The sequence below is a fragment of the Megalops cyprinoides genome, chromosome 4 (genome assembly GCF_013368585.1).
Source record: "Megalops cyprinoides isolate fMegCyp1 chromosome 4, fMegCyp1.pri, whole genome shotgun sequence".
Taxonomy (NCBI): domain Eukaryota; kingdom Metazoa; phylum Chordata; class Actinopteri; order Elopiformes; family Megalopidae; genus Megalops; species Megalops cyprinoides.
The window spans coordinates 32,463,598-32,975,000 of record NC_050586.1 but is presented as its reverse complement, the minus strand read 5'-3'; the positions used below and the strand labels follow the sequence as shown (position 1 = coordinate 32,975,000).

The following is a 511,403-nucleotide window of genomic DNA, read 5'->3' as shown; positions in this document are numbered from 1 at the left end:
GCTTGAAAGGTTTCGAATACATCAGTTACATATTTCAAAAACTCTGAACGGCCAGCAATCACTGATGGCATGTGAGAATGCATGGAATGGAGCACCCCTAACATTCCCTCTCTCATGTACTTTACAGGGAGCACTTCTACAGTTGGTCAACACGCACAAGAAATACCCAAATGTCCGGTAACAAGTGAAATCCCGGAATGCACTGCATGCATAACATTCCTGGCGCAAATGGGGAATAGTGCCATGTTGCACGCACAACACGTCTTCGCTTTGGACTTCCCTCCCTTTTCTCCACTGACAATCCCAGCCCCATCCTCCGGTCTCTCCCACCCTCCCTCTCCCTCGCCCTCCCTCCAGAGTCCGTTCTCAGGGCGGCCATAATTCTCCCCCAGCGCTGACCTGGGGGTTCTGCCGGCTATTTTTAGGCCCCCATCGGAGCAGAACGCTGGGACATGGCCCCCGCGCGGCGCCCGTTTCCTTTCACGCTCACGCGCTCACCAAACATGGGCAAAAGCGAATCCCCATTGTTTGCGCAGAAAGACCCTCTCTCCTTTTTTTTCCCCCCTCACGAGGTTCCCTCGGCGACCTGTCGGAATGCTCGGTCACCTCTGAGCTCGCCCCTGCGTGTGCTGTTTCCCCTCACTGCAGCGCCTGCGCCGCGATGTCGAAGCGCCGCATGTAAACGTTCCCGAAAACCCGACGATTCATAAAGTCAGCAACGGGTGAATGCCAGGGATGGTGCGCTTTGGAAAACAGCTACCACGCACGGAAAGTTTTTTTTTGCAGACACAGACACTTGGCTATCGATAATCGTAGGAAGCAAGCAAGGACCTGGAGGTAACCTGGCATCAGGGAGAGGATGTGGCCTTGGACAGAAAGGAATCAAGTGCTGATGGACTCATGGCCAGTGGAAACAAGGCAGTAGTGGATGAAGAATGCAAAGTCTGTCTTTGTGTTGCTGCTTTCCCACACCCTCCCACAACACCTGACTGGTACGGAAGAGGGAAAGCCTTTGGGGTGTATGTATATCAGGGGTATTGGGGGGGGGGGGGAAAGGGGCGTGTTTTCTGGGGTTAAGGTTGTTTACATGACAAACCTGCCGAGCTCATTATAGCCCTGCCAGGGGGGCTCTGCGGTGACCCGGGACAGAGTGTGAAGCCTGGCCCAAGTCCCGCTCATTACTGCCCTACACTGCACAGGCAGGTAACCTGCTGACTGCTGACAGTAATCCCTAACAGGCACACTGATGCGTGGACTAACGAGAACAGACGAATGGGGAGGTGCAGAGGACTGTGGGTGGCTGGGGTGGGGGTTGGGAGGGAGGCTGCGGGGACACTGACTGAATCTGCTCGGGTTCTGAACTTCCTGCTGGAGACGTGTACAAACTGCCTTCCCGCTTCACACCAAAGTCAACTTGGGATTGGCAGCAGTCCCACAAGTTTGCCCACAGCACGCCAACACAAAGCTGGGGGGGCGGGGGGGAGGCCTGCTGAGGCACGGTTGCTTTCCTGTGTTGTAACTGACAGAGATGTTGTATGATAGATTAGAGCGAGAGCTTCTGTCCAGCGCGCTCTGGTGCCCCTCTGATCACACCCACAGAGGCTCCCAAACAGGCCACAGAGCGGAAAGGCTTATCAGGACAAAACGCAGTTCATCCCTGACAGGAGATTCAGAGATATGTCTCTGTAAATGACCCTTGCGAAGATTGCTCCAAGATTGCAGGCACTTCACCACCTGGCACAATGAATACATCCCACTGTGCCTGCCTGGCATGCCAGTGTTGATTGTTTGAGCCTCCTACAAAACCCCAGAACTCGGAGACCTAAGTCTAATGAACGCGGTGCACCCCAAAAGGTCTGAAACGGATCCACTGAGTGCACCCTCAAGCCACGAGTCTCTGAGCTGCTGTACTGAACGCATTGCGGCCCGGCATTCTGGGTACGCAGTTCAGATTTCCCAACTGCAGAACACTGTGTGACTAAAGCCTCTGTTCCATTCACGATCCTCCTTTATATTAATTTTACTGCTGTCTCTGTGGTTTTGGGGGGTGCCTGGAGAGAACCCCGTCCCCGCTTCGGACTGGCACACGCCGCTCTTGTAAGAGCTGGAAAGCAGTTTGTGGGCAGTTTCGGCACGGGGAGGGGTGGGGGGGGGGGGGGGTGCGTCCCCAGGGTGGCAATTTCATAGCAGCTATTTGTGGACTGGGAGAGGAATGAATCTGTCCTGGACTTCCTGAAAGAGGGGTGGGGGGGGAGTGGGAGAGAAGGAGAGAAGGGGGGAGAGAGGGCCTCGGTTAGGGTGAGTAAGAAATGGGGAGAAATAACCCAGGAGGAGAGAGGGAGAGAGAGAAAGAGAGAATGGGAAAATGAAAAGAAGGTGGGAGAAGAAGAGCCATACTGAAGGAGAGATCTAAGAGAGAGATCCAAAGAGGGAGGGAGGAGGGGAAAAAGAACAGACATGGAGGAGGGTGGCAGTCGAGAGAGAGGACGTCCGGAGAAGAGGATCCAAAAAGGAGAGGCAGAGAGGGAGTGAGTCCCAAAGAGAAGAAGAAGAGAGATAACGTGAGGAGGGGGAGACGGACGGAGGGGAGCTGGAAGACGAGGAAAGGGAGGACAGGAAGGAATGCAAACATGAGAGATGGAAATATCTATTTTCCGCAAAATCCGGGGCCAAAGTGTTCTGAAAATATGGCAAACAAAACAAACAAATAAATAAATAACCCTGCCAAGAAGCAGCAGGGAGGAGGAGGGGGGGGACACTGTAACCAAACACACAATTAATCAGTGACTGAAATACAAGTCAGTGAGAGAAAAAAAGCAGGACAGAGAGAGAGTACAGAGATATGCCAGCATATTTTAGGGGGACAGTTCGGAATGGTGTAAGTGTGGGGAAATGGAGAGCATTGGGGAGGAACTGTCACAGGGCAATAACGACTTGCAAACCAACGCTTGCGCCAATAAAACGCAGCACACATGCACACGCGCATGCACGACGGTGGCAGCCAATACCGGCCCTCTGTCCAATATCCCGCCAATGAATCACGCTCCCTACACCAGAGCTTGGCCTCAGATCGTGAGCTGACTCAGAGCATTTTCTTGACACACCTTTTGGCAGCGGGCACCGCAACTGTCCAGGTGTAAATGCATGGGAACGGTGAAGTCTGATGTGGCAAGTGATGCGACGCACAATGGTGGATGAGGCGGTTTAGGGCGGTGAGGAGGAGCTGGGGTGGGCGTGGTCTGTTAAGAGCTCCTGGGCTGCGTGCAGAGACACTGTCAGGGGAGATATACGGCCGAATCGTCGTCTAATTTTTTACTGCGCTGATAAAAAACACCCCATAAACCTTGGATGGGGATACACAATAGCAGTAAATCCTCATTTCGTCCAGCTGTTCCCTGTTCCCAGACATCATACCATCAACCCCCCAACCCGCAACCCCCCCCGTGGATGCACATTCCATTTCATAACTCAAAACCAGACATGACGGCCAGTCAGGGAATGTCACCATGGAAACACTGCTTTCATGAGTGTAGACAACCTGCTCATACCAAGTATGGAAAAAACCAAAGAAGACAAACACAAATCAGCACTTCCCCTAACTGACACACCAACCTTACAGCTACACATCCAGCCGAGTCAATGGATCAGGGTGCATCACAGTGATGTAGGCTCTTTGAAAACTGAAAACTACCAGAGACATCCAATAACCTGGAGGATGGGGGTCACCGGGGCAGGAGCAGAGTTACAACACACAAGTGACAGCAGGCCAGAGGTTAAACCAGGGAGGACGGGGTTAATTAAGGCTTTGGTAACGGATAAGGCCGTACAAACTGAGTTAGGGTTATAAGGCTGCCGATGAGTCTCGGGTTACAGACATTGGTCTGAACCCTCCATAACCCTAACCTTTATAGTGCGACCGCAACGCCCGTTCCGTAACCCTACCCGCAGTTCAGCCAGCGCATCCATCATTCTGTAACCTTACGCTGGCAGGCACGCGTCAGCGGGGCCTTAGGTGTCAGGCTGAGACAGGAAGCGGCCGGGGCCGCACTGAGCTGGCCTCTTTCGCCGAAGGCTTCCTGTTCTCTGACTCGGGCCAACGTGGCTCGCTCCACACAGCGGAGCTCCAGAGTGTCAAAACTCAAAACAGGAAGGATAAAAAAAGAGAGAAAAGACGCAACCTCTGAGTTGAGAAAAGTGGATATTTACTGACTGATTGAGGTGCTCGGTCAAACCTAAGAATTTGAATATACAGCACATGATGACTAGCCCTGTGAGGGCTACGCAAGGGGAAGACAACAGAGTTAAAAAGGAGGAAGGGGTGGATTGCAGCCCGCATAAATAACGGCGTGGAAGTCTCATAAGCGCCCTCAGTGTGAAAGATGTTTCCGATGTGAACGGAAAACAGTCGTGGCCTCCCCTGGCATCTATCACCTCGTCGCCGATGAGAGATGGGCCTGGGGTGACGACCCCGCGCGAATTCAGCGGCCGCGGCCTCCCTGGTCACGTTACGGCGGCAGCATGCAACGTTAACGCAGGCGAAGGAGCTCCTGGCTTTGTTTATCGACACCCTGAAACAAAAGCCGACCCCTCCCTCACCCAAAACATGACTCTGACACTCCGAACTGATTACTCCAGCACATGCCAAGCATTCTGTTATTGTGGTCTAGAACAGAATTGCCCCCTAGTGCTGGAGATTGTCTGCATAGTGTCTACACATAAACATATTCCAGCGAATGAATCACACTTGTTGCTTATCTCCTGGTGATGACAAAACCACAACCATAAAACCAATAAAAAAATAAATAAAGCGTTGGCGTGTTACTTATTAGAGGGGGAGACCAGAGTGCGGCCAGAGAGAGGTGGGGTGGTTGAGGCAGGGAGGGTGCTGGGTTCCTTCCCTCCAGCTGACAGTGGGACAGGGCATGTGTGCATGCACTTGTGTGTGTGTGTGTGTGTGTGTGTGTGTGGAGGGGTGGGATGAGGGGGATTGGGACGTTGGGATGTGGGCCTCTCTGAGACAGTGGGGCTCCCCTGGGATAGCTCTGGCATTTCCCTCCATCTTGTCCCACACTGGCGCTCTGATCCCACCTAGGACCCCTCCCAAACCACACTCTTTCCCCCTTCCCTCTCTCTTTTCCTTGTCTTCCCTACCCTGTCCCTCTGTCTACGGTCTCTCAGACTGGCCGAACAAAGGCAAAAATGTTCGCTGTCACACCTGGCTGGGGTGGGGCAAAGGGGCCACGCCCTTAAACAAATGCCTAAGGTGACAGGGTGCTGCTGGGGCCTCTGAGTCACAGCAAAGTTGAATCAAGTGTCAAATGAAAACCAGATCAGCCTCCGTTGTGCTCGCATTTCAATGGCATGGTCATGGCTAACATTTGGCAAGCAGCAGACAGCAGCCCACATTTTCAACAACCCCAGGAGCCAGAGAGGAAGCAGGCTCGCTATAAACACATATACTTATGAGGCTTACGCGATGGTGATTTTGGTTGCTGTGAAAACAACGACACCTTCTAGGTCTGGATTCCACGAATTCAGAATGAAGACCCGAAGATCTCCAAAAACACATCATTAAAAAGTATTAACCGCTAATCATCTACAATTAAGGCGTAAAAGGGGGAGTCGCTCTGGCACGCAGACAAAGAGCGGTCGAGTCGAGGCATGGCAGCGCGAAACGGAACAAGCCCTTCCAGGTTTCAGCGTGCTGCGCTTGTTGTTCCAGGCTCGTCTTTTTTCGGAAGCTCCTCGCTTCGCTCATTGTTTGCTCTGAGACGGAGGTACCCCCAACACCCCCCCTCCCCCCCCCCCCCCCCCCCCCCCCCCCCCCCCGGCTGCTCTGATCCCGTTCTGGCACCCGATGCAGACAGCGCCATGAGCCCAAACTGTAGCAGATCTGCCAGCCCCCCCCTCCCCCGGACAGGAAGTGCAGCCGCCCGCCGGGTCCAGCTTCCTATTGTTCGACATAGTCCTCTCCAGCTCTTATGCATTAGCTCACTTTAATGATATTTTTCGCTGGGTGCTCCCCCCCCGTCTTGCCATCTCGGCTTTGTGTAGGTCAGGTGCCCCCGATCCTACCTCCTGTCATCCTTGCCCTCAAACCTGGCAGAGCGAGGAGGCGAGCCAGGGCATTAGCTGCCAGGCACAGAGCTCATGGCACACTGCTCGCCAGCGCCGTGTCAACTGTGCCAAACGGGCCGGGTCACCGCGGGACAGCCCGTCGCCCCGGTCCGCTGCGCTGGGAACACAGGGGCCCCCCTGTCGCACCCCTCCGTCTCCAGAAGCTGTGCGATCCATGCTTTGCGGCTTTACATAATGAGATTTCCGCAACACAAACGGACAGTAGCCTCCTCTCGCAGAAGCACGGGCTTCCTGTGCATGCGGAGAAAATCTCGCTTCAGTGTTTCACCCCCAACACACACAAACATCACCCCCCTACATGGGCTCCACAGGCGACCCCGAACTTGTCTCTGGCCGTCCGTGTGAGGTCTGCATTCCAACAGAGGCTAACAGGAAATCTGTGCCTGCAGAGCGGGGTGTGCGGGAGTGTGTGTGTGTGTGTGTGTGTGTGTGTATGTGCATGGGGTGGATGTCTGTTGACAGTGCTCAGAGCCACACAGGACACACTAACACATTCATAAACACCTGGGGAACAGCCCACCCCCTTCTGGGAACCCACCCCTTCTCCAACCTGCTTGCCATAAAGGTGCAAGCTCGATTGTGGCATGCGGGTGGAGCCGGACTGCCCCCCATGCACACATCTTCTCCGGGGGGACGTCTGTTTGTTTTCCCATCCCTGCGTTTCCTTCCAGCTGCCGTCGCTGCGGAGACAGATGCGGAGACAGACGGGACCTGGGAGAGAGCGGCCGCCCCAAACACGTGCCAGTACCATGCGCTCCACAGAGATAGCCAATCAGCATGCGGAAAACGGGCTGATGAATTCAGCACCAGTGAGTCGGGCTAATCTGGGTAACACACATGTGTCTATGAAAGTCAGTGGGCTTATGACAATGCCTTCATAATGAAACTTCACTATGAAGATTCAATGCCAAATTACATTACATTATTGGCATTTAGCAGACACTCTTACCCAGAGCAGCTTACATAGGTTACAATTTTGTACATGTGACCGATTTATACAGCTGGATATTTCTGCCCAAGAGTTCAACAGCAGTGCCCCAGCGGGGAATCAAACCGGCAACCTTTTGGTTACGAGTCAAGCTCCTTACCACAATTCTACACTGCCATCCCTCATCATTGTATATGTAATGTAATACATAGCAATGAGGTTATTGTGAGTGAGTGCAAGTTGTTTATCTCATAGCCACTATTCTAATTGGCATGAAAAGAAAGATTTGTCCAATGAAAATCTGTTTTCCTGAAGTCTTCATTAGAGGGTTGAGCATCGAGGCACTCTGTTGTGGAATGCACAGCTTACTTAAACAGGCATCAGACATCCTGTAACCAAGACAATACGAGGCCAAACAGCACGGCCCATTGTTCACAAAGGAGTTTCTTGTTTTGCCTCTCGAACGTGCCCGTGCCCATGCAGTTCTGTGAAACTTCTCACATACTTTTCATTTGAGTGTACGATATTTCCAGCCCCACAGAGAACTGGACCGGCGCCAGGCAGAGCTGATCTCTGAGGCAAGCCTCTTTGCCACAGCCAACCGAGCGACAGCCGCCCTTGCAACTGCAATGCGCCGGCCCCCTGTACGTGGGGTAAAGCAAATGTCTGGCTGCAGTTTGGTATGCGGAGTCAGCGATCCTCACCCCTGCGTGACCTGTCCCCGATGAGCTGTCCCCAGAGGCTCTGCCCATGCGTTTGCGTTGGTGCTGGCAGCTGTTCAGCATTGCCTCAGCGCGCTAGATCATTCTTTACGGGCGGCGCGAACAGAGTTCACACCCTCGGCTCTGGCGAACGCCGCGGGCGCTAGCTCATCCTCCCCGCTGGCTGCGGTTCAGTCTCCGGCCGGACCGGGGCTGCTCCGCAGAAATGGAGATGGGTCCAACTGCTCCACACAACCGCCAGCCCCCCTCCCTGCTCTCCCGATGACCTCATAGCGGATTTTAGAAAAGCGCACGCTGCCTCCCAGGCCTTGAGTCACCTCATTTCAGTTGTCGCTTGGGGACAGTGTGTGAGACCAAGCAAACAAGGCTTGGCTGGTGCTGGGAAAAAGACAAACGTTACCGTCTTGTGACGGACGCAAACAGGATGCGGGGTTGCGTCAGAACCGAGCCTCGCCTTGAAGACAACACCTGGGAACTTGGATCGCTTGGTGTGCTTGTTTCTACACGTGGCTGTCCTTTATGCTCCACAGTGAGGCTGAGAGCAGGTGGATATTTGGAGCCAGAGCTGAGAAGCCCACCTGCAGCCCAGGGGAAAATCTGCATCCCCTCAGATGTTCACATCTTCATCTGACCACACCTCCAGCAGACTGCACTCAAAATGGTATGTGGGGAGGAGGGTGTGCCTCCTGTACCTCTGCATGAAATCCCCAAACATCCAATCACACTTTCACTTTGCATCATAACAAGGCTAAACGAACCAGCATCTGGTTCTCTGCAGAGGTCATTCTCTCAACAAATACAACTACGGCTCGAGAGAGGCATAATACAGACAGGCATAATCACAGTCTTAATGGGCTCCTTTAGGTGCCTCTAGTCTGTGAAAAAGATCTGTAATTTACCTTTAAAACGACCATTTTACCTGATATCTGATGATAGGCACTTGAGAGCAATTTTAGCTTTTCTGGAAAAAATGTGCAATGACTATTGTATTTGAAAATAAACGTCATGAGAGAGCGTTTAGTTTGACATGGTAACTACACACAATGTCCTGTAGCCTTTGAAAGCCTAATTCACAGAATAAATGCTTGCTATGAAGACTAAACTTTTCCACAGGTCTCATTTTCTCACAGAGCCACCCTGCCACCCACCCCACCCACCCACCCCAGCTACTTCTTAGACATGTAACAGTGCTTAAATTACGCCTGTACAGGTTCATGTAAGTGACTGCAATTACCTTCATAACCAACCATAATGACAGCACAGTGCAACAAACTAGCTGCTATTTTTCACTGCAGATGTGTTTTGTAGGCGGCTTAAGTCGCTGCCATCCCCTGATCCTGCTGATTACACTTAAGCATGTGCTGCTGTTGCGTCTCTTCAGGCTGCATAAAACAAACAGCTGCAGACTGGTATTAAGACACTCCTGTGGGGGAAATACCAGAGTCCTCACACAACAAACAATTCAGCTGTGCTTGGATCAAGAGGAGACATCTTGGGAACAGAGCTCATGTTGACATCCCGTAAGGGTACTGCTCTTTAACTCACAGTACAGGATAAAAGGGGCTTAATAATGAGAAATAAAAAAATGTGATAGCACTGCAATGTTAAGAGTCTATGGACTGTTACACAGAGACGAAGAGTAAAGTAGCAATTATAATTAAATAAGATGGTGTCAGAGCTGTCCAGTAGATTGCTACCACTGTAGGTTTATGTACGCTTCCCTAGGGTGATCTGCTTATTGATATTGAAGCTAGTCTCTTATAATCAGGGGACTGGTGATAGAATTCTATGGTGCCTGATATTCCTGCATAGTCTTTCTCGACAAAGATTGAAAGATTTGAAGATTTTCATCCCTGGGCATTCAAATCATTCAGGGATCATTGTCACTTGCTTTCTTGAATGAATGGGAGATTACGTCCTTTAGACGAGGTCTGAGAACTGAATCTCCGTAGGTCGATAGAGAAACTGGCTACATGGTAATGTCAAAGAGAGAGAAACAATCTCCTCATGCAAAAAAGTGAAGCACAATGCACCAAGGCAAACAGATCACACCCAAATCTCTTATCAGGTTATGTCATTTGACATAGAACAAAAACATTGTGTAAGAATCAACAAAACTCTGTGCAGACATCTTGGCGATAGCTCGCTTGGTTTCTCTTCAAACATTTTGAAAAAGGGCAGAATTTTTTATCACCCAAAAGGCCTCACAATATCTACGGGGTATGAGAACAAGGCCAGGGCTTTCCGGTTAAGCGCGAAAGAAAAACGGCTGTTTGAGTAAGTGCTGGCAGGATTACTGAAATGAGTCATGACTAATCGCGATATCATCCCCACACCCCCTTCGCAGCAGATCACCCGGCGGCCAGGAGCTCTGCAGCAGATTAAGTGTGTCTTGTATGCGCACACTTCCAGCCCTGCATATGTCGGATACACCCTGCGCTCCACGCAGATGGAGAAAAGGTTCTGCATAGTTCTCGCCGTGTGTAATGCGAAACAGCGGATCGCGTTCTCAACAGTGGCTGAGAAATCATAGGACCTGATGTTGAATGGGACAGGAGCTGTCACTCAGAAACAGAACCAAACAGCCTGAATTCCTACTTAGCTACTCTAACGCAATAATATACATACAGGATTATTCATCTGAATGACACCAAGGGAATAGAGGAAAAGACTTGAGTTTCATTTAAGCTCGTAATGTGGAAAAGGGAGATTTACGGTCATAGCTAAAATGAAATGAAGCAGTGCTGGGGGGGGCTTAAGAGCAGAATCATATGAAGAAATAGTGCTTCCACTGAAACTGTGAGCCTCAGTACACTCCCCATGTGGATTTTAACAGAGGCTGTAAGCAACGGTTGCATAACAGACAGCAAAGACCTTCAGAGCTGCAGCAGATGGCTGGAGGAGAATCGGGCGGACACAGAGACAGGCCGCCCTGCCTCTGAAGGCTTTCTGCAAAAAGGACCCACTTCCTTTTCAGCAGCCCTGTATGCACTCAGGGTCATTAGATAATACATAGAGAGGCCTCAAGGCTGAAGCTGGGGGGGGGCAGGCGGATTGCTTTACAAAACATCCCTCCCCCTATTTAAACTAACCCTCCCCCCAACATCCCCCTTCTTCCCACCCCAAATTTCTACAGAGCTCTCAGATATGACCTCACTCCCTATACCTTGAGCGTGGGGGGTGGGGGGAGGTGGCCGGCATTGTGATGTCATCATTATAGCCGGTTACCCATTTCAAGCCTGCCAGCCAATCAATACGGAGAGACTGCCATTCAATCTTTCAGAATGGGCCTTTCTTTCTGGAGTGCTCAAGTGTGAGAGAAGCAGGGGGTTGGCAGCAAAACAAGACATGACTGTTCCTCAAACTATCAGCGAGACTCCACAATAAAGCACTGCTGGGCTTCATTAACATAGAATCTCACAACATCGGTGATGATCTAGTTTTGAGCCAGGGTTGCCTCTTCAGTTGCAGACAATTTCACAACTTACACTTCTTAATAGCTAATTAAAAATGAAAGCTGAAACGAGTTTGACATTTTATAGAAAAAGACAGCTCTGATGGACACTCCTCTCAGTCAACGCCCACGCACGGAGTGCCCAATGATAGCAGGTGCACATGCCTGACACGGAGAAGGGGTGCACGCCTCGGTCTGCCCAGCAAAGCCTGCAATTGTCAGGGTGTTTCCACGGAGATTATGCATGTGGAAAGAGCCGAATGGTTTGCGGGCCTGGATGGCTGGAGCTGCCAGTGACGGGATGTCCACTGGAATTAGGTGCTCTGCCTCCTGAAAAGTTGCAGGGAACACACTGTTTGGATAGTATAATAATGCCATTCAAACTGCACTGCCAAGCCCCGACACGCTCAGAGGGGTGAATACGGAACTGATATCAGATTCAGCTCCGCGCTCCAGTGCTGTATGAACAACCTTTTCGCTTTGCTACACAGAAACAATTGGGTACCTCCAGGGTAAGGAGGAGGGGGGCACTCCGAAAAATCACCCTCCTGCTCTCTATTCTCTTAGCTGAGTGAAGCAGAGCTGGGAGAAATGACCCTTTCCTACAACTCCAAGTGCATAGTACTGCTGCTGAGCAGAAGAAGGGGAGATGTGAAGGTCTGTATGCAAATGTACAGAGAAGAACAGGCACCATAAAACAGGGAAATTATGAGAGCACACACACAGTTACTGAGAGACAAAAAGAAGATATTCATTCAAATAAAACTGATAAGGTAAATGCTGATAGCCAGCCACCAAGTCCTGAGATATACTGCTGCTTAGTTCTGAGCGCTGAACTTGGGAAGATGAGAACCAGTAGAGGGAGGGGGAGGGGGAAGGGCAGAAGCCTCCTTAAAACAAAGTTTGATCAAGACCCACTCACACACACACACACACACGCACACACACACACGCACACAGATGCATGCACATGTACTATACAGTTCATGCCCTCTTTAGGCAATCTGCTCTCCTAGAAAAAAAACAAGGACACTGTACATAACCTTGAAATAGAGATAGCTAGTAGTCTGCTGACAGCACGCACATATGTCAGTGACAATATCACAGCCGTGGTCATGGCTCCGCATATCCCATCTCTGTTTGCCTCTAACTGCTTCATTAGCACAAATAAGTACACTGTAATGACCCTGGTTGAGAAGTACAGCCAAGGCCTCGGGCTGTCCTCGGTTGAATTTTAAGAATGACAGTCTTACACTGCACGGCCCGTGCAGGAGAACCCTTCAGGGTGCTGAGAGCAGGGCCTGGCTGCCACTCCCTCTCAGGCAGCCGCACGCGGTCCCCTGGGGTTATGGGATGCGCGAGGAAGCCGCAGCTCAGAGGAACCAACCTCTAAATCACTCTTAACCCGAGGAGCCTCGTCTGTCACATTAACCACCCCCTTTTTAATTGTCTGGCTCACGGACGTCCCATCTGCTGTTAATTGGCTGGCTCATGTCATCTGGAAGTTTGTGATGTTTCCTCCCTGCTTCTTGTGTGTCCTGTTGTGTCTGGCATGGTGAGATCGCTGTCACCGTGCCTGCGGAGGCTTCTAAATAACCACAATGTATATCTTAGACATTTCTTCCTAGCTTGACTTTATACAGAGTGTGTTGGTTTTGAAATCCTACTAATCTCAATCCATTTCTTACGAAACCGATAGCCTTGTTGACAACAAACTTTAATTACCTCAAGAGTTTCAAAAGTATCAATAATAGAAGGCGCAAAGGGAGTGTGTTGATTTGTTTTGTTTCTTACTTCGTGCACGTGCCTTAATGTTGTTCATTTTATTTTTTACTCTATGTTATCTTCTGGACTGCTACAAATATCTATACTCCGGCAATGTTGTAGTGATGCATTACGTGCCAATAAACTTAAGAGAACTTAACAGCGAGGAGCAGGGAGAGAGAAAGAGGGAGAAGCAGACCATCATCATACAGCATGACTACACAGTGTGTGAAATCCCACAGGACGTAAAACGGCGATAATCGATTCGTGAAAGAAGAGCAGGCAGAGAATGAGAGGGCATCGGGCGGATGTCCAACGCAACTTCGAACAACTGAACTGACTGAACGCTCTCCAGCCGCCCGATTATCGCGAAAACTGCACTAAATCGCACGTTTGTTTCCCCTTCTATGACTATTGCCTCCACGGGTCCGAAGGCAGTTGTGTCATCTGGCTATTACGCACTTCTGCAGACTAATCTATTCCGTCCTCTGTATACTCTTACCTGCTCTATAACCAGGAGCTGTTAACCATAGTTCAAAGCCTTCCTACGCTTGAACTGACAAGAGTGATTAATAAATTAAACCAACACATAAATAAATTATACGCTTAACACATGCCTAATTACGTTGAGCTCTGATGACCTATCATCTAACAAAATCATGTGGAGAGACGAGGATATGTATGGTTATGTATGCTCTTCACATATAAAAATGAACATTTTAAAGGTGCATAAATGTTGACGTCTGCGCTGTTTGTATAATACTTAACGAGACTTTGGCAATGGAAATTGTAACAGCTTGAAGCAACCCGTTTACCAGTTGGTTGATGAGCGGGGGTTGAGAATGTCCTCTTTGGCAGTTAGCAGTGACAAGTTGTAGGTGTCCAGGTTAATCGCTTTCATGGTTGATGTAGGCTTTTCACTCCGGTCCAATAGATTTGTCCTCTAATATCGCTCTGGAATATCCGTAAGGGACCGCCGACACTCATACGCTGATGCACATTCACGGGAAAATAACAGACATAATATAAAATATATGTTTAAAACTAGTCCTTTAGCGCTCGCACATTTAACGTGAAAACAGCCCTCCAGGCAAGCGGTACGCACTACAGAGATGGAGATGAAGTGTTCTGCGAACTTCAGCGGGGAGGTGGAAAAAGTTTTGAAAGAGAATCTGTTGCCAAAAGCCCCACCTCCCGTCAGCGAGGGAAAAAACGCAGTTAAACAAATTCAGCTGGACTTCACTCCTGCTGTAATGTGCGCTCGCTAACCAAACGCCAGCGCTGCGACCTAGAAAGCAAGAACATTCGTGAAAGTTTTCGAATGACAGCATCAGAAGACAAACGCGTGTTTGTCGTATAAATCCTCTCGTTCCTCGACTCGATTCGTCCGATTCCCTTATGCCGAGAACGCCTTTTGACAATCAGTTGGAGATCATCTCCGGCGGTGCTGTTGGACTGCAGAGCGTGTCTCGACGTTAGCTTTTGTTTTGGGTCTCAACTGCTTTTGTTGCAGAACAGAAACATTTACTCCCCGTCTCGCCCCCTCGCCGAAATGCGCACGCAGTTGGCGCTAATCCAAGGATCTGTATTTTTATATCAGATTCACCTAATTTTACCCAATTTTACTAACTTTACAATTACAAAAGGATGGTGTATAGACAACGATTACAAAACTACCCATGTACATAAAATGATCTCACATGTACTGGTATTAATTGTGTTAATTGTCGACGTGCACACTCTAAATATGTGTGGGTTACTACGTTGTCTGGGGAAAAAAAAACTTTTATTACGTCTATTAATGTCTTATGACATTTTAAGTACGTAGACTATCTTTAACAACCATAATCATTTGGTTGATACGTCAGCATCCAGTCAGGACTGTAGTAAACTAATGAGCTCGACGTGAATTCAAAAATGCCCCTGATGGTGAGTGGCACCTGGTGGATGAATGAATGGTTGAATGTAAGACCAATCATCTAATTAATTACCGAATGGATCAGACGCTGCTGCAGGCGGTCAGCATGATGGACAGAGGTAGATCCAGGCCCCCCTTTTGAGAGGCAAGTGAGTACGGAGGGGTTGGCACTGAGGGGTACCTATTGATAGAGTGGCAGCCCCCACTGTTTCGTTCCCCTCAGCAGACCACTGAACTGTCAGCTCTCTTTGTGCTGTCAGCCCTCCTCACGAGCTCCAGAGGTCTTGGCAGACAGTGGGAAAGCATTTAGGATGAGGGAAACGCATGGGGGCTCTCCAGGAAGACCTCGTCAGAATGAGGGCGCGATTTCATGGGAACTGCACTGAGGCAGCAGTCCTGTTTTTTTTACAATAAATAGGCCCGGGCGGCTCTGTGCCCTGCACACCCAGACTCCGGACGAAGCCTCCCAGCTACCCACACCCGTACACTGGTACTCTGGGAAGCACTCAGCTGGGTAAGGATGTCCTTGGCTTCCTACTGGAAAAAGGCAGTGTAACAGCAGGGTGTGTGAATCCTATCATCTCAAACAGGAAGATTTTATGTTACTCTGCGGGTGATTCATTTTAGTCATTTAATGCATTTATTACCTGATTTACTCAGTTCTGTCTGACAGTCGCTATTTGAAGTTTATTTCTGATATGCTGGAATTGCACTTTTTGTCAGAGTGTGGAGTGATTTAGTGAGCAAAAACATTTCAACAGCATTCCTTCATAACTTTCCTCAGTTTCAGCCTGGTGTACAAATATTGACCATTTCCCTCAATGGAAGAGAAAAGAAGATCTCATTACTTCACACTGGGTCTTCATTTGGAAAAACTCACTGACCCGTTCTGTATCTCTCCAAAGCCTTCCACTGTGTGTTCAAGTCCAAGTGTTCTGCCTTCCACTCCACAGGTGAATGATTGAGTTAGTCTCCTAGAGGCTGGACACATAACCACTTGCTCAGTCCCATTAGCTCCTAATGAGTCACAGTGCCCCCTGTCTTTCAGCTGGGGGGTGGTCTGCTCCAATGGGGCACATGTAGTCAAGGAGCCAGTTCAATGCAAGTGCCAGATAACACATCCAGGAGTATGAGCACTGGGTAGACCTGTCCTTAAAAAGGCAAAGCAAGGCTTCGGAGTGGCTCAGATGGTAAAATCATATGTTTCAAGTGCAGGCTGGGCTCAATCGCAGCTGTGTTGTTAGCCGACGATGACCAGGAGTCGACATCAGCGGAACAAATTGGCTTTGCTCCACCAGGGATAAGGGTGGGTAGGCTGGCCAGGGTTTGTCTGTCTCCATTGCTCACCAGTGACCCCTGCTGGTCAATCAGACACTCTGCTGCACATTAAGTGTCTTCCTCCAACCCAGGTCTGCACAAGCTTAGCATTGGGACTGCGGTGTGTAAAGAAACGGCAGTGACATCATATGTTAGTGGGGGTTGAAGCAGTGGCCAGCATGTCTATGACTTTGAATGACCTGGGCATTCAAAATTCAGAGAAAATGGGAAAAATACATTGGGCATTCCAAATTTGGCAAAAAAGATAAATCCACCATCATGCCCCTTGTGACACCCCACACGCTCCTGAGTGGTACCATCATTCAGGAGACCAGGAGGTTGTCAGGTTGTCAGCTGCCATTTCGCAGAGAGACAGGGACAGATGGACAAGCCTCTACTGTTCAAGCCCTTACCACTAACATTGTCAGTAACAATCTCTGTCACTAGTATTCTTGTGACCAGTTCGTTTTTTCTGTCCATAGATTTGTACAGAAATGCTTCACTTCACATCACCGTGGTATTTCCCATGTCAGGGTGGGGTGGTGGTTTGAGTAAATGATTTGTCTTTCCATTCATTAGCTGAAAATCTGTCACTAAACTGGCATGTTTCCATTACACTGTGAGCTGGCATGATCCAGTGTTAACTCACCCCCCCGGCAGTTTTAGGAGCCATGCGTTGTGATTTGCACTCGGGAGAGGGTTTTTATGGACCCAGGGTCTTAGACTATCCAGTGTTATCTGAGTTTAGCTGATCCAGGACAGGGGCAGGCGCTGTCTGTGAAACACCCCCTGCAATGTGTGTTTAGACTTGTGCAGCAGCTTATGAGCATAGGGGAGGGTCTGGGGTGATATATGCGAGGTAAAGGTCACTGTTTGGCCTCTACCCTCCCATGGTCATTACTCTTCATTGATCATGTGTTTTTTGCTATTCATTTCAACTCCTTTTCGTGCCACTCCAACACCCTGTCCTGTCGTTTTTGCTCTGTGTTTCTTTTTTTTTTTTTCTTTTGTGAGTTGGAGCTATGACTGGAATGTATTATCTCTACTTTGGGGCACTAAGTACAACCTTGCATAGATGTTACAAGGTACAGCTCTGAGTGAATTTATAACTTAATAGAATGCCTTCAGTTTCAAGGGTGAAGTGGCTGCAATATATTTTTTTGACTTATCAGAAAGTGCTGTGCTTGTACAGCGCATACTGCTTCCCACTTCATTTCTGTGCTTTCCTCATACACTGTATGTGTAACTGCACCTAAGTGCTAAACCTAACAAGATATTCTCAGCCAGTTGTTTGTGTTATATGAGTCCGGTGAGTTCTCTTCTCGGGGCCCTGTCAGTGATCTAGCCCCTTGTGAAGGGGATTTGGGTTCATGCTCCACCGTGCAAACACAGAACTGTATATCAGGACCATTATGATGTCATTATCCCTGTTGCTGTTGCCATGGCGTCAGAGATGCGTGACCAGTGAAAGCAAACACTGGCGGCTCTGGGGGAGCTCCTCCAGGCCCTATATGGAGGGATAGGATTCATCTGAGCAGCTCTGGGTGGATGGGGAGCTGTGGATTTCCCCGTGGCCCGGCTGTGCCGTGCACCTTGGTGCGGTGATTGGGGTCACCCCTGTCCCTGCACCTCGCTGTGTGGCCGTGGGAGCAGAAGGCAAAATAAACTTTGGATAGATTTTCAAAGCCCGCATGTAGAATTGTTCCAAACCATTTACGCTCTAAACTTCAGTTTCAGTTTACCCAGACCCCTCTAATCATGCCCGTCATAAGTCTCTCCTGTTGGCTTTTGTTCTTTCAAAACTTTTAAATTCCTTGTTTTTTTCTGATGTTAGATGTGAGCTTGGACTCCAGGCTCTGGCATGTCTTAGCTACAGACTCATTTAATGCACAAAGCATTTGCCAGCACTTGAACACTAAGTGTTTTCATTGTCCCCTCTTGATTTGTGTACCTTAAAAATTCATACATAGAATTCACGCACAGAAAATACTTGGTTTTGACGTGACCATATTATATTGGGACCTTCTTGCTCAGTAATAATCTCACGAATGAGCTCACTAGGCCATTTGTGAGCAGTTTTTATGCTCCTCTGATAAAGGCCTCATGCTGATAAAGTAGCTAGCTAGTAGCAGAAATGGATCAATAGTTCAACAAACACATCAGCAGGCCGACACAGCCAGTCAATGGAGACAGTGCACTGAGGTAATGGTGAACAAACCAGCCAGAGACCCTGACCCTTTGAGTAGTATTTAAGCGGCGAACACAGGCCTTTGTTGAGAAGAAGTGCAGGACTTGTTGTTTGCTTACAGACACTGATTGGGAGCAGAACGCTGACACATCTCCTGTACCAGTGACAAACACACACACCCCACATGATGCTTATTTGTGCTAGAGTTTGGGACTGGCCTTCCTCTTCCTCCCATCTGTTGAAAAGTCCACAATCTGACGTCATCTCTTGCTATATGCAGAAGGGTCTCCAGGCTGTCGTGGAAACACGCCGGATGTCTTGGATGTGGGAGGTGATCCGCCGTCGTCCCTTTTGGGAAAAAACCTTGCCCGGAAGCGGGGATCAGGGGGAGGTGAAGACATGGGTGCTTCCTCTAGCGGGTGCTTTTATATCGGATCCTTCTTTGCTCCATGTCCAGACAGAGACAAAGACGTCCAGTGAAAAGCCAGAGACAGAAGGATGTTTGTTTTGTCCCTCAGTCAGCTACTCTTTGTTTTGTTTTTTTTTTCTGCTGTCCTTCCTTTTAGTGAGTCCTGTGTGTATTTAACAAGGCCCAGGCTGTGCACATGGACCCCTGTGGCAATTAATACAGCGCTGAGTTAACTGAGCGTGCTAAGACTGTCTCTATTAGACAGGATGGAGGGTCAGAATAATGTCTCCAATGGATGTGTTGATCTGTATGTCAGCTTTGATCCACTGCCCAGAGAGCTTTGCAGAATATCCACCACACCAAACCAGTGACAAAAGCCGTGGGCCAGGAGCCACATAATCCTCTCTCTCTCTTTTTCTCAGAGCTGGGGGGTGATGTCATAACTAATGGCCAGCCATTCCCCTGCAAAGCCTTGCCACGCTGATCCCCGCTCTGATTTACATCCGAGGGGTGGTCTCAGAACATTCCACAGGGTTCAGCACAGAGCAAAGCCTGAAACAGAGGCATTCCCCTGCCCATGTCTCTCTGTGGGCTTTACAAAGAGGTTCTGGCCTTGCTGGACAACAAGAACATGTAAGAAACAGGCTGCGATATTGATGTGAATATCAGGTGTAGCCAGGAAGCTGGGATCACAGGTTTTTACCAAAACACATGTAATAAATGTGTGTGCTCCATGCTCCAGCCACTCTCTGGCCTCTCAGGTGAAATCACTTTTCAGCTATGCACCTCCCCAGCTTTCACACAGTAATCCTTCCCTGGAGGCTTTGTCATCACACATGTGTGTGTGTGCACGTACACACATGTACACACACACACACACACACACACACACACACACGTGCATGCACGTACACACAATCACAGAGCAGAGACTCACATATGCACACACACTCACACTCACGCACACACACACACACACATACACACACACACACACACACACGCACACACACACTCTGTACCCACAGGCTCTCTCTCACACCCACTCAAAAACATTCTCTCGTGACCACTCATATCCTCTCTCACACTGTACCCACTCACTCTTTCACACCCAGTCATACATGCTCGTACGCTGTCCCCACACAGTTTCACCCTGTAGCCACTCGAATACACTTTCTCACACCCACTCACAAACTCTCTCATACCAACTCATGTACTGTCTCACACTGTACCCATTCTGATAAAGTCTCTCACACCAACTGAAACACTCTCATTAATACTGCACCAGCTTGCTCTCACTCGTACCCACTCGTGTAGTTTCTTTCATACCCACTCTTTTACACACTTTCTCATGTCCGCTCAAAAATCCCTTCAAATACCTACTCATTTTCTCTCATACCCACTCACTCTCTCTCAAACCCACTCAAACACTCGCTCTCATACCCACTCACTATCTCTCAAACCCACTCGAACACTCACTCTCATACCCACTCACTCTCCCTCAAACCCACTCAAACACTCGCTCTCATACCCACTCACTATCTCTCAAACCCACTCGAACATTCGCTCTCATACCCACTCACTATCTCAAACCCACTCGAACACTCACTCTCATACCCACTCACTCTCCCTCAAACCCACTCGAACACTCGCTCTCATACCCACTCACTATCTCAAACCCACTCGAACACTCGCTCTCATACCCACTCACTATCTCAAACCCACTCGAACACTCGCTCTCATACCCACTCACTCTCTCTCATACCCACTCGAACACTCGCTCTCATACCCACTCACTCTCTCTCAAACCCACTCGAACACTCGCTCTCATACCCACTCACTCTCCCTCAAACCCACTCGAACACTCGCTCTCATACCCACTCACTCTCTCTCAAACCCACTCAAACTCTCACTCTCAAACCCACTCATTCTCTCTCTCAAACCCACTCGAACACTCACTCTCATACCCACTCACTCTCTCTCAAACCCACTCGAACACTCGCTCTCAAACCCACTCATTCTCTCTCTCAAACCCACTCAAACTCTCACTCTCAAACCCACTCATTCTCTCTCTCAAACCCACTTATTGCAGAACAAAGGGAAGGCCCCTTGCTCCTTCTCCTGTTTCACCATTTAAAAGCTGCTGACAGGCACTTTGATTACTCATGGATAGAGGAAGTAAGAACTAAAAACCACAGGCAAAAATAGATTTCCTGAGTCAGCAAAAAATGTTATTAACAATAGGATATTGCAGGGAGAGTAAAGCCAGTGGATAAACACCAGAAATATGTGGTCTGGCGCAAAAATAGATTTGGGGAGAAAGAAAGGGAGAGAATACAGGTGATGAAAGGGACTGGAGGGGATACAGGGGAGAGACAAAAGAAAAAGAAAGCGTCGGGGAAAGAAAGGATGCAGAGCACAGCGGTGTTAATGTCATGGGGGTTCACCTCTGATTTAAGGTGTTGCTGGCTGTCTCCCTCTAAATGCCCAGGGTCTCTTTATGCTCTGTGAGAACACTCATCTCTTGTCCTATCTTTGAGCGATCTCAGATTCTCGGCATGGGATAAACACCTTCTTGTTCTTATTTGGGACTAATATCTGTGGTTTTGGGTAGAGGATTGTGTGGATTGAGACTTCACAGCTGTGAAAATGAGAGGGGTTTTTGGGCTGTCGTGCGAGGAGGAGGGGGCGGGTGTTGTTATCGAAACACTTTTGCGGTGTCGGTGGACCCGAGAGAGAGACCATAGAGGGGTGACACATTCATTATATGATATAGTGAATAAAGGTTAGAGTAGCTGGACAATCAATTAGCAGGGAAAGGAGAAAGCCAATGTTGACAGTGCAGGATACTCTGCCATCTCTCAACACACAGGGTCCCGTAAGAGGAGAGAAGGAGATCTCAGTTGTCAGGGGTAGATGATGTATACTCCACTCATGTGAGGGGGGAGCTGTTGTTTCTGTATGAATTTCCAAGGTGGCGGATGGTGGTGATGGTGGTGTTTGTGTGTGTGTGTGTGTGTGTGTGTGTGTGTGAGTGAGTGTGTGTGAGAGGAGGGGAGCTTGAATAGGCCTACTCCAGAAACAGAAACTCGAGAGGCCAGCCTTTCCTGCAGGAGTCCGCTTCTTGTTGAAGTGACATCTGCGTCCCAGATTGCTTCGCTGTGTCAGTGATGACCAGAATAAAGCGTCACCTCCGTTCTGTGTCAGACTCATACCGTGCCTGAGGCCGCAGCACGCATCACTTTCACTCTGTCAATAAGGGTCCCCTTCATTTTCCAATCAATCCCCTGCCATCGGTCTCAGCACGTACAGCCGGACTGAGGACAGAGCAGACAGAGAGCTCGCTGTCTTCACACTGCGATTTTGTTAGCTTGTGCCAAAATGCTAACTGTTAGCTTGCGCCAAACTGTGTTCATAACACAATGCCAAATCCAGGAAAGACAAAACCAACGGGAATTACCGAGGTCTGGGAAAGTGTTCATTTCGGATTAATTTCACATGGAGGTAGAATCAGGCTAAGACGGTTAAGACACCTTATTTGGGCTGCTCCTGCTCAAAACTCGTACATCGCGTGCAACAGGGAGGCTCTACGCTGATCCACGGAAGCGTCGCGTGGGGAGGGAACGGCTTGAAGCAGTCGCTCGTGAATGAGATGACACAACCTTCGGGTCTGTAATAAGGGCCTCTCGGACGCCCCGGAGCGCACGACAGGGAGCTCCTCTGTGGTCACGGTCTCATAAATCCCCACATTACAGCAAAACTGGTTTCGCTGGTCAGAGAGCCCTCGAAGTATATTTTAGGCCGCGCATGGAAATGTACGTCAGCGTCTGCACGTGCCCTCCTCGTGCTTCTCTCTGTTGTGGGGTGCGTGTGGCGAGCACACATCAGAGCCCCGAAACTATCAGCCACATCACACAGAGTCTACAAAGGACTCCTCCTCCTGAGCTACTGCCAGAGAGATCTATAAGAAGACTGGAAACTATTTGTATACAGTTCCAGGGTAAAACTAGTGGCAGTGGGCATGGGGCAGGGAGGGCAGGAAGGGAGGGTCACTTGGCATCACCCAAATGCCATTGCAGTTTCTCACCATCATCCAGGTTACATACACCTTCAAACGAGGCAGACATGATGTGGCCAGTGCTGGAGTGACAGGAGGTTTTATGTCTTTTGCAGAGCTCTCGCGTTTGGTTTCATACAGCATCAGAATCGACCGTCGCATACAGAACGTATAAAACTTACATGTGCCAGATTTTTTTTTTTTTTTTAACATGCGCCAGAGTCACACTTTTGCATTCATAAGATGCATTGCTGAGAATGCAGCGCGGCACCTCTTGCATAGCAGGCCTGTCTCAGGACATGAGTTTTCCATTCCCTCTCATGACGAACACAGTAATGATAATAAACACGGACTTGGAGATTACTCGTACATCATGCTGCCGTTATATTTTCCAGGCTCCTATGGAACGGAGACAATGGGACAGTGTGTTCTGAACAGTGCGCTCCGTTCGCTTTTTACAGCTCCAGACTGTGGTCATTTCAGTCGTTCCATGCATGGTATCCTTTACTGTCCATGCTGTGACACCTGGATTTATTGACAGATAGCAGCATAGGAAACTCTGGGCCTTGACGTTTCTAGCTTTATTACACTGGAACTCTTAATCACATAATTACGTGAAGTATTATCATGTGAGATTAATGCAACTGTTAACTCTTCACCGGTCTGACTGATTTGCCTGCAAATTTCAATGTAAGCACGGGAAATTATGTAATTAACAACTGTAATGGAAGAATAAGATGAAATATTACAGACACTCTAGGAGGAGGGTTGTTTATCCCTGCATATCTCTTAGAAAGAGAGCAGGCCACCCGAACACTTACACAGAAAGGGGCGGGCAAAGACTTTCTGAAGGGCAGGCGTCAATTTAAAAAAAATGACTGATAATATGTGCAATGTGTCTCTTAAGTCTTTGAAGAGGATTAAAGCGCGTAGATCAGATAACATGGACAAACTGCATGACAAGTGCAAGCAGTAGGCTCTGTATGGGCAAACAAAATCCGAGCATTGTAGAAACATGCATAGAATAAACAATATCCACAGATACAATTCGCCCCCCCCCCCCCCCCCATCCCCACCAGCAGTAATACTTCTCTCTATCTCTGTAATTCTCAAAAAAAATTGACAATCTGATATGAAGCAGAAAATGTCTGAAAGAATGTTTGTATTGTTCAGCACAGAAGCTTTGTCAGTTTAAACTTAAACAGATGCACAGGCTTTTTGAGACTTTGACTAGGAGAGAAGACCAGCACATAAGGTAAGACAGTACTCTGGCGCCACCTGCTGTTCCAAAAGGGGGTAATGCCACACATGCGATCCTGTGTGAAAAATCAGATCCGAGTTTTGAAATGCCCTTTATTCTTGTCTTAATGCAGATGCCAAATGAAGAACTGAAAAATGTCCTGCATGAATTGAAATGTCCGGTGTGAGTGTAAATGATTGAAAAAAGTGATTAATTTCTAATTAAACACTGACAGACTTACTTCTATTTGTACTTCCCTGACACAATGTATTCTGATGTTTAATTCCATGAATGTCAGATTGTAATTTGTATTCATTTGAAAGAAAATCAAACATAATGTCATGAAGTGATCATTATTTCATCAGTACAGTGCTATATTATGATGTTCCCACCATTTCATTAGTACAGTGCAGTAATGAGACTGATGTGTATTCCTGTCATTGGTTATTCCATCATATGTATGGCTCTGTTGTTTTGTTTTCTGTCTGACAAATTTAATTGTTATGTTGCGAATTTTCATTTTTCACACCATTACAGCATAAGGTTTGATATACTGCATCTCTTTGCATCAAAACTGCCATTATGTCTCTATGATGCCTTTCATGGGAATTTTCATACAAAAGGAAGTACACCAACCTTGACTAATTGATTGGTGAAATGATTTTATTCAGTACAGAACTGTACTGAAATACATTTTTCCTGATGCTCTTCAGTCCTTTACAGCTCTGAAAGACAGCACACTTACTCCAAATGAAAACACAGAGACACATTTAGGTCAAAGACTTCAGTAGAGTTTTAATAAAAGCCAAGTCAAACATTAAAATACTGAAATGGCAAAAATGTTGGACATTGTTCTTGTTCCAGTTTGTACAAATCACAGTGGTTCAAAAATATTACAAAGGATTTTTTTTCTTTTTTTTTTTTTTTGCAACAGCAGCAAAACATTCTGATTATCTTTTATTTATTTATTTTTTTAAAAAAAGCCCTTAATTGCATTATTTTGTGACCGGTAGATGTTACTGCTTATTATCGTGAACATTAAATCTAAACAGAACGGATCTGAACAGAGGAGAGAAAGTGCCCAGGTATGCAGAAGTCTCACTATGAGAAAAGGACAGCACGGAAAGCCCTTTCTGCAGGCTGTGGACCCACGGTCTCGGGACGCTTCGAGACGGTGCTCTCTCGCGCCGGAGAGGGACAGCACCTGTGTACGGGCGTGTGCTTCACTCGCAGCAGAAACAAGGGCTCTCGCAGTCACATTCTAAAGAAAGCAATAAGGCCATTCTCACGCGGAGCTAGTCGTTCAGAACCAGCTACGATGACGCGCCCGCGGCGTGTACAGGTCACCAGCTAGTAACACGTACACGTCACGCTGGTGGTACATACACACCGTGCTAATGGTTGCTACATACATACATCCCACACTGGTAGTTATGGTGAAACAGAAGCCTGGTTCTGTATGGACTGGTTCAGTCTTGGGAGAGACTGACCAGTGGGAGAAGAGGACCAATGGTCAAGTGGTGTAGACCTGATTAGGCAGCCGGTAGCATGCAGGAAAGGAAAACACACTGGGGACACCGCACAGGCCAAGTACTGAAAAGTGCAAGACTGCCAAGGGCAATCGATCAGAGCATATCCGAATTAAACAAAAATCTATTGGTTAAGTACTTCCTCATCTCATTTTAGTGTGCAGAGCCACCGGAGCTGTACACTTTGAAAGCAGTGAAGGGAGCAACGCTGGAGTGAAAAAGAAGTAAAAAAGGGGAAATTCTCAATTCTTGTTCCTGCCTCAATGGCTGGCTGAGCTTACCCATAATTCCTGCATCCAGTTGTCCAAAATAACTACACCATAATCCAAAGGACACTAACAGAAAGACTGCTTTCACCAACATTCAGGGTAGGGAGTGTGCAAAATAAAACAAACACTTAATAGATCACAGATCTTGGTGTTAGCGTGTTTACATGTCGTGTTTCAACACATTTCATGAACCCCCCCACAAAGTAGAAACACTGTTCTGAAAGGGGGGAGTGGGGGAGTGGGTGGGGGGGCTATGTACAGGTGTGGCTGGACAGAACCAGCAAACTGGCTGGTCTGAGGGGGTTGCAGGAGTTAGCAGCACCAATAAAGCAAACGATTTTAATACACATTGGACAACAGCCATTGCCCCTTGGGTCCACAGGCACTGAGACAAAATGTGCCATGCAATGGCCAGCTGCCTGAATGTGTGTGTGTCTGTGTGTGTGTGTGTGTGTGTGTGTCTGTGTGTGTGTGTGTGTGTGTGTCTGTGTGTGTGTGTGTGTGTGTCTGTGTGTGTGTGTGTGTGTGCATGTATATGCCTGACACTGTTTGTGTGATGTGTGGGTATGGCTGTGTGCGTGCGTGTGTGTGTGTGTGTCTGTGTGTGTGTGTGTGTGTGTGTGTGTGTGTGTGTGTGTGTGTGTGTGTGTGTGTGTGTGTGTGCATGTATATGCCTGACACTGTTTGTGTGATGTGTGGGTATGGCTGTGTGTGTGTGTGTGTGTGTGTGAATATGCATGTGACTCTGTGAGTGTGTTTTAATTGGAGGTCTGCACTATGTCCCACTAAAGGCAGTGGCTCTGCAGAGGCCTCTGCTCACAGCGGGCCTAGGAGGGCTACAGAGAGAGGCAACAGCGTGAGAGAGAAGGCACAGGTAGCGCCACACACTGCTCCTAGAGGGCGCTCTCTCTTACTCTGCCTTGCATCAGAACAGGGTGCACTCGGGGCCGGGCGGAGAGGACAGGGGAGGTTACGTCCTCCCACTTCTTGATAATATCTGCGACAAGAACTGATGAAATATGACACAGATTAACACACGTCTGGAGCACCGTCTGAAATGGAGACCCCCCTTGCATGTGATGTCCCAGGATAACCCAGTCATTCCACACATGCATTCTTTGCAGATTTTCACAATGACTCACTGACGTGAAACATCCACTGCACTAGTCCGGCACACATGGTGTCGCTCTTCTTACTAATTTGAACTAAATAAACATCTTAAAAAGGCTTCAGGAAGTTAGGTCTTCAGTGGAATAAAGTGCTCGTTAAAAAAAACACATTTAGGGGTCTAATTGCAGGAAGACAACTCGAGAAGAGTTAAAATCAGAGGGAGAGAAATGGGTGGCTGATAAATACTATTACTTAGAGGAGGAACGTTCACTGTAAGACACCTCATATCTGTACTCCCAATGCTCAAAAAATAACTGTCTTAGGTAGCACCTACGACAAAAAAAGCCCAAAGCACACACACACACAGATGCACGTTTACACACACAACCACACACAACCACATACACACACACACACACACACACACACACGCACCTCATAGGGTCTGAGAGCAGTACCTATGGCTGCTGTTTCATGTCTAACACATAGCTAAAGTGTTCTAATACTGTAAATGGGGGAAACCTTCTGTCTGCTTGTTTACAGCAAGACCCAACGCCTAATACAAGCATGTTACACACAATTAGGGGTCGAAGATATTACAGTTTGCGTGTACACAAATAATGCACAAAGGTTTCAATATCTTATTACTAAAAAAAAGAATCATAATTATGTAGTGTCAGTTTAAGCTTCTGTCGATGAGAACTTGTAGGAAGCATGCGGTCAAATGATGCAAGTCAAGCTGGAAAGCATCACATCGTCAGACCTGTCTAATCTGAGAAACAGTGCTAGCCAAGTGGGAAATCTAAGTGACAATCGGAGCCCTGGCACAGCAGCTCTGAGAGTCAAAAGGAGGGCAGTGTCCTCAGGTAACAACACACAAACTCACCCCCATCACTCACACACTCACACACACGCACACACACACACACATACACGCACACACATACACACACACACCCACTACCAGCACGTTGCTTTTATAAAGGACCCTACAGAGAGCACTTTGCTCCAGAAGCGTTTGTAGGGGTGGAGACGGAGGGAGGCATCGCACGCGCTACGGAAGAACTCGGAAATCCGCTAAGCAGTCCCCGCAGCACCTGTCTGCGCGCGGCAGCGCTCCGTCTCGGCTAATTCACACCTGCCCGACCTGGGGGCCCCACCGAGCTCCCATTAAAGTCTATTTCCGGAGCCGGCGATATTTCTAACGTGCCTCCAGTTAGCAGCGGGGAAAAAGGAAGGCAGAGTGCGCCGCGCGCCTCTCTCTACCTCAGTCAGGCACCTGGGTGAAGCCAGGGGGGTGAAATAGAAGAGGCGCTACAAAAGCCTTATCTTAACGTCTCGTTTCATGTTTGGCTCCAGAGGCCTGTGGAAATGGCGCTCTCGAAAACATAAATACTGCAATTTGCCACCACTTTTCCAGGCATAACTTCCTGCCTCCACTGAGGTGGCACCAGACACGTATAACACGGGTTCTTCAACACATTCTTACTCACACTGAAAGGAAGGTGCGCACTTTAGAGAAATCCTGGAAAACAAAACACTAGGTACTTGCACCACATTATACTATAGACTACAATTAAACACACCTGTGGCTTTAGTGATGAAATGACAGATGTTCTCTCTGCTACGGTAGGATAAAAACTATGCCCTACATGTCAAGGTTTCTTAGTTCTATAGCTTTTCCATACAGACAGTTCTGGATTTTTGTATCACTAGGTCTAATACTGCCTTGGATGTGTCAACAACTTATAATACTATAACACAAAATGTCAGTTTCTCTCTTTTCTAAATCCAGCACAAAGACTGATTGCACTGTAGGTCAGACTAATACCCAGAGCAGGTGCAAACTGCTTCAGAGGCGCTGTCCTACCTATCTAACAGCCATGCTGGCTTTGCTGAAATGAGCTATCCCCCTTTCTTCCATATCTGAAGGACATACCCTTTTGCTATAGTTACCTGTAACTGACAAGGCGTACCCACAGATAGTCTTTTCACCGGGCAAAAATTCTTAGAAATCAGAACGCATTGGTTTGTATGCCGCCCCAGCTAGCATCAGTGTGGTAAGGTGTCGGAGGGAACAGCATTGTGACGGACAGACCAGAGTAGTGAACGCTGGCTATGGAGATGTTGAAAAAAAGAAAACATGGGCGTACACAGAGACAGGGTGTCCGTAGGAGAAAACAAGGTTCTGAGCACCGTTATAATCGCGGCTGGAGGAACGGACGGCGAGGCCAGGCAGCGCCAGGGTGGGCTACTTTAACGCTAAAGCACTCGCCCGTCCTGACGAGAGCCCTGGATTTCATCACCCCCCACCCCCGGGTCCCTCCCTCCACCTCCATTCAGAGGAGGGAGGAAAGGAGGAGGGGAGGCAGGGTCCAGGGAGTCACATTGTGCTTAATTTGAAAGAAGAGCTTCACAGTTTTGGTTTTGGTATTGGGAATTAAAAAAAAATGATAGAGACAAAAAGAAGCAAAATCTGTGAAGCTAAGAATAATAATAATAATAATATTAATAATAACAATAATAATAATAATAATAATAATAATAATGTTGATAGCATATATAGATATATAAAAACAAAGGGAAGAAAAATAAAATAGATAAGCATAATGAAACAATTAAAGACAGTAATGTCAAACAGTTCCTGAAGCATATTTTTGCACCTCCCAGAGGCAATACTATTTTTCAGAAAAGGGGTGACAATCCAAGTGCAGTGCCCTCCTGTGGACTGAGGGTGTAATTGCAGACAGGCTGTGGGGTTGCAAGTTGAGAGCGCTGAAGATCAAGGTGTTGGAGAGTAGAGATAGAGAAGTACCCTCTACTTCTACTAAACCTCTTACTTCCATGAATTGCCTCAATAAATAAGTCTCAGTGACCGGTGGACACCCTGGTAGGGGTTGAAAAGTAATACTCCCAATGGGGTGGTATAAAATTAGGCATTAGAGTTTGAAGTTTAATGTCTATTCTGGTCAGATTAGTGGCACTAACTTGGTTTAGATTTTCCATTTGCTGGTACGTAGTGTGGCCTCCTTTGGACATGCGGCCCAGCTATGCACCATGTCTGGCTGCAACCACTGCCCTGCAGCCCCTTCATTATAACAGTCTTAGCAACAGGAACTCCGTTCTCCAGTCAGCGGCCAGGACCCCAGCAGGGCCTCCATTCAGAGGCCCGAGGAGTCGCTGCCAAAAGAAACGAGGCCAAAAAAAGGAGTAGGCAAAACACAAGAGGAGGAGAAAATAAAAAGAGGAGAATTCCCAACGGCAGGCATAGGAGGTCAGAGACTGAGATGAATGCCGAACCCGGGCTCGGTTCAGCTTTGCTTTTATCCCTGCCGCCGTGGTTTTGTGTCGCTGTCGTTTTCATGTCTGTTTTTGAGAGTTAAGGTGTTTTCATGTGGTTGGTTTTCCTTGCAAATCATTTCCCCGGGTTAAGAGCTCACGGGCAGAGCGTGGCTGCAAAGTCACATGACCTCTTTCTTTCCCTCAGCCCACAGGGACCCGCCCTTTCCCGCCGCCACCCCCGGCTCTGCCGCCTCCGCCCGCAGCTCTGTGACGCGAGGACAGACAGGCCACTCCCGGGCTTTGTCCCCATGAGTCTCGCCGCATCTTCTTTGTCCCCATGCCCTATAGTGAAACCTGTCACTAAGGCAGGGCTCCCCTTCAACACTCTCATTCCCTATTACTTAACATGGCGCACCGCCCCCTGCTGGATAGTAGCAGCGAGCTGAACGAAGGCTGACTTTAGTGTGGCTGCCAGTGGGCGTCTCTAACTGTCCCCGCTGACGCTCGGTCAGGTCAGGCACATCGCACGCCGTGGACGCTGGCACTGAGGTGAGGCTCGGAGCAGTGGGGAGGAGAAGGACTGTTGAGGGGTGAGAGGTGAAGGTTTTGGGCAGGGGGAGGGGAATTTTGGGAGGGCCGGGCGGAGCCTCAGGAGATGTGGGGGGCGGAGGAAGACGAGTGTCTCCAGAAGCACCAGCCCCTCTTGGTGTTCTGCTTTCGCAGGAGCTCCTCCTCCCGCTCGCGCTCCTTCTGGGAGCGCAGGTACCGGTCCTCCTCCTTCAGGAACCAGACCGGCGGCCAGCGCTGCTTCTCAAAGTGCTTCTGGTTCTCTGTGGAGGGAATGGGAGGAGTGAGAGAGGAGGAGATGATAGTCAGAGCAGGTGCGAGAGAGAGAGACAGGAGTGATAACAAAGAGACAAAGAGAGGGGTGAGAGAAAGACAGTGGGAGTGAGACAAAGGGTGGGGGAGAGGGTGAGAAAGAGGGAGAGAAGGGAAAGAGACAAAGTAAGGGTGGATGGAAAAAAAACAGGAAGAGAAAGAAGAAATGAGGGCAGAGAGATGAGGGCAAAGAAGAAAGAGTAGGATGTGAGGGAAAAAAGAGGAGAGACAGGACATTCAGAAAAGGGGTGAAGGGAGTAATAGGAGAGAGGGAGAGAGGGGGGATCGGGGGGAGAGAGAGAGAGAAGTGTGAGAAGAGTTAAGATGGTGTGAAATAAAAACCAGCGACCTGGAAATAAAGCCATTAAACCTGACATTTCCTGGAACGGCACAAGGAAACTCGGGGAAGGAGTTCAAAAAAAGCACATAAAACAGACAAAACAAAAACAGAGCAGCTACTGGAAAATGCTCCCGGGCCAGGTGTGGGGGGGAGGCGGGGGGCGGCGGGGGGGTACCTGGGGACATGGCCTTCATGTCTTTGGGGAACTTGCGGCACACGCTGTTGTAGTTGGTGCAGATGTGGTGCAGGCACCATGCGGAGAGCTGCTTGGCGTTGTGGAACTGCGGTGACAGACGCAAGAGTCAATACAGAGAATTAAAAACCAGCTATTTCACTCACACAAACAGCAAAGCAATGGGAAGAAAAACTACAACTGCATTACACACATAGCCTGGAGTTTCATTTCTGCATGGCTTTCCCTGATTTTCAGACATCTCTGATCAGCGTGTGTGTTGATTTCACCCAAGGGCTAACAGGTGTCTCACCTGAGCCATCTCCAGGTACGCCAGCACCTGTCCGTCGATGTCCACGCCTTTCAGAGCCCACTGCAGCAGCTCCTCCACAGCGTGCTGCTCTGTAGGACCACAGACAGACAGCGGTCACCACTCTCCCGCAGCGGTGCGCCTCCACCGTGAACGGTTACAGCAACGGGGGCCCGTCCTGAATGCCCCCCAGCTCCACCTTATTAAACACCAATCCCTCATAATGCAAACAAAATGAGTATGCACTACTTGTGCACGCTTACTTTATCCCAGTGACGACTTTTGCGATCACTTCTTCCCAAAACCGCATTCCTTAAATAACCCTGCTCTTCAGTTATCCTTGACAGATGCAAATATACTAGTAAAAAATTAGGTCACTAGAAATAAATGATTGTCCAATGGACGACCAGTAAAAATATGCAGACATAGCCTACTTAGAGCTGATTTAGGCCTAAGGCAGAGGAATCCCCAGGTACATGTATCACTCATCGAGAACTGCTGTCCTACTGACTGCCGTCCTGAATGTAGATACAGAATATCTAAACGGAAAAATATAGAACCTTACTACTCTGTTCTATAGGAACAGTGTAGGTAAGTCAAGTTTACTCAAAACACACCATTACAAATGCATAGCATTTGGATGTTCCATTCATAAAACATTAACACTGACATTGCATAAGTCAACATGAGGTGTCACCCCCATCCTCTCATCGCTGCCCCCTGGTGGTCGTCCCCCTCCTCTCACCTGTGAGGGCGACGAGGCGGGGAAGGCAGAGCCGGTTGGCCAGAATGATGAGCTCCATGGGCTGCAGGTCCGGGCAGGGAGTCAGCAGGCCACAGTACAGGTACTCCAACACCGCCTGCATGCAGGCAGTACTGGTATTGGGAATAGACACCTGGATGAGAGGGAAAGAGAGGGAGAGGGGAAGAGAGCAAGAGGAAGGAGGAGAGAAAAGGCAGGGGGGAGAGAGGGGGAGAGGGAGAGAGTAAGGGGGGGAGTAATAGAGGGAAGAAAAGAGTGGGTGAGAATAGGAGAGGGGGAGAGTGAAGGAGAGGGAGAGAGGGGGAGAGAAAATGTGAGAAAGAGAGGTGAGGAGATAGGTCTAACTCATGCGAACATTTCCATAAACATGAGGCCGTGCTTCCTAGAGCCATTAGATTGGAGGATACTGCACAGCTGAAACTTGTCATAAATAACCTAACCTGTCATATTCAGAACCAAAGCTCCAAATAAAGGCCCTGAGGGAATTAGAGAGTTTATGCCACGTTCATGCACAGTGGTGCAGAGTCAGCAGAAACACACATGAGAGAGAAGCTGGAGACGCATCGGCTGTCACCTCCCGCTGGTGATCTGCGTCACACTGACATCGTCTCTAAGGACACAAAGAGAGTGGCTTCCTGTTGATGTGGCCAGAGCTTGGGCTGTGTCTCAGAGGCAGAGCTGGGCAGTAACCTGGGGGGAGGAGGAGCGCAGGGAGCTTCATAGGGACAGAGGCCAGTTGGGCGCTACGGGTGGCAGCGATGTCACAGGAAGGGGGCAGGCTTTCTGACGGGGCGGGTCTTTGATCCTCTCGAGATGAAAGGCCGGCGAGGAGCGGGGGGTCTGACGGAGAAAGGCCTCGGACATCGGCTGCCTCAAAGCCCTTAAACCTCCAGGATCTGGGCTCCGTCCAAGGCCGGCGCATTGCGCTCGGCTCACGGGCGGGATGGGGCGGCGTGCGCTGCCGGATCTGAGAGGCAGGCTCCGCGGGAGCCCATGGGAACGCGCGCCCAGAGTTCCCGGAGACAGATCCGAGGGCTGTGATCAGTCGCTGGCGTCCCGTTGATGTCAGCGCACCACACCCGGATCCCCCCGCCCTGAACCTCCTTTCCCCCCCAGACATGCTCCGGCCGTTCCATCTAGCTCTCCCTTGGCTCGGTCCGAGGGCAGCGCAAACAAAGGCACGCTTATTCCTGCTGCCAGAGCGCAGGGCCAAAGGAATTAAAGAAGGATTTCAAAAGAGAGAAAACAAAGTGCCGAGGGCCGCAGATCGTAACGTGGCAACCCCTCCCTCCCACAGCCGCTTTGGTCTCACACTTATGTTCCCAGAGTGTTCATGGACCCTACCCAATGTAGCGGCAAAGCTCTTCTCAATCGTGACATCATAAGCCCCACCCCCCCTGACCTTACGCTGCCTCTGCATTAGCCCAGCTATGCAGCACATGAAGCTCTGACAGGAACAGAAGCTTGTGTGTGTGTGGGGGGGGGGGGTATGCAGGGGATCACACAAGGCTCTATCACAGGCCCCCCCATGCACACACACACACACACACACACACACCTGTACCCGCTCCCAGTGTTCCTCAGGTGCCCCCATAACCTGCCGCTCCGTGTGCCAGTTAGCCTGAACGTCAGATCTGCGGAGGTGCAGACCTGCCTCTGAAAGGTCAGGCGGGGACAGGGGTGCACATCCGCCTCTGTGCTCTGAGAGGAAGTGAACTGTCTGTGCCTGCAAACTCGCCCTGTCCCCAGACAGGGCCAACGTCAAGGATGACATGCAGCCTCTCCCGGTGTTCTGAAAATGTCCCTCAGTGCGCAATGCCAAAAAAGAAAAGGGTACACTCACTAGCCATGCTCTGATACAGCACTGTGCTGGATGAGAAACTGAAAGTTGACAGGGGCAGCGAAATTTGGATAAAAGACATGGGGCCACCTCTGCTTCCTCCAGCTCATCTGCAGAAAACCACAAAGTCGCACAGTCCCTGTGCGATTCAGTCCTAAATCTACACCGGTTTTGTTCCCCACACATAGGAAATTAAATTAAAGAGCAAGAACAACAAGAAACTGTCACATTAAGGTTTGCGTGGTTAACAAGCAAACAAAGACCTTAACCAAAACAAGGTCAATCAGTCGAAATTGTGGTGAAACCCCAGAGGAAGACCTGCACTGCACCGCAGAACTGCAGCTCACAGTGCTGCACCCACAACAGCTGAGGTGAGGGGGGTGAACGAGGAGGTGAAAGAGACGCCTGTATCTGCTCTTCTCGCAATTCCACCCTCTCTCTCTCTCTCTCTCTTTATCTCTGTCTGTGTCCCTCTCTTCTTTCTCTCGCTCCCCCCTCCTCTTCTCACTCCTCTTTCTCTCTCCTCCGCCAGGTCTATTTTTGGATAGTTTCGCGTGCCTTCCTCTCCTCTGAGCCTTTCGCACTTCAGCCACCCTTATCTCCTGCGCCGATCAGCCACTTTCACACAGGCCCGGGCTGGGATGTGACACCCGGGTGCCAGAGCGCGCGTTAAGAGGAGAACGCTTTCCCGCTGCACAGAGCAGGCCGCGGCCCCGCTCGCCCGCCACACGTGGCTCGCGATCCCGAGTTCGGCTGCGACAGCTTGCTCGCGACAGCTGCGATTTTCATCATTTTCTCACACCGTGTGACAGAAATGGAATCAAGCTGGGTGACTGTTTAGGAAGGGTAGCCGACAGCACTGTGGAAACCGCCAATAGAATATCGCTTAGCAGGCCGGGGTGTGGAGGCCCTGTTACAGGAAGGACAGCTGTACTTGAGGCAGACTGACGGCAAAGTGCCTCGACCCGACCGGATAAGAGCGCGTCTGCCGCAAGCTGAGGCAAATCAAACAGAGGTGGGCGTGTTTACGCTGAGTAAAATACCACAGTGTCATTGCAAGCGGAGCCTGCTGCCAGCTGGGTAGGGGGCCCTGTTTACACATCATTAATAGCTTGTGCTAGAAAATAAAGATTGAATCTCTTTACTGCAAGCAGGATCCACATATAATTGGAATCATTCTCTGCATTCTTTCATAGGAATAACAAAGCCACAAGCATTTGGATGTTTTCATTCATTGTAAGTTGGCAACAAAATCCACAAATCTGATAAACAAACGCTTGTTTGAAGTCGCTGATAATGTAATAACTCAGCAAATTTATTAAACTATCCTGAAGTTATTACTTTTTCTGCTTTTATTACATTATAAATGCAAAATGTGTCACATTAATAAAAGTGATTACATTCTCCAGAGTTATTACATTATCGGTTGTGACAAGGCGGGTACAGAGGGATCCACAGAAGTTCAGCTCTTAAAAATTTAGGACTTGTACAGCTGACCGGGGTCAGCCGCACTTGAGCTGTAGGTTACACTCCGTCATCTGAAATGTAAACCGCCATATTGGGTTGCGTTAAAACATCATACCTACAGCCTAGGTGGGTCAGCTGCAAAGAGCATATAAGCCAGGCTCACCCTTTACCCACTGTTGCATGTATAAAGATAGCGATTTCTGCTCAAATGGCTAATTTTAGTATAGGGAAGTAAAAATTTTATTCACAGTCAACAGCCTTTTCCTTTTTCCGACGTTAAATGAAAGATACAGGCTCCAGATATGAGATCATCAGCTACTTACACAAGAGCTATTAATTTAGACTCACTAACAGATCAGTCATCCAAACCACACATTACGATACATTCGCTCACATCATATTACATAATATCATATATTAGAGTGGTACTTGGGAGTGCCCATACCTCTGATATCCTTAAGAGTTGTCATAGCAACCCCAAAAGCTAAAATCTCTTGTGTCGGAGGCTATTTTCATCCAGATCCAACCATGACATTTTCAGTTATCCCTGTTCACAGACAAAGGAATGGACCAACACATAGCGCGCTAAAAACACTTTCGCTCACTCTAATGGTGGCAGAGGCAACAATGCTTCATACAGACACTAAGCATGCAATTGAGGAAACGAAAAATTCACATGCACTTGTGCTCTTATCAGCCTAAGAGTAGAGTCCACTCAGTAATGAAAGTGTCAGAGAAAGACACAGGGCGGAAATACTAAATATAGCTCAGTGTGAAGGTCACGTGCTGTCTGCTTCATGCACAAGACACAACTGCCATGAGAACTTGATGAATGCCTCAAAGGCTAACAACAACACACCATTATGGAGACCACCATGGAGACCGTTCCTCGTTCCTTCCTGGTTTGACTAACGCGACTTCCAAACCAACAGGTGATTTTTGCAGAAGTTCCAACAGTGTCTTCCGCACTGGCCCCACAGTCACCACATGGCTTTTCTTGATGCCTTTTCAGTTCGATTGCTTGCTGGTCTCCATCAGGAACAGGACTACATACAATCTTCACAGAACAGCCCACACAGCCACCCAAAAAACTGCATAAACTGTGCAAGTGTGGTGTGGAAGCACAATGCCACAATGACAGCCATCAAACTTTGGTCTGGAAGATGTGTAGGGACTTCAGGTAGCACTCAGTAAAGAGTAAAGTTGATGACCTGCGCAGGAGTTCCTTTTATTGGATGGACCTTTCAGAATTTAACACACAGTTCATGCTACCATATTTGGATTAGCTGACATACAGAAAGACAATATACTCATCCTTTTGCTAACCCATCCTGATACTTTTTTTTTTCATTTTCCACACCCCTGTTTTATCTTTCCATCAATGTTTCTGTTTGTTTCTCCATTTGCTTCCTTTCTTCCTTCTTTCGGGTCCTGTCTTTCTAAAATGGAACACAGAGACGGGGCGACGTGCGAACACCTACGATGTGGATGTTTGCCAAAGGCGGGCACAGCCGCGGTACGCCCGGTGGGCTCCGTTTGGATCTCACGTCGGCGTCACCGGCAACTTCAGCGGCGCATCTGCAGCGCTGTGAGGGAAGGTTGTCTGCCAGACGTCGGGGAGGACCCCGTGGGCGACGCCGCCATGTTCCAGCTGTACCCGAGGCACGGGGCTGGCTCAAATCAAAACATCACCTAAACCAAGGACTCCTCAACAAAGCCCGAGGGCAAAAACAGCCTGCTTACATTCCGCCGTATCGGAAGGCCATGGAGGAGAGGGTCACCTGTGTGTTCCGCCAGCTGGGGGTTGCTACGTATCGGTGAGGCCGTGAGGCCCACTGTGTAACCTTGGCAGCGGACGTCACGGCCTGTCCGCATCGCGTGACACACGCTCCAGGCTAACGCAGTAAGAGCATACCGCCAGCCCAGCATCCTGTTTCCTGTGCGGTTCCTGGCAGGCCGTAATCTAGCTGCCCGAAACTGTAACTGTACACTCAGATATCCTGTTCTCCCCTGGGCCCTGCTTCCTCCGAGGGTGGAAGCGGGGCCCAGCAAGAGCTCCTTCTGCAAGGAGAGACAGTCCTAAACCACCTTACCTGCCCTCTCCGCCCCACCCACCCCCGCGAATTGTCTCTACAGCACAAGTTGACAGGCGGCAGCCCTTCATAGCCAGAGTGTGTGGGTAAGGGAATGTTGCTCTGAATAGAGCCCAAGTGTCCGGAGGACTCAGTCAGTGGCTTCATGTGCCATATATAATCTGACAAGTCCCTTTCAAAATCCTCTTCACCCAGTATAAAGACCTGATCTGGTCAGTGAATTTTAAAACAATGCATTTACCATCAAAGTCTTCTGCTTCCCTACTATTGTTTTAACGGAATTGTCAGTTTCTTGGAACAGAACCCACAGACACAGTTTAAATGTGAACAACCACATGTATATTGCTCAGAATTCACATTTTGTGGACAAGTCAAACCTCTGAACAAACCTGTGAACCTCAGCTTTTTAGGTAAGTAGCCTGCTGACATTAACCCCGCCTCCTTCCTTGTCAGGCATCTGCTCTGGTGAGCGAGTTCTTGCTGCGTTTGACCTGGTTTTGCCTGTGGACAGGAACCGAGCCGAGTCAACAGCAGCACAGCTGACAGCCTGGCAGCCCGAGGGGGAAACTAACTTCCTGCCGCTGTGTACAGCAAACAATGCGGCCCCGCTGCACACCTAACCTACAGCTGCTACAGCTATGCGAGCGTGTATCTGTGCCTGCGAAAACTGGTGATGTGTCCTCATTCCACGCACCGCTGACACCAGACTCAGAGCGCACTGAGCTATGTTACATCATAAGGAGCACCCTGAGCAGGGACAGCTTTAAATACAGGGGACCCTGAAAATCAGTGAGTAACGGAATGGAGCGGAAAACAGACACAAGACAAATGTATTCTGGAACACTGTACTTAGTGAAGTCTAAATCTTTGGGCTCCCATGTGGCTCAGGTGAGGCGCTTGTTCTGCGTGGGTGAGACCTAGAGCTCAGACACCGGTTTGGACCCAGGTTCAAGTCTGATTTGTGTCATTCACTGATACTGACAGGAGTCAGCAGCAGTGGAGTACACCTGTCTTTGTTCCACTGGGGGAGGGTGGGTTTCATTGGCCAGAGTATGCTCATTGGCCTATCTTACAATTGGTTCTCACTTTGTAGGGGTGCATTGTGGGACATATAGTGTGAAAAACAGCCACATACAGCAGTACCAGTAGTACTGGCCATTTCAAAAACGATATGTGAAAAACAGTGGAGGAAAAGCTGAAAAAAGAAGTACTAAAAATAAAAATTGTTAATACCTTGGGCTTTGTGTTTTCCAGCTTTTCTTGCATGAGCTGATATGAGACACCACACATTCCAGGGGAAACGATCCTGCTGTACACATTAATGTGAACAATCCTTTTTCCCACTCCAGTCAAGGCTCAGAAAATGCTGACAGGCTGTCTGATTCCCTTACTGATTGGCTGATTGAATCACAGTGCCTTTTGCAGACTAGCCATGGGAGCGATTTGGTGAACAAAAGGTTGTGGTCCTCTCCTCGGCAAAATAAGCTTAGGTTTCTTACATCATCAGGAGCACCTGGGGACACCAAGGACAGCTTTAACAACATTTGGGCCTTGAAAACCTAGCTTGAATAATGCAACGCGAAAAAAACAAAACCGGGCAACTTAATTCTCAAACACTGCGCTTAACGAAATCTCAGTGCGTGGGATTTCAGCACCCTTCCAGTTCTGCGAGGCGAGAGGTTGTTTTGCTGTGTTTGTTGTTTTCAGCACCTCAGCTCTTTCCTCTCTGTCTCTCCCTCCTCAGCTCAACATGCCCAGACAGGCCCCAGCTCCGTCCCTGCCCAGTTCTGCCCCCTTCGGGACCAAACACCTCGACAGAAATAAAACAAAACAAAAAAAACAACAACAAAAAAAAAGGAAAATTCAAGGATTTGTACAGTATGACATCACCGCTGCACATCCAAACTCCAACACAGGCAGGACAGCGGGTAAAAGCGCACTTCGCGCAAACAGAAGACGCCTCATGATGGAACTCTCTCCAAGGATCACTCATTCATACCCGTGTAATGACCTCTCTTCTCTGCTGTGTCGTGTGACACACTTCTGGGGCCTGGCCTATTTTCTGCTTGCAGGCAGATGGTTTGCAACTCGAGCGGGTGGTGGAGGGAATGGGGAGGTGGGTGGGGAAATGGGTTGGGGGGGGGGGGGGTTGTTGTGTTGTATGAGGCTTACAGCTACAAGGAGAAGTTATTACCATTACCGCTAGTCCCAAGTCTGCTCAACATTTTACATTCATCCTGTTTGCGAATGCATATCTGTGGTAAACAGCACTACTTTACATGTAAACGTTTGGCACTGTCATAAATGAGCTGTGTTGTGAACGCAAGAGTGCAACCACAGTCTTGTGGTAAGATTTCTTTTTCTTTTTAAGTGTGGTGGCACAGTAGCAGATAAGGTGCTCTAGTATAAAGATCACAGAGAGTACGAGAAATGGTTTGCGCACATGCACAGCCTTCCTGCTTCCTCCCTTTTGCTCTGACTTACTCGCGCAGACGTTAAAGTTCCTCTCCCTGCATTTCTCACATGTTCTTTTGTCTCATTTTTGGCACCATTTATTTGTCTGCTTACGTCTTGGTCCAAATGGTAAGATGAAAAAAAAGCACAGGGCCAAGTTACTTTTAGGAATTTAGGAAACACTGTGCAGTTTGCTTTGGAGTACTGCTTGTTCCATTTGTGTGACGTAATGTGGCTCAAATAGGCTGTTGAGTGTAAACTAGCTACATTTATCAGCCATTTTAATGGTGGACCTGTTCTTGAAAGTATTTTTATTGACCTCTACAGAGCAGGTACTTTGTACATGTCAGTGATGTGCTGTTTTTGAATGCTGTGAACATTAAATAAGCATGTCCTCCTTTCAGGAGAAGAGAAGGGAGTCCTCATCAGTCAGTGATTACTCCTGAGGACAGCACGCGTGCCCTTCACCCCCATGCCAGCACACCCCTTACCTCATCTACGTAGCTCTCCATGAAGGACCCGCGGAACATGGCTGCCATCCAGTCACAGCTGGAGATCAGCAAGGGCTTGTGAGCGGGGATGCTGCCGTCGTCCAATTGGAACACCACATCTAAAACAACCGGGGGGAAAAAACACACATCTCGGCGTGTGTCACAGAGTCGAGGCTACAGAGGAGAAGACAGACAGACAGACAGACAGACAGACAGATAAATAAATCGACAGAGGGCTATAAAATACAGAGAGAAAGAGTGAGGGAGAGGGAGACACAGGGGACAACTGTAAAACAGACAGCTGTGCAGAGACAGAGCACTCTTTCCTCACAGGGAATTACTGAAACCTACACCTGCAGTACTGTATATTCAGCGCAGATACTCACTGAGTTTGTTGTTGTCAGTCTAACTACATACACTCACTGTCCTGTAAGCTTACTGTTTCTAAAAAGAAAAGCTCAGTGCCATATCTGCTAATCTGCATGAGTACTGTTCTTTTCATCGGTTAAGTTTCCTGAATGGCTATTCAACAGGCCTTATCAGTAAGCTGCGGGCTGATACTGTAACTGCCCTTTTTATTGTATCTAAATCTAAAAGGACTGACACAAATCAGAAAGCTTCTCCTTGAACTGGACCCAAAAAACAAGCAGATACATACCAATGAAAGTATTAAAATTTGTCCAGAAACATAAAACAGCTCTGGTCCCATTTTGGATTTCTTGGCCTAATGCCCTTTGCCCAATCACATCTGATTGGCTGTGGAAGACAGAATATCCCACTACTGCTCAGATCACCAACAGCCTTACAGCAGTCTGTCTCTGCACAAGCATATAGACAAATTGCAGCTATTGCAGCCCCAAACCACATCTGCCCCTTGCCGCTCTAAGAACTAAATTCAATAAAACAATTTAGCAATGTTTCATATGCAATAATTTAATTTTATAAATCTGTATGTTAATCACTGTGGTTTCAATATGACATGTTTATGTGGGATATATTTTTTCCAATTACGTCAAGAGGACACACTAAGTGAGACTATTTAGGGATGTTTCATGAGCAATAATTTCATTTGGCATGTGTGCATATTAATCATGTCCGTTTTAAATTGACATGTTTACGGAGGAAATATTTTCTCACAATGCGTCAGATGACACATCATGGCAGACTTTTTAGGGATGTTTTATGTGCAATAATTTAATCGGAGAAATCTGCATATTAATCATGGCTGTTTTAAAATGACATATTTATAGAGGGAATATTTTCTCAGAGTCACTCAATGCAAATATTCTGGAAACATCCCCATCTTCTAGATATATCTGACTTGCAATGGAGCTTTAAGAGAGTCTCAGTACATTGCTTGATGTGCGTTTCTGTGTATTTTGCATAAGAAGGCCTCAGTAGGCAGACTTACAGATCTAATGGTTTCAGTTCTCACTGGGTGTGTGAATCTACATCTCCCTCAAGTCTAGTGCAGCTGGCCTGACTGCTGTCTGAATGCACTTACATAATATCAGAAGCAGTGTGACCAAATGCAGACTGTATAGGGCTAATTAGAAAGCAGGGGCCAGAAAATTCTGCTGCCACAAAGTAATTCAATATGCCCCCCCCCCCCCAACACAGAAGAGCAGGAAGTGCATGCAGTAACATAAAAAGACACAACAGACACACAACGCTCAAAGATGTGGACAAACTCTGGAAACCACGGAAGGACAGAGACAACAGCAACCGCACAAAAACACAGATGGATGGCCCGTCAGAGTCGGGCGATGCAGAATGTTCATGTGACGCTTGAACCGACATTCGGCCAGATGCAAACACACAAACAGGCCTTTTTTTATGAATTGACCGAAATCAAAGCAAAAACTAACAATGAAACAATGATGCAAAAAACAGATTTCCAAAATAAACACGGGAAAGGAAGAAAAACAAGTGACAGAGGCCAAGCAAACCGGACGCGGTTTGCAAGCAGAACAAACAGGACGCGTGGCAGACAGGACGGCGATCTGCGCCGCCATGCGACGCTGTCTACAGACAACAGCAGCCATGGATTAACACCGCCGATCCCCCACAGTTTAGAGCAGGGGTGTCCAAACCTCTCCTGGAGGGCCACTTGTCCTGCATGTTTTAGATCTCTCCCTGCTCCAACACAGCTGATTCAAATGATCAGTTTGTTATTCAGCAGCTTCAGGAGTTCATAACGAGTTGATCATTTGAATCAGCTGTGTTGGAGCAGGGAGAGATCTAAAACATGCAGGACAAGTGGCCCTCCAGGAGAGGTTTGGACACCCCTGGTTTAGAGGGTGAGGTCAGAAACTGACGTCGCGGAGAGACGAACAGGTAAGCAGCGCGGGGAGAGGCGAGGGAGGGAGATCGTGCCGTCCTCCACTGTGCCGTACCAGCGAAGGTGCCCTTGCTCAGGCACTCCTTGATGCGGTTGGCCCGCCGCACGTGGAAGGCCTTGGTGATCTCCTGGTTCATGAAGCTCTCCCGGTTCAGCACGTTGGCCACCATCATGCGCAGGTCGAAGACCTCCAGGAGCTCCGCGATGGTGGCCACCTGCATCAGGTCCCCTCTGCCCTCGTCCAAGTTGCCTGTGTACAGGTACTGGAGCACCGCCTATTGGTGTGGGGGAGTCAGGACAGGCATGTCAGATTTTAAAAAGTCAAAACAAAATCTAGTGCATACAAGGATAAATATAATTTTAATGGAAATAGATGGCCTCCATACTTTTGCATTATAATTAATTACAATGCATAATATTAATAATTAATAATCAGTAATTACTAATAAATTTAATTAATAACTTAGGGTAAGTTATACCCTTAGTTATTCATTAGATTATAATAGTGCTTATAATACTTTCATAATACATATTACCAATAGTAGATACATTACTTTCATTGTTTCTTATGTCAATTATTGACGTTTTGCTTACCTGGAAGGGTTCTTCCTGAATCAGGCAGTCCATAGACACCACAGTCATCAGCCTTAGCCGCCCAGTCATGGGGTCCTCGACATGCTCCAGACACACACTGAGGAAACCACGGCCCCAGCTTGAGAGGGCCCTGCCGGCCCCTAGAGACCCTGCCGAACAATGGCTACTGGCAGGGAGGGCGTTATCGCTCTGTGAAGTCCTCAGAGAGCCCTGCTGGGGCAGGAGGGGCTGCCTGTGGCCGCGAGGGCCACCCTCCCCATCTTTATCGATGTCCAGACTCTTGGTCCGACCGGCCTGCTCCTTAGCCCCCCTCCGGCTCTGCTCCGCCTCCTCCTCGCCCTCTCCCGCCTCGTCCCCCTCCCCACTGTCCCCCGAGGCCCCCAGGTCCAAGGTGAAGAGGTCGTAGAATTTGGAGCAGGAGGTGGCCAGGTAGACTTTGTGGGCAAATACGTGGATGGCGCCGCCCTGCAGGAGGAAGAGGACGTCGGCGCACAGGGGCTGGCAGAAGAGGGAGTCGGGCCCCTCCCCGTCCACGGCGGGCGGGTCCGGTATGCCCACCACAGGCCGGGGGGGCCGCGGGGGCAGGAAGGGCGCCTGCAGCAGGGGCCGCTGCACCTTCTTCAGGTGCGACTTCCAGAACTGCAGGTGGCGGCGGGAGATGAGCGCCGCCCGGATGGCGTTGTCAAAGACGTCCTTCACGCCAAACTGCGCCACGATGCTAGTCTCGTAGTACGGCACGCCCAGCTCCTTGGCCACCTCGTGCCCTCGCTCTGGGGGCAGGATGTCTGTGGGTTTGATGGGCCTGGGGGCAGCAGAGGGGAGGGGAGAGGGAATGGGTCAGCAAACCAGCACGTCCTGCACCAACTCTATGTGTGGTGATTCCGTGTGTGTTAGCGTGATGATTATCAAATCAGATCACCGGTTATGGCAGTGAGCTTAAACTACTGCCTGTCACACGGCTTGATTTGGTGAGCTGTGACTGCACGGGTTGGACCGTGCCTATCTGTGAGCGTCTGCGGGGGGGTTGAGAGGGGGCGTACTTGGCCAGGGGGCGGCGGGCGCGGTTCACGGCCTCCAGGTCGGCGTAGCGCAGGTCCAGCTGGCAGCCGACCAGGATGATGGGCGTGCGGGGGCAGAAGTGCTTGATCTCTGGGAACCACATGGAGCGGACGTGGCGCAGGGAGTTGGGGTTGGCCAGCGAGAAGCACAGCACCACCACATCAGACCTGCCCCCAAAACAGAAGCCAGAAGAGGGGTCAGAGTGTTTAACAGGAAGAGCTATTCCAGGAAAAAAAGACAGAAGCAGCAGATCAAAAATAAAGCCATGAAGCACATGAAGCACAGAATGGGGGGACCCACCCTTTCAATCACTGACCTGCAGGAACCAACCAGAGAACTCAGCAGTTCACTGCAAAACTATGATTGGTTCAGAGCACTGATTAGACACTTGTCGGTAGCTCCACCTGCTTTGAGGATGAGGGAGCACCAGTCTATTATCACTACTTGGAAGAGCACAGAGGCGAGCTTTAAAGTACTAAACGGATAATGTAAAACGGCTTTTGTTCCACCAAGTAATAACAGTTGGAAAAGACAACATTTGGAAATGACAATGACAATAATAAAAGGGTATTACAGCCCGGGCTATTAAAAAGGGCATTACAGCCCATGCAGCACAGAACACTTGTGATGGGCGAGTGAGGCTTCACGACCCCCAAAGGGACAGAACTACCGTGTGCTGTAAACAACTGACTCACACAAACCGACCCAATGATGCTTTACGCTCCGTATCACCACATTATGGCTGGTTCAAAGCAGCGTCGATAGCATACGATAGAGCTGCCTACTGCGGTTAATGGGAACCTCACTCTCCCAACACAACAAAACACTCTGAGCTCCAGTTCACTTGTGCATGCATCACAAAAACAAAGCCACACACACACACGTACACACACACAGCACGACGTCTATTCTTATCAGAGAAATAAATAAACAAAGATCCATGTGAGAACAGTGTGGATGCCTGGAGCACGATGGGGCGGCGTGGTGACATCAGATACCCTGCTGATTGCCGCAGGCCGGAGGACCGCAGACAGGCTGCGTAGCCCTCAGTTACGTAAGGCTGAGAGCAGCTGACGAGGCCTGCCACGAGGGATATCCAAGAATAGCGTGGCGTACGTAGCGCATACAACGGCTGTCTCGTACGCCTACATATGGCATGCCGTGGCACTCTCGCACTATACATGTGACACCTGCACACGCAGACACACACACATACGTATGTATGCATACATACTGCACACAACAGCTCTAGCATATCATAGATGTGATACCTTCACATGCAGACATATATCATATGACATATATATCAGCACAACAGCCGTACGGCACCGCACATATGATCCCCACACATGAAGACAGACACATGCACACACGAACACAGGCAGCCATGCGTGGCCTTACGAGGCTCTGCTTGACATTGTCTAGGCGTGATTACATCACGGCATTATTCATTTACGAACTGACAAGCGCGCGCATGCACAGGGAAACACATTAACACCCTGTCAAGGGCCCATTACCACATCTGAGGCTGCATTTAAATTCACATCAGTGTACGTATATGCATGCAGCTGCCAGTGGGGGTGCGGTCCACATCCACTACTGTATGTGTGCATACGTGAACACCAGAACGTCCATGTGAAAGTGTGTCAGAGATAAGACTCCCCCAGTGTTTTTTTTTTTTTTTTAAAGGAATAAGCACATTCTTTTAATCATTTACTACACTGCAGGTACATTAATAATAAATAAGACTGCTTTGTGTTGTCAGCCCAAACTGCAAAGGTCAGGACCCGGGCATTATGTAATGTCTTCTGCAGTGTTTTCTGTTTGCCGGGATGTGGAGCGTGGCTGGGATCGAACTCCTGACTCCTCCACTTTACTGTACACAATCTTGCAAAGATCTTAAAGAAACAGGTCAGGCCTCCTCGGGGTTACTACAGGTCACCCTCCAGAGAGGAGCTGTGGGAACAGCAGTGAGTGTCTGCGTCTTTACTGACTAACTTGTTTTTTGACACTTTTCCATTATGCCCCACCCTCATGGCAAAAAAGTGATTTGCTAAGCAAATAAAGAGAACCCGTGTTGTCTATGCAAGTTGCAGATTTTTTTTTTTTTTGCTTAGCACCTGGCATTCTCCAGGGCAACAAGAGTTTTGCTCATAGCGTTATTTGTAATAATTCTGAAACAAAATTCCATAAAATAGAACCACCTAATTTCTCATAAAATTTTGTGGCAAAGCAGATGGAACTCAGATATGAGCATGTGCTCTCAGTGTTCTGTGTGGTACAGCGGTTTGTGCACTGCAATCAAAAATGTACATTTGGAAACAGGCATGAACACAGCATTGCCCACATGAATAAATCACTTTTCTTGTAACTAAAGTCACACTTTGATTTAGTTTCCACACCTACACTTGCGGACAAGAAAAACTTCCTCATCCTCCTAATGGAAAAAGCAGACCATGGCTCACTGCTGAATAAATGAAGATGCATTACACAGCAGTTAGTCAAATATGACACTGCCAGGAATGGATCCTACAGCCCGGAGGTTGCTGGTTCAAGTCCAAGCAGCGGCACGAGCCGCAAAGTGGTTGACAGCTCTTGTTATTAGGCCAATGTAGAATTTCTTGTGTGACGCTAATATCAGCTGGCACCGAACAATAACTCTCAGCAACTCTGCAACATGAAACAATTCAAGGTGTCACGCCAGAGGAATCAATACCCATGTTTCCACGCCGATGTTAATGGCAGCAATTATCATGCTGGAGTGGCACGCTGGTGTGGGAACCCTAGCCGGGCGTAAAACCAAACCTGGCACTGCGTCTTATCAGCTAAGTACAGGCCGTTCTCCCTGCGGGAACAGGGACACACCCACCTTAGGCCTCAGAGAGGACAGCCCCCCCACCCTGGCAGGGCCACGCGGTGACAGGGCATACCCTCTCCTTTAACAAGTAAGCACTAATGAGCTTCACGCAGTGAGCCTCGCAAAGTGTTCTCAGGCTTTTCCCAGCTTACTGCAGAAATGTGTGTGTGTGTGTGTGTGTGTGTGTGTGTGTGTGTGTGTGTGTGTGTGTGTGTGTGTGTGTGCGCGCGCCCGCTTTGTTGTGTGTGTGTGATGTGTGACACTTTTATGTCCCTGTAACAAGCTCTTTAAGATCAGAGGGCTGTGAATGAGAGAGATCAGGTAGAACTTAGGGAGGCATGGTGTGTGTGTGTGTGTGTGTGTGTGTGTGTGTGTGTGTTACAAGTGAAGGTGAGACCGTGGTGTAATGACATGGTGTACCACGCCATCATGGCTTACGTTATCCATCTGCTGAGTTGGGGGGAGCAGCTCAGCTGTTTGGCTCTTTCTGTCACATGAAAAATGGTGTCAATCCTCTTTGCCCCCCTACAGCCCCGACCCGGCACACACGCACACACACGCACACACACACGCACGCACACACACACACACACACACACACACACACACACACACACACACACACACACACACACGCCTGCTGGCTCAGATGTATCGCAATCATGCTCGCTGACACCCTGAGCCAGAGCTCCGGCTGCTGATTCGGCACTTCAGCCGTGAGCTGGGGGCCCACTGCTCTCCTGACGTTACATCAGCGGGTTACTGCAGAGCCAGAGGGAAGATTAGGTCACTAATAAAGCCCTGGCCGAACATCTAACGAGCGGCCAGCGTACCAAGTTTCCCGAGCACCAGCGGCCTTCAGCAGGGCGAGCTGAGCTCACAGCGGCTCACAGCATCCGCGTCTCTCACCTGCCGTACGCGAAGCGCCGGTCTTTGTGGTGGTCACCGAAGGTGTCCCACAGCCGCAGGGAGACACTGACCTCGTCCACCACATCCCGCGACCTCTCCAGCACCTGCGGACAGGGAAAGGGCGGGAAACTCAGCTCACGCTGACGGGGAAAGCTGAGGGGCGAAAAACGCACCTCTGAACGAGAGACACGAGGACTCTGAGATTAGCTGGATGCGTGAGACCAGTGTGTGTCTGAGTCTGAGTGTGTGTGTGTACGAGTGTATATCCTTGTGTGCATGCATATGTATGTGTGTGTATCTGTGTGTATGCCTGAGTGTGTGAGCGTGTGTGTATCTGTGAGAGCATGCCTGTGTGTGTGTGTGTGTGTGTGTGTGTGTATATGTGTATATGTGCCCACCCATCCGCACCTCCTGGCACACGCGGTACTGGTCGATGGCCCAGACAGTTGGCACGTGCGTGGCGAGCAGCTGGTACTGCGTGAGGGTGGCGTTGCAGGCACGGGCGCAGATCAGCCGGGTCTTGCCCACCGCGTTGTCCCCAACCACCACGCACTTTATGGTCTCGACGTTCGGCCGCTCATAGTCTGTGTCTATATCCATGGAGAGAGCCCTGGAGCAGACAGAGACAGGAAGCACACCTGAAGCACATCCACTCAGAGCACATACCTCCACAGACAAACACCTGAAACAATAGTTAGTGAAGCAGACCCATGTCCACTAAGCCTTTCTTCCTGTGATTTTTGGCCCAGCAGAGGTGAACCTGTCCTTCCTTGGCACTGACACCCCGCTACGCTCCTGGTTAGAAGGCCCAGGACAATGAGTCGGACCTCCCTTTGCAACGAGCCCTGTGCCAGAAGTCCCGTCCCGATGAGGCCCTGGCGCACAGCATCGGAACTAGACCAGGCGGCGAGGGCGCGGGGGGCTATTTTGGTCTGAATGGAGAGCAGAAGGGAAGCCAAGCCAATCGGGCGCTTGGCTGCGAGTCCCACTCCTCGTTCTCAATGGGTTCTCTCAAAGGGGGACCAGGGCTCAGATGGTACGCAGCGCTCCTCAATGATTGTGGATTGCTTTGGGAACGAGGACCCGACCGCAGCTCACAGACTGTTCCTGAGGATCGATCGCTGCCCGTGGTCCCGATCCAGACAATGGCGCGGCTGCGGTTTATTTTTAGGCCGTCACTCATTGTTCCCGTCCGTCAGAGCCCAGGCATAAAAGCCCGTTGTTCGCTAAAGGCATAAAGGAAAGCCCAGGGCACTCGCGGCTGCCAAACCCCGCAGTTCTCTCAAAAAGGAGAACACTACCTGGAACCGAGACAGTGTATGAACAAGCCACTGAGAGGGAGATATTAACTGTCTGTCTCTGGCTGTCCTGTAATTCAATAACCCAGCCAACATCAATAACCAGACCGTTTGTCAGACGTGGGCAAGAGGCGCCGAAACAAGTACAACAGGTACACAGGAGAGAGGTCTGCTCCTCATGCGGACAGGTCGCCAGACTGATCCCAAAGCAGCCCAGCGTGGCCATCCAAAACTGGCCACTCAGAGCCTGCTCAGGCTGTGGGTCACAAAAATTTGCAGAACTGTGGCATCACTAAAGTGTACTAATCATGTCCCAAAATGTGCTCATCAATACAATACAGTACCTGCACCCTCACTCTTTAGACATACTTACCTGTACTCTGGGAAAAAAAAAACCTTTTCTTGCTGTTATTTTACCACCAAATAAATTTTCTAGGCCTACACTTTCAGCATTCTCTCACATCGCTCTGTTTTTGTGAACGAAATAAAAAAAGTCTTACATTAATGCACAACAAAGACCTTATTAGGCTGGTTTCCCCTGAGCGATACAAACGGAAGATTACCGGATTAACGATCAAACCGTGGAAATGAAACATTAATGATTAATACACACGGCTCATTACGCCGCTGACGAAGGCGGCTCTCTGCTCCGTCCCCTGAGTGACAGGCCGCCCGGTCTAAAAATGGCACCTATTCATCAGACACACGAGCCGCCTGTTCCGCTCAACTCCATCACGTCAGGGTCGCGTCAGCAGGCGAGACAAAGGCGATCCGCTCCATCCCAGCCACGCCGGCAGGCGGTAGGCCAGCGCTACACCGTCATACACCAGGCTAATATTCAAGAAGGGAGAGGCTGAAACTCACCGGTGACAGTCAGCATTCTTCAGATCAACACCCAGCAGCCAGGCCAACGAGCTCCTCTTTTGCCAGAGTCCAACTCCGACTGAGGGGTGGCCTCACGTGCCCCTCCAGATAGGAGGCGTCTCTCCCTCCCCCCCTCTCCCCTTCGGGCATGAAGCGCGTCTGTGTTGCAGGGCGAGCGAGATTACGGCGGCTGTAAACTCACTGCGCTCCTCCCTTATCTGGCTGTTTTTCTTATTAATTGGCCCCAGCAGTGAGAATGACCACCGCTGATGCAAGCAGTTTTCAGATGGAGCGAATCCAAGCCAGAGAACTGCCCCTCGGCCCCTGTCCAGAAAAGGCAACACGCATCTTTTCACGGGGTGGATTCTGAAGGCCATTAGAGCCTCTGATCACACAAAAAACTATATAAACACATGCTATGATGGCTTTGCCAATACCGTCAGTGAAGTTTAAACTGGATTAAAATAAACTGCCAATGTGATCATTCTGAGGCCGTCTCCGCTGGTGGTTGCGTTTTCATTTCACTGCCAGACACTGCATTTTAAAGCCTGCTCTGCTGTTCCAGATGACAGGGGCTTAAGAGGGAAGAGGCAGACCAAATGGGGGTAACAGTGAGGAGGTGAACCAATTGGGGGTAACATGGTCAAAGCAGACCGAATGGGGGTAACAGGGTCGAGGTGGACTGAATGGGGGTTGCAGGGTGGAGGCAGATAGATTGGAGGTAACAGGTAGAGGCAGGCAAGTTCAGAGCTTGGGTGGGCTGGGTGGTGCAGCAGAGCACAGCCCCTGAAGCGTTTAGCAGCCGTCTGGCAGGACCACGGGTCACGGTTCTGCCTCGCACTGACCTCAGCCCGCAGCAAGGGGGCCCTGGCCAGGCATCGGGGCAGGAATTAAGCCCGTAATGAGCTTAAGGAGGCTCGCACACGGGTGAGGGATCTGTGATGTAACCTCAAAGCAGACGATTTCAGGCCACAAAAAAAAAAAACGGACCGCAAGTGAAAGGACGTCTCTCACAGGCTTTTCTGAGGCTGGAGGGAAGTGAGAGATGGTCATAATCAGGAAGCTCACACAGCTGTGTGCAGTCTGCAGAGCCGCACGAGTAGTGCGTCTTTCATTTTCTCCATCCATGATTGCACACGGCCAGTAATCTCCATCTGAGGCAATCACACACACACACAAGACTATGTAAGATGTGAGACTGAAACTTGGTTATGACGCACCACTGCACCCCTCTTCATTAACCCTAATGTTCCCCTCAGATGCACAGACAAGGACCAACACACCTGAAAGAAGGGCCACACCACCCTTCCCAGGGGCCAGAGAGAGAGACTGCTGAAGCCACAGGAGCATGGCGCAGAAGGGGTTAACGGGCCTGGCACCGATTCGAAAGCGGGGAATGTGAGACTGTGCACAGGACAAGGCTCGCCTGGCAGCTGGAAAACCTCACCGAAACTGCTGAATGGCAAATCCACCAGCAAACAGCTGCTCTCCCAGCCTGCTTCTTAAGGGCCAGTCCTCCACAGCTCTGCTTTCCCACATCACACTGTCCCGGTCTGGCTGCACCTATGCCGCTGCGTTCATACCTGCACCTGCCAAGATCCCTCATTTCTATAATAGCCTCTCGCTTGCCATTCCACTGTACCCCACTGCCAGTGCTAAAAAGCAGGACAGGACAGAGACTGAGTGAGGTTTGGTTTCCTGCCTCCCTCCCACTCCCTTACTCTCCCACTCTGGGTTATGTAAGAGCTCGAGCAGTGGCAGCAGTAGGAGCAGCTCAACCATGGTGCGCTACATAACGAGGAACACTCCTCTCCACACACGCGCATGCACACACACACACACACGCACGCACGCACACACTCACGCACACTCTCAAATACAAACATAAATACACACACACAGAGGCACATCTGCCTGTCTGTGTTCCCTGAAGACCGTTCCCAGCAACAACCGGCTCCCTCACAGGCTGCAGCACACACAGTCAGGCAACACAGCGATGCGTGCGCGACGCGCGCGTGTGTGTGTCTGAGCGTGCACGGGGGAGGAGATCGGGAGAGACAGCAGCCGCCACGGGCGAGGCAAGCTCAGACTCGTTACGTAACGCGGTCTCCAGCCTGCTAGTAAACAGGTCCACGGCTGCGCCGAGCAGCCACCGGGAGCCGCCTCGCATCCTCCCCGCCACGCCGCTGCCCTCACCCCGGCTCCGCTGCCGCCACCGCCGCCGCCGCCACCACGACCCCGCTAACGGGGCGAACTCCGCGCGGGCCCCCGGGTTGCCGGCCTCCGACCGGACAGAACGCGCCTCCGTCTCCTACTCCTCACTCTCTGGACTGGGTCCTGTGAGGAAAAGAGGCCAGCTTGCGCTGTTAGGCGACAAGTCCTGTGCCAGCTGATCTCAGATCTGTGTCTCAGTTGTCGATCTCTGGGGTTTACCTGTTTGAGTCTGTGGTGTGTGTGTGGTTTTGGGGGGTGGGGGGGGCTGTACAACACTGAGTGCATGGGTCGCGCGTGACTGCATGACCATTGGAATGCCACAGAAGTATTTGTCTGAGGAATGCACCTAGTGACGGACCACTGAAGCTGAACGGGACGGAAGCATGTTCGCCCTCCAGCCCTGCAAGGTAACACGTAGACCCAATTAACAAACTCTTTACCATTCACTGACCACCTTAAAGAGCGTACCACAATCCCTCTGTCCACAAGCCACCAAAAGCACACAGAAAATGCAGTTATGACAACAGGCCATTTATACCAACCAAAAACATTGTTCTGCATCTAGAGTGTATCTAGTACTGTGCCAGGCCTGGTCTTGAACACTCTAAGAGTAACTACTTCCAGTCAAAAGTCCTGAGAAACTATTCTAATAACTTTGTGTGAAACAATGCTTCTTAGCGCAATAGTGAAATCCACCTTTAACCAACTGCCACCCATTTGTTCCTGCTCTCCTGAGAGGACTCAGCTTGAAATAGCTTCTGGAATCCACTTTACCCACACAAACAGCCTGTCATTCACACCCCTAACAGCACAGGTAATTGCAGGTCCAGCATGCCTCTGGGCGAGCATTATTCAAACAATGAATCAGTCGCCCCTGTCTGCTCCTATAGATCTATTCCCCCCTGGCTGCAGCAGTGCCTTTCCCCTTTCAGAGAGCTTAAAATGGGAAAAAAGTCATCAAGAGCACGGAGCGCAGCACTGACTTTCAAGGCTCATCAACACCCCACACACCCCCCCGCCCCAAAACCCCCCAGGTGGAGACGCCGGGCTCAAACAAAGATCCGTTCCTCAGATACTGGACACACTTACACAAGCGGGGCACGTACCAAGCACTCATAAACAGGATTTCACAAGAGCGCAGCACCTGACTCATAACAGCACCTGAGTTTGCCACAAAATAAGTAATTCATGTAAACACAGACATAGACACACGCATGCAGTCTCCGACACCACGGCCTTTGCTCACACACCTACTTTCTGCACGTTCACCCAGAACGAAGTTTCCCTTGTGACTCTTTTTCCATCCTTGGCCAGCATTGGAGACAACAGACTGTCAACACACAGTCAGACAAGAACTTCCACGAATACGGAGCAAAACAGAAGTAGACCGAAGAGTCAGCCGAGGACGGGGACGAGCTCTGAAAACTGGGTCTGGACGGGACTCTTGCAGTCCGGCCGATCATTTCAGTGTGTGACACCGAGGTCATCGGTGAACAGCACCTTTGATCTCTCTAGTTATTTAAAAAGCAAATCTACACAGCTAACATCATGCTAAAACAGTCAGGGCACCACCCTACACAACTAAAGTTTGTGCCACAGCAAGTACCCAATGGGTCAAAATTAAAACTGGACACAACCTTACATTAATTGTGTCTTTAGTTCCAGTAAAAACAGACAGTTTTTACATACAAAAAAACACATACAGTGGATTGGCAGAGATCATTAAGTCTGTTTAATGAAGACCCCGCTGAGAGTGCAGGCATGGCAGTTTATTAGCAGGTGAGTTCCACTTTTCAGGCTCAGACACAGGCTGGCTCAGCGCGCTGACCGAGATAAAGGAACACACCCCAGCTTCCTCCACTGTGGAAAAGCCATCAGAGCTTCACCGGTATTGCCGGCATTCAGAGCGATTCAATAACTCAAAGGGCTTCCGAGAACTGCGAGAACTGCTTATTATTAGTGAAAACAGGTGTTTTTCAGAGGCCGCCGACGCGGTTCGCTGGTCAGCTTTGTCGTAGTCACAGACAGGTCTCCTCATGACAGCGAGCGACTGACTGAGTCACCTGATGAAACTCAACTCTAGTCTCTGGTCTGGTACCGACCTAGTAGGGATCAGAGTTTCAGAGCAAATGAACTGTATGTGCGGGAGCCTGTGTGTGCGTGTGTGTGTGTGCACCGTACATTATATACTTACATAAATTTTGTATGTACAACATTATATACACATGAATGAAATATTAATACTTACCAATGTATGTTCATGTTGAAAAAATTATGCATTTGAAGATACATAGGATTTAGTGCATGTTATGTGAAGGAGTGACGACTGAACCAGAAAATTCTAGGTCTCTCCCACTCTCAAAGGAGAGGGTTCATGATATTCTAAAATAATACACATTCAGAAAAGATACTCCCCTGGGTTCACTTTAAATGCATCTAGTGGGTATAAATGTAGACCTATTAATAAACTAACAAAATAAATAATTGAAATCACTTTTTTTTTGGGGGGGGTGGGGGGGTGGCCAGCGGGGGAGTCAGGACCAAACTGGGGAAATGTGGCTAAGAAAAATACTAATTCTGTTGTCCAGCAACCTTACAAAATATATAATTGTGACACTTTGCAATTAAGTAACTATATGAATTAATTATCTGAAAAATAGAAAAGACCACTTAAGAATTCACTGCTTGTCTGTCTTCACGACATAATCAGCGCAGGTATAATGAACAACATGTCAACCTGTATTGTGCAACATGTTGCCGAACTGCTAGCAGGCAATTTCAAACTGTTGCATCAGAAGGGGGAGTTTTAAAACATCCAATATCAATACGTTGTTCTGACTTTTCACGTGATTATTCCGTGCATTTAAACAACCCGCACCTTAAACTCCACGCGTTACTTCGGTTAGGGTAGCTCTGATTTCGAAAGAAAATGATCACATTTGATCTGTGCCAAAATCACGCGTGCACAATGCAAGTTACTTTGTTCGATGTGTGATTCAGTCCTAGATTTGGGTTTACCGGGGTCACTGAACTGCCCCCTAACGGTGAATGTGGTCTATACCCCCTAGTTGAGACAAGCCCTCATACCCGCCCCAGCACAGCTTAAAACGGACTGCAATAATGTGCCGTTGCATTGTTAGCTGAGAGGACGGCGCAAAACAACACAACACAATAAATGCAAAAAATACATGTGCACATGCATACAAAGACAGACAGGGGTGAAGTCTTCTGGTAACGCTCCCTCATTAGGGCTAAGAATGTCTTGCATTTTTCTAGTCTTCGCTGAAAACAGTACAGCAGACACGTGACCCATTTGTCTGCGAGACTGCAATTTCTTCTTACCTTCCGACTGTTCCAGAACTGTGCCACATGCCACACCGACCTTCGATCGCTCCAAGCTCCCGTTAAGCCGGGCGCTGGAGGACAGGCGACTGTAAAGGCGTGCGGGGTCGAGCAGAAACGGGCACTCTCTTGGGAAGTTGTACGGGGTGGTCGCGATCAACTCGCGGGCTGTCACAAAGGCAGCATCTTGGCTCCACTCTAGCCTCGTCCGCCGGAAGACACTCAAGAAATCTCGCAGGACAGCCAACTCCGTGCAATTTATCTGCGCCGATGAACGCGGCTCGACTCTCCTTCGATCGCAACTTTATTCTAAATTGCTACTTTTTGATGCCCGGGCTCAGTCGCTTCTCGGGTGCTCTTTGCTGTGTTTGTTTCTCCAGCTGATTCTCAGTGTCCTCCCCCCTGTGTTCGTGCGTCACGGGCTCCAAACCCCGCCCACTATTCTCAGAGATGTGGGAAGGGCGGCCAATCGCAGGCGGTCTTCCGCTTCATACCCCCGCCCCTCGTGTGAAAATCCACGCCCTCTTAACTCCACGCGTTCCGTGCCTCCCATCCCAGACAGGCGCGTGCGAACCCGTTGCTTCCGCTATGGGCTCCTGGTTAGACAATATTTTGGGGATTTTTCCACATCGCTCACGTTCGTAAAAAAGAGATTATACACACCCAAGCTTATCCTGAGATGCCGCGCCGTCTATTCGTATAAAAACTGTCGATTTTGTGAGCAGAATCATGTTACCGTAGCTGTTAATTTATTTGTCGTATTCTTCCTGTATCAATGAACAAGAATTTCTTCACCCATTGACAAAAAAACGGACTGAATGAACGCTCCCCATTCGTTCTGCTTTTCCAACCTATGGACGTTGTGCACGGTAAAACAGGCTGAATGCATTGCTATTTAATTCTGCATCGCAGTTCGGTCTTCCATTGTCATAATCTTTGACCGCCATCTCTAAGCAATGGTTTTTTAACGATCGTCAAACCTAATGGCAGCCCTATCTTGGGAAATCTTTACTGGTTTATTCGATTGACAACATCTGCTTGACAACACTCGCCCAACGCCAGACTCCGTACTCTGACGTCCACATTTAAATGCCAGGAAATTAAACAGATGGGGTGCCGCACATTGCACGGCGTTGCGTTCCATTATAAAGCAAACAACAGAAGAGCCAATGAATGCTGCTGACACTCTTTCCTTTGTTTTAGCCGCTCTAAGAAAGGATTGCCTGCGATTCAGAAAACCTCAGAATGTGGGGCTTAGCCTTGGGAGGAACAAAGGAACACTTTCAGAGCGGCGTGATCAAGCATTGAGTCTGACATTTCTTTTTGTTTGTCAAACTTTATAATGGTGATATTACCCAAATGCACATTTTCCAGCATTAGTGTCGTACATCATAATCTTGATTGTGTGTTGCCACTTAAGTGCTAAGCTTTATGCTTGCCTTATACAGGTTGTGTGAATCATTCTGCTTTTTATCTCTTAGCAACACTTTGACAGACTTCCGGCAGTGCACTTAACTAATGCTAGAAACAGATCCTCTCTATGGAGTCTGAAAGACAGAAATGCTATTTGTATCTGATTTATATCATAACTATGATCTAGCATGTTTGTACAGATAATACCTTCCTTACAGGAGAATAGGGAACCCTATTTGGTGCTCTTATCAAGGCAACTAACAGCTTGGTTAGAGTGACCTCTAGTGGTGCATGTTATGCATTGTACATTTGGCCATTAAAGAGGAAATTTGTAAAACGCACCAAAATGCCTGCTTTCATGCAAATCCCATCCCTTTTCCAGCAACATTCTAACGTTTTTACACTAGAGGTCAGTTTTGATTCCAATGTTAATTTTCTAACTTAGCACAAGAAACCAATCCAAAATACATCAAATCGACAAGCAGCATTGCTCCTGTCAACATTACCCTTTGTCAACATGTCCCATCACATTCTACTTATATGCCAAGAAAGAATAGTACTGGCACGTTGAGAGATCAGGCAACTGACAAAGAGAGCACAGTCTGTCAAAGCTTGGAGGAAATGTACGCCTCGTGTTCCCACAGTTTTTGTAAAAGCAGGCACTTCAACTCTGCCATTTCTTCCTGGCCCTGCTGGGCAAGAACAGGGATGCCAATGTCAGTTACAGTCCTGCGCGCTGAGAAACTGAGGCCCTCTGGCCCCTCTGGCGTGGCCAAGGAAAAGAGAGTGGGGGCTGAGAGCAGCGGCAACAGGACAGACAGAGCGTATCCTGCACTGAGGGGCTTGGGTTTTTTGGAGCTGCTCCCAGATTAAGCTTGCAGATGGAATGCTATACAGAGGCCTTTACTGAAACACAACAAGACTCCGAGTTACTGCTGTTCCCAGAACAATAAGCCAGGTTCCAGCCACTAGTGTGGGAGGGCACTTAAGATGCAGCATTATTTATTTTTACGACAAGCCGTCTATACTTATGTCACCCCCTCATTTGTGCAGAGGTCAGACAGACCCACCCAAACAGGTCAAACAGTAAGTTAACCCAATGACCTAGGCAAAAAAGCAAAGCGGACTGGCTATGTAAACTCAGCAGATCCCTTTAAAAACAGAGTAATCTCAGAGGCCCAGTGTTCCCTTATGTGTGCATACAGTCCACTGGTAGAGCGGTCAGACCCAGCGTGTGGATGTCTACTGTAGCGTGCTGCCACTGTCACCTCAGTTTTGTTTTTTCAGGGACGTGAAAAAGTGTAACCTGGTGCCACACGTAGAAAGGTGCCGGTGCCTGGGGGTAGCTGGGCTGCTACAGGGGTGAAGCCTGCCTCTAACCTGCCTCTGCTAAATCGAGCAGGGGAGCCAGCTGTACACCTGAGCCTATGGTGACCACCACACTGGAGCTCCACCCCACACATGAGCTCGACGTACCTGTCCACCAGCAGCCCAGTCCCAACCCTGTGTGTATGGGGCAATACCACCGCTTGTCAATCAATAGCAAAATGTGAAATCTAAAATATACAGGATGAATGGGTGAATATATGCTGAAATACATTACAGCGTTTTCTGCTAAATTGCATTTACATAATAGTAAACTATGTGCCTAACAATAAACATATATTTGACATATAAAATAGGTGTAATTGATGATACACTGCATGTAACAGTAATTCAAAAAATGAAAAATATTCTGGCATGTGATGAAAATATGTTTTTTATATTTTGGGTTATGTTTTTAACATAATTTTTTCCTTAGAGTTCATCTGTCCAAAAAAAAAATTCCTGCATCTCGTACCTCTGCACCCGGCGAGTGCTCATCTGGGCTGGAGACAACTCCTCTGGCCGCATCCGACTCCAAACTCTGACACAAGTAGGTCGTCTCCCCTGTGTTCCCTCCTTTGGGGTAACAGCTTCCCCCAACCGAACAGCCCAGGCCTCCGCGCTGTCACATGCAGCCACCGCTGCCCTTTCGTCAGAAGCGTCCGCGTGAGCAGCTTTTGGCCCCGCTGCTCCCGCGAGGGGGAGGCCGTGCTGGGAGAGGGGAGGCCGGTCCAGCTCTCCGCGCCCGTCCACCTGGCGGAGCGGGGGCGCGGCGGCGTCCCGTGTGGCCGGCAGACGGAGCGCGCGCGTGGGAGACGCCGCGTCCCCGGCGCCGGGGGGGGCTGCTGGGACGCGTTGGCCGGCGGAGCGCGCTCAAACCGGGCCAGAGGGCTCCTTCGCGAAGCGCGGTGACGCGTGTGTGAGCGCCATTTGGGTTTGTGGGCGGAACATTCCGGCTCGCAGGGAGGACTGGGGGACGAAAGCCTTCTATCAGACCTAACCGCAATGTTCTCTGCCATAAACCTATGGAATTTTGGCAAGAGTTAATTACGTTTCTTTCGTACACAAAATGATGAATTTGGCAGTTGCTGAAACTGCCAACAAATCTACAATAAAAAATGAAATAAACTTCAATTTGTCACTCTGTGGAGGACAAACCATCCTGCAGTTTACTACGGCCTGCTATCTGCAGCGGCTTGGGGAAGGCTGCACTAACTACACCTAGTAATTTCAAAAATAACACATTTTGCCTAGCATTCAATATCCAGAGCTCTCAGAATGTCAGCACTCTACTTTTGAGACAATTGTCTGTGGAGTTACTGGGTGCCTTTTGTACTGTTGTGAGGGAGATACAACAGCCCTGTGGAATCTTCTGAATATGGAATTCTCTTCATAGAAGAAAACAACCTTTTACAGCAGGGGAACAGTTCACCCCCCATTACGGTGCAAAGCAATACAGGAGCACAGATGATTGTTCTCTCTTGTGATTGTGAGTGACATACGGGCTATTGTTAGCATGGAGGTGCAGTGCATTGGTATGCAGCGAGGCTAGGTGGTGTGGGGGGGGTCGTCGTCTGTGGACAGCTTCCCTCTGTCCCTATGATGTTAAACAGGTTGGCTGAATCACAAGACGCCCCCCGGGCTGTGCCAAACACCAGCGGCCGCACATCCTCTCGCACCTCGACTGCCGGTTTACAGGAACGCGGCGTCTCTCTCTACAAGCACCGTGCTACTTTGGAGATGAGGCCGAGCCCCCGGCCAACCCACATCTCATTGGCTGAACACCTTGCAGCGCCAAATCTCTCTGAACACGACTGGGACCGGAGTTCTGTTAGCACACTTAACCACCCTGACCTCCACTCAGAACAACGGGCTTGTGCAGTCCATATAACAGGTCTACAAGACTAACAGACCAGTAGAAACTCAGATCCTTCTTCCTTTTTTTGCAATTTTCCCCTTTTTCAGCCAATCCAAACCAATGCCTGTCTCACCACAACGACTGATGCGCTCATATGGGAGAGCAGGGTGAGGTGAATGCAATCCTCTGATGTACATGCATGCCAGCTGTAACATGCATGCCAGCTGCAGCTATTTCTCTCACCGCCAGTCCCGAAGTGAACACACAAACAGAGGACAGGGGCATTTCCTGACGTCATCTGAGACACTTTTAGGCATCCTTTTGATCTGCAGAGTGCAGTGTGATGAGGGAACCCTGGCTGACCTACCCATCCCCACAGAGCATAGTCACTGTCAGCAAATAACACCACTGGGCTTGAACCCAAGCTGTAGGGCTCAGACTGCAACCGGAATAAGCGCCTTAACTGCCGGAGCCATTTAGGAGCCCTAACCATAGGGCTGCGAGATGCAACTCAAACTATCGGTTGAGCAACAGTTCTTCCACATGAGCACATCTGGAGAGGTGACTCATGACTCAGGAAGTTGTTGAGGTTGAGCCGGAGCGGCCTGCCGCATCCCAGTTTAGCGGCGCCCAGGGTGATATGGGTGGGTCTGCCTGGGGAAAGGAGGGCTCCATATCATTTCCCCACCCTCCGCCCCATTTTCCCAGCAGGGAACGAGGCACACAGGTACTGGGGTCTCCTCAAATTGCGGCCTTGTCAAGCGGAGCAGCTAATCTCATTAGGGCTCCACTCAGCCGCTTTTTATGGGGGCTTAATTGCTAAACACAGTTGGCCTGTTGCCAAGATTAGCTACATGGCGTCTGCTTCTGCAGAGTCAACCCCCCCCCCCAGGGCTTCATGTGACTATCAGGGCACATGTGGCAACCGCCTGGAGCGGTGGCACCACGACAGACCCTGTGCACAAAGCTGTCTGTACCTCCACAGGGCTCCGCCAACAAACTCTCAAGCCCACTGACCCATTGCGAGACTGAGCCTCATTACCCAATCAGCTGTAGCTCATGAGAGCTACTGTACGCACACACATATCCCAGCTGAAGGCAGAATCAGGTGTGTCCTTAAATTAATCACAAGACACAGACCTGAGAATAAAGGTTTCAAAATCGTGCCAATCCCTCAGCTTACCTCACCGCTCGCTAAACCTATACGTCATGTACTCGGTAATCTTGGCCTCTGTCCTCATCTCTTTTAGCGTGATCTTACGAAGGATTTACACCATTGCGCTACTTGTTGGAATGTCATTCTTAGCCTCTTTGAGAGCCTGTTATATCTTCAGGCTCCTTCAGACTTTGGCGAGGATATGTCACAGTAAACTTTGGAGCTGGGCTGTGAAAATCAACCAACCACCTTGAATGAAGAATGAAGACAGGTGACCCAGCCTGGATGTAGTCTGCTGTGGATCTAAATAGTGCGTAACAGAATTATAAAATTAATATGAAAATTTGTTTCTGCATTCTTACACAACACAGAACAGAAATACATGCTGAGCTTGCATACTGCTGTTGAGGTAAACAAATACTCAAGCAATTACAAAAGGTCTTTTTTCAGGCTTATAGCAAAAGCCACAGTGAAAAAAACAAGGGAGGCAACTGCTAATTGGTCTTTAAATACCTCTTGGAAAAAGAAGCCACACTTCTTCAGCACTGTACACAACACATACAGCACTACTGCACGTGAAATTGCATGTTATAACAGGCAGTGACTATAAGTATACTTAACATACCTACAGTAAAATTGACCATACTTTTCTGTTTGCAAACCAGCTTTATAATTAAGGATTTAAGGTGCGAGCACGCAAACATCTGAAAGAGTAAAAAAAATGACGAATGGGACTAAATCCACATCATCATGATGTTATAACATGGAATCACATGGATGCATACCAAAAGGCCCATAAAAGTGACTTCCATTGAGCCAAGCCAGCATGAATATGCTTGCATTATTCCAAGCTGTTCCATACAATAAAAACACCTCACACATTTCTGGGTACAAGCTGCATAATAATCATGTTAGTGCATTACAATATATCTGAACCACAGTAGCCTGCCATATCATAGCACCAATATGCCTACATTACACTAATATAACAAAAGCATCTTGCATATGTCTAGGTACAAGCCTCATCATTATCCTGTTAGGGAAATATAATATATCTCAACTACAGTATGTATTGCCATAAAATAAAAATGTGGATTGACTTACATAAAGAAAGGCATGCACCCCACTCTAGAGCAGGAGATAGAGAAAAAATGAAAGGAGACAGAGAGAGTTTAGTAGAGAGTGATTGAAACAGAGATGGATACAGAGAGACGAGAGACAGACCAAGTGAGAGAGAGAGAGTGAGAGGCCGAAATAGAGCTTGTTTTCAGCAACAGGCTGATCAAACACACTCATGGCCAAGCCAAACAGGCCTGGACTTCAGCCCAGAGCCCGCTGGTCAGGCCGGGATCAGGCCGTCCAGTGAGTACAAGGACACCTTGGGGCAAGTCTCCCCACATCTAGCCAGCGAGAAGCCAGGCATGCCCCAATACAGCAGTCCTTTCATCCCAACTGCCCCTGATTGGCATTTCTGCCTTCATACAGTATGATACAGTCAGTGCAAATGTATGGCTGCATATTGGGGTCAGCAGTCTCGTTTCAGACGACAGCTTACTGTACCCTGTCCACTTTCTCAGACTGTGGCCTTTTATTGCCAACGGGACACCACTTTGTTGAAGCCATTTAAAAATGCTACTTTAGTAGTGACATCTGTCACTGTTTTAGTGGATACTACTGTGAATTTTCCTCATGTTGCATGGGATTGTCTTAACGTGTGTGTGTGTGTGTATGCACGCACGTGTGTGTATATGTGTGTATGCACATCAGTGTCAGTGTGTGGATATGTTACACAGCAGAGTTACACACTCCTACACACACACACACACACACACACACACACATACACACACAGACTCGCACGCAGGCACCTCCCTCCAGGCAGCGTGCTCGGTTGCACACTTAAAATTAGATCTTCAAAAAGCGATGGAAAAATCCATACTGGGGTCCGGTTATTTCTGGATGGAGCGCGGCGGCTGCCTGGCGCTCACCATGGACCGCCGACGTTCATCTCACACTGTGACCACATGTCGTACACAACCTCACAGCGACGCCAGCGGAGTCGAGTTCTGCGGCCGACAGGGCTGAGCAAGCCTGAACTATGACACATGCCTGTTAGGCCTTTGAAACTGAATGGAAGAGATGACCAACAATATCGACAACACTCACACAACACAAGGCCTTGCTTGTGGTCTCAAGCACAGATGCGCCTTGTGACATTTTCAAGCTGCTACTCCGATAGACTGACCCCAAAGGTATTTGTACGTACTCATTCAGTACCTGTGTATTCATTCAGTACACAAAGACAACGGATTGTGTTGTGTCGTAAAATGGCCATAGCTGTCTATCCTGGCCATAGCTGTCTCCTGGTATTGACTGGAAGTGACACAAAGAAGATACTTCCACCAGTTCCCCAGTCATAGCCTCAGCCTGCCGCTAGTCTCCACAACAGCACGTACAACATGTGGTTTCATGCTATGACTCACACGGTGTCAGCGGCTTTGCCTCAGAGCCCAGCACCGTAGGAACGAGCCCCACCTCCCAGACCAGTCCCTCAGCTTTGTGGTGGGTGACACACATAACCAGCTTCATCCAAAACCACAGAGAAAAGAGCCTCTCAACCAAAGGATTAAAGAGGTTTTGGCTCCACGGCCCGCCTTGATGTGTGCGTGCCGGTCTGCAGGTCCGCTGACGTGGCCTTCCTCACGTCTCACTCGTTCCTCCTGTCCTCTCTGAAATCTGTTCATCTTTGCAGGGCGTTTTTAAAATGAAGGAACAACAAAAGTCTCATCTCGTCGACAGAGACCGCTAATTGCCATTCTTTTAATTGTCAAGAAGTGTTACTGGCCAATTAAGGCAAGCGAGCCGTGAGGCGGGAAAACCACGAGTGCATTTATTAGCTCCCGAGTGCAGTGAGCTGGAGTGTAAATTTTCCTGTGACTCCATGAGTGGAGTCAATGGGACCACTCTCTGCCGACTGCTAACGTGGTGAGAAAAAGCCACTGTCGGCTGCAGGACATGGGCAGGCTCCCTGAGCCACATGGCTGACAACAGAGGGATGAGGGAGGCCAGGTTAATAACAAAAAAAAGGAATCAAATCACCTCGCCATCTCTGTGAAGAGGCTACATAAGCCAGCCGAAATGCACGTTGACGTTCTTCTTCTCCTGCCCCGCGCCCTGCTCGCTCCCGCCCCTCGAGCGCAGCTGGCGAGAAGGTGCGCGGCGCCGAGCGGCCGTCCCTTAATTCTGATTTAATGAAACGCACGCTGACTCGTTGAAGCTGCACGCGATCTTATTAAAGTCGGCCAGGAAGCTGCAAATTAGAGTGAGACTCGAGGGCAGTGTGCCTCGGAAAGAAGTCCTGCCAGGGGAGTCAAACGCCGCATCAGGAAATGAGCCTCTAACCTCTGCAGGTCTCATGTCTGGAAAGAACCCTGCATCTGCCTAATAACCAGCTGTAACCACAAGCCCACCTTTTTTTCTAGATAAAAGAAACTTTGACTTAGTGGGTAGCAATTAATTAATTTATCAAATGTTCTTATTTCTCCTCCATACTTCTGAGAAAAAAATGTAGGATCTAGGACATACAATGTATATAATATAGCATATAAGAGAGAATGAAATATCTGATGAATTAATATTTTGCCAGGGCACAAGGAGAGAACCCAGTGTACAGAGTATCAAGGAAATACGTTAATGTCTGCTTTCTGTAAAAAAAAAAAAAAAAATTAAGTTAAAAATTGCAATTCTACAGGGGGCGCTATAAACCCATTTCCCCCATGATCTGCTAACGTGCGGGTCTCACCTAAAAGTCCCTCGTCCCCTATTTCTGCTAAGGTATGTACTCCCAACCACCACAACATGCATGCAGAGCATATCCTATCATATGACAAGGATGACGAATGTGGGTCATCTTTCAAGGAAGACAAGCCGAGGCAACGCAAACGATCATGGCCCAGTTTCACTTCCCGACTCCTGACGAGTGAGAGAGTGGAAACGGACAGGAAAACAACCTTCACCTGCCGAGAAATGGCGCATTCCAGTATTATTTCCGGTAACCAATGAGGAGAGAGGGTTGAGAAAATGGCCCCGAATGACCCTGATTTCTGCTCCACTGTTGGGCCGCAGAGGGTGAATAAAAAAGGCTTGTGCCACAACTGACCAGACTCTACAGTATGAAGTCTGGCTGTGCCTCTGGATATGTGGCAATTATACATCCTATACTTCCATTAGCTCATTCCAACTGCTGCTACACAAAGAATCCCAGATTTAAAAAGCATACCTTGCATACCAATCTCATCATGTCTCATCTGTCTCCAGGTTTTCAAGAAACATATTGTTTGAATTGGGAGTAGCTATTGCAATAACAACAAAATACTTGCTCTGTGTACCTTTTTATTCATAAGAAAAACTAGAGTAATTTTTAAATACATCAGCACTCATTCTCTTGGAGAAACCTTAATAGTTCCGTCACTGATGATGGTATCCACACAACTTGGGGACAATGGAGTCTCAGGGCTTACATAAGCTTTATTCAGGTAAATATTAGAAGCACAGATCTTCCTGTTCAGGACAAACCCTGTAATCTTCCACTCTGGAAACACCTGTTGTCTCTGGTGTAATGATGCGAGCAAAGCAGCACTTAAGAAACGCTGCTCAATAATTGATCAAGCGGCAAAAATCCAAGCTCTGCACTTGCGTGAGAGAGACCTTTGTCCCTGAGGGTCTGAGTTCTTATCCCGGAGCTGGAGTCTGTCGATAGGAATTGTGTAACTGCCAGGCCTTGCTACACAGTCGCCATGGATCCAGCGCACACGGTCTGGTCTTGGCTGCGAGGGAGAGAGCCGAATGAGGGGCAAGGGTAAACCAGCGCCCTTATCTCCGGGGGCCCTGTCCTCGCTTGCAGCACAACACCTCTCTATCCATGCGTCTCTCAACAGCTCGGCCAGCTCTAATGTACACAAGTGTGAGAGGGAGAGAGGGAGAGAAAGCATGTAAGTGTGTGTGTGTGTGTGTGTTTGTGCGTGCGTGTCTGTAGCAAATGAGAGAAACACTAGAACTTTTGTCTTGTTGGGAGAGAAAATTGCTCATTTCATAGGACAGTATGTTTCATGCAATGATCCGGCACATTGACACGAGAGGGAAAGTTATTTCCCTTTACTTCCATGCCTCTTTACCACAGTGACACAAGCCGGGCTGGCGCAATTTAAGCTTGTGACCACTCCAAATGTGATTATCAAATGCTTTGATGGTAATGTCCCCCAGCTGCCATGACTGGTAAGTCACAGCACACATCCACCGCCTGAACATATTACATTAACGAAACCATGCAACGTGTGCAGCAAATGTTCTCGACACGGTGAAGAGCAGGTCGCTGAGATCACAGCATGGCCAGAGCGTGCTTTTTTCACTGAGGGGACCAGCAGGAGAGATCACACTAGCGGAGACTAGGCCAGCCCCTTCTGAGCAGTCGTGCCTGAAAACTCTTTCCCTCCTCCAGAAAAACCCCCCTAACGTGTTTCTTCCTCAGGGTCTCCTCCTCCTTTCCATCTCGCTCCTCCTTTCCTCTCTGTGCCCGTCTGGTGTCCCGGCCCCTCAGCCCGCGCAGATTTTTGCACACGGACACTGTTTGAAAAACAACTGCAGCAGCCAAAAAAGAGAGAAAGGGGAAAACTGTGCGGCTGCCATCTGTCTCGCGATCTTCTATTCCCCCCCCCCTTCACAAGCTGCATTTCTCCAGCAGGGAAAAACATCATGTGGCTTGGAAAAGGACATACTTCAGGAGATGTGTGAGTTTGCCTGCGTGTGTACGTGTGTGGGTGTGTGCGTGCGTGCGCCTGTTTAAGTCCCCTGAAATGTTTGTCCACACTGACGCGCACTGCCCTTCGGTGGAAAGTTGAATGCCGACACCACCCTCTCCCCACGTATCAGCGTATGCGGAGTTTACCGGGAGATCTTACTCATCTCATCACAAAGACACAGCATCTTATATGGCTTCCAGCTGTGCAGAGCCCGGCGCTCAAACGTGCTGGAATGTCTAGTGAGCAGCACCACTGCAAATCCCCCCAACACAATCCCAGCTGTCTCCAGCTTGCGACATATTCCTCAGTGCCAGACCGGCCTCACCCATGTTTCTGCTCTGTGGCTGATAAAAACCCCAGGTTCACTGACAGGTGACAGCAGAACAAATACCAGGGCAGCCAGGGTGACAAGCCCAAGAGCAGCTTTGAGCATGGGATCCAGACTGCTTCAGTAAATATTCAACTATAAGTGGACTGCATTAAATACAATGCAAGACCTCTGTGTTCTCTGAAAAAGGGCATCTGACATGAAACTAAAGAAATAATATTGTCCAACCTGACTGCAAAGGCAACAGGCTGCAACAGAGGTGTTGCAAGAGATACAAGCATGTACTGAGAATTTTCAAGTCACACACCCATCACCATTTCACAAGGGGAGAAGTCACAATTCCAGTATACAGCATGAACCCCTCTATCTGTGGCCAACGTTTCAAAAGGCAATGTTTCAAAAGTCAGTTGATTTGCACAGTCTTGCCTGAAGGGTTGGTACATACACACTGTTGGTCTTGTTGAAAGCACGGCAAGTGTGTAGTAGTCTACACCAAGGTCCCATTCTATCAAGTACAATACTGTGGCAAAATTGAAACACAAACTGACATAAAAAAAAATCAAATATTAAACAATATTATGTGACAGTTTAACTTCAGTGTAAGTGTGCTTTAAAACGAGTCATCCGAGAGGTAGGGATTCCACTACTGGCCACTTTGTGTTTGTACAGCTGTGTCTTCTGCACAGTTTATTCAGATATATCATGAATGGCAACAGTCCAACTTTCATCGAGGAAAAATCTTAGGCCGTGGCCTTTCCTTTCTCCATTTTCTAGACTGGTTGTCAACGTTACACTACGGTTCCACGCCTCTTCCATCCCCTAAAGTTCATAAACTTTATCGCTGGCCAGTTCCACTCTACTTCATTCAGCTGATAACCACTGCTGTTCTGTATAGAGCAAATCCGTGCAGTTATGTCAGCTTTACTATACCTAACTGTGACATTTCATTACTGAAATGAAGCATAATTCGACTGACTACACTTACATTTAAAATGTGATTGACGACACACAATATGCAAAATTAGTAGCGCTCTATCGGCAGCTTCGCACCTTTTTCAACACCCAAAAAACATGCGGATAAATACGTTAAAGAATCAACGCATCTATTTGGTTGACTTGATCCTTGCGTTCAGATTTTAATGGCATAAGCGATATGTTTTTTTTTTTTTCTAACTGCAACATGTTTGACTTTACGTCATTGTCAAGAAGGTCCTGATTTAAACTTTTATTGATACGTAGGTCCTCCTTACTGAATATAGATATCGGGCTACAGTTCTAGCTATCAAGACATTATTAGTCCCGTCAAGAAAGTAGGGCAGCGGGTCTGGGCGTGATAGGGGTGCTAGAATACACTAAATACCAAGCCCCGTTTCCTTATTTGTACATTGTGCTTATATCAGCAACCGAAACTCAGCTTTGGTAGTTTGCAAAAGCTACAGGCTACTCACTGTTGAACGATATCGGTGATTAAAAAAACCCAATGAGAGAGGGATAGGTTTGATCTTCTTGAGGAAAATACCCGAGCTAGCTCGCTGAGCAGTTTGTGCAGAAAGCAGTCTATGAATTCGACTGAAAATTGTTCTGCTGTTATGCAATCCAATGCACGTGCTCTACATCTCACACTGTTGCTGCCGCTGCTGCTATCAGATGCGTCCTTTTTTGTCTGTTGAATCAAGAAAAATGCATTCAGAAAAAAACACAGTTTAACGTCAACGCGGGTGGGTCGCGGTTGTAGGTAAATAGTCAAAATTGCCTTTAACTTACCTTAAACGCTCATTCACCTCAGGAATCTTTTCGGGGTTCTTCGCCACGTCTCTCACTTTCAGCCGCTCCTCTCTGCCTCACAGTTATTTTAGGTTTCGCTCGTCTCTCTTGTTTTCTTTTTCCATTCGATAGCAAACCCCTACACACCCTCTAGGACAAACGCTCAATCCTAAAACAACTTGGGTTCGGAACCCAGGGTTCGGGAAACTTGAACTTGACCCCCGATTATTTCTGTTAACACCATGGATCCTGGCCACTGTCTTCTTTGGTTTCGGTTCGGGTGAATCCGTCACAGCGTTAACAAATATAAATGCCGAAACACTTGGACTGTATAACTGTCAAAAAGGAATGCAATAAGTGAATATTGCAAAAGGCAAACAACGTGGCGTCGCGGTTGGCAGCTGTTGTGCGTCTGTGTATTTCGCTGGTGCTGATGCGAGTTTTCACGTCCCTTTGTTGGTGTCACGCCTTAAAAACGAGCGCCGCGACTTTCCATCTGTATTTCCTTCATTGCCGTTAGAACAATGCTCATCGGATTTATAGCGCCGAGTCCCGCGCAATGTTTAACACGAATAGATGATTTTCTATTTATTCTCAAGATTTTAACTCGTTCAAGTAGTCCTATTTGCCAGCCATTAAGAAAGTATTTTATAGCTGACTGTTCCAGGGGGTGGATTTGTTGCAGAAGAGCTTATGTATTTTTATTTTCGTCGCCAGTTACACGTTTGGTTGAGTTGCAATTACCTAGACAACAAACGACGCGCACAGAGCCCATGGTGCAGTGTTAAGTGCGTCTGTCTATAAAACTTCATATTCTTTGTCTGTGCGAAATCTTAAAATCTCGAAAGCAAGTCCTTTGTCTCCCAGTGTGGCGTATCTCTTTCCCTTCAGCAAGTGCAAAGCACGCGTTGCCTCTGCTTGTCAACGAGCCTCACCAAATTTGTGGAGTTCAACCCTCGCCTCTTTATTGTCGCTGTCTCGATTTCGCTCTCTCTCCCTGTTATGTGCGGGTGCACGGCCAGTCTGAGCTCCAGCCCAGTTCAGCAAAAACGGCGGTGCCTATCAACAAGCGCCGTGACGACACCCATTCCTCAGTCACTCACAGACGCCGCCACACCCATCCATTCATAAAGTGGAGCGCCAGCTCCCGCTTGCTCCATAAACCACGGAGCGAAGGAGAACAGCGAGCCCTGCCTCGAACTGCTGGGCTTGGGGGAAACTCTTCGATGTTTATTTGTACTGAAGAAGCACTGGTTTGTTGTTGAAAAACATTCTTACCATGAACTCATGTGACATAAATCATCAATAGATATGATAAACTACGCCCAGAATATTAAAATACTAAGAATTTTAGACATTGCCACGCGTTACAGGACACCTAGCTACACTACAGACAAATTCAAAGGCACAGTCAGTGAGTCTGAACTCTCCTGTGAAGCATGAAATGGTTTCCATTGGAAAGACACATCAAAAACAAAACAAAACAAAACAAAGCAAAAAAAAAAAAAAAACTCAAAAAAAATGGCCCTACCACATGTTACATTGATTATTCCTGCACGTACCTGTAGACTCACGAGAAAGGTTGACCTCGTATGTTATGATTAATGGCACAGGCTCCTTGACAGTAGAAAGCAACCCATTTGGTCATTAATAGTATAAAATATTGATTATAAAACTAAAACTGTTGTTAAACATTTGTTAAACAGAAATGAACAGATCCTGCAGCTCTAACGTCCTAGGATCTGTCTGTTACCCTTGTTGATGATGATCTGGACTTGAATTCACATCACAGTTGTCTACTGTAATTTCTTTTTCTGGAGAATGTTGGAGATGTCCAATAAAGGCTGGGTTTCAGCTGACAGTTCAGTGAAACCAATGGAGGGCTCAACTGCTTCTCAATACCAGGCTATTTTGCAAGAAGCTCACTGTGTGCAAAGAATCATCTGCTCACAGTAGGCATAGATGGACATGTCTGTCACTGTTGTGTCATTTTGACAACATGGATGTAAAGTAAAAAAAAAAAAAAAATCAAATAGTTAAATCTGAAACTTTACATTTCTATTGATATCAACATAAGACCATAATTAATAATAAAAACAACAACAATAAATATAATATATAAATATGATAAATATATAAATATAATAACAAAAAACACATTGGGCAGTAGTGTGGTATAGTGCTGAGGAGCAGGGCTTGTAACCCAGCTTGTTGGTTTAGTGTCCCATTGGGGCACTGCTGTTGTACCCTTGGACAAGGTAGTTAATCCACAATTGCCTCAGTAAATGCCCTGCTGTATAAATGATAAAATGGTAACCTATATTACTGGCTGTGGATAAGAGCATCTGCCAAATGACAATAATGCAATGTTTTGGGGAGTTTCCCTTGAAAAAAAAATGTTCCACCAGCGCCACATGATGCTGTCTGCATGACCACTTTAAAAAAGCTCACTACGTGGAAAGTCCCTCATTGTGCCACCCTCTGTATCCTTCTACAAGGTGTCATTTTGATTCTTTTATAAGTTCAAACAGCAGACCGCATCAGTACAGCGCTGTTGTTTTTTTGCCTCTTCAAATTTTGCTTCCTTTGCAATAACATCATTTAACATATTCTAATATGATATCCATGTAATCTAATACTGGATATTACATAACGCAGCAAAATATTGATAGAGAGTTTGTTGCTGTGGCGACTGGATCAGACCATGCAGGCGTTGCTCTGTGTGAGCATGTGCAGTTTGTTTCTGGTAGTGTGAATAGACAGGTCGCAGCAAACAACGTTACACTAGAGCCAGCAGACCTGTGAGGCATATTGGCTTTCGTGAGAGAGCAGTGTTTGACACCTAACCTGAGGGCATCCAGTGGTGTTCCCTGAGCACAAAATGACACAAATTCATTTTTGCATGCTTGACATTAATGATGATTCTTCACAAAACCGGTTTAAGATGATCCAACGTGTAAATGCAAAAAAGGTTTCGTCTCAAAATAAATGCGTGACCAAACTAAGGGGGTGTTGGAACACGTAACAAGACGAGCTTTTGTGCCAGTAAAAAAAAATCTTCAAGGCAGAGTTTCAGTTTGGCAAAAATGGCCAAAATGAAAACTGTAACATACTCTGAATATATCATTCAAGTATAAAAAGGCTGCTTCTTGCAAACTCCCACTCAAGCAGTGAACACATCCAGACTCATTCATCCCAGATGTGATATGATGTATCTACCTTCAAGGTACTATGACTGTGGATTTCATTAATAGTATACATAGGCAGCATTGATTATGTTGATACTATACATAGATAGTGTTATGCTGATAGTATACATAGATTGCTTTGATTATGTTGATAGTGCACATAGATAGCATTGTTTATGTTCACAGTATACAGTACATTGAGAGCATAAGTTATTCTGACAATATACATAGATAACATTGGTTATGTTGATAGTATACATAGGTAACATTGATTGTGTTGATAAGCTTTGATTATGTTGCTAGTATACATACTGTGGATAGCAAAGATGAGCGAAGCTTTGTCCAGTGCATAACTCTGATTTAAATTTTCATTTCCGTTTCATTTCCTTTTCAAAAGGGCCATGCCTCACATTTTAAAAATTTGTTATTGCTCAGGCCTCTGCCTAACACTGCTGCTGTCTAGGAACAATGATGAATAAATCTATCTGTGTGTGTGTGTGTGTGTGGTGGGGAGGATCAATGGTTTCAGATCCATGTTGCATTATCAACTCTAGTAACAATGATGGATAAATCTATGTGTGTGTGTGGGTGTGTGTGTGGCAAGAAGGATCAATGATGTTTGCACTCATATTGCATTATCATCTCCAGGGGGAAAATACTGATCAGGGGAGCGGAAGGGCCTATGTGGGTTGAAGCGCGGCATGGCCCTAAGCCACCAACACATGAAAAGGCTTGGTAAAGCTCAGGCGGATTAATGGCACCCAGTGTTCTCAGAGCCCCAAACCCTGGCCCGTCTACGCTGACAATGATCCCCTCTCTACAGCCCAAAGACCCTCCATTCTTTATCCTGATCCTCCCCATAAAGGGTTATTGCAGAGCTGCCAATTGACCATGAGCACTTCAATTCACTACTAGGCACATGCACGCCCCCCCAAATCCCTCTCATCAGAAACTGAACTGAACTGAACTGAAGTCTGTCATAGTGTTAGCATGGAGGAACTCATTCTTTGTACCAGAAAATAGTTCATCCCTGTAAATTTCTATTGCCTGTTCATCATTATTGTTGTTTATTTGCTTAGCAGATGCTAGGGCTGACTTGTAGAGCCTATGTTCGCCCACCTGGGTATCAGCACGGCATTTTTCTGCTTACCTGAGCAGCTTCCCAGCTATTCTACATCACCATGCCTTAATGTGCGCCCACCCAGGCAAAGACCTGACCTAAGTATCAGTGTCCGCGACTCCCTGAAAAGGAATGGAAAAACTCAATCAGTCAGACCAATTGCATGAGAAGCTCATGTGGAAGGGGCTCCAGAAGGTTCCACAGGGCCCCCGGAGGATCGTGGGACCAGGTGCGACTCCATGCGCCACGACCAGCTTTCAGAAGGGGCAGAACGGGCAGCCCCTCCACGGGCCTGTCCAGGCACCTGACCGCTGCCTGGCGCCCCAGCGTTTCGGCCAAATCCCAAGAGGCGTCGCCCGCCCGCGCCCGGCCCAGCCTAGCCCGCCTCAGCGGGCTATGAATAGCGGAGGCCGGCTTTAGGCGCGTGGCGCGCATTTCCCGGCAGCCTCGCTTCTCCAGCAGCACTTTGGGGTCGCCATGGAAACAGGGACGAGTACAGCTGCTGCCTTGACATTCTTGTGTGTGCTTGTTAAAGATTACTCCTCTTTCCGTTTGCTCTTCCTCCCCTCGTTTCCCCTCACAGGTGACATTAGCACTTGTGTAATGTGGAGGCGCGTGGCTTAAGCCATTAGCTTTTATTTTTCCCTCCTGCTTCCACATTATTAAAAAAAGAAAAGTCCCGTTTCCACCATTAACATCAAAGATTACACAAGAAGTTGATGGGTGTGTCACATGGCAAGCATCTCTGCATTCACTGGATATTGAAACACATTGAGGGAATGGTAATGGTGCCTACTTAAATGGGCTGCAAACGGATGGTGCCGTAACTACACAGACCTTGAGAGAGGGCCTTTCCCCGCAGCAACACAAGCACTGGCTCAACTGACCCACGAGACTGACGAGGTCTGGTAAACTGTGCGAGCTGACATGCGGCTAAGAGAGAGCGCTGCCGCTTTTTTAAAAAAAGCAGCTGACACGTGCTTTGAGGGTTCTCCTTCTTTCCGGCCCGCTGCACAGCTGCGACGAGATGACATGTTCCATCAGGACTGAGAGAAACCCACCTGGGAATACTCTGGAATGAGTGCCCTCAGCCATCAGCCTGGCAGGAGATGAGGCAGTGTGGGCCCACAATGGAGGCTGAGCTGTGTGTGTGTGTGTGTGTGTGTGTGTGTGTGTGTGTGTCCGCGTGGGCCTCTTGGCATCTCTCCCCGGAGAAGATCATAAGGCAGAGAAACAGGAGACCCGTGTTTCTCATGTCCCTGCAGCTTCTCCAGGGAAACTCCCAGAATACATGAGGGATGTCACGTCCCTCTCTGGCGCGAACGTGCCCACTCTCCGAATCTGTTGAGCTGCGAAATCAACCCCCCCCTCACCCCCCCTACCCCTACTGGTTCACCCAGTTCTGCATGCACGTGGCACACCAGAATGAGCACCCCTTCAAATGGATGGGGGGGGGGGTGAGCTCATTTTTTTTTACCTCCACACTTTTAGTGAATGTCAGCTCTCTGCGGGCATCAGGTTCTGAGTAAACAGACAGATTGAGGCGTCTGCATTTCTGCCCCATTTAGCGCTCGCTGTTTGTTCACAGTTATAATATTACTGTGTCAGGCCCCGGCTGTTTCACAACACCAGAGGATTGCACCTGGACACATGTCCAAAGCATTGCCCAAACTGCAGAGTGTCACCTTTTATAGGTGGTCTATTTCCAGAGCATTCCAGTGGTTTTAGATTCTGATAGGGGGGGAGGGGACCCAATGGCCTTGCTTATTCCATTGAATGATTGCAGTGTGTGCAGATCCTTGCATAGCGCACAGAGACTGCGCAGGAAATCACACACCAGCTGAAGACAGGTTTGTCAGATTTGTTCGATGGCAGGTGAGCTTCTGAAATGGGGTGATGGGTGGTGCGTAGCGGGGTTCAGAGAGTACGGAGTGAGTACGTTTTGGGTCAGTGGCACAGGGTCAGGTAAGGGGGGCTAGTTTGCCTGCAATGGGGTCAGGTTCAGGTTTCTGCGGTGTAGTGGCATGAGTGACAGGGCAGCTGGTGACCTCAGCTCAGAAAAGCACCAACACACCTCTCTGCTCGTGCTCTACATGCGCATTTTGTCATCCCCCGTGTCTCCTTTCACCAGCTCTGCAGCCAGCAGCTTCCAAGGAATCCAATCATTCTCACAAAACCTAACTGCGAAAAAGCAGGAAATACTGAAACCGACAGCTGAATTCCTTCACTCAGAGAGGGTGTGTCATGGAGAGCAAGCAAAGCAATTCCCCAAAACAAGCTTAGCGAGACATCACGCGGTACACCTGAGGCTGAGCTGTTGTGATAACTCAAACTTAAAATACATAATGATCGTTTTCTCATAAACATGAGAGTCCTTCATGTTAAAAGGAGGAATAGCACGAAGCTGATGAACGCTGATAACCCCTTACTGTACCTTCTTGTAATACAGTGCCTGTTAAGTTCTTCATTCACCCTTTTGTGGTTGGCAGGTGAGGTACAGTGGTTAAGGAGCTCAGCCTATAACTCAGAAATTCTCGTTTTATTTTGAGGTAGGGTTCCACTGTTGTACCATTGAACAAAGTTCTCAAGCTGAACAGTTCAGCAAATATCCACCCGAACGATAAAACTGTATGTTGTCCTGGACAGGAATGTCCGCTCGACAAATAAACAATGCAATGATAATTATTTAGAGCACAAGTGATTAGTAACTGTAACCATGGTGATAAAGTGTATATTCAAAAATGATTTTGAATATTTTGGAGTGCCACAAATATGGGATCACAGTACATGGTTCTGGGTTTTGTGTAAAAACCTAGATACCTCATAAGGTTCAACCAAACCAACAATATTCACTTTTTGGTGGGTAGGACCCAGGTAAAGGTTAGCTGACATATCAGGAAATACCAAAAATATATGTGCTGTTTGTTTACTGCATATGCATAGACTGTACTTTAACCCCATGGCATGTACATGTCTAAAACACATATAGTATACATATATGCCTGTGATGTAGTGGCAATAGACAGGAACAGTTGAAGGCGTGGTCCAGGTGATAATACAAACGCAGTGGTTTTTTGCATCACAGTGTTGAAACTGTTGTTGGATCACAACAGATTACTGACGGTAAATGACCCTGTGAGTGGGCGGCATCCCTCAAACCAGGGCTGTGAGGCAGTTTCACAACAGCGTGCAGGTACTGATGAGACACACCCAGACCTAGAGGAACGAGGAGATCTCAGAAATGGTCAGGAGGATGCTCTATGACCATATATGGTGAGAGTCTCCGTTAAATCTAAGCACTGCTCTGGGGTACCTTCTTAAAAATACAACTGTTAAGTATTAATTACTTTTTGAGGGCATGCACTGTTGGTATTGCTCGCGATAACACTGACGCATGAAACCCATTAGAAGACCTTAATGTGGAGTACATTATTCATGTGTCTTTACTTACGCTTTTAAGTTCACATTGCACACTCTGTTATCCATTTATAAAACTGGATATAAAGCACCTTGCATGAGTGAGCGCCAGCAATATCCCTCGTCTAGGACTCAAACCCAAGTGCAGTAAGGTTTACAGGCCGCCGCTCTGACCACTCCGTTAAGATGCACAATCCAATCACGAAACGGACTTGAAAAAGACACCACCTTACTAATACAACGTCCCAGTTGCGGGCAACATTTCTGCTCAAGGCATATGCTGCCATCTAACCCCCTATATTAAAATGGGATCCTCTGTCTCTCCTCACCGGTTCGTTGCCAAGGTGTAAATCCCCGACTGGCATCGCCAGGCTGGCACCGCTGCCCTCGGCCGCCCCCTCACCAGGCCCGGGCGACGGCTCCTCCCTCATGCCTGCCGCATCGCACATTTATTTCTGCGAGCGCTTTGCATCGCACTCCCATCTACATAAGGTGAAGTGCGAATGTGTCTGCGCAGACAACTGCGGGGACTGCCAGGTTTCATTTCAGCTTAACCTTATTAGTGAGGTCTATTGATAGGACGCAAGGCGGCGGCTGTTGGGGGGGTGCTGCTTTTAGGGCCTTTGCATCTGAGGCTTCGTGCTGCTTATGCCGCTTCACTGTGGGGTGGGGGGGCAGGCGTTTACAAGGGCAAAGAGAACCTTACAGGGGAAGTGTTGTGAAAGCGCTTTCTCGGTAGTTCTGCTACCACTGAAAACACGTGTCTCTCAAGCACAGATGCCGTGGGACTCTGGCAATCCATTGCACTGATGTTTCCATCTGGTCATGTTTTTGCTACATGAAAAACGCTGTCACCTTTTTCCACGAGGCTGAGGTAAAAACATTCCAGTCATTCAATTAAGTCTAACCACTGCTCTAACCGGAGCGCGAACCCACGGCCAGGATACGGCAGACCCCGCGGGCAAAGGAAGGCTTGTAGGTACGAATAAAGAGCGAATCAAAAATCCCTTTTGCGTGTCAAGTTGTTTACTCTAGTCGCACATCCGTTATTCTGGTGCGCCGGCCCACCAAGAGCCAGACAATCCAAACAGAGAAACTGCTAAGCAACACTGCTATTCTGAAACAGATGGCGTAGTCTGTTCATGTTTATTTAACAGCCGTGCACTTTCAGTGGAGATCCTCCTCGTTCCTAATTGACACGGGACAGCGCGGCGCCGGGAATGCTAATGCGGAGGAGGCTCGTCCCAGACTCCGGCGGGGGCCCTTTGGGAGCAGGTAACCGTCACCGTCACCATGCCCACCTGACTCTCTCGCCGCCCCGCTGGCGTCGGTCCCAATCGCGCCCTCTCTCTCTCTCTCGGCCCGCTCCTCTCCCTCCCTGCACCGCCCTGCCTGGCGATCCCTCCGAGTGCCTGCCAGACTAATTTAGGCATTACCCAATGCATTTTCTGCCTTGTTTGTTTCACAATTGCTGCCATATTGTTCTGCTTATTTTGCCGAGTCGCACCGTTGGCCTGTTTGAAATGAATGTCTGCGCTGCAGCTGGGGAGGGCTGAGCGGGTCTTGAAGCCAGCATAATTAACTGTTGCTGCATTTTCATTAATCTGTTTGTTTTCATGCATTCATCTATCTATCTATCTATCTATCTATCTATCTGTCTATCTGTCTATGCTTTGAGTCATCCTAACTATGGACTTGTGTTAAACATATCCACATATTAGGATGATGAATGTGATCATGATGATTATTGTGATAATGATGTTGTGATTATTATCATTACTGTTGTTACTGTTATTATTATTTGATAATATAACAATAATCTCTCTCCGTCTATGTCCTGAAGTAGTTCTTTTGTCTCCACCAAGCCCAGCGTTTCCAGCCCTCTCTTCTCATTCATCTATTTCTATTTATCCATTCAGCTGAGGAAACAACGGGGGCAATTAGCATGAACATCTGAAAGGGCCCAGAAAAAAACGGAAGCGTGCGTATGTAGCTCGATCTCCAGAGGGAGGAAAAAAAAAAACAAAAAAACTTGAAATAAACTGAGTGAATCATCACCAGAGTGTCATGTGACTATCTCCTTCTCACTTTTTCCCCCTCCGCTCTCCGTCTCGTTCCCTCAGCGTGTTTTGATAGCTGTCTATTTATACTAAATATTGCAGGAGCTGCTTCGTGTCCTCATGAGTGGTGCTCGGGCAGACTGGAGGGGTATTAGACTGTTTATCCTTGAGCTTGGGAGCCCTTCCAGCAGGATTTACGCTAAGGCAGCATAAGGCGCGCAGAGTGTGGGGAAAGATCATGCAGCACACACAAGCCTTTCAGATCTCCTGAATTTATAGCCCTTGTTAAAAGAGTAGAAACTGTGATGTATAGCCTTCCTTTATTCAGAGATTAATGAAAGATCTGGTTGACAGAGATTGACTGATATTGTCAGCGATGAGGCTTGACTCTATACAAGGGTGAGGTATATTTCATATTATGAAGTACTTATAAAGGTGAACAGGGTCACACTATTAAAACTGCTCAAGTCACACCCTCAGAACAGAGTAGGAAGTAGGTGTATGAGAATAAAATTGTAGCTCTCTAAACTCCCCTCAAGGATTATACAGGCGACGCCACTTATTTTTGGCTTATAAAATACTTATGAAAAAAAAATAAATAAAAAAAACTCTAAATGAAAAACACTTGAAGCAAAGGACCTCTTTCATTCATAATACTAAGAGAGATCTATTCTCGTCTTTCTCATGAATAAAAAATGCCGGTACGTCTGCTGGGTTTTCTGAATGGGGTCATTGCTGCTGGTCTGTGGAACCCCTTAAAAACAGGCAGGTGCACACAGGTGTGCACACACACAATTTTTTCCTTAAACTTCCAAGAACTCAAAGATGCCTCTGGCATCCAAACCAAATGGAAAATTCAGACGTCTTGTGGTGGTAGAAGGTAAGCACAAAATTTAACAATAAGTCCCAAGAGGGGTCCTTCATCAGACTTGTTTCAAAGTATAAATGTCTGAATGGAAGTGAACAATAATTGTTTGGTTCCTCACACACAGACTCTTCAGGGCATTGGCCCTGAGAAGTTACTTTTATATCATAGGGAAGTAGAACGTCAAACTCTGATTATGCTTCTGGATCATCAGCGGGTGACAATGCCGCACGGAATTATGGGAATAGAACAATCTGTTGGAGACGATGTTTAGAATGGAGGAGTGAATGTGAACGGAATTAAAAAAGGCTTGTCTTTCACGAGAGGTAGAGACACCCATTCAGTCCCAGTAGCGGAGAGACAATTACTTGAGCAGGGTGGCAGAATCAGGAAAATCTCTGTCAGACCAGTACCACTTCTGCTCTGATTCTGAGAATATAAATCAAACCTGAAGTAACAATCAGTGTTATCACTCCAGAGGAGCTGTGAATCAACCTTTTCTACAAACTCAAGTTATGGGTCTTTTTGATAGTAACAGCAGTAGTAGTCATAGTACTAATAACAAAAACAACAACAACACTAATTATACTATACTAATAGCTTTCATTCATAAAGCACCTATCATGTTGTATCCCTATGTGTTTGTCCCAAGTTGTAGTCTATGCATCATTGCTATCTATAGACAGCATGACACTACACATAATGTGGTAATGCATAGTTATTTCTCCTTCTAGACCATTCAGTTGGGTGAGATATTAGAGTACACTATTGAACGGTGTTACAATGTGATGTAGAGGACAGCGGAGTGCACTAGTATGTTATATGGTAATGTGCCCTGGAGCTCTGTCCTGCACAGCAGAAAGCATTATTGAATTTTGCACTGAACTGGGATCAGGCTGTTCATCTAAGCATGGTGACCTTAAAACTGTGTCTCTACTCCAGTTTTTGATGGGAGGCATTACATAACGCCATTAGAGACCAGCGATTGGGGTTCCTGTCAACTTTGTCGTTCTGTATATTCCTAAAGCTGGTGCAATATTCTCACCAAGTGATTCTACCTCACTCTCTGTGTACTGTAATTCCTCCAAACACCATTTATTTACAACTGTACAAAGACATCTGTGAGGCCTAACCCCAATAAAGGTGCATGCCTAAGTGTAAGTTTGCAGGTGAAATGAGCAAAGCTGTTACCTGTCCAAAATGATCCCAGACCAGGATATTAACATTCTGCACTTGATAATTCAACAGTCAGACTCTGGATACATTACCAGTGTGAAAGCTGGAATTCTCTGCTGTGGAGATGGTTTGTGGTATAAATATTGTCATACCAGCTATATCATTAAATCTGTAGACATCTGCTGTGACTGGTAACCATCAACTCCATAAGGAAAACCTAGAATGTTTTGATATTCAGAAATGGATCCTTGCACGTCATAAGAATACAAAAAGCAAAAAAAAAAAACTACCAGGGTGCGAAGCAGCAGTAAAATCTATAAGAGACTACCGATAAATATTTATAAATAATAAATGATAAGTATTGCAGCGTTGCTGGAGAATTGACTACAACTTCATGTAAGCATGGAACATCATCTACTGGTGAAAGTTGGAATTGCACTCATCTCATTGACAAGAAAATTCGGTGTTCAACAGATAGTAACGATACAACTTAGCGTACCAGTTTTTCAGCAACCATCTCAACAACCTGGTGCTTATTTTTGTTATTATTTGGTCTATCCCACAAGTAGAAATAGATGTACCACATTAAATTTGGTTAGCATGGCAGTTATTGCACAGAAACGTATACAGAAACGTATGTATAATTGGATACAATAAACATGAGTTGTATGAAGAACAGTAGTTACTTGTTCAGACCCTGTCAGGAACAGAAAGTTACACGTTTTGACAGCTTTCAGTTTATTGTTATTAAGGTTTCAAGATGTCTGCATACAGCTCACCAAATATATCACTTAGGTATTTATACTGAAACTATTATTTCTTTTCCTATGAATAAATAAAAAAGTATGTGTAAAATACAGTAATATTTAATACCATGAGGGATGGCACCATGGCATCGAAATAGTACCATTCCTTTGTGGTAACCTAGTATGAATATTCTGCATAGAGAAAATAGTTATTGAACAAGGGACCCTCCTTGCTCCAAATTTGACTAACCAACTGCGTATTTATACCAACCCAGCTCTGATCAAATGGATAAATGGGATAAATCACTTCGTTTTGTTCTCATATTCTGTTGTTCCAAGCGTTTGATATTGCTAGGCAACCTCGTTACCAAACGCGTAATGGGAAGGCGGGAGTGCCAAACAGTGGAAGTGCCGTCGTCTCAAACTGAACGGACACGGTTCTGTGCTAGCGTGTTCTTTAAAGGTAATTTGATTAACTGGAAATTAATCTAATGTTCTCTTTGTTGCTTAGGAATAGCAGGCAAGCTAATTAGTTACAGTCTGCCTCATTTAACAAATTAGTCAAATGGCTGTATATGATTGATTGATTTATTGATTGGAGAATTTATCTTAAATTCAGTAGATACAAAAGCTAAGGTTAGTACAACGATGGGAGGTAATGCTATTTCCAGCAGGATCCTAAGTTGTCGTTCATTCCACCACTGGTGAGCTCGGGGAGAGAAAGATCGAGGCTTAGATATGGAGGACCGACACTGCCTGCCAGTATGAAATATCTCTAGAGCCAGAAGAGAGAATAGAGGGAAGCTATTGAAGTCAAGCAGGTGGAGATTGGCTAAGGGCGGTAAGCGAACATTTTGAAACAAATACTGGTATCAACAGAGAGGCAGTGGATGAAACCTACCAAAACAGTGGCACACAAATTAAAGCAAACATTAGACAAAGGAGATGTGCATGAACTTTAAAAGACAGCTTATATCCTGTTGGGAAATTGGGGGAGCCAGATGGATGACTGGGTGTTACTGTGTGAGAAAACGCTCTTAAACTGTTGTACTGCAGCTGCGTATGATTTGCACTGTTCACACGTTGACGTGAATAATGGTACAGAGATTTTATTCCAGGTCACCCATAAAGTTAAATCACTGCCACATCACAAACACCATATCACACGCAAACACACTCACGGACACTGAGCTCAAAGTAGTATATATATAATGCGTGCACTTTAGAGGGGGTTAGGTTTATATGCTATAAAATGTCCTTTTAAATGGATGCACACTCTTTTTCTGTACCTAACAAAAGAATAACTGCCATGAAAATTGATGCAAAAAAAATTGATGCGAAAGATGCAATCAGAGAAAAAAAGGCTCCAAATTGCTTGTTACTCCAATATGAACTGCAAAAAAATAAATAAACAAATAAATAAATAAAAGACTGATTTGGGCACAAGATATTTATATCTACAGAACATGTGCATATGTGTGTGGGAAGTTGGCATGTGCTAATTCTCAGCCGTGGCACCTGTCTGCCAGCTACAATGCCTCCTGCTACACCCAAGTCACGGGCAAAGAAAGGGAGCCATTCTGCATCCCCCGGACCCCCGCAGGTGCAAAACCTCGACACCGATGATATCGTCTCTGGCCGCCTCACCAGATCCGACTGGGACTCCGTGATAGCCCAGGAGGAGGGAGAGGAGGTGGTAGCAGGGGTTCTGGATGAATTCATGTCCGATGTGATGGAGAGGTGCTACAATGTGTACTTGCAGAAACAGGTGAGACTGTTGTCACCTGTGTTTCAACGCTTAACACAGCTGACGGATGCTTACCATTAACCTTGGGATGTTGCAAGCATTTAATGTTTTCTACCTCATTGATTCAACCTCAAAGAAAGTTAGACATGATACCAACCCCAGCAAGTAAATGATGTATTTTTTCAGTTCAGTCCTTCCCCGGAGGAACTACTCCTTACAAAGTCATCTGACATTGGTGGTGTGGTGAATGTGTTTGTAAAATCAGCCACTAACATGTACAGTACAAAAAACATAAATATATAGGTTACAATTTGTATATGTTATCCATTTATATGGCTGGATATTTACTGAGGCATTTCTGGGTTAAGTACCTTGCCCAAGGGTACAGCGCCCCAGCAGGAAATTGAACCAGCAACCTTTTGATTACATGCCCTGCTCATTACTAATATGTTATACTGTTGCCCAATTATTATACCATAGTATAACGGTTGGGCGGCAATTGGACTCAATTATTATATTATAATTAAGCTTGATACCTTAATGTTAATTCTCCAGGTTTTCACCAACATGTTTAATGTGTCTAATTTAATAGTCAGTCACCCCATTTTAAATGACTGCAGTCTGTAATACCTGTTCGGTGCTGAAACCAGCACATTAAATCCCCTTTTATCACTTTATTCCATCTCCATTGTTAAATCTAATCCTCTTCAACTTGGACTCATCAGACCTCACCCCATTACAATAAAATACCTGCGCATGAATAGATTCCATTCTACATCTGTTGGTGAGCTTTGTACATTTCCATAGCAATTAGGTTACTAACTGAACTCGTCTAGCTGGAAATCAGTAACAGCCCGACAGGAATGAGACCTCGGTGGCCTCACTGAGCTGTGGTTACGGCAGCCGTGTGTCAGCTTCTCCTCGCTTTCCTCCTGCACAGCTGATACCTTTCACAGTGGCCAAAGCACGAGATACACTGGTGCAGATAGCGGAGTGGCAGTTCTTGATGCAGGACAGTGGGGAAGGACCAGACAGCGCCCCCCTGTGGGTGGAGGATGTTGAGCTCCAGCCACCCGTGACTGATTCCTGGGCGCAGGGCTCTGTACCTGTGCATTCCAAACCAACACTACTCACCTCCAACCCACAGGTAATTGGACAGCCTAATGCTGTTTTTATGTCAAAGCTAAGGATCCACTGAGATACACTGTAAAAAATTAAATGATTTAAACATTTTTTCAAAGGATTAGTTTCTTTAAATTAATAAAATCCCTATAATAAAATCCTATCCTTAGCCCATTAACCAAGTACTGACAAAACTTCATTCAGATTTGGAAAACACTTCCAAGATTACAGTCAACACTCATTAATGCCAAAAACTCTATTTAAAATATAATTTCATTAGAGCTAGTACAACAGTACATTGAACAACTGGTAATAGTTATGACATCTTGATGCACAGCTAAAGAATTCTGCACAGAAATAAGTAAACTGCCTGTGTGATGAAGACATCCCTGTGATCATAGATAGGTCCTAACAGTCTGACATCTCTGCAGAGCACAGTGGAGCCATCTGCTGGAAAGGTGACTCCACAACCTGAATCAAGAGCCCAGTCAGAGAGCAGAACTGACCTGGCACAGGAGGACCCCAGTAAAGGCCAACAAGGAAGGAGAGAAAGTCAAGGTGCTGTGGGTGTGCAAACTGCAGTGCCATCCCCAGTGTCCCCAAAAAAGCGGGGTGGACAGAGGAAGTCGCAGGCGCCCCGACCCCAGCCCCTGCTTCCCGCTCTCAGGGTGGGGGGCTCCCCTGCTCTCTTGCAGGAGCTTCTCAGGAGCTCGGCGACTCCAGAGGAGCGGCACCAGACCACCTCTGTCCCAGAGGCCACGCCCCCACCTCAACGAATTGACCTCCCGGCAGTGCAGAAGCTGAACGCTGCCCACTTTTCCTGGCGCCGTTTCTGTCCTGGGTTTGAGGTGCTGGCAACGAATGCCACACAGCAGCATTCATTTACAAAAGGGGGACGTCCTACCCAAAAACTCCCGGCCCTAGAGCATTGCGAGGGGTCCTCAGAGATCCAGCAGAAGGGCGCCTCAGTTTGTCTGCTCTCCAGCAGACAACATGTTCAGGATGGGGGCCAAACCTATGGATTTACACCCCTCTCTACCAGCCTTCTACTGGAAAACATAAAGCTATCCCCTGGAGTGTCCCTCAGAGACCCCCTACTGGGTCCCATCACCCCCCTCAAAGGGTATACATCCCAGCCCGCCCAAAGATTAGATCTGAAGCCCATCCAAAATGCACTTCCTGTCCCTCTGCTCTCCCTGGACCAGCTGATGGTGAGACCACCCCTGCAGATAGCCTCCCAGCACTCATCTGGCACTACAGCACCTGGCCCCACATAACGAGTATGATGGAACACCAGCTGACCCATTTCAACTTAAAATTTATTACAGTGCAAATGACTACAAAAGGCTTTGTTTTGATACAGTGCACAATAATTAAGTCATTTTTAGAACATGTGCATTGACATTACAATAACATTTGATAATGAAGACACTTTTTCAATTGAATGGCAATTTATTCAGAATTTTTGGTTGTGTGAAACAATTTCCACATAAAAAGCTGGCATTTAATTCAACTGTAATACTTTTTTTTCCATTCTTTCTGACTGTATTTGATTGGGCATCAATCAACTTTAAGTGAAAGGTCGAGGGCAACTAAACTATACAAGGAAATACTAATGTTTTGTTTGGGCCACTTGTTTAATTCAGGTGATTCAGATGCGCACTGATTTCACCTGATCTATGTCAGCAGTTATCACTGGTGGAGTAGAGGAGAACTCCAGTCAAAATCTGTTAGATACACCGATGAGCCAAAACATTATGACCACCTGCCTAATATGCTGTTGGTCCTCCGTGTGCCACCAAAACAGCGCCGATCATGGGCACTCTGACTGGTCTGCGGCTACGCAGCCCCATAGGAAGCAGGGTGCAATGCACTGTGTGTTGTGACACATTCCTCCCGTAACCATCATTAAAATTTTCTGTGACTTGTGCCACAGTAGACCTTCTGTTGGTTTGGACTGGAAGGGATAGCGTTTGTTGCCCTCGTGCATCGATGAGCCTTGGGAGCCCAACACCCTGTCGCCGGTTTGTGGTTTGTCCCTCCTCAGACCACTGTCGTTAGGTACTCACCACTGCTGACCGGGAGCACCCCACAAGCCTTGCCGTTTCAGAGATGCTCTGACCCAGTCGTCTGGCTATAATAATTTGGCCCTTGTCAAAGTCGTTCAGGTCTTTACTCCTGCCCATTTCTCCTGAATCCAACACGTTGACTACAAGAACTGATTGTTCGCTTGCCATCTAATCTACCTAGACCTTGACATGTGCCCTTGTTTGGAGATGATCAACGTTATTCGGTTCACCTGTGAGTTTTGCGTAACAGGGACATCAAGACAAGGAGACAGCTGTAAGATATAGCTGGACCTTGGCAACCTATTTTCACCCCAAACTGTAACAACTAAAGAGAATGTCAGCAAAATTGTAGATGCAATTGTCAAGAACCGATAACGTTGTTCCTCAAAGTGATCAGGGACCCTACTGAAGCTGATAAATCTAACTGATTGGAAAGGTATTATTTTTCCATATACAATATGGTTATACACTGTTCCTCACCATTATGAATGGTCAGTTTTGTATGAAATTTAAACCCAAAGCTTAACACCGATCATGGAATGCATGTATTGATTGTGATTGTGTGTAACTTACCATATATAAAAATTTTCACTCAATTCTTTTTATTTGTCCTTATCGTCTTCTTTAGAAAGCGAATTAATTTCTCACACAAAGTAAGTTACAAACACGCCCAAGGACTGTGGTGTCAATACTTTCATCTCTCGCTGTCTTCTGCCTGAAGAGTGTCTCGTTAGCAGCATATCGCGTCATGGTTTTGCACTTTCGACTCCGCCGTTTTGCTTTAGCGTAAGACTCTTTGGTTTCGCCTTTGGCAGTCCGTCTCCTCTGCGTCCGTCAGTCACTGTCGCCGTGTGTCCTGCTGTGCAGCTGCAGGCTCCTCAGGTGCTTGTAGAGGCGGCCGCACTTGGGGCAGGGGAAGGGGGCCTCGCCCGTGTGGATCTTGACGTGCGCCTTCAGGCTGTTGCTGTGCCGGAAGGTCTTGGGGCACTGGGCGCAGGAGTAGGGCTTCTCGCCCGTGTGCCGGCGCAGGTGGATGCGGTAGGCGCCCAGCTGGCTGAAGCGCTTGCCACAGCTGTCGCAGCGGTAGGGCCTCTCCCCCGTGTGCAGCAGCATGTGGTTCTTCAGCACCTTGCCCTCGCGGAAGCCCTTGCCGCAGAGGGCGCAGACGTAGGGCCGCGAGCCCGTGTGGCTGCGCTCGTGCACGCGCAGGCCACCCAGGCCGCGGAAGGTCTTGCCGCAGTCCTTGCAGCCGTAGGGCCGCTCCGCCGTGTGCACGCGCTCGTGGGTCTTCAGCCCGCCGGAGTGGCGGAAGCCCTTGCCGCACTCGGCGCACTGGAAGCGCTTCTCGCCCGAGTGCACCAGCCGGTGGGTGAGCAGGTTGCCCGGCCGGCTGAAGCAGCGGCCGCACTCCTCGCAGTAGTAGGGCTTCTCGCGGGTGTGCGTGCGCCGGTGGTCGTGCAGGTAGACCAGGCGGGCGAAGGTCTTGCCGCAGTCCGGGCAGGGGTAGGGCCGCTCGCCCGTGTGCGTGCGCTGGTGCAGCTTGAGGTGGCCGCTCTGCCGGAAGCCCTTGCCGCACTCGGTGCAGCGGTACGGCTGCTCCCCGGAGTGGATGCGCCGGTGGGTTGCCAGGTTGGTGGAGTGGCGGAACCTCCTGCCGCAGTCCGGGCAGGGGAAGGGAAGCTCGCCAGAGTGGATCAGCGCGTGGGACCTCAGGTGGACCGCACGCCGAAAACTCTTCCCTGAGGGACCGAGAGAGAAGATGCACAGGTTTGGATGACATGGTGATGCACTGAGGGATGAGAACATTAAGGTATACAGTATGCTAAATGGAATGGTGCTGGAATGATTGGGTTTTCTTCTCTGACAATTAACCTACTTTAGAACTCATTTAAAGTTATACATTCTCAAATCAATGAAATCTGTGATCCTTCTACTTTAATTATGCAGCAAGGAATCTGTTTATATAATATATAATCTAAAAAAAAGTGTGTACAATTCAGTTCTCTCAGCTCTGTAGTTCTCCAGTTGTGTTGGGCGTGGGACTCACCGCAGTCGGTGCAGCTGTACAGCCTCTCCTCGGTGTGGGTGTTGGCGTGCCGGTTCATGTCGCAGCTGCGGGCGAACCTGCGGCCGCACTCCTGGCAGGTGAAGGGCTTGTCGCCGTTGTGGATGCGCTGGTGGGCGCGGAAGCTGGCCATCTGGGTGAAGCGCTTGGGGCAGAGCTCGCAGGCGAAGGGCCGCTCGCCGGAGTGCGTGCGCGCGTGGTTGGTCAGCACGCAGGAGTAGCGGAAGCACTTGCCGCACACCTCGCAGACGTAGGGCCGCAGGTCGCTGTGCGCCTCCTGCTGGTGGTCGCGCAGGCCCGCCACGCTGGGGAAGACAGCGTCGCAGTTCTGGCAGGGGTACCTGCCCGTGCTCCACCGCCTCCTCTCCCTCTCGACCGCCTCGCTCCTCCTCGCTTTCCTCAGCGCGCGCCGCGCCCGCTTTTTCACGCCGGCCGCCGCCTTTTTCGTTTTGGCGGCCACGCCCGTCGCGGCGGCTCGTGCCCTGGCTCTGCAGTCATTCGGACTCGAGTTCGTTCCGTCGCAGATTCCGTTAGTGTTGCCGCCGCTGTGTGGGGACGGAGCGCCGAGACCCGAGTCCTCCTCCACACCACGGCACAGCCTGCGCTCTGGGAAAACGCCCGCGCTGACGTTCTCCAGCCTCCCATCCCTCTCTCCCTTCACATAGACCAGTAGGGAATCGCACTTCTCCTCTTTGATCTCCACGAGGTCGATGGGCTCCTCCTTTATGTGGGGCAACTCCTTCCAGATCGGGTCCCCCACTTCTGCAAACTCCGTGATGCGTGCTGTGCCTGCAGTTCAGAAACAAAGCCATGAAATAACCCACAGCATCTTTTACATCAGCTGTAATGAATGTCACATGCAAAATACTTTAATAACAATCCCAGATCAATTAAAATAACAGTACTCACAAACTTCTCTTCTCACTTAAATGATCAGAAACGGCCTGATTAGCAAAGAGTAACATAATGTTAAATACATAAATACAAAGACTAAAGTAAGTAACTACAGAATACACTAGTGACTTGTTAAGCTGATTTCTTCACTGCCTAATTATCCTGCTATTTCAGTGACTTTGTAAAATAGATAACTTATTTATATATTAAATAAATATGTCATATCTAAAAAAACATGCAACTCAACAAAAAAAGGAAAGAATAATTCCTGAGCATTATCAGCCGCATGAAAACTGATCACGATATTTACCTGATGATTTTATCAGTGGATTTTATTAATGATCTCGGTCAGGCCCTTATAATTATTACTGTTTAGTGAAGCTAGTGCTTTTACACTCTGTGCATGATCACAGAGAATCCAAGACAAAATGAAAAGCCATGACAAATACAAGCAGAGCCGTACAAGCAGTGCACCATTTTACAAGACCACCCAAAACCTATCTGGTGCAGAGCTTCCTCAGAGAGCTTAAAAGAAATCATTACAGTGAGAGCGGCATCTACTGTGAGCACTGCTCAGACATTCTCAGACAGATAGGGGGGAAAAACGATCAAGAGGAACGATATCAAAAGCAGCAGGAATATCAAGACTCTGGCAGGGAGGAAAGCAAGGAGAGAGAGGAGCACAGCCTCCTCCAAGCGAAAGGCAGAGTCATTTTTACCAGGCAAGGAGAGCAAAATTCAGACTGCAAAGGATCAGTCAGGGAACACTGGGGAAGGTATGCAGAGATTTACCAGTGACTATTCTTTACACACAGGACAAAATGAAGGAAAGGGACGGGACAGACAAGACAGCAGCCGAGTGAGGCCGAGGGGGTCAAAATGAGCCTTTAAGCTGGCCGGATATGCACGTCTGTCTTCCAGCAGAAAATAAGACAACTTAAATGAAATGGGGAAAGTATTCTGCTCAATTGGCAAAGGTATTCTGTTTCTGAATACAACTAAATAGTTTTCTGCATTTTAGATGATTGTTATTAACAGTAGTGAGAAAATATACTCTTGCCATTTTGAAAAAAGAGATAATTCACCATTGATATCAATCACCATATCAATATCACAGGTTGATATCACAATTTCTGTATGGATATAAAAATGAATGCAGACCTCTTCCACATCTGCTCCACCAATGCAATATTCAAGCTGTGCAGTGACTACACATGTAAATACCAGCCCTGTTCACGGAATAGGATTTTCTTTTGTTTCACATAATGCCATTTTCGCTTGACCTGAACGAACGGTTTAACTGTCAGACCTTTGGATGATCTGAAAATTCTAATTTGCATAAATGAAGACATTCACACCATCACTTCACACCTTACGACCACACAGGCACCCCATACCGTTAGTGAAAACTGAAAAGCAGAACATTATCTCAGATAATAATATCTGCGGTCCTCGCTGTCAACTCTCTGCCCCTCAGCCCACAGTCAGAAAACACAGAGCCTGTGCCCGCTCATCTCTTCCAAGCCACTTCCTGCCGTCTCATTCCTCTCTCACTAGCATGTCCCTGCTTTCTGATGTTTCCCAGTGTTTCTTTTCTCCAACAGGCTCGCGTGACAAAGAAGAAGGAAATAAAATTTAAAAAAACAAATAAAAATAATGACCCCCCAGATCCTCCAAAAATGCCCTCTTGTGTAGTTACTTCCTTTTTTATCCGAAACCCTTACACAAGCTGCCCACCGCCCACTCAGCATATTGCCCTCCATGGCACTCTCTGCTTGATCCCCTCTGATTCAGGATTTCATTCTAAGCATTCGATGGAAACAACTCCTCTCCCTGCAATAGAATCTCCAATCATGTGCTGGTGTCTATCCACTGCCTTCAAAATGAGACCCCCCCCCCCCCCCCCACACACACACACACACACACACACACACAAGTGAGGCCCTGCTGTCTACTCCTCAAAACTGGAGCTAGAGGGTCTGATGGACAGCTTGTCTAAGAGCTTTAGAGACAGAAATAAAAATGAGACAGCAGAACAGTAGTTTGTTGGGCTGGGAATCAAGACTAAAGCCCTTTTAAAAGAGGCATATTGTGAGCATTTTTAAGCGGGATTATGTCCCTGAATGCAGAGGAGTGAGACTGATCTCAGTCAGATAGAGAGGGTGAAGCTGTAAGTGTAGGAAGAAGCATATTTCAGTGCAGAAGTGGGCAAGAGAGGATTAGAGAGGAACTGTATATAAGTTGAATATAAGAGACATTTATATCACATTATTTCCTCAGCAAACTCCGCTATCCACATCTTCGATTTTACATGTCACCCGTTTATACAGCTGGATCAGGGTTAAACAGCACTGCCCCAACAGGGAATCAAACCAGCAGCCTAGCAAACAGCTACAAGTCCTGTCACATACCTTGATGTCGTACCACCTACCCTCAAGCGGGCATAGCACATCACTGAGGGCAGCTTTGAATGCTGATGAGTTTCCACACAGTTATTAAAAGTCTGGTCTTGTAACCAGAAATTTATATCTTCAAATCCCAGATATGGCACTACTTTGGTTCCCTTGAGCAAGGAGTCTCACCTCGCTTGCTTCAGTAAATACACAATTGTTCAAATGAATAAACTGGAGGCTAAAAAAGTCTAAAACCAAGGGATACTATATACTATATTCATTGGATTTTGCGATGGTGGCATTAAGATAAAGTTTAAGATGAGCACAGCCTTGCCCAGGCATACAACAGTTTTGCACCACCCAAGATAAACTCCAGTTCTGAGGTCCACACTTAGATTTGCCCACCAGCCACCTGGCTACTTACTCATAGACCACACAGTCTAGCATCATTAGAACTATAAAGCTGCAGACAAGATTGGATACTTGTCCAAAGCCAGATCCTGCAACCTCAATGAACTCAAATGGCAATGCATAATTACTTGTTGGCAATTTATAGTAAATGAAGTATCTACCGTTACGGATGAGGATTATATTATTAACAGTCCCGCGCCAGCTAACTGAATTCACCTGATGTGATGCAACGCTGTATTTATTTTTTGGTCTCTGACACAAACATTTTATAGAGGCATTATGTTTCCAACATCAGACATCTAGCTATCTTGCTAATCTGCAGTGCAGAGGATTTTAACTACTTAGCTACGACAGAGCATCTGTGTAAAAAAAGCCCCGCATATTCCTCCCGATGACATGACTTTCACCTCATGCTGAAGCAAAAAAAAAAAAAAAAAGGTTACACGTCGGAACTAAACACGTAAACGCTTCCCTCGAACAAATACTAACAATATAGCGAAAAACAGATCACAAACGGTGAAAATAATAACAGTTAACAAGCACACAAAACAATTTGTGAACAGCTAGCTAGCTGTGCTACCTTTTGTGTTTTTGATCAGACGCTTTTTTGGCCTCGTCATCATTTTTCCGGTCTTTCTCCTGTTGTTCTCCTCTCAGCTGGCTTTGTTGATGCTAAACTAAAGAACCAAAATTCATGAATGAAGAGGCAAACCGCATTTCCTTGAACCCCCCCGAACCCACACAGTCTGTACCTGCCTCACGATGATAAAAACCAGCCATATTTCCTTACCCATGCTAGTCCGTGTAAGAGAGTTTAAACCACCACCCCTTTCTAAGTAAAACACCAATCGCATGTGGCAACGTCATTACCTTGGTAATTATTCATCATGTGGCATAGTGTCACGCCCTCTTCCCTTCAAACGAATGGCTTTTAAGGTTTTTTTATTTATTTATTTTTAACTACCGAGAACTGCCCCAATTCTCGGTAGTAAATATCCATACACCATTTTACAAGGGTGGCTTTGCTGGATAAGAGGATTACTTAAAAAAAAAACATATATTAAAAATTCTACAGTCCAGATTATACAGTGTATAATTTACATTTACATTTATTTATTTGGCAGAAGCCTTTATCCAAAGCGATTTACAAGTGAGGCAGAGTACAACACAAGCGAAAGCTATACTTAGAAGTTTCAATAGTTGGCCAGACAAGGTACAAGCTAGCTAGAAACAGAAGTGCATTAAACCATTTTTTTTTTTAGAGGAAAGCAGGGTTTAGGACATGAGCAATTGCTTTAGGTGATCAGGTGAGTGTGGAAGAGCCATGTCTTCAGATGTTTCTTAAAAACTGTGAGGGATTCAGCAGATCAGATGAACTGTGGAAGGTTATTCACCATCTGGGGACAACAGCAGAGAAAGTTCAAAACCAAAGTTCATGGACCAAAACAAAGAGAGGTGTAACATGGGCCCTCTTCAGCTGGTTAAAAACCAGACACACAGCCGTACTTTTGTATCAGCCACAGAGGCTTAACAGTGCATGCAGGAAGGCCTGCCAAGAGAGCATTGCAGTAGTCCAGTCTTGAGATGACAAGAGCCTGGACAAGGAGCTGTGCAGCATACTCAGATAGGTAGGGCCTGACTTTCCTGATGTTGTCCAACACAAATCTGCATGATCTGACTGGTGTCACAATGTGGTCCTTTAAGTTTAGCTGTTCATCAAACACTACCCCCAGGTTCCTTGCAGCTGTAGATGGAGTTAGTGTCGTGTTGAATGGACGGGCTGGTTGGGATGTGACAGGGACCTCCATGTTAGACAGGTTGTATATCATCCAGGCTGAGATGTCTGAGAGGCAGGCGGAGATTCATGCTGAGACCATGGGGATGATCATCAGGATGAAATGAGAAGTAGAGCTGGGTGTCATCAGCATAGCAGTGGTAGGAGAAGCTGTGCACCTGACTGATTGGGCCTAGTGAGGTTGTGTACCGTGAGAAGAGGAGGTGACCAAGCACCCTGCCTAAATTCTCTGGGGAAAGTAGCAGTAGTAAGTGATGTGTTGATGATGTGCGTGAGTGCAGGTAAGAACGTAGGAGAGATAGCTTGTAGGAGATGGGGTCCCAGGGGAAGGTGGTGGATCGGTTGGAGAGGAGACGTCAGTCTCAGAGGGGAGAATGTGGACAGTAAAATGTTGCGTGTAGTTGGAGACTGGCTGTGAGTGTGTGGAGCGGAGAACTGACTGCTGATTGCTTCCACCTTTTTAGTGAAAAAAGTGGTGAAGTCATCAGCAGTTGGAGAGGTGGGGGGTGGAGGCAGTGAAGGGCAGAGGAGAGAGGTGAATGTCCTGAACAGTTTGCGGCTGTCTGAAGTGCTGTTGATCCTGTTCTGGTAGTAAGTGGCCTTGGCACTGGAGATGTTGGAGGAGAAAGAGAAGTGGAGAGATTGGCTTTTGCTGCTTGTTAAGGGTTATACTGAACTTGGAAAGCATTATTAACAAAATTACATTTATAATCAAAAATAAATGAAGATGGCATTTTTTTCTTTGAAAAGGGCCTTATCCATGACAACTTCGCTATCACAGTGGCCCGCCCAGGATTTGAAACTGAAAATTTCTAGTTACAAGTCACATGACAGTGACATGACAAACAGTTACATGACAAGCCTGCATACCATCATACGTTTTAAGGACATATTTTCAAGCCTAGAGATGAAGTGGTACAATACAAGTATAGTCTGCATACACTGCTTACCACTGAAACTAGAAGGGTGTCTTGCATATGTACAGATCCTGTCCATTGTTTGTAAGCCTCAAAATGGGTCTGCTTATTGCACAACATAATTCATAATCTTAAACACAGAATGTATATCACTGCATCCCAAAAAAGAGCTGACACAAACTGTTACACCATCACATCCCTTACTGTGGCTACAATAAGGCTAATGATTTCTGCATATTTTTATATTCTAATTTAAAATATAAAGCCTGTAAATAATTTTGCCTAGAATAGTCCCTGAATGCATTTCACAAACACATCACACACATTATTTTGCTTAAAAAGATCCTTAAAAATTACATTGTCTTCTGTAGGCCAAAAAGGCAAAGTTTGTGTGTGTGTCTATGTTTTGAGGACAACAATAGCCCTCTCAGCAAATGCAGTGTATTACATCCGCTCACGGTCTTTGAAGAGAAGAAGTAGCACTGAAGCTCTCAATGAGCCCCATGGCACGCACTCCTGAGCCGAACGGTTTTCCATCAGAGTCTTCCCATCATTCAGTCCTTCTGCATCCTCACTGTGTAATTTCCTCTTCCTCAATTTGCATCAGACTCATGGACGGTGGCGTTTCGGGCTCGCCCCTGGAGCTGCTCGTCGAGTCACTGACGGAGGCCCGAGAGTCCTTGATCCTCGTCCAAACTTTCCAAGCAGTCAGACAGACTGGCAGCAGCAGCCCCACCACTGAGGCAGCGATGGCCATCAAGAGCCCGTAATGGAAGGGCTCCTCTGTCAAAGGAGAGATGTATAGAATCATGACATCGTCATATTATTTAGTTACTGAGCAGACTCTAGTGCAACATTACTTACATTTTTAACTACTGTATAAACTGGAGGTTTACCACAGAAAACCAGGCTAGGTACCTTGAGCAAAGGTACAACAGTAGAATTCCACATGGGAAAAAAAATCAGACTTTGGGCTGAAAGACCAATTCCTTACTCCAAACCACATTGCCCCCATTCCATGGTCCTCAGTGACAGTCACAAAATAAATACAGAAAGTAAAGCTTAAGGAGATTCAGACCTGGATTCAATCAATCTTTGTTATGTGTTGAACGTAACTCACAATTAAACACAAGTGTTGTCTTTAGTCATCACAAACACAATTCAGTGACTTAAGCACCCAATAAATTAATTACAACAATTGTGTCTGTGTTACAAAAAAGGAACACTTGCATCTATTTGTTAATCAAATTTTGAGATAAATGAAGACTGAGTCCAGGCCTCTGCCTCATGTATTTTCAGCCATAGAGCAGTAGTCAGGTGTGTCCACTTGAAATGACGGGCATCAAAGCTATCTCATTGGGACAATGACAGTATAGCTACAGGGTTTTCTGGGTTTCCTCACCTAAAGTCTTTCGCTCTTTTCCATCAATGCTGATGTGCTCCACCTCGCAGGCAATGCCAGACGCACTGCGGTTACTCAGGGAGAGGTAAATGGTCATTTGAAACGTTCCGTCTCTGTGGGGCAGTATGCCGGATGTGGTCGTGCCAAGCGACAGCTGCTTCCCGTTGTGAACCCAGCGAACACGGATGACATTTGGGTAGAAGCCGTGCACTGAACAGAGCAGGTACTCCTGCCCTTCCTCTCCTCCTAGGGCCACTTCCACTGTGGGCTTAGCTGGGAGGGGAAACAAATGGCAGGTCAGATGAGCTGCAAAAAGACAGCAGATGGCACTGTCTGCAATATTATTAATGGAGGGCAGAAAGAATGGCAGAGGGTCATTTTTTTAGCAAATGTGTTTTCCCTTTGTAGTTACAGTTACAAGATAATCACACTGTACATCTCTAAAGGCAGTAAAATGCACTGCAACCCTTCCTTCTCATAAAACACCACCTCAGGTTTTAGGCTTCCTAATTCTTTTAACTGGGGTGCATTCACACAAAAGGCATCAGCTAAAAAGATACTTTAGCCAATTTCAAATGGGACACAATGTTTGAATTCCAAACTGTCACTAAACTGCTGTATGACCAGAGTATTTTTTAGACCTTTTCATACAAAGCTGCTGTGTGTGGATGTGTGCATTTACAGTGATGCGCTCTAAAGAAGCTGTGTTATGGCTGGATGCAGATACTGAGACCTATACCCCACACATAACATACCATAGGCGTGGGACGGACACGGCATACCTGCTCTGGACAGGGTGCTGTTGGATAGGGAGAAGACTGTCTGCACGGCTGAGCAAACCTTTCTCAGCCTCTTCTCCTTACTTCTGAAGTAGGTGTTTCTGTTGTTCCTCTCATCTGCCAAAAAATTCCCTGCCAGGCTGGTGGCAACCACAGCCTCTTTGGCAAGATCCACATGCATGATCTCCTTGTGGTTGAAGCCGTACCGCCAGAAGTGACCTACCTGTCCGAAACTGTTGAACGCACAGCCAATATGCTGCTGGTATGCATGTTCATCTGCGGGAAATGGATGAGGTACATTATTTTAAACTTTGATATTATCCTTCATGGTATGCTATTATCCTACCCTATTATGTTCACGTTATTTGTTGTAAAGTAAGATTACATATATGAAATCATGCCGTTAATTAAGACCTCTCTGAAATTTTTCGGAAACCGTTGAGCACCAAGAGTACAAGGAAAGCACGCAAATATATATTGTAGGAGCCGTAAACGGAATACAAAACAATATATCTACATTATGTTGCAAAAAAGTAATTACAATGAATTAAATGACTACCTTCACCAGCTATGAGCGCCATAAATCCGATAGAAAACAAATAAAGCAGTATCATTGTTGTTTGCGTGGATTGGACTTCCATTACAGGATACACGACAAGATGAAACTGAAAATAATTTAAGTCACTTGATGTCCTTAAAGAGAAACGCAACAAACCATTCGCTGGACAAGAAAGGTGTTACGGACAGCCAATGGGTGGCGTCAGTATACTTCTGATATTAAAAACGAAAGTTTGTTGTCTTGAATATGCTCTGTTACTGACCAGGTAAACAGCCAGGCTCTTGCATTTGAATAAAATGCTGATCGTTTCCTTACTTTATTTGTTTTTGTTTTGGAAAGAAGTCTCTCCATGGACAGGTAGGTTTTGGCTCAAGAAAACGTACGTTATGGCATGATTTTGATACACAAGACGTTTGAGGCAAATTAACGTACCAACTAAAGCTCGAATACTCGGGACAGATGCAGTCCAGTTTTATCCCCATGACATGCGTAATGTGTTCATATAATCTTAAACAATGCAATACAAGCAAAACGTTCAAACTGAAATATTATCACACAGTTTTTCCAAGATATAGATATAGATTATAGATATAGATATAGATTGTATTAATAATCAAGTTAACGATGTACTCCCATTGTTTCATTGGACATGTCAATTAAATACTTTAAAAAATATTGCATTACTGCTCTATATCATTTGCTGTTGCGATTAACCGATGAACAGGAAGTAAGAGTTTGCTCAGAGATGCCTGAACATCCGTTAATAATGTACATTCCAGCCTTTAATGTGCCTTTTCAAAACTACATACCGTTCCCAACAATTCCAAGAGCATGTTTATGAAGAACTTTGAGTCTGTAATCAATAAAATGTTAAACAGGCAATTAACACTTAAAATTCTCCATCAGATTATAACACCAACTGCTGTAATTCACCTTCTAAACACTCGGGGGAAGTGATATGCCTTTTTTTTTTTTCTAAAATGAGGAATGCGTTATTCGAGAGCTCCTGTCTTTCAACAAGGAATACACTACTGTAATTTGCCAGGGCTGTTAGCAGCAAGCTTTGTAGTTAGCTGAAAAGAGACAGATGATGTGAAGTTAGTCACATTTACTCAGATTGTGCTGGAATGACTCGTTATGGTTGCAAAGTAAATATTTACAATTTCAATCATCTAGCAAACTAGACATGCAACAGTGAGGTGAGTGAATACTGATTGTGTTCACTCATTGCTTTTAGTGGTGGAGGCAAATTTAATGTGAACCCTTTAAAATGTCATTCTATTTAGGGATGTTTGTTCCATTGATATTGAAGGCCATATTAAAAGGCTCTTCATATAATGAACACACTGCATTTCATCTTGGCCCTACTCTTTTTTTACCTCCAGATTACCAGACAGTGAATATTCTGGCTCTCACAAGACTAAAGAACAATGGCTTAATAGACCAGGAGGTGGTGGTCCTGGTGAACGATGCCATATTCGCCTACTTCGACAGTGGAAATAAAACTTTTGTTTTACGCCCCAGTGCCAGCGCGGGTTTCAGTGTACTTGAGGATTCAGAGCGTAAGTTCTGCATGGATGAGGTTCTGCAAGGATTTTCCCGCCAAAAGGAGTATCTCGACAAGCTGATAACGGAAACCAAGGCCACTAAGCCTCCAAAAGGTGGGTGCCTTCTCACTGCTTTAATGCCAACCATCCTTTCACCTGCTTGTCAATCATTTGGTGAGCAGCAGCATAATTACGACACCACTTCTGGTGATTCAGAGCACTCCTTTCATTAATGTCATCTCCTCTTGCTGCCAACAGTGAGCCCCTCTATCAATGTGTACTCCCAGTTTCCTGTGATACCTGGGGACCCCATCTACCTCTACTGCTATGCCACCGGGTTTTACCCGGGAGACATCAAGATGACGTTTCTCCAAAATAGACATCCATTCCCAGGCGAGGCAGTGACTTCTGACCTGGTGTATGGGGAAGACTGGTCATTCCGGGTCTTCAAATACGTGGCCATCTCCCCATTGCCTGGTGAAGAGTACTCATGCAAGGTGGAACACAGCAGTATGAAAAAGGCCAAGACAGTCATCTGGAGTAAGTCCAAGTGCTCTTGTTTTGATATGCTGTTTCCTTTTAGCATTTTTAAAGAATATATGCTTTTAACTACTGTATTTCTGTCTTTCATTTCAGGGCCTACTCAACAGAGCAGTTTACCATCGTGGGTTTTGGTTGTGTGTGAGGTTTTTGGTGGATTTGCTGTTGGAATCATAGTGGGAGTCATTATCTCAGTACCGATGTGGAGAATCTGCATAGCTTTTACTACGACGCCAATGGTTAGGTAGCAGCAAGATGTTTTGGCAGGTAATGGTCAGACCTGAGGTGAGTTGATGCCGTGGAAATGGCAAACTGTATGCAATCCAAGTTTAAGTTGTTTCTTTTCTCATTTCTAGCTAATATTGTATTGTTTGTTTGGACCTCAAACAGTACTAAACCACTGAGGTCCAAACAAACAATAGCTTGGGGATGATAAAGTAAGGTCACTTTTTTGCAGCACTGTCACTATCACTGTTTGGTTTGCAGTATCTGTTGTGAGAGTTAGCCAAGTGAATTCCCATATTCAAGTGTATGAAACACTACAGAAGCTACATTCTGCAGTTGTTGGACTTAATAAAATGATTCAAATGGTATTGTGAATACATTACAGTTTACTCAGATATTGATTTTTTTTTTCAAATGTGTGAACAAACATTTACTTTGAGACCAAGTTAGTCTTTAGATGAAGTGCAAACTAGCAATAGAAGCAATGTTCTGTACTTAAGGTTTGCAATATCTACACTTTAAGTGTAAGTACCATTGTGACTATTGTGCTTGCCTCACTGTTTAAAATATTCAAAGCGAGGGTATCTGGGTTTGCTCAACCAATTGTCTTCTTTGGCCTTTGTTGGTATTCAGTGTCCTGTTTTTGTGAGTTTGCAGTTGGGACGGCTGCTCAGCTGGGGGTAAAGGGAACCTTCCCTTCCTTTTTGACAGCTGCAGAGAAACATGATAAAGAACTACCCATGCTAGCAATATCAGCAAAGTGTGCTTCTGTGTAATTACAGCAGTGTAATCACTGTTGTTAGGGGATTTCCATGTGTTCATAGAACTCCATATGCTCATTTCTACAGTTCACATACAATACTGTGTCTCTGACCCTAAACTCTAATAATAATAAAAATCAATAACATTCTTCTGCCTTTTTCTGTCTTATTAATGGTCCAGAACAATGTTTCTTTACTCAATGTTTCTCTACTGTACAACAAATTAAGTTGTTATAACCAAAATTACCAAGCCTCTTTTGATGTAAGTGCACTGACCTAATTTTGCCGAAGAGATATGATATATGAGTAACTTCATTGCGCAGATTAACATTATCCGTCATGATCATCTTCCATTTTGATCAAGTCGTAGTTAGGGAGCATGTGGCCACCATCATACGTTTATGCAGACAAGTTATGCACTTGTGCGTGCTTTTCGATAGGTGGCAGATGCTGTCCAGTGGGATTCCTGAGGGGCCCTGTTTGTGTGCGCTGCCAAGACTGACAGTTTGTGTTCTTTTAAGATTTAAAGGTGTTTTTAAAGCCTGTTAAAGATTTTTTTTAAATCCAATGGTGGTAACCCAGGCGAGCTGGCCTGATGTCAAGCTGGCCCCTCTGAAACTGGCCATCATGTCAATTATAAATGCGCTCAATCACTATTCGCTTTCACCTCACCTCGACCCAAGTCTATTATCAATGTATACCGCAAACCATCTAACTGGAGGTGAGGATTCCTTTTCGTGGTGCGATGGAAAAGCCACACATTGTTCAATGCTATTATTGTTGTTGAAACTGTTCAGATGCATTTATATTTTAGTGAAACCTAACATGGCGTAGCGGGATTTCAAAGTTACTTTTAGCTGCCCGAGAAGTGACGCCTACCACAGAGTAGCTCACATAGCTTACTGAACTGGGCAACAGGCCTTTTGTGTATGTGCTCAGTTTGTGTCTGTAAGAAGACAACATTTCACTCCTCTCTAATTAGCATTCTAGCCTCGTTGGCGTTTCACACTGCCCACATTTCTGAATTCTGAAACTTGGAACATAGACGGTCAACTTCGGTATCGTTCGAGATTTTGGATCAGGTGTCTCCCACAGACACACCTCTCCTGTAAATTAGAATTATTTTGTATCTTCCATGCAGGTTAACATCATCGAGTTTATTTTAGAGTAATCAGCCCCCTACATTAAAAACGCTAAGAAAGGTATGTTGAGAGCAGGGAAGGTTGCTATAGCTGCTAGCTGCTGTTAAAGAACTCGGCATCAGTGCGTAACTCTTTTGAAATCGTTTGAACTTTTTGTACCCAAATATTTTTGCTTCGATTTCCTCCTGGTTTCCTCTCAAAGGGCGGTTGCTACGGGATACAAACTGCGGCTGTCATGGAGAGAGTATGTGCTATCATTGTGGCTGTATTCATTTTCCAGGGTAAGAATCTGTATGCCTTTTTCGTCTACAGTAGTGTTTTTGATGCATGTAGAAGTATGTCGTTAAGTATGTTAGCGGTGTTTCTCATAGTTATTTTAGTGTTACTGCTCTGATTTGCAAGTTCGTTAGCTAGCTGGCAGCCCAGAATACTTTGAAAACTGCAATCAGCAGAAAAGCGAACTGAAGTGCTTATTCAGCGTTTCACAATGCATGGATTTATCGCGACACAGACTAAAGAGATTATTAAATGGCAAAGTTTTAAGTAAATCCAACTAGAAGTTTACACTGCACGTCTTCATGTGTTCCAGCAACGTGTTTTTAGCCCGCAGTATTTTGAATGGAGTAGCAAGCAAGACTGTGAGTACAGGAAAAAAAAAAAACGCAAAAACACAGCTAGCATTGTCGAGATAGCACGCAGACAGACAGTGAAAACAACAATAACAATGTAGACGATTCTATCCATATAATTATTGCGATATTGTTGTGGCAGCCAACTGCTGTTGCAGGTGCACTATGCTAGGTAATTACAATGCGATTCAGTACGACCTAATGAGAACTCCGAAATAGATTTTGACTACTGAAGTGTCAAAGCATATTGAATTCATCAGATATCTTATGAAATGGAATCGAATAACTAGAAATTGCTTATAAAATGGACCAGAGTAGGTTTGTTTTTGACAACAGATTCAGCTCCTGATCCCAGCACCTCTATGAAGACTTGTGATTTTAAGTTGATGTCAGTGTGTACGGGGAAAATTCAGCTTTTGTCTAGCACATAGTGAGAAATAGAGCTGATTTTATCTGCTTACGATTATTTGTTCATTTGTTTCCTCATTAATAAATCAATCAAATATGCTGTACAAAAATACAGGAGAAGTACTGTAAAGTGTACTGGCAAAAATTAAGGGCCGGAATTAAGAAACAGTTGATCAAATGCTCAAAACATCACTGGCTTAGCGGAATACTGTACTCTCAAAAAAGCTCAGGAAGTGCTTGTGCTTTGTAGAAACTTTGACGAGAAAATGCTACTACTGCTAACAGAGATAAGAGCTGTGATAACATGGAGGGTGAAGGGTGAACAGGTGAGTCATCAGAAGGTTCCAGAAATTGTTGAGGAGCGTGACCGCTCTGAGGCCAGATCATTCCAGCACCAAGGGGCCAGAGACACAGGGGGGCAGTGGTTGGGATGAGTTAGTGGGGTTTTATGAGGCATAGGGGTGGGTCAAGTTTTGGAGGAAGTTTGGGGTGCCATGATCAAGGCACAGGTGAACCAGGATGAGCATTTTGAATCAGAAACAGGCTGTCAGTGGCCAGTAGAGGCAGGTGAGGAGAGAGGAGGCTTGGCAAGGACAGGAGAAGGAGTGGGTCAAACTGAATGCATTGTTCAGTAGCCATTCATCCAATTACCCAGTTGTTCAGTAACCCAATCAGGAATCAAATAGGAACATATCTCTGACTCAGTTGTTAGGTCTTGTGTCCACTATGGCAAACAGGGGCTGAACACACACTGGCATCTGTTTGCTCCAGCTAAGACCCTAGTGTATCCAGATAAAAGGGGACCCTCCTCTGTTCTGTGTAAACAGTCAAAAAGCACCCCCTGGGAACGCTGTAACAGAGCAGTGATGGACTGATAGCAAAGTGGCCATTTTGCACCAGTACACTCACTATGCCTAAGCTGAGGTGGGGAGGGTCTGAATTACTTCGCTAATTAATCATGGAGAGTGTTAGATGGCCATATCGAAAGAGCCTCTTTGGCAGTTTAGGTGGGACACCAGGGAACCCCCGGCTTCACGGCGGTGTGTAACCCTTCTTTCGCAGAGGCACTGGGGTTTAGCATCAGGAACGAGCAGCTGGGGAAGTGTTTGCAGCCTCATGAGGCCAGGCGGGGGGGTAGGTTGACACTGGAGGAGTGCAGGCCCGACTCTGCTTTCCAGCAGTGGCAGTGGCACCCCGAGACCCAGGCGCTGAGCAGCATGCAGACCGGGGAGTGCCTGAGCGCCCCGCGGGGCCAGGAGCACGAGAGCGTCCGTCTGCAGGGCTGCAGGACGGGGGAGGCGGCCAGGGAGGGCCAGGCGTGGGGCTGCTCCAAGAAGGGCCACCTCACCCTGCTGGGCAAAGGGCTGCACCTCAGCGGCCACCAGGACTCCGCTAAGGTCTTCCTCTCGAAAGAGCGCGGCAGGGCCAGCAAGTGGAGGACCCACAGCAACAGCACTGTCTGCGGCGAGCCTGGGGGCCCGCACCATTGGCATCAACATGGCAACAAGCCAAGCACCCTCCCGCCCACGCCCCCGTCAACACCCTCCGCCGCCGCCAGCACTGACACCCGACACCAGGAGAGTAAGAACCAATCAGTGGGAGTCCCTGTAGATGGAAGATCAGCACTGTAGATCTCATTCCACTAGTAGTAGTGGCTTCTCTGCTGGCATGGTAGCTCTTTAGTCTTTCATTGGCTTGTTCTCTAGAACCCTTTTTCTGCAGACACAGAGTACATTCACTGTATGTATTAGGTCAAAGTGACCAAGGAGTTCTTTCAAGGTTGACAGATTCCATCACTCGAGTGCCTTAACCTACTGAAACCTGTAAGTGTTTGATTTCAGCTCAGGAAATGCAATTGATCTGATTAATCACACAGAAGTCTGATCTCTCTTGCGATGGAAAGGCTCAAGTTTCTGGAAGCATGTTAATGGAAGCATGTTTAGCAGCTATACGTGAAATAACGTCAGTATTCACTAGCAGTCCGGCCAATATGAGAGTAGAGAGTAGAAAACATACAGAGAAATGAACATATTTCTGATTTTATTCTAACTCCAATATTACCATACTTCTGGGGTTCTTGTCAGTCACAATCAGCATCTGTTTTGTCTCTCTGAGCACATTGTTCCACTCAAATATGTGATTCTCAGAATGAATTAAAATTTAGGCTCATCTTTCAATCTTTCTGTAGGGAATCAGTATTCAGAAAAAATTCCCTCAAATGTTCTTTTGATCTGTGATCTTTTTAGCCATTTAGATGTTCAGTAACATAGTATGCTTTTAATATCATCTCGCAGCTTTTTTTCTTCTGTTTGTAACTAAAGTTTATTTCACGTCTTTGTAACTGCAAATGACACTACTGTGTTTTGTGTTTTGCCATTTAGAATGCTTTGTCTGATTTGAATTGTATGATTTTAGAAAATGGGGCAAAAAGGACGCAAGGGCAGTTTATACAAGTCTGTCAGTGTTATCACATGCCTTGTGGTGCATCAGATAAAATTTCACGACGTATGCTGTTATCTCAGAGTATCTCTAGAACAACGCCTTCACAAATGTGTCATTGATGAGTGCCTCTCATGGTCAAATCAGTCACTGTCTTTCCTGCTCTGATGGTTATTCCTTTTTTTTAGGTTTTACTGTTGGAGCTATAATGGAAGGTGGTTTAGCCCTCCCAAACCCCTCTGAACCAGGCCCGGAGCAAGAGCTCTCCCCCCAGCCTTTCTCCACCACAGACCCCAAAGAAGCCTCCATGGCTTTTTTCAGTCTGGAGTATGGTGGGTACCCAGGGGTGACATGTTAACCCCTGAATGTAAGGGCATCTTGTCCCGGGACTGTCACCTAGGATAGCCTGTGCAACCCTCAGTTCACAAGGGGTTTAGGGAAACTTGGGTTGTGGAGTGGAAATTTGCTACTTAACCTAGTAGAACCCCAAGGGGGAGTTACATGATGATTGCTCCCAGGCAGTGATCCAGAATATGCAACTCCCTGTCACATTAAACAAAAAGCATACATTTTTTTCACCTGTTTCTGTCTGCACCAAAGCCCGTTCCACTCGTTCCACCAATATTCATGGAAATGAAGGCTGAGGCACTATACATTCTATGTAGTTGTGTGAATGCCCCCAAGCTATCTCTTATTAAAACATGTGATATGTTTATTTCAGCAGTATTAACTGCTTAAGCAGGCCTGACTATTGATGTAACAAGATAAATGACATTCTGTGGACACAGTGTTGCTTGATAGAGATGCACACCTGTACCATTTGTAAGACTTGCCATACCAGCTCTAAAATCCAACAGCTGCTACTTTGTTCCATACAGTTATCTTGCCAGATGAAGTTCAGATATGTCCAAAACCATGCCACCTGCTTGTTCACAGGTATACAGAAATACACAGTACAGAGATGCCATCATATACTCTTGATTCCACCTACTGGTGACATACATAATAGAAGGGAAAAAAATCCTCTTTTAATGCAATTTCACAGTGTTCCACATGGTGGCAGTGCAGGGAAGGCAGAAACAGCTGAACTTTAAGATGACTGAGCATTCCTGTGTGTTGGATTTGCAGGTATGGGCTGGAAGGTGACTATGCTAGTTCTTAGCTCCCTGGCCCTTGTACTTGGCCTGGTCATCCTGCTTCTCAACATTTACTACAACAGGTGAGATGATCACTGCAGTAGCTCCATCAGTTTGACACAGGTGCACATCTCAAGGGAAAGAATAACTGTTACACTACCTCTTTTATGTTTGCTATCAAAAGATAAATAACCATGTCTGATTACATCACTTGCACTTTTGATGGGGTATCATCTGTTCACCTTTTCACGTTATCCCTTACCTGACTTGAGTTGCCATGTTGTGCCCCCCTCAGGAAGAAGAAGGTGGTTTGCATGGTGAAGTCGTACACGCCCACAGGGGCAGTCAGCCAGCCGGGCTCCCCGGTGCCCAACGAGAAGGCGCCCCTGACCCAGAACCCCATGCGGCCCCCGCGCTCCCCCTCCCTGCAGAGGGGGGAGATCCTGATCGAGTGGAAGGATGGGACCGTCACCCCCCTCTTTGACAACAGCAGCTGCCTAACTGACTGAAGGAGTGTGAAGCAGCCACCCCCCTACACACCGCAAACACACATGCATACACACGCATGGTACACGCAGCCAGGCCAATCTGTGTGGAAGCGGGAGTGAGTGTTGATAGGGGTGTGACGTGAGAGATGCGCGTAGGTGTGTGTCTGTTTGTTCCTCAGTTCATGGAAAGGCGTACCCCAACAGCTGTGAAGTGGGCGTAAGTGCCGTGCTTAATTTTGGTTTCTCTTTCACATGTTCAAAGCAACATTCATGTTTGGGCTCGCATTCAGGAAAGCCTCTTGTGTGTACCTTTTAATTGCTCTGCACCGCACGAGGACAAAAGGATTACAACAAACCAAGATGATGGATGTTACAGATTTCGCAGAAAACACTTAAAGTGATCTCCTCAAGCAGGGAAATATGTCCCAGCTCAGTTAAGTTATGGCTTAAAAAAATGCCAGATAACATGTCCAGGTGTGCTTGGTGTGTGGCCTTTTATGTGCAGTATGACTGAAATGAATAATGACTGTCATTGTGGCCTGAAGTTCATTTGTGTCAATCCTTGTTGATCAGACTGCTCTTATACTGTCGTATTTGACATATTGTTGCTAATGATTGGCGCAACAAAGCTTAAACAGCATTAACTCTTTAACTTGGCTTAAAATGCAAAGGAAAGGCTTTAATAACAAAGAATGTGCCCTTAACCTCTCTAAACTTAACTGTTATTTCAGACCTGTTAATACGCACTTAAGTTGTCGTATATAATAAGTGTAGAACAAAATTGCAGATGTACTTACAGAAAATGTATGTATACAAAGTAGAGAAATATTACTCCAAAAGCTTCACACAAATTCTAAATTTTTTGCAAAAAAAGAATCTAAAAATGGGTTTGTGTCCCCAAAATATATTTTTAATTAAAATATATATTAGTATATCAATGGAACCTGCTAAAGCAGTTTATAGAGAAAATGAATTATTAAAATGCCTCTTAATAGTAAAATGGAATGTTTGTATTTTTCACAGACCTTTGTCTAAATTCATTTCTGTTATGTTTGACTGAATTTTCTGTCATGATAAACCTGAAAAGTTTCTGACCGTGATAAACTTGAAAAGATATTAAAATATTTTTCATCTTTTATAAGACTGCAAACAAAAGTGTTAGTAAAGACATTTTCTGAGGTATTCCTTGTTATTGAATTAACAAAAACTTTGACTCAGGTTGCTTATTGTGAATACTACATTTGAATAGTATGTATTTTAACCTTTTTCTGAAATGACAATAAAGGATGTGTGTTGTCCACCTTCAGTGACCAAATGGAAGATAAATGCTGTCATAGCAGTAAGAGACATTAATGAATTATGGATAGAATCATTCACAATTTCAAGATGTCCCTGCATGATCCAAATTGCAAATACTTTTCTTTTCAAGGATGGTAATATTAATTATTAATTAGTAATTATGCATTATGTGGAAAGCTGGTAAAGTGGACCAGAACTGTGAGAACCAGAGGTCCTCACCAAAAAATATAAAGATGGCTGGGAAAGGCTATAGGTCCAGGAAGGTGGAGACAGTTCTCCAGTGTGCAGTCTCTTGCCACCAACCCCATTGTTCTATAGATAATTTGCTAATGTGCTAGTGTGCTAATTTGTGAGAGTTTTTCTCTCCAGTTTCAGCTTCTCTGGGCTATGCTGCACTGCAGACAATGTTGGGAAATTTAGCTAAGAATCCAGACACTACAGCTCTGTGAACACATCAGTTGACCTAGTTTGTCTGTCAAAGAGTCTCGCGGCTAATTTGATATCTGCTGGAATTCCAGCTGGTCTTGTTTTAAGGACACACTTTTACCCATCCAGTTCCCATGGCAAGTGACATGGTTTTCAATGTATGTTGTGTATGTTTCTTTAGTGAGGGGGCAGACTACTATTGAGTGTGTATGTGTGCAAGGCAGTAACTGATGATCTCACATAAAAAAATCCCAATTCCGAAGAATCCCTCAGAAATTGTATTGTTAGCAAGATGTTTCTGTTAAAGACAGAGATTCAGTAGTTGTACAGGATGGGACTGCATCACTTTTTGCTTCTTCAATATACATCCTTCATCTCCCAGTTTTGTTTTGCTAAATGGGTTAACAATCCAAGTACAGCACATGCTATACTTCTTGTTCGCCCTAAGAGGGCAGTCAATAGCAGAAATCGCACAGGCAAGTAAACATGTTTGTTCCAGAGCTGGTGAGATTCAGGGAGGAAAACAATGTTATGGCTTTTGAAAAATTAAAACTTTCACACACAAAAGTAAAAGTACACAGACACTGTACACAGTCCCTTATTGCATAGTGAGACCTCAATACCATGCAGTAAAACGGGCTACAACACTGTGTGGGTTCCACTCCTCCCTCTGCGTATGTACTTTTTCTCTGGAAATGTATGGATGTGTGCTCTCCTGTTGGAATATGAGTGTACCTTTACACACTCAGATATCAAGCAGGCTTTCATCCCCTAATGTACACTCTCCCACAGCAATGCAGGGTATGATTTGCTGTGGAAGGCCTGGCTGTGTAACTGGATTTAATTCAGGTTAATTACAAGGCTGCGATGATTTAATGAGTAGGCTGACAAAACCAGGTAGACACCTGTCAGGACCACATGAATCAAGTCATCTCTCTTTTGTATAAAGTAGGATCTTGGTGAGATTGTTGTCTAATCTGCTGTTGTTTCAAAGGTTAATGTAGGACAAATCCCCCCCCCCCCCCCCCTACTTCCGCAGAATTTTAAGAGATGGTACTTTTTAGGGAAGGGAGTCATTGTGGTTGGGAGCAAGGCTTGTTAGAATCCAATCTTGTGAGCCTTGTGACCAAAAATCTATAATTTGTTTTGCTTCAGTGAGTTTCCAAATGCATAAATGAATATATGAAAATGAAAAAAATATGTGAAAATGAAGATGAAGATGTACCAAGAAAATACATAATGTAATTACAGTTACAGAAACATGAAGGATTTTTTACAGGATCTCTATAAGAGATGTACAAGAGCATACTTAACTCATACATGATACATCTGTTGCCCTATGCAGATACACCTTCGAGGTATACATTTTTTCTGTAATGAATACAAATACCTGATAATATTTGAAACCATATAGTATAATTGTTTCCATTTTTGGTATGGTCTCATTGGAAAACATTTTATACACATTAGGGAGTACAAGACCATATTAGCAAAAAAAAAAAAAAACATTTTAAAAATAATTAACTATCAACATCTAAAAAAACAAAGATGTTTAATGAACAGATTAGCATATTTAATAAAGCCCATCAGGGCATTGATGCCCCCTAGAAGATCGTCAGAGAATGTGGAAGTACCCCCAGAGAATGTGGCAGTCAGTTTCAGACGGAATCTGTACTAATGACTGTAGAGACGAGAAGGCCAGGAACTTGTTTCCCATCCCCCGTACACAGTGTAAAATGGGAGGTTTGAGGGGCACACACACAATGTGGTTGGAGTGGGATGTTATTTCTGGCAGGTGACGAGGGTGGCACACAGTTTATACTGTACTGCCATGCCGCAGCTGGCAGAGACAGCTCCGCAGTGGGAGAGGAAGGATAGAGAGACAAAGGGAGGGAGGTTTTCGGAACTAAAGCAGCACGGCCCAGGGGAGATGGCACCCCAGCACGCACACTGTACAGGGCAAGCCCGTGCAAGGGTGACAGGGCGGGGCCGCTCCATGGGAAACCTGACTGACTGATGGGTGTGAGTGACTTGGCGTCACCCTAACTGCTGAGGAGGTTTAAAACGTGTGCACGTCCTGGACGCATAAACGGGTTTAGCTTATACCATTCACTTTTGCTTATTCACTAAGCATTTTTATATGCTTAAGGAAGGCTGAGGGTGTGAACAATTGCCTCTGAGGCCATTTTCCTTTGTGAAGTGTATGTAAGTTTTTTTTTTAATTCTGATTGATTTGTGTGTGTGAGTAACTGAAATACAGCCTTATACCTTTTTTCTTTCTCTGAGCTATGCCCTAATCACATTTTTGGGGGCTGGGTCCAACCACCTTGCTTTCAGAGTGTATTTGTGTGGAATTTGTTTCAGACATCCAGTAAATGAAAATATATAGGATTTTGTTACTGCCTCAAGGATACAATCAAATCATATGCATTCTACTGCATGCTGACAATTGGCAAAAACTCTTCTTGAAATATCTTGAAAATATGCTTACATTTTATTGTGACAGGTAACTCTGGCACTGTTCTGTGATCATGATAGCACTTGTCTTTCCTAAGAACCATGTAAATTAATTCTTGGCAAAACTGACATTCAAAACTACAGCATCTGACAAGGGCTTCTATACGATGATATTTGCAAGCCTGAACCAAAACAAGTAGACCGCTCCCATTGAAAAGATTCCCTTACTTTTTGTCTGAAACAAGATAATTCCATGACATTACTTTTTCCTTTTAACACTTACAAGGATCTTCGTTCTATTTGACTTTTCAATGGAAAATGTAATGAAATATTTTCAATGTGAACCTTGTTTGGTCACTGTGTGGAAAATTGATCTGAAGGTTCAAGTGCGTGCGTTCATGTCAAAGGTCAAGAAGCAGAGATAAACTCCGCATGTTGCACGATATTGCAAAGACACACCTTACCCCTGATACTTGAATAGTATCCATCTAGCTCTGTCGCAATGCTTTCTTCTTTTGGTTGTAAAAATGGTATTAACTCTTCAAGGTTTAAATGGAGGCTAATTCATTTGTGGCATGTGAAGGCCACAATTAATGTAGAGTCATGGGAAACTGAGGACAGTTTCATGGAGCATTGCCATTTACATCATTCAAGAGAGGATGCGCTCTCCCCAGGCGAAGCACCATCTGATAAGAGAGGATTCTTCGGGCCCCACCCCCAGGCATTTGTCCTCCCATTCGGTCTGATGGGATTCCGGTGAAGTTAATGGAGCCCCCTTTTCCTCCTGCTTTGTGCCCCTGTAATGCACAGAGGACTCTCTTATCTGTATCGTCTAGACGGTCTCTGTCTCAGCAGCATCGCCAGTTGCTATCGTGCATTATGTAAAGAGTATATAATGATCCTTCAATAAGTTCCCGTTTCATTTTTGTGTTTGTGCTCAAATTAAGGGGAATGAGGGAAAGATAATTTTTTTGCAATAGCCTGACATATAAGCAAAGTGTATAACAACACCATTGTATATTTATGTATTGCAATATAAATAAATATATATATATATATATATATATATATATATATATATATATATATATATATCTCACTCCTTATACATATGAGATTGTGATTTCATAAACGACTATTCTTTAGTTTTTCTCTTTATTTTGACGCAGCCCGACCTCTAATAAATTTCAAGTGAAGAGATCTTCATCACTGGTTTTGGCTCTTGAACATATTCTCTCCTAGGAATCAACAGAAAATAGCAATAAAAAATGTGAAAACACAAGACAAAGAGCGGGAAATAGCGACTGTGGCTTTGGACAGAGAGACACCGCATCCTCCTAGATCACTGACATTCCACCACAGAGGGCCTTTCATAGAAACATGCTTGTCTGTGGGTTCACAAGAGCAGAACTGAACACTGAAGAACAGTAATTGTATAGTATATTTCATTTAGCATATTTCAGCTCTATGTTTACTTTGCACTTTGTAATGCAGCAAGCGACTGAGGCAGCTCTATTAGCATTCTCAAATGAGAATTACCTAATAGTTGTAGTGACACCGGAGAGCAAAGACTGCTTTTGGATTTCATAACCAGGGCAGTGTGGACGCATGTGTTCCTGGCCACCCTGACTGCCCGTGACCTCACACCCCCCTGGAGGGTAGCCGGCTATTTCCGCATTGCATGTTTTCAACCGCATTACACACGCTGATGCTCCTGCGTGAAGGAAGAAGTCACTCAAAGAGTTCCCTCAAACAAACAAGCCCAGGAGATTTCTGGATGGATAACTCGTTCTGCCGGTTGCACTGTGATGCAAACATGCCGTGTCCAGCTTCCAGTACAGTAGTATTCATTTCTGAATTGTGTTTGATTCTTGCTGCTTTTTGCTGATTTTTTTTTCTAAAAACCATTGATTCAACTGTCTCGAAGTCATTCTCTTTTAGACATGGTCTAAAAAGCATGAGTTCAAACAGAACATTATTAGAACAAACAGTGGTTCTACAAAATAGATGTGGGATGGGATGAATTGGAGGGAGGTAAGACCAGTCACTCCTCTTGGACATTGATGTGGCTCTTGTCCTACCATTGGCCCACAGTCCTTGACCAGTCCAGACTACACATTATCACTGGTCTTTGCATCTTCAACAAGACAAAGTCCTGTGGAAAACTGCCATCTGATAACAGTAAATTGATGCACCTCCACCCAAAAGACAGATATATTCTCTTCCCTGTAAGTCATCCTCACTGACGCTAATGGAATATTTTAAACTGTCATGTAAAATGGTTGTGCGGCTTTCTCATGCTTTCCTGTGTGTGTGTGTAAGCATGTGTGTGTTTGTTTGTGTATGTGGGGGTGGATATGCAGAACAGGAGGTACAATAAAGGAAACAGTCCAACCTGCTTCTGTTTGCAGACATCCAGGGGGCGTCTTGCTCCCCACCAAAGCAATGAAAAAGCTAACCTTTTACACGCAACCGTTCCAAATGCTATGGCTTGTGAGCAAGCGAAGTCAGTCTGTAAGAGCTACATTTGACCTAGACCCTTGACAATGAAGCCTCATTATAATTTCGGAAAAAAAGGTTGAAAAAGTCATTTAATTTTCACACACTATGAGTACTCTGTGGAAAAACTTTGTGATCTAGCTCTAGGTTCTGATGTCCTGATGAGACCAATGCGAGAGTCAGAATTTTCCCTATCACTCAGAGGTTCAGTAGCCACTCCTGAGGGACTTCAGCTTCATCCTGGTTTGGGAGGTGGCAGATGACTGTAGAGTCTACTAATGCTGTCAGACAGAATGCAGGAGGGGATGAGGGACGGAGGTGGTTGGATAAGAACACATGGCCTGCACATGCCCAGAATCCTGCTGGTGTTCATCTGGGCACAGCAGCATTTAGGAAGAGACTATTAGAAACAGAACAGAGCAGCCAGAAGCAAGCCATTACTGTTAAGTAGGTGACTCTTAAATGGGCCTGTTTAAGACTGCAGGCACAAACAGGACTCAGTTTATCACTGATTAATAGCACATATTTGTACATTAAAATTCTGTGAGGCCCTGTGTGCTCTCCCCACAACAACAGCGTGTGAGGATTATGGGTTCTGGAGTGCCAACCCAGAGGTGCGAGCCAGACATAACACATCTGTGGAACATACTGTATCTTTACATGCCGGATCCAGGTCAGGTGTTTCTTTCAGACGTGGAATGTTCTGTGCAGTCTACCATCATCATCGGTAGCCAAGAATCGCTTTCTGCTCATCCCTCACTCGGACAATGCTACATAAAAAGCAGGAATTCACTTTATTCAGCCACGTGGTCCCCTTCGGCGATGCCCGTGAGGACATGGTTCTCAAATAATGTTCAGGGGGTGCAGACAACATGCGCTGCTTTGGACCAAAACATCATTTTCATGTTGAGCTCAGGCTGAAGTGTGTTTAAATTGTAAAACATTTTTTTTGGCAGTGTTCTCTTAAAAACATGAGGTGGGGCTTTGGTGTGTTCTTGTTACACAAAGGCTGCAGGTTTTAATCCCAGGTAGGGTAATGGCATAACCCAAATCACTTCAGTAAATTTCCAGTGGAGAAAAATGACAATTTGCAACGGACAATTAGAAAATTTCATTTTCTAATGTTTTTTTGAAAAATTAAATGTAAATTATAAAAGAAGTAGTCATTGAATCCTGTCCTTTTCTCCCCATAAGCCTGTTTTAATACTGAAAAAACCAACAAATCGAAAAAGAAAATAAACCAGTGGAATTGTCTTCAGACTAATCTGCATGCCAAAAGACTACACGTGTGTGTGTGTGTTAACAGCATGACATTGTGAGACGGTCAAAAATGTAAAAATTCTCCCTTTAATCCTGTTACGTCAGGTGCCATGTTTACAAGGTGATTGTTGTCTGATCAACAGACCTTCTGGACTGTTGGTTAGCTAATCAAAACTGTACAGCAACAAGCAAAGGAAAAAAGAAACACCATCATTCGTCTCCAAATTAACGGTTTCATCCTCTGGAATCCTCCAACACCCCAAACAGGCTCCCTCTGTCTGCTAGCAGGCAAATCTGCTTTGAACTGGATTGATTTGACGGGCGGTTCCAAGCCATCCAGCACAATCTGGTTTATGCAGACAGGAGGAGTGAGTGGGAGTGTGCAAGGATCAGTGACATGCTTGCTTCCTGAACCATGGCAATAACAATTGCACGGTTTCTTCTCCATGGGTCCTCTCTCAAGTTTGTCTTGGTTCCATAGCTATCCATATCTTAGGGGGCCACTGTCCAGCAGATAGCCCTGTGCTTACAAGCTGAGCTCCATAATGCATGGTTACACACTACTGCCCCCTTGTTACTGCTGAGGAAAGGTAGTGAGAAGCTATCCAAAGCACAGTAGCTTGTATAGGCAGTGAAGCGTAGTGGAAAGGAGCAGGGCTCATAACCGAAAGGTTGCTGATTTGGTTCCCTGCTGGGGCATTGCTGCTGTACCCTTGGACAACATACTTAACCCACAATTGCCTCAGTAAATATCCAGCTGTATAAATGGATAATGTGTAAATTTGTAACTTACATAAGTCGCCCTGAGTAAGAGCCTCTGCTAAATGCCAATAATGTAATGTAACGCATAAAGCCTTGGCATCAGAACATCAGAACTGGAAAGATACATGTGAAAGCGCGCCCAAAGATTTAAATGCAGTGTTAATTGAATGACACAAGAAAAGACCCAGAAATATTACCGGGTAAAACATAAGTTACGAGCGGTGGATAAACAACATTTCTCAAAAAAGAAACTGTGCACACACGGTTTATTTTCCTGCTCATTCTCTACTCATTCAGGGGAAAAAGGACAGTTATAGAATCTTCATCCTTTGAAAGTTTGTGTTTGACTCAGGGGTTTTTTTCTGGTGGAGTCCTTGGATCCATTTCAGTTCATTCCTCTTCATCTTTGATCTAAACATCTGCCTGAAGCTCAAAGTTCTCAGAAAAAGTATGATGAGTTTTTAACTGTACAAGCTCCATGCAGTTAAAATTTGTGCATTTATTCTCTGTAAAATATGCTTATATTCAGATGTCTAACCCGACTCATCAAAATTATTGAAGACTGTTAATTGGCCCAAAAAATATTTGACCACAGACATACAAAATTTAGGTGACACGATGTGAACAAAGTTACAAATTTGAAATATTTTATGCATCTGTAGTCTCTGATGAATTTCTGTAGAAATGGTGGTCTAGCTTGAGCAATCCAGTCACAGCCCTTATAGTTATGCACAGGAAATTATCGTGAACTCCAACATCTCACTCTTTGGGGTCACACAGGCTGGAATAAAACAAAGGAAGATGTTGTGAAAATCACATCATCGCAGTCGCAATCTCAGGGCTATCCGGACAAATCCAGCTAATACTGTGTCCTGTGACAGTTAGATTTTGCAAGTGACAGGTTTTGGTTGTTCTACCAGTACTGGCACACCTGTGACAGACAAAAAGTCAGACACGGTTGCATAAGACAGGTTGTCATCCCCACTGGGGCACTGCTTCTGTAATGTAAAGTTTATGTCCTTAGGGGATGAGTTGCAATGACTGTAGAGTTCGGTGGCACTGGACACTGAGACTGAGAGGAATGGAGTCCTCTGTAAATGAGAATTGGGTTTTGGCAAAACTTTTAATGCATATATTTGTGTTGAAAACATCTGTTGTCACACTATGAATGTGATGTGTGTGGTTTCATCACTTATTTGTTTTTTGGTCAATGGTCATCCTTCTAAAGTTGAGTTCTAGGGTTGACCCCTGGATACTGACTAGTTCTTTTTTATATATATATATTTTTTTTTTCTCTCTCCCTTGCCCCATCCATAACACACTGAGAGAAAAGCAGCTGAGATCATATCAGGTGAACAGAGTCATATTCCCTTTCCCATTGCCTCAGTTCAAGTAAGAACCTGATCTTGAGGATGTATTGGCACATATCCCGCGTTAATGGATTTTTGATGAGAGAGCTCTTGCAGGTTTCCCTTTTGGTTCCGCTTCCAAATGGCTTCTGGAAAAAATATCTGTTATAGTCTGTTATGCTCTGTTACGGTTTCATTATGAAAGATGAACTTTAGTATTTCACACATTTTATGACCAGACCGTTTTCCACCACACCTCTGTCTGATTGTTGCAAATTGGACAAAGCCACTGCCTAGGTCCTTATCTCATTTCCTCCTTTTGTACCATGAACCTCCCATAATCAGTGGCTATTGCAGATACCACTCACCACCAAAAGTCATCTGCTGTTGACTCCTATCCTCTGTGAAGACTGTTATGCAAGACAGCCTCACAACAATACAAAATATTTCTCCCAGAAGCCTTTGAGAGTACAGCCTTGGGCTGGAAAGGCTCCTGCAAAACAACAGGTAGGCACTGCACGCTAAGCAGTGATAAAGATAGGAAACACATGGCCGTAAAAACACATGCAAATTAATAAAGGTAGCGGCAGGTTACCTTTATTATTAGAGCGGAGAGTAAAGCTTCACCAACCAATGCAGACAGCAGCTGCCGAGACAGAGGGGCTTTTTAATAGAACTGACGGAAATGAAACATCGTTCTGATATCGACACATCTGTAATCCTTTCTCACAGTTTGGAAGGGGAATGAAAAGAGGTCTGTTGTTTTACGGAATTCCTCCTTTATGAAAAATTGAGATCGGAACGAAGCCTTTGCTGGCAATGGGAAGGGACTGGGGAGCCACAGAAGACACCAGAAACGGCAAGAGACAGTTACAGAGGCCGTGTTACAGGCAGAAGAAAAGCTGTATATATTTACAGGGCGAGAGCCGCAACTCTGGATGTGCCATTCTCTGCCCTAAATGGATCTTATGTCTCTGCTTTACAGTACGTCTCCAAGCAGTCCAGCTGGTATTGTGGTAATCTGTCAAGCATCCACTTTTCCCGAAAGTCAGCCGGTTCAAATCCAGGCTATGCCACTGATGAAAGGCTAGCAGAAGACATGGGCTGTTGTTGCAGTCTGTTAGGGCTGGCAGGGGCCAGGTGCACCTTGTGTGTGCTTATTAAAATGGTGTCAGACAATTTGTTGAATAGTCGCAAAAGACGTCAATGCACAACTGCAAGATTCATGTTTAAATCCACTCTTTCTCAAGCACCATGTACTCATCAACACATGTAAATAATTTCCTCCATTTGCAGTGAAACTGAGTAAAATAAACCCCTTGTGCTATTGCACATTGCTCCTTCAGTTAATCGTACACCAGTATGTCTCAGGTGAAGACCACAAGTAACTGGAAAAAGACAGATTGTGAATGGGCATATTTTCATTAATGGATGATTTATATAATGCAACAGGCAGTTTTGCGGTCAATGCAGAGAAACAAAGTGCAAAGAGAAATCTCCTTCAACATGTTGATTCAAATGTACTCGTCGCTGTGCTTCTGCTTTTCTCACTGAATGTGAATTCAGAAACACGAATAAAGACATACTGGTGGTTTAGATTTACTGCTGTAATCCTTCACATATTGTATTTCAAAAGGAGGTATATACAACATATACCGAATACCTGAGCTGTGCCTGCTCAGACCAGCCAGCCTGTTATCAACAGCTGCAAGTTCAGACCTATTGCAAACTGTGCCCACCCTTCTATCATATAGGTATTTGAACCCAACAGGATAATCTTTCCAGGAACTGTTGTCCTTTTTTGACAAAATAACCCAGAGGTACAGAGAGCTGGGTTTTCCATGTGAAACCGTGCCAGCTGAATAGAAGAGAGACGATTCCTAGAATGAGCTCATCTTTCTTGTTCTCCAGGCAGCTGGATCTGGTTGCATTATCAACGTATCCTGCAACGCTGAGTGGGAGTCATAGCAAACAAAGCCGATGGTTTATCACGCCGCATTCTTCCTGCAGGTAAAGCACGCTAGCATGGGAAGTACAGTTATTTTCGCTCAGTCTGGTAACAGTCCCTCAGCATTGCACAATGACAAACACCAAAAATCAAGCATTCTCTCACAGTTAACAGACTATGCTTACTTTACCTGCTGTTATCAGTAGGTAACTCAGGGGTAAGCAGAGTTCTATTGAATGGTCAGTTTGAGAAAATATTTGAGTTCAATAAAAAAAAGAACAGAGCAAACACCACTCAGACTATAAATATGAGGGTAACTCAACACCCATCTGTGACCTTGTTGATGTTTTGAGATATCAGTTGGATTTTCTACGTTTCACAGAGAAAAATAGCTGAAAAATAATAACCAAAAACATACACTGCTACAGCGCTTGCTGTAGCTGTGGCTCTTTCCCGGATGAAAATGTAATTTAAATGGAATCTGGAAGTCCACACCATATCCCCCCAGAGGTGAGACAGTGTCAGGCCAACAGGGTCTCACAAGGTCTTTTCCTAAAACTCATGTCCATTTGTAACTGAAGCATGCAAAGAAGGCTTATTACTGGACTTGGGGTATGGTACAACAGTTAAGCAGTAATCCAAGTTGGAAATGCATTGATTAAAATTGTTTTTTTTTATCACAATTTATTTGGCAGTTGTTCTTTTTCAAAGCAAACAAGGCCATTGTGGCAAGATATATATGATGCAAGCCACAACAATGCACAATACCTGTACAATATCAAGGAACTCATCAGTGATAATGTGATAAGATGAAAAACCATGCTATGAAGTTAGCTATGTAACAAAGATACAAACATACAGCTGTAACTGTTTATTATAAACATTGTGCTAAAAGAATGCTAAAAGTAGTGTTACTTTTTATAGTCATATCATATGTTACCTTTTATGGCCTAACAGCAGCACAATCTTACATCGATACCTTGGTATTCCAAGTCTTTGAAGAATGTGTTCACAACATACATTTTGCCAACGAGGACAAACCAAAACCCCTTTATTGTGCCAAAATGCTAAAGCTGCAGACCTGATGAATATGCACTGAGAACCGTTGGAAGAAATCTCACTGAAATCTCCATCTGCTCATGACTCAGTATACAGTCAGCTTTATTTTCAACAAAAACAACAAAAAACCCTCAACATATCAGCTGATCCAATTTAAACAGTTCATGTGTCATTGAAAAATCAGTGGAACTGGAATATGCTGTGTGTGTTAGCTTAGGGGAGGAGTTTTTTTTTTATTCTCAGGGTGATACTGTGCTAATCTTGGACATTTAATTAACAGGCTGATCTGCTTGAGTTGTGGTCTGCGCAGCACCATTTGCCTTGGAATGAAAAGGTCTGTACTGGACAGACTGGCTATGCTTTGCTGGAAACTTTTCATTAGAAAACTCAAGAAAAGATTTAAGAAAAGACATCAAATTTATTTAAAAATGTGATGGGTTTACTAGGTTTTCGCTTATGGAGTTCTTTGCCTCCAGAGTCCTTTTCCTGAGCTAAAAGGCTTCTACCCTCTCACATTTTGCATTACCAAAGAACAAAATCCAACTGTGTTTTTTCCCCTGCTGCAAAACCTTGCTGTACCTTCACAATTCAACACCAGTGATTCAAATTATTCACAACTGATTACATAAACAGCACATGTTACTTACTTTGATTGCATAAACTTTTTATATAAATTATTACATAATAATTATGTTGTTTTTGTTGATGATGATGATGCCATAGAATTACTTGAAATGCATTACCTCTGCAAGTGTTAAATCAAAATTAACTGAGATACTTCTCCTTTACCTGAAAACCATTCAGGGAAAGAGGAAGAAGTAGCACTGTTATGAGCAAAAAAAAAAAAAACATCACAGTGACTTTGCAGTCTTTCTTGTTATAGCCATTGAATAAAATTATGCATTTGGCTTTCAGACCATATACACTTTTTTAAGCGCTACATCTTCCTCCTTCACTAGACTACCTTTTCAGGTAAAGGAAGTAAAAATTAAATTTATTTAAATTACTTGTTGACATTTGTAGATCCGTATATCTTGATCCGGCATACTGCCTTGTAGGTTGTCGATGACTCCGTTCTGTGCAAGAAGGGAGTTTGCTTGGTGCACAATAACTCCATTACTGAGGGTTAAACGGGACAGGAAAAAAAGTCTTATCTTGATCAATCTGATGAAAAACTCCAAGGTCTGAAGGGTAAAGATGATGAAAGGCGAGACACGCGGGAACAGGAGAGCCATATAAAACAAGCCTGAAACTTTAAACCAGACTCACAGCTCAACCCACATTTAATAAACAAAAAAGGCCTTTATTGTAACAGACACAAAAAAATCTCCCAGGCCTAAAAAACAAACATTTTTTAATAAAGTACAAAATTAAATGCATTACAACACAAATGGGCTCATAATAATTGCCCCCTCATTGAGTATCAGAGAGTTATACAAATTATGAAATACAAAATTACCAGCCATATTTACAACATATATCATTTTATTTGTATGTCGACTCTTTTTCCAAATACGTTTACAAGTAATTGTTCTACCAATGTAATCTCCTCACCCTCATGGCTGTCATCACAGTTATGGACAGCAAGCACAGGAGGACTGAAACCAAAACATTAGAACTTCTTTAATGTTTCTGGTCATCTTTCATTCGCCAGTGTGCAAGGTTTAGGTTTCTTCCAATGTAAAAAGACTGTCATTGCTGGAATTAAGAGGGTACATCATGGTAGTGCTGACTGGTTGGGAGGTATGTATTTTAAGGTCTTTGTACGCTTCCATGAATTATTCGTTATGCTTCTCAAAAAATGAGAGACACCTGATATTAATATGGCTGGATTCATACTGCCTCTCAAATGTCTGAGCTGGATGGACTCATTGATTTCTACAAACCCTGATTTAGTCAAAGTATACAGCCTATTCGTGCTACTTTTTGGAACAAACTCCTATTATTTCAGACCCCCGTGTTTCTTTCTATTGATCAGTGTACATTCATACTCAAACTCAGAAGTGCATGTTCCACTATTAGTAATCACTAAGAGACAAACTAAACCACCAAATCATTGTAAAGCACTTTCTGTTGAAATTTAAGGATTCTTATAAAAGTTGAAAAAATAAGAAACAGCTAAAAAAAAACATTGGTTGGGCTGCTCACTTAAAGCTTTGTTAAAAAACACATCTTTACAAACATATATGAATGTGTAAAAATCTAAATATAAAAGATACAATACTGTCTGTACAGAAGCTCTAAGCAAAGTAGGTTATACACTTTCCTTGTTCTCAGATCAGTGGAGAATTAATATAATTCTGCATTGGATGGAGGAAATATTTAAGTTACAAAGACATGACCCATTTGAAAACAAAAAACAAAAAAAACGAAAAAGGAGATCTTTACAAAGCTGACATCATTAGAGAAAGGACATGTGGGTATTGTAGTTTGGGAACATCTTTGGAATGTCATGGTGCTGCTGTCCAGATCCAGTCTGGAATGAAGAATGCCAGCCCCTGCTAATACAGCTTGCAGAGAGCTGACAGGAAGGGGTATGCCCAGAGGTGAGCCTATTGTGGGCAGAAGGTACCCAAAATGTGGGCTGGAGAGAGGGAGGGTGAGTTCTTGGAAGTGATGGTGGGGAGGGGAGTCTTGGCTTGGGGGGGGGGGGGGGGGGGGCGGGCATGTTACGTGTTTGGAGATGACAGGAGGAAGGTGGGGTAGAGCAGATGAGATTTGGATAGGGGGGTGCTATGGTTGTTGCTCAAGCCATGTCCTTGGAGGTGACATTGGACAGTTTGATGCGCTCCTCCTCCTGCTCCTGCTTCTCCCGCGCCTCCCCCTCCACGTGGAAGCCCACCATCAGCTGGTACACAACCACCCCGAACAATGTGCCCAGGAAGGGGGCGAAGATCGGCACAAAGAACCAGTATGAATTGGCTCTGTGAAAGGAAAGGGAGAAAGAGATTACCTCTCGCCCCACCCTCACCCTGCTCAGTCTGCTCCTCTTTGCTCCTAATGCTGACATACGTCAAGCGTGTATATAAGAAAAAGGCATATTGGTGTTGAAGCTGTTGTTAAGGTTTGATGTGTCAGTAAGTGAATATTTAAGTAGTCAGAATAGAGGTGGACAGAACTCCCTAATGGGTTGCATTTTTCTCAAATTAATTTATTCAATATGAGATGTTTCTACTTAATCTTATTACCCTTTCCTGTACAAAACTGTCCTTTAAGACATTTGAAGATCCAAATCAGCCATACTATATTTAGGCCACTATTGCATAACATGTCTGTAAGGGAGAATAGCACCTAAAAAAGACTAAACAGAAATATGTTTCATCTTGCTTGATGGAGAAGGTAAGTTATCAATCCCATCTTTCTTCACTTTTCAAAATGTGGGTGTAATGGTACAGGCTGAACAAGAGATATCTCTATGTGAGATAAGTTACAAAGAGATCAACCTTCACAGACATGCAGAAAGAAGACAGTGTGTGGCTGGACACAGGTTTGCAGAAGAATACAGTGGCCTGGATCCAATCAATCAATTTGTCTTTGCCCTTAACTCACAATTAGATGCAAGTGTTTATTTTGAGACGATATAATGAGTTGATCAATCACCAGAAATACTGAAAAAAAATTGTTTAAATTGATAAAAGTAGTAGTAGTAGTTGCATTTACTGATTATTCAAAGGGTCTCTTTAGTTCAGGACATAGCATCTTTTGGTACAGGCATTAGAGAGGATTCAAAAAGACTTTATTTTTTTGGTCTAGAGGTTAGAGAGGGTTCAAAGACAGTGATTTTTATTGGTACAGTTGGGTGTGGTACAGAGAGAGAAAAGGTTACTCACGTGAACACCTCACTGCCCCAGCCCGCCAGGGCAGTGAAGAGACGGGGCCCCAGGTCCCTGGCAGGGTTGACCGCGTATCCCGAGTTGAAGCCCATGGACAGGCCGATGACCAGCACCACGAAGCCCACAGTGAAGGCCTCCAGGCCCCGAGGGATGGGGTTGTTGTAGGGATCCACGATGGCCAGGATGCACACAATGAGGGCAGCTGTGCCGATCATCTGAATCACAGGACATGGACTGTTATTCTTCCAAAACCAGCAGACTAAAAGATAAGTGTATCCAACCACGCACATCGTACCCTCAATAGTCTGACATTCCATGGGTAGGTGGATGTTCCTGTGTAAGCCCCATAATTAAAGAACTGTGTAACAAATCCCAGTTTAATCATAGACAAGAGCTGACACAATCTACCTCAACAAGCCCTGGCAATATCAAAAAGTAAACAAAAAGAAACCTCCACAAAAAATACTTAAGGGAGCTGGACATTTTTCCATATTAGTGCAGAGAAGTGGTGAGTGGGATTTTTTTATAGTTGTGGACAGGACCGGTTTGTCTAGGTTTGGTAGACTGCATAAGGATTGTCTGAAAATTCTTCTCCTGAATCTTTGTTTGGAGCTTCATTAACTTTCCTTTATGAGGTATCATTATTACTGAATGCTAACACTGATGAAATTTTGGCTCTTCCAGACACATCCAGTATGTTATATGTGGTGGATATGTGTCTAAACACAAAGTGAGAGGGATATGGTGAATGATAGCACAATCCGGGTGCAGACCTGGTCAAAGAATCCATTGACGATGGTAAGGTGACGTGAAGGATAGGTGGCAAAGATTCCAGCCGTGGCATTTGTCCCTACGACGATGAGATCACCCTGGCCAAAGTCCCACAGTGCATCTGGACAGGACACGCAAACACAAGCACCCAATTAGAGCAATCCACTCTCAGCATCTTTGTGGTTTTCCATTTAATATGGATGTTCTTCAGAATGAACCTCCTGATCACGGAGCAACCCTTCAAAGTCTACATCTGTTCAGAACATACTACCCAGCAGAAAGGATATTCCCCCTCCAAATACACTTACCAAAGTAGAGGCCAAAGATGATTCCAGAACCCAAGAAGGCCCCCAGCGTCTGAAATGCAAAATACACTGGGAACTTCCTCCAGCGTTCTCTCCCAAGCAGACACAGGGCAAACGTCACAGCAGGGTTGAGATGGCCACCTATGGGGCAGGAATAAAAAAAGGGTTATATGCAACCAGGGCCAGTATACAGACAAACTCAGTGCTAATTCTCAGAATTACGGAATCAGACAGTGACCTGTGTGCTCATATACAGCTAGCAGTGATGTCTTTGAGCGTGCAGACATGCAACAGGGATGAAGGTCCCGCTCACTCTTTTACAGACTCCAGTGAGCCCACATGCTATGTTGTGGAAGTTGCCCAATAAAAACTTATTGATTCAGTAGAGCTTTGGTGTCATCCATTTCCACTCTTCAACCACAAATACTAACATGAGACACCTTGCTAGCCTATGTGCTCTTGCTCTGCTCTTCCATCTTTGAGTTGCTGTGGAGAGGTACTGGCAGATGACTCACCTGAAACCTGTCCACACACCAGAATCCCCAGGGTGGCGGCGAAACCAAAAGCAAAGTTCACTGTGAGGAACATGCCATGAGAGCCCCCGCTGAGGACCAGCTGGGCCACTGCTCCACAGCCAAACATCTGCAGAGAGAGAAGAACCCCCGAACAGCATGTCAATCATCAATCAGGTGCAGAGTTTGAATGTGCACATCCCTAATAAGCACAACAACCAATCAGCTCCTTATTGAGTTGGCCTGCTTTCAATGTGCTCGACTGTTTATTTTTTCAGGTGCAACCTTCATAGCCTGAAGATTTTTAACTGTGTCTGGCTGACCTTAATGTTATGTAATTTACTGCCCTTATCTCTAGCAGATCAAGTCATTTCCTGTGGACAGCGGGACAAAATGTCCTTCCTCACGGAAGCGAGATCAATTCGTGGAAGTTTGCTAGAAGGGTGCGCTGTCACAGAAATCAATCAACAACTGGAGAGAGTGTAAACAGTGCATAAGTTGCTATTGTGGGCCAAAGCAGGTGTATAATTGTTTGCCGAATAGAACAGCAGGGTAAGGTCAGTGGCGTGTGTGGTCTTTGCTGAGGTATCCACTCTTAAAGCTCCAAATTGGTCACGTTCCAGATAAATATCAGAACATGTGTGAAGCCTGGAACAGTGAAACCACTCTCTGCCAGTTGGCAGGAGCTCAGATGTAGTAGCTCACACTGGTTCACGATGGACCATTGGGCTTTGTGAATCTGGCTATGAAAATAACAGATGGCCTTGTCCTTTGTAAACCAGCAATGCTGGGCATGCGTTTCTCTCAGGCTGTATGGTTCTACAGGTGGTGTTGACCTTACAAGGGAATCGCCATTGGAAATAGTTCATCTGAGAACTTCGTTTTAAACTTTGAATGTCACAGGAATTTTTTTAACCAAATACCTGTGGCGCCTTACAGAATTAAACAGCTCAGTTTACAACCCAAGGTTAATCCCACAACCCTCCTGTGTCTTTAATTCAAGAGCAGTGATTCTTGGAAAACAACCCCAGCTATTGCTGCCTTTGTATCACGCAAGCTCCCCACAAAGTGTCTGTGATGCCATAAAAAGGTTATTGTGCTTGAAAGAATATTAGAGCAATGTTGTAATAATGTTATCATCATGGTACAGCATTTAATTGTATCCTGATGCAAGAAAGAGGACACTGTAACTGTGTCCTCTTTCTTGCATCAACTGTTTCATTAACCATTTGGGCATCTCCTTCGGACCCCAGCAATGAGTTGAATTAAGCAGGATGGCATTTGCAGTACATGGACTTCTGAGCTGTTCATTCCTTAGTTGTTCAGTCTTGTGTTGTGCCAACCTGTCAACTACTGCATGGTACTGACCTGCCTCCCCATGGGCATAATTTAGAGAGGAATTTTTCCTTGGAATTTTGCTACATCAGCTCTTCCCAAAAGAGAGCAGGTATTCAAGACTTAAGAAATGGAAAACTGGAAGCGGAAGTGAAATGAATCTGAAAATGTTTTTTTTTCTTTGCCCCTGCCCCATGAAAGGCACACATTGATTGAAAGTCTGTAAATACCAGAGGGGTGACCTTTTCTGTGGTCTCCAAGGTCATTTCTGGGCCCAGTCACCCCCTCAGGGGGGCTGAGGGGGACATTCATAAAGGACGTGCCCATCAGAACCTCTGTTGACAGAGCCACCTTCACCACGGTGACCTCCAGGGACAAAGAGCGCTTGTTCAGCTGGGCTTAAAGGGTTGCAGCCTTGTGCTGTGTGAGGTGACCACCTTGCTCAGATACAATGCAACCTGCAATTGGCCTAATCCATGTCAGAGATAGGATGACATAGATTCCTGCAGGATCAACTCCACGCTGAAATACCATACAAATGAATATCTATCAGGATGTGATGCCAAGGCTGTCCAACTCAACTGTACGCAGAAAATAATGAACTCCAGCCAACATTTTACACACCCTCTCCCCAACCCAATTTACACACTCAGTCACTTCCATGTTATTTCAGTTACTCATCAGTTTCATTCAAAACAACAACTCGAGAAAGATTTTACTGACATAAAAGGTTATTTTCGGAATGCTGTGTCACCTGCTGCACATGTGCGTGTGTGTCATTCCCACGGTAATTACTGTCACAGATGAAGCGTTTTCGCCACTGCTTCATCTTTTTTTAGCAAAAAATGTGGACAGGGATTACTAACAGAACAATATTTGCATTGTCTTTTCAAACCTGCAAGGTTAGTGACACGGCCAGTCAGTGACACGTGAGGCACATATCTTGGCTGCCATTTTCCACAGGTTCGGGTGATTGATTTAGTGGTGGTTATCAGCTCACACCTTTATATGCTACAAGAAACAGTCCAGTCTACAAGGAGAGTCATTCCTCTGTGTGTCTGACCACACTGACATGAGAAAGAGAGAGTCACGTAGAAAGAGAGTCAGGACCACACCTAAAAATACCGCGAGGCTGTCTGTGAGACACAGCACCTAAAAGCATGAGTGTGAGAGCACACACCCATTCTGCCCTGATCTGAATGCAATGCAGATGTCCTTTTCATGGTGTCATAATTAGACAGGAGCATTTGCTCTAAAGCAGCTCTCTAAATAAACCCTACCCAGTATTTGATTAAGCACTGGGTGGAGTTTGTGTCAGGGAGCAAGAGGGAGCGTGCCGTGAGTCATTCAACAACACGCATCAGTGGGAATGCGAACTTAAGTTCTGAAAGGAATAGCCATGTTCAGGCAACTGCAGGTCGTCAGCAAGCCCCCTGTGGGCATGTTAGGTCATTTACATAAGTCGCTCTGAGCTCAGATTATCTAGGGTTAACAAAGACACCAACTGAGTATTTCCCCGCGCCCTCAAATCAAAAGAGATCAGGCACTTTAAATGAATCACTCGTCAGGCTCACGTCTGTTTTGTGCTTTTTCATAGGCAAAAGTCTGGCGGCCTGGATTTATTTATTCCAACGACGGAAGGGAGATATTTATCTGCAGTAAACCTCTCATAATCAAACTGCTCCAGGGCATTGGAACGGCTCCATTGCCGGCGCGGGCTTGCGTCCTCACTCGCCCTGCTCGCTTCTGCGAGAGCTCTTGCTGGAACAAAGCTGGCATCGGATAGTTAAGTATGCAGCTTCCGCTGCCGTCAGCTTCACCCGGGCAGGACCACCTGTGCAGATCGCAACAGCGCCACATTCTTCCCGCGTAAGTGAGGCTTGTGTTACATGCTCATTTTCAACCAGTTCAACACTGATGCACGGACAGCTGTCATGTGTATCATAGGCTGGATTGCTAAATTAGCACTCCTGGGTCAAGGCGAATTACAAGGTTTCCCATTTAACGCATTCTGTTAAACTATCTGTGGAACAGATGGGTCTTTTTCGGTCATAATGACTGATCTATGGTATATTGCTGAGGGAAAAATTATCAGCGTGCCTCACCTGGGATTTCATGACTGTGTCCACGATCTTAACCGCTACACAGCAATTAATTCTTAAGTAACCTCTTTTTCTATTGTCAGATGATAATGATGTTTGGACACCAAGGGATTTTTTTCAGACTCAGTAGAACAACGAACTGACAACAAAGTCATGCAAATCTCATTGCATGGGAGTCACTTCTTCATCATTTAAAAATTTAAGGTAGAGAAATTTGGTAAGGGGAACAACGATAACAATAATAATGTCTGGCTGGAGGAAGAACACAGGCACCGATGGTGCACTGTACCCAGCTGATCCTCCAAACGCGCTGTCCTTTTTCTGATGTACGGTGTCACAAATGAGCACAGTGGCCTGTTTTTTTTTTTTTTATCTAACCTCATCGCTGCACTGAGACTAAGAGCCAGATCAAATAGCTGGGACGATTTCACCAGGTAAGCAGCTCAAGGCTGAGTTCATGTGCGTGTGTACTCGACTACATCGGCAGGAGCAATGCCAAAAGAGAAAATAACCACACTGTACTGTACTGTAGTGTGCCTCTATCAGTGGTGTTTGATTTAGTCATACTGTACAACTAACTGTCCTCATGCAGATGCAGATTTGAATCCCTCTTAACACTCAAGATCCATCATTTGTGGTGTGCGCATGCCTGTGAACAAACTCTGATTAAACTGTCCAAAATATTATGCATCACAGTTTTTTATGTGTTGTGTTTTTTGTGATGCAGTTGCTACATAGTATAAGCTTCTACCTTACATTGCACCTGTTCTATGAAAAGTTGAAACCCTGAGACAGTGTCTGGTTGGATATACCATGGACATATACAGTTATGCCTTGAAAATTCCTTCACTTTGTATGTGCGTGCTTTGTCCAACTAATAGCTCTAGCTCAACTAAATGTCAATCAAGTTGTTATAAATATTAAAAAAAACATATAAATATAGAATTCCAAGGTCTAATTGATACATATGTTGTGCAATAACTGTTGGGTAAAGTAATGATAATTTTTGTGCATGTGCATAACAGTATCTTACCCTTACCATTATATGGCATTTATATGGCAATTAATTCAAAACCAAATATTTAGAATAAATCAGTGAATTAGAATATTTAGCACTGATATTTCATGTAGGTCTCTGAAACAATAAGAGTGACTATCACATCAGCACCATTTCTGGAGAACAATTAATTATAGACTAGTAAAATTATTTTAAGGTTTATCAAAAATATTTACATAAGAGCTCTAATTTACTTAATAGTCAGGTTTATGGAGTTTTTTTTTTTTTTAATACAAGTTAACAAATTGTCATCATCACAAAAAGTAAGACATACACTTTTGCAAGACAGTTTTGTGACGGACACCACTCACCACCAGGATAAGGGTCCCCAGACACTCAGCCAGGGCCTGGCGCAGCAGCAGGTTGCGGATCTGGAACGATCGGGCCAGTTTTTCCAGGAACACTTTCTGCCTTCCCATTGTGCAGGTGTTATGGAGCTTCCTGTCACAGTGAAAGATATCTCCAGTGGATGTCTATAAGGGGTGACTGGCTGGCCTCCTGCTCTTATAGGGCCAGGAGAAGCCCTCCCTAGATTCAAACCAGCCTCCTTGAACCTTCCACCCCTCCCTTCCTGTCAACACTGCCCCCCTGCCTCCCCCTCCTTTCCTGCCCATGCCCTAATATGTGTTCTACCGTCCCAGATTTGCACTTTCACACAAACACACACCCATCTTTTTCAGCCTCTCTCCCTCTCTCATTCTCAGTGCTGGTTTCCTTTTTTCTTTCTCTTTTTCTTTTTTTTCTCCCCATCATCTTTGTCGGTACTTGAAACCTCACCAACAACTATTGTTTTGATGAAAACAGAGAGATTTCAATATAGGTGTGATTCAGGTTGTTCCGCTGAATGCATTAAAAGTGCAGCTCTGGCCTTTGACTGTGCATTTGAGCACTTTCATTGTAGAGTTTTGATTCAAGGTGCAGTTTAAGGTCAACTCAAATGTACGCATAAACAGAAATAAAGAATAAGTGTTTTTTAAAGTTTTTAAAGTTATTTTTAAGTTCCTTTGTTTGTTGGGTTTGTTATGTTTTTGATTGTCAAGAAAGACATTTTTTATTTACATTTTTACAAAAAAAAAAAAAATCACAGTTCCCTTGAAAAAATGATAAAAAAGTCATATAAATAATACATTATTTACATAAATAATTATGACAGTATATTGTAAAATATATTCAACTGTTGCATGTAGTGAAGTACAATAATGGAATACAGTACTGTTAGGAACATTTGAAACTTAACACAAAAAAACTGGACAGGTGTCCCACTCTAAGTACATAAAATGGTTGGCCCGCTACAGAAGGTAGACGGAAGGTGGTGGGATTCTGCACTGTAGCTGCAGGAGTGATGTATCGTGGTGCTGGACATGATAGAGTGGGGGGAGACACTCAGCACGGAAGTTCTCACCACCACTGATCACAGTTGATGGGTAGTTTCAGTGGAAGCAACAGCCAGGTTAATTTCACCCGAGGCAGATCATGAGTAACTGTTCATCGTAAGAGGGCTGAGTCAGGCGGAAACGGCCCTGTGGTGCAGCAAACGCGGCTGAAGTCTCGGTTGGAAATTTACTCGCCGGTGTGAAGCCTGGGGCTGTCTGCGTCACGCTGTCAAACTGGGCCGCATCATCTGGCCCAACATCACGCGGATTGTGCAACCGCTCCTCTGATCTCATCGCCGCATGGAGCAAATTTTAAGGTAGAGATTAAATATGACAGGCTCATCAACAATCCAGCTCCACTATTGTCTGTGTGAATATTTCAGCAAATGCAGTTGTGCAATTAAGGGCAGTTCAGATTCGGGAACTCATTGGACAGGAATTGGACCATACCTTTTTCGTATGCTCACAGAAGTGTATCCATGCAAGTTGAATGAACAACAGTGAGTGTGAGCATAATATTATTCAAGACCTAAAGTAAATTAAACTATTACTGTATTTAGTATGAAGTTTTACAAAATTATTTAAGAATTGGAATCTTTTCAGAAGGCACAGCCTGAACACAATGTCTCAATGTCAATCTCCAATGAGCTGTGCCAAAAGTTGCAAAGGCTAATATTTACTGTACTTCCACTCAGTCATTTGGCTCTAGAGAAATCAGTTCTAGCAGAGACAATGAAAATATTTTGGTTTTCTCTGACAAGTTAGAACACATATTAAATCAAGTGTCATGACTTCAGCAGAAAAAAAAACAATTATGAAATGAAGAATTAAATAGAATCTGACGATTCTTCTGACACACCCACCCACGCCTCACAGCTTGGATTAATTGAAGTGAAGCTTATAAAATCTGCTCCTACCCATTCATGGCTGGCTTCAGTGCAAATCCCAAATAACCTGTAAAATGGTAATCAACTGAACATAATTTGAGCACACCTCAGCAGCTTCCTTTCCTCAAGAACATACACAGTAATATCTTCTGAGCTCAGAACTCACACCTGATAAGCACAGACGCCGACCTAACAATGTAAATCATGAATCCTTCTGGCCATCCAGTCAAGACTGTACACCTCTCAGATACTCGGTCGCTCGGTTGCTGCTTGCCCTACCTCATCGTGTCAGTTGTCACCTAACAGGTTGTAATACAAGCAGGGCCTCATGGGAAAAGAGCAAAATGACATTACACCGGCTTTTTATTGTGTTGCATTGTTCACTTGCCCAAATAAGGCAACTTGATGGCCCAGTTCTTCCCTATTTTGTTTTGCAGACAGTGTCCCATTTCCCCAAAAAGAGAACAAATGTTTCTGCGGGGTGGGGTTGCTGTACAACACACAATTTTCTGAGCTGCCCCTGAAGAGGAATTGCCCGCTTCCTCACCAAGTGCGACCATGTGGAAGCATTTAGGCATTGTGCAGACATAAACTGCATTCGCCAGCACAGTGTGGACACTTGAACTGAACACAACAACATCAACAGCGCAGAAAACACAAGGAGGGGAGGGGTGAAATTGCATGTAGCAGGCCGCGTTGGACGTTCTTGATGGCCTCATAAATCCCTTTGTAGGCATATGGTCCACAATGGAATTCCTCAGGCAACCAGCACAACGGGGCAGGGACAGCAAGGAGGAAGCTGTTTACAAGCTTGCCTGACCAGTTCCTGCAACTGGGAGGAACTGACGGGCAGCTGGATGGGCGTAGCACGCAGAACTGCACGTCACAAAAGGGGTGGGGGCGGAGAGGTTGGGCCGCCACGCGTGTTAAGTGGAGGATGACTCATGCGTGTCTCAGACGTGTGTCTGTCCCATTCACGTCTGCCTGACGCCCCCATAGAGGAAGGAAGTGACAGAAAGCATGTTCAGGTGAAGACCTGCCTGATTTGACCTGTCTGCAGTTTGCCTGAATTGAATAAGCTGGCTTTACCCTCTTGACACCATTACCACCAGCAGCTACTGATGCTGGGAAAATGGCTGGTGAGGTACCATTCACATTGCATTAGGTAAAGCCGTCTTTTATCCATTCTTGCATAGTGTATATAATTGTTTATGGGCAATAAAGTCTTATTTCCAGAATGTTCTGATTTCATTACAATTACAGTTGCAGTGTTTATACATTCTCTGTCCAGTATCCTGGTAGCTTGTTTATGAAAGCTTTTCTGACCAATGCCCTCAGGAGAAGCTCTGGAAATGTAAACAGATGGAGCAAAACTGAAGAATTAACTTTGTGCACCTTTCGACCAAAAACTGAAATTTCCGCTGTAGGACATAATTTTTTTACATTATCATTATCATGCAAGTGGATGTGACATTGTACACGTGGTGCATTATGATTATGTAGCATCCCACAACAGCAGTGGTTGATGCGACCAATGTGGGAAATCCAGCGACCCCTTGTAGTATGGTTAAAGAGGAACAGGAAGCTGTATGAAGGGGTGACCGCTGGGTGTGCTTTTAGCAAAACAAATGTGAAGTATTGACTGCTAAGAAAAGAGAACTGCTTTGAGGCCTTTGAGCTGACAGGTATTTGTGACGCATCATTTCACACACCATTACCCATGATGCTCTATTCATATGGCACAATTACTGGGGGGCAGTAAACCACCTGGGTGGGCAGTATGAAAGCCAGCTCCAAAGAAAAGACTTGGCACTGGTTAGATTTTGAGCAAACCCCTTCCACACTGAAAGACTTGCCCTGGCGAAGGGGCGAGGCTGTCTTTGCTTTTACTACAGTTTGAATGGGGCTTGAAACTCTGAAGTGATGACCGGATTTGGCTATGAGCCTCCGTCAGTGCTGGGGGCCAGCACGAGCTTGAGGTGCAGCTTAAAAGCCGTGGCTTACTGGCAAATTCACACAATAAGCTTCCTGTTCCATTTCCACCAAATCTGTTGTCTGTTGTAATTGGGGGTAACATCACTGGAACATAACTGGGGCAGCAGCTGCTAGCTCGATTCCCTGTTGGGGCACTGCTGCTGTATCCATAGGCAAGGCACTTAACCCAGCATTGCCTCAGTAAATATTTAACTGCATAAATGAATAACATGTAAAACTGTAACCTATGCAAGCGGCTCTGGCTAACAGCATCTGCTAAATGCTGATAATGTAATGTAATGTAATGAACAAATCTGTTGTAACATCTGAGTTAATATCACTGGACCCTGATCCACTCTGATGCAGTGAGTACCTGCTTCTACACTCAGGTTGAATAGATGCTGAAATGGTGCTTCAGATCACAGTGAGAATCAATGCTGTAGTGTCGCATGTTGCAATTAGCTGTCGTCTGTGGCACTCTCATGACTAAGCTTAGCTTTTCTGGAAGTGAAGAGCTGACAGACCTAATTCTTGTTAACGGAGGCTTCCTGGTCACAGTAAATCAAACACGCCTCTGTCTTCTTTGGCCTAGCTTTACTTATTCCAAAGAACTACTACGGAAAATCTGATCAACAGGAACAGTGCTATTTGTGTAAAATGGTGCGGACTTTACTTTACAGCCCTACTTCCTAATGACCCACTACTACACGTACAATTATATGGTTTATACAGAGTTCAAGGGCAGAACTCAACATCACTACATCCCCAAGGATTGACTTACCTTGAAGGAAAAAAGATTCTTGGCATGCCCTCAAGATGCAGACGTTATCCCTCAAGCTATTTTTTTTTTTTCCCTCTTTGCAGTCTTTATGGCTCTTTACATCTAAATTATGCATGCATTCCTCAGGCACAAGTACAGGCCTGAGATTCCTGTTCTTACCTACCTGAGCTTTAGCTAGAAGCTCCTCTAATTCTGAAGCAGAGGAATACACTGGTCAGGTGAGGTTGCATTGCCATTTAAATGAAAGGGAATGAGTAGGTGACCGCACCGAGAAAGCGGTTTTGAAGCCTGAGCTTATCGTGTCTCCTCTTTGGAAAAGTGCTATGGAGGACATCAACGAACACAATAAGTCAGGCATGAGACATTTGGATGTCTCATCCAAAAGACAAAGACAGACTAATACACACACGAAAGGAAAAATAACTTACTATTTTAAATAATAAAATAGTAAGTTATAAATTAATAACTTACTATAAATAAATAAATATATAACTTACTATAGCTACAGAGAAGTTGCAAAATTTTGATGTGTCAGCAGGGGTCCCGACCAGATCATGCTGGTCACTACTATTTATATCAGTCACCATAGTAAAGACAGGAGACAGATCTCTTATTCATTACTCCTGAAACGCAGGGATTTCTGTAATTAATTGTTATCTGTGAGGTCAACTACGTCTGCAGAAGAAACAATTTAGTCTCACATCCCGTTTTCAATGTTTCACATCTTAAACTATGCCAGTGGGGATGTGTATCATGCTTTGAAATGATAGCTGACAAGCAAGTGCAGTCCTCTACCTTTTGCTTCCACCCTAGGGCCAGGCAACCATAACAACTGAATTCAGATTAATTTAATCCTTTAACTGAAACATTGTGAATAAATTAGTGGCTCTGGAAACCAGAAGTCCAAGTAATAAGAACAATTTAAGTACAATTTTATTCCTGACTTCCTTGTCTTGTACAGGAATTGGATTTCTTTAGTAAACTACGTAGACTTGATTGAAACTTTTGACATGTTTAGTCTTGTATCGTCATTTTATTTCCCAACAGCTCATTTCCAAACAGTATCCCCCATATTCCCAACTTATCAGACTCTTCTGTGAATGATTCATTGGCTGTGGTGGTAAAGATAATAAGGATCTTTATCATTCTAGCAGTTAAAAGTGAAACACTTTTTGTCAGGTTTCTAAGCATGTGGTCAAGCACAGATATGGATCACAGATCTTCATTTTATTAGGAGAAAGCCTGATGCAAGCATGCAAACTACTATGCTACTATATTAGTCAGAGACTGCCACTCTTCCATTTAAACTTTTGTTCATGGGAAAATACGATTGAAGACCCACAAGAAATTTAAAGAAACATTCACCGCTCACTCAAGACAAACAATCCTATTACAGACTAATACATTTATAAATCCAGTTCATATTCAGTTTAGGGATTGGTACAGGTAAAGTCTCCTGCTTCACTGTTCAACACAGAACTGTTTCAAAACATTTCACAAGCCCGCTTTCACATGCAAGTTTTCATGTCTCCCCAACAGCCTTTCCCAGGATCAGTTTGAGAAGCTCTGAAGATACCATTTTGCCTGACCAGTAAAATCATCTCATCGAGCAATGCAATGTAATGTCTCATAAGAGCAATTTCTTATACTGAAATGAATGGCTGGAATATAACAGGTATCCGGAGGCCACTGCTGTGGCCCTACACTGTTGGGGAAATGAAGTTTCTGATATGTCTGTGCAGCTCTGTATTTGTATTTGATCAATACACCAGGTAGGTGTTTGTCTTTTGGTTGGGGAGCGTACATCAACCAGTGGATTTCCATGCACTTTGCTCCAGTTCACCTTCTGGTTAATTTTCACTGAGCTACTATTAAGACAGTATTATGTAATTCCCCCTTCTCCTCTCAGCCTCTCACATGCACATACAGACTTGTCCATGCAAACAACACACTTCCTTTGATGCTCACGCATCTAGCATTTGATTAATTGGCACCTTGCTGGGGCTGTACTTACAGATGGCTGTTTTCAATGATGCTGCTGCCACACTGTGATATTCATGTTCCAGGTAACCAGGCACAGTGCCAGGAAAATATACAGAGGGATGCAATTTCAATCAAGGGGGGCGGGCACAAAACGTCATATCTTAAAAAAATGTCTCAGCAAACCCATGGTGCTGACCCTGCAGGTAACGCATTGCAGAATAGGTAAATTATGGGAACACCCGGCATCCGGTGAGTGCTGCTGTTCTGCTAAGGTTTCTTTGTCCTTTTTTCTCACATTGATATTCCTGTGTCACAAATAACCTCATATTATGAATAATCAGACCAAGCAGCAATGGCCACACCATGAGTGGCTGACTACCTACCAGCCTGCATACAACTGTGTGTTGAAATAGCTGGATATATGATATGGGAAGAAATACCATCTTGGAGGTTCTCTGCTTGGTCTAAACTCACAGCTTATGGTATAGCCCACAGCTCAGGTGCCATTTTTTCTTTCCAATGAAGCGTCATTCTTTTAAGGGAGCTGAGACGGTGCTCCCGAGTGTTCTCGAGTGCAGGCTGAGCCCTACAGCCCGGATCTGATCCTGGCCATGCCATTGGCTGGAAGTGACCGGGAGCCCACTGTGGCAGAGCAAATTGGCTTTGTTGCTTTGCAGGAGAGATGGGTATGTTGGCAGGGGTCTAACCACTCTCAGGCATAAAGTAAGTCATCAGGTGCCTGAAAGTTTTTCAGATGATGTCAGTGGAGACGCACCTTACGTGACTGGCACCCACCTCACTGTGGTGCACTGTGGGATCTGTAGTGCAATCAGTAGTGTGTGCGAGTATAAGATTGCGCTAATTTTGTTTCAGTGCCCTTGCATGACTGCAGGTGTTGTTAGGGTGAGAAGAGCCTAATATGCAAATCTGTGACCCCAAAAACAATTGCTCAAAGAACGTAAAAAAAAGAAACCTGGGACACATTCCAATGAATTCTCATTCAACCATCCCTTTTTTTAAGATAGGCTACAATGGTACCAGTCCCATCATGAATAACACCAAACACCTTTGGTTGGAAATCTCCATCCAGCAAAACCTTAATGCCAAAAAAGTGGGTGGCAAAGACAGGATTTACGTTTTTCATCTTACCAGTGAATCAGGCAGAGGCAGGCTACCACAGATTCTGCGGTTAACACAGACAGCAGTTTGGATCAGATCTTGGCATATATGTATGAACTGTGAATGCTGAATACATGACTGAGGAAGACAAATGGGTTCCAGTACAGAGGAGGATTAGCCAGTGAGCAAGCTCTCTATAGTTTATGGACAAAGCTCTCTATAGACCAAGAAAAAAGTTCAAGTAAAATTTCTCACAAAAAGGATGAATTCTTTAAATGTAAATTTTCATACTAAAGCGCCACAAATTTGCCTTTTTTGACATTATTTCCAGAGTCCTTACAACTTGAACTCAGCCATTATTTGCACAAAAGCCACAGTGAGAATACAACCGGTACTGAGGTGCTAACCACTGCAAGTGCTGGAACAAGTCTGTAAAACCCAAACAAAGTTATTCTTTCCTTGACCTCCAGCAGATCAATATTTACTACCTGTCCTCGCGCTTGCTTTTGATCCATAGTCAAAAATGTATTGCTGGCATTGCAAGTAAAAAAAGGAATATTTAAAACAAATCAATGGTAAGTGAAAAGATATGTACAGCTTAATATCAATCCCTGTCAAGTCTCAATGGAGACCACATGAGAACACTACCAAATGTATCACAAAATGTTGCAGAAGTGCGCCAGACTCCTCCCATTCTCACTTTGTCTCACAGAGCCTGAACTAAAATCAAATTTCTGAACACAACGTTCAAGATTTGTCAAGGACAAAACCCCTAATACTGTAATATTGAGTGATTTTGATAGAGGTACATGCCACTCAATTATGACAGCAAAAAACTAGGTCTCAACAACCACTTTACTGCCTTTACGAACAAACTGTAGCTCCTTGACTAACATTAGTTATATATGTAAGAGGAACATACATTATATTTAAATGCTTAACTTCATTAAACATGGTGCTATTGACCATATATCCCATATGTGCCTATTGTTAATGACTACCTAAGAACATTTGATGTTAAAAAATGCTGACACCTAACTTTCTTCGTAACTGTAATCCAGTCACTCAAGGCAAATTCCTCTCTAGTTCTAGCCACATTAGCCTCTTGAGAGCTCTGTGTGAGAATTCAAAGTCTTATTGTCTTCTTGCAATAAAGGGTGTGATTTTGGAGCAGAGTAATCATGGCTATTCAAAGTACAGAGCACAGTACGTGCAGACGGACCAGCTAACAACAAAAAGAAGTAAGAGATCTGTAAAGAGAGACAAGGCATCCAGACCCTGGCATCCAAGCTGCAATAGATATGGCACGGAGATTTTCCCAGTCACACAATCAGGCCAACAAACATGTACAGCACACTGTACACGGTGTTATGAAAGAGAGCTGGTTATGTTTGAAGAGGCACACAGACACATGGGCACTTGTGCCCTGCAGAAGCATGGATTCATTGGTATCAAATTGCTAGATGGAAAGAAGCATTTTACATACTTTACACTACTCTAGCAAGAGTGCTGATTTAAATGGATGCACACCAGAGGAGGCTCGTTCATTGAGGAAAGGGAGGACCATCCTCCCTAAAATTTCAGAGAAAAATAAACTTCCAAGAGAAAAATCAATACACGAAAATTTAACAGATTAATCTGTTAAAATGCTAATAATATTACTATTTGAACACTTCGAAGTCACAAAAATCATCTCCCTGTGTCAAAATACCGACAGCACCCCCTACCGCAATTGAAAATTATTGTATGGAGTCCGACCTCCCCAAGCCTCCATTGATGTCCATTATAAACGGTTGTTACCCCAGCGGCTGGCTTTTAACATGAGGGTGAATGGCAGTAAGGTAGGTCGAATCTCCCTTTGGGCGGGTCTAGCCAGAGGCTCTGGGTTTAGCACCTAACATCAGTGAACCAATCAGTGGAGTTGACTGCACTGGTGAATACCCAATCAAAGTTTTGAGGGAGGAATTTATCAATGATATCATGCAAGAATCTTGTCTTGTGTCATTAGCCATACAGCAAGGATAAGAATTCTCGTGTTTAGTAGAGATGTTTTTTCTGTTTGAAGCTAGCTTTGTTGATTGCTAATAAAGCCACAATGGAAACAGAGGATGTTGTCCATGTTTTATTAAATACACCATTTCACTCATTGGACTACAGTGAGAAGGTTAGGGTCAAAGCAGCAGGGAGACCAGTTCCAAAAATCGAGATTACCAAACCAAATGGTAAGGTCAGTGTGTTCAACACCACATGGTATGAGAAATACCCATGGCTCACTGGCAGCCTAACAAACAACCGTCTGTATTGCTAGCCTTGCCTGCTAATGGGGAAATCTCAAACATAGTCTGTTCAGGGATTTCGTCATAAAGAATTTGGACAGGGCAACAAAACACCACGATAAATGTAAAGACCACGTTGGTGCTGCAGTTAGATTGAAATTGCTGGGCAGGATGCCAATCAAGTTGTGGATGAGGGTGTATGGTTGCAAACGGCGCAGCACAATGCAAAAATGCGTCGTAACAGAGATACTCTGAAGTGCCTGGTTGATGCCACTGCTTATCTGGGCATGCAAGAGTTGGCATTCAGGGGGCATATTGAGGGGGCCAGTTCGGACAACAAGGGAAACTACAGAGAGCTAGCAGAAGGGATTGCACGATATGATGATTTATTTGCAGAGCATTTCCAGTCAATGGTGTTTACCTGCATGTCTAAACCCATCCAAAACGATTTGATTTCAGCAAGAGCCACTTCAATTAAAAGTGAAATCAAGCAGGAATTAGAGGTGGCTAAATTCTTCTCTTGGCAGATTGATGAAACCACAGACATAAACTGTCATTCACAGCTCTCAGTCCTCCTCAGATATGTAGGCCATCAGGGAACTATTCAGGAATGTTTTCTGGGTTTTGTTGATGTGTTGGGTGGGCGAGATGCGCAGTCGTTGTTCGAGTTTGTGCAGGCCGAGATGTATACAATTTCAAGACAACAGAATGCAGCAGTTTACCACTTTTTAGGTATGCTTTTATTGGCAACTAGTTTTGGTGTCATCTTCAAATTCAGTTTTATGGTATATGGTCATATGAAGGACAGAACACAACTGTCATTCCCACTAGCCACCCGGGCTATGCACTATGTAGTTCTGTGGTCAGACCACCCCTTGGAAATGTAAGGACTGCTTTCACAGCACAACATTGCCAACTATATCCCAAAAATGCTACCACATATTTCACCACTGGAGCAGAAAGAAGAGAAAGAATATTCTCTATTATAAATGGTTTCTGTACAGAGTATGACTTAGAAATTGGGGCTTTATCCTTCAACAGTGCCCTCTAAGCCCCACTACACCCCATTTCCTGGACTGGTTATGTAGTAGTGCTTGGTTGGGCATACATTTTGACAAGTGTTGAACATAAGAATAAAACAATCATGAGATCATTTTGAGGCATTCATTCTGAAGCTCTTCAAAGAAGCCCACAGAATACATTTACTATTGCATGGTTGCTTTATATCATTTAAAACAGAATAGAAAATAAGCAAATAAAAAAAACTAAGGTGATACCATATGGGTGTCGGTTGATTAATGAGCCTTGTGTAAGCCAATGAGTAGTTTTGCAGTTGGTCCACAACACAGTCGGATTGGAGCACCTTAAAATAAGTTTGTGGGTCTGGAGTCATCAGAGGATGGGATTCCACGGAATTAGTGACACCGTCAACAAACAGACAGTGCAGGAACCCACTTTTGAAATTGCTTCAGGAAGCAACAGGAAGGCATACACTGTCCTGGGGCCAGACAAATTTGGTTCCAAGAAAAAAGGAGGAAGGAAAGAAAGAAGACGACTCTGTGAAAACGTCTGCCTACTCACTTACTGGGAATGGCCCAATCACTTGAAGTTAATGTGGCTGTGACACAGGGATTTAAGTCATTTACTCAGCCTGCATATTGAACATATAAACCATCAACCCAAAGCACTCTCTAACGGTGCTACCTGAAAGGCTCTTTCATCTGCAATTAAGGACTACACTGACTAAATTAAGAGCTCTTAGAAGACTCAGTAACTAAATCTGATTTTGGAACACTCCTTCATCTCTGGCCAAAAACACATAGCTGTGACTAAGTGAGACAGGAGCTGAGTTTTGCAGTTTGTCACTTTTTTTTTTTTACATTCCAGCTATATCGCTTCAATCCACTCTTCAAGTAAGCCTCCAGGTTGTAGCTCTGCTGATTTTATAATCATGACATTTTAAGACTTTACTCATTATCATGTTCATCACACATTTGCACACACAAATTTGATCCTGAACTGATCATTACCTGATCAGTGATTTCCCCAAAGTGAACAGGGTGTGGGAATGGCCTTATGATTTTACCCCCGACCCCAGAAATTTCAGACCTATCATCCACACGATGACCCCTGTCCACCATCGAAAGTGCCTACAATGGGCACACGAGCGTCGGAACTGGACCTTGGAGCAGTGGAAGAAGGTCGCCTCGTCCGATGAGTCCCGTTTTCTTTTAGATCACATGGATGGCCGTGTACATGTGCGCCGTTTACCTGGGGAACTGATGGCACCAGGATGCACTGTGGCAAGACAACAAGCCGGTTGAGGGAGCGTGATGCTCTGGGCAATGTTCTGCTGGGAAACCCTGGGTCCGGCCATTCATGCGGACATCAATTTGGCACATGCTACCTACTAGAGATGAAACGGTATGAAAATTAAATATCACGATTATTGTAACCAAAATTATCACGGTTATCAGTATTATCATGGTATTGTTAAAATGTGCTGAAAATGTTCAAAAAGTACTGATACACAATCTGAAATCATTTCACCAAGTTTTATATTGAAAACCACAAATAAAATTAGCAGCACTATGCACTTTTTGTTTGCATAAACATTAAAACAATAACATAGCCAATACAAACATGTGTAAACATATGAAAACTATATCAAATGTGCGTTAACATTAAAAGTGGCACCATGTGGCCACGAGAGGTAACTGCACTTTGTGCATATTGCAGATAAGAAAACAGTATTTAACGTGAGTTTTTCAAAGCGCGGAAATGTTTTAATGATAATTCAAATTTGAAACGGTAATACTAACCGTTGCGGTTTACCGTGAAACCGGTAACCGTTTCATCCTGTCACAGTATTTAACGTGAGTTTTTCAAAGCATGGTAATCAACCGCGGTTTTACTGATAATTAAAATTTGAAATGGTAATACTACCCGTTGGAAATTTTACCGCAGTTTACCGTGAAACCGGTAACCGTTTCATCCCTGGGCCTACTACCTACCTAAACATTGTTGCAGACCCAGTACACCCCTTCATGGCAATGGTATTCCCTGATGGCAGTGGCCTCTTTCAGCAGGGTAATGCACCCCGCCACACTGCACACATTGTTCGGGAATGGTTCGAGGAACATGATGAAGTGTTCAAGGTGTTGCCCTGGCCTCCAAATTCTTCAGATCTCAATCCGACTGAGCATTTGTGGGATGTGCTGGATCGACAAGTGCAATCCATGGCGGCTCCACCTCGCAACTTACAGGACTTGAAGGATCTGCTGCTAATGTTTTGGTGCCAGATACCACAGGACACCTTCAGGGGTCTTGTAGAGTCCATGCCTCAGCGGGCTGGCGCTGGGGGGGGGGGGGGGGGGGGGTGTCCCTTGCTTCCAAAAAATCATAGACAGCCCTTTTGAACATTTAAACCTTTCTGACAAACTTAAAGCACTTGTGAAACATTTCTGCCTCTTAAAACTACGCCACTTTGTTCTTAACATGAATTAAACCTTCTCATTTCTAGGAAGAAGAAGCACTGCATGCTCAGTAACGACATAGCTTCTACATGGTAATTCATTTTAGGACAATGGTCAAATAAAACGGCATTTAACTGTCACTGTAGGAGAGCAAATGAGCATGCTGCACTGTTAGGTAGGTTCACACCACACCCCTAGCGCTGTGTCATTCACATAACATGTGACAGCACGCTCAGTCAGATTTATTCACTCTGGTCTCTCACCCATGTCTTTGAATTAGCCATTTAGCTGCATTGACTTATAACCAAGTTACTGGGCAACTCATTGGAATGCTGCTTGGTCCGCTATAAACAATTTCCTACACATGATGTCATTTTCTAGGGCCTTGGAATGGTGCCATCTACCGGTCTGTTTCCTTATGGCAGCTGGACATGAGCTTGTCTGAGTGACAAAGATGTTTACCATTTTTGAATGTTCAGGTTCAGCTGAAATGGAGCCCTGGTTTCGACGCAGTGACTCAAAGATCCAGCTAATGGCTCGGTGGCTGTCACGGTTCCCTGCATGACAGAGGCAAGTGGGCACACGACAGAGGGCTGCGTTCCAAGCTCCAATATTAACCATGGAGATGAACGAACTCAGTGTGAATACAGCTGGAACGTACAGTTCTCCCCTTTTGTAATACGAGTGTTAGGACACCGTGACAGAGAGGTTAAGCAGCATACAGATTTTTCTCTATAAGAACAAACTAGAAGATGAAACCCACAATCTCACCATATAATATCACTTTCCCTTATATCAGATGGCATTATAATGAGTGAACACTGCACCCCAGGGTATACTTTCATTTCACAGTGTGGGAAATCACCCAGGGTCTATAGTCGACTGTGAAGTGAATGTTTTAAAGTTTAATTTTTGGTTTTGGATCTGCACCTTACCCTCCTCATACCCATACTAACCATGTCATTTTTCTTAGGTTAGACATGACACATCACAGATTAGATTATAAATTAGGATGACGTGATTCTCATAATCCCGTGCTGCCTTTCCAAGCGCTACCACTAGTTACACTAAACGCCCAACCTGAAGCAAATACATTTTTCCAAATGACCTTAGGACTGCACATTAATTCACTTTTGGAGATACAGAGGCCAAACTGTCCACCATCTTCGACACTGGTCCTCTGAGATTAGTGTTAAGAAGTCAAATGTACACACAGTTCTGTCGGGTAAATATGCCTCTCTTTCACTCGCCTACGACTAGGCGTGAATACAGTTGTGCACACAAAGTGTTGTCTGTCATGCGGCTGAGCACCTGTATGGCCACCGGGCATTGGCCATTAGCGGAGCAAACAAACAGGCGCTAACAAAACGTTGACATGTAGCTGCAGTGCCACTCCCTCGCAGCCCTAAGAGCACTGCTTTCAAAGCTAATGGACAGCTTCGTGGCTCGGCCTACCGTTCTGCACAGTACATTTCACTGGATTAACTACAGAGAGCCGCCGCAATGGGACTTTAGCATGGGCAGTGGCAATGTGTCAATCAAGCAGGTTTCTACCCGCAGCTAAAAGCACAACCTAATCATTTCTGTTGCCATGCCCGTAACCAGCTATGAGGCCACCGAGGTCCAGACCTTGGTAATTTATTTTAGAGCTAAAAATAAAATTTGAAGCAAAATACAACTAGATAAAAAAGTCAGTGGTTGAGAACTTCTCCCCTGAGACAAGTGCGTACTTAATTCAGTTTAGAATTGTTATTTAGTGTCCACTGTGTGTGAGAGTTGTGAGAGAGGACGCGAGCGCAGCCCCTTGCATCATCAGCACTTCCACAGCAGCAACTGGAATTTACGCACGTTGGCAGCAGCAGGTGGCTTGTGTGTGAACTGGCAGCATACCATTCGTTAAGGCAAAGTAATGATCGTTATGCTATTATCTGTAAGAAACGTTCAAAACAGTAACCTGGTACAGCGTCTGGAGTGAAGGCAATTGTATGAAACATGTTAAATATGCGTACTCTGGCCATGATGAAGGGGAAGCTATTTCTTTCATATTAGCAGGCGAGCTTTTGACTAAAAAACAGCTTATGTAGGCGACGGTATCAATATTAGAAAGCCTACAATACATTTCAAAGCCAAATTTGGAAATGAATATAAATGTATAATGACGTTAGCTTGTAATAGTGTTACTCTCAAGCATTTTTCTTTTATTTTTATAGCTAGCTAAGGTTACAAACAACCTTAGTTTAATTATCATGCTTCATACCGTAGACCTATGTATTTTGGTGCTCTAGATAACGTAATCTTTATATCTTTATATATATGTCATTTTGTCAAACCCCCCCGGACCTCACTATTTTTCAAACCCTGGTTACGACCACGTCTGTTACCTTAAAGTCACATTTAAGTAAGGTTTGACCTATGATCTGTGGATTTAAACCAAGATTTTAAAAAAATCTCGCTGCTGATTTTCACAAATATTTCTCAACCACCACAATACAAACAATTCTGCAACCTGAAAAAAAAAAAATCAACTTGGGGTGGCAATAAGAGCCAAAATGCACACATTCAATTTCACACTTGAATGCCCTGAAAACAGCTTGCCTGATCACCAATGGGGCAGGTGTGTATGAGATAAGCCCTGGTTGAATTAGTTATGATCTCTGTTGATATGCAGACACCTTTGCTCCTCATCGGCAGACACACAATTATTTGACAACAGCCTTGTTACTTCACAGGTAATTCCTTACAACCTGGGTACAATTGTGTAATTACTTATATTTATTACGGGCATTTTAGCATTTATCCAGCATTATGACGAACATGCAACAAGTCAATCTGGGACATCCTGGCATGGTGCATTTTGGGTTGTTATTTTATTACTATGAACAGCACTGATCTGCCATTGTACAGTATGGAACTGTCGAGTTTTTTTGTTTATTTCACACACGAAGACACTTTAAATTGTGGAAATAATGACACAAGATATAAAAGCATTGCCAAATTGCTTGCAGCCGCCTCAGTTTTCTCAGGAAGAGGGTGCGGTGAGGCCAGGGGTGTGGCCTTACACCACCCACCTCTCTGTCCTTGGCTCCACCTTTTTCACAAGCCCCTCCCCCATGATACGGAAGTCCTCCAAAATGGCTTCCACATTGGGGACGGTGAGGGCCTCCTCTCCCGTCACCTCCACTCGTCGGGCGCTCATCTGCGAAGTCTGTCAGGGAAGAGACAGAGAAAAAAACAAGGCTGATGAGGATCTGGTTGTCAACACTATCAAATTAATAAAATGAGAATCAAACACACAGGTTTGAGGTTTGATTAAGATTACAGACAAGCATTGACAGGCTTTTTAAGCAAACAAACCACCCACAAATATTTGGGGGGTATGAATAATTATTAACAAACTGTAGTCTTTTTGTACAAAAACATAAACTTCTTTTAGATGTTACTCTTGTTTACATATAAAGTTGCGTTCCTCCACACAAAAGAGCACAGCTTCAGGATTTATTTTTAATCTTTTTGTTCACATGGACTCCTTTTACATAAAGCTAACACACCAATGTTCTGGGAGCAGCTGAACAAAGCAGTTGTTCAATTAATATACTTTAGTGTATGTGACACCAATAAGAAATATCAAATTTTCAATCATACATTACTTCATCATTGTCCCACTCTTTAAATAGCAAATACATCCTGGATAGGCTGTTTCCTTCTTAAAACAGGTAACTCATCATAAATCATGCACAAGCATGCCCTGTTCTTACCTTGAAAGGCTGTGGGGTGAAGGCTTGTGGTTTCCAGAGCACTGCTATCACTGTTCCACCATAAGGATCGCAGAAAAACAGGGCCAAGTCTCCAAAAGCATCCTGGGAAAGAGCACAAGCACTAAATACCTTTGTAAAAGTAAAGTCCACCTAAGTTAATTAGACAGAGTTGAGACAAATGCAATCCTCCGATACACTTGCAGGCAGCCAACGACTATTTTCACCCTACGCGTTTCATAGCACACTGCAGTGGGATGGGCACTCATCAGAGGATAATTGCTACTCCTTTCTTTTGCTGGCAGGGAGGCATAAATACTCAGCTGGCAGTGAAATATAAGAAATAAATTGTTAGACAAGATCTGGCAAATCAACAAGTTCTTCAGAATTAATCCGAGTGTTTTTTACGTAACATGCTGTGTTTGGTGTCTACGACATGCCAGATCCGTTGCCCTTGCTTGGCAGAGTATTTTACGATCATGTGGTGTATCAAATTTTGTTAAATTACCACGGAAGGGAAGTTGTTTTAGACATCACTAAGTTTCCCTGTAAACGTGCAGCTAGATTCCCAGCCCGGTTGAATGCAATTGCATCACTTCCATTTAATTTCTGAAGAAAAAGGTCTTTACCAAATAGGAAAAAAACCACCTTTGTCATTCTTGGTGGGGGGGGGGGGGGGGGGGGGGGCAAAGGAGCCCTTGCAACCATCCCTTGTATAATGTATTATTGCAATGAACAAGCCTCCATGCACATTACCTACACCTAAGACCTAAACACCCGCCCCCCCACCTTCCCATGGATTTACTCTCCCACACCTGGGGCCCAGACCATCAGGAGAGCATTAGAGCCGGGTCCAGGCCGAGCTGTTTTCCAACCTCTGCTCCATGCCATCCATATCTCCCTCCTGGCACAGTCTATTTACAGTTGTCTTTGTGCCGCCGCCCCTGGCACTTCACCAAGGCCTGTAAAACGGCCACAGGAGCCAGCTGGATAGAGTTATAACAGTACTGACCAGGCCAAGCTCCCCTGCTACACGCAACCCCACAGCTCTGCCCGTGCAGCAAGCCCGGTGTCTCCAGAGTTACTCCACTGACAGGAACATGCCCTGCACTGAGCTAAGCTCAGATTTAAACTATTTTAACAAAGACAATTGTGATATGAATTACTGAACTATACAGCCACGTCTAATGAGGAGGCAACCGAACTGTATGTAACTTTTCACGCGCTATGATCAATTTAGGCCTTCAGCTGCGAATCACGTTGATGAGAGACGAGGGAAGCACTCTCTTCAAGGCCTACATGAAATGCCTGTTCAGCCGAGACAGACAGGCAGGACAGAGGGGGAGAGAGAGAGCTTGGTGCATGTGCATTTCATTTACGCACAAACATAAAGGCCTTATCTGCTTTAAGATTACTCACGGCTGGTGAATTCCACAGTTGTCAAAGACCCGTGCGTTTCCCAGAACAATAAGCGCTTCCAAGAACAGCAGTGGACAAAGGTTTCTGAGAATTTCAACATAAATACCGCAGCTCACACTGATCTTTGTGGGGGGAGGGGGTATAAATTGGGGGGTTCTCAAAGACACTCTGTTAAAGGGTTGGTAATAATGTGCCCCCCCACAGCGACAAAGGCGTCCGCAGCGGCCGGCACTCACTCTGAGCTCGGCCAGGTACCGGCCGACCGGGTTGAAGTCGATGACGGGGAGGGCCCCGCCGCAGCTGGGCACAGACCCCGGCATGGTGCCCCGGCTGAAGGTGGCGTGGGGCGGGTCCACTGCCTGCGTCAAGAGCGGCACCTGCTTGGGATTGAGGTGGATCAGGACGTCGTACGCGTCCAGAGGAGGGCGCAGGGCCACCTACAGAGACACAGAGCGAGACAGTCAGTGACTGACAGCAGATCTGTATGACAGCACACCTGTATGACACCATTACAAAGCCAGAGTGTGCACAGACCACCACCCCCCCCCCCCCCAGCTTCAAAAGCAGGTCGAAGCCCGCCATGTGAGACCGCATCTGATACCATGATACGAGACCGCATCTGATACCACGATACGCATGGCATCATATTCACGACTGAAGTCAGCCATGATAATGGCAAAAGCTACTCATGCAAACACTCGAACAAAACAGCATGGTGGCGAGTGCACTGGACCAGAAAACCATGGGAAATGAATCCCAAATCCCGGGAATTGCTCTTCCAGTGTGAGCGGGTCTCCCCTCTCGTACTGACCCGGACGTCCTGCGTCTGGCTGGGGTCCATCAGCTGCTCCTCCAGCACACGCAGGCTCTCTGCTGCCACCACTATGAGACGTTGTAGCATCTGCACATACAGAGCATGGTGAGGAGAATTCAACTCTGCAGCTGTCATTCAACACGCACTTACAACATCATACACTGAAGTTCCATTACATTACGTTACATTATTGGCACTTAGCAGACAATCTTATCCAGAGCGACATCAATACATCAATTACAGGTTTTTACAACGTTATCCATTTATACAGCTGGACATTTACTGAGGCAGTTGTGGGTTAAGTACCTTGCCCAAGGTACAGCAGTAGTACCCCTGTGGGGATCTGGACCGGCAACCTTTTGGTTACGAGTCCAGTTCCTTAACCACTATGCTCCACTGCCTCCCCACATTATCGAAAGCACAGAATTATTTGCACAGCATTTGTTGATAAATGATAAATGAACCTGTGTTTCATCGGTCATTCCCTGAGTAAACAGATGCCTCACTTGTATGACGTTACAGTGCAGAAATCTGGTTGCTAAGTACACACATCATTAGATAATTACATAAGAGGTGAGGTGAACAATGCGTCTAGTTATGCGCTCGTGATTCAAATCGTGAGGTTAAAAACGAGAAGCCCAAAAGCGATTACTTCTATCACTTCTGTGCCACACGCCCTTATAGCATGAGCGGCGGGTGAATTGGGGCCGACGCGGCGGGGAGGGAAGAAGCTCGGTACTGACCTGCACAGATGGGCCACCCTTAGTCCAGATGGAGAGCTTCTTATCCTTGGGCGTGGCAATAAACATGACGGGCAGCACTTCCCGGGACGCAATGAAATCGTTTCTGATCTCGGCGTAATCAGCGGCTGAGAAGGGCCGGGCGGAGGGAGACAGACAGTAATCAGCATCACGCGCGAATGTACGGACGCAAGCGAACACAAAAGGAGGTCTGCCTCTACCTGAATGCCTGCAGCAGGGCAAGTGTGAGGCCGCTCTAACTCAGCGCCACAGCGGTACGCGTGAGTGTTGCTGCCGGTTACCTGTGAGCTGCCCGTTGAGGTTGACCACCAGGGGGCTGTTTTTCCAGTCGAAGGTGGAGAGCAGGTGGAGGAAGCGCAGCAGGCCCACCTGGGGAGAACTGGGGAGAGGAGGGGGGGGGCAGTCAGTAAGCATGCGGGGAAACAGCTGGAGCATGATGGGAAGAGCAATATTAAACCTGGGGGGGGGGAGACGGGGAAGAGGGGAAAAGAAAGATTGACAGATACACACAGACATATAGAAAGACAGAGAGACAAACAGCTGTTCAATTACCCTGGAGGAGTAAAAGGAGCTGGCTGCAGGAACAACGAGGCCACCAGCAGGTCGGCAACGTCCTCGCTGACGTCCCCACTGAAGAGCTGGGCCCCCAGCCACCGCTTGGCCAGACGGCACACGGCCCCAAACGACGAGTGCTGCTGCTGGAGCCTGGGAGCCGGAGAAACGGACAGACGGTGAGAACAGCAGCACAGCTCCCGAGCCACAGAGGCCAGACTGCGCCGTAGCGGGCCTCGATCGATGTTTCCGAGGCTGTCCCGTACCCGTGCAGCGTGCTGGTGAGGTAGGGCCTGTGCAGGGTCTCCATCTCCAGCGCCTGGGCCACCTCGTTGTCGCGGTAACGCAGCATCCCCTCAGCGCTGATGTCCTCCCTCAGGATCTGGGGCTCTCGGTGATAGGCCACCTGGACCCGGAACACCAGCCCATCCTGGACATGGAGAGATGGTAGCCTGAGCATATGCTAGAGAACTGTGTCTCACATGCACACATGCATAAGGACACACACACACACAAACGCACACACACACACACACCATGCACACACTCAAAGGACTGGCAATGCTAATGTACACTGTTTCAACCTTAACAGTATAATGGAAGATCATTCAGATGAGGGTCGAACCTTATGGCGCCCTCACACACACAGCACTGGGGGTTACCTTGCAGACGTCCAGGTGTGTGGGTGCGGCGTGGCAGGTGTAGCGATGCTGCTTGGTCAGCAGCTCCCCCAGGCGGATGTGGAAGGCCGCCTTGATGTGGCGGATGGCCAGGCGGTCGTGGGGCCACTTCCCACTGCCTTCCATGTGACAGATCACTGGGACGCCACAGAAACAGAGCAACTCAGGCTGATGCCCTGTGCATATCTGCACGTACAACACTCACGCTGACCAGACACACACAGATAACCATGGTATCGTCATGCCAGCAGCAGATGGTACGTGGTGGATTGAGATGAATCAGACTAAAAGGGCAGGAGGCCAAGAAGAGATATTGCTCAGGGAAGACTCCGAGGCCTGCTTTGCATATGAGCAGAGAGAGAAAGACTGGGAGAGTCACAAGGCTTCGGGCTTACAACCGAGAACAAGCCCGTGCTCGCCATGGCTATGACACGAGGGCGAGAAAGAGGGGGGTGGCATGTCGAGACTAGGGTTGGGTACCGAAACCTGGTGCTGGTTCCTATATGACCAGTATCTACCTGACCGAATCGCAATGCAGATTTCGGTGCCACGTAAATGCCTGCCCTGAGCTGTAGATTGAAATATTTGCCCTCTGGTGCTCCGAAACGGATATTACAGTGCTGTAACTGTTATTTAGTGTTAAATTATTATAGTTGGGTTAGGTTTTATTTATTATGTGAATTTGTTATGTAAATCTGTTAAGTGCTTTGTATTTATTTATATTTATATATTTAAATATACTTTAAACTGTTAACTGTTAAAGAACAGCTTTTTTATTGCTAAGGCAAATTTGAACTTGAAATTGAACAATATATTAACCCTTTTGCACGCAACTTATTTTTATGCTATATAGCGCGCATTACGTTACATGGTTTGTTATGTTTTCATTAGCGTTACTAAGCTTCTCATTCTTTTCAGTTACTATTTGCTATATTTTTAAACAATCAATCGCTATTTCCTCAAAGCTAAAATTAGCTAGAATTTTTCCCAATCTAGTGTTCTAACCGCACCGGTTATAGCATACGCGCTAAACGGCTAATCACACCAGTGTGACACACTAAAGGGTTAATGACGTCCACCGTCGTTTTGTGCTTTTTGTTCTTCAGTATCGGTTCAGGGACCGTTTAGGCACCGATACCGTTTTACCGTTTTATTGCTTTAGCACCGATATCAGAAAAAACCCAAACGATACCCAACCCTAGTTGAGATGGGACGCCGGTACCTTTCACAGGGGTGATGTAGATGGGGCAGGGCTTGCCCTCCTGCGGGACCAGGGCACGGGACACCTTCTCCCGCCCGAAAAACGAGTAGTCCAGTTTCATGGGGACTGGAGGAAACACCTGTTGGAATGGTAGGCAAAGCTCAGACGTCACATTTGGTGCTAATTTACGAGATGGCTTGTGCGAAGCGGCGGGGACGGCAGCGCGGGTGGTCACCTGGGTGTATCTAAGGGCGGGGTGGGCGCCCTGCACCGCGGTGATGGACAGCGGCAGCCCCTCCAGCCTCCACAATTTGCGGCTCAGGTCGTCGAAGGACTGCACCACTTTCAGGCTCTCCTCCTCTCCCGTGCTGCAGGTCTTTAACAAACCGGGAGATTATGCCACACGAAACAGTGCTTTAATTTGCTAAATCTCACACACAAACCCATTTCACTGCGATGCTGAGCGCAACACAGCGGGAACAATGTGGTGTTCTGCAGAGCCCGTTCTCACCTCTCGTCCCATTCTGATGACCTCATCCAGCAGCCCTCCTGTGTAGCGCACGCTGGACTCTGGGATATCAGCATGACTACAGATGAGAAAGTGAGAATAAAGCTGGGTCTCAGCCAAGAAATGACCCCACACACAAACGCCTTGACATACACACTCCTACAAATCAAACATGGCACACCATGATAATTTCAAGATAATTACAAGATAACACACTCAATAATGTTTGGTGTAAGTCATGGGAAAGTAGCTGAGCTCCATAGCGTGAGCCTCGGTAAATGGAGAGCACCAACCCACCAAGTTCCATGAATACAATCACACAGCCCCGCACCTTATGCATACCGCCTTATGAATAGGCACCGGTGTAAACAGACAGACAGGGAGAATGGGAAAGAGGTGGGATGACTAACAGCTGCAGCAGGTGCGTGATGATCTCACGGGGGACAAGCCTCTTCTGGCAGGCAGACGTGCCCGCCCACAGCACTGCCTCTGTGATCGCCCCGTCCTGGAAGCGCCGCAGCTCCGAACGGGACCCCCACAACTGCCGGAATTCCGCCGCCTGGGTACAGATATACATAAGGCTGAGTGCACACGAGCTCAAGATGCGCACAAGCTCACACACACACACAGCTGCTGCCTCGTGCCTACCTTGGGGCTGTCTGCTGGGGGACCCCTCTCCAGCACAGAGGCAGCATTCTCTGGGTTCAGCAGGAGACCGAAGGACAGAGGAGGCTGGTCCTTGTGTTTTGGGGGTTCACTGTTCACCAGCCACTGTGAGACATTAATCGTAAGAGTCACTGTTTCATTGCTAAAAATGGACAAGTTTCTAAAGACAGATTATCATGCTAAAGAAACCATCACAACAAACCATGGAAAAGACTGCATTACTGATATTGGTAACTGTAAATGCTGGTCTCACCTCTGGGTCAGGGGACAGGGAGTGTGTCAGAAGGCGGACCCTTTCTCCCAGCCCTCGTTGCAGGAGGGACAGAATAAATGGGAGTGCTGTTAGCACGTAGTTCCCACTGTGGTCCATGAGCTCGCTGAGAAGGTTGAGCTTCTTGCAGGATGCCTGCAGTTTCACCAGCCCGCACAGTCTGAGAGGGACAGACAGAGAACAAGAGACATTAGCGCCTGCAGTACTGGCGACACACACTGGGGGGCAGTGTGGAGCGGTGCTCCAGGGAACACTCACTGGAAAACGTGGTCACATGTCCGGATCATGGGTTTGGGAGTCATCAGGAGGGCCTGGAAGCCGTCCAAAGTGGGGTCATCCCAAAACTGCAAGGAAAGCGCCGCCTCGTGCTGGACCTGAGCTCACAGGAGGGGGGCGGGAGTCAGTCAGAGAGCACGGTGCCGAAACATGCAGCGTAGCACAGCACAGCTCAGCGCAGCCCTGCACACTCACCTGCTTGTAAGTGTTGGCGGTCATGTCTGCACAGAGGTTGAGGTGGCCGGAGGGATCCACGAACACCACCTGGAAAGCACTGTGGAACTCAGAGAGAGACGGCTGGGGAATGAGGATCAGAGACACAGAGAGAGACATAGGGTTATTAATCCAGTACACAAAACGGACCTGCCTGCTCATACTTTCAGCTTGCCCCTGTGTCTCACCGCGGTCGAGTCGGGCTCCTTTGCCAGAGTGATGCCGTTCTGCGTCAGGTCTGTGGAAGCTGTTCATAAAGATGAGCATCAGTGCATCAGACACAGTAAAAAAATGTGATAACTGTATCAAATAAACAGACATTCATCCAAGCAGACCACCGTGCTAGACTTCTGAGCTGTGCCATAAACAAGTAAACTCTTAACGAACTGCTAAAAGGCACCTAGTGCACAGTTATAAGCAGTGAGCTCAAGGAGGGCGCTACTGTTACAGTGTGAACAGGAAATCAATTTGTAAAGTGAACAGCAGAGGGCACCATTTCAACGATTCAATGTTTGCATAAGAAACCAAAAAATAGCTCATTCAGAAAAGACTGTCAGATAAACAAACGAAGGAAGCATCTCAGACTATTTGTAAATAAAGTAAAAAGGTGGTGTTTAATTCTTTGAGTTGAAGGCTTGCTAACTGATAGGAAGCAGGATTTTTAGTTTACGCAAAGTACTTAACACAAGTGTTCGGACAGATATACTCAGCAGAAGTAAGAAACCAAACTTGTGAGGCCAACTGAATCTGCCTGTCCTTAGTCTGCCACTGCAATAACACATTTCCTGATTATCATCATCTTAATATCCTTTACCAGTGATGTTCAAGTTAATGTCAAGTTCCAAAAAGATACACATAAAACTAACAAAAAAACTCTACAGCAATTAATCAAAATTTTTATAAATAGTGTTAGGTGCCTATTAAGAACCTCTACCTCAACTCTCCTTGCCCCTGACCTCTGACCCCCCTCCTCACCCAGGAAGTGCAGGCAGTTCCTCAGCAGCTGGTAGGCAGTCATACTGTTGCTGACTCTGTGAGTGGAGAGAAGGTAGGCCACCAGCATGGAGCCCACAAACCCACTGAAACAACCAGAGCCCTGGAGAGAAAGACAGAGGAAAGACAGTGGATGAGCTGGGCAAGAACAAACACAAAGTCACACAAATGCAAACACTGACAGAAACAAACCCACGAATACTATATAACAAAGGAAAAAAAGATGTCTATCTATGTGTGCTGAGAGAGATCCTCACTCACAGACACATAGGCATAGAGAACCATACCTGGTCCAGCTCTCTCTGCCTCAGCCACACTTTGAGCAAGGCCACGCCCTCTGTAAAGGCAGCACACTGGGAGGCAATGGCAGACAGGAACTGCAGGTGAGCCCTGGGCAGGAGGTCTCCGAGCACCGTGCTGTTGTAGTGGGGTGTGGGCGGCTCAGTGGTGTCTGGTGCAGAAACATTGCAGACATTCATATCAGTCACAGAGAAATAGGTTATCTACCACTCTGTCTCTTCTTAATTTTCTGTAGGGCCCCAGTATTCCCTACTCTCTCCCACGTTGCGACCATCACTCAACTTCAAAAGGGCATTTTAGCCACAACTGTTAATCTACGTATTCTGACAGCTGTCATATTTTCACAGGTGCAATTTGGGAGTAATACTTTGCTAAAGGGAACTCTTTCACAAGGCTAACCTAACGAATTAGCTGGCTAATATCTGTAAACACTTTTTGAAAAATCCAGATAGAAAGCAGCCTTTTTCTGCAAATATATTTTCAAAGATTACATTTACATTTATTCATTTTGGCAGACGCTTTTATCCAAAGCGACTTACATAGGTTACAGTTCTTTACAATGTTACCCATTTATACAGCTGGATATTTACTAAGGCAACTGTGGGTTAAGTACCTTGCCCAAGGGTACAGCAGCAGTGTCCCAGCGGGGATTGAACCAGCAACCTTTCGGTTACGAGTCCTGCTCCTTAACCACTATGCTACACTGCCGCCCAGATTAGCCTGCTGACTCCTTAATTCAGCTTTTAGAAATTCCCTCCTTGTGTCCCTTGCACTTCAGCACTTACCTGGCTGTTCGGTGCTGAGGCCCGTGTACCAGGCTGTGCGGACGTTGTTCCTCTGGGGGTGGAAGCGGCTGGGTTTGAAGAACCCCGGGGGAGGACAGGCATGGAGCCTTAGAGTCACGCTGCTGGAGTCTTTATCTGGAGAGAAGACACGCTACATAAAAACGCAGAACTCGCACACTACTGTTTACTACTGACGAGAGGGCACGCACAGACATGGCACTTCATCTTTCAAATTTCCAGTTGCGGTCAGTGTGTGGAAATGTACCAATCCAATACTAATTCAAGTGCTAATTCGCAACAGTTACCAGTAATACTCATGATTTTAAATATAAACCCTGAATACAGAACCATACATGCTCCTACTCTTGCCCACCTCCTCTGTCAATCTCTCCACCTCTTTCTCCCTCCATTCCATAGTGCATATCCCTTTTACAGCTCACCACACTCAGACCAGCTGAAGCCATTCCCTCCCTACAGAACCTCCCCTAAAAGTACCAGGGGGTGTGAGCAGCAGCAGTGGGCGAAGATGGTTTCCATGGAGACTGGAGTAGCGCATTGTTCCGATGTCAGGAGAGGACGAGAGGTGCTGTGCCAGCCCTGCCAGGTAGAGGGCCCTCTTGCGTGGGTACCTCTGGTTCAGGGCATCCTTAGGGTGGAGGATAGCCTGGCAAAGCAGGAGGAAAGGTCAGACAAATAAAAGAATAGTGAAGAGCAAGGCACACACTAGCTCCCCTAGTAGTTGTAGGTGCTATGAACTATATCTATTTTCAGCATCTCTCTCTTTCTTAAGACAAATTTCTCCTCTCTGCTTTCCACGGCCAACCTTGATTCTGTACTTACAGAGGGGATTGTGACAGCCAGATCCACAGAGACCCGGGGTTTGGTGCAGGTGCCCAGCGGATAGCTGCCAATCAAGGAGATGGCAGCAGGGGGCGCCATGTGGAACTTGCCCTTGACAGCCTTGGGCACCAGGAGGAAAGGCATCTTAACTCCCCCGGTCAGCCATGACAGGTCACTCAGCTGGACACAGACATGCAAAGACAAAGAGGAGAAAGGATGAGCACACCTTTCAACACACCTTTTGCACAACAACATTGTCCAATAAAATATGATCACCCCTTTAGCACTGCATCAATAGCACAAAAATTATCCCTCAAAAATTTCTCATTGACCCCCTAAATCTCCTATTTAAATACCATCCGCTTCCTCAACAGTTTCCGTAACCACCCCCCCCCCCCCCCCCATTCTCACCTCCACGTCGGGGGTCTGTGGCACAGTGTGGAGCAGCTCTGTGACCTTCAGCACGAAGGAGTCCACCAGCCGTTTCCTGCGCTCGCTCAGGGCCACCTCCTTCAGCAGCTCTTCCATCTGTAATCAAGGACACAATTTACATGCCAATACTGAAAATCAAGCCTCACGCAGAGAAACATGCCAGAACATTTTGACAAAATAACAGGCAGTCAAACCATGGCAGTCTAGTCTAACTCCATTATACAACAGCCATGGTCAATCTGTCCTGGATGAGCCCATTTATGAAGGGTCTTGTGGTTTGTAAAAGAGAAAAAAATTCCTTCGCAGCAGAAAACCAATAAAAACCATAATCCAATAGAGATGTCTCTGCAACAAGAATCAATAGTTTTTATTAGTGTTAGTGTCTGCTGATTAACAGTGTCTTCCAATTAATTGAAAACATGCACACTTGGATGAGTCATTCATACCATTTTAGCACAATGAATGTGGTCAGAGACCAGCACCAGCAATCCACCAGTGTACAAACAGCTCCGCCCACTGACTGACCTGCATCTTCAGCAAGCTGCAGTGGAACAAGCTCTCTGCCTCCTTCAGCTGGTTCAGCTCCTCGGCAGTGGGTGGCTTGTAGAGCTCGCCCCGGGTCAGCTTCAGGGGACGCAGGACCCCGTCCTCCGAGACCCTCTCTGTCACCTTCCTCTTTGCCCCTGTGGGTCCGTCTTCCTCCTCCTCCTCCTCACCCTCACCCTCACTGTGGGAGTACGCAGCTTCTTCCATCTGTGAGACACAGGGAGAAGAGGCTACTGAAAGAATGGGACACTGCTAACCCAACTGGGGAATCTGTTTCATACAGAGATAGCACGGTAGGATAACACTGTGTGTTCATTACATCTGTAACTACATCCTATGTTATTTCTGTAACTTTTTACGCCAATTTTTGGTTGGTTATGTACACACTGCAACCGCAGTGCACGGAATACGATGAGGAGAATTTTGCTACCCTAACCCTGCAGCACAACGGATAAACTAAAAAAAATCACTGATAGACCATCAAGGTTCAGATGATTTTTTAAAAAAAAATGTATTGCTTGTGCCTACCCAGTTGCCTTATTGGGTAGCTAAACTGACAACTGCAGCATTACTCATTGGACTAGGTAATTACAGTAATATATTACAGCTAACACTAGCTGGCAGATGGTAGACTTCAAATTACTCTTACAGCTAAACAGCGACTAGCGTGTTCGCTAGAAAATGCACATAACGTAAACACAGTATTTGCTAAAGCGCATGCCACTAGCACAAACGAACTAAACGAGGATATCCCCCACCATTTGGCTGAACGTCCCACCTTGATGCAGAGGGTAGGCTAATTTACGTTAGCTACGGAACCAAAGAATGGCATCAGTCTTCATGGAAAAGAAGTTTTCATTTGCATACATCTTAAATCTATGTGCAAGTCTCCTTACAGAAACTAGTTACATTTAGTTAAATAGTTAAAAAGGCTTGCTAAATCGAACTGACCAGTACTACCGATAGCTGTCTAAGTATCTCTGCAATAACAACAGGCTTCAACATCAACATTTTTTAAAACTTCCCATTTCATTAAAATTACCTCTTTCTCCGGGTCTATGGTCGTCGACCCGTTTGTCTTTCTTTTCATTATTTTCAGATAGCAAAAACAAATAAAAATATATATTATGATTTACGCTATTGGTTCAAAGCGCTCACATCCAAGCCGCAACACATCACACATGGACATACTGGGTCATACAACCATGCTGTCTGGTAATGCCGCGTCCCCCTCTCTATGATCGTGGTAAAAGTCGAAAGAGCGCGTTTTGATTGGTTTATTGGGTTTTTCCCTAAATATAGCCCGCCCTCAATCTGTCAAGGTGCTTTGCACTGTATACAGAGACGCGACAGAACGTCACGACATGCCGTATTTCACATACCCATGCGCATATGGACATTTTCTGCCGATGGCAACTTGACTTGGAGCTACATCAACATTTTACAGTATTTTAAACTGGGCTTACAACCGGAGACTCTGTGACGTCAGATGTGTAAGACCCACATAACACGGAGCAAACGGAGTCTGCACGTCACTACTACTAGCAGATGGCAGAAAAAAACACTGCAACTAAATGGCTGATGTACCCAGGTAGCTAGATTAGCGGACATACTTATGTTGTTAGCTAACAGCATGCTAGCTATCAATAAAACACACAAAGAAAACTAAGAACAGCCATAACATCAAATAACAAAGCACTTAAATGATTAAATTATTTTCTTTGCTTACTGTGTTTGGGGAATGTGTGACTCCTGCACCTTCTTTGCCTTGGGGTCCTGAGACGATCAATAGCTACCTAATGCGGGACCTGCTAATAAAGGGACAAGCTACAATGATTGGCGTTATAATTGACTTTATGAGGAAATAAGACTCCTTTGGCTTTGATATTACAGCTCCTGATCCCAAAGGGGTATACAAATGCTCGTTTTGGTCATGCATCCCAACATTGCATAATCTTTTTTTTTTTTTTTTTAATTCATTCACCTGCCACTGTTGGGCCATAAAGACTAACTTATACAGGTGTGAACTTGTATTTGAGAGCTTAAATAAGACTTATCTGAGTTGATTAGAAAGGGAATTTTAAATATTGCAGGCACTTGATAAGATTTTTGCAATAGTTCACTATGTATAAACATAACCGTGAATTATAAATTAATTACAATAAAAACAAGCACAAGAAGCAATACGTTGTAACACTTCTGATTTGCTCAACAGAGGCCATCAAAACTATCACAACATTTAACATATAAAACTTAAAGAAATCACAAAATGAATATGAATCACCACATTAACAGCCATCAGCAGAGTACATTACCATGACTTATTCTCATATGCCAGTGCCCTGCATTTTACACCTGTCATCTCCCAAGCAGCATCTACGTATGTCCATATAAGTGAGTTTATGATTCACCTTTGGAAATCAATCCCTCAAAAAATTACAAAACTAAGAAGTTCACCACGCTCTCCATCTTTGTAGTCTGTCAGACACTCCTGCAGACTGCTGCAAGGCTAGGCAAATACTGGGTATTCTCAGCAGTTATAGAAAGGGAGGGAGGAATGAACTGGAATGACCCCCTTTAATGAAATATGAGACAAATATGAGTTTAGACAAACACAGATGAAAGAAATGGGAAGTGAAATTGTGGTTTGCTAAGAACCTGCTTGTCTGTTGCCTGTAAGAGCTGTAATCCAACAACTGTAAACTTTCATCCAGTTTCAACATTGGTCCAGTCAGACAAGGACACAGTTACAGAAAATTTTGCCCTGTGACAATTACAAGGCTTGTTTGGCATTATTACTTGGGGGAAAATGGGCAGGTTATGTTGATGCTTTAAGCCACTCGTCAATGTCTCTCTCGTAGCGTTCGGGATCTCTCTGCCAGTCCAGGTACCAGCGCAAGCTGGCGATGGTACCGCTGTAATTGCCCCCGAGGCTCTGCCTCCAGGCACTGAACTCCTGCTTGTTGTAGCTCTGGACCTGCTTGGAGACAGTGGGGTAGTCCACCACGCTGCGCAGAGCTTTGTCCAGGTCCTGGCAGACGGCAGGAAACTGAGGTGCCACATTGTGAAGCTCCTCTGTGTCACTGGAGAGGTCTGCACAGGAGAGAACAGAGCACAGGAGGTTCAAGCACACCTCCAGCTCAGACAGTAATGATCACACTGTAAATCACACTGATCCCAGAACCCTGGAGATTAACAAAACAAAATGACAGTGGAAGTCATCAGAGGTTCAGAGGAAAGTGTGGTTTAGGTTTATGGGATGCTAGGGTGCCTTGGGGATTGGGTGGGACCTGTAAAAACATCATGGGTTACACTTGAATAGGAGGGGTGCAAATATATTGTGCCAGTGTATGCTTACAGTACCTGAAGAGTATTTAAAATAGCGACTCAAGCAGGAAGCAGGAAAATGCCATACTTGACTACACTCTACACTCAAAGCAATCTGAAAAATAACCAAGCTGTACTTAAGTAACCCTGGTTTACCTGGTACAAGTGTCTACAGGTCATGTCAACTTTATGACCTCTCTTAGCTTAGCCATCCTGTCTTTACAGTGGTTTGTTTACTATGCAGGACTTACCAAACAGCTGTGAAGGGACACTCAAACCATCAGCATAGGCTATGTACTTCCACTTGCCCTTCCTCAGCATGTAAGTGGAAGCATTAGCATTGCAGCCGTGGTACTCGCCGAGCACCCAGTCAGGGCGGGGCTCAGCCAGCAGGGCGGCGCTCTGGTTCAGCAGAGGTAAGAGGGAGTGACCGCTGAGACCTCCTGGTGCAGGTACTCCTGCCAGCTCTGCACATAGAAACATGTGGCCATTTGCTAAGTACACGTCACATACCTGGACAGAAACATGTGACTTTTAGGCAAGTTTAACAGTAGTTTGAGAGATTCAAGTAGCCCATGAAAATGCTTTTTCCTGTCGTTGGCAAAGCTGCTCTTTAATTCATAACTCTGCACAATGGTTCTTTGAGTACAGAGCACAGTTCTTCTCTTACCCAGCATTGTGGGGTAGATGTCCACCAAGGAGACAGGCTGAGGAAGCTGAAGCCCTGCCTTTACCCCAGGGCCAGCCATAAGCAGTGGAACATGGGAGCTGCCCTCAAACATGGACATCTTGTAGAACTGCCGGTGCTCCATGGCCAGTTCACCGTGGTCTGAAGTGAACAGCACTACAGTGCTGGAAAGCAGGCTGGAATCTTGCAATGCTAACACCACTTCACCTGCAGGGGGAGACATTCTTCACATTTATGTACATGTGCGACATCTGTCACACCAATTTAAGCGTGCCTTCAGCATATTTTGAATTGGTCTGTCTCAGGGGTCACTTCCATTCAAACAAATGATGAATTACTTTCATCACCGCAGTTTACTTTAATGACAGCTTTACCTTAGAGCAATATGTTAGAGGTTTTTAGCAATACTGGCAGGGTTGATTGACTCTCTTGCTAACAATGGGGGTTTGGAGTTTTCTCAGAATGGGTTTACATCAAGCAGCCCCCCAAAATTAGAGATTGTGCAGGGAATTTAAAGCATGGGGATTTCACACCCTTCACAGTATGAGTGGATAACGCAAATATGGGAGCAACTCCAACCACCAGATGAGGATGGAGACTGACATTTATGCATAAATCTGATGAGGTGTCAGAAAAGGGCAACTGCCCACTCGGAACAAGGATGCATTGCTGACTGTAACAAAAGAATATTACAGGTGATGGGTTAATACAGCGCTCTCTCCTTTGTGTAACGTGGCAGTCCTATGTGATAAGTGAGCTCACCCAGCATGGCGTCCGCCTCAGCACACATGGCGTAGTAGAAAGCTCGGATGTCTTTGACCTCCTGCTCTGTGAAGTTGCTGCTGCAGTTCTTGGTGAAGGTGGAGTAGTAGTCAACACGATGCATCTCTGAAAAGGGCAGCCATTTAGGCACAGAGATGTGATGCTGAGATACCTGCAGGCACAGCAGAGAGGACACCCAAAACCTTAGCTACAGCAGAAATGACCAGCTCCAAACTTTGGTGTCTTTTGTTCAGAATAAGGAAAAAACTATTTCCGCAAAGGACACAGAGGTGCAGTTGCCTTTTTCAGCCAGTAGGGGGAGGTGCGGAAGGTGGACCCCCCAGCGTTGGGGCCCAGGGAGTCTGTGCGGTATGGGTGAGGCAGGTTCAGACCCAGGTAGAGGGCGAAAGGCTGGGAGAGGGATGCAGCAGTGTGGCGGATCCACTGGGCGGCGCTGTCCGTGGTCTTCCAGTCCTTGGTCATGACCCTCATTGTGGAGGCGTCGCCCGTCAGGTCTGTCATGGGGCGGCCTTCCTGACGCAGCAGGAATGGCACGTCTCGCGTCCAGGCCTCCACGCGATTGCTGCCGTTTCATAAAGAGAACTGACACATAGTCATGCTGTGCAAGCGTGTATGGAAAATAGATTAGCAGCTGTGCTGAGGGAGTCATTCGGATCTTAATCACTGCTTATTCCAGAGGATATGCCTGTGACAAAATGCATTTCCTTGCATTAAGTCTGTCAATGCTTTACAGGTGTCTAATCTATTTCTGCACCCAGCTATCTATTATAATTAGAGGCGTTAATTAAAAGCAACCACGCTCTCAGTCTGAATTATGTTAATATAGCCAGTAAACTTGCTTCAAAAGTGAGAACATGCTTTTGTGTGTTCCAGTGGGATCCAAGAAAGTGTCCTTTACACTGAAACTGACAGTCCCATTAGGCTCAACATATCAAATTTCCAGTCATATTTAATGACACCAGCTTTCTGCAGAGCCCACAGTAGGCAGAGATGTTTATGATAGTGCACATCCCACCTACCTGACTGAATGGCTACCTGAGGTAAAGTCCAGCTTTCCCAGGCTCTTGGTGTGATATCCATTGCTCTGCAGAAGGTCCATCCATGTTGTGGCATTATTATCCAGACACTTGTAATTGTTCCAAGACTGAGTTAGATGGACAAAACGACCACTCCACATAGCTGGAAGCAGATCCAAGAGATTACAAGTATAATAGCTAACATTATAATAACATATTAAAATAAAACATACTGTCTGTTGAGTCAAATTACAGTGCTGCATATCATCTTTGTTTTCCACATATTAACCCCCTTTGAATCTTAGGTACAACATATGCATCAAATTCACAGCATATGACATAACAAAATCAGCTTATCTCTGTTTTAATTCATATGTTGCATGAAGGTGTCTTCTTGTCATTACAGTACCTGCTCTAGATGGACAGCAGATGGGAGAGTTGGTGTAAGAGTTGAGAAAGACTGCCCCCTGCTCCCTCAGGTACCCAGTAAAGGGCAGTTGCACCACCTTACTCACAGGGTCAAAGGTCAACCGGCCATCCTTCAGGGCAAAAGAGCACAAATTCACCATCGGATTTATGACATCAAGTGTAAACATTACACTCTCCATTGAAGTGATTCTCTTGCAATGGGGATGGCTTTAATTTCATTGGGGGCACCCAACTGGTGACTGGTTGAATGGGTGCAGGTCTGCGGGGGCCCAGCTATATACGAACAATACACGTGTGCACTGTTGCAAACAGGGCTGCAAAACTGCCAGGACAGCAGATAAAGTGAGCTGGGAACACAAGGATAAATCTGAGTGACGGCATGAGTCGTCTTGCGAGTGCCATAATGCACCGAATAATGTAGACCAGTCAGTACATGACGCAGCAAAATATTGAGTATGTTGCTTTGCCCATTTGAAAGTCTTAATGAGTTAAATTACTGAACAGCAGAGCACAACCCTTGACATGTACTCAAACTCGTAAAAACTGCATCACCAGCTTGCATAAACTGCATCAAGTTAAACCGAAACTCAAAAGCATAAAGGTCGTAGCTGAAGCACCTGCCCTGGGCATGCAGCCTTCTGCCTGAGACACAAGGGTTTAGGAAACTCGTTGCCAACCAAAGGAAAGCCATAAACAGTGGGCACAAGATATTCACAGCCAGGGAGAGTAAGAAATACATTTTTGGCACAGCCATCTTTTTGCAAACCTAATTATTATAACAAAAGCAAAACTGTAAAGCAACTAATATAAGTTAACATTTTCACCTTGTCAGAAATAGCTATTCTCATTTTATATCTGGCTACAGGCATCCAAACATCATAACGGAACTTTAGGTAGCGACGTGAGGCTTTAAGGGAAGTCAAATTGATCTGCGATCTTTCCAAAACATGGTGTCAGGTACTTACGAATGCATCGGACATCACCATCACAATGTTTGGTCTGAAGGGTTCAGTATGGTTTAAATCCACAGCCAGAACGTGTACTTTGGCAAAAATAAAAAAGGCTATACGAAACGTATTCATGGTTCTACAGAATGACAGCAACTTCGCTTACTGGAAAGAACTTCCTATCAGCTGAGTGCTGATGGTGTAGCGACGTAGAGCTAACTTAGTTACTTAGCCATTTTGGCTACGCCATTAGAAATAGTACGTAGTTGTACGTGCTGAATAGAACCAGAACATTTAGCTAGATAGCTAAATCAAAATTATTTTGAGTGCATACTGAGTAGCTACGCTCTTTACTAGCTAACCTAGCTTCATGAATATATAACACAAGTAAGCTACCCGTAGTTTATACTTTCTTTACATTATTAGTTTACCTATAGTATCCACTTGCCATTTTTAGCTATTTAGCAAACCAGAAGGCTAACCATCGAGCTGATTTGCGCGATTGTCTAGTTAGGTAACGTTAGCTAACTTTAAAACTCCACAGATTTGCTGCCTAACTGTCTTATGACATGTAACGGACTGCTCTCTCGTTTAGCTACCTAGTTACGTTGTTACAATAGCTGAAGTGTTTTGCGTTAGTTGCAACGCATTGGGGTGATGTTTTAAGTAATTCCCTGAACTTGAACTAACGTGTTACAGTTTTAAAGAGATCACACATTCTGCACATTCACCAGCATCAGTTCAGCCCAGACATTGCACGGATGCATTATACTTAACGTTAGACAAATCTGTACTGGGCAAAGCGAATGTGATTCTCCGGTATCCACACAGTATCTGTCTGGATTGGTGAATCTGCGCACTGGCTGCTAAAACTAGATTTCGTATCGCGTCTGCGGCTCCCGCCGTGCATTATGGGATTGAACGGTGGCACAGTTCTGAACCTGAAGTTAGCTAGGCAGAGCTGATGAAGCCTTCATAGGTTGCAAGTGAACAGGTAAATTGACTTTAATTTTATTATATTGTAATTGACTGATGTAATTCAGAAGCAGTGCACCATAAAGATCATATCAAGGAACCACACTCAAGCATTGCCACGAAACATTTCAGCACTGCCAGCTTGCTAAATTACCAGATAGCTAGCAACCCACCCAGTTTGCCTACGTATTAAGAACCCAGCTCGACTAGCTAACCTAGTTCGCCTCTAGTTCGGTAGTTAGGAAGTGAATATTGATAAATTCTTGTGTAGCTAACACGGTTTTAAAATGTAACGTTAATGCCACGTCTCTTGCCTTGAGAATTGGAACAGCAGTGATAAGCTTAAATAGCAAGCCAAGCACAACGACAAAGACTGGATGTCAGTTTATGTAGCCAAAGCTATCTAGCTATGAAGGAAGTAAAGCTAATCTTATGTCGGTCGCAGTTGAACACAATGCATAATTAGCCACAGTAGCTTGTCAGTTTATCTAAAAATCAATTTGTCTATAAGCTAGCGAGCTAATTACATAATAAACGACGATGGTTTACATGTGTAAACATTGACTTGTATCTAGCTAGATATTACTATCAAAAGGCACCAAGCTGGCTTCTGATACAACATTATACTTTTCAAAGGTTTCATGAAACGAAATGAGAAGATCTCAGTGTATTTGATATTCACTTTCTTTTGACAATAAGTATGTTATTATTTGGACTGGATTTGCAGAAACCAGCAATGTCAAACAAAGAAGTAAAATCTACCTTGAAAAATGCAAGGGAAGCCATCAAAAACAAAGACTATAAAGAGGCCTTGAAACACTGTAAGGTAAGCATTTGATGCATTTTGGCATTTTGGTCGAATTCATATTGGATGGGTACTAGGTTCTGGAACAAGGGTAGTGGGCCCAAGGTATTGGTTGTGAATAAGTGCAGTACAGCCACATCAAGATCACAGAAAAAGCCTTAGGGGGAAGCACACTCAAATGCACTTACAGATGGTCCATAGACTTTGAAGCAACCTCAGCATCCCATGGGCAAAGCCCATGTTCAGTATAACCAAACTGGCCCAAATCAGTAAGAGCAAAACAGCACTGGAAATGAGACTACCAACAGGAGTCTAATTATAGGATCATCAAGCACACATCTATCCTCTCGGTAACCCTGATTCATAGCCTGTTTAACACTTCATCAGTTTTTATGATATGATAATAAAGACCTAGTGTAATGCTTGAATGCTTCAGTGTTTAAATATAAGCCATGTTTGTACTTAAATGTTGTAAGAATTATTGGGAAATTTGGTCATTCTGTGTGTCTCCTTGGCATGCAAGGCTGTCCTGAAGCTGGAGAAGAACAACTACAATGCGTGGGTGTTCATTGGGGTGGCAGCGAGTGAGCTGGAGCAGCCAGACCAGGCCCAGACCGCCTACAGGAAGGCCTCGGAGCTGGAGCCCGACCAGCTGCTAGCATGGCAGGTGCGAGTTGATGGGAGGGGTGCAGCATCAACAGACTAGCGACCTCTCCTCTCTGCATCTAAGCTCCCCTGGAGAAATGGTGTAGCGCTGTTGCCTTTTTCCGTGTCACTTTAGTAAATGTAAATGTTGTTTTAGGCCTGATAGAGAGAACTAAATCAACTTAGCTGATTTTCTTCCCTGCTTTCCTCAGTGTAGTAGCTCATGGTTTAGAAGACTCCAGCCCTGTCCCCTTTTCTTTCCAGAAACATCTAAAATGCAACAGTTCTCTTCCTCTATATGGAAACACATTTATCTTTGTTTTAACATGAGGTCAATCAGATAGCACTACAATCAGGGTGAAGAAGTTGATCATCTTTTTATGATATGCTATCAAGTGTGAAATCATATTTTTGCAATGGACAACAAACGTAGCAACAGTTGTTTCCTAAGAATGTGTGGAATTAGAATGTTATCAATGATGGTATTTTTCTTGTAGGGGTTAGCAAACCTGTATGAAAAAAGTAGTGAGACAGCTTTCAAAGCTGAACTGCCAAAGGTCTACCAGAAACTCATAACGTTGTATGAAAGGTAAGCAGTGTCAGCTTCTCCTGACTCTGGTGTGACAGTAAAGTGACTTGTATGAGACGATGTGAATTCTCTGTGCAGACTGTAGAATGTGTATAATGCAGAGTGTAGTCATCACGGTTCTCTGTTTTGCATGTATACGTTTATTGTTATGTATATGTTCATAAGTTAATGGTTTCTTTCTCATTGTAGTTCAGACACAGTGAAATGCTATGAGGTGAGCAAGAAATTGGTCGATATCTATCATACGGAGAAGAATCATTTACAGGTTTGTACCAAGGACCAGACTGTTTAAATTTTGTTCACTTTGTTTGTAGTAATGTATTTCAGTATAAACAGTAGCTCAACAGCTCCCACTGGCATTTGGCTTTCACGGACAGGTGTATGTAGTTCTGTTTCCCCCAGGGTATTCTGATTTTCATTCTACCCCTAGTTCTTATCTATATGTAGTTTAACTCTTTGGAATTGGGGCCTGTGGGTTAGGTTTGTCTGAAGTAGAACCACAGAGGAGAGTAACAGCTAGGTGTGCCCTGCCCTGCAGGTAGCGAGGTTATGGCGGAGGCTGATCCAGCTGAAGGAGGAGGCGGGGGAGGGGGTGGAAAAGGCGGAGGTGCTGCAGATGTGGAAGCAGATGACCGAGCTGTTGGCCGACAGGGTAGAGGAGCAGGACAACGAGACTCAGCAACATGTGAGTGGGCAAGCAGCACCTTCTCTGTGTCATCCACACCCCGCTGAGACATCAGCTTTAGATAACCGAACTCCTGTAAATCTAATCTAGTGTATCATTGTATACGGTATATCTTGAACATGGTTCAAAGACTTCTAAATTCGTTTTTCTTCTCATTCGTTAAGTTGGAAACCTGCCCATGTAATGAACTGGGCTTCAATGGCCAGCTCTGTTTAATGAAAGGAGAGTAGAAGGCACATGTGCATTTTGAAAAGAGGAAATTGAATGATCTGATTCAGTGTTATTATTTCCATTACAGCTAATAACAGCTTTTGAAAAGGCCATGACCCTGACGGACAACGGTCCGTCAGAAGACCATCGGAAGCTCTCAACCAGTTACATTACCTGTTTATCAAAAGTAAGCTTGGATGTCATTCTTCATCTGTATGACGTACAGACACATATTGAACAGGATGCTACCCTCCTTCCGCTTAGAACTATCTGGAAGAATACATGGGTACATATACTTGTCAACATATACACATATATGTATTTGTGGGATATGGTTCAGAATCTGATCAGTTCAGAACATCATTTTGTGGAATGTTGTGTTTCGCTTGACTTTTAATGCTTATCCTCTAAAAATCCCTGGTAGTCTTAAAACATCCATAAGCGTTAATAATAGCTGCTGATTAACTTCAGTTTGGCTATTAACATTTTACTACAACGTTTATCTGAAGACATACTCTAGCAAATGTTTTGGGAACATCATATTGTGCATGTTCTTACCAAGCTGACATGAATGTTTCAGAGAAACACATGCTCAGAGTGCAGCCAACTTTGTTGAACCTTGTCTGTGCTATGTCTGTACCAGCTCCCCCATGAAGATGCGAAGATGAAGGAGGCCTGTGAATCCATGCTGTCACTCTATCCTGAACAAGCTTTCCCATTGGAAGTCCTCTGCACTCACCATCTCCAATCAGGTGTGTTCCCCTTAGCCCCGCCTATGAGACTGAAGGGCTGTTCTGACCCTGTGGTCAGTGGGAATAGCGTGTGCTTGTTTTTGTCACTGGGGTCAGTTGGTGTCTGCTGTGTTTGTGACAGGTGTCTGTAGTGAGGAGGCCGCCCAGTGCTTCGCACGGCTCTTGGAGGTGGATGCAGACAGTGGACCAGCCCACATAGGCCTGGGGATGAAGGCTCTGGAAGAGGGGAAATACGAGGAGGCCATCAAGTGCCTGGCTCAGGGTGAGCGTGGAGACGCAGGAGCTGAGAGCGTTACTGAAGGTCTTTGTCTCTGGGGCAGGCCGTCACTGATTCTCTGCTCTTTCAGGACTGAAGCGCCTGCGGTCCAGTGCGGTGGGCTGGTACAGTCTGGCTCGAGCCCAGCAGAAAATGCACCGCTACCCGGACAGTGTGGTCTCCTGCAGCCAAGGTGCGTCAGTCACATGGCTCAGGCCCCATCCCCGACCCTGGCACCAGTACATTTGCAGTCTAGCATGAGGGTGCACTGGAAGTCTGGGCTTCATATGTGGGTGTATACATTAGGGATCAGACCTCGAAATTGGTCAACCATGAATGGCTCAGTCTAATTGTTTATTAGCTATCCAAAACTGAAGAAAAGTCCAATTTCATATTTCTCATTTACATTCATCAAACCTAAGAACACTGTGTAAAATGGCAGATGACTCATTGACATTATTAAGTTTTTACTGCCTGGAAGAGCTCTCTGGTGCCAGTCATTGTTTATATGTGAAAACTAATGTTTCTTTCAGTACCGGGCAGGGAGGTGGGCTTGATTATTCAGTTATAAAAGTTATTGCAAGGCACACCCCTACCATCCAGGTTCTGGACAGCTCCAGACACAGAGAAAGTGAGTCAGCTCTGTTATGACCCCTGTCTGTCTGGCTCCCGCAGGGCTGAAGGCGATTGGCAGTGGTGGAAGGGAAGAGGAGTTGAGGCGGAGACTCCTGCAGCTGAAGGCGGAGGTTTTGTTGAGGAGTGGGGGGGAGCAGAACGTCGACGAGGCCCTGGACATTCTCGCACAGGTACAACGCTCTCCCTCTCAGGACAGCTGGGAAGCACTGACTTTATATTGTCATGCCAGTCCAGTCTCATAATGAGATTCATGACCATGGGTCCACACCTCCAATCTCAAAGGATCAAGATATTTTTTTCTTTTGAAAGTTGATATCAGAGTTTCAAAGTGTGTGTGTGTGTGTGTGTGTGTGTGTGTGTGTGTGTGTGTGTGTGTGTGTGTGTGTGTGTGGGCGGGGGGGGGGGTCGGGGGGTGTAGTAGTTGGTTTGCCTGCATTGGTCTGTTTGTGTCACTGCTGAGCTAATAGGAATGACATGTAGTGTAAGAACATAAAGAAACAGATCTTGCATTTGATTATTCATTTTTCAGGCCGGATTCTGTTGCTCCAGTGTGTAGGGTTCCCAGTAACAGTAGCAGTAGCCAACCGTACTCTGTAGAGCATTGCACAAGCAAATCGATGATTGTCACTGGTCTGGTTTTCAGCTCCCAGATGCTGACAATGACCCTGTTCTGGTGGCCTTGAAAGGAAGAGCATATCTGCAGAAAGGGCTTGCTGACCAAGCATTTCAGGTTCCTTTTTAGTTTCATCCCAAACTAATTTTAAATGACTTTAGTGCATGTCTTAAATTGCTTGGTGTTTTCCATACTTGCAAATTTTGCCATTACAAATAGATATAGGAGTACCTTCCTCCACTCTAACAAAACCGCTACATATAATCCTCCTATAATCAGCAGCTCTTGTCATCCTGAGTCTTCTGATGGATTCCATCACAAAATCCTGTAATGTTTTTCATTCCACATTTGTCCTGTAGGTGTCCTCAGAGCTCCTGGAGTCTCACCCCAGCCAAACTGAAGTCCTGGTTCTGAGGGGACTGGTATACTTGGCCCGAAACGAGCTGCAGCTGGCTGAGCAAAGGTGGGGCCTCTTATAGATTGTCTTGCTCTGCATCAGCCATTTCTTATTTTGTGCTTTGTACATCCCAAGGCATACTTCCCTGCGGTTCATTTTTTCTGACTGTTGTTGATGTTTTCTCAGAGAACGGAAGATTTCTTAAGACACATATTTGTTAGTAATATTCAATTGTCTGTAAACTACAGAGAACACCCCAATGTGGCCCTTACATTGTCCATTTCTCTCCCCCCCCTAAACCCAAGCTTCCTGAAGACAGTTGGGCACAACCCAGATTCGGGGGAGTCCTACTTCCTCCTGGGGCGGCTGTACTGGGACATGGGGGAAGAGACACGGCGGGACAAGGCCAAGGCCCACACCCACCTGCTGAAGGTCAGTGTGTGCTCTCACTCCGCCCCTGTGTGTTACCCAGACCTCCAAGGGGGAGCATTATTACATGAAATTATATAAGACACCTTTTCCATGGCAGCTTCTGTGCGTTAGAGTTCTACATTTTATTCATTCATACAGCTGGATATTTACTAAAGTAAACTGCCCTTCCTGGGAGCTGAACATACAGTTGAACATGCCATTATACCCTACTGCTCTCCTAGTAAGCTAGAGTTGTCAGCTGCAGCTGCCCATGAGTTAAATGGATCAGACTGAAAGTGAGTAAAAGTGGGATAAACAGTGGTGATTAATGACAGAGAGGGGTTGATGGTGTGGGTTGGGGACCAGTAGGACAGGCTGCACATTACCACAGGCTGTTTGATATGGGTAGATGGAAAAGCAGCAGCTCTGGATCTTGGAAGGGTACAAGCAGGGGTGACTCAGGGAAACAGCACAGGAATGCTTTCATTTCCCTTTGAACTATCACACAGTTTAGTGGATGATGCAGGACGACCTCTGCACTCCTCGTTAGTGTTTCATGAGCCTATTGAAAGGGTGACTTAAAGCTCCCAACTGTCTTTTTGGGTTTGCTTTTCAGGCTGCAAAGCTGGACCCTCAGCGGGGCTCTGTGTTCCGGTACCTGGGCCACTACTACAGAGATGTGGGTCGAGACAAGGTCAGGGCCAGGGGCTGCTACAAGCGAGCGTTCGAGCTTGACAGCACAGACGCCGAGTCTGGGGCGGCCACCGTGGACCTCAGCATGGAGCAGGGAGACATGGTGCGTCCTAAGTAGAGCGTATCCCAGCAAGCCCTTCACTTACCCTCCAAAGGCATATAGAATTGTTCTCAACACCACCTTCTGAAATCTTTGTAGCTACTACCTGACTGCAGTTTTGAACCATCTGTAAAAAAAAATTTCGTACATTTTAGACTTAAACCGAGAGAGAGTGTCCAGATAAATGTGCCAAGCACACAGGTAGATGACCTGTAAGGAGTATTTGAAAAATACTTTGTATGTTAGCCAGTCTCTTCAGCAGGGTCTTCTGTTTTTAAATAATGCTTCGTCATGGTCACGAGCATTACTTGTTGAAATGTTTATATGTCTGTTTGGGGTGCATGTGTTATGCACGTGTGGGTGTCTGTGTGTGTGTGTGTGTGTGTGTGTGTGTTTGTATATGAGTGTGATTACAAGCATTATGTGTTTGTCCTTGCCAGGACTCTGCTCTGGCGGTCCTGAGGACGGTGACTGAGAAGGCCACTCCTGGTTCTGCAAAGTGGGCGTGGATGAGACGAGGGCTGTACCATCTAAAGATTGGCCAGCACCCCCAGGCCATTGCAGAGTAAGAGCCAGACACAGGTGCTGTGGATAACAAAAGCACATCTCTGTTCTGCCAGTGGAAAACTCCCCTTACATCCCCTTACATCCCCTGATAATCAAGGTCTGGTGGAACAGAGAAAGGCTTTTTTTAACAGACGTGTCATTAATTAAATTAGCTGACGAATTTAAGCTTTAACATTAGAAAAACATAGTCTGTGTCACAGTCAGAGACTTGAATGGGGTTCATTCCCCAGTGTAGACAGTGATTCCTTCGAAAAAGAATGTGTCAGCAGTTTGATCTTAGTTCGCTCACTGTAAAAGATGATGAGAAAGAGAATGTTGAGAGACCTGGACAGCCTGCTGTGGCTCCAGATTTCCTCCATGAAAAACACGTAAAGAGTACTAGAACAGCCTGGTGTGGTTCTTGATTCGCCTCCCTTGTCTGTTTGTGCTGAATGCCCGCCCTCTGCTCTCTAGCCTGCGGGCGGCCCTCAGGGCAGACCCCCAGGACTGGGTCTGCTGGGAGTGTTTGGGAGAGGCCTACCTGAACAGCAGGAGCTTCACGGCGGCGCTGAAGACCTTCAACAGAGCCCATGAGCTCCACCCGGACTCCATCTACAGCCTGTACCAGATGGCGGCCATCAAGCAGACCCTGGGGAAGTTCAAGGAGGCCGTGGGAGAGTACATGCAGATCATCAGCCGGGAGGACTACGTCCCAGCACTGAAAGGTGAGGGGGTGGGGCCAGACATCTGGGGGAGGGTGTGTCATGATAGATTGACTCAGCACTTTTCTCTGTGTGGTAACAATTTGATGCAAAAAAGATTGCGACAGGCTGTAATTTAAGGTCCCTGACTAAATGTATTTAAGGACTCTGAAAAAGAGGATAATAGAATCTGAACTGGTTCTTGGTTTTTGAGCAGTACTGTAGATCTCTCTTCTGAATGTACCAGTGGTGTGAGTGAGTGTACTAAGCTGCTATCATTGTTACCCCTCTCAGGTTTGGGTGAGTGCTATCTGGCTTTGGCTCGAGCTGCGATGGAAGACTATCTGGACGGGCGGGCGGTTGACCTCATTCAACTGGCCATTGGGTGCCTCTTCAGGTTAGAGCATAAATGTTGGCTGGCTGCCATCTTGTTTGAGGTTTGATAGGGTTTTTGCAGTAGCAGTACAGTGCATTGCATTACTGGCATCTAGCAGATGCTCTTATCCAGAGCGACTTACATCAGTTACAGTGTTTTACAATGTTATCCATTTATACAGCTGGGTATTTGCTGTCTAAGGGTATAGCAGCAGTGCCCCAGAGGGGAATTGAACCAGTAACCTTTCGGTTACGAGTCCTGTTCCTTAACCACTATGCTACACTACACAGCAGCAGAGCTGACTGTATGCGTTTTTACTGTGGAATGTCTCCATTGTGTCCATATCCACCCACAGTATACTTTGTGCCTCTACTCTGAGCTTTCTTTAAGTGCCTGTCATTGCTGTGCCATGCTGCATTTTTGTGGTCCTCCCACTTTGAGGCATGCCCGTTTGTGTTTGACAAGAAGAGATGTGGAAGTGACCACAACACCAAAACACATGTCGTACATTCATTAAGCTATTTATTTGTCTATTTCTCTAGCTTTTCCTGCTCAGTGTAATGTTATTTACACATCTGCCTTCTATAAAAGTGTGGTTTTTATGATTGTGATAAAGCAGGTTGCCTCTCTTATAACACACATTTAGTGGTAGTCAAGTCATAAACTGATCCTTGACCTTCTGTCAAAATACAGTCGCAAAGTCTTTTTGGTTGCTGGCTCAGTAAGTCCATCCAACAAAAATGCCAAGCCACAGTTGACCACATAGCCCTGTTTTTGATCAGATTGTTAAAACGCTCAGAGTTCTCAGAATGACCTGTGCCTGTTCTTGTGTTTAAAGAGCAGTACAGCAGCGCCCGGATTTGTCCTGCCTCTGGAAGCTGCTGGGAGACGTCTGCACCTCAGCCCACATAGTGTCCCCCAACCGAGCCGTAGTACTGGTACCAGGTCTACTCTCAGGGCTGGATCCCCCGGACCAGAACCACTCGCTCAACCAGACCCAGATCCTCAAGCTCGGAGAGAGGTTGCTTCATCAGTTTATACCTGAGACAGAGGAACAACCTCTGAACTGGGAAAAGCCTTTTGAGCACTTGTTATTTTTATTCCAGTACCCAATATATTTTCACTGCGTATTAGTTACATATCAATACAGTTTGCTTTCAGTGTTGAATAATGAAGCAGTAGTCTAAATCATAGTGAAGTAATTATTCCTGTTGAAGTACTAGCACTTGGAAAGAGTGTGCCTAAGTCAAAGTGAAGGTATTTGCTCCTGGAGAAAAAATAAAATGTCAAAAGCAAACGGTGATATTAAAATATAGATGATTTTTATATACAGATGTGTAATGTAGCATTATTAGCATTTCCCCTGTAACTGTGTTTTCACCCATCTCCATGGATACAGCTGCTATGGCCGAGCGCTGAAGCTCATGCCAGAGGCCGCTAATTTGTGGTATGACCTTGGCCTGAACTACCACCATCAGTCCCGTCGGCTGATTGGCCAGGTGGAAGACGGGGAGTCCCGCCAGCTGCTCGACAAGTCGGTGCAGGTACTGTATTCGCACAGAGAGCTTTGTGCCTCATTTGAAAGGCAGAGGCTACTTGTGGTCGATCAGCCTGTCAGTCATATGTCTCTTCCCTCCTCAGTGCATCAAGAAGGCCGTAATGCTGGACAGCAGTAACCATAGCTACTGGAATGCGCTTGGGGTCGTGTCCGTGAGCAAAGGTGAGTCAGAGACCTGGGAGGAACGTCACAGAAAGATTGGCTTCACTCGCTTGCATATAAAGTGATTTGTACTCACAAGGGCTGTGATTTCGTGATTTGAAGATGTGGCTCTCTTGGGAATTTGCCGTCTGTACAGGCTGAGTGGCAGCATGCTCTGAATGGTAACTGATGCAACCCAACACTTTGTATTTCTGTAATGCGGTACAGCTGAAGGAGGGACAAAAACAGAACAACTGCTGTGACTTCATGTGCACGTCTCCCTCAGTAACAGACGCATGAATTATAATATTTGCTTGATGGAACTGAAATCTTTATTTGTTGGATTTTTCCTGCTCATTTTAAATTTGCATTTCAGGAATCGAAAACTTCGCTCTTGCTCAGCACTCCTTCATTAAGTCTGTGAACCTGGGAACAAATGTGAGTAAATCAGTGCACATGCAAGAATCAAAAGTGGTGCAGACAGTGTACAGCATCTCTAAGTGTTACTCTTTCTGTAATTCACACACACACTACCTCTCTATCTCTCTCTTTCTCTCTGTTCTCCAGAATGTCACAGCTTGGACAAACCTGGGGGCTTTGTATTTGAAGAAGGAGAATATTGAGGTGAGTCACTTTAATCGTGACCGCCATGTTCCCTTTTCACCAAAACTCCCCATACGCTCCTTCACAATAAGAGCCCCCTTTTGCCCTTCAGTACAGGGTGATAAGTGCGATCATATACATATATAGCCTTTGTCCACCTGAATATAACACAACCAGTAATACAGTACAAGGCAAACGTATGTAGTAATGTGCTTTTAACATCAGAAAATTAACACTATGTGTGTGTATTAGGTACTATTTTCATTCACAAAAATAAGCAGCAGGGAAGCACTGAGAAAAGGGAGGGGCAGTGGAGCAGAACAGAGCTGGACACCATCATGCTGTAATCCTCTGTACTTCTGATTGCAAATTTTTTCTTCTAGCTCGCCCACGAGGCCTTCAAGATCGCCCAGTCTCTGGAGCCACTGTATGTCAATTGCTGGATTGGACAGGTACAGTAACAATGTGCAGACACTTCTCAGCTCTTTCACCTCTGCGCATCACCAGCTATTATCATCCAGCTCACTGAAGCTCATTAGTTAGCACTCAGTGTCTGGTAGCCCAAATCACCGTTGACATGATGATGGGGTCAAAGCAGTAGTGATTTTGCAGGGGTTCTGGGACGCCCTGTCAGAGATGAGTCATCAGCCTCGTCAGCACTCCCCAATCACGCACGCGTCCTCTCTGACCTCTGTGTTCCCCCTTTAGGCCCTGATTGCAGAAACAGTGGGGAGCTACGACACCATGGATCTGTTCAGACACACCACCGAGCTCAGCACTCATGTACGGGGTAGACCTGCTGACCTTGCCCCCAGAACATTTGCAGTTTACCGCTTAATGACTGTCATTGTAAACATTTAGGTGTTGATTGGATTGGATTGTCTCTTTTCTCTTTCTGTTTCCCATTCCCCCGTACCCTCTCTCTCCCTCTCTCTCTTTCTCCCCCCCATTCCTCTCTCCCTTTCCCTCTCTACCTCTCTTCCCCTCTCCCTCTCTCCCCCTCTGTCTACTTCTCCCTCTCTCCCCCATCTCTCTTCTTCCCCCCTTCCCCATGTATCCCTTTCCCTCCCTCCTCCTGTTCCCCTCTTTCCCTTTCTCCCTCTCCTCCTCTTTCCTCCATCCCTCCCTCTCACCCCCCCCTCTCCCCCTCTCCCACCGCCCCCTCCCCCCATCTTCCTCCCCCCTTCTTCGGTTTCTCCCTCTCTCCCCTGCAGACGGAGGGTGTGAAAGGCTATGCTTACTGGGTGTGCTCCACGCTGCTGGACAAGAGCAACAGGGACTCAGAGCTGTACCGCTACAACATCGTCCAGATGAACGCCGTCTCCGCGGCCCAGGTGGCCCTGAGCAAGTACACAGGTGGGCCTTTGCTGCGGGCCCGCACACTTCGCCGTGGGTGCCACTCATACCAGCAGTGCAGAGTGCAAATGGATCTTACATCCATTTAATTAATGGTCATTTAGTTAATGGTCATCGTTCGGTAGTGTATTGGAGTGAGTCATTCGGTCTCTCAGAAAGTAATGCAGGACATTGTTTTTAAACCTGGGTGTGGTCTAGAAAGCCAGGGAAAGAGTTTGGTAGGAAATACCAAGAATTTGTAACCAGCATTAGTTGTGTTGGTCCCTTTGAAAGGATGATTCCAGAGGCCCTTGAAAGGATAAGTTGAAATTTGAATGGTGATTTCCTAGGTATACTGACAATAGTTTCCCAATTCCAGATTCTAATGCATTTAAAACTGCATCACTGTGAAGAGGTGTACATTAAATTATTCTTAAATTGTAAAAATATTTCATTAAAGGAGTGTTTTAAAAACAAATAGTCAAACAAGCAAATGTGATCTGTGACTAGCCATTTCATTCAGATACACGTAAATATATTAGTTGTGCGTTTGTCTCTGTCTGCCCTCTGAAGGTGGTTGCTAGCACTGCGATTCAGTATGCTGATTTGTAAATGATCATTTGATCCTGAAGGGCAAAAAAGACTCTGAACTTCTTTTGATGGATCTGGCAGTGTGCCTTCTCCATTAAAAGCCGCCTCATCCATCTCTCTGTACCCCCCTGTTCCTTGCAGAGAGAATCCAGACCGATCCAAGTGCGTTCGTCATGCTGGGCTACCTCAATGAGCACCTGGATCTGAGAAAGCAGGCCACTCAGGCCTATCAGAGGTAATGTTATGCACCATCCCTATGAGTGCCTCCTGCATGGTCAAAGTGACCGGTCAGTCCATTCACTCACTTGGAATGGAAGCTATGTCTCAGCCTTGATTCAGGGGTTTATGTGCAGTGCTGTTGGTTTTATTTTCAGTCCTTGTAGATCCTGTGGGACTTACTGAAAGTGAGAATAAAGGTGGCGACCTTTGTGTCCTTATCAAACTCCCAAACTTGCTCTCTAAATCTGGGCTGTCATAATCATTCCCCTTACAGTCTATTGGCTAAACAATCCCTTACTTTTCCTATCTCCCTTGTTTTCTGAGGTTGTTGCTTTAAGAGGTCCGAGTTGTTGTGAAATAAATCTTAATAAACGTACTTGCACATGTTTATATATGATCAAACTTTTGCTTGCTGGTGACACTGGGACTGCTTTGTCCCCTCAGGGCTGTGGAGCTGCTGGAGCCCACGGGACGGACAGAGGAGCTGAGCTTCGCCCTCAGGAACTACGGCCGCGCCCTCTGGTAACCCTCACTGACGCCCTGAGCCCTGCCTCGATGTAGTGTGGGACTGTGATTTCGCCGGTACAACACCCACAGAGGTCCCCGTAGACTCTGTCTGGCTCACACTCCAGTCATCGGTTGCATTGTTTCCCTCTAAAACCACCCAGGGAACCCATAATCCTCCGCTCTTTTGAGGAAAACCAAAATAAGTAGTACAGACTCCTTTGCTTTATACTGGTTTAAAAAAAAATCCATTTGAGCTATGGAAGCTAGGTCAGTCAATTAGAATTGTAAATATCTGTGTCAGAGCTGTTTGTCAGTGTCTCGTACACACCGAGGACTGTAGCCACAGATCTCCGACTCAGTGAGGATTAGCAGGGCAGCCTGCTCGTCCATTGTGTGGGCAGCATCAGAGGAGGACGATAGGCTGATGATAGGGTGGCAACGTGGGTATTAGCTGATTGGGGGAAAGATGACAACTGCACAGAGAGGCTACGCAGAGAATTTGGGGGAGGAATGTGGTCATGGATGGAGGGGTTGTATCTAAGGACAAGCAAACGGGTAATGAGGAGGGAGAGGGGAAGCTGAGGATGGCTTTAATCCTTTTATGTTCCTCATAGTAACACTGGCCAATGGGAGGAAGCAGTGCGCATCTACTCCTCCACACCACTGGAGGAGCTGCATGACCTCACGGGACAGGCGCTGGCATACTTCAGAGCTGGCCTCCTGCAGGACAGCGTGAATGGTGAGTAACACTGTGTGTGTGTGTGTGTGTGTGAGAGGGAGAGAGAGAGAGAGAGAGGGTGAGAGCATGAGAGCATGTCACTTTTTTCTATAATTGCTACTTTAAAATCACCACGCAGTCTGTCTGCGTGTGTCTGTACGCTGTATATTTGCACATGTCTCTGTGCCACCTGTCCCTGTGGTTGTTTCTGACCCCCCGTGTCCTCCGTCTGTCCCCCCTGTGTCGCAGCGTACGAGAGGGCCCTGGCGGTGGCCTCCACTGAGAAGGAGAGGGCCTACATCCTGACAGCGCTGGGTCTGCTGCAGCACAGGCAGGGCAGCATGGACACAGCCAAGACCCTGCTCTTCAAGTGGTGCGTTCCAAAGCCTGCTGTCAACACAGGCTGTTATTTTCCGTGTTTCGGCCCCGCAGCAACACCTAGAGGAACAGGATTTGCACAGTTCAAATGGCTAGCAGATTGGTGTAGAAAAACGTGAAAGTTTGTATTGGTGTCTGACGAATTTTAACCAAAATGCATTTTTCATGTTCATGTGAGCAATTGACTCATTGTTTTGGTTGACTGACTGTCTGAACGACTGATGGATTGATGGATTAACTGGCTGACTGATTGGTTAACCGATTGGCTGGCTGGCTGACTGACTGATTGATTGCCTGATTGATTGATTGATTGGCTGACTGATTGACTGACTGATTGATTGATTGGCTGACTGATTGATTGATTGATTGATTGGCTGACTGACTGACTGTTTCTGTGTGCGTGCAGCTCCATGCTGAAGGAGCCCATTGCGGAGAGCCTGCTTTCCCTGTGCGCTCTGGGCCTGGTGCACAGGGACGCCACCCTGGCCAGCGCCGCACTCACCGAGTTGCTGAAACTGAGGGGGGGCGGGGACTCCGTGGAGGAGCGCTGCCTGCTCACCTGCGCCCTGCTGGCCCTGCAGGGGAACTACAGCGCTGTACAGAGGGAGGCTGCCCGCGCTGTGCACAGGTATCCCAGCATGCACTGCAACCCCATCCTTGTGAGTATGCAGTTCAGTTTGATCAGATGGATAATGACCTCTTCTTTTTCTCTCTTGCAGTAACCCAGGCAGCCCCTGTCTCTGGGCTCTGCTGTCCCGACTGGTGCCACAGTACTACCCCAAAAAGGCCAACGTAAGTATGTCAGGGTGCGAATGTGTTGCCACAGAATGGGCAGCTCACACCAAGAGCTCACTAAGGTCTCTTTTCCTAGTGAGGCAGAAATGTTGATGCTTTTGCGATACAGAAAGATTAATAGTACGGAAATGAATGTATATTAAGATGCAGGCTTTGTCAGAGTTCAGAAAACCTGCCCGGTACGTATTATCACATTGTGTAAATACTCATCTTTGTGTTTACAGGGTGGCGCGGTAGCTGGGAGTGTGGCCTGTCATTCCAGCATGACTCAGGGAAAGGTAAAGCTCCAGCTTTACACACTCTCAACAGAGTCTGGCTCTCCCTCTCTGTAGGCACCAGATCTGGGCACCTTACCTGACACTGTGTGCTTTGAGTATAAAGACCGTTCAGAGATCTAAGAAATATCCATCTCTGCTGTCATGCAAAACACAAGAGACCCTGTGTGGAGCATAATGTGTACTAATGGCAAAACTCCAAGACTCTTTGAAATCCTAAGTTATTATCCTAACTGTTCTGCATTTCCCGTTCCCTGGCAAAAAGTGATTTCCTCCCTGTGTGCACTTACTGTGAAGCGGAAGTCTGTGCATTAAATACAGCCCCTGAAAGCTATAAACACGTTTAATCTAAGCACCTCAGTCATCAAAAGCAATTAGTATGACGGCCGACTCCAGACATCAAGGAGCATTCACCTAATGCATGTTAAATGGTCTCCGCTCTCCCTGTTATTGATGTCCTCATTATTGTAATTTTTGTTTTGAATTAATTTGGCATGCGATCTCATCCATAGCAGTTTACACGGCTGTCAGGGAAAGATGCACATCATAAAAGCTGCAAGGACAATGGCTTAGTGATCGAATAGCAAATGTGAGCTCATTAATGGCAAAGCATCCGGCTAAAACATAGGAGCAAGATAAGCATGCTGCCAGTCGGATACAGGCATATCGAGCCTATGACAAGGTGGAGCGGCCGCCGCTGCGATTCTTAAGTAGGACCCGGGGGTCGGGCTCCCTTTTGATCCACAGCTTGTGTGGGTGTGTTCTGGTGAGGATGTGAATTTGTATGTTACTGTGGGTGTACATGCAAGCTCACATGGAGTTCTTGGTGCTGCAGTTCATGCCCTGTCTGGGCCCTTCAAGAATAGGAAACTCTTTGAAGCAACATTATTTGCAGGCGGTTTGAGAATGGTTGTTTTCATTCCAGTCTGTCATTGTTCATTGTGAAATGTGTTTGTTTCGAGTTTAACAGAGGAAGGCTTCGCCTCTGTCCTGACCGTTTCTGCGGTGGCTGGTGTAATTCATGCTTCATTGTTCGTTTTATCAACCCATCAGCTGTGAATTTCAGCCTTCATTTCATGCAGGTTGTGGGAAATACCCTGATTTGCTCGCATTGTTAGCCTGAGTTGCCATGCTCCTCTCTCCCTGTAGAAGGCGCTGCTGTACAGTGGAGTGAACCAGCTTGCGTGTGGCAGGCACTCGGGTGAAGACGAAAGCCGGAATGCCTTGAAGACCATACAGAGGGCGGCGCTGCTTTGCCCCGGTAGGTCAGCAACGGCCACACAAACAGCATCAGCGAAACGCCTGCGCACACCCACACACAATAACAGACATTTCCTCCGTGAACTATAGTGAATTTTCACCGGGTTTAAACTGAAGGGAGAGGAGGGAGAGAATTCACTCTGCAGCAGAGGTCCTCTGTTCTCTAACAGATGATGATATTCCATGGCTACTATCAATAGTTTGGGAAAGTCAGTTTTTTTACCCTTGCACCTGTCTCTCTCTGTACAAGTTATGTATAGCCTAACTGGCTAGGGTCCAACTTAACTGAACTGATGTGTTCTGAACATAAAATGCACAAGTAGGTGCTACACACAGAGGGTGGATTAAGAGCGTCACCCTCTCACTTTAAGGCTCTCTGTGATCCCTGGACATAGATAAATGCAAATCTGCATGTGTAATGAACACACTGGTTCAGTTGTTTCCTTTGTATCAAAATTGCTGTACAGTTTGTTTGTTTTGCTGGATCTTTCTGGGGCTTGAGTTTTTCCTTTGTATTGCTGCTTGAATGGCCACACTTGTACTGCTTGTCTGCTAGTTCCTCCACTCAGTCCTCAGCTAAGCCCACTTCATCCTCCCTGTGAGCTGAGGAGGTGAAATGGGAGTTCTGACAGTTTAAGCCTGGAAATTCAAGAAGCTGGTAGTTTCAGAAGCCGCTTTTTCAACCACGTATTAGAACAGCCAGCCCAGTGCCACACACCCCTTTTAGCTTCTCTCCCTCACTGACTGTGTTCATGCAGGCAGCTCGAGCGGGGGCATTGAGGTCACACGCCCGCAATGAAGAGATGCCCCCCTGAGATGGACAGTGTCCCTGACTCTGAGCCCCTCCCTCTTTCTCCCTCTCTCTCGCTCTCTCTCAGATGACCCGGCGGTGTGGGCCGCCCTGATGGCGGCGTGTCACACGGAGAACACCGCCTGCTCGCTCTCGGGCTCCGCCCCCCGCAGACAGGGCCTGGAGGGCGTGCTGATGGCCCGGGTGTCCGAGAAAGGTCGGTACCGGGCAGCGCCAGCAGCGGCTGGGTCGGCCGCGGCACGTCCCATTAACACAGGGAACATTCTGCATAGTCGTATTTAAAATGACAGATGAATGCAGTGCGCCGGAGGTGCAGCTGTTTCATTACCGGCCTTCATTCCCAGAGCTCTCCCCGGTGTGTCACGCATCGACATTGTGCCGGAATATCAGCTGGGCCCCCTCTCTGCAGGTTCCCGCTGCTGTCTGGGGTAAACAATAGAAATTGAATTCCATTACTGCAATGGGCAGACTTAATCAAAGCAACAATCAATATGTGAGAGTGGCAGCCATATTGAAAGGAGGCATTTTGAACAGTGGGCAGGCAGGTGTAGCCTGAGTACTGCGCTCTGTCAGCTGAGGTCTGTAAGTTACAATCAGGGACTGCCTTTCTATGGTGGGGCTCTTGGCCCAGTATTGTTTTTTTTTGTCAGACTAAGACCAGTTCTTGTAACTTGTATTTACTTATCAAAGGAAGAAAGTAAGAAATGTGACATATTTCAACAAGGAGCAAAATGTGTTTAATTAAAAGAAGGATACTTAATTAAAAGAACAACACTACAGATGCCTGCAAAACTGCAAGCCGTTGTGAATTGATTCATATAAGCAGTTAGCATTCCAAATTTTTCATTGAAATCATGACAGTCTGAATTTTGGCCTCATTTTGAAAACGCGTAGTATGATAGAGAATGACATCCTTTTATCTTTGTCCCAGTATCTTATCCATTTAAGCCATTGAACCCATTCCATGTTATCCCGGTGAGGTCAAAGCCTTTAGTGATGGTGAGCAGGCCGCCGTAACCTGTGAGTTCTGCACAAGCAGGTCATCCCGGTCTGTCCCCTATGCACAGATCTGATCCGTGGTGGCTGGCCAAGGCTGGGAGTAGAGTTTCACAGTCTGGATTGGAGGAGGTAGAACCTGTCTGAGTGACAGCGTCCAGCCCAAAGGCCAGTGCTGGAATGTGAGGACACTACTTAAGTGCAGCCAGCGTTGTGTATCTGAATGGGCTGGTTTTTGGCTCACATCTCCCAGCTTTGAAAAATGCCCCTCCCCTTAACATTTAGCAGTCTGAAATGTTCCCAAAGTTTTAGATTGCTGTGAAATATGGAGTTAAAAAGGCACCTTGGACTGTTCTCTGAAGGAGAGAGGTTTGTCTTACAGTTGCCATTAAATGTCATTTATATTTACACTGGAGCTTGAAAGTCGTTCCGATATTTTCAGGAGAAGTAAATGTGTTTCTGAAATGGAACCCCTGGGAAAGTGGTTAGTCAGACGTACAAAGTCAATGGTCCTTAGAAGGACGGTTCATAAATGCTTTGTGCATCCAATCTAAAACTGTGTTCCTGGGTTTTAGTTTCTCAAAGAGGAACAAGTGCTCTTTAAGGCTGTTTTCAGAGCATTCCCAGGGGAACAGTGGGATAAAACCGAAAGGCTCAGAAAGCGGTCCACAGATGCACACATACACAGAGCATTATGGGAGAAAGAGGTACAAAGGTACACACATCCACAGTGCATTGCCATGGTTTTAGTCCTACTGACCTTCAGAAAAACAGTTTTCAAGCTGAGAGATTTGATGAATGCTCCTTGTAGATCAGCTGTCAGGTGAGGAGACTTGGTGAATGCATCATACCTTTGTGTCCGTTTTTGGAGTTGACTGCCCTCCTGTGTGTGTGTTTGTGAATGTAAGAGGTTTTTTTGGCGTGTGTGTGTGTGTGTGTGTGTGCGTGTGTATGTATGTGTATGTTTGTGTGTATGTGTGTGTTTGTTTGTGTGCGTCAGTGAGCACGACAGTGGTTCTGTGTGATTTTGTTTGTCTGTGTGACGGTGTTGGCGTGTGTGTGTGCCTCAGTGAGCGTGACACTGTTCCTGTGTGTGTGTGTGTGTGTGTGTGTGTGTGTGTGTGTGTGTGTGTGTGTGTATGTGTGTGTATGTGTATGTATGTGTATGTTTGTGTGTATGTGTGTGTTTGTTTGTGTGCGTCAGTGAGCGCGACAGTGTTTCTGTGTGATTTTGTTTGTCTGTGTGACGGTGTTGGCATGTGTGTGTGCCTCAGTGAGCGTGACACTGTTCCTGTGTGTGTGTGTCTGTGTATGTGTGTGTATGTGTATGTATGTGTATGTTTGTGTGTATGTGTGTGTTTGTTTGTGTGCGTCAGTGAGCGCGACAGTGGTTCTGTGTGATTTTGTTTGTCTGTGTGACGGTGTTGGCATGTGTGTGTGCCTCAGTGAGCGTGACACTGTTCCTGTGTGTGTGTGTGTGTGTGTGTTTGTTTGTGAGTGACACAGCGTTTTTTTGTGTGCGCACACGCACTGACCCTGCCGCTCTGTGCTCTCAGTGAAGGCAGTGGAGGAGCAGGAGAAGCCCCTCGCTCAGGCCCTGGAGGGCTGGGTTCTACAGCAGGCCGTGTCCGGACTCGAACAGGCCGGCCAGCGCTCTGAGGCCGAGGCCCTCTGCACCCAGGTATGGCCGCTCACTCACTCACTCACTCACTCACTCACTCACTCACTCACTCACCCACTCAACCTGTCAGTCATTCACTCACTCACATTCACTCACGCATGCACATGCTCACTCACTCGCTTGCTGACTCTCACATACATGCACTCACTCACTCACTCACTCACTCAACCTTTCAGTCATTCACTCATTCACTCACATTCACTCACGCATGCACATGCTCACTCACTCGCTGACTCAGTCGCTCACTCACTCACATTCACTCATGCATGCACATGCTCACTCACTCGCTTGCTGACTCTCACATACATGCACTCACTCACTCACTCACTCACTCACTCAACCTTTCAGTCATTCACTCATTCACTCACATTCACTCCCGCATGCACATGCTCACTCACTCACTCATTTACTTCCCGACTCAGTCATTCACTCACATACTAACTCATGCATGCACGCACGCACTCATCCCTGCTGTCATTTATCACTCTCCTGCTCACTTACTCCTCCATTCGCTTATTGACGCAGTCGCATGCTGTACTTCCAGCTGAGATGAACACTAAAGAGCTCTTCCCTCTCATCAGTCTCTGTGTTTCGGCTGCTTTTCTCCTGTCAACAGCAGAGCGTCAGCAAATCTTTCATAATCAAGTAACAGAAACGTGCAAATATTGACAAAAACATTTGCAAGTGTAAAGGCACCCTGTGCAGTGCATTTGTTTATGTGCGAGAGCATCAAATAAATGTATTACTTCAAAGGAATGCTGTAAATGTGATCCTGTCAGCAAGTCTCTCTCTGTATTCCTGCTTCCCTCCCCACTCCCCTCATACATCCTGCCATCTTTTTATCTCACCTCCTTCCTGTTTACATCTCTCACTTCCCTCTCCTTCCTCCTGTTTTGCCTCTGTCTTGCTTTACGCTTTCTCCCCCCCTTGTTCCCCCCCCCTCTCTCCCTCTTTCCTCCCCCTCTCTCCTCCTCCCTCCTCTCAGGTTCTGAGCGTGTCCCCGGAGCAGCCCGCCGTGTTCCTGTTGCTGCGGCAGGTTCAGTGTGAGAGCCTCCTGCTGTCCGGTTCCGGCACCAGCCTTCCCGCCGCGGTCCTGGACCAGCTCAGCGCCGCCGTCCTGGCCAATCACACCTCCGTGTCCGCCTGGCACGTGAGTCACGAGCTCTAGCATCCCCATTCACACAGTTGCATCACCCAGCACGGTCTCACTGGAAATCTGCGACACATACCGTTACACAGTCATGGAGACTACCAGTCATGCAGCTACACTACCCTGCTCAGTTGTATTGGAACCCACACATGCACATATAGTTACATTGCAATGGAGACCACCATTCACACAGTTATACTAGCAAGCTCAGTTTCACTGCAATCCAAAGTTACAAAGCCATAGAAATCAATATACATATTCAGCACATGAAGTTCCACTGCTATGCCATAGAGGCATGGCCATTCACACAGAAACAGGTACCGGTAATTGCAAAAAACTGTTGTGCTGCTATTTCACTTATACCGTATGTAGTGGATTAACTCACCAAGGAAGCAGGCGTGTGGGATGGGATCCTACTCTAATGATTACTGAAGGTGAATTTCTTTAAATGACATTTCTGCTGTTGAATGTTGGCACAATTAAATTTATCAGGCAGCCTCCAACAGTGATGGGATTATTAATTGTAATTTGGTGGTAGGTGTTCATGGAAAGTGTGCTAAGCAATTTTTTACATTGATAATTCTGACATCAATAGATTTACTTATGATTAGTAAACTCCCTACAAACATGGAAGCATTAGTGCATGGAAAATCAAACACAAAAGCACAAGCAGTGCGATCTGTCTTAATGATCTGAATCCAAGATTCGTAGATTTCCCTAAGGCATTTGAAACATTAAGTTCTCCAGGTCGGGTGAAAAAATGTCTGTTTGTGTTGTTGCAACCATTGTTTAATTCCCAAAGAAGTCTGACTCACTCTGCAGAAACTGAAGGATCTCGGAAAATAACATTCTCGACTCTCTTTCTTTTAAAGCCATTTAGGTCGCCAAACCAAGCTTTCATTGTAGTTTGGAGTTGAGCTGTTTTTCATGTTGTTGTCCAGTGGAATTTTTAATGGAAATAGAGGCATTATAAGCAAAACTGCATGACATTTGCAGAAGAATTCAGAGTTATATTGTGACTCCCCTGTGATCTCCCCTCCTCCCTCTGTGCCCTTTTCCTCTCCCTCTCACACGCTCTCCTCTCTCCCTCCCTTGTTCTCCCACCTCCCTCTCCTTTCATCTCTCTCTTTTTCTCCTCCTCCCCCTCCCTCCCTCCACCTCTCTCTCTCTCTCTCTGTCTCCTCCTCTCCCAGTGGCTGGCGGAGGTGTACCGGACGCAGGGGCTTCTGGTCCAGGCAGTGATGGCCTACAGACAGAGCCTCCAGCTGGCCTCTCAGCTGGGCCTCTTCAGCGGGAAGCTGGCGAGTTTGCTGCGGCTGGCCCTGCTGGCCCTGGCCCCCTGCATGGTGAGTTGCACGGGCACGCAGAAGGCGTGCACCGCAGAGCTGGAACCAGGCTGGCTCGTGTGCAGTCGTTCGCATTCTGCATGGCTTCCCTTTGCCTGCAAGCGTTACTGCTGCTAGCTCACTCACAATGCAGACACGCTGTGAGTGGAGTCAGAAGGCTGCACAGCTAAGCTGCTTCTGCCGGCGCTAAACACTGACAAGATAAACACTGAAATGGAACAAGAAGCTTGCTGCCACTGCTGATCACGAGAAACAATTAGAGGTAAATAGAGGTAATGTTAAGGCAGGCTTTTTCAGGAAAACTTCAGCCTTGGTCTTGGAAGAAGTCCAGGTGGTCGTCGTGATCTGGGGAGAGTTCAGGACTCAGCGTGATGCCATGCCCTGCAGTTCTGGGTGTGGGTAATATGATGCAAAAGGCATCGTGCTGAAGTCAGGCAGCTCTGGGTCCTGCCTGTGTTAGCATTGCTCAGGCTCAATACAGGGAGTATGTTTTGTGTTTATGTCAGGGCCGGAGAGATAATGACACAGGGAGACAAGCACACAGCAGCTTTAAGGCTAGAAATGCCACAGGAGGCGAGGTGCGCAGGACAAGGGCTACTGAAGGAGAAAGATCCCCTTAAATTTCTTCCTCCAGAACCAATGATTTAATGAAACACAAATGGAGCTTCTGAAAAACAGGAGGCAGTTTTGTTCGTAAGCATCCCCAACGAGGGGTTGATGTAGAACGGTGCCCAGGATGGTTTCACTGAGTGGTGATTTAATGACTTAAAGTTAAATGACTTAAAGTGATTTAATTAAAAGTTGACTGGGACATTCCGCCTGTAACCTGGTGGAGGTTTAATCGGAATAAGCAGGTTCAGTCCAGTCTCTCTCTCTCTCTCTTTCTCTCTTTCTCTCTTTTTCTGTCACTCTTTCTTTCTCCCTCTCTCTCTCTCTCTCTCTCTCTCTCTCCGAGCTGCCCGCTGGTCAAGGTGCCCTCTGGCGAATAATCTCTTTCACACTCCCCGAGTGATAATTATCCCAGCACAAAGCCGGGTCTGCCTCAGGACCAAAGACTCCAAATTAAATTAAAGCATTCTGGGGGAGTTTTTTGAGCCAAGCTAGTTTTCCTGTTCAGTCATTGAACTTTTTGTTCTCAAGCTTGTTTGTTTAATGGCATTTTTTTCACGGCTTCATTTGACTTGCTCAGTGCACACGGACACATTCAGGAAATTATTAGCACCCCAGCTGTTAACCTTTCTTTCTCGAGATTAATACATATAAATTATGCTTTTTTTTGGCAAAATGATGAATGTGAGGATTTAACTGATCCTTGTCAACGTTCCTCTCCCCCAGGCAAACGTCCCTGGCAGTGAATGGAAGGACCTGGTTTTGGAGGCCACCACGGAGGCCCTGAAGCTGGGCCCCTGTCCCATGGCTCTACTCTTCCAGGCCCTTCTGCAGTTCTCCCTAAAAATGGGTGCCAGGTGTGTGTCCCGTGACCGCCAGATTCACTCTGCCCGCTTCTGCACTGAGGGGATGGAAGTCAGTGGATATAGCCACAGAGCCACTGTGGGAAAAGCACATTATTGCCCCTTTTTGGGACTGGGACTTGCAGGGACGAGGTCTAACAGCCCATTGACTCTTTCCAAGAAGACCAGCGTCTATCACGGTCATGTTGTCGTTCCAGCAAGCTTCTTCCTTTAGCCAAAGCGAGCGTGACATCAGCGGCCAGAGGCTTGGTTTGAGAAAGGCAGTGGAGAAGCATCGGGGCTTTTTCAGGCTGAAGGTCTTTGTAGGCCATCAGCCCCAGTCCCAGTAACAATAACAGAAAAGGGCTGTCCCCTTCTATGCCTCTTTGCCTGGATTACTGATGTAGCTGAGCACGACAGGATGGGGAAATGATTTTATATACAAATAGCTCTCTCTATTTGTGTGTGTGTGTGTGTGTGTGTGTGTGTGTGTGTGTGTGTGTGTGTGTGTGTGTGTCAGGCCTCCTCACATCACAGCTTATGTGATGTACGTTGCTGCAATCGCTGTAATGTGGCGAATTTGTGACTTGCAGTTCTCTAGAGTAAACCCACAGCAAGCTTCATGCTGTAACGCACAACATGTGCAACCTAATTACTCATCACAGCATCGCGCTGATAGTGAAGGAGCACTCTGCAGATATAAACATAAATACTCTGTGCTGCTCCAGGGAAACACGTCGCCTGTTAGAGAGGATCGTCTACCCCTCCGGCCAGGCGTACCCCGAAACCGTGGTGTCCGTGGCACGCTGGTACCTCCTCCGCCACCTCCACGCCAAGGATGACCAGGAGCTGATGGACGTAAGACCCCCCCCCCCCTCCCCCCTTCCCCCCCCCCCGTCCGTGACTCCGGTCGGCTGTCGGCGAGCAGCAGGGCCATCTGCAGCACGCAGCATGCTGGCTCAGAGGAATCCGTAATGAGGGGAGGACTCGCTCGCTGTCACAGCACAGCGCGTATCCTCAGGCAGTCTCCTAGGGGAGGACTGTGGCTTCTTTAATGGCGTGCTCCACGGCGCCGATGCGATGTGATGGATCAGACAGAGAGAGGGCTTTGTAAATGTAACCGCTGCTCTATAAGTGTAACCTCATATTGCAGGGGAAGTCGGGTGGGAGGGAGCGTATTAAATTACCCAAGCCTGGGCAACCCGTGCAGGTGTGGGAGGGTTATGCGATATTGATCTTTCGCAACAGAGAAATGGTGATGCAGGCGGGATTCCCTCCACGCCAGTCATTTATTCCACGCGCCTGGATCAATTTCACTAATGCCATTGATGGGGAAATATTAGGGCTGAAACGCTTAAAGGATGTGCAATGCATTGTCTCTGCTTCCCTCTATCCTGCAGACTCTAATGGACGAGGCCAGAGCCTGCGGGGACTCCAGACTCATGGACTTCCACAAGCAGCTGTGCTCTTAACGCCGGCTCAGACCGCAGGCACATCGGGGAACGCAGCGTCATCAGCAACACAGCCAATCCACATCCAGTACAGACCTTGCACTTAAAAACTGTGTCGCGTGTGTCTGACGCACTGAACCCAGGGTGCGTTAATCAAATGTAAATGTTTACTGCCGTGAAAAGGAATCATGTTTAACTGTGAGCTGCCCAGGCATGGCGCTTGGGGACGAGCACTTGCAGCACGGCCAAGCTTCCGCATTGGGTGCTGTGTTGAAGAAAATGGCAGGAGCTGCCTGTGCGGTGACATTTCCCCGTCCTGACAGACTGCGTGGGACAGCTCTGCAGTTTTTAAGATGATGCCTCCTGTCCGTGAGACTGCAGGGCGAGAGAGAGCATACAGCAGGAGCCAGAAAAGGGATTTTGTAAGGCTTGAGATTCCTCGCCCTGGACTTCCTCAGATGGTCTTAATGCTAACATACTTGTCAGCAGCTACGTGCTTTCTCTGGTGTGCAAATGTGCTTTATGCTTGAGATGAGGAAAATTCTCCAATTAACAGAATTCACAAATCTGTATTTACCAAAGCGGGAGGGGGGCAAGGATCATTTTAGAGAAGAGAGTAATTGCTTTGATGGTCAAAGTGACGTGCTATTGTGCCATTGTGCTCTTTGTGGGTCTTGCCTCCAGTTATTTAAGTTGTAAGAACTTAAATAAATGAAATTCATCTCAAAAGGAGAAAAAATACCAAGGACTCAGTTGTGTTTGTTTTACATCACCAGCACAATATGATTACACAAATTCAAGCGTGCCTCCTACAGGAGACAGCACTGAGATGCACTCCCAGTTAGCACCAGTGGGAGTTTCGCAGCCTGCGTTGGTCTCACTGTTCAGGTCTGTCAGTCGTATCATGTCCCCTGCAGTGAAGTCACAATCACAGACAGCACGGTGCAGCAGCAAATTTACAGCAAGACAATGTGTGATGTTACATCCAGAACATACAGTGTAATCCATCCATCTTCAGGCAGAGGAAGTGATACAAGCGTGCACTTAGATTTGGACAATTCTCCATGACTGTAAGTACATGTATGATTTATTCAACAAAACGCCTATTAACAACCAGGATGCCTTCAAAGCAGATTCATATGGTATTGATTTGTCATCTTAACTCATTTGAATTGACCAATACATTCTACATTATGGATTGTGCAGATGACTAGAGCCTTAATCTAGCTGTGGAAGAAACAGTGCAAGATTTCCAAAACAAGTGTTTCACTATGATACTTGTCCATAAATTCTGAGGTGCAGGAGGAGAATGTGTTTCTGCATTTGAAAAAGATTGAGTCAGTTCAAAATTCAATCACGACGTGAGTAGTGCTTCTGCCTGTCTGATTTGTCCTGAGGTCTGGCGTTGCTTCTGAGGGTGAAGCACGACCGCGGTGGCTCCGTGCGCAAGCGCTTTGATCGATCGGCCACCGATCGAAGAGCTCACGAGTCTTTCAGCCCCACGATCTTCCTCCGAATTTGCCTGATGTCCTTCTGGAGCTGCCCCTTGTCAATCTGGGCCTTGGTGTCGTTGATCTGCCGCAGGGAGTCGATGGCATCATGGATCGATTGAAACCCTGTCCGGCGAAAGAGAGCGTGACCGTGCTGTGAGTTTGCGCAATCGTTCTCCGTACAATACTCCGGTAATTGCTTTTCTGCAAGTTGGTGCGTCACGCGAGCAGCATAGTCGATGTTGCATCGGGACAAGGAGTCCCCTCGTAAGGCAGAACAAAGGGTGCAGGATGTGATTTCTGCGCATCTCCTGGGATGGCCGCAGCGATGATTCGCTGTGCATTTATTGCCACTCTGTTTACCGGGCCGCTCTCAGCCGGGCCTGTTGGGTCAGATTGCCCTCCAAGAGTGTCCTGGAGGAAGCACCATTGTTGGCTCTTTTGGAAAAGAACCGTAATCTACTGTTTCAGGCCAAGGGAAACAATTTGCTGTGCAAATCCTGTGGCTCAATGAGATCAAAGGGGTTCATAGGTGAGAGTGCACAATCTAAGCCTTTTCATCCTTGTTTACCTCACCTTTACCTCACAACTATGTGTGAATTGATCCCAGTGACCATTAATGACTCTGGTGGTCCAAGAACGCCTTTGCTATATGAATAGGAGCAGGAGGTTGAGTAGGAGTAGATGCACATTTTCACTGGGGCGCCTGAGCTCAATGCAGGGATCAAACATGAACACAGGAAACAGACCCTTCAGTAGCTCCTCTAGAATGATGTGCCTGGCTGGGCTGAACGGCCTATAAATAGGGTAAATAAACTTCCCATGTTCTTAGGTAAAAGAACAATGTCGAGGTCTCATGACTCCTCTCCTCTCCTCTCTGTAAAGCCCTTTGGTAAGTCATGATGTTTTGCCGCAGCTGTGTTTGATGGCACGTTGGAAGCTGCCCTTGTTTTGTCTGTTGCCTTTAGCGTCTGCGACCTGTTGTGGCATTAATTCAGCTTTTACAGAACAGGCAGTCAGGTAAGAGTAATGTGCTTGTTTTCATTTTCATCATAATTGTTATTCATTTCTTTGGCAGACTCTCTTATCCAGCTCAACTTACAAGGCCATCATGGTAAGGTACACTTAATGGACGTTACTGCTGCAGTAAGTACTTCTGTACAGAGCAGCCAGAAACAACAGCAATAACAGTAAGGGATTTTGGACAGGGGATGAGATTAGTGGGACGGTGAAGGACAAAAACTTCCCTCCTTTAGTACTGAGCTCATCATGGATCAAAAGAGCCCTAAATGGAGTTATGCCAGCATCCATTACCTGCTTCATCTTAAATGAGACTAATCAAGGCCTCACTTTCAGAAGCACACTGCTTACATCTTGTGCAAACACCTGTTAATCCACATGTGCACTCATATTGTCCATGTGAACAGCGCTTTTCTTTTTATTTTCACAAGGAGCTGTACGAGTGTCATCTGTCAGGCATGACCGTGATCATGACCGTGACCGTTCCAGACTGACCTGAGCGGTACTCCTTCTTGATCAGCTCCAGCTCCTCCCAGAGGCTCTTCTCCAGGCTGCTGATCCGGGCGCTCAGCTTGTCCTCGGAGCGCTTCACCCTGTTGGCCTTGCGCTCCTTCTCCAGCTGCCCCTCTGCCCGTTCCAGGCGCGCGGTCAGGAGGTCCGCCCGCTCCTGGACCCTCCTCTCTGCCTCCTCCTGTAGACACAGTTCCGTCACTACTGTCAACCAGTGCAACCACTCCGGTGGCAGGTAGTCGTGTGCAGCATGCAGAGAGGCACATTATCCATAGTGGGCGCTGTGAGATTATTGCTGCATTACATTACATTACATTACTTTACTTTACTTTATTGTCATTTAGCAGACACTCTTATCCAGAGCGATTTATATGGGTTACAGTGTTATCCATTTATACAGGTGGATATTTACCTAGGCAATTCTGGGTTAGGTACCTTGCCCAAGGGTACAGCAGCGGTGCTCCGGCTGGGAATTGAACCAGAAACCTTCCCGTTTACGAGCCTTGCTCCTAACCACTATGCTATACTGCCGCCCACATTAAATAGGATGCTGGCCAGTTATATTGACAAGGCCTGATATTTTAAGTCTAGGAATGATTCCCAGATTTTCATTGCATCGTGATAGACCTGTTGGATGGTACAAGTTAACAAAATAGTCACAATCTGCAGACCCAAACGCACTTAAGTACTACTTGGCATGTTTGAGCAACCATTCATTTGAAAGTCAGTGGGTTCAAGCTACACTTTCTAGGTCCTGATTACTAATGGTGTGTGCCTAAGTGTTGTCTGAAAATCCAGGAGAGACCTGTGACCTATGGTTGATGCAGATAATCGTTGATGCTTAACTGTAGTGTATTTCCCAGTCCAAATGTATTTACTCTGGTGAAGCATGACAGAATGTTGTAATCATGCTCAAGAGAGAAATCATCCGGGATCTGTCACCAAGACAGGTCTGTGGTGTTTCCTGTGACAGTCCAGTCACCTCCCCAATCCCTGCCCCTCTCCCCTGCTTCACTCACCACTCCGTTCTGCAGCAGGGTGCGCAGCTGCTCACTGCCCTGCGCCTGCGTCTGCGCAGAGCTGCGCAGCTTCTGCTCCGTCCACTGCCTCAGCCTGTCCGTCTGATCGCCCAGCTCCTTCAAGCCACTGGACATCCTGGGGTCACCACCAGATTGTTACATTCGCAAAACCACCATGACTTGTTCTCACTTGAGAGACACATGCCATTCACTCCTGTTTAACCTTTATCTCCCAAAAGCACAAGCCCTGTATTGTATACTGAGAGAAGAGAGTGAAAAGCTTGTGTTTTACTAATTCTTCAGAATCATTCTGTTTTGGTGTGACCTTCATAGCAAACAATCCCACACTCTTCGCTTGCCCTGATCCCGGTGTCATTATAGCTCCTCTGAAACTGGAAGCTGTCTTGACTAAGACCTCTCATTTGGAGAAAGTGGCAGTCTGTTTCTTGCAAGTGAAAGACTCACCTGAAACACACCCTGAAGCCTGTTTATGGGCAGTGAAAGCACTCTCCCTGGACAGTGTGACGGATAATGGAAAGCTGTTTGCGTGGGCTGCACAGAAAGCCATAGCCCGACCTACAAATTAGCCAGGCCTAGTGGGTCCAGGAGGAGTGCTTTGCTGGACATTAATATACCGTTATTGGCCTTTGGTAAGGAGCATAGACGTAAAATTACCAGATCAATCAAAAGCTCTATTCAATTTGTGCAAAGCCATATTAACCTCCGAGCCATATCGAATGTACTTGCACACGGTGCAAAGGTATCTGGTGTTTAACAAAGCAAACACAGCTAGACTATAAACAAAATACATATGAATCTGTATGAAGTTTCTGATGAGATCCTATCCAACATGGCCACGCAACTCCTGCATGATCTGGACCACAGCTCCCATCAAGTGGAATTGTTCTAGTAGTTATGTATCTATGGTAACGTCGTGCTCGTACCCCGTGCTGCAGCATGTGACGTAAGCCTTGCGGTCTGAGATGGACACGTCCTCCACAGAGTGGGGTCACTGCTGCATGTGCCCCAGTTCAGACTCACAGTCATGGGTGTTATATAACTGGGCCCTGCTGAGGGCGACCCTGTGCAGCTTTCTCTGATACGACATTGAAGACATACACAGGCTGGCCACATGTACCACTATGAGAATGTGATGAACGTACACATAATCTGTATCCATCTATCTATATGTATATCGCCGTGTGTATGTATGTATCTATGTATGATCCAAACATGGATTCAATAGTATATATAGTTCAAGTTTATCAATGTGTACTATTGTCAGATTGTATTTTTTACCACATCTATGCCATTATTTCAGATCGAGACTAATTACCACAAATACCATTTATCTCACTGTATTTTTGGCTGTCAGCCCACATACAACTCATCCTTTAGGATTAATCTTATTAATTTTCATATTGGTCCAAATTTTAAGCTGTTCCCATTGAGTAATTAAGCTTTATCTTGCCTGTGCCAAACTCAGAGGTAAGCCAGCAGTGCTCCACCCTTGATTTGACCCCACTACTGTCAGTTGCAGAGTCCAGAGTGCTAACTGTGACACCCCATGGTCAATTTAATACGCAGCTAAAGAGTTTTGTTTTCCTGTGAAAATATGAGAACCAACTTGGCATCCAGGAGCTGGATTTCCCTCTGCAGGTCTCCCTGCGTGTTCTTCAAGCCACTGTCCTGCTCTCGGAATGTGGCTTCCAGCTTCCTCTGTGCCTTGGATAGCTGAGCAAAGACAGCAAGCCAGAGAGTGAAGGAGAGAGGAGGCAAGGTAGAGAGAGAGAAGATGATCAAGAAAGAGAGGGGGAGAGAGACAGAACTGGTCACTGGAATAACAGTAATAACACTCCCAACGAGTCTAAACCCCACCATTCTCTCAAATATGAGTCTGAATATGAAGTATCAAAACATGAACTCTCTGTTACTGATTCCTGATAAAACAGGTCTCACACTTAAAAGACAGGGACAGGTAGGTTTACTCCTAAAAGCTAACTCCCCTTCCTTGATCTTATCGTAGGGGAAAAAAAAAAGATTTTGATGCAACCCTTACTGATCTTAGATGCTTAGATGCTGCACTGTGAACGCCAGCCCCATGCCTATATGAAATCACCAGACAATGGAGCGTGACAGCTTTATACTATAATCAATATGTGCTCCGCCTGATACCAATGAGTGCACTCCCACGCTCTGGGAATCTGGGAGATGTGGTCAAGAGGGGATCTTTAAGTGGAGCAATCTTTATATCATGGCTGCTGAAACCTTGAGCTGAATGAAGTTCATTGAAGCAAGCAGGGAGTAGTGGCTGAATTTAAGTAGAATGCAGTTTTCAGTCACGACAGAACTTTGTGGCAGTGGCAATGAGTTGTGAATGTGACATTGTGTCATTGCTTGACATTCATGGCTAGATAGATTGATCAAATCAATATTTTATGGACTTATCTATAAAATATAGATATTTTATAGATCTATCTATAAAATATCTATATTTTATAGATTTATCTATAAAATAAGAGATGGATCTGTAGAGGATTATTTCGGAAATGAAACTGTTTTAAATAAGACCGGCCAAGGATTAGTGCAGCCAAGGATTAGTGCTAATGGGCCACAGAGCAGTGAGGTGTTACAGCCGCGATCATCAACCCAAATTAATGAGGATGGTCACATTATACCCCGAAGCCAAAGGCTGACCTTAAAGCTGAACGGTTGCTGAGGGAGCAGCACAGACACAGTTCCGCAGAACCACCCACCTGCAGCTCCATGTCTCTCAACTGCAGCTCCACGCCCGACCGGACCTCCAGGATCTCCCGCTGGAGTTTGCGGATCTCCGCTCCCCCGGCGCTCACGTCCCCGGACAGCTTAGCGATGCTGGCGTCGCACCTAAGGAGCACACCACGATGGGTGTGAACGTTCCTCCTGCGTCCATCTCTCTCACATTCTAATGCCACGCAGACGTGGTACTGATGTCAACAGAATGCTAAATAAGTATATCACTCCCTCCTTTTTCCTGAAATGTGAGCTTTGAGCCTCGTAAGTCAAACATTTCCAAAGATCACTATGGCAAACCAATCTGCATATTGTTTATCCAGTATTACTCTTCAGGTCGTCAAACAATAAATCCATAAAACATAATGCAGGTGATACAGATCTCCACATTAGATATTAGATATGTTGCCAATAAACAGAGAGCTGCTCCTCAAAAATACTGCCATAAATTATTTGTGTGTAATTTTTTTTTTTTGACAAAGAGGTACTCTTGGACCACGGGGGAATGCATATGCACATATTCTGTATGTGTACCACACATCCCAAAGGTGTTGTTTTGTATGATATATTTTACATCACACAGGCAGTGTGGGATTATCAGTCACAGAAGATTCTTGTTTTAATTAGATTCGTTTTATCATTTCTTAGCTCCATTACTGTGCTTGTTACACCAACAAGCAAGTGAGTCAGTCCTGCAGATATAAGGTGAATAAATCACAGGAAGAATCAATTCCGTATGGGGCGTGTTGAGGATCATATGTGTGCACATGCGTGTGTGCACGCATTTGTGTGTCTGTGTGGGTGTGTGCGTACAGATGCAGCGGAGGCAGTATCTCTTGCTTGGCGTCTTTATGGAGAAAGTCTATGCCAGTATGCCAAAATAATGAATGAATTGCTCTGAGGAGAATGTAAGTAAATGCCTTGAGGTTGATAGTAAATCAATGCCGGGACTGAACAGTACATTCTCTCCCTCCCCGCTGTGACCTTCTTGCCATCCCCACAACAGGGTGTGCTGTAATCGCGGCTGGGCCCCTGCACTGACCTGTGGCCTGACCTTCTTAAATATGAGAGTGATCCATCTCCTCGGCCAGATCAAGCAGGCAAATCATCATCTTTTATATTAAGAAATAAGATGCCATGAGGTAGTGGATGGACCCCCAGAGAGGCATAATCTGAGTTTTTGAAAACATTTTCAACATAATGGTGTTTGCTCGAAATGGAATTAAATGCACAGGTGCATGTGACGTAGGCTGAGTTTAAAATGCTACCAGAGTATCTTCCACATGTTACATTACTTTACATTCATGTACCATGCACCATGCAACAGCAATGGAAATCAGGTTCCCGATGACAAATGATAGGTGGTAGAATGCTGTGATGTTTTGCATTGCAAAGAAATAATCTGCTCTGGGTGATGCGCAGGGATATACTAGTTCTGGACCAGATATTTCAATGACAGCAGTTCTGTGGTACCTGGCAACCCTTCCCCGGAGGTCTCCTATTCCCGCCAGGTTCTTCTGATCCAGGCTCTGGACAGCGAAACTGGTCCCCAAAGAGACGCTGTCCCTCTGGATGATCTGGTTCTCCAGTACCTGAGGTGTATGTGTGTGTGTGTGTGGATGGGGGGGTCACAGTTAAACCAGGCTTAATCCCTGTCTTGACAAACCAACACGACCTGTCAGTCACCTTCATTTCAGCTCTGTGCCATCCCAGAGTTATAACTCAGGTGACGCTGAGACAGTGAGCACTCTGCTGTTACCCCACCGCCGTTTATCATATCCTGAAGGAAATGCTCAGTCCTTCCAGTCTGACAGTCAAGGAGGTGTCACAGTGCAGACAAATTAAAAGGGGTACCAGGGCGTTTGCTTTCATTTTTTGATAAAGCATTCAATTATGCCAACTCAATGTCTGACTAGGATTGAGAAAGACTAAAGCAACCCACCACCATTACAGATATATTGTGTCCAGGCTCTGCCAGGCCCCGTTCATTTCATTACACTCTTGAAAACCACTCCATGAGAGGCCATTCTGGCAAATACGGTCACTGGCATTGATTTACTTAATTAATCTGCCTTTTATGCACCGTTCCTATATCACTGTACATATTTATTCATCTAAATGGTCCTATTGGCAGCCAGTCCCCACGCTGCCAGGCATTTATTGGACATCGTTTAAATTCTGCTTATCAGCACAAAAAGGACCAGGGCTGGAACGAGACACAAGGAGACCTGGATACAGCTGTGTGCCGTGTCGTCCAATCAGATGAGTTCATAGAGACTGATCCCAGAGCAGTGAGGGTTAGGCCCACCTCGATGTCAGTGCTGAGCTGCTTGACGATCTGGGTGATGGTCTGGATGTGGTTCTCCAGCAGTCTGCGGGACGAGGCCTCTGTCTGGACCGAGCCCTGGGTGGTGCGCAGGCTGGCGATGACGTCCTCTTTGATACGGAAGGCCTGTTCCAGCAGCATGCCCAGGGTCCGCTCCTGATTGGTCAGCCTGCCCTCCAGGAACTCAGACCTGTGTGACAGTGCACGATGGAGGCACACAAATAACCACTCCATATCCAGCTCCAGTATGAGTCCTGTTGACTTTAAAATTCTGACTGTGGTCATTTTGAAGTAAAATTCTATATATTTTAAATTCACACAGGGTTCGTATGTCTATGGTGTGCTACTTGACTTTATTTCATGTTTTTATTCATAGTGCTATATGAAAATTCTGCCCTGTGAGTCATATGAGAATTTTTTGTCCACAGATGGAATTATTATCAGCAGAAACTGAAAAAGCACACGAACCAGAGAGAGGAACCCTTACTGCCTTAACACATCCTAATCTATCGAACACTAGCACAGGACAGATTAATTCATTTAACCACATTAGTGGTAAAATAAGGACCGGTCTTTACATTTTCCTATTAACCACTGCTGACATTTGGAAGCTTTTGTTCCTGACCCCCCGGGACTTCTGCAAACAAGATTATGAATCGATCCGATGCCCATGTTGGTTGTATCACCCTCTTGGATGTTTACGAAAATGCTGTTCTTTTTTTTTTTATATAAAAAGGAGGATGAATGTAAGGACTTGCAAGATTCAGAAGTTTTTTAAACTGGAAAATAAAAACAAAACAAACTTTAATACTGAATCAATCATTTATGTTTGAATCCAGACATACTGTAGAATTAACATACTTGTCAGAGGGTTGGTAAACCTGTAACATTGCTTCTTGTGACATATTTCCCCTTGGTAAACTTGGCAGCAGGTCTTTTCTGAAAAAGAAAGAGGAGAGCAGATTACCATCATCAAAATACTTTTTATCATACACATGCTAGACAGGACCATTTAAATTTCCAGTGAAAGCAGATGGCGATATCACTCTTGTGTCCCCTACCACAGGCAAGATTGAGATTTTGTCAATGTAAAACATTTTTTAATTTGGTCATGTGTTTCTCAGACTCTATCATCAAAATTTAGAAATCATACATATCATTAAAACTAAATGACAAGAAAAGTGCATATTTGTTGCAGTTGTATTTTAATACAAATTATAAATATAATTCTGGTATTATGTCATCCTTTCCTATTAATCAAACACTAAATATTAAAAATGTTAATATTAAACTATTTCATTTTAATAATGCAAAATGTAAAGCTAAATATGAATATTTAAATTTTTTAATGACAAAGTTACCATTAATTTAAGTTACCATTAATGAGAGGCAGTCACCTCTCCCTTACTTAACTCGACTCTGTAAGCATGACCATCAACAAGAGGAACAATTTCACACAAACTATCACATGGAGAAACAGTCCTCCTCCCTTGAAATATGTTTTTTAATTCACATTTCTGTACTTACAAATATTATATACTGTTGGTCCCTTGACTGCTTGTCAGCATGTAGGGCTGAATTTGTTTGTCATGGTCACCTGGTTACTTCTGTACAGCCCTGGATAGGGTGTGTCTGTCTGTGCAGACCTTGTAATCTGATATCTAGGAACTACTGTTGCTCAAACCAGTTCAGAGGACCGTGGCAATCCAGCAGAGAGATAGAGAGACAGAAGGAGGGAGTGAGGGGGAGGGAGAGCATATATACAGAGAGAGGGTGAGGGAGTGAGAGAGGAGTCAGACTGAATCTGGGGAGGGGGATGGGGGTGTGACTGAATCCATGACCAACAAAACAACAAGAGCAAGAGATTATTCTAAGTATAACAGTGCAGATTATTCAAAGAAAAGTTATTCAGTCACACTTTTAAATACAGTTCGAATCCATTTGGGTTTGAAGCCAAGCTATTTTTATTGGACGCGTTCCAATTAGTAGGAAATGCTCACAGCTGTTTTATGTGCAAAATATCTGCTCATTGATTTGGTGTTTTTGAGGCGATGGTTCAATGGAGTGAATTACTTAGGGTTCTAGCAATCCCCAGAGTCCTTATCTCAGTTGAAATATGCATTAGAAGATATACCCTGCCCTCACTCTTTCTCCTTGATAATCTCTTGAGGAAACTGCTGAAGTTCTACCAGGTTTCATGACTCTAACAGACTGCACACACATTCCCTGCTAATGGCACTTTTAGGAAAATGCAAAACCCTTTCTGATCCCAGTGGTGAGAGTGAATTTCAGTAGTTTTGAACTTTAGCCCCAAAGTAATGTTCGTGTGAATCAACTAGCCATTTACCACTATTGACCCCCAAAGAGGAGGTATTAAAAATAAACACACAGACAAGCATAGTAAAGCTTCTATCTGCTTCCATTGCTACTGCCTACAGGTTATTTCTCCTGAAAGAACTCACCCAGGCCTCCTCATGCTCAAATCGATAACACAGCCATTAAATACAAGTATTTACTGTAGCCAAATGAATTCCTCCAATTTAATCCACATAAAAGCCTGTCTGAATCCAACAGGATACTTAACTGCACATTGCACAGAATTTTAATTGTCTTTCTTTTCTTAAAGAAAGACACAGACAATCAGCTCCAGTTGAATTTGATGAGCAAAACAGCTGAGATTGAATCATTGTGCTTCACATACATGTTTGTAAGGCAATTAATGTTTTCGTTAGGCCTTCACTTTAGTTTCATGTTTGTTCAAAAAATAATGCTAAAATCCCCATAAAAACTATCTCTAATCTTAATATGACACTAATGTGTGGTGGTGTGGCAGTGAATTTACAACCACAGGTGTGTTCTTTTAACTTTCAATGGATTAAGACACTCTTTTGGTTACCGTCAGCTCCTTAAACAGAGCTGCTCCAGTATCTACCTACCTAATTAATCCTATTAATGGGGAATGTGTAAAATGAATGTGGATTAGGGAGTCTGTTTAGCAGCAAAATAATGTAACCAATCTATTCTGCCTGCCACCACTCCTCACGCAAGGATTCTGGGCTGCCTGCACAGTTAGGACTACTGTGTCAGCACGCATCGGTTCACTTTGGGAAGCTGCCAGCTCTCCATCCATTTACGTGTGCAGTGATTTCATAGTCCTTTATAATGTGAAAATGTCCTCTCTCCTCAGCCCTCTGCAAATGTTTGTGGCAGTGCCAAGTGAATGGTGCGTTCAAAGGCTTTAGAGGGGGGATCCTCAGTATATTACCATGTCACTCTTCGTTTATTCAACCAATCAGTCCCTTGTGTATGCACAATACCGAAACACTGCATTTAGCTGAGAATGAGAGAGCCAAAAATTCAGTTGGTCTCATCTGTATGGAATGGAAATAATTCCTTTGTTTAGGATTAGCATTAGGTCTATTATAACAACAAAAACTTTACGTATTACATTTACAAAAATAAAACAAATTTGTAACCAAAACAATGCAGTGCTGCAATGAATAAAATGTCATATCTGAGTGATGAGTATAAGATACCTTGTGTGTGAGTTCACAGTTTTCTATAAGTGCCTGCAAATGAAAGCATACTAAACCAGTTCTTTTTCTCCAAGCTTTAACTTGGTTATGGTTTTCTGAGACTGAGGCAAAAAGGCGTCCAATCTATCAAAGTCTCTGCACATGCTACGCAGACATCTGCAGAGACCCGGCTTCCAGGCTGATAATTGTATAATCTTGGAGACAGGTACCCTGTAGAATCAAACGTCAGACCACTCCACCTTTGATACATCACTTCTCTTCCTGTACTCATCACTGTGGCACTGAGGTGTGTCTTACCTTAAAGCTGCAGCTCTGAGATTTAGTTGGACATTATGCTCACAGCTGTAAAAACATTAAAAATCAATTCCTAATATGCATATGGCACAAGTTGTATTGGATCAATGTTTACATTTCTGACTGTATTGTGTCGAGTGCATGAAGGAACATCACACACTGGTCAGTGTGTGTGTGTGTGTGTGTGTGTGTGTGTGTGTGTGTGTGTGTGTGTGTGTGTGTTGTGGGGTGGGTGGGTGGGTGGGTTGGTTATCAGTTCTCTGGTTAACTTTTTTTGACTGAACTGTCCCTTCTAGGAAGCAACCTTCATGCAACGCTAAGACTACACGACCTTCCTTGAGAGTTATATCCACACAGAGAGCACAGTTCCGTGAGGGTTTGGAGGGAAATACTTGGCAGCAAATTCAAACCTTGACAGCTCGTAATCGGATGGAGCTTATCCGGTAGCTGAGCCGTGAATCAGGCACCTAAATGAGCCTGCCCCCTGGACAAGATATGCAGGGGTGTGGGAGCTGCAAGGCCGCTGAATAGTAATAAACAAAACATTGTTAACACAGAGGTCACGACCCTCCAGTTAGAATTCATTGTCATTTGGTAGCGAAATGATGACCGGAACTATGTTAAAATGATTGCTTTTCTGTTTGCCTGTTTTCAATGCCAATTTTCTATTAACTTTAGGTTCAATCTGCAGCCGCAGAAGTGATAGTGGTGCCTGGCATATGTTCTCACAGACTGGATTATTTATGTTCAGCAGATAACCAGGTCAACCCAGGCCCGACACAGACACAAAACCCAGAGGGCATATGGTAATTTGCAGTGTTGTTATGCATTGGATTTCAGGAATATGAGTAGAGGCATCATTATTTGACATGGAGCTTTTTGATTGGTTAACATTTTTTTTTTACCTCAATCAACCACCTTTAGTGAATTTGGATATGTGTAAAGTACTGGAGACAGCTGTTTGCTGGTGGTACTCCCTAGGATGACTTAAAAAAAAATCATTGTTAAAAATAGGAAATATTAAATTTAAGGGAAATTGTAAGATTCCTGTAGTATTGGAAGGACTGTACCTCCTATCCCCTGAGTAGGAGTAGCATCACTTTGCTTCTTTGTGGGTTTGATTTAACAAAAACACTAAGAATGGAAAACTGTGAAGTCTTCTGATGCCATCAGAGATACTTAACACTCTGTCTTGATCGTTTCAGAATTTTTTCAGGGAACAGAAGCAGCACGCATAAAGCTATCGAACTGTCACGAGGTGAGACTGGGTCCCTTCAGTGTCTGTCATTCGAATTATTATGTCCAGAATATTTGAGGTCAGGTGGTGTTTGTTTGGGACACTTGTGCCTCCAGCCAGGTTTTGTTTCCTTCACTGAAGAGGTGCAAAGTGGCAGAGAGACCTCTTTCATGCAGCAGAGAGTTACTGCCGTTCTTGCTTTTCACACACAATTAGCCACTCCAAATGTGAGTGTACAGTTGGCAATGTACTTGCCCCCTACCCCCTATCCCCGCTCCCCCGCGTAGATTCCTGTCACGTCTACTGCTCTGAAAAATGACTTTCGGATCACCTTTATTATTAACCTGAGTTATGAGATATGACACGACCACATATTCACTTACACCTCTGGACCTTGGGCAGGCACTCTAACTACAAGGCCACTAAATTTTAATGCACAATGACTCATTCATACAGAGGTTATGACCTTATGGCCAGTTTTCATTTCTGTGATAGCAAAAATAATTACCTTGTTATGATTATTGAATATCGACCATTAAAATGTAATTTTAACACTGGTAATCCCAAAATCAGAGATAATTGTGGTTTAAATTGTTCTAAAGGTAAGTGAGTGCCAATGGCATTCATGCTCAGGTGGATTTAAAAAAAAAAAAACACTTTCATCTCAAGTGATATTAAATGAGTTTAGTTATCTACAGTTCAAGGAGATACTATCAGACCAGTGATAATATCTGAAATACACTGATGACATTGCATTAAATATTAGATTTGTTTAATCTGCTATAGATTTTATATCACTACCATTGTTTTCTATTCATGATGCACTGAACCATGGGAGCTATTGATAAAACAAAGAAAACAAATCGCAACATTGGTAAACTGTTGACAGGCCGTACAGTAGCAGATAGGTGGGAACGACGCTACTGTAAACACATTACAGGGATGAAGGGGCCTCTGTGTGTGTGTGTGTGTGTGTGTGTGTGTGTGTGTGTGTGTGTGTGTGTGTGTGTATGTGCGTGTGTGCGTGCACGTACAACTGAAACATGCTTGTTTCAGTTGTAAACTAACTGTATATAAACCTCTGACTGAGATTACACAACGTGATGTTTTGGATTGCTTACCTACGACGACTTGACTTACATAATTATTAAGAAGCCTGCAAAAATTGCTGTTGAATTGTTTCAGTGACAGTGGCATGACTTTCATTGAATCATTAACTTCGTTGGTGTCTGGCTTCAAACGCTTCAGCATTGGTCCTCTCACCTCACGGTTTTCAGTTCGAAAGAAATGCAATACTAATATACGAGCGCACAGACAAACACACGCTCATTAATTCCTTGCATGCGCTAGCAGAAGCGATACTTTTGTTCTGTTTTGTTTGATTTTTAAATTTAGACTATTTCGTTTTACGCTATTGAAATTCAGGAATGCATTATGTTTCTCTCGTTGTCGGCCAGAAGCAGATGGGCTCCCCTTCTGAGCCCGGTTTCTGCTCAAGGTTTCTTCCTGATTGGGAGTTTTTCCTTGCCACTGTTGCCTTAGGCTTGCTCTCAGGGGATCTCAGGCCTGGGAACAATGTACAGCTGCTTTGTGACAACTTGTGTTGTAAATAGCGCTATACAAATAAAATTGAATTGAATTGAATTGAATCGTTGCAAAGGTAGTCCAGAGGGAGGCGCGCCAAAGCATTAAAAACGGATGGGGAGTTAAAGGATGCTCTTGCCTCGTCCAAGACAGGTCTAACTTTGAGCAAGCTACAACATCAAGTGTTAACTACGTGAAGCCTGCCTGCGTGGTGCGTAAACAAAACGCACAGATAATAAGCGACATTGTTCTATATTTGGAGATATATAATATATATCTGATCTATCAACTTTACGCATTACAATATGTATAGTTTAATTAACCGTACAGGATTAGATCTACTGATGGCCTTGCTTAAGGTTCATTGATGCTACCGGTCCCCAAATATCGTAATTTACTTAAAAATGGTGTCATGTCACATGTTATAGTTTGAAAACTGAACGCTGTTATTTGGGGGGGAAATAATGAGGTGCGTACTGATGCATGTTTCTCAACCTCGCTAATTAGCTACGACCTAGTCACACGTCATTTAAAATATTTTCCTGTGGTCAGTGAATACGGTGCTTAATCGCGAAATCAACATTTCGGTCTGGGGTCGCAAAACTGAGGCGCAAACGGGACACACAAGAGAACACACCCCCGCCTTTTCGTCTTGAACTACTTCTTGGGTCTGTGAATCGATCCGTACGCTGCTCCACTTCACAGTGTCAGTCATAGTGCCGTGCGCTTAACAGACTGGCAGGCTGCTGTTTGGGGGCTATGGAGGAAAAACCTAAAGATGGCAATAATGCGAAAGAGCAAGAAGCGCTGTCCTATCAGAAAAGGATGTGGAAGAATTTTCAAGAGAAAACCAAGCCGTTCTTAAGCCCCAGACTGGGCTCGGAACGTCGCAGCGCGGACGGGAAAAAGGAGACGGGAATTTGGATGTTTAGGAAGAAAAAGAAACAGGTTTTGGACCGCGTCTTTTCGTCATCCCAGCCCAATCTTTGCTGCTCTGCCCCCGTGCCTCTGGACGGCGATAAGTCCCTCTGCGGTAAACCGGTCCCCATCTCCAGTCAAGGGCAAGGGCTGCAACAGCTAGTAACCGCAAATGAAGAAGCGACTTTCACGTCTGAGCTGCCGGGACACGGAAGCCCAAAGCTCACGGTGTCTCATCTGGTGTTGTCCCACCAGAAAAGCTCCTCTTTGGGGTCGGCTTGCTTTGAGAAACTAGTCGTGGGTGACTCTGCCGTCGGTGACCCAGAGGAACAGCTGCGTAAGAACGCCAGCGATTCCGTGAGTAAAGAAATAATTTCACTTTGAAAAAATGGAAAGCATAACTTCTAAGCGCTATATAATACGAAAACCAAAATACAGTCGGTTGAAATTTGGGATGGCAAGCCGCCTGTGGCATCCTAGTAATAATCATGTGATCAGCATGCTCATGTCCGACTGTACTTAAATTGTCATCTATATTTAAGTACTTCTACTATAAGTACCACTTATCCTTGTTACCGTTCGCCGGCGTGAATAAGAGTGATACCTTGAGTGTACAAATGGGTGGGATGAGAAAAAGATGAAAAACCATCATTTCAGTTTCACATGTACGCATGGGTCGCATAGTTCCATTACGGTAGATGGCGATACTTGTTCTACGGTACTGTTAAAACTTCATTTTACCTCTTTTTAAGGTAAATATCTGTCGCCACCCTTTCTCTATGTATGGAATATAAGCCCTGTATTTAAGTGCACAGTATGAGGGTCACACGGAGCAAAACCATAATCTACTGTAACGTATACTCTATGTAGAACAACAGTTAAGTTATGAAAGATCAAGGGCTGACTCGCCGGTTGTTATACATACAAAATAACGGGGCTTGCAAATGATGATGAGGTGGCAGGTGACATTTATTCTGTGGCTAACGGTGAGAAGCTGCCTAAAACGGTGGGTAGTCTGCGAAGAATTTCCATTGATTGCTTCGGCATTGTCGATTGCTGAGAATATAAACTTTACCCATAATTCCCAGTGGGTTCCTTTTAAATGGAGACCATCCTGTAATGAGTGTTATTCATAGAGAGGCTTGGAGGGATTGCAGTGCAGTGACCATAGTGTGGTGCTGATGTCACACAGCTGAAGTTGTCCAGGGTTGCTCAAAAGAACACACTCACTCTCCCCTCCCATTTTACATCAATCCCATCTGCTTTTTAGCATGGGTGAAAAAAAAGGTGGAAGTAAACCTCTGCTTCACTACATCTCTCAGCCAGATCTTGCCACTGGAGATGCGCCCATTGATAGCAAAAAGAGGAACTACAAACCGTGCTCTTAAGTAACATCCTTCTGCCATTGGCCTCCTGGCTGTTTCATGTGAGCTGTTTGTCTTGTGTAGTCTTATCCTGAATGCACGAAGGCCAGTTAAAGAGATCAGTGTTCGGGTTACTGTAGGGCTTCCCTGGATAAGAGATTCTGGCAAAAATGTGCCGATTCATGCGCTCCTCTCACACAGATCTGTTGACTGACTGTCATTTACTAGATGATCCCATGTGAACTGAGCTTGAGTTTATGAGATGCACGCCCTTGGCTCCATGGAAACACCAATGTCATCTGTAGGACCATATTTGACTCATAATGACCAGGGGTGTGGAAAAACCAATGAAAAAACAAGCTGTGGGGATGCAGTGCCTAAAATTTAAAGATCGGAGGGGATACTGCAAGGGCCTGTCTTCCAAATTATGCCAAAACATTGTTTGTTCAGAGTCTCTGCCAATAGAAATGAGCTCCTTATTGCTAACCATGACATTTATTGCCCCATTTTTAGATTCCATTTGTGATGAGGGTACATAGAAATGTAAAATGATTTCGATAGACAGTAATGAGCTTTGCCAGAAAAATGACATCTGCCTGTTTTGGAATTTTAATTCTGGCAAACATAGCAATTCAAGTTCATTTCTGAAAGAGCTAAGTGTCCAAGGAGATGATCACCTCCCAGATGCTCCTATTTTTTAAATATTTGGTACTGAGTACTTAAATACTTGAGACATGCCTACTCTATTTAATATAGATATGCAGATTTATTGGTTGCAATTCAAATAAAATAAAATAAAATAGTAAATCCTATGAAATGTTTTTTGTATGATAAGAACTAAACTGCTCAAGTCTGGCTCGTTCGTTGACAACTTTTTGGCATTAATCGTTTTTCCATATCCCTCGGCAGAATAATTTCCCAGGAGATGTGTCTGAGCATTATTTAAACAAGAAAGAAATTGCTAAACTGTGACTAATATGGGTCACATATATTTTGTCTTTCAAGCTTTGTGTCAGTTATTCAAGCACAGCTACACCAGAGCTGTAGTGGGCCAACTTGGTAACGGCAAAGGCTGTAGATTATTTTACTATTTCAACGTATCAGTGCAGCCTACCTTGCTGCATAGGCTGCATGTTGCAGTGTAATTTATTTTTATTTGATCCATATCAGTGATCAGTAATGTTAATGATCATTGAGTACTTGAGCATGAAAAATGGAGGCTAATTTAATGGTGAGTTAGCCTTGCTGTTTTTCTAACAGCAGTTTTTCTGTGTAAATTTAGACAAAAGGCTTCCAATTAAAAATAACTATGAATAAACAGTGCAGCCGGCTAGCTGCCTGTCATTTCTCGCTACATGTTTGTGCAATATGTAAGAAGTGGCTCTATTTTTGTTTCATGCTTTTGTGTTAACTGAAAAACTGAAACATGAAGAGCTAAAGCCTCAGTGTATGTAGTTCTGTTGTTTGTAGCTTGCTAAGAACAGCTACTGATTGGATTGATTTATTATTAAACACACCACAATATTTAATGAGAATTAGTGGCCTATCTCCATGATGCGCAAAACAGATGCACATTTTTAATTTATGCTGATAGTTTGGTTGCTGGCATAAATCTGTTGGAAAGGAAGGGCTTTTTATAAGAATCAACCTACACTTTTACCATTGGCCGAAAGTTCTGTGGGGCTGTCTCAAAAGGCTTAGAGAAGTAAAATTATGTTTTCTCTCAGAAAAAGCACATTTTCCTTGCTTGTTTACTGTGGAGGTAATAAGTCGGCCCCCTCTCCTCCCTTCTCATCCTGACCTACTTCAGCCCCATTTGGTCAGATTGAGTAATGGGTAGGCAGCTCCTTTGGGAAGGCGCTCCTTTGACTGCCCTCTTGATTGACTTGGATAAAATGGAGCCACACACGAGCTAACAAAAACAAGGCCTCTGTCCACACATTGTAGGAGATGAACTCGCTGCTTGATGTCCGTCATCAGATGTGCTCTGAGATGATTGAGAGCAACAATGTGGGCCATACTCGGTGAATAGAGCAGAGCCTGATCCGAGGGCAGCTCTCTGGATCAATCCATTATTAAACTCCCTCGCTGGTGGCGTTCTGCTCTCACAGCGTGGGCTTCTGCTGGGTCTGATTTCTGAAGCTATCAGCGGTGCTTCCTGAATGTGGGGCCTTTGAAATATTTAGTAATACAGGGAAGAGAAACTATCCCCAGACAACACTGTGAAGTAGAAACAGGCTTGTTTATTTTTCTTGCAGATGGTAATGACTTCTCTGCATTGCCGTACAGGACCCTGCTGCGATTTCTGAGGGGTTGGAAGGGTGTAACACACAAGGGTTCAGGTGCAGCTTTCACGACCACTTCTCAACCCCAAATGGCCTCATCTCCTCTGACTTACAGTCTGATGGTTGTTAATGGCACCTAATAATTGAGGTCTTGGCCAGCCCGTTCGTTCTCGGTCGGCCTGTACCTGTTGAGGCTACAGTAGCACTCCATGCTTCCCCCCTCAGTTAAAATCCCCCCCGCCCCCCGGCAAGTGAATTTTCCCTTTTGGGTTTTCAAATCCAGCCGGTGGATTTCAGGCTTCAGATCCAGTCGAACTTGGCGATCTGTGTCAGGCCAGTTGGGGGAAGCGGAGCAGCTGGGCCTCTCGAGCGCGGTTATATGGGTCGCAGGGAGGAAATTGAGGTTGCAAAGCGAGGCTTCATCCAGCCATCGGGGCCGCCTTGACGCCTTGATTGGCAAATTCTCTTGATGGTAATTAAGGGAGAAACGATGCGTTCAGAAGCCAAAGAGTCTTCTGGAAAGAACATTGAGAATCCTAAAAAAAAAATTCCTGTCATGTCAGAATTTATAACTATTACTTTTGATGCAATGAAATGTATGGAAGAATTCTGTCCCATAATTCATTTTGTCTCTATCTGGGCACAGATGGGCCTTTGACTGGCACCTGCTATCGCCCACACATCAAAGGGTCCAGCGAAGGGTCTTTCATATCACCGGCAGCAGACAGCCAGTCATCTCCACGCATTGTGATGTCAGTCAGTCAGTCCTCCCACCTGGGGTACGGGGGCAGGAGTTTGGCTTTAAAGCCAGCTCCTCTCCCTTTATCCACCCAACATCGGCAACAAGGCCTTTCTGGGGGACACCCACCTGCATAACTTAACCTTTGAGGCAATTGGCTTCAACTGTAGATCAAAATCTCCCTCTCGCAAGCACTTGGGCTCAGAGGTTTCACACAACTTAGATGGAATGTATTCCAGGGAAGATATATTACCTGTTCTGAGAGAAAAAGGAGACTGTTTTTAAGAAAGGATGTGTCACTTTGGTAAGGGGGCCGCGCTGTGTGAAATTCTCTTCCCTGTCAGCGACGTGGAAATGTTTACCTGCGGCAGCAGAATACAATGTCAGAGACACGCGATTATGCATTACTTGTCCTGGAAATCGATACGGTCCGTGTCTTGCATTCAAGAGCAGGAGTACTGTAAGGAGCACCGGCTAGTCTTCGGTCTGGAAGCGTTGACAGCCTCCTCTTTCTTCAGTTGGATGACAGATCCAGAGCTCTTTGATCTCTTTTTGCTTCAAAATCACTGAGGCACATACCCAGCCCTGTATCCGTTACTGGGTCCAGCCTCCCGAGTGCTGTGCTTGGCCTGTGGTCTTTCTGAATGCCTTGCCTTATCAGACACACCGTGGCGCTAATCTTTTTTGGAAGCTCAAAGCTGTCTTTCTTCACATTTTCTGTGCAAGGGAGAATCTGTCATAAAATGGTAGAATAAAGGGAACCCAGAGGCAAAGAAAAACCGGCTTATGGAGGAATCATTCCTTTACATCCTGAAATCTCCTAGTTCCCATTCTTTGTTTTAATGAATACAAAAACACCCAGTATAGGCCCCATACAGCTACTTAGAATATTATCTATTATCTATCTTATCCTCTCTGTTCATACACAATTGCTTCACTCAGCATCGTCCCTGTGATGTATGTAAATTAATTGAAATGTGTATTTTATCCAGTGGATTTGCATTTAGCCACACTGGACAGCGGATGGAAGCCAAGGAATAGACTGGATTAGAGTTTAGCACTACATATTTCCTGTACGGGGCAAAGTTTCACTGCATAGGGATGATAGGCTTTTATGTCCTTTTATCGCTTTCATACAGACATTAAAGTGAAGGAGGACTGAGATTCTGATCAGTGAGTGAGTCTGTGGCCAAGTCTATTGCAATTGCCTTCCCTTTCTTATTGGAATGAAGCGTTATCAGATTGTTTAGCCCTGCGAGCAATCAGTCACAGTTAATTTAGCATGGCTCCCTTAGATACCTCTGCTACAGAGGACGCTGTAGAGAGCAGCATTTAAGATGTGCTGTGAAAAGACTGAAAAGGTGAATGACATTAAAAAGGGGAAGTTTGCATAGAGAATATCTACAGTTACATATGCCACATTGCCACATTCAGTTGAAACTGAATGACCATAAACGTATAGCCACATTTACCACTCAACTGTAGCCATTTAAAATGGCAGGGCAACAATAACATGAAGTCCATTTTTAGATAACATAAAACATAAAAACACATGCTCAGTTAGTGGAATTGGAGTCCATTTTTCCAGTGGTGTTTGGTTATCTAATATACTTTCAGCCTGATGGTTGTAGGCAAAAGCACCAGTATCCCTAGGGAACAAGCCAGGAAACACCATCAGTCTCCTCCCACCTAGAAGATAATGTGTGCTTGCAGACCCTTCTCAAGGCTCTTATCTAAGGTCTAAGTGAGGGTCCCAGTGAGGACTGGTTGAGATTGGATCATTTTGTGAGCAAGGTTTCAGATGGGGTTTTCTGGGTGTCAGCTTTTTACAGACGTGGCGAAATCGTGCGGCAGCAGGTAATTGCCTAACGGTTCTGCAAAGTTGACCAGTATCAGTGAACGAGTGTGCTCTGGCGCACTCTCAGTAGGATGTTTTCTGACAAGCCATAACTCATAACTCTCTCTCTCTCTCTCTCTCTCTCTCTCTCTCTCTCGATGCTTGCGTTCACGAATGTTCTATTGGTGGTCCTCAATCAGGAGGGTCTTGGTGAGGAAGTGCAATCTGAAAATGAGGAAAGCACTGTGGTGCTGTGGCAGGGTCCATAAATCCCCCTTCCGTTAATTAAAGAGAGCGGAAAGGCCTGTCGCTAATGGGGAAAAATGTTTCTCCCTCTGAACTCTGGGAAATTTTATCGCAGCGTGTGCTGGACAAAGCAGGGAAGGGATTTGCATAAGGCTGGTGTGATTCAGCGTGGCGGAGGATGCCAACTGCACGTTCTGGGGGAGAGCACGATGCAGCCGTGAACACTTTGTGCAGACGTGCAACTGCTGTCAGGTTTTCCAGTGGTGATATTGATCATGTTTACTGTCAGCGAATTGTGAGATGGGAAGATAAAAGAGTGGACACACTTGTTTATTGTTATTTCAAACTCAAGAGCAGTAAATTCAGGAACAATATCAGCGAGGCAATTCTATTGCTTGCTATTAAAATAGTCAGAAGTTAGGTATTGTAGCCAGGCTGCAGAGTGTCAACCAACAGGAAAAGTTGTTTGCACTCTTTGTTCTCAGGAAGTGTAACCACAGTGTAAGCTGGGAGTTGTCTTTGGTCACTGGTCCTCTGAAACCCCTTCTTGTGGTTCTGTTGCTCTGCAGTTAGAGGGTTGCTGGGTTTGGCTGGTTTTAAATGTGCTTATACCATGTGACCTTGGTTAACAGGAAGCATGGATGCTGTCATCATCTCTACAGCAGTGTTTTTACAGGTGCAGCGATGGCTAAGTCCTTTGGCTGCTGTTCAGAGACACTGTATTGATTTGGGGTTCTGTAGTACTTACAAAATCAAGTGACAGTTCTCTTAGCTCCAGGCATCTGTGATATCTGAAGAAGCTTGGTTGTGATTGCAGGGAGTAGTCATATTTTGTTTCAAAGAAGCTAGCTAGTAGCTAGCTAGTTAGCCTAGCCTAGTTTCAAAGAATATGCAATATTAAATATTGCATATTAAATACTACTCTGTTGCATTGTATGGACTCTCTACTAAGGGGACGTATCAATAAGTGTGCTGGTGTACAGCATGCATCAATTGTGAGCACACCTCTGGCAAATTTATATTGCAACAAACTCTCACCTTAGCTGCAAAGCTTTCCTAGGCTAGGCTAACTAGCTAGCTACATACAGTATATTGATATTTGTTCTTATAAACACTATGACCACTAAAATTAACTTACGTGACATCAAATGATCTGTATGTAATACCTAAGACAAGTTGAAAACAAATTTGATATTTAAATGTGATACCTAGCTGCTCATATTTGTATACAAACTCCAGAAGACACCACAATATTGTTCAGTCGATGCATCCTTCTTTTTCAGTCACTGTACTATGACAGTTCAGTTTGGGGCATGACCTTTGTCTATCAGAGCAGGGACCCAACTGTGGCTGAATTGGATCAGGTGATGCAAGTTCTTGAGTAAGCACAAGTGTGTGTGTGTGTACTGACTCAGACTGTGTTATCTACATACATACATAGACATCCTGTAATGTAACATTTGACCACGCTCGTGTCTCTCCTGAGGTCTCTTCGGCGGAACAAAAAGTTGTCGAGTCATGTGTTCTGAGCGTTGCATCGCATGGCAACGAACCGCAGAAGGACTGAGCATCCGCAGGCCCAATGGCGCAATGAAGACACCGGCTGAGAAGCTGTCGGAACTGTCTCTGTCGCTTCAGTCGGAGTAATCAGGACGGGGTTCAAAATTACAGTCTTTCAGTGGGATTCGCTGTTCTGTTGGCTACGACTGCTTAAACTGCGGCGTGCTGATAACCCATAATTAAACCTCGTTCACGGCAGGGGGCGTAGATTACATGATGCACATCGTGCTGCTGAAATCACGGCTCATTCCATGATTTATTTAACTAGACCAGAAATTATGTAATTCCTTTTAACACTGGAAATGGGTAGCAATAATTTGGTGTGTATTACATATTGATTTCTGACTGGCCAGTCAAAGGGGCTTTATCTTCAGTAGAGTTTTAAGAGTACTGTTGATGTGTAGTTGTGATTTTTGTGTCTTGTTGATATCATTATCAAGTGGTATTGTGAATTTATCTTTACAGCTTGAATTGCTTATAGCATTAGATCATGGAGTGGACAGTGAGCAGAAGCATTCAAAGAAAATATCAGTTCTCACATCTACAGTTTAGCAACATTCCTGTAAATATGTGTAATTTTGCATATGGGCGCTCTTTGCATTGGTAAATGTATTAAGTGTGCCAGTGGTACTTATTGTGAGCAGGGCACACTTCACACTTATTATCAGTACGCAGTATATTGTGGTTAATGCGCTGTATGAGGGAGAGTTGAATGTGTAAGGCATGTGGAGGACAGGGTAAACTGTACAAGCTGTGACTTTTCAATACCTGCCACTTCAGCATGTAGGCAATGCACTTGGCAAGCGATGAGGCGGTCAGCTGAGTAACAGCAGATGTGGCCCCACCTGCTGGTGGTAAGGTGGAACAGACGGACACCGTACAGAGCAGAAGCGAGAGAGCCACTTTAATCTGGACAGCATGGTTCAGGGACTCAAAAAAAAAAACTGATCTGGAATCGGATAACCCTACCCTTATCCTGACAGCAGCAATGCTTCAGAAAAGCTGATGCTGATCTGGAGACGGAGGCTGATGAATATGATGAACCCCCCCCCCCCCCGCTCTGATTTCCATGTGGGTCTTTTTCCTCACTGTGCACCTGGCCGGCGGCTGCTGCAGGTGTACAGTCTTAGGTTTCCTCTCATTTCACCCTTTACCCCTGTGTTCCCGTGATGCCTCATCAGCTCATCTGTCATTTAATCCAAGCAGGCCCGCCGTGCCGCCTGTATGGATGATGTTCATTATGCAAACATGAATGAACCTCAGCGGCACTCAGTGTTCCGGGCTGTATGTGACATAGGACCATGAATAATAATCAACAGCACCGTATTTGAAGTGGGTCCTCCTGTTGCTTTCATAACGCCTTAGTTAGCACTGCATCATGCATCATAACTGTTAGCATAAGCAAACAGAAACATCACAACTGCCTTATAACAGCTGGTTTTCCTGGACATACAGTGTTATGTGACTAGTGTCATAACCCTTTACATTCCATGCTTCATAGCCTCATGTCTGTTGTAAGCTCATCCTAATGTTTATGTATGCTACCGGCATCGCTATGGACATTATTTACAGCTAATAAAAGCATTGCGAATGCTTCGTAAAACCCGGTTAAAGTAAAGTGCTACATATAATCGAAGTCTGTACTCGCTACAGTGGACACATTTCCCCAGTGCCCCGTCCTCTGTTTATCTCATTTGAAAGCCGCTGCCTGTACTTAGGGCAGCAGCTTCAAAGCCTTGCGTCTAATTCCAGCAACCTGGAAGGAGTCCCAAAGGCTGTCTGCACCCAGATGTGCTTTTGATTTTTTCTTGATGATAGTGAGGGCTGTAAGCAGTGGCTCCGTGTCACACTCAAAGCAGACTACCCATACAAAGACCCTTTGTTCTTCTTAATCTGTAGTTTGGGCAGCCTGCTGCATTATGTAATGCGTGCTGACCACTCTGTGCTCTGTACAGTGCTGTGTCCTTTGCGACTTGTTATTTATATGATCTACTCGTTACTGTGTGTTATAAAGCCATTACTGTGTCTTATGTACCTTGCACTGTTCACCTATATTATTACTTAGTATATGCTTGGTACTGTGTACTTTGTACTGTAAACCTGTAACCATGTACTGTATACTTAATACTTTGTACCTACCTAGTGTCTACTATACACAGCATTGACTGTTGCACCTACAGTATTTTGTGCTATTTACTCAGTGCTGTCTGTGATTAATCTATTACTGTGTCCAATGTACTTAATACTATATATAGCTTGTACTGTATGATCCCTGTTTTTGGCCTGATTAACGTTGTACTTTGATGTTGTTCTTGAGCAAATTTATCTGCCCTTGTATTGATCGATGTCACTTAAAGTCGCTCTGGATAAGTGCAGTTGCTAACTGATAATGTTGCGCTACCCATGTATCTCATAATGAGGCTTGGTCTAATGCTCCAGATTTGATTGCCTTTGCCCCTTTCTGAGGTTTTCTGGAAGATGGGACGGAGAAGCAGGCAATATCACACCAGCTGATGGAGTGCAGCAACTTTCAGTCTCGTCTGTCTGAGGAAACACTCACTGTACATACAATTTTCACCTCCTCAGAGCGGGCTGTGTGAAGGTTAACAATTTAGGAAATTCACTGCTGATTTATATCACAGACAAAAGGTGCTGACACTAGTATCACACCTTGGAGTACTGTCATTCTCAGTGTAGTAGGCTCTATGAAACTAGCTTCAGCGGTGCTCTAATGCTACTGTTAAATTACTTTAACTCTCTGGTAACAATCACCCCAGACAGGCAGTAGGCTCACGTTCCCAGCTCTGTTGCTGTGTGCTGTTGTTCCTTATGTTGTCAGTAGCTTCTATAACAGGACTGCTCAACAGTGGGTCTGGAAGGCCATACTGTTTACAGTGTCTCATTCTAGCCTGGCAGATACAGCTGATCATGGTCATGACTGAGTCAGTGTTTTTTTTTTTCTCTTTGCAAAGGATATCAGTAATGGGTGTCAGTTTTGAAAAGCCCTTTATTTGTATTATAGAGCCCAGAACGCACTGCTCCACCTCCCCTTCTCCCTATGGTTTGCAGCAAATTGTATTTTCTAATCCCCTTGTTGTTACTTACTCTTTGCTTTATCACTTAAACACATAAATGCAGGCTTCAAACAGCCAGCTAAGCTGTAAGTCTTTGTACGCTAAGCTGGTTTGTGTCTGATGACTGTTGAGGGCCAGGAGGGTGTAACTAGCCTCACAGTACGGCCACTAGAGGAGAGCAGGAATTAGTAACTGCACTCCGTTTCAGATAAAACCTTAAGAAACAGTTTCAACAAGAAATATTGTCAGCATTTTGCTAAAAGGTAAATGGCTTCAGTGTTTCAGAACAACCATCTATATGTCCTTTGAAACCTTGTATGGACATTTGCAAAAACTCAATCAAATTTGAATCACAGGTTGTTTCACATTTCAGAGAATTATTGTACACTGCAAACTTGATTACCTGACTCACTTACCTTAGTAAAGCACCTTGTCTGTTTTTTTGTAAATCAGCATTTCTATTTATAATTGTGATCTTTAACATCTATAACATGTTTGACATTTGAATTAATTTTCTGATTAAAATTTAATAAGCTGTATGGTGAGTATAGGGAAACAATCTTTAGTAAAGTATTTAAAAACAAACTCAAAGGAAAGTGTTTATTTGGATGCACAGTGCCAAGCAGATACCAGGCTGATGGCCCTCATAAGGCTTATTTACAAAATGCTCCATACTATGTACTTTCACTGTGATTTAGACATATTATCTCAGGAAACCATTGTTCTATTTGGAACGAAATGGCTTGTTGTGAAACAGAGATTATTATACATTATGGCAGCCTGGTCCTACTTTAAAACCTTAAACTGGTACAACATGGGGTCTCATCACTCTGACACAACTGAGAGAAGCCTCAGCCTGTATTACTTTATTTGATTAACTAAAAACAATGTGATTCTTGGATCACTAACAGATCGATACAACACACGTCTGGGAAGGCTGTTTGATTGTAATGTAGAGGAGCTCAAGAGAGCACCACCCTGTGTGTCTTTGGCATCCCTGTCAGTTAAGAAGAACACAGGCTTTGTGTTTTAGTCTTGTCTTTTGTTTTGAAACTATACTTGTGCACTTTCTTGTTGGTGGGCTATGAAGCGGTTTCCTGTGGGTTAAGCATCGCTGTGGTGGCACTGTATGAGGAGGCTGCACTCTGCCTCTCGGCATCTCTCTCAGGAAGTGTTTCCTCTGTCTTTTGGTACCCCCTCAACTTAATAAATAAAAGATAAATGGGAATGGCGGAGCTTATTAATGATTGAGGATACGAGGAAGAGCACATTAAACAGCTGGAATCCTCCTGTTGCCTGCGAGAGCTGGTGCCGCAGACTCATTGATGTGGCTGTTAATGGCTGTTGGTCACTGGTGGCCATTTGTGGGGAGTATGGCACGCGGCTGGGTGTTTTGTATTTCGCCAGACAAACTGACTGGAGCTTGGCTCAGATGAGAGACATGCTCTCAGCATTACATCAGCTCAGCAGCCTGTCTCTGTGCCACCCCTTGCCGAATGTCCATTGTGACGCCCATTGTCAGCGTATCTCTCCATTCCTGCATGCTGTGGCATCTGGAGCATTGGTGCCTTTACCAGACAATGGATTTAGAACAGCTTAATGGCTTAGCTGTTAATTCATAGCTCTATCTCCTGTTTTAACACATAGTGAATTTCAGTTAGCATTATCTGTACCTTTCCGTACTGTACCATAAGACTTTTAATTTTGAATTATAATTACACTTATTGACTACAGCGTTTGGTCTAGTTCAGGCTCCAGTCCACTAGGAGTGAGCTTTATTTAGTTTCCGATCATGCTTTTCTGTCATGCTTCATTCACCCTTATGTTGTTTGTCATAGTGGCTAGGTCTCTGTGGATATACAGTATCAGATAAGCACTGGTCTTCTCACCAAAGCTCTATAAGCTCCTTGTATTGCATTTCTGTCCAATGTGAGCTTTTGCCTTGGTGCTTATATATGTTTGCCATTCTATCTTTCCCCTTCCATGGCTCTCTAGAGAACCAGCTTCCTGAGGAAAATGGCTGCTGGAATATTACATCATTGGCCAGTCGATTTTTACTGAGTGTTGCCAGTCAGCTTGGCTTGTGAACCCCCACACTGAAAGCAGTTAAGTTAAAAGTTGTGACCTGCTAGAAAGTGACCCACAGCTTGCATGTGCTTGCAAGGGCAGTTATCATTACTTGAAAACCCCTGACACACCACAGGATCAGGGGCACATGTACATGGTTAAGCTGATGTACAAGCTCACTCTACACCTGCCAAATGTCGCCAATTCTTGGCAAACTCATAGCGGGCTACTGTCAGCAGCTAAACCCGGGGTTAAATTTGTATTATCCTCTATACTTAGTGGTGGGCTCTGTTTTAGGTATCAGGTGTCAATACTCTACATAAATGGGTCTTGCTTCGGGGCTCATATTTATGCCTCATAGAAAGAATATAAAGGAATAAAGCTGTAACGTGATGAATTTCCAAACTCACCCTTTTTTAATCCATCTTCTGTGTTACTGAGTTTTGTTCCTGTTCACATGTCATATGCAGAGATTGCTCTGATTTGGTGGTCTGCTTCTTTTTTCCTAGTGCAGCGTTTCTCCCTTCTGCCACTCATCTCTTTCCTTTTATTAAGGTTGTATTCTTATAGCATTAGGTGAGTAGGATTTAGTGTAATAAAGTGGGCATTCTGTGGTAGATTCAAAAGGCTCTGTTTTGTGTGGGTGTTTTTATTGACGAGAGAGGAGCTGCCAGGTATGTATTGAAATCTGGAAGATGCCAGTCCATGAAGATGCCGACATTTAATATAAACATACACATATACCCAGAGTCAATAAAGCACTGAGCACTCAATTTATGAACATTCATACCCACAGAGCACTTTTGCCTTGTTCTTAATGTGCATGAGCGACTGACTTTATGACTGCATTGTCTGGTCCATATGGTGTTTGTGTGTATATACATACCGTGTTTTCACCTTCTCAATAAGCCGTCCTCATAACTCTGTGGATAACAGTCGTGGTGTGTGGTGACTGGTTTAAATATGGACTTTACAATGTGATTCTGGGTCGGCTGTCTGCAGTGGGTGACCTTATGGATTTTTATGAACTGGGTTTTGCATCAACCAACACCAGGTGCAGCCATTCACAGTCCTTATTTTGGGTACATTTATACAAGCAATAAGACGCAGTGTTCCTTGCGAGCAGACGTAGCTAGTCTATTTCTTGCCCAAGCATATGAGTGTTAATGGCTTTGTGTAGGAGACAGAGTTTTGTCTGTGTCTGTATGTATGTGAGAGATTTTTTATCTTTATGTGTTTATGTATGTGACACATTTTATTCTATAAGCGTCTGGTTGTTGATGGAAAGGGATATATCAGGAAGAAGGGTTTGAGAACTGAATTTGCTTTTGATGTGGAGGGAATGTGACTGTGATGTTTAATCACGGTGGAGAAAAAACAACCCCCGAACAGGTGCTTTCTATTTGTGAGGCTCAGAACAATAGCAGGCTGCGATGGTGTAATGGATCAGCATTGCACCCAGAGTGAAGCAGAAAATAACCTTCCCCTCCCAACCCTAGTCCCACCTTCCATTCTTACCGTCCTCTCTCTGTACAGCATGCTCTCCCTTGCCCCTCCCCTTCCCCCTCGTACCCCTCAATGTGCCTCCTCTTGCCCCTCCCCTTCCCCCTCGTACCCCTCAATGTGCCTCCTCTTGCTCCTCCTCTCCCCCTCGTACCAAAAATCATGTCCACCGGAAGCTTGTCTTGGCTGTTGCTGTACTTCACTGACCAAAATCAAGCAGTCATCTCAAACCTGGAAAACAGAGATTGCCCCCCACCACTCCTCAACCTAAGGTCCTCAAACCTTAATCACTGGGGAGAACTCCATCACAGTGTGCTGCAGGGTTTGTATTGGGTGGGATGCGGAACCTTCCATTACTTACGCCTCCCAGCTGGTCTCACAATCACCCCCACCCCCCGCCCCCCACTTCTCCTGGAGCCAGCTGCCAGTGAAGGACATCTGGCCAGGTGCTCCTCCCCTGTGTCACACAGAACCAGGGTTATATATATAGGTGCAGTGTCTTCCTCTCTCAGGCTAGGACGGGACCCTACATGCGGGTGGAGCCTCTCTGAGATCTCCGCGGAGCACCTCAGATTGGGTGCTGTTGACATCACCGTGGCCAGACAGGAGTGTTTAGATTCTGGGAGAGACAGAACAGGGAAAGGGGCGCCGGTTTTGTTGCTCCCCCCGTAAATGATCAGAGGCTCGGGCGGAGAGAGCCTGCTGGTCTTCCGAGGAGTTGTTGGAACAGACGGACGTTCTCTCTGATCAAACTCCTGCGAGATTTACCATTGGTGAGCACGTTTCCCGCAGCTTACACTTCTACAGTACAACACGCGCCCTTCCGGAGTAGCAGAACGCGTTCACTCGCTCTCGCATCGTTTTCAGCTTGAACCTTTGTGTCCTTAATACTATACGCAGGGTGGCTGTCATGTCGCTGTAGTAGTTTCTGTTGTGGTTTCTGTAGCTTGTCCTGTGGCTTGCTGACAGTGTTGCTACAAGGCTACATGGAGGCTGCTGTGGCTTTACTGGAGTGATTTAGGATCCATATTTAGCATTGCACACCAGCACGTGTAGCAGAGCAGGGGTTTAGGAGCTGGACAAATACCTTGAATTTACATGAAATTACATCTGCTCCTATCCAAAGTGGTGTCCATTGCTTACATTTCGACTTTCTATCCATTTATACAGCTGCATACTGTACATACTGAGGCAATTTGGGTTTGAGGCAGTGACTTTTTCCAAGTGAACAACAACGGTGGCCTATCTAGGTATTGAACCAGCAACCTGTGGGTTACGAGCCCTGCTCCTAACCACCTCAGCAATTACCCCTGTATAAACACATAACACATAAAATATAAGCAATGGAGATTGCCCTAGACGTAGGGCATTTACTCATGAATAAAGTAATTTTCTAATAAATGATGGAAAGTACAGGTGAAGTTCATCTATGTTTTATATTGGAGACCTCTGGAACAACCATGTTAATGGCTTGGTATTGTAAAGGAGATGCAGATTGTCATCATAGAATAGGCCCTAGAAAATTGGAGCTGCTGCATTGAGATGAGACTGACAAGGCTGTTGTTTTGTTTCCCTATAGGCAGTATAGCAATAAACACACAATCACACACACACACACACACACACACACACACACACACACACACACACACACACACACACACACACACACATACACATACGCACAAACCCATGATGGAATGACATACATGCAGATACATATAATGCAGATACATCTTTAGCCAAAGCACAAATTTAATAATAAGTTCTGTGCAGAATTCTAAATGCAATTTCACTCTGCAGGGACATCAATCTGAAAGAAACATTTCCATAAATCTCAAGCACCACCTTTTTAAGTGTTGCATCTTAAAAGAAGTCAGAAATCATTAGTCAGTTTCCCACTACAAATAAGCAAAAACACTGCTTGCTGCCATTTAGCAGTTACATTAGATCTGGTTGCGCCCAAGCATTAAATTAGCTGCAGAGTTTTCACTTAAATTTGGCTGGTGGGAAAAAGATAAATTATGCTTCTAAAGTACGCCATACAGTTCTCTTAATATTCTCATAGATTGATTTTGGGTGTCATATAAACATCTTCTCAGTGAAAAATTCTAAAGTAGAACAATTTGTAAAAAAACTAATTCTACATCAATTGATTCAGTGCATTAATTACCTGACTTATATGCAAATTTTAAATTATTGTTGTGTGAGGGAAGATTATGACTGGGGGTGAGTCTTTGAAAATGAAATCAACATTAATTCCCATAATGTTTAGCTGTACAAGGTGGATTAAATGATACAGTGGCAGTGTACGGTACAGAGTACTGAAGATGCTGGCAGCAGGCATTAGATTGAGACAGTGATAGAGAGAATGAGAGAGTGAGGGAGAGAAAGAGAGATATTTCAGTCCTGTTTAGGGACAATGTGATGCAGATCAAAAGCAGCTATTTTTTGTTTCTTTCAGATTCTGAGTCTAATTAAACGATATGAGAAGTGAGTGGTATTTTAAATAGCTGATGGACTGTGGTACTGATTTGTAATGTCCTGAGAGCTACTCATGCTGACAGCATTCAGATTAAATAAAAGCTTCCCTATGAACAGTGGTGATCAAGTACTGTAATGTTGCATTTGCAATTTACATGAAATGGGCCTGTGTCGTAACAGTATGTTCAATTTAACATGTGTCATTTAGTCCATGTTAAATTGATGAACTTGTGTCAACGGGTCATGCAGGGACAGTTTAATTCATGTAGGGAACTGAGTCCTGACATTGACACTGTGGTTCAGCCAAGATAACAACAAAGAGCTGTTACTTTTTTAACAGTACATGTACAGTATACCACAGTTATAGTAACTTTACTGTAACTCAGAGGACCAATTTACATTTTTATCACAGATGAGTTGTAAGATTTGTCTCCATCATTGATATAGTCTGCTTTTTTGTTTTCCTTTCATAGTTATATCTCAGTACTATGGTTGTGCAACTAACGGTGCTGTAGCTGGCTAGATAATTCTACATTTGACTAAAGGAAACCTCACTTTACGGGTGGGAATGTTAAAATGATTATATGGAACATAACACCTCTTGTGGTGGTGCATTTTACTGTAAATATGACAATGCAGTCTGCTTAGCTGTGTCTCAGTTATACATAAAGATGGCTTAAATTGGATGTTTGCCTTTGCATCCATTTCTGAGTGACAGTGTCAGAGCAGCAAATAAGTGTAGCTAACTAATAAGTGTTCGGTTTCACAGTGACAGTTGCTGCTTGTGGATATGCCCAAGATCCACTTGAAACCCCTAACAACCCCCCTGCTCCCTCTGCCTGGTTTCACTGAGAAATTCGGTTAAGGCTCACCATATGCCGAGTCCCGTCAGTGTCATTAAAGCCAAGAGAGATCAGATATTATGTCACTCTGCCGGGATCTGTGTCACCAGTCAGCCGTGCCTGGGAACACCGTTGCTGTCGACGTTGCCTGTCATCTGAGTGAGTTTTCTTTTGGTTGACTCCAGCTAACCGTCCTTCTCCAAACAGGCTATATATTCTGGTGGTGGGACTGTGTATGTCAGGCTGTCACAGCGGCCTGTGAACCAGGGTGAGAGACAGAGTCAATAGTTTCCTGACTCACAGCCACAGCTCGAATGAGAACCCTCTGTTCTTGCCTTTTATTACAGGGCCTTGTAGAATTAATTGTCTTAATTGTCCCTCATCAGGAATTGACTAAAGGTGATGTACGGCCCTCTGCCTTTGACATTGATTTGGCTGTGTTGTTTTTTGCTGCGTTTGATTTTGTCTGGGCCTTTTTGCTTTGTAAGTTACTCAGAAGCTGCCAAGTGTCTAAATGTCACATTATGTCTGTGTGAATTGTCATTCTTGCTTTTCTGCTTCTGAGTTGACGTTTGACTTTTCTAGAAGTTTCGAAATGGATTATGATGCTAATCATGTTGTGTGGTGACTATCTTTTTCAACTGAGTCAGAGCTCAAGACGGAACCAGGCACTAAAAAAACAACACACTTCCTGGCATGTGGTTTACTTAACATCTGCTGCATTTTAAATTTCAAATGTTAAGTTTTCCTCTTGAAACTAAAGTTGACTCGCTGCGACCTGGATTCAGATTGCAAAGTGTTGTTTTGTTGTGAACTCTGTTCTGATTATTCAGTGTTATTCCAGGGACCCATGCTCAAACTCAGTAAGTGCCTTAGTCTTGCAGTATATTCCTTGTAGTTCATTTTGACCTTAATTCTGGCATTTGTAACTGTAAAATTAGATGGTCTTGGTTCTAGAAAGCTGATGTTTTCTGGTAGTTGTTTAATATACATACAGTGGCTGGAGAAAGAATTCACTCCCCTTGGAGTTTTACCACATTTTGTTGTGTTTTTAAGGTTTAATGCATTTTAATGTGTTTTTTTTCCTACAATAAACCAAACATTTGAAACACTTCAATGTAGGACAATAATTTTTAATGCAAAAAAAAAAAAATTCAAAATAGAAAACAGAAAAATCCATCTTGGAAAAGTATTCACCCCCCTGAAGGGAAGGAAACATTGCAGGTCTTTCAGTATTGTCCTCAGCCAGGAGGATGACCTGCTTGAAGAAGGTTCTGGGTAGTTTTGTGTTCCTTTCACTTCTTGGTAATTGATTTCAGAGTGTTTTGTGCGATAGCTTTGGAAATCTTTTTGTGTCCCTCCCCTGACTTGTTTCTGTTCGCAACTCTCCCTGAGTTGTTGGGAAAGCTCCTTTGACTTCATATTTCCTTGTATGGAATAGCTAGAGGTGGGACCTCACACAGACAGGTGTAGTTAACCTTATCTAAACTGTTAACCACTTCTGTCACACACAGGTGGATACCATCCAACAAACTGTGTGAATTCTGAAGACAAAATTGGCTGATCCAGAGCTTATGTATAGGAGTTATTGAGTACTTTCTCTTGCCACTGTACCTTTGTGCTTAATTTGATCAAATGTGATTATTCCCTCAAGGATTGTGAAATGTTATTAGCAATTTCTTGAAATATCTCTTGAAAAATGGCACTCGAGGAACAGGGTTGGTCTCAGACAGATAAAATTGTTTTGTGCTGCACATTGATTCCGGTTGCCTACCAGAATGGATCTTTCAATAGGTGAACATGTCCATTGCCTGACCACTGTGACAGCTAGAGCCTCTGTGTGCAGGTACATCTGATTTACATTTCACATGATTGTTTAGCACACTGATGGTACCATGTGACTGTCTGGCACTAGCCAATGGAAGCAGGTTATCACGGAGTGTCCATAGAAGGGATTCAGCTAGCAGGGCTTATTACTGTGTGCATGCAGGACTAAAGAACCCCAAATGACCTTTTTCACAGAACAGTGAGCTGAGTAAATGGGGAGATAAATGCATTTCCTGCAAGGGCACTGATGTGTTTAATTATTTTTTGCTCGGCGGATGCTCTCATCCAAAGCGACTTACATGGAGTGGCTTACAATTTTACCTGTTATCCCTTTGCCCAGATGGATATCTACTGAAGCAATTTAGGTTAAGTACATGTGGTTATGGGCCCAAAGCCAGTACCCCCGCCCCAAAGATCAAACGGGTAACATTTGGGTTATAGGAGCTTTGGTAGGGCTGGATGACTCATAGGCTCATAGGGTGGGAGAATATTCGATCTGGTTTACTAGCTCTGTTTGCCCTGCTGCACTCCAGGAGTTTTTCACAAGCAGTGATGGGACGTCTGTAGCTGTGTTTTTGCTCACCGATAATGGCTGCTGGGCTGAACCGAATCATTAATGTGTCTTCACAAACAATCGCCTCAGTCATCTGATTGTTTTGTATCTTTTTATGTTGCCGACCTAAGCCCTCATTAACCATAAACGAGAGATGCGGTGAAACCGAGTGCTTGTTTTCTCTCCCAGAAATAATTACACTCTTACATACGTATATTTCTTGCTGCTGCTTTCTACTGTTTATAGAAGGGTCCTAACGTGATGTGCGCATGTTCTCAGTCTGAGAAAAAGGAGTTTTCACTTAGAAAGTAAGCGTAATGGATCTGTGAATCAACTCATTGTTACTGCAGCATCTTCTGTGTTTTCCTACTGATCTCTAGCTCTAGTCCTCCCTGGGGCATAGTGGGAGCATTAAAAAACCGCGATCAGAATGCATGATGTAAAAATACACCTATAAATATGTACTCCTGGGTCGTGACTACTCAGTGGTAGGTGGCTTAGGTGAATTACAGAGAGGTGCCTTCCTTTCAGGGGAACTGGATGACTAAGTAGTGGGTGATCCTGTGCGTTTCACTGCGTCAGAGGGCCAGCACTGGCCTTGCTCCCAAGAACACTATTGTAAGGCTGCGTATGAAAAATATTGGCATTTCTATTGGGACTCGCTCTCCCTTTATCTCAAAATCCAATAAACCAAGAAAAAATGCAAACTGTGAGGGCTGTGTTATGAAGATATCCATCTCAAATTAATCTACTTAGTGCACAGGGTGGGTAAATAGTGGGCTATGCACTATGAGCCTGTTGGGATGAGGCTATTTAAACTTTAGCTATTAAGTACAAAATGAGTACATTTTATATTTGATGGTGTTAATTCTACTAGATGTAAACAAATGATGACCAAAAATCTTTCGACCTGAGCCAGCGAATCAAAACCTACAGGGTTTAGCGGCTTAGCGTGTAGTGAGTGGGGGGTAAAGACCACAGGCCGCACATGCACACGCTGGCCCTCGGAGCTGTGCTGTGTGCCCTGCCAGTGTTTACCCAGCCGCCCCCATGCCCTCACTAAACGTCTGCACCTGTCACTCACCACTTTTATAGGAATCAGCCGTCACGTGGTCTGTGCAAATGCAAGACCTTTGTGCTATTCAGATACAACACCAGCCACACTAGCACTGTGGATGTAGTGAAAAATCTGTGCATCTGTTTTATTTTCCATTATAGAATAATACTGATATTGGGCTTAATTGTTCTTTTTTTGGAGACATGGATGTATTAAGGACACGCTGCCTTTTGACAGATGTCGTCTAGCAGGTGGTGGCTGTCAGATCTGTCTCCCAAGCGTCTTAATATCTTTCACCAAAACTGTTCATTACCGTCATCGCGCTCCAGCCCTCAGGTTTCTGATCGTTTTAATTCCGAATTAGTTTCCCTCGTCCTGACGAGGTCTCTCCCTCTTGCTGCTGTTGTGTCTGTGCGCGGGGATATGTTTGAGTGCGTCTGAAAGCAGTAATCTCGTACGCCGTGTGCCGGCAGAAGAGTGCCATCTGTGCGTGGCCGGCCCTGGCAGCGTCCGGCGCCAGGGAGGCTCGCAGGAAACGCCGCGCCTGTGCCCCTGTTGCAGGACGCCAGATGGCAGCCGCGCTCATCCGCGAGAGGGTGCCCGCTGCCTGCGCCGGCACCGCGGCACCGCCCCTCCCGAACGCCGACCGGCCCAGCTCAACTGGCAAGCAGTGTCCACATGGGGATCAGTCCTGTCACGTCTCACAGGTCATCCGCACTGGGAGAGAAGCAGCGGGACGTGCCATCTTAGTGATTCTCTCTCTGTCTCCTGAGTCACAAATTCTAAAGAACATTGCTGTTCCTGTTTTTCCTGCAACCTGCAGTCCCTAAGCTGCCAGTGAGGTTCCCATGTGATAACCTGATTCGCCACTGGGCAGCACACTCAGTGATTAGTTCTGCCGTTTGCCTTTGAGGAAGTCAGAAGGACTTTGCAGTCTCAGGACTGGTCTCGGCCGAGAAACAGAGAGGCCCCTGGGAGACCTGAAGGAGGTCTGTGGGCATGGATTCGGCATGCTCGCGTGTCTCTCGGCCGGCTGGAACCGACAGCCACACGGGTAATGGTATCTCCGCCGGCTCGACTCAGATTGGATTTATTGTTCCAAGCAGTGAATATGACTCCTCGTTCCCCCTCCCTGCTTCCGATGTTATTTTGCCTGGCATCTTGCGGCGTGACTACGCCAGGCAGTGCAGTTTGTCAGGAGATCAATGCCTCTCCTTTCTCCCATCCTCTCCCCGGGCTCCTTGCCCAGGTAATTACAATACCTCACGCTGGCATTGTGAGCGGGGCCTCGGTCCTGGGGCACAGGGGCCGGGCAAAGGGTGCGGGCGTGTGGGCCGTGGCTAAAGCGCAGAGAGGGGGGATGGAGCAGCCGGGCCGGGCGCGGTGTGGCGGTGAGTGGGTGTGTGGGTGGGGGGCGGGGAGGACGTGCCATTGAGGCGCTGCCAGCGCGGGCATGAAGCCGTGACTCTGCGTGAGCCGTGCCAGCCGGCTTGGACAACAGTCACCCCACAACAGAGAGGGGTGGCACACTGCCATCTGTGGCTGTGGTTATTTGTGGAAGCTACCATTATGGTTTATTCATTTTATTAAAGATGTCCTTTACTGAACCAGGTAGGTAGAGAACACACTTATTTTGCAAGGAAAAAAGAGCTACAGACACAGAGGATAGAGGTTAGATACAGCTACAGAGAACAAATTTAAAGAAGTCTTCCACTTTACACTCAAAAACAGACAAACTCTGCAGTATGTTTTCAATGCTAGTTATTTTGGAAGTGGAAATGGTAGCCCTGACAAGTGGTGGGTGGTGTGTTTTTACTTTAACAATCTGCTGCATTCTTTGCCCATTTTCCCCAAAGTCTGAACTATCAGCCTTGACAGCAAAGAGCCTAGTGCAGAGGATCTGCGCAGTAACACAGTAAGGCTGTGTACACCAGTCCCAATGAAAACCTGCCTTTCTACTGAGTGTGAGGCTGCTGCAATGATATGTGTGTGTGTGTGTCCTGTGTGTCTGCCTCCATGTGTAAGTGAGTGAGAGGGGCCGTGAGCTGAAGTACCCACAGGCACTCATGCAGGCGTGTGAAGCACACGCATGCACACACACACACACACACACACACACGCACACATGAACACACATGCATGCCGCTGCAGGAGGGAGACCCCGTCACGTGTTAAACACCCCCCCCCCCCCACAGGATTCTGTCATGTGTGACTCTGACAACAGCAGAGAGCTAGAAGCAAAGGAAGCTGAGCTGCCTGCCGCAGTGCTCTCTGAGGCGATATAGAGCCATTTAGAAACCGGTTTCCTGGGTTTCCCCCCCGGCGGCCGGGCGCGCTCCCTGCGGTGCGGGTTCTGTGGAGCGGCACGAGCCGTCGCTGTGTTTCATTTCCTTTGGCAAAATTTCGTTCCTCACGTCTAAACCTCTCTCTCCTCTCTCAGATCTCCCATCTACCGCTGAGCCTGGATCCTAAACAAATAAACAAAGCGAAAACCCGCCTGTGCTCTGGAGCACAGCGCCACTGACGAACCTGACAGCCGTGCCACTGTGACTTCACGCGCGAGCAGGCATCGCCATTCCTCCCAGTGCCGCCTGGGAATTGTTCCATCAGCTTCCCTCTGCCAGGAGACTGGCGTCCCCACTGTGCCAGCCGGGCTGGTGTCCTTATCAGCCCTGGCAGCGGGTTCCATTGGTCACCAAGGACCGAGGGTGTTCAGAGGCTCAGGGGGTACTTAGGGACATGGCCACAGCTCCCCTCCACCACTACAATGACAGTCACTTGCTGCAGATTTGATTGAGTCTTTTACATTTTTAAACAGCATTGACAAAGTGGACTACTGGGTCTATTTCAAGATAAGTTCTGTCTGCAGTGGAAGTCAAAGGTGCAAATTACTTAAAGGTAAATTTCACACTGGCACTAGAAAGTGCTTTTCACTCAGTAGTAATAAATGCATAGAAGAGCTGGCCTGGTTTAATAAGTTGAAGCAGGAACCCGCAGAGAGTTTAAGACCAGGTATGACAAAGTGCTGGATAAACTCTAGATTATAGACAGAGTGACAAGCCTTGGGGCTGAACATCTTGTTCTATGCTCTTATGTTTCTCAGGCACACTTCTGCAGCCTCTCTCTTTCTTCCTGGGGATTAACTCTTTTACAGGAGGCCGATGCTCCTCCCAGATAACACATTTCAAGGCAGGTTTTTAACCAGCAGCAGGTCTAATAACATCTCGAAGCCATCTGCGTCAAGGAGTCAGCAGAGAATTATGTGTGTATGCCTGTGTAGAGCTTCATCATTCACTGCACATAGGCACAGTTTGTCTCTACACAGCCTTGGAGAGAGATTTCCATCACCAGTCACCGTTTACAGCCGGTGTGTTTTGTTTTCGTTCCAGCTAAGGTACGGATTTTAACGTTAAATATAAGTAAATCCAGGGTCCATGCATTCTCTGTCCTCACATGTTTTCATATATTGTGTGGTACTGTGCACACATTAATAGAAAGCACTCAATTCTCTAATGGGGACAGACCAGGAGCAGGTTATTATTAGATCATGTGGTTCAGCTGATGGAAAGGTTTTTTTAACCAGCCCCTGGATTCAGTCAAAACCACCAAAGCATTCAAAGCGATCTTCAATTAGATAAATCCTTCCCAGATGAATCAACAGTGACTTTTTCCCGGGTATGATGAGACCATGATACACTTAACGGTAATAAGGAGCCGTTGTAATCTGGGAAGGATCATGTTCTTTTGATTGAAGAGAACTGTTCCTTAAGATGACTAGGTGGTTGTGATTGAATCCAGGGACTAGCGTGGACTGTGGCAGTTTATGAAACAATGGCACTGGGACCTGTCAGGTGCAGTGATGTCTCCTGTGCTGTCTACTGTGGGCTCTGAAAGGAGTTTAAAACACAGGTTAGTCACAATCAATCTCACAGTCCAATGATTAGAGGGCTTTTAAGGCTGTTCTCTAAAAAAATTGTTAGGTCACCTCAAAATGATCACTTGACATACATCTAACTGGACTGATAATTTAAAGTGTTCCAGAAAATGTCAATTTCCATGATTTGAAGTCAAAACCAAGGGACAGTGTTCACTTACATGAATTAAGCACAATGTGAATGGATTTCACAGGTCAGAAATATAAGCACTTGTCACACCCAACCAAACTCTCACCCTAAGTTTCTTTAACTGAAGTGCAATGCACAGGATGTCATTTATGCCTGAAACTCTATTTGTGCCTGACCTCCTGAGACCTGTGTTTTAGACCCTAGGAGGTGTAGCATGGAGGTTGGGGGGTATTATTGTCAGACAATCTCTCCTGCTGCACCACTCTCAGATGCAAAACTGCCTCGTTTGAGTGGTGGTAGATGTCTCACTTTCCAGTTCTTGAGTACTGGTGCCCACCGTGAGCAGTGTGGAGGAATCCCACGATGCACTTCTCCTGGGAGCCCTCACTGCTGCCTGGCAGCGGCCCCGTGCCCAATCACCGCCTGCACATCCTCATTAATGTACGCACTCGACCGAACTTGGAGTCAGGCCAAAACGTGCTGTAGACCGAGCCAATTGGCTGCCACTTTCCCCTCCCTCTCTCCTCCCGCACCCGCCTCTTTCTGATCCCTCTCAGTCACAGCCACAGGTCAGCAACAGCGAGTCCCCTTCAGTTGCTCCTCCGCATTTGATACAATGCTATACCATTACAATGGTGCACGGTCCAATAGGAAAGTGGTGTCCTGTGTGGATTCAGCAGGAGCATTCTGCGGGTCCTGGGGTTTAATTGTGATTAATGCTCCTGAGCACAATGCCCGCGTGATGTATAATTACGGCAGCCTTAGGTGCTGCGGTTGGTCAGGAGATTCAGTACAGAGCTTGAAGCGATTGATTACACTTTCAAATGAAAGACTCAAGCTGCTTTTCTGTCTTCTCCCTGTCTTGGCTTTGGTTGTTTCATAGCCCCTATGAGCTCGAGAGAAAAGACATAACAGCATGTTAATCAGATGGCACTACATTCGCTGTGTTTGTGTGATATGTGGTTTGCAGTCCACACTGTGTTTCTCAAAAGGGATGTTATTTCTTTGCCTCAAAGATGTGCGTGCACGACTCTGCATGCATAAACAGAGGGCACGACTTCCCTCTCGTATTCAAAGCTTACCTGGACTTCCAAGCCTGTATTTTCCTGAGGAGGAGACCATCAGACTTGTGACAGGCTGAGTGCATTTCCATTACGGAGAGGGAGTCATCTCCATCTGCCAGTCGTATGAGTTGAGCAAAACCCTGTAGTGAAGCATTGACTTAAGCAAAAACCGTGAGGCTGGTTGATTGATGTGATGAACTTTTTTTTCCTGACGTTTTTTGGTTGCCTTGCTTTTTGTTAACCTTATAGACTACTACCCTCTGACTCTTCGCAGATCTTTTGGAAAAGGAGCATGGCTTGGAATAATTGCTTTGATGGGCACGGTTTTTGTACGGTGGGAATTGCTGATTTGTTCTGCTGACATGTGCTTGTGCAGACTTGTTGAGCCAAGATGGCATCCTCCTAGGTGGAGGCGGAGCTTCAGGAACAGGAAATAGTCAGCAGGGATGGAGTTGTGTCAAGAGTGGACTGCAGAACCAGCTGCAGTAGCTGATAGATGGACATGGCAGACACGGGACGCAAACGGAGCACGGACAGGAGACACGGGCGGAGATTGTCGGCCAGATAATACGGAGACCGATATACAGGCGGGCGAATTAACAGGGGAGACAGACACAACTGAGGGACAGAGAGGCGGGACAAACAGTCAAGCACGCAGCAGCCACACATAGATCAGACAGAGTGACAGTTAAAGACCAACCAGCAGACAGACAGGGATGGTAGACAGTAGAGACTGACTGCCAGACGTACAGATGGGGGGACGAACGGACAGGCAGACAGACAGACAAACGTGCGATTGGCAGACTGGAAGGGTGGACAGATTGTAGAGAATGAGAGACAAACAGGCAGACCTAGAAAGAAAGAAGGGATTCATAAAAGACTCCAGACAGAGAGCAGAGTAGATCCGCAGGACAGAGAGCTCGTGGAGACAGAACAGACAGAGGCAAGACAGACAGGCACGGGGAGACAGACGGGGAGAGAGATGCAGTGTCAGTGGCACATTTGGGGACCGGGTCACAGCGAGGACAGCCTGGCACCGCACTAGCCCCCTGTTTTATTCTGCAGCCAGGAAAGATGTGCAGAGTGAAGAGCGCTGAGACCGAACGAGCTCGCTCGTGGTAAGAGACTCAAGAATGCCTGTAAGCTAGTCAGTTGCAAAGCTCTGCTTGAAATTTAATAGAGTAAATCTGCGTGTGCGGAGCAGATTTGTAGAGCAGAGAATTGAATGGGACTGGTGCGTGAAAGCCCCAGTCAATTTCCTGTTTTATTCGCGTTTGACTGACGCGCATGCCATTAAGAAAAACCATGGTCTGGTCTTTCTCGCTCTCTGCACCAGCACAGTTTCACATAATGAGAAATGGTACCAGCTCATCTTCAGTGCCATTGTGTTTAGGTCTGTCTTTGCTCCATGGTTTTAAATCACCCTGATTTGAGCTCTTATTATGAAATTAATTATTGATGAATGAATTATGTACTCAGCAACATAACATAGAGAAAAAATTGTATTTTTATAATTATAATCAGTGCTGACACATTGTGATATTTACCAAGAGACTGGTAATGGAGAAGCGATCCAGTGCTATAAATCAAAGGCACTGTATATACTGTTTGAGTTCCCTCGGGTCAGCCCGGGAGCGTGTTATCTGTTTCAGTCTGTCGGTTTTCGATCCCGCTGAATGTTATTGAACAGCCATTGAAGATGCATGGGACGGTAACTCCAGTGTGTGTGACAGACGGCCATTGCATGGCTCCACGGGGGGGGTTGGTTCAGGGGGGCGGGGGGTGAGGGGGGAAGGGGAGGAAGGGGAGGGTGGTGTTTGGAGAGTGCCTCTCAGGGCTGTGTCTGCAGGACAGAGAGGAGTGCTTCTCAGTGCGTGAGTATGAGTGTGCAGCGCTGGTCCTCCTCGTACTGGAGCCTGTCTCTGGATTCCAAAGTGAGATTCCCTTTCTGCCTTCTGCTCAGAGTGGTGCTCTTTGTGAGTGTGTATAGGCGTGTCTGTGTGTGTGTGTTTGTATGTGTGTTTGTGTGGAGGTGAGAGACTGTGTGTTTGTGTGTGCGTGTATGTGTATGTGTGTCTGTGTGAGTGTTTGCATGGAATTCGGAGGTAGTATTTGAGCGTGTGTGTGTGTGTGTGTATATATATATGTAAACACACACATATATATGTGCGCGCGCGCATGTGCATATGTGTGGGTTGGTGCTTTTTGTGTGTGTACATGGGGTCATTTGATAAGTCTGGCTCTTTTGGGATTGACTCGCAAAGTGGAATGATTCCTTCTTATGTAGGCCTATATGTGTGTCTGTGGGTGTGTGTGGGTTGAAGCTTTTGTATGCGTATGCAGGGTCATTTGAGAAGTTTGGCTCATCAGAGACCCTCTCTTAAAGTGAGCTGATTGGTTCTCGTGTATTTGTGTGTGTATGGTGTGTATGTGCACGTGTGTGTGTGTGTGTATGTGTATGTGTGTGTCTGTGTATATGTGTGTGTGTGTGTGTGTGTGATGTTTATGTGTGTGTGCATGCTTGTGTGTGTGTGTGTGTGTGTGTGTGCGCGCAGGGCTCTCTCTCATAAAGAAGAGCCAGCAGCAGCCGCAGCAGCAGCAGTGTGTGCGCGCCGCTCTGTATCTGGATGTTAGCGCTGCCTCCCTCCTCCGCTGGACGCAGTCTGACCGTACGTATGCTCCCTCTCTCCCCGCGCTCCTCGCTCCGCCTGTGTCCCCGCTCTCTGTGCCGCTCGTCCAGGTGGGAATTCTGCGTGCTTTTATCACAATCTGTTTACACGCTTTTGGCAAGCTGACCTCCGACTGGAAGGCTTTCAGGCGGAAAGATTCTGCTTTTCCCCTGTGCGCAGACCATCTCAGTTAAGACAAATTTAATTAAAGGTACAATGATAGTTATGCTCATTAGGGCTTAGGAAGTGTAAATGAATTGCCTGCATAAGTTAGATGTGTCTTTGCCGTGTTTTTTTTATACGGTGGTCCCGTTTGAATTTGACTGTTTATGTTGGATTTGTTGGGCTTTACTGCACATGTTCACGGTGATTGTCATGGTCCGAATGCCGTGTACTTTCTGCTCTGCATAAATGACAGGGAAAATACATTAAGAAGGTGTATTTGCATGTGTATGTGTTAAGAGCTTTCCTGTGGTTTGAATGAATGAGCTGGTGATATTGAATTCCAGTTTGTGTCTGGCACTTGAGCTATGAGGGTTGCTCATGATGAATACACATGACTGCTGGAAATATTTGATTAAGGGAATGGATGTGGCAGAGAAAATTGGCATCAATATCATTTATTTCCCGAAACGTGAAGGGAATAGCACATTTAAAACAGATGCTATGTAAAATGATGCTCTCATTAAACAGCATTTCAGCCCTAGTACATGGTGCCAAGGATGTGAACAGAGGGGGGAACACAACACAAGTTTGTTTGTGGCATAGAAAAAATCCTGGGGAAGATGTTTGTTGAGTAGACTGCTGATTGGTTTAAAGGTTGGTATCGAGTATTGGTGGAGTCCCAGACAGGCTGTGGACTCTTATGTGGCGGAGAGGGTAGTTTTTTTGCACGGCGCATTTATCTTTTTCGACAGTTTTCATTTCAGCTCGCACAGTGAAAAAGAAAAACGTATTAAGGAACAGTATCAAACCCTGCAGTGAAAGTTCAGGTTTCTCGCAATGCGGTCTGTCGACGGACTTGGTTACCCCGCAGAGATGCGAGGAAGAATCTGATAACCCTGTCATAAACCGGCACGGTGACACGGTGAGGCGAGCCGTCCCGTGCGACATTTTTTGCGGGAGTTCCACTAAGTGTGTGACCCTTACCCCTTTTGTTGTAAATGACTGGTGGGAAAGGGACCAGCTGGCAGTGCACAGCCGAATTCGGCAGGGTACAGACTGCACTGCACAGTAACAGCGCTGTTTGTGTAGGTAAAAAGAGTGCAAGTGACTTGTGGATTTAGCAGAAAGCTGTCTATATGCTTAAAGGGTACCTCTGATTCGCAGTTTGCAGATAAAAACGATTTGCTGCTTACCTCCTAATTTGCAGTTTTATTTCCATAAAACCTCAGTAAATATTTTAAATTTAACCCCCTGACAAAGTGCTCAGCTGGAGGTACGAAGCTCACCGCAAATGCATTGGCTTCGGGAGGCAGATTTATAAATGCGTCACTCCGAGCACTTTCACCAGATTATGTTTTCTCTTAGAGCAACTGCGGGTACCTTTTAAATCACAGGACGGTCATCAACCAAATGATTTTGCAAAAGACATTCCAGATGGGACTTTTAAACAAACCACCTGGCCCCGCAGTAGATGTAAATAAGAGCTGCCGCGGTTATCTGTTCAGTGTGGTGCTGGTCCAAATACAATAGCAGCCTCTTTAGATGGTAATCAGAACTGATTTCACTTTCAAATCCGTTCACTCAGTTGTTTATGCTGGTGGGGTATGGAGGTAAGCGCCGAGGGTAAAGTGCAGGATGTCTGTGGCGGCGCTCAGCGCTCTCTGGTAGGGTGCTGGCCCCAGAGCTCAACAGGATTAAATGCGTGACCCTGTTTTGTTAGAATCAAAGAGTGTTTGCCACATCTCCACTGTCATTTATCTGTAAATGACATCGCACCAAATGCTTACTGATTTTAGCTGGCATGTGTTTTCACAGCCTGTTTTTGCAAAGGCCACTGGGAACCATGCGGTGGTTGGAATCATACACCATGTTCCAACCCCAGGTGGATGGAGTCCTTTACTGCATCCCAAACCCATCTGAGAGGATCTTACATGTACTTAATTTTTTTTTTCATGATTCTTAATCCAGGGCAATGGGAACAATTTGCATCCGATACATTTAGCAAATGTTGTGGCACTGTATGTTGTTTTACTGTGACAGTGGAGGTATCTCTTTGAATGGCATGTCAGAAGTGTCCCAGCCCAGCAGTGTCCAAACCCAGGAGGCCCAGAGACCCAGCGGCACAGTGATTGAAGTGATTAGTGTGTTCTCTTTTTGTCTGTCAGTCTTTTTGTTTTGTCAGTAATTTTCCCAAACTTCTCAGATGTACTGCATAGCACAGAAGAAGAGAAATCATCCAGCCGAAAGTGGAACATCCAGTCTTCCAATGTTTACGGATGGGAACAGCGGAATGCTTTAAAAAATCATTATGCTGACGTATGGGCAGCTCTCGCTGCTCTCCACAGGGAAATGAATGTGGGCTGGCCCGGGTTGTGCTCCGACGGTGCCTCTGCACCCCGCGAGTGTTTCCTCCCCCCCGGTCCCCGAGGAAGACGAGAGGCTCCATCTTACACCACACGACACCGGGAGCCGCGAAGTGTGACAGGGTTTCCTGATGGCGCTCCCTGCGGTGTCAGCAACACCTGACGCTCCGATGCGACCTCTCGCTCCTCGAAAGCCCGTCCTGTAACTCGCTCCTGGAACACGGCCAGGTCCAGAGGCAGCCCCCATCTCCCTGTCACACGCTCCGCTCCTGCTAATTTATGCAGGGACTTTGTGCTGCTGTCACTTGCCACGGTGCTTTCGGTGTGGGTGTAGGGGGCTTGGGGGCATTGACTCCAGCAGTCATTTTCTCACGTAGGACACTGTGACCACCATGGCCATTGTCAATGTCATGAAGTAATGCACTGTCCTTAAGTATATCTCTTTTGAGCTGAGTCCTTCACATTACACAGTCGTCTTCCATCTACTTGCCTACTGTCCTAAACATGCCAGTGCTATACATCGCCATAATGGCCCACTGTAACACAGCACCCACACTTTTTGAATGAGCTGTTTGCTGTGAAGAGATGGCTGCTGTTAAGATAGCGTTACGTTTGTGATGTAGCTTTCGGTGTAATGCCACCACTCGTCAGCCTCATTATCTGTTGTGAAGACGGTAAATGTCTTATAAGAGAAAAAGTTGTTGGCACTTGCAATCAGCATTACCTCTTATTGAGACTCAAAGATAAAGAAGAGTTAAAAACCATTAGCTATGTAAGTGTTAAGAACAGTCCGTAACCCAAAGGTTTCTGGTTCAGTTCCCTAGTGGGTCGGTGCTGTTTTTTCCTTGGGCAAGGTACCGTTCTTCAGCAAAATTGCTTCAGCGAATTGCTAGCTGTATAAATGGATAATGTGAAAATTGGAAGCTCTGTAAGTTGCTCTGGTTAAGAAGGTCTGCTAAATGACATGTAATGTAATGTAAAACAGGCCTGGATAAGATTGTCTGCTATGCAACTGCAATGTGCCGTGTGATTACGGAGGTGGCAGAAACGGTACCCTGAAACTCCCATGTAACTTGCGAGGCCTTGAACAGTGAGGCAAACCCTGTGTTACCCTGGATCGCCAGGCGTCCAGTGTGGGGGTGGCTCTCAGCAGTAGTTCTTAGGGAATAGGGCTTACAGTTGAACGGTTGAACATTCAAATTCCATGTGGGTTACCAATGTTGTACGCAAGGTACATAACAGGAATTATCCCAGCATATAGCCAACTATATAATTGGATAGTTATGTAACGAAGGGTAGCTGTACAAGTCCTCCATTATTAGGGCACCTGCTAAGCACATAAGCACATTAATAATGTAATGGTGTGATCTACCGAGGGGTTCATCTCCTGTGCACAGCTGTCTGTTGAGTGAGGAAAATGGGTTAGTGATGTACATGAATCCCCCCACCCCCCCACCACCACCACCCACTTGTGTGGTGGTTACCGCTGCATCCAAGGGGACTGGAGGCTTTTAATGGAGCTATTCAGAGGGTAATAATAGGCTATGTTGCCATGGGCAGTGGAGCTCATTAAGATAGACTGGTCCTGGGTGAGTAGATGTTCCTCCAGGAACGCGGTTCTCTGTGACGCCGTCGTAGTTCAGGCAGGGTGTGGAGCTGGCACGCCCTGCCATAACGGGGCCACCTCTGGTCAAATTGGCTGTTCAGAGGTGACATCCAGAATCATATCCCTGCCCGCTGTTACATAGAAGCCGGGAATTAAGTAACTGCAGTGCATCCAAATGACTGGTGTAAGAGAATGTGTATAGTGATCAAAAACCTGGGGGCAGAATCATTCCTGTGGTATTACAGCTTTCATAAACTGGCTGTAGTTAATAACACTGAGTGGGAAAGCAATTAGCATAGTGACAATAATTTTGCTGAGCATAATTGCCATGAGTCATGGTATTATTTTTATTTCATTTAATAAACAGTTGTACATAAATATTGTTCATTCAAATACATTTTTTCTGTGTTTAAAGATTTTACCTCAGGACGTTTGGAGATCAAATAAGAAAGGAAACAAAATGTTGTTTGAAGCATAAATGTCCATTTTATCCCTTTGTAGCAAATTCTCCTTTTAAGAATGAGCCGCTTGGAAGAGTGAAATCATAGTGGACACATGTGATTCTTATAAGTGCAGTGCATTGTGTTAAAAGCAAGATTGGATGGAAATATAAATACATAAGTAGCCTTAATGGTTGCCTGTTTGGAAAAGGCCTAGATGTAAAACAGGAAGAGAAGAATTTTCCTTCTTGTCTACCTTTCAAAGAAAGAGAATTGAGAATTTTATCACCCTGTCAGTAATGCTCTTATTACATATTTATTGGCTGCTTGGAATGATGCAGTGGGGAGTGCTCTAATGGCAGACCAAACTGCCTATATGCCTACTGCCTTTGTGGTTAGCAAGATTTTTTTTAATTGAAAGGGGAATTATGCCATTAAGCACCCTGTTACTTCCTGCTTACCTCACTTACCACAAGAAGCTACAGGCACACCTACACACACTTTCCCTGGTGAGCTTTTGAGAGGAAACATCCCATATTACCTGTCGAGATACAGGGTATGGTTTATTTGTGTGTAGTCTTACACCACTGTGATCCACAGATGCTTCAGTATGCATGATTATCCCACAAGAAATAGGAAAACATTGATACTTTGTACATAATAAAGAGTATACTATATACATGTATGACATGTGAAGGGTAAAAGGCTAAACAAATATGTGATGTGATACAGTAATATAGTATAGTTGTAATTCTGCAACCATAGGGCAACTGACTGTCCCATCCTGACAGGGTCGCTCCTCTCACACACAATCCCTGTCTGTACTGGTTCCTTACTGGTGGAATGAATCCCCCACAGGGGTCAGGACAGCAAAATCACTAGCCATCTTCCAATGCAGACTCTTAAGACTATCTCGGTTCCACCTTAATCCCTGCCCCCTAACACCTGCTACCTCTAGTACTTGCTGTTTATTTTATTTGTATTGTTGGGATGTATTTTGGATTCTGTGCTCTAGTGACTGATGCATGGCAGTGATATGATGCTTGGCTTCCATTGCCTGATCGCTTAAGTTAACCTGTGGCAGGGCTTGAACAGTGTTATGCTCACACTCACTGGTCTGGGAGTGTTATTAGCATGGTTTGACCATGCTGTTCGTTTAACTTGAACGGATACACTTCTGTTGTATTGTTCTGGAAGTCGCTCTGGAAGAGTGTCTGCTAAATGAACGTAATGTAGTGTAATGTAACTCATTTGTGGGGTTGATTACTGGATCACATGCTTTTCTCCTGTTTTGATACAATGGCAGCAGTGAGGCCGAAAAGACCTCTCAAGGACAGCCCGTGGGGGATAAAGGACAGCTCATGGGGGATAAAGGACAGCTCGTGGGGGACACCCCTGCTGTTGGTGTTCATCCTGACAGCTGAAGTGCCACTGACACCAGTGCTGGTCCAGGTTGGCTTAAGGGGTTTGTTCTAGTTGGTGTCAGGGCAGACATGTCACTGCCAAAGGCAGGCATAGCCACACCACCATATATCCAAGTCTCTCTTGAGACACCCACAGGTTACAAAATAATATCTCTAAAATGGATGCCATGTGATGAACCCCCTAAAATAACTATGGATGCAGTCTGCTCACGCCAGGTCTTTGTTAATTGGGCCGCGTGGTCAGGCATGGTGACGGCAGAGCGGGATGACTCAGCGCGCCGGGCCGCTCGTGTGCATCGTAGCTTGACGGCGGCATGCTGTTGCTTGCACGTTAAAGCGCATTCATCGCAGTGAGGTCTCATATACACATCGCAATAACGAATGCGCGGTTGCCTCGGCACGAGGCCCTCCCCGATACAAAGCTCGGCCGCGTAAAACCGCTCGGCCGTCGGAATGACAGTGACTCATTCAGGCGAAATTCTTTTAATAGCGCCTAAATCGTGATTGGCCTTTGCAGTGCATTCCGCCCTTAATTAATCATGAAAGCGAGATGATGTATGAGAGCTCTCTTTTGTTTCCAGGCTACATAAAAATAAATGCCAGATTTTTATGCTCCTATGGATTTGGGATTTAGTGTTTTATTGAGAAGTGAGCCATGGTAGATTATTAAAGACCAGGCCAAATACAGGCATGATTATGATGAAATTACTGCTGTGCTCAAAAGAAAAGGGGGTGCATTGCCAGCTTGTTTGTCTGTTACAGCACAGCTTGTTTGTTATGGTACAGCTTGATTGCCTGTTACAGAAGGTGTGCTAGTAGGTTTCACTTGTTACATCATGTTATGTTTTCCTACATCACATTATGCACTTGGTTGGCAGACGGTCTCTTCCAGAGAGACTTATGTAACTCAAATATTTGCATACTATCCACTTGCACAACGGCACATTTACTGATGGAATTCAATTTGCGTACCTTGCTCATGCGTACAATAGCAGTGACCCACATGGGAATCAAGCCTCTTTTTGGATGTAAGCCCAGCTCCTTAGCCATGGTGCCACGCCGCCTCCAGTCAGTTTGTTATGGCTGAAAACCAAATGCATTAATGCGGGGAGTCCTGTGGGGTCGTCACTGATCAGGTTTTTTGCATCACTGCCCTTTATGTCTGATCATGGCATGAACCATGTAATCGTGTTATCCTCCTTCTTTGGCCAGGTAGCAGGGCACTCTCCAATGGTTAATGGACGCAGAGAGAGGATGGAGCATCTCAGTCAGATCTGACACTGTCCTCCGCACCCGGGAGACACAGCAGGCAGAACCACCCAGGAATAGCCCCCAAGTGTAACTGCCCTGAAACACCCCCCCCCCCCCCCCCACTCTACCTCTATCACCACTCTCTGGTTCCTATATTTCTCTCCTTCCCCCTATCTTTCTTTATATTCTCTCTCTCTTCTCCCTGCCTCCCTGTTTCCCTCTCTCCATCTCCTCCCTCTTTCGCTCTCCCCCCCTCTCTCTCTTGCCCCAAGGGAGTACCTCTCCTCTCCCAGCTTGCTGTAATAGATGAAATCAGTCCTCATTAGCACCTGCAGATTTTGTGACAGTTTCTAATCTTTTCTGATGAGACGTCCTCAGTGCGGCACATCATCGCTGTACAGGACTTTCTTTCATCACTGTGCGTCTTTCTTCTGCCAAGCCTCACAGTGATGTCTGTGCCCACGGTGTAAAGTCATTGGCCCGTGAAAACCACTTCTGACAAGAACATTATCTTAAAATGCAAATTTGCGCATACTGTAGCATTGCTCTTTTTTTCCTGTTCTGGTAAATTTCAGTGTTTGACCTCTGTAAAATTGATTTTGGTATGGCCCATGTCAGGTCTGGCACCTCTGTCCATAATTAGAACAAACTTGCAGGAACAGCATAAACCGTGGACTGCGCGGTTCTTCCAGGTTGGTGTTCAGGACCGCCTTGGTGTTGTTGACCGCCGAGGAGGAGAGCCCCCCGAGGCGGAGAGCCAGGGCTGTGCGGCGTGGCCCTCCCTCTTCCCGCGAGCATCGGCGCTAATAAACACCGGCTTGATGGCGGAACCTCGCCATCTGCTCTCCTCTGCTCACCACTCGGGCCGAGGAGATCAGTGACAAGTGTGAAAACGCACAACGCGAACGCTAGCGGGAGTGCCAGGGATTATTACAGCGAGGAAAAACAAACACTGTCAGCCGCGCTGCTAATTACGGCACGGCGCATGCAAGCAAAGCCTGCTACGGCCATGAAGGAGGCTGCCGTTTTTAATGCCGCGTTAATGGTCAGGACCGAAGAAGGAGAGCGAGGGCCCAAATCGCGTTCAGTTTTTCCCTCCTTTTGGTGCAGAGCAGCTACATGGAGGGCGCTTGTATAAATGTGCCGATTACGTCCGCGGAAGGCAAAGTTAGGCCAAACCTGCCTCATTAGCTGGAAGGTAGGCTCGTCCCATCTGGCTGTCACATTATAAATTCTGCATGTCTCAAGAGGTCAGCAGTTCCCACGGTTTGGGGAATTTTGTCAGCCGGGCTAACTTTGCGGTGGCGCCCGGGAAATGGGCGGTAATGAGGCCTTACAGTATCTGCTTCCCCTTGCTGGGCTGCACAGGTGGGAGGCTTGGACTGGGAGTGGGGGCGCCTTTATGACTAATAGAGCAATGCAGACAGCGGGGACGGTTATTTCGGTGCTGGGGATCCGTAGGAGGGCAGCCACCGAAAGCGTGACTCACCATCATCAGCGACTCCCCTTCATTATCTTCACTTGTAAACGGAGCACCAGAGATCGATGAAGACCGATACTGTGACTCACACAGTGTATGATCTTTCATATAGTCGTTCATGTTTAAGAACATTTCTCCCCATGTTTCTCTGATCTTCGCAAGAGCGGTGCTAAATCATTAATGTGTTGGGCTGAGGGGTGAGAGACCGTGATCAAGGTGTGAATCGGGATATTGCGTTTCGTCTCCTCCATTAGCTAAGTGCTTGCTTCTGTTAGTTCTTTGTTGCTGTGATACTGGTGCTATTTAATAACAGCATAGTAAGTTGTTTTTGATCCAGCTGGCATTGCTGAGAGGGTTACCTAACATGTTGAAAAGCTGATTTTACCAACCGCCATCTTGTTTTCCATTCCTCTTCTTTCTTCATTTCCAGCCCTCCAGTCCCCGCTTTAGCGCTTCGCCTGGCTGGCTCTCCAAGCGCAGCGCTCCTACAGAAATAGATCCTGAATAGGCCTGTCAGAGCTGGGGGAGATGCTGTGTGGGCAGAAAGAAGGTGGATTAGTGCTTCCTCCCGCTTGGAACTCTGGGAAGGCACTGAACTCCATGTCCCCATACCACTGAAACACCCCCATATTCTACAGTGTGTAATTTCGCACAGGCACACAGAGCCAAGTCTGAATTCAGCTGAGCCGTAGTAGCGTATGGCATCAGAGCATTGTGGCTTCTTTCATTTCAGATATGTCCTTTGTCATAGTACGCCGTTGATTACTGCTTGGAGATGGGAGAAGATCTCAGTGAAAGCCAGAGGGGGCTTATGGCCGACTTCACTCTGATCCTGTGTGACTAAAAGAAAGCATGGGAATATGTGACGTGGTTCCTCTCTCCCACTTTCTCCCTTTCTGAAGTGAAAAGACAAATAATGAGCATGTTACCTGTGTGTACTTACAGAGATGGAGAGGAGACAAAATGATGCACCCGATGTATAATTGCAGCCAGGGCTGTGTCTCACTCTATCTCTGTGAAGGCAAAGTGTCTTCTCTTTCTTAAAACCGTTGCCACTTAGGTTTTAACTCTACAATACTGGGGTGTAGTGTACTACACAGGTGCAGAATTGATGTATGTTTCACATCCACCAAAAGTAGCAAATCTAATGTAGAGTGCAACAATCATGCGTAAGCTCCATCTGTGCCATAAAAGGGTACTACTGTATGCTACTGTATGCCTATTAGCAGGTACCAGTCAGTATAATGCAGATAAAGACAATGCATTTGGTGCATAGGGGAAACCAAATGTTCATCCAAAATTGTTCTCCTGGCTGTCTGTATATTCTGATTGTAGACGGTTTTCTGGACATTATAAAAGCGATTGACTGAAGATGTGATTGCCATAACACTATATATGAAAAAATAACCAGTATTGCACTTTGCACAGCATCAGCACAATACTAGCACAGTGTTTGATCATTTCCCACTGAGAATGGTGCTGAACCACTGGTCTGTTTATTGATTGGTTTAGTGATACTGAAAGGACTGATTAAACTGAGGTTGAAAAATGGAAAAATTGACAAAAGGCAGACAGGATCAAACACAGCAAACTGTGCAGAATGCGAGAAGGAGGCTACACCTCATTATTACTTTACAATATTGTCATTTACAGGATGCTCTTATCCATAGCGACTTACAAAGTGCATCTACTAAAATGGCATGAGAAGTTGCACATACAGGACACCAGAAGCCACATATTAAGTGTCAGTACTAAAAACAGTGCTGAGAAGTGTGTGCCTAGATCAGCATGTAAGTACCATTTACAACACATAAGGACTATACCACACCACATACAGTGCTAACACATACCCTAAAGTAAACCTCCATATTTTTAATTACATACAACCCTGAAGTACACTTCCGTATACATATAATTACACATATGGTGAACAAAAGGTCATGCTTGGTTCTGGGAGCTGAGGTGTAGCCTGAGGAGGTGGGTCTTTTTAGTCTGCAGCAGATGATGGCCAGTGTCTCTAGTGTTCTGTCCACAGGATGGTAGGGCCAGGATGGTACCGAGGACGCAACCGGGGAAGGACCTGTCACTCATAAATCAGGGGTTACTATGCAGGGAACATATTACTTTGGAGCACTTGGCTTGTACTTTACTCCTCACATTACGCTTAATGTGGAATTAGTATCGATGGTGTAAGGAGTTCCCAAGGGGTAAAATTGAGCCTGCTCGGTCCACTCTGCTTCTGGCCTTTGAAAATCTTGTGTTGTAAATAATCCTCTCTATGCCTCATATGAAGACGTTGTTCCTCTGGCTGGCTTCTGTTATTGTATTTGATGCCAGAGGTGTCAGTGCAGGACCGTGCCAAAGCTATCACTCGCAATTCATTGTGTGTAACAAAAAGAGACATCCATCCCAGGGCCTCATCCTGTGAGACAGTGGCCAAAGAGAACCTTCCTGATGTAAACATGTCACGCACAGATCAATGACCTTGCATGCAAAGTGTGCTGTGCTGCTTACCTGCCCTTGTCTCTATGATCCAACTGATCATGTGCCATGCCTATATTCTCAGTGCTGTTCCAGCATCTTTGTTGTTCATAGTGTAGATATGGGTGGGCAATTAAGGGAAGTCAGCAGCAGAGACTCTAAGGATGAACGTGTAGGCTCCCTTAAATGAATACTGCGGATGGATTGTGCAGATCAGCTTCTCTAACATTTCAGCCTGCTATTGATAGGCCACCTATATATTTGCAGCGACACATTGCTATGACTCTTAAAAGTGTCTTAAGGTGTACTGGTATACTGTAGATCTTCCATCCATACAGTTTCCTATGTCTTTTCTGGCTTCTGTTCCAGTTTTATAGCTGAGAACAGTATGTCCAGACAAACTCAATGACTGTTAAAGCAAAGCAGAAGAAAATAGTGTGAAGATTAACACTTCCAAGCCTTACTCCATTTTAACAACATTACACTTACCTTAGGGACGAATGTGTAACAACACATTTTTTTTCATAGCAACCGTAAATGTTCAAAAAGAGTTGTGAAGTTTGTGTTCTTATACAGGCTGTCTGAGTAACCATTGCCTTGACCCTAACTGCAACCTCAGCTTTACCTTTCATTATAATTTAAACCCTTACCCTTTTTTCCAGTCTGAATCTAACCACAAATCAGTTCTAACCACAAACAATCCAAACCCTTAATGTAATTAAAGCAGTTACACAGCACTCAATTGCACATAGTACTTATATACTATGCGCGTTCGCATGTGTGTGTGTGTTTTAACGTATGTGTGTTTGCGTTGTGGGGGTGAATGTGTTTTTGTGTGTATGTGCTTTCTCGGGTATGTGTATGCGTGTGTGCAGACATGTTTGTAGGGGTGTGTCCATGTGTTTGTGTTGCAGGAGTGTGCACATGCGTGTGTGCATTGCGGGGGAGTGTGGCGAGGGCGGTCACTGCATGATGGAGGAGGCTGGGATTGAGTTGCATTATCCCGCAGTTGGAGGGAAATGCGCGGTGATGGGGGATGATGGAACGAAATGAAGTAGGGAATAAATAAACGATAAGCTCCATAAATTATGCAGTAAAAATGAGAAAAAGCTCTGCAGAAAGTTGGCTGGCTGCAGGACTCCCTCGTGACTGATCCAACGCCTGCAGATGAAAGCTGCCACTCTGCCTGTCCTTCATGGAGGCACACTCGATGGTGACGTGCTTAAAGTGTGCAAAATTCCAGTGGCCAGGGTAAACAAGGAAGGAACTCTACACCGAAATATCTCGCTGAAAAAAATGGATGGTTCTAATCAAGTTTGTGTTTTTAACAAACAAATCATATTATTAACAAACAAATCTTATTGTTAATTGATTACTACGTTTTTATAAATACGTGTGCTTAAAGATGATTCTGTTTTCCTGGTCATTAGGGCTCACATTTTTGCTGGATGTTTTGGCTTCTTATTTTGTATAGTTCGTGTAGTAATATATCACTGCAAAGCACCAATGTTTTTAGGCCATCAGGATTTTTACTTAATCAGACTTGAATGGCATTGCATAAGCAAATACTGAACTCTAATCTATCGAACACTTGGCTGTATCATTATTATATTGATTCTAGATCGCTTTGCCAAATGAAATGTGGGTCTGGATGGTGACAAGGGGCTGAAGGAATGCTTGACTGAATTACAGCACCTGTCAAGATCTGACGGAGTGGTGCTTTTTCCTGTTTCTTCACTTTTTCCACTTTAAAGTTTGTGAAAGTTTAAATATATTGATCAATGGATGTACCCGCAGGACAAAAACAACTTTAAGTTAAATAAATGCATTTGAGCTGCACTGGTTTTGCTGCGTGTAGGAGCTAGGTAAGTCCAAGCCATCTTGCTTTAGAAATGGCATTCTGTTTTCTGTTTTGTCCAACTCATGAACTTGTGCTTCAGTACACTGTTGAGAGTGGTGGGAGAATCTTATAAAAGAACAGCAATTTGTTTATTCTTTTGGGTATTTTAACATCAGTGTAAACTTGGTCAAGTATGCACTAAACAACAAACGAGAATGCCCTTACAGAGACGTCTAAAACATCCAGTCACAATATTATCCATTTCAAAGTAACGACTGTGCCCACTTATCTTGTTTACTATCTTCATTTTTAATAGAAATAAGAAATATGTTTTAAGGTCCTGGTCTTAATGCATCTGGTGAAAGGGTTTTAATCTTCTAGATATTTGGAGGGAAATTCGATTTTCTAGACAAACACAGGTAGTGTAGAAGGTAATGTTCTGATGCAAAGTGGAGAATGATTGGACAAGAAGGAGGTGTGGCTTTCAACTGGGAAATAATGCTGTGCAGCCACACTGCCTGAATGACTTATAATGAGTAATATGATTAACAAGGCAGGTAGTTAAACCCACCAGAGCCAGCTGTTCAGTTCTTTTTTTCCAACTGGTGATCTCTTTGACACTGTTTGACAATCACAGATGATTGTGTCTTGTGTGAAAGGAGAGGGGCCACTCGCTGTACATTAATGTTTCCATGGTCTGCTTCAAAGCCTCAACAATTACAAAGCTTAAAAAGTTTAAAAAAAGAGAAAAGATATGAACCAAAATAATGAGTTAATATCTATCATAATGACTGACAGTAAATAGGCCAAATAAAAAGTTTTGTTGTCTTTTCTGAGTTTGCCATTTTCTACAATATTTTGAAATTTTCTGCATCCATGCGGTGAATTATTGGTTGCTAAGCAATGACTTCATTATGATGATTTTTATGATGGGTTTTGGTTAGCTAACTTGTGCATCAAATTAACCTACCTTTTGCATATATAACATTAATGCATGTAACGTTAAGTGAAACAGTGGTTTCACCCACTCTGCAGTCATGTCCCATTTAACACTGAAAACTGAGTTGAGACGTTTTTAAATGTGTTCATATCTTGAGGTTTCATTTTTAGATATTTACTATTAGCGAACTAGCTAATTTACATGTATATTATTAACAGACTAGTTTACTTGGCTGAATCACGGGTATAGAAGTTAATGTTAGCGTTCATATGTGATGTAGACTAACATACTACAGTTCATATTGCATGCTTTCAGTCACATTCGTTAGTGGTGCGTGGGTTCACTTGACTAGAAAGTTAGTACTAGCTACCTAGACAAATGTCAGAGTATCGTTCAGAAACCGGAGTTAAATAGTTATCTATTTACACTCTGGAATAAATGGATATCTAACGTTATCAAGTTGCATAGGCTAGGTGGCAATGAAGGACGCAAATGTTAATATTAATTAGTCTAAGGTTACTCTGTATCACTTACATTATGTCACACATCATCCCCTCTCATACGCAAGATAGGCAGAAACTAACAAACCCTAATCTAGGGTCATAGATAACTACGTGCTTGGAGGCTCGTGGAATTGATATGCATGAGTTTACCAGCTTTCAATTATAATGGCATCATCAGGTGTGGGTGGTTGTGCAGGTTAAGACTGAAATTAAATCTCTGAGGCACCGAAAGACAACTACTCAGGAGCTGACTGGATTGCAGAAAGATCTAAAAAGGAATACACTGGGATACACTGAAGGTGAGCATCTGTGCCAGCATCTCTCTGCACACAGAAGCAAACGCTCAAGGCAGAAATTACCCGTGAGCACTGATCTAGGACCGGATTCCCGGTCAAGCTGCAGTTGTAACCTTATGGATCAGCATTTACTGACAATTCAGCCCTGGACTTGCTAGCAAAACACCCTCCGAGATGGCTGCTGGGATTTTACTGCAGATGAGCGCGTGCCAAGCGTTTTAGTTTGAGTCCGAGTTCATTCAAACGGTCATCCGTTTTGGATGCGTCTCGCAAGGTGACAGGAAATCGAATACAGCACACGAGTGGCTTGCATGCGATGTCTGCTTTAAATAAATGACCCCAGCATGCGAACGCTCCTTGGATTCACTTAAGTAGCTAAGTTTCAGCGTGAAGTCATTTGGAGAAAAGTGTCCGCAAAGGCATGCTAAATGCGCTTGTCAGGAGGTAGCTCATAATGAGCCTACCTTCCATCCAGCCGGGACGTGCAGATCGTTTCCAGAGCGAATTACAGTTTGCGCTTTCAGAGACTAATGGTTTATGTAAAATATCAAACGCCGGAGGGATGTAACTTTTTTTTTCCTCGCGCAAACGATAACACAGACGTTTTGGATTACTTGGCACCGTAGGCTACGCATATATTTTAAAGCGTTTGGTTCTGCAAAGTGGTATGTTAGTGTCACTTTGGAGACAGAGCAGATGTACTACCTGAATTTCACATCTGGAAGTCCCTGGCTTCTCTCTCAGCCTGTCTGTGTTGTTTAGAGGAGAGGCCGTTAGAGGGCAGCTGGTGTGGAAAGAAGTGTCAGTGACTCAGGGAATCAGTGTTTGTAGCTGAAGACTTTGGTGTCTCATACCCAGAGCCTCTTGTGCCCCTTTTCCACTGTGGAGCTGGAACAAGTGCCTAGATTCAGGACGGTTGTCAATTAGCTTTTGTTTGTGCTGACCCATGTTTGCTCAGCCTGGTAGCATTACTAGAGCTGTCCTACTTACAAGCAAGCTGTGAGTCGCATCTGCCAAGTTGCTATGCAGCTTCCGTCTACGTCGGTGCTTAACATTTATTTGGTACTTTGACATTAAACTTCAGTTTAACGTAGAAGAATCTGCAAGGATTATAGAATAATTAGATAAAAATTTGCACTTTCACATTTGCACTTTCGATGACTGTCACTGATCTAGACAGGATTACAGGAGGCCATTGAGTACAGTACTAAGGATGATAGTTTGTGGTGCGCAGTGGCACCAACATCCATCATTGTGTGTTTGTGTGTGCGTGTCTCTGTGTTTGTGTATCTGTAGCAGTTCTGATGATCTGTCTGTGACTCTCACCATGACCTAAGGCAATTCTTGAATGTTGGAGTGTGAAATGGAAGATTCTATGCCGATGGTGTGGACTGTTATATCAGATATTTTGCAATACTCTCCTCAAGACCCCAGGGGACTAGAACTCCATCATCATTTCTAATTTATAAAGAGCAATTCTTTTCAGACCAACTACTCATCTTACTGTGCACAGACACTAATAGCAAAACAATTACACTGGATCTGGAACATCCCTAAAGAGCTGAGATGAAAGTGTCTCTCCAGTCCTTTGGGGAGGGGATTTTGGAGATCAAGAAATAGCTCTTAGAAGAACTCTCAAAAGAGCTCTTGATGAAAACCAGCATGGGAGTTTCAGTTCTGTGGATGGAGCAGCTAATTAGCCTCCTCAGAGCAGAGTTTCAAGAGTGACAGCAGCAAATGCAAATGCACTGGATTGTGGAGACAAATGTAGAAACAAGATCAAAATCTAGCAGCAAGATTCACAGCCGTATCTGTGAGGTCCATGTAAGGGGGAAATTACTGAACTGAAGCCTGTAAAAGTACCTGGCTGGTGGGCCATAGTGAATGACGTAGGAGTGACTCTAATGAATTCTGCTGTAGGATGACGTAAGGTCTTTTGAACAGAATTTTGACAGTTACAGTACTGGTCATAATGACACTTTCTGGGAGCCTGCATCTCAGCCGCCCTGAAACAGCACCCTGACACCTTATTGCTGCTGTGGACCTAATGCAATGATTGGGTCTTGTTCAGTTTTGGACAAAGTATTCTCTGTTCACAGCGTAGAGCTACATTACGCAGTCACTAGAAGAACACGCTAACTGATCTCTCGAATTCTATGTTTTCTGGAAGTTAACTGATCCTAAGTACAGGTGCATCTATTATTTATGTCTGATTACGGTACGCTGGTGTGTTCTAGCTGCAGGTATCGGATTCCTGCGCCGGCATGATGTCAGAGTGTGTGCGTGCGCAGTGTGTTTGTGTGTACTCACACAAAGACAGATGGGGAAGACAAGTGCAGGGCAGCAGGGGTAAGGGACTCCATGAATGAAAGGGCGGGGTGTACTCGTTCCTGTGGGTGTTACTGGGGACGAGCTGACAGCATTACGGGTTTCCTTTGGTGTCAGTCGACATAAAGGTCGTAGGTTTGTTTGCCTTATGCTGTCTCCCACTGTTACAGTAAATGCCTCTGTCTGAATAAATGACCCAGCATGGGCTCAGTCAGACCAAGGTTGTCGTCTATTGACAGAACGAGTGGGCAGATTCATGGATTTTCCTTCACATAATAGCATGGCTGTGACCTGGGCGAAAAGACAGGAAATCATGACGTGGGAAACAGTGGGTCTGTTTTGCACAACACCAACAAAAAAATAATAATAATGGTGGTCCTCTGTGCCCCCGGCTTTATTCTCACTGAACTCCAGATATTAAAAAGAAACTAACCCCAAGCTAAGAGGGAGGTAGGCGAAGAGTTTCCTCGCTGACTCACTCGGAAGGCGGAGATGAAATGCCTTTTTTGAAAAGTGCAAAAGTTAAATGTGGATTATTATTCGCCATTCGCCATATTTTTTTTCTAATTGGATGGAAAGCTGGGCCCTTGCTGAAAGCACAAATTGAGAGAAAGAGCCTGCTGTTAGTCTGTCGTCGTCCTCCTCGGCTCAGTGGACCTCATTCTTTCTGTATCGATCCGTCCGTACTGGTTCTTTGTTGAGGCATCCATGGCATGATAGGCATCCACAAAGAATTGAGCCTCTTTGTCTAAAAACTACATAAGAACAGTTGATCATGCAGTATTTCACACTTCACTGATAAACATGATTCAGGCTTTTGTTACCATTGTGATGAATCTGAAATTATAGACCATGTCCTGTGTGCATTGCCATTTGCTATGCAATTGAAATGCAGGAACTTCATGCACGATTATGGAAATTGAATAGAAGTGCCTTCTCAGTGGCCTTACTTTTAAGGCATATAAAAGATACTGGAGAGGTTTATAAACTTGTTCTTTCATTTCTGTATTCAACGGGAGTAATGGCTTACATTTAAAATTCCTAACTACCCCAACCTGCACTCTAGTTCATAGGTGGCATTAATGTACAGGTACGTTGGATTGTATTCCAGCAATAAACACCATAAAATAACAAGAGACTTCAGTACAGGATTGTGCAGACAGAGTGTTTCATTTCATTTTTCCAGATGCTCTTCTCATGGAAGTTTGTAGGATCGTGCTGTCCTGGAATGTCTAAGTATAAGGAGGATGGAAGCACCTCTCTGGGTTAAAACAATATCACATTCCCATCCCTGCATTGTGGTATGAGATTAAGTATGTGTTATTAATACCATGAAAGAAATACTGGAAGATGAACTACAGGAATTCTGGGTATCTAATCTTCATTAAATTGTCTCCAAGGTGTTCTGTCCCTGATGAATGAGGATACAGCCAATTTTCCTGTGTGTGTGACCGATTTCTGACATGCAGCCAATCTATCACCCACCTTTTTGCTTGACTCTACCCACTGGTTTGTACCTATATATGAAAATTGCTTCATGTGGCACACTTTAATTTTGTCAAGCGACATCTCCATCTGTGTACACGAACATCGAACATATGCCTTTCAGTTTCTATCACAAATGTGCAATTTGTGAGAAATCAGTGCTGCCAATGTGTGAAACTTCGGTCTGATCTCGGGCATCGAGCTCCACTGTAATCCTGCACTGCTGCCTCATTCTTGGCACGTGCTGACAGGCTCGAGCAGCAGACTGCCGCAGCAGAGAACTTCCACTGAGTTGAGCTTTGTGTGTTTGCGTGTGTATTTGCGTGTGTGTGTGTGTCCATGTATGCATGCATTTGGTTCATAATTCCGTGCGTGTGTCTGTATCTCTGTATGTTTGTGCATATGCGTCCACGTGTGGGGTAGTGTGCCCGTGCGTCTATGTGTGTGTGTATGTGTGACTGTGTATGCATCTGCACGTGTATTTTTGTTCTTATTTGTGTCAGTCTGTGTCCTTTTCTGTATGTCTTTGGGTGCATGTTCCTGCATGTGTGTCAGTCTGTGTATGTGTGTGTTGTGCAGAGAGAACATGGCTCTTCCTCAGTGCCTTCTCTCCCTTGGCAGAGTTGCGTGCTCTGGTCTCTTATCTTAGTACATTTTGTAATCCCCCTGACTCCAGGTCAGAGAGTTGCCAACAGAAATCTTACCTCTAGATCATTTCCTTTGGTTAAGGTGTCCACTCAGGTTTATCTGATCAAGAAATGAGGTCGTAAGATAATTAACCTTCTGTCTGTGTGCTGTAACCATGGAGTGTGATAATTAGTGAATGGAGACCTAATGTGTAGACGGAGGCCTTTTCAGCATCCACGCTCTCGTTATTCTGGGGTTGCCGTGACATCATGGGACGGAGCAGGCACAGTGAGCTGATGATCAGAGATTTGCAGAACAGCTTTTCTGATCTTTCGCTGATGCTCTGTTCTTCTGAAGCCTCAGGGTAGCTTTACGCCGCTGTCAGTCAAACGGCCCGGCCCACCCCTTCCTGCCTCAAGCCTCAGATCGCCCTCAGGGTTTCCCTCTCGTAAACGCACAGAGCACAAAGCAAAGTTTGATTTCTGGATTCCTTATATAGGCCAGACCCTGTGTCTGCAAAATCCCCACAGAGAGACACAGAAAACTCCCTTCCCTGTTCCTGTCTGCAGGCACTTTTAAAATGTAAATATGACAGCAGCTATTTATGGCGTCTCAAAGTGTTGTGAGGCTTGCAGAAAGGAAAAGACACCACAGGGTGGTTATCTAAAAGAGTTCTTCTGAACATTTTTACTATGAGATGGTCTCAGTGGCAGCTATCTCTGGTAAAGCATCCAGTGTAATGCAGCGCTGTAGCAGACTCCCAGACTGAAGACCTAATGATCAGTGAAGCAAAGGTTATTTATTTTACTTTGACCCCTTAAATTACTGTACTAAGCTGAGCTGGTGCATGGTCATAATTTCTCTAATTGAACATGTTCTAATTCACAGAATCGTGTCATCTATAAAACAGATTGATCCCTCCCCAGAGATCTTGAAACAACAGTCAGTGTCACAGAGGGCTTGTAATGTGATTATTCCTGTGAAAGAAAACCATCATCCCTCATTTTCTGTTCCAGACTAAGGACTGAAGTGTGATTGCTTAAATCTCACTGCATGCAGGTTTCTTTTCTTGCCTCAGATTTTATACCGACTGACCTTTCCTACCCTGCAGGGCATCAACATAGTTGGACCAAGTAATGCAGAGCCTTCACCTGCCAGTCCAGGAATGTACCAGCTGGATATTGTACTAAAGAAGGGGCATAACTTGGCCATAAGGGATAGAGGAGGTAAGTGCTGACTGGGTTACTGTTTCTACTGTTTCTCATTTTTGAAAAATGTGTTTTATGTTTCAAGGTGCTTAAACAGTTGTGGCTGTAAATAACTAAAGCACAAAGCATAATACACAAATAACCATGTGCAGACAGTTGCAACCAAATAAAGCTGCTGCCTCTGGTAGGACTTTGTCATCTTTTTTAAGATGCCAAAGGCATGTTTAAATGGTTATACTGTGGTAGTATTTAGTTAGAATCAATTTTTGTATTAGTTTTACTTCTTTTCTTTGGTAGCTTCCTTATCTATAAGTTTCAGTTATTTTGGCTGGATTTATTTTCTTGACTCTAATTGTTGAAGTGCTGACTTACAGTATGTAAGCCGTGGTTTTTAATGGTATTACTGGTTATTTTGTTAATGGCTTTCAAAATGTGCTGACGGAGCGAAGTCTTTTCTGGAATTAGCACCTGGGAGAAGTTCAATGAAGAAAAATTGAATGTGTTTTTTATGCTAATGACTCAAGGACATTGGATAATTCTTCCCTGGATACATGGTGTGGTGTGTTTGTGTTATCCTACAATACACTTTTCTATAATTCAGCATCCAGACTTTTTTGGATTGGATATTTTAGTTTTCTGTCACATTGTAAAGCATCAGGGTTGCTTGGTGAACCCCATACCTCACCTCCATTTCAATTTAAATGATCATTTAATGGCATACAATTCTGTGTTTATTGTTACTTTTCATTGCCAAGTAAAATCTTTCTGATATTGATTACTGCTGTGCTAATTTTGTATTCATTTGCTGTAGGGCTGTGTCCAAGATTATGTTACCGTCAGTGAAGTTATATCTCTCTTTTCCTAAACCCTTCACAGAAAATCATTATTATTGTCTTTTTCAAGTTTACTGCCCAACGCCACTGTCTGACAGCGCTGTTGTGTTAGAGCAAGGATTTATGTATCTGTTGTTCTGTGGGAAATGGCCACATCCGATTGTATGCATATATGAATTATTTTAATGGACATTTTATTTATATTGCTCCGACACTGCACCCACATTACTGGTGGAAAGTTTGGTCACCAGTTTTCTCTGACAAATGACTCTGAATGGCTTTTGAATGATGTAGCTCTGTGAGAAGCAGCTCTTGTCCAGACTCACAGGAGTAGCTTGACTGGTTTGGAATCGCCTGTGGTTTTTTCATTAAGGGCGGTGAACTGAGGACTGATCTGTTATTGCACATAATAATTTGAGGTGCTCACAGAAGATCTTCAAATTCTAAAGGCATGGGACAGAATTGGAATCAGTAATGGACAGGTTATGCTAGTTACCTGTACTCAGCAGTATAATATCTGAACACTGTTTCAGAGACAAAAAGGAAGGGATGGTTTAGTGAGCTTTGATAGGTACATTATGCCCGATCAGCCTGCTTTTCCTATTACCAGAATCATGTAGGCCTGTTTGAGGCATTTTCAGCACTACCGCACAAGTTATTTTATTTTAAAAGCTATTCCAGTTTAGTGAGTGAAATACCCTCTCAGATCCTCTACTTCTTAAGCTTGGGTCACTGTGTTGGGTCTTGTGTGTTGTCAGACCTCTCAGATATATTCTGAGGATGGCAAGCCTGGTTCAGTTACCCAGTCAGGAGATTCCCCTCGGAAACTGGCTTTCTTCCGAGGAGTTCCCTCTATCCACAGGAAATAACCTTGAATAAATCACCGCAGTGCCTTGCCTAAGCATAAAAACCTCCATTCTGTCATTTTCTGCGTTGGCAGGGTGGAATGTGTAGCAGCTACAGAGTATCTCCCATTCATAATGTAGTCTAATTAATTAATCTTCTGCTGCGCAGCAGCTTCTGAACACAATGTAAGTGTCACCTGTGTGAATGCAGCCGTCTCCACAAGTAGCCTTAGAAATCTGATACCTCGTCTGTGTTTGTTTAATATCCAGGATCTTGAGTAATAACTATGAGTTCCAACTTCCAGCTGACAATTTTGACCCCAAGGCTAGACTTTTAGAGTGTTCTGAGGATGTTTAAACACAGAAGGCAAACTTTGAAAGTGGAAACTTTATTTTTTACTTAGAAAGTCAACACACACCAGACGTACATTCTGTTCCCAACAATGACAGAAATGTGCAAGCTAAATTTCCTTCAAGTAAATGCCTCCTCTACCCCTTCTAACTTCTATTTAGAAAAATGTGTGTAATGTTTTTGTGTGTCAAGCTGTAGACTGATGGCCATGGCACTTTTGGTTGCAGCTAGGGGCAACCCACACTGCCTTCTGTTGGTTTGGAGTGTCACTGTGGATATTGTGTGTTTTGTACTTCTGAGGGTTTCATAAATTCCCGTGATACAATTATGTAAAGCCCATGCTGCCCCCTACCTTTTGGGAGTGTCATAAATATTTTATCGCAGGTGCATGGATGAAGCCATATGGCTCTAACGCCGAGAGGTGATCAACATCCTCACTCAGTGGAGGTGTTGTTGTGGTGAACTGTTGTCGTTTTGGGTTTGGTTCATTACTACTGGCCATAGTTACTTGAAGAACTTTTAGTGGCTATATGCAACCGAAATCAGCTATATCTATGTCATTATGAGTCCGTTATTCCATTAAGAAAGCCTCTGTGTTATTGATGCAGACACTGAAAGAGTGCTTGGGCTCGCCTTGCTTTCATGTGCCTGTCTTTTCCAGATGTGCATCTGGCAGTCCCAGTGCATGGGCTATCAGGAGTGCTTTGAAGAGCTCGCTGAGGGCACACCACACTATGGAGCGCAAGCGTCACAATATTCACTGACGTCAGCTCAACCGAGATGGCTGAAAGCACAACATTAAAAAAATACATGTGCGTTCATGTCAATTTCCCTGATTTAATGCCCATGCTACGTTATGTGGTCACCCCCTATGTGTAACAGGTGTTCTGAAACAGCACCTGTGACAGTGTTTCAGGGTCACACAGGGGAGGGGGTGTAGACTTATACAGGAAATGTGTTTGATGCCCATTAATTCAGTTGCTGAGCTTATTCTCTCAAAGAGCATTTTTTCTATGTGCTTTGTTCTTTCCTAAGAATAAAATGTTGTACTACCGTTAAAATATGTAAAGTGTTTTCTTCTGAATAACAACCTGCCAAACTCGTTTACCTGTACAAATCAGTCGGGCACAATGGCTTTATCTTAAACTCTTATTGTACAGAAATGCAAGATTTGCATTTACATTAGATTTGGTCTTTTCATTTTCACCGGGTATATTGTGGATTTTGTACCTCTAAGGGGTTTATCGCCACTATGGATTAAGTGTCTCTGGGATATTGAGCCTATACAGACCTGTACCTGTACAGTGCTACCCAGAAATAGACCTAATTGGTCTGAGCTGGCTAGTTCATTGTTATACTCTTGAATTTTGATTTATGATTTAAATAATCTATATTTTGTCATTGTTATATTCTCTTTTCTTTCATCAGTATAATCCCAACTACTGTTTTCATGCAGTATACTAGACTGTTTTGACGTGTTATTGTAGCGCTGTTCTTTATTTTGTTACCAATCAGACTTCCATCTTGTTTCTTGGTTAGACACTGCAAACTTATTTTATGGATTGGTTCATTACTGCAGCTGACTGCATTAACTGAACCAACCAAAGAAAATACTTTAAGTGCTTTATATTCTTCACTGATAATACAGTTTGTTTTTGGCTGAGGCTTTCGTAGGCAGGGTGAACGCAACAGGAGGAATTTAATTAACCATTCGTGCTCTTGCCAGCACCTGGCTGCCGCATGTCCAGGCCCCTGTCGTTAGCCTATCAGTTCACCGGTGCTAAATGAGGAGCTGTTAGGTGAGTTGTGAGACAGGAAGAGAAAGGCGGTACACCTGAGCCGTCTGTTCTCCTGAGAGCAGGTGTGCTGTTTACCTGCTCCAGTCAGGGGCAGTTCTCGTCTGTGTTCCTGTTTCTTTTGTACCAATCTTGTGATACTCAGAACTAAAGGGACAGACTGCTGGCGCAACAGGGACACATGTTATTGCTTACAGTTCATGTTAGCCAGTATCCAGAAATGACATTTCCTTCAAGTATCTTTAAATACCCACGTTGCCCATGTTAAGTGTCTAAACAGCAAAGCTTTAAATGGGTAGCTCTCAAAAGCCAAGGCTAGTACTCTGTCCCGTTCTTGAAGCTTCAGACTGTGGGTAGGAAATTGCTCTTGCGAGCAGAAGGTTTCAGATTCAGATCCTGGGTGGGGCACAGCCATTGTAGCCTTGAGAAGGGTTCTTAACCTGAGACACTTTTGTAAATATCTCATTGAATGGAGTGCCATTAACAAGAGAGTTCAACTTGGGGTCAGACAAAGAGAGGTTGCAAAATGATGTTGAAATTCCCTTCAACATTGTTTATCCCTCTGAAATTTCAGGTAGTTATTGTATTGTGTAAAGCTTCCATTTAATTGGGTAGCTGGGCCTGATGACAAGTAGAGATATTAAAGATAAAATTTTGCCAGGCGGAAGTGAGAAGGCATAAACTGTTTGTTCATAGTCCACGGGCACCTGAGAAATGGCGGAAGTGAAAACCTCAGAATTAAACCACACGGCGGGTAGCTTAGAGGAACTGTTGCATGTGTCAGAATTTCATCTGAAGACTAAGTCCCTGTTGGTCTGTTTTGTTTCTGCAGACCCTGCCACTCGAGTCGCGTGCCGCATTTGAGTGTGGTGGATTGTTTGGGGCTGCCTTGTTTGGTCTTCTCCCGGGTGCTCATAATCTCAAAGCTGGGAGTTGAGGGAGTCTGCTCTGCTGCTCCACGCGCACAAGCATCGCAGACACATACGCACACGTGCGCACGCGCTGTGCTGCTCTCCGCAGTTCCACACCACGCTTCCTTGTCTAGGCTGCTGGCCAGTCCTTTCTCTTCTCTGTATCTTGAATGCAGAGCCTGCCCCTGTGGCTCCTCTCTTCCTCGGCGCAGGTGCCTGTGTGCTCTCCCACCGTGTGTGTCTGTACCCCTCACAGCGGGTACGAGTCCAGCTTGGAGAACAACGTGAGTGGCGCAGGCGATCTCTGCGGGAAAGCCCTGGACACAGGATGGAATGGAATCATGGTTCCATATAGTTCAGAAATGACCCACCAGTCTTCCTCCAAGCTTGACTATTAAACAGAGCCTAGCACAACTGAAGCTATGAACGGAAGAATGCATGTCAGAGGTCATGTTATAACATATTCACGATAATAGTTGTACACTCAAGCAGCTAGATGTAGAGTAATAAATTATGTTTAAAGACAGTTACCTCTGTAAACTGATTCTGAAAGTTGATGCTCGTTTCATCTCTCATCACCGACATGATATCTTTTTTTGTCATAAGCATTTGGAGGAAAACAGTAGATGAACAAGAGCATTTGAGTATTTAAAATGAATGGTAGGTCAATATAGGAACAAAGGTTAAACTGATCTGTTTAGTTTTTTTTTTCTTTTTAAAAAGTACATACAGTAAATCCTACCAAGCCTGCTGTTGTAGATTTGAGGCTCCTCTTGGACATGGGGAAGGAACTGGAGGTGGTCCCCGCTCGTTGTCATCAGTCTTTGTGATCACCGGATGGATGGCGCTGTGATGAGATGGGAAAATCCGGCTATGGATTTTCCGGTAAAGCGCCCATACATCTTCCCAGCAGCCCAGTACCGAGACCACCCCCCACCCGACCGCGCTCCGGAAACGGGGATATACCGCAGTCATCCATCAGGCACGTGGGTGTGAAGTGGCAGCGCATTCATTCCGGACCTGTGATTTCAAAGCGCGCCGTTGACCAGATCATTCACGTATTCCTGGTGCCTTATAAAAGGCCTCAGTGCCTTTTCAGCATTGCACCCTTAAATAACTGGTCAGGTTGGCAGGCTAGTCTGAAATTTATTTTGCACGGCACCATAAAAAGCAGGAGGGAGAAATTGCCCAATACGTCCTGTCCTGAGTTAAGTGATTTTTCAGGTGTTAGGACAGCTCTGTATGACTTTTTTTTTGGAACACAAACTGCAAAAGGAGCCAGGAATGACAAAGAAGCCAGGATTGTTAATGACACATCCTTTTGACAAATGATTCCAGTTTCCTGCCTTAATCATCATGAGAATTTAAATCAAATTGTCAATTAGTTTTATACAACAAAAGTGCTTTATGGATTTTTTGATTACTTGGTAAGTTGTGTGATTCCAGCTGAATACTGAACTGTTGTTTTGAGAGCAAAAACGCACAATCATACATGACAAACTTTTATGCAGAAGAGAGCCTTATAATTTAAACCCAAATCAAAACAGTATAGTTTTCAGGACTCATGTGTTTAAGTGTTGGGCTGCTATTAATCAAGTATTGTCACACAAAGTGGACTCCTTCAAACACCACATGAGATCAAAGCTTTGTTTCTCTCACTCTCTCCATCTCTGTGCTGGGTCTGAAAAAAATAGGTGTTGCTGTGCATGACTGTCCTATCTGCAGTCTGCTATTCTTTGCAGTGTGATTCTGTCATTGCTCTACCTGCCTCAGAATCAGACAGAGTGTTTGTAGGTACAGGCCTATACAGAGGAACTGCATGCAAATCAGTCTATTCTCTTCCATGCAAAGCTAATTAAGCGGAAAAGATTACCTTTGAATTCACTGCAAATAACAAGGGGAAATGGAGCGATGTGGAAGTGGGTCGCGGGGTGGGTGGGTTTGGTCTCGTCTGGCGTTACATAATATGCAAATGCAATATTTCTAATAATGGACACAGGTGGCTCACGTGCATATTCATGAGCCGCGATATTCACGACCGCCGTGTTTTCGCGAATGTATTCCTGTGGCTTCCGGGAACGAAGAGCTGGCTGTCAGAATCCGCTTTGAAGTGCGCCCCGAACGGCGGGGTGGAGAGGAAGGAGGCGACGCGGGAGTCTCTAATGAAGCTAGATTACATGCGTCACTCTCTGTTACAGACACTCTCTGCGTCTCTGCCTCCGTCTCAGGTGAACAGCCCTCCGGGCGCAGCCTATTGAGGAAGCAGCAAATCATACGCCGGGCACACAGAGTGGGGACGTAGGTGTCAGTTACACAATATGAAATAAAGTATAAAAGTACAATTCTGTAAAGAGTTTGACACTAATGGTTCCGGTGTCAGACACTTTACTTTACTAGAGACTTGGGATGCTTGTTTAGCTTCAGCATTTATCCGCTCAGAATTTATGCCTTGGATCACTTAATGTAGACCTATAATTCTTCCTTGAAAGGACCACATATGGAGAGCATCAGCTTATATGTCTGCAATTGTGTAGCTGTTAACAACCAGAGACAATCGCTGCTGCTTGTCCTGCCGCATCATTTCTTTCTGACTGAAATTTCCCTGGGCCTTGAATGTTTGTTTGCTTAAAAGGTTGTTATTATTTATTCATGCGCTAACTTTAATAACTTACGCCCACAGTGACTCACCAGGGTGATTATTATTAATATTGCATAAAGTGTAATTGATTTGAATAAGTTAATATAAAGTCAAGTTAAATTAAAACCATGTTCAATTCAGGGAATTGTCGGTTCTCAAACTGCTCCAGTTAAGGCAGATTAATTATGGAAATGATATAAAAGACACTTTATCCGTGCATTTCAGAGCTGGTGTAAATATGTGTGAATTTCTCAACCTGGGACAGTTTTAAGAACTCTCCCAAGTCGATTGTTACAATACATTATTATGTGCTTCATCGTTTGTCATTCTGCAGTTTGTTCTACAATTTGTAGTACGGCTGCGGTTTATACATATCATTAGTTATAAAGTCAATACTTTCTTGTTCACATTTTTTCAAACTATGTTGAATCATTTTACTGTCTAGTGCATGCATTCCCTTACTTTTTTCCCATTATGTTCACTGGGAAATTCACCAGAGTGATAAGTGGATTGCCGGGACTCAAGAAAATCAATACAGTTATGACACGAGATAGGGCTTCAGTTTAATGTAGCATCTTTAATGACAGGCACCTCTTCCTGGCTTCTACAAAATGAAGACAGAATAATACGTAGCCTAAGACAATATGTTTGATTCTTGCTGTCTGAGAGTAATGCGGTCAATCAGGCAGTGAGAATCTTGTTTTGTTTTTCTTGAAGATTGAAAACTTGGGCTGAATACAATCACGTCTATTTGGAGAGATAATTTGCTTTCTCGCAGCGTCGCTGAGAGAGCGACGAATTGTCCTTTTGCCTGATTAGAGGGGTCTGGACCATACTGTGACCATCATTGTGTTAATCCAGAACAGAGAGGACGGGGGCACGCAGCGTGCTCTGTGTTGGCTGGTGTGTGTGTGTGTGTGTGTGTGTGTGTTTGTGTGTGTGTGTGCATGCATGCATGTGTACGTAAGTGCCTATCGGTGCATGTGTCTGTAGAGGGAGAACATAAATGCATCTCTCTTTCATTGGCAGTGTCTATCTAATGTGCATGCATGGACATGCATATACTGTATGTAGAGGATAAATAGAGAAAAAAAGCAAATCTGGAATTATTGTGTTGAAGCTGTTTCAGAAGAGGTGTGACTCGACTCGGTAACAATTTCATTAGAGGAATAAGAATATGATGAGCCTAGCATTACTGTAATTGTTAGAGTCCTTGTTATTATCATTTGTAGTAGTGTTGTTATTATATGATTGTGTTTTTAATTAATTTCAGCTCTCTTTGCCTAGCCTTCTTGTTCCTTTGCAGTATTCCTAAATCGAATGCAGTACACAGCAGTAATTTTACTGAAGGAAAAACAGCTTCAAGAGGCAAGTTACTGCAGGCAGGTGTAACATTTAAATGGATATTCATTAGTGGACTGCTTTTCAACTCATTAGTGAGCCATTGAATTAATGATGATAATGACGATAATTTTAGAAATGATTTAAAACAATTCACATAAATTGCCTACATTATTATGATTGCATAGTTATTTCACAGAAGTTATGCCTTGTAAAAAACAGATTCTTTTCCTTAAATTTTCTTTAAAATGTTATTATTTCCAGTGTTATTATGTCTATGTGGATTTTTCTTTCTCTGGTCCTTGGCTGTGCACCTCATTTATTGTGATTGTTTTAAACTGATCTCAGATCAGCTCCCTTGCGATATGACAAATGGCAGCATCCCTCATCCCACTGGAAGCCAATGCCAGTGCTAAAGAGATTCCCCTTCATTATTTATAAATCATTTCCTTTAATTCGCATTAATGGCGGTAATTTGGTGTATAAAAACAGGTTAATGGAAGCCATTCAGCGTACTCAGTAATGAATTTGGCTGTTGTGACACAAAAATATGGACCCCATTGCAATGCTGTAATTACTGGAGTGGATGAACAAGCAATCAACTGCTGGGCCGTCTGCGTAAATTACTGTAACAGGGAAAATAAAATCTAGTTGCTGTGTTTGCACAATAATGGGTGTGGGGTGGGGGTAGTGTAGAGGAGAGCGTGATTCCTCTGTGTGGGCTGTGAGATAAATTTTTGACGGTCGACCTGAGCTGCACTATCACCCGCGAACAGATGGCGCTGGCACCTCCTGATGGAGTCACCTCTCAGGTAATTTATCTCTGGTCGTCAGGGGTGTTGGCGTGCATGTGCCGAAGGGCAGCACGCTTAAGCAACGCGGGCCTCAGAACAACTCCTTTGAACCCAGAGCCGCTGTATGGTGCAGGGCCAGCAAAGGATAAAGGATGGCACTGGCCACCCATGATCAGAAGAGACTGTTATACAGCAGAAAGGCTCACTTTGGACCCCTGCTGAGAGAGTACAGGCAGCGGCAGGCTGAGATGAGGGGTGCTGTCTAGGGCATACAGCCTCTGGGCTAGCAACAGTGTGTCACCCAAAATCACCTAAACAAATTAAAGTACTCGTCTGTTGCCAGACCGTTACCATTTGGCTATATAAAACTGTCAGTGCTTATCAGTATGTGTGACAGTCGTAACTTAATGTGGCAAGTTTAATTATTCCTCAATATTCATAATACCCTTTGTACCATGAGGCACAAATCATTGTGCGTATAGAACCTGAATAGATCGCATGGAGTACCCCTGTATTGTCCCTATGATTTTGCCGAGCATTGCAGCAGACTAATACAAACGAATGCTAATCCTTGTGGTCTAATGTCTCACTGCCTGCCTCTGAACTGATCATCATCATTGGTTGTGGTCGTGGCCATCATTGATGTGGACTCCCTAAATGTCAGATGTGTGCCTTGTTCTTCTTGGGCTTGGGTTTCTTGCCGTGGTGAATCGCTTGCAGAGAGGTAAAGTGCTCGGAGGCTACAGATTATGCAGCACAGACACTGAGTTGTCTGCCTTGCGGCCCCTCGCGGTCACTGCTGGGTCGCTAATTATTTTGGCCGCTGCATTTCTGCATGGAGTCTTGCAGGCATCGTCGTACCACGTGTCTGTTGAATGTCCTAAGCCAAAATGCCACAGCTGAATATCCTGCCTGGGCAGCAGGCTAGCGAGATGGATGAAAGCCTGGAGGTGCATTACCCCCGTGTAGACGAGGATTCCGCCGCAACTGGAGCTGCGTGAAGCGGACCACTGGTTGCCCCCGCTGACTGATGACCTGATCTCAGTGATGTTTCCTCACTCCAAGGCCAGGAGTCGACTCTAATGGCATCCCTGGCCAAAGGTATCCTTGAGCAGTGCTGCGGTTTCCCTTCATTAAGCCCCCTCTCATCAAATGTAAATTCTGGCAAAGGTACCCTGCCCCTTTCCATTCTCCGCTCCACGTTATTTAATATAACTCGGATTTAACAAAGATTGTCGTTGACTCTGTGCTTTTTAGCAGCCTTAAGGGTGGTTGAAACTGCAAAAACCAAAGCTATTTGATTTGAGAACAGAAAATTGGGTTTAACAATTTCTCCTACAAGGCATCCGCTCCCTCTAGATGGATCTGTCTTTTAAGCTGTCTTGATAACACTATTTCTGGGAAGTCAGAGAGGTAAAAGAGTTTTTCCGAATTACCCAATTGATTGCTGCGGAGCTACTTGAGGGGGCTTCGCTTTCCATTTTATCAGACCATGTTGCACATGCCCTGCCCGACCTATCCATACCCGAGACATACACTGTTTTTAGTGGAGCCTTGACCCGCACTTTAATTTCATGCTGTTGAGCCGCTGGATGCAGGGCGTTAATGTGCTCTGTTTATGGGTCTATAAAAATGGCTGTGGGAGACGCGGGAGAGCTCTGTGCGTCTGGCGAGTATTGATCCAGCGGTTTGGCGAGTGGGAGGGAGGGAGGGAGGGAGGGAGGAGTAAGTGGAGAGAGAGTGACCATTGTACGGCTGTGGAGCCTGGCTGCCCAGAGTTTCCCCCATGTGATTTAATCCCGGATTGATAATTGAATTGCTTCTTGGAACACCCCAGTCATATATTATTCACGTTCAGAGCCAGCATCTTTGCTGCAGAGATGGAGACAGTGACCTCTGATCAATGGGCATTGCATTTGCTGTAGTAAAATTTTCCCTTTTGGAATCACCTGCAGGAGTCTTCTGGGGGGTGATTCCCAGAATGTGATGTACTCTCTTCTGCAGTTCAGCAGGTTTACACCCTCAGAGGTTAGGGACCGGTAAAACTGCTGACCTCTGTGACTTCACATCCTTTCCCTCTACCCGTATTTCCAAGCGGCATTCCATCACCATGCACTCACCACGTGTCTACGAAATACAGCCACACGTACATTGTGTCCCAAACTCCAACTGCTGGCTGACAGCCGAAAGTGAAGTCAGCAATTTCCCAGTGCCGGCCTAAGCTTCATGCTGTGGTTTAGGCTGCTGTGTAGTGCTAAAATTGCCTCTGTTCTCCTGCCCTGTGTCAAACGTTTCAGAATTCAGCAGATGACACTCATTTTCATCAACTGCCAAACCTGAGGGGACTCCGTGTCATTTAAACGGCGTTTTCTAATGAAGACTTGGCATTTTGGCTCCACTGTCGGAGATGATTAAGACCTCCGTCTCTCCATTATGTAGTAGACAATTGCTGGACCAAAGCCGAGTCTGATTTGGAGAAGGAGGGGCTGAGTAAAAGGCCAGGCACATGAAAAAATGTGCATTTGTTTACTTTGGTGCTCATTATTTTTGCAGGATTTTCAGCTCTGTCTGGATTACCCATGGTAAAAAACCCAAACAGAAGTAAATATGGAGGAGACGAATGCGAAGGTCACAGTCGTGACAGCCACGTATTGGCATGGGTATTTGGCCGGATGTTCTCCCTGCTGGGGGAGGGGACAGGGTCCTAGGTGTGGGGGTGGGATGATCTGGGAAACGGTTGTTCTGCTGCAGGCTGTCAGGTGTAAAGTCACATGAAATTAATCCTCTGTGTGAGGGAACACTCCATCACGGAGCCTCACATTCCTAAATCACCACATGGGTGGGAATCTCCAGTTTAACTCAGTAGACAGCTCAGTGGATATCTATCAGATTCACACATTTGTTTTTGCATTGCCTCCCTCTTAATGCTGTCTGATTAGGAGCTGAGAAGAGGCTGCCACTAGAGGCTGCTCCTTTAAGCGAGTCTGCCGCAGTGGCCGACCGGCTGGCACAGGTGCTGAGGCGCTAGTCTGGAGAGCCAGGTTTATAGTTCCGGACCTGCTTATCAGATGTCTCAGCGTTAGCTTCGTATCCCGCCAGCGTGGGCACGGTTTGGAAATAGCGTGGTATCGGATGGAGCTGCACTGAAGATGACTGAGCTGTTTGAACGCAAAGAGAATTACTTGCAGAATGATTCTTGGCAGGCAGAGGTGACTGTTGTGCAGGAGGGCCATGGAGGATTGCATTGTATTCTCCTGCAGATCAATTAAGGGGAACGTGAAGCCATACAGTGGTGCATTGTGGGAAGGGCCATTCTTTAGGCCTGGTTAATTTGGTGAGAAAAGGCCAGCAAAAATCCTTACATGCCAGACTTACAGCTCTACTCCGCTGCATCATTGGTCAATTTACATCATATTACTGAAGGAGGAAAGAGCATTCAAGCATTACAGAATCAGGTGTGACTCTGTGTGGGACTGAGAGTCTGAGGAGTGAGGTGTTTAGGCAGAGGTATTTCTGCATCTGCCAGGTCTGGTCACGCAGCTCGACAGGAGAATGCTACGAGCCACATTGAGTCCCCTCATCCTGTCCCCTGTAGTTAGGGCTCTTGGACAGCTTTCAAAGTGTGTGGCCGTGTTCATCACCGTGAAAGCAGTAGGCGTCTCTGTACTGATACCCTGTTTGGGCAGCAGTGATGTCAGACTAGAGCAGTCTACCACAGAATAGACTATAGAGTAGTGCTAATAAATCTTATTCATATACAGTTGGTGTTTCTTTATCAACTGTTTTTGGTTGATATTTAAGAGGAACATTCAATCCTCTGACAGTTTGTCTTTAAATTTGACTCACAGAATGTAATAGTAAACCTGCCACTGTCATGCAGTGATGAAAGACTAACACCGGCTTAACTCTATCAGCACAAAGAAAAGGATGAACCAAAGCAGGAAGCTGTGAGAGCAGCCTTAGCATGACACATCAGAGAGGAGTAATGAAACTGAAATATGCATGCACGGCGAGCAAGTGAGACAGAAAGCTTGCTGGTTCTGCTTTGTGGGATGATTTTTGGAAACCGTAATGTGGACAGGAAAGGTGCGCATAGCGCGTACCATGTGGGTCTGTGTGTGTGTGTGTGTGTGTGCGCGTGTGCGTGCGTGCAGGTGTGTATGTGCATATGTGTGTGTGTGCGTGCGTGTGCGTGCGTGTGTGTGCGTGTGCGTGCGTGTGCGTGTGCGTGTGTGTGCGTGTGTGTGTGTATGTGTGGGTGTGCATGTGTGTGTGTGTGTGTGTGTGTGTGCGTGTGTGTGTGCGTGTGCGCGTGTGTGCGTGTGTGTGTGTGTGTGTGTGTGTGCGCATGTGTGTGTGCGTGCGCTCGTGTACTCGTGTGACCTATGTGTGGGGACACAGTCTGAAGGGACAGTAACTGGGAGCTCTAATAGCTCCTCCCACAAACATCAGCTTTTCTTATTCTTCTCTTCAGATTCACTGCAGCTGATTTACTGCCCTGCCTGCTGTCTGTTTACGCTGAATCAATAAAGAGGTCACGCAGTGCTCACCCCGTAGGACTGCGTGAGGGCACTTACACGGTCTCTGCACTTTTTATTTATTTATGTAATCTTTGCTGCTCTGAATGCAGAGTATCCTCTAACTGCAACATTTGAAAAGAGGATATGTTGTGTTTTGGATGAAGAAATGACAGTAGATACTGAAATATCAGTTAGAATCTGATACAGTCTAAAGATACAGACAAAGATGCACAGAGTCGTTGCATTTACATTACATTTATTTATTTAGCAGATGCTTTTATCCAAAGCGACTTACAAAAGTGCATACAGTAAGTGCAAAGTAATTATGTAAACAGCTGTTCTCAGAGAGTCTTCTGTGTGCTAAATGTATGTATGCATGTGTGCATACTGTACATATGTGTATGTGTGTGGTTACATGTATGTGTGTGTGTGTGTGTGATGTATATAGTATTCACTTCTGTGGTGCTTTTTCTTCTGGTCCCATTGCGCCCTGTAGCTATGCTCCTATTATGGCAAGTGCTCCTTGCCTTTAGGAACAATTACGTCTGAGAAGCAGGCCACATTAATCCACTGAAGGCCACCAGGAGTGTGTGTGTGCATTAAATGGACCACCGTGATGAAGTGAGGCTTCAGCCCACTGCAGTTTTAGCTAGGGGATAGGCGAGAGTGATGGATTTAATTTCTGTATGACCCAGCTTCACCTAGTTATGGAGAGACACTGCCATCTAGAGTTTTTGACTGGGTATTGACCCTTTCCAACAGTTACTTGAGCTTTCGTCCATAGTTTGCAATCAGGTCACGAATGATTGGGGGGGGGGGGTGGGGGGGGTTGTATGGAGATGCTACATGTGTGTTCAGGCCTTCTTTCTCGCCTGACCCTTGACTCAGACCGACAGGATGTGTAATATGCCAGTAAGCATTGCCTTATTCCGTTGGTGTTGACTGTGCCCTGTCAGGTTTTCATTCATTACTCAATGTGACAGATTTTAATTGGAATTCCTGCATCGCGTAAAGACCTCAAAGCAGCTGGTGGCTGTGAGTGAGCTGTTCGTTAAAGAAACCTGCACCGCGAGGAGGCGGGTGGCTAGCTTCAACCGCTCAGAGCTTGCCTGACTGGATAGTCACATGATTGGATGAGCGAGTCACATGACACGTCCGGAGGCAACGCAGCACTGCTCCCCATGATCTCACCTTGCTCTCAGTGAGAACAGGGACAAACATATAAACAGAAAGTGTGTGTGTGTGTGGGGGGGGGGTCAGGTTGTATGAGGACACTCTCATGAGGGAAATACACTGGAGAGGAGAACATTATTATTATTTATTGGTATTTTTCCTGCACATACAGTACTACTGGGGGCATATTTTACATACAAAGTTCACATCACATTGACACAGGCATCAAATGCACAACAAATTTGTACTAGTTGTGTACATACTGTAGCACATTGTCCTAGTTTAATCTGGTGTTTGGAGACTCAGTGCTTTTAGATGTTTGTGCAGTGTGTGGCGTGGAAGTTAGAGCTCTGGACATGGGTGCTGTGGGTTTAAATCCCAGATGGGAGATAGCGCTTGGACTGGGTACTTCACCTTGATTGAAGCAGGTAAAAGCTGGCTATACAGGTCTGTTCCTGAATATGAAATTATAAGTATGGTGCATTGCCCTTGATAAGAGCATCTGAGACATGAGTAATCTGCAGGAGATAAGGCAATATGTCCAGCTATAATAATGTAATATAATGGCAGACCTTTCTAGAGGCATTGAGTACTGGCAGCCCGAGGGTAGATATATATTCGATATGCATGGCAAACTGCCAGGCAAGACGCTGGGAGTTCATGAAACAGAAGCAAGGCAAGCAGCCTTGCCAGTGTGGAAGGTCTTGCTACTGTTTCTACTTTTCAGACTGAGAGCACCTGCCCTGCATCAAATGGACTTACTTTACACAATACTTTTTACATGGCAACAAGAAGATTGATTGAAAACTTGGACACTATGGACACTTTTTATTTCTTCCTGTTTTTACTCTTGTATGTGTGTGTGCGCCCTGTGAGGTTCTCATAAACAAACCTCACAATCATAAGCTTTTTGCAATCATGTTCACCTCTAAACAGTCTAAAGTATGGTGTGTGTTGCTGGGAGGGAATTGGATAATTGGTACATTGGTTAGTTGAGAAAGCACACCCACCAGATGTAAAAGGTGGGTTATGTGGAGAGAAAACAAAAGGAAGCAAGGACAGCACTGGGTAGGGTTTGTGATTTACCCTTCTTTTTAAAAGAAGTTTTTTTTACGGGAGTTTTGGCCTGCTCCTGGTCGGGCAGGTCCATGGTCCCTCTCTTGCTCTGTGGCTCCTTACAGCCCTTCTGTCCGTCTCTGTTTTCTGTTCCCCCAGGAACAAGCGACCCGTATGTGAAGTTCAAGATCGCAGGGAAGGAGGTGTTCCGCAGCCGCACCATCCACAAGAACCTGAACCCCGTGTGGGACGAAAAGGTCAGCCTGCTGGTGGACAGCCTGCGCGAGCCCCTCTACGTCAAGGTACGAGAGCCACGCCTCCCAAAGCAGCCAGGGCACGCCCACCCCAGTTCGGGGGCGGGGGGTATGGATTGGCCCCTAGGCTAATGAAGGGCTCCAAACCATGGTAAGCCAGATATCAGCAGGGGAAGTCGCACCAAACAGCAGAGCCATGAAGAAGGTTAAAGGTTGCATGATGACAGCGTGTAGAAAGCACTGTAATGGAGTGTGACTATTTTTTAAAGCCCAGCAAAAATGGCACCTTCCTGTGGAAAGGATGTGCAGGTGCATGAGAGCTAGAGCATGTTGAGACTGAGTCGTTGAGGTTTGTAGGTCAGAGAGGTGAGTGGCAATTATGAAGGAAGTTGGGGACTCATTTTACAAATTACGTGCATACTGTTCAGAGTCCTCTAATGACTGTGGTGTAGTTGAACAGTCAGATCAATATTAATGAGAAGCTCTCCAGGGGGAAGTCAGGCAGTAATAAACAGCCCCCCCCTTCAGTACAGTGTTTCAAAGTTCTCCACTCTGACTGTGGAGTCCTGTTGCAGGAAAGATGCATTTTTAAAGAACTGGTATGGAGGGATAATGGAGAGAAGAATGAGTGTGTGTTTCAGGAAGTCCAAGTGGTTTTGGGTTAATGCTGTCGGTGAGCTTTGAGAAAGCTGTCTAGTATTTAAAGCACTTGTTTATTTTTCTAGTCACCTCTGTGGAGTTAAACGTGATAAGACCTTGGAAGTAGCGAAGAAGAAAAAGTTAGGCCACGGATGCAGCATATTTAAATTCTGTTCTGCACACTTCTTCAGCATAGTGGTCATTTTTGTCTGTTGAAGGGCACCTAGATATGCTCTAGAAAAAACAACAACACAGAAAGGATTTGGTTGCACATTTCAAACCGTGATGAATCTACATTTTAATGGCCGCTCACTTGGTCTGTGCTTAATATTTTCCACCTGCGACAATCCCCTGGGCTTGATTTCAAATACCTCTTGACAATTTGCAGAAAATGGAATTATTTTAAGTTTCCAATTAACTAGAGCCCTAGGTGTCCTTTGAAAACCCTGATTCATTATATCACCGAAGTCCAACTTCCCACGTCTTATCTCATTCCCGATTCAGTTCTGCATTGATGTAGGTAGAATATGCCCGTCAAAGAGAGCTGTCCAACGCTGTCTGTTCTCTGGCTTCTGTTTAATTAGCAATGTTGCAGAGGTGTGGATTTGTGCATTATGCAACCGACTTAACAAGCCTAAACCAGAGGGATGTGGGTTTTAATTCTGCAAGAGATTTTGTTAATGTAGCTTTGAGTTATGCAGTTTTAAAAAATCCTGATTCAATATCCTTATATGCAATGAATATGTGTTATATATTAACACTTAAATTGCTCTATGTAGAGGTGTCATCTTAGTAAAATATGTTGAACTCTGAATAATAATTTCACAGATTTATATTTACAATGTTGTTGTCTTCATTATAGTACAGTAAGTATTCATATTTCAAAGCCTTTTTGTTTGAGTATTTTAAAAAAGCATCACCTCTTCTGGTTTTTGAACTACTGAGGCTTAACTTTCATTGTTTCACCTCTCTGTGTCTGTGAATTCCATGGAGATTGCATACGCGTTTCTTATTATTGTGACTTATTCTCCAGAAACTGGCTTTGGTTACTTAAATGCATGAACACAGAGTCTCATGGCTAAGGTAACCTGCAGATGTAGTTTACTCAGGCTTGGTTGGTTGGTGTTGTGCTGAGTGAAATTTAAATGTATAATTGTATTGGCAGTATGCTAGCTGCCAATACAATTATATGCAATTATACAATTATATGCTGACAGGTATGACAATTTGCACAGTGCATTCATAAATATCTGCCTTTGAATAATAAACATGAATGGGTTATTTCAGGTCAACTGCTTGCACAGTCTTTAAATTTTCAGGTGCATTAAAAATTAAAATGTAGATTTCTGATGAAGTTACCCTGCAATGCCGTGTAATACAGTGTAATGCCGCATTGATGCTATGCTGTTGTAGGTCTTTGACTATGACTTCGGCCTTCAAGATGACTTCATGGGGTCGGCCTACCTGTACCTGGAATCCCTGGAGCATCAGAGGTTTCTTTCAGCTTCCCTGATGACTTCTCCCTGTCTGTCTCACGCAATCAGCTTCTTTTTATTAACCGTGAAATTCACTCTCCTCCTGTCATTCTTTATCCATTGGCTTTTTTTTCCTTCCGCCTGGCTGGAGGCTTTCTCACCACCTTATTTGTGGTGTGACATTGCCATCTAGTGTTTCAGGCAGATGTTGCATTCCCTGTGCTTGCATGTTAGACAACTGCATTCTCAGGTTTATTGCGTAGTATGTGGCCAGATCCATTTTAATCCTATTGACTTCACCTTCTCTTGCATGTTTTGTTTAAAAGCACAATGTCGCTGCACTCCAGTGCATGTATAATGGTCAGGGGTTGACTCTGTCTGGAGAGTGAAAATGCACATCTCTTTTGTACCAACCTCTTGCCTCATGTATCTTTCATATCGTGCATATAGGTTAACATAGTGTAAACATTGCAGAAATATCAAGTAACTTTCTGCTCATTAAGTAGGTAGGCAACAGCATGCTGGCAGCACACGCTTCTTTAGCTGCAACATTGTTGTAGTATGAATTTCATACTTTACCAATGTGGCAACTAACCAGCTACCTAATCGGCCATGATCAGCTAATGGGCCTTGACACTTACAAATACAGAAAGAGTGTGTGTGTTCTGTGGCAGGACCCTGGACGTGACCCTGGACTTGAAGGACCCCCACTACCCCGACCATGACCTGGGGACCCTGGAGCTGGCCGTCACCCTGTCACCCAAAGAGGGGGACTTCAGAGAGGCTGTAAGTGACCCTCCGCTCCCTTTGCCTCCTTTCATTCCCTCTCTGCGTGCCCTCTTGAGCCTGTGCTCCTCCCACTCTGCTGTGTTTGGCTCCCTCATGAGCCCTCTGCTGTTTTTTTTTCTAAGAGGAGAAGGTAAAAGGTGAAAGGTGAGAGGTGAGGAAGCTGCAGCCTAGGACTACATACTTCAGGGAACTGTGCTTAGGTCATTTCCTGTTGCTCACACCCTTCTTTCCTGGTCAGAAGCTGATGGGGATGACAGTGTGGAGTTTGGCCACTAAATACTCCAAAGTACAGAAATTGGCCCATGGTGTCTTACTTACACCAAACCTCACATCTGCAATGATGCAATGTGAAGAAGCTTGATCTCTTGGGTATGATTGGTCATGTCTTGGAAACAGCTGGTCGCTGTTGGTCTTCCTGATTAAAGGACCATGAGCGTTGCTTTCAGGCCACCACGCTAGGCTGTTTGATTCCTTACTCAAACAGACAGCCGTCTGGCCTCCTCTGCACAAGGAGTGACTCGCAAGGGATGTGAAACGGAGGGTCCAACTGTGCTGTCCTCGGTGGCTGAACAGAGGGCTCACGCCCAGGTTCACCTCAAACTCAGGAACACTGTCATTTCCTGCAGCAAGAGTCGTTCTTCAGAATCTGCTGTTCTCTGACTGTGCTCTACGCTTCATGAGCTCGGTTGTTGTCTAACCCTGTCTGATGCAGTAATTGACAGTAGGTGCAAAGCACTGAATATGACTGTGTTCCCCAACAGAAAACAGGGCCCAAAGTTCATCGATGGAGGCCTTACGTAGCGACAGTGAGTCCGGTGGTAGATGCCAGTAGCCTACATGATCCTTATTGGTCCCTGCAGCCAGCGTCCACTTGCACCAAACTAGTCTTAGTGTCCCACACCTGGACCCTACTCTATACCCTGCTGTGTCTTAAAATGCTACCCAGTTCTTAAAAAGAAATAAATAGGTATTTTTGTAAAGTTATTTTGTATACATGAACTTCATTAATGATGGAAATTTACTATGTATGATGTTACTTGGTTTTTGATGTTAAGTTTTCCTATTTCCCTAACAGTAGCTGTCAAAAAGAGTGAATAGTTATTTGTTTTGTAATTGGCGCAAAGGTCATGTTTGCTTATATAACACTGAAAAAATCTAGTCAGACTCACAGTGACTTTGCATATGCCCTCTGGTGCAAGCCGGTATTAGCACAGCCACTGTGTTTTGCATAGTGTGATTTTTTTTGAGTCCTGCACCAGCAATTGTAAGTGTTGTGTCAGCTGTAAAATTAGTACATGTTCACTCACAATTCTAAGGATCCTCTTTTCTCTTTTTGATACTTACTTTCCCTCTTGAGCAACTTTCCCTTTTTTCCCCTCATAATTTTCTCTTAAAGTAGCCATGGCAGTAAATTGACTTCAAATTAGCCCATAGTGCAGAAATGTAGACAGTTGTGAAATGTAGTTTAAGGCACTTGATATTTATAACTCCGTAAATCATTTTGGGTTAAGGCTCTGTAAGATTTCATTTTAATTTCAGTATTTTTCCTGGATACTCTGCAAAATGCTGATGTAGCAGCTTCTTAAAGCTGATAATTCATTGCTTTAAAGAAAATTATAAGTAAAGTCTTAGCTGACTGAAGCATAGCCACAACCTGAAATTGATCCATCTGTCAGTTTTTGGAAATTACTATGATAAGATTCAGAGTGCACTCAGAGTGCAAAAAATGTCCACGCATTTCTCATGTGTTGAAAGCAGCATAGCAAAGCACTGTTTAATTCTGTTCCTTCCCTTTATTTAGTGTTTCAAATTTAATGAATTTGTTTTTACAACAAAAAGATTTTGTTCTTTTAACTGCGTGTGTTTCATCAGACATAGGAAGCACTCATGGAACATATTTTATTCTGTTTGATCTCTCCCTGAGTCTCTAAAAAATTAAACTTGTCAGAATAAGCTCCATTTAGCAAAGCTTCACCTGCTTTGGAATACTCTCATGTGAAATATTACAGATGTTTACCTTTAATTCCTGTTATTTTCTGCCATCTAGTGGTGGACGGGAAAACATAACATGATGGATAATATTGATTTGGCCATTTACACTTCCCAGTCTTAGATGCCAGGTCTGATATTTCTGCAAAAATATGCATGGTGATCTATATACAGAGGTTAAACTGAGGCTGTCTTTACAGAGCGGATCACTTTTTTGGCATTCTTGGGTGATATTCTGTAAGTATTGCAGTACTTGGAGTGAAAAGCAGCGATGAAAACATTCAGAGGCCAATCCTTTTAAGTGTAGCATATACAGCAATATACCTTGTTTTTGACAGCTTTTCCCCCCGAAATTGATCACACAGATTGAACACTCTGATCAGGAACCAAAATTGACCAAAAATTCAATGCCCTTGTCCTCATATGGGAGGATTCCAAAGCGCAAAGTGTGTGTTTGTGTGTGTGTATCAAGCACACATATATACCTGTTCCCCTGTGTGTGCACAGTATATATGGGTTGTGGGTAGTAATGTGTTGGCCGCGTGTGACCCTGCTCCACCCGGGCTGCCCTCTGACCTTTGACCCCCACCCCCCCCAGCCAGGGGTTATTTAACTGCTTTATCTCATTTACAGACCATGCTATTGAGAAGGAGCTGGAAAAGATCCAGTAAGGTAATGCACAGCATGCCCCTCCCCCCGCCCCAGTGCTCTGTCCCACGTGAGGAATGGGTCTCGTCCCCCGCGTCTTCTGCCTGTGTCTCAGTTCGACAGTCATCTTTTCAGGCTTCAGTCAACTTTTTTTTTTGGTTCCTCCACCATTTATTTTCGACGAGCTGCAATATATGGTGTGTAATTACCACATGCTTCTTGCTGCTAGGAGATTGCGTGGAGAGGTACACGCATGTGACAGCGGTGATTTAATTGACAATATATTCTATTCAGGTGAAGAAAAGAGTACATGCTGATTTGAAGTATGCAACTGCAATATTTATGTTTTTATATTTATATTTATTTATGCAATATTTATGCTGTTGTTTACAGTAAAGCAGTTACAATACAAGATGAGTGACACGAAATTGGCAAAAAGCCTCCAAAATGAATCCTTTCTCCAGTGTGTGTCAAGGAAAAATATACATTTTTAACAAACAGGTAGAGCTATTTGTTGTAATTCTTATTTTTTGATCTCATATTGATTATTGCTTGCATATGTTTTCCATCGAACCAAAATATAAAAATTCTCCACAACTCCACAGCTTATGGCTGGACTTGTTCAAGCAGGATTTAGTCCTGGAGTATGTCAGCTTTAACATGTCGGTCCCATTGGTGACAGTGGTCCATGGGCAGTATATTGCAGCTGAATAGTCAGAAAATAAAGCATTCACTTGGCTCCACGTCTGCTGTCATTGCCATACCTCTCCGTCTGCAGGGGGACTGCGCAGCTGGGACAGCACTGTGTCGTTTCAGCTGACTGCGCAGTTTTCTGATCTGGTAGTGGGAGTGGAGTTTGTATGGGGGGGTCAGGACCACACCCAGCGCCACTGGACAACCAATCAAATCAGCCCTTCCTCAGGAAAGGTTGTGAATTGAAATGATGGCAAGGGTGGTGAATGAGAACAGGGGTGCTTCAGTCAGTAGTACACTCGGGGGGGGGGGGGGGGGGGGGGCTGGGAAGTGTGGTTACTGTGGATTCCGCAGTTAGGACACCTGGTTGCAGAGGTATGCCTCACACCGCACATCCTATGATTTCCCATCTTGTCTTGCGACTTGATCTTTTATTTCCCATCTCGTTCTTCCAGAAATGTCTGCTGCTGTGTTTTTTTTCTTAACCAGGAAGCACGCTGATCTGGGAATCAGTCACTCTCTCTGGTCTCTGCATGTGAAACAAGTCTGTCTCGTCACCAGTCATGTTTGGTATTGGGATTTGACATCACAGGGCTTGCGTCTTGGTCGTTTTAAGTGTTACCAGAAATCTGTTCTCTAGAGTTATTTCAGTTATGTCAGCATCAAGTGGCTCTCTGACACATTAAAGATGGCGGGTAACACCTTGCTTTTTACCTCACATGAGGCTGAAGCATGCCATTACAGAGGACTTATCAGCGATGGGTGGGATGGATGTTTGTACATATCCACTGGTGCTGTTCAGGTTAACCACCTCTCCCTGCGTTTTGATGTAGCTTTGACAAAACACATCAGGAAGGACACAGAAAGATAAAAGGGTTTCTCTGTGGAGCGTGGAGGACGCCCTGCCGAACGCTGCGTCCATCCCCACCTTTGAAGCTCCAAATTGGGCCAGCGGGGGCGTGACTGGGGAATTGGCTGCAACGCCAACAACTTCTGAACAAAGCCCTCTTCTGAAGTCTCCATGTTTATTTTTATATACGTCTCTATTTAATGAAGCCCATTAAGCAAACATCTTAATAAATGCGTGCAATACAATAAAAACAATTACACCGCCGGTCGCTGTGAGTTTAAAGAACACAGCCCAGCCCACTTTTCAAAGTGCTACTTTCTTTCCGAAGTTGAAGAGTTCACAAACACACAGCGCTTTGTATTTTGTTCCTAATTTAATTGTTTTTTTTTATTGTGTGATTTGAATCCGCCTGTTATTTTTAATTGTCTTGGCCTACTTTGGCCCAGGTTTTTCATTTCAAATCCAATTCTTTGGCTGTTGTTTTACGTAATGAGCGATCTGTAGCAACAAAACAATAACAAGCCCTTTCAATTAGGTCTCCACTGGAAGACGAGCCTGTGTATTTCTCCATTTGCATACTGTATGTTCGTGTGAATAATATATCGAGCAGGAATATTCATGTTAAGTTCCACTCAGCCACTCTCATTGTTTAATGTCTGGAGAAAATGAATTAGAGGCTTGCTGGAGATCAAAGCTCCATGATGCAAGGGAGAGTTTGCTCAGAGTTTAATCAAATTCATTTGAAACAAAAACAATGCAAATCAGTTTTCAAACTGTGGAGAAAAGATAACTTATATAAATGCTTTTGTAAGACAAATAAGTACAGACTTTTCTCCCTTGAATAAATAAGCGCACTGTGTCTTCTGCAAAAGGTTAAAGCCGCCTTTTTAAGCTACATGAAATGTTGTAAACTCAATCAAATCAACTTGACTCTCCTTTTTGAAAAGATCAGCGGCAATTATGTCTGAATGTAATGTATTATAAAGCACTTACAGATGCAATTTGGAACAACAGGGTGCTGCTTTAATTCAGGCCAAGAGGGAGCTCCATCCAAAGACTGATGACGGTGGTGCTGAAATAGATAATGTGGCGATGGTGGAATTCAAAGGGAAGATTTGCTCAGCTCCATTACTGCAGAGTGATAGTTTGCTTTACTCAAGTTTCTATACTCAGTTCTGTCATCCCTGGTCTACACGGCACAGACTCTGAATAGAGCAGGGATGTCGGAAATAGACCAAGGGCTCAGACAATGTGCAGGCCCCAGAAGAGGCTGTGTGTGTATAAATATGTGTGTTTGCATTGTTTTGCCGAACATTGCAGGTCCTTGGTTTTTGTGTCCTGCTGTGTTCCGATTCTTGATTCTTTTGTTTGTTGTGTGTATACGTGTTTGTGTGTGTGTGTGTGTGTTTGTGTGTATGAGGATGCTTGTTTGTATTGTTGCATCGAACAGTGCAGGGCCTTGGTTTTTGTGTCCTGCTGTATTCTGTCTCTGTGTATGTGTGTGTGTGTGTGTGTGTGTGTGTGTATGAATATGTGTGCTTGTATTGTTGCACTGAAGAGTGTAGGACCTTGGTTGTTATGTCCTGTTGTGCTCTGATTCTTGTGTTTCTGTGTGTGTGTGTTTGCGTGTGTGTGTTGGAACAGCAGCAGCAGAGCCTGAGGCTGTCGGACGTGCACCGTAAGGCCCAGCTGTGGAGGGGCATCGTCAGCATTAGTCTCATCGAGGGGCGCGACCTCAAGCCCATGGACGCCAACGGCCTGAGTGATCCCTACGTCAAGTTCCGCCTGGGACATCAGAAGTACAAGAGCAAGGTGCTGACACTTCTGTTTCTGATACACTTATACCCCTCTATTACTAGTACTATTGTTTCTGCTGCCATTATAGCCTACTACCACTAGTACTATTGTTTCTGCTACAATTATAGCCTTCTTCTACTGGTACTACTGTTACCATTGTAGTGTACTGCCACTAGTATCACTATTACTGCCACCATATGCACAACACTCTAAAGTTTAGCTCCAGGTTTAGCTTTAGCTCCAACCTCAGATTTAGCTTTGGGTATAGCAGTTGTATGCTACATTCTGAAAATATCAACTCCTGATCCTTCTGAAAGGGGCAGTAGACAGTTGCTGTGCTTACAATCGCACACAAACACTGTTTCACAACCTCGACATGCTCTCTGTGTTTGTTAGACCATACCCAAAACCCTCAACCCCCAGTGGAGGGAACAGTTTGACTTCCATCTGTATGAGGAGCAGGGCGGGTTTATCGACATCACCGTCTGGGACAAAGACGCAGGGAAAAGGGACGACTTCATGGGCAGGTGGGTGCCTGGCGTCTATGTCGCAGGCTGTGCGCTGCATCGATCAACTCTCTCACCCCTCAGTAGAAAAAACAGGACTTCCCACCCAGATGCACACCCCAGGACCGGTTTGCTCAGAAGGTGTCACGTAGACTCGTGATTCAGTGAAAGGATAAATGGAAGCTGTGACTTTTTCCTCTGAGTCTCACTGGTTAGTCGGTCGTGCCGGTCACGCTGCACCACATTCAGAACAGAGCGACGGTACCCCCGCTTGACCAGGAGGGGGCAGGAGAGTCCATGTCAAGGTCACTGCAGCGACTGCACCATTCCTGGACATAGACACTGAGGCATCATCACACGAAGGCTAAGCAATTAGCATCATTATCATGATATGCTATAAGGAATGAATTGGTTTTAAATACTTGCTGACTGGCAAAGTTTCAATTAGATATATGTTTCACGTAACAATTTTACGATGAAATGCAGATAATTTTTTCACTGAATGTCCCTTTAAAAGGATCACACAACAGAAAATGATAATGGAGTTGTCTTGTGCGGTGCTGAGACTCTTGTCTGAGACAGTAAAATCACAGGAGTGACAATAGGTAGCTGGTAGGTAGTGATGTAAGTGACAGCAACATATGGGTGAGCCATGCTCTGTTAAGTACATGACTCGTAATGTGTCCTCATGTGAGTTCTCGTCTGCGATCGCTCCCCCCCTTTCTGGTAAGGAGCTGAAAACCAGTTGAGATAAAGGCTCCCTCCTGCGGGGGATCGGAGCCCACCTGAAGGCGTGGCCCGCAAGTATTACTGGGACGCTGTGCCATCACTCCCGCCGCGTCTTCCTCTGCCCCCAGGTCCCCTCTGGACATACGAATGTCTGGGCTGTCTCCCCTCTCCCCCTCGACAAGCTGCAGATCTTAACTGATTTCCCCCGTCTGCTCTTGTGAGATTTACTGGCGTACATCTCCGGGAGAAGGCCCGTGGAAGTGGACCCGGGAACGAGCGAGCCACGGCGGCTCTCGCTGCCCGGGGAGTTTATCTGTCTGGATGAGCCCTTTATTCCTATCGGCGCCGGATGTATATTAGCGCCGCGACTGGATGTGCGCTGATACCTGAATAATGATTCCATAAATCACAGCCCCGCCAGGCTGATCGGCGAGATGAAGGCAGGGCGTGATGGATAGCGTGCGCGGCGCGCGGCGTAAATGTACTACAGCGCAGCTCTGGCGGGAGCCTGGTGTGTACCGCACCCGCCCGGGGCATTGCGTCGGCTGGCCGGGAAGGAACCCGCTCGTCATTTGCTCAGCGGATGCCCTTTCCTGCGGCCGTGTATGGAGGTTACATCTGACATCTTATCAATCTGTGCAGCTGGGCGGTTCGTGAAGCCGTTCAGGTGAGGCTCAAGGGTGCGGTAGTGTGACAAGCATTCAAACCTGCAACCTCCTGGTTTCTGTAAACACTGTGACTCACTGTGCCTTCCATGGGTTTTTATTATATGTATGCTTCAGTGAGGGGGTCTTTTCCTGGAAGGTTCAGTAAATTTGTACTGTAAATTGTAAATTTTGGATTTTGAAATGAAAAGGGCCTGCACAGAGAGCAGAATGCAGCATTTTTAGGTGCAGCTGGGTCCGTACACTCACAGATGCCCCCACAATTTCCACGTCAGTCAAAATAAACAGGTTTCCTTTGCCTCCACCGTTTTTCTAACGTGCCCTAGACTGTGAGACGGTAGCGGGGGGTCATCCCTCATATTGAGAAAGATCCCCCCTCTTTAGTGTGGAGAAAAGCTCATTATATTCTGGACCCGAACCCCAGCGCTCAGTGACGATTGTGTGTGTCTCTCTTCCTGACAAGACCCCATTAAGTCCGGGAGACAGAAGCCCTAATGGAGCCGGGGAAGAGGGGATTGGACCTGCTAACTTCACTGACTCCCCCTGCCGCCTCCTCCCGGCCCGCCAGCCCTCACTTACACGCCGCAATGTGACACCCGGCGCAGTCCAGGAGGGCTCGTCGCCGCTCCTGCCTCCCTCGCTCATAATTGGCTATTTCCCGTCTTTAAATGCCCATTTACTGGAGTTTGGCCCCTTCTGCCCGGGCCCGCCGTCCTCGCGGCCAGCGCATTATCTCCCTCTTCAACATCAATTGACGTTTTCATTAAAAGACATGGTTAGCTCGTTAGCAGGGTGCCATCGGACAGCGCGCGGGCATGTCACATTACAGACGGCACCCAGGGTGACAGTGAGGCTGAGTGTTACCGCAGAATGAGCTTCCTGTTGCTTACGTTTGGGTTCTGATGGTGCACGTATTGATACATACAGTGACATTTTGCTGCGCTAGCAACTCCCTCAGAACATCCTTTGTTCAGCTTTTGTAGTGTGTGTGGTACATGCATCACAGATATTACAAATAATTCACATTACTTGGGTAGAACCATGGGAAATTTTACATGGACACAATACAGTCTTTGGATGGGTTTGGGTGTATGTAGGATTTCTCATGTGTGTGTGTGTGTGTGTGTCTGTGTTTCCGTGTGTGTGTGTGAATGTGTGTGAATGTGTGTGCATGTGTGTGCGTGTATGGTGTGTGCATGTGTGTGCATGTTTGTGTGTGTGTGTGTGTGTGCGTGCGAATGTGTGTGCATGTGTGTGTGTGTGTGCATGTGTGCGTGTATGGTGTGTGCATGTGTGTGCGTGTGTGTATGTGTGCGCGCGCACGTGTGTGTATATGTGTTGTGTGTGCGTGCATGCGTGTGTGTGTGTGTGTGTATGTGTGCACGTTTGTGTATGTGTGTGTGTGTGTATGTGTCTGTGTGTGCGTGTGTGTGTGCGTGTGTGTATGTGTGCACGTTTGTGTGTGTGTGTGCGTGTGTGTGCGTTTGTGCGTGTGTGTATATGTGTTGTTGTGTTGTGCGTGCATGCGTGCGTGTGTGTTTGTGCGTGTGTGTGCGTTGCAGGTGCCAGGTGGACCTCAGCGGCCTGAGCAAGGAGCAGACCCACAAGCTGGACCTTCCCCTGGAGGAGGGCGACGGCATGCTGGTGCTGCTGGTCACCCTGACCGCCTCCGCGGCCGTCTCCATCTCCGACCTGTCCGTCAACATCCTGGACGACCCGCACGAGCGCCGGGAGATCCTCAACAGATACGTGAGTGCAGAGTGAGGCCGCTGGCGTGCTGCAGCACACACAACAGTGGCCTTTTACAGCATGTGATTACAGGGCGACGTGGAGGTTTTTACATTTCACTATCCATTTATCAGAACTGACCACATACAGCGCTCAATTCTTTTTTTTTCTTATCGCATTCACTTTAACCTAGAGTAGATTAGCTGCAAACAGGACCCACTCCCAGCTCGTGCCTCTCAAGTGCATGTCTGGGATAGACATGATTCACCCTTTTAGCTGGTTTCCTTAATCAACTAACCTTGAAACGTTCATGCTATATCCTAAATGCATTTGCTATATCCTCAAACTTCGTCTTGCGCCTAATATGGCACGTTAACAGAATGTGGGATGTTATGTGATCACTCCTGCTATCAGATTGTGACACATGATTTAATATGGTCTCTGCTCTTAGCCTAGCCTTTTTGTGGGAACTTTTGTAAGTCACTCCGGATAAGAGCGTCTGCTAAATGGCTAAATGCAAACGTGAATTATTACTAGCGGCTTAAGCTAGTGCTAATATAGGTGGGTAAGGGCTGACTGGTGGGTGTTGGACTCATGGAATGTAACAGGCATGCTGTTTTTACTTTTATGCGGCTCTAGTGGAGCCTCCGTGTTGTTTTAACGAGAGCAGCGGTCACATGTATGATTGCTGATGATTCTTAAAATTACTTATTGTACAGGTGATTAGTCAAGTTTATTTGTTATAGCGCATTTCTACAATTCAGACTGCGATAAAGCGCTTAACAAGTAGAATAGCATAGTTTAGCAGCAGATCTGCTAGGCCTTTGCTGTGCTTTGCTGCTCACAGTTTGTATGTTGGGATCTGGTGGCCTTGTAGAGCACATTAAAACAGTTGCACCGTGTAACTTCTGTTGGGCATTTTCTTACTTCTCCCACAAGGAGTCCCTGCAACTCAGGGAATGTCCAGACCCATGTCCACTCCTGCAGGCGCTCTTCGGGACTGCAGCCGTGTCGGGAACGTCCGACCAGTTTTTGTGACGAACCGCACTTCTCCCAGCTCGGGCGCGGGCGCGCCCGGAGGGTTTGGGAGGTGGCAGGGCATCGGTATGCGCGTACGTGTGACTCGGCCCACCCTGAGAGGGGGTTGGGGTGGAAGGCCGGTGAGTGGCGGGCCGGGCCCTGTGGCCTGGCAGCGCCTTGCTGACGTGACCTCTTTTTTAAACGGGTCCCGGCCTCTCTCGGGGCTGCCCTGGGAGTGGGCCCGCGCTGGCTGCGGGGAGAGTCGAGGAAGGAGGCGAGAGACGAGAGGAGGGCTGGCGAAGGGAGGGGGGGTGAGGGGGTGGGGGGCGGCTTTGACAGGGCCTTTTCAGTTGCATCTGGGGCTGAATGGTTCTCCCCTATCTGCTGAAAGGAGCCCGGGCTCTCTCAGCGCAACCCTTTGGCCCGCAGCACCCCTGAACCCCCTTTTTCTCGGCGCACAATGCCCGCGGCCCGATCTTTTGTCTTTGCGGTGTTAACCCTTTGCTAGCTATCACTCGGAGCCATCACAGGAGCACAAAACGCCACTTTGAGCCCATTGTCGCTCTCGGCGGTGGCTGACGACAGCCCTGGCTGCGGATACCTCTCAGTAAGACAAAAGGGCTCCATTAGATTGCGTGCGTTCTTGGCTTTCGCCGTCCTCTCCGTGCCGCCGCGCAGACTTGTCCTAGATATGATAGGCGCACATCACAAAGACTCGCTCTATTAATGTACGTGTCTGAGCTCTGCTCTCGTTTACCGTGTCAGCGTTAACTCGGTGAGCTGATTTCTCTGCATGTGCGTGCGTATGTGTGTGTGCGAGTGAGTGTGTGTGTGTGTGTGTGTCTGTGTGTGTGTGTGTGTGTGTGTGTGTGTGTGTGCACGCGTAGATTCAGTTCTAATTTAAGTTAAAAGTCATGCTGGGAAATCTGTTTGATCTCCAGTCTAGCAACAGTGGAAAATACTCCACAGGCCAAATATCGGACGCGTGACCTACATACAGTAGCCGAGTGAGCAGACTCATTGGTCCCTCTCCCCGGTGCAGTGCCTCCCAACTCTCTGAGAGGGGAGCTCTTGGACCGGGACAGGCCTGGGCATGCCGCTCGCCCAACACCCACTTGCGTCATGGAGGGAGCGTGTGTGTGTGTGTGGTTGTGTGTGTGTGTGTGTGTGTGTGTGTGTGTGTGTGTTTGCGCGTGCGCGCGTGCATGTAAAATGAAAAGAAAAGCTATTTCACCTTGCAGGACTCTGCGCGTTTCCCCGCGCTGTAAGAGATAGATGTTTTCCGCCCTCATTCTCCAGACAGGAGCATCTCTGCATTCACCCGGTCCTATTGCCCAGGCTGCCATCTGACTGGCAGTGTTTGGAAAGGATTGGGGGTGGTGGTGTGGGGAGTAGGTGTGTGTGTGTGTGTGTGTGTGGGGGGGACAGGACGGGACGGGCTGCTTTAATTTTTTTCCCACTATTAGCATATTCCTTTTCCCTGTCTGACACCCTTTCAATAAGTGAATTTAATAAAGATGTACCTTATCAGGGCCGGCAGATAACATGAAGTGCCGCCACTAATGCTGCACAATGCTCCTCAAACAGATTAGCGGGGTAGTGGGCTTCGGCAAATTTATTCGTGCCACTATCTCCGCGGAATCAGCTGTCTGCAGACGGCCGTGCGACTTGCGCACGAATAGCGTTATCGTTACCCCCGTTTAACACCGGCAACTCTCGCCCCCGGCCGGGAAATAAATAAATAAATGGGCGGTAAATACGGCACATTGTGGCGTCTGAGACCCGCTTTGAAGGCAGATGCTCCCCTCGTAATCGCCAGTGTCCCCCGCAATAAGGGGGAAAAAAACGCAATTAAGTCCCTTTAATGTGAATTCTTACTTGCTCTATTTAAAGGGCGCCACATCATTAAAGTCATAAAGCATATCAGATGACTTTCTGCAGATATGTTTTTTTTGGTGTTGGGGGGCGGGGGGGGGGGGGTGAGTGTTGAGTCACTAGTGTCAGAGACTACGGTAAAAATATCGAGAGCTGCCAGTACATCTTCTCATTTTCTGTCATCTTCCTGTATGCCGTGTTCGACATTTATGTACCATTTTGCACCTGAACTTTGTCACTAAAATATGCCAGGGTGTTATATGTAACCTTTCAGACTTAAGGTACCTGTGTAAACCGAGTGTGGAACATGGTAGCTGCTCTGTGTTATTGCGTGTCTGCATGTTTGTTATCCCGTCTACCACATACTGCCTTGCTACTTTGCATGCTTATCCTCTCTTTCATTTTTTACTCGCATTTTGGATCAAGACAGACTATGTTTTTTCAGTAGGCACCATTTAATGCTGGAAACTGTCATTGTGTAGTGTTTGCTAAGTTCACTCGAATGGGTGGGGGTCATTTACCTTTCATGGAATATCTGTGATAAATAAATGACAGGTGTGCAGCTTAATGCTCATCACGGAGCTGGTAGCTGAGTAGGGGAAATGGGAAGGTTATCAGTGAGAGAATGCAGCTGATGAACCAGAGTGGTTTATTAACACAGCCGAAGAGCACATGCTTTAATTCTCATTGATTTTTCTGTGAATCGGCTCTCAGCTTATTCCAAGTATGGGAAAATGCCTATTTCAGTCACAAAGATCCCTGTGCTGTCGTGGGGTGAACAGCGTGTGTGCGGGCATGCGTTTGTGCGTACGTCTGTGTGTTAATGTGTGCATTATTGCATGAATGTGTTTGTGTGGGTGGGTTTGCATCTTTGTTTTAATATGTATATATGTAGTGTGTGTGTGGGTGTGTGTGTGTGCGCGCGTATTTCTGCATGTGTTTTTCGTTTCAGGTAAATCAGTCCCTCTGGTGTGTCGCCTCAGTGATGCATTAACACTTGATAAATTGACAGTCTGTCATTATCACAGCACGTCTCAAGGCGCAAATCCACTGCTAACAAGTGTGCTTTCACGCAAAGCGAGTTACCTCGATGCCACTCACTGTCACTTCATCATAAATCAATCAACTGATTTGTCAAAGCCGGGAATTTTTGGTCAATAACCCCCCCCACCCCCATAGTTTCATCCTAGAAGCATAAACTGGGTTTTAGACAATTAGTTAGCAGCAGTCTGCCCAAGACACACGGTGGGTGTCAGAATAAGAGACTGCAGCTGAAAGACAAGTAGTACAGAAGAATCAGGATGGAACTCTCGTGGGGGTAGGCAATGGGGCGGATAGTGAATCTCATTCCATGTGCCAAGCCTTTATTTGAGATGTTTCAATTGTTCCATTTCCTGTCCTCAAAAGTCCAAGGGAAAAAAAGAGAGGGAAAAAAAAGATCATACTAGTCTTTAAACCTTTCTGTCAGCCGCGTGAAGTCATCAGGAATTACTCATTCTAATGCGAGTGAACTGAGAGCGGAGAAGGGCCCCACTTTAATGGATGCTAATGGGCGGCGGGGGCAGGGTGAACTCCGCCAGAGAGGTGGCGCCCAGTCCTTCACTCTCCCCGTCACTCGCCCCCAAAATCAGAGGAGGACAGGCATGCAGTCTGAGAGAGAGAGAGAGTGCGAGAGAGAGGGGAGGAAGCTGTTAGCATTCCATTTTCATTATGACATTTCACAGTCATCCGATTTAATGTCCCCTGACCGAATTGTCCAGCACAAGACGGTGGGCTTGAAATGTTATTTAGAGCATTGATAAAAGGTGAGCGCCTCTAAGATGACAGCGAGTCATAAGGCTTTGCGCTGTGACATTAATTTTCTCCACAACAGAGATGGAATAAGACGTCACGGTGACAAGCTGTCAGTCAGCTCGGGGGCCCCTTCTCGTACCCTAGCCTGGGGACGGGGGGTATTGCCTCTTCCCCCGTAATAGAGCTGAACTCAGCCGCCTGCCTTTCTGACAGGACCCGCGGCCTGGCGGTGGGGGGGGGTTGGGGTTTGGTTAGGGGTTGGGGGGTGTTGGGCAGTGGGGGGGTTTCGGGAATGGGAAAATATATTCTACAGCCTTTCATTAAAAAAATAAAGAGGCCTCATCTCTAGAGCTTTTCAATCTCTCTGCCTGTCTATTGTGAGGCCTGAGAAGGCAGTGCTGCAAATCAGAAATTCCTCTGCTATGGAAATGTTCCGGCTTCAGAAATCAGCCAGGTTCTGAGGCCGTCCCCAATAATCATAAATAACAAGCTGCCGTATCTACTGAGAAATCATGTATTAAAGTTATGTGTGCGGCTTTTTTTTCCTCCTTTTTTCCTTTTTTTCCTCTTCTTCCCTCTTTCCGAGGGTTTTCCGACAATAATATCACATGTAACAGACTGAGGCTGACAGAGTTTATAATAAATTAAGTCTGTAGCCTGGCTCTGACTTGAAAATTCAAATTATAATTACTCCTCTGGGTATCTAAGAGGGTTATTGCCAGAAAGAAAAATAAATTGAAGGAACTGCATTTTTGCTGCATTAAAGAGACACCAGCGGAGTTCGCTCAGTCTTTGCGCAGGGCTTTGTGCTTGCGTGTCCATGTGTGTTTCTGCATCGTGATTGTAAATACAGATGCTGTTCAAATGTTTGCATATGCAGTCATAGCTACAATGTTTTCCAAATTCTTGTCAAGTGCATTTCTTATACGAAGGCCCGTTGCAAGTAAGTCTGTAAAGAGTAAAATGAAATCGTTATACCTTTATAATATTACTTATGAAAAAGTGAATTCAGTCTAAATTCAATGTTCTTTTTGAATGTGTACATTTAAATACAAACATGTGATTCCTTGTATCAGGATGTAGAGGTTATCCCTATTAAACACTATAAATTTTAATTTTGTACTAAATTGTACTCTGACCAAAGACAGGGCGCCCCCACATTAATGGAAGTTTGCAGGCTTCTGTGGCTTTGTCTTTGTAATGTAAAATAGCCTTGTTCAAGATGTAAAAATTGATTTTATCGGTGTTTGAAACAGGTCTTTCCAGACATTTATCTGAAACATTTTATTTTGTAGTGCTATGTTAAAATGGAGTGTGGGTTGCCATTTTACTTACGCAAGATTGAACGGGAGTGATGTCAGGAAGCTTGTTGATTTGGTTAGTGAACAAAAGGCAGCTTACTCTGCAAATTATAATCAACTGAGATTTACAAGCAAAGACATTCTAAAAGGTTTCTTATGGAATGAAACATAATGTTTCCTTTGAGGTTGTCTGACCATGAACTGAAGACCACATTCTATGAAGTCAAAGCTCCAGATTTTCTGTATGTCCTTGCAATGTCTCAGACAGATTTCAGACTTAAACACAGGTCTGCTCACCATCCGAAAGCGCAGTTGAGATATTCTGGTACTGATGTTAGGGGATGGTGACAGACCACTTCACCCTGCTGGGCGCATCTATCTCTGCAGGTGTGCTGGGGGAGCATGCGTTTGTGTGTGTACGGGTCAGGGGTTAGCTGATGGTGGACAAGGCCTGTAGGGAGCAGCAGAGCACGGTCCGGTCGTGTTGTGAAATCTAATACCGTCACACTCACAGCCGCGCGAACGGTAAAGCCTTTTAACCCAGGCGAACTGTCCCCGTCGCCCTTTATTGCCAAAAACTTTCAAACGCAGGACAGACAAATTGGCGTACAGTAGGTCAATAAGTACCGCTGTCATAATCAAAAAGAAAAACCCTCAGCAAAACTTTGAAGTCCCATTCGAGCCCCCCCCCCACCCCCCACCCCCCTTCCTCCTTTGCTGTGAGCCTGCTCTGTCCTCTGAACAGAAATGTCATTAGTGAGTCTGAACACAGCGTGCTGGTTGAGAGCGGCTCTCACCTGTGGGCCGGAGTTTTTGCTCTCGAGCGCGGCGAGTCATCCCGGGGGAGTCCGGAGCTCCGCCCCGCCGCCGCGGCTCTGGCAGAGATGATCCATTAAGTGATATGTAAATACTGCCCCGCGTCCTCACTCAGACGGGCTAAAAATACCCCCCTCCTCCGCTGCGGGGGCCAGACGCTGTCTGCGTGAGGGGGGACGGGGAATAAAGCGCATTCACCTGGTGGCTCTCCTCTGTCACCGGCGGAGGCGCGTCGCTCCGTGCTGCGTGTGTGACGGATGTGTCAGAGAGGTAGAGTCCCACAAACCGCAAGCCGCAGGAGCGTCTGATGCCCAAACAATTATTATGTGCTATGTAATGTGTGCTGCTCTAATTTTGATATGTAGAGGCAGACAGAGGGTGCAGAGAGCATTAGTGAATGTCCTATCACTTGTCTTTGTGGATGTCTGTTTCTTTTTCTTTTTCTGTTGGCCTGTAGGCTGGTTTACTGCCTGTCTCCTTATCGTGCGTCAGGGTTATGCGATAGTATGATTGCAGCCAGCTAACATCTGTAGGTGCTCGTGATGGGCCAGATTTTCAACAGCAGCATTACCCTAACGCCCTTACACTGAAACTGTCCGAGTCCCCGTCGCTCCTCAGCGGAGGTGCCACCGGCCTGCGGCGTCTGTTACCACCCGCCCTCGCCATGTGGGGGCGCTGGCTCCTGCCTCATTGTACGGCTCGCCTCCCATGCGGCGTTAGCCCCGGCGAGGGGAGGGGAGAGACGAGCGCGTGACGGGACTCTCTGACGCCCAGCCGCGGCGCGAGAAGAGCGAGCCGGCACTAAGACAACGGAGGGATATGAAAGCGGGGACAGCTGCAGATTACACCTGATGCCACTTCCCTTTTACGTTAAATGTCACCCGCGAGACAGGCGTTAAAATGCCGCTAAAAGGGGGTCTTTACGCAGGGCTCCTCCGTGTGTGGTCACAGAAGCTGTGTTACAAGCTTTTATCTTCATAGGCAGTAATTGGCCTGTTCGTAAGTGTCCATCCAGTCACATTTGCAACCTGAAGTAGGCACCGTGTTGTATGTTTGACATGCTCTCTCAGATCCAATCCCCCCCCCCCACCATGAAGTAAAGAAATAAATAATTAACCGCATGCTTTTGGAATAATACAGTACTTCTAAGTCACATTAATACAAATGTCTCCTAAGTCGTGCACAGAGGTGTCCCTTCCCTCTGCCTTTGATTGGGTGGAGTGAGTTTGATGTGGGGGTGATGGATAGCAGGGGCAGCGTGGTGTTCCACCCTGCTTCATCTCTCGCCCCTTGGGCAGAATTGGCGGCCCAGGCCCCAGAGCTCCAGGGGCAGGGAAAGATGGGTCGAGACTGGCTGGTGTCTGGGGCCACGCTGCTGTCCGGCTCTGCTCTGGTGACTCCTCAGTGGACAGCTAGCCGCACACATCTGTCATGAGTCAAGTCCTTTTGTTATTCTCTCCTCTCAAATATCCATTTGAAATATGCAATTCAGAGTGCAGCATACAGACACACCGGTAATAATTATTGGCCCCCAAAAATTTCATTGTAAAATATATACAGTTTTGATTGATTTTACATACAATGTGTTTGTAGTTGATATTTTAATTATCCACCCTAAAAATGAAATGTATTATATATTACCTGAATCTTGAACCTTAGAGAGTTGTTATAGAATAATAGAGGATTTACAGCTTCCTTGGTTATAAATGTGTTTTTCAACTGAAAATTTTTTATGTTATAGCATCTGTAGAATGAGAAACCTAGGGAGGCCTTCTGTTCCTGTTGTCAGCCATGGTCAGCTGTTTTCATTGTCTTCGTAAATCTGTCCAACACAGAGCCTTATGCGGTCCTTCCACAACTTGAAGGATGTGGGCGTGGTCCAGGTGAAGGTTATCCGGGCAGAGGGGCTGATGGCTGCTGATGTCACAGGTAAAGACAACACAGAAGTGTGTGCATGTTCACACACACACACACACACGCACACAAAAGCACTAAACACACAAGCAGGTGCTCACACCTAGACCTGCATGATAACATTGAGAAAAGAGTGACATTTTTTATCTGTAACATCATGTATCATATTCATGAATGCTTTGTTAGAATTTGGAAAGCTAATGTTACACAGCTGTTTACAGAGGTACAAGTCATAGGCAATGAGTATGCTTGTATGTGCTCAGGGTGAGTGACAGACTTTCTCAGCAGCCAGTGAAATCCCAGAAAAAGAAACGGTCTGAAATACAGTCACGGTGAGGTGTTTTGTTTTCCTCCTTTTCTTCAAAGTTTATTGGGAAGCCTTCTAGAAACTGCCATGTGCCAGACAGAAAGTCCTCCAAAACATTTCTCTCAGATCCTCATTTTTTCCGTTCATTCTCAGTTTTAATTAGGTCTACAGTGGACAGGCCTACTTTTTGCAATATATATTATCTACTTGAAAACAACTGGGTGTAAATATAGCGAGTTTAGCCTTATTCACGAGTGAGGACAGATATTACATTAAGAGAAATGTTCTGGGTCATTTTTTTTTTTTTGGTGTCTGTGCCCCAGCTCACAGCGGAAGGCGGTAGGGCGTCTGGTTCACAGCAGCTTTTTATTTTGAATTCAGTGTTTAAAAATGTTTTGATAATCCCACAGTAACTCTGCGACCTCATTTCTCACTTGCATCTCAGTTTCAGTTTAAGTTCATAGTTATCAGTGCTCCACGAGTTTTGGCCAGCTTTTTGTTCTTGTCGATGCAGATAAAGACAAACTAATTGCCAGCGCAGTAAGAATATAACTTGGCAACACATTCTTTTTTCTCACAACGGTGAACAACACTATCGACAGTTTTTCCTCTGCAATAGCGCACACGTCAGAGGGCGTCCCTTTTGCCGGCGCTGAGAAGAAACTTCTTTCTCTCTCCCTCTCAATCTCCAAATTGTAGGTATTTTTACCACCCTTTGTTGCGACACATTCAGTTTGAAACACGCTGTATTAACTCCCCGTGAATGCAAGGGCAACTCAAAGCATTTTTCAATGAGCTGCTTCTTTTAAAAAAAAAGCATAAATTGGGTTTTAATGAAACCCTCGATCCTTTCACTTCGCACAAGTCTGCGGAGCTTTGTCCCTCCCCTGAATGCCGGCAGAAAGCGTCGCTTCATGCGCGGCCCTAATAAACCGCCTGATTGCAGAAGGGTCCTTTCATTGTGCCTTTCTTTGGCGAGGCTGTTGAGAGTGAAAGGCCCAGTTTTGGGCAGGCCTGCCTGGGACAGAGGAGGTTAATGGCTCTAATAAAGAGATTAGCTGTTGCAGTTAGACCCGGGGCGCCCGGCCGCCACACACCTCGGGCGCCAGGGGACGGGCGGCCGCGGGGCGCGACGCTGACCGCCGAGCCCTCTTACACCTGTCGCCACGTCCCCTGCGCACACCTGGACTCTCTTCCAAACTCCTCTTTGTCATTTTCCTCTCCCTCTTTTAATACTGCTATTGTTATTTATATTATCATTGAATGTAATAGCAGCAGCAATGATAGGTGTGTAATTTAGTCATATCCTCCATATGTCTATATCCTCTATGACTTACTGTACAGAGTGTTATGCATGCTGACAAATATAAGTCCATATCAAATATGGTGATAATTGGTATAATGGTAGGTTTTCAATGCAAAATACTGTTATACTGTAATGTAACATTAAATTTAACAATTGTCTCATTTGCCTCATAAAGTCTATGGCACCTACCTGGTGCTCCCAGCAATGGACTCACTAAAACACTCACTTAGGTTTTTATGTCAGGAGTCTTAATGAAAGCTATTATTGCATATATGAGATAGTAGGACTGCATTATACTGTATAATAGTGCAAACCAAAGCATACATTAAGGATTTTGAATTCTTGCAACAGTCAAGATTAATATAACAATAAAACAATAATACACATTTATTACAGATTTCTTCCATGAGATATTTGCTTTCTTAAGATGAATGAATATCCTGACTTCATATAAACATTTATGATAAACAGTACTCAATATTCTTCTCTTTGTGCTTAATTTATAGGTAGCTTTTCTTTAACCTACGGTCAATTCACATGAATCAAGCTGTTCTGTGGGTTCAAGGGAGACCCATTTGCATTAATGATTGCATAATTCATGATTAAATTGTTGAAAAGGTGAATGGCATTAATAGGTGTGTTTTCCTGGTTGCAGGAGACTTTTTCATGTAGTCTGAAGTAGAGAATGCGTTTTTTATATCATCATTATTTATAAACCTGTTTTTATCAATTCTTTGAAACAATATCAAAGCAAAGAAAGGCCAGGAGATGAAAAGCAGTTATAGGTAATCCCATTTGTGTATGTTCATTAGAATACATTAGAATATGCATGTCTTGTTTTACGTTAAGTATAGAAGGCCTTTGTTGTGCCTGCGGGCTGCATTAGTGGCACTAGCATGTCTCCAGCTCCAAGGAGGTGTGTGCGGCTGTTTGTGTGTGTGTGTGTGTGTGTGTGTGTGTGTGGGGGGGGGGGGGGGGGGTGGTTGGGGGGAAGAGTGGGGTGCTCCAGGTAACGTCAAACCTCCAGACCCATCCTGTCACCTCTGGGGCGGGGCAGCAGGCTGCTGAGGTCAGGAGCGTCACCTCTTCGGGCTGGAGCCCATTAGAGACGACAGGGTGTCACGCAGGGACTCCAGGAGTCCCAATTAGAAAGCGTGCCGGCGTGCTCCGAGCGTGTTCGTCTCTGTGCTAATGAAGCTGCAGCACAGCACTGTCACACTTGACAGGAGAGATTAAAAAAAATAATAATAATCAGAATAACCGACGCCTTAAACCGCCTCTTAGCTCTTTGTTGTCTCTTTTACTGTCGATTATCCTGTCAGTTGTTCTGTGAAATATTTTGTGCTAAATTAGTGATGATAACAGTGTTATATTTGCCTTCGGTCATTGATTACTTTGCTTAGGGGCTGCAGTAGAGTGTTGGCTGTACTGGAGCCTTGACAGACCTGTGCAAAGCATGTTCACGCCAACAGCAAATAGCACATCATCTCTCTAATAATGCTGCATCTCTGCACTTCACTCTGTTCAGTGCCCTCATTGGCCATGATGTATACACAGAGATGGAGGGTGAGGGGAAGAGAAAGAGATAGAGTGGGAGAGCCAAGACAGAGAGAGAGAGAGAGAGAGGTGGTGTGGAAGAGGGAAGAGACAGATAGAAAGAGGGAGAGAGCTGATCATTAGGAATGCTAAACCGAGGGCATGGTTTTGATGGCTCGCCTCTCTGCTTACAAAACAGTCCGTTTGGCTGTCTGCTCCACCAGGCTTTAATTAAGATGTGTTCAATGGCAGGAACACCCCCCCCACCCCCCTCCCCTGCTGTGTCACAGCCCAGCAATCACACACTCTCAGATGGTCCAGCCCGTGACTTTGACCTTGTGCGCCGTCCGGTGTTCCCAGGGGAACGGGCCGCCTCATGAGCTCTGATTTCACACTCACAATGACAGGGAGACAAAGCCCTTTAGAGCCCGCCGCGCCAAGGGCTTGTTTCAATTGGAGAACTAGAGAGGTGTCAAGGAACAAGGTTATGGGCTACAGAACAGCGGCTTTTAATAAAGAGCTCACATTCTCGGATTCAAGCTCAGAAGAGCTCTCTCTTTCTCTCCCCGACTCTCTCTCGTCGTCGCTCTCTCTCTTTCTCTCTCCCTTTCTCTCTCTCTCTCTCTCTCTCACTCTCTCTCGCTCTCTCTCTCGCTCTCTCTCCTGCTCGGTCCCCTCAACGCAATTAATTGAGGCATTTATGTGGAGTACCTCCACTCCGGCCGGCAGAATAAATGAAAATAGCCTCTAAAACAAACACTGCATAACAATGGCGCTCTTGGAGGCCCATGCCCCCCAGCCTCTGTATCGACTGCCTGTTCAGGTGCAGGCAGGGCCTGCGTTCGAGTGGGTGAGGGACGCGCCCGAGCACAAAAAAAACACGGGAATGTGGACACCTTTCAAACAAGTTCATCTCGACAGGCATTTCTCACTCCTGCCAGTACCCTCAGCAAGCTGGAATTAAAACGGATAAATAAACTCAGTACGTCTGTAGCAGAATGCTGACGTTTTTGTGCGTTAAATGGTTCGGATTCTCGCTGATTTGAAGGAATTACCTATCTGTTATCTATTATCGGAGGCATCTGTCTGAAACATGCAATCACACAGGTTGCTTTTCAAGGAACATTTTTGTCTTTTACATATTGTCTTAAGTGGCATTGCAAGTATACATTTCTGAGAAGATAATTTGGTTTGCCTGCAGGTGACAGCCCAAAAATGGGATATAATTGCTTTGCTGAACTACTTCTCGTTTGGTGTATAAATTTAATTTGACATGAAAATTTAATAAATGTTTCAGAATAAAACTCAAAGGCTGGACATACCAGGAGCACACCCATAAACTCTGATTGGTGAATGCTTGTTACAGTATCTTTGCTTGGACTTTTTCACACAACAGCAGTATGAGTTTTTGAATTTTGTCACAGCAAACTGCGAGTTTGTCACAGCAAACTGCGAGTTGTGTCTATGTTACAAGCATTTCAGTAATTATTATAACTGTAATTTTCATAATGAGAATATAGAGTTGGATCTCAGTGGTTAAATCAAGAATCCTAATCATAACTCCTTACGCTAATAATACTAATTTGATAAAATACAATAATCACTGCATGTAAACTAAATCAGCACAGACAATAATATATTGCTGCATAAATTAACTTTTGCTGTAAACAATGCAACCACTGCAAGGTAGATAATGTACCATAACTTGGTATATTAATTGTAACTATAATACAATAATTCAGTAGTACATTTTGAAAATCTTACATTTATGAGTTACATCCTGTATTTCCACTGTGTTTGTTGTAGATATCTGGCTTAAAGTTATGCCCACTTACATATGAACACAAATATTAATAACTAGTGAATTGTTATATTATGTGTAATTTAATAAAAACTAAGACAGAGTAATTAACATGGCATGTTTATCAAGAGGGTGGGGTAGGATGAGGTAGGTTTCCTGATACTGCGTGAACATGAATATTGATATACAAATCTATTTATAAGTAAATCCTTCAAAAGTTCAAGAATCCTCATACTGTGATTGGGAAAACAGTTTTTAATCTCTGAGCTCTTTGATCTTGGAATTTGATTGTGTAAACAGTTCAGAAGAGATTCTTTTTTTTCTCTTAAGGACTTCATTGTAACAGGAATGTTCCTGCAGAATCTTGATCAGTCCCCATATAGGGATCTGCTTGTTCTCATCTCATTTTGTGCCCGTATTTCTCCTCTTAATCGGCATGAAGAGATTCTGTTTGTGTCACCGCCTTGCCCAGGTCTGCCCCAATAAAAAGATCTCAGTACGATCAACTTAAAATAAAAAATAAATAAAATAAAACAAAAATAATAAACTAGGTTTAAGAATTCTTTTGAAATTGTCATCATCAGGGAATTCCTGCAGTGTTTTCTGTTTGTTGTGCATTTTTACTAATTTTAAAAATAACGGAATTACTCCAAATTTTAAGGCATAACATAGCACTTAAAATTTACATTCACATATTTACTGTATGCTTATGTGAATTCTGTCATTGCTTAAATTTTCTGTTATTGCGTTTCCACAATTGTGCACCGCAGAAGCTAATATGCACATTAACCTCTCCGATAACACCGGATCAATATGTGCCTGAAATGGAAATGCATGCAGACGGCAAAGGCTTCAATTGATCATGGTGACATTTATTTAGTACATCAACTAAATGTCCTGCCCCTGCCATAACATTTGGATAAACTCAGAGGAATCAATGACACCATGGCATGCTGTATACACATAGGGAGCTGATGAATAAGTCATGGTTTATGGAGCTTCTATGCTATTTTTGTTATACTTGTGTTTTTCTCTCCTTATTACAATTTTTAAATAGCGTTAGATTACAGAAGCTCTTTACCTAGGGAATATGTATGTTTTTTTTAAAACCTATCTTTTAAAATTGTGTGCGTGTATGTGTGTGTGTGAACAAACCGTAAAAATGTTCCAGATCGTTTAGATAAAAGTAAAGATCAAAGCAGGAAGTGTTAGTTTGTTGTTAGAAATTTGTTTTTGGGCCGACCAAAGCTGTTTCATTTTACTAAGAAGCATTTGCATTTTTTTTCTTTTTTATGTACTATATATAGCTCATTTGCATTAATTAATATACACTGCTATAACATTGCATGAAAATACATGTGGTTTGGATTCAGCATTTGTTTTCCCGGGTTAGTGCACTTCCTAAATCAATATTTTTCTACTTGTTGAATATTCAGAGCTTTATAATTAGAGGTAAAGCAGTCCAATAAGAATAGAAAACAAGTTATGAATGATTTTAATCATTATTCATGTAATTCTCTATTGGTGTCAACATTGGCATGTATTATTGACATTTATTTCAAGAATAGTGTTGTCTTTCCATTGCTGTTGTATACAACATTCACATGCCATTATTTTGTAGCATTATGGAGATGAATCAGTGCAGTTATGAAGAGAAGCAGAGACTGAGGAGGACACAAAGGCCACATCCTCCCCTCCCTCATAATCTAACCCGTAACCCCCGAGAGGTCAAATCTCACAAACCAGAGGCGTTCTTCAGAATCGCGTACAAATATCAAAAGACCACTTGTTGGGCAAAGCCTGTGTCTTTTTTCATATTAAGCTGACATTTGTGCTCTTGTCCGGCGAGCTCGAGCACATCGCCCGCGTGGAGTAACTCGACGGGGGCGCACGCCCGGGCTAGTGGACTTCACCTTTAGCGTCTCCCCCCTCGCCTCCTCCAAGAGGCGCGTCTGTGCCCGCCGCTCCAGCTCTGGAGACGATATCCTCTGCCGCCACGCGATACCGCTGAGGGCACCGTTACTCAAGAGCTTATCTCACACTGTCCAAGCATATACGATTCATGTTGCCGGGGAGTGATACGGCCCGGTGAAATACATATATAAAATAATTATAATAATGATAAATTCCAGCTTAGCCCAGTGTCTTGTCAGGGCTTTGGAAGGTTGTAATTTCTCCCCCCACAGCTGGCTTTTGCTTCTTTATCTGAGGAGGCTGGGGCAGCTCTCCGGCTCCTCACCACTGGATTAGGCGGGGGAGTAAACAAGGGGATGGGGGTGATAAAGTTAATGCATCCCTCTTTATCGGCGGCCCCCGCTTCCCCGTGTCCCCCTCCCAGGCAAGAGTGACCCCTTCTGCGTGGTGGAGCTGAGCAACGACCGTCTGCAGACGCACACCGTCTACAAGAACCTCAACCCAGAGTGGAACAAGGTCTTCACCTTGTGAGTAATCCCCACCCACCTGCACGCGGGGACAGAGAGACACACACACACACGGAGACAGACGGACACACAGACGCAGACAGAGAGACACACACGCACACATGAAGAGAGAGGCAGACATGCATGCATATACTCAGAGACACAGGCGTTCTTACACACAGACACACTCATACACAAAATAACATGTCGCAGGCTAAACTTGGAAGGACAGTGACTTGGAATAGACTATTCTATGTATACTAAAAATATAAATACATATATATATATATATATATATATATATATTCAGAAAAATTTATGTTTCTATATATATCAATATGTTTTATAAATATATCATGTGATATATATCATATGATATTATATATCATATATCGTGTTTTGTTATGTGTAAGGGAGCATTGAATTTTATCATTATCATTATTGAAAGCACTCATTGGTATCAAGATGCTGAGTCATCTTCCCTTTGTGAACTTTTGTGTCTTTTGTCTCACTGAGCAATTGCACAGGAACCCTACAATCATTATAATTTTTTTTTACAACATAGGAAGAGTTTTTAAATCTGTTTTAATCTCACTGAATGCAGCTTCAAGCATTTTAAACCTTCAGTGAAATTCTAAATTCATATAGCATTTTCCTGTCTAACCACTGAAGATTCAATTATCTTAATTATGCACCTCATTAAAATGTTTGCTATAGACTGTATGAAGCACATGAGGACAACATCAAGATTTAATTATCCTAAATGCTGGTTTAAAGCTGTACAATGCAATACATTGCATTGGTTGTATGCTGCATTGTAATATTTTCATATCCTTGTGTGGGCACAGTGAGCCGTTGTAACACGTTCACATTTGTGTATAGTTTCTGAATGTGTTTATTGCATTTATTTATAATTTTATGGTGCACATTTAAGATAATGAAGAGGGGATTCACACTGTCATAGTTAATAAACAAGCAAAATAAAATCAATTAGTTAAATAATGCATGTCATTTCCATGCAATGTGAGTTATGCCTTGTTATTAGGAGTTATACATTTAAGCAATTGTAACATGTAATCATTTTTGTACAGTGATGCAAATACTAGAGAGTTAAGGAGTAAAAGAGTATAGTTCTGTACTAGTGAGGTGTTCATGTGTAAAACAATAATTTTTCCCTCAACAAATGTTTTTCCAAATATTTATTTGTTAAATATTTTGTAAACCAAAATGCCCTCACACAAATAGTATATTGATAGCCGGTAGTTATTCATAAATTATTTCATGAACTTAATTGACATGGTTCATCGTGTTCACTGAAAGATTTCAATAGTGGAAATTCATCTTTGAATTCCCATGGAAAGGACATTAATCTGGTCTTCCTCAGAGCTCTGGTGTCTTTAAGAGTAACCTCATTTTCCTTCATTAGAGCTCTCCTCAGTAGCCTACTTTTCAAAGATAGCATTTCAGAGAGAGAATTACTCCTCTGTTTTTTTTTTTTTTTACTTGCACTCTATATGGTCAGACACAAAGCATTTAATGAATTAATTTAGTCAGGACTTTAAAGATTCCAGAGATGTTTATTTTTAGTCATTGATAACCACCTCTCCCTGTCTATTCCTCTCTGACTTTTCCATTAACCAGCAACGTGAAAGACATCCATTCAGTGCTGGAAGTCACGGTTTATGATGAAGACCGGGACCGGAGTGCAGACTTCCTGGGCAAAGTGGCCATCCCCTTGTTAAATGTGAGTCGTGACCAGACACCGCTGCTGATGTCTTTGAGTGCATTTGAAAAGTAAAACAGCAAAAAAAAAAAAAAAAACATCAGTGGCTCAGTACTTTCTGGGCTGAGATTTTGCATTCGTAACACAAAGAGAGAGAGAGCGTATGAGAGTGTGTGAGTGTGAGTGTGTGTGAGAGAGAGAGAGAATAAAACGCATAATACAGCTTCGCAGGCTGATTCCCCAGGATAGTTAATTTCTCCCTGACAGTGGGCTTCTGGTAATGAACAGGTACTTGTCAGAGTTGCCACAGTTGTTTTGGGTTCTCTGTCAGATCCAGCAGCTGGGAGGTCAAAGGTCGGGGAGGGAGTGTATTCAGCTGGGCTTTGGGAGACAGACGGCTGTCATGTCCTTTTCCCGCAGATTCAAAATGGTGAACGGAAAGCTTACGCCTTGAAAAACAAGGAGCTGACAGGGCCAACCAAGGGGGTCATCTTTCTCGAAATAGACGTGATTTTTAATGCTGTAAGTCTCTTTTCTTCTCTGCCTCGCCTTTTATTCTTCTCCTTCCACTTCAGTCCTGTCGCCTTCCATTCCTCCCCGTCCCGTAATTACCGAAGACGAGCGGGCTTCCCTGAATCGCCTTTGTTTGCGAATGCGACGAATGTGTCACTGCGTGTGTCTGCCGCCATTTTAGTGGTGTGAGAGAACGCTGTACTAGCACACATGGCGTAGATGCTGTATATTCAGCACAACCATAAAGCATATTTGTGTATGTGTGTACAAGGCTCTAATTTAACAGATATGACCGTGTTATTTTGTTTATTAAATTTTTCATCCCTACTGTACATTGCCTATCAATACCAGAAGAGTATTATAATACAGCCTTAAATTTTCTTATGATTTTTTTTTTTGTTGCATTTTTTGTATAACCAACAGGTGAAAGCTGGGCTCAGAACTTTGATACCAATAGAACAGAAGTACATTGAAGAGGAGCCCAGAGTCTCGAAGCAGGTAACACTCTCAGGTTGCTAATGAACTCAGCCCCAAATCAAAGCCCTAATAAGGCTCTGTGTTTTTTTTTTTTTTTTAAATCCGTGAGTGGCAGCAGACAACAAGTCGCCGGGCGGCTCGGAGCGCGGGACGTGGGCGCGGGCGTGAAAAGAGAGAGGGGTTTTTTTTCCTTCTCTTTCCTCTCCCCTCTTCTCCGGGGCGGTGAATAGAAACGTCAAGCTGTCACAGCTCCGGCCTCATAAGGAGATTGGCCATCCAGGCGGCCCTGTGTGCCACCACTGCTAGGCACTCCATTGTCGCCAGTGCTCAATGTGCCTGGCTAACAAAGGGCTGAATCGGAGGGGCTGGCCCAGATCAGACCTGTCACAAAACGCTGTTTGGGACAAAACAGACATATATCCCAGGCCTTTGTCCCACCTTTTACAATGTGAAGATGCACACACCGCTTTTCATTTTTTTGCTGTCTTTCATTTTTTTTTTTTTTTATTCTGACTCATCGAAAGGACTTCTGTCAAGCGTCTGAATGATGATGTCATAGGGCTTTTTTTGGAGGCCGATCTGTCCAGCGCTCTTTTGTCGTGGCCCGTTGCCTGCTGGTTGCTTTAGACAGTGCCGCAAATGAGAAATAAAGAGAGAAAGCACACCCATGCGCGCACACACTCATCTGCAAATCAAACAATAAGGCCATTATATCCCAGCTTGCCATTTGTGCCATTTTTTTTTTCCACACGCGAGGAAAAACTCAAGAGTTGGGAGTGCATCTTAATTCCACTGCTCCAAAGTAAATTGGATTATTTGCAGTGATCAAAGCCTTGCGAGTTGAAGGCCATCATCAGATATGTCTGTTTCGTCTACAGGGGTGCAGCAGAGGAGTGCAGTCATTGGCAGGTCACAGCTGTACTGTGGTGAATTATGGATAAGCTGAACATTGGAAAAGCAACCCTCCTCATGAATGCCTTTGAACCAACTTTTTAAACATGACAAAACAAGACATCCTGATTTTTCTGGGATGGCTATATTTAAGACCCGATTGAATTGGTTTCCAGGTTTGCTCTCTGTTTTGTTTTCGCCGTTCCCTAATCAGAAAACCACCCTGCGGAATTGCAGTAATTTGCTCGCCGCTGGTAGGATGCCAAATATCAGCGGGGAGTTGAAATTATGCCTTGAATTATCGTTATTATTTTACCTCATTGTGGAGTTTATGGGGTCTTAAAGAAGCAGGATGGATTAAGGGCTGTGGGAGCGGTTTTCGGGAGGTGCACTGGGGATCGCGGGCGCTCTGCGCACCCATATCCGTGTTAGCGCTAGCACAGGCCGCCCCTCTCTTGAAACGGGCTGGTGTGGATCTGGTCCTGTGACCTCCCCCAGTGTTTAGCACTGCACTGCCCCGGTCACAAGAACCCCAGAGCTAACATGCTGTCCTCAGCGTTTATAGCAGGGAGTGGTAAATGGATGCTTGAACCCGTGTCTGTGTGCGCGTGTCTCCTTTCTCCGCAGCTGCTGCTGCAGAACTTCAACCGGGTGCGCCGCTGCATCATGGTCCTGATCAATGCCGGCTTCTACATCAACAGCTGCTTCGAGTGGGAGTCTCCGCAGAGGAGCATCTGCGCCTTCCTGGTAGGAGCCCTTTCCCATTTGCGGGACTCGTCCCATTGCGGTCCAAACCTGGCCCAGACACAGTCCAAAACCGGTACTGAAGACATACTGTGACACAAGCAATCACTGATGTGACACATGTGCTTGGGTCATTGGTGCAGCTTTAGCGGAGATAGCATCACACCACATGCATACAATTTGTCTCTGTCTGGGACAAATCAGACCAGTCAAATGATGGCCATGCTCATGGAGCAAGCTTGATGGAGACATGAGATTTGCACATTGCCTGGTGTGGTCATATCAACAGGGTTATATACTTGACCTAAGCACAGGAAACTGCCTGTTCTCAGTACTTCCTTGTGTAGGGGGTTTCAGCTGGTAATAAGTAGCTCTGGTTCTACCTGCTCTGGTGTGCTAGTTCTGGATGTGTCATCTTCAGCTTTGTCCATTGATTACCATGTTTTTCAGGTGGAAATGGTTCATTATATTTCTTTATTTATTGTGACCAAGTTGAAATGTGGTCACATTTTGAACTTATTTAGATGACATGTTTGGATTGACTTGGATTGGAAAGCCAAGTCATACCCCTGACCCCACTGTATATACATTGCCTTTAACCTCTATTTTAGTAATGAGACTGCACATCCATTACATTTAAATTCAACAATGACAACAGTTTTTAATGTTAACCACTGAGCTGAATATTTGGTTTAGCAAATAGCAAATCTGTGCTCTAGGGCAACATCTACATTGGAATGCAAGGGAGCTCCCCCATGTTCTGGGGCATTGGTATGATCCACAAGAGTGGCATCAGGACGATGTTGTATCAATTTACCGGACAGAGGGACTGGGAGGGGTGGCAGGTACCACTAGGTTAGAGGTTGCCACAGCTGCCTCTGTCAGAATGCAATGTGAAATGGCCTCAAAAGAGTGTGTGCCGTTCCCTCAGCTCACTGATTTAAACAAAGAAGGACCATAGGGATGACCAGTGAAAAAGTCTTTGAGAAGAGTTTTGCTTTTCTTGTTCACCCATTCAGTTTCATATTGCTTTTCTTAACCTAAAATGTGTGCATGAGTAGAACACTTATTTAACCACACTTGCATATTTGTACTCTAGGATAATCAGCACTGTGGTTTAATCCAGGTCTGCACTGTATTATTAGTTCATTTCAGAGACCGTTGAACTCGTGATGACGCTTAAGAAGACTACAAAAAAGTTAATGCTTGCTTAAATAAATTATTCCAAATTAAGGACAAAGCACGCTGTGATTAGTTCCAATCTACATCGCAATATGGGATTCAATCAAAATTGCAAAGTCTTCTTAACGGAAAGTGCTATTCAATTAAAAAAAAACCTGCCCAGGTTAATCCTGCAGTGTATTACAATGAAACGTCCTTTCAATCAAAACCTTGCAGCCATCTTTAAGGTAAAAGGCTCTTTATTGTAATATGGCACTAGCCTGAGCTGAGCTTTATTTGTCTTCTCGATTGAATTGCCCTTTTTTTCTAATATAAATCGGCAGATCTGATTGATTCCATGGGTAGATCCAGATTCAGTCAATGTGAGAGTCGCCACAGTGCTTTAGTCCCATGGAGTGATTCATTGGAGCAATATCGGTTTGTCTCGATACACACCTGCCTTCCATTTGCCTGGTGGTAAGTGATTGCCTTGGACACCACATTAAAGATTACCATTTTCCTGGGATCTCGAGCAGAAAGAATAATCTGGCATCTAATTCCATTGGATGAATCAAACCCAATTACTGGGAAGTACAGTATATTGTTGGAGTTTCACACATGCCGATGCAAATGATCAACAGTCCAAATCACTCTCAAGCAGGTTTTCCACAGTATGCAGGTCTGTTGTGCCTTGCTGTGGCAATGAGTAAATACCATTTAGGACTGTGAGGTTTATTTTTTCTGTCACAGAGATGGAGTGACCCTTCTGCAACTCTTGTAAACTAACACGAGTACATTAACATGTTTGTAATTTTATACTTCTGTATGTTCATCAGTTCAATATTATTTGACTTTTGTCTGTTTTGTAACAATGAAAGTTACAGAAAGAAGTTTACCTCTTGCTTTAGTAATTGGATGTATGTGGGTTACATGAACAGCCTGTCAGAGCAGGGTGAATTATGTTATATGTGAGGTAGAAAAAAACCCCTAATATCACAATATAAGAAGTATCACAATAAACAGAATATCGCAGCTCAATATTGTATCATGTCATCTAGGTTGTGGTACATATTGTACTGTGATGTACATGCCAGTACAAGGCCCTGTTGTAGGCCCAAGTGTGTGCATCTGTGCAGAAAAGCTATCCTCTGTCTCTGTGTCTCTCCCCCGCCCCCCTCTCGTGTAGTTATTTAGTCGTCAGACTTGCATTTATAAGGCAGGATTTGGAACACTAAGGGTGCTGTCATATGGAATGTGGATGAAATGCTTTCAGAGCTGTAATAAATAATCATCGCTCTTTCTCTCCCTCTCTCCCTCCGTCTCCCCCTATCTCTCGCGAGGACACGCGTAACGTCCCATCCCGCCGCTCTGTCACTCCTGCTCTGTGTTAAGCAGAAAAAACGTATAATTGGACAACTGAGCCCGTCATCAAAAGGACGCCCTGTCCTAAGCTCCTAAATCGCTGAATTGTAGCAGGAGACAAACTTATAATCCTTCATGTGTTTCTGCATAAATTGCTGCGGGACCTGTCTGTTAGCGCGGCCCTAGCCTTTTCAGCCGCGGTGTTTTGCATTAACATTTGGTGCGTGACACTTTTTGAATTTGTGCACAGCGCCAGCACTGGAAGTGCAGGTCACCGCTGGCCAACCAGAGACAGGGGAGAGACCCTATTGATCAGCTAACATTTCGATTCACGTGTGGGTTTTTTTTTTTCCGTCTTTTGTTCCCCCGACCAGTTGTCGCAAAATTTAATGAAAATGTCAGACAAAAATGTCAAGAAAGTCACCTAAAACAAGGTAGCATTTGAATTTCTTCGGTTTCCTTTCAAAGAGAGGGGATAATGAGGCATTTCATTTTAAATGACCCCTCTCAGTTGCAGGGCGCCCTCATAGTTTTTATTACTTTTATTCTAAAATAATTATATTCTGGTGGTACAGATATTTGTGCCATACAGTACATTGGACTGTATAATTTCTTTGCTTGGTGCACTACTTTATGCAAGTAAAAGTGCTCATTTCCATCTTACATATGCTTCACTTGATTCATATGGGGTGGTACTTGAGGAATTGAGGTAAAATGTCTTGTTCAAGGGTACAAAAAGCACAACCTCACTGGGGATTTGAACCCAGGACTCACTGGTTTAAGCCCAGGGCACGGTTCCACAAGCAATGTGTAGGTTCAACCGTGGCCTAGTTATAGTGTAATTGTGTTGTGTGCACTGGGCTTTATGCTGTAACTAGGCTACTCCCAGGGCTGTAACCGCTGCTTCGCTCTCTGCCCAGGGTTACAGAAGACAAGGAGGAAATCGGCTGATTTTCATTGTGACTCACTTGCAGAGGAAGGTGTGCCACACGGCATTCATATTACTGCTGATTTCTAAGGCTCGCGTGGCGGATCCATATCGTTTAATTACGTTTAGCCCACTAGCCATATTACAGGTGAGACAGGATAAAAGCCATGCAAGTTCAGTTGAGAAAGTTACAGGCGTGTTTTTGGGTTGTAGGACCGGTTCGGTTATGGGGTTTTTGTGAGCGCGGGGCCGGTACTGCGCTATCACCGCTTTATCGCTTCTGCTTAAGTGCGGCAGCTTCATTTGCATCTCCCTCTCAGCAGGTAGCGCCTCTTGCCTTTCCTCGTTCCCGAAGCCGCCTTTCACGAGAGCCGTTCGTAATTACATCGCTCATTTCTTTAAGTAGTTTTTTACAGGGACCATCTGGCCCAGGTGATGTGTTTCCGGAAAGCTCCGTACATCTGTTTTGTTTCGCGCGCCGGTGCCACTGCGGGTTGGCAGACAGTAAAATCACAGAAAAGAAGGAGGAGGAACAGAACACTCACTCACTCACTCACTCACTCACTCACTGACAAACCTGTCTGCTAACTGTGCTTACGGGAAACTTAACGCACCGTGTGAGGTGTTACACTCTCGTCAAAAGGCACTGCTCACACCCACATTGTACTCTGTTTTAAAACACTGCCTGCTCAGGGTCCGGGGTACACTGTTATCTTAATGTCAAGTTTTTTATTATATATTGAAAGGGGAAGACATGGAAGCAAAGAACAGAAAACCTAAACAGGTGTATCCAGTGGTAACGCAGTGCATGGTGGAAGAGTAGACGTTATATGTGGAGAATAGAATCCAGAGAATAGGTCTTTTTTTAATTTTGAAAGGGTGAATTTAATTTTTTCAGTCCTGCTGTGATTATGTTCTGCTCAGGTCATTACACACACACACGCACACACACACAGGTACAGTGTCAGTTACGCCTATTCAGACAGGCACACTCTGCTGTCCGCGTCCCACCCTTCCCTATAATCTCTTCACCATCGGCGTTGTTCTGATGTACAGCCATGACGGATCAATGTGCCTGGCCAATCCCCCCCCCCCACCCCCCTTAATCCGGCCCCACCCCCTCACCGGCCCGACGGACAGACCCGGCAGCCACGCCCACGGCCCGGTCCGGAGCTGCCCCCCGCCGCAAGGGGGTCAAGCGCTCGCTTTACCTTTCTACCTGAACACCTGCAAGCTGAGCCCGCTCTCCCATTCAGGGCCCCTGAAGAACGAGGCCATTGTGAGAGCCTGCCGGTGTTTGTTTCCGAGCAGGGGCTCATGCCAGCGCCGCCGCGCCGCTGAAAGACAAGGTTGTTATTGCTCCTGGGAGCGCAGGCCCCACTGCCTTTTTCACCAAACAAATTTGCTGTAACTTTATCTCCAATTGGGTCCTGAATTGGGAGCAAATAGACTTAGCATTGTTTGGCACAGGAAGGGAGAAGGGAGAAGAATGGGGTTTGTTGGGAAGCAGGGGAAATGATACCGGGGGGCTTTTATGTTCAGCAAAGTAGGACTCTTATCACGGGGAGAGTCCAGACAAGGGAGCTACTTTTGCTGGAAACTGGAGCAGCCATCACCTGCTTTGCATTTAGATCAAATTCACCCCTCGGTGAAAAAAGGGACGCGCATGTGCGCATAGGCGTGTGTATATTGGCACACACGTGCCGCTCACATGCCGCCATGTGTTTTCGTTTCCCCGTCCGCGGGGCGGGCCGCGGAGATGACCCTGCTGCCGGTCCCACACAGCTGCCAAGGCCCGCGGTCAATGCGGTCACTGCGGTCAGCACGGTCACACACTCAACCTCCGACTGAACCCAACCCCGGGACCCTAGTGCTCTTTCGGGTCTTCTCTAAAGGATCCTCTCATGAGGCAAGAAGCTCGCTGGACCCCGGGGTCAAGTGCGGGGCCATGATCCATCTGGACAGGGGATTTAGCATCCTGTTGAACTTCACAAGCAGAAAACAACAAAATCTCAAAACAAAAAAAGAAGCAGCGCGAACATTGTGGTGTCAATAGCAATAATTACCAATGACCGTGGTAGTGTTAATGAACTTGTTTATATTTACATACACTGGTGATGCAAGCATTGTTTACTGGAAACCCAGAGCATTGAAATCAAGTTTAATGTGTTATTTGATTCATTTATCATTCTTAGAAAGAGCGTTTTATTTAGTTTTAATTTTATTTTAAAATTGGTTCTTGCGTATTTCGGAGCATGCTTTTTGTACACACCTGATGTAGTACTCTCAATGTCCAGGAGGGGACACTACTTCACCACCCAATCTCCTCTAAACCGTCCACCAGCATGTTCATCAAATTTATCAAAGCAGCTATACTGAATGATTCTTCTGCAGGCTTCCTTAAAGAAGTATTTTCCTTAGGAGGAAGCGATAATTCATGGATATTGTTTTAAAAATAGGATATATATATATATATAACAAATGTACTTAAATTTTGTTTGGTTTTTATCCAAACAGGTAATTCTGCCTTATATATGCTAATGCCTCCAGAGCCCTTCTCCAAGCAGAAGAATTACTGCCAAAAAATAGGAGATTTACCCTTGGATTCAGGCAGCATTTGTCTTTAAATTCTATTGACTTTTAAATGCTGGTGTAGCATTTTTTTTCTTCGCAAGACAACCATTCACCAAAATGATTGGAGAAAAAAAGAACATGTGTGGCAAAAAAGTACAACTTGCATTTGTTTGTATTGAATGCAGGTTGAATGCAGGGATCGGTCTGATTGTCCTTGCTTCTCTAAAATAAATTAAGCACTTTAACAAGGGCTATGTAAGATGACAAGTGTCTTCTCAAATAAGATCCATTTGTCTGAATGGTAGGAAATTCATATTGATCCATCTCTGCTGAGTACGGAGTGAGTGATAGATGGCCACACACACTGGACAGGAAGCACGGGGAAAAAACACTCGCCTTTATCCCCAATGGAAGAAATAATTGAAACACATTGTTGCATTGTGTAGTCCATCAAATGGAGTGTTCATTAATTTACAGAATGAGAATCAGAATGAAACCAGCAATCGCACTAAGATGCAGGATGGAACACAATCAAGAGACAAGCCAGAAATAACTAATATTTATAAAGTGGAATGGTGAAAAAATGTAAATTTATTAATGGTAAAAATTCTGTGGTACACACAATTACTTTGTGTTCATTTCAGTTTTGAGTTAGATGCAGTGATACGAATATATCAGAAAAATAAGAGATGAAAACTACAATTACTTTTGCCGGTCGTAATACGACAGATTTTATATTAATTTTCAAATAAATAATGAAATGTATGCATATATATGTGTAGTTTTGCATTCCCTTTTTATATAAGTCAGGCTGACTGTTGAATTTCATGTATTTGGCTGCACCTCAGCACTTGTTTCAGTCGCAGTCTTTATGAGACTTTTTTTGCACTGTCGAAGTTTCTTGCTTCAGTCTGTGTGTTACATACATTCCGCTGTTCAGGCCTCTGGGCTGCACAGTTCAGCTCTGCTGTAGGGAGAGGAGACTGAACTTCTTTGTGCATTAGACAGTGTGCCCTGGTGTAGCATTCAGAGCTCTAATAGATCATTAAAGCATATCCATCTATTTCCACCTTGAGATGAATAGAGGTGTCTGTCAAAATATAATTCAATTAGCATATTCTTTAATTTAATTTAATTTCACATTTAAATTCACTCCCTGTGTTTATTTTCAAATATATTTTTGAAACAGGCAAAAAAGGCAAATGCGTTTTTTTCTTTCCTTTTCTTTTTTTCTCTTTTTTTCCTTGAATCTTGTGTTCGTGTGTTGGAGATGTAGTCTGTAATTTGCTGGCGGTGCAATTAGTGTTTTCTGTGCGTGTGAGTGTGTGTTATTTGCGTAGAGGCACACTGTGCTAAGGCAGGACTTAGCAGCGAGGTGCTTGTGGCCTTTGAGAAACTGCATCACAGGAGAACTTCGCTCGGAAGTGCGGCGTTTGATATCGACTGAATAATTGAGCAATGCCCCACAGTGGCGGTGGCTGCTGAATTGCGCCCGGGCGGCGTTGTGTCTACCTGGCTGCACACCGACAATGCAAATGCACGCTTAAAGAGCCCGTTTCCTTCCTTCCCATCCTTATCTCCACATCTCTCTCCTCTCCCGGAGGGGCGTGTGGTCCCCTGGCCGGGGCGAGCGGCCCCCCTGTCCTCTCGCGGGCGCGGGCCCTAGCTACGGGGAGTGTGAATGCGAGCGGGGTTCACCTCTGGTGGGCCCCGGTGTCGGGCTCCAGCCCCTGTCAATCAATCCCAGCCCAGAGCGAAAAATAACCGCGCGCAGAGGAGCGGAGGAGCAGCGACAGGTTAAACATCCCACGGCTAGAGAAAACAAAACAAACGGCAAGCAGCAAGGGACAATTCAGTCAAAAAAAATTAAATATGCAGGAGTAAAAATAAAACTTTGTGGTAGGCATTCCAAATATCACGCAGCGCAAAACACATAATATAGTCAGTAATGTTTATAATGAAAATGGAGGTGAACAGAAATCCATTGCAGTTCATTAGATATGTCTGTGATTGTAGCTACGAATATTCTTTTTCCACAACAGCTCTGGGTGAGCAGTTTTGCTCTTTTAGGCAGCAGGTCTCAATTACTTTTCTCATCGTTGTTTTCAGTGAAAGAATGTCACAGTTCGGATACATTATGCATTAGGTATCAGTGTTTTGTTTTCATAGCGGTACGGTACATGAATTAAAATAGTTTACTAGCGTTTTGGGAAGAAAAAATGATACGTCACATAAAGTGCAGCTGGAGTTTAACTAGGTGCTGTTGAAGTGCTGAGCTCATACAATGGATGAAAGTCAGGTTTTGAGAGATATTGAATCTGGAAGATAGGTAGACTGTAGGCTGGAAGTGTGTCTGCTTGTAAACACTGTTGAATTATTGAAGATTATTTCTCATATTCCCAAACAGGCCTTTATTAAAAATCTCTTATCTGTTGTTTTGCGGCTGGCTTGGCGGGAGTTCTGTGCTGGACATGCCTATTAAAATAAAATATTTTGCTCGAAGCGTTATGCAAATTCACTGCCCAATTCATTTATAATGTATTATTAATGTCTTTGTTTTGTTTATGTACACAAAGCCATATTTTTTAATATTCATTTGAGTTTGAGTGTATGATTGAATGTGTGTGTGTGTGTGTATGTGTTTGTGTGTTTGCTTGCGTCTGTGTCTGTGTGCATGATTATATGTGTGCATGTGGATTACCTGTTCATGGTCAGGATTGAATTTGAGACAATGAGAGATTAGTGAATAGCATCAGCATGAAACGGCGTGCTGTTTTTGTCCATTAAAGAAACGGGGCAGATGTGATTTTTGATACTTAAGTGAAACATCGAAATAGGAAGCTGAGGTTACATTTTAGTGCAGGATTGACTTCGGGAATTCGAGTCGATACCCCACAGAGCTTGTGTGTGTGTATGTGTACAGGTGAGTGAATGAATACCTTTGGACGCACAGCCCTGAGAACAAGGTGCTCCCGAAAAGTGATCTGTGCCACTGCAAGGTGTTCTTTGCCACCCCCCTCCACCCACCAGCCTAGGAGTGGGGGGCACAGGGACACCAGGGGCTCTGTGATGGCACCCCTGCCCCATGCCCAAATAAATAAATGTAAATGTAATGCCGCTGCTGGACGAGGCCCATTTAAGGAGATTTATTAGTCTGGGGGGCCCCCGCATGACCCCCACCCGTAGCACCAACAGAAGGCCTACCGTTATCTGACCGTGTTTTGTGGTCGATATCCCGTGGTGACAGATTTTATGGGAAGAGAAAACATTTGACCGACAGCTTGAAGTTGTACTTTTAAACAGAGATATAAGAATTTCAGATTCAGGCTTAATATGTACAGTATCAGACCAAGCTGAAAAGAATATTAATATAAATAAAATACATTATCATTATGACATGGATATATTGTTTTGTCTGGAAAACTTGATTTAAAGTGTTTTATGTGTGTTTAATGCTTTATTGATCTTGACATACCAGTATTTGGTGAATACTTAATTACAAAAATTATAAGTGTACTTTGAATGTATAACAGTTCTGCAAAATAGTAGTTCCACTCTGTTAGCAATTTAATAAACTAACAACCAAAATATTTATTTTATTTGTTTTGTTTAATTTAATACATTATTAATTTTAAATAGTTTTTTTTGAATTTCTTGATTGATGTCATCTTCAAAATGTCTAATTTTGTGGTGTGTGTTTGTGTATTTTTCTTACATATTTTGTTCTCTATATTTTTTTAAATATAATGAATACAAAAAAATTACAGTTGAAATGTTTTTAGATCAAATTTTGCATAATGCAAAAAAGTAGGTACACGTAAGATCTTAAATACATATTACTAATTCACCCTCACGTAATGTTTTTTATACAGAAAGCCATTAAAAGATTATATGTACTTTAATGCATCTATTAAGGAAAGAGCGAGCTCTCCGTCAGTGTGACATTTAGATTTTAATCTCTTTCTGCGGCTGTTGCCTCAAGTGTGGCTCCCACTCGCCGTTTATGGTGACTAATTAACGGAACAAAAGAGTTGCCGCAAAATGAAACATACAAACAGTACGTGGAGCATTAGAATGGTGCATTTTGTGCATACGTGGAAATTGGTGCAGAGCCAACTGGTGTAATTTTGTGTCCTATGGGTTTTGTGCTTTTTTTGATGTGTTAGGGAAAAGTCGGCTTGAGTGAGCGGGGAGCATAAGGAGGGCACTCTCATCCGCGCTCTCTCTGCGCAGTTCCCTGCGTATCGGTGTCCATCGGTAAGCCGCTTATGACTCGGTGCCGGCGCGGTCCGTCTCCGCGGTGCCCGGGTTCGAGCGGCCATGCTTTTTCGGAGAGCACGCTGGAATGTTATCTCCACGCCGCATGGCAGCCTGCTGCGTCGAGCGTCCGAGAGGCAATTAAAAAGCCGCGCTCGCCGCGCCCGCGGTCACCCTGCTCTCCCGCCGGGGGGACCGGCGGAGACACGCGCTCTCTCAGACAATGGGGTCCGCCGAGTCCGGCGGAAGTGGACGGCGCAGCCCCTCTGCCAAAACACCTGTTCACTGGGGTGGGGCGAGGCCGGTGCATGCATCGCCTCAACGAAAGCTGAGACCCTCTCCAAGTACAACAAATAGTATTGTGGAAAATGACATAGCAGACAACCTATGGGCAGAAAAGTCCTCGCTTAGCAGTGCCGTGGTGTATTCTGATGCTTATTAATGAAATCGGCCACACACAGACCATTTGAGCCGGCCCCAGTTCTTATTTTACTGAACTCTCGCGTTTCTGGAATAGACAGGTCATGGAGGACTGACAGAGAGGCCAGCCCTCAACTGCGTTCTTGCTGAGAGAGTTAAGACACGACAGATACGACGGACACCCAGACACGAACGACCGTCACCCCACCCCGCAGAAATCGCCTTCATTATTGCTATTACCAGATTGTCATAAGTGCTGTTATTGTGCGAAGGACGTCTTCTTTTGAACCCTTCAATGGCTCATCTCAATGTAAAGAACCTGATGAAAATAGGGGTCTCCCAAGCTGTCCACTCTAACAGTGCGGCAGGCGGAGTGCGAGGCGAGTGTAGAGCCGGGTTCAGGGTCTGATGGCCTGTCTCTCTGTCTCTTTGTCTCTCTCTCTCCCCCTCTCTGTCATTCTCTGTGTCTCTCACTCTGATTCTCTCTCTCTCTCTCTCTCTCTCTCTCTCTCTCTCTCAGCTCTTTGTTGTGGTGGTGTGGAACTTTGAGCTCTACATGATCCCGCTGGCGCTGCTGCTGCCCCTGGCCTGGAACTACATCCTCATCGCCTCGGGGAAGGACACCAGGCAAGGCGATGTGGTGAGTGTCTCTGCGCACTGACCTCCCGCCGTATCCCTGCACCAGCCTGCCCTAAATAACCCCGATTGTGTCATACTGCAGTGCTCAGAGTGGCCACGCTCAGGTCGCTGCAGACCAGAGCGCGGCGTCAGACAAATCTGCTTTGTTGTGTTGTTTTGTTTTTTTCTTTCAGTACAGTATGAGTAGATAATAATAAATAGCAAAAGTAACATGAAAAATATTGTAATCCTGACACGCTGAAGTCTGTTTGCATAGTTGGGACTACAGAAACTATATGTTGCTGGATGAGTCACTGCTGCTAATGTTGCTGTCCAAAATATTGAATTAGAGAGAATCTCATTTAAATGTAGTTGTTTAAGTTTAAGCAAGACCAGCAAAATGCAGTCAGACGTGAAACTTAATCATCAAGGTACCTTTTCTGGCTGCACGCAAAGTGAGCATCAGTAGACCCGCATTGTAATGTAAGTAACAGATTATATTTTTAGGTATTTAAAGCACGATGTATAGCGGGGCCTGACACAGCAGGTAGTTATTTCAGAACAGACTGTTTTTGTTGACCTTAATGAAAATCTTTTAGCACTTTAAAAAAATTAAACCTGTAAAAAAAGAAAAAGGGAAAAAAAAACTTTTTTTCCTCTCTTATTTGAATGTCTGCGGAGGCATGAAAGAAGTGCTGTCATTGCAAGGGCCCTATACCACTTACCTCGGTAGTTTATTTATTTGTCATTTTTTCCAATTAAATGATGTCAAAGCAATGTCACACAGAAGTGAATATTTTTTAATCATCTGGAAGTGCAGTTAAAAACTGGAGAGAGAGAGGAGCTAAACTGAAATTGAAGCTAAAGCATGAACACTACTGTGATTCATTTTAATAAGTGCCTCTCCAGGCTGGTTTAGGGCTTCTAGTTAAGCGGCCGTGTGTTTCAGAGGAATCTTAATTTTTCATGAATACACAGTTAAAGAATGGACTCTGATTTGTACGAGATAATGGCTGAAACAAAAAAAAAGTAATTTTTCACGCCTTTTGAATTTAAATAACAAATTATCTTCATGAAACAGAATTGAAATAATGTGGCCGTAAATGAGAAATGAGTATGGTTAAACGTGCCCAGCGAGTGTTCCTCAACGCACAGCTCTCACAATAACCAATTAAAAATACGTTTCATATCAATAAACGGGTTCTATGCGCAGGCTGTCGATGAAAGCATTGATAAGGCAAAAAATGTTTTGAGTTTTCGGCGTGAGAGTGATGAGCTTTAAAACAACGCTCTCAGTTAATGACATTTGCTGAAAACAGAGTCCTCAATCCCATTAATATGGATAATTCTCCAGTCGACAGCTGAGGACAGATTGTCCAAGATGAACACAAATATGTTTCAGGCAAGATGCAATCATTAAAAACATGGGTGCCTGCTTAAATAGAAATGTATTTCTTAAGCTCAGGCATGTGACGAGGAACACTAATATGGAATACACTATTATGTATTTCATATACCCGGAGAGCAGTTATTGCAGGAGTTATAACATCACCAGAGTCACTCCGCTAAATGTCATCTTCAACCCACAAACTGATAAGAACTCTTCTCTCATCAATGATCCACAACAAATCGTGATTGGTGCCATTTCTAGCAGTTGTCTTTTTCTGGTATGGCTCAACATCAAAAGGTATTCTTATGTCTCTCTCTTCCACCTGTGTGCACTTACATGGTTGTAAACCCTGATAGAAGATGTGACACAACTGTCATATTTGTGTACAGTTTTGTGTGCCGTTTACATAGATAAAAAGGGAGAAGCACTCAGAAGGGTGTTTGTGTTACTTGCTCTGAGGTGGGGGAGTTTAATGCAGTTTCGATGCGCTACGGAGTGCGGGCAAAAAGCCATGTGAAAAGGTGAATTCAAAGCCGCCCTCTTTCAAAAATAAACGCGCAATCTCTACAGCAAGAGCTTGGCGTTTTATCTGAGCACAGGAATTGATCATATCACAAACTCATATCACAAAGTGGTGGTGGGACTGACAGTATGAAAGTATGAGGATTAGTATTATGGCAATCACTAGTTGTTCAAATATGTGTGGACATTGGTTCGCCCCTATATCTGTTACACTTCCCAGTATTTCCTGTAGATGGAGACATTGTTTGCAAAAAAAAAAAACTGAGCACAAAAATTGTGTACTTATTATGAGTATTTTTTATTCATCTGTACTTCCTTTTAAATTGGATAAAGGGGCATTTACCACATGAAATGGTGTGAAATGTATGGGTTTATTGTATATCAGTTTACGTGGCTTGCGGTAACAATGTGCCACCTTCCCACGGCCATGAGCACAGGTTTTGAGCGCTCCGTCAATGAATATCTATTAGAACTTGTCTGGTCAGGCTGGTGTATACTAAGTAGACTTTTTTGTCTTGTGTCCGCTTGTGGTGGAGAGGTAACGCTGATTTTGAACCCCTCCGAGCGAGGTTCGATGAGCTCCAAGGCCGGCGGTTCAGGGCAAGTTTACGGCGATGAGGTTATTGAGTCGGGATGGTCCGATAAGAAACACATGACCGCGAAGCCCGTCCTTGCTGCGTTTGCGCCTTTCTCTTCTCTTTTTACCCCCCCCACACACACACACACTTTCTTTCACTCCATTGTTCTGCATTTTGACGACTGTAACCACAACAGATGATCTGTTCTGGGCTGGCGAAGCTGTCAGAGTTCCGCTCGCTGACACAATAAACAAACAGCGGCCGTCTGCTTCCCATTAGCCGCAGTGCGACTGATGAGGGAGGCTTGTTTTTCAGAGTAATTAAAAAAAGGGGGGAAGTTAGTTTATTAGGAACTCCATGGAAGGAATTCAGATATTTCTCCGGAACTCCAAGAGAGGGTTGCGGAAAGCAGGGATTAATTGTTAAAGATTAGCACCCAAACAGACTTAATTGATTCCTACCCCCCTTTATGAGGTCATCACATTTTGTTTTACCCACAACTGTTTCTTCTTTTTCTTTTCCTTTTTTTTTCATTGCATGTCATTTAAGAAAGGCATGACAGGCATAAAGCATGTCTTTTTTTATTGGTTGTAGTTGAGGCTTTCTCGGAGTGTGATGTCTGCATCTCTGACAAAGTGAGTTTGTAGGGGAAAACTAAAAGTTATGTGTCAGATTTTCTGTTCTTTCTGGTTTTTCAGAGCTGTAGACAGAACTCTTGATCATGTTGGAACAGATGTGATGCACAGACTACCCCTGTTCGAGGATAATGGGGTCCTCTGTTGTGTCGTTGTTATTGTGTTGTTGTTGTTTTTATTTATTTGTTTTTTTTTTTTTACCTGACCTGAGATGCCTTCTTTAACGCGTGCAGCATGCAGTAATTTCATCGTGCGCTGCAGTGTGGCTCCCCTGCGTGACACATGCTGCAGTCACATGACGCGAAAAAACGAGAGTGGCCAAACAAGCTCCAGACCAAGCTTCAGAGGAGAGAGCGCGAATTCCTCTCCGTCCCCCGGGCGGGGAGCGTTCATTTGGCTTTGTAAGACGTCCAAATATTAGCATCTGCGCACACTGCGCCCGGTGGTGCTGCGCGGAGCGCATTACCAAAGCCCGCTTTCATTCGCAAGGGCCGCCTCCCCCGTTTGTTTTCGTAAACATTTCCATTGTGCGGCGCATATGGCGGGAAGTGGTCCGTGTTCTGCGCCCCGCTCCCGGGGAATTCTGGGTTCCTTGGATTCCTCCTGGGCCCTTCGGCGAGCGGCCCGGTCCAGTGCCAGATACAGAACATGGCCGCCCCGTCGGCCCAGAGAGCCCCGCCACTAATTACTTTAAACAACATGTAAAATCAAACCATTGTGTCTGTGAAAGGTCAGCGTCCGGAAAGCCGCGGTTTCCACGGCCTGGGATGAGAGTATGCTGAAAGAATCCCGCCTGAACCCATTTCTTCTCTTTTTTTTTTTACCTCCCTGTTGAACCCAGGCTCCTTGATGAAATAAAAGATATACAGCCGATGGGTTCAGTGTGTGCGTCTGTCACTGTGTGTCGCGACCGCAGTCTTTGTCTACATCGGGAATAAACAAACACCAACACGCTTTGTTCTTTGTTAGGGTGGCGACCTAAACTTTAACCTTCAGTCAGCTGACCCCCGACTCTAATTCTTTCTGTTGGCCATCACCCTCTGTCCCCGAAGTGGGAGAGGGAACAGCTCATCATTAATGAAGTATTACTTCACATTTAAATGCTGCATTTAAATGGCTCCAGTAAACTGTGACTTGGCTATGGAGAGGCCAGTGAGGGAGGCCAGGAGGTGGGGGCTGTTGTAGGTCCTCTGCAAAGTTGAGCATTTTTTTGTATTTAAAGGACATGAAGGGCTTTTCTCTGGGGAAAAAAATAATTAGTAGCTGACTTTGCAATGGTCATCAAATATGTTTGCCAGTTTGGACCTTTAAAGGAACTTTTTACGAAAAACTTGAGAATTTTTTAACTTCAGGGAAGGTGGTTGGGTGGTTCCAATGCCATGTTCCAAAACGCATATAGTATAAGTATAGACTACTTAGAATGCGTGGAAGTACGGACATTTGTGGCCACCATATTGATTTGTTCCAAAGCATTCAAAAGCAAGGAAATGTCGATATTGCTCAGCTGTATTCTCACGTGCCTGGGAGCAATGAAAATCGTAACATGCATTGAAGCATGCTTTATCCATACTTGTTCTCAACTACTTCAAACTACATATTCGAATTCAGAACAAGTAGGAGTTAGCCACTGAGGAACTCCTGTCCAAATGCTGGTGATCAACATATATTTTGTTTTCTCAACATTCTTGGTGAGAAATATTGATAATCTCTTTTGAAATACAGAAGAAGGTTCAATAAATGTAGTAAATATATGTATATGGTTGAGAGTCATGTTGTGTTGGTAATGAGAAAGTGTATTCAAAATGTATCTGTATTTTGCGTACTTCACACCTGCATATGTTTTGGTATGTACTAACCTGTATGTGGAGCAGCACATGCTACTGAGTAGAAAAGTATGTAAAATCCATATGCGTTATGGAACACATCAAGTGAGCCTCACATTGACATAAAATGTTTCCTATGTCTGACCAAACTTGGTTTTACATTTTCTTACTACCACCTTAGATGCCTTTTAAAAGGGAAACATTTCAGTGAAACGGATCTACGCGAATGTGGATGAAGCTGTTTGCGATCCTCTTGGACTGGTGAATGTACCTCCCCAGACCCTGTGGGGGGGCGAAGGTCTAGTCACTCGGAGTGGGGGCGGGGGTGGGGGGTGGGGGATGGTGTTACAGGAGCCTCAGTCGGACAGACGGTCGGCACACCTGAGGCAATGGCCTAAACTCTCCCCGCTCCTGTGCTCCTGTGAACCCCCTCAATCATCACTCTGTCTGAAACCTGGAAACGTTTGGTTGGGTGGGTGGGGGGGTTGGGGAGGTGGGTGTGTGTGGAGGGGGACGGTCGGCGCAGTCAAGCGACGGACAGCTCAGCTGGAATGGAAAACCGCAAGGCCCGCGGCCGCTCTGGAAGGCCAGCGCAGCCGAGCCACTGGCCCGGAAAACAGTTTACCAGATGTGAAGGTGTTAATTATAGCAGAGATTGTCATGCAAGAGAAACACGCTGACATCTCTCTCACCAGTGGATATGCAATTAGGCCTGTTTATGCAGTACCTTAAAGGGCAAGTGGAGGAGAGAGAGGCCCTAATGATCGCCGAACACATTCTAGATACCTATCGCTTTTCAGCTAAAACAGGAAATAAATTAAAGATTTATCTCTGAACCGGTTTCGAATTGATTCAGCAAAAATATTCAGCTGCGGTCCCTACACTTTTTCATTTGAATTTCTATCTTCAACGTGCCATTTGTCTAATCTTCAATCTCCTCTCGTTTTACATTTAAACTTTACATCCTGGGTTCTCTGCCTGTCGCTTCACGGAAGCGCACTCAGCCAGTCGTTAGGTCAGACTGCATGGTTTACCTGTGGATGGTGAGGCAAGTTGAGGTTAGTGTGCGTCCCTCTAGTGTTCTTGACTTCAGTGCAGTTTTATGTCACTGTATTCTGCTTCCCTGGCTCTGATCTTTTTTTGCTCATCACTGTAAGCCTTGAATATTATTGTTGAGAATTGTATGCGTTGTGGTTGAACCCCAGGCTTGTACAAATCATGTGATTCTCCAATGCCTTAATGTAAAGAATGGTCAGCTCACCTTTGACTACACAGAGACTAATGTACAGCAACAGTCCTAAACAGACCAGTAATATGGTTATGGTCAGTGAGTTTAGGCCAGTGTTGGTAGTCACCTTAATCTAGCTGCATACCTCAAAGTGCTCTGATTATCAGAAGATGACCGTTTATATGGAGGAAATAAGAGGGGGTTGGCAAATGTTGAGCGAAAGTGTATTGAAATAAAACTCTGAAGGAAAATGCGTATATGAAATAGCTGTGTGGAATAGAAATGTTGGTTCTGGAGTGTTTAGAAGAAGCCGGGCAGACCATTACCTAGCTGCTCCTGAGCAGATCTCGTACGAGGGGGAATAACAGCTCAGATATTAACTTAGCAGGAGTCCAACTGTAAGTGGGCTGTAATGATTGATAGATATCTCACAGGAGCTTGTAAAGTCAAAGAGCTGCTGGGTGCCGGCAAGCAAATAAAAAAACAAACAAACAAAACCCGCATTTTGCTTGTATTTATTCTTTTTTTTTGTATATTCAATCGATATCTAATTTTACCACAGGGGTGCTGAAGTGTGCAGGAGAATATCCGAAGCAGTTATTAATACGGAGAGACAGTCCTCTCTCAGAGCAGAGTAGGTATTGAGCGGCCGTGCGATTTGACGTGTTTCATACCGCGGTAACTCAATCAACAGGCAGCCCTGCTTTATTCTCGCAGTTGTCACCCCTTTTAACGGGCAGTGCGGCGTGGGAATGGGAACAAGAGAGGGCTTAAAATACGCACTGATATCGTTGCCTTCCAGTGGCTCTAACACACGAGGCGGCTTACGTATTTTCGCAGGCTGTAACAGTAATTACTTCCGTCAGATTACGTGACGCGTGAGGTCAGCCAGCAGCGCCGCAGCAGGTAAACCCAGCCCAGCTTCCAGTAGCGAGAGCCGCCACCTCGTCGCACGCGGCTCCACGGCACACGTTTCAAAGATGGGGTGATGTCGATTTGGAGCCGAACAGCGCACCCTCACCCTTTTACATCACGTTCCGGGGCGCCGCGCAGCAGAAGACAAACAAGAAAGTTTTTAGTTTCTGTTGTGCTTGTCGACTCGCTTTCACCCCTGCACGTCTAATTTAAAAACAAACTGCTTCGATGAGATCCTCATGAATAAATGATGCTCCGTGTTGTTGTTGGTTTTTTTATTTTTTAAATTTATTTTTTTTTGGCGTGCTTTAAAGGTGGGGCGCTGGGGAGAGGGCCTGTCAAGCCCACCGCGAGCCGAATCAAACCCGACGCCTGTCCCGGATCAGTCCCGCTTTGAAGCGCACCCTTGTCAGGCCCTCAGATCCGGTCCTCATTTAGGGCGCGCCGTGAGCCCGCCTCTCTTCCTCTCTCTCTCGCTCTCTTTCTCTCTCCCCCGAATTCGGCAGGTTCGCCTGAGCGCGGTGGATGCGGGTCGCCTCGCTCGGAATAATGACGAGCGGTAGAGAAGCCACGCCGCCCCGCGGGCCTTTCATCTGCCGGCGCCGGCGCCGCGCTCCGCCGCCACCGCTGCCTCCGCCGCCTCTCGCTCCGCCCGCGAGACAGCGGGGGGAAAAAGAAAGCAGCCGCCGAGCTACCAGGCAGACGCGCGTCTCTCTCTCTCTCTCTCTCTCCCACTGCCTGGCGCCCGTGACATCCCGCGCCGGCTGACAGGTGACAAAATCAAAAGGTCATGTCACTTTTAACTGGGAGCGTTACAGCCGGGCTGATTTCCCCCGTGCCTCCCGGCTCGGCGCCCCCCTCCGCGGGCGGGAGTTTAAAGCGCGGAGTGCGCCGGGCGCCTCGGCGCTTCATCCCTGTGAACTCTGTGCCCGCTTCGCTAATGATGCCGCCACTCCGCTCCGCTGTTGTTATTTTTGTTGTCGCAGTGGCGGTTGTTTGTGCCTCCTCGGCTTTGTCAGGGAGCGAGGGAGAGAGAGCGATGCCGTCCCGTAACTTTTCGGCGGTTGGAGAACAGTCGGGGTGCGACTTTAGTCTCTCCTGCAGGAGTGCTCCCCGGTCCTGACACTGTTGTGAAACTGGGACACCCTGACAACGCGGGCTGCGGTGATTGCTGCTGTCCGATACCAAGCGCAGATCAAGGCCAGTGATGGCGGGTGTCTTTTTCCGGCACGTGACAACTCCCTCATAGCAGATTTCTGTTTAAAGACTTGGCAGCTATTTCTGATATCTGGCATTACCTGGTATTTGCATTTAGTAACCTTGAATTTGGTTTTTCATTTAGCCCAGCAGCCACGCCACCTTGTAGCCTTCTCTTCCTATGTGGGTATTGGGTTTGGACGTGAGACCTTCTGGTGAAAACCAGGTTGCTACTGGAAGTAGTGTTAGTATGCCAACGCTCTTCCCTCTGGACCAAGTATATATAATTCCCTTCTTCAGGGAATCAAAAAAGTTCAGGCACTTCAGGCACATCAAAAGAGTGTGGGTGTCAACCCCGAAGTCCTGGTCTAAGCAGACTGCAAGCAGACATCTCTGCATCTGACTGCTTAATGCTCCTCCCAAAAGCTGATTAGCTATGCAGTCCCTATATAACCCACTAACTTCGCGAAAGAGAGTACTATCCCAGTACACCTGGTTAAGTAAAATAAATCAAATTTGCACCTCTGCCTCTGCTTCTAACCCAGCCAGGCAGTGTGAAGCTGAGCACAATGGCAGGATAGCTTCAAAGCCTTTTTCTGTTTAGCCAACAGAGGTTTGCTCTATGAGAATAGCGCACATATACTTTTCATTTTTTAGACTTCTGAACCCCTCACACCGGTTTGATGAGAGCGAAAGGTTGTGGTGTATGGGTCTGGCAGTTCACAGGCCGGAGCAGCCCCCCTCCCCACCCGCCGCCCCGCGTGCAGGCAGCCTCGCCCCCAGATGCCCTCCCTGCTGGTGGAGTCCAGCCGCTCGGCCCGTTTCCAGGTGGGATCAGAACCCCCCCGTCCCTCCAGCGCCCGGCCCTGACAGCCTGTGAAGGGCCGCCCGCTCAGATATTTGCCGGAGAAAAGCCTTATCAGAGAGCAGCTCTCCTCTCCAGGGCTCGCCCGAGTGCAGCATACAAATCAGCGCTGGCCGGGGCAGCTGGAAAGGCTAAAATGTTTCTCGTTTCAAAGAAGGAGATGGAAAAAAAAGAGAGAAAGAGAGAGTACATTTTGATGTTTGGTGGGATGTGAGCTTCGGGCCTGTCATTCCTAAGGTTAGGAGTAAGAGCACACAGTGGATGCTGGCTTCCTCTGTACCCTACCAGGAGGAGAGAAAACAGAATTAACTTAAGGAGAAGAAATTCAGAGGACTGTGAAGAGGCTGGGGAGTGAGCTCTCATTCCTGTCTAATGTTTGAAGTGAAGGAGAGCTGCTGAAAAACTCAAGTTTCTGGCCCAGTGGAGGTCTGGTTAGCAGACACACTTGATGGCTTAATTAGAAAGTTTAATTATTCATGTCTTGTTTTTTTTTTTCTGTTGTGCCTCTCGGTGTTTTGAAGGCCGACTGGCTTATCTGTTGGAACACAGCGGTTACCTGGTCAATTCACATTGTCGCGAGTTCTCGAGAATTCGCTATGTAATTATTTAGTATACTAAATATGTCAATAAATTCACACCTGTAGGGGCAACTGTTTGACAGTGTCATGAATAACATTTAAAATCAGATCTTTAAAATCGGTTCTACAGCAAGAAACTTGGCTAAGTTGTAGATTCTCACCTCTGGAAAAGATGCGTTTTGAATCAGAAAGTGATTTCTTCCAGATTATATGAAATGTCATATCAAGAAATAATGTAATTGGCTAAAATAATAACTCACTCTCTCTTCACTTCACCTAATGTGTGGTGAGTGTTCTGGTGCAAAATGGCTGCCGTGCATCACCTCGTGGGTGCCTCCCCACTGTAAAACACTCTTAAAGTCTTGGCAGGCTGAAATTACAATTATTATTATTATGATTATTATTACTACTATTATCAGTAGTATTTTTATTGTTGTTGTTACTCTTGTGATTATTCCCCAAAATGTGTGATATGTAAATGGTTTTTATTTATTTATTTTTTCCCATTCCTGATCAGTTCAAAATGTCTCAAAACAACTGTAGAACAAAACAGGTGTCAGGTTAGAGTTTGATTGCTTGACTGTATAGAGAAGTGTTTAAAGTGTAAGATTGTGCCAAATACAGATGTATCGTTGGTGAAGGTGAACATCAGTGTGGTTTGCATAAATGCTATGCCTTAATCTATATCAGAATTTGAACCACCTGTGCATATACTTGTGCACTGTTGCGTTTGATTTTCAGATCTCATCCTCTGTGTCGGAGGAGATTTGTCTCGTATTTCTGATGCTGTTTTGCTGAAGTGGTGCACATTTCTAAGCGTGGATAATCTCTCTAAATGCAATGTAACTATATATTGCTCAGGTATAACTGTATGTGAGCTGTTTCGAGAAGTAGATTGAGAACTGGATTTGTACAATCAGAAAGGTGTATGTTTCAATCTTGGCTGGAGCATTATTGTTGTAGCCCTGGGCGAGGTACTTAGCCCAGATTGTTCATGCGAAAATCAGCTCAGTGTGAATTACAAGCAAAATCTGCTGAGCGAAACGTTATAATAGGCACGTACATGGCGTCGAGGTTTCATTATGTCCAACAGCAATGCCTACACACACACACACACCTTTATGCAATCAGTGTCGACTTCTTGAAAACACACTGCGCCGAATATGTTTACAATGCCTCTATTAAACAAATTTTAAGAAAGTGGCTTCGCTGCCTCCCCAGCAATATGCATGTCCAAGGATCGTTGTAGTCGTGCTGGTAATAACAGTGGTAATGACGACGACGATGATGATGATGATGATGATAATGAGACCAACAGCGGTGCAATGATACGGTAAACAGGCATTATAATCAAAAAGAGGTTTGTGTTCAACCCAGCAGTCACGTTCTTGGCGTAATTCATTGCTGCTCTCAGATGGTATGTTTATTTGTGGCAAGCTTCGGGGGAACTGATATTTCTTTGCTGTGTATGTTTAATAATTTTATACACTTATTCCATAGCCATAAACAAGGCCGGTTTGTTTTCTTTTTTCCTTTTCCATGGGTGAGAGCAGAACAGAGATCAGAAACATTATCCATCTCGCTCTCTCTTTCCATCTCTGTCTCTCCCGGTCTTTATTTTGTTTCTTCTTTTTTTATCTGTAGGGAAGCAAAGCGCATCTAAGGTGGAGGATGCAGCACTGGTGAAAAGGGCGATAAATTGAGGACATTATTGACTGCTTTCTCAGCGGATTCACCGTGCTGTCCCCCGTGTGCAGACCACAGCCCACTGTGAGAGCTGAACTGTGGTTAATTTGGGATAATTATCCGGGCCATGCCGCCGCCTTCCACAAACCAGCCTCCGTCTAAACTGCCGCTGAACCGCTCCGCGTTATTGATCGAGTCATGCGCTATTTACCCCGGCACCGGGGCTGTTTACTCCCAGCTACACAGCGCAACAGTCCTGAACTCTCTTTGTTCCACAAAATCTCCATTTACATAAGCAGCTTTCCTCTGCAGTTCTTCTTTAAACAAAAAAAAAAAAAAACAGAAGGACGAAATCTTTTGTTTGCTCAATGACAAATCTCCCGAACTGTTTTTTTTTAAAGTCTCGGGTTTTTAAGGTAGCCTACTACTCGCGCAGTAACAAACCTCAGTTTGTTAGTTTAAGGGGTAGTCACATGACCTTTGATCCGTGAGTGACAGTGAGCGCCACAGGAGCTGTGATCTATGGCAAGGGGTCCTGCAGTAGCCCAGATGCAGACACAATCTGGACCCCTCTGCTTCTCCGTCCCCTTCCAATCGGCTGAATGGATGCCTTTCAATAGATGGAGACAAATTCTTAATTTTTAGCCAGCGAATTGCTTGCCTGTGACTACCGATTTTTTTTATGCAGGCTAATGTTTTCTGCTCAGCAAACGAGGCGATGAGAGATTGTAATTACCAGCACCCCAAACCTGGCGTTGCCTCAGTGAGATCAATCAATGAGATAAATCCCCAAACGATTACTGTAACTCATCTGTGAATGCCTGTTAAACCAGGATATCAGTATTCATGTGCAGAGCCTTAACATATTACTGTAAAAGGCCGCCTTTGTCTTGTATTGATTTGGTTATGTTTTTTAAAGCCAATGTAAATTTAGATTTGTCTCTGAAATACCACATTTGATTACAGGACATATTTTTATGATTAAAGTTTTTTGGTGACTTTTACCAGGCAGCAATACTGGTAAAAATGGCAAAAAATACTTTCATTACTGCTAGAGGATGAAAATGTGTGGGGTTAAAGAGAGTCGATTGGATTGGAGAATCAGTCGATAATTACTCGGTTATGTAACTTTGAATTAAGAATTGTAATAATAATATAAGGATGAAACTGAAAAGATAGATCATTCTCTTCATGCAGACAAGCGGACTCGCGTGGTGTGTTCTTGTGTCACACAGGCAATTTATGTGATTACTCTGATTGCAAGCATAGGTTTGAGTGACAATGTGTGCCTGCAATGTACACAAATTACATGATTGTCCAACCTGTCCAATAATCAGGTAAATCAGAAAGTAATGCATACTATTGGCATTGTTGTGTACTTCAGTTTTTGCATAGGAGCTCTCTACCACTTTTAAAACAGCATTGCAGCTTAGTGGAGTGGGCTTTGTCTCAGGGGATAGCCGTACCTGAATTAATTCAAGCTGTTAAGATGGTGAGAGAGAGCCCCCACTGCGGAGTGTACTCTGCTAGACCTGTGTGGGTGGGTGTGTTTGGTGCAAGTTGTCTTGCGTTGACTGGGGTTAAGCCGATGCCAGCTTCCGCGCAAAGCTATTCTGAATGAGAGGGCTAGCTCATACAAAGCAAAGCTGAATTCATACATAAAGCGTTTTTTTTTCAAACATGGAAAAAAATGGAGAAAAAAAGCAGCCAAGCCTATCCTTCATTGTGAAGTGTTGCAGTACAATATGCTTTTCAGAATTATTATGCAGTGAATCAAACACACACTCAGAGTCACGCTGCCTCTCCAATGAATGGCAAGGCACTATGTTTAGCAAAGACTTTGTACTTTGTTCATTTTGTCTTTCTCTTCCCAGCTGAATATCGCAGTGGAGTTAAAATAAAGAAAACCTGCAAAGGAAATAGTTTAATTTTTTTAAGCGCTTGTACAGTTGCTCAATACAGCACGCTGGGACGGCAGTAATAGATCTCAGTTTCTCATTGTAAGTGGCATCCAAATCATTTCAAACTGATGAAAGGGTCAGTACGATTCAGTGTCTCTTCACTCCTCACAATGGGAAGAGGCGTTACTGCTGTATGCTTTCTGTGATGTGAAGAGATTTCTTTTCAGCTGGAGCAAGATTCATGAATCACTACTGTGTCATGAAAGTTACTATACAAAAACATGTACTGTGTTCATTAGATGGGTCACAAGTACAGTTCTTCAAATTTACTGGAGAACTTCCTACATACTCATCTCAATAAATAATGAGTATCTTCTTGTGGCATAAAAGAACATGGAATATACTGTGCCAGTAATGTAATGTGGTTTGAATGAAGTAATGCAAATCAAGCAACAGTAACATTTAATCCCCATTCAATCTAAATGAATAAGCAATTGTAAGTTTCACCTGCAAGTTACACTTGCTACCTAAGTATTTGTCTACATATAGTTCTCGCATTGCAATTTCCTTTTGGGGAGCTCTTGGGGGACGGAGTGGTGATGGTGGAGTGTATTTGTTTTTGAAGGGGTACACTCTAGGGAAAGGTGCCTGTGTAACTAAGAAGAGACAAAAATGTGTTTGTGTACAATATTGTAATCATTAGAGTCTGCAATTATTCTTTAGTAAAATTTTATTCTTTAATTTTGACCAATCACAATCTTTTCCCCTCTATCTGTCGCTCTCTTTCTCTTTGTGTTGTTCCTGTTGCCACCATCAGCAAGCAGTGGAGGACCTGATGGAGGACGAGGACGAGGAGTTTGACAAAGATGACAAGGTAATTATCGCCAGTATCAAGGGACAGGCATTTTTAGACATGACACTGTTTCAAAGACAACAGGGAGAAAAAAGGGGGAAAAAAAGACAAATGAAATCACTTTCTCACACCCCCTCCAAACACATTGCGCACCAACGCGCCCCCCTCCCCCCTTACTCCCGACCTGCTTCAACATTTTCCTACACGAGGGGCTTCGAGGGGGCCCATGAATCCTTTCTCTTTTTCTTTGGTCTTTTCTGTCCACAATTTCCTCCTCTATGCTTTCCCCCCCGCGGAAAAAAAAAAAATCCTCCTCTCTCACAAATTGATAGCTTTTCAAAACAAAACAAAAAAAGACTACTGCAGTTGCGCCCTCCTCAAAGGACAAGGCTGTGTCCGTCAGCACCGAGCATTAGCGTTCAGAGCTGGCTCGCAGTCACGCCACTGCCGAGTGAATCTTTCTTCTCAGAAAACAGGTGAAGAGAAGCGCACACAAAGAAGCTAGCCCGGGGGGTCTGAGTTTGTGAGTGTCGGGGTTTTGATATGCTGGTGGTCTTTGAAGTGCAATTATTAATACCGAAACGGCTGAGGAGGGATTCTTGTCAGGCTGGAAAATGAGTGCATACATCCACTGTCCAAAATAAACATATTAATACAGATAATAATGGCCTGTTTGGGTCTAAATCTGAAAAATGGGCCAGAACGGGGCTAGAATCACAACCCATTATGTGTTTGTCTAGAGGGCATGTTCTGATGTACGCATGCACAGGGATTTGTGGGGCATGCTGGGAAAAAAAGGGGAGGAGGGGGAGGAGAGGGCAGTCTGGATGAAGTCAAGGATACAGCACCTAATGGCTGCATGTGACCTAATGGCTGCAGTGTCCATCACAGCATGTGTACTCATGTGACTTTACCTCACTCGACTCTGTCTAAACCAACACAGAAAAACAGCATGATCTCTCTGTCAAAAACCACCAAACAGTTTTCATTGGGATGGTAATTGCTTAGGCATTAGTGCAAGCAAGCGGATAGCCTGATAAATGATGTTGCCTGAAGATATTACTTTCACTGACTGTATTATTGTAAGCTAACCTTTTCAGCCCTATGAGTCACGGTGATTGCCATTGGCAAAGCAGTCTGAGATCACAGGGTTAAAAAAGCAGACATTATGCACATCTCATACGCATTTTACATCCTCCATACTATGCCCCAGATATCCTGTAAGCAGTTAGGAGAAGTTCCATCGCTAACAGGTATGTACTTTATGAAAAATGACAGGATGGAAAAGCTGCAACAGGGGAGTTCTTTCTCCACTCTCCGCGTTTTTTTTCCCCCCGTTTTCGCAAAACAGACGTTTGAAAAGATGCAGATTATCATAAATGTACTTTAACTTTCAAATTCAAATGAGAGAGCTGCAGCCCGCGCCTGCTTCCCCCCTGCCATCAGATTCAGTCCAGCGATTATTATTCCACATAAGAGGAGCCCATTATTGCTACACATCGGACCCGGGCACCACAAATAGCTGGGAGACCACAAAGACTACAATTTACCAACTCCGACTTCATACATTTTGATCTATTGCTCCGCTCAGCTGTTAGCGTTTCATTTTAGCGGTTGGGAAGTTAAAAGGCGGTATTTTTCTTCATTTCTCTCCTATCTCTCCCACACCACCCTCCGTCTCTCCTCTCTCTCTCCCTCCCTCTCTCTCTCCTTCTCTCTGTCTCTCTCGACACTTCTTTTTTTTCCTTTATTCCTGGTTAAGTGCACAACAAATGGAGTTTTAAGGCTGAACAAATTTGTCTTTTCCACTCACTCGCAGGTAGTGGAGTGACCTGCCGCTCTCATTACCTCTTCTGTTTGCTCAAATTGTAAAATATTAAGGTCAGGTCAGAGGGGGCCTTTTTATGAGATGAAAGTAAAAAAAGATTAATAAATGTGCCAAGGCCTCATTTTAATTGAACCTGAAGCATATGTTGCAAGTATGTGCAATATGTCCCAGATGTTTAACCTTGGCTGGTGCTCCTCTCTGCCCCGTGCGCCACAAGGCAGCTATTAGCTGGATAACCTTTGGTCTGGGGGCTAAATGGGGGATTACATGGCACAAAACTGGAGCACCTGTTTTCCATTCGGCAAGGACCCCTTGCAGGCACTGCCTAAGCCTCAACATGTGTTTTCACTTAGCAGATTGTTGGGCGATTGTGAAAAGTGTCTTTCTTTGGAGCCAACATAGATATTAGTCACTTACTCTCAATGAAAGTCTAAGTCCAGGCTAATTGATGGGGACGGCTCAGTTGTTAAACCCAAGCAGGTACCTGAAGGGGGAAAGAATAATTGAACTCCACTCTGCATTTTTCTTCCTCTCTCTCCCTCTCTCCCTCTGTCTCTCCGTCGCTCCCGCCCACCCTTCTTCTCTGTTTGCCATGTAAGCCTTCGACCTCTGCCTGCCTTGCCTCTCAAATTTTCCAACCTGGTATTTATTCATGTAAAGCTGAGCTTTGACACCAGTGTAGTGTTGGGTTGTTCAGGGTGGGTGTACAAGTTTGAATCTATTTTTGATGTGGTCTTTACGTGCACAGGGGATTTATTCTTGACACAAACACACATTTAATATAATGCAGCGATGCGATAAATAAGTGATTGACGTGTGTTTACATACCAGTGAAATAAACGTAAATACAAGAAATAAAGTATATACAAAAAAAGTGAGGTGGTGGTGTGGCATTCTTTAGGAGATAGAGTACAGGAATACAGAGCGTTGCCTGGCATGAATATTCAAATCCACTACTGGTGAGTCTCCTGCACAGGTACCAGCATACTCTTTTAAGTCAGTAAGTTGAATATGCTTTAGAAGAAAAGTACATGGATTGTACAATTCTCAGTGTGCAGCTTGGACTGGATGCATAAAACATGGCCCAACTGCCAACACTGTTGTGCGTCTTACTGAATTACTGAGAATGTGACAAAGCATTTTTCACTTGATTTTATGATGTTGCCTTTTTCAAGTGTCACCTGTATCCCCGCCCTTTTCACAGCGTGCTAAAGACAGCGTACTGAGGCCCGTTATGTAGCCCCTCCCATCTCATGTCAGCCAAGCGGCTGACAACTCACGGAGAAGCCGCTCGCGGCGCGGCACACGTGCACGTACACCGGGCCTGTCTCCTGAGAACTCATTGTCTCAGTCCCCCATCGTCGACGACAACAACGGCAACAGCAGAAAAACAAACACCTGTTCCGCAGCAAAGTAAACACGCAGCGAAGTTCAGGCCCACCCCGGCTCCGCGTGCTAACGGCGTTAACGAAATTTTAATGAGCGTGTCATTACTGTACGCGGCGCTCCCGTGGGCCGGGCCTGTCTGTCTGTCACGTTTCGGAGCGGGCGACGGGCACGCCGCTGCCGCTGCTGCTCCCGCTCCTGTCCCAGATGAGGCCTACTGTCTTGTTCAGTCGGCCCTGTGACATCTGCGGGAGTGGGAGAGAACATTATAGCTGTAGGAGGGACTGTTAGATCACACCTGTACAATTGCTGTGTGCACACCCCCTCTCCCACCCCCCCCACCCCACTTTTCCCTGTCCCCCCTTTGTCCCCCTCCCCAAAGAGGACGGGATAACAGCCATCGTGCCCCTGTGGCTGTCTGTTTCCAGATGCCGCGTTTCTTTGTTGACTTTTCCCACAGTCTGTCATTCAGCTCTCAGTCTGTCATGCTTCAGAAGTCCCATCATGCTTTGGGTCCCCCCGTTCCCCTCTGTCGCCACTCCCTAAAAGACTCAGCTGAGCTGTCAGCAGTTTCTCCCGTTTTAAAAATAGAGATTCTAACAGCCACCGTCAGGAAGGACAGCAGGACTTCCAGCCTTTGACCTATCCACCAAACAGAAATTACAAACTTCATTAGCGCTGCAATTTCTGATTGGCTTGAAGGAGTCAAATCGTTTGTTTTATCTCTAGCCCTGGCTTTCCTGCGGGAACTCCAGAGACTGCAGCTTCCTTTATTATAAAAAAATAATAAATTGCCTGTCAAAACTCCAAATTTTTAAATTCAGACAATGTGGAATTCATTTTAAAAACTCAATGTAAACAGGATATATTCCAAAATATCAAAGGTTTCCATTTTGACATGTAAAAATTTTACTCGTATTATGCGTTAAATTTTACAAATAATTATCATTTTGCAGTCATTTCTCTATGATATGGCAGTTTCATATGTGGATTAGACTAATGGCAATATATCTTTCATATGTGGATTAGACTAATGGCAATATATCTTCTTACGAAGACTGTGCATTTTGACACATTGCATTTTTGGAGAATATACTTTAACCTACCTGTATATCATATTTCATGAGGATGGGGATTTGGCTAGGTGCAGTGGAGGTCTGGATCAGAGCTGGGACAGTGATAGTCATATTCAATGCAGGAGTGGGAGTAGTGAGATTACTCCCACGCATCACTGGGCACTGGAGTTATACCCCCAGCACCACAGAAAGAGCTGCTCAAGATAAGATACACGGGGTAATCATGTAATGCTTGCGGGCTCACAGCTCCCGCACATGCCTCTTTACATGCTGAGCAGCTAGCTTTCCCCCTTCCGTGTGTTACTGCATCTTTACTGTGGGCAGGCGATGCGTAACCCCTTTTTTTTTAACCATGCTACCAAATTCTGATCAAAACCAACAATCAGTCGCATTGTAACCACATTAATTATCTGCTGAGCAGACATGCTTATCTTTGGGCGGCGTGTATTTTTGAAATTATCAGCTGGATATTTTCTGTGCTGCAGGCAGGAAGTAAACCTGCGAGCTAGGGAATACATCTCCTGTTCCATAACCACGTCACTCCACCGCCCATGAACTGAGAATGTTTTCAATCTGCTGTAGGGTGACAGCCATTTAGGATAAGCCTGTGGGAGTGGTTTTGCACTAGATATAGTATACTTTGGTCTGTATTTTACAAGCATTGGGATATGCTTTTTTCTCAGATTTTGTTTTATCTTTTGAGCATCTTAAAATCCTTGTTTTCCTTTGCTTAACACTTTTGACTCACTGTTTGCTTAATATCTGTGTGAACTTTGACTCACTCTGTGTGCTTAATATCAGTGCGAAACCCTATATGTCAACGCGGTAGCTGTAGTTCTAAAACTAATTCCCAAGGAGCAAGTGAATGTTGCATCCCCCGCTATCAGCCTGGGCTTATCTGCATTGTGACGAAATGCATGTCTAACACCGCCCAGTGTCCACATCACCGAATCATTCACTGCCAGGCAGCAAAGCACAAGGCAAGTTCCTGGGAGCATTCTGCGCAATACTTCATCATGCTAAATAAGTTCCTCCACAGAGACAGTACATAAGGAACGCCTCAGTGCATTGTTTGGTATAATGAGTGGATATGCTGTTTGTTTCTCAGTGAAGGCTTGCTCATTGTGCCTGACAACAACAATGCCGCCCCGTGTCACAGTGCGGCCCAACAACAGGCGGCGGCAGGTTCCCAAGCCGTTGGCTGTCTTCAGGCGGGATACAGAAAAAAAATGACAACAAAAACAGAGATCCTTATCTGTAAAGAAATGGCTAATCTTTTTCATGTTATCGTTTTCGGAGTCGGCAATCAGAAATCGAGTCGACTAACAGCACAGCTGCGGCTGACTGATAGCGGGCCGCGTTTATCGACTGGGCCGGCAGGTGTCCCCTCCTCGGGCGCCCGAAGGCGCGGGGGTGACAGAGTCCCGTCTTCCTGACCCCTGGGCCCGGCGCTCCCCTTAATCAGAGGCGCCTAATTTCATGGCCCAGACGCACCCCCACCTCCCCCACCGCGCCTGCATTGGAGAGGAGAACGGCCCACCTTTCAGCAGCGTGAAACGCAAAATCAGATCCCAATTCATGCACAGTTATGTCAGTAGGGATCTAAAATTACAGCAAGCCTTATCTGTAGATAACACATGGAGAAGTGAACCCGTGGGAGTGACAGATACCCCCCCCCCCAACAACTACCCTTTTCACCAGTAGCGCAGATGTAGTATGTAATTGGACTAAAGAGTGCGCCAGGATTATTTTAATACTTTAAAAAGTGTGGCGGAGAAACTTGTTCTGGGGCTATTGAGCTTGTGATTCGCCACGCATGTCCTCAGGTAACGAGATTTTTTTTTAAGTGCTGAGGAGAATGAAAAAAGTTTGGGCCGCTCCGAGTTCTTTTCTTCTTTTTGCCTCAGAAGGATGAAACGCTTCACGCTGTAAAAGATGCTTTGACTCTTTTGCCTTCTTTTTTTTTTTTTTTTGGAGACGCTCCCCGGAACTGCATCTTAATCGTGTTTGGCTAATAGAGAAGAAAACAAAAACTAAAAGGAGGGGAAAAAAAGCACACGGAGGGCATTGTCTCTGTGAAAACACGCCACATTGTTTGCCTTGTAAAAAAACAGATATTAGGTGAATTTTCTCTCTCTCACTCCCTCTCTTTCTTTCTCTCTTGTTTATCCCCAAGACATACACTCACACACTCAACTACTGGCTTTGTTTAAACTCTTCATTTGTCTCCCTGGTTTTAAAAAAATTCTCAATCTATTCTGGTCCACAAGGTCCCGGGGTCTGTCCCCTCAGACGGTGCCAATCTGCCAGCAAACCATATCCTTGAGGATATGTTGGCTTCCTGGCACTTTGAGTGGATACACGTGATGGTGGTAAGTCTGGCCAGTGTCCCAGTGTTGCTTTCGCTCATTGTGTGCTTGCAGCACAGTTTGTGGCGTTCACTGTTGTGGTCTCACTCCCCCCCCCCCCCCCCACCCCCCCTCCTTTGGTCGTCAGCTCCCAGCCTCGACCATAGGTTCACCTGGAATTGCTGTAGACCCCTCATCCCCCCTACCCCCCAACCCAGCCCAGCCCAGCCTCAGTAGCCCCATAGCCTCCCTTAACTGTTCCTAGGAGCCTGTTCTGAACCCCCGTGGGCAAGATCCCTTGGTTTCAAGGCAGGCAGGAGACAGGGCGTCGCCGGTGCCCAGCGTTATTTTCGGAGGGGTGGTGGCGCTTGCGCTGTTGCTCAGATGCTTTGCAGTTCAGCTCACGGCCGTCTCCCGCAGAACAGCAGGCCCCTCGGCGTGCTTGCCGGCCCCCGAGGCAGGAGCCCGTGGCTTCCTGAGCTCCCCTTGCTGCAGTGCAGACCCAAAGTGTCTGGTTTTGAGTCATGCGGCGTCAGGGTTCAGGGAACCTCGCACTCGGCCCGCTGCTAACCTTCTTTCCAGCGCCCAGCTGTCAGCGTCTCCTCACAAGTGTTTAGAAGATGGCAGCCACGGAACATTCCTCACTGACCTCTCTGCTGTTACTGGAAATGGCTCCGTATCACAACGCTTGACAAACGCATCTGCACCTCCAGCTATAAAACAAAAGGAAACAGCGGGTAACCCTGTCTTCTAATGAGCACGGTGATCATAAATACTGAATGGTGATGACTCAGAGATCATGGGCTTTGGACACAGTGGGTTTTCGCAGAGAAACTGCTCTCTCATGTCACAGCGCCTGGCTTTTTAATTTGAAATATAAACAAGGCGACTTTCACGGTTTGAAACTGTTTTAACATAATTATTTAATAAATGGAGGGTACGTGACACACAATATGCTAACACAAATTGTCTCATGATTTTGTGAAGTCGGTAGCTCAATTAAATAAAACAGAAGAAGGCTTTGTTATCTTTTTTTCTGAAATAACCTCTGTCATGGCCTGTCTTCACACCTGGTACCTATCGGCGTATATACAGTAAGAGTATACTGTTTATTTAGGCATGGCTTGAATCCAGGGCTAACATCTCAATCCACAAATCTATTTTCACAGATCTGGACTCTTCAGTTCCTGCTGCCTTTATGCCGTCATACTTGGAGCGGCGCTGGGGCTCAAAGTTGTTTTGACGGCCTTGTTTTTGGGAGATGGAGAGTGAGAGCGGGAATCCAGGCCAGCAAAGGATGAAAGTAATTGCGCACCATTCATCAGAGCCGGCATTGAGGGACCGGGAGAGGACAGGGGAAGGAGAGCGAGGGGGCGAGGGCGAGCGGGGAGTGTCTCGCGGTGATGAGGTCACCGGGAGACAGGGCGGCTGGCGGTGGGGCGGGGGAGGGGGGGGGCCGGGGGCTGCGGCCGACCTTGAGGCTGATGGAGTGCCTGCGAGCTGGGGTGGGGAACCTGGAGAGTAATGGGCGAGGCCGACCGCGGTACACAACGGGCCCCATCAGGAGAGCGTGGGTGCCCCAGCTGTTGTTTTTTAGGAGGCAGCTGGGGGAAAGGAGAGGTCAAACTGAAAATAATCCTCCTCGCTCGCCTCCCGTTTCGGGCGTTTTGTGCGTATTTTTAACCGGCTCGCGCCGAGGGGAAGGGATGGGGGGGAGGGCGGCATCAGTCGTGAGGAAACGCGGTCCCGGCTTCGCGGGCCACCTTCAGGAGACACGGCTGGCGGATTTGACATTGTCAGCGTCAAAGCCTCAGGTCCCCCGCGCCGGAGTCTGAGTTCCCGCATGCTCGAACACGGGCTTTTGTGTCGGGGTAAACAGCCCGATGAGACGGGGACGTGTGGAGCATTACCGCACCGAGTTAAACAGATATTTATGTGCTTATGAAAAGACAGGAGGAAGAAAAAAAAGATGTATTCCCCATATTCACCCAAGGATTACTTGTGAAATAAATAATTTATTAAAACCCAGCTTCAAAACGAAACATCTGCTGCTTTCATGCAGCGCTGGCGAGGAGCCAAATGTGCGGCGATACTATAGCCGGTCTGAAGTTGTTATTGTTTCCCTAATAGAGAATGCTTTTTCTCCGAGATGTGAGCGTTTGATACCGGCCCTTAATGTGGGAAGGGAAACTGCTGAACTTTGGGAGCGCGGTTCACAGCACGATAATCAGCGCGGGTTCGGTCCGTCTACCCACCAGGGGCTGGATGAGGAAGGATTCTGTTTCAAGGGCTTTGTTTGTTGAGTGTGCGTCTCCCCTGTCCCGGTCTGGCCTGGTAGAGTTCCGGTCCAGAAGGTTACAAACCTGTCACTCCAGAAAGTCTCCCGTCTTTTTACACGTGTGACCCTGTTTTTTGTTTTCGGTTCTTTATTTTTTTTTTGTCTTTTCTGGTGTCTGTTGCACTTAGTTGCGCACAGGTGATTCCGCTCACGTTCGCCACGTTTCCCGCCCGCCCGCGTCAGGGCACGCCGGCATCTCATCCCCGCCAAACTTGTTTGTAGGATCTGTCTTGTTTGGTATCCGTGTTCCACTTTTCGCGTTTGTCAACAGCGCACGGGAGCTGCCAAAGCGGAGTCAATTATTTCTGAGGGAAACTTGAATAAGCCGTGTCGCTCAGGCGGCAGGCTTAGGACGGCGCCTGACTGCAGGTCCTGTAGGATTGTGGGTAAAAGGAGCAGCCTGAGCGCGAGGCTGGAACGGATCACTATCGGAATCAGAATCTGCACGGATGAATAGCACTCCTGCTCCTTTCTTTGTCATCAGAGGGGTTTTGTAATGATATTTGCCATGTTGGTGTCTTGACGCTCTCACCTCACATGCACCTCCTTTTAAGAGTCTGACTAGCAGGATGTAATGATTCCTCAGCAGCTACATAGCACTATATGTAATCTTTGCCCTAGTTTTCAGTCCTACCTGCGTGTGTGAAAAAGCAACATAAAATGACACAAGATTTCTGTGCTTTTTTTATCTCTCAATCATTATGGGACACTGCTCTGTGATGGGACCCTCTAGCACGGAATCTTATCTCAACTGCAAGGTTGGAATAATATTATTAAATTGGGTTTAACATGACTACAATGCTGTATTTGTATTTCATTCTAATTGTAATTCATATACTTTAGACAAATTAATATCTCTATCATTTATATCCGTCCATCAATTAAAAATATTCTTTATTCCTTCGTAAAAAAAATTTGGCATTTTAAAATTCAGAAAGAACTTTTTTTTCCCTCCCCTGAAGCATTTTCCAGCTTGATACTTCACTGAACATTTTATATGTTGGAGGGGCTGGTTTGACGGGACATCTGAAGTTACAAAAATCAACAAGAGCCGTTTCAAATGCCCACTGGGACCCGTACATTAGCATCCTGCCAGATTTTATATGACACTTCAGTCTCTGTGCGCAGTGCGAAAAAAAGACAGGTGCAACTTAAGCACAGCAATAAATAGTTCCAAATGCTTTGAATTAATTTTGTGAACAGTGGATTTAAGCTGTTGTGTGCACTATGTCAGTGTCAATGGAGATGAAGCACTGCATACAATTATATGTGCTTTTTTAAAGCATTACTGTCACTCTTAGGGAGGAGCTATGTCAATTATCCAGGCCTTATGAATGTACACATAATTTTAAAGTGCAATCAAACTTCTAAATCATTTTAATTTCTCAGTTGTCACATCTGTTAATTAATGGTGTGATGGAGGATAAAAATCGTTATTTGTTAAAATTAGAAGAGGAGATCAAGTGAAGCCCTTATCAAGAAGCAGCACCCAAAATCAGTGATGACAATGCAATGTAAGCCTCTAGATGTCTCGTCGATTCAGTTAGAAACAATTTGTCTAGATTTCTAATCCTTACAACATTCCCGCTATATCTCTCCCAGGCACCCCCAGCCACCCCCACCATTAAGCTAAATTCTCCAGACAGTTAAATTCAGGTACATAAAAGAAAGAACTGCCAAAGACAGAGCTAACAGAACATCAGTCTCCTACACACGCGCACACACACATAGTGGGCTGCCGAATCTAAGGGCCTGCCTCTGAGTCGGTTGTAAAAAGCTGAGGTAATTGACGTCAGAAAGTTTCCCTCATCTCACAAAATGGTAGAATTTTTTATCAGAATGGTGACTTTCATGTACTTGGCTAGGCTGGATTTGATTTATCCCAGATAGAAAGTATAGCATATTTGATTTTGCTTTGTTTGCGCATACCTTACTGTTGAATTGGACAAAACTATATTTTAGAGGAAGGAGTTTTCATAGGTTCATGGAATGGGTTTCTGTCTAAAAGAACAGTTAGAGGCCGTACCTACAGAACCTACAGAACATATTGATGATGTCATGACAGCAGGACCATTTCATTTTTAGCAAAATCCTTGTCAGTTGTCAGTTTCTCAGTTAGTCATTATTCTTGTGTGCGCTATGCTCTATGACAGTAATGTGATGTAATGTAATATAATGTTGTAAAGTTGACTCTACCGGCAGGATGCTGAGGACCTGGTTAACAATAGTGTCGATGCCAAAAGCATTTCCTAGCTCATTGTATGTGTTTTTTAGCAGATGAGACCCAAAGATTCTGTTTTTTTCTTTTACTCTCAAACACTGTGCCTCTTCATCTAGCGAGAAGAGCGAAAATAAATAAAGGACTCTTCCTTTAGATTAACCCAGTCATAAAACAGCTAGCTGGACATCTGACATCCAAACTTCCATGGAGAGAATTCACATACACAATGGAGAGAATGCCACTAGTCTCTCCAGGTGCTTCTGGAAATGACCGCTGTTCACAAAAGGTCCTTATTCTGTAGCAAAAACTGTATCTCCTTGGGTTTTGTGTGTGTGGCCATGTGAATTTTCTATTCCCATAATCAACAGCCATAAGAATATCTAGATAGGTTTTTTTTATATATATTATACCAAAAACACAACAGTTCCCCTATCTAGGAGTGAACCCTGCAGCCCTGAATGCTGAACCCCATTTCATTGATGCAGTAGAGTTGTGACCTTTGGCCCCAGGTATTTCAAGTGCAAGATTGTCTGAAGTGTGCAACCTGATGTGAACAAACTTATGAACAACTTCACACTGCAGAAGAGGAATCCTAAATGTGAATGGGACTCACCACTGATGGGGAATCATATGTCAGGTGACCCCACTGACTCTGCACCCCAGTCTGTAAGACAGACCCCAGAGCAGTTGCACTGGGACTCCGTACCAGACTGGGTAGCATGTGGTTTAGGGGGAGGTCCATAGCTTAGTCTGTGGGCACCTGTAAGGGTAGAAATTCCTAATCCACATGACAAGAATCCCCCAAGCTTGGCAGTGAAACAGAAAGGAAAATGTTACATGCTGACAGTGGCAGAAGCAGTGGAGAACACACCGTTGGGTATAATGGTCAGTATGGTGTAGCGTGTGACCATATTTGGTTTAACCTTGTGAAAATGGCCCATTGGCATGGAGGTCGCGTTCTACCGTGTTTCCCCTCAGCACCACAGACACAATCACTCTCTGAGTTTGTAGCGTTATAAATTCACAAAGGCTTTTTTTTTCTTTCATGGTAATGCGAAATGTTGTCCTCTTTTTCTCAAGGTAGTTTTAATTTATTGATTGGATGCACTGTAGCTGTGGATTCTTACCGTCTACACATTCTGGCACAACTCTCTCCCCCCTCCGTCTTTTTGGGAGCCAGGCGATGGGGTGGGGAGCGCAGGGGGGGTGCAGGGCTTCGGGGCGCGAGGGCAGTCAGGGGAGTCGCCTCTCCTCCCCTCGTTCTTTTTTTTGTGTGTGTGACGCCCCGGCTGGAATTAAGCTGCAGTTTTAATTAACCTCTCAAGTGCACCAGCTCTGAGACACTGCTGGTCTCATCGACAGCCATTCTCGTTACACCATCCATTATGGATAAATCTCTAATGATATACTTGTGGAAAATTAATAGATGGATTAATTTTTCAAAAGTTTTCCCTTTTAAAGTCTTGGAGAGGGAGAGCAGCAGAGCATCTCATCCGTGACTTTGAGGTGTCATCCTCCACCGCTGTTCTCTCATATCACTGCACCTATTCCCGGCTCTCTGGCTCGCACCGATCTTATCTAAAAGGGTGGGAGACAGCGTCCCGGACAAATAAGTATATAATAAAAGCAAGATGCAGGCATACAGGAGTTTGTTGTGGCCTGTGAAATGATTTCATTTTATCTCTCTTTGTTTTTTTTTTTTCCACTTTGTTTTGTTTTGTTTTATTCCATTCACCTTTGGTCCCGGAAAAAATCAAAGGCCTTTTTTCTTTTTTTTTTGTCATGGTGACAAGTGGAGCGTGGGCTGGGTGTGGATTATCCCAGGTGGGGGTCGCACTGCCCTGTTCCTGGTCCTGGCGTGGTGTAATTGAAGTGCCCCCCCCCCCCCCCCCCCCCCCCCCCCATCCCACCGCTCCTCCGTGCCCGCAGTCAATCCCCCTCTACCTGCCCACGCTCGCCCCACCCTGCGGCCAACAAACAAAGGACCCCCCCGCGCTCCACGCCCCTCACGACGTCGGCCTCATTATGCACCTGGGGCCCCGTTGCCGTGGTGAATATGGATTTCCTGGTGTGGCGGTGAAGTGCAAATAGCCTGACGCCGGGAGATGGCCACGGTGGTCTGCCTTCACTTGCCTTCTGCGAGCCGGTGGCATTAGCGGTAATAAGAGTGGTATAATGGGAACGCGCCGGGCGGTTAGCACAGACCCCATCCCTCCCGCACCGCTTAATTACGCCGTCATTGTGTGACTTCCCTCTCAGAGTAATCTGCTGCTGCTTGCAAAGCGGAGAGACCTCCCTGTCTTACCTGGAAAATGCTGGAGATGTGGATACAATCTGTACGCTACATTGTCTTATTGATCTGACACATTCATGATGATACAGAACCGATGCAATATAGTGTTGACTGAAATTTTAATAAAGGGGAATGTGATTGTTCAGGCTGTGAAACATTGTACACTGAATACGAATGAATGCTTCGTAGTTGGGAAATTTTACCATTAACCAACCAATATAGAAGAGGCATGTCATACATGTCTAGTATGGAAAGATGCCTTTCCTCCACAGTCTGAGCTTAGAGATCTGAGCTGGGTTTAACTCCTGATTGAAGTGTAAAGGGATATATACAGTGAAAGTCAAACAGGCCCAGTGTACGTGAATAAAAGACTACTGCATGTATTGTAAAGCATGTATTGGCCAGATACTCATATTTGCCTGGCCTATCTATAATAAAAAAGGAAACAGATGCAGTGAACATAACTTACATGTCTTACATTTGACATATTATCCATGTATTCAGTTGGGCATTCAAGAAGCAGTTCAGAATAAGCGCCCTATTCAAGGGCACAGCAGGAGAGCCTCAACTTGGATTCGAACCCGCGGCCTTGTGGTTACAATATCATTGTCAGTCCTCTGAAAGGAAGTCGCGCACTGACTCGTTAACCCCATGTGCCGACGTTTCTGGCTCTCTCACAAAGGTGAGGGAGTGCCGAGGCCTGACCCATGCGGCGTTCGCAGGGCTGGGCTGGTCGGTGAGAGGCCCGAGCAGGCCGAAGACGGGCCTTGCTGCGGGTCGCGCCTCTGTGTACAAGGGACAGAGGGGAAAGTGAAAATAAGCTTCTCCCTCAGCCCGTGTTATTGCAACCTCCCGCCTTTGAGGCCCACTTCTGAATGCAGGAAATAGGAGTCAGCCCACGGTTCAAGGGGCATGTGGCAATGGTTTAGATTCCGGTGACTTCTGACCTTGCCCTCCGCCCCCGTTCTCTCTCTCACACTGTTCCTCCGTCACAAATTCCCTCCAACGTTCTCCTCTGAGCCCATTCAAAAAAAAAAAAACAACACAGCACATGTATACGGAGCTTTGTTTTAATCAATAATATAAAACAGATGGGTTTGTGAAAAGAGAAAAAAAAGGCTTGTAAAATATTTGCAAGGAAAAATAACCCTGGGACACTGTCTAATTATATCTATTTGTCTTGCACGGTGTCAGGGAGGGCATGTGGTTTCAGTGGCCATATAGGCCTTCATTTTTCAAATATCTGATTGTACAGGAAGAGAGAGTGGTGGTGGTGGTGTGGGGGGGGGGGGGGGGGGTACGCTGGGTCAGAGGTATGAGAGAGAGAGGAGTCCAAGTTCAGTTTGATCCTCAGTCTGTTGCACAGATTCTTCCAGATAAGACAGCATAGAGAGGCAATCTTCACCTTTGAAGCTTTCTCGCCGCGGTGTGAAGTGATCAGTATTGTCACCGGAGGACTGCAGCAGAATCCCCATGCTGCCAGTTTGTGTGTGTAGACTTTCAGCATTCAGCAGTGAGCGACTTTATACCCTGTATTTGGTGTAGTAATACCAATTTGTGCTTTTTTAAAACTGCAGACTTAGATTGTAACTTCACAGAGGCTCAGAGCCATTGAAGCTGCAGGTACCCTTTTTGACCTTGTGCTGTTGCAAGAGTCGGTTTTCGAAAAGAGGAAGACGTGTGCTGGCATTTAGGGCACAAAGACCTGTAATGTTGTGCTCGGCCTGTTTGGTAGATGAAGTAGGAAAGCACAACAGCGGAAACAATCTAAAACCAAAAAGTTCTAGCTTTTAGCTTTTAGCGTGTGGGCTGTGTGACCTCCCATGCTGAGCCAATGGAGTCTTTTTGGGAATACCTTGTTTTTAAAGTGCTTCCAGGTACTTATTTAGACCCTCTTGTGGAAACATTCAGCTTAAACCGAAGGAGCTGAAGGCTGATGCTCTACCGCTATGCCTTGATCTCATGTTCCTTTAAAATAGCACACCTAAAAAGGTTAGGGTTTCTCAGGCTGTCGAGGGACCGATATACCCACATGTCTAGTAGAGCTGGAAAAGCAGCAGCTGAGATGAAAAAAAGACTCAGACAGTTAATCTTTGGCCCATCTTACAATGAACTGATTGCATCTTACCGTAGTTAAGGTTACCATTTCTGATGGATGGAAAAATAGTTGGACAACATCCTGGGAGGCAAACCGAACACTGGAGTAATGGCTACCTGAGACCCCTGGTTGGAAGGCTGGAATGAAATGTGAAATTGTATTCCGCGCTTGCATTAGTCTCACAGACTGAATGGATCTATGAATAATTTCCCCAGGAAAATAGTCTGTAATCTGTTTTGTGCTACACGATTGAGCTTATTTTCAGTAATGTGCATGTAATCGATACGCTGGCCAAATTCATGACTAAACATTTTTGAGGATATTTTTGGCCAAGAAAACAGAAAGTGGGACTCAGCATTCTGGGATAAACGTGCTTAAAACCCGAGTGAACTGGTTGGCCACCACCCCAAAGTCCACCCCCTCCCCCACCTGCCCTTCCCGTCACCGTTCATGCACAGATTAGAGGTGGAGAGCAGACGGGATGTGGTCCCTTCCCCCCTGTCTGCACTGAAACTGTCCTCGTTTTTCTCTCTGTTCTCATTGCGTTTTGTCTAGGAATGTCCCGTCAGTCTAAACACGGTCCATTTGTTATGTGTCTCGTTCCTTTCCTGGTTTTAGGGTGGGAAGCGCATGACGCAAGATTCAAACGGAGAGCAATCATGGTTGACTCTTTTGTCCTCAACCATCAAAACTTGAAAAGGAACGACTTTTCACGGTGGTGATGGCGTTGGATGATGATGACGCTAATCACAGTGACATCACTACTGACATTTGCGAAGTGTCTCTCCTTTATGGGGTTTTGGATTTTGTCTGTGAACCCCAGTGTGGAAGCCGTACAATACAGCCATGTGTTCTCGTTCTTGTGTGTATAACATAAATGACACGCCCTTCTTTGATTCTGTAGAGATCACAGTAATGACCCACCCGCTAATTACAAATATCCAGTTCACCATACATGGTTTATGGACCCTTGGGTTTCCCAGTAGGATGGTGGGTGTGGTGTTGTTGCCACCTGGCTTTCACTTCACCTTGAGCGGGAGGGTCATTATTCTGATCCCGCTTCCCTTCATGTTAGCGGTGCAGTTTTTTCGCTTTGCTCGTCTGAAGAAGAAAAAAAGATGAATAAAGCATCTTTGCCCTGCCCTTGTGTGTGTCTCTCTCTCTCTCTCTCTCTCTCTCCGCGTCCGGACCTGCAGGACTCGGACAGAAAGGGCTTCATGAACAAGCTGTACGCCATCCAGGACGTGTGCATCAGCGTGCAGAATGCACTAGACGAGGTGGCCTCCTACGGCGAGAGGATAAAGAAGTGAGTAATGGGCTTTTTCCGGCGCCCGGGCCGGTGCCCCCGCTCCAGCGCGCCAGGGGCCGCGGGCACTGCCAGGCTGATTTCCGCTGTCACAGCTTACTCAGGACTCTCCCGCCGAAACGAGCGCATCCATCTCTCAGAACGTCGTGCTACATACACTTTTAACTCTCAGAATGCCTCAAACACTGTTATCTCTCAGAACGTCATGCTACATACACTTTTAACTCTCAGAATGCCTCAAACACTGTTATCTCTCAGAACGTCATGCTACATACGCTGTTATCTCTTTGATAACATACACCAACATCTCATACACCTTCATCTCTCTGAATGCTACTCCTGTCTATGTATGTACTGCTACATACACTTTCATCTTTCTGAATGTCATGGTCGTGCAAATGGAACAAGGTGTAATACTCGGGCCAGAAAAGATCAAATAGAAAATATGTCAGTTTGTCTCCTTAAGCCTTCTGTCTGATCTGCCCAAATATTCACTCCGAACTGCCAGCCTCGACCACTCGACCATGGGAGTTATCTGTGCTCTAGCTCCCGAAGCTCATGCAGTTGACCCTGGTTAAAGTGCTAGCATCATATACCTCAGAGACACCGCAAGTACTTCCACATATTGCTCATGAAAATACAAAAAGGGTAAACCTGCAGACTATTTTAAGAGAGGAATGACTTCTTCAGTGGAGCCGTCTGTTCGGGGCTACCAGGGGTGGTTGAAGGACAGCCAGCGAGTCCTGTGGAGGGAGACACCCCACCGCGCCAACACGCCCGCTCCTGGATGTTATGCCACATACCCAGCATGCCTTGTGTATGCTCAGGGATGCAGCGTGGGCATGCATTGGAGGAGCTGGGGGGGGGCAGGTACTGAGCAGTCATGGAGGGCTAGGCACACTGTCCCTCTCCATTGCCCCCACCAGCTCCTGCTTGCCTGGTCCATGCTTTAATCATACCGCCCTTTCCCTGCAGCACCTTCAACTGGACCGTGCCTTTCCTGAGCTGGCTGGCCATCGTGGCGCTCGCCGTGGCCACTGTGGTCATCTACTTCATCCCCCTCAGATACATCGTGCTGGCCTGGGGTGAGTACGGGGACACGGGTGGAGAAACCACTTATCACTGCTCCCTCCCCACTGCCTCCTACTCTCTCTATATGTCAGCTTTTATATATCAGACAGATACGTAAACACATTGCTCCTAAAGTGACATCAACACTGCATCCTATCACGGATGAGCAGAGAAGTAACATGAAAGAGAAATGCACACAACATTCACTACACTCTGGATTTCTGCTTCATTTTCCGTGGGGCTGAGAGGAGGCTGGCGTGCGTGCGTGTGTGTGTGTGTGTGCGTGCGTGCGTGCGTGCACACGCGTGTGTGAAATGGTAATTTGTTCTCGGGGCAAAAGACACGGCTACTTTGCCGGTTTGAGAGAGGCCTTTGATGGTCGGTGCTAGAGGTGGCAGGCCCCTGTGATCCACATGTGAAGTGCTCTTCTCCCAGACGAGGTGCGAACCGCTCTCCTCTCTCCCCCTCGCAGGTGTGAATAAATTCACAAAGAAGCTGCGCGACCCGTACACAATCGATAACAACGAGCTGCTGGACTTCCTCTCCAGGGTTCCTTCAGACGTGCAAGTGGTAGGTGCTCTTTCATCTCCCCCCCCCCCTTTGCCATGCGCTCCAAGCGGAGCTGCGGCTCGCTCCCCGCACCCCCTCACCGTGCGCCTCTCATCTCAGCCGTTTTCCACATTAGCGCCAGCGGTGATGGTCCGTGACAAGTACACTTCTCGACACAAAGGGTCACCTGCGTGGCTGCAGGCTCCTCGTGTGACAGAGAAGAGTTAAACGATAGAAGTCCACACAGATCACTCCCACGGAATAATATCTGTAGCAATGCCATGTTCTAGTTGTGTAACACTGAATCTGAGTATTCAGTAATTATAAGAAAATGGTAAATGTACCACACAATGGTAAAGTGTACCACTGTATCATTAGCATTTCATTAGCACTATCATCACCGCTGTATCATTAATTTCACGTTGGATATGTGTTTTTTTTATAAAAATTGTGATTTAATGAAAACTTTTCTTTATTGCTTTATCTATCCTTGGCCCTCTGCTGAATGCTAAATTCATTTGCGATCACAATTGGATTGTGGTGTCATTGTAGATGTCAATTATATCATTGCAGGATTAGCAAATGCCAAAAAGCGTTAATCGCTGCCCATCTTATTGTCATGTGCACACAAGCAGGTTCGTTCTTTTTCTGCCACTTGATTACCTACGTGCGGATGGCCGCAAAACAGTACTGCTGACAGGTTTAGCCCCTTCTTCTTTTGGCCCTTGGTTTTGGAATATGTGCTAAACATACAAGGGGACACACCTCTGTGTTAATGTCAGTATGCTTTTACGAACACTGATTTATTGGTGACTCTAAAAGCTTTTCATGAGGGCAAGTCCTTTGCTTACACAGCTATCCATGGACATAGAGCATCCAGTCATTGTGTGGTTTCATTCACTACAGTAATCTGGTCGTTAATGCTCAAAACAGAGCTTTGAAATTACGAATGCAGGTCAACAACTATAAGCGATGTCCTTGGTTTATGGTGCCCACATCCATGATGTCCAACATTTATGTTGGGTTTATATATATGGGCTTTTAAGGGTTGACACCATCACCAGCTGCATGAGTAGTCTGTAGATTTTCATGTGAAACGCAGCATTTCAGTTCAACCCCAGCTCACAGCGGTAAGCAGACCGCGGTGATTAAGTGCCCCCAGTGGCTCAGGGGCGGGTGACACGGGGCTGTAATTCAGGGGCAATCCTCTGCCACATGAGCTCCGCCAAGCGCCCGCCTTTGATCAGCTGTTGGCGGGCAGCGCTTTGATGTTTACAGGGTCGTAATCCGGGGCCCCCGGCAGCTCCCGCGCGTTTTTTACACGCCCATTACTCACGGCGGCGGGTCGCCCGCTCAAACCGGCGCGGGCCGCCGGTCCCCCGCCTCGACGCACCTGGAGCCGGGGCAGCCGGGCAGGTAGGAGGGCTTTACGAGGCCCTAATGAGCGCCGGCCGGCTGGGCCGCGGGGCGCGCAACCTGTCGCTGCCGGCTAATTGCTGCCATGTTCCTGGGACGGGCGGGGCAGGGCGGACCGAAGAGGCCGGCCTCCGGGTTGCCCCCGGAGAGAGACCCGAGCACGAGGGAGCAGGAGCACCCAGAAGGACCGCCAAGCCCTCCATCTGGCACTCGCGCTCCTCATTTCCGCCCGCTGCATTGTGGGTTAGAAAAAGGACGCCCATTTTCACATGGTCGTCCCGGACCGAAGGATGGTGGGGGCCCTCGCCCCAGGCCGAGTCCCCGAGCCCCTTGGGTAACGGGAGTGAGCTCTGTGGAGGACGAAAGGGTGACTCACACCGCCCACCGCATCCCCTGACGGGCCGGAGCGGGGTGGAGGAGGGCAGTTCCACTCAATGACTTTATAATGACTCTTTATTCAGAGAGCCAGGCTGCTCCCCATAAGAGACACAGTGTTTGGTGTCTTGGCGTAGTTTGGCTTTTAAAAACTTCTGCTGCCGCTCTGTCTGTGTGCTGGGAAGGGCAAGCAGATGCATGCCTTTCTGCTCTGTGGATGTGTGTCCGTGTGTGTGTGTGTGCGCCTCTGTCTGCAGGTTTCGTGAATGTATGTGCTTGTGTGTGTGTGAGTTTCTGAATGTACGCGTCTGCAGGTTTGTGAACATGTGCACGTGCTTCTGTCAGCATGTGCGTATGTGCACATGTGCGCATATATGTGTGTGCGGCAGACAGTGGTGAATGGCGCGGGGTCACGGGCTCAGGCGTGGTGCTCGAGGTCGCGGTCTGGACGGCCCGGAGGCGGGCGGGGCCGGATGATCGATATTCCCCGGCTCGCTGTGAACGCTTAACAGAGGACTTTCACAAGAGCGCTGGGGGCACGCTGGGGAAATGGGACCATGTGAAATGCGTTTCGCAGCCCACTGACAGTACCCCTTAATGTAGTCCCGCTGGGATGGTCAGCCTACGGGGCAGTCCGCCGTGTGAGGGATTCGGCAAACGATGCTTACTGTGTCAGGAAAGTGTGGGCAGGAACCCTCGATTCACATTCCCAATTTACACTTCTGGGAATATCAATGTTTTTACCATTATCTGATCCCTTGTGGACATCATACACATTGTTTTCATTATTGGTTGTTAGTAATCACTTTTAAAACACATCTCTTATAAAGAAAGTCTTTTGCTTCTACTCTGTAGGAGCCTGCCTTCAGAGCTGAAGTGATTCCTTTACGTTCTTGAACTCAGCATAAGTGAGGCCAGCATCTATAATCAACTTAAGTATTTCCAACCTGGCATTTTGCACATTTCTGTCAACGAGCATAGTTTACGACACCGTTAACCATTTGAGCAGCAGAATACATAAGTAGGAGAGTAGCGATTTGCATGTCCGCAGCTCCTTTATGGGCATTTAAGATGCATATTTCAAACAGTTACTCAGCGATTGAAGAGATTGTTACTGCAGCTTGGTGTTGTGCTCGTATTTTTATGACAAGCGGAAGACGGCTATAAAATGAAAGTGTCTTCTGTTTGTTTTTTCGCTCGGATGTGTCACTCTGATTGAGGTCTTTTAGGCAGGATTGATGCCCATATACGTGACGGCGAGGTCAGAGGGTTACACATGGGCGTGCCTCCGGACTTAATACCTGGGTGCCCAAACTAAGTGTGACAAATTGATGGCGGCCTCCGCTCCGCTCCACTTCGCGCCTACACGAACGTCACAGAGTGTAAAACAAGCAATTAGTCCAAACCACCCAGCGCCGGAAAAAACTCGCCGGAAAACTTTCTTGTTTTGTTTTTGCTCCAGCGCTTTCACCTTGACGTGCTTTCTCTCTCTCTCTCTCTCTCTCAACAATAGACGTGAAAGCCGAATTCTCCTGTCTGTGGGAGCCTCTGTGTGCTCGCGTGGCGGTTAATAGCCCTAACGCTGGCTCAGCCGTCACAGGAGATGAGGCGCACGGCTCTTCTTTACATAAACAGCATAGTATAGTATCATTAGAAATGTTCTCCTTTCATTTACTTTTTCATATTTGCCTAGTCTAGCTGCTCTTGCTACTTTTTCCCAACAGCCCCCCCCCCCCACCCCCCCACCCTACCCCAAAACGCTGGGAAGACGACGAGCGCTCTGCACACACGTTGAGTCCCGGGACGTCGGCTGACATCACTAAACGAAAAGCTCTTGTACGCGGTGCCCCACCAGAGCGCTCACTTCAAAGACTGTTTTGTAGTTCAACTGTCAACATGGGGAAATGAAGGTGGAGCAGCCTTTGTGTAGCAGTGGGTCTTTACTCAAAGTCTCTGGCAGTGCCTCTTTGTGCCATCCACTTTCTCCAAATTGCTATCACACCGCAGTGCCGGGTCCCCCCCCCCCTCCCTCTCCTCCCCTCCCCTCCTCTGTGTGCCTTTTCTTCGCTTTTTTTAACTAGCTCTCCGCGTTATCTCCCTCGGAACAGCTTTTCTTTAGTAAAAAGAAGGGGTGAGTGCACATCTCGCCCCGCGGAAGAAGAGCGCGGCTGTCGCCCGTTGAAGGCGGTGGATTCCGTGACGCGCTGGCGCGTTTTTTTTTTTTTCCAAGGACGCGGTCCTTTGGTTTGAGCCATTGTTGTTTCCCGTGCTCCCTTTGCTCCGCCAGGGATTGCGCCGTTGATATCGATCTGGTCTCTGTGACATATAAACTTTTGTTTCCATTGTTATGAACAAGGACTCTAATTCGAATGGCAGCAAAATGTCCCGGAGTTCTGAATTCTAGAATGGGCCCATTAAGTAAAGACCGACTCCAAACTGAGATCAAAGCGCCCATTGTTTTAGGGTCTTTTGTCCTGTCATAATATCTGCTTGCGGTGTGTAAATGAGGTGATCCTAATCTGACCAGTGTAAAAATGAGGAATTTGTCTGCAATGTTAACCTGTCACGGAGCAACCTGTTTCTCTGAAGGGAATGATAATGACAGATAAATGGGGCATTTTTGATTGAGCATACTAGGAACTACAAAGACAAACATTACTCTGGAAGTGTCCAACGTTTACACTCGGCAGTATCCCTGTTAAATCATTTGTGCATTTGTGTATGAGAGAAATGCCACACAAATAAAACTAATTTTTATTTAGTATGGATATTTATTTAGCTCAGCCTTTGCTCTGTCTGCTCTACTGTGTAAACAGCGGAAACAGTTAGTGTGTATTTACCACCATATTAAGGCAGAGAAAGGTGTTATGGAATGGTCACCAACATTTATTCTTGTCAGGTGACTTTTGAGACCAAACTGGATTATTTGACTGCAGGAGAGTTTTAGGTGACCTCTGAACAGCCGGTCATCTGATCTTTAATACCACCTGAAATTTTTGTTTTTCTCTTCTCTTTTGTTTTATAGTTGTCTATAATACTTTGTTCAGCACTTTGGGCTATATGAAAGGTGCTATATAGAAAGCTGTTATTATTTATGATTATTATTATTATTATCAAATGGCCAGTTGTCCAATCATTAGCACCACCATAAATGAAAAGCTGGCCTCATGTTCGGCTCAAGAGGGAGAGCAAGGGCTGAGAAGTGAGAACAAGCTATTTCTGATTCCTGTCGGCCCTCAGGTTAAACTGAGTCTCTGGACATAAACCCCGTGCTATTCTACCATCCTGTCATTCCTGCTCAGTTCACGGTCGCAGCTGCAGAGAGCTGCGTGTAGCTCCCGCCGTTCATCCCTGCCCGGATCCTTGGCGCACGGCGTTAGACGCAGATATTCAATACCGGCGGTCTGATTGGGGCCGGATGCGTGCTGTGTCTTCAGAGCCGCTTCGAATCGGACCCACATTTTAACGGCCCTCCAGGTGGGGGATCTAAAGCCCGACCCTGCAGCGCCATTACGCAAGGTCTGCCGCTGTCCTTTTAGTGCGGATAATAAAAGCCAGCGCGTCGGCGCGCACAGATGGGGCCGTGTAAAGTTTCCACCGCGTTCCTGCTCGAGTGTCTGTTTTAGTTGGCAGGGCTATAAAAATCAGCACCAGTGAGAAGGCTGTCATCGCCCCGCGGTTCCAGGCAGCTCGCTCCCTCGAGCCACGCTCGTCTCGCCGCAGTCTCACACAGGCTTCCAGAAATAGGTCCTGCTTCCCCTCCGCAAAGGCGGCCTTTCAGACGCAGGGCTCTGGACCGTGCACCAGAGGGTTATGAGCACACATCCCGAGTAGACCGATGCAACTTTACATGGGGTACAAAAAAAGAAATTGTATAAAAATGAATGAAACTTTAAATAAGTACCGCATTTCAACGAGAATCTTGGTCTTCAGACACTTCTTTAAGGTGCATGGGCATGTATGGCATGTTGAGACACTTGATAAAATTAAGGCCCTGTGTCAATACAGTTATTGGGCAGAGATATGTGGAAGAAGGAATCCTGTCACAAGGCATGCTCAAATTACCAGCCTTTGTTCAACCAGTTTGCTTTTATGCACTTTGAGTTTTCTTTCAGCAACAGGGGATTGGTTCAGACGGGTTATATGATAGATGGGAAAGAAGGAGTCTAGAAAATGTGACATCATTGTAAGGGTAGGAATAGAGGCAGTATCCTCTGCCCTTTCTAGAGCAGTGTAAGATGTTCATGTCTCATAAGAAGTACACAAACCACATATAGGTAACATGATGATGATGATGATGATGATCATGACAGCAGCTCTCTCCTTCCTGTCGTCTCCGCACTGCTCTCCCTATACACTGAGGCCAAGCACTGTGTAGATGCGGATGTTCTGAGGTCAAACCACCCGAGAGAGGCGTGCAGCTTGAAGTTCCCTGTTGAACTGTGCAGAAACTTCTGTGCCACAGATGTCCTCTGCTTCTTTGGAAGCGCCTCCAGAGCTTTTGGAGAGGGTCCTCCCGCCGCGGAGCGCTCTCTGTGTCTTCCCCATTGTGATGCGGCGCCCGATTCTGCCTACCTCACTTGTAGCGGGAGATTTCCACCCGGGGGCCTCAAAGCTGAACTGGGCAGGGTGTCGGCAGGAAGGGGCCAATTCGGCAGCTCAGATCGGTCACCCGCGGTTTATCGCTTGTCCCCAGCCTCCTCCTCCTCCCCGGCCTGCTCCAGGTTAAGTCACCCCCGCTGCGCCCCCGGGGTTATCCGGACCGGTTCAGACCCGCGTTTCTCAACCCGGTGACGGATTCCTCTCTCTTTTTTTCAGCCTTTTTTTTTTTTCTGAGATCCGTGGCTAATGAAGTAACCTATCTTCCCAATGTCCATTAATTATGTAGGATTTGAGAGGAAAGGTTACACAATGCGGGGATTAAGGCTGCTTTCAGACACACGTTCCAGCCAACTTCGGAGAGAGGGGGGGAAAAAAAGAGATTAAAAATGAAAGCTCCGTCACGAAGGGTACAAGAGGGAGAGCAAATCTCTAACATGCCCTTTCATTGACCTTTGGCAAAGGTCGTGACGCAGTTTGTATGATCCGGGGGGCGTTTGTTTAGCGGCTGTCCTGTAGACAGAGAGATGGGGTGCTAATTTAAGTTTAAAGATTATGAGGTGAGGAGAACGGCGTAGAAGTGTCTTGCAGCTGTTTGGTGTCACTGCATGCTGAGCGGTGTTACAGTGCTGTAACAGGGACAGCTTTACTTCCACCAGACTGTTATGGGGGAGTGAGGCTACTCCTGTCAGCCCCCTGCCCTTTCAGTGGCCATAGCTATCCATACTCTGCAGTCAGTTCGCTCAAAGCTACTCTGAAAGGAGCCCTGATGTCTGAAACAGGACAGTACATAGACCTGATAAAAAATACAGACGTATATATAATTTGAATCAGCCTTTGAAATGGTTAAAGCACTGTGGTCCAAACATAGAGGAAACCCACTGAAACATACACAGAAGGCAGGGACGTGAATGGATTGGTCCCATGCCCTCCTCGAGCACGGCGTGCGAACTCCCCTGATCTACAGGAGGAGACAGCACTTTCCCACCGCTCTCCAGTGGCTGCAGGGCCAGAGTGTTTTGACAAGCTGTCCTGCCATCCCCACACCCTGGGACGGGCCACAACGACCCCCCCTCGCCGCATCCGGCGCAGCGGGGGCGGCCGCGGCCCGCGAAGGGTTAACTCCCGCTTCCTCTGTCGGTCACGGCGCGGGACGGCTCTCTCCCTGCTGCTCCCCTGCTGCTCCCCTGCCTCCCTCCCTTCTTCCGTTTGTTTGTCTGATCTGGTCCCAGCTGCGCCCCTTTGTCACAGCTGGAGGGCGCGGCAGAGGATTCCCAGGCTATCCCAGCATCCTCTGCTCCGTCCACCTGACAGGGCCCCTGTGTGTCTGTGTGTTTTAACAGGTGCAGTACCAAGAGCTGAAACTGGATCCCAGTCACAGCCCAAATAAAAGAAAGAAAAACAACCCTGGGTAGCCAGCTTCCTCCTCCATGGGACTTTTCCCCTCGCGGCGCTCAGAAGAGAACTGGTCTGGACCAGCTCCCACACTGTCTCTGTCCTTTTCCCATCTGTCTGAACTGTTTATCTCTACCACCCCCCCCTTTTCTTTGTATATGATGTACAGACTGTAATTATCATTATCATTTTTTTTTGCCATGGTTTGTTTACTTTGCGTAGAGTGGGCGAAAGGAATTGGCACTCGACCCCTTTCAGAAGCCTTTGAACAATTTTTAAGGTAATGAGTTTGACAGCTTTAAAACACTGACGCGCCCTTAAAACGCACGGCCGAAACGCCGAGCGACACGCTCGGCTGAGCGAATTTGTATCGGACACCCCGCACCAGTGGTTTTATCTGCTCCTGCAACACAACCTCGGCATTCAAATACCAATCCCACCTGTTCCAGTGAAAATGGAAAGGTCATTCGGTGGGTGTTTTCTGGTACAGACAGAGTATTTAACATGGCACCGAATCACACCTCTCTGAAAATGGCTGCAACTGTTTGCTGTGTGGCAGTATGTGGAAAATATTAGGATAGTTAAGAAACACAACAAACTATTAACACAAAAAACTGTTCATTGAAGCTGCTTAATAACTTTGGCTTGGAACCACCGAAAGTAATATTTATAGAATGTAACCCCCCCTCTTTGGCCCCCAAGGCAGCAACAGTCTACTTTCTGCTGAACCTAGACTGTTTTGTTGGATTTTTGAGTTGATTTTTGAAACTAATTTTCATAAGTAAAAGTTTTAAGAATATTGGATATACATGCAAGTGGTTTTAGAATTTACGCATATTCTAAAAGTCAGTTGTGTAATGCCTCCTTTTACTAGGACCAAACATTTTACAAATGAGTCACTCAGCTTTGGCTTTACAGCAGTGATATTCACGGTTTTCTAAACACGAAACAGACAGGAAAAGGATGATAGCCCCGCTTCACCTGCCATCGATCTGCACAGGGAGCTTTCTTTGCGTCACAGTGTCTTATAACCGCCTCTTCAGAGCAGCATGCCCAGCCCCTCTTGTTTTGCCCTATCAATGGAACATTCCAGAAGGTGAAGTTTTCATTCGCCTTTACCCCCTCAATGCAAGACACCCAGTGCACCCTCCCCGAGGATCTGGACTAGAAGAGTTGGTTGCTGACACTGTTTTTATCACTTGACACTTGACACTTGTGGCTTGACAGAACAATAATTGTATAACCCCCTGAACTGTCCGGATCAGAGGTGGCCGAAACGGGGCCCTTCAGAACCTCCTGAAGTGAACATGAAGGAAAAGAGAAAAACACGTCCATGGAAAACTGGATTTCCGCCAAACGTTATTGCTGCGTTTGGTGGAACACATAGCATGCTGTTGCAGTGCAGACAGACATGAGGGTGCTCTTGAGCAAGAAGTGTTCATGTAATCCTTGTCATCTCACCACAAGCCAAAAACCAGCAGAACTGTAATTGTGTTTGGCAAAAATGGCCATTCTATCACTTGTGAAATGTTTGAACACATGGATGGACAATAAGAATCTTCATTTACTATACTGAAAACTACTATAGTAATGAACAGGTCATTGACATTTTCAGGATGTCTTTAGTGTGGGTCTTTGACAGTGGCACTGGTAAAGTCTGGCTCCTACTCTGAAGGGGTAGCCCACCATTGTGGGAATGGCTTAGTCAAATATGAGAAACACAAGGAGTCTACCATCAAGTGCAAGCTGGGTGCCCAGTAACAGTGACATCTACAGTCTAATCAGTACCAACTCATCCTTCAGTCCTCAGTCTAAAGACCTCTTTCCCAACCTGAACCCTCAAAAGATTTTATTCCCAACCTGAACCCATATTCTGGAGTTGCTGCAGAGGCACCGAGGAGATAGAGATGTCATCGTTCAGGGAGCGAGAGAGGGAGAGCAGCCAGAGCAGTAATGGTATTTCAAAAGCTGCTTCCATCCACCCCTGTGTGCTGCATCTGAGAGCAGCCTGAACCCTCGTTCGCCCTGGGCGAGAACCATCCCCGTCTCCACCACCTCACATGCCCCAAGACCCAACTTTGATCTCTTCTTTTGAAACGCATTTGCACCGGGTGCGTGTGTGTGTTTGTGTATGTATGTGTGTGAGACCGAGAGGACTCGGAGAGCAGCCAAGCAGTTTGCTACAGTAGAGGAGCTGAGCTGTGAACAGCGAGGGCCGATGATGTGTTTTTCGGGTAGTTGGGTGGTGGTGCCAGGTGCTGGGTGACAGGAGGCTTAAGAGCCTTTGCTGTGGCAGGCAGGTTTTGGCGGGGGGGGATTTCGAGGACCGCTTTTCCCACCCCTCTCTCTCCGTGAGCTCTTCCGTCGCGCTTCCCTTTCATGTGCCGGCGAGCGAGGTCACCGCGAGGAGCGAGGAGCGCCCCTCCAAACATCACGCTGTTTAGGTATATCTGAGGACAGTGCCATTTCCCTCTGTCTCGACAAACAAAGAAAGGCCCATCACCCCTGCTGCGTTACGCTTACAAACACATGTTCCGTCAGTAGACATCGGGTTGCTGAAGAGCATCTGCACAGCTTATTTCAGAGGCCAGGGCAAGGGGAATCATTTTATGAATTCTAAAAAAAAAAATGTTAATCAGTGACTATATATGTCATGGACTTGTAGTACTTTTTAAAATGACATATTTGAATCTGAATGTGTGTAAGTATGTTTGTTTTTATTTTTAGTAAATGTTTGATGGGTATATTGTGTGTTACCTTGCATCTGAATGCTCGTTTCCTTTTTGAAGTGTCCGCTGTTTGCAAGCAAACCAAAGTGAGTATTTAGATGAAAACACAGGAAAAGGACCTTGGTGTAGAATGTACGTCAAGAATTACTGGGGGGAAAAAAAGCACTTTGCATCTGTGTACATAGTCTAATTTTCAATCTTTTCAGTTTCAAGTCATGTATATAATAGAATGACTTAATTTATTACTGTATTTTATATGCTCATAAATGGGTCGTGTTTATGATCTTGTATAAACGTGTGCGTTTCATTCTAATAGAGATCTCTGCTCCTGCGGTATTGCCTGCGACATCATAATCATGTTCCCAATCACTAGCCAGTTGTTATAAAAATAACGGATGGGGGTATGGTTTATGGGAGGGAAGGGGTGGAGCAACGGGGAGCTATGTTAAAATATGTAAATTGAGTGCAACAATAAATGCACCTGTTGTATGGCGAATGATTTTGGAAAAGAAAAAAATTAAATATTTTTTATCATCTCGATGTTTCTGTGTTTACCAAACAGCATCAAAGTGAAAAAAAGATTTTGCCCTGGTGATGTTGTCTGTGTGTGTGTGTATGTGTGAGTGGGTGGTTCACAGGCTTGCTCAGGTGACCCTTCCTCACCCGGGAGTCGGACTCGGGGAGAGCTGATCGATACCGGGACGGGCCGGTTCTGTTTTGTTCCCCCGGCCCTCCCGCTGCGGGCCACCCTGAAGCTCCACAGGAAGCGGCAGCAGATCAGACGCTTTGATGAAGATGTGGAGAGCGCAGACAGAGCTGATGGAGCGCCGCTGTCAGTCCTCCAGGCCCCCAGGGGGCCCCGCGCCTCCCTCATCCCCTGTGATCTCAGTATCCTCTGCTGGATCATTTATCAGGCCGGGAGAGCCAAAGCCTAAGCCTGGCTGTTATTCAATCTGGATCTTCTGCTTGGTTTCAGGGATCAGGACAAATGACTGCACGCTCACTCACTAATCACAAGCCTGTTTTTTTTTTTTTTTGTTTTGATGGGGGACAGAGCCACCGCTAAGAGGTCGAGAACACTGGGCTATTAATTTGATTGTACGATCCCCCCCATCTCTCCTCGGAGCTGACAGGCCCAGACAGTCCCCCGGTCCTGGGTCCTAATCTTCTCTATCCCACTGCCACCACTAACCCCCCCCCCCCGGTCCCCCTACCCAAGTTACAAAGGCCCTGTCAGGAAACCGGCCATTCTTCAAAGTCATCTGTGAGGCTTTGCCGAAACCTGGGGAGCCGTCCCAGGAGCTGGGGGGGGGGGGGGGGGCTCATTAACCCCACCTGGCATCCAGATGAGCACGCTCCATCTCTGTCCGCTCCCACGGAGGGACCCCACATCGCGGTGTCCGCCGCGGAGAGGCCCTGCGAGACGGACAACCTCACCGGTGAGGGCCGCCTGTCAGGCGTTGTGCTCTCGGTCACAGCACAAGCTTTCAGAGAGTTTCAGTCAGCCTCAGTCGTTTCTCCTTTCACTTTGAATCCAACACTGTTTACTCAAAGTCAAAGCAGAGCAGTTTCTATCCACCAACTGGCCCACAGCTGGCTTGGAAATTACACCTCAAAATCAACGGCACCACTGTCAAAACAATTTTAAATTGCTTTATTGTCACAAAATATCATACCGTATCAATTTGCAGCACAACTAAAACAGTTCAAGCCTTAAAGCGCATTTAATTTATTTTGTCACTTATCTTTATTTCAACCAATATGATTGCAGGTGGATTAAAAGTCTCTTTTCACAAACCGCGTAAATTTAGAACATCAAAACACGTGCAGAACTAGTTCTGCAAAGTATGTTACAATGGAGTCTCAGCTCCGTCAGCAAGCTGTTATTGCAACTGACACAAAAGTCAAAATTCCAACATCTTGTGTCCGTATTTACCATATGACTGATAAAGCATCAGCTTCCATCTACTCCTGAAGCCTTCAACCGGTAAGTGAATTCCAGAAACTTCTGTGGGATCCTCTTTTCCAGAATCAATCAGAATAGTGAGAAAGCAGCTCCTCCATTCTTCCTTTTGTACACAGCAGAAAACAATCACCTTGGCGCATGGAGCGCTTGCCTCGTCGGTTTGTATTCACTTTAATATCTATCTAAAGTTACTTCCCTAAAAAAGTTAGGCCTACAATGATACTTCAAACCCCGGATTTAAGAACCGGTGCTTTTTAGAACACTTTGTGAATAAGTTATCCAGCGCCGTTGTTATGCTTCAGATTCCGGCTGCTTGGAAGTTCTGCCGGCATGCATTTTTAATGTATTTAGTGTCGCTTCACCTTGTGCGCAGGTTCATGCAGACACTCGGGGAAAAAAAACGCCATCTGCTCCCGTTTGCAAACTGAGCCGAAGGATAACATTTTTCAGAAAAGCAGCTCTGTTATAGATAAGGTGCCTGCTTGACCGTGTTACAGGAGGTTTCCAGGTTCCTCTTTGATATACTGACCCGTCTGCAGACAAAGTTGAGAAGTGTAGTTGGTCTAGTTAAGATGGTGCCTGCTTGTGTACGGTAAATTTGATGGGAGAGACTGGCTGAAACACTCTGCAGGGTTGAGCAGGCCCGGCTCGCAGGTGGCTCGGCAGGTCACATGGGTGCGTTTCCGAGCAGCATCCTCCCGTCGGACTCCAGCTCCTCCAGCCGGCGCATCAGGACGCGGGTGTGGCGGCCCTGGCAGCCGCGCACTGCCGGGGGTACTCTGCGCAGGTGCCGGCCCACCCCCAGCAGCGCCTCCACGTCCTCGGCGTGGCGGACCAGCCTCGGGTCGCCCCATCCCGCCGTCACCTGCGCGGCCGAGTGGGCGGCGAGGGCGCGGGCCAGCCGGGGGGCCGGGCCCTGGGCCTCCCCGAGGGCTTCGTAGGACGGGACGTCCCGCGCCAGCACGTAGCTCAGGAGCAGGCAGCTGAGCAGGCAGGAGCATGCCTCCAGGAAGGGCTCGTCCTTGACCTCTGACCCCTGGGCGTCCCATGCGGCATCTCCCTCTTGGGCGCATCTCCTCAGCTCCTCCCTCAACGCTGGGGAGGACACCGGGTCCAGAGCTGTCCTGCCACAGTTGTCCTGCTGCTGCAGCAGAGAAGAGCCTGGGGAGGAAGGGGTTAACACCATTAGCATGACTGGGGAGGAAGGGGTTAACACCATTAGCATGAGTGTGCATGTCACTGCACATTACCTATGTGGTGTAATGGTTAAAGCACGAGTGTTGAGAGTTCAAACCCCCTTAGTAAGTAGTTACAATTACAGTTCCAGCACCAGAAAAAAATAGTCAGTATAAACGGGTTAAACTACATGTAACAATATGAAATTCCCTCTTATTATCAGATGCTCATAGCCAGGTCATCTGCGAGAATTAAATAATGTAATATCATTTGTGTACAGTGTTATTCCCTCAGTCATTTTTGCTTTCACTTTTAAGGAGTGTCTACTCCCCTAATCAAGCACTGGTTTAGCATCAGCTTTAAATTCGATAAAATATGACTAACTTCTACAATTACTTTTGCTATCATCACTGCTGGTATTGCGTTGTTCCTGGCCCCCGAGCCAACATAATTTGACAAGTAAACAATGTGACAGGCGATCTGTACATAAAAAGCATTCAGCTATCTCTCCCGAGCAAGCACTCAACCCGCTGCGATTCTGGGAAATAATATCATGACACACAGCGAGTGGACTAGCAGCCAATTAAGGCAGCTCAACTGTCCAGAAACGCCAGAGAGACATCATCAGGGTTCAGCGAGGGGACACTGAAATGAGTATAAATAGTAGCTACTTTTACACATCGCAACGCATAGGCCTGCGAGCACACACACACACACACACACACACACACACACACATACACAGATGAGTGCAGCTTCTTCACTGTACCTCTGGGCCAGAGGTTGTGGTGTGTAACTCAGTTCACTGCTAACTTGTGTTGACACAATTAAGCGGCCGCGTATTGACTTCCTCGTCAGGTCTCATTAGTTAAGAGGTGATTCAAAGTTAACTGACCTGATAAAGCACTGGGCTATTAATACACAGTGTGACAGCGGTTCAGAAAGCAGTGTGAAAGAGAGAGACGGAATGAAAAGCTGGAAGGAGACAGCACATAAGAGGACGGAGAGAAAGCTCCGGGGGCACTTTTGCGACAGCTGTTTTTAAATAATGATTTTGTGGTGTCATTCTTTCTTTCTTCCATCTTTCATGCCCCATTTTAAGCCTACAGCACACTCGACACTTATATGTCTCCATGCTGTATGGCCTATCCGGGGCACTTCCTGTTCCTGAGCTTTTGATCCCTCTTGCTCATTAATTGTGATTCCGTGCTTTCATATACCTCATTTATGAAACAGCCTGAGCGTGGCCTTTGTATCGGCCAATGCCGTGCCTGCGATCATACGTTCCAACGGATGTCCAGCAGTGACTTCGTCATAAGAGCGGTGATGGCGGCTGCTGTTTACTGGGCAGCCTTTGTCACTTTTGCTTTCTGTCCTCCCTCTTCTGAGGCCCATTTTAGGCTAGAGCCGTTTACAGCAACAGGACCGCTCGTACATGGTCATGCTGGAGCGGCCCGCGTCAAGCGGGCACACTTTGTTTGCTTTCAAACATCCGATTTTGATGGCAAGCTGCGCTCAAGGGCACTTGACCGCTTCGCCTCCGGAATGTTCTATCCACTCGTGAGGCAGCAGCAGCCCCTCCGCGATTCCTCCAGCGCGTCAGAAAGGGGGGTTTGCGGCGCTTTTCCGGAAACCGCCACGCGCTCTAGACACTCTCGTGACATTGTTCCGCATTCAAAGGGCCGGTGATTCACCCAGGAAGAGGCGTCTTCACGGCAGCGTGGGTAGAGCAAGGTGCGTGCGCCCACAATGCCCGGCGAACAAAGCTCGCTTTCGAGCGCATCGACCATCGCCTGCTTTCACTGCAGCAGGGGGTGCGCTGCGGTCCAGCGCGACCCGGCCTTCAGATCCTCAGTCTCAGGACTGGCCCAGAGTCTCAGAGCCATGGATAAAGACACACGGATTTGATCATGCCAGCTCCTTGAGAGATGGTTAGGGAGACGATTTAATACATTCAGCCATTATTGTCCCTGACCCGTAATTACCGATTACTGGCCTTGCTGGGGACACTGTCAAAGAAGTACCTGAGTTTGGGGTTAAATACTACAGTTCTTTTTATACCCTGAGGAAAGTTTTTAAATTACATTTAACTAGCTTCTGAGGTCAAAGAGCAGCCAGTTTTTGGCGTTTTTTGGACAATGCCTAGTGTTCCTATGCATTTTAAAGAGCTTGAATGTGTCTGCTTATTGAGATGAAATTTACAGAAGAGGAGATGTGCCTTTCATTGAGGGGAAAGACCACATCGGTGCCCTGTAGGTCCTGAAATGATGCCTTTCATCTTCGATAAATATTTAATAAATATTCAACAGATAGCAGGTTGTGCTTTGCATCTCCTTAATACGTCTTCTGTAAAAAAGCGATTTCTCCACTTGGGCAGCTGAATGTGTATGCTCCTTCGATGTCCTTCAGATACACTTACAAATACCAAACATTATTGTTAAAGCGTGAATGAAGAGCCTTACCTTGATCAGTGCACTTGGCTCGTGCTGGCTGGCTTTCCACACGCTACGAGAGCACACATTTAACATTTAATGAACAAGTTTTTAAAGATAAAAATGAGAAGTTTGAATTTTGCAGAGTTTCTGTAGTAAGTAGTCGGGAGACACTTGTGTTAATCTTCATTAAGGCTGACACCAAAACATTTTTTCCCCCCCAGTGGAGTTACTCATAATTATTTGATCTGCACTTATTGATCTGTCAGGGTTGCAAACTGAAAGGATTCACTATCATTATTAATATTATTGATTAGTATTACTTTATTAATATTGTTTAATATTAATATTGATTTGTCAAACAGCCTTATCCAGGGTGAAGCTTAGAAAGAATGTTGCAGCTTAGAAAGAATGTAGAGCAAAAATATTGATAATTAACCTTGTGAAGCCACTAGCATAGTTTGAAAATTAAAAGTGTGATACTGTGAGGCAGGGTCCAAACCCTCTCCGCCAGCAGGGGGCGTCCAGCCAGAAAGACGGTAACACCCTTTGTAGCCGGCGGCTGCCGTTTTGCATTCCTCCTCATATGAAATGCATTTGGGGCGACGACCGTTTTTCAAAAGCTTTCGTTCCCCCCCGTCAAACGTCGGCGTGTCTCCTCTGTGGTTATTTTCGTCTGAAATAAGGCCCGAGTCAAATTTCACATCAGACCGGCGTGGGCGGGACAGTGCGAATATGAAAAATAAATTGAAAAATTCAATAGTCTTCAAACGGTATTGTCTTAAGACAACATGGGGAGACAAGAGTTCAGCCTCTGCAGTCGGTCAGGAGAGTGAGGGAGAGATGGGGGGGTGGGGGGGGCGCAAACTGCCGTGGTGCATGGTGTCACCGTGTCTCTCCGCCTGGCGCGTACTAACTACGGCGGACTTATTAAAATACAAGAATTCGAGCATGAATTCCACACAGGACGTGACGGGTAAAGTTTCTCTCTCTCTCTCTCTCTCTCTCCTGCTCACCCGTTCCCCTCCTTCCTCTCCCATGCAAAAAAAAGGAGCTGTGGCCCAAATCAAACCCATCAACTCTGAACGAGTCGGCGGCGCGAGGCTGACGCAGTCCCTACCGCCGCGGTGTCAAACTGCCTGACAGGCCGAAACCTAGAATGTGACAAAGGCAGAAACGGGGGTTTGGGGAAGGGGGGTAGCGGCGGTGGAGGGGGGGGGGGGGGTTAGCCGCGCGGTCGCCAGCGGACCTTGATGAATGCAAGCGCGGGTAAATCTCCTCCCCCAGGACAATGGAATCAGCCGCTGCCTATTCTTCACAATGGCCCATGAAATACACATCTGTCAGGGCTTCTCCCCCCCCCCCCCCCCACGCCCCCCCCCTCACCGAGCGTCCGGGGCCAGATATGATATTGGCTCCCGTATCGCGGAGAGCGATTGAAGTAAGTCCAGGTATTGGCGTGATGTGTCAGATACGCTGCTCTGTAGATAAATAAAACACCTGGGGGATTAAGTGTGAGCTTTGGTAATTATGCGGCGCTGGAGCCCAGCCCGGCAAACGGGAGGGGGGGCAGGGGAAGGTGGGGGGGGGGTGATCGTGGTTCGCAGACGCAGTCGCAGACGCAGTTGCAGACACCGACGCAGGCAGACACGCGGCCCCTTGGCCTTTAGAGGGCAGGCGAAGACTAGAAATACAAAAGCGAGAGGGGGGGAAAAACAAAAGAAAGAGGGGGAGAGGGAGAGAGAGAGAGCGAGAGACAGAGAGAGAGGAGCTTCAGCTCCCTCTTGTCTGAAACCAAAGCTGAAGCAGACATGCTCTGATGCGGCTCGAGTGCAAAGCGCCAACAGTAAACATTTGATGCCATTTTTTTCCCCCTTCCAGATGACACATCTGAAATATGTAAACGAGGCGGAGGCCGGAGGACTGACATCCAGCCCCCCGAGGACCCCCGCCGAGCTGTAATACTATTTTATTACAGAATAATGCACTGGCAGAGGGAGGGAGGAGCAGGTCCTGAAATTGGCCGTAGCTAACGAAAGGAGACAAACGATCAGGTGAAGCGGTGCGTACGTGCGGTTCGGTAATGCGGGACAACAGGCCCACCTGTATATGTTAAGGGGAATACGCCACACGACACCGCGGCGGGAGGGCATACCTTAGAGGGCACCACCCAGAGGGGGGCGTGCCCAAGACCGGTCCTGGCAACATGGGCTAGGATTGGGCCCTCACCATGTAAGGGCCCGCCTCTCCAGTGTCCAGTGCACCTCCTGCCAACACGACGCAGATACGCTGTGCTAATGATGAGTGATGTCATCGGGATACCTGCTTGCACACCTGGCCATTCAAATTAACGGCAGCGGAACCGGCATGCAAGGAGAACGTACTGGTAACCGCACAATGTGGCCTTGCCCTAACTGGCAACGTTGGATGATACAGGATGCCAAAGGTCCAGCTATTGGACAGAATCCTCCGTATCCACAATGATGGGTTACAGCTGCATATAATGAGTGGAAACAGACAAGTTCCTCTAAGGAAGCTGGATAAAATAGCTGGAGTTTTGCCATACAGTGTGGATTTATGCATTTATGTATCACACAGATACAGATCTATACTGTGACCTTCCTCTTTGCTTTGCTCTCAATGTTGGGACCATTTTATTCAATGGCTCTGGTCATCTGTACTGAAACATGAAAGCACAGACCCCTTTTCTGAAAATGACCCACACAGGTTCACTTGTGTGTGTCTGGTTAGCCTGTTAGCGCTTAGCAGAATCAGATTGTGGCATTTAACACTGCTAGGTGTGAAGAATGCAACAGAAACCTTGTGATTCTATGTCTATTTCTTGTATTCAGCTTTACAGTGAGAACTCACTGTTCTGACAGATGGCCTTGTACAAATGTACACACATCCCTGGCTGTTCTGTACCAGCCCACGGTCCTGCAATGGTTCATTTATTATCATTATGCATTTTCTTAGCAGACAGTATTATTGAGAGCGAAATCTAAAGTCCATTCTTACCATTATCCTTCCACACAAATATGTATTTAGTCATGTCAATCAAGTTCAAGGGTACAACACCTACGCCCTGCTGCAGGTTAGAACCCGCAACATACCGGTCGCATGCCCGGTCCCCGAGCCACTGCTCTGCACAACTCGACCAGTTCTCTGACCTGACGCTTCAGTAGAAGCAGAGCTTTGGAGGCTAAAACCTGTCGATACCCACTGATAAACACGTGACTTTCTGCCGTCTCCTCACTGAAATCGCATGCCGGGTTGGAGATGCCCTTCCTCTCCATTCAACGCTACTTAACTTGTCCAGTGTTCAGTGTTATCAGTCTCAATCACTAACCATCTATGGAAAAAAAAACACAAAACAATCCTATATTTTCAACTACTGCGCACGTTCATACCCAGTTTAATGCTTTGAATCACCAAATATAAGCTATTTGCAGCAGTGTAGTACAGCGGTAAGGAGCAGGACTCATAACTGAAAGGTTGCCGGTTCAATTCCCTGCTGGGACAATGCTGCTGTACCATTGGACAAGGTACTTAACCCAGAATTGCTTCAGTAAATATCCGACTGTATAAATGGGTAACGTAAGAAATTGTCACCTACGCAAGTCGCTCTGGATAACAGCGTCTATTTTTTTAGATGTCTAAAATTCATTAGGTGCGATTTTGCTTTTTTTCTGCGGTTTGTGAAGGACATCCTCGCGTGCGTCTCTCAGAGATGACTCTCTGCTCCCGGCGTCAGGTTCACGGCTGCATGCGGGAGAAAGAGCGGCCTGTAATTACACCAGGGCTTTACGCCTCCTCACTATCTGACAAAGCTCTTGGAGCACAACTTGGAAAACCTCAACCTTGAGATGACATTTTTTATTTATTTGCATTCAATACCTTTCACTCCTTTGGTTAAAGGGAAAAAAAACACACCATTAGAGGCACATTCCTTGGTCCAGGGTTATTTTTGTATAAAAGAAGTCTCCTGTCTTGATATCAAGTCAAACACTACGCAAGGTCAGCGGCATTGCCAAAGGTATCCTATAGCTGGGGTGTAAAAACACCCTACAGGAAACCTTCAGACCTAAAAAACACCAGCGTGAACAGGAACACATCCTTGGAATAAAATGAAATTCCCTCTATCAGTGTGCTGAGCATAAAGCCTTGAGAGTAAAGACTGGCAGCACAAAGAGAGGGAGCAGGGGGCTCAGAGAGAGAGCGGGTTTTTTGGGAAGTAGGGGGAAATGAGAACTCTTGCCCCCCTTTTCAACTGGAGGCAGCAGGGCTCTTCCTGGCGAACAGCCAGAGCACAGAAAGGGGGGGGAGGAAGCAAGGGGCCCGAAAGCCAGGCCGAAGCCCAGAGCTTTTGAAACGCAGCCTTAAATAGGCTTCTCCCGCCAGGGGGACGCGGGGACATCAGAAGCCGGCCGGGCCCGCGCACACGTGCCTCGGGCCCGCTCGGAGCGCGCCGGTCTCTCCGATGCGTGTGCACTCGCGCAAAGTGGGGACCTGCTGCATCAGCACCGGCAGACGAGCGGGGGGGAAAATCAAAGCCATCAATCACGGTGACACTCCCTTCTCGGGCGCAGCCCAGGGAAGAGCGGGTGGCGGAGAGCGCGGCCGGAACGGTCCCGCCCCCTTTCCCCCCCCACCGCCACCCCACCCCCGCCCGCACAAGCTCTGCCAGATCTCATTACCGCCTGGAATTTACACGGCATTTCCCCCCCGAAAGGTCACAAAAGGAATAGGTGGATGTGCGTTGCCTGAGCATCTCTTGTCTTCGAGAGGTTGTTGCTTTGCTGTGCCCCAGCTCCAGACCCGGATTGCTCGGTTTTCTGAGATATGCGGTTTCAGATGAGCCAGGACAGGTGATTGGCTAAGCTGCTGGCGTGAAGGGACCACAACGCTTTCTGGGACAAACTGTCCATCTACAGTCTGGTGCTGGTCGCTCTGCGCTGACCGGCGGAGCTCCTATGGCTGAACCACTCGGCTCGCCTCCCGAACGCAGAATTAATGACGTCTTCCGGCCCGGCAAACATTAATTCAGCAAAACTCGGAGGGATTTGCTTTTTGAAAAAGAAACAAGGAGAAGGCTGATGAAAGCACAGTGTGACTAACACAAATAAACAGCCCAAGATGAGACGTTGTGTAACTCTGTGTCCTCAATTAAACACTTTGCAAGCGCTTTAATCTGGCGGTGGCTCAATAGGAAGAGAAGAGAGGGGGAAGAAGGGAAGAGGGAAAGAAAAAAAAATGCCACCTAATTAAGTTGGGGGGAAAAAATGTGATTCAGAAGTGAAAAGATGCTGGTTCAAGTCTGAGGCTAGCCTGATGAAACGGAATCAACAGCACAGGAAGTGCACGGTGCGGCCTTACCGGGGACGCTCACCCCCGCCCCCCCCGTAGCCGTAACGAGGGTCGCTGTTCAGCTGACGCCACAGAAGATTAGGATGCAGAGCGAATCCTGACAGCTTGAAGGCTCTTTTCTTCCCCTTCCTGCGTCACGCCTCTTCAGAGACTCTGAGCCACAGCTCAAGGTTATTTTCCATTCCAGTCAGGAGCTCTCCGGTCATCCTGCAAAATTAAACACCCCCCCTGCCCCCCCCCCGTCGCGAAAGAGCTGGCGCGCATCTCGTGTGCACAGAGAGGGGGGGTCGCCGGGCGGCCCCGGCCAGCCTTGAGCGTGAGGCGGGCGGCAGCATCCCTGGCCCCCCGGCCGCGGCCCTGGCTTCCGAGCGACGCCGCTGGGTTTCGGCCGGGCGCCGTTCATTACCTCCCTGCATCCCCCGCGTGATCATTATTATTTCATAGCGGAGATGCATGAACCGGATAACCCTCATTATTATTCCGCGGCCTCTGTATGCACTCCTTTGTAGGCGCCAGGTGGAGAGCTTATTGGACGGGGGCATTCGGATGCAGAGCCCCCCGTCCCGAAATTAAAGGCGACCCGTGACAAAACTGCCGAGGAATGTGATGTGGAGGTATGAACCCGAACTGATGTTCCAGCCTCTCTCTTCTACTGACAGGGAGCTGAGGCTCTCCATACAAATCACAGCCCAAAAGTTTGTAAGCAATGCAGCTGAAAATCTTGTGTATATATTGCTTCAAAAAAAAAAAAAACACACAAACACACACAAAACTAACAAGGTGCTACGCAATTTCTCATATATATATTTATTTTCCCCATTTTAGACAAACTGTCAATGTTAATTTGTGATACTCTGTGCTTAGTAGTAGTTCTCTAAAGTTATTTCCATAACCGATTACCTGCTGTGCAAAATGTTTGGCACATTAAGGACTGGCAGGCTATGCGCTGTTTCTCGTTTGTAAGACTACGGAATACACCCCCCCCAATCACATCTCAGCCGATTGCCGCCGTAATCACATCATTATTGCCGGTGATCTGTGCTCGACTATTGGTTTTAGACTCAGCCGCGGTTTACCACAAAATATGCGCAAAGTGCTGTTCTAGTTACAGGGAGGGCAGAAATACCAGGGCCGTAATTACCGGCTTGTTGCGGGCCCTTTGCCATGACCGAGGGGAGCCCAGGGCTGGCAGATGGTGCTCGAGCCTGTTGTGCCTCACCAGTCCCTTCCAGTCGAGGGCTAAAACCGATGTCAATTTAGAGCAAACACGCTTTTTTTTCCCCTTCCACCATACATTTATCACCGTGATCCAAGGCAGCGCTGAAATGTCCTAGACAGAGAGGCCGAGCTGTCTGGCTCTCAGACAGGCCAGACCCTGTTTCTAATTTTACAAACAGCATCTTCTCCTGACCCGTTTAATCTCCTCCTTCTCTCCAGCTCCAGTTGCAGAAAAAAAAAAGAAAACCATTCCTCACCGGGACCAAACAATCCCAGTCTAATTTATTTTTTTTTTCTTTGTAGGACAGAATATGTACATGTGTTAATGGGAAACGGAATCAAATTAACTATAATTAGTCAAACAGGAGAGCGAGGCGGTCTCTGCAGCTTCACCGGCCCCCGCTTTTCCGATAATTGATCCCTCCCTTGTTTTGACACACATCGCGGCCGCTTCCGGAACGGCGAAACGGTGATCGCGGGTGGCAAGCGAACACGAAAGACGCGCCAGACGTGTTTTTTGTTGGGTTCCCCCCCCCCCCCCCCCCGCTTTTGACAGATTACCCGCAAACCTGCGTTCGAGTTTCACAAGTGGCGGAACTCGACTCATTTAATGTCTTCAGAGAGATGCTAACAGGCTGGCGCGCGGAGAGGGCGAAGGCGCGCAGACGCAGATTTGCGGGGGAACACGCGTCCTACGTGCGGGCGGAGGAGCGACATGACGGAAATGCCAAAACCCGCGACCACAAAAATCAAGATGGCGGATGGCTGAGAGGGTTCGGCCAATGAGGAGGCCCCCCGAACCGCCCGCCGCCGAGGCACTGCCGGCAGATCGTAGATTTATTCATCCGTTTTTCCCACTTATCTCACTCGATTTCTCTGTCTGTAGACCATAAAGAAAACACCATTCAATCTTTCAGTCTCACAAGGTGTGATCTCCCACCAAATTCCTCAAGACAGCAGCTACTCAGCGCTGTAAAATGAATGTTTCTGCAGTGCCCATGCATGTCTCCTTTGAAGGGTTTGTTCTGCTACATTTACATGTTCTTTTCATAGCATTCACAAGGGAGTATGTGTCTTTGGCTCAGGATATGAGCATATTTATGTGCTATATGTGGATGTACTAATGTTGTGTGTGTACAGCAGTGTGGATGAAGCGGGCATAAATGTATGCATATGTTCAGTACAAACACCTGAGCTTGGGGAATTGACACACACTTTTCTAAACGCCATTTGCATTCAATTAAAAAAGTGCCAGGGATTAGATACAACTGGGGAAGGATGTGTGGCTCCTGCTGGTCTCTATTCCCTGATTGCAGCTGAACATTAGAAAGAACGATCTGCAATTACCTCAGACCGTATTGTGCTGAATGATAATCCTTTAAATCCAGGTACACAAATCAAACACAGATGTATGTAAGAGTCAAGCATTTATGCAAAATCTCAAGATTTACGATTGACCAAATTGGTGATCTGGGTTTTGTGGACCAGAGTGAAACAAGATGGTTGATTACAGTACATTAAAAGAAAAAGAGAGAGAGAGAGAGAGAGAGAGAGAGAGACAGAGTGTGTGTGTGTGCATGTGTGGTTTTTAATCAATATCCCATTACCCCATAAACATCAAGCGGAAGTATATCTGTGGCCATGTGAAGAAATAACAGGTTCCATGTAAACATACCAAATCCAAAAATTGCTATTCATATGTAAATAAATACAAAACAATATACAATTGAACATATAATGTAAAAAACGCTGTTATACCTTTATGAGTTGTGGTTATACATTCTTTATACATACTCCATATAGGTGAACAACTCACAAAATATAGATGAGTCACATGTTGGCTTTCTCTGACATACTGTGCGTTGTAGTGGTGCTTTTGGCTGGGGTGGCGTGTGTACCTCTCTGGGGGGGGGAGGTCGGAGGACGGACTGACCTGCATGCCGGAGCAGCATCTTGGCGATGTCGACGTGCCCGTTGAGCAGGGCGTCGTGCAGCGGGCTGACTCCGCCCACCTGGCTGTCCAGGTGAAGGGCGGGGCAGTGCTGCAGGAGCGCCCGCACGCACGCGCTGCTGCCATGGTTACAGGCTTCATGCAGAGGGGTCCAGCCGGCGTGGTCTGGACGGAGAGAGAGAGAGAGAGAGAGAGAGAGAGAGGCACAAAACACGCCCTCCTTACAGCAGTCCCATTCACAGAAGGAGCCACGGCACACATACAGATCACACAGAAAACAGAGGGAGTACCATCGAATTACGCAGATATTAACTCCAGCATTTTCCCTATGCCTGCCTGTACATCAGGTTGATGATTTTACTTTTCGCTTCTCAGAGTTAAAACCATGCTTTCAATTCAACGCCCTGTAGTTATAGCACAAACTACGTCAAAAATGAAACTGTCAAAAACAACGCTGTGTGTGCCATAAAAGTTGTACAAAATACCTTTTTTATTATTTTGACCTTCCTTTCCTTTTCAAATAACATTATCCTCCTCACTCAAGTTTACACTCTAACTGTTATGGGAACTCAGAGAGAACATAACGTCCACAGTACAAACACCCACTTCAGACAAAGCAGACGCATGTTACATTATTGCAGTTTTATAATCCTAACTTTATTGAAAGAGAGAGTGACTCTGGGAATCAGGACAAGATCATTTGACTATGAAGGGCATCTTTTTTCCCCTCTGTAAATCCAGCAGATTCATTATCGCAGACAAGAGGCCTCGCCTTCCAGGAGATATCTGTCCTCCCTGTCACCAAGGCATGAAACCATGCAAGCTGTCTTTCTTTTCTCTCTTTCTTTAATGATTTTTTCTCTCTCTCTTTCGTTTCCTTCCACTGCATCCAAGCTTTAATTCCGAATCTTTTCCCCCCTGGTTTAATTTCCTAAGCGCCAAAGCGGAAACGACCGATTAAAAAAAAACCCAAACAAAACAAAACAAAAAGCGAAAAATGATACAATCACCAAAAAAAAAAAAAAAAAAAAAACTCGCTAACAATTAAAAGTGAAAGGGGGGAAAAAAACGTGGGGAAACTATCGCTACAGTCGAATGAGAAAGTCAAAATCTCGGCGGAAAAAAACAGTGGGAGTCTGTTTAGGAGAGTTTGTGTAAATCTGGCATCAAAGCCGTACCGCTCCTTCCGAGACACACCCTTAGCATTTTATTTAAAAGGTTAAACTGATGACGTGTGCCGTTTTTTTCCCCCCATAATAATCCTGTCACAAAACTGCAGCAGATGCACAAAAGGAGATGACTGGAGAGCGGGAGCTGGGACCTACCTTTAACATTGACGTCTGTCCCAGGAAGTGAAAGGATGCGCAGAAGGGTCTCCACTTGGTTCTTCTTGCAGGCTCTGTGCAAGAGTGTCTCTCCTTTGCAAAGACAAGAGGAGGGAGAAAATAAAAAGAACAACCCCCAAAATTAGGGCATCTCCTGCCCATTCGTGTCCCCTTCACTGCTCAGTACCCAGAAACACAGCAAGTAATGAAAATGCCCCCCCCCCCCCCCCCAACCCCCATCCATTCCCCCCACCCACACCCCCCCCAAAAAAAAAGAAATGAAATCGCGCCCCCTTCACGAGTCCGCGAAACCACGAGAGATAGGAGGGAAAAAAAGAAGAAAAATGTGGGATGTGGACTCGACAGTTTTTTTTTTTCCGTTTCGACTGTGTGAATCTCTACTTACATTAGAGCCCCAAAGTTAACACAAGAGGAGTGAAAAGCCGGCTTCCTGTCCGACATTGTTCTGGCGGCGGTGGCGGCTATGCTACGCGGCTCATGCACAATGGTTCCAACAGGATTTTTCACAGATCGAGGGTTCAAAAGCTCCACTGGGCATTACGAATGTGCCACGTGATATTTAATCAGCAAACTACAACGCCCGGCCACAAAAGCCTCCAAAGGATTTTATTTACATTTTCTCTTTTTTGCCCTCCCCTCCCTCCATCCCCCCCTTTTTTGATACAATATTAAATCAGGAATATATTAGAGGGAGGCAGCCCCCTTTTCATGTATGGCTGAACTTCACAAGAAAGTTAAATGCCAAGCATGAGTGCCTCTGTGCCACTATAACACAGAACTGCAAATCTGCTAATAAATGGTTTACTACTTCTCACCAGGGCGTCTGGCTGTACTGCGCTTTGGCTTGCCCAGATAAAGCCCAGCATGCTTCTGCTCAAGGAAATCTTATGAAGAGAGAGCAAAGAGAGAGGAGACAGAGCAAGAAAAAAGAATAAAGAAATCTTCCTATGTTTCAAGGCGCAGAAAAAATAATGTCACTACTAGTCTTTTTTAACAGCCAGATTTCGTTTTCTAAAAAAAAAAAAAAAAAAAAAAAAACGTTCAAATTTTGCCCCCACAAAAATAAAGAAAAAAGAAGGGAGGCTTAAAAAACGATGAGAGGCAGGCTGAAGAGGTTCATCTGTATTCTGGGCAACATCTGGAGAACCAGCATATTTGAAATGCAAGTTGCAGTAAGAAAACAGAGGGTAGCCAGCGGTCCGGTGGAAGGCGTTTCAGACCCATCCGGATCCCCCGTCCCGATCTCTCCGCACCAAAGAACGCGTTCCTGTTTTTGGACCTTTTGCTCGTGAACATCCATTTTAATTTTTTCCTCTTTTTTTCCCCCGCTCCCTGCCAATATTTCCTCCTTCTCTCAGCCGTTGTCGTAGGAGGAGCCGCTCGGTGCTGGCCGACGGGTCCGGAGCGGAATCGCGGGGGGGAACCTCAGTCCGGCTGCGGGTGAAATCCGGGCGTGCCCGCTTGAAACGGGACAGTGACCTCGCGGGCACGTTCCTCTTCTCCCCGGGTCCGCACCGCTAAGCCCGCGCGAGTGCCGCGCGGATCCCCCTGCCAAAATGGTGGGCACGTTCAGGACCTCCACGGAGCGGTGGACTCACGTAAATGGAAGCGCCCATTGTTTCGCAACCGTTCTTTTTTTATTAACTATAAAGATACCTATATCAATAAATTAAAACCAAGCAGCCGACCGCCACATCAGGCAGGTGACAAAAAAAAAAAAAAAAACAACAACAGAAGGAGGAAAAAAAAATGATTTCGCCGAAATGACTGAGGGAAAAAAAAAATAACATAAAAAATAAAGGAAATCTATGTCTTAATGAGTAGGTCTTTGCTGTAGTGGGTCAGCGCTCTGTGCAGCACTTCTAGCTCATAATGGGCTTTAAAAAGAATGATTAAACACCCCTTCCTAAACTCCCCATGTGTACACCTCCTCGCAAATGCCAGCCCCAATCTACACACGGTTAAATCACTTTAATGGCTGCAATTTGGACAAAACACTTCCATTATAGGGGTAATTGCATGCTCAGCATTTACAAGCACGAAAAGGATAAATTCAGCTGTCCTTTTCTATAAATTTCCTTACAGCCGACATTCAGTCTTAAAAGAAAGTTAAATGCATCTGTACTTTTTCCCCCCCCCTTCTTTTCAAAGAGAGATTCGCCTCCCGTGCTTCGGAAAGGTTTGGCGAGTTGCTTCAAATGGCTGTTGGCAAATGGACCTAATCAGCTGGCTGTTTGTCAGAGTAATACAACCTGAGCCCTGCCTGTACAGCCTGTTAAATTATTGCCTTTATGCTTATTCCAGACTTTCAAACATCCTCCATTTGAAAAAGAAAAAAAAATGATCTGCGCTGTGCATCGAATGGATACAACAGTTTTACGTTACTAACCTGCTACACATTTTTCAACAGAGGAGCGAAAGAACATAATTTAACCTTATTTTGACACGTTGTTCTGAACTTAAGTAAACAAATGGATAAAGCAAATCACAACTGAAAGGTCACTGAATGGGACGGAGCGGAACCGAAGCAGGTACATCTGTTGCTTGTGTCGTTTTAGAATGACCTCACTTTTACAACTAGACTCATTAAGTAGACAAAACACAGCTCTGTTACAACGAAGGTGCACGCACATAAAACCAACCGCGGACACAGGCCACGCCCATTCCACTTGTGTCACACCCCGTTCCGGCCATTGGTCGGGCCTGGAAACCTTCTCCGGCTTACGCTCCAATGAAATGACAGTGCCAAGGTTGCTGTCCTTTCCCACGTAAAGAATATGACACATAGCACAACACCGGCATACGGCTGTTGAAACAAAAAGCAAACGTCAAACTACAAAGTTTTTTTAGCAAAAAAAAAAAAAAAAAAAAGAAAAAGGCTTCTGCGCAGCGATGGCAGGCTTGACTTTCAGTCGGCACCGCTAAGCCTCCGTCTGCCGCTCCCTGACAGCCGATCTGACTTCTCCAAGGTGATCCTGTAACTCTGCAAGCTGCCCCGGTGCATCTGGGCTCCCCGGTGACTTGTCCTACTCCCCCACATCACCTGTAGGCCGGCCGGGGGGGCTGGGGGGTGATGGGGGGGTGACAGCCCACCTCAACCTCGGAGTGCCACGGAACAGGCGCTCCGCGCACGACCGGGAGGGCCTCCTGCATGGAACCGGTGTCTCACCGGTCCAAACAGCTCAATCAGCCTCCATGTACTTGTAAGACTAATTTCAAGGGCCTGTTTATACAGTGAGAAAACTAGTAATGAACACACTGCTGCATGTTAATTATTAATTCCCTGTATTTAAAAGTAGTAAACAGAAAACCAGACTTCATATTGAGAAAACAGCAGCGATAGCCAAGGTGTGGGTTTGAGGGAGCGTGTTTTCTGTTAGTGCACAGGGGAAGACTGAATGCTGAAATGATTGCCACTGTTGTCTTATATACTTTTATGAGAATACTCTTCCATTTGGACAGAGACAAGGCAATATCTCAGCTGAATTTATGCTGATTTGTTTAAGCCTACACTGTAACAGATACTTATGTCACATTGTTTTCTCTTTTCATTCTCTAAACTGATTGGCATTTAGTGATTGTTTAAACTCTAAGGAAAGCATTTCACAAATATTTTTGGTTTTCCGTTCCCTTTTAGTATATTCCACTTTTCTCTTCCTGTTTATAGCCTCTCAATTTGTAAATGTTCTTAATGCAGACACTGTTTCTCTGGTGCTGTACAAGCAAAATAAGTACAACTAACTCCCACATTTAATATTGGCACTGAAACATTTAGCCATCCAGGTATGCTTATTTTTGAAAGAGAAAATGATCAAAAACCTGTTCTGTGTGACGCACTTGACTAGTTTTTTTATTGAGTTCAATACTTCAAACACAGTTCACACTCTTTTTACTTGCAAATACAGCGACAGTTTACTGTATAAACATGTATAAACAGCACGGAAATACTGTTGCACTTTGATCTCACTTCAAGAATGGAAATAAAGGGAGGGCAGAAAATTAGCTTAATCACTTGAAAGTGTTTTTATCTCTGTCTTTTGGCAGTCTAAGCTCTGCTCACCTGGGCCATAGCATGACTCACTGTGAGAATAACAAAGGAACAATGCTCTTAGCTCAAACACAACTTCTTTGTTCTCCCTCCTTTTTGAGCATGTCCACATTCTGCTCTCCTCCCCATTCGAGTAAGCAGCGGCGCTCGCTGGAAACGGTATTTCACGCAAAATAACGAAACAGTCTTTAATTCAGGCATTGCGAGTTGGGAGGCCAATTTGGGGAGCCATGAAACAAGAAAGGGCAAGATATATTGATGGAACAAAATTAAGTCCAAAACTATAAAATGTGTTTACTCTCTTTAAGACAATGACCAAATGCTGACTTTTATTCTGAAGCTGAAAGAAAGAGTTGAATTACGTGAATAATTGACAAAGAACTAGCTACAATACTAACATCATCAGTGAAGGGTAGTCTAATATTGAAACTAACACATTTGAATAATGTCGCAGAACCTCCTCCTCCAACGAGTCTTGTGCATCTTGCCACATGTAAAAACAACAAAAAGTGTGAATGCCTTGAATGCGAACGTGTCTGTTTACAAAGTGCATCTCCTTTACTTGGAACAAGAGGCAACTTTGCCTGTAGCAAAACATTACATTGTATCTCTTAAAAATGTTTGTGTCATGTCATCCAGCATTTAGGTGGGTAAGAGTAGAATTCCTTTCCCAGCATACTGATACCCCATGAGTACAGGCACTCCCTTAGGGCCGATTAAAAAGTGGGTGAAATGACAGTGAATATGCCCCATCTCTGTTTCCTACCTTGACCCAAAACCACCTTCATTATTTCACACAGTACACAAAGGAAATGTTGCAACATGAGAGATTGCGTAAAGATGCCAATTTTGACCAGATGCTGGATTGTCCGCATTTAAAAGCTGTTTGCAGGAATTCTGATCTTCCAACATGTGCTTTGGTCTGACAGATCCACTTACATTTTTGACACTAAGAAATGGTTAGCTAAATAAAGATAGTAGTCCTTCAGCCACCCACTTAGCTAGCTAGCTAGCTACTCATGTCTAACTGAAATCAGGGTGGCAGCAGGCACACTTTGGCTGCTAGACAACCATCATTTTTGATGACCTTAAAAGGACAGTGAATAAGTTTTAACTGAATATCAAGTTAAGAGCACAATTTTTTGGGCCCATGTAACATTCTCATGGGCTCTATTTGGCCCTGGGCCACACTTTGGTAAAACTGGTATGTTTATGTTAACAAGACTTAACATTACTGGAAAACCAGTAATTTACTTTACTGAAGTAAATTACTTTACTCCCATTTCTGTTCATCTTCTGTCTAAAAAGAAACACTGTCCCCTACAACATTTGTAGGTAGGACCTTTTGGGATTGACTCTGTCGCTATTGTATCTTGTGAAATCCATGTATTTATTCTTTTCAAAGTAGTCATAATTTGTTAAACTATTAAGTGTTAACTGTTAATTTGTTGTGTTACCAGTTCAATGGCGATTCTCGCTCAGCCGAATACCTGCACTTTCTTCAATGTTTCCTTTAAATATATAGTAATAGTAACATAATGCAGCTGTGCTTTTTTAATGCAACCTGCAATCTAGTGAAAACACTTTTCCAAAAACACATTCGCTTCACCGCTCAGACGCGGAGGGACTCTGCTATCTATCCACCCGCTGTTTTCAGGTGCGGGGTGACGGAGTGGCCACACTACTGCATGTGGGAAGAAGAAGAAGACGACAGTGGGGGGTGGGGGGGGGGGGGGGGAGTCGCAGTGCGTGTGCGGGGGTGCTGCATCAAAAATTAATGCCGATCGTATCAGTATAAGGAACACGTAGAGGGAAAACAACACACACGAAGGGCCTGGAGTCTCCTGGAAGCGAGCCGCCTCTCCCCACCAGCGTGGGCTTTTCTGATCAGGTGGAGGGGAGAATATGCGCTCTGACACTCTGGCGGGTTCACACAGAGTGCCTCGCATCTAATTGCTGGAACTTGCAGCCCCAGCTGCTCTACCGCTTGCACAGCGGAATCCTAATTGGCGTGTTTAATATTCTTAAACTGTGGATCTGATGACTTGTGTGTTTGCACTTTTTTATCGTGTATTACTTTATTTTGCCTATTATCACGAGACGTGGCCGCTAACAAAAAAAAAAAAAAAAACTGAATGGAATTTAAATTAGAAAACAGGAGGTGTCACAATCAGTGCCGGAAGAACCCGTGGGCCCGGTGAATGCAAAGCGAGATCAAAGAGAGGCCTGCACTCGCTCTCAATGTCAAACACAGAAGTCAGAATGCACGCAGTGACAGGGCTGGGGAAACTGCAGCGGAGGCCTTCTTACCGGCAGCGTTGACTCTGTGCAGTCCTCTGGGAACGCTGTCCTTGCTCGGGCCAGGTGCCTCGGGGGCCGCGGACTCCCGTGTCACTCTAGGAGAAATGACAAAGCGGCTGACTTCAGCATCAGCCAAGTTTCCCAAACTCCATGACACTGTTGGCTTAGTCAACAACTAGGAAACAGCTCAAAAATAAAACATATATATATATACATATACAAATTTATACGTATACATATACAGTATATATACATATACAGAGAGACAGAGAGATAGAGATCGACATATAGACCGCCCTCCGTATTTATTCATAACCAATCGAACAGGACCATAAAAAAGAAAGACAAAATGTATGTATTCGGTCATTTTTTCTCCTTAAACCATATTTAAAAGTGATATTAAAATGTTAATATCACTGCACAAAATGTAACACAAAACAAGCCATATTGTTCACAAAAAATTAATTTTACTACATAAAACATGAGGGTCATGTGCATTTATATGTTTAATGTAGTCATCCAATAAAAATTCAATACATATATATACATAAATATATATATATATATATATATATATATATATATATATACATAAATATACATATATATATATATATATATATATACATATATATATATATATACATAAATATACATATATATATATATATATATATATATATAAAATTTTTCTGTTATATCATGCTTTTGTTCTAATCAGGGGTATGAATAATATGGAGGGTATATATACACATACATACACACATACACACAGACAAAAACTTAATGCAGTGATGTTTGAATTATGAAGACACCAAATACTAAGTGAGAGGAAACAGGGGGAACTCATGGTGGATGGATTTAGTTGACAAGTCTGGCATGGCATCAGTGCTCGGTATAGAATCGATCATTGCCACCGGCAACAGAGGAGCAGGCGTTCAGAGAGGAAGCCACCGGCCGCTGCTCCTGTGTCCCACGGCTCGACCGGCGCAAAGGAAAGAGGCAATCAGAAACCCTTCATGCGTTAGCGGACCGACTCCGCTGACCGCAATCTTGGGAGAGTCCCAAGTCAATCTTTAAAGTGCTGTCTCCCGAAGACATCCGACAAGCTTCCCCGCTTGTAGGATGAGTGCCGGTGATGTTGCGGGGCGCCGGAGTGTGTCCCCTGTCTCCGCCGTTTTAGGCGGGAGGCGAGGCTGAGAGCGGGTGCGGGGGAGCTGCGCGGCGGCCGAACGGGAGCTGCAGAGACCTCCCATCCCGCCGGCGTGTCACTTCCTGTTTCCGTCTACACGAGCTCTCCATCTCAGGCGGCCTGAGAGCCACTTAGGCCGGTGCGTCGAGACAATGAAGCGCAGGGAAAGCCCTCGGTTGGCTGAAACATGCGTTTATATCAGCTTTGTGAGGATCGTTGACTTGGTGTGTGGTTGGTATGCCTGACTTAAGAATTTCTATCGTCCTAAACTCCAATTAGGCAAACTGTACATATTAATGACAACTATAGGGTAAACTAAAAAGCAATAGTGACACAACAGCCCTACATGCAACAGCCTTAAATTGCATACAAGCAATTACTACAGTATTATTATGTAATATACTACATATTGCTCACCGCATATTTTATCCTGCTTTTTCTTTGTGACCACTGCATTGATTGTAATATTCAAACATCTACATCCAATTCACTGCGCTAGAATCTGAACTCTGAATCACTTTTTTTCATTGCACTGTGCCAGTAACAATAATAAAAAATCAACAGAAAAAGAAATATATTAATAAAAATTAATAAAAATATATAAATAACCTAATGAAAGTTCTTCAGAGTCCCTCTGTGCTAATAGCTGTGTGCTGTCAAGACACCTGTGAGTGTAAATGAAGCTGCCTTTAGGACATCTGACAGGAAGATGACAGCAAGGGGGAAGTCGTGCTTACAAAATAAACCGCCGTGTTTTCTGGTAATTGGGCTGTTCAGAGCCCAGACAGGAATCTCCCAGCAGTGCGTTAGGGAACGCTCTGCTCCTTATTAGCGAGGGGGAATAACTGCGTGGAGATGTGTTCCTGTATGCAGTGGGTGTGGGGAAGTGTGTGTGTGTGGTGGGAGGTGCACTGTGAGGTGAAACTCTACTCACTTACAACACCGCCCATCACTGCGCCAAGCGCGTCAAAGCCAGTCCAAGAGTGCAGACAGGTGACCCCGCCCACAATCCTCTCCTCTCCTCTGGCTGCGTTCCCCCTGACTCTCCTCACCTATGTGACTGTTGTTTGAATGCGACCCAACAACGCCCACCTAAATTGCAACTGATTAAGTCTCGCCTATTGCCTTAATGCTGCTGACCCTGAGCTCTTCACTGACACCACCAACAAAATGTGTTTCACCATTATTTGTAAATAAGTGACCCAGGTTGGCCAGCCAAAGTGGAAGACAAAATCCTTATGCTTGTACTTATCTAATTCCTCTTTTTGGGAGACCAAAACTAAACAGTTTGTGGTGAATGATGCTGATTACACTGGCACACAACAAGGGAGGTTGTTTTTTCAATATGCGCACGAGGCTCTGTCATCTAGTTCAGTGTGAGCGTTCTTGAGGACACATTCTGGCTATGGTATTTCACATGATAAACATGCTCGACTTGACTGCCTAAAAGCAAACCCACTACCGTGTCTGGGGTTGGGCGACATGCTGTCAAGCCTGGGTCAGCCTGAGGCGGAAACACCCCTGGCTCACTTTGGTGTGGATGACCCCCAGCACACGGGGGTCGTGATTAAACACAGGTTGCACCTTTCTGGCCTCTGCCTGAGGGTCACTTCCATTCCCTCCAGAGCAGAGTGGGTACAGCAGCTGACGGCCCCGTCGTGCCCACCCGCCCGCCACCCCGCTCCTGGTGTTTCCTCAACCCTCTCTTTAATCTCCGCTGCATTGTTATGCCAGCTGAGCTTCATCTGAAACTGAGCCATTTCTGAATATTCACACGTCTTATTTCTTTAGCCACATCTGCCTGAAAATTTAGGGCGGTTCATACTAGTAAATGAAGGCATGCGTCAGAACAGCCAGGAAAGCGTAACAAATAGCGACAGGGAGTGACAAGTGAATGCACCTGCTGGGGGGTTTATCTGGACTTGAGTTCTGTCTTCATTTTACTGTTTAACCTAGGATGATTCTGCTCGTACTCACACAAGCCTCAGGGCAAGCAGAGCTTTCTGTCACTGAAGTGGCTGCCAAATAAATTCAGATGTACGTTATGTTCCGCTGATCACATTTAAGCAGTTCTGATGCAGTTTGAAACAAAATGGGAACATTAAAGGTGGAGGTCTGATCGGATTCATCAGTGAGCCGACAACAGTGGATGTGTAAGTTCGGGAAGTTCTGCCTCTTCCTTCCAGGTGGCTGTCGCTCAGGGGCTTTCAGCGTCCCGTCCCCCATCCCCCCCAACCCCCCCCCCCCCGCCCGCGCACGTCTCTGTAGGTGGCAGTGATCAGGACTGACACGCTGACGTGGCAAGCCGTCGTCTCCCGGCGGCGTTCGCTGGGTCAGGTCCCGCTCCGCAGCTGCGCGGCTGTCGTTCGCGGCGGTCGGGGGGGGGGGGGGGGGGGGCGGGGGGGCCGGCACTCACCGCGATCCCGGCGGCAGGCCGGCGGCGGGTCCTCGGCCGGCGCAGCTGGCAGCGGCGGGTTCCGCGCCCGGCCCCCTCGCCCGGGGGTCTTTCGCTCCGGCTGGCCCTCGCGCGCTCAGGCGGCCCAGGGCCGGCAGGTAGGAGGACACCTGGGGGACAGGAGAGACGCCGTTCAGAACCGTCACCGCGCCACCCTGCCACTCACTCGCCCGGCCCGCGGTACCAGCTGCGAGAGGAGACGTCCCTCTCCTGTCACTTCTCTGACCTCGCCCCCCCCCTCCCCGCCCTCACGGAAACGCAGCAGCTGTGCCAATCTGCTGCAGGGAAGGATGAGAAACACAGGTCCCTGCTCGACACACCTGACTGCTTTCAGAGACCTGCACACACACTCCCAATTTATACAGCTGTGGATCTGACGGGTGAACTATTGACTGCACTGCTGTTTCACTTGTATAATTATAGCACCTAACTTTTGAGACAGCTGCCCTTTGAAATGCATTTATTCTTCACGGTAAGAAACATATCTACCAAAAGGAGTCGCTAAGTTGCACTTCCTCCTGGCCGCATTGCCTGTGTTTCACCGTAGCATGATGTTTTGTCGTTTTTTTTTTCAGATGGAAATGAGTCTTCAGACCTCAGACAGCAGCACTGCTCCAGGAGCCCCGGGGGAGGCGGATCAATCGTCCGGCTGGCCTGATTCATTTGCAGAGGTTGATGGGAGCTTGGGGGAAGCCTCTGTTTATTACAAAACGGTTGCTCTGAGACGTGAGGGGAGATCAGGGAACACCTATCAGACAGCTCGCAGGGGGCCCTTCCCATAATGCCCCGCTGCTGCTAGTGCGGCCCCCAGAGTGCACCGGGTGTGGATGCCTGCAAGGGCCTCAGTGGCCACACGCTAAGGTGTGACCTGTCAGTACTCCTCCCTGAAGGGCTCTCCCCCTCCCATTCACCTAACCTACATCTCCAGCCAAGCTGGTGTCCAGCCGGATCACCCCTGGAGCCAGTGCCAGAGACCTGGGCACCGTGCTGCTGGGGAGGATTCCATCCTTCCCCCAGTTCCATCATAACGGTTTTATCCTCACCTCAGGCGTTCAAACCAAACTCTGAAATCGCACACCGTTAAAATACAGAGAACCAACACCCCAATGCAATTAGTTCTGCTTGTAAGAAGAAAGGAGGCATATTCAAAACAACCTGTGTTGTAATGGTGAGGACTGAATCCCTCTTCTGCCAAAGGTGTGAAGCTGGGACTTTTGGCAGTAAGGAGTTATGTCACTCACTTAAGCAGTAGCCACGCTGCATTTCAAAGCAATACGTCATGTCAAAGTCCTGCCCTTTGACATACTGCAGTCAGATCTCAAACACACTTTCTTATCACTCTAGTGGTATAATGCAGGGGCATATAATGGGGCTGATCTCTAAAGCACATGAGACACAATGTGTGATGAGAAACGTACGATCTTCGCCAGAGACAGGGGCTCGGATCCCGTGACGATGCCGTTCCTGCAGCAGATGTTCTGGTACACGGCGTCGGCGGTGACCATCCTCAGTCTCACAGAGGGCATGCTGGGAACGAAGTCCTGGAGAACTTCAGGAGGCAGGTCTGCCAGAGAACAGACACAGCTCACTATAAAGACCCCTGCACCCATCCCACTCTCCTCTCTGTTCTTCACTTTCTGTTAGCTCCAAAGTGCTTTGATCACCCTGTGCGAAAAAGACCTATGCAGGCTTATTATCACTGCTATTATCACTGCTATTCACCAGAACATTCAACAGAGATGGAGGACTTCCCGAGTCTCTGCCCTTGTTCTTGCACACAGTTAATGAAGGACTTTAAAGGCAGCATATATATAGGAACGAAAAATATTCAACAGACAGCTAGTTCACCTTTAACTGAGGTGACTTTTTTAAGCTAATTAGTGAATCTGTCCATTGCCAAACACTTAATTTACGGAGACCACCTGTCTCATTTTAGCAAATCACATTTTCTTTTTGTGGTAAGAGACATTATTAACACATCATTATATCGCATTTTTGGACTTTCAGTATGCAATTAGACATTTTAATGCAACAATAAAAAGCACAACGCCCCTGATAATCTTTCTCTTAGGATATTAATGCATTAAAGCCCAACCTGAGGTCGTTTCAGGATCATGTCACCACTCTCGCCTTGCGCGTACCTTGGCACAGAATGGAGATGTGCTCAGCCAAGTCCGCCAAGCCTCTCTCCACCAGGTCCCTGTTCAGCTGGCCGTGGACCTGACACCAGTACTCCACCACCGCCGCCAGGACGTCATGGAGGATGCACATGACCCTTTGCTGCCAGTCCTGGAACCAAAGAGGGCATCCTAACCGAAGGAGGTCAAGGAGCAGGGGCCCAGAGGTGTGCTAATGACCATGTCCACCACATGGTTACCAGACGAAAGGGTGCAAACGCTCACAGAATCAGGCCATTTCCACGGGGTGTGCATGCACCTGTAAAGCATTTGCAGAACGCCTCCTGTGCGATTGTCCAAAATGGGCAAGGGACAAAAGGGACAAAATCTGTTTTTGGGTAAATTACTTGAGGAATACTATACAGGAAGATTTTATTCATGTAAAACACCACATTGGAATACCCTTTTCGTTCTAACGAATTTACTGATAACTTTGAAATGACACGATTCATTTGTGTTTGCTTGCATTGGTTTCTCCCTGCAGACAACGGACGCCCCGCATTGGCCGTGTCTGCTGGGGGTCATGAGAATGAGGCAGTAAAAACAGATGGGCACGCTCCCGGGGGGACAGTCAGGGGGTTAGGCCCTAAAACACGCACCTCAGAGGATGGCAGCGCCCACAGTGAAGCCTGGATCAGCAGCTCCACCAGCTGCTGGACCGCTCTCGTGCCGAGGGTGGACCTCTCCCACGTGCTCCAGAACGTGCTGACCAGAACAGACGCCCGGGATCCGCCGGGCTTTCTGAGGGAGGTGCACACACATCCCCTCAGCTCTTTCTTGGCATAATATTAGGTTGTTTTTGTTATTCACTTACCATTAGCATGGTTCAAGACACACAAAAAGAAAGAAAGAAAATTCGCAATAGGCTTCTGGATCTCATACATGTACAGATTTGAGGGTGAGGGTGTCACCTTGTGCTGGAGGCTTGCAGCTCAAACTGGAAGAGCTTGAGAATGAAGGCTTGCAGGTCGACATGGAAACGGATCTGCTCTGCGGGGGCGGGGCTAGGCAGTGAGTGACAGGTGGGCCCACTGGACATGCACAACCTGTTGAGACACAGGCCCACATGAAGGAGGGAGGGGGAAGGAATCAAGGCGGGGGTCCAGTCTCAAGATGCTTCCACTGTAAGCATTTATATGCATATTAAAACTGAGGGGGCTATAACCTTTCTCATAAACCTTCCTTCACAGTACATGGCTTCCATTAGCTGACAGGAGGATCCTGACACTAAGCTGTCTGAGCTCAACAGGCAGGGAACAGGGTGACGACCGCACCTGACGGACATCTCAAAGAGAGGCCAGAGCCCTCCCTTGCAGACGGGACACTGCAGCACGGACAGGAAGTACTTCACGACCACCGGCGACCCCCACGGGGGGTTGTTCCGCAGGACGTCGTGCAATGCGGCCCGGAACATGCTGTAGAAGTACGGCTTCATTTCACCCTGGAGAGGGAAGCAAAGAAGGTGTGAGGCATTTGAAATGGAGCTTGCGTTTAACAATGTCAGTTTTGCAAAGTGTCGACTCCCGCAAAATGAAGCGACCACAAAGACAATACAAGGGCAGGAGTAATCAGTCTATTTACACCTACAAAGCCTACAGAAAATTATTTTCCTTATCTTTACAAGACTATAGTACAAATAAGCTAAATATATAAACTGTTATAATGCAGTACTTTTGATAGGCAAATAATTGTCCACAGCAAAGGCAAATACAGCCATTTCCAAATTCCAGTATAAGCAGTCAGCGTGTGAATGGGTTCTTGCATGTTATATTTAATGAGCAGTGAGTCTTGAAGAGCGGCATCTTTCTTACGTGCAGTGCGTGCTGCATTAGGGACTGTAGCGCCTGGGCTGGCGGAAGGAGCCCGGGAAACAGCGCCCCCTGTATTTCCTGCAGCGCTTCCGTGAGCAAGCCGCACTCAATCATGTTCTGCACGTTACTGAAGTCTGCCACAACCGTCTGGGAGGAGAGAGAGAGAGAGAGAATGAGTGAGAGGGGCGCAGTGACCCACCTCAACGTGTATGCCTACCCCGATCCACCAATCGAGCTGCGGCCTGATCAACTCAGGCGGCCCAAATGCGACATTTCACAGAGCGCCGGGCTTTTAGCGCAGGGGGAAAAACCTCCCCGATCTGCTGGAGCACAGCGCACTCATGTTGGAGTGCCACATGCACTTGCGCTGTACAGTCGTGGATTAGCATGCTTCGGCAAACTCTACCTGAGGCGGAGGATTAGCTGGGGTGAAGTTCAAAACCTCTGTGGAAATGATCTTCTTCTTAAGACGCTGGGAAAACGAAAGGCACCTTTCAATCACCATGACAACAGCAATACATTTTACGTTGATACATATTTTGACATGTGTGAATTCTCCTCAGGGGATGAAAGGATTCCTCCAGCGGCGCAGTGCTGGAGTGAGGTCTGATGTTCTCACCTCGAGTTTGGAGAGGTGGTCTCTCAGCTGCTTTTCGAGGTCAGAGAAGAGCACATTGCTGGCCTCTAATTCTGTGGATGTGTCCATTAGAGAACTCTGTTTATCACAGGATTCTGAGAGGACAAGAGGCTCTTTGAAATCCATCTTTGACCACAGGTCCTGTAATACAGCACATTTTATAGTTAAACAGTTACACTCCAGTTTGGCAGCAAGACACACTGGATCATTGCTTATGCCTGAGACATCACAATGCTATACATATGCTTCCTCCATTGTACAGTCTCTATATGTATTAACATTGTATTATGTAAGTAAAGAAATTTAGAGAAAAACATTCAAATTCATTTAAAGGCCATCATGTACATGTTACAACTTATAAACTTGTATAGTGTTATTCCCACGGTACCCCAAATAAATGTTGCGCGATGTGGGCCACAGAGTAGCAAGGTGCATTGTGGGACTTCAAGTCCTTGGTCACTTGTTCCATGAACACATGAGTGATGGGATGGGTGGATGCGGATGTGGAAGGGTAGACCCTGGCCTTTCCTGAAGTCAGGATTCTAGGAATGACACAAGAGGAAGATGGGCTAATTCACTAAGTAGCAAACAATGACTGAAAACAAACAGTTAGACCTTCATAAAGACTGTTGCTGCTGAAGGTCATGCGTTACAACAGGAGTTCATACACAGCTTCTATCCAAAAGAGGACACATATTTCAAATCCAAAATTGTTCACCCTTCTTAGCCATTTCAAACCAAAACATTTTTTCACGTTCGTTGCAAGACACGATGTTATAAAAGCTCCTTTCAAACGTTCAACAACTGACATTTCTTCTTGTTGCACCTGCATAAAAATTGAACCAGCTGTGTCATTGTTACTTTGAAAAACAAAACTGTAAAAGGAAAAATAAATCAGCAGAGGAACATTTAGTTAGCCCAGTTTCAACATCACTTCCTGTGAATGGTTAGCATAGCGCCTGACCGTTTGAACATGTCGCTCCTGGAGGGGTTGCTGATCTGTAGGACTACGCTCCAGCCCTGGAAGGCCCCCGCCATTCGGCTGCCGCTGCTCACCCTCTCCCTCCACATGCGGATGGGGTTGGACACCCCAGGGGTCTGGGCAGCAAGGTCCACCTCATAGGGCTCCTCGGCCAGCCACGCCCCGCTCTTCACGCTTTCCAAAACGTACTCCGGGGTCACAATCCACTTCCCTGAGATGGGACATGGGGGCAGAAAAGAGATTTACCACCGAGCTCTACCAGCACAGCAGCTTTCTTTGTGCTTGTCTCATTGAAGTTATGTTGACCACCATTTTGTCTCTCATGATGATGTGTTTTCATTTACATTATATTATGAAAGACTATGTCTGAGCCAACGAGCCTTCACCAGTCACTTTCCAATACATGGAATCTGCTGTCACTGAGAAAAGAGTGAGCTCTGCCTGCAACATCTTTGAACTCTGAAATCAGTGCAATGCCTCTAATTGTAGACTCGAAGGCAACTCACCTCCGGCACAAGCTGCAAGAAACTTCTCGCTAGCCAGGGTGTGGCTGACAATCAGGTGTGTTATGCCCTCTCTGTAAGCCTGGAAGAATGGCCGTCAGAACATCACTACCGCATCCAGGCTACAAAACCGTCAGAGCTGCTCACCAGCAGAATACAGCACCCAAGGAGAACATAGCATGAAATTCGGAGAAGTGTTTTATAACAGGTATACCCATTATTATCAAAAATCAATCAAGACACACTGCACTTGAATACATTTTACAGAATGGAACATTTGTCTTTTAGTTCTCGCAACCAAAATCACTTTGAGCCACAGCTGAATTTCTCCTAAACTGAAGGTTTATTGGTTAATTTTCCCTGTTAAAAGTGGTAATTTATGTTAAAAATTTACCATAACAAACTACCGTTGAATACTCAGTATTTAAAAATGATCAAAGACAAAAGGTGACAGCAGTTTAAAATATAATCATGTGAAATCATGTATAATCAATTCCATGTGAATGAGGCAAGTCACAGAATAGGCGTGCAGAAAAATTACTTAAGCATGACTGAATTCCAAGATGGCCACAATAAGTGTTTTCATGGATGCGGCAAAGTTACAGTCAGTAAACAGTTGACCAACCTTTAATAATGCACGCATGACCCCGCAAACACAGGCCACATTTCTTTGCTGCAAATGCAAAATCAAAGAAAGTGTATGTTTTGGTCTCCTGCCTAGCTCCTGAAGTTAACTCATTGGTACGGTCTCCTTGATCTCTGGTCGAGCTGCAAGGACGCAACCAGATATAGCACTAATACTGCTGGTTTGCCACAGTATGTTGGCCTCCCATGTCAAGCAGCCCAAAGGACAATTTTCATGTCTGGGCTGAGGACTGAAGAAAGGAAAAAACACAAATAAATAAATAAAATTGTGCTGGTGTCATGTTTAATTAATTGTGAATGAATAAAACAGGAACTACAGCCAAGGCAACCTCCTTTTTCCCTCATCATTTTCATCTTTGCACTATGATTTTCAAAAATCTGACTTGACTTAAGTTTAGGCCTGGATGAATCCAAGTTTGGGGAACCCAGGTATAGCTTGACAAGGTATGGCTCCATAGGACAACTGAAGATGGTTTGACACTCGGCTGCTCTCAAGACAGTGTAGTAGCTTATTTCTCTGCTCAGATGACACTCTATTATGTCCTCACTATGAAGCATCAGAGGGAAGCACATTTGGAAAAACATAGGGCTCACGACATGAACTAACCAATGACATCCTATCCCACTTAGAAATGAAAATAAATGGGAAAATAATATGTGTGCATACAGAACAAACTTGTTATGTGATCAGCATATTCTTTACATTTTAAGCCCTCCAAGTAGTTGGACCATATTTATGACTTGGAGCTATGGGCTGTCCACTGACTAAGGCATGCTGGGATTTGTGACAAAAAATGACAAGGAGATTTGTATGGCTTTGACTGATTTATAGGATCCAGCAAGGCTAAATCTCAGTACCAGTATTACTCCTTATTGCCAATCATCATTGTCTGAGACCCGTAACTGCTGAGATGGTCACCGTCTTGGCATTCAATCATGCCTGCATGATTTATATAGTTTTATTAGATCAGGCATAGTCATAAACACTCATCTAGACATCACATTTACCACCCTAGTGTTCACAGCGGTTGAGACACAGGCAATTTCCTGTCACCATAACACTCCACACAGTAATTGTGGTGACCATCTAGGAATTTAGTCAGGTTGGACTCATTTCACTGGTTTTAATAATAACATGCATTGTTAAATCCAAAAAAAACAGACATCAAATTCATCATCGCATCATCCACCATTAATTCCTGACAGAAAATGAGTATATAGCAATGGAAATGCCAATCTCGATGTGTACCAAGTTCAGCCACTCCAGGTTTTACTAGAAACTGATGAGCGTAGTGCCTGCAAGCCTGCAACAGGTGCCCTGCAATGGCTCAAAAGGCTCTGCACTGAGAGTACAGCCTGCGGTACAAGTAATTTACTGTTTGCCCAGACAGTCAGGTTAATACTCTTTCCTTGCAAATTTCCCCTCAAGTTCCATTAACAGACCATTTGCATATTATTCAGGCAAACAATGGGAGTATCAATCACAAACCCATTAACTAATTGAAGTAACTTTTTAATGAAACTCTAGATATGAAAAGACAACAAAATGTATGGAGAGATGAAATAATGAGGAGGTTGTATGTTTGCAATTGGACATCTCTCAAATGAAAGGTTCAAGAAGAAAGGGCAATTCTTTTTCAAATGTGAGTGCTACACCTTGGTGTGCTTGAGGTGAGTCATTCCCCCACTGTAATATACTCTTAACACCTTGACAAGGCGCTATAAAACTGCGATGATTATTAATATAATTATTATGCATAGAGTCTAACTAGACCAGCATGACAAATGTCTCCCTGAAGTCACTAACCTTCCTGGCACGGAAAGAGAATGGGGAAAAAGGTTGAGGTTAAGAACTTAATAGTGAATTTTGTGCTCAGGGGACACAGAGAAGGTGCAGTGACTATAAAAAGAGGCAATTGAGGGCAGCGATAAAATTAAAGAGTCAAAAATACTTCGCTGCATCGGAACCAATTAGGTCACTTTTCAGAGCTAATCTCCAGCTGCTATTCTTATGAATCAGCTGGATGGCAGGTACAATCCAGCACTCTGAATGGCTTCAAATTAAACTCAGTGTTAATCAAGCCGGTCTAAATCTGAATCTCACACGCAATTAAAATGAACTTTTCTGCACATAGGATGCCGCGGGAGAGCTACACGCGCTCTGTCTCACGCGCTGGGATGTCGAATGTGTATTACAAGGTCAAATGCCATCACGATCAGTTAGATCTTGGATTACGAAATTTCCGTTTAAAAATACAGGGCCGACGTGCAGTGATTGAGCTGATACTGAGGGATGCATTCTTGTCAACTCAGAGAAAAGCTGTGGAGATATGAAAATCAGTTCAGACAAATACTCACAGAGCCACCAACATACTTCCCACCCAGCTGGTGGATTCCGTGCAGCAGCCTTCCCTTGATATCTATGTTTTTGATTCCAGAAATTTGGAAGACATATCTGGTATCCACCATCCTGAGAATGACAGTTTTCCATTATAATGTTACCAGCCACGACAATGAATAATGACGATTAAGAAATCAACCACACCTCCTTTGAGAATTAATTATTAATTTGCCAGTAATCACTACATTAAAACAACATTTTCGTGTGGCTATTAATTAGCATCTTGTGTGCTGACGAGGTAGAGAAACTCATTTTCCGTTATCCTTCTAAGTCAGTCAATGGCTAGCTACACAGAATTGGAGACTGGTTCAGGCTTTGCAGTATTTTTCGAAAAGGATGTTTCAGAATGCATAACTAGCTAATCAGCCTGTCACTAGGGAACACGGAGCCATGTCACATTGACAAATCTAGCACCGGGATTAGATATCAAATGTGTCCTATCCCTGCCAGTCTCTGGAAGCGTCACATCTTAAATTTGAGTTTTATTAGAATTCCAGTTGGCTTTACGACCTCTGGTTGTTACCTTATTGTGAAAATACATCAGATTTGCAGTGAGAACGCTAGCTGGCTACAGTAGCTATCTGAAATAGTTGTCTTATTTCCTAGCTGACCTAACTGACGATCATCACGGGAACTCACAAATAAAGAGTTATATTATTACTGAATACTGTACCTGATTGCTTTTTACTTTTAAAGTTGACAGACAACTACTTTGAACAACATGTGCGCTGCCCGCTTTAGCAACTCACATCCACATCAACTACCAACACTCACCAGCGCCAAATTCAGACCCTGCCCATTCGTCACAGTCTGTACCATTTCCACAGTATGGAGGGTGTTCACTTCGAACACATCGTAATTTACCATTAGAGCAATTCGTTTAATAAACATGTGTAAACGTTCCTATTAAACAGTCATTGTTAATATGTATTGAAAGAAATCTTATTCCGTGTCATTTATAGCCGGGGTTGAAAGCAAAAGTGACACGCCAACCCCCGTAATCTTCATTTTTGTCGTCCAACATGGTTAACGATACCTTGCGCCAACCGGGGGGATACGATTGCAAGCAGGTTTAGAGGAAGGAACTTCTTTGGTCATATATTGGAATAAGGAAACACTATACGATAATATACTTTTAAATTTTGTATACTGAGTCATTAATGTGATTTAAAAGACTCTGGTGGTATTTCAAAAATCAAACAATAACACAAACCACCCTATATGTGTATGTTACGACTTGTACCGTTCTACAAGGCGGAAGTTTTTAAAGCAGTTGTTTCCGGTTGGTTGTTAGAGACGCTTTCGTGGTTACAAATTTAATTTGATGGTTAGTTACATTGTAACGTTAAGCGAAATCGTAAACATACTGGATTTTCATTGTTTTCCGTATCATTCAGTCAAAGTGGTTTAGTTATACGCCCACAATTCTCCGCAGATAGGGATTAACTCTGACAAATGTAGCGACCTAGACTAGCTATGTGACACATTTCAAATTGTAAACTGACAAGCTAGCTAGCTAGCAAGGTAGCCATCTGACCAGCATGTTTGCTAATTCTTAGAGATTGATGGCTTGCATGTTATGGTTAAAGCAAGCCGTTTAGTTAGCAAACATGCTAACTGATTTTTATAGTTGAGTGGTTAAATAAACCGGTTTACTTGCTGCCAAGATAACCGTGTTTTCGTACGGTGATGTATGCCACAATAAGATGGATAGCTAGAGATAAACGCTAGCTAACTCGTAAACGCGTTAAGCAGTTTTCACCTTACATCAATAAATTGGAATCTTCTCTTTCCTACAGTCTGAAGAATTGCAGTTGATAAACAAACTAGCTAACCAGTAACTAGCTTTTAAAATAAATAGTCTGGGTCCCATGATATACTGTACTGCGATTAACAAAAATGGAATCAAATTCGGTAATTTACATAACCAGTAAACAATCAACAATACGTAATCTAAATCTGAGTTTTAGATTTTCAGTATTGACAATACCCTGACTGTAAATTTATATCGCTACTATGATACAGACAAGATAATATATCAGGATAAGTGTAATTGTAAAAAGGAAAAACTTGTTCTGCACGTGGCTGGAGTTCTCGCCTCTTTTTCATCCACTGGGCTCACAGCGATCGCTGCAGTTCCCCAGATTCAGACAGTAGGTGTTGATATTTATCTATTATTTATTTATTTTGTTTAAATATATGAGGGTGGGGGTGAATTTAAGGAAGTGTACAGATGTGTAACACAAGTTCTGTCACATATATGTGGTTATGCTGTCATTTAAATAATGGATATTGAGCAGTATATTACATACCTGTATTTATTTATGCATTTATTCAAACTTTATTCAAATTTACTTAGCTATCTAGTTTTCTCCTTTACTGATTTAAACGTCAGCACGTTTTGGGGGGTACGTTTTGGTATTGAATTTAAATTTTATTGATCATGAAAATGTACAAATTTAAAAACATCACGATGTTACTGTTCAATTTGTCCTACTTCAAATTGGCTACATTTCTCATTTCTCGGCCATCATGATGCTTGAAGCACTTACTGGTTGAGAGGACTTCTGAAGGTTGATTTCCCAGAAATACTTAATAAGAGTGGACGGCTGTTTTCCCTTTGGCTATTTGCCGTAATAATCATGGCTAATTGTGGATTAGTTGTGTTTTGGGGAAAGCATTTTTAGTCAGATGAACCCACTAAGCACACTACTTTATCAAATTATGATCATCCAAATAAAGTGTTTTGCAAGAATTTATCCTGATCAAGGTTATCCCCCAACACTAACTCAGTGTTAATGTAGCTGCCATTGGTTGGCATAAGCATGCTGTTTGAACTGGACCTAGTCATATGCTTATTTTTCAAATATTTTCTACACCAATACTAATTTAATCGATTTTTCTTGCTCCAGGGCCTGGCATTTCACTCTCAAAATCGGAGTAAACACAATATCACAATCACATCCTTGCTGTGAATATATTTCCACTGCTGTCTATTTGCATTCTGTTCACAGTTAATTTAAAGCCATTGTGATTTTGTGCTTGTATAACGCATATTTAATAATACTATTTACTTGGTGTGCCTTTTCTTGTTTTTTTAAATAAACTGATTTAATTTCTCACCGATCAGTTGCAATTCTGTTTTACCATATGAGATATTTTAGATTTTTGATTTGGCCTATATGTGTATGAATTGTATTTGGTAGTGGAAGTGCATTGTGTGCCATGTATTGCAACAGTAACACTAATGCTGATAGCAAAACTACAGTTTATAAAGTGATTTTTGTGAAAGTGTAAGTCTTTGCGTAAGTCCCTGCATGTATTTGTCATGCATGTGTGCCTGTATTTTCCACATGAACCTTATTTGATGAAAGACAACAAAGAGTGTAGACTGATGTTTCCTGATGAGACCAAGACCAGCGGTATGTTTTTGCATAGAGTGTGTCTCTGTCTCTATCCAGTTCATGGCAGGTGTGAACAAGGGGGATAGCTGGCATTTTAAATGAGTCCTTCCTACCAGTAATTGATATTATCAAAGATATACTCGCATCTATCATATCAACACCTTCTGGGTGCTTGTCCCCATTAGATTATGTTGCATTTTATTCTTGTTAAGTAAATGAATATTACAGCATAATAACACAATGGCTTGACATTTCTAAACAGTGTGAAGCTAAAAGATGTTTAATTTAGAATGTGTTCATTATAGTAATGCCTGGTGCCGCCTAAAACTATGTTGATGTAAATTCCAGCAGACGTTAAGTGGTTCTTAAAATACAGCGGAAGGGGTAGGCTCCTAAATATTTTAAAGCACGCTCATTACTACAAACGGGACACTACTGCTGTGAAAGAGGCAGCGAGAGGAAGTTTGCCTTTATGCGCTCAGAGGGAACACAGGTTTGCCCTGGTGTATCCCTGCGTGTCAGCAGTCGAAAGACACAGGGGTTTTCACATCTCTCTCCAAAAGCAAATAATGGCACGACAGAATAGATTGTGGTCCATCTCGCACTAATTAGGCCCGGCGCAGTGACGGTATCAGCCTGACATCTCTCATTGCTTTCGCGCGTGTCAGACGCAAGCAGTGATGTGCATCCTTTGTGTCGCACGTTACACCTCCCCCGCCACCACACACACACACACACACACGCACACACACACACTCACGCACTTTATAATTACATTGTTGGCTTTCTAATCCCACTATTGAAAACCTGCACACCTCAAGAAGTCAGTCTGTGAACTCCCTCGCAGATAGAGACAGAGATGAGAAGTAGAGGAGGAAAGGAGGGGAAAAAAAAGAGGAAATGGCATAGTACAAGCTTAACTGTAGAGATTGTCAAGAGAGGAAATAATATTTGTCCAGCCCGGACAGCTTCCCTTTGTGCCGGGTAAATGAATGTTGAGATCCTGTCTGCCAGCTGAAGGTTTCTGTGTCAGGAAGGTATGGCGGGCTGTTTGTAGTTTGACAGGGATTATTGAAATCAGGCGAGATGAAGGGGAAGGAGTGTGAGGGAGCAAAATTGACACTGACATTCTCCATTATATCCCACTTGACTCATGATGACTGTGTTGATATCGCGGATCCCAAACGCCGGATTTGCTGTTAGGATATGTTAAGCATCAGGCGCTCATGACGGCGGCGCGCAGGGATGAATTGTTTATTCAAAATGAGAGTGAAGAGCCTTTTATTTTTCGCTAACTCGCTGCAATGCCACGTCCTATAACGCGCAAGCTATGCATTTATTATCAGGGCTCGCTCCAGACTGCGCCGCTCCTCATAGAAAGGGAGTGAAATAAGGCGGAAAATATTTATTACTCATGATAACCACTCTTTGTTTCGCGAAAAAAAATGGACGGATGCAGCTGATTTATGACTACTGATAAGAAACTTGTTTTAAGAGAAATCAAATTATGATGTCTCATGTGCCATATATATTTCTGAAGATAAATTTTTCCGACAGGCAATCTGACAGATGTAATATTTTCCTTGAAACAATGCTTGTCTGTATTTGCGGTGCGGGATATTCGTTAAGAAGATGCACACTGTTGGTGGAAGACAGGGGAAGCAGATCTGTCTTTGCATATTGAACTTTTCTTTCTCCACACCCTGTACTGACTCTAGGTCTATAAATACATCATTTTTGTCATTTCCATCCACAGGTAAAGCAATACAAAATGCGGACTTCTGTTTCTCTGAACTCATGCATCTCCCCAGTTCGATGCTATAGCATTGTACATGAATGCGTTGTGAATGTTAGCTATTTCAGGATAATGTGTTGTGATGTTCCACGGTCTCTCCCAGCAGGGAGGGATGGATTGGCAGGGCGACCTCCCCCATGACCACGCCTTCGTGGACTTTGGGTTCTCGGGCCTGCCTGGAGATCTGGACATCCAGCAGATGCTTCGGGACACTGAGGAGAAGCTGAAGCTCAACGCCTGCTGGTCAGTATCCCGGCCGCGCGCTCGTCCATCTCCTCTCGCCCCCGAATCAGCCCGTCCGAAAGCCCCGCTGCGTGACATCGCTCTTTGCTGGCTCGGGGAAGTGGGATGATGGATCGGCGTATCTGCGGACTTCCTCTCGGTGCGGCCCTCATGATCACTCACGATCAGAGGGTATGGGGGGGTGGGGGGGTGTAAGGTATCCCCCTCCCACACCAGCGGAGAGGATGCTGGTAGGAACCGGGCACTGGGCCATGGAACAGGCCACCAGGAGAAAACCTGGTGGTCCCATAACCCTCTCCCCCACCCAACGCACCCCCTGACCACATACATCACATAGTCATATCATACAGCTTTTGCTCATTTCACCAGAGGCCAAATGACTAGAGAGATGAATGTTTATTTTTAGTTTGTACCGTTGACTGCCATGATTGAATTAGGAGCTTCTGCCTGAGTACTGTTGACCAGACCAGTATTGCGTGATGGCTGGCAGTAGATGCAATACGCACTGCTACAATACAGGCCCTCTTAGGGCTAAGTTCCCTTCACATTGATTGAACTCATGAGTAGATCACCGAAAGGCACTCATAAAGGCCAGCAAATAACAGCTGCCTTAAATTAGACCGCATTTAACACTTTACCTTGAAAAGCACCTCACCGTTCATCAGTTTGAGTGGTTAGCCTTCATCCAATTCAAAACTGCGATGTGCAATTATAATTACAACTCCTTTTGAGTTCATTTAGATTCACATGGTAATCGTTTAAGAGGGATTGTTTCCCAAGCGTTGTTGTAACTGACCATTGTGAGGTATTTAGGCGAGAAGGGTTTCAGTGAAGCTGATTATACTGTATTTAAATTAATATTCATGTGCATTTCAATGCGGAGGAATGAGCCTTAACAGAAGTTACTGCTTTTTTTCCACTGTCGTTTTGCAGTGATTTCTAATGAGCATTCAAAGGGTTTGCCAAGTATCTGTCAGGGGTGTCAACGTGTTTTTACAGTCATTAAACGTTCATTTAAATGGTGAATTGGTGAATTAATACACTCTTTGTTTTTGTCTGATCTTTTATTTTGAGCTTGAAGGGGATGGTTTAGTCTGAAATAGCCACGCATCAGAGGAATTAAGCCTTTGAAAATATACAAGTCCCAGTTAAATGCTCACAAGGGGGAGATTTGTCTTATTTAAAGTAAAAAAAAAAAAAACAATGGCTTTGCCAGAATAGCCAGTAAAAACCTGGACCCTATTTTTAAAATGACATTTTCTGGTTTAAAACCACAAATCCAGAAGAGTGCAATATTGCACCCCGTATAAAAAAGTACCACTTATCTTGATTTGGCTGGAGCAATCCCACTCAAGTGATTTTGTTGCCGATGATGTGGGCCTGCACTTTACATGGAAACATGTTAGTTATAACTATTAGTAATTGGCTTGGTGTCCACACAATCTTTTACAGTGTTTTGGCACTATCCATAATGAAAGACCCATTACTGGTCTGTTTTTTGTCTCCACTAATCAGACACTCATCCTCATCCAAATTTTCCTCAAAGATTAGTGCACAGGAATACTACAGGGTGGTATGAACTGACAAAAAGCAACATGAACTAAAGCCACAGCAAAACACTGTAATCCAAACTGTACTGTGGCTGATGCAAGCATCTGTTGGATTCATGTTAGGTTTTAATGGCGGTAAGACCTTGTTCTGTGTGTTTTTCACTTCACAGGAAAAAAAGGTACTGTGCGATTCCTACTGCGCTGTTGCTATCTGTATTGAAGAGGGCTTTGGTTTTTGTCGGATATAATGCATCTGGTGTATCAGTGTGGTTTTGTGAGGACACTTTGAAGAGAGCTCAAGGATGACCTGTTCTAATTTCTGCTCTTACGATCCATACAACTTGATTTACTGTAGGGGCCTCAAAACCCTTCACGGGTGATTTGAGAGGAAATAGGTCCTGTTGAAATTCATGGGTAGGCTGTGAACACTCCACACCAAGGGGGCCTAGACTCAGGATGGACATGGGAGAGGCTTCAGTGGTTATTATGGTTCCATTCTCCTCCGCGAGGGATCCAAAAATCTATATTTTCCATGCTTTTATCCTTTGTGCCATTCTGAGACCGAGGACAGACAATGAGGAATGCGGTAAATGCAGCCGGTGAACAAAGCCACTTACCCCAGTGCCATTAGCGCTGTTTTTCTTCTTTTGAAAATGGAAAAAGTAGTAATTGAAGATCCACATCTTGAAATGAAACTAGGGGAGGGTAATTCAAGGATTATTATGGAGGGCCGACGTATTTTTCCGCTTTCTAAGCATTAGAGGGTATTTTGTGTTCTTTGAGATGGGAAAAGGATAATCATTGAGAGAAGAAAGACTCCTATAATGGAAAACCGGGCCAAAAATAAAGCAGTGCTCAGTGACGGCGGTCGGCCAGGGAGTGCGGGTTCATCTCCGCGCCTCGCTGTCGGGCGGACAGAGTCAGGGACCTCTCCCCTGGCTCCTGGGTGGCCTTCTGAAATACACCTGCTGCCTAATCCACTTATCAGTGTCTGGGACAAATTATGGAAAGGAAGAAGAGGAAGGGGAAAGGAGGGGGGGGGTTGAAGGCTTTAACCTATTTATGGGTCAAAGTCGCTGGCATGCTCCCGGTCTCGGATGTCAGAGATTTGCCTAAGAGCCGCTTCCTAATTGAAGGAGATTAAGATAGGCTGACAATGGCCCCGGCTCTCCAAATCGAAACGCTGTAATCCATTAGGTTTCATCAAATCGGACACTTCTGGAGGCCGCCAGCGAAAAAGGCCCTATAATGAAGTGTCAATGGGGGTCCGGTGAAAGCAGACGGGGCGTCGGGTTTCAGCGGCCCGGGAAGTGGCTTACAGTAGATAACCGGGGGGCTGGTTGCCAGGCGCTACCTCTGCGCGGCCGGGGCGTACGTCCCTGCAAATATCCAGCGGTCAAGGCGCTTGGGGTGGCAGATGGGGGGAGGGCTGAGTAGGCCACGGCCAGGGAGCGGGAGGGATCCATTTTCAGCCCGCTCATTCACTCCTCCACAGGTGAAAAGAGGCCTCTTTGATAGCGCAGATATATTCGTTTCCCGCTGGCTCATTCCGAGCTCACTGAAGCCGGGGCTTATTTGAAAGGGAACCCTTCCTGCGGCCCCGCGGAGCGCGACAGTCCCGCAGCCCACCCACACTAAATTAATTTTGACAAGGAACTTAAGATAACGTCAAAGCGCCGAGTAATCAGCGGATTGGATTTCTGTAAATCACAGAGCTGTGAAATGTGCCATCATATCTAATAAAAAGCGCCCGGATCGCCTCCTTCCAGGCCACCGTGTCGTGTCTGGTCTGAAAACAATTACGTTTCATTCGGGGAAGGATGACGCGATTTAGAAAGGGGGGGGGGTATTTCTTCCTCTCTCCATTCTACAGTCCTTTGTTTAGATTCAACTTTTTACCTCCCTGCTCTGCCCTTTGTGGTCTTTGGCTCTCAGAGAACATGCACTCTATCTGGCTTTTATTTTTTGCGCTTTCCCTTTTCCAGGGGGGCTGCACATTTCCTGTCTCTTTCTTCTGCTCTTTGGACTAAAAGTCATTTGGGGTGCCACTAATCCTACAGAGGAGTTGATTAATCTGCAGGTAGTTCACACACCTCCGGGGGTCAGAGGTGGGACATTGCAGAGATGTGGGAGGGGCTATCCTTTACAGAGCGCGTCAAAACCCCAGCTCACTGGCTCGGCGTGTGTCAGAGGCGCATTCAGACAATTTATAAACCCAACAGGAGAACGTCAAGGCTGGAATGAATGAGCTTGGAAAACAAAGAGTGTCTCCTGTTTGGTGCTTCAGTTCAGCTGACAGATCTTTCCATTTTGCTTTCTTTTTCCATTATTTTATTTTACCTTTTTTTCACAAGCGTGGCCTGTCTGTTCTCTGGCCTGCATGCTATTTCACATCTTGTCCGCCATTATTAATTGGCTTCCAGGGACAAGCCTGGCGGCCTGTCTTTCTACAGCACTGTTCCCTGTGGGCACAGAGTGCAATACTGACATTGGCCAGCCATCGGGTGTCATAAGACGCTTGCCATTCCTGGAATTAGCACAATTTGAGCTTGTGTGCGTGTGCGTGTGTGTGTGTGTGTGTGCGTGTGCGTGTGTGTGTGTTTGAGGTGACAGAGACACTACTTGCAACTGCAAAAAGGACATGTCTTGAGGGACAGGTACTCTTTTTATGTGAAGTTTAAACCAGAGATGGAAGCGCAGATGGAGGATCATTTAAGACCTGCTGTTTGAATGCAGCCCTGGGGCGGTGCCCATTTCATCCCTAGCAGTAATGCACAAATCCTCTTTTATAGAAGACATTAAATGTACTTGCAATGCTGCATCCTCTCTCCAAATGTTTTGGCTTTGGTTCCTCGACCATTACTGCGTGGTCATATTTTTTTTCTTGATGCGTGAAAGTTGAAAGGACCTATCATCGAGTCAGGTGTGCAAAAATATTTATTGTCCACAAAATGTATCTTTATTTTCCTTCACTCTTACTAGTCCAAGCTTTCTTCTGCTTGTTACACACACAAGTACTTGTGAGGCATACGTGATAGGGAAAGTACCTGCCTTCAAATGTTTCTATTCCACAGTTTTCCGGTTGTCTTTTTTTGACAGGGTCAGGGAAAAATTTATCAGTTAAAACCCAGAAGGCCTGGGTTTCCTGGGTTTTTTTTTTTATTCACTCCATAAATTGTGTTTTGTCCACCACCTTTGAAGAATACAAGTCTAAAAAAGGTCTTAACAAATACATTAGGATTGATTGATTGATTGTTTGCTTGACTGAGGAACAATGGGGTTTGTTTTCCCCATTTTTTCATAGCCTGCAGTACCCTTTAAGTGTACATGGCAAAGTTTGTAAGTCATTGTTACATTTAAAATTGGATGCATTACACAGTTTCCCATTGAATTATTCAAATACTGCAGGGAATGAACTCGACTAACAATTTCAAGAGCAGGCCGTTCAAACGAAGAAAAAAAATCCATAAAACAGAGAAAAAGTGCTCTGTTTATTAACTTTACATAAAGTAATTTCACAAGATGAAATAAACTGTTTACAGTCTCATCATTCAGTTAGCATTAGTAGCATTTTACAGCTTGCTTTGGGCAATCAATTACACCCCTGAATGTGAGAGCCACTGCTCCAAAGCAGCCTGTCACAGCTGCGCGGTCTTCTGTGATACTCTTCCCTGCGCAATAAAGCGAGTCTTTTCTGGATTCTCATCAGCAAATCTGCATTAAAAAAAAGAAACAAGGAAAAAAAACGGTAGTACATGACCAACCGAAGCAACTGCCCGTTATTGAATGTGCAGTGATTTGCACACACACCATTAAAATTAATAGCATTTTTATGTTTTGCAATTTTTCCCGAAATAAAAACGTGTCATGTTTAGATGTTATTTAACGTCTTGTCATTCGAGACATCTGGGCGGTATGGAAGGACTTCCCTGTTTCCACCTGGGGGGGTGTTTATAGGCCGATCGCTGGACTGCGCGGTGGACTACGGCCGGCCCGTCCGCAGATACGCTGCTAGGCGTGAGTGCGATGTTTACTTCGCATCGAAACTGCTAAACATTACGTGCCCGGAATGTCATATTTAATTTATCACTCTACAGCGAGGCGGGATATCGCTGATGCACTCCGATAATGTCGGAGGCCCGCTGGCGTCTAGAATCCGAGGGAGATGTGTCACTCCGAATGCACCTGTATCAGATGGTGGCAAACTCCGCGGCGCGAGTCGCGCGGTAGATACTCATAGCGGGGATGTATTGATGTCTCTGTTCATTATCACTGATGCGTCTTGCTCTGAGGGAAACTGGCTGTCGGGGAGGTGATTGTAAATGCCGTGTCTCCTGTCAGCATTGAGCAGTGCCTGAAGGAGCTGCAGGTGAAGCTGGGCGACTCCTGGACGGGGGACAAGGCCCCCACCCCCACCGACTGCCTGCAGTGGTTCAGCCCACGCAGGCTCAGCTTGCTGAAGGCCAACTGCACCGGGCACCAGGAGCTGCTGGACTTTCTCAGAGCCTTGGTAAACATCCACACTCCGGCAGCAGTTCACAGCAAAGGATGAATGTGACAGCAGCGTTGATTTTTTTGTGGCTTGTTGATTGATGCAACAAACATATCTCACTGTAGAGTGTTGTAAGACCTGCTCTCACTCCCAAGCCTTTAGTAGTCAATAAAGTACATGCTGTGCTAAGTGTTACTGTGCTGTAGTCCATTTTTTAAATGTTTTGAGGTTGTGGATTCAGGTGACTCACTGATATACCTGGTCCATTTGAGTAGTCAGGTGGTTTTACAATCAAGTTTCATGATTAAATGAGTTTAAAAATGATTTAAAAAGAATAATTCTATAGTGTATATTGTAGTATGAAAGCTGAGTTTAAGTGGCTTGTATGTGAAATAAGTAACAAAACAGCTTTGAAAACAAACTGATTATGGGTAGAATGTAATTAGATATCTGTACTGTGAATCAGCATGTGTTTTTTATTCAGCCCACAGTAACCCTTCCTTTAGTTTTTACACATCGACGTTGGGTGTGTGTGATTTCTGTCCACAGCAACATTATTTAAGGACAGGGGCGGAGGGACGGGAGGAGATGACCCTGCAGCTTCTGTTGAACATCTCATCCCAATGCGGCGTGGCCTTCCCCAACCCCGCCCCCCTGACCGCCCAGCAGCTGGCCACGGGCTCCCCGGTGCACGCGGTGAGGGAGGAGGCGGCGCTGGAGGTGCAGGAGGCGTGGGAGGACGTCAGGCGCCTGCTGCGGCGCCACCTGCTGGACGAGCTGCAGAAGGCCGCGTGCTGGACGGGCGGGGCATACAAGGAAAGGGGCGGGGGCGATGTGGGTGAGGCGGACTTCCGGGTACACCAGCGCGTCCGGTGGCTGCAGCACCTCCTCTTCCTCTATCCAGAGGCCGAGGTCCTGTCCCGGTACCAGGGTCTGCGGGCCAAGGCTGTGCAGGACCTCCTCCTGAGCGCCCAGGCCTCCAGCCCCGCGGAGCCCGGCTTCGACAGGCTGGCCGACAGCTTCCAGACGGCCGCCCCCGCCCTCCGCTGCATGGTCAGGGAGGACCTGCACGTGCTCAACAGCGTGACGGAGATGCCCTCCATCCTGGCCTTCGTTAACCAGGCCCACCTGAGCATGGTCTCTCAGGAGCTGTGTGGCGTCATGGAGAAGCTGTGCGAGAACGCCTTGAAAGACAACGCCTCACACCCCAGCAAGGCCGGGAAGACCTCCACCAAGTCCAAGGCTGCAATCGGTTAGTTCCCGCCCGTTCTCTCTCCTTCCTCGTTTTTCCCCTCAGTAGATATTTGGGCGAGCTATGATTTAACAGGCAGAACCTCTGTAATGTCAGTCAGTGTTAAATGAGATAATGAGGAGGGTTTATTTCGGTAAAGCATCATGTCAGTGCACAGAATTCCACACGAGCGCTTTCAAAACTAACAAGAGCATGTGTAACCGCCACTTACTCTGAGCCTATTCCCTTTGTGCAGGCCTCCGCCAGCTTTGCTCCTCTGATTGAGTGACCTATTTAACAGCAGCTCAAAGTGAAACTTCACAAACAGGTTTCCGATGAGCTTGACGTGTTTACCTTTCCAAACGCCGTGTAGCATCAAGAGTCAATCCCTTCTGGGGGAGTGGCACGCAACAACCGAAATAGCTCAGATTTCCCTGCGCGTGTCACAGTTCTGAACGCGGAGCTGCGTCTCGGCTTAAAGTTTGGGTGGAAACAAAAACCGAAATAATTGGTGCTGAGTTAGTAGTGATGTTTGATCAGCCATCTTGTAAGCACACCTACATCCAGCTCCATAAACTGAGATTTATCACCTCGGGCGGAATATCCTCCAAAGGGATTTTATCCGTCGACCGTGTAATGATTGTAAAATGCTGGAGTTTGCTTCTGTGAGAGTTACTTGTATATTACTGCTCTGCGGATGATTCAGATTTGGACCGCAGTAATGTCTGTATTTTCCCTGGCCCGACATAAAAGAGCATTTAAATAAGGAAAGCCCAGTGGATTGCCTAGGAATGAGTGTGTGTGCTCTGTTAAAATAACATTGGAGCAGGGGACCTGCTGGTTTGCCATTAGTTTGCAGGTATGCCCTGCTGGGTTTAACGTTTTCGTGGCTGCTTTCCTGAGCAAGTCCACGCTGTGCCTGTGCATCCATTCAGTTCAAAAAGACGGACAAAAAAAAAAAAATCACATACAAACTCACTCAACAAAATTTAAATGTGGATGTGTAAAATGTAACCTATTATCGCGCATTGGTGATGTAACTTCTCCAAACAAAGGATTTTTGGTCTCTTTGTTTCGAAAAGAAATCTTTGGGTTGTTTTTTTTCCTCTCTCTCTCTCTCTCTCTCCCTCTCTCTCTCTCTCTCTCTCTCTCTCTTCTTCTCTCTGCAGGTATGTGTTCGTATTTATTTTCCCTCTTTATTTCACATATATTCTTTGGAAACATGCCTCCGAGACGCGTCCTCCCAGGGGAGTCTCCTCTTTGGCATCTGATACTGTCAAACCACTGAACCATTTAACAGCTTTCATATAGAGTGGTGGCAGTCGGAACGCTTTCCAGCCCTTCTGTCTGAAAGGGAAGGGCTGATGTTACTCCCAGCCAGATGTGAGTTGGGGGCGTTTTTTTGTATTCTTCCTCCCTGTCTCTCGTCTTTCTTCTCCTTTCTTTTTCTTCCCTCTTCCCCGAGAGTAAAAGGACATAGCGAGGGACTGCGTCTGCCAAGTCTGCCAAACAGCTTGACTGCCCATCATCAATCGGATCTCTAAACTGCACTACTACCTACCGCGTGGTAGTAAGTGTGTCCAACGGAACGTTCCCTCGGTTGAATTTTTAAAGACCAACTGTTTTTTTGTTGCAGAAATCATAAAAATGTGTCCTGATAAAGATCTTAAACATTGACAGGGGTGATAAGCTGATACTGAAACTGATTTAACAATCTTTTCAAAAGGGAGCCTTTCGAATTCATCCAGTTAGTCAATCAATCAGCTCATCTGTATCTCTGTGAGTCCCTCTGACATGAAAATAAAAACGCTCTCTGACTCTTGTGCAACCTCCAGAGCAAAGTCTGTCATCTTCACAAAGGATAACACTCTATGGCACTCAGGGTAAATTGAAGAGATGACGAACCTGTCAAGTTTTACATCTCACAAGAAATTTCACAAGCGGTCACCAGTTCATAGAAGAAAGACTGCGAACGTCATGAATGTGATTCCACGTCATCTGTGTTTTTCATGCTTGCAAGGCGGACAGGCAACATTCAAAGAAAGTCTAACGCTGGGAAGAGTTTTGCCCGGGAGTAGAGTCAATAGGAAGATCTATGGCAAATAGAACGTAATGTCTATTTCCTCTGCCTATTGAGAGAGTCCTGGCATGTTTTCATTTGAATATGAATCACATCTCATCCGAGTCGCATTGAGAAATCTGTTGCATCGCGGCTGGCTCAAGCCCACATAATAAAACACATTCACCTGCTCTTGCCTGATTTTGCTCTTTATGAACCCGTCGCTGCAGGGACGTACCCGGCGACTGTTGTGCGCTGAGAGCACTTCAGCGTTAGAAATGGAGATTGCTGCGGCCGCTGGGAATCAGGAATGCTCAGGAATGGTGTTTGTTAATATTAAATAAGAGCCGCACTCCACTAGATTGTATCTTTCACACAGTTTATACACACTGTCAAATGCGCCGTGCGGCTGCATGCATTTATATAATTATGGCACTTTGGGCGTTTTATATGCGCGAGGCGTGCTCTGAGCCGTTCGCGGTCGCTGTTCATTTTCCGGCGTGGTGTTCTGTACGGGGAACACCTTGTTTAAGAGGCCTGGGTTCACACCAGGAACCGGCATTGTTTACCAGCACTAATGAGAGAGGCAGAATCCGCCACTTCTACCGTACGACGTTCAGAGGAACCGTGAGCCTTGAGGTTCTTTTCACAATCCCTGCATATATAGATGTAATTTCCACTTGGCTCAGTGCCCCATGTTAATTCTTCTCAATTCAGTGACACACAGCAAATGAGTACACAACAGTATTCATCTTTATTCGCATTTATTGCTGAAGTAGCTGTGTCGCATGTGCGCAAACCGTTCCACGCTCAAGGATGTCCAGAGTTCCATACATTGTTACATCTCTGTCTTTTTTTTTTGATGGAGAAAAGTAGGGGATCTAATTACTGCAGTTGCGTATCCGCCACTCCTCTTAATCAGCGGCACTGCAGACGCGAAGCGGGAAAGGGTGATGGGAAAAAAACAAGTGGATCTGCGAACAGAAGGGAAACTTTTCCACGCCGCACGCCGTCTCTCGCTGGTTAGAAGCGAGCTGAACTGAAGGGGAAGGAAGCTGACAGGCCTGTGGCCCCTCCCACGCCCCCTCGGGGCGGCTTAATCGAGATATCAAAACGTGCCAGCGTGCCACTGTGAAAGGCTCGTGGCCCCCGCTGTGTCCCGAGCTGGCTGCGCCCCTGGGGGCCCGCGGGGCCACCGGGCGGAGGGCAGTGGCAGGGAGGGTGCCCAATAATAGCGCTGTCTCGCTGGGCAGCCAGCCGAGACTGACAACGCCGGCCCAGCCGTCACGGGGCCCCGCGGGCGGTCCTCCGCGGGCACCCGCGGCGCCCGGCGCTGACCCTGCCGAAAAATAAAAAGGGCGAAGCATCGCCGGGGGCGCTCAAAGTCCCAGCCGGGCGATTAAACCGGCGCGCGGACAGGCGGCCCATTTCTAGGCAGGCTTCCCTTTTAATGCATCTTTTAATACATCTCTCCTCTGCCCTGTGTGAGGATCTGTGTGGGGCGTGGGGAGGAACAGGGGCCGTTTGATTTCAGGAAGCGTGCGGGTCCCTGGGCACCGCAGTCAACATCTGCAGCTTTGTGGATCTCAGCCCCAGCCACGCTGACATCCTTTGTTGTCTTGCCATCCTTAGCCAGCGGAGAATAGACGGCCGATCCGACTGACTGATAAACTTGTCAATGGAAGCCGCCCCCCCACCCACTACCACCACCACCCTTAGAAGTGGATCTCGCATTACGCCATCCTCCTCCCCCTCCTCCCTGTCTCTTTGCCCTCTTCCCCATCAGCTCAGATCCACCTTCTTCCACCGCTCCACCTCTCTCCCCCTTTCCCTTTCTAAATTCAAGTGCATCTGTGACTCCTCAGAGGGGCAGCCCTGGCAGGAAAGCACAACTAGTGTAATTTGCGCTCGAGCGGAGAAATGGAGAGAGTGGGAGAGAGCGGGAGAGGGAGAGGGAAAGAGAGGGAGAGAGAGAGAAAGAAATTAAATCAGGAGGTAAATTATTGCATGATTGCTCATTCCCAGCAGACTTGGGCATCATTTGGAAGAAAATATCTAATAATTGGTTTTAGGCCATGTCAGACACATGCAATTCCCCGCACTAATGGCTCTGTTAGGTAGTGCTAGGCCTCGGGGGTCAGCGCAGGACAGAAAATAGCCGGGCGGCGGGCCGGGCGCGCGCGAGGCCGAGCGGGGAGGAAATGAAGTGGCAATAAGTGCAACCCAAAGGGGAAAGGCACTTCACTGTGAGTTTAATACATCAGGCCGGGGAGCTGGCAGGCCGCCACACAGCAATTGTTTACCTTTTTGCTCACTGGCTGCATCTGTTCCGTTTTGTAAACGGTACTAAACTATCCGCCCTGTAAACACCGGAATCAATAACAACTGCTTGGGGATTTCCCTTCTTACCTACGTTTTTTTTGTCTGCCTTTCTTTTTTTCTTTTTTTTTTCCTTCTTCCCGCCAGTCAACACATGCGTGCCGCTAATGTCGTTTCGGTCAGGTCTACACCAGAACGTCTTTAAGGAGAAGAACTGTATTTATTTATCTTTTCAGTTATTTTTCTGGGTTCTGTGTGACTCCCAGTGTAGGCTGTTGGTTTAGGCTATGGCAATGCTCGAAGCAGATGATGTATCATGTAAATGGGATATGAGGCCCAATCGAACAAGCAGTTAAGCTTGCTCCTGTGCCGGGTTTTTTTTTTTGTCTTACAGTACAGTTCTAGCAGAGTTACAATAAGACGGGGGAGGGGTAGAGTTCAGAGATACCGCTGCAGTGTCTGTGCAGTGTATCCTGGTCTCCTTTCCGAGTTACGTCACCCTCACCCTTCTTCAACAGGATTTTTAGTTTGTGTTACTGCGAAGGTTGCATGCTTTTGACAGGGTCATTGTATAAACGTTCCTGTCACAGGCACGGTCTGTTTAGCCACTGCAGGGATGTGCGGAGGTGACGGGGGATTGTGGACGTGTTGCGGCCGTTGAAGATGAACATTGGAAGGCAGTTGAGAGCCATTTGGCTTCGCTCACCAAGAGATTACTGTTTCATTATCCTTGAGCAGAATTCACTGTGTCACTGAAAATGATATTTTGAAAGAAAGAGCAGCACATACAGATTTTTAAAACATTTTTGTTACTCAGTTGTATTTCTCAGTTGTATTTAATTATTGATCTATTCTCTATTTTTATCATTTCATGTTCTGTCATGCTAACAAAGACCCACAGCAGAATTCTCTGTCAGCTTTTGCAGCTGGTGTCTATGTATTTATTTCTGCAGCTGGTATGTGTAGATAACAGCAAATTGAATTGTGCTATTTGACTTGATTGAATGATTGATCATTTTGTGTCAGCCTTAACTCTGCTTAAGTCTATCGCAATTACAATTTAAACACGTTGCTGTGCGTTTGATTTACTGCTTGACGACACTCCTACACTGATTACTAGCTTATGCAGCAGGTGTCAGTTATGTGTTGATAGAACGCGAGTGTGCCTAAATTCTGGTGTTCGACTTAATGCTCACCACGTTTGCTTTGCATGACCTAATTTATTTGTTTAATCTTATAAAGGCAGAATCTCTGACACCGTTTCCTTTGCTCTGATAACGGCCAGTGACCGAAACAACGGCAATTTAATGAACTAAGAGTAATGTGCAGCATTATAGTGTGCAGTAGTCATGTTTCTTTAGGTTCATTTAGCTAGAGGTGAACAGGCTCTCTTTGATTACGGTTCCCTTACCGCAAAATAGGTAGCCAAAAGCCTCTGAATGACTGGGTGTGATGCACAGCTGCTGATCAATAGATATTAATACAGATAACAATGTACTGCTGATTTGAATAACCACATGCATATGACCGAGGGCCATCGAGTGTGAAGGTCACAACCTGAGTTAATGACCATGTGACCCCCCCCTCCCTCCTCCAGCTATGTTATATCAGCAGCCCAAACATAGGAAGACAATGGGTCCCATGCGATGGTAAGGCATCTTATGGAATTTCAGCTAACACCCAGCAGCCAGGACTGCGTCTCCAATTTGCTGTGACTCTGTCTATTCCAGGCGGGAACATTGTTTTGCCAGTTTGGGTATTTAAATTAAATCTATTTGTTTGCCTTTTGGGTGCTGCCCACAATAGAGCCCGGAGTGCTTTGAGCCTCGTCGCTAAGCCTCCGCGAGGGAGACAGGCGTGTCTGCTTTAGACATGCCACATATTCATGCATGGACTCATTTTCACAGCGTGCATGAGCTTTTCTACTCCCTTTGGACCCTATTAATGAAGAGCTCCAGCGCCCAGGGAATTGGCTCTCATGCTTCCATTGGCTGGATATATACACCAGACGCATGAATATATTCCGCAATAACCGGCTCTCGGGTCAGTCAGCATTGCCATAATAATCTGGGAAGACTGACATGTGCAAAGCATAATGGAAAATTCGCAAATAATGATGTTTAAAGCTGTGACGTGATTTGGCGCGGAGGCCAAGAAATGAGACGGTTTTAAGTTTGTTGTCATATTTTGTTTAAGGATGTGACAAAATTACATTAGGATCGAGAAGTAATGATGTTGCAGTTATTGGAAGTGTTCCCCCCCCTTTCCCAGCCCCCCCCCCCCCCCCCCTCCCTCAATCAGTCTCATCCTTTCACAGCCACGCTAATGCCTTCTTGATCCAGTCCCAAATGCCTTTTCTGCAGAGGAGCTCATTTAAGCGTGCGCACAAAAGTATTTGTTCAAACTGTCTGGGAGTATAGCAACACATTTCATAGGCTCCCATTATTCGGCTTAATGCGTAACATCCCCTGGGTGATGGTTTTGGCAGCTTAAACATCGGGAAATCCATATTTGCGCGGGGTCATCTGCGGGTTAGGGGAGAGAAAAGTTTGCGGCGAGAATGTCACTTCGTTCGCGGGGAAGTTTTTTCCCGAACGAGAGAACTTTGTGGGGGAATCGATATCTGTAAGTGGCTGAGAGGAAGGGGGTGGGCGGATTGTGGTGGGTACGGAGAGGGGCACGGTGCAGGCGTGCGAGGCCCTCGCGAGCGTGTAACAGCGGAGATGGCGCGTTTCCCCTCCGTGCCCCGCTTGTGGGGGGGCGTGCTGGCAGCTCCGTGTGCCAGGGGAACGGGGCACCAGTAACGGCGCAATTTTCTCCTCGCCTGCAGCTCCCCAGGAGCCCCCCAGGAGAGGGAGGAACTTCTGCCTGACCTCCCACCAGCTGAGGTGTCTGTCGCAGCTCAGCGGCACTCTCCTGGACCTCGAGGAGGGCGTGGAGGAGCTGGTGGCCGAGCTGGGCTTCCTGAGCTGCGCCGGGGAGGCCCCCTGCAGTGTGAGAGGTACGGTCCCTGCACCCTCTCCCCCTAAAGAGTGCAGGCTGGCGGCACAGACGCACGAGGAAACCAGACTCTGATGCAGAGAGGGGACTCTGTTGCCCCTGAACTGTTTACACTCAATAAAGCAATTCCAAGGTAAATGATAATAAGTGAAGGTAATTCCAGAGCATGGGCTGGTGTGAGGTGAAGTGCAGCACCTGCAACTCAACAGTTGTGCCGTAGCCTCAGAAACCTTACTGGTTTTATTAAATAAAAATAGATAGAGATTAAATATAGATAGATGGACAGATATAGACATGTAGATATAGACATAAATATGCAATGTTTAGGTTTTATATGTGTGTTATATTTGTATTTTTGAAACAGCAGGCATAATTTCACTGTAATATTTTAATAATACCTGAAAATGCTACGAAAATGTTACTGTTGTTCTACATACATTTGCATTACATTTCATTCACAGTAATACTATTTCCCAGTAATACTATTTACCAATTGTAAACATTTTGTTGTTTTGGCTTCCCAAAATGTTAAATCAACACTTCATGCTAGTTTAATGTTCAGGGTTTCCCAGATGAGTGTATGTATAGCAATAGCAAGATAGTGGTCAAGTAACATTTTCATCATCACAGATAGCTAATAGCCCTCTTTTTAAAAAATGAGTATACTTGCTTGACATAATGTATGTCTTTCATTGAACATTTACCAGACAGCTGGCATATCCTGATACATTGTAATTTCTTATAGTATGATAATTGTGTGTACAGATAACATTTACAATGTAAGGTGATCAGCAAGGTCATGATTGGAAGGGATATTGACCAGTCAGCAAACAGGAGTCAAACCTTTCAGCTCATTTTGCTAAACAAAGGCAGTTAAAGTAGGTATAGCTTCTTCAGATAGGCAATTGAAGGCCGGACGCAGAGTAGACAATATCATTATGGTAATTCTACAAGAGGTTTCTTGTGGTGTGCTTTCCAATTTTACAGCACTCCCCCTCCTGGACAGGAGAAGTCAAATGAAAAGCTTTTGGAGCATGTACTCATTTCTGTAAAGGTTACATTAAAAAAAAAACATGCAGAAGTGCTTGATTTACAGAGAAGTAAACAGCCTTTAAAGGGCAGTTATCCAAGTCATTAATTCAGGCAATCAAACGACTTAATTACCAGAAATTCATCAGATGGGCTTAAAGGTCAAAAAGTGACACGCTGGTTGTTTCCCCCATAATCCTCTTCTCCTGTTTGACTCATTCCTGTTCTGGTAAATTGCCTTTGCCTGGGGTCTCACTTGTGCGATTCTGATTAGAAAAATGTGGCCTTGATGCGTTGACTTTAATTTACTCCAGTGCAGACACATCCTCTCTGCGTTCTCAGTCATCGGAAGATTACCCCCGATCGCGCAGTTCATATCTGGGTTCAGATCAATGCCAAGCCTCAGATTTAGAGTAATAAAGCACATTTTGTCACATTAATTGCCTGCACTTCTTTTGCTAAGCTTTACAGTACGTTCTCAGCGATTTGCTCAGTGTTAGCGATTGCTGTCACAAAATAGCAGGTCACAGTGTTGAGCTTGATGTCTGTTAATTATATGTTATTATGTTATACCCATCTTAAGATAACTAAATGAATTTTGTCACTGATTTATTCATACATTTCTTTTATACATATATCATATATCATATATTACTTACCGTTCACAAGAAGCTTGTGCTTACTTGGGCTATGTTGAATACAGCCCTCTCCCTTTTGGCCTGCCCAATGTGCATCCTATAGTAGCCATCTCCCAGTGTCACTGGCTAGGGCTTCTCCTGCCCTATGGCCGTCCATGTGAGACTTACTTCATTCCATGTCTACTTAGACCCCGTTCACTGAACGTCCTGTTGAGAATTGGTGTTGTTTTGGACAGGGATCCTGAAAAAGGTCAAAGATGACCCAGAAACAGCCACGCGGGACAGCAGCAAAGCCAGCTCAGACATGCTTCTCCAGGCCCCGGAGGTGAGACTGTGTGCTCGGATGAAACTGGGTATAAACAGTCCCTGCATCTGGTTTATAATAACTATTGTATTATATTGTTATTTAATTGTGATTGGAACTGATCTTACTACGTGAGAGGAAGATTGGTTGGCACTTTTTTAGTTTGTGAAGCCTGAGATTAATGCAATGAAAGGAAGCATCATGATGGTTAAGGGACAGGGCCTCTAACCAGCCTTTACCTGAACCGTATAGCTTGAGAAAATATTAAGCAAACGGATGACATAGAAGAATGTAAGCCATGTAAAACACCCCAGATTGACAAATAATTCACTAATGTACATAATACAGCAGCCGTGATGATGGTGCAACACACCGTCCCATTTCTCCACGGCAGGCTTTGGCTCTGGAGTTTGATTGGAGGTCAGCGTTCAGGGAGCTGGCCCAGCCTATGGCGCACTGTCTGAAGGTGTTGCTGGAGGACGTGTGCACCAAAAGCCTGCAGCAGGAGGAGGGTGAGCGCGCCTCGGGCTCCGCCCTCATCGCCCTGGACACCGTGCCCCGGGGCGAGGGGCCGTCCACGACCTGCCCAGAGACGGAGTCCCCAAAGATGATCGCCAAGGCAAGCGCAGTGCCCGTCCTTCTGTTCTGTCCACACCAGTCTCTCATTCCCACTAGCTGTACACTCACACCACAATGGATGCTTTACCTTGCATTGCATATTTGACAGTACTAGAGCATTTACATACAGTAGATATTATTTTTTACTTTTATGATATTAAATGTGTTACCCTCCACTAGACAGGAGGCAAAGCTTTCAGTGGAGAAGGGGAACAGTTCACTAGAAAGTATTTGTAGATTTTTAGATATAGATATAAAAACCTATTCTTTTAAAACGGTACAAAAAAACTGAAAAAAAAGCAGAAAAAGTGTGTTGTATATGCATGTGTATGCCCTGAGCGTGGCTTTGTGCAGAGACTGGGGACGTGCCGCTTTGTGCTGGTTGGGCAGTCAATCACTATGCCTGGGCCATTACCTGCCTCAGAGATCTGAACCCTCTGGTCCCTGGTCTGTGGTCCCTGGTCCCCCTCCAGGCACGGGGCATCGGGGTAGTGGGGCGTGAGAAGGGGGGGGGGGTGGGGAGAGGCAGAGACGGCAAATCAAAGGCGGTGGTGACTGCTGTAGCGGCACAAAGCGAATGGGGATCGAGAGCTTTGAGTGACAAGGAGCTAAAGATAGCTGCAGTACTCCAGACAGGCTCTGGGGGGAGAGCGCCGCAGGTGGGGAGGGGCCAGGCCATGCGTTTGTCTGTCTGTGAGTGTGAGTGGCAAAGGGAAGGTAGGGCGTGATGTCCTGCGGTTGTAAGCAGCAGGGCTCATAAACACAAAGGTTGTTGGTTCGAATCCCAGGCGGATGACTACTTTTTGACCCTTGGACAAGGTCTTTTTACTTGAATTGCCTTGGCAAATATCCAGCTGTGTGGATAAAATGTAAAAATAGCTATGTAGATTGCTCAGGATAATAGCACCTTCTAAGCAAACGAAATGTAATGAAAATGTGAGGCCACAGCCATAGCCAGACAGGGACAGAAGGATTACATGGCAGCATTTAATTTGTTAATATGTTACATGCATTACTGTAATTACAACTTGCCTGGAGTTTGTGCCTTGAAGACAGTAAAACAGTAAAAACACTTCATAAATGTCAGCATATCTGTTGAATCCACTGCGCCATCACCAATTCAGATCCCAGTGTCTTCTGAAGGGAAGACCTGTTCTCTGAAAAGTGTTACAGATGCTTGCTTTATAATAATGTCTCGGTATTTGTCCGGGTGTGACAAAAGCCAGTAAGTAAAATGGGAAACAATTTAATTGGCTACCAAGTGCATACCCAGTCAACGGACCTCTAAAGAACAGATTTTCCTAAATGCCTCCTCCTTCCAACCAGAGAATCCTCGCAGGTCTCTCATTCTCACAGCACCACCCTCGGTGTTTTTGTGCGAAGGCTGTCTTTCATTTTAAGCTGGCTGAAACGCCTCACGCAGGTGCGGGATCCGGAGTTTCTTTTTTTTTTCCTGCCGTAGAGCCTGAGCATGCAGACCGCCCTTGCTCCCCTCGTCTCTGTTCCGTAGGGTCTCTCGTTCCGGCCCTTCCCTCGCGACCGCCGTCGGGGCCCTACCTGAGAGGACAGCTGCTGCTTCCCTGCGTGGGGCGCACCAGCCCGTTTCCTGCCCGTTTATTTTGGCGGGGGCTGGGAATGCCCCGGCGCACCCCGTTCTCCGCTGTTGCGGCCTGTTTGGAGAGGTGGTTCCCGCATTCCAGCACGGGAGATTGATGGCGCGCTCGGGGCCCGGCGGAAAGGGGCTCTTGGCCGGGGAGCGTCCAGATGGTTTTACCCTGACGGTGCCGGTGCCTCGGCATCGCAACCCCCAACACCCCCCCCACCACGCCCCGCGTCGGATGGGGAAGCGTTTACACGCCGTTGCTTGCTGGAATCCACAGGGCTGAGAAGCAGGGCGGCTCGACCCTTGAACCGTTGTCAGTGTCCCGGGCTGCGCTGTATCCCAGCCCTGTACCAGAGAGTTTCACCTTGCAATCACCAGTATTTCCACTAAAATGTGGGGTCCCTGATGTCTGGTTGTGTTTCTATAGCTCGCATGTGAGAACTGTATCTGTGTTCACCTCCTCCTCGGCCATCAGCGTTTCTGTTTGTAGTGTTCATCGCTAACGGGTGTCAGAATTTATTTTCAGTTAAACGTGCGGCTGATATTTATGTGTAGGTCAATGTTTGGAAATGAGGAGCTTTCAGCTCAAAGGTTATACGTGCATTTATTTGCATTGAGGAGCACCCAGAGAGACAAGATACCTGATACGGTTTCTTTGATGTCCGCCACGGTGTTCCAGGAGCTGAAAGCAAATTAATATACAAGACCTGAGCATAAGTTGTACCCGGACCAACAGCATTAAACCGATCGATATTTCACATATTCATATTCATGCATTCATGTTTTAATCCCAGTTTCCTGTACTGGAGCCTTTCCCTCTCCTGCATTTATTTCCATAGATACGACTTATCATCCTAGATCACGTCTGTGTTATTGACCATCCCCTGTTGGCATTCACCCCGTTAACTTCCCCAGGAAGAAAGTTAGTGTCAATCAAAATTCGTAAAAAAAAAAAAAAAAAGCACACTGGTTTTAAGCCTTAAGATTTAAATTGGAAAACTTTCCCCAGTAACCTTACTCTGACAGGCCTTTCGGGATCCTGGCTTTCAGCGGGGCTAGGTAACGTCCGATTCTAGCCGGCGCGCAAAGTTGTGAAAGCAATAAATCTCCCAGACACCCCATGGGTCTTCGTCACCCAGAGCGGTATAGAATGTTGTGTCTGTAGCTATGGAATTTGCCTAAGGCTCTCATTCCAGATAAGATCTTAATGACTAAATGGAGTCAGCTATTGACTTAATTGTCTGGATCGCCATTGTTTCTGGGTCTTTTGGCCCACTTGAGACTTCAAGCTGGCAGGAATTATAGGAGGCTTTGTCCACCCACAGTTAGCGGGGAATCGCGCGGCGGAGGCTTGTTGACAGGGGGCGTCAGATTCAATGCCAGCGCGGCGCCGGAGCCAAGCGTGAGATAAACGCGAACGCGGCCACTGATAGGCAGGGTGATTGATTTTGTGCTCCGGAGCTCTGGCTTATTTCCCTCTCATTGAAATGGTGTGTGTCTTTCCCCCTCGCGCTGCACTGAATCTGACACAAAACTCCGAGATCCGCTATCCCCCCGGGGAATCCATGAAATATATGCAGTACATGCGCAGCCTTTACTGCTTTCACAGCAGTCTGCATCATAATTCATTTCTATTGCTGTATAAATTCAGAGCTGAACTCTTTCCTGTATTTCTGGCAATCCGTGATCCTGCGCGGTTACCCTGTGTATAGTTATTGTCCTTGCGAGAGGGGTCCCGTAGATTCTGGCGTGACATCGTTTATTGTGCCGACGCAAAGGAGTCGCGAGAGCGCGGTGTTCGGTTACCGTCTGAGCACCACGTGCTTGTTCCCCTGGCACACGGGAGAAATCTTTTTCACCATTTCTGTGAACGAGGCCGCGATATTCGCGGTGGTTTGCGCAGGTGTCGCCTTGCACCGGCGACCTCCGAAAGTCCAGGTATGAAACACGGCACCCGCCATGCTCGGTTTCCGGGGAGAATCGCGTAGCTGCGCGAAAGAATCTCCACAGGACGATTGTGGAAAAGTGAGATAAGCGTTTGTGTTCTTTCTCCACTCGCCTCGGGAGGGGAGCTGTAAGTCACAGCATCGCGAAAGCCGCCCATGACACGGCGAATCGAGGAACACTCGAACAAAACTAATGAAATTCACATTTCAGACCTATTCCTGGGAGTTTTTTCTTGCCAGTTGTTGTCGGAAAAAAGTAGGTTGTGCGTGGACGAGCAAGGTTTTGATTTGCCATGATACAATAAATCTGTTGTGTGCGCTGAGATGTCTGCCAGCGACACATTTTATGACGAGGAAACGTTCGGACTTTCCTCCGTTCGCAGTGCACCTTAATTTACAGCTGTGGCTTCAGTGTCTTTTGTGAAGTGCACCTGGGGTATTTCTCAGGGAAAAAAAATCCACAGGTTCACCTTACTATTATAATTTTGAATTTATGTTTTGTTGGGAGGTTGAAATTATGCACATTCTCTGGCATGATGGCTGCTTGGAGGTGAGACCCAGGGAAAGTCAATGGCTGGATGTAGCGAGTACCTTCACCAGGCCAACACAACCTTTTTTTCTTTTTAGAGAGCACCCTTTTTTGCACTTTTAAGTAAAAATAAAAAGTAAAAAGTATGTTTCAGCCATACAGCTGTTACATGCAGAGGAGAGACCTATGAATACCTGGGTACAGTAGCCCAGAGAGTGAAGACCCCTGCCTTTTGTTCTGGGAACAACACCCCGTCCCATCAAAATAGCTGTTCTGGAAGTCAATGTTGGAGAGCATGTGCAGGTTGGGATCAACGTTGGCTGTGGGCAGATTCAGAACCTGTACACAGAATCTACTTTTTCCCCAAATGCCTTTAAACAAAACCACATGGATCCATTTCCCCCTCTATTCAGGCAACCTTCACACGTGAATATGTGTATGCTTTCAGCAATTTCCACTGCCAGTCACTTAGCAATAGCTGATATCGCCTTCAAGGACATGGTGTGCAGGGATCAACTTGAATGAACTGGCATGACTTTTTAGTTTATATTTTTTGGAATGCCACTGGTCCGATTGTACCCCTCATATATACGTCTGCCACTGTCTCCTCTCCAGTTCTGCGGTGACATCATCGAGGAGCTGGATGCTCTGTTTCCCCTGGTGCTGGCGTGCCGGGAGGACTCTCTGCTGGACGTCAGGGCCATCTTCGTGGAGGTCTGCGGCAGGGTGACGTCGGCCGTCCTGGGCCGGCTGGAGGAGAGGGCCGCAGAGGTGCCCCGCTCTGCGCCCCTGAAGAACCTTCCCACGCTGCTGGCCACGGCTGCCTGTGTTCACCAGCGGCTGAGCCAGTATGAGGCCCATCTGAAAGACTCTGTGAGAATGTGGGTGATGAATATAATAATGTATATATTGTTTTATTGTATTATATAAATAATGAAGTATTATAATATTGTTATTGTCATAATGATTGTTATTAATATTTCAGTAATATGTAAATGCACATTGTAGATTATATTATTTTAGCAGTGCACAAATTATAATGCTTGATAATGACGCTACATTACATTACATTATTGGCGTTTAGCAGATGCTCTTATCCAGAGAGACTTACATAGGTTACAATTTTCACGTTATCCATTTATAAAGGTGGACATTTAATGAGGGAATTCTAGATTAAGTACTTTGCCCAAGGATACAACAGCAGTGCCCCAGCAAGGAATCGAATAGACAACCTTTCGGTTACGAGTCCTGCTCCTCATCATTATACTACACTGCTACCCCACACAGGACTTTCAGCAAGACACCGGTTACAGGACGAATTTTCGAATCCTAGCTTTCCTCCTGAATCACTTTGCCTCTCATGCAGCTTGACATCCATGTCATGTGTACCCCTTCCATTGTTGCGCTGTTGTTCATTACTGGTTCTGCAGAACTTCCCAATGCACCAAAATCCTTGACAACATCTATCGCATGTACGGAGGGATTAATATTTTACCCTTACTGCTCCTGCGAGTCATCTTAGGATAAAACAGAACCAGAGTTTAGCAGGGGAACCACACCGTAAATAATGCTGAATAAGAATGTTTTGCAAATGAGGTCAAGCGCAAGGACTCCGGTGCTGACAGGAGATCTTTCAGACAGTGATTAGAACCAGTCCACGCCGTCGCGTTTGAGGGGTTGTCGTTCTCGGTTGAACTCAAAAGACGTTTTTCTGCACTGGGAATACAGCAGCAAACAGGCCAGCTGCTTATCATTCCTCCCGTACCCTTATCTATCAAGGACGTTGCGGATGGGCTATGCTTTGCTGCGAGGAGCCACCTAGCCAACAAGCAGCTGCGTTTCCAGCGATGCAAATCTGGAAGTGAGACGAGGAGCAGTTACTTTTCGTTATGATGTGACGTTCCATCTGTGCCTGCAGCGAGGTTCCAAGCATTTGGTCAAACGCTTCCAGCGGAGGGCCGGTTTTCCAAAACCGCTCACTTTCCTTCCAGTGGTTTTTCCTCATGTAATCCATGATAATAATCCTAATGCTCGTACGACTCGATAACTAAATTAAATGGATAATGATAATAATAACAATATAAAATGAACCCCGTAACCTCCGATTTCTCTATGGGTAATAAAACGAGGATTAAAAAAAAAAAACAGCGCAGCTGGGAAAATTAAGATTTAAAGCATCCAGCTTCAAAGAAAAAAAAAGAGAAGGGGTATTTGAGAAGGGCTTTCTAAAGTTTCTGGATTTATAGATGTCCAGTATACATCTCAGGCCAGGCCGCTTGTCAGTGCATTGCCAGAAATACTAAAATTCAATAATTGGGTTGTAAAGAATATTAATATCTGTGTAAGTGACGTCCTGACAGCGCAATTCATCTGGAGGGGGAATTTGTGTTTGTTGGAAAACAGATGTTCGCTTTGAAAGGACCAAGGGGGAGCGCGGGGGAGAGGGGCTGTTTTGTGTGTATGTGTGTGTGTGTGTGTGTGTGTGTGTGTGTGCGTGTTTGAGGCCTGAAGTGAAGGCAGGCAGAGGAGGAAATAAATGATTGATACCCAATAATCGGAGCCATTTGCTGCGCTGGGGGATTTTTTTTTCTCTCCCAGACCCACGCTACCTTGTAAAAATCTCTGCCTCCGGCTTTGATCTCTCTGCCCAGGCCCCTCTCTCTGCTGCCCATCCAGAGGTACCACGAGCTGATGGGGACGCTCCGCGACCACCTGACGGGCTACTGCACCCGGGTGTGCGCCACCTGCATCCTGCACGACGCCGAAAGCCACCACTGGGGCGACCCCAAGCCTTTCTATGAGGTACAGAAGCTGTGCCTTTCCTCTCTGCGTAATGTGCCTTGCTCTGGTACAAGGAGCCGTGTGAGGGTGATGTGTCCCTTGGCTCTTTGATTGTCTCTGGATTGAGCGCTGGGCTTATCCTGGCCACACTGGGGGATCTAGTGTAAAGACCTCATTCTGATCCTAACATGGATCTGAATTTGTTTACTGGACCCATAATGTCAATGTGAGGCTTGTAAATAAGGGGGAATCTCGCCCAGTGAAGTATTCAGGTTTTCGCATTTTTGTCCTGTTATGTAGTTAATAAATGTTCACTGCTTTTATTATGTTACAAGTGAGAATATAATACTTCAGAAAGCCTGCACTGTGTTTTGAATGGCTTTGAAGGGCTGTGGGACAGTTCTCAGAATCACTGTTCTAAAAATTCCTGCCATACTTTCATCAGCATTTTTCATGCTGTTCTTTTGGCTTCAGATGGAGCTGTTTCTTCCTTTGGTTTTGATGAATGAGCTGTAATGTGCAGTAAGTGAATGCACTTAGGTGCAGGGAACAGGCATGAACACATGGTAAAATAAAACCCTGCTCTGTAGAGTAAACCCAATGCATTCCATCTATGGTAGTGAACGATGACACTGAGATATAAGGAAAGAAGGGGCAGATGAACGTAAGATACGCTACTTGTGAAATAATTTAGCTAGCATTAGCGTAACATTGTCATCAGTTTGTATAGGCCTTAGCTTCTGGTCCATAAAACTCATACTGGTGACAAAGCATAGGAGGTGCTTGTCTTCTGTGCCTTCTGGCTTTTTGGTCTTTTGTGCGGTGTAGCAGATGTGTGAGCGTGGAGAGCAGGGAGGGTGATGGGATGGAAAACGACGAATGGAATAATGCGGGGGGCACGAACGTCTCTGTCGGAGAGCGGGGAGTTTACTCTCTGGGCTGGAGTGATCTAATTGCGATCGTGCATATGCGTGAAGCCGCAGTGGTAACCTGCGCGCCGTCAGCAATGCCCGGAGTAGAACAACAGCCTGTCTTCTGCAGAAACGGTCCCGTCCTGCGCTCTCCAGATCGAGTTACACAGCTCATTTGTACTGAGCTTTCATTGTGCAGCTTCACGCTCGTGTACACAGGCATCCTACTTGGCCGTAGAGCGTCCCAGCTTCAGGCTTGTCTTTAAAAATAATCTCAAAGAAAACCGCTTGGCCAGGCATTTCGGGGAATTAGATTGGAATCCTGAATCTTTGTTTTTGTGCCAGTAATCGGTGGTCTCACAGTACTTCTGCAGGTCCTGCATAGCTCCGAGGTCTGACCAAGCAGTCTGTAACATCATGTGATAATCTACAATAGCCTGTAACAGTCTGTAATAGGCTGTGACTATCTGTAATAGTCTGTAATAGGCTGTGACTATCTGTGACAGCCTGTAATACTTTGTGACAGTCTATGACATTCTGTAATGGTATGCAATAGTTTGTAACAGTCTGTGACAGTCTGTAACAGTCTGTGACAGTGGCAGATCTCAGGCCCCTGTGTACAGCCCCTCCTGCAGCCCCGCCCCTCTTCACTAAACACAGACAGGCCTGCTGCGTGCAGGTGTGTGGCCGCTGTGATGGAGCTCCACCGGAGCTTCCCTCATCCTGGCACTGTGCCGCGGCGTTCCCGTCCGCTCCCCGCGCACGGATTTCCTCCCTGGTCCTGCGCCAGCAGGTCCTGTGGGCCGGAGCCGCCGCATAATCCCGGATGCTCCGTCACGCTCCGGCGTCAATCGGAAAACGACCGGCCGGGAGGTCGTCGGCGCGGTAACGGCCTCGCTCCCGCCGCTCAAACGAGACACGTCCTTGGATGGTTAGGAGATGCTGTACATGTTGTTAATAATCTTGCTTTGGTCATACCGCAAGCTCGAGCGCTGCTTCCTCTCCGCCTGAAAGCAATTAGACCCACAGGAAATCAGGAAACCACTCTCTCTGTCTCTCGCTGGTTTTTTTTTCCACCTCTGCTATGCTACGGCCCTGAACTAATATAATGACTGTCTGCTCATCCGCAAATTTCAAATGACCAGAGCCATGCATCTGATGCTTTTTACAATGTGCTCAGCTACACTCCTTTTCGTGATCTTTTTTTCCATCAAAAAAAAATGTGATGGGAAAATTATGCTTTGTGAACCCCAAAATGGGAGCAGCAGTCATATGTTATCAGTCACTCATTGTCTTGAGCCAATCATGTTGTTTGGTGGTAGAGAGAAAAGTCTTTTGATTGGCTCACATGAGTCAGTCACAGTTACATTTATACAGGTGGATATTTACTGAGGCAATTTTGGGTTAAGAACCTTGCCCAAGGGTACAGAAACCGTGCCCAAGTGGGGACTCAAACCTGCAACCTTGCAGTCTTGTACCTTACCACTACACCACACTGCTGCCCCAGCTTTGATTGGGCTCATGAAATCTTGTGCCCCCCATCACCACAATCCACTGCTATAAAGCTGTAAAGCCTTTAGAAATCCAGCGGGAAGATGGGGAAGCCAGCAGGTGAGGCGTCCTGGGTGACGTTGCGTGACGGGCGGTCTCCCTCCGCAGGGGGAGAGGTGCTCCTTCTCCATCCAGATGTGGCACTACTTCCTGTCGGGCCTGCGCAGCGACCTGTGGGCCGCGCTCCCGCCCGGGCTGGCCCAGGACGTCCTGGCCCAGGTGCTGAGCGAGACGCTGGAGATGCTGGTGCAGAGGTACTCCCAGGCCTGCCCCAGCTACAAAAGGAGCCAACAGATGAGGTACAGAAGGCCCCAGCACACCACAGCTGTTGACCTGTAGACTCAAGCGTGTCTGAAATGGAAATTTCATGAATTCCAACCATTTGTTTGTAGTTATTGCTTTAAGCTGTCCTAATTTGAGCAATGATTAGTTGATCATTGTAAAAATTTTATGCAAATACACATTTACACAAAGTCAATATTCACTGACCATTGCATGAGTCAATATGAAGTCTGTATAAAGTGCATTAAGGACATATAATGGAATATACAGGACTGTCTGGAAACATGATGCATCTGAAAAACATCACATATTTGTCAGTTTTATTTGATAAAAGTCACATATGCTCATACAAATCCATGAACTCTGTGGCATCAACTTTGTAACATGGCCCTCTTTGAGGGATGGATAGAATAGGTTGTGTTGGACACATCCATTGTTGAGACATTGCGTGCTTGCAGACAGCTGAAGACTCATCCCTCAAGGCCCTTGGTCAAGATTCACCAAACAGGTTCCCTTTCTTAATTCTGCCTATGCTCCATAAGCCTTGGCTGGATTCCACTGTGATTCGCTCAGACCTCACGCGATGTGATTCGCTCAGACCTGGCGCAATGCAGCAACACATAGTTAAAGTGTTTGAATATGCCAGGAGCACACGCTCCAACACCCCCTTTCCTCCCACCCATCCCCAATCCCTGACTGCTGAGACTGTACAGATTGCCCCAGACTCTGAGTGAGGGGGTGGGGGTGGGGGGGTGGGGGTGGGGGAAACATCCCTGACTCTGTTTTCGGTTTCCAGGGATGTGCGTTTCTGCAAGGACACCCGATCGCGAGGTACAGAGATAGCAGGAAAGTGCAATAACAGGCCCGAGGTCTGCCAAACAGATGGGCTTCTGTTCCACGGCTTATAGTTTCAACCTCATTTTTTTTAATACCCTCAAGAACCTTCAGCTCCAGTACTGTAAACCAGCAGTACCTGGAAATGGCAAAGTGATCAGAGTGAAAAACAACCCTGGGATCTGAATTTTAAGAAGTAACGCAAGACCAACATGTCTTAAAACTGCCGTGACAGTGCTCTCACATGTTAATTTACCTAGGATAAGATAGAATAGATGTCCTTATGTGTTGAATGCAAAGTAAAACTGGAAATGGTCAGTTTCTATGCAGGAGTAGTGATGGTTCTTACACTTTGGCATTCAGCATTGATCAGTTAATGATCAGATTATGTGTGTCAATCATGTAATGTACATTCTACTAAGAAGGTAACAAATGACAGTGATTTGAACCAACACATACACCCCCCTCTACCGTGGACCCTATTGGGTTGCAAAGTGTGTTTTGACCAACTTGAAAGCTCATTTCCATTAAGGACCACAGTGGAAATAAGCTTTCAAGAATTAAATTGCGATCCTTGATGATAATTTTCAGATCTGTTCTTGATGATGAGACTGATTGGAGCTTCCGTCTGAATTCCTTCTGAGTGTTTTATCAAGTATCAAATGAATTCAATCAATGAATCAGTCAATTACTCAATCAGTCAACCGTTTCCCTTCCTCACAGGGCTGACATCACTGCTATTCTGCTGTGTGTGGAGCAGCTGATGTGGAGTGTTTGTGACAGCACTGAGGCCCTGCTCAGGCCTGACCCCAGCACAAGACCCTGGGTTTACTCCATCCACAGCTTCTGCAACCAGCTGCTGGGAGTGCTGGTGGTTGTCACGGCACCCCTGCCAACCTTCTTCAGGTACAGGACACGGTTTATAAAAACTCCTCACAGGGTCCATAGCTCATAACCATTTTACTTTTAGGGCTCATATCTCATAACTGTGTCACCTGGAGGATGTGGAGGTCACATTAACTTGTCCTCTTAGGGCCATAGCTCATATGCACATTCCTGTTGGGTCCATAGCTCATAACTACTACTCCTATAAGGTATATCTTTATATAGATCTTATAGCTCTGAAGCTGTGCTATAATGCCTATTTTTCACAACCACACTTCCTATAGAGGTCACAGATTTTGATCACTGTCCATATAAAGCCCTTGAATAACAACCTTCCTGTTGGGTCCCCAGTTATAAGAACCATAGCTCATATATACTTTCATATGTCCTGAAGTCCATTACTATTCTCCTTTTAGCCAGCACAGCTCATGGTAGTTCATCATACATGTCCCAGAACTCATATTTCTGCAATATATTTCCACTATGTTCCACGTTGCATGACCACTGACTTATATGGCCTATAGTTCAATTATGCTGTACAGAATGAACCTGCAAAGGTGGTGGCTTCCAATGTGGTCCTAATTTTCTCTGGCAGTGGATCCAAAACCTTACATTTCATATTGTAAAGCACATGCATTAGGTGTTAATAGTATATTTTTCAGTTAACCTAAAAAAAAAACCTAACATATAACCAATGAACCAATCTGTGTGTAAAGGCTCCTTCTCATATGATGCAGGACTTTTCACAAAGGTGCGGGTGATAAGTCTTCCTCATCAACAGCAGAGATGTCACCTAGCAACCAGGTGTCACAGTGGCTACGCCTGATCAACCCAGCCCTGTTTTCCCAAGAGTCTGTGCGGTAAGATTTCCTGTACTATCACCACAGGCATACTGTCTATAGCTACCAATTTATCACTTTTCGTACAGCTTTTTAAAATGCTTTATCGAAGATAGTAAGGGTTTTCATATTCATATGTTGTCAGCTTAGGTTTAATTTTAGGTAGTGGGATGGAATAGAGATTTCATTCAAATATCAGATAATGTTATGTTCATATTGTCTGTCCCACACATATGGTGGAGTAATCTTGAAACATAAAGCCAGAAATACCCCAAGATACAATTCACAGAGTTATATTCTCTGACTATTCTCTGGCTCTCTGACTTTTCAGTCAGGGAGCAAACTGCACACCTGAGTCACAGACAAGCAGAGGAGAGGGCTCATGCCCCAGGACTCTAACAGAGTCCTGGGGCAGTCTCTGTCCACGCCCCCCACAGATGATGTCAGAGTATGAATGCACAAATCACAGGCTTCTTCCACTGCCAGTCCCAAGGCTTGAGGGCTGAAATTAGTTTATTTTTATCACCCTTTTTTTCAATTGTGTTCAAGGATCCTTCAGGGCCTTGCCGTAAAATCCGGCCAAACCACGGATTGGAAGCAGCTGAAATCTAACCTTACCGATGAACTGCCTGTTATGATTATTAAATAAAACAATAATAAAAAATACAAAGCACATAAATAAATCATGTAGCATTATATGCCGTAAAACCCCTTGAACGTCTCTTTTTTGTGTTTAATGCTGAAAACTGACCCTGTGGCATAGGCCGTTGATTTATTGGAGTTGTTAAGAGGGAATATCTTGTGGATTTGCTGCCTTGTGACTTCATAAATTGTTCTGTCAGGTTTAAACATAGCGTTCCTCATTCAAACAGCAGGGTGCACCGCGCACTTGTTTTTTGGCTAACTTTTAACAGCTAAATCCAGGTCTTCCCTGTCTCTTCCCTGTCTTAAATATGAGCACTCACTCACAAAACTCAGAAGGGTGTACCCAGTTTCTCTCACAGAGAGCAAAGCTATTCAGCTGTACGTTCTCTTTTTTTTTAAACAAAAAAAGTTGCTGGTCTTGCAAAAGAGATAGCGAGGTTGTGCAGTATCAGTGCTTTGCTGGCATCTTACCAAATGCTAATTTGCTTTCAGCTATCCAAGATTAAACATAATTCCTTCCCTGAGCATACTTCAGCTAAGCAAGCATGAAGGCATTTGCGGACTAATCTGGGAGGAATTGACATTTAAGGAAGTTAGCATTACACTTACAGTTCAAGGCTATTCATTTCCTAGATAAATGAACCTCCATCTCGGTGCCCATCTCATTGCTGCTCTCTGTGTGTTTCTTTGGTTGAAGGATATTAACAGCAGATGAACTGGCTGCCCAGGGTCAGCTGCAACTCATGGCCTCTCAGCCCAGCTGTAATTATCAGCTGCTGCTGCAAACCCTTCTGCACTCCGAGTGCCTCCTGCCCCGAGTTCTGCTGAGCGATTCACGTAAGAGCGCCGTTTTTCAATTTCCACAAATGAAAAGATGCATGGGGTCAAGGGACTTGAGGGGAAAAAATAAAAGATCCTTTCTTGCCCCTGCTTTTATGGCATCTTTAATGCTGAAGTGTTAGGTTAATGCCTTCTCTCACTGCAAGGAGCCATGGAAAAACAAAGCAGTCAGAAGGAGGAAAAAAGAAATTAAATCTGAAGTGGAGATTCATTTTTTTTTTCCTTGTACATATTAAGATGTTGGGAATTGAATACGTCAGTGTGTTGGAGTTGTTTTGATTTTTTTTCCTGAGTTTTGTAAAGAAAAGTGTGAACATTTCATCATTAAAGGAAATGAACTGCTCGGAATGCAGCATTATGTTTCAAAAGCCCATTGCTTTTGATTCCCAGGCATTCACGACCGCTTAAAAGCAAAACACTTCTCCTCCTCTTCTGTTTCTTCTTCTCCTGTTGCTTAAACGGGCCTTCAGGTGCCGCACTGGATCGCCGCATGTCCCTGGAGACAAAGGGAGAATTGGTCTGACCTCCAAGATCTCTCCTTCCAAAAGTTTTATGATAAAAATTTTTATCTTCTAGTCCCTGAAAATTTCATCCTCAATAAAATTCATTTTACGGCGGCATCCATGTTCGACATGTTCGGCAAAACCAAGGACAAACATTGCGAGGAAAGGGCTCGCAGGCGGCCGCTCTTTTGTTTTACTGCTCGGGAAATGTGCGCCGGCTCTAAATGGAATTGATCAAAATTTTAACGTGGAGAGAATGAATAGCTGAGGATGGGCCACGCCGCTCCGTGCAGATATAATCATCATTACCCAATCAATAGCATGCACTAATAAACACTTCACAGCACAAGTGCAAACCGAACGAGTGACCTTTAAAGATTTTTTTCTCCCACCCTCTGAAAGTCTAACCTTTAAAGACTGTTGGGGCACTTGCACATTAATTTACATTATGGGGAACTCATTAATAACAGGCCCAGCTCCTAAAGGCGGCGGCGTTAGCTTTTTCATCCGGAGCGTCGAATCACTGTAAATCACGGCAACAACGCTGGGGAGATCATAACCACGCTAATTAAAAACAAACAGCTGCCCCAGCCATCAAATTCACCGCGTGCGGTTTCGCCGTGTGATCCGAGGGATTGCTCTGCGCGCGGCCAGCCACTCTACGGTAAAGGTGAGGTCTGCAGCAAACAAATCTCAAAGTGCCCATCTTGTATAGAAAGAGCAAATTTGCCGATTTTATGCATGGGTCCAATTACAGTGCCCTGGGGTACCCCTTTTGGTAGGGGAGGAGGAGCATATAAACAGGTATTTTTTTTTCAGCTGAGCATCAAGGTCGCAGGGGCTTTGTGATTTACTGAGTGCACCAGCTCAGTGAAAGCTCCACAGAGAAGGGGAACGGTTCATTCATCATAACTCATCCGCAGTTGTGTGTAATGGGATCATTATTAAAAGCCAGGTAGATAACTGCTTGTGGTCCTCAGCGCCCCGAGTAGAAATGAATGTAAGTCCCTTTCTCCCGCTGTTGACACGAAAGTGTCCAACGTAGCCACTCCTCAAGGGGCAATTACCAAGCTGACAGAGAGCACCGGCGAGTGTTGTCCATATAATGCAATGTAATGGAGTGATTGTGGGTCAAAGGATGTTTGACCACTTTTCCTCCACGGGGAAAAAAAAAAGAAAATCAATTTCCTTCACTCAGCCCCCCCTCCCTTTCTATTTCTTATTAAGGTGCCGATATTAAGGCCCCGCATCCTTTAATACGGCAGGTAATTTAGGCCTGTCATTTTAAAACGGGCCAACATTTGTCAGAGGGGCACAAACACGGCCGGGCTTTGCGTCGAGATGCTTATTGAGTGCTGCGTTGCATTTACCCGCCTATTCAAATACCTGTCATCTCCCACCAAGACCAACAAAGGCTGGATCACAGCCACAGTGGCAAACTGCTACTCTCATCTCGACTCGTCCTGCTACCTATACACCCACAAGGATGCGCTGTCAAACGAATCTATTGTTCGTTTGTGTGCTGGGTATCTGTCTATGTCTGTATATGTCTATATATGTTTTTTTTTTTGATCCTTGAGATTTGTAGCTTTTATCATTGTACCATATTTCGATTTTAACGGGCTTGAGGTTTTTTTCAGTGTGGTTAGCCATGGAATTCTTTGTTTTGTTTAATCGAAGCACTTTAATTAGCTTTGCTTTGCACTTTTTTTTTAGTGTACTGCCTCCACTTATCATTGTGTCATTTCTAAACTTTTTCCATTTCAAGATCCCCTCTGTTTAATTTGTAACGGGAGTTAATTTGGCTGCTTCTGAACCGTAACTCATTTGGATGCCATAAACGGTTTTGTCAGTTTAGCGGCAGCTCTCGAGACTTTATGAAAAAGTATGTGACTCTGTGGTTGTTTTTTTTTTTTCTTCTGGCCCTTTGTATCTTTCACTGTGTCCTCGTGATTCCTGTTCAGACGACGAGGGTTCTGACTCCTCGGGGAGCTGCCACAATGGCGACTCATTCATGGAGGCCATGTTTTCAACGCTGTCCACTCTCAACAATGTCCCTAAGGCCCTGGCTCTCGTTCTCGAAGGCTACCTTGACTCCAGACACTTATGGGATCATTTGTATAACCTAGCAGGTGAGTCACAGGCCTTCATTTCGATTCATGTGTGTTTTAGTCTTGCACAGAAATTATGAGTTCACGCATTATGCTTATGTGGCAATCAGCATTGCGTTCTTCACAGTTTGAATAGATTTGATTTATTGTTAATAGAGATTTATTATGAACAGTTTGAAGGGGCGTGGAGTACATCATGAAGTGGTCAAAGTCGTGAACTCATGAGAGGATCTGCATTCATGTCATTGAAGCTGGCCTTCGCTGTCTTTAAGATAAAGTACATACAGTCTCATTAAAACATGTAAAGCACTAGAGACAGAGTGAAGCATGTTGCTTTAGCCTGACAGTTGTTTGTTTATTTCTGTCACTGATATGTTTCATTTAGAACAAAATCAATATTCAGTTGTGTGTGTTAGGGTTTCAAAAAAACAATATGAATATGTCCTATTGAGGTAATCGTACCACATTACTGTAATTTAATCTGCTGAAACAGAGACTACAATTATGTCCTCACGCTTTCTTTTTGGAGAAGCTTTGATTTTAGGTTTTAATCAGAGCTCCTGTGGAGAAAGAACTCTTTTTTTGTACTTTTATTACATGCAAGTGGTAATTATTGTTGCATAAATTAGACAAATTGGAGAGGAGGGTTACCAGCGAAAGGGAAGAAACCGTGGAGAAGTTGGGCTATAATCTCAATGTCACTGAGCATTTTGTATTCCTCCTAGTATAATTAGCTTAATTGCTGGCATGGCCTGCACCTCCCAGCAGAGACTGGCTGTAATTGAATTTTGGACAAAGGATATCCCTGACAAGATTGTTTATGTGCGAAACTCCTCTGTTCAGTGTTTACAGCGAGGAAGATAATGTGAGTTGTCAGCAATGTTGCACACTTTTAAACATTATAATTAGCATTGCTTGGGTCCAAGTTTTCCTTGCAGTTGTTGATGGATCAGCTCCTGACTGTGATTTTCAAGCCCCTCTGGTCAGGTACTCCAGCACGGTGCACCAGCAGCATGTTGCAATCATCTCTTTAGCTGCAAGTCTCATTTCAAAGACAAACTCAGATTTAATTTCAAGTCAGGGTAGAATCTGAATGTGTCCTGATTGCAGGACTAGAAACTTAAGCGCCAACTGACTTGTGAGCTTGAACATAAGGTGAGGATAGAGGTTAAGCCCAGTTTGAGAGAAAACCCATCTCAGATTTTTCTTCCTACCAGAGCAGTGCTCCAGCACGCTCTCTTTGTGGTTGTCCCGATGTGTCCCCCAGTGAACGGAGATAGTCCTTTGCAGTGTGGCCTACTGATATCCAGACCATTTGTACCACATGCAGTCAATGCCGGTGGGTGATTATTGTTGGATTTAAAAAAAAAAACAACATACAGTTGCATTACATTTGCACAGCTTAGGTCTGATCTAAGGCATTGCTTGAGGATTTCTGTCCTATCAGGGAAATACATCGGCATCCTTACAGTCAAAGCTACAGACCCAACCACAAAATGCAATACGCTACATTCTGGATTGGGCAATGAGGCTATCGGAGCAATGTTAAATGAATTGGCGTAAGTGAACCTCAGTTTGGGAGACATGTTGCTGCTGTGATGTTGGAATAAGCAGGATGTTTGTAATGTGGCATTCACTAATGTCACCTCACCGTGCCACTCTTCTCATTGTGATATAGATCCCGGGAGGGCAGAACCTATGGTGATGAGATGTATCAGAGCTGCAGTGACCAAGCCCATCGGTGCCATTGTGGGGCACCTGGTTGCCATGGTGCAGGCGACAGAGGACCGCGCCACCTCCCTGCCCGGTCACGACATCCCAGAGAGCGTGCTCAGTAAAGTCCCCAAGGAATGGAATTACACACCCCGAGACTCCAAAGCGAGGGACTCTGGCAAAAGTATGGGCCTGACGTTCTTGCAAGGGTCGCCCCTAAAAAACCAATACCCCACATTTCTTAAAAAAAAAAAAAAAAAAAAAAATCATTTAGCCATGAAAACCTCCAAAAAATCATTTGGGGGTAGAAGAGAATTAAGTTGGAAAGTAGGTAACCAGTGAAACTGCCTATTTTGTTGGTATTTTGGTTTTCTTCAAAATATTTAGTCAGAGAAAGATAGTGGGTCTTTATTTTTTTGGTGACGCTTGAAACTGAAAAATACTTGGTTAGGTTAAAAGATCAGAAAACCACCACTTTAAGCATTTCTGATTAAGATATTCCTGAAATGATCCATTTTTTTCTGCACTCACAATGACCCATTCTCTCGTCTGGCCCTCTGGGTGTCAGGTTGCATCAAGCTGATGATGCGGGCTGTGTCCTTCGTCTTCACCAACCTGCCCGCGGTGGTGGTGTCCCTGCCCCTGCCCGTGCGCTACCTGTTCCACATGGGCGAGAATCACCTGACCCATAATGCCCGGCAGCTGAGGCCCACGGGCCTGCTGCTGTGGGGCTTCCTCAGCTGCCTCTGCCAGAGCTTGGAGGACGGCAACGCCCTGGAGCGGCTTGCCGGCCGCCCGTTGGACCGGGGCAGCAGGGATAAGCTGGCACTGCTTGGCGAGTGCCTGCAGGTGGCCATGGGCCTGCAGAAAGGTGTCCCCAAACCCACGGTGCACAAGGTGCTCCAGAACCTGGAGGAACGTCGACCCAAGTGGTGCTCCATCCAGCTGCAGAAGGCCCGCAAGCTGTTCTCTGAGGGGTGAGGGACAGTTCACGCTGGATCGATTCTGAAAACTTCATTTTGATATCAGGCAAAATTACATGCTATAAAAAGCTATGCACCACTGCAAGGTAAACAACTTCATTCGGCAAACATTCATCTGTGCCCTTCTGATACCAGTGTCTGGCACAGATGCCCATTGCTGTGGGGTTGTAATTACATACTTTTTCTGTCATTATATTGTTTTGTCATTTGGCTGTTGTAGTAATGCAAGCAATGGTAAAATAAGAGAAGTCATGAAATATGACACAAATATTAATGGTAAAATTTCATTAGAATTTTACAAGGTGCTTTATTACTTTAATTAGTCATTTGTATAATCTGATGCAGTGGAAGAGTAATTGATATGGATTGTTAGTGCAGTTTATATATAAATGCAAATAATATAATTATATGTAAAATCAAATAATGTAATTGTATATAAATCCAATAATATAATAACACACATGGTCTCAAGCTCAGTCTCAAATTCTAATTCTAAAATGCATCTTTACCTTTGATTAATTGAATCCAAATTCAAATGTCCAGGCTCATTTACGGGAAGTATCCTTGCCGAGAATATCCCATTGATTCCTTCTCAACAAGACATGCTCTTGTTGCCAGACAGGCTTCAGCATTATAGGGAATGTCCGCGATGTTCATACATCGATCAAAGCAAAAAACAAATTTAGGCTGTAAGAAAATTTTGACTCAGTTTTCTCATTATAAAGCCATGAGCCACTGCTTCGTGACTTATTCTGAGAGCAAATGTTTCTGACTCTGAGTGACACAAGCGCATGCCTTTGTGAACAATGTTCAGAGAGCTGCACAAATATCCATCCTCATTAAAAATTATGTCGCCAAGAAAGAACAAACCACAAGGAAAAAAAAAAAAAAACAAAAAACAGATGAGTAGATTACCTTAAGTGTTCCAGGAACTGTGTGGTTTTAGTAACAGGAAAGGCTGGGGGAAAAAAAAGAAAAAAAAAAACAGAAAAGAAAGCAAAAAAAAGCAGAAAGAAAGAGTGATTATGTATCACCTGTCTCAGACACTCTCCAGAATCATTACTATTCATTAAAATAACCTTCACTTTGAAGTGACGCCCCAGTTGTAAACAATCAGGGTACAGTGTATCTCCGAGAGGGAGCTCGCAAGCCCCCCAAAAAATGAAGCAATCCCGCCGCCTTTGCAAAGTAATTTGTAGAGGAGAAGATTATTGTTTTCCATCATGGTGACCCTGACTTGGCTGATGGGATGCATACACAGATTAAGATGAATGCAGTTATTCCTTGGCTGAGGTCTGCCTCTTTCGGGGCACATTCCCTCTAATGACATGATTGATAGGCTGTCCCAAATCCGGAGAGGAACTCATTAATCACGGCGCTGACTGAATCCAATCATCTGCTTCACCTGCACAGTGATGGACAGGAAAGGATACATGGCAGGTGCTGACACCGATACACTGCCTGGTCAGGGAGGCCTCAACTTTCTCAATGTCAACCTGCTAAAGGCTCACTGACAGGCGCCGCTGTTCCTGCCACCTTATAATTAAAAAAAAAAAAAAAAGAAAGCAAGAAAAAAAAAAGAAGAAGGGAAGAGGGAAAAGGGAGAGAAAGAAAGGAGAAGGGGAAAAAACAATGACAGGAAGTCTTATCTGGCGGAAAGTGGATTTGTTTTTTTCTTTTTTTTTTTTTTTGCCTGACGTGTGGCATGGTCATAAAAATATAGAACTGCGAAGGGCGCCTGGAACGACTCCTAGATATGCCAGGTATAAGGAAGACCTTGAAATCGTTTTACACACACACACACACACACACACACACACAAACATGCATGCACCCTTGCACATGCATACTCCACAGGCAAACACATACACACGCTCCACAGACATTCACATGCTCAAGCATAAACACACACACACACACACTGTGAGAGTGGACAGATGGAAGTCTTTAAAACACTCTCTGGATCTTTGCCAGATAAGGGCGTTTGTCACAGACTGAAGGGGGCTTGTGCGGTGTGTATGCTATTGCTTTATTATTCGTGAGGCTGTTGGATTCATCTGCATGGGACTTTGTTGCTGTAGCTGTAACACCTGATTATAAACTCCCCTGCCCCTTTTAAGTTCCACAAGTAATGTCGAGTTTCACCAGCCCCTCTTTGCCAGAACATCTGAAGGGCAGGAAACCGGGCGGAATCGTCCTGAAAAGGAGTTATTGAAAGAAAAGAGAGAATGTCAATGTTGCACACAAGGTCTAATTGAGACACAGACAGGAAGGGTATAAAACGCAAACGTAAAAAACGAAAGAAACGTGATCCGAAATTCGGAGCCCTGACAACAGCAGCTGTTCATTATCAGAGCTGTTTCTTTAATGTATTTCACGATTTAGGCATCGGTACAATAATTTGCCGATTGGGGTGTCATCGTCTTAACACCTTTTCCGACGTGTGGGGCGCTACCTTCGTGAGCGCTTCGTGCTGGGGAGTGCACGGAGAGATTAACGAGTGAGTCTCAGGGAGCGGCGATGTGTCGCTGGCTATATTTGCCTCTGCAGTTCATTTGCCGGCTCTGAGGTTCATGCGGCTCTAACCTGCAGCTCCTCGCTCGATCTTCAGCAAACTGGCAAAATGTACTTCTGCCCTGTCTGCGGCTTGCCTTCGAGAGACATGATGATGTCACACATGTATGCTGAACGGACTGTTGAATGATATCATTGCTCTTGTGAGTGTTCTATCACTATAACGTAGTGTATGTGCTGTATATATAGAGAGAGAGAGTCTTACAGTTAAATATTATGGAGGATTGCTCAAACAGCGTAGGGAACTGATTTTATTTTGACTGTAAAGATCTCGGGACAAGATTGGTACAAGGTTTCTGAGCTTGTTCTGATGTCTCTCTCTCTCTCTCTCTTTCTGTCTGTCAGCGCGTTTCAGCCGGCGGAGAGCGGCGTGGCGCTGGAGAGAGGCAGCAGCGCCCCTGAACTGACTGAGCAGAAAATAAGCCTGATGGTCCTGGAGATCTGCCACAAACCAGGTGGCGGCGGGTACCTGAGGCAAATTTATCACATCATCCAACTCAATGAGGTAGGGAAACACTCTTTTTCCCGAGCAATTAGGTGCGTGTTGGCCTGAGGCGGCGTCTGCTCACAGCTAGGGGTGAGCGGAGGAGCCCCCCGCTCTCTGTGCTGCAGTCGGTAGCGACATCCCCCCCCCTGCTCCGCACGGCTATGGGCCTGAAACTGGGGCTGCTTCCTCGGTTTCCTGCCGGTTGAGAGAGATGTGAAGGGGGGGAGGCCCTTGTGCCACGGGGAGAGGAAGTGCTGCCCGTCCTGGTTCCCAGTTTCCTGTCCCCATGCTGTACCGTCGAGCAGGGCCCTGGGCGACCGTGTACGTCCGCTGACCCATGCACCAGCAGCCCTGATTTTTACAACCCTCCTCCATACACAACACAAGGTGTAAACACGCATTCCTAACCCTGGGTAAAATTACTGTTTGCAGCGTGGAGAGCAGGTTCTGTGCCTACAGAGGCAGGACTCCCGACAAGCACCCTTAATTAAGGAGTCATGCATAGTCAATAATTGATTTAAAAAAGTCTGCTGTTAATTGACAGAGAAAGAATCCAGGAATCCAAGTGTAAAAATATTATTGAATTCACATTAATATTTTACACAGTGCACGTATTTCCCCGTCCCTGTATACCAGCCTGTACACCCAGGGGAACCATAAAATTCCTAATGCAGATATAATACAGAAAAATCAAAGCTAAGCACAGATGACCGATTCTTCATCTTGTTGAGGATGTAGTGTGTATGGAGGAGCTGCCGAATGGAACTGGAGAAACATCACGGACACGTCCTGTAGGCACAGCTCGTGCATCAGACTAGAGCTCTTCAGGGTGCGGTGGTGAGTGGAAGCCCACGGGAAGTCCCTGGCTGCTTCCGAGAGGGAAGCGGTGCGGGAGCCGGTGTGAGATGTGGAGCGTGAGGAGGAGGAAGGAGTTTGGAGTCCAGGACAGGCTCCGGCGAGCCCTGCGCTCTACGGCCCGCGCTCCCTGCTCAAGGTCATCAAAAGGACACAGACATCACAGAGATGCGGAGTCTGGGGCGGGGGGGAGGAGGCTGACAGGCCGGGATCAGGCGTGAGTGATGGGGGCGCGAGGGCGCGCGTGCGGGGGGCTCTCCGCCGTTCCGACGCCCCCCGCCTCGTCCTTCGCGCGCCCACGTGACCTCCGCGAGACGAGGAAGGAGCGGGCGAAAGTTGGAGCTCTAGTTTAGGCTTCTGCGAAACAGGGTGTACTCTCCGCCCTGTGTCTATACATATCCTGTCCTATCCGCCGTCCTTTGTTTCCATTCTATTTCTGAGCCGTCAGATTAATTTGTACTTCTGTGGGGTCGTTCACTTTGGGAATCCACGCAGAAGTCGGTGAGCGTCTGTGAAAATAACTGTGAAAACAGCAGAGAAGCTCCTCACTCCCCCTTACTGTCAGTGCTGAAGAGCTGAAATTCATTTTGCGCTTTAAGTTCACTCTGGACTTTGGCATTCTACTCTTATAGAAAAGAGAGTATTCTTATTCTCATTCTCATTCTTATTCTTTTTTTTTTGCTTTGTCTTTTTCTTATTCTGTCTCATTCTTATTCCTATTCTTGTTTATTTCTCATTCTTATTCTTAAGCTCATTCTCATTCTTGTTCTCAGTCTTCTTCTTATTCTTATTTTTTTGTCATTCTTATTCTTATTCCTTCTGTAGCAGTTTTATGTCTGACTGACTTTATTCTTAAGCCCCTAACTGTATGTATTCTGTATGTAGCGAGAGTTACCTTTGAAACGTGTATTGAAGTGTTCATGGTGCATGGCACGTTGTTCAACCCCTGCCTGCACTCACCATTCCTCACACTGTCTTGCGTTTGTTCTCACTGTGTATGAAGGAGCTGCTGCGGTCCAGGCTGTCCACCACGTCAGGCTCTGAAGCGGGGACCTCTTGCGGAGCTGTGAAGGTGAGCCTGGGGCCCGTCGACCCTCGCAGCCCCGGGCCAGCCTTCAACCCCTTCACTCAGTTCAATCACATCGGCAGCAAGGACTTTGACCAGGTTCGTCTGCTTAGTTTTTAGCACCTTTTCAGTTTGTGCCCTGTTGCAATTTTCATAGATTTTTCCCCCCGTTTGATTGGTTCTGTTCATTTATGTTCTCTAACATGCTAGATGAATAATCGTGAAAAGCTCTATTTGACATAAAGAACATTCTGAACTACGAAATCAAGGTTCATTATTTGGTTTATTTTACTGGTTTATTACCTGTATTTGATTTCCACACATAATACATCTACAGTGAATTGGCATTGCTCTTACACAGTTCAGACTGTCGTGAGATGGAAGTGCTCTTTCTGCACTGAGTGCAACTCTAGTCTGGAACTTTCCGTCAAGGCCACGTAAGTTCTGTTCGTGTCTTTGCAGTGAGGTGGGTACAGTGACAAGCTCTGAGGTTTTCACAGCTTTGTGGGCTGTGATGTGAACTTCCCAATTCTCCATAGGTCGTTCTTAGAGCAACATTTTGATAGATAAGAGCAGCGAAAGACTAAAAAGGGGGAAAAAAAGAAGCAGAAAGTTCTGAAATAGTTCATGTACTAAAAAAGGAGACTTGTCACATTTTCAGGGCTTCCAAAGACCCTATCTCCCCAGAGCATCCACAAAATTGTAGAGTTAAAGCTAATTCTAAAAAAAAATATTGGACACTTCTGTATGTTTTCTAACAATCTTAAAGCAAAAAAATGGTTTCAGAAAATCAGCTCTTCTTGTATGTGAAACGTATGAACCTAAAACACACTCTACCCATGCCCTAGTTTATAGGGATATTTTTTTTTTGCAAATTTCAAGGATCCCTTCATTCTTATGTGTGTTAAAATCAATAAGCATGATACATCAGTGCTTTCAACAGGTGTGTTCAATCTGATGTCACCTGTTTTTTTTTTTTTTTTGTTAAAGAAATTGTTTTTTTGTCTAGTAAACATGTACGTGTCTTCTGTCAACTTACACAACAGCAGCATACAGATTCCACACATTATGAGTGAGGGCCTTCCTTTGTATAACATGGCCTATTAAGGAAGTGATTAAGCTGCCTGGTCCATTTTAGGTGGCTGCGTTGTTTGTCAGATCAACCGAGAGCAGAGGGGGAAAAAAAAAAAACGGGCAGATCCATCAATCAGCAGGCAGTTGTGTTTCTCTGCCTTTGTCAATAAAACCCTGCCTGGAGTGAGCAGTGGCATTTCAGCAATCAGAGCAATCGGATTTTTATTTGCCTTCCCAACAAAGAGCCCGATCCCATGCCTTTGAAGGGGGCTGGGCAGGATGCCATTAAAACAGTTGGAAGAGTAACGACTCCCCGAAATTGATTTATCTTTTTATAAATGATGGCTACATCCCCAAATGGATTTATAAATTAATTGCTGTCTTATTGGAATAAAAACCTTCTTGTGCAGACATGATTGATATCATCTGTCGGAGTCCTTGTTCAGGACCCCCTCCTTCTTAGTTAGTCCACCCCAGCTGGAGCTGTAATTTACTGATCATATTAACTCTGATTAATAACTAACAATAGCTTCTTCTCATACATCAACAGTCAACCATAAGTGAGTGGGACTGGGACTGGCCCCAACTGCTGCCAACTTATCAGGGAATGAGTCAGGTGACCTTGAGAGCCCTACTGGCGAACAGGTAATAGCTTCTCTCTTTTTATATCCACAACTGCTGGCTGTCATGTCAGAGGTTGTACCTGTTTTTATAAATGTATATGTGCCGTGCCTCGTGGTGGAATTCCAACCGGGGGGTTCCGGGGAAGTATGCAAGACGAATGGGGGAAGAGGAGACGCGGCATAGATTTCTCGGCGCTGTTCTGGCTCCGCAAGGTGACGCGGTCAAAGGGGAAAGGGGTGCTGCGTAGGCATACGCGGGACCGTGCACGCGCGGGCGCGCGTACGCGTGTGGTTCATTCGAATTCCCGGCGTACGCCCTCTCCCCAGACTTTGAAACAGAAAGCGCAAAGCCGCCCGATGGCTCCGAGAGAGTTTCACCTCCGCCATCACTGCACACTTTCCCAGATCCCCACCTTTCAAAGCGGCTGAGCCCTGTGAGTTTCAAGAGGGAAAGAAGAGAGGAAGAGAGTGAGAGAGAGAGAAGGAGAGAGAGTGTTTGTGTTTCTCATCTCAGAACTAAAAATGAAACCCTCGGGTTGTCATGAGTTGCGCTCGTTCAGGGGTTATTTCAATACCTTCAGATGTGCGTGTGGGAACGCGGAACTGGAGAGATCAGAACTCCGAGCAGAGGTCTCAGATGTATGTTTGTTGAAGGGGCGTGCTGGCGAAGCCCGCGGTCTTCGGCGGGCAGGATACAGGGTCCGGCTGCGCTGATCTGACCCCCGAGGGGTGAGGGGGCTGGGCCTGACCGCTGGGCCCAACCGCTGGGCCCCTCCACTCCCTCACCACGGCCCCCGTGAGCCTCCAGATGTTTGTGTAGCTGGCGCAGCAGGGAGGACTGTGGGACTGTGCTCCTTGTGCGTGTGGGTTCTCAGTGATGGAATGTCTGCTTTCCATGATCTGAGGGGGGTGTGTGTGAAGGAAAGGGGGTAGTGGGGGGGGGGGGGTCACGCACATCACCGAGACACCCGATTGCCCGACCGGTGCTCCTGCCAGCTCATTAGACCGAAGGGGCCCGTCTCCCTGCACCGAGAATCCCCGGCCCTGAAAGGGTTAAACGGAGAAGGGCTGGACAGGGTCCTGCTACCGTCTGATTGAAGCCGCGCTCAAGTTTCTCAAGTCAGGAAGCCTCCATGCGTGGCATAAATATTTATGCAGGTATGTGACACATATTAGGTAGCAATATTTCACCCGCTCTCAGCCCTCAATTCAGAGCTGTCATTTTGAGCACTATCAGCCTCCATAAGGCTGCTGCAGCTTGTCTAGCGGCTACATGAAATCCATTTTAAATCACCTTCATTGTTACATGCACCTTATAATAAAGGGCAAACTGCTTGTCTGCCAAGGACGGTGTTATAATAAGGGTGAAGTGCGCGGAGCTCGTGTCTTCAGCCTGTTCGGCGCCTTCGCGGCTCGCGCGCCGCTTTGTTGCACATGTGTAAAAAACAGATACTGTCACTCCTCGCCGGCGCGGAATTAGAGCGGGATTATTCATGAACGGCCTTGAATGGGTAATTCTGAACTTTGTGATTGTGCCGCCCGGGGCCCCCAGGGTGCCGGAGATAAAAGAGAAGCGGGGAGGGAGAAGAGAGGGTGAATTTGGGAATCAGCGATGACGGAGGGAGGGAGGGAGAGAGGGTGTAAATATTATATAATGCATTCTAATCTTGTCGTAAAAAAAACGTCCGAGGGTTTTTTTCTTCTTTTTTTTTTTTTTTTTCCGGTTCGCCTCATTAGCTGCCCTTTTGTTGAGGGAGCGCAGGCAGTTTATGGAGGGATTACAAATGGGAATATGGCAGAGGGGCTTGAGTCAAGAGCCGATAAAAGTTTCTCCACATCTCTCTTAAGCTGTCGGAGTCTCTGGCGCGTCCCTCTCTTATTACTGGGAGCTGCGGTGAAGGCGCAGAGAGACCCGGCGGGGGTGAATTGTACTTCTCTTCAGGGGGAAGGTTGTTGGTTCGAGTCCGAAATGGCAATGCTGTGATTGTTCTGAAGTATCCTTTACCTTCACAGCAAAACGGATAAGATGTCTTGCTGTGAATCCCTGGCTATACTATCATACCAAATTTGTGCCATAGAAAAATCAGGGTGTATAAAGATATGATGTTCATCTCCTGATTGCTCGAAATAAAAAAATCTGTACACGCACACATACACACACACACACACACACACACACACACCCCTTGCTTTCGATTCCAGCATTTTGGCACCTCTTTCCAAAACATTCACAACGCCCCACAATCACTGTTATCATCTCTGGGTTTATATCGCATTATAATAAAGAGACGTGGAGTCGAGAAGCCATCCTCTTTTACAAGGGCTCCCATTAAATCATTCCAACCATAACTTTGTTGAAGAGCCCGGCAGAACTTTGCCTCTGCCGCCACGGTGATGTAGAGGCAGATGGCAGGGGGTGGAGGGGGGGTGGGGGGTTGGATTTATAAAGTTACGGGTGTCCTTTTGTCACCTGTCACTTCAGAATCTCTGTTGTGCGTGTCATAAATCATTCTCAAATTGAGCTTTTCAACAGCGCATACTGATTAATGCACCTGGGCCCTCACACGCGAGAGCCGAGAACTTTCAGACAGGACCCAAAGGCAACTCTTAACTTTTACACAAATCAATGCTCAAATACTTTTTGAGAGGCACTCCTGTTTAAACTATCGGAGTCGCGCATATAAATGATCTCCCAATTCTGTGCCACTCTTAAACAACCACGTTATGCTATTGTCATCCTTACAATTTTCTTGTATCACTGCATACAATTTTCCAACTATATAAAATAGAAGGGTGTGCTGTTAGCTTTCAGTGCTGTCATTCTTGGGACAAAACATACTGTATAATTCAGGTTTAATCTAAGTAGCAGCTACAAAAGCTGCCAAAGGATTGCATTGTGGTGTACAGTAAGTGGCTGTGCTAAACGCAGTACAATAGGGTTCATCCTCAACATCAAGGTTCTGTTGGCTTTTGTTGTCGAACCTATAAGCATGTGAAAGGAGCCGACAGAATGGCGCCTGCGAGTTCTTCTGTCTCCTTTCTCTTTTAACTTTGATTTTATAAGTGTCTTAGGTGGGAAGGTTAGTGGTCCCATAATGAATGTTGCGTTAAAATGGAGCAGCGACCTCAGTCACTTCTTTCCCCCCTCTATCAAAGACATACAACAAATAATGACCCCCCCCCCCCCCACCCCACACCCCTCACAGGCACAGACACACTTTTCTTTAACCTTGATTCGCTCACTCTGTTTGTGAGGGGTCCTTTGTGTTTGTTTTACTCGGAGCGTTAAGCTGGAGAGGAAAGGGCACGAAGGCGGCTTTGTCGGAATTCACAACTTCTCAAGGTGTTCCCGGGGAGCGCGGGGGGAGCGCGCTGGTGCGCGCGGGGAAGCGTAAACGCGTGACACGAAGAACGCGCCGTGCAGAGCCGAAGGGAGGGAGGAGGTAATTGCTGGCTTCCTCGCACGCGTCGCTTGTTAAGGTCGGACCCCCGGCGGTCCGACGCCCCAGCCGAACCGGGGGGGGGTGGGTGCTTTATTGGTTCTCAAGCAGGCCCGCTGTGCTTTGGACCTGGGAGATGATCGCGCCGACCCGGTTGGTTAGGCAGGGAAGGATGAGGGATGGCGTCGGAACGATCTCCAGGTTATCTCCTCGTTTTTTCCACTCTGTGGTGTCACTCTGTCGGCCCTGGTAGCTTGCAGTGCTGTGTGTGGACCAGTTTTGGCAGAAACATTAGGAACCTGACCAATAATAGGCTGTGTACCATAAACAAAATCTCATATCATTGTCTATTCGTCATTAGTTTTGCAATGGTAAAATATTGTCATTTTGATGCATTTAATTTTCCTGAAGATCCAGGTAGAGAGTTTAAGGTTTAGTTCTGAATAACCCTTTATTTCAAAAGCAGGTCGTTGGTTATCATTCAGACATTATAAAGCAATTGTATAGAAAATTCAGGCCCTAAAGTATGGGTGTAGAATTTGGCAGCTAATTCCACAATAACATTTTTATAACATTAGTGCTATAACTACAAGCCTTGGTGGTATGTTTTCTGTTGGAAATGTCATTTTACGGCACACAGAAGTACAGTACTTTCAATTGCAATGATAGTCAGAGCATTTTCGGTAGGAAGGCAAATACCATCTGTTCCAAATGATGGCCATATGGTCTGCTTTTTTCTGAGGGAATAAAATAAAAACAAATATGTCAGAAAACTCAGGTTTTTCATGGATCCTGATCTGCCTTGCACAAAGCTAAATCTCAACGTGGCTGAATTCATTGTTTCGACACCTGGCTTGGGGAAAAAAGAAAACCCCAGCAACGAAAAACACGCTTCTCTACTCTCAATTATGCACTCAATAGGTGAGTGTGTTTGCCTCAGTAGCGTTTCGCTTTATTTTCCTTGCCCAACATTGGCGGCAAGCAACTCCGTCAAGGTTAGAGAAATTTGACATTTTCTCTATATTGGAAAGAAAAAAAAAAACCCACTCCAGTTTTGAGTCGTTGGCCCGTTTCTCCTTCTCACCTTTGGGGGGGGGGGGGGGGGGGGGGGTTGGTGGATGGGGTTGAATTCAAAGATTGGCACTCTGAAAATCAAAACTGTACGATGTGTCATTGAGGAAGGACTTCTTTTTTTTCATTTTTTCTTCATCCCTTCCCTTTGGCGGCTCTCCCCTGATTGACGGGTCGTGACAAAACAGCATTTATGTTACTTGAATACATCTATCGTCCAGTCCTGCATGCTTCTCTTTTTTTTTTTTTGACTCTTCGTTTTGAACAGCGCTGACATATTGAGGTTTTCATTAGCTTTAACCAGGTGTGGTTTTCTTTATGGAGCGGGTATCTTTGTAGCGGTTTGTACCGAAGGCGAATAAATCAGCGGAGCCTGGAATAAGGCCGTGGCCCCACCTCACATGGCAGAGACGAGCTGAAAGGCTCATTAATCAACACCCGAGTCACAGATGGGATGGCTTCCACACAAACTGGCAGCAGACTGTGAAAGTCACATCCAACACACTCAACTGTCAACTAGGCAGGCCGCTGAGCTCTTCCCCTCTCTTCTCTCCCCGCACCCTTTCCCCTCTCTCCTCTCACCTCCGCCGCGGTGTCCCGGCGCGCCGCGCGTGAAATATGAATCCCCCTCGCCGAAAATACACACGCAGCGGCGGCGGAGGGAACGGCGCGGTCTGCCGCGGGGGAGAACTTGCGGACTGCCGCTGGTATCGCCACAGAGGGCGATGAACTCAAGGGCCATGAGAATAATTGCAGGGACCCCTGTTGTGAGGCAAGGGGTTTAACCAAACTACCGAACAGAAAAGGACAGGATAGCGTAAAGTACAGTAGAAGTAAAAGTACAGTGAGCCTTGGGGCAGACCGTTTCACTGAATGGAATCCAGGATCTGAAATGCAGTAGTTACATGCTACTTTTCTTTTACGCTGCTGATAAATCGCTGGCAAGAAAAGATCATGTTGAGTGGCAAAATAAAATTTTCCCCTGAAGGGAAAAATTCAGATTTATTAAGAGGCATGGCCGATGTATTCAGACGTATGCGTACATGCAATACAGTACTTTCAGCTGTGCTTTCAGGTAATGAAAATACTGCGCGCTAATCAAAATGAACACTGTTGGAACTCCCTGTCGAGTTCTTTCTCTGTGTGTTCTGAGTCTCGGCTGCATTCCACGGGGTAATACATTAAGTTTACTGTGACGCTAAACCTGATGGAGGTGCAGACACAGTGTAAGTGATGAATGAATGTATACACTGGGAGGTTTTTGTCGGGGTGCTTTGGCATGTGCCTTTAAAGATGACTACAGTATCAAACCGTCCTGTCCGTGATTTACATGTCATTAAAGTGATATATAAAAGCATATCACCCAGCATTACCATAGCATTAGCATTTAATTCTAACACCTGGCCGCATCTGTTCTCATGCGGGGGGCGTGGGGGGGGGGAGAGTGTCTGTGCAGTGAGACAGTGTATCTTCTGGTACACCAAAATATTAGGCGTGTTGCTGATTGTAGGTTTTCAAGGCAGTTGGTAATATGAAATAAGACAGGGAAACCGTTTATAAAGAAGGTTAAACAATAATCATATTCATATTCATAATTTGTGTTCTTTTGATTCCCCTGAGGACAAGTGCCTGTAAGCACCTCACCTGGTCATTGTTACCATTGCTACACTGTTTGTAGTTGATGGTGCCATTTACATACTCAGTTTTATTGAATGGATTTCAAAGATTAGCATTTCTCCTTTTATGTTGGCTTCTCTCCTTCCATTTGTAGAAAAACTGGGGGTATGATTTTATCAGGCATTAATAAGTGATGACAAATAATGATTTTGACAGCCAGATACAAGGCCGATTTATGCATGCACCCCAGTGTATTCTGCTGAATTTTCCATTCCTCCAGTATCTTCCTTGCTATCTGGGAATAGTTATTTCTTTATATAGTGCAGTCAATATCCATTTTATCCTGCAGAGTCCTTGTGCAGAACAAAACGGTCAATTAGCCCAAATCAAGAGTTACCATATTGTAAGTGACCTTTAAATATTAGCTTTCGCGGAGTTCTGGCATTTTTTTATGTCCCAAGGAGGCCAGTCTGCAAAAGGCTCGGCAACCCCTGATCCTCGCCTGCTGTTGAAAAACTATGTACATATGCAACCGTTCGGCTGGAAATTATAATAATTTGATTTGATTCACAATGTGATGTAAGAGAAGAGTGCTACGGTATATTTAATACAAGTGGAGGAATTCTACAGCACATCAGTGGTTAAGTGCAGACTTCTGGCGGCTCTAAATTGTTCAGCACAGCGACTGTAACTGCTGGGAACGCTTTAACTTGAGCGCTTGAACGTTTGCTTAAGTGTTCAGGTTCAGGGAATGGAAAGGCGTCGGCTGCGGTGCCAAAGGGGAACGCACAGCCATTTCACAAGAAGCCGTCCTTCAGCCTGTTTGCCGTTCTTTGGCGGTTTCTTTTTCATTCGTCGCGGGCTTCACTCATCAGTGCACAGCTCGTTTCGTACGTCTCCGCGCGGCCGCGCTGTCGCTCCTCTGAGGTCATCCTCAGGGCTGCCGCCGTCGGGACGTGACGCCGTGACCCCCCGGGGGGATTCCAGAAACCCCCCCCGCGCAGCCCCCCTGTGCAGCGGCGTGGGATGTTCGGTTGCAGACATTTATCGGTGCCTTCGCATTTACGGTCTGTCATTTGGCAGGCGCTCCTGCCCGGAGCGACTTTAAAAGCCAGCGTGCAGAAGCGCGTCAAATAAAGTCGCAAGAACGGTGGTGCACGCAATGACAGACCACATCCAAACGTGTCAGCCTGGCACGCAGTCCTGTAATAAAAAGCGCCGTTGTGAATATTGTGAATACAGGATTGCTGTGTTATACATACATGTTATATGTGCAGTAATACCCTGTTGAAATTAACAAAACAAGGAAAGATTTGGGTATGATTACGTAGGGGAGCCAAGAAGCAATCTTAAGTGGTGGGTCTGTGACTCTGGATGCATGACGATGACTAGCATCTACAATGGAGACACAAGAACACATCACTCCACTCTTACACTCTGAAATCTGGCCCGCTCCTTGTTGTTGGGGCAGATTACTGTCAGGAGGAGTCCTTTGCTTTCCTATGCCTCATTGTGGAGGTAGAGCACATAACGTACCACTGTGGTGATCAATTGGACGTGTCCAGCATGGTTCCCCTGAATGAGTGACAGACCCACCGTGCCAAAGGCCCGGGCTCCCCCGACGCAGGAGGTCCGGTGCCCGAATTCGGCACCGGGGGCTGCATAGCTGCACCAGTCTCATTCCGTCTCCCATAAGCGCTGATCCATCTGCACCGTCGCCAGGAACAGATAATTAGAAGGATTCCAGTCTGTCACCATTAATCTGTGCCTCAGTGAAATGCCGTGACAAGGAGTTGGTGGCAGAACTCCTCCAGCCTCGCGAAGCAGTCAAAACGCGCTGGCTCTCTTTGCTTTCCGAGATCGGGCCCGGCGTCGAAAAGCGAAATGTTCGCAAATGCCACTGTTGCCGTTGTTGTTGTTGTACTGCTTGGTTTGGAGCGCCCGTACAAGAAGGTGCTAACGCAAAGTTGTTCATCATTTTCCTGCTGGAAGTGCGGGTACCGCAGCTTGCTGGCACAGGCGGACCTCATAAACGGGCCAGCTGTCGGACTCCATTCCGTCACGTCGCACCGCTTCCCCCCCTGACTGGCAGGCCTCCTATTTCAAAGATAATTCCCCTTGATTTATCCAATAAATAACGGTTCCAAAACTGGTAAAGCATTTACCGATATTAAGCGCAGAACATGCCACAATTAAGGCCCTTCAGGTAATTACGTGGCTAATTTAACAACAAACAACTGCTGCATTTACATGTGGAGCGCGCTTTCCGCGCCTTCCATATTTGATTTAAAAGCAGATAAAACAAAGTATCAGTATGCTAATAAGGAGGAACTTATTCTATGATGTGTTATTTTTTTGCTTTTTTCTTATTCTCCCTTTAATACTACTAATCAAACCCGCTTGAAATATTATCATGACATAATCATATTTTTCTTTTTTTTTAATCTATTTTACTAAAGCTGCAATTTGGGGTTCAGATATTTGCCTCAGAATACATTATAGTTTGGATCAACGCATCACCCTTTGTGTGGAAACCGTGGCGCTGTCTGAAATGGGGTCGCAGAAAGACACGCCTGTCAGAGCGCCAGCGAGGAGGCAGAAGTTCTCCTCTCCTGGAGGTCCCCGCGATCCCCCTGAGTGCTAGGTGACGAGAGGGACAGAGCTGGCCACCAGGCCCCCGTGCAGATGGCCGTGTAGCCCTTTTGAAGGCCAGGGCACCGGGGCTGTTCATTGAGATGCGTCACCAGCGCTCCGGATCAGGCCTCTCCAAAGCAAGGGGAAGCCGGGAAAGGTGGGCAAAGGAAGGTTGTTGCGCCATGGTTGACGAGGAGAAGTCTGTCAACCCTCCACGTTCCCCTTCATTTGCCCTCTTGGAATGTGAGTTCGTGAAGCCGAAGTAATTATCCGCTCAACTTTTAACTTCGGGGGTGGGGTTGTGCATGCGTGCGTGTGTGTATGTGTGAGTGTGTATGTGTGTGTGTGTGTGCGTGTGTGTGTGTATACAGGGTGTACAGCGGTATTAACCCAGTCGTTCCAAGCACCTGTGAGCGGGGGGGGCATAGTGGTAGAAATGGACAGAAGGAAGAATATCTGCCAGGAAGGCGGTGTGAGGTGGCCTGTTTCAGCAAGTCAGCACATGGCAGGAGGAGGCCGGGGTCTTGCCAGTGACCCGGGCCCCCATGCTCATGGGGCCGTGACAGAGGGATGCCGATAATGGGCGGTAATGGCGGTCGCCGGCCGGATCGGGCTTTTTAAGCCCCCGGACGGCGGACCTTGATGGAGAGGCACCTGGCCCAGGCCCCCGGTAAATGGTCTGTGCTGTCGCCATTTGTGTATTCCTCTCTTCCTCCCGACTTAAATTGCTTTCCTCCCTCCTTTCTCCCCGCAACGGCACGCGCCGAGGCGCGCCTGTGTTGACAGTCGCAATCCCATTTCGGCTGAACCCATCGCGCGGGGTTACCCTCCGCCCCCGTCTGTATTACGGCACATTTCTGCAAAGTGGCTGCTGCCTCCTCACCCCGCTAGCACGGGCAAGATTTATCTGCCTGCGCTCTGCTTCGCCGTTCAGAGGAATGCTGGGAAATGCTGAGCCAAGCAGGATGACTCGGCCGCAGCCTTGAAAGCGGGTTCGAGCTCGTCACAATCCCCGCGAGCGCGGATTCGGGTTTCTGGGTTAACCCGAGAATGAAGCCTCCCTGATCTGCTCTGCGTGGCAATTAGCGGGAGAGGTGTTAGTGTCATGTCATGTTGAAATGGTCCCTTCTTCCTTAAGCTTTTGTTGCTGCTACAATTTTTCATTAATCACGTGGACATCCTAGCTGTGTTTTATGTGGGACGACAGGGAGAAAAAAAACATTCGGAGCTCAGCTGAGATCTCAGTTCAAACTTCGGGTGACACTCCTTCCACTGGAAGAGCAAGGCTCCCTCCCTGCCCTCACGAAGTCGGCTGAAATTGAGATGATGACGGTTTTACCCATGTCCACTTAAACCGATGAAAGCTTCCATGTGCTGCAATCTGCAGTATTGCATGTCATCGGCATTTGTCTTTTCATCGCCGGCCCTGTCTTTGTGCAGGGGCTATTTACTCCTGTCACGCAGCAGCAGCACAAGTCCGGTGTATGTTCAATTCCCTCCCGTCTGAAGGAAAACATTAGCAAATGTAAGGTACATTTAGGGACTTTTTGTTGTTAAGTACTGTTTGCCTGGCCTTTGTTGTGCAGGCGGTAGTTTACCCACTGTGGAGCGCCTGATATAATGGTTCCCCTTGGGGGAGAAGAGCCGGGTTTTGAAGAAGAATCTGGCTTTTTTTTTTTTCATTCGTAAAAAGGTGGTTAAGTTCGCAAAAAAAAAAACTATTCCGCGCCATCCAACTTTAGAATTCTCTCCTTTGTAAAATGTTGTGGATTGCCTTGATGTGACAGGTTGCGATGTTAGTCCAAGTTGTTTTTGACAGAACACAAAGAAGAAAAAAACATTAAAGCAGTGCATTGAATTTCTGTTCAGAGCTAGATTGGAGTCACTGGAATCGATTTTTTTCCCCCTCAAAATGTCTTTGTTTTCTCTGTATCCTCTCTCTGGTTTGTCAGGTCTGCTCAGCTCTGTCTGCTAGATTGAATTTACCCCGTGGAGAAATTCAGCGATCCTGATCAGCTCTTTGAAACCATGACCAGGCTTGCAGGGAACAGCTCTTTCAGATGCGTTTATTACGTTACTGAACCATTTTATTATATTTTTATTTGCTAAATCTGCATCTGATGCAGCAGGTTTCTGGTCGGACAGCACACGCTGCATTATGTGTCTGATGTACGTCACGACATTGTGGAGTGTTATAAAAGTTTTTTTTTTTTTGTTTGCAGCAGGATGTGTTTGGGGTAAGGGCCCGGGGGGGGGTGGTTGTGTGACTCATTCTCTTCTGTCTCCCTTTTTGCACGTCCTCTCTTTCTCTCGGAGTGCTGGTTCCTGCTATAGGCGTTGCAGGGCTTACCCGAGCGTTGCCTGGCGGCTCCCGCGGCCGTGGTCCCGGCCTGACCTGTGGCTGTTCCGGGCAATCAGTCATACAGGTCCGCCCGCCTCTGCGCATAGGCAGCCTCCCGACCTCCGATAGCTCTCAATGTCAGCGGCTCGACTCGGTCTTGCGCGCTGCTCTGCCCCCACTGATCTGAAGGTGAGACGCGGTGCGCTCCCCGCCCCGCTTCTCAGACCTGCGATACGTCAGGCGCTGTTTTTTTCTCTCTTTTTTTTCTTTCGGAAACCTTAGCGCCCGGTGGCACCGTGCCCACCACTCAATACAACCCCCCCCCCCTTCCTCCCGGTTTCCGAGAGGTCAGAATGCCCACAGTTTCCGACGGGGTCTGCCAGGAGCTCCTCCGGTTACCTCCTCAGCCGCTCCGAGAGGGCACCGAGAAGTTCTTGGTGAAAAGAAACTTTTGGCTGGGCGCTCGCTCACAGACACTGTGATTGCCATCGATATTTCAGCTGGCCGTCGGCTCCGTATACGGCTGCTTGGTGTGTGCCAATGTGGCCGACCGCAAATAACTTCCATGAGTTGCTTTTTTCATTAATATTCACTTCTGCTTTGTTTAACCTGTATGTGGTACAGAATATTTGGTGTAAACTGATAGCGCCAGTGTTTTTTTTTTTTTTGTGCCCATAACATAGTTATTGTAATGTCTGATTTATATGGCTAATAATGTATGACTTTATTTGAAATAATAGTTAAAATAGTTGAAAGCCACAAACTAGAACAGTCAAAACAAATAATGTGGTGCTCTAAAATGCTTATTCTTCATTTATTATTGTTATGCTGTGCTGTCCAATCATTTAATTACCGTAAATCTATTATATGATGTCATATGATGTCATAGTTTGAGTAGATGACTTGAGTGGAGCGGCAAACATAAGCATGTTCTGGAACATTGTTTTCATTACTGAAGATTTATTGTCCCATTAGAAATGATGTAGTGTATGGAACACTGTCACAGAGAGCTTCTAGAGGAATTGCCTGTGTTTATGTGTACTTTGTACTTTTTGTGTAATGTAGGAACACCTGTTTCCCTTTTGTATTTCATCAACAATCTCCAGATGGGAGTGTCCTGAGAAAGTGTCAAAACACTTGTAGCACTTTTCCTCTGCTTATTTGAATTTAAAGTTACAAACTGAAGAAAGAGCATCTTACTATTTTGTCACAGTGTGGCCTATAGTAGCAAGTCAGAAATGTATGTATCACTCAGCTGTTATATCCCCTGGTAACCATGGTGAGAGATAACTGTGGGCATGGTTACAAGTTAAACCCAAAACGGCCGCTTGCTGTTAAGAGTCAAACACTGGCGACGTTGATAAAATGTGACTCTCTCACAGCCTGGATTTATTTCAGATTATCTTTTGAAGGAGCCCTTTCTGAGCACACGCATGCGGCAGGCACGATAGTTGGGAGCACTGTAAGTGGCAAACGCACAGCGCTAAGTCCGCGGTACGCAAGACTCTAGGGTTTTACAAGGAGGTTTTGTCCTCGAGGGGCGGACGGCAGAGGGGAGCAGTGTGCCCGTTTAAAGCAGACGTATAATAAATTGGGCCTGCTTAGGAGAGCTCCCTGTTATTTTGCAAGTTCCTGCTTTCAGTGGCGTTGGATATCATTGACAGGAGCGATCAAAGCCGGCATCCACAAATGAAGCTGTCAAAAGCGCCTGGCAGCAGAGTCCCATGGAGGGTTTTACAGTCAAGTCTAATATGACCAAACTGAAACCTTAAAAAAAAAAAAAGAAAAAGGAGGGCAAAAACGTGTTACGCACAGTCCGTAGCACAATTAAATATAAATGTGTTGAGAGGATTCGAGAACAATGTGCACAGTCACTGGAATCCATTTCTACCATCCGCACTATAAACAGACACACTAATTACCAGTTTCGAGTGGAATGTATTAGTTCAGTCTTCATTTCACATATTCTTTTTTTTTTTTTACTGAAAGCCTCTCTGGCAATTGTATTACACTGTTTATATCTGTACTTTCAAAAGAATTAAAGCTGTGCTGTCATACCTATTCATCATGAATATGTTCCGCTAGTGAGATTTTTATCATTTTCTTTTTCAGTGTTACAAGAGCAGTGAACAGCAGGAAGTATAGTAGTCGTGATACATGCAAATAGTATGGGAGAATACAGTTTTACCATTGGGATATCAAGATAATAACTATAACTATCTTCTCTGTTATCATTATAGTATTCGATTCCTATAGGTAGCATTGATAATAACCAATGTAATAACCTGACATATCTCCATGTAGCAAAGTTTTGTTCTGGTCAAAGGACAAGAAAGCTGATTTATTTCACATTGTTCTACTCCAGAGAATGGAGTCTTCACAGGAGTCCTAAAATAGTAAATATTTGCAATAAACATGAATTATTAATATGGTATGGTCTATATATATATATATAGATAGATATATACATAGATATAGATATAGATATTTTAAGTTAGTTTCAACTGTATTTTGATAAGATCAATCAATTTGTGAAGTACACTAGTATGGTGCTAGAACAACACAAGTTCCAAAGTAAAAGAAAAAAAATGAAAAGGTAAATCACATTGAGTCACCATGTTAAAATGTATAGCTCGACAAAAAAAAAAAACAGAATTGGACTGGCTAATTAGTGCTGCTGCACAGAGAGGGAGGGAGATGCTCACCCTAGGCAGATAATGAGACTTGAATTAAGTCATCTTCTTTAATCCATTCCCTCAAAGGGTGAAAGAAAGGCTAGAGTTTCGGGGCCTGTGTGAGGCCCACACGCCCACACTGCCCGTACATTACTCGCCAGCCAAGGTTTTTTTTTTTTTTTTTTTTTTTCCCTCCTTCCCTCCCCCCTTTTAATTTTCTGTCTGGCACTTTCACTGAATGTGTGGGAACTGGAAGGCATGGTCCTTTTTATATACAAAATGGATCAGCTTGTGTTTCTATGGCTGTAGAAGTGTCCCATTGTTATGATGTCACCGCATCTCAAGAACGGTGACCTCTGCCCCCTGTGGATTCATGGTCGTGCATCGCCTTATTTTTACAGGCCCGATCGCTATTGTCCTCCCACTGGGGGGTATCCAAGCCTTTTGGTGTGGAATTTGAAGTACTTATAGCCTCAGACACACAACTTTCCTCTTCGCCTGTTGTCTTCCTCTTGTCTCTCTCCCCCTTTCGAGCCCTCTCGCCTTCCCTCTCTGTCCCTTTTCATTTTCGCATCTCGGAAAACAGCGCCCGCCGCCAGATGTCGCAAATACATCATTGGACGGATGCTTTTTCCTGGCGAAAAAATAAACCGTAGCACGTATGCAGGAGGAGGATGAGAGCAGAGCGGCTGTGTGTGTGTGCGTGTGTGCGTGTGTGTGTCTGTGTCTGTGCGTGTGCGTGTCCATGTGTGTGTGTGTGCATGTACACATGGGTGTCTGTGTGTCTGTGAAAGGGGTAGAGGTCATAACAGGTCATGGAATTGTCCTTCAGATGTTTGATATTTATGTATAAGAACGGGATGGAATGAAAGGATAACCACGTATATGACAGAGGCATTCCTCCTGTTACGAGAACCAACACAATCTGCCATCTCAACAGAATTAAAAAAAAAAAAAAAGCAGCCTTTCATTCTGAGAATGTTTCAAAGGAAAAACCATCAGAGACAAAAGGAACAGGCTAACCAAAGCCCACTGAAAATGAATAATGCTAATTGCCTATTGCTTGTATTTTTTCCCTGAGAAATGACTAAGTGAAATCGGCTCTGAAGACGGCTTTGTTTGCAGTTGAAGGGAGAGAGACGGAGCCGGTCCTCAGATGCGGCTGTGTGGTAGTGGAGAATCCCCAGAGTGGAGCTATCCCAACAACACTCGCTCCTTCAGGGGGAAAGTTTACTGCCAGCCGCTTTTGTAGTGGAGACAAAAAGAGCTGCAGCAGTCAGCATTAAACGCCCAGATCTGAGGAGATGTCTCCAACGGAAATACCTACAGAAAGCATGAATGAAAGCCATCGGAACAATAAAGCCTCCAAAATACCTTATTTCATGTGTTCTTTGTGACAGGAAAAAAAAAAAATCAAGTCATGATGCATCATGTTATTATTTCGTGTTTGCGTTGAACGGCAGTTTCCCCCCCCCCCCCCCCCCCCCAGCTGGTGGTTTCCAGGGTGATGTGGCGTGTGACATCATGGCTTCCCCTCAGTGCTCTGCGGAGCGACCCCGGGCCCTGTAATGCATCAGCCCATCAGATCATGGCCGAGGCAGACGCGCCATCGCCCCATTGCTGTGTCCACACAGCAGTTGCCTGCTGAAATGTCGTGTTCTCCTGGAAAATTAATTATTCAGTACACAACCTCAATTAAATTTGAATTCACCAGTTCAAGTAACCTTTTAGTATGCTGCATTAATTATTAATGGCGAGATTTGGCCCTGTTTAGACTGAGAGCTTATCAGATGGTTTCATTACATTATCAGAGTTACACCAAACTTGTGTGTGTGTGTGTGTGTGTGTGTGTGTGTGTGTCTGTTTCTGTGTTTATGCATGTGTGTGCGTGTGTTCGTTTGTTTCTGATTTTCGACATGTTTCATTCCAGAGTGATTAATGCATGACATTGTAGTGCATGCATTTTAAATTTCCCTCAACCCCAGTGGAAATAGCCATACTCATTTTTGATTGTCGTTTTACATTTGATTAATTAGTTAGGTAAAATTACATATAAACTCAGCAAAGATCCGTCATTGTGATTTTGGCAAGATCCGCCAGAAAGAAAGAGAAATACATTAGACTGCAGTTTTGTAAATATGGCATATGTATGAGTGTGCATGCGTGTGAATGTGTGTGCATGCATATTTACGTGGTTGTCTGTAGAAAAAAAAGTTTGATTAATGTTTCATTTATCAATTAATCAAAAGGTGATTGCTTTCAAGGGAAAAATATCTTGAAACATTTGTTACATCTGTGTATCCACGGTGTCTCCATATCCTTTCGCGTAATTATTACTTCAATAAGGACACGGGCAGAGTTAGTATAAAAAAAGAAATTGATGGGAACGTTTCAGTTTGCACTGTATTTTTGCCTCTGAAAATACAGGCAGCAGCACCTTGCTGGTGCACGTTCTGCAACAAGCACACTTGTGTGATGTCATACTATGGCTATGATGTAATACAGAGCCTTTTGAGTGGTGACTATGGCAGAGCCACACTTTGAACTCTGTTGTCCCCCCTCATTTAACAAAGCGTGGTGCACATACATCCTTATCTCTGCAAGGCAGAGAGAGATGATGACTCAGGGTTTCACTGTGGATGCTGCCAGGAGAGGCCATCTTGGATGGCTTTGTTCACAAATGCAGCATGCGCAGTTGAAAAAAATATGATCAGTAGGCAACGACTGCAGCGTCCTTACATGTAACCTGCTGTGCGACCTTTATGGCACCCGTAATGACCGACGTCTCTTTTCCTATGCTGTCTTATTCCTCCTCTTATTTTCCTTTTTGTTCTTCGTGTTCATAATTGTTCTTCTTCTCGATGCGCTCGCTACACAAACGGCGCTCAGGTCATTGTACTCTCATCGCAGAGCCTTCCTTACACTCGAAACGATCAGAGAAACAGAGGGAGAGAGACAAAGAGGAAGGACTGTGAACCCTCGGCCATGTGAAAGGCAAGAGGAGTGGGAGGACACAATCATCACCAACAATGAAAGTAAACTGGAGCGAATCAAACTCTGCGTTTTTGAAGAGGAGGAATATCTGATCCCCGGTGCCTCTCAGCGGTTCTGTTGCGTTTGAAACATGTCTGGGGTTTCTCCTCTTGAAATCCCAATGAGATCCATATTGGCATTCAGCATTGCCAGTCCCTTTCACAATCCCCCTAGCGGCAGGGATCCAAGCAGACCTGGCAACGTGCTTCTTTTGCTCTGAGACAATACAGAGCAAGAATAGATGAGGATGCCAAAACAAATGGAAAAATACAGAAGGTTGTCCAAAAATCTGATCAGTGCTCATTGATGAAGAAAATCACCTCCAGTTGACTTTTTTTCCACAGGAGGTTGCCATAGGGGAACTCTCATAATTTCATAATACATTGTCCATTATGATTGTTAATTTGTTGTCATTGGAGAATTTATGTAGAAATTTAGGTTTTTTAGGTCAACAGTGAAAAACTATTGATTTGTAAGTAATTGTTAGTCACCAAAATTGTTTTACATTTTTGGCTATTAATTGATGTGCAAATTTTTTGCAGTACAGGCTAATGTTGTCACCGTATTGCTTATGTAAAATATGCAACCTTTTACCTCACTTTTTTTTCTCTCAGCCATTTAGTTCACAGCAACAATATGGAGAATCTCAGTTTTTACAGAAAAGAGCCGTCCTTCATCTTAAATTCAGACGTAAAGCTCTGGAATCTTTCTAAGCTCTGTAATCAGCAGCTCCTCACTAAATCAACCGCAGGATTTAAGCCATAAAACCCTTTTACAAACGAAGATATTGTACCAGATAAAATAAAGTCACAAATGAGGACAAAGCCATGCTTAATGTGCGCAAATGGATCAAAATGTCATATTTTAATAGGGCCCTTTTTTGGGGTCAACTTCACCGCCACGTTCCATAGTCTTCTTCACATCCTCGGTCCGCCTGTCATGGTTGTCCCCAAACCGAGCTTTGTGTCTGTCCGCGGCTCGGCCGGAGGGGTCGGGATGTCCAGCTCATCTGGCGCGAGGACTGGCCGATTCAGCTGCCTGGTCGGGGTAATTATTTGTGATGGGCTGTGAGACGGTCCCACATGTACCCCCCGGCTCCAGGGCCAACTGTCTCACTCGCGGGCAGACATGCAGACTCTTCCAGGTGCTGGGAAAATTAAATTTTAATACATTATTTAAATATTGAGGGAATTACACTTTCAGCGGTGTTGCCCGCGCAGCTGTGGCAGGCGTGATGGTCCGAGTGGCGCGCTGGGAGGCCAAGAGGCCACCCCCCCCCCCCCCCCCCCATCCCCCAGCTCTGAGGATTGTGGGGGAATAGCAATAGAACTCCGGGCTAAAAATACACCGTGTTACTTAGCCGCAGCTAATAAGCTTTGGTATGGCAGGCCTCTCGACCAATCTTGTTTTCAGAGCGGGGGAAATATGTATTCCATGGCCGCATTACAATGCATCTCATTTGTATCTCTTTATTTGTAGCATTCGGAGTGAGAAGGAGGTACTGTGATTATACGATATACGTTTTGCCGGACTGAGTTTACACCGGAGGCTTGTCTCACGCGAGGTCTATGATTGATGTCATTATTTAGCTCCTCCTTTCAATTCCTCAAGAAAAGTATTGCCATATCTGGATAATGTCTATCTTACTAATATGTGTAACTAATGCGCATGTACTGTTTCCATCAGTTAAGTAACTAATTGCATATATGTGTAATATTTAACCACTTGATTACCACCGATAAGAGTTTGGATTATCTACACAGAACAATATGTATGCCTCTTTAACATGACAGCTGTTAAACCATACACATATATCACACTTATATAACATACAGATGTCCTAATTGCTGTTTGACTGAGAAACCTTCCAGCTGCACTTGTATGTTGCTTGAAATTCCAGGAAGTACTGTATGCCTAGTTAAATGTTTGATCCATATATGTAAGAGAGGTTGTCAAGATTAATTACAACAGATTAACTCTTGCCCTTTGAAAGTTCTTATTGAAGGACAGGCAACATCCTCACAAAGTTTATAAGTCAGAGCAAAAGGAGGGTAGTATTTGGTAGGGTATCTTTTGTATTTGAGCAACAGCAATATTAGTGAGAAGCATATGATTCACTAAGAATTTTCCATTTTCTTTTTTTTCTTTTATCAGTTTCTGTTACATATTATAAATAATGGAGTTTCTCATCATCTAAATACACACTTAAAGTATTTCCTGATATTGAAATTTAAAAGTATTCGTTAATTGTCATCAGATGATCATTTCTTAACCTCTAAAAATGTCAGTGATTGACCTGCATGTTAGGATGGTAAATATTGTACTAGTGGTAATTAGACTGTTGCCTGTGTGTGAGATCACATTTAGAAGTAAATGTGTAGCACAGCAACACAAACAATATGTTTGTAAATTAATCCTCTTTAGTAGGTCTGCTTTTTATGGGATCTGCTATGGGGGTAGTCTTTGCTAGATTAAATAGAATTACTAGAATATTCCTGATACTGTAATGAAATAAGTATACATTAATGTATATATGCAACAGTGCCATTGTAATCCTGTGTCTGTGCAACAGTACTCACAAAACCTGAAATTAAAATTAAAATTATAAATTAAATTACTTTAACTAGACTAGACTAATCTCACTCCTCTGGCTGAGTGAGCCAACTAACTATTTCTACTTCTTATTACTAATTTCTACCAGCAATTTTCCAGTATTGCACTGAGTATTGACATATTGTAAATGTATCCATTGTTGACACGTTTAGTTTGAAATAAATTTAGCTAGCTACTGCAGTGTTCCCCACACCTAATTAAGTGTGGGAAACAGCTGGGAGATTTTTCAAACTTTCATTGAATACTGAGTTGACTTTGCAACAGATTGTCTATCAGTGGCTGCTTGGCTTGGATTCCACTCATGAAAGTTCTATAAGCATGCGAATATCTAAACAGAAAAGCTTTTACTTCAAAAAGTGCAAACTCTGTTAACCACCCCATGCAGAGCACATGAAGATAGATAAAGTAGTATAACTTTGTGTTAATTTTAATTGGTTAAGTTAATTTTATGGAAATTGAAAGACCACAGGAGCTGTTGGCATTTTGACTTTGAGGAAACCATGTTGTATGTAGCAGGTAGATCCAGTCAGAAGCGCTTGCTATGTTTTGAATGAAGGCTTATAATCGTCGTAATTCTACTTCTACCACAAGTCAGGTAACATAGCCTCACACAGTAAGGTGACCATCAGGTGAAATCTTTTGCCTCAGTAACATATGAGTTGATCTACTCTCCACCACTTTATTTATGCAAATTGGAACAGTGCTTTCATTTTGAATGTTGGTGTTGGGTGGCTGCAGCTACCATCTTTGAGTTTCCATGTTGTTGCCATCTTGTTTATTGCACAGGTATGACTCCTCTGGAATGTCAATGTGATAACCCCCCGGTAGTTTCACTCATTGGTTTCACTGTGTTTCACAGTCTCAACCCGTGTGTCGTTAATGAAGCCGGTGAGAGCCGGGATTGGGCAGGGTCCGGGGCAGAGTGCTCCGATGGCACGGGTTCAAGGCTCTTCTTTCAGGGCTCCAGAAGTGTGTCTCTCAGATACATCCCCCCCCCCCCGCCGCCCCACCGCCCTCCTCCCCTTGCTCGCGCCATGCTGCTGAATTTTAATTCTGCATTAACCAAGTTAGCTCAGCCGCCACTCTGCCGGCCAGAAGGAAGAGCAGCTTCTCCCTCGTCCTCCTTTTCTACACAAGCGTGCGCGTGTCACTGTGCCAAGCCCCACCAACACCGCGCACAAAATTAGCCTAATTTATAATTTACAGCTCTGAGGAGGACCTTAATTGCGTTCGTCGTTATACGCGGAGCGTTTTTTTTTTTTTTTTTTTTTGCCCCCTTTCCAATCCCGTCAAAGTCGCGTTTTTTATTCTCTTTCCTCTTCCTCCTTTTTATCAAACTACAGTTTTTCGGTATTCTTTTTTTTTCCTTTTTCAAAATAAAAAATATTTTTCAACAGGATCCCTGGCTGTCTGCTGTTTCCATGGCAACAGCCCTATTTGTCTGCAAGAGCTGAGGTCTGCCGCCAATGGGAGAGACAGACACGTCAACTAAACATCCGAATACATCAAAGACAAATTCATCTGCTGGATCTGATCAGCTCAATTAATGGAAGAACAGAATCTGAAGGGGGTTAAAGGGGGGCAGCCATTCAGCTCCAACCAAATCCCTTTTATAGCCGAATATACGCCTTCCTTTTTTTATTGGTGGTAGGGGAGGGATATTGTGGGGGAAGAGGAGAGGGGAGGCAGGGGCTGGAATTTAGCACTCTGTCAAAGACATTAGGAGGAGAAGTGAAGCTTTGGGGCCTCCTACACTTTTCAGATACAGTATGAAGCTGTCAGACAAAGAAGCACTATTCATTAAATGACACTTATTTTCTCCCACTTTACAAGACTGCGGCAAACAAAACAAGCAGAGGGAGCAGCTGAAGAAGACACTTTCTTCACACCCAGCCCCGATGATGGACGTGCGGCAATTACAGTGATAAGGCGAACGAGACGAGAGGCGAATGGCCGTTCCAGTCGTCCCCATCTTTGTCCCTCTCTCCCTCCGTGCCCCCTCCGTCCCTTCTCCCCCTGCCTCTGTGTGGGTGCACGTGCGTCGCACTTTTGAAAGCAACAACAAAACCGGGGGACTTTTCTAGTGTAAAATCAATATAGAAGCACAAAAGATCATACAGGGCAGAATCATATGTCACTGTACTTCCAAAATGGATTTTATAGGATAGGCAAGGCTAACAACTGTAGTGTTTGAATCACTTAGTATTTCAACAAAGAATGCAGAAATAAAATCAGGAAACAAGTGGAAGGGTGGGGGGTGTGGGGGAGTGGGGGCTGGCCTTGATGAGGCAGCTGCAGAGGGCCCTGGCTGATCTGATTCAGGCCCCATTACCAGCCGCCCCGACCATACAGGTGCATGATGGGTATGTGATGGGCTCCAGTCGTCAGCCACATGGCCTGTAATGTGCTGTCAGGAAATGCTGACAGATTCAAAGAGAGGACAATATGCGGCAGGGCAGTACTAATGCGGAGGTCTGAGCGGCTTCTATGAAGTCTGATGGATGCTATATTGGCTGCTGTGTTCCCCGCACTCCCCGGGCTGCCGTCCCAGGGTTTGGCCAGCCACTGAATTAAATCTGCTCCGAGTAAATGGAGCTCATGGAGACTGAGTATGTGAGCGTGTGTGTGTGTGTGTGTGTGATGTGAGTGTGTGAGCATGCGTGTGTGTGTGTGTGTGTGTGTGTGTGTGTGTGTGTGTGTGGGTGATGTGAGTGTGTGAGCATGCATGTGTGTGTGCGTGTGTGTGTGTGTGTGCACACAAGTGATTGTGTAGGTATGTGTGGCCATTTGAGTATATGTGTATGTGTGTGTGTGTGTGTGTGTGTATTTTGCAAAATAGCTTTTATGCATGATTGCTTGCATATTTTTGTATGCGTGTTTTTTGTGTTGGAAGTGTTTGACTGTGTATGTATGACTGTATGACTGTGTGTGTGTGTGTGTGTGTGAGTGTGCGTAAATGTGTGAGCATGCGTGCAGGTATTTTGGGCACCATGTCAGTCTCTCACACTGCTGCTGTTGGCTGCCCAGGAGAGGCTGCAGGACAGACATGCGTGAGGTGGGACCTCACCTGCATCCCTCAGGAGCAGCACCACCAGGCTGCCCGCACACCCGCCATCTATGTATCTGTCTGCACTGCCGGTCATGCCGGTCACTCTTTCCCTCTGGGTGGGCCAATGCTGACGGCCACCGCGCCGAAAAAAAGGCGTGTACCGCGGAAGCTGAAAGGATTCGACGGGAGTGTTTCCTCGTGGCCTTCGGCCTGCTCCCCGGCTGTGGAACAGGTGTCCGGGCAGCGGCGGGGGAGAGCGGGGAACGTGCATCTTAATCAATGGGCTGGCAGCAAGGTCCCCGGCTCCGACGCGGCCTCCATGTGTCCCCTCTCCTATTAGGGCCCGGGCCTGGCTCATTCAGTGTCGGAGGGGACGTGTGGGGCCTCCCGCCGATACAATCTTATTGCTTTACCCCTGGATGACACCGGGATTATTGGTACACCCGCGCTAATCTTCTTACCGTGCAGCGTCGTGAGGAACACGAGAGGGCACACGATCATAGAGCTGGGTGTGTTCAGCCAGACAAGTGCAATTTCATATCCAAGCGCCAGCGATTTCAAATATTTTTGCTAGTGTTTCTCACAGAAACAATTTCACCTTACATGTACCATGTTAGCTCAAGAAAAACATAAGAGGAGTAAGACCATTACTTGGCAGATCTCTCACACTGGAGCTAATCATACAGTCTTAAAAGCAGTTTGTACCCTTTCTTGTTTCTTTTAAATCCAAAACGTGTATTTAGCAGTCTTTTTACTATCCTAAAAATCTAGGACTTTGGTGTAGTATCTCATCTCTGAGTCATCCTTTCTACATTGGCTGTAGCTCCTCCTGCCATTTTAATCCGAGGATTTGTTGTTGCCTGTATTTGGAGCTGTTTGGAATTGGAATATGAGTGCCAGGGTGGCTTTGTGATGTCATTTTTAATCTATCTTTGACAGTAAGTGCAATAGACCCTTTGCTAAGCCCCACCCCCTTAGTTACTGTTGCTTAGTAGGACAAGCTATCACAACCCGTATGATGTGCACTGCAGCCAAGCAATGGATATATCTATATCCCCAAGAGAGCTTCCTCAGGAAGTATTAAACAGCTTTTGGAAAAACAGCTGTTTAATTTCAGCTAATTGTTGCCAAAAGGGTCTGCTATGGTGGGCTACATTCACATTGTGAAATTATCAAAAGAAATAGGAGAGAGGATGAGGATTGGGATGAATGTTATGCTTGCTACCAAGCTGCATTTGTTAACGTCAGCAGTAACATTAATACCAGTACATTTATAGTGAAGGTATTGTTTGCATATGATAAGCTAAAGGATAATGGTGGTATCAGTACAGTTGGTAGCTAGCTTGCAACTGCTTACTGATACTGCCAACTTGTACTTAAGTAGGACTGAACCGTTCCTAGTATAATTTCAGCTCTTCGACCAACTATTGAAATTCTCCAGGCTCTTGCCTCCTTTTCAATATGGGGTGACCTAGTATTGCCTTCTTTTTCTTGCTTGACAGATTATGATCAAATTATTAACGCTGCTTACAGACTCCATGGCAAGAGTATTTTTTCCAAACAAGGGAAAAAAATGCATCAGAGTGGCATCAATTTTTGCATTCAAAAATTGACAATGGCAGTGTAGAATAGTGGTTAAGGAGCAGGACTCATAACTGAAAGGCTGCCGGTTCGATTCCCTGCTGGGGCACTGCTGCTGTGCCCTTAGGCAAGGTACTTAACCCACAGTTGCCTCAGTAAAATATCCAGCTGTATAAATGGATAACATTGTAAAAAAATATTCTGACCAATGTAAGTTGCTTTAGATAAGAGCAACTGCTAAATACCTGTAATATAGTGTAATATATTCAGACAATAAATTCACATCGGACCTGGAATGCAAAGGCTTTTAAGCTGCAATTTTGGTCTGCAACAAAGCTAAATCCAAATGATTCATTTCTCCAAGTTATCTTTGGGTTTTGGTAATGGAAAAAAATGCTCCCTGTAATCTCTTAGGGTACCTGCAGTAACTGTTACAGGTACCCCTGGAGCACCACCATGATTATGTCCTGAAGACACAACTGGCTGGAAGGAATCGTGTTCATTTGGATGGCTCCTTTTCATTGCATTCGGTGCATAAGCACGCACTTCTAATGTACTCCAATACTAAGCTGAGTACTAAAGTAATTCATTTATTTACTAAATAGTTTGTTTGAAGACTTATAAGGAGTTGATCAATCACTGTGCATAAAAAGAGTACAGCAGCCCATTTTGATGTCATATGAGTGTGCACGAGCCAAGCGCCTCCATTTCACCCACAGCTCCGTTGACACCTCCTCTGATTTGCACCTTGCGTCTCGTGTTTAATTTCTCCGAGCACTCCCCGTGCTTTACCATGGAAATTCAAACTGTCTGCTTTTTATCACAATCCAACACTCGATATTTAACTGATGAATAGAAGGGCTGGAAACAGGGGAAATGAGATCATTTTGATTCAATGCGTGTACCTCTTTTAATTAATGTAAGATTTGGGTGTGGAAAAAAAAACAAAACAAAACAAAATTTGTCTGAAACTCAAAAAAAGATCTGAAACAAAAAAGACCCAATAGGTCTTGCCAAGGCTTTTTTTCTGTCAGTGTTAAAAGACTTCAAGAATAAATAATCTCTGGGAGCATTTAAATCCCTGGTGAACTATTGCTTACCTCCTAGTTCTTGCTTATAAAATTCCCCAATTTATTCCTCCTTTGGAGAGAGGCGCGTATTTAGAAACCGTAACCCACATTTGGCTTTTGAAGATGGCATCGGAGTCTTCTGGCTAATGCCTGGCTCGTGTTTGGCGGTCTGTGAGTGGCCTATCAAAGCGAATGTCAGGGGTCACGGCAAGCATACGTGAAGCCACCGCTTGTCCTGTGCCGGGAAGGTGTGCCTTTCGCCGAAGCCGTCCCGTGATTGTCGCAGCTCACGAGCAGGCAAACGTTAGCAGCTGGAGAGGCCCCGGGACGTCACTCTCTACAAGCAGACGAGAAATGGATTTTCTGTTCAGTCAAATCCTTTTAGGCACCGCTGCTGTCTCACCATTCATGCGTATTGCGCGCAGTGGATAATTAATACAGTCTAATTCAGGACAATGAAGCCTGAACTGACGCACTGTCATCAATACCCCATGTTCAAATCAAACCATGACAGGGACTTAACGCCCTGGAACAGGTCATCACGCTACCGCATTCTTCTGGGCTTGCAGTATTTATCTTCAGCCATGCACAGTATTACGAGAGGGGGTGAAAAAAAAAAAAAAGAAACGGAGGGGGAAAAAAAGAAATAATTACAAATGAAGAGTGACGCGGCTGTGAATGGAACATATGTTAGACCCGGCGGAGGCATCAGTGAATTATATCCTTCCATGATGAAGCTGCACTGGGGCTGAACGGAGCCATTTTAAAACCCTGATGTGTTTTATCTCTACTGTATTTGGACTGTCATTTCTGGGGAGAGACTTTGTTTAATTGAGAGGAGACTCCAATGTGCAAGGCCGGCGTGTGAAGTGCTGGCTGTTGCTGAGGTGTGGCTAAGGAGACAGGATTCCCTGGCGAGATGTAGTGTGTCGGCCAGTCTGGCCACTACGGTGTTTTCTCATTAACTTTGAGGGGTGAATGTACTGTAAGCATTGGATTTTGTAAATATTCATTCATTGATTTCAGTAAATGTTGAAATGGTGATGATGTGTAAGAATCTATTCCCAATTGTTCCCAGAGTTTTTAGGTTAGCTTTTCTGTGTTACAGATGTCAGCACTTTATATTTTCGTGTTTACACCAGCTAAAATCACTGAAACATCAATAATTCCAAGTGCAAAAAACATGGTTATTGGCATATATAATCATTTATAGTGCATTATGGTATGCATGTAGTTCATGACAGTAAATATGAAAGAGTATATAAGACATAATGTAGAGATAATTCTTTTTTGTTGATTCAAATGTGGAGGTAGATAGCATGGGCTAATACAATACTTTTCAAGATAAGCCTTTTCGTGCCTTTTACTGGGGTCAAACGTCAACTGGTATTACTTCGGCCAGAGCTTATAAAATTTGACAGGGATGTGTTTCTGCAGGCCCTGTGCAATGATCAAGACAAATCTAGCTTCGTTTGCGGACTCCCCCGTCTCTGTCTGTCTTTGTAGTGCTGAATATCCTTTCATTGTCCTCGGGTTGGGACGAGGAATTGCATTTTGTGAGGTCCCAAGCAGGATATTCTTTCCTCGTTGGAGAAGGCTTTTTACAAGGTCAACGTTGTCAATTATCCCACTCCCCCCCTGTCCTTGGTGAAAGCACAGCCTCCGTTTGCTCCCTGGATGCTGCATCTGTTAAAAGAAAAAAGCTCTCTCCGCTGTAAACCTTGGGAGGACTCTAATAGCTTAAAGGTAGCCCACGTCTTAGCATTGGATCTGGGCAATCTCAAAGCGATCTGCTCCCACTAACAGCGCCTTCTGAGAGAGTTCAATAGCTTCATGCTCACTGTTTCCCTGGGTGATTTTGGGGGGATGGGGGTGAGAAAAGAGGGGCTGGGGGGAGGTGGGGGGGGGGGGGGGTGAGGCAAAGGAGTCTTTGCCCACATCGCCTCCCCCTGCCTCCGCCCCCGCCCTCCCCAAAATAACAGCGACTTGTTTTTCTTTGATATACAACAACCTCCCACCTCAAGGAAGAAAATAGAATATCACACCAGGCCTGAAATTTCATAAGAGGAGCAACTGATCTGGCCCCGGCCCCCTCTAATGATGCCCCTCGGCCCTCTGTGCCAGGGGTGGGCGGGCGAGCGCCTGATTTGCAGATGTGAGGAGCTTCAGGCCCAGCGGGCGCCTTATCGGCCCGCCCCCGGTGGCCTCCGCGTCCCCATGCGGCCTCCGCGGCAGCACAAAGGAGGGCTCGCCGCGCAGAGTTGGGGGCACGCGTGCCCGAGTCGCTCCGCGAGCCCCGTCTGACTCCGCCGTTCTGCGTCATCCGCCAGCTCGCTGGGGGAGCCTTCCTTTTAATCTGCGCGGATGAGTCAGAACATAAGACAGACTCTTAATTTCAGCCGGGTTTTTTATTTTTTTTTTTAGACATGATATACACACGCACATCTAAACAGAGCAGAGAGTGTCTGCGCGGGCCGCGGCGCTGTGGACTGCACTGCACTGTCTGCAGCCTTTCCCACAGATCTCACAGGCCGGAGGGGAAGTCACTGCGGCCTCCTTCAGGCCCTGCTCTTGTCCGATGATGCTGTTATTTTATTCAACAGGTTTTCAGGCGCGCAGAGCTCACAAAGAGATGTCAGGACAACCCCACGGCCAGTCTGCGTGCCTTCCTGCTGCCGCTCGAACCTCACTCGCACACTGACTGTCATTTTGTCCTTCATTCACATAATCATTCACTCACTCCGTCACTCAGTCACTCACTCATTCATTTTCTCTACCTGGCTAGTCCAAGGATTGTAGAATGTATCAAAAGAATTGTTTTGAGATATGTTTTCTGTTTAATTTTAAAAATGCATATTTCAGATACCATTGAGTTTAATATAAACTGTTGGTTTCCCATACAGTAGAAACAATATTAGTAACAAAGTAATTAGGAACAGAATGAGAATAATTAATAATTATTAAGATTCAAGGTGCGCATATGCAACCATTTAATCCCAATCCAATCTCCCACTCCCTCATTTGACTGTGTCACAATGAAATGCAGCAGTCCAATAGCCTCCCCCCTCCCGGCCCCAACCCAAACAACCCCCCCGGTGAAATGCTGTAGTATGTGCAGATAATACCACCAGAATATGGCATAATTGTTATGTTGCATCGTTGTCCACTGCTTCCATTCCAGGTGAAATGGTACAGCCCGGCTATCAGGAGCTCCTGTGGTGAGAGCAGGGGAGAGCAGACTGAGGTCCCGGGTCACCGGTAGAGATGAGGAGCTCAGAGGGTCTTGCTTTTGGGCCCACTGGTGTCACTAAACAATCCATACCAGCATGGTCCCCTGCAGTTTCAGCTTGGAGTAAGCATGGGGCGAGCCAGAGCTGTGGTAACAGAGCCCTGTCCTGCAGCTGTGTTTGGGTGAACCGGGGACCACCTTAAAAACAGAGGCATTTTGATTGTTGGGGTTCAGTAGGATGAATCTTACTCACACCAGAAATTGTGGGAGAGGCTCAGCTATCAGGACAGTGCAATCTGTCCCATAGAATACCACTAACCACACATGGCTATAGAGGTCAGTTTCCATGTTTAGTCACTTGACAGGTTAACCAATGTAGCATAATATTTTAGGGCCCTTTTATGTCAAGCTGGCTTCCACAGATCAATTGATCTTTGCCAGACAAGTTGATTAGTGCACAGATTGATTAGAAGCACAGATTAGTGATAATATCATTAATATTTGTTTACTATTTAAAACTCAAATGAAGTAATAACAATGGAGTAAGATAGTCCTACTGGTGCAGAGTGTTAATTTGGTTTCTCTCACTCAGAGTGATCCATCAGAATTGTGCAAGTTGATGTAATATTTCTAGCCTGTTCAGTTTCTGCAAGTTGGGTTGATATACAGAGAGCCTTTACACATCAATTACAAATACTTGGAGTTTACCAAACGATTTAAACACCTGGATTTTGATGTAACCAAACAAGGGTACATACTTTGGCCAAGGATGCATTCGGGATTAGATCCTGTAACCTCCTGGTTACACAGCTCTGTGCCCCAATGCCTTCGGAGCTATGTGCTGGGTAACAATGGAAAAAGGTCTAGGGTTATTTTAAGGTTCATGCGCCATGAGACCAGAGAGGTGAAAACATGTAGATCTGCTCTGGCCTCGGGCTTTTCTGTTCCTGAGCTGCACTGAGATTTGCGGTTTGAGATTAATCTGTCACAATACTGGTATGTTTCGCCTATCCAGGAAAGCTCCTTTAACGTGGGGATGAATTGGAGAATCGCATCTTTCTCTCCCCTCCCATGCCTGGAAAGGAGGACAGCATTAATGTGTGCCAGGCGTGTAGTATGTTGATATCATGTAGAGTTTGTATTTACTGCATAGATAAGCAGCGGGACGCTAATCAGAAGCAATGCTGTGGCAAGTTCAGTCCCAGGGGCACGCGAGTTATGAGGGGCCAATATCGATGTGCGAGAGCCTGTCATTACGGGTAACCTGCAAACCCCTGGCTGGCGCAAGCCGCATTAAAATTAATGGTGCTTTCTCACTTCGACAGACTCTTTTTCCAGCCCCGCGCCTATGCGCGCGCGCATGTGTGTGTGTGTGTGTGAGAGTCTGTGTGCGTATGTTCGTGAGGGAGAGCGTGCGGAGGGGGGCTTGTTGTTTGGAGCTTCCCCAGCAGACCTGAGAGAGCTCTTGGCACACGGTAAGGTTTTGGGACGCGGGGCGAGGCGGGGCCACCGTGCGGCGGGGGCTCATGAGACCTCCGAGGCCCTCAGCGGGCGGGGGCCAGGTGCCTGTCCCACCCGTGCGCCAGAGCGCAGGGGCCAGCGGAGGCACGGCGGCCGCGGCGGAGGGGACGGCACGGGCCCCCGGGTTGCCGCAGTGGCGCTCCTCGTGCGGTGTCTGGCGGGCACCCAGCAACCCCTCGCGCATGGGGGACGTTTTTATCGGCATGTGTGAGATGTGGCAGCAGATGTCACTCCATTTGCCTAAATCCTGCTGACATTTGGAGATGTGGCAGGGAAAAAGGGGGGGGGGGGGAGGAAAAAAAAAGTGAGCAGAAGAATGAAATTTAATTAAAATGAAATGCAGCCTTGGCCATTGTAACCGTTCTCATCCGCCGTGTGGACATGTTTTTTTTTTTTTTTTTTTTTTTTTGCAGCAAGCCGGCGAGCGAACGGGAGAACGAGAGAGGCAGTTAATTTGTTTAATCAGTGCTGGCGGGAGGGGGAAGCAGGCGGGCAGGGCGTGAGGCAGACGCCAGCTCCTCCAGTACCGCGTGTGTCGTGTCGTGACGTGGGGAAGGGAAGGTGGTGGGGGGGGGTTGGGGGGGGGTGTGCGCAAAGCGATGACACTGAGCCACCTGAAGGGACGGGATCTCATTTTCTGCCCCCACAGGGATGCAGTTCAGCCCCCCGCCTGCCACTTCCTCCTCGCGCTGTGTTTAGAGGCTTATTGCTTTATTTCTGTGGCACGACGCTCCGCATGCCACTGCTGAGAGGGCATTTTTCCTACCTTGTTAGCAGCAGCGGGACTAAAACACACTCGCTCGCTGGAGACTCCCCCTGCGCGCGCCAGTCTGATGTTTGTTAGCAGAACAGCAGGTGATATCCGGGAAGTTGCGCCTCCTCTGTTATGTTCCTGGTAGAGGCGAGCGGCGGAGGGGCCGGGTAGGCACCAGCCAAGCTCTGCCCGCAGACGCGGTCCTGCAAGTGCTGTCAGTTTGATTTTAATTAATGTTATCAAATTGATGACAATGACCCAATGAAAATCCTGGTATTGGCAGCGCTTTGTTTAAGCTCCGCCCCCCGGCTCCGTTCTGGCAGCCCTCTGAACAAGAGCGGGATATTGGCCGTGGACGCACGCTGAGATATTTTACATATCATTCATTGGTCATGACGGTAAATCGGTGGTTGAGTTTAGTGCACAATCCCTCAAGCATTCCCGGGCCCAGTAGCGCAGGAATACTCCCATCAGCCCCCTGGCTCCGGGTTTGCCTCACCGCTGCGAGCGAGGGGTTCCCACGGCTCCCGTTTCTGTGCCAGCGTTCTCTGCTGCTGACAGACTGAGATAGGTCCGTACCCACTGCTCGACAGACACATAATGAGAATCTGATGATTAACTCCAGCTGGCAGGATATAGCAAAATGGAAACATTAACAATGTAAAAATAGTTTTCGCAGATGAACAAACAATCACTTTGTGCTTTAAAACTTCCAGTGCCAAAGATCACTTATTGTAACTATAGATGTGTGTGTTTATACAGAGAGGGCCAGTAGCGTGGCTTAGTGGTTGTGGAGATTATCTTGCAACCGGAAGGTTGTAGGTTGTAGGTTCGAGGCCTTGGTGGCCTTCTTTAGCAAGGTACTTCACAAATAATATATTACAGTGTCGTACAGGTACACCCGTTGCTAACTCACAGTACAATGGGCAGACATGTTCAGAAGCACATAGATAAATTGAAACATCCAGATGATTTTTTTTTTTTTTTTTTTTTTTAACTTGCCCGCCGTGGGCTGTACCCACACAGGCAGGACTACATCACACCTCTAATTTAATGGCACTTATTTGTGGCTGTCTTTCCCCTTGATTCAGCCGCCTGTAGTGGCTTCAGCAGGATTTGAATGTTCTGAATGCATTTCGCCACTCTGTGCATCCATAAAGATAATCCATTACTTGGAAATTGAGGCCGGGTGCCAAATTGTGCCATTACCAAGTTTTTTTTTTTTTCCTTTTTTTCCCTCCATGTCCTCGCGGCGGTGTGTGCGTCTTCATCCACGCTCCCCTCATTGTGATTCAATTGCAAACCTGATGTCTGGCATCAAGTCTCACAATAATTATTTTAAATTGCTACTAGGAACAGTGGTCCTGGTGGGATATATTACCGCCATTCTAACAAGATGAATTTCTCTGTACATGGAAATGGATGACTGGGAAAGGGCCATGCAGTGTGTGTGTGTGTGTGTGTATGTATGTACGTAGGTGTGTGTCTTTGTGTGGGGGGAGGGTTGTGTGGAGGAAGCGGGGCATGTGTGTGTGTGGGGGGGGGGTGCATTACAGGTAAGATAGCATCCATACACAGTAACAGGGGAAGGGGAGGGGTTCATTACCTGTATCGGGGCTCATCTCCTTGCCTGCAGGTACATCACACGCGGAGCCCCGCGGTGTCCGCAGAACAGGGCGCGCTCGTCGCTGTGACGTCCCGGAGCCCTCCCTCGGCAGGAGGTAATCTGCCGGTGGCTCTCCACGCAGCGGGCATCGCTTTGCTGACTCCGGCCTGCCCGGGAGAGCGGAGGCGCGGGCGGGCGGGCCCTGCCTTCCACGCAGCCGCTGCCTCGCTCTCCATGTCTTTATTAGGGTCCGCTGCAGCGGCGGTCCCTCGCGGCTCTCCGCGTTAGTGCTTTTCGCTTCAGCTGGCAGTCGCTTGTTTGTATGAGGGCAATTGTGTGAAAAGTGGCCCCGGCGTTCTCTGGGTCCTTGTGGCATGCAGTGGTCACAGCAGTCCCTGGTAACCCTGGAAACGCTTGATGCTGGGTTTGGTTGCAGGTGAATGTGGTAAAGCCCCACCTCTGTGCCTGCCCAGGTCATCTTCTATCATCCTATACAGCCACGGGGGCAGGAATGGGTCTGTAACAGCAAAGCGCTTGCTGACCTATGTCTTTGTCTGTCTGGGAGAGGCTCCTCTTTTTTTAACAAGGCTGATGGCTTTGGGATCCCAGATAAAGGAGTGAATAACACAGACTACCATGTATGTGTACAGACTCCTTCGTGACATTAAGTCAATAGTAAGAGTTCCCAGGTGTGGAAAGCTTTAAGAAATAACATTTTTTTTTAACGGACTGGCTTCGGTTTCTGATGGTTATTATGAAGCATTAGATACAAGTCTTTTTTTCTTTACCAGTCGACTTGCATGAATTGAATGAATAGGGCTCTCAGGCAGAAGGCTGCTTATTGGCAGGTCCTGGCTGTCCTCTGGAGAGAGGGAGAGAGAGGGGAAAAAAAAGTTTATAGCCTTTCCGGTAGAATTGTCACAGTCCGTGTGAAATAATGTGTGTAAAAAAAAAAAAAGGAAAGAAAAAATGGGAACAGCTGAAAACCCCGTGAACCTGTCAAGAGCCCGTATCTGGAAATTTCCGCGGGCTCTACATCTCACTCCAGCCCCGGCTGTCAAGCCGGGGGGGACTAGCTAGCTAACTAAATAAATAAATAAATAACTGGGGCAGAATTCACCTTCCAGGTAAGCCTTTAAAAAGAGCTGGGGTGAGAAGTTCCCGTGCTCAGGCCTCATTACGGTGTCTTTACCCCGGTACAGCGCTCCTGATGTTAAAGTTATGATGGGGGAGAGAGGGAGAGAGAGCACGCTCCAGTTATGCACACAGAGCCTGCACGTTGTGCCGCACGCACCGCATCTGTTAGACCTTTTTTTTTTTTTCCCCCTCAGTTCTTTTTTAATCTTTTATTCATAGCTTAGCAGGTGATGAAAAATTTATGCCTTGAGTCTGGCATTGAAATAAATGCAAAATGAAAACAGAGGCAGTTTATACTGACAGTCTGAATATCTCTATCTAGAACAAGGCTGTGCCGCGTAAATCGGGAGGAGAGAAAAACAACATTAACTCTGTGCTGTAAGTGATACTTTGGGCTCCCTGTGTAGCTCTGCGCCCTGAGATTAGACTGTGTTTTTTTTTTTTCCCTTTTCTTTAAATTCTTTATGGTCGCTTCTTGCAGATGTTGCAGAGGCTGCGCATGCTGCGCCAGCGTGCACGGGCTGGTTGTTGCGGGGAGCCGGGCGCACCGCGGCTTTTGACGAGCGTGCCACTGCAGCTTGCGGAGAGCGTTGCGGGTTTCTGTGCGGTTTCGACGGGGACTTCGTTTACGGTCTCGGCGAGCGTGGCAGCGCGGGTTTGCCGCGGCCGTTGAGGTGGGGGCTGCGGCGAGCTTTGAGACGCGGGTCGCTGGGACGCGGCGCGGGCTGCAGGCCGCTCTGAGCGGAAGGCGTCTGGGGGGGGGTGCTCCTGTCAGAGGGGGAAGCGGTGCGCTCGCATACAGGACAGCCGCATCCTGCCCGCGCCGGGCCGCCGTTCCCACAGGCTGCCACAGGGAGGGACTCTCTGTGGAAGTCTCACGCGGAGGCTAACTCGCACCCCGGGCTGCGTTCGCCCCCACTGTTGGTTTTTTATAGGCTCCTCTCGCTTCCCTTTCTTCTTCCGCCGCTCATTTGGCTCTGCCTTTTTAATAAACACGGACGGAGCCGCTGTTAAAATAATTGGAGTGTTGAGCGGGAGAGGAAGAAAACAGCTGATATGTTGATCTAGCCGTAGCCGCGAACCCTCTGTAATGTACACTTGTTTTCTTAACGCACACGTGTTTCGGAGCGTGGTCAGGGCCCGGATCCGAACTCCCTGGCTCGTAAGCACACACTGCCCATGGGAGGAAAAGAAGTTTTGGCAAAGCCAAAATGCCTGCTCAACTTTCGCAGGGGATTTGGTTACTCTTGCTTGTTCCGAGGGGGGTCATGACACCAGCTCCTCTGACCCAAATGGGCCGAGACACCCAGGTACTTCAAATTAGCTCTTCCAGGTATTCACATCAGCTTTACATCACTTTATAATCAAGATACCTGTGGACCACATTATGATTACTTACAATAATTATTTGACAATGCAACTTTCAAATGTGCCATTTAATAGATATGTGTTAGAATAGGCTGTAAAATTACATATATTACGTAAAATATGTATATTGTAAATACATTCAGCACAATCATACACATTCAAATGTTTTAGACCAAAACAAACAAGGAGAGAGCAAGAGAGGACAGTATTTAAAAGATTTCTTATTAGTGCTTCATTATTTACACATTAGAACCATCCTTAAAGGTTCACTTTATGAAGTTCAATTTCCTAATGGTTCACTTTACTAGGATAAAGACCCCGGTTTTTGAAGTTGTGAGTTACTGCAATTGAGTTTAACAGCCCTTCTGATGGCTATGTGTGTGAGTACTCAGGTTAAACTGGATGGTGCACTTGATGGTGGAGTGTCATGCTTACTTCACCTCAAATAACTTCCCTGGATCATCCCTGTTGTGCTTTATGTACTGTATGGAAAACTGTAGGAACCCCAAACTCAGCTTGTCATCAGATGAGCCCCTCTACACCCGCTGAATAAAGAAGATTCTGGACCTTTGATACAGAGCTCATTCAAGTCCACCAACCCCCCCCCCCCCCCCACCCCCCCACACACACACACACACACACACACACACACACACCTAATCACAGAGCAGCTTTTGGCCTGCAGAGGCTGGGCAGTGTCAGGATTACAGGCAGCTTTTTACACAGGCGTCCTTCAGGGCCAGCAGGGCCACCTTGCATCTCTCTGACAAAAGAGCAGCCGCATTGACCAGGGAATTACACAGCCTGCTGTAAGTTGTGGTAAGGGGAAGGAAGGAGCGACTTCAGAGAGACGGGGGGGGCTTGCTTTATGTAGGGCTGTTGCAGAGGGTGGCAAAAGCCGTGCCAAGGGAGGCGGGGGGTGGGGGGGGAACAGAGCAGGGAGCGAGGCTCGTTATGACATCACAGTGTTCTTTAAATCAAGACCGCCTTTAAATGATGCAGCCTCCTCCGTGGCCAAATTCCCTGGGTGGCTTGAATATCAAGGCCTGGCATCTCAGCCGAGGGGAGAGGTGGCGTCTCGCCCCGGTGATGGCACCCGTTTCAGAGCAAGGGGGAGAAAAGAAAAAAAAAAAAGCGAGACGGGTCGCCCAACAATTAAATAAAGACGTCTAACCGGCTGATCCATATTAGGGTCAGCAGCTGGGAAGAGAATAAAAGCGCGCGGAGGCTTGCCTCACACAGCTCCTGAACCAAATTAAATTATTAATAGACTGATTGCTTGAGTGTAGCTTCGCTGGGATCCTGATCCTGCCACACTGAATAAAATAAAACCACTGCTTTACATTTTCATTATGCCAAATCATATTTTAAATTGCAAATGCTTCTCGGATCGCTCCTGCGGCCCCTCCCACCCGGCACCCCGCAACCTCCCCGCCCCGGCCCCCTCTCGCCGCCCCTAAACCGCGCTGACCCCCGTCCCGCCGCCCGCCCCAGGAGGCCCCCTTTCCCTGACGTCTTAACCAGGAGCTGGTGGTATCGAATAAGGCGGGGTGTGCGCTGGGGAGCGGTGCGGTGTGCTGAGACACGGTGTCGGTGCTGGAGAGAGATTCGCTTTCTGATTTGCAGTCAGGTCAGCCTGCCATCACCCACCCGCCGGATCTCATCCACCTGCTTTCTCTATCTCTCTTTCTCTTCCTCTCTCTCTCTCTCTCCCGCTCTCCCTTTCTTTCTCTACCCCTCCCCTCCCCTCTCTCTATTTTCGTGCAGGGGGAAAGAATATGAACTGCTCAAGTTTAATGTCTTAATAATCTCCCCCTGAAGAAAATACAGTGACAAAGGACCCCCCCCCCCATACACACACACACACACACACACACACACACACACACAAAACCCCCCTGCTTTCTCTCTCTCTCTCTGAAATAACAGCTGTTAGTGGCTCCACAACAAAGAGCTTTCACAGGGCCTGTGCATGGCTGCTTTGTATGGGCGGAGGGTTCCAGCAAACCAATTGTGTCTCTGTTGCATCGTGATTTTTTTTTTTTTTTTTTTTTTTTTGCATTCCCGCCTAACTAGTATTATGGAGTTGAAGTACACGACACTCAATTTTGCCTTTAGATCGAGACACTTTCTGGTGTGTGTGGATGGATTTATTAATGTAATTGTACATTTGAAAGATGGTGCCAAGTACTTGATTTTAATAGGGTTCTTACTGGGGTTATAATATAATATAATATAAATGCATGTTGATATACAATGTTATTTTTCTAAAACGGTACTGTTGAATTACACATGTTGAAATGCAACACAGGATGAAATAATGTAAAAAAAAAAGAACTATCAGAGCAGATGATGGCTCCCCCCATTCTGCCTTTCCCCCTATTCTCCCATGGAAATTGCCTCAGAGCAAAGGAGCCGAGCCCATTACAGCAAGACCACTGAAGGCTTTCTTTGCCAGCACTCGCTTTGAACTCGACATCACGGTGCCTGCCTTGCCGTATCACCTTGGTTACGTACAGGACACAAAAGCGCGCCGTTACGCGCCAGAATAGACCGGCGTCCGTGCGGAGCGCGGGACTGAGCCTTGTTACGGGAGGACCAGCGTGTCCGAGCGGATGCAGCGTAGCGGGCGCTCACCTTCTCCAGGCGCACTTAATGTGAGTTAGTGGGGGAGGAGGAGTGCCCCATGTTGCCCTTCTACGCTGCTGCCCGTGGCCTGCTGTCTGCTCCGTGTCTCGCTCTCTCTCCCTTCACCCGATTGGTAGAGACTGAGAGCTCCACCCCTCAGACCAGAAGGACCCCTCATACAGTACTTCATTCCCCATGAGGAACTTTACATCCAATCACCGTAGCTCCCAGAGATGCACAATAGAAACACGTGTAAATATCATCTAGGTGTTAATACCAATCATTCCAGCCATAAATACCGCTCTGATGCCGCTCATTGTTGTTATGTTATTGTTTTTCCTACTGCTGCCAGCACAGAACACTTGTTGGAAGTCATCTGTGATGTGGCGGGGAAGTAAAATCCGTCGATTTAAATCCGCCTCTCATTCAGGACACAGATGTTCCAACAGCAGTGCTGATTTAGCTGCCGTCTGACTTTTCCGGACACATTGCTTTTGAAAATGTAATATATGTGAATATGTGGTAAAATATACAGTAAGGAATGCCGGTTTTATGACGAAATAGCAATTTGAGCATGCATTGATGTATGTATAACATATTCTTTAGTTATTGGATTTCGATTTTAACATAAGTTAACATTAAGTTTCAAATTGGATTGCACGTTGGCTATCCACAGAAGCCACAAAATTTACCGAGCCAGTTTGGAAGATGCATGAGAATATCGAACGGGCGTAAATGTGCATTTGCAGCTTCTCCACAGAATTCCCAGAGTGCCTCTGGGCTGTGTGAGAGAGGGCTGGATGTTCAGAAGGGCACTGTGAGTCCACCTCCCCCTGCGATCCAACATGGGGGAGGGATTAGAGAGCAGCACTTCTGCCAGCAGCGCCCCTGCGCTCTTCACCTTTCCACCACACTCTGTTCTTCAAACGGCAAAAAGGTCAAACATCCATGTCTCTTCTTTATCTCGGCGGGACATTTGTCTGCTAAACCTCCTATTTACAGTCTGGAATTCGATCCAAAAATAAAACCTTGTCCGCCTCTATAGCCCATTTCTGCAACCCCTATTTAGCAAACTAATTTTGTTCAGATTGGGTTTCATCAATTATTGGGGAATGTATTGTATTTATTTTAATATTTCTTATAGTATTTACTATAATATTTCTTCATACCTTTTACAGTATGTATTTGAAGGGGTGCTGCTGCTTGTGTTCCAATGACAAGCTGTTTAGCATGGTGCTAATGGTACTGTCCTTAGTAAAGCCTGCTAACTACATGCATGTAGTGATTAAATATGTATTCAATAAAACACGTAATGGGGCATAAAACCAAATCTATTACAGGTAAGGGATTGTTCGACACAGACTTGCATAACCAATGGGGTTCTGTGGAAATTCAATTATTATTTTATTGCCGACCACCCCGGAAAGTAAATAAATGCAAAATATGCCAGCTGTTAAACACAATTACCTCATGAAGTCTCATTTATATACAGACAAGTCCCCTTTCTTCTCTTTGCCTCTATTGAAAATTTCAGGTTAGTTAAGAAGCATTTTTTATAAAGTGATGCAGTCTGAATTACATCACTGAATCCACACTGTAAGGTGCCAGGAGATCGCTTAGGTGCTCGGAAGGAGCAGGAAATAGATGCTCAACCTTCATATAATGGGATTTGATGCTTTCAGAGCTTTCAACTGTAAGAGTAAAACTGTCATTAATCTTCTCAATTGAATATATACAATATTGAATAACGTGTGTTCCATTCAATTTTGAATCTAAAAAGAAGATGCATATCTTTTCATGCCTGAGAATGACAAACGCAGTGCCGTCCATTTCCCCATAACTGAACAAGGCTTTGAGCAGGGAAAGTTCAATGGTGTACCATTATAATGCAGGGACACACTGGCCCTGAAATACTCCACCACACGAAACGCGCTCAGGCAGCTCCTTATATTCGTATCCCTCCGCACTCAAGGAGTTAACAAGTCCAACTGTATACAAGTCGGACCGCCAAGAAATGATGGCCAATGCATCATCTTAACGCGGTTAAACTCCCAAAACAAGGTAAAACAATCACATCCAATCCTATGTTTCTTTTCTCATAACAAGAGATATATGTATTCTAATGAAATTTCCCTCCAACTTTTTCCCTCTGAAGCATCTGTCAATTTCCTCATGTGGGATCATGTTGTGTCATTGCAGCACTGACAACAAGATGGCAGTGTACACTAACTCAAATCCCGGGAGGATTGGCCTTGGATTGACAAGCCAGAGCACCTTTATTGAGGGAGAAATCCCTGAGCCTCAAAAAAACAAAATGTTTGCTCTGTCGTCGAAGTGTGTATCCTTTTTGTGTCTGAGAGAGCAGGACGTTAGCATTTTTTTTTTTTTTTTTTGCCGAAGCTGGAACAAAACGTAAAAGCAAACGTAGGGCAAACAACGCACCTAGAAAAAAACAGTTACAGGCGCACGTGCACACTCACACACGCACACCCGTTTACGGGGAAGCAGGAAGTTTTCAGGCGAGGGTCGCGCGCGTGGCAACGGTGGCTAGGTAGCACTCTGTGAAGGTGTCTGCCGATTGGAAGGAGATCACTTACAGCCCTGCCCGCGACCATCTGCGCCAGACCGCAGGCGGCAAACAGCTGGCTCGGGCTGGGCGCCGCCTGCCTCTTCATGTCTTTTGTTGTTCTCTCTCTCTCTCTCTCTCTCTCTCCCCCCGTCGTTGGGTGGAAGAGGGGAGCGGTGTGACGGAGCCCTCGCCCAGCTGGAGGCTCCCCCCCTCGCCCCGCTCCGGGCTCCCTGGCCCTGCCTCGCCCCGCTCCCGCTTCCAGAGCGTCCTCCTCCAGCCGGGGGTCCTAATTACCAACCTGATGGTCTCCGTCGTCTCCTCGTTGCTGCGCGGTTGCGAGGAGTGTGGGGGCGGGCAGAGCGGAGTGGCGGTGTTGCGGTTGTGCCGGCAGCTGCGGTTTGCACGCAGGCCGCGCGGGTTACAGCGCGGGTGCTGTAGGCTGTTCTGGCATACCGAGGGCCTGGAGACTGGTTCTCTGCCACTGTAATGCTGTCTGGAAAATTCCTGACTTCTCCTCCCAGGGGATGTAGAGAAGTAGGTCTCCTCAGGGTAGGCTGTTCGATGTGTGAGATAGCAAACACATTGAGGACAGGTGTTAAAAATGTACCCTTGTATGTGCCCCCACCCCCCCTACCCCAATATACCAAACAGTTAACCAGAAAAAAGTTATCTAGATCACAGATTTTAGTTTATACCTCTGTTGTTTTATTGTATCAGAAATTCCAGTACAGTGACTTAAGTCATCATACTATTTTTATTAGTTGAAGAAATCGTCTGTTAGCAGTTTAATTATTTTAGTTAAGTGCAGACAGTGAAGAAATGTTGAAATGGTGGTATAGTTATTTTTGTGAGTTTCTTGTCTGATAAAGTTGTTGAAAGGTTTGCTGGGAAATTGAATCATGGCTTGCTCCTGAAATGGTATTCAGTTTGCATATATGAGATGCCAAGAGGTGCTCATGGTTATTAATCAGTTTCAGACAGAGAGCTATAAAACTGCAGTAGTCATGTCACACAGACCCTCCAATGGTTTCTTTTTTCTGTCCATCTTTGGACAAATTAGTGAGCGTATTTCCTCCTGGTCTACAGTTTCTTATATGACTAAACTGAAATCCCCTCTTATGATAGTTTCCCATGTTTGGCAAATTAAACAAAGTCAGTAAATACAATTCATCATTTTGTTTGTTTCCTCCATGAAGTAATATCTGGGGCATAGAGTTTTTTAGTCATTTACATTTCAATTTACCCATCAGAATTGTTGGTATTTTCAAGATACTAATTGTGAATGTGATATATAGTCAGTCATCATGACATTTAGTTTAAGTATTTTTTTAAATATACAGTCACTCTCTCTTATTCAGAGTTAAGGGGTTTAAACTGTTTTTTTTTCCCTTGTAGCTAAATGAATGATGTCCTTGCTGACCTGATAAATTACAAATAATTGCCATAGCTGTCTTCTTTTTTATTGGGGCATAGCATGTGCTTTTTCCAGACTTGCTTTACTGTTGTTGCCAGACTACAGCTCCAAACTACTGATAACGTATTTTGTCTCACTTCCCCTACTGTAGCGGGTGCTTAAATCCACAAAGAATAATGCAGTTAAACTACTTTCTACTGTGAGAAAAAGAAATAATCACCTCCTTCAAATGCAAAATTAGCGAATGAGGATTGGATTTCCCATTTCCAACCGTATTATTACAGATCTCTAGTGTTTAGCAGTGATTACAGTAATTAGAATCCACTGCAAAAGCTAGACTGTGCCTTGCTTTTGTGAATGAAAAGTAACCTTATACATCCATGAAAGGTATGTCATGTTTTTATCTTTCCCTTTAAATTTTTTTTGGCTTTAGAATTAGTCAAGCTTTAAAACATTTAGAAATGTAAGAGTATGTTGAAGGTATATGCAGTAATTAGGGACAGATTACTTTCACTTGGAAATTGCATTCAATGACTTTGCATATGTTTTCTTTAAACAGTCTAAACCAGGAAAACGCTAAATGTACCTAAATACCAGTAAAGCAATGGTAAAGACTGGTTATGAGGTGTGCAGGCGGTTGGATTGGGATGTCTTATCATTTGGGGTCTCTCTCCGGATAGCATGTGCAGAGTGAGGAGCAGGCAGCGCTCAGGGATGGGGCCGCAGTACACACAGAGGGCCTACCCTATGAGCTGCTGAGAGGTCTCCCTCCCTCCTTCCCAGCCAGAAGTTACCCCCCCATCTCCGCCGGAGCCCCGCCTCCAGATTAGGGCCGCTGATCTCGTTCACCCCGGGTGGGGTGTAATTAAGATGGCAATCACCGCAAAGTAACTGGGAGCACAATAGGGCCCTGATATTGAAAGTGCCGGTTATTCTATATTATTACTATCATTATTTATTAATTGAGCTGACGCTTTCTTCCTGATCCTTCCCTCCCCTGCTGGTTTGTGTATGTCAAAGCACAGCAATTTTGTGCAATGTATGGCCCTAAAAGTCAGAGATAATGAGGGATGCTAGAGAGGTAAATGCACATGAATAATCATGGCTTACATGGTTGGGGAAACAGCAGCAAGAGTGTATCTCATAAATAAAAATGGAATACATTTTATAGTTAAGCTAAACGTTATCGAGCAAAAAAAGATGTAAACGTTACACTCAAAGTAGCAAATCAGATGCTCTGTGTGCATGTTCTCTGGTTGTAATGTGGATTTCAGATCTGGCCGGGCACAACTGGAATATTTACTCAAGATGTGTGGTGATGATTCCCATTTATACCCACTGTGGGAGGCGTAACAACCAAACAAACATGTGGGCGTGAAACGTTTGCCATAACGTTTCGAAGCCTGACAACCAAAAAGCTCAGTGGAGCCCAGTGTGTGGATACCTTCATAAGACTATAAAGCATTGGCAAAGCAATTAACCGCACTGAATCGCATGTTTGCTCTAGAAATGCACAGATGTTCACATGTGCCAGTGTGCCATTATTACGAGGGCAGAACCATATGTTAGTATTTACTGGGCTTAGGATGGATAAAATAGTAAACTTTCACTGTAAGACTGGATAAATGATGCACAGCCCAGGGGAAACTCTTTGAGGGCTGTTCTTCGGTATTCCACAGCAAGTGCTGCTTGTCTTCTTTTTCCCAGAGAATTACCTGCAGAAATTTAAACGTATTTAAATTGAACTAATTACTGGTGTTTTGCTCGCATACTCAATGAAGAACTCCAAGGGGGAAAGCTGTCAATATGCTGTTCTGCTGGTGTGTTTAAGGATGCTTAAGTGAAGACATTGGTATACAGCAATATGGGGAATGCAACAAGCACAGCTTTATAACCGAAGTTTCTGGCTTCAGAAGTCCATTCTCAGAGCTGGCTGCCATCCTACGAGTTACATTTCATAAATGGGTATTGTAAATTAATGACAGATCTTCAAATGGGTGCTGATCTGTAATGGCTGGCCATTTACAGTTGGCTGTGGATGAACAAAAAAGGTAAACAAAACACTGAGGAGACGAAGGAAAACGGTGAATACGTTTTCTGTGTGGAGCTGGACTGTGGGGTACTATTCTTGATTATCTATTTCCTATTTCAAACAGACTAATTAATACGTGGAGATGGGGATTGTTTAAGCATGCAAGAATGTCAGGGCTTCTTACAGGAGGCTACTTTACTTTAATCTGTTATCTGCGCTGAGAGTAATGTTAGAAGTAAAAATAAGCAGACGAATTTACTTACGTTGAGCTAAGTGCATTCTTGGCTGCCATAGGGGAGTCGTTTTGCTCGCTAAAGCCAAATAACCCATTTGTGGCGGCACATGTCACCGCCTGAAGTTCTCCATGACGGCCTGGCAACCCTACACCTCTTTCACGGCATCCGTGTTTCGGCTCCTAAATTAATCTGTTCTGTTATGGCAGGGAGACTGATGGGTAATTGATAACTGCGATAGGAGCAAACACGCAAGTGGCATTCCTGAATTATTCAGCGTTTTTCGCTATCAATAAGGGTAAAGGACTCCTGTGTATGTTTGCACTGAAACCTCCGACTAAAGCGGCCAGACATTTGCGCTGCCAGTCTATCAGAAAACCAAACAGTGTACATTTGGTTTCTGCCGACAAAATGTTTTATAAGCTTGTAACAATGTGTGTGAAGCTGCCAGAATAATAAATAGGCAGCGTAGCTCATGCATGCTAATGTTATGTTGTAAGCAGTTTTGTTGACAAGCGCTAATACTTCTTTCATACTATCATCAAAAGCAGCTAATACAACAGCCATTACTCCGCTGCTCTCCGAGCAAGACATGATGGATTGTGACCTTAATGCGGGTTAGCCGAGTTTTGAAAGTTAAACAACTTGCCATAAATCACAGAATTATTACGACGTGGTTTAATTGGTTAAGCACTGTTTATTTCCTAAAGAGGTTGAAAAAATTTGGGTTCGGCACTTTTAATTTGCAAAGTGCATTTTCATTACGAATGGCAGTTTAATATTACCCTCCTTTGTCATGCAAAATACGCAACGCACAGGCAATCTATTAATTGGGCGAAAATGCACGGCAAGCGTAAATCGTTCTCTTTTTTTCCACGTGTGAGCTTGTGCATTTATTAAGAGGTGCAAAGTGAGAACCGGAGAAAGTTAAAGACTTGTTCCACTTGGCTGTTGGTTCCTGAAAAGAAAATGAAAATTATATGATAGCCCGTTTCCCGCTATTCCGTAAACCAATTAAGGAACTGTAAACATGAGGGATACATCGTGTAATTGTCGCTGTCTTCCTTGCAGCATGCAGTAATATATTTATGGAGCCACTGATGATTCACTGAGATATATTGACTCCTATATGGGATACCCTGCTGCCAGAATAGCACTCAACCTCACTTTTTACCTAATGATGGGACCACTTTCACAGTCCACATGTGGTCTGTGCTTCTTATAAGATCTGAAATTACAATTGTCTGTCAATTTTTTTTGTCGCTGGTCCCGATTTCAGCAAATTCCCATTTCTTTAAAAGGTGAAAAAAATCAACCAAATATCTGTGAGTGCCATTTGAAAATCAGAGGGGCTCCCTGGGTTCTGGTAATTCTGTTTGCAAGTGTATTTAGATCATAATTGTGTCGAGTCTAGTGTCCAGGGTCTTTAACCTGAACAATGACATCTGATGAGTTTAACAATTGGCTATTTCTAATACGTAATCATCTGCAATTTGCATGTGAATATTACGTCAATTTTCGTCATTAATCTTGACACACCTTTATTGTTTTCAGTGTGCATGTAATTGTCAGCTTTCAAAGGATGCATATTTTTGCTTGTATATCACCTGATTCATGTACTTCCAGTTAGAACCGAAGAAGCAATTTGTGTTAGCCCTGTTCATACACTAAATGATATTGCTGCAATTGAGGTTGTCATGATTACTGTAGATATTGTTGTGAAAGCCTGAGATTTGCAGTGGTCAGTCAGTATGAGGACTGTGTCTTCAGTGTATGTCCACTTTGCTTCACTTGGCCTGGTCTTCTTGGCTGTGGCCCTCTCGACCGTGGTCTTCTCAGCCGTGGGCCTCTTGACTGCGGCCCACCAGACGAGCAGGAGGCTGTCTGTGACGGCTGGCCCTCAGATGTCACCGTCCTCCCAATCTCTCATTTTCCGCTGTCACTCATCCGTCACCCTCCGCTGCGTACGGACCAATCAGCCACCATCTCCGGGGACGTTTTGTCATGCCTTAAAGATGCATGACAAAGTGCTCCTTGATTTCCCAGTTGCCGACGCGGTCCACGTGCCCCGTCCCCCCGCACCGTCCTCGGCTGCCTCCCATATTAACGAGTCTGCGGCCTCTCCTGCAGGCTGTGTTCCTGTCCGCGCCGTCATGCGAGGAGCGGTGCCGATCCGCCTCTTTTGCATACCGCCAGTGAGACGGGTCCGTCTGGGCTGTCCAGAACTGATCCGCGGACCCACACAGAGAATACAGACTGACACCTTCCATCCGGCATTCACAGTCCCCGTTCAGAATGGAGTGATATCCTGAATCATTACAGCAGGGGTTCTGAATTTTTAAATCAAATCAATGGTGGACTGTTGATAGATACATTATTTCTATAATTTTCTATTTTACTGAAAGGCTGTCCTTATTACAAAAGATCTTTATTTCTGAGTGAGGCATGGGGCAAAAAAAATCACCATTACTTTCCGAATCAATGTATTAGGCTATTTAAGCAGACACAAATTACAGCTATGAACTTGTTCTCATTGCAGTTGCACTTACATACTCTCTATATAATATGTATTCTATACATAATATATATATGTATATATAGTATGTATATAGATTATGTATACATATTATATAGATTCATATGGTTAAACTGGTTAGCTGTTAACTGCTGTGGAGTGCATCCCTTTAAGAAAGAGCAAACTGTAACTGTGATGGAATATGTATATATATATATATATATATATATATATATATATATATATATATATATATACACAAAATTGTACATGTACTTTTTTTTAAAAGAACTTTGCCATTCTGTGCACTGCATTTAAAAGTCATCCTTTTCACACCCTCGCAAACTTGTAATTTTGTACTAGGACAGGCCTATTTGGCCTCTTTATTTAATGTATCGCGGACCTTTATTCCCGGGAAGAGAGCGCTTATGTATCGTTTGCTTCTGACTCAATTGCCACAATGGCTTTTATCCCACGTGAAAGCAGAACTTCAATTGGAGAATCCTTTCAGCACTGGTACCCAGGGTGCAATGAAGAAAGCTCTACAGTAATACCACAAAGCGGTTTTTCCATGCTTTCACCCAATTATGGCAGTTCTTTAAAATTGGTTGTTTATAATAAGCGGCCGGGACAACAATTGCTCCAAAGTAGCTTTGAAGCACAAATGTTGCTCTTGAAAAAAAACTTGATGGATACAGTGCTATAAGTGTATGACACTGAAGTGGCATATAATCCCTGCAGACGAACAGGGAATTGTAATATGAAAGGGGGAAATATCTATTAGGCTTTTTTGCATATGCTGTATCCAAAATAAGCTTTGAGTTATGGAATGATGCCTGCCTCCTCCGCCACAGCTATCAATCAAGGAAACGTAAAGGTTGAAAACAGAATACATTCTGCATATAGTCCGGTTGCATTATGCTTCCCAGACTATTGGTTTAAAGAGGGGCCCACAATTGTTTATAACACAAAGCTTCTGTTTATCCATAGTGCAAGACAGACCAAGGCTTAAGAGATAATAAATCAATTTACTGTGTGTATATGTCAGAAGCTTTTTAACTCATGTTTTGCTGTGGAATAATCCTTTTAATAGAAATCGGCACCTCTTAAGAAGAGTTTGGTAGATTATTCTTTTTCTAATTTCATTGCGTGACATATCATGTACGCGTTTCAGGTTAGGTTTTTGTGCAGGCATGGAGCAGCACGATTTGAAGGTGAAACGCTTTGTCATTAAGCCCCAAGGATACTGGTATCTGTCTCTGGGATTGTGTCGAGCGTGGCGCACGAGCGAAATAAAAGTTGAACACCAGGAAGGAACAGAGCCATTGTGTGACTGTCATCTTTCATGATGATCCGTCTTCGGCAAGGCGGTGAATTAGATTCCGCGCGTGTTGTGTTTTTCTGGTTGTTTTGTCTTGTCTCCCTGTATAACAGTCAGTGCAGGGAATCGTTTAGGGAAGGCGACATCTCGGCTTCCTCGTGACATCTGTCAGGAGGAGTATACTTTTTAAAAGGCAACATTTAGATAATTATCAAAACAATCCTGGGGGCAAGCCGCGCACCTGCAATGGCTAATGTTTTTCCTCTGACCCACAAAAAGTAAGTTTTGCATTTTTCAAAGCCTTCCGGCAGAGAGCAAAAGAAAAGGAGAGAACCTTTTGCGCATAACTTATGAGTGGTATTCCTGTCACAAGGTTATTGTGTGGGCTCCGGATTTGAAGCTTGCAGCGTTTGTTTCGCTTGGTTGATATGGGTATTGAGTTTGTTTTCATGTACAGGCAAAATAATCACAAATTACCAGACACACGCAGTGAGTCAGCGTCTCAAAACTACAACAAAAGCCAGACAAAAGTGAGACCACGAATACGCATATCCTACAAGGTGAGGATAAAAAAATGCCTTCAGTGCTTTGTTGGATGCTGTGTTGGATGTGTGTCTACTCAGGGCTGGCTCCTTAGAGATATACAGCAGAGTTCCTGTAAAGACGGTCATCAGTTAAGGACTGATTTATTGAGTTTTTACCTGAAAGAGAGAGGTGGTCAACCCTCCAATGTCCCTGTCACTTTTACCAGTGAAAAAATGGAAAAAAATGGAAAAAAGTTTTCATTTCAGATTTTTAGACCATCCCTAGGTAACCCCCTAACCTACCCCCCCCCCCCCTTGCATTTTAATTGTTTTAGCAAGAAAACGTGGGATTAAATCAACCTGATGTAGCTAAGTCCACATTCTATGTGTGCTCTTCCTTAAATCATCTGAAGAATTTCATCAGAAAGGCTAATTTCCACTCAGAGAATGGATGACCATTCCTTGCCCATTCTTCAGCAAGTTCCAGAGAGTTAAGTAATTTTTTAGGAGCTAGTTTTGCATTCAACTTCTAATGTTCAATTTAGACGGGTATATTCATTAAGATCAGTCAGTAGGAACAGATGGAAGGAGGTTAAACGATGTAAACTGATACATACAAGGCAAGCTTCAACGGGCAACTGAGTTCGCCTCCTGTCAGTGTCATGTCATGAAGACTTTGCCATGGTTCTGTTTCAATGCTCACTGTCCATTCAGATCACTTAAAGCGTGCAGAGTAAAGGACGGACTATGTTTAGTTTAGGTGAATGGACTCTGTTAAATTAAGGTTCAAACAGGTGAGAGGCAGGGTGATCCCGAAGGATCCGTCACACCCGGTTTGCTCTGGAGAGCGTCACGGTGTATCGCGAAAGGGGAAAAAAAAAAAAAAAACACCCACAGGTGTGTTCTGCCTTGCTTGGGGTGGTGACAGGACTTTCCCCGAATGACAGCGGGCACAGGTGCAAAACAATGGGAGACATGCCAATCTAGCATGGGTGGGTTAGGCCCCCTGGCTTCCCGTACGCTAACACATGCAAGCTGAGGTACTGCATCTGGTTTTTGGGTTTCCTCTCCCAGGGGTGACCCTCTTGCATCCCTGATATGGACTCCGGGGGATCCAGGCCTCTCTCCCTGACTGTGCCATGTGACGTCATGCCACAAGGCCACAGAGGGTGCAGCCTGGATTTATGGATTCTAATAGGCAGCCTTAAAAGTTCCCGGGATGAGGTGTCATAATTAATAGCCTCCAGACTTTTATTACCTGTATGGTGTTTGTAATTAGGCTAAATAGAGGGGATTACGGAGGCACACTAAAGGCAACATTTTTCAGTCAGCAGGATTTATGATTATTGCAGGCTTTTCCAGGGCCTACGCTAATGCTCTGATTTGCATTGTGGGTCATGTGCTTGGAGTGTATCTTGCCACATCCCCAGTGCCATGGCAAGAGTCTGAACTCAGCTTCTATTGGACAACTGGGCTTCAATGCGTTTGCATTGAGCCAGAGTAATGTTAGCTGATGCAAATTTGCTGATTGGAGAACTTAAAAGAGAAAAAAGTCTTCTGTGTTTTAATTTTCCTTATTCATTCCTGATGTTCATGCAATGTACACCTGTGTCTGTATGATATGAATTCTTGCTTAGCTAAATAAAATGCAGTCAGTCCAGTTTTTTTCTTTTTCTTTTTTTTTTCATCCGTCAACCAAGGCTGCTGGAATAATTTCTCTTAAATGACTCTAATTAGCACAGAAGTAATTATATGCTTGTTGTTACAGCTGGACTTTCGCTTTTGGAAATGTGTTATCACGTTTTAATTCAAAGGATCGCAATTATCTAAAAAAACTCGTCAGACACAGCACATTAAAATGGGTGGACCACGAAGTTCTGAATGGCATTACAGTTGGTTATCCATGTACTGTCAGTAGTGTTGCGGAAATAACTTGATTTAAGAAATATTATACCTATTACAGTTAAATAATATCAGTAAATACGATGATATAAGTAATATAAGTAACTAAGATGAAAATCATTTTATTATAAGGTTATATCGCTCATGTCACATTGTCATCATAGCCATGGCCACTTAAAATTTTTACCACAGACACGTCTGTGGAAAAAAAAAAACAGCATAGTGCTATTGTGTAAGAAGAGGTATGTGTAATTGTCTGCATTTGAGCACGTTCAGTTTAATGTACAGGACCTAGGTTGGCAGAACTGCTGGGAATGGGTGTGAACTGCTATACTAACCATTTAGTCAATCCATTCATCTGATCCAGCTGTTGTAGATGCAGAGCAACAGATTAGCTGAGTGAAACTTTGATAGCGCATTGCCACATACTTTCATTTAAGGCTCCAATTGCCTGTGTGCCATGCGTGACATTAACGGCACACTAGCTAACTATATTTAACAATTTAGCATCACAAACTGGAGACATGCTCAGTGGTCAGAAAATGGGGAGTCCCAATTTTCTTTCTAAGAATTAAGGAACTTGTATATAAGCTACTCAGCCACAACTTCGAGAAATACTGCAAAGGACAGAGTTGATGGTCTGTGTGTGTTTTACCACACTGGAAACATGGGTTGTGGATAATGGACAATACCTAAAGCTACCCCAGGCGGTATACGAGCTAACTGAAAAGCAATGCAAGTATTAGCTAGACAGGTATAGCAATCAAGGAGAAGAACAAGAGCAAGCATTTTACATTCCCTAAAAAGTTAGTTAGCTAACTTTCCTGGCTCTTGGAAGGTAAACAAACTATATACAATGCTTTATGGCAATGACACAGAAATCATAATAAAAAAGAAAAGAAACCCAATAGGCTGCCTTTCACAGGGTGTTTGTTACCATATCACCTCTTCCTGCTGTTTGCTTTCATGCAGTTGCTCTCACTGCTTCATTACCTATCCACAAAGCATGCGCTCTATTCTTCTATATTCTGTCATCAAAAACATACTGCTCTTTCTCCCACTAAGAATCAAACGTGCTTTTGCTACTGCACAGGTCCATTTTGTATCCTGTTATAATCTCCTTTGGCAGTATGCAATAACAAAGCTACCTGCTGGCCTTGCACTATTCATGGCACGGCACTGAGAGTTAACGTTTGATGCAGGTTGACCAGCACATCTTGAAATGCATAGAATTGCATGACACTACATCAGGGACGCTGTTCATATCTGCTTTTGAGGAAATAACCTGTTGATGGATTTGTTGGCTGACTGAGATCTGCATTGATAGACTTATTAGGATTACGTTATTTACCCACGCACTATTCTGACCTCAGCTGCTTAGTTTGATGGGTCCTTTTAATCCACAAAAAGGAATCAAAAAGGAATCAGCACCACCTGCTATACATATTAAAGTGTTGCAGTGTTTATCCTCTGGGGCAGATGCAATTATCAAGGGCATCACGACACAACTGAGTTTTGGCTGTATAGTTCCTACATCAAAGGCAGTAACCCTGCTGGGATTTGAACCTGAAACCCTACAATTGCATGATCATTTACCTCGTGCTACATCACTCTGCCACCCAGTATACAGTATACATGCACTCCTGCATAGCTTAATACTGTTTGGCAGGACAGGGTCCATGCAGTAAGGCCCTGGCTGTGTGAAGCTAATGCAGGTTTCCAGAACTTCTGTCCAAGCAAACTGTGCTATCATTTTCAGGAAGCATCTGATTATCGTCCCTGCCTGCCCAGCTATTGCTGTGTAAGGGAGTGGCATGCACGGTTATGACAGCACTCTGTTCAGGCGGGAGAGAAGACGCTCCTTCAGAGCTGGCGGTTGTCAGGCAGCTGCCGCGGTGAACACAGGACCCCATTGACAAGGCAGAATGGCAATAATTTATTGCGTATTGATGGAGTGTGACAAATCACGTCGGGAGCGCCGGGGGGTTGCGTACCGCGGGGCTCCGGAGAGAGAGGGAGAGGGAGAGTGAGAGAGGGAGGCTGTGACGGGCAGAGATGAAACCCTTCACAGCTCATTTGGCCCGAATGTAGCCACCTGGGTGGCGCGGAGTTCCGACACGCCAGCCATGGTGCTCCTGTGAAACGCCAAGCTGCTGGCGGGTATCGAATATAGGGGCCCCGCGTCCATGGACCGCTCAGCGGGGAAGGGCCAGCGAACGGTAACCCGATGAAAGACATACAACACATAAATAAATGCTGACATTGTGATTTCTCTGGGGGGAGAGAAGGAATGTAATAAGCTAATACAGAAGAAAGACACTTTGTGCCACTCTGATTGAACTGCATAGGATAGTTTTGAAAATGTGTGAATTCAGAGCCTTAAAGAAAATCTGGAGGCATTTATTAAGTGGCCTGCACAGACATTCACAGTCGGGCATTTAGAGGAAGATTAGCACCCGTAAATGTTGCTTTTACTTTTGCTTTTTCTCAGACTGGAAGTGTATTCCTATCTCCTTGGGAACATTTTACAGGTGTACAGATGACAGCTTCCTGTCTTCAACAGGCTACAGTAATCACATGATTACAAATGATATAATATTATGTGATGGTCTTTTAAGTGAAAAATCTCTTTATGATTTCAGAAATTTTCAACAGTTATCACTTCCAGCCAAAGACACACAAGGGTTTTCCCACACCAAATGCCTGCTGGAGTTACAGCTGGTGCTTTTCGTGTTTGAGTAAATATTTAAACATTTTTTGTTTCAATGTTTCAGGCCAAACTTTAACAAACTTTGGTACAAACTTCCATACTAGTCGGTATTCAGACAAATCTATTACTACCAGGTAATCAAAGCTTTTCGCATACTGGTTTTAAATCAAAACACTTTTTCCTCTTGAAGTTAATGTACCAAAACCTTACAAGCTTAACGTGAAAGGCAGGTGGAGTTGTTATTAAATGGCTGAGTTCCCCACAGAAGCCGTCCTGTTGAGTGCCATCACTCTTTCACAACAGGCTCGGATCAGAACCGTCCCCTCGACTCCACCGGTGTGATTTGTGGCGTCTCCCTCACTCTCTCTATCTCCCTCTGTCTCTGGAAAATCGACCGCTGCTCGTGAAAGCCTCTAAGTGGATGCAAGACTACATGCTCCTCCCATCAATTACCCCCGTATATTAATTGAGGATTGGAAATAACACCTTTTTAGGTATGCAAAGACTATCCCTTCAATTCATCAGCATTCATTGAGGAAACTGCAGTGTGCAAGGCATAGATTCCTCTCATCTTAAGGGTTGATAAAGAGTATAATGTATCTCTGTAGTAGTTTACAATGTGTCCTTACAATACATGGAGATTGATTTATAGATTAGAGGTCAAAGTCATGAAGAATTCAGGTCCCACAGTCTGAAAGTACACTTGGGGTTCACATAATGAAGGGAGTGTGCTCACATTGATCATGTATTTTTATTATTATCATGACAGTATAAGACAGTCTGTTTTCACTTAAAATTGATATTCCATCTGTTGCATCGCAAAGTTGTCATTCACCCATCTGTTCTTTGCTTTGGGTCCTGTTTCCCGGTAGGAGTTAACGCAACACAACAACGCCATGCGATGTTATATGGTACAGCATAATCTGAACAGACAAAAGACCACTAAATAGATTGAGGGTTGATGGATTGCCCTTTAATGCTTTTGTCCTTTTCTTCCTCTGGCTTTATTGATCTTAATAGATGGTGTCCTCCATTGTTTTTTGACAGCAGGTGAAGGGGTTTGAAGTGGGACAGGCTGGTGACAGTGTACCAAATGGTACTGTTACCGGTTACCTGGATGGAACATTAATGCGGAGGTGTAAGAGGCTAATGAATCCGGGACAAACTTTAACACACTCTTTTCTTGATGATCCAACTGTTTTGATCAGAAATTTTATTCCTCAGTGAAGTATTAGTAATTAATTGGATCCTGGCTTTGGTTCAATCCATGATACCTGTCATGCTTGTTCTTAAGCTCTGGCCTAAAGCCACTCATTAGCAGTTTTAAGCAGAAGTTTTTGGGGGTTTATTACACCTGAGGTTTATGGCTGCTGTCTGATTTTCCAATTAATTACTAATGAATGCTAACATATTTTGTGCTGCAGTGTTGCAGCACAAACTTTGTATTTTAAGTATCTGCTGTATCTGCTTTTATTTGAAATATAAATTTTACAGAGATCACATGAATTTGACAGGCCGTAGTGAGATGCGGTTAATATATATTGCTCCTTGGTTATTATAATTCTTTTTTGCCTTACTGGCATTATTTTCTGGAGTTTGACAATAGCCCCATGCTGCTATAAAATCACTACAAGGTGAATGGCAAATAGAAAAGATTTTCACATTCATTATCTGTTTCATGCTTCTGTTGACTGATATAGTTGGAGTGCATTATAATTTCATTATAAGACAAAATTACTGCCTCTTGATAAAATCTGTAGATTAGGAAAGCATAACAATAAATTATGCAAAGTGTTTGAAAACACATACAGCTATAATTAGATGGCATTTGATTTTAAATGAGGCGACAGCGTGAACTTATTTATCTCCTTAACCCTGAAAACTTTCATTAGCATTCTGTAAAATGAGCTGTTTGAAATGGTAAGAGAGCAGGCGTATGATCAGATTTGCCTAAGCCCCCTTTCCGAACTTGAAACACTCCTTTGCCCAGGCATCGGCCCCTCCTGTTGGATATTTAGAGGAGCAGGTGAGATCAAGGTCTTCACAGGCTAATCGGTTCACAACAGCCCTGACACAAAATATCAAATGACAGGACTAATAATGTCATTAAAGTGACCGAAGCCACCCAAATTTCAGTGCGGGTTGCCTGCCAAGAAAAGAGATTTCTGATAAATGATGGTTTCACAGGCTGTTGTAGGGCACTGTGCGATTTAAATATGTTAATAATAATAACATAATAACAGGATGATATTCCATTTTAAACATGTCTTCTGCTTCCTCTGGGTTTATCATCAGTTTACTCAAATTAATTCAGTAGGTAAATCCATAAGTTCTGTAAATGATTTAGAATTGCAGAAGTTCAGCTGTTCTATCAATTGCTTCCTGTTTGAGCAAGCCATGTGTCAGGTTTTTAGGTTTGTATCTCAAGTGTGTGGGCGTCTGAGTATGTTTTGTACTTAAAATATGCATAACCAAGAGGAGAAAAAAAAAAAAAACTACTGAATAAATGATGTTCTACATTTTGGGAAGCATATCTAGGTGAAATCATGGTGCATTCCTTTTTGTTTTTATGTTCAGTGGGGAATGAGCTACTTGTGTCGGGACCGGCTCCAGTAGGTGCCTGTTTATAAGTATAAATCTTTGTTCATTAATTTATATGCCTATGTTTTATTTATATTGAGTTGTAGGGGGCTCTGTTCCATGCTCGTGAAAGTGTCTGAATGCGAGTTTCAGTAGCTTTGGGGGTGAGTTTCGGTGTCGGAGGGGGCCCTGTGGTAAAATAAGAACTGTCATATTCTGCTCTTTATTTTGCCCTGCTGTGTCAGGCAAGACAGATTGCCTGCACATGGCTGTTTGATCCACAGGACCTGGGGGCTCACCGAGCCATCGGAAAGGTGTTGGGTTATTATGCTCGTTACTGTATTTTCGCTCGCACAGATGCATGAATTAAAAAATGATATTAAAACACATGGTTCCACAACAGATCGGAGCCTGGAGCTGGGAAGGGCTGAGACAGATTATGCATTGCTGCCAGTGGAGTTTGATTGGGATTCCAGGGGAAATGGCAGTTGCCTCCTTTTTGTTTTCGGCAGAGCAGCACGCGTTTTTTTTTTCTTTTTCTTGAGAGAGAGAGTTTTTTGAGACAGTCCTGTAGAAGACTGTCAGAGCGAGATAAAACAGCGGTGTTACAGCAGGGGTAATGATTTGGCACAGATGATGGGGTCTCGGACTCCCGCTCTACATCCACCCTGGAATCACAACCTTAATGGTTGCTATTTTAGTGAGGCAGATCAGCCAGGTGAAGTCAGTGAACTCATGACAAGAAGTAAATCCAGTGACTCTCCAAGCTGGCCTGCACACGTACATTGAGGGGACTGTAGTGTGTGTGTGTGTGTGTGTGTGTGTGTGTGTGTGTGTGAGTGTGCGCGTGTATGCATGCATGCCTATATATATATAGCCTCCCTAAATGTGGTTTTGGAGGGGCTGCAATCCAGAACATTTTGCAATCCTCTTAACTACTCAGGCCCTCGTAGGCAGGGAAGTTGTGTTGCTTCAGTCATGACAGTGATTAGATGAATCAGGTGTTACACTGCCTGGCAGTAAAGAGTTAAGACATCTTGCTTAACACTGTGGGTCTGGAGGACCAGGATGGAATAGGCATTATATAGATCCTGGATGTGAAATGAGAATTGAGTGGTCCTTTTTTGTACTTCATAGGTGTAAATGACCAGCAGATTCTGACTCAGACTTTGACTCCCGAGAGAGACCGCTTACAGATCTGACTTCTCTTTATGGATTCATAACAACAATGAACATTGTTTATAAAATACTAATATTGATTTAAATATGAACTGTGTCACTTTCTCTGGTTCCAAGGCTACAATATGAATGAGTGTAGGACCAGTTGGCAAACAAATTAATATGGAAATGTCTCCATTAATTAAGAGCATGGCTTAAATTATTCATTAATTAATCCACAGCAAATTTGCACAAACTTTCATTAACTGACTTTGGAGAACATTTGAGACCTAGAAGCAGTCCCACATAATTGCATGGGAGACTTTAAATATGTAAAGCTCACACATTAGTTTAAGGTTGTACCATCAGTCATCATCACTTCACTCTGCTGTATCCGTGTTTAAAGCTGAGACCCTTCGGAATACCTTCCTTTGTATGTGATGAGGACACATATTGTTTTCCAACTGAAATGATCATGTCTGAGGGGAAATTTTGGTTATGATCCATGCCACATTCTCATATCTCACATTTGATTCACTAACTCTCTGTGATATGCGTCAAAATTCAACGTTGCATAATAATAATAATAATAATAATGTGTTCAAAAGGAGATTTCATGCTATTGTAAACTCAGAGTGTATATACAATGTGTAAACGACTCACATTGTTGCGTTGTCCCATTGAAAGTTCCATTTGCATGATTTATACCTAAATCTGTATGCAGTTCATACTTAACATGAATGGAAAAAAGAATGAAATGAGCTATTGCATGGCTTATATTATATATCTATATCAGTGCCTACCAATATCTATATACAAATATAGCTAAATAAATATATAAAAGCTTAACACATGAACTTGCATCGATTATGTGTCATCACTCTATCAGTGTGGTATCCCTGCTTGCTGTACGCACTGGGGCTGAGTAAATTCAAGCCCTGCTTTATTTTGAGAGGAGGCACTTTGGTCTCCGCCGGGTCCTCTGATCTGCTGGGCTCATCAGTGCTGGGATTTGGAGTTTAAAGCCGTGGCGAGGACGAGGAGTCTTGTGTGCGACGTTTCAAAGGACACTCCGAGATCTGTCGGCGGCCTTTGATCACATGCTCCATCGCTTGCCTTCGCTCACAGCCCTTGATTCTTGGGCCGGCGTCTGGCAGACCGGCCACCGAGAGAGAGAGAGTGAGAGAGAAAGAGATACTGTCCCTTCTTCTCTTCGCTGCTAGCGGGCCTCTACACTGATGCGCGCCTTCACTGCTGATTTTGAAGATTAACACGGTCATTGCGACCGGTGACCAGGTGTCCTTGTTCTCTGACCATGTCCACAAGGTTTCACTGTAGGGCAGCTGTAGGTGTGGTGTTTAATACACGAGACCCTGGACCTGAGTGTTATAGGTTTAAATTGTGTTTGGGACAATGCGGTCTATCCCTTGTGGTAACAGTCAGTTTGCTTGTGGGTTCACTGCAAACAGTGACAGAAGAATCCCCTGTAAAATGTGTCCCCAGGTCTGCGGGGCTCTTTTTTGAGATAATCCTTTCTGCTTTGTTCGGAGAGTTGGGCTGCATACTTCAAAAGGTTTTGGGCATGGTCCCAGCTTCACACCTTGATTAATACTTTACCTCCATGTCTCCAGTAAAAATTTAAAAAAATGAAGTAATGTAATGTTTAATCATAGGCTGTCACTTCATGAGCTGATTAGTTTTGCATTTTCATGTTACAGCAGGGATGAATTTTCATTGTGGCAAACTAAATGTGTTTCCAGGGTTTTATTTTGTCGGACCAAAATGTGTGCGTGCATGTGGGCCCTCTCTGTGCATATTGCTCGGGAACGATTTTCCTTCTCTTAATGGACTTCCCCCTGAGCCATTACACAATTTATAACACCCTATGGTGTCTTTGACAGTATGGGGTTGCGAAAAACTCATTGAAAGCATGCCGTCAAGCGTGGCTCTTAGATAAGATGAAAATGTTTATATCAATCGGCTCACGTTCCGTGCGCTTGGTTCTTTTTTCGCTTTTTTTGCCATACGGTAACCTTGTTCAAAGTGCCAGCTGTGGCAGGTAACAGATGAAATCCTCGGGACACAAAGCAGACCCGTCGGGGAGGCCGCGTAGCGAGCCCTCCGCACTTGACACGTTTCTCCGCGGCGCGAATGGAAAGCCTCGACCTTTGGAAAGTTTACCACTTTAAATATTTAGGTTCGGGTTATGATGGATCCTTGAAGTGCTAAGCCCGGGCGAAGTCTGTGATTAGGCCCTTGTCAGGCTGATCCCGCGCCGTGTCCCGCGCCGTGTCCTGCTTTGTTTGACAGGCTCGCTCTTAAACAAACACAGCTACCTGGCTGGAGATTGAGCCGGCTCCCAGCGCGGCAGAGACACACCAGTGAGGAGAACCACTCCAGCTCTGACAGTTGTTATAATGGCCTAGATTGGTTTTTTTTCACGTGTGTGTTAGGTTGTCCTTTCGGTCCGTCGGCAGTGAATCAAACCATCAAGGTGTGTTCTTTGAACCGGTGTTTTCTGAGAGCGAGAAGCGCACCATGTAGATTTGCTTGCGAACGGTGAGCTTGTGCTGACCTGTGTCTGACCAGGCTATGGGTTCCCGCTGTTAAGATAGATGGCTTATGGATTGAATGTCTTTTGTGAGCGCTGTCTGAATTTAAAGCCTGACCCTCGGATGTAAAATTCAAAAGGACGGGGCCGGTGTTGATAAATTGCCTGTTATTGCTTTATCTGAGCTGGATCTGCGGGCGTCAAAGTTTATCTATCATTCTGGTTCACCTTAAAGTAGAATTCATCGGGTCACCTGTGCTTGTGTACGGCGAGGCATATTAAACAAATGGCTTGTTTTATAAGTGAAGTATTGGCTTGTTTTATGTCTGAGATTTTTTTTCGATCGGTTTAAATTCTAACCCCCCCGTCCAAGAAAAACCAAGAATTGGTAAATACGGTACATTTCTCCTTACATAGCTTCAGTGCTGTATGCATTAAAATGCAGTTGTGAAAAATTTAAATGAACAGGCAGCAGCGAGTATGTAAAAGGTTTCGTGGATTAATTAGTCTTCATTAGTGACTGCCTCCTTAGTCTCAAATGCTGATTCACAAATGCTGAAAGGGGCACCGTATACAATAAGAGCCTGAAAACACACAAGTTGGAATGGTTGGAAAAGGATCGCTGGTACCCTGGAGCAGATAAACATGAATTACTGTCTGTTTAACTGCATGCTAGTGCATTCTTTTTTTCAATATGAATATGTCAATTCTTGGCAAGTAAACCAACAGGGAAGGGTTTTGTTAATGTGTGCAACTTTCCAAAACATAGTCATTTCATTCACAGAAATGGCTTATGCCATAAGGCGATCCTTCTCTGAAAACCTAGAAGCAGAACAAAACCTTCTAATATGCTCAGCGTTGAATAATAGACATAATGCAAAAATATAGCTTGAGGTCATCATCCATGGCGTAGTGTTTGAATTATGGAATTTTATACTAAATCAAACTATTTGTGTGCATTTTCAGCAGAAACTTCCCCGGGATAATTCACGAGAAACAAGCCTTGGATGTGATCTATCGGAATCTGTAACAAATAATACAGCTCATGTGGGACTTCATGTGAAGTGTGGCGGTGCTGTGAGATTCCAGTGTGTACACTAAAGAGGACAACTGTGTTCCAGTGCCTGATGTCTCTCCCTCTCTCTCTCTCTCTTTCCCTCTCTCTCTCTCTCTCAGATTTGCACTTAACACCTTCCTGTGGATAGGCTTCTCATTTATCAACTCTGTTTGTCCCCCTGACAAGCAGGCCGCTTCTTGAATATCAATACCTGCTAAGACAATGCATTGGTCTGCGGAGCGGGTAACCTTCAGCTAAATGCCATTCTGCTTAATCCTATTTGAAAATTAAACATTGAAAAACCTTTAGCGTCCACCCCCACTCCTTTCCCACCCCCCCCTTCCACTATCTCACACGCTCGTGACATTTGTAAATATTATGTTTTTTTATGTCCCTGTTATCTGTTTGTCAGTTTTAAATAATAACTGACCAGGGATGAAAAGTGAAATGATTGGATTTATACATATCTATATATGATTTAGGCATATACATGTACATATGTATCATATGCATACCTCCTCCCAGTCAAACCTTCTTTGAATCAGGCTCAGTCTCTTTCCATGTATAGCTTTGATAAGCCTGCTTTGAGTAAATGGAGTATGTGGAAAACTGAGGACTATCTAACCGCTCCCTCTCCCCGCCCCGGTTAGCTGTGAGCCCCTGCAAGCCGGTGATGGAGAGCCCTGCTTAGTGATGGAGGGAGAGACACAGCGGAGGAGGCAGACATGTGAGAGGGCCCCCATGCGTCACACACATATATTTACATAAACAAATGCCCTCCATATACATGGTAATTACTGCGCTGACAGTTTGGCTGAGGAAGAGAAAGAGGATGTCTGATGCAGTCAGATGCACAAAGACTGAAGCGGAGACCCCATTGAAGAGCTCACACTGAGAGAGCTGCTTCTGGGCATGCCGCACATGAATCACACCACATAATGGCCAAAGCCCATCACCGCAAACATACGATAAGTCTGTGCTCTTCTGTTTGAAAGCAAGCTTAAAAAATGTGTCAACGTGATTCAATGAAATGTTGAATCACTGCTCATTTTGTTTTAGATGTGATGGTGTGACAGCTGATAAAAGCAAAGAGATTTGACATTTAAAAAGTGTAAGATAATATGAAGGTGTAGCCTTACAGTACAGAGACAACATGTGGTAATCAAAGTGTTGGTCTCTAACGTCAGGCGCGTTATACCTGATGGCTGCGTCTCTGTGGATCTGGTTCGTGTTGGTTCTTCGTCATTGAATCTTTGCTCTGCTCAACTCTGCTCTGCTGAATGCAGTTGTGGTGTGGGAGGCCAAAGACAGCTCGCCATCCCAGTCTGCCCTGCATGGTGACCGAGGTTCTTTACAGCTCTGTCCTCCTCCACACATGCTGGACAAGTTACAGCCCAAATCTCATGGGACGATTACGTACTGTCCGCATATTGATACAGTACCTGCAGCTGGTGATTGAGCCTCTGCAGTCAAACACAGTGGGGATTCTTGCGCTATTCTACGACAGGAAAATGTAGAGAGGGATTTGTACTGTTGTTGCAGAAAAGTGCTTAGCGATCTTTACTTTCAGAAAAAAAATGCAACCCAAAAGCCTGCAGACTCGATAACTAACTGCATTCTACATCTGTCACACTGACATTGTCTTTAGTTTAGTTTTTTTTTTTCTTTTTGTCATACCCTTTGTGTAGTTTCGTGGAAATTTTCGAGCAATGCTTCCAGGCCCCCTTCTCCTGCTTCGCAAACAGTGAAATATTCATGCGGACTGCTTTTTTTTTCCCGCGGATTGAAGGGCGCGCGAGTCTGACACGTACAAAGTCAGAAAGCAGGGCGAAATGCACACGTACAAACGGCAACGGTGTTGTTTAAACTGACTGCGCGCGTGGTGCCGGGGTGGTCTGGGCATTTGGGGCTTTCTGCACTTGATCTCAGCGCTGAACCCCTCGCAGACACTCAGACACACGCGCGCGCCTCTCGCAGAGATGCAATCTGTGTGTGTTGTAGTAATAGGGTGATGAAGGGGAAGAGCTAACACAGTTCTGTCTCTGCATCTCAGGTGGGAGATGCAGCATGCCGCGGCACTTGAAGATGAAGAGAAAGCTCTGGTGGATCTCTTGCGGAAAGCATACTTCAACAAGAGCCCGGGATCATAGAGCTCTGCCGGTGTCGAGCCGGAGCCGAGAGGAGCCTCACTGCCAGACGGCGGCAAACATCTTCAATTAAAAATGTGCTTGATTTAAACCACTTCCTCCTCAACTAGCTGTTTGAGAAAGTTTGAGAAATAGATTCATTTGAGGTGAGAGGAAAACAGGGTAAACATTCAAGTAATAGGCCTGCACTTTTCAGGGTTTATTTTTTTGTGGTTGGTTTTGAAGGAGAACTTTGAATAGTCAGTATTTTGTTTGCAGCTGCTCCAAGAGACAGAATTAATTCAACAGTTACTGTTTTGGAAGAATTAGTGGGAAAGGTTGTGATATCAGTAAATACACCTGAAGAGGAAAAAATATGGAACAAGCAGAGGCATTCCTCTGTTTACAACTAGTTAATATTAGTAATGATGTTTACACATATTGATATCTATTTTTTGTCACGATGTCATTGACAAAAAAGAAACACTTTTTTACCGTATATGCACAATGAATTTTCGCTCATCAGATTATGTATCAACAGACAACACTAATTAACATTATAGTAAAGGGGTATTCATTTTTGTTTTGGAATTTCAATACTTGCAACACTTTTACAGAATGCAGCCCTTTTCATAATAGTAGCTTCTGTGTGTCTTTGACTGAAAAGAGCAAACTGCCCTGATATGGAGAAATATGAATAGGGCAGTTTCAGACAGCATGTGGCATGTCTAATGAAATCACCATGTTTCTGTATAATATTTGACTTCTTGGCTGTCTGATCTTGGTTCAGGGTTTCAAGCCTTTCTCTTGTAAGTTGTATCTTCTGACCTGCGAATTGTATGGGAACAGAGGGTAGGGTAGAAAAAGGCTTTAGCGGTGTCTTTTACTTCCTGCCACTGGCTCTTTGGAAAGTCATTTGCAGACATGCAGGTTTTCTTCATGCACAGAATTTATGATATAAATAATTGTAACATTCCTGTACCATATAGCCTAATTTCTACAGCTGCAGAGGTTCTATGTAAACTGTATTTGGAAAAATTCCATAGGTACAGATGTGTGATGTCTCATTGTTCTATTGTGATACATAATACTTTTTAATTGTTTCCCTCCATTCTTTCTAATTTCACAGTGTATTTTGTAATACTCTCTTGTTGGTGTCTGAATAAATCCTAGTATGAAACTCAAGTGAGAATCTTTGTCAGCATTCTTCATTGGGGGTATCCTTCCAAAAGCTTCCTAGTTTACCCAACACATTCAGTTCAATAAGCTGCTTACAGAAAAGGTCCTTCTCTCTTATAATTTCAGGTCAGTTAAGAGCTGTCCAACTGCTTTAGTAAATTTCAATTTTGGGGGAATACATTGTATTTTCAGAAATTATTCATTTTAGTTCCATCCGAAAAAAACAACATTAATTTTTAAATACATGAAAATGTTTCACATCAGTACGCAATATGAGTATTCTCTGTCCTATGGAATTCTTAACTGCTTACTTGCATGGAACATATAAATTAAATCTTTCTGTGTTATAGTTAGGGACTACAGACACATTATAACTTGAATGTGTGTGTGTGCCACTAAAACAGATATCTTAAGATCACGATTATGTTCATAATCTGGGAAATGGGTGACACCACCAAGTCAGATTAAACATACATATGATTCTATATTATACGTTACTCATTTGCTTAGCTGATATTTCGAAGATCAAGACAACTTACACTGGTTTTTAAACACCATCCATTTATACAGCTAGACATTTACTGATGCAATTCAGGTTGGGTATCTAGTTCAAGGGTATGAAAGCAGGACCCTGTTCTAAATTTGAACTTGCAATCTTCTCATTGCTTTCTCAGGTTGATAATGTGGCACAAGCCAGATTTTCAGTGTATGGCAAACACAAAGGTTACCCAAAAGGTTGTATGCTTTATTTCTTTGAGGGACAAGGTTGAACACTGCCCGAATTTCCAACAGTATCAGAGGACAATGTAAAAGAAACATACACTTAGTGTATGTAAGTCCCTCTGTTTAAGA

General features: G+C 45.6%; 14 protein-coding genes across 27 annotated transcripts in view; 5 read left to right on the top strand and 9 right to left on the bottom strand.

Moving 5' to 3' along the window:
- The window catches only part of LOC118776463 (drebrin-like protein), a 39,196-nt gene extending 24,876 nt beyond the window's left edge, over positions 1 to 14,320 (bottom strand). The window contains exon 1 of the mRNA XM_036526822.1: positions 13,822 to 14,320. Within this exon, the coding sequence (XP_036382715.1) occupies positions 13,822 to 13,907 (86 nt within the window). The 5' untranslated portion in view covers positions 13,908 to 14,320. The remainder of the gene's footprint in view (positions 1 to 13,821) is intronic.
- Positions 14,321 to 29,742: 15,422 nt separating this feature from the next.
- On the bottom strand, positions 29,743 to 78,410 carry rhobtb4 (Rho related BTB domain containing 4). 5 transcript variants are annotated; one of them, XM_036527756.1, is made up of 11 exons: positions 78,349 to 78,410; positions 49,303 to 49,504; positions 48,895 to 48,998; positions 45,110 to 45,295; positions 44,070 to 44,871; positions 43,531 to 43,750; positions 41,135 to 41,253; positions 32,772 to 32,922; positions 32,030 to 32,118; positions 31,720 to 31,825; positions 29,743 to 31,155 (listed from the first exon to the last, which is right to left on the bottom strand). In XM_036527756.1, the coding sequence occupies exons 2-11, from the start codon at positions 49,492 to 49,494 to the stop codon at positions 30,974 to 30,976; spliced, it is 2,151 nt and encodes a 716-aa protein (XP_036383649.1). In that variant the 5' UTR covers positions 49,495 to 49,504; positions 78,349 to 78,410; the 3' UTR covers positions 29,743 to 30,973. The 5 variants fall into 5 exon arrangements, with proteins under 5 accessions (XP_036383649.1, XP_036383647.1, XP_036383646.1 ...); XM_036527754.1 differs by lacking the exon at positions 78,349 to 78,410 and adding an exon at positions 70,295 to 71,307; XM_036527753.1 differs by lacking the exon at positions 78,349 to 78,410 and adding an exon at positions 56,613 to 56,973.
- A 9,979-nt stretch (positions 78,411 to 88,389) lies between these two features.
- LOC118777049 (gastrula zinc finger protein XlCGF57.1-like) lies at positions 88,390 to 94,355 on the bottom strand. Its single transcript, XM_036527764.1, has 3 exons — positions 94,148 to 94,355; positions 89,852 to 90,658; positions 88,390 to 89,543 (listed from the first exon to the last, which is right to left on the bottom strand). The coding sequence occupies exons 1-3, from the start codon at positions 94,188 to 94,190 to the stop codon at positions 88,639 to 88,641; spliced, it is 1,755 nt and encodes a 584-aa protein (XP_036383657.1). The 5' UTR covers positions 94,191 to 94,355; the 3' UTR covers positions 88,390 to 88,638.
- A 2,495-nt stretch (positions 94,356 to 96,850) lies between these two features.
- zmp:0000001006 (uncharacterized protein LOC100002840 homolog) lies at positions 96,851 to 99,094 on the bottom strand. Its single transcript, XM_036526821.1, has 4 exons — positions 99,020 to 99,094; positions 98,464 to 98,736; positions 97,682 to 97,954; positions 96,851 to 97,062 (listed from the first exon to the last, which is right to left on the bottom strand). The coding sequence occupies exons 1-4, from the start codon at positions 99,072 to 99,074 to the stop codon at positions 96,851 to 96,853; spliced, it is 813 nt and encodes a 270-aa protein (XP_036382714.1). The 5' UTR covers positions 99,075 to 99,094.
- Positions 99,095 to 99,315: 221 nt separating this feature from the next.
- zmp:0000001138 (uncharacterized protein LOC100002901 homolog) lies at positions 99,316 to 102,078 on the top strand. The gene is made up of 5 exons (XM_036526820.1): positions 99,316 to 99,376; positions 100,405 to 100,680; positions 100,825 to 101,106; positions 101,203 to 101,282; positions 102,043 to 102,078. The coding sequence occupies exons 1-5, from the start codon at positions 99,316 to 99,318 to the stop codon at positions 102,076 to 102,078; spliced, it is 735 nt and encodes a 244-aa protein (XP_036382713.1).
- Positions 102,079 to 103,417: 1,339 nt separating this feature from the next.
- On the top strand, positions 103,418 to 109,087 carry LOC118776843. Its single transcript, XM_036527436.1, has 5 exons — positions 103,418 to 103,515; positions 105,334 to 105,852; positions 106,899 to 107,042; positions 107,839 to 107,929; positions 108,142 to 109,087. Exons 1-5 carry the CDS (start codon positions 103,470 to 103,472, stop codon positions 108,353 to 108,355), a joined length of 1,014 nt encoding a protein of 337 aa, XP_036383329.1. The 5' UTR covers positions 103,418 to 103,469; the 3' UTR covers positions 108,356 to 109,087.
- A 14,958-nt stretch (positions 109,088 to 124,045) lies between these two features.
- LOC118776249 (aquaporin-3-like) lies at positions 124,046 to 131,774 on the bottom strand. Its single transcript, XM_036526424.1, has 6 exons — positions 131,620 to 131,774; positions 126,818 to 126,944; positions 126,306 to 126,443; positions 126,000 to 126,118; positions 125,224 to 125,441; positions 124,046 to 124,317 (listed from the first exon to the last, which is right to left on the bottom strand). Exons 1-6 carry the CDS (start codon positions 131,725 to 131,727, stop codon positions 124,140 to 124,142), a joined length of 888 nt encoding a protein of 295 aa, XP_036382317.1. The 5' UTR covers positions 131,728 to 131,774; the 3' UTR covers positions 124,046 to 124,139.
- Positions 131,775 to 147,961: 16,187 nt separating this feature from the next.
- nol6 (nucleolar protein 6 (RNA-associated)) lies at positions 147,962 to 161,374 on the bottom strand. Its single transcript, XM_036527101.1, has 26 exons — positions 161,229 to 161,374; positions 160,166 to 160,393; positions 159,620 to 159,736; positions 159,209 to 159,388; positions 158,864 to 159,032; positions 158,369 to 158,503; positions 157,571 to 157,734; positions 157,266 to 157,386; positions 156,479 to 156,537; positions 156,273 to 156,374; positions 156,060 to 156,175; positions 155,784 to 155,961; positions 155,513 to 155,635; positions 155,275 to 155,423; positions 154,868 to 154,943; positions 154,592 to 154,732; positions 154,378 to 154,495; positions 153,138 to 153,292; positions 152,742 to 152,905; positions 152,476 to 152,628; positions 152,205 to 152,302; positions 151,906 to 152,030; positions 151,160 to 151,249; positions 150,585 to 150,785; positions 148,933 to 149,034; positions 147,962 to 148,382 (listed from the first exon to the last, which is right to left on the bottom strand). Exons 1-26 carry the CDS (start codon positions 161,274 to 161,276, stop codon positions 148,233 to 148,235), a joined length of 3,462 nt encoding a protein of 1,153 aa, XP_036382994.1. The 5' UTR covers positions 161,277 to 161,374; the 3' UTR covers positions 147,962 to 148,232.
- A 1,325-nt stretch (positions 161,375 to 162,699) lies between these two features.
- Positions 162,700 to 167,561, bottom strand: arsk (arylsulfatase family, member K). Its single transcript, XM_036527731.1, has 8 exons — positions 167,395 to 167,561; positions 166,410 to 166,539; positions 166,004 to 166,163; positions 165,264 to 165,546; positions 164,964 to 165,135; positions 164,184 to 164,408; positions 163,765 to 163,980; positions 162,700 to 163,279 (listed from the first exon to the last, which is right to left on the bottom strand). The coding sequence occupies exons 1-8, from the start codon at positions 167,509 to 167,511 to the stop codon at positions 163,005 to 163,007; spliced, it is 1,578 nt and encodes a 525-aa protein (XP_036383624.1). The 5' UTR covers positions 167,512 to 167,561; the 3' UTR covers positions 162,700 to 163,004.
- Positions 167,562 to 168,298: 737 nt separating this feature from the next.
- On the top strand, positions 168,299 to 194,620 carry ttc37 (tetratricopeptide repeat domain 37). Its single transcript, XM_036527899.1, has 41 exons — positions 168,299 to 168,370; positions 169,079 to 169,177; positions 169,680 to 169,823; positions 170,299 to 170,390; positions 170,580 to 170,655; positions 170,929 to 171,075; positions 171,374 to 171,472; positions 171,929 to 172,037; positions 172,159 to 172,299; positions 172,385 to 172,486; positions 172,969 to 173,099; positions 173,573 to 173,659; positions 173,902 to 174,005; positions 174,245 to 174,371; positions 174,967 to 175,146; positions 175,584 to 175,708; positions 176,164 to 176,414; positions 176,685 to 176,787; positions 177,605 to 177,787; positions 178,166 to 178,310; positions 178,408 to 178,486; positions 178,842 to 178,903; positions 179,033 to 179,089; positions 179,452 to 179,520; positions 179,777 to 179,851; positions 180,283 to 180,424; positions 181,136 to 181,229; positions 181,658 to 181,735; positions 182,335 to 182,459; positions 182,688 to 182,811; positions 183,223 to 183,444; positions 183,536 to 183,608; positions 183,836 to 183,889; positions 185,036 to 185,147; positions 186,025 to 186,153; positions 188,510 to 188,634; positions 189,620 to 189,784; positions 190,978 to 191,130; positions 192,466 to 192,596; positions 193,310 to 193,439; positions 193,982 to 194,620. Exons 2-41 carry the CDS (start codon positions 169,088 to 169,090, stop codon positions 194,051 to 194,053), a joined length of 4,707 nt encoding a protein of 1,568 aa, XP_036383792.1. The 5' UTR covers positions 168,299 to 168,370; positions 169,079 to 169,087; the 3' UTR covers positions 194,054 to 194,620.
- Positions 194,621 to 195,514: 894 nt separating this feature from the next.
- fam81b (family with sequence similarity 81 member B) lies at positions 195,515 to 205,645 on the bottom strand. The gene is made up of 8 exons (XM_036526819.1): positions 205,632 to 205,645; positions 203,152 to 203,359; positions 202,317 to 202,435; positions 200,828 to 200,957; positions 199,699 to 199,805; positions 198,072 to 198,207; positions 197,038 to 197,233; positions 195,515 to 195,648 (listed from the first exon to the last, which is right to left on the bottom strand). Exons 1-8 carry the CDS (start codon positions 205,643 to 205,645, stop codon positions 195,515 to 195,517), a joined length of 1,044 nt encoding a protein of 347 aa, XP_036382712.1.
- A 4,639-nt stretch (positions 205,646 to 210,284) lies between these two features.
- On the top strand, positions 210,285 to 364,877 carry mctp1a (multiple C2 domains, transmembrane 1a). 10 transcript variants are annotated; one of them, XM_036527385.1, is made up of 22 exons: positions 210,285 to 211,095; positions 260,314 to 260,428; positions 276,829 to 276,971; positions 278,976 to 279,055; positions 279,712 to 279,823; positions 282,449 to 282,487; positions 285,654 to 285,818; positions 286,200 to 286,330; positions 289,266 to 289,452; positions 298,073 to 298,166; positions 305,440 to 305,542; positions 307,163 to 307,265; positions 307,665 to 307,766; positions 308,181 to 308,255; positions 309,753 to 309,872; positions 321,092 to 321,211; positions 335,325 to 335,381; positions 341,921 to 342,022; positions 352,145 to 352,254; positions 353,230 to 353,339; positions 353,798 to 353,895; positions 361,608 to 364,877. In XM_036527385.1, the coding sequence occupies exons 1-22, from the start codon at positions 210,580 to 210,582 to the stop codon at positions 361,677 to 361,679; spliced, it is 2,754 nt and encodes a 917-aa protein (XP_036383278.1). In that variant the 5' UTR covers positions 210,285 to 210,579; the 3' UTR covers positions 361,680 to 364,877. The 10 variants fall into 10 exon arrangements, with proteins under 10 accessions (XP_036383278.1, XP_036383277.1, XP_036383280.1 ...); XM_036527384.1 differs by having other exon boundaries at positions 285,651 to 285,818; XM_036527392.1 differs by lacking the exon at positions 210,285 to 211,095 and adding an exon at positions 239,177 to 239,238 and having other exon boundaries at positions 285,651 to 285,818.
- Positions 364,878 to 366,085: 1,208 nt separating this feature from the next.
- On the bottom strand, positions 366,086 to 399,742 carry slf1 (SMC5-SMC6 complex localization factor 1). Its single transcript, XM_036526818.1, has 18 exons — positions 399,670 to 399,742; positions 398,954 to 399,065; positions 395,954 to 396,032; positions 395,430 to 395,658; positions 394,854 to 395,007; positions 394,448 to 394,606; positions 394,235 to 394,300; positions 393,829 to 393,975; positions 393,292 to 393,458; positions 392,929 to 393,063; positions 392,617 to 392,758; positions 391,982 to 392,129; positions 391,259 to 391,404; positions 389,802 to 389,950; positions 386,203 to 386,288; positions 379,824 to 379,916; positions 378,481 to 378,663; positions 366,086 to 367,515 (listed from the first exon to the last, which is right to left on the bottom strand). The coding sequence occupies exons 2-18, from the start codon at positions 399,062 to 399,064 to the stop codon at positions 367,022 to 367,024; spliced, it is 2,688 nt and encodes an 895-aa protein (XP_036382711.1). The 5' UTR covers position 399,065; positions 399,670 to 399,742; the 3' UTR covers positions 366,086 to 367,021.
- Positions 399,743 to 401,068: 1,326 nt separating this feature from the next.
- On the top strand, positions 401,069 to 509,749 carry kiaa0825 (KIAA0825 ortholog). Its single transcript, XM_036527175.1, has 20 exons — positions 401,069 to 401,149; positions 404,299 to 404,438; positions 410,330 to 410,498; positions 411,030 to 411,732; positions 418,920 to 419,090; positions 420,993 to 421,081; positions 421,455 to 421,679; positions 426,372 to 426,637; positions 428,408 to 428,558; positions 431,108 to 431,298; positions 432,839 to 433,021; positions 433,738 to 433,860; positions 435,182 to 435,321; positions 437,792 to 437,959; positions 439,617 to 439,835; positions 440,220 to 440,628; positions 443,554 to 443,713; positions 445,554 to 445,715; positions 447,241 to 447,335; positions 509,300 to 509,749. The coding sequence occupies exons 2-20, from the start codon at positions 404,308 to 404,310 to the stop codon at positions 509,394 to 509,396; spliced, it is 3,852 nt and encodes a 1,283-aa protein (XP_036383068.1). The 5' UTR covers positions 401,069 to 401,149; positions 404,299 to 404,307; the 3' UTR covers positions 509,397 to 509,749.
- Positions 509,750 to 511,403: the final 1,654 nt, after the last annotated feature.

What these genes read in the sequence shown, in the direction of transcription:
- rhobtb4 (XM_036527753.1), bottom strand. Translation starts at nt 56,641, where the DNA reads ATGTGGCACAGTTCTGGAACAGTCGGAAG. An exon ending in CGGCGCTTCGCGTACGGCAG is followed by an intron (nt 45,296 to 48,894) that starts GTGAGAGACGCG and finishes TTTTGGGGGCAG; the next exon opens with GTCTGATGTGGTGGTGCTGT. An exon ending in TGGAGAGCTACGTAGATGAG is followed by an intron (nt 32,923 to 41,134) that starts GTAAGGGGTGTG and finishes CCTCTCATCCAG; the next exon opens with GTGTCTATTCCCAATACCAG.
- LOC118777049 (XM_036527764.1), bottom strand. Translation starts at nt 94,190, where the DNA reads ATGATGACGAGGCCAAAAAAGCGTCTGATCAAAAACACAAAAG. An exon ending in TCTGATCAAAAACACAAAAG is followed by an intron (nt 90,659 to 94,147) that starts GTAGCACAGCTA and finishes TCTGAACTGCAG; the next exon opens with GCACAGCACGCATCACGGAG. An exon ending in GTACAGCTGCACCGACTGCG is followed by an intron (nt 89,544 to 89,851) that starts GTGAGTCCCACG and finishes TCGGTCCCTCAG; the next exon opens with GGAAGAGTTTTCGGCGTGCG.
- zmp:0000001006 (XM_036526821.1), bottom strand. Translation starts at nt 99,074, where the DNA reads ATGATACTGCTTTATTTGTTTTCTATCGGATTTATGGCGCTCATAGCT. An exon ending in GGCGCTCATAGCTGGTGAAG is followed by an intron (nt 98,737 to 99,019) that starts GTAGTCATTTAA and finishes CATTTCCCGCAG; the next exon opens with ATGAACATGCATACCAGCAG. An exon ending in CAGCACCCTGTCCAGAGCAG is followed by an intron (nt 97,955 to 98,463) that starts GTATGCCGTGTC and finishes TTCCCCTCCCAG; the next exon opens with CTAAGCCCACAGTGGAAGTG.
- zmp:0000001138 (XM_036526820.1), top strand. Translation starts at nt 99,316, where the DNA reads ATGCTGATCGTTTCCTTACTTTATTTGTTTTTGTTTTGGAAAGAAGTC. An exon ending in GGCCACTAAGCCTCCAAAAG is followed by an intron (nt 100,681 to 100,824) that starts GTGGGTGCCTTC and finishes TGCTGCCAACAG; the next exon opens with TGAGCCCCTCTATCAATGTG. An exon ending in GGCCAAGACAGTCATCTGGA is followed by an intron (nt 101,107 to 101,202) that starts GTAAGTCCAAGT and finishes CTTTCATTTCAG; the next exon opens with GGCCTACTCAACAGAGCAGT.
- LOC118776843 (XM_036527436.1), top strand. Translation starts at nt 103,470, where the DNA reads ATGGAGAGAGTATGTGCTATCATTGTGGCTGTATTCATTTTCCAGG. An exon ending in GGCTGTATTCATTTTCCAGG is followed by an intron (nt 103,516 to 105,333) that starts GTAAGAATCTGT and finishes CTTCTTTCGCAG; the next exon opens with AGGCACTGGGGTTTAGCATC. An exon ending in TGACACCCGACACCAGGAGA is followed by an intron (nt 105,853 to 106,898) that starts GTAAGAACCAAT and finishes CCTTTTTTTTAG; the next exon opens with GTTTTACTGTTGGAGCTATA.
- LOC118776249 (XM_036526424.1), bottom strand. Translation starts at nt 131,727, where the DNA reads ATGGGAAGGCAGAAAGTGTTCCTGGAAAAACTGGCCCGATCGTTCCAG. An exon ending in GGTGTGTGGACAGGTTTCAG is followed by an intron (nt 126,444 to 126,817) that starts GTGAGTCATCTG and finishes CCTGCCCCATAG; the next exon opens with GTGGCCATCTCAACCCTGCT. An exon ending in CATCTTTGGCCTCTACTTTG is followed by an intron (nt 126,119 to 126,305) that starts GTAAGTGTATTT and finishes TGTCCTGTCCAG; the next exon opens with ATGCACTGTGGGACTTTGGC.
- nol6 (XM_036527101.1), bottom strand. Translation starts at nt 161,276, where the DNA reads ATGAAAAGAAAGACAAACGGGTCGACGACCATAGACCCGGAGAAAGAG. An exon ending in CCCTGTCCCCTGACCCAGAG is followed by an intron (nt 155,636 to 155,783) that starts GTGAGACCAGCA and finishes AATGTCTCACAG; the next exon opens with TGGCTGGTGAACAGTGAACC. An exon ending in TCATCAGAATGGGACGAGAG is followed by an intron (nt 154,733 to 154,867) that starts GTGAGAACGGGC and finishes GGTTTGTTAAAG; the next exon opens with ACCTGCAGCACGGGAGAGGA.
- arsk (XM_036527731.1), bottom strand. Translation starts at nt 167,511, where the DNA reads ATGAATACGTTTCGTATAGCCTTTTTTATTTTTGCCAAAGTACACGTT. An exon ending in CTGCTGTCCATCTAGAGCAG is followed by an intron (nt 166,164 to 166,409) that starts GTACTGTAATGA and finishes ATCTGCTTCCAG; the next exon opens with CTATGTGGAGTGGTCGTTTT. An exon ending in CATCTACCCCACAATGCTGG is followed by an intron (nt 163,981 to 164,183) that starts GTAAGAGAAGAA and finishes TTCTATGTGCAG; the next exon opens with AGCTGGCAGGAGTACCTGCA.
- ttc37 (XM_036527899.1), top strand. Translation starts at nt 169,088, where the DNA reads ATGTCAAACAAAGAAGTAAAATCTACCTTGAAAAATGCAAGGGAAGCC. An exon ending in CCCTGGACATTCTCGCACAG is followed by an intron (nt 173,100 to 173,572) that starts GTACAACGCTCT and finishes TCTGGTTTTCAG; the next exon opens with CTCCCAGATGCTGACAATGA. An exon ending in TTGCTGACCAAGCATTTCAG is followed by an intron (nt 173,660 to 173,901) that starts GTTCCTTTTTAG and finishes TTTGTCCTGTAG; the next exon opens with GTGTCCTCAGAGCTCCTGGA.
- fam81b (XM_036526819.1), bottom strand. An exon ending in CTCCGGGGAAGGGTTGCCAG is followed by an intron (nt 200,958 to 202,316) that starts GTACCACAGAAC and finishes TGTGCTCCTTAG; the next exon opens with GTGCGACGCCAGCATCGCTA. An exon ending in CAAGAAGGAGTACCGCTCAG is followed by an intron (nt 195,649 to 197,037) that starts GTCAGTCTGGAA and finishes TTCGCCGGACAG; the next exon opens with GGTTTCAATCGATCCATGAT.
- mctp1a (XM_036527384.1), top strand. Translation starts at nt 210,580, where the DNA reads ATGGAGGAAAAACCTAAAGATGGCAATAATGCGAAAGAGCAAGAAGCG. An exon ending in ACACCAGGCAAGGCGATGTG is followed by an intron (nt 321,212 to 335,324) that starts GTGAGTGTCTCT and finishes TGCCACCATCAG; the next exon opens with CAAGCAGTGGAGGACCTGAT. An exon ending in AGTGGATACACGTGATGGTG is followed by an intron (nt 342,023 to 352,144) that starts GTAAGTCTGGCC and finishes CCGGACCTGCAG; the next exon opens with GACTCGGACAGAAAGGGCTT.
- slf1 (XM_036526818.1), bottom strand. Translation starts at nt 399,064, where the DNA reads ATGGTGGATACCAGATATGTCTTCCAAATTTCTGGAATCAAAAACATA. An exon ending in TCTTGCAGCTTGTGCCGGAG is followed by an intron (nt 395,659 to 395,953) that starts GTGAGTTGCCTT and finishes GTCCCATCTCAG; the next exon opens with GGAAGTGGATTGTGACCCCG. An exon ending in CCCTGTCTCTGGCGAAGATC is followed by an intron (nt 389,951 to 391,258) that starts GTACGTTTCTCA and finishes CCTGTCCCCCAG; the next exon opens with GTGTCCTCCTACCTGCCGGC.
- kiaa0825 (XM_036527175.1), top strand. Translation starts at nt 404,308, where the DNA reads ATGGATTGGCAGGGCGACCTCCCCCATGACCACGCCTTCGTGGACTTT. An exon ending in ACCCCAAGCCTTTCTATGAG is followed by an intron (nt 428,559 to 431,107) that starts GTACAGAAGCTG and finishes CTCCCTCCGCAG; the next exon opens with GGGGAGAGGTGCTCCTTCTC. An exon ending in GCAGCAAGGACTTTGACCAG is followed by an intron (nt 445,716 to 447,240) that starts GTTCGTCTGCTT and finishes ATACATCAACAG; the next exon opens with TCAACCATAAGTGAGTGGGA.